The sequence below is a fragment of the Corticium candelabrum genome, chromosome 20 (assembly GCF_963422355.1).
Source record: "Corticium candelabrum chromosome 20, ooCorCand1.1, whole genome shotgun sequence".
Taxonomy (NCBI): domain Eukaryota; kingdom Metazoa; phylum Porifera; class Homoscleromorpha; order Homosclerophorida; family Plakinidae; genus Corticium; species Corticium candelabrum.
In genome coordinates, this window is record NC_085104.1 from 4432738 (window position 1) to 5009453 (window position 576716).

Genomic DNA, 576716 nt, shown 5'->3' on the forward strand with positions numbered 1-576716 from the left:
TCTTGTTCTTCAGCTGTCATTGTCTGCAAAACATAACAGCAGCCATGTTTGTTTAACTAGATGAGAATAAGATGGATTGTTTACCTTTGTTAATCTGTCTGACTGTTGCTTTAGTCGAGCTGTAAGTTCACTGCTTGCTGTACTTTCTTGATTGCCTTGTCTTTCATCACTGCTCCCCACACTGCCTTCCTGAGCTAGTTTCCTCCGTGCCATCACCATTTGTAGTTCAGGTAAACCGAGTTGCTTTACACCACGGCTGCAATTATGTCATAGAAGTTGCATAATTTATATGCACTGCTGTGGTAGAATTTGTTGGTTTAAGAAATTGACACTTACAGCTTGTTAAAGAGTTGCAGCTCTTTGTGTAGTTCTCTACAACCTGTAGAAGTTGTAGTTAGGTGTACCTTTTTACTGACGATTTCTTTGGTATCTTCCTATGTGTGCAGGAAGTAAAGGGTGTAAGTATGCTACTGTACTATGGTTCCAAGTGTACCTGGCTGGGTTGTGGCAAACCTCTTTCTCTTGCTATGATGGCTAGTTTGTTGTATATATTGTCGCTGCTGCTGCTGCTGTATTCCAACGCAGCTTGACTACTTGCTGTTTGTTCCATCTTTCGAAACAGAATGCTGTAATGCTATTGGAGTTGTCAATAGTAGGGTGGTGAGACTGTGGGAGGCAGCTGTATGTGTGTTTGAAACTTAGCAACCACGCCCAAGGTCAAACTTCCAAAAGGTTTCCACCTACACTTTTCAACTAATATGTGCATACTACATATACTCAGACTACAGTAATGCACTAATATGTATTGTCATTGACCTCTAACTTCCTTAGTGCATGATGACTTCCTGCTGATGTTAGAATATAGTATGCAAGTGGTTGTATACAGCGTGTAGGTGTCATGCTCTTGTGGCTAGTATTCTACAACTCAATCTTTATTGTTTCATGCCACTTGCAGTTTACAGGTCAACTTTTGTTGTTAGTTGTTAGTTGTCAGACAGTAATTTGATTACTTGCTCTAAGTTTCTCTATCCCATGAGTCATCAGTCTAGAAGTCTGACTGCCTTGATAGGTTTTCCTACATGCTATTTATATTGACCCTACTCTTCAGAGATTACATAATGCTAAGAAAACGAGATTGCAGTTCTTGAGGGCATCGCGGAGGCAACTGACACATGGAAGTGTCTACTTTCCTAATGCATTTTATATCCCTAGGATAGCAACAGAATGCTGCTGCAGTCTCACTATTAGTAGGTAGACTACTGTTTGGTTTAACTGACAGACTATGAAGAAGCACTATAGTGCTACCCTCCCTCTCCCCTCTGCTAGCTTACCAAGGTAGGTGTACAAGGATGCATATATGCGTCATGAGATACAAGATACAAGGTCACGACGAAGTCACTAAAACAGCTAAGTTTTAGTCTGCAGCTGCGTTGTGTTGTTGACATAGTAACACTAATCATGTGTGTCATACTTTATACAAGCCCATGCGCAGTAGGCATGGCAATTTGTCAAGTTGGTCATCTCGGCATAATTATTGTGATTCTCTTAGTTTAGCTTCCAAGTGAACTTGGCCATCCATCCTATTTATGAGTGGCCAGTAAATTAATTAGCTAAACATCCATCATTCATCTCATCTAGAGGAGCAGTGCAGTTTTCAACTGTCCTTTGGTGAGATTCTAACGGTTACAAATTTTTCACTTTTGACAACCATCCAACCAATGTCTATACACTATTTATGTATATATAGGGAGGGACCAGTACATACAAAATTCTTAGTCTTGAATACTATAATCATAATCCAGATCACGTGAAAACAATGGGGTTTATGAATTCTAAACGTACTTGCTATCAAAGACATGTTCTTCGATGTTGACCTCATTAACCCGAGGCACGCATGCACTAGGGTTATGGTGCAGTGCCTCTGTAGATGGATCGCCCTGGCCACCCAGACAATTGAGGTATACTGACTCCCTGGCTTAAACGTGGCTTGTGTTGGAGGCATAGCGTTTGGTTTTTCTGTTGACTTTAACATCAATGAGATCCAGGTGAGACTTCAGGTGTCCACACCTCAGTTGGCATCACATGCATGTAAGTGCATGAATATCTGGCAATGGCCAGCTCCAGAAGACTGTCAGGCACTGGCACCAGAGCCCAGCCCGAGAGTTGGGGGATGGCATGACAACAAGCAGCTCTGTGCATTTGCTATGTTAGCCATTTGTGGCATTAAAGAAACGGTTTACTCATCTTCTTAGATGCTGTTTGGCATTTCTTTGGTCACTTTAATGGCTTTAATTAGAATATTGCTAATAGACAGTCATGCAAGTGGAAGCCAACTCATTTGGTGAGGCAATTTCAACAATCCGAGATGCAAGACAACTATTTCAGACAATCTAGGGGCACGTTCGATCGACCTCTTCTGGAAGGAACTGAAAGACTGGAACCCAATCGAACGCTCTTCTCATTCTGGAAGAGCGGGAGATCGATTGCACATGCTCAGTCAGAGCACGTATGGATCTCAGGGCAGTTGTTGCTTGTATAAAAATTGTGCTCTAGAACTGTTTGAGTATGATGAGTTACTACTCTTGTTAGATGGAGAGCTAGATGAGTATGTGCCATATGGATGTAGCATGCGAGGCTGATCTTGCATAACCACTCCTCTCTTCCAGCCAGGAGCTGGAAGAATTCTTCCGAAGAGGTAGACTGTCAATCGAACACCTCTTCCATTTCCCCCGTCTCCCAGTTCTGGAAGAGGTCAATCAAACACGCCCTAGGTGAGTGATAGGGTACTTGGACACCACACATCATTATGACATAACACAATGTCTACAGATATAAGACACACACACACACACATACACACACACACATGCACAGTCACCACTGCAATAGTAGCACACATTCAATGCATGTTTCATTTGTGGGTATTCTGTAGTTCAACGTCTGTTGTGGCTTCCTTGTGCTGCATCAGCTCCTTGTGTCCCTGAGTTACACCCCAGCTGTCACACATAGAGAATGAAGAACAGAAAGGCCTTCCAGAAGCAGGCTTGAGGTTGTCCCAATATGATCGGCTGGCCCTAAAATAAGGCAGTTGTCATGTCGAGTCAGGTATGTTTACTTGTGTATGTGTGCAATGTGCAGATGTGGAGACTCCTTCACCAAAGGCCACGGGTCTTTCAGCAATTACCTTACCATTGCATGACCCTCATGAAATAGAAATTTGCTTGCCCACACACCTTAGAACTATAGAACCTTTGCTTTTCTGTATGTGTGCCCATTGTCACCATTGCCTGGTCACTCAACTTCATCTTGCTTTTATGTCACTACCAGGTAGTGAGCCAATGTCATTTCTAGAGAGCTTACCACTTCTTGTGGTATATAGAGGACCTTACGCAAAGACAGTGAAAGAAGTAGGTGTCATGAACATCTTCCTCACCTTGCCCGTACCCAAGGCTTGGTATGTAGCTTTAAACCATCAACCCATGTGCCATATTCCTCACCAATAGGAGGAGGATGACCCCTCTCTTTCGACAACTGAAAGAACACCAGTTTACGACATGGACGATAAATTGTTGACGACATGATTACTTCTTCAGCTACTGCTCTAATGTGGTAGGCTTCAAAGCCGCAGCAACCACCAATGAACTTGATGCCCATATTATAAGCTTCACGAGCAAATGTCTGAGCTTCCCAGCGTGTTATAACTCGAGGTTCAAGAGCTAGTTAAAACAGTTACGTCAGAGAATTAAGCCACAAATAAAAAAGGAAGCTAAACGGTTACCATATGGAAATTCAGGCAAGTCAATAAATCCTTGTCTGCTAGCGTCCGGTGTGACATACCCAAGAGGTTGAACAATAAGATAGGGGCTTAGACTTGCTTTCTCCAGTGCAGCTTTCATAATTCGCATTGTTTCAAGAGAAACGGTTGGCCCAAAATGACAGTTGACACCAACCATGTCAGCACCGGCTTTAGCTAGCCGTACCGCACACTCACCAGCAGGTATACCATGTAAGTCTCCCTCAGGGCCAATGCATAAGGTTATACCTACTGGTTTGCCACACTTCTTTATCACTTCTACTGCCCACTCTGCTTCTTCCACGTGTTCAAAGTACTGCAAATGATGTTAATTAATATCAACTGAAATGACACAACCATCATAAAAACCTACCTCTCCCAAGATAAAATCCAAGTCATTCTCTACAAATACATCTATTTGTTTCTGGAACTCCTGCTGTACTGCTTCTTTTCCCAAGCCACTCAGATATGTTGGAGTCTGAGAGAGACCACCAAGTACTAATGCATCGCCTTCTGCAGCTACTTCTTTAGCCAAGTCACAGGCAGCTTTATTGATTTCATGCACCTAATGCAAGATTCAGCAGCATTATAAATTTTATAGATATTACATGATGGATAATGTTTGGGTTGCTTACCCCTATTGTTTGTGCAGCATCATTGCCTCTGTTCTCCAGCTTGTCTTCACTGGCATAAAATGTGAAAGCCTGTATGACATCAGAGCCAGAACGTAGGAACTCTCTGTGTAGCTGCCTCACTGTAAACAATTGACACGTTGTCCTTTCATTACATACAATATACAGCGAATACAACCGTATACATGCCAAACATCTCCGCTACTCTCACTGCCTGCATACAAATGTAATGAACAGTTCTCTGAAACTAGATGTTTTGTCATTAATTAATTAAGTTAATGAAAATGTGTACCACATAGTGCCCTGCAACACATGCTTATATAATTATATGGACCTTTGTTTCAGCTACCTCTGCGGTTGTCCACTCTTGCTGTATACATGAGTGTTCTAGCTAGTAAGTTTTGCCAACTGACAATGATGACATCACATTTCAATGACATCCCAGTAATGAAAGAAATATCAATGAGCAGTCATATGATCATACTGATCGTCTGCATGAAAGTTACGTGGAGCACTGAATTGTTATCACAACAGTGATTTCAACTAATACATGGTTACAACAGCAACAAACAGGGTTTCTCAAAACACTAAGGCCGTGCCTCTATTTGTTGCACTTTAAACCAGTCTATTTGTTGCACTTTAAACTGATTTAACTTAAAATATGTTCAGAATAGATATTTAGTTAGGAAGCGTCTCCACTTGGCATTTTTATCTGGGATCTCAACATCAATATCACAGCCTTTGTTGCATTGGCAGCATTCGTTCTACCACTATGTTAGAGGCTGCGTGGGTGAAGCGTTGGAGTGCACAGCAATAGTGGGAGATGGAACGTAGAGGCCGGAGGTCTGAGATGTCGAAGGAATTGCTCTCTCTTCACTCTCTGCAACATCTTATGCCGTTTCTGAATTTGTCTTTTTCAAGTATCCTCCAGAGTAAAGAAAACAATGCAAAGGCACTAAAAATTTAGGATCCATCTCCGTGCAACCCATGTTACCATCAAGTGACCGTTAAAACTAAACCACTTGAGCTACACTATCTCAACTAGTAGCCTCGCAAGCCAGGCTCTTCCGCGCAGTCGCTGAGCTAACCGCACGTGAATCACACGAGGAGGAGGAGCTTTTACCGGAATTGCTCCAGCGCGAGAAGAGCCTGGTCGCTTTCGAGAACATCATAGTGACGTGGGACCCCCGATCCGGTTTCATAGCTTGATAAAGCTAATCCTATTAGGTAAGCAGGTAGGTATGAAAGTTGAGAACACGCGACATCGCTTCACGCACTTGCTTGTTTTGCACGAAGTACGTAGTTGACATCATCGTTCGCTTCTAGTTCGCATGTAGACAGCTCAGCCATGTAATATTCTGCATTGTCACGACTCCTTTTCAGCATTCAGTTTCGCCAACAGCACACCGCCGAATCTAGATCTGCAGCGCGGTAGTTTGAGAAATGAACTCATTGTACGCGGTTAGTGTATATATGTAGCAGTCAGAAACCGTGCATTGAAACAAGTCGTACGTAGTACACGTGCAACTACGAGTCAACTCTACACTTCCTGAACATGGTACGTCCACTGCACTGCTGTTTTCCCATGCCTAGATGTTTCCAGTTCACCGTGAGGAGAGTCAATATCGTACAAAAGTGCTGCTTGCTGAGTGGAAAGTACCGTCACATAGACTGCGTTAGCAATACACGCCAATCTGATCATGACGTGGAGAGGTCAACAAGCTCTAGGCCACTGTTTTCATGAACCGTTGAGTGAAACTGGGCCGGCAGTTCTCACACCATTTCCCCAACAGGCTATAGATGTCAGAGTAGACGCGCAGGAGTGGTGAATAGTTCTACGTCTGTTTCAATTCGCGCAAACCTGCAGATGAGTTCAGTAGAACGAAACGTTGCTGGAGAGTGTAGGTTCAGTGGACCAGTCCCATGTAGGCCATTCCTACGCTCATTATTCACCAGCACTTCGTCCATCAACGGCTTCACTGGATTTCGTGTTCACGTGCTCTCCGCGGAGGGCTACCTCTCTGCTTCATGTATCAGCGCAATTACATAAACGAGCTCTTTAGGAAATCGAATTACCTTTATCAAGCTATGAAACCGGATCGGGGGTCCCACGTCACTATGATGTTCTCGAAAGCGACCAGGCTCTTCTCGCGCTGGAGCAATTCCGGTAAAAGCTCCTCCTCCTCGTGTGATTCACCTGCGGTTAGCCAGCGACTGCGCGGAAGAGCCTGGCTTGCGAGGCTACTCAACTAGGTCTAGCGAAAGCTGTTTAGGTTTACATTTAAACAGCTAGGTTTAATGCTAGCGTAAGTCATCAGCTTTAGAAGGGTCAATTGGCCACTTGTTGCAGGCTGCAACCCATCAAAATTCAACAACACGTAAGAGTCAGGGTGTATGACTTCTGGTGACCAGGCATGTAAATTTGCACACCTTCCTGGTATTTATAGCTCATGCAGCAAAACATATTACACATTCTATAGGTTAGGGGATGATGGCTAGTACAGCATAATGAAAAGCCTGGGGCAGCATGCTATGAGGAAGCACAAGGTCCATTTTTCTTCAACAGCTAAGCCATCATGCATGTTGCAGTAACTCAAAAAACAACCCATATGATCAGTGGAACATGGATCATTTTTTCCAAGTCTAATATTCGACTGCAAGAACCTTCTACGCATACTTCACAGGGCATATGATGATCAGATGATGGAAACTTGTGAAAGAGCGCAACTGTGCTCTTATTAATATTCCAATATCTCAGAGATATTTGCACTTCGAGACTTCAAACACTAATTCAACTAGGAACAGCTGTGGGTATCGACTCATCACCAAGTCTGTCAGATATTAAATGAATCCTCTCTTCACATAAAACTAAAGGTAATATATGCAGAAGTATATCAACTCTAAGTCTGCTAAAGCCTCGTTATACTAGACTGTTAGAACGGTGTCAAGCCAAGGAGGGGGTTCTTCTAAATCAATTCAAGTGTACATACTGTAGTAAGGATTCCCAACAGGTTTGGAACAGGTTCAACTAAACTTCCTGAGGAGTTTGAATTTGCATGAGCTAAAGTGTAAAGGCTTAGGTGACTTGAAACCATGTCAATGACACCTACACTGGCGCAATACTGAGTCATGGCAAGAGCAATTACTTGGTCAGATGACGAAGTGAAAGATCTGGAAAAATCAGAAGAACCAAGAACAACTGGATGGCACTGGTAGGAACAAACCGTGTTTCAGACAATATCTCAGAATATGACTGACAAGGGATATAAAGGATACTAGAAGTGCAGGCAAAAAATAAAAAATCTCAAAGTATCCTATAAAGAGGTAAAAGATCACAACACTACTATGATGCAAATGCCTTGTGAACTAAAACACACTGTTAGCCGCAAAGGTAGCACTTACACAGAAGGCAAAAGTGTATAAAGGGTGTAGTTTGCAGAGGAGGAGTAAGGGACACAGACTATCCAAGGCAGCAATCTTGACAGTGCCGCTTTAATAACAGTATTAGTGCTCTGTCAATTGACCATGCCTGTTTTGGACACCTTTACTGTGTGTGGTCATGGATTAAAAGACATGCAGTTTCATAATTTGGTGCTACAAGTTGGGAGGTCTGTGGTTTGGTTTGTTGGACTCAAGATTACAACAGCATTGATTGGCTTGATTATTGTGTTGACTATTTGTCATAGTAAGATGGCGCAACTCCTTAAATTTGTCAGTCATCTAAGCATGGGCAAAAATAGTACTAGAAACTTCCTAGTGCCCCAGGAGAGGGCTATGGGAGACTGTACACCTACGCAGAGTATTTAACTTAATTAATAATTAACATAATAGGGACCATTGTATCAATGATCCCGTTTTTGCACTGCAACAAGCCAGTGGCCATCACACACAGGCGCCAATACTAACTGATTTCAGGTGAGAGGCCAAGGACGTACATCATAATGCATTATTAGCTAGACGGGAAACTTCCGTGATGGGTCTCTGCCTAGTTACGAGAGAAGCTCACCAATACTGTTTCATTCACAAATCCGTCCATCCGTCCGAATTTCAGGAAAATCTGGATTATAATCAATCTATCTAGTAATTTTGTTGACTTGGCCATCGCAGCCGCTCTGGGCAAACCTGTCATACCAGATCGCGTGTACTGGTTGTACTGGATTATGTCAATGAACAAAAGAGTATTGTGTTGCGTAGCGGAAGATCCATGTGTTGTAACGGACCTAACGACAGCTGGACTTTTGAATCAGTAAAGAAAATAATCGAAACAGACCTTACCGGGATAGTTTAGTGTCATTGCACTAACCTCTATGTCACTCATGACATGACACTTGAATCCTAGCTAGATACCTAGCTAGGGGAAAGATGAAAGATGAGACTAGCCGACTACACATTCAAACCCGTAACTAACTGCTTCGCATCGAGCAGGAACGAACGTCAATCCATGCACGCGTACGTGGCGCACTTTCAGCCGCAATGACGCAATAAGCTAGAGATTGAGGTTAGTGACTTACCTGCCTCTGGATGTTTTACTGTGGATTCAGGCGTCCAGGCTCCAGCCCGGACATAGCCACGCTTCTCAAGTGCAAAGACATAGCCACCATCGCCAATAACAACGCCAGAAGCCAGTCTGTCCATTATATTTCTGGGACGACTGATTTCCACCTACGAGACGCTCACAGCACACGGAAGGCACGGTTTGCTGGTACATTTACCTACCTTTCCCGACATTACGACAGAGACGAACCGTGGGCCAACACAAAGGAACGCAACAATGAAATCTTGGCACACGCCCCGACACGTGACCGGTTAAACTTGTTTCGCTATTCCTGATTTTGTAGAGACATCCAGTGTAGCTAGTCTTCAGCAGTCTGTGAGTATTGTGGACAAACGGTGATAGCGAGAAACTTCGTGTTCTACATGAGATTATTGCAATGAGAGCACACGTGCAGCCTAGTCAACCTCACGTGACTGTGTCGCCAGCGCAGTGTAATAAACAGATAGATTCTTAAAGTTGAATTAGTACTACCTCAAAGATTTTACTAATCTAGAGAATATTGCATAGGCTAAATAGCTATAGAGCTCTAGAGTCCTCTCTTCCAACCTGATTGGCCTAAAACAATTTCCCGGATGTCAACGGGAACTGGGCCGACAACGCGACTCCGTATGTCTGCTTAGCTGTCTGTCTGCATGCATGCGTGTATGTATCATGATGATACATACGCACATGAGTATGAATTTATAAACGTATGTACGTACAACCTGTGTATTTGTAATAATAATAATATTTATTTGTTTCATCACACACAGTAATGCAGTGCCCACTGGGGGCATACTAACACACGTACAACACACAGCTAAATACAGTAACAACACAGGACAAACTACCTCCCTTCAACCCTTACTACGACATTCCTAACTGTAGCTTTTTGTCAACCACCATGTGTATTTGGCAATATATCCAGACAGTATTCATACCTATTTCTATTTTCTTGGCAGGCTCAGGCTGAGCCGCTTGTATAATGATTCTCTGTCTTGGATGGGACGCGTGCTGATATTATTGGGTGGAATCACACATAAACTGATCTTAAAATTTGTCCTCACCAGACCTATGCTGAAAAGCTGTGACCTGTTCCCAAAGAACAAGCCTTCTCATGTTAAAGGTTATGAAGTTGTCAGACAGAATTATAATTAGCCCAAATGAAAGTCTTTAATGAACTTGTAGAATTAAACCAAGCAGTAATGTAGGTATATATATATATATATATATATATATATATATATACGTAGCAAAAATCTTACAATGATCAACTTGATTGTACTACATCTCGTATAATGCAGAGTCTTGGCAAGCTGATAGTGCATTTTGTGATAACCTACATCCAGTACCAAAATGAATCAATGTATAACTACATTTGTTATTTAACAGTTTCAATGACTAAGAAGAATGAATAAATGCCAGAAACATCTAGTCACCTGGCATACACCTGCAAAATTCTCATGCACGTGCAATACTTGGCAAGGGCTATTACAGTATTAAAGAGTCCCCAGGTTACATACAGTAATTGTGCTTACTAAGCTACTATTGTTGTAACCTCTGTAAAGCCTAGCCTGGAAATATGTGACCTCAAGAGAACATGGGTACAGCTGCAGTGTATCATCTGATTTGTCAAAATGGACTAAATCTATAATTCCATGTTGAACAGCAGTCAACATTACATCATTAATCAGCAGTTAGTAGTTCGTGAATGAATGATTACTTTTACTGAAATTAAATCATGTCTTTGCCATTGTTCCTTCAAATTAGTAGATTTCAACAGCATTCAGGCTCCTTTTTTGGCTGAACGACTACTTGCTGACACACTGTTTGGCTCACTCTCGGGCACATTGTTTTGTATGCTTGCCACTGTAATAAACAATAATTAACAACAACAAAATGAAGTTCTATGTATACATGCACTGATATTTAAGGAAAGATTCTTGGTCCGGTCCAATGCAGGACAGTGGACTGCCACAAATTAGTCGGTGGAAATTCCTATGGGTGCAGTCAGAAATAACAAGTCTACTAAAATTCTGTGGCTAAGGCAATTCTTTGTGTTGATATAGGAGGTGGATGCTAGAAATAAATACAGTATATGATAGCACCTTACGTTTGGTGTAGATGTACCATAGTATTCTTATGAAATATCATTAGAAATGTGTTAGGTAGGTGTCACTGAAGAAACTTTGATAAACTGACATTATTGATATTAAGATGACATGTGACATCACTGTCACGTAGTTTTCATTTTAACTGCCATCTTGTGGATATGCCTGCAGCTGATGTGGCTTACAAAAGATTGGCATGGTCAAACTGTGCCAGCAAACCTACTGTTTTTGCAAAAAAAGCGTGGACAGCCTTGCTAAAGCAACAAACTGCCCAACTGTACAATAAATGATGATAAGCAGCACAGCTAGTATAATTGAATATTCCCTGTAAGTGTTTGTGTCCAAGGCCTGTGTTCTTGTTCAGATCTTGAATGGGTTCATACTTCAAAATTTTACAAATTTGTTGCTCACATACTAGGAATATCCATCAACCAAACAAATTTGAGCAGAGCTCGGCATTGACCATTTGCTGGCAAAAAAGCTATGATGTGCTAGTTATAGTAAACCTACTAACCAACCTTCAAGTTTATGAACCTTTGCTTTCAACTGCATTATCTAAACAAATCACCTCTCAAAGAAAAAACATAATTACTACCAAGTAGTCATGATTAATACCAATGTTCTCATTTCACGAAGAGAAGACTGAAGTGCTCGAAACTCACTGCACGTAGGACAAGCTATTGCAACCAAATGCAGCAAGAGCTAATAAATAAGCACAAATTGATGTTTCAATATGATTACCAGAACACGTATGTTGGTCAACACCCAACTTTTCGTCGATCTCACATGTGCATTCATAGCTCCCAACTATGTTGACACATCCACCCGAACAATTTCCATTATTCTACGTAATAACACACATGTACAAGTGCATGTACGCTATTACACCACCATCCTAACATGCAATTACAACTATCTGGCACATATGAAAGTATTGCACTATAAATTCGGTAACATATTTACTATTCAAAATTCAGTACACTTGAAAATACATCAATCAATAGCTAAATCCAATGCAACAAGACACGCTATTTCCAATCATACAAACTCACTAAAATGGTGCTGCACTACAAATCTCTAACTACACACAAAAACAATAACACCATTTTTGCGAGCTTGCAAGAACACGACAACTCAAGCTTAGACACACCAATTGGTACAGTATGACTCACACACGTCATACACTCCATACATTCAAAAAAAAAGAAAGTAGTTTACAATTATAAATGAGAGCAAGCAACAGCTAATGCAGCAGTACAACTCAACTTCAATAATACTTACATCCAGACACTCGTTGATATCATCACAAACACGGAAGTCATCAGAATTGACCTCAAAGCCAGAAAAACATAAGCACCTACAAATAAAACATAAGACGTAAATAACACACGCACACATAATTGCATCATCATGTCTATGTGCATGTATACAAACCTATAACCACCAGGTAGATTTTCACATAACTGGTTGCAACCAGTACTATTAAGAGCACATTCATTAATATCTAAAAGAGCAATCAGTTACGCCACAGCCACATCGGATCAAACTATAAAGTCTGCATTCTGACCAACACATGTTCTGCCGTCAGCTTGCATAAGGAAGCCATTCCTACAGCTGCAGTTGTATGAGCCAACGGTATTAATACAATTATGGTGGCAGCTGTCCTCTCCTGTGCTACACTCATCAATATCTACACAAACACAACCAAGTTTGTTATCAGCTACATACTAGATTGACAAATTGCAAATCCACACAAAAAGTATACAGCCCGTAAAATTTACATTTATTAATGACATTAAGTACATAAGCCACAATCACAAATTAATAACACAGAACACTAGCCTTACCTCTGCACCCTCTGCCATGCCGTCCCTGCTTTCGATACCCTTCATAGCACATGCATTCACGCCTACAAAAGCATATCTGCTAATGAAATGGCTACAGACAATTACTACACTATATACCCTCCGTATGTGTTCATACACAGTTGCTGGCAGCCACCATTATTAGTTTGACATTCATCAACATCTGCAGTCAAATTGAGACATCACTGCTACAAGGTGAACTAACTGCATCATTTTCTATTACCTATGCAGTCCTGGCCATTAGAATGCAGTAGAAATTGTGGAGATGGACATTCACAATAATAACTTCCATTAGTATTCTGACATGTCATATTACATGGATTTAACTGACATTCATCAATATCTAGTGATAGGCAGCAGCTATATTCATTAAATCCAATGATATATGGCACAAACTAACCGTTGCAAGTGATGCCACCATCATCAGTCGTGTAGCCTACATGACACCTGCAAGAATATCCACCAGGAAAATTGTGACATCGATGGTCACAGCCTCCATTGTTTACTGCACACTCGTTGATGTCTATACCGTAAACACAAGGATAGAGAGAGCAGATGCTCCATCTGTTGACAACATGTTTATTATTTTATAATACTGTAATCAACTAACTTGTGGCTGTTTCAAATATAATAATCTAGGCATGCAAAAATCAGTCAGTCAACTACACAACAAGCATTCTGTTCTTGTCATCATAATAACATACCTAGGTACTGTCAACTTTTTGTTTGCCAATCTTCATTTCTGTCTTCCTTATTTCTTCTGCCCATCTACACCTACACTGTTCCCATGTATCCGTAAGTCCAGTCATCTCCATGTTTACCTGTTTGTATGTCTGCTAGTAAGTGTAGTCTTCCTAAGTACTTTCCTACACTGTCTTTTGAACCAATGCAGCCTTATGGATGAACAATCTTTAGCAATGCGAGCCAATTTAAGAATTTTGGATAAAAATTTTCTCAGAAATTCTTCAAAGATGCAACACCAAAGTAATTCTCAAATAAATTATATCAAGACTGTCAGAATCTAGGATCGACATGGACAACCTGTTTGATTACAACGTCCATTATTGGCAAAATCCAATTCGAATTCTACATTTGATCAGTGTCTGAATTACAAACAATGATGCCAAACTTGTCTTGAGTTTATGTAATTATCTCTTATCACCAACCTGTGATGTCTTTCTAGTCATCCAACTACCACATTGTATGCCTTTCTAGTCATCCGTGTTTGCAGGCATGCACCATACCCTATATTACGTACAACCTTTATTGATAACATAAGTACCAAGCAGAACATTAAGTTGCAGAAGCAAAATTATCTAAGCTGCAGCAGTAGTTACAAACTTTCAAAGTTATGTAGCCTTTGTATACACCTCACCTCTGCACTGATGTCTATCAGTAAGCAGACGATATCCTGATTCACAGCTACAGTAATAGCTTCCACCAGTATTGTTACAAAACTGCGAGCAGTTTGCTATTCCTGCTTCACATTCATTCAAATCATTGCACGTCTGTCCATCACTATCCAGTACAAATCCAGAGTTGCAGCTGCAGGTATAACTGCCCTCAGTATTTCCACATGACTGACTACAATTTGCTGCACCATTTGTGCATTCATTTATGTCTGTGCAATTGTGTTTGTTTCGTGTCAGTGAGTAGCCACTTGAACAAGCACAATGATATGATCCTCGATCATTAACACAAGTATCTTCGCATCCACCATTCTCTGTGATGCATTCATTGATGTCAATACAAGAACTAGATCCGCTATAGTCAACCAAAAGAATCAATGCAAAAAGTAACTCACATTCAAAATAGACGAACACCACACACACACACACACACACACACACACACACACACACACACACACACACACACACACACACACACACACACACACACACACACACACACACATCCCCAAAAGAATCAATTACGTTACCACAAAGTAGGCTTTGCAAAAAAAGATTGTTACTCCAAGCCAGAGCTTCAAGGCAACAATAAATTCATGGCTAGCCATGAAAAGGCCTACATTTTTGTTTGGAATGGCCCACAACCAAGCAGAAGCACGAATTTGTGATTTAATGTCCAGACGAGCTTTGTTGCAAATGCTACTATTCTCTTTTAGAGTATTGAACGAATACATGCCTTCTAAACGCTTGCTTCCTGTCATGCGTAAACTACTACTATTTACTATGTAGAACCAAACGTTACCCCTACAACTGCAACTCTTTACATTATGTCATGACTTCATTAACTAGAAAAGACTCAGGGGCATGGGTCTTCTGTAACAGTATTCCAAGTGTCACACAGTATAGGTGTATACATGACAAGATTGGCAATTAGCCAATGATGAGCAGAGGACACTGCAAAAAAAGAGTATGATGCCAGAAAGATACGACTTCATTTTGTGCTGGTAAGCCAGACTCATCATACAAGTTGCACTAACCTGGAAACAATTAACACTATAACCCTTGACGCCGAGACCACTATGTGACAACTTCCTGAATGTTGATTGCCATTTCTGTGGTACTGTTATACTAACACAATTGTTCATGAATCATGCCTGCTATGTCCACTCCCCAACCGGCAATAATGGTTACTTTTCATGCTTCAACCGGCTATATCTCACTACCCTGACCAGCAAAATGCTGGTAGAACCGGTACTGGAGAAGAACACTGAATCTAACTACTAGTCTATGTAATTTGGCTTTACATGTATTTGTAATTAGACAATGATTACCATTATTATATTGACAAAGCACAACGACCAGTCAGTACATCTTACTTTACAAATCCAACTTTGCAGTTACAAGTGTAACTTCCTTCAGTATTCAAGCATCTGGCATTTCTTCCACATATATTCTGTGTCACTTCACATTCATTGATGTCAATGCAACCATATCCTTCTTTTACTGGGTTCTCAGCCTGTTGAAACCCATCAGGACAATTGCATCGATACCTGCATATATAATGCAATTAAACACATACATTACAACAGCACATTATTCATTGTATTCTATTAGCTCTGCAATGTTTCATAGTCATGTCAGATATCCAAAGCAACATACACTATTACGTGTACTACAACAATCTACTGTTAAACATCATGTGACTGCCTCTTCTTATCATCCACAAATGTATAGCTAGGCACAATTCGATAGTTGGTAACATCACGCGCAGAGGAACATTGCTAATCCACCAATCCATTACACCTCACTAATCCAAACCCTTTCTCATTCGACTGCAGTTGATCCTTTGTACTGTGTACTTGCAAATCCAAACCACATCAGAAATTCTGAGGTAGGTAGTTCTGAATTATCAAGCACTAGATAAGGGGGAGCATTATTTCAGGCTGTTTCTGTTAGCAAATGTTCATAAAAGTATAGCAAAAATAGCCAGATAGTTAGCACATTGTTTCTAGAGAGCAGCAGAGAGCTTTCAACATATCTCCAGTGCATCAGAGCAAACTAATACTTTATATCAATCTTAAAGAACACAGTCCAGATTATGCGCATACTCGAAGACAAGCCTTTTCAATGCACAAGTTAGACAAGAACAGAAGGCTGTGAGTTAAGAAGTAGACTGCCCTGTGTTCTGATAGGCGGTTCAGTGTACAGAATCTGAATGTGTTGATATGCGGATTATACCAGTACTCTAGCTAGTGCTAAATGTAATCATTACGTAGAATTAAAAGTAAGAATGTAAAGTTTTGCAGTATGGTATCACATCCTTCCAGCATTGCCATGATAAGGTTATCTTATTTCAACATTTTGATTTCGTGTACATTTTTCAAACCAGAGTATCGAGGATCCAAGGCAACAATTACGAAACATCTGAAATGTGTTCCAGTAGATCTACTTATTACGACATACCAATTGTCTTTTGTAAGTTTACAACGTGGGCACTGTTCTTCTGTAGATAGAGCACACTCATCTTCATCAACACACTTCCTTAGATTTTTACTGTCTTGTTTAAATCCTTTACGACAGCGACATTCAAATGATCCAGGAGTATTATGACAACGATGATCACAGCCTCCTCGACTTGAAGCACACTCATCAATGTCTAATTGCACAAAACTGAGCTTAGAATTACATGTAAAGCAAAGCACGACAAGTATGGTATTGTAATAACTGAGACCTTCACATTGCTTGGCATTAGACGTTAGAACATATCCTGAATTGCAACCACAGAAGTAGCTACTTTCTGTGTTGTGACACTGTTGGCTACAAGCATGGACCTCAGGTGTTGAACACTCATCAACATCTAAACAAAACACTAATCATATAAGATCACACAAAACACAAATTGATAACTTTGCTGTCTATTCCAAAGATGCCACATGTGACATTACAAACAACCAAGATATGCACAAATTGAAAACTTGACAAAACTTGCTATCGATTATATAATGTACAAGTAATAATTCTGTATACGCCACTATACACAACCACAACACACAGCAATTGCAGTTACATGTCTGTCAAGCTCAAGCACAACAGATAAAAATAGCATTTTTACAGCCACAGTTAATTACCGCATATAAAACATCTATCTTTAGAATAAGATCATCGGAAGTCTAATTCAATAATTCCAGTTATATTTATGATATATGATTTCAATGAACACCATTACCATACTTGACAAATAATGAAAATGAGATCTCAAATCTGCTTGATTTCCCTAGAGCTAATGAGACGACAATTACAGTTCTTTCATATCTCAAAGTAATTCAGTAACAGACCAGAACAACAGACTTGTTAAAGCCTATAAAATACTTCATCCACACTAAAAGTACTCATTACAGCAACCCTTTTAGCAACTTTGGTTCTCACATGCAGCAATATACATAAACAAAGTCATACAGACAAGGGCATGTCACATAAATGCTGCCATCTTGGATGATACATCATGAAGTGTCTTTAATACCTATATGTATAATGTCAGATGACAATGGCACTTCTCTACTCATACTAGACACTTTATATTATCCACAAATCCAGCACCCATGTGACATATCCCCAACTTTATAGTTTCGTTCTCCATCAGCGCTGATAAAAATAAACTTCGGAAAAGGATCATCAAAATGGTTACTTTACAAATTAGAAGTGTGTGAACACATCTTAATCCCATGCCTGCCATTTACAACTTTACACGAGGTGCAGCCGACGACGATCCAAAACAGAGTCCTCTTCGAAAGAAGCATTTCAGTTGCTGATCGAAGAGCATTCCAAACTTCATTTATTTAGAAGATTGGAAGATGAGGATTTAATGTGTTTATCTTCTACCAAGAATCACAGTTGTGATAGCTCATATACCAATGCGTGTCCAAAGTTTGTCCAAAACTTCCTTCTTGGCTGTAGAGTTTTGTCAGCACCAGTAAGTTTATAGAGCTCCTACTTTTAATTTGCAATGGTTTAATGGAAAACATAACTCACTGATGCCTAAACCTTCAGATGTAGCAATTAGTTCATGTGGACAACAGAACCGACTACTGTACCCCTTTGTGCATGTACATGGGGTAATGAACATGTACTTACAGAAACGTTTTGGTTATGTAAAAACTAGATAAATAAGACAGCTTGGAATCACATACCACTTAAAGCAACACTCCGTCGTTTAGCGCTAAGCCCCTGCAAACTTTATTGCATATATATAGAGGGCTAGGTATTAGCTACAAATAGCGTGAAAACAGAGCACATAGGATGGTCGTGTGAAGAAGATTCCGTCAATGGAAACTAAGTTAAAATCCTTGCTAATATCAGAATGCTAGAAGTCACTTGCAAGATGTTGAGAAAATGTGCTCGTGTTATGAAATGAGCATGAATGTGCATGCAAGGCTAAAAGGACCAACTGCACTGCATTTGTAAATTTGCACTTATCATGTGACCTACTTATTGCTTACCACGTGATCATTGTACGCACTCTGTTTTCAAGCTGATATGTAGCGATCGCATGTTCATACCTGGCTTTGTGTAAAAGATAACCTATTTGGTGCCTTCAACCTGAGAAAGATGACAAGTTGGTTTGAGCGCAACATGAAGTCTGCTTCAACGAGATTTCAAAATCGATCTCATACGTTTTCCTTATTTGTAACAGTGACTACACTCTGATATCCAGCTTTGCCGGTAGTTCAGCCTAACCTTCCAACTTAATTGCATATAGTATGCAATCAAGTTTGCAGGGGCGTAGTGTTAAACGATGGAGTGTATCTTTAAGCAAACATAATCAAGGCAGATTAGAAATACAGTACCAACCAAAACAGCAGAGTCCAGTAAACACACACACACACACACACACACACACACACACACACACACACACACACACACACACACACACACACACACACACACACACACACACACACACACACACACACACACACACACACACACACACACACACACACACACACACACACACACACACACACACACACACACACACACACACACACACACACACACACACACACACACACACACACACACACACACACACACACACACACACACACACACACACACACACACACACACACACACACACACACACACACACACACACACACACACACACACACACACACACACACACACACACACACACACACACACACACACACACACACACACACACACACACACACACACACACACACACACACACACACACACACACACACACACACACACACACACACACACACACACACACACACACACACACACACACACACACACACACACACACACACACACACACACACACACACACACACACACACACACACACACACACACACACACACACACACACACACACACACACACACACACACACACACACACACACACACACACACACACACACACACACACACACACACACACACACACACACACACACACACACACACTCACGCACGCACGCACGCACGCACGCACGCACGCACGCACGCACGCACGCACGCACGCACGCACGCACGCACGCACGCACGCACGCACGCACGCACGCACGCACGCACGCACGCACGCACGCACACACACACACACACACACACACACACACACACACACATGCACGCACACACACACACATGTGCAAGTAAAAACACAAAAAATACGAAATCACAAAGTAGTTTCTTTCCTTATCACAAGCCCCAGTTCGCCAAAGGTCATCATCTGCTTCTACCTTAAATTTCCTTTCATTATCATAGCCTTGTACCAGAGACCCTCTTGTGCTGCTGTGCCCAGTTCCCAGAACCAACCACATCAGCACAAGAGAGTCTGGTACAAGGCTATCTTTATCACAAATCAGGTGCACTACAAAATCTATTTGTCAAGGTCATCTGTTTAATTCACTTCAATACTAACAAATTTACTTCAGTCTAATTTCCTGTCCAGATGACTTCAGCATATAGCTATCCATAATTAATTATTTTCCTTGATTAACTACAAATACACTGTACACCTGCCAATGCAACTGTTGATATAAGAATAAGCTTCTCACCAACACATGATTTAGAGTTGTTGCCCAAACGATAGCCATTGCGATTACATTGGCAATAGTAGCTGCCCCTTGTATTGACGCAAGTAGCAGGAAATTCACAATCATGAAGCTTCAAAGCAGGAATACACTCATCCACATCTGTCAGCCACAGCCACATTTCCACAGAATTAGCTGCATGTAACCCAATACTTGCAATTCATACCTTCACACGAGTAACCATCTTTCTCGAGACGATAACCAGGTCTGCAGGCACAAGTATAATCACGAAAGTCTCCAGAAACACAAAGTTGTTCACAGCCTCCATTTTTATTGCTACAAGCTTCCAGTGCCTGTCCTTGAGCCACTAAATTAACAAGATATTTTCATGCCGATATACCGAAAGTATAATCTTCAAGCAAACAAAAAGGTAAATCCACACAATATGTAAGACCACAACTTGCAAAAACATAACCTATTCAGTATCATCTGATATAAATCAAGTACGACAATCAAAGTGCTTCTAAAACCAGTTTAATAAGTACTAAATGCTAAAAACATCAATAATATTACTGTAAAACAGTAACAGCTTTCATCTAAGCTTAAGGTCAAGTGACTCACTGAAACATAAAAACAATCTACTGTACAGCCCAACAGTTACATAAATGCACACTGTAATCCTACACTGTAAATTTACAGCATAGAAAAAGCTGACCTGAATAATATTGTGCTTGAAAACCTGAAGCTCCAGAGTGTCTATCAGCTGTGAACCTTACGAACAAACACTCATGAGTACTGTTAACAAGAATTGTCGACAACTGTCCGCAGTAAACTCCAATTAAACTACTAGTAGGTGAATCACCATCAAAGATCTCAAGGCGATCACTAGAGCAACTGTGAGAATCTTGTACACGAAAATCATCAAACCGAAGAACAACAAAATCAGTATCCGTAGCACATATTCTAAAGTCACACAGAAGACTGTTGGGGTACAAACGTGGATAACCTGGAGACACAATACGTCCAGAGCCAGAGGTGACGTCATGAAAACATACACCTAACAGCAATCACACTATAGAAATTGCATAATCAAGTCAACAAATAGTTTCATCAAATTCATTACTTGTGTCACAGTTATGTCCTCCATAACCATGCTGGCAGTGACACCGATACGAATCATATCCAACTGTTTCACAGTAGCCACCATTCTGGCAAGGACTGGAGTTACAAGCACTAGGACAAACTAAGAAAAAAACAGTCATTAACATTTCATAGTTTAGTACAATTGCAAACCAACAGTATTAAAGTAATATCATACTATACCATATTATGCAGTGCTGTGTATCCCAACAGCAAAAAAAGAATCGATCTGCACAATCACTCACTCAGACTTTGGTAAGCAATAAAGACACAATTTGACTGACTACACCACAAATTAATAACGCATTCATTCTACTGCTCTAATGAAGATGAGACATCGAAACACACTTTAGAAGTATACATTGCACACTTTTGCACTCACGATGCCACAATTCATATAATTGTATGTATCCATTGATTGATACAAAATCAAAAATATATATACAAAACACAAACAAAAACAGTTCCAAGATTAGACGAAGTATCAGTTATGGTAACCCCAAGTATGAAACTGTTACAAATAACATTTGCACTTGAAACCATGCAACTGTGTGTAACTGCCATGGCAAATGGTTGCAATTTTCAGTATATACATAGTGTGACACATTTTACCACTTCCACAAACGTGAGACTGCAAAGGGTCTGAGGTACCATTTCTTTGCCAGCCAACAGCCCATGGCCAACTGGCACAGCTGTAGTGCTGGTGAAGATACTCTGGCTAAAGTACTCTGATGGAAACAACATAAACATCACCAATGTCCATAGAAGCAAGTATGAGTTGTGATGCTGATATGCAAAGGATTTCCACCATAAAGAATCAATTGAGAACTATAACCAGTCCACCATTATGAGAAATGTCTGCATCCTCTCAAGCTTCACCAGCAAAGCAGTTGGTCATGATTACATGTATGTATGATACAATAACTTTGTCACACGACACATCTATGCAAACTTTAAACAACACCTAATTTTCAAGTTTAGCAATACCTTAAAGCATTCTTGGACTACGTGCAATTATTATGTCTGCTTTCCAAACATCAAATTTCCCATAGTAAAGGCATTTACAAACTAATAATTTTTTTCAGAGACAAACACAGTAAACTTCAAACCATAAACATTACAATGTATTTAAAACCGATCTTTCAACTACTACAAATCAACTTACCAGCACTATACTGAGCACTGAATCCTGCCTCTGTAACAGATCCGTCAGTCACGAAGTAGAGCAAAAGCTCATTTGTTGAAGACATAATAAGTGCCGGAAGAGAACTACCACAATACTTGCCAACACTTTTACTAGACTCAGGCAAGTAGCCATCAAAGATCTCCAGTGAATCATATGTACAAGATGATTGCGATTCCAATTGGAAAGTTGTAAATACAAGCTTTGCTCTGCAAGTAGATGGAACCTGAATGTACAAGTAGCACTTGGAGTTATCAGGATATTTAAGTGGATATCCAGGTGAAGTCACAGTTCCGCTATCTGCAGTCAGACTTCTGCTACAACGAGGAAATCCTAAGAAAAACAAATGTAAACGTTACAATGTACGTTATGAAATAGTAGTAAACTGAATAACATGTGTTAGTACAAATTAATTGATATCAAGTTGTGTCAGACCAGAAAGTGGGTGGTAGAGCATTGTAGAACCAGCGTAGGAAGCAGAGGGCGGGGGCTTAAGCCCCCTCACTCAGTCTAGAAATTGAAAATTTTGTGTCCGTGACTTTTGAAAACCTGTATATGGTCCGGCAAGCAAGGTAGTCTTTTTGCTTACTCATGATAACATCCAGGTACAGCCACCCCACCCACCCACGCCCCACACGCACACCCCACACACACCCACACCCCACACACACCCACACCCCACACGCACACCCCACACACCCCCACACCCCACACACACCCCACACTCGTGAATATCTTCCTAGCTGCTGTTGTAGTCAAATTCTGAAAACAACTAACCATAGAGTTATATTACTCCACTCATATTACATGTCTACATGTTGCCTGACTGTTCATATATTACATTAAACTACAGGACAACTACACTGATGGCAAAAGGTGGTACAATTGTGAGTGACATATCAGTGTTCCTGCTATTATTTCAACAAAGACGTTCACGAATGGCCAATACAAAGTGTAACTTTGCCGATATTGAATTTCCTTTCTCGACCATGTATTCACAGCTAGTGAAATGGTTCCAAACAAAACAAATTCAAACAGTTAAAGAATGGCCTGTACCTTAATGCAACAACAGTCATCGTTTTTTGGGACTGACAAGGACTACTGGCAATATAGACATCATTTCACTAATGTAGCAGAGCTCCTCTACACAATTCCATCAAACGAACCATTTGTTTGATTAGAGTGTCAGTCCGCTTTTGGGAAACTGAAATACTTGCTAACCTCTTTGCCAGTCCTCGCCCATCCTAAATGCAAAGCTTTTCATACCATAAACAAAAAATGTGAGTGACATAACATTTGGTGCAATCCTAAAATAGTGATCGCCTACATGGGTTGAGTGCTGACAAAATCAAAATCAATACAGCATAATTCAGAAAGAATGTTTAGCATTAACATATGATATCAAACACTTTTGTCATTGTCTGCTTGGCCAGGCATTTATAGTATACACCGATCATAACCATTATGGTTGGCAGCTCAGGAGGTGGATAGCATGCTCGGTAGGTAGACTCTAAACCTGCATATGACTTCAAGATTATCAACCACATGCACTGAAGGGCAATGCCCACGCTTTGTCTAGTTGCAGCACTGTTAAGAATACTATGCAAAATTCAACAACCAGCCAGAGTTTGGCAACTTGTATTCTTTCACATCTCATATTCTTCACATCACCTAAAGACAGACTTCAAGCAAAGCAGCAACAAGACCCAGTTCTCAATCATCTGCACAAAAGTCTTGTCGCATTACCAATGCCCCATACATCAGTGATAGCTAAGCAAACTTCTTTACCTAGATTTGGTCAGTTTGATTACAACTGACCATCATGGATGGCATACAATAGAGTACCGCATCTAGTTTAGGATACCCTCTAGATTCAGACATGAAATCTTGGTCCAACGCAATTGTCTAAGTATGAAATATAGGGCAACGTCAAGACGTTAGGAAACTATTCTTGATCCATGAAAATCAATGGATTTGGAACAAGGCTCAACTAAACCTTTACCACAATGCGCTACGTCTAGACCCGGACCAATACCTCATTTAAATGCATAGACTATTAGGAGTGCATTATGATTATATAATGTTTCCTTTGTTTGTGATACAGGTATACTCATGTGTGCCCATCCAGTGTTGCCTGACATTGCATTCTATTCCTTGCTATTTTTGCCCCCAATATGCCGGCATGCCAGTATAGCTCAGGGTATACGGGCACTAGCTAAACCCCATAATTAACAACATGCCAATCAAGTGTGGAAGTACAGTAATAGATTTAAATTTACTGCTCTCCACACCAAGAACAGGACATCAGGAGAATCAGAATCTAATACTGTAAATCCACAAATTTTCGCAAGCAGCTATTTTCGTACATTTTACCAGAAGACCTTTCATACGCATCATGTTTTCGTATAGGCTCTAACAAACAATTTTAGTGCACGCTAGTACAGTAACTGTTTCATTCTGTACATGCGTTAGCGTACGTGATTCATGAGTAAGCTAAAGCAAAGTGGTATCCATGCTTGGCTCATGACAAAAGACCAAAAAGAAATACTACCAATACCAAGGAGATCGCGAGCAGGATCCGAGATCCAACAAGAGGACATGGCAGTTGTGTAGAGAAAGCGCTGGATCGAGATCACTTGGCAGCCAAGAGCATAAAGAGAGAACAATACCACATCTACGACTCCAAGACTAGGCTGACCATTTGCCCAAATCGCTGAAGAATGTGAACTTTTACGAGGGCACGTGCTCTTCTACAAAAATTCTTGAACCACAAAATCACAAAAGTCAACAGTTCAATCAATCTGCAATGCATATCAAAAACAGTTACTAGTATCGGACCGACGGCCTGAAGAAATAGCACAACTAAAAATTTAGTAGAAAAAGGTCGCGGCAGCTAGACACCTTCTTTTTGAACTGACATTGGACAAAAAAGTAATGACTTACATTACTTGCATGCCTTGCAAGACAGCAGCTGCATTGTCAACCTAAGTGTAGTGTTGGGGTGCGCATTAAGACTAATTCGAAAGAACAAACCATCACTGCTGCAAGAACACCAACTCTCTGGTTCATCTTCTGTTGATGCCATTGCTAGATGTCTGTCAGAGTACTTTCAGAAACAGTTTGAGTTGAGTGACATCATAATGTTGCAGACTGGACATGCTGTATGTACATGTAGAGTTTCATTTTGGTCATTTGTTGTTGTAAAACCAGTGTATTGTTCAGTTGAATCTCATGTTGTGGTACTGTACATCATCAATATCGATATAGTGGCGATTTGTAATAACAGTTTGTCATCCAAGAAAAATTTAGTATGCACCTTAATTTAGTACATTTAGGAGTTGTACGGACAATACAAAAATAAAACGCATATGAAAATGTGTGGATTTACAGTAATTAACTTAAGTTTATGCAGTAGCGTCATTTGGGATAGAAGGGCAGCTATCCTGAAAGAAGAAAATTGTGTAGGGGAAACTTCATGCAATTTTATGCGATCACAGCTTATATAGCACAATTAAATTCCACACATATGTTTTCCCTTTGCTCATGCTTAGTACCAAGACACGTGCTAGCCTTGCGGCTAATGTGCACTGGCTCATGACCTAGACAACGCCAGTCACATGACATGTCAGCTAGTGTCTTTGCTTTGCAAATGTCTATCTTAAACTATTTCAAGCGCAAATCTTCACACAAAAGGAGAGTGCTTGTGCCACCTGTATCTGATACTAGCAGTCTATCCACCAGCAGCATAGCAGTTGCCAACGGAGACAACTTGTTATCGCACAAATTAATTTCACACTAATAGCGATGTCCCCTGAAATCAGGTGACTTTATTCCTGCACAATTTTCTTCTTTCAGAGTACATATATTACACAGTAACTCTACTTCAGTCTCTAAACTACACTTTGTTTTACAATATCAAGATTGGCAAAGGTAATGCAGGTACAGTACTGCATCAGCATCAGGATCAGTTATGTTTTGCTTTAAAGTACAGTATAGTGCTTTGCACTACAAGAAATGATCTAAACTAGAATAAGAAACATGAAAATTAAAAATGTAAAGATTTAATAAAAACAATAGAAACAAGAGCTCATAACGTAGTACATACGCCATGCGTACTATATTTGGTGGTTGTCTACCAGATAGTCTCGTGTAGCCAGACCCTTTCCCACCACATCATACTTCTGAATGAGACAGGGTATGACGCTGCAGGAAATGGTCTGGCCAAGCAAGGCTAACTACAGTTCGTGCCATAATTACTGAGACTGTTTGGCGGGAGTATGTCAATGTCGGAATCAGTTATTATGATCAGCTGTTGCAAAACATATGGTTGCTTTGAGAGTAGATGAGACAATCCTATAGACTTATTTAGTATTCTAGAACAATGCACAAAAACTGCGCAAGGTGAAAAATGTTAATTAAGGTACAGATTAATATTTAGTACGACTACCACCATTTGCTAAACACTCACTAAGACGGCTAACATAATGCGTAAAATACGGTTCGATATCAACTGCTGTAAGGCGCTCCCACAAGTCTAGTATCCCGGCTTATAATTCTGTTTGTTCTTGGGCGTCTTTTTTCCACTTCATGCTTTATCGAACTCCATAAGCTCTCAACAGGATTTAGATCTGGTGAGTTAGCAGGCCAGTCAAATCACCTCAACATTTCTGTGAGCGAGAAACTCTTTTGTTTCTCTTGATCGGTGAGCTGGTGTGTTGTCGTGTTGTAGCCTCCAACCATCAGGGCACAGAACATCATCAGTTTCGAACAAGCATTTGTTCAGAATTAATCTACACAATTTCGAGTCAAGGTTCTCACTGAATAGTGTTACTGCCATTAGGCCTCTAGCACTCATCCCTCCCCAAACGTTGACTTTCGTTTGATTTTTGGTAGCTGGAAATGTTGAGTTGTCATTCAAATGCGTCCAAATTCTGAGTGAGATGCGATGAAGCTGAAACGTATGCTCATCTATAAAGATTGTGGTTTGCCAGCATGGCGGCGACACAGACACCATTCCAACCTTGTCCTCACATGCGTTTCTGTCAGCATCAGAACTTGTTCAGGCAGAAGATTTCCGAAACCTGCTCTGTGAAGATCTTACGGTGGAATGCTTGCTGATGTGAATTCTTTCTCGTGCCAGATCAACTGCAAGACAACCAGCAAAAGAGTAGGGTTGATTTCCTGTAACAATGGTGTGTAACTAGTTATTTCTTCATCGTTAAGAGCGATGAGAAACTGACTGACCTTTTTGTATTCTACCAACAGTTCGATACACCGTGGCTTTTGACACGCATGGAACGCGCCTACAAATTTCAGTTGTTGGAATGCTGGCACAAAAAGAACAGCAATCTCCCTTCTTTTCTCAAACAGGGCCATAAAACTGACTCTAGTAATCTAACTCAGCTGCTCACCTAGCCGCTAGTGACGCCTTTGTATGGGTATGTGTTACTGTTCGCTAATTGGTAACTAGATTCCAAATTCGTGGGTTTTAGCAAGAGAGTACATAAACTGGAAGAGTCTCAATAATTATGGCACAAACCGTACTATAGTGCATTATTATTTATCCATTGCATAAAAATCGTAATAATGCAATGAGTAGCTATTACCAATAACATTGGACACCCAGTGTCTTCTTGGTTTGAGTTGTCTATATATATATATATATATATATATATATATATATATAATGTTTGTAGTGCAGACGACAATCCAATACCGGGCATCCCTTTAAAAGCATGGCAAGTGCTGATCGAAGATCGATCACGCACACACTTCACACTAAGAAGACAAGACTGTAACGTGTCTATTCGTTACCAAGAATCACAGCCACACATCTAGCCTCAGATACCAACTCATGCCTAACCCTTGCCCCAAACTCCTTTGCTCACCTCTGGAGTCTTTGTCAGCACCAGCAACTTTATAGAGCTCCTACTTTTTCATTTCCACAATGTTTTCATAGCAATTTCTACTCGCTCTGATGCCTAAATCTCCAGATATGGCAATTGGTGTGTGGACAACAACAACAATAACCGAACAAATTATTTTACCCCTTTGTATGTGCACAAGGTAACAAGTTTACATAGTGATGAAGTCATCTAGTCTTTCCAACCCACACTCCCTACATTGTTGTCCACTGTGTTTGAAAAGACTAGAGGGCATCATCACTACTATATGTAAAACTTGTTTCTGTTGTTTTATGCAATCCCTACATCACCCCTCATTTTCTAATATTTTAAAGAGCTCATTGAAATAAATGCTTCTAACGATTAGTAGCCTACCACCAGTATGTCCACTCACCACGACAAAGAACAGCTTCATATTTAAGTCTGAATCCTTTCTTTTGAACTGAAGCGTCAGTCTTGAAAAGGACAGTGATTATTGAAGAGTTAAATGTGATTGGTTGTGTTCCCAGACTCTGCCCACACATTTTCTTGATAAGGCGCTGATCAACAGTAGTAGAGCCATTATAGAAAGATAGAACATCATAAGGACAGTTGGAGTCGTCAGTGCTCTCCAAGTCAATTTGAGCCATATTGATCTGAACACACCATACGGGTGATTTGGTAGTGATCGTCTGACTACAGCTTTTTGAGTTTGGATAGTCGAAAGGATAATTAGGCGACGTCAATTCCAGTGATACGTGCCTTGGAGCATGAAGATCACCCGTGCTGCTAGCACAGATGTCTCCTGCAACACACAAACACAGTGCTCTATGAAACAACACAGCAACCTAGCAAACATGCATGTAAGTTCTTACTAGCTTCCGTTACACCACCAAATAAATGAGCGAAGACAGTAAACCTGCAAGGAAATAACTAGGAAGTCCAACGCTATAACACCTACAGTGAGGTGACAAAGACGTCGCACTGTGCATTGTTCCAGGAAGGTGACAATGCAAACTTGAGATCACGACGCACCAATGTGTACGATTCTTTCGCGCAATATTTCACTAGCGAAGCAAGCAGCCCATGAAGCTTTACAAGTGCAAGTTATATCTGAACGATTACGAATTAATTAGGAAGAAGTGAACAAACAGTCAGTAGACTGAAAAGCAATCCAAAAAGCGCAAGTGTTTGATACTGCGTACATACCCAAAGAAGACAAAACCAAGTCTTGCTGCCATTGATTCCGATGTTCGCACTTGCACTCGTCAATCACAACCGAACTATCACGTTGACCCCGAGGACACTGAACCGCGCTCCCGGATATTCTAATTTACGACGACACATTGATGTACATGTGAAAGAAAGATCTGTGCCAATGATTATCAATTTACATCCAGTATTGTCGCCTTACCTCAGCAATCATGCGAAGAAGGGAAAATCCCAAGATAATTCGTAGGCATGGCATACCCCGCCCCCAACATCCGCTTATTTTCTCTGACACACTGCACTGCAGCTTTGCTAGATCAATTCTTAACTGCAAAACTGTAGTCTGCGTTGATAAACGAAAAATCTAGAATTCTTCCCCACGACACCACAAAACATATCAAATCATTGAGGTGTGTGACTGTCCGGTACCTACTGCGTGTGCTTGTACAGTGCTGTAGAATATCTACAGTAGGTATGCGAGCTCGCACTTCTGTTTTCTACACGGTAAGTCTATTTAAATTAATTAAACTACCACCTGGGTTGACCGAAGTTCCCAGTACCACTGCAAGTTGTCAAGAAACGACGCACAGATGGCAACGTTGTTAGCTGGCTTGTTGCCAGGTTAGCTAATCATGACCAACTCCCTATCTGACCAATTTCTCGTCTCCGCTCGTAGCTACTGCTGCATGCTTACACAAACTGTACAGATATGAAGTGTCCTAGTACTTCCCAAGTGTACCATACTTTAAAATCTCTACAATGACGTCACGCTGCTAGTTACTGCAGTTAATTGCCATAAGTTGACAGATGCTGCCGTCTTCTCCAATTCTGTAGCTCACCTCATACGGATCGATCCAGACAGAGAGTTCACTTGGTAACTGAACAGCACCAGGCCGCAATCCACTGAGTAAAAGAGCTTGTTCCACCACAGGGTCTAGTTTATGATTTATCCGAATACAGCGAAAGGCACTTCCCCGAAGAGGCTTCTCTGGATGCCAGTGGTCGTGAAAACGTTCTCTCAGTAACTCCTGAAGCTTGTTTGTGAAGCGTACTACTTTGTCCCGTTCAGGAGCTGAATGACGCTCTCTCAACAAGCTAGATACGAACTGCGCTGCACAGCTGATCTCTTCTTTCATCATATCAACAAACACGAATACGATCTCTCTTTCAAACAAGCACCTTGATGCCACGTCACGCATCAGAGGAACAGACGCTCTGATAATGACGTCATACTGACAACAAAACGTGATTCATACTCAAAACCCCGGAAGTGAGAAATAAACGAAGCACATCATAAAAGTCACGTGATGGCCTCGGATATTCGCAATCCAATGCGCGTCCTACAGGTTTTTTTGTTAGTAACAAAACGCACTGGCTCACTTGTGCTCATACATGTGTATGTCTAGACTACTAATTACTGTTAGGTAATGATAGATGATGCCTAGATTGCACATGTAAATGCCATCCAGGTGAGATCACCTCAATAGCATGCAGTTTGCTTTGCTGTTGACTTGTGTGCAACAACTAGGGACCATACCGTAACATATGTAACAATACAGTAAAATCAAATGGGAATCGAATATTGCTAACGTGCCACCAGTGTTTAGGAAGGGTGATCTTGTCTGCTCCAACAACTGCATGCCTATATCATAGCTGAGTTGCACCTGCAAACTATTGAAAAAATAAAGTCATCATAACAAAATTCTGAAGCCTATAATTTGCAACGCTCACTCTGGTTTTAAGAACAGTGACTCAAAGTCTCTGCAGTTGACACGTCTCATTCAAGAATGGTCTGAGGCTCTTGATGTTGGTCACAATGTTGGTGTCGCTTTTCTTTGATATATTAACCAAGGCTTTCGATAGCATGGCACGAGGGTCTTCTCACGAAATTACTGGCGTATCGTAAAATCTGAGCAACTTCTTCAATTACCTCTCCAATAAGCAACAGAGGGTAATCTTGAATTATTTTCATCGAAATCAGGTCTTGTTTGTGCTGGTGTTCCACAAGGTTCAATACTAGTCTCATGCAGCCAGACCCTTCCCGCCTACATCTTTCAGGAAGGATGTAGGCAGGAAGGGTCTGGCTACCCGGAAGGATGTAGGCGGGAAGAGTCTGGCTAGGCGAGACTAGTCCATTGCTTTTCAATGTTTATATCAATGACCTGCCATCCTCGAGTCTGTCAAACTTTCAAAGTCGACCCTGTTCACCAACGACACTTCTGCGTATGCATGTCATACTTCTCTTTCATTTATTAAGCTAACACTGAACGATGCCTTGCAAAATAATAGTAAATAGCTGAACATAAGGAAGTTATCTAAAACAATGTCAGCAAATGCAAAGTTATGTTACTTTATTTTTAAAAATAAGTAGATTTCTCTTGTTTTGAATGGTGAATGCCTTCAGTCTATTTCAAATCATTAATATCTTAATATCACTCTTTACCAAAGCCAGTCGAATGTACAACAAAGCATGTTGTCTGACTAGTCTTCTTTGTTCTCTAAATTCAAAACTCCCTTCTGCTAGTCTGCATTCTCTTTATATCACATTACTTTTTAACACCCTATGTCATGTAAGGCATTCTTTACAATAATGCAAATACACGAATTGTTTCACTGATGTCACTCATGTACAATAAATGTGCACATGTGTGTACACATAAACCTACAAGTCACCATAAACCTCCTTCCTCATCTGTTCATGGTTGCACAACTGCCATATTAGTGTCCAGCAGATTGACATAGCTTTGAACCCCATTAGTCAAAAGAAATTTAGCAATTTGCGTATCCTACAGCTAAAGTGCAAGTGAAAATACCTAAAGCATCACATAAATAACAGCAACTCTTCCTGACCAGAAGACATCAAGTGACACAACTTGAGAACTGTTCTTGGTAGCAGTCGACGAGTTCTTTAAACAAGTAACACTAAAACATACAAATTAACTGAATCAAGCAAAATCACACATGCTAGCTGTTTCAATACTTATCGGAGTGTTTAGTTACAGTTGACATAAGTTGCTTAGAGCAGTGTAGCTCTGTCAATCTTTTACTGATATAGAAACCTGGTTGTCTATTTTGTAACAACAACAGCCCCATGCGCAATGCTTGTAAAATGATTTGGTACATACATCCTACAAGTACTAACAGTTTGTGTGGTCTAGCGACTGTTTCCATGTTCCACTCAGTATCAACTTCATTTGATTTTTAAGTGTTAATTTTTTGTTATCTCATGTTTATGACAGTGCAATGGGAACCGCGCATGCTCAAAATGTCATATGATCATTACTTCAATTGTTGTTTATTTTAATATTGATTACTTTTGCTTTGACTTGAAAATGTAAACACTGTAAAACTGACACCTCTCCATACTGGATGTTGCTATCTACCAGGCATTCCATGCATTGAAATGACATATGATGAGACACCTAGGTATCCAGAAGATCTCTTCAGTAGATTCAGTTCAACAAACTATGCCTCCAAAGAAGTTCTCATTAAACAGAATTGTACAAAAAAGTAAGCAAACTAATCCAAGGTCAAAGCTACCTGAGCCTGCATACACAAAATGTGGCTTTGGTAAAAAAACTCATCATCTATTCAGAGGCAAAATTGAACATTTAATTAATGAAAAACTACAGTACTCCTCACTCTCAACAGAAAAGCCATTCTTTGTCTGCAACCCCAAATGATGATATAATATGATATATTTTCTTTCATTATTAAAAAAGTGCAGTTCCCAAAAGGAAAACTTAGAGTGTTAACAGAAAGAGATAAGATAAAAGTAATTATTATTATCATTATGTCATCATAACCCTCTCAGTAGGGCAAGTGGGGTCTTTACCCTTAACTGGCCGGGCACCCACCAACCCGGCAGGTAAGTCCCAGAAAGGAACATGTTACTGTGTAATCCACATGGCGCTAGTACCATATCGATAATTGATTATGTGCACTATGGGGATTTCACCAGCTCTGAACAGAATGCCCAGTAGATATCAAAAACCACCAGGAAGAACTGATCCCATTGCCAACTGTCCCCATGGCAGATCACAGAAACTCCCCATTGACGGAAACAAGTCTACTCTCACAGAAATAGCAAGATGACAATGAGAAAGAACTGACTCATTTCAGTATATTGTTGTCGCCTCCCAGAATTGAACCCAGACCATCATTAACCTCGGCGTCCCAGATCCATGTAGCAACAACCATCATGGTCAAAGAACAAAACTCTAACCACTAGGCTATAGTTTTATTATTGTAATTATGGTGAGTGGGATCTCTACCCTCAACTGGGCATGCACCAATCCAGCAAGTAAGTCTTAGAGAGGTACATTTTAAATTGTTTCTGTGTGATCCATATGGTGCTAGTAACTGGGATATCGATTATTGATTGCTTGCTTATTATTATTTATTGTTGTTATTAGTGTTGTTGTTATTATTATGTTGTGCTCAACCAGGTCAGTGGTCGTAAGGTCTCATGTAAGTAACGAAAGCAAACCCTGCCTCGGAGGTGCTTAGACCATCATGGCTATCTAGACAGAAGACATGACTTACGCAGGATCCAACTGGATCCAAGAAGCACTGTTTTCTGTAAGTGGTAAAGGTTGTTATGACCTGGAATAATGTCCAACCACCGTGCAATACCTGCATGCACTGTGCCCAATGCTCCCAACACCACTGGAACAACCAATGTCTGACACTGCCACATGCGGCTTACCTCCTCCCACAAGTCGCTAAGTGTTGTCTTCTTATTTCTGAAGCAGATGTCAGGCGGTTGGCACCGATCTTCTTAGCAGTAGGAATGGCTGTATCTCACATCATAATAATGTCATCTGTCTCCACAAGTCTATCAGGATGATGTTGGTACTATCTGCTCTCCACTGGAACCCCAAACTGACAACAAATGTCCCAATGGATAATGGAGGCTACCTGATTGTGTCCATCAGTGTCCATCAGTGTAGTCCATCGGTGCCAAGGCACTACAGCCTGCCACAATGTGGTCAACTGCCTCCAGGTCTGCATTTGCACAAGCGACCAGTAAGACTCACAATCTCCATGCAGAATGTTGCACTCATACTACTGAGCCTGAAGAGTTTGGTGTTGAGCAGCAACAACCAGTCCCTCGGTTGCAGCAAAAGATTCGATGACTTCGGCCATCCATAGGTCTCTTTCTGTCCACAGATGGCTTCTCAGTGAGACCGCGATACTGACATTGCATAGGTTTTCTGCCCCAGGACTGTAGATGAAGAAAACTGCTGCACATGTGAAAATGTCTCACAGCTGTCTGAGGCACTTGCTCGAAGACACCAACACAGGATGGTCCCACTTTAATGCAGGCTCTGCGACTTGTTGTCCCTAGCCAGACTTCCCTGCAACTGTGCAACATCATAAACTGACAGGCCATGTGTCGGATCGAATGAGAGGACCATTTGCATGAAGAGATCAGAGCAGAGCTGCTAAGAAGGTAACAGTCCATCCCCACAATACAAGACTGATATGTTGACTCGATCTGTTGCAACCCTCGACTGCCCCCGTTGCACGGAGCGTACAGCTGTCAACGTCTGCTACAGGATGATAAACACTGTGCATAAAAATAAGTTTCCTGGTTCGCCGGTCAAGTTGCTGCATGTCCGCAGTCCTCCAATTATTATTATTAACTAAATTCAAAATACAATTACTCTAGAACAGTCACTCAACCACTTGTCAATCTGATCCTTCAACAACAACAAAATATACAAGATGCTTCTCACCAACCGGCTACCCTCAAAACAACTGTGAGATCTCACAAGCAACAGAAATTGAGGATGCAAGCAGAGACATTAGAGAAAAGTTTACCACAACCAATGTAAAGAATTGTTAAACTGGCAAAAGAAAAAGGGCACTTCTAGCTGGCTCACAGTGTATTCCCAATTGAAATTCGAGACATCACTGTCAAAATCTCGAGCAATGTATCCAAATAGAACCAACATTGCAGCCCTTGACTGGTGAAACACTAACACATCGTCAGGGTTCTCGCTACAGCATGGCAGCGTGGCGCAGCGCCACACTCCAGTAGGAGTGTGCCACGCTTGGAAAGAGTAGATGGGAATCCAAAGTCTTACAGCTAATGTTTGAGAATTCCATACTACTGAAACATAATACTAAAGGTGACAATAGCCACAAATCTAGGCTTTTACAAAATAACACGGGATGACAGCCTCGTTCCAAACGTAGGCACAAGTGTTGATTGCAGTCCTGGATGCGTTGCCTCTGATTCTAGTCCCAGATGTCCTTCCAGTGACCCGGAAAGCGCACCTCTTCAGGCTCTCGTCCAGGAAGTAGAACCTAGAATCTTCTCTAGACTAGTCATGGCTTCATGTGAAGCAACAGCAGTGGTCCACGTCAACCAATGCCTGACGAGAGACTTTTGTAGTTTTGTATTGTGCATGAGAAAACCTATAAACACTGTTAACTAGAGAAGGGCCTAATTACTAGCAATTGAAGTTGATTTCCTTGCTTGAACGTATGTTACACGCAATAGCTTCAACGCAAAGTCTACCTGACATGAGACCAGCTCCAGTGCGCAACTGTAAAGAGCTGACTACATGTGTCATGGTCATGGACCCGCCCATCCCGCCACACTCCCAATAATCTCTAGCGAGAACCCTGCATCGTTGTGCTACCACTGATGACAAAATTCGTCTAGACATTGCAGCAAATGGATTCTCGAGTGGTAGATTCCAAAAGACATTTTTGACGTGCGAGTTTTTAACCCAACAGCCTCCTCATACAAATCTACATCAATTCCTGCCTGCTACAGATGCCGAGATAGAGAAAAAGCAAAATTATGAAAAGAGAATGATACAAGTTGAACATGCTTCATTTATTCCAATCAAATTTTCAGTCACTGGAGGACACAGCAAATCACTTTCAAGAAAAGGTTAGCTTCGTTAACTACTGAAAAGATGACTCTTCGTATACTACGACGATCAACTGGATCCGCTGCCGCCTGAGATTTGCTCTCCTGGAATCCACCATCGTGTCTATTAGAGGCTCCAGGATGAGGTATTCTAGCATCCAGCTATACCTAAGGCAAATGGCATCTCGAAAGCTCGACTTGCGCAGACTGAACCCATGTTGGTCTAATGGTATTGCAGTAAGCCATCTCGATGCTCCTTTCCCACTAGCTGATCCATAGCTCGTTTCGTTTGCTGTGGTAGATCATTTTTCACTGCCTCCATGAAACTTCTGAGACTTTGTTGTTTCTTGTTTCAAATGGTCATTGTTAGAGTCTCCTGTTGTCTGAGCACATCATCTAGAGTTGAGCATTGGTTTTTGATTTTGTCAACTAGAGGGCGTGTGAGGGTTTGAGACAAATATAATTCAGGTTTGAGATCAACCGAATTAACTATTCCAGAGTCCTCCAAGTCTTGCCGGTACAGTAGAGCCTCGCTAATCCGAACCTCGTTAATCCGAACCCTCGCTAATCCGAATGTCCCTAACTGCTTGACCTCGAGTTTCCAGAGAGCATTTAGAATTCCGAGGCCTTGTGCAAACGTCCTTTGATATCCGGGAAATAACAAACATCTGATCATATCCGGGTACACGTTCTCATGTCGTCAGACAAAGATATAACAAAGAAGACAAAACGGGCTCACAAGACTCTAACAATAGAGCAGAAGGTAGCAATACTGGATGAACTGGGAAGTGCCTCCTATTCTGTGCTGTGTGAACGATATGGAATCGGTCGAAGCACCATTAGCGATATCAAGAGGAAAGAGTCTGAACTGAGGCAATACGAAAGGAAGCTAACCGAAATGGGAACGAGTCGACTTGCCAAAACAATGAAGCTTTCTACTTACGAGGAGCTGGAGAGGGCTGTTTTCATGTGGTTTCGGCAGACGCGCGAGAAAGGCATTCCTGTATCAGGCCCACTACTACAAGCAAAGGCCTTGCAGCTTCACGAGAAATTAAAGGAGTCTTCTCAAGAAGAGGATTTCGGCAACTTTGTTGCCTCGTCTGGTTGGCTTTGGAGATTTTGTAAGCGTCATTGCATTAGACAGCTGGCCTTACAAGGAGAAAAGCTGTCTGCCGATAAACCAGCTGCTGATCAGTTTGTGTTACGTTTCCAAGCTTTTGTCAAGGATAGTGATTACAGCACTGAACAAATATTCAACTGTGACGAGTCAGGTTTGTACCATAAGCTGCTGCCTCAGAAAACGCTTGCTGGTCACTTTGAGAGGTCTGCTGATGGGCGCAAGACTCAAAAGGACCGTGTTACCATCAGTGCCTGCTCAAACGCGTCTGGTAGCATAAAACTACCCTTGGTCTTGATAGGTAAATCCAAGAATCCTCGTTGTTTCAAAAACGTCAATCGTGATCACTTGCCAGTGAGTTACTACAACCAGTCTAATGCTTGGGTGAACACAGGAATATTTTCTGACTGGTTCCATCATAAGTTTGTTCCTGTAGTGCAGGAAACGTTAAGGGAAAAGGGTTTGGATGATAAAGCTGTCCTTCTGCTTGACAACTGTTCTGCTCATCCGAATGAAGAAGACCTGATATCAGCAGATGGCAAAGTGATCGCAAAGTTCCTTCCACCGAATGTCACTTCGTTAATTCAACCCATGGATCAAGGTGTGCTAGTATCCATTAAACACCGATACAGGAAAAAGATGCTTCAAGATCTTATTCTTAAAAATGATAGAGGTGTGTCAATCATTGACTTTGTTTGTGGAATCAACATGATGGAAATTTCTGATAAAGTTTCCGCTAGTTGGGATGAAATTACACCTAGAACAATTCGATTGTCTTGGAGAAAGATTCTACCCATTTATCCTGACGAAGGCAGTCAGGAACCTGCTGGCATCACAGAATCAGGAGAGTCATTTGAAGAGCCTTCTTCTAATTTGACCCCTCTCTTCTCTGCTTTGGGTTATGAAATGACTTCAACAGAAATTGAGGAGTGGTTAATGGTAGACAATTTGGATCCTGGTTACACTCATTTGGATGATGATGAAATTGTCACTGAAGTCTTGGCTCACGGTCGTGATGAAGAGACTGCTGCAGATGAAGATGAAATGCAAAGTTCTGATCATGATTCAAGCACAAACCAGTCTGGCATCTCTCATGGCAGTGCATTTCAAATGCTCTCTGATTGTTTGACATGGTTTCGGGAACAGACAGAAGCAACTCAATACAGCTTGAGTGTTCTTCGGAGCCTACGTGACCTTGCAGCTAAAAAGAGACTAAGCACTCTTGAACAGACGCGGGTGACGGACTACTTTGAGAAATGAGTTGCTTTTGCTTGTTGTTGGGTTACCTACTTAGTTAGTTGCGTTGCAAGAATTCTTGTCCCTGCGTAGGCATGTAATTGTTGACATATGTATGCGCAAACGGTCTGGATTGTCAAGGCTATGTCTGGGTCTCCAAGGCTTCGTATTTTGATAATCCAAACAAATTCAGTAATCCGAACAGGTAAGAACGGAGTCTGGTACAGAGCTATTCGGATTAGCGAGGCTCTACTGTAATGAGAAAAGCTTGTGTTCAATGTCACCAGGAGGTTCAACCAGTTAGGACAGGAATGAGTGAGTTACAGATCTGATGTTCCAGCCACTGCACGATGTCTTTTGTGGCTTCATTACCTCTGAGCGTGTATGTCTATTTTCCTCACAATCCATAAAAAATACCGTGTAAGCCGTTTGTGGTTCCATTTGACCAAACTCAGTAAGACGTTCAAGATCAAGTTTCCAAATGGTAATAATAGTATTATTATTATTTAGCTCAGGAAAAAGAAGTTTCATTTTGGTAGACTGTCCTCCTTCTACAAGAACATGGATCTTCACTAAATAAAAGTAAAATAGAGATGCTATATGCCTACGCTACAACTGGACACCTCAATGTCTACCAAAACAAATGTCCTTGTGGAGAAAGTTTTGAAGTCAATCATGCGTTGTCGTGCGCTACAGGAGGCTTTCCTTCCATTCGTCATAACAAAATTGAGAGACATGATGGGTTACCTACTAAACAAAGTATGTAACAATGTAGCCTTGAACTTCCAGACCAGAGAGCCAAAACAATACTAAAACAATTTGGTTCAAAAGTACTTATCAAAAGCTATGCTAAATGGTAGTCTAACAGCCTATGGTCGTTTTATAGTTCAAATAATGAGATGAAAAGATACAATGCTATTCCATTACACAAACATATCATTAATTTTGTATATGCCATAAGATCTCACAAATGAAGAAGAGACGTCTGCCGTGTTTGTGGCAGAACGCTAGCTAGTCTAACTGCCTAACTAGCGAGACTGCCGCTCAACCATTTGTCAAAGGTAATGATCTAGCGATGCTGCTGTATGTGTCCTACTGCCGCAAGCTTGAAATGATCAAAGAACTGGAGCTGAAACTAACTAAGACGGGTGGATGCACAATGAGTCTCTATTCACGGCTCTCATGTACACTAGCCGCTCAGGAAGATTTCACACGTGCATAATCAGAGTTAGTTCACTTAGCATAACCAATTACTGCTAAACCAATCAGAATTTACAACCGACATTCCGGTTGTAAGACGCTGATTGGTTTAGAAAGGCTATTTCCGAAATCATTTAGTATCGTTCTGGTCCAGATGCTCTCTCTGGTCTGGATGTTCGAGGCTTGTAACAATTGACCCACTTTACAACCTCTATTAGGTGAAATCCTGCCACTGCAGACTAACTGTTGAGATAGTGGAGCTCGACTTGACATATTGGCAAGGGCTTCTGGGGTGACAGATTTCAAAAAAACTTTTCAACATTCGAGTTTTTAACTCTCACGCAGCATCTGCCAGATACAGTAGCATTGAAGCCAACTACAAAAAATGAACAAGAAAAACAAAAATATAAAGAACAAATTCAACAGATAGAGCATACGCCTTTTGCACATATAGTATTCTCATGCACAGGAGGATGCCGTAAGCTTACAAAACCTTCTTGAAACATATTGCATCAATGTTGGCTGAAAAGCTTCATTTCACATACAATATTAGACAATCAACTGGCTACGATGCAGAATCTGCTATGCACTTATTATAGATCTGCTGTCATGTGCTTGAGAGGATGCAAAACGAAAAAGAGTTAATTTACAAATATGAAGGAGGCATCGAGCAAGCTGTGGCCAATGGCTGCTTAGCTCACTAACTCATTAGTAACTATCTTTGCTAACAAAATAGTTTCTCTAAGCTAAGATTCTTTAGTTAGTTATTAGTATCTTATTTCACATAAAGTATTACTAGCACAGACACGCTAGTTGTAGTGCTTAGTGTTTCATTGCAAATGTAGCAGTGTGGACATCTTAGTGTTTCAGTGCAAATCTATTCAAATACAGTACATGTTGTTTGATTGAGGTGTGTCGTTATGTCCCTCCATGATGGGCAAGTGAGGTCTTTACCCCCATCTGGGCGCCCACTAACCGGCAGGTGAGCCCAGCAGGGTGAACTAACGTATATTACTCTAAAAAAATATTTAGTCGCCAGCATGCAGATAAGTCAAACAGCATGCATATCATGCTAGCTGGCCTACTGTACTTGTACACATAATGACGGACACGTGCAAATTTTAAGAACGTACCTAGATATAATATATATATATATATATATATATATATATATATATATATATATATATATATATATATTTCTATCGCATCACCACAGTAATGCAGTAATGCAGTTCCCACTGGGGGACATCCTAGCAACTCTCGAAGTCTCAAGAGTACGTTTGATTCATTGTTCCAATATAACACATAGATAACTACAGTAGTCTGCATACATATTACCTGTTGGAACTATACAACCCAGCCGCGAACAAGACTCCGCAATCCTTCCAATTCGATGTCGCCGTATTCCCTAGACAATTCAATACATCACTATTCACATTTTACATCGACGTGGTAAAGCGATCTCTAGCAGAAACAAATTTCGTCTCTTGCGACATACAGCATTCTGGTGGAGCTCCCGTAGCCTCGTCCCCAAATTCTCTCGCGCTTGCTTTGTCCAGTGCCCGTATAACAAGGCTAGAGCTCCCGGATTAGGTCTTGCTATGTTTGCTTTCGAGTTTCTGCTTGACTCTCCTGTTCTATTGAGTCTTCTAATTGTATTTGTGGGCATATGTTTCTACGCCGCAACTGCAAAGTTTCGGCAACTGCAGCGATGCGGAATCGATCTAGACTTTCAGTCTGTGGAACTGCCAGTAATTCGCGATTTTAATAGTTGGCTCAACATCTAGTCATAGCTATTTTATCTCTAATATATAGGGAAGCAGCAGAGCTCGTATTAGTAGATTGTGCGTAGGTGATCAGCTCGTTTCTGCCTACTTCAAAGATGTAAAGACACAATACGACATGTTTCAACGCGGACGGCGCTTGGCAGGTATCTTGTTAAGTAATTAATTACAAAGAAACTACGAGCGTAGCGAAGCTTATAACTAGACTCCCCGCTAGGTTGCTACACCACGTGCGCTAGCTGTCACGTGCGTATAGGTCAGTGTGGTTTCTGGTTTCACACTAAAGCGCAAATACTTAGCCTCGAACTTCCAGACCAGACAGCGCGCGCAGCGCGCGAACTCTAATCTGGACCAAAACGGCACTAAAATAACTTTGGGAATAGCCTTGTAAGCCAATCAGCGTCTTATAACCGGAATGTCGGTTGTAAATTCTGATTGGTTTAGCAATAATTGGTTATGCTATGTGTAATTACTGTGGATGACGTTGCTCTCAAACAGTAGACTCTGCAAAATATCTGGGTCTTATTTTTGATCACAATCTGAATTGACATCCCCATTTGAGTTCTGCTGTGAAGAGAGTTGCACGAAAATTAGGCGTTGTATACATGCAGGTCATTCAAATTACTCAATGTTCCTGCTCGTGTGGCGTTTGTGCGATCGATTCTTCAACCGGATCTTGACTACTGCTCTTCTGTTTGAAATGATGGTTCAGAGAATTGAAAAGCGATGTCTACGAGTCCTCGATGGTCGTCGTGGTAGGGAGCCCACTGGTGATATTTCACCTATCCTTGCAAAGTATGGCCTGAGCACCTGCAAGACACGTCATGCTTTCTACTTAGGATCTCTAGCTCATTGCGGTTTCTATTCGCTGGCTCCCAGCGAAATTTGTTTTCGATTTGAGAAGGCAGACATCAGCAGCAAATATGACACGCGTGTCTCAGCGCCAGGAGTCATCCTCTCACGGCCACACACTGAAGCCCTGCGCCGTACCTTCTTCTATCAGGCCCAGTGTTTCTGGAACTCGCTCCCTTCATCATTGAGAACGATTTCAAATAGAGTAGTGTTTAGGTATCATCTAAGGAACTATATCTGTATGCTTGATTAGATTTATTGTAATTAATAGTGTAAATAGTTTCTTGTAAGCACAGTTCCCGGAAGATCGGCCACTGTGTCGAGGGATTCCCATCGTAAAATAAAGTCTCAATCAATCAATCAATACTAATGCTGATGACGTGCCTGAGAAATTCCTGTGGGCGGCTAAGAGCACGCCAGAGCTGTGATGAAGACTCTGGTGCACACACACACATCTTAGTTTTAGTTTCAGCTTCAGTTCTTTGATCTTTTCAAGCTTGCGGTGACAGGACATGCACAGCAGCGTTGCTAGACCATCACATTTGGCATCTGGTCAAGCGGTAGTCTCGCTAGTCAAGCGGTTAGACTAGCTAGCAGTCTGCCGAAGAATCAAAGAGTCATCGTTTCATGACGTCCATCAAGATATCGCCATAAACACGGCAGATGTCTCTTCTTTGTTTGTGAGATCTCATGGCAGTTACAAACGATATGTTGATCTAGGTAAAACAATCCTACACTGTTAGACTAACATTTAGCATCGCTTTTGATAAGTACTTCCGAAATCATTTTGTATCGTTGTGGTCCAAACTAGAGTTTGGGCGCTTTGCGCACTCTTTGGTCTGGAAGTTTGAGGCTAAGGAGGACTGTACCATATCTCGTCATGTGACAAACATGTTTGTAACGTGACCAAAATGGCGTAACATGATTGGTAGATACTACTGCTATTTAGCATAATAGTTTCCGTAAGAGGGCTTTTGTAATGCACAATCACACAATTAGAAAGACTAAGTACACAACAGTTATAGAGCTACTAAGCCATTACGTGTCGATTACTTGTTGATAGCATCCAGGTCTGTGAGAGTGCGACTAGAGAAGGACTTTTGAGAAAAGCAGTCTCAATGGTAACTAGATGTGCATTTGCGCTTGCCTATATATATTACCTGTTGAGCCACGCGTGTACGTGAAGGTAAAGCCTCTTTTTTCAAGAGGCTGCGACAGGTTCTGATTTCTGCATCTGCCAGAGCATCACGTTCAGGCGTTTCTGTTATTTACGTCCAGCAGATTATGTTGGACCAATTTCAAGCTAATATCAGTCACGTCGAGGTTGTGAGACAAGCTTTCCCGGAAGCTCGCCACAGGGCGGATCATGCCACCATAACATACGTCTACAATGGTATTGCCTTAGAACCAGTCTCTGCTGGAGTTATAGCACATTCTACTGGCGCTTCAGACTTGTGAAATCACTCCTCGCCTTCTACAAGCAAGATACGCACTACGTACAAGAAATGTGGGCATGCAAAGTGCCTGTTTGACCTGTAGAAGTCACAAGCAGAATCGACAAGATTTGAATCAAGCAAGTGGAACTCCAGCAAAGCTCAAGAGATTATGCAGAGACGCCAATCAATTGGCAATTAGTAGAAATGACTCTGTCGTCCGAGATGGAACGTTTGCGGGAGTCCGACTGCTGTTCTGTTGGTCAAGGGCCTGTTTTGTGGCAAGATTTACGTCGTTTCTTTCTGTGGCATGGCAAGATTACGCCGATTTAAGCCGAGACAAGTTGTTAGGCTCTGGGGTAATCTACCACCTTTTGTGTCATTTAGCAGAGTCTTTGCAACCTATTAGAAGTCTTAGCCGAGACTGGCGGGCTGAGCTAAATATCTTAATTAGACTCAAAACATGTCACATGACGAGATATGGTCCAGTCCTCCTTCATGCTTAGGCCAACCACATGTGTGAAACCACATGGACCTATACACACCTGACAGCTAGCACACGTTGTGTAGCAACCTAGTGTGGAGGAGGACTGGGCACGAGTCTACTTCTAATCCGGTTCGCACAACAGAAAGGGGCGTAGTCCTATATAATAGCTCTCGGCGTGTGTGTGTGTGTGTGTGTGTGTGTGTGTGTGTGTGTGTGTGTGTGTGTGTGTGTGTGTGTGTACACGAACCTCAAACAATTTCTCTTCCCATGACCCAGTTTCATTATAAGTCCTACTTCAAAAAGTTCTTTCCGTGTCTGACTACAAATCAGTATAAGAACGATTCATGCAAGTGATCAAATGGCGACGAAAAAGCCTCATGAAGTTTTGTCGCCCCATCCTTTGTATTGTAGCTAGGGATTGTGTGTCCTTGACAACCGAGAAACACCTTCAGAAGCTGACTGCTAACTAGTATGCCACCTACAGACAACTGTTCACACATTCCGTACTACAGTATGATCAATCCTTACTACACTGTGCTGTATCTAACACTGGAGATAGCCAGTGTTTGCCGATATCAATTTGTATGTCAGCAAACATACCATACCACTGTCGTTACAATGGAAGTGAATCCATACTTATACTGTACATTTTAATTGTCTTGATCACGATCGTGAAACGGTGACTACCTACCAGGCCTAGATACGTAGTCTAACTAGGAAGTTGCATGTTCACTTCCATGACAGGGTTACAACAAATACGTATTGTATATCTAGGGTGTTTCAGTAGACAGTCAGAAAACTTCGTTGCGACTTGTTGCTCACCAACGTGAGCTACCTGCAGATACCTACAACTAGTAATATGTGAACACTGAAAAGGCTAAGGGGCTGTCCTTATTTCTTTTTTGTCAATTTAAATTACAGATGACCCATGCACCCACCCACTTCGAATTCTATCCCTACAGTAGAATAATACAACTTGACAGTAGTTTTTACACTACTAGTAATATATCTACTATTTTGGTTTAAATATAGCTTTGCCTGATTGCCAGATATATTTCCAATAGAATCCATGGCTTCTATTTCCTTTAAGTTGCAGAACCACGTGGCCTTAATTTTGGGCAGCTTTTAGTCAAGGGCAGCTTCTATTTACTGACAGCGTTAGTGGCACTGGAAGCTCTGTTTATGCTAGTTTGCACTGAATGGTAAAATAAGTAGCTCTACTGTTTTTCTATATCGTAAACATAAGTACCTTTTTCTTTTGTCTTACACTGATTGCCTTGTGACTACTTTATTGCTGTTACTTTTGTATCACACTACTCATCATCTATCACCACTTGTTACGTTCAAAACTTGTACCTCAGCTTCGTGGTTTACTGTGGTTTCTATTCAAGGGTGGTTTCTATTTGTTCAGGATGCTGAATCCTGTTGTCTGTGTTGAGGGTGCATGGTTCTATTTGAGAGCAGCTTCTATTTGAGGAAATACAGTATATTTATTAAATCGCATCTTTAACACATGAATTTAATGCATGTTCATATACTGCAATCCCCTGGCTATGTTTCATTCATGCTTCTACAGCAGCATTCAAAGCTGCCATAGAGTGTCTTCTACTGGCAACTTCTCTCCTAGAGAATTGACACATGTGACACTGCTCTGCTGTCATCTGTCATTACCTGACTTAAGAGGCTCGGGCACTACCCATTGCTCCTGATTGATCACAGGAAAGTTACTTCTGTTGTTGTATTGGATTTCATAAGTAGTCTCTAGTGTCATTTGCCAAATCATTGTTCCTGGCCATTACTTGGGCATGGTTTACATCCATTTGTAAAAATATAGAAAAACTCTCTTCTTAGGCTGTGGTTGACTCAGACTTGTGGAGGCTGCACTGCTATTTTGCTGCTGACTCTTTTCAGCAGCTTGTTGACACTGGGTGTCATCTTTCTCTTTCCATTGCTTCTGAGCTCACTAATCACTTCTATTTCTGTTATCACAACTTTTAGTTGCCACAAGGCTCTAGTAAACTGCTTGTACTGTGTGTCGGGAGGATTCAGAAGGAACGCCTTTTAGCATATGAACCAAAGAGAGTCAGCTGAGACATCATGATTGCTCCTGCACATGTGCACAATGTGAGAACAGCTGATTGTTTGTGATTGAGTATAACTTCATTGAATCGCTACCGTGAACATTGGAACATTTCTTTAGCATTTAAATCTCATGGACTGAATGACACTGGCAGCAAGTACAGTGTACTGGTCTGAAGGAAGACAAGGATATGACGTCATTAAAATTAGTATTTTAAATTCTGGTGGAGGGCTTACCCGCTCACCCACCCACTTTGTCTCGAATCTGAATTGATTAAAAAGGACAATAGTAAATGACCCCTACTCATGACTGGTGTAGTTGAGTGTATTGGTCTGAGGTGTGAATTGTTGAACAAACCAGCATTGCTTAGACTTCATAACTAGGCCCTCCTGCTTGTACAGGGAAGGGACGTACGCAATTTTTGCATGCATATAGATTACTCTGAATAGGGTAATTAATATCTTCAGGCATGCGGAACTGGCATTTTCTGGAGCTTGAAACGATGATAGTGGCTGGTGAAAAAAGCAGTTCTGGTTTCAATATGACAGGACAGTCCACTCTCATTCTCTCGGTAAACTTTAGCTTTTAATGTGGGGTTGGTGAAAAAAGCAGTTTTGCTTTCAATATGACAGGACAGTCTACTCTCATTCCCTTGGTAAACTTTAAAGGGTAACTGCAACGCAAAAATCAAAAATTCTTTTATGTTGGAAATTGATAGTCCTAGTTGCATACATGACAGGAAAAATAGTTTAGATTTTTAAGTTAAGTCTTCGCTGAGATATAGCACGTCAAAGTTGCTTCCGGTTCTTCAACTTCCAGTAATGCATTATAATGCGCGTGGTGTAGTGTGACGTCACTGAGGGGAGACACGTGTGCATCTGTATTGTCAGCGACCTGTAAAAATGACTAAATCTTCATATCCAAGGCAACGCTGCTAGGGTGGAGGCGACAGCAACAACAGCGAGTCTTCTGAAGAGCCCTCTGGTAGTTTTTACGTGATGATAACGTTCTGTCATTGCATGAATCGCAGGATGAAGAAGATCTGCTGGGAGCCATTAATAAGTATACGTAGTGATTAGACCACACAGGTTTGAGTTCAGCGACAATGCCTCTGAAGCTTTGAGATCGCCTGCTGCCTTGGAAGCGGACGAGGAAGAGGACAGACTATCCGATAGCCTCTCATCATTGCAAGTAGAAGTAGGAGTTAGCAACGTAATCGATGCACATCCATGTAAGTAAACAACATCCACAGGTTTCAGCTGCGGTCATTGTGAGATGATGGATACGTACTCGTGTCGAGTGCGTGTGCTGTCAAAACGTATTTGAGGTTGTCTCAAATAATGACACGATAATAATGTCGAATACTAGCAACAATAGTGGTGCAGTGTACTGGTGAGTTCATGCAAAACTGTATTGCTGTACGTGAGAAAGAGAATAAAATAAGTTGAAATACGTACGTTGAATTCACGTTGACACAAGGTTTGACTTCACTGTACAGTATACTGTAACGCATACGACTGCATTTACTACACATGATGATCAAGAGGCGAGTCTATCTAGAGGCATCAAGAGTTTGACCTCTCCTAGCCATTTGCAGTACTTTTAGTCCTGCATGAGAGTCTTCCTTACCTTCCCACTTCTCAATTACGGCTCTCCTTTTCTTTTGCAAAGGTTCCAGAGTGCTGCGACCTTGAAGTGTGGAGGCAGGTAGATGGAAAATGGTGGCCTCAATTTCGCTCTTCTACAACCCAGACCAAGCTCTTGACTAGACTTGGCTGTACGTATCTCGAAGCAATCAGGCTAAAAGTGGCTACTGCAGACTCCTGTCCACTCAGTAAGACGCGTTGTACTCAGTAGCAGTCGCCCGGACAACACAAACATCTCTGCAATTGTCCTCAATATTTTGCGATTCCCACTCTTTCCTTAGCTTGGGGATGTTCAGAAATCGAAACATGATTGCGTATGACTTGCGTGAATTGGTGCATCCTGCAGCCACGCAACACCGAACCATTCTTTCACCACAAATTCCTTTGTTTACAATACATGCTAGCGTGGAGTCTTCCCTCAGTGACGTCACACTATGCTATGCCTGTTATAACGAGTTACCGGAAGTTGAAGAACCGGAAGCAACTTTGACATGCTATATCTCAGCGAAGACTTAACTTAAAAATCTAATACTATTTTTCCTGTCATGTATGCAACTAGAACTATCAATTTCCAACATAAAAGAATTTTTGATTTTTGCGTTGCAGTTACTCTTTAACTTTTTAATGTAGAGCTGAAGCACCAGCAGGGTAGTTCTACAGCATGTGTAAAACAGGAAAGACGTGTTTATCTGGCTACTAGTTGCAATGGGGTACAAGAAGTAGTGCTTTCACCTGTCACCATGTTTGTTTGACTACAAGCTAGGAAGATGTAATGAAGGTCTAGGCTTATAATTTTTAAATTGCTGCCACAAACTACAAGGTGAATAAACAGCTCTTAAATGGAATTACTGCATGAGGACTCTGTGCATGCAATATTCGACACAGAAATTGTTTCGCCATCTTCCATGTCTTGCTACATATGGCACTTGGTGGTTTGAGCACTCCTTTAATCAGCTCAAAGTTCCAGAAAATTTGTATCAGGGTCTGTCCTGCATCCTCACATTAGGGCTTGGGTACAAGGCTATCATTTACACTGTGGTCTTCGGAGAGAGTCAGATAAATGTGAAATGTGGTTCCCATGTAAAGGCCGTGAGCCATGAAAGTGGTTGATTTTACGTTAGCAGTTGCATACAGGTACCTTCTGTTGTTTATCCCCGACAAGACCTGGCAATCACAAACATAAATTATACTGTTCTGGTAAAAACACTTAGCATGTTTCACAGATTTGATTGGCAATTTGTCCATTTTCTCTAGATCTAGTTGCTATGTACAACAAATCACAAATATTGCTTTGTGATTGGACCAAACTAAGGTCATGGCACATTTCTGAGCATGGCAGACATCTGCACACATAGTCACACATCCGCACACATAGTCACAGACTGGAATTTGTTCCAGCCATACATGTTTTGAGTACACTACTCACTAGGTCACATGGCTTTTACAAGTCCCGTTCCCAGGCTCATAGCTGAAATTAACATTGTAGCAGGCCACACCAAACCAGGTCAGCCAACTCTAGCATGGTCCCAGCTTGACTGACTTGCATTTGCATGTTTGACCAAACTGTGCCAAGCTGACTGTTTTCTTTCGTATTAATAATCAGACATACACATGGATACATCTGTAACTGTATACAATAGGTGAACCTCCATTGACATGTCACAACGAAGGCCACCAAGTATTTGCATGCAACATGCCACTATGATACCTCAGCTTGCCATTTTGCCTCAGGACCTACTCAACTTTTATCAGTGATTAAATCCAAGAGTTATAGGTGTTTGCACGCAACATCTCAATGTGCATTTGATGGGTTGCATGCTGATACAGCCTTTTTCACGATACTGAATATGTGAAAATTGTACTTTTGCAGGTTAGCAACACTTTGTTGTCCGCTTTCACGTAAGGGATAGGGGTAGGAAAGCATGCGCTTTGTATGCTCGTGAAAATGCCAAAAAATGAACAATCTTTTAGTATATACATACACACACACACACACACACACACACACACACACACACACACACACACACACACACACACACACACACACACACACACACACACACACACACACACACACACACACACACACACACACACACACACACACACACACACACACACACACACACACACACACACACACACACACACACACACACACACACACACACACACACACACACACACACACACACACACACACACACACACACACACACACACACACACACACACACACACACACACACACACACACACACACACACACACACACACACACACACACACACACACACACACACACACACACACACACACACACACACACACACACATATATATATATATATATATATTTCCAGTACACTTGGATATTGCATTGCTATCACTGTCAACAATACATTCATGATTATCTGCGGCAAATTTTGCAGACAAGTGACAATAGTGCTTTACATAAGCACTGGTGGCTAGGTTAACTGATGCTGTCATGGTGCTTCTTTAACTGGCAGTGTAGTTGTCGTATCCTCAGACATTCTATATCAGACCGCTAGAATTAAACTTTGATAGTGATGATCAAACATGGCAGATTGTTAAGGAGCATTCCAGAGATAGGCTCTAGGCTGCTGGCTCTGCCTTCGCTCGCTAATGGGAAATATATACTAACCAAGTTAGGCATCAGCAGATAAATCAGTAAAGGTTGGTCATTATTGCTAGGTGAAGAAATTTAGTTTTGGGGCAAGCTGACAAATCTCTTCCATGTTTTTGTTGTGAATACAAATGTAGCAAAGTGCATGCATGATATGGAAAAACTGAGGGATATTGTGCAATAAACACAAAGAATCTTGATTATTGTTTTGTTTGTGAGGAGATAAGATTATCATTGTACAGTACCAGCACTTGTTGTGTACTTGACATAAGGAAATTTCATTTTATCGTAGCTGTCAGGTTAGTTTGACTTGGATCTTATTGAAAAACTTAGTCTCAATATTGTGTTTTTGTAGTTATCTACTCTATTTGTTATGATTGCTGTAGTTGTAAATCTTGTGTCTGGATGGGGGAGTGCATCTATTTTACTAAGACTGATGTGTTAGTAGTGGTTCTCACCTATATCTTCTTGTATGGCAACGTTTTAGCTACTCTATATATCATCAGTGTTTGTGGTACTCAGCTTGGTAATATTGGAATCGGACTGTTTCTCTTTCTGAAATTGACATGCTGTTTCTCAACTGTTCAGGCTAGCACATTGTAATGGCATGTTGAAAAGGGAGACAACACACTATAAGCACACTGTTTGTCTAGGTTGTTGATGACAATACATAAAGTTAATGCCTGTATCGCCATAGTGATCGAGTTTGATGTTACATTTTAAGAAAGCTCTCATAGCTGCACACCTGATTTCTTACAATGGTCATACATATCTGATTACAAGGCCACTACATGCTTTACAGGTCTTTACTCATTACTTCATACAGAGTCAAAGCCAAATAGTTTGCATTATTAATAGATAATTTGATTTTTGAAAGCTTATGTAATAGATGACACAAAATAACAAATACTGATATGAAATAAACACAGATTTTGTTGACTGTCGTTGTTTTTAGGTGATCAGCCATGTGTGGGCTATCGGACAGCAAGGAATGCTGACTTTCAGTGGCTGACATACAACCAGGTAGAAGTTTTGGTCTTGTAACACAGCTTCAAGTAGGCAGTCACACAACTGTGCATTAGTGATGGTAGCCAAACTTGATTTCAAATTAGAGCATTGTATGTTTGCAAAAGCCATTGGATCTAACTACTGTTCACGTCAATGTTTGCAGCGTGGTCAAAATTAGATCATTGAAAATGCTATCCAGGTTTAGGTATTTGAATATGAATACTAGTTTTACGTAAACATTTTAAATCATTGTTTCTCTTGAGTATATTGAAACTAACACATCAGCATGGATCTTTAATATCTGTCTGATGGTTTACATATTGAGATTGGTACTTGATTTATGAGCTGTGTCAAAGGAGGCAAAGGCACAACTCAATATCTCAGCATATTGAACAACTTTCACGCATTTTTATCTGTCTGATGGGTTACTTTGAGATGAGTACTTGATTTATGAGCTGTGCCAATGGTAAAATAGAAGGTTTGATCGCATAGCTTGTATTACCATTTTGTGCATGTAAAAAGTACAGTAGGATGTCACTTATCCGAACACTTCCTTTCTCTGACTTGTTCGTTTGTATCTCTGAATAGTTCAGATAACTGACGCCTACTTGACACGCCCATGTAAAAGGTCTTGGAATCCGAGGCTAGGTGTTGGTACGTACTTTATGTATTATTATACCACATCAAGAACCATAACAACAAACGACTCATTTTAGCTTCTTTGTCTGTGGCTTTTTTGACATTGCTATATCACAGACAGGGATTTCTTAGACAGCTCCCAACTTTCGTACAAGCTGTTAAATTGCATTCAGAAATGTATCAGCAACAGATAGGGACATTGTAGGATGAAATGCAGCATAATTTCTAAGACTTACCAATAAGTATCTCATTTATTCAAAGCAATCATTGAATGAAATGCAAGGTTTCATCTGAAGTAAAATGCAGCATTAACTAGAAATGGTTTATTTGAAGTATAATAAAATCAGTTTAAATTAGTCATCTCCCTGGTTCAGACAACAGGCTTGCATTCGGGGAAGCATAACTTGCATACACTTACGCATAATATGGAAAACATTACATGGATAAGAATTACACATGTACTCTGATGCTCATGCGCATTACCGTTTTGTGCACGCAAAGCTATAGTGAGTCTGAGCCACAGGCTGTCCGGTAGACCAACACGTTCAGTTAACTGCTGTTCAGATAAGTGACGTCCTACTGTAGTGCAGCACAGCATTTCAGATCGTGGATTAACTTAGTTTACATTTGATTACAAGTGTGTGAGGGACGAGGATGTGAACATTAGTATATATAGAAATGTATTGCCCTCTAAACAATGAATAGAACTGTTAGGTGTTGTGCCTGATCAATATGGATCTGATATCGGTGCTATAGGCAACTGATCTTGGAGATTCTATGGTGCAGTTAATGCGGCTGTCGTGAGATTGGGAGGATGTTGGTTTTGGACATGGCATGCAGAATGGATGTGCAGCTGTTTTGGTTTGGAGATTTTGGACTTGGAAAGATTTTGCATACAGAAAAAGAGTGAGACATGGTCTGTGATGAAGGACAAACAATCAGTAATATGGGAAAGTAGTTTGTGCATCCAAGAAAATGAAGAAAAGTCAGCTAAGTTTTAAGACGACAATGTTGCATTCTGTAAATGAGATACTGCAGTAGTAAAGTTTATAGCACGGGCAGTGAACAGACAACCATTAGGAGTAGAGGAGTTAGAATGTTAACATATGGCATCCTCATAATGGTGCTAATGATTCATGGAGAAGACATACATCCCAACAGCAAGAGGCATTACCACTCGTTAATACCATACAGAGGTTTTGTTGAATTAGCAACACTACCAGAACACTGTTATGGTCATACAAGTCTGTCCTAGTTCAGACAGCTCAAAATAAATACCAGTTGTGTCCTTCCCACTTCCCACTGTCACTCAAACGTCACAGGAGGATAGTTGTGCAGTTCTCATTTAAACCAAACACCTGCAATGTATGCTATCATACACCACAAACATTACTACAACTACAAATACACATACACTGTACTCACACCAGGTGACCTAAACACATACTACTGCATTGTATTAACGTCAATGCTGATCTTTATAGTAATACTAAATTTACATACATTCTGATAATGATCTCTTAGATAAAGACTTCTGAAGCACTACTGTGTGATTGCTCTGACAGAAGAATAATCGTACCTGTGTAGATGCCGGTAGTCTTTGTGCAAATGCAATATTGGCACACGCAGTGTTCAGAAATATTTTGCTTGCGACTGCAAAGTGCTCAGTTGTGAACTTGAGGAATACGACATACATGAATGTAACCACAAGCAGAGAAATGAAACAGAAAACTCTTACCATATGCAGATTAACTGTAGTGGTTGCAGATGGACGAAAAAAGATATTAGGAGTACATTTTAATTCTTGGAACATCTAATCATTTAATTAACAAACCAGTGAATCCTGTAAACTCTGTCTCTGAGCTTCACATGACTTATTTAGATATTTCCAGGTTACAGACAGGTTTACCTCAAATGTGTCATATGTAGAGTGTAGTGAAGTTTGCACTGTGTTTGTTCAATGGAAATCTGCATATTGTGTACAAGTATTGTTCTTTTATAGGTGAACGATCATGCCACGTGGTTTGGGTCTGGTCTGATCAAGAAGTTTTCTTGTGGAAATACTGAGTCATCTAAATACATAGGACTTTATGCAAAGAATCGACCAGAGGCAACTTTATCTGTGATTCTAATGATTATTGGTGCTATATATTATCTCTGTTCTTTGTTCTTTTTTTAGTGGGTCATCACTGAACAGGCAGTAAATGCATTTGGTCTTGTGCTAGTTCCTCTTTACGACACTCTGGGAACTAATGAATTTTCTTTCATCATTAATCAATGTATGCTTTGTGTCTATATCAGTAAAATGTGTGTGTGTGTTTGTTGTATATTTTCCAAACATCAAATTCAAACTATCGTATTCGCTGGTAATAACATTCTAGGTTTATAGAAAAGAATGCTTTTTCCAGGCATATACTAGGGCATGGGCGTTGTTTTGGTCCTAGGCGTATACATGGTTGCTAAATGCTGTCATTTCGCAAGTCATCATCTAAACACTTGAAAACAGAAATACCACAAATGCCTGCAATTATCCCTTTGCAAGATCAAAGGTACTGGTATTCGTACAGCATCAGCATACACGCAGAATCTAAATGCTACGTATACACACGCTAACCAGAGTAGTCAGCCTGAAACTCGTCAACAGTATCAGTGTCAGCAAATGAGTCTAGTGGTAAGCACTTTCACTCAACGCTGACACCAGGTCATCAAACTCACACAGACAGAGACGGACGTTCTGCGGACACCATTTTGTTTATTCTGTGCATGTATATTCTGGACATATACTTGGGCATAGGCGCTATTTCAGGCTAAAGTTCTGACCTGCTGCACTCGGGTGCATATGCGGGCATGGACATTATTTTGGTATGAGCATTATTACGAACGAATACATCACTGATAAATTAAAAAAGTTTACGAGTTCACAACTAATGAGTAAGCTAACAACAATAAGATCTAAACCTAAGGAAAACACAACCACTCTTGAAGCCTATCATAATAAAAAAAAGTCCTGCAGTCAATGACTGAAAAACTGTTTGCTGAATGGTTCAGCATCCATGTTTTCAACCTCGAGAAATAACAGTTTTCTGATGATAACTTCGCATTACACTTCTACCAAAAATATTTTTCACCAAGAATCAATGAACTTGCCAATGTTGGATCTGTCTGTATGGCTGGCTGGCTGGCTGGCTGGCTGGCTGGCTGGCTGGCTGGCTGGCTGGTTGTCTCAATAGATACATTTCCCATTTAAATCAAAGATTTTTACATCATGGGCAACTTAAAAGAGAAATGTCCTCAGTAACACTCATACAACAGGGCCATACGATCATAAAGTTTTCAAAATTACACTGAGTACACTACATTTCGACGATCTACAGTAATCTCGCTATGCAAATATTTTTGTCTAAGATGACTTTCGCATTACATTATGGTAGTGTCACTGAAATGGTTGATCGCCACGTGGTCTTGAAGTTGATCTGATTTTGTTTGTCTGTTTGTCTGTCTGTCTGCCTGCCTGCCTGCTGGTTTGTCTGTTTACCTGCTGGTTTGTCTGTTTATCTGTTTGGGTCTGTCTGTCTGTCTGTCTGTCTGTCTGTCTGTCTGTCTGTCTGTCAATGGTAGTATATTTTCATAAATTACAGCTATTACAGTGAAACGCAAACTACAGATTGCTATAATGTTCTCAAAGTCTAATACATTTTCTAAACATATTTTCAAGGCCCGAAGGACCTGGAAGACTATATTCGACAATCTAACGTGCAAGTCCCTCTACTTTCCTGTACATCCCTGTCTGTCTGTCTGTCTGTCTGTCTGTCTGTCTGTCTGTCTGTCTGTCTGTCAATACATATATTTTTATACATGTGCACTATTACAGTCTAATTGTCCAAACACCAGTCCAAAGCCCACAATGGGCCACACAACAAAGCTCAACTACTTATAATTAACAAATGCTTCATCAACATTCAGAGAGTTTTTAAACTGTCCTGCTCTTCCTAATTTCTACTAATCACATTAGCATTGCATCTTTGCAATGCTATAGACAAACAGCAACGCCAGTACGTCTTGGAACTCTCTGCTGTTCTTCCTTCCATCTTCATCTGTTGAGAGAATGGACAGTCGATTAAGAAACTGAGAGCATCATGTCCCCATCTTCCAAAATGTCTGTCTGTCTGTCTGTCTGTCTGTAAATTTGTGTTTGTGTCTGTGTCTGTATCTTTGTGTGGGTGTGTGTGCATGACTATGTTTGTGTACTTTTATTAAATTTGTATAAGTACAGGTGGCCGGTGTTCATGAGTTAAGTTTATATCATTTTTCTACATTACATAATTGGCACATGCTGAATATTCCTACTTAGTCCAACATTTTGGTTTAATTGTAGAATAGGGTATTTTATACTGACGTCATTGTAGATGCAGCTGTTCGCTGCTTCATCTTCCAGTACATTTTAGCCGTGTTTGTCTGATTTCTGTGCACTTGCTAATATCCACAGTTTTTTCCCTTCAGAGGCTGCTACAATGCAAGTAAGATTAAGCAATTTGTGAGATAGCTGTAGTAGGTTTTGTAGTAACAAGATAGTCAAATTAGGGGTCTTACAAAAATTTCCATCTTCAGTTTGTTAGAATCTGCTCTTGGTTATCCAGAGAGTGACAAATAGAAATGGTATAAGGAAGATAGATTACTTCTCGCTTTGTTGCAGTTGTGCTGTTTACTTTTGCAGGTTTAGGGAATCTGGCTTGGTTATATAGATATAAGGTTATGTCATTATTGTATCTATGAAATTATTGCAAATGGTTTGACCTAGGCAGTGTGCTTTGAATACCATTCTAGCTACTGTGTTTATATACACAGTTGACAGTTAAGGATTTAATATTATCAGAATAATTTGGTGCGATGCATTTTCAGGTTATGCAAATGTTCTACTACTACTAGGATTTATTTCAGTATGTTTAATATATTTATTTGAACATGTATAATATTTGTTTATTTAAGAATTTTAAAGGCATTGAAGATGCAAGATTAGTGAGTAGGTTTATTGTTTTGCAGCTGAACTTTCAACTGTGGTTTGTGATCCTGTAAAAGTTTCATTGCTGTTTGATCAATGCTCACAGTGTCCGTTGTTGAAGAATATTGTGAAGATTGGAAAAGTGCAGCAAGCAGAGCTTGACATAGCTGGTAGACTGGGCCTAACAATTGTCTCCATGGATGAAGTAGAAGTTGAGTTCTGTTATTGGTCTGATGTTGAGAAACTGATTGTTTCAATTACATTGTGCAGAATGAGGGTGCAGCTGCTTCATTACCCCACAAGGTACACAGAGTCTGCTTAATTAGGCACTTGAGTTCACATGAATGCACACACACACACACACACACACACACACACACACACACACACACACAACCTGACAACACTTCTATAGTCAGGTGCTTGGTACAGTACTTGACCATCACTGATCACACTGTTAAACCTCTGACAACAATTAGTGGTTGGCTCTAAGAGATCTGTGGTAATGGCTTGTAAATTGGATGGGTTGGTGAAGAGAACCCATTTACAATTTCAGCTACAGGGCCGATACAAATACAAATGAGGCATGCATACTGCCCATGCAGATAATGACCAAGTTGAGCATTTTATTTGCAGGTCAGCTCTTGTGTGCTGTTGTAGTAGGTAATTGGTTTAAGGAAAGAAATGATACGGGACATGGCTACTATTAGAAGCTACTTTGTAGTTTCTACTAGCTATTTGTATTTGAACTTTCTGTAGGCATGGCTAGGTTTCATGAAAATTGAATGTGTGTACTCACATTAGATTATTGATATTTAATATTATTAGTACATATAATTTACTGAAATCCTAAGTTGTAGTGGTGCTTAATAGAATCACCAGTGTATATACCAAATTTAGTGTTACCATACTCATGCATGATTTTACAAGTACAGTAAACTACTGTTGAACTATCGTTAATTGATTAAACTGTAAGAATGTAATTTAGGTGATATTAAATTTATCATTTAATTTTAGTGGTTGTTTATTTGGACTTTTTAGTTGCAAAATGTAATGAACGTATAATGAATATGTGGTATTCAGTTAACATTTATTTAGCATATGAACTTAATTGATTATTTATGATAAATCAAACTTTTCATTTTGTGTTTGTAGCTTAGAAAGTGAACTGTTCATTGTATGGAATTCTGTTGTACATTATGATGCTTGTATGGAGCTGGCTTTGCATGGTAGGTTTAACGTGTCGTCTAATTTATGTTGGTGTAGCCTTCAAATGAAACTGCAGTGTCAACAATTTGTTACACAAGTGGCACAACAGGTTAGATTAATTTTTTAATTAGTTGTTAGTTCTAGACAGGATGTTACTACACAATACATGCAAGCATTGCGCTAATACATTGGTGCATTGACAGTTAGCTTGGCACACCATATTTGTATGAATACTGTAGATACAGGCAAAGTGATGAAACAAGAGAGGTGTACTTGGCCACAGGCTTGTGACAGTGTTACTTCTTAGTTTGGCAAGCATCATGTTCATATCTAAGTACAATTTATTTATTGCCGAGAGTAGCGAGGCTCTAATCCGGGTCGCACAACAGAAAGGGGCGTGGTCCTATAGGGCTCTCTATCGAGCTTTTTGGTGTGTGTGTGTGCGTGTGTGTGTGTGCGTGTGTGCGTGTGTGTGTGTGCGTGTGTGCGTGTGTGTGTGTACACAAATCTCAAATTTCTCCTCTCCACGACCACATTTCATGATAGGACCTACCTTACTTAAAAAATCGTTTCCGTGTCCGACTACAGATGTAGCCTCGGCCTCCCAGACCCGTGTAGCGCCGATACAAAATCGTCCTCCACGGGTCTGGGATGGTACCGCCTCTTCTCAATATATTGCGGTTGGTCCTAGGACCAGCATTAGTGTTCAGTTTCATAAATGCATACCTTTCCAATTACAGCTGTAATCAACGAAGACATCTCATGCATATCTGCTGTCTACCAAAGACTACACTGTACACAAACGACGACTTGTAGTGCGCTCTTCACGCAAACTCACGTCCCTACACGTCGTGGTTTGTATTCTGCGCCTGTCAACGGCAATACCGACACCTAGTAGAGCCGTTTGTTCGAACCGATGCTCCGACATCTACACTAGCCAGCCAGCTGCATTCTCAGCGACTTCATGATCACGTCTACTACACAGAGTCTTGCGGAGAATTCACGGCGAAGTTTTGTCGCGATTTCGCGGCAAGTCGCATCGAATCCAGACGATCAAGTCACAGCGGATGCGCGCATCGCGAATTTTCGTCGCGAATTCGAAGCTCCACGCGCGACTAGCAGCTACTCGCAGCGGATTCACGGCGATCAGACACATGCCGATCGCGTCCGCGGCACCACTAGTACAAGAAAGTGCTTCCTAACGTCCCATTCGCGTTCCTTACTAACACACAAATGATAAAACCGTAGCTACTGTAAACACAAAGGTACCCGTGCAGCAAGATGCGACACGATGTTCTAGCGCGACATGTCTTCGTCGTTCTTGTATTACGGCCGAAATTGGAAAGGTATGCATTTATGAAACTGAACACTAATGCTGGTCCTAGGACCAACCGCAATATATTGAGAAGAGGCGGTACCATCCCAGACCCGTGGAGGACGATTTTGTATCGGCGCTACACGGGTCTGGGAGGCCGAGGCTACTACAGATGAGTCTAAGAACGATTCGTTTAAGTGAGCAAACGGCGACGAAAAAGCTTCATGAACTTCCGTCGCCCTATCCTTTTGTATTGTAGCTAGGGATTGTGTGTACGTGACAACCAAGAAACACCTTCAGGAGTTGAATGCCACCTACAGTCAACTATTCACACGTCCCATACTTCAATCCTTTACTACACTGTGCTGCATCTAACACTGTTGATAGTCAATGTTTGCCGATATCAATTTCTATGTCAGTAAATACCATACCATTGTCGTTACAACGGAACTGAGTGCATACCTAGACTGTACATTTCAATTGTCTTGATCACGATGATCGCAAAACGACGACTACCTATACCAGGCCTAAATACGTAATCTAAACTACTAGGAAGTTTGCATGTTTACTTCCATGACAGCTAGGGTTTCAACAAATACGTATTGTCTAGCTAGGACTCGGCATTTCAGTAGACGGTCTGAAAACTCTGTTGGACGTGTTACTCATCAACGCGAGGCGCCTACGGATACCGTACAACTAGTATACCTTTACTACTGAAAAACAGAAATCCACTTGCGCCGACAACTACAGAGTGAAGCTAGCTAGACATCAGGGTCTGAGACTGCCAGTCCTGTCACATGACAGCAGTACATTCGGGAGCTCCTGTTACAGAAGTACAACCAGAAGTAGATGCTTAGCTTCGTCTTTTCGTCTTCAATACGTCTATTTCTAAGGACTCTGGGACCTGTTGGTCGTCTTGGTGTTCGTACAATGGCGAGTAAAGTTGAGATCAGTTGTCTTATGCAACCGGATCATGCCAATCTTGGAGGTAACGTTCATGGAGGTACAATACTACAGATGATTGAGCAGGCAGGATGGATATCTGCAACGAGACACTGCAACTCTATGCGGAAGGATGCTGATGCTGTTGGTAGCGACAGTGCTGCTGTAACCGCGGCTCTGGTTCGATTAGAGCACATAGATTTCATGAAACCGATGCACATAGGAAACATTGCTACGCTAGACGCTGTAGTGGCATACACTTCTTCTCGGTCTCTGATGGTTGAGGTCACTGTGTATGCAGAGAATGTGTTTGAAACCACTAAACTTGTAACAAACAGAGCAACTCTATGGTATGTGGCAGTGACTGTATCAGGAAAAGAGTCTGGGGCACTGAAGGTTATGCCCGTACCTGAGATACCTGGTCAGAGTGATGAAGAGAAGGGAAAAGGTCGAAGGTTGTATTTAGCACAAAGGGCCGACAGAGCAGAGCACCCTGAAATGGAGCCGCAAGAGGTGTTTTGCATTAGTGAAGATGTTCGTAAGAAAGCTGAACCTCACACAGTCAGTTCATCAATATCTACATTAAGTCAAGTTATAGGATCATCAGACTGTGTTCAACCCAACAACACAGCTTTGGGTGGTGTTATAATGAAGCTAATGGACACAGTGGCTGGAATTGTTGCATATCGTCACTGTCATACTAATGTTGTCACTGCCTGTATAGATGCCATCAATTTTCACAGGCCTGTTTACAGGGGAGATGTGGTCACTGTGCTGGGGCGCCTGCTGTTTACAAGCCAACGTTCAATGATAATTGAAGTGCTGGTGATGCGGGAGAACTTACGTAGTGGCAAGAAAGAGCATACAACTAGTGCATTTTTCACATTTGTTTCATTGGATATAATATCTTGTAGACCGCTTAAGGTCCCACCATTGATTATAACAAATGATGAAGAGAAAGTCAATTATGAAAGAGGCAGACTAAGATATGAGGCAGCCAAGCTGGCAAGGAAGCACTAAGACTGAAATGTGTGGACGTACTCTAGTTGGAGAGAGTTTTTAGTCATGTTACTGTTTTGTGATTACAAAGAAGCGTTTTGTCATACATCATACAGTTACTGACTGTTGTTGTTAGTAACTGATTGTTGTAGATGGTTAGTGGTTGATCCAGGGAAGGTTGAATTTGTAAAACACTTGTGGACATTTCAAGTATAAAAGGCTGTACACATACCATTGTCAGATAAAATGAAAAGTAGTTAAAGCTTTTGTCACTAAATCGCCGTATGGACTACACGGAAACATGTACCCCGCTGGGCTCACCTGCCGGGTTGGTGGGCACCCAGATGGGGGTAAAGACCCCACTTGCCCATTATGGAGGGGCATAACGACACATTAAACAAGTACGGCTTTGTTTATGCCAGCTCAGAAGAGTTGTTTTGCAAACAAGTGTATGGTAGCATGATTTATTACTCTCATTTAGTGAACACTCTTGAAATTTATTGAACTACTCACAAAGTTATCAAACTTCCTACTTGAAAGTTGAACTGCTCAATTAAGTTAAACTGTGTAGGACTTATGAAACTTGTATACCGTACACTTGTTTTGATAATTTGCTTTGGCAGCTAGTGTATCTGTCATTGGAATTGTTTTTCCTGGCCGTTTTTAATGTTTACAATAGCTAGACCCGACATTGGGTCATTCTCAGTTTGTTTTATCATGACTGGATGTACAATTTCAGATACAGTCATACCTTGCTATTCCGACACCCAGTGATCTGACACCTTCACTTTCTGACGAGAGTACACTTGAAACCAATTTCTATTGGTCACTGTGTATTTGTTACCGATAATCTGACAGGCGCATTAGTCCAACAGACCAGTAGGGCAAACGTTGTCGGAATAAGGAGGTCTGACTGTATTAGAATTGCTGGCCTATAAACCATTTTGAAGAATATTGCTAAAAGATGAATAAGTAATTTGCTGATGTTAGAAATATTATGAATGGGCTGGGATAGTCAACAATGCAAGAGAAAGAAGATGGAGACAATGAAGAAAGGAGATACAGTCGTGTGTCACTTATCCGACCTCCTTGGGACTGGACCCCTGCTGGATAACTGAAGTCAACTATTGTTCATACTAAACGGCATTTTTTCACATTAGGTATACTGAATGTAGATGTAGAATACAATGAGAAGAAACGCTTGAACTTACTCTCAAACTTGTTTCAAGAAACAACTGACATACACGTGGATGTACATGTAGGTACACAGCTGACCAGTCACGTGATCACACACGTGACAAATTTGACCTGTCAGATAACCAGTGTATCAAATAAGTGACACGCGACTGTACATCATTATGGACTCTTTCTAAAATGTCGGCTGGTAGGGGTATGAAATTTTTTGACTGATATACAAATATCAGTCAATTTTAGCTGTTTTCTTGTTATTTGTTGTTATACGACTTCTAGATTACATACTAACATGATGGCAATATCAATTGAACTCTGCTGAATGACACATGGGTCACACACAAACTAACTGAATTGATTCGTATTTATAAAACAAGAATGCAAGAACTGAGTTTGTTTTTGACATTGTTATAAACTCTATTCATGACACAACAATGGTGTCAATGTGACTTGTGAACAATAAATTTGTTTATGTACAATTTCTATATTGTGTTGTTTGATGTTTATCATAGGTGATCCCAAAGGTGCAATGATATCTCATGGTAATTTTGTTGCTAGTGCAGCAGCATTTCTACTTCAAGTTGAGGTGCTTTTGCAGTTTGCTTGTGAGCTAGTGTAGTACGTTTTGCTGCAGCTTTCTCTTATTGAATTGTAGAGTGTTCAAGTCTTCAGCATTAAACCTAGTGATGTTCACATTTCGTATTTGCCATTGGCTCACATAATGGAACGAGTTGTTGAAGTGTGTATGTATGCTGTGTGCTTAGAATGGAGTAGTTTGGTTTTTAAATACTTCTATTGGGTACAAGATGAAACATTGGCGGGAATTTATTTGGCGGCTTGCTAAGAAATTGACGGAAAAATCATGGATTTTATTTTGGGGTTGGACATTGTTTAATAATTGATATAAGTACGACTCAATATTTCCTATCCATTATACTAGTTAAGTTGTAGTGTCATGGAGGAGTTTGCAAATGACAGCTGCGTTTGTGGCCATCACATTTTCCTAACTTACTCGTCTCCAACTACTGTATTGATTAACAATACCTGTGTCATTGCAAAGAACATGACCTGCATGACTCCTACTTCATCATAGCTTTACAACCTCACGATCTATTTAACCTCCCTGCTAGACAGATAGGGTATATGATAGGCACAACAGACGTCAAGCAGGAGTTACCGTCCTGTGGCCTCATCCATGTGACGTACCTTATTAATCCACGTGGGTGATGACGTCAACATATCACGGTAGCTAAATTAATGGCGGATTTTATGTTGGTGTTCACTGAAAAATCCACCAAAATAAATTTCCCGCCAATATTTCATCTTTGTGTACATTTGGCTTATCATAGGAAACATACTAAAAGTAGAGGGCATTGACGGGTTGTCACTGACTTGTACATGCAAGTCATCATCGTTATGTATAACTTAATTATCATTTGAGGCTAGTTTACTCAGAATAAATATACAAATTCTGTTGTTGTATTCAGTGAAGAAGAGTATGATGTGGCAAAGTGTTGTTTGGTGACAATTAAGTGACTAACTAATGTAGTGATTTTGACTATGTCAGTCAAAGAAATTAGAAGACCGAAAAGAAATGAAATTGTATTGTTTCTAATTATTTGCTAGGAGCCTTTGAATTTATGCACAATGCATATGGTGTGTTTATTATATGACTAGTTATTTATACAACGTTATATAGACAGGTAGATACATAATGTGGCTGTGTAGTGGGGATGCATTGGTCAGTAGAATTATTTAGTCAACAATAGTTTTTAGACAACAAGTATCAACAGATGTTTCAAAAATTTTGAATATATTCTGCTTTTTTGTTATGAAGTGTAAATGCTTGCTTGCTTGTTATACAAGTACAAGGAATCTTGGTATAACTTTGTGAGAGCCATCTCCAAATTTATAGTACAGTCTTTATGACGATGCTCATGCACTTGCTAATTGGTATTTTTCAAGTCATTGGACTAGATGAAAATTGAAAGTCTTGCTGAAATTATCAAAGACTGGTAAAATTGTTTTTGTTACAGTAGAACCTTGCTAATCCGAACAGTCGTCAGCCAAACTCTTTTCAGTTTAGTGAAGTTGTTTGTATTAGCCGTGAAGGTCCAGACGTCACCTCAGACACCCAAGCGATTGGTGCATTTACATATGTCTTCATATGTCTGTTTGTGGTAAACAACAAAGCTGCAAAGGCTACATACTTCTAAATACTGTGACAATCAGGATTTAAAATAGTCAGATACGCGCATTTGCTGAAGACTAGTAGATACTTGCTTTAATGCGCCAGCAACCTGGGATCAGGCTACATTGTAATTTTATTATGATCTGGGTACTCAAGGCAGAGCGCTAAATGTAGTTTGGATTACTGAGGATTCGGATTAGCAAGGCTCGGATTAACCAGGTTTTTCAGTACTACAAGCATTGTGAACAAGGCTCGAAGAGTGGGCATTATGAAATGTGAAAATTGCATTCCAAATTAGATGTCTACTGCTATTGCATGTTTAGGCATTCTATTTAGATAAAGCAACATGCGAGATAATTAAGCATTGAAACATTATAATTTGGTTTAATTAAGGTGGTATCACATGACCATACTAAGAAATTCAATTTTTTTTATCAAAGAACAGTTTTAATGTTTAAGTATTTTCAAGAAAGTTTAACAATTATCTAGGTCATGAAGTCTTGATACTTGTGGCTATGTCAACAATGCAATAGAATTTTGGAATTGCGATAATTTTATCAGTATTGTTCTTATGGGATTGTCATGCTTTTGAATTTGTATTATTAAAGTTGACACAACCAGATCACACTAGTCATACTTTTAATTAAGTTGGTTATGGTTTGTAGATGATACTACTGTATAGTTAATTTTCTCTTTACAGTCGACAATTTTACAAGGTGGAGGCAGAATTGGTTTCTTTCAGGGTGACATTAGGTTTTTGATGGATGACATACAAACTCTTCGGTTTGCTTTGTCAGGTTGCTTGCAACTATTTGGAGTCAGCAATTGGTTTTGTCTTAGGCCGACATTGTTTTTGGCAGTTCCACGTCTACTATGTCATATTCATTCTCAGGTTCTTGTCATATGTTTCTTGAAAACAAAAGTGCAGTTATTTCAGTTAATTGGGCTAGTATAGGTGATGAGTAAAGTTAACAGGAAAAACAAGATTAGCAAAATGCTGTTTCAATTGGCTCTAAATTTCAAGAAAAAGGAAATTTCGAGGTAACTATATGTTGTACAGTACATGTCCACATTTTATATCTAGGGCAACATAAGGTAATTGGTCTGTTTGTGCTAAATTTTGCAATCAAAATAACAATAGAAATGATAGTGTACCATACATGTACAGCATGTATTTGTGTCATTGTGCTAGACACTAAAGTTGATGCAAACATGCATATATGTTATGCTATTATGGAAGTGATTGAGCATCTACAGGGTGGTAATGTAATTATATATATATATATATATATACTTGAGAGAAGCAGTCAAGTCTGCACCAGCTGCATACGTGGGGAGTTGTAATTCCACAAAATTGTTAGTCCAAGATTTCCTTAGGAAAGCTTGTAATTCTCTGGCCTCAACAAACGTACACGTTCCGACTTCACTGCTATTGGAAGAATCTGAAAGTTATCTTCAGAGTTGTTCCTTTCTGAAAAACGAACACAGTCATTTGCTTCTAGATTTCAACAACTCGACTCAACGACAAATTCAATCAAAACTCGATGCTGATTTATTCAATTGTTTATTGAACAATGCCAGCTTGAGAGACAGAGCTCGTTTAAATTCCATCAGTACACCCCATGCGGGAGCGTGGTTGAGGGCAATACCAAACCCTAATCTCGGCCTTTCCATGCTTTCTCATGAGTTTGTCATTTCTATACGGCTCTGGTTAGGGATTAAGATGTTTCCCTCTCCTCCAACTTCGATCCTGTGCACTTGTCGTCAACACATCGATCCTTTTGGAGATCACCTCATCAGCTGTGGTACAGGTCCAGAACGCACCAGAAGACACAACGCATTGGCAGAAGTTATTTTCCAGGCGTTATTAGTTGAGAATAAAGACGTGGTAAAGGAAGTGAGATGCAGTGGTAGTGACGAAAGTCGTCCAGGTGATGTTTTTCATCCTGACTTTTTAGAGGGCAAACCAGCTTATTTCGACATAACAGTCAGAAACTCATTGCAGCCATTGTACGTGACAAAAGCAGCAGTAAGGGCTGGGGCAGCAGCTGAAGCAGGTGAAGAACAGAAGGACACACGTCACGAAGCAAACGTTCTGGCAACAGGTGGTCTTTTTTACCCCTTGGTATTGGAAACATTGGGTTTCTGGTCTCCGTTCAGCATTAAAACGTTAAAAGCTATTGCATCTAAAACTTCAGCTGTCAGCGGAATTCGATTCCATCAAGCTTTCCAGAATTTGACGCAACAACTTTCGGTACAGTTGTGGAAATACAATGCAAGGATGTTGTTCAGAAGAATTCAACTTGAAGTACAGGACATTGATAGTTGGGATATACCCACCGTAGCGTAGTGTAGAATTTGGTAGTTAGTTCTGTTTAAATGTAAAAGTAAAAATAAAAAAAAAAATTTATTATAAAAAAAAAAAAAAAAAAATATATATATATATATATATATATGTAAGTAGGTTCAAGTTTAATTTTATGCTTACTGCATACTTGTGAAATATTTTTTATTTTACAGTGGCAGATCCAGGCAGAGGACCAAGGGGTCCGGGCCTCCTCTTTCATTCTCTGTAGTAATATACGATTTAGTTTAAAGTACATGTGACCTCGGCAATTTGCCGAGCTCTCGTGCACTCTAAGCCAATTTACGCATTCACGCAGTACACACTGTCTAGTACAGTACTGTATACATGTACTAAGTTGGCATGCATGCAAGCTAGAAACTGGCTACAAAATAATGCAATTATTTGCGTTGAATGATCATGCTTGTTCAAATGTTGCTCTTTCTGGAATGCATGGGTGTGTCATTATTCTTCTAGACTAGGCCTCCCTTTAAGTAAATCCTGGATTTGCTACTGTTTTAGTTGGTGTTGAGTACTTGTGAAGAATGTGCAATTACATCGTAGTGGTGTCACATGCTTACTTAACATGATTAATTTACCACATATGTTACTCAGAAGTTGATAAATCTAAAATCATTGAGTAGGTATAGGCTTAATTCCTAGTCTAGCGAGACTACGTATAGGCTTCCTATTATAAATATATAAAAACAGGCAACGCGACTTAGCCTGTTTGTAATTGAGTGTGATGTTTGCAAATTGTTCTAATTCAATATGCATGCAGGAAGATTCCGTGCTGTGATTTTATAACATTGGGATAGTAAAATATAATTTTTAGCTATAACTTTAGGCTACATTGTACAGAATTTCTTAAAAGAGAGATGTAAACCACCTTTATCACCTTGACACATTCTGGGTTCATAAAGGGCGTATTCACTTGGGACTATCTTTTTCTGGAAAAGGTTAGGTTGGATAGAGTGGAAAGAGACCGGGCACGTTTACCAATCGAACAGAACCTTTCCGAAACGAGATAGACGAGGCGGTAACAGAGCTATATGCACATGCGTAGCATTCTTTCTAAATAAAAATTGTAAAATTATTGACTAGAGAACACAAGCAATGTCAGTGAGGTAACGTAAGACTAATTTATTGTACATTAGATGCATTACCATGCCGGTAGGCTGTTCATTTACCTATCCAGTCATGACGCCAGTATACCCTTCAGCTAACTCTCTGATAGATGGCAGCGTTGTATACTTCTGTTGTGACCTCCGTTCTTGAATGGATTTTTGCTGATATCAAAGAATTTGACAATGAAGAAGATTTCCTGGATGATTTGATGGAACTTGGCTCCCTTTTGTGGACCAGGGAAGACAGCAAGCCTTGCATTCTAGGTTATGCCGAGAAAGTAGTTCCACTGTATTATGATCAGGATTTTCAGAGGCATTTCCGTTTAAGTAGATCAACGTTTGACGTGTTGGTGCACAAGGCTAGCACTTGGAAGGAGCTATCTTTAGATAGAAGTTGTGGAGGAAAAGTTGCAATACCAGTAGTAAATCAATTACTGATAACGTTATGGTGCCTGGGAACTCAGGAAACGTTTCGTCAGCTTTCTGATCGGTTTGGTGTTGCTGAGTCACAGTGCATGGTTTCGTATGGAAAATTTGTATATGTGTATCATTTTATCTGCGACACACTGCAATCCAATGGCCTCGTGGATCCCAAGTTGTACAAGTCTCGTATGAAGTGTCTACTTGGTATTACAGTCTCACTTTCCACACACTTTTTGTCACTCATAAATTGCTTATGTTTCTACTATCTCCTGATAAAGACTTAGCATTTACAAATACCACTGAATGCATTCACAGACAATCAACAGCACACACTTTCTGTCTGCAAGAGTTGCGAAAGTCATGAATAAAAACATGCAGTTGGTCGTGCCTGATCCATGCCATACTGCATACGTAAGTCTCCACATTTCTCATCCTTCCTTCCTCTTCTCTCTATACATTTAAGTATTTATAAGAGACGATAACTGAGAACTGAGAGTCCAGTCTTGAGGGCATGGATTTCACTGGACCCCGAGTTTGTGCAAGCAGGCATGCATGAGCATACACAACGTTTAATTAAAAGAGCAACATGTACAAGTCGAACTAAGTACTCAATACATACATATACACATACAAACATAAAAGTAATCTAGAACTACGGCAAAATGCAAATAATTTATATTATTACTTAAGTCAACACAACAACTTTATTGATATCAATGCCTTTAACTACATAATATAATTAATTACTAATAATAATATTTCAACCCACTAGAACCCATACTCAACAACATACACTCAAAGACGCTACCCAAAATTAATTTTTAATTTATTTAAATTTCTGAATTTCAAGATTTAATTTTACTTTTATTTATTTAATTAATTAAATTTAAAATTAAAATAATTAAAAATTTAATTACTTAATTAAATACAATGAAAGACCGACAGTATATATTTTAATAGTTTTGCCCACCTGAATGTTGCTACACTGACCTGAACGTTGAGCTTTCTATGACTACATGCTTCCTGACTTGTTCTGAATTTCACTTGATTGGGCAATAGCACAGACTTGGGATCTTGTACGAAGAATACGAAGAGGGTTCGAGAACATCAAAGGATTTCCAGATGTTTGGGAGCTATAGACTGTAGCCACATACCCATTAAACCACCTAGTCAGGATAGAGATAGCTATATGAATAGAAAGAAATTTCCGTCTCTGGTACTGCAAGCTGTTTGTGATCATAATATGTTCTTCCTGGATTGCTATTGTGGCTGGCCGGGAAGTGTGCACGATGCACGAGTTTTGACGAATTCCGATCTATTTGTTTGGATACAATCCAATCCAGGAGACATGTTTCCCATGCAAGGAACCCACATACTAGGTGATGCAGCATACCCTCTCAATACGTGGCTTTTGACACCATACAAAGACTACGGCCACATGCAACAGGAAGATAGAAATTACAATTACTGTTACTCCGCAACTAGAATGGTAATCGAAAGAGCGTTTTCGTTGCTAAAAGAAAGATGGAGGAGGATGAAATTTGTTGATGTCACAAGGGTTAAAGAGATTCCGACGATGATTATTGCCTCTTGTGTTTTGCACAATATCTGTTTGTCTCATGACAAGGATACTGCAGAATTTCTTGGTGAGGATGATAGAGCAAGACACAGAGGTAAATGACTTAGAAATTGAATATTTATGTGGTATGGACTTTGGAGCTGTAGGCAAACGTGATCAATCAAGCAGTACATTAACTCTCATGAACGCGGTTAATGTACTAAATATTTATACCTTACACAGATACTGTAAGCAATTAAAGTACACATACTCTAAGTTATAGTACGAGCTATGATCTCCAAAACTATATACTACGACGTACGTGTATTACTACCCTTTATTGCATCAAGCAAGCCGGAAACTAGAACCTTCTTGTCCTCATGCATCTTTGCCAGCATCTTCATTTTCTCTTGGTGTTGCCTCTCATGTTCCCCTCTAAAATTAAGTCATCATCATCTTCATAAAACTTTCCTTTGTAGTCTCTCTACCACTTTGCGCTGATCGGCTTGCCTTCTTTGATGGAGTTGGTGTACAATCTTCAGAGCAATCTTACGTCAGAGCTGTGCCTTTGTATCAGAAATTTCTAATGGAGAAGGTGATCTAGCGTGGTCTCCTTCTCCTGAACTACTCATAGTAGCCACTGGTCGGACAGTTGACCTATGACCGTAAATTTTTGCCATTTGTCTGGTATACCTCCATTCCTTTCGATCTCTCCCTATAGAAGCCACAATTCTACGAACATCAACTGATGACAAATGTATGGACTTGCCAGTCTGGTAGTTGTGGTCTTCTACTTCCCAGTATTTTTGTGAGATATCCACTGTCCCTCACATTGAAGAGCAGTAACAGAAAATGACATCTCGTGCATTCTAGCTGCGACTGTCTCCATATTTTCTTCTTTTGAAAGAAGGATTTCTAATTTTTTTGGCAAATTTGGCGTATAGGAGAATCAGTGCCTTTGTATCAGAATCACCCCATGTGTGTGTGTTCTTTGTCATAGCATCCACTTTTTCACCTGTTTGAATGTCTACTAACTCTTCGGGAGTTTGTTCTGCCGATCATGAGAAATCAGCTGCCAATCTTTGAAACTTTGGCCCGGGCAATCCAGAATATGCGCAAATACTGGTCTGGAAATGCTAGGCTAAGCGAATGCGTTGATTTGGAAGTTTGAAGCTATGGACGCAAGTTTTACATGTCTATAGGTGCATTTTCTATCCTTTGTATCTGTACTGATGGTAGGATAGGTCAGAAAGTGTATCCGCTCTATCCTTTTTCAGAAACATAAAAGTTACCAATCAAACAGCGTAAATACCTTTCCAGTCTATCCCTTTTCAGAAAGGTTTGGGAAACTGTTCTTGCTATCCAGAAAAAGAAAGGTGCTCAATTGAACACTCTAGCGGGCCTTTCCACTCTATCTGTTTCTAGAAAGGTTCCAACGAATACGCCCAAAGAAGACGGATTGTGAACATCTAAATACAGAGTATTGTAATAAATCTGTAAACATTGTCTTTGTGAGTCTTAAAAGTACATGTAATAGTAAGGAAGATCGAGTTATTATACCCATACTTATCAAATTACAGTTGCAATGTAGATTCTAATGTTAGTGTTTCTCATTTGGTTGTACAGCTGCAGTAGTTTAATTAATACATCTGGCTACTCATTTCTTTCGATTTAGTCATTAGTGAGTGCTATGCTGCCAAACAGACTTAATTAACTATAGCAGATGCCTACGCTATATAGATTCAATGGAATGAGCATGATTAGAAAAGCAAAATAAGCTAGTCACAAGTCAAGGTTAGGTAGACATACCTGATAACCTTCAGCTTTCATGACAGCTAACTAGCAGCATTACATCTTGATCTCATGATTATACCTTTGATAGTTGGACCTTGCCTCCAGTTTGGTCAATTATCTTGTAGGTCTTGAAGTTAATAGATGCCATAAATACTTGCTACCTAGATGTAATATGACTATCAATGTAAGCATGATTTCAGTTTGTTGTAGGGGAATTGTACGGAATAATGGTTTTTGGGACGTCGTCATGTTTCGCTCTATTCAGGTGAGTTTGTGGTGCATGAGAAATATTTAGGTAATATTGTTACGAGTTTATCACTTTATTTATTTTCTCTTTAGACTGCACCCTATTTTGTATTTATAGGTAAAAATAAACAAAGACTTTTGGTCAAGATAGTTAACTGGATTTTTGAGACAGTTTCTTGCTAAGTTTAGAGCAGACTATTGAAACCATATATTATAGTCCTTACTTTAATTACAAAGAAGACGATAGATTGTTATGAACACAAAATCGTCACAGCTGATCACGAATGCTGTTAGACACACACACAGTGGCACACATTCACTATTTTACTAACAACTACTAGCTTCTTTAGATGGTACAGAAACCAGCAACTTGCATAGGACAGGTCTCTAATGGCTATAAACTTGAATGGCTGTCTTAGTGTGCCCTCAATTCAAACATTTTTTAGTGATGGGAAAACAGCTGTAGCCACACATGTGGTCTTGAAGTTTCAGTTGAGTTTAGTGAGGAAATATGTGTATCTGTTTGTTACAGTTGATAATGATATCGAACTAGATTTGCTGAAAATGCTGTTAGACTTGCAGAAATTACAGGAAAATAAGTTTAGTTACTGGCAGAGTATTAATTGAGTTCAAGACAAGTCAAAAATTGTTAATGGGAGAAAGAAAGCTATTAAAACAGTATTGTTGCTTGATTAATCAAACTTTTATCAGATACGGTACATAATTTAAATATCTGAATAAGCTATGCAATGGTTGTTGAAAATAGAAACTAAGATTGAACATGTATTGCTGATAAATTTAGTAGAAAAAGGCAAGTGTTCTATGTTGCATTACAAGAAAACACAATGCTGTTCTACATAAGTGTAGAGTACATTTCTAAGCGTAGTTTAAAGTGTAAATGCATAATAGATTTATAGCAACAATGTCACAGTATAGTCTAGTAGTAGTAGTAGTTGTTGTAGTAGTAGTTTTATTCAGCAAGAGCATCCACCGGTCATATCCATACTACAAAAGCTGCTACAATGGTACTCAATACAAAACACCATATCAATCCATTAAACAAACCTATTTAAGTCAATGTCACAATCTACTTAGTGAGGCAAGCCTCACTGTTGATTAAATTCATATCATAACCTTTTAGAGGCCTGTGCTTGGCTGATCTACTTCCGTGAATGCACAATACAGAAGATCTTATTAGAGAAAAACTGATCCGACATTTCAGAAGTTCCATTACTGAACTATATTTCTTTTCAGGCAAGATGTTTGTAGAAGGTGGAAGTTTCAGAGCCCATGCCACCGGGAGAGCAAAAAACCATCGGAGTGAAGCTGGCATGTTCCACTTCCAGTACTCGCTGCGCATATTCACGTTTTTTCTCACATTCATGGATGTTGAATGCTGATCTCAAAGAGCCTTGACAATTGGAGCGCACGTTTGGGTAAAATACCCTTACATCAAAAAATGCACAGTCTCCTGTTGTCCAGACTTCTCTTGCTGAAAGATCAAGTCTAGCCTCGTCAGACATGTTCGCTGTTTTCTTCTGAAACTTTTCTCCAGTCAGAGGTTGTAACATCGGTTCTATCGCTACATCATGACACACTTCAGTCAAAAGATTGGCAGTTATATCACTAATTTCATTGTGCCTTAGCGTCGGAAAACCACCTTTAGAACATGCCATTTTATGGTCAGCGTTGAAAGCAGATCCACAGACACATTTTGAAGGTAGATTTGGTAACATCCAATCATAGCGCATGCACAAAGCATCACAAAAATCTTCTTTGCTCAATTGAAAACCATGTTCTTCAACCGGTAAAACGGGTAGCCAATTTGATGCACTCTTTTCAGAGGCAAGTTCAACGCATCGTTTCATAGATGCTGGGCAATTAGCTTCTATCTCTACTAAAGCTTGTTTCTGAGAAGCCCGTTTTTCAAATTTTGTGGCAGATTTTTCTTTCTGAACAGCTTCGACAGCCACATTGTAGCACTGTTCTTGTTGTATTATGAGAGCTGCTAATGGTGCTGTGATACGACAAGAAGACTTAAACTCAACATTGGATGTGTGAGTTGGATTAGTCAAGTTTCTTGTAGTAGCAGTAGTAGCAGCAGCAACAGCAACAGCAGCAGCAGCAGCAGCAAGAACTGGTGTATTTGAAAATCAAACTCTATCATGCAAGATAAATAATTAAGCAAAGGTACCTTACGCAACGTACGCAAAACGATTACATTAAACACACATTTAATTCAAAATTTAACTACTGCAAGGTAGTCTACTCTCAGCCGAAGCCAAGACTGTCTTTGTTGATAGGTGTTCTTGTTCTGCAGCCTCTGAGACACATGATGGATGCACGTAATAAGGCAAAGCCAATGCGACAGCTTATCCAGTTGATGGAAGTACTGTAGACAAAGTTTTGCTTCAGAGACAGTAGAGACCCTAGTCTTTTCAAAACGTTGAAGTTAAGTGCTCGCATCTCCTGTACATGCAGGAAAACACCAGGGGAGTAAAAGAGGCATGCTGTATTCGTTTCACCCTTTCTTCATAGCAATGTTTCTTCTCTTGTTTGTGGAGTTTGCAGCAGGAAGAGATTGCAGAAGACTTGTAAGAAGGAGCATTGGGATTGAATATTCTTGCGTCATAAAAAGTTTTTGGAAACGACCTTCTCAAATCCACATGCAGATTACTACATAATTAATGCTTTTGTTAAACAGGAAAATGTATATTAATTAAACAGCTGCCTTGCTGGGTATAGCTACAATGTCAACCTATTGGCAAATGTTATGATAAACGTTATGTTATATTGCCATCACACCAGATTACTTAGGTGTAGTTCCCTCTAGGGGCTGTGGTACACAAACACGGAATACGTAAACACAAGAAACTACTGCAACAACAGCATATAGGCTAAACCTTACAAGTTAATGAAGGATGGTCAAAATTACGAGGTTATTTGGACTTTTGTCTAATATTTACATATAACCTGTACTTTTTGCTGGATATACTAAACATGCACACGCACTACCATTTGTTTTCATAGTTACAACAACGCAGTGGCTTTCACACAGTATGAATAAAGCGTCTAATCACAGATTATCTATGCAGAAAAATGGTTCTTTCTTGTAGCTATGTATATCTGTTTGCTGCAGAAAATGTTTGGTGGACAGTTAAAGGGAATTCTTACTGGAACTTCTTCCGTTCCACATGATGTTCTAGCATTCTGGCGATGTGTCATTGGTTGCTATGTATGTAGAAATTGTGCAATGTGATGATGAGACTTTTAGGTGGTTTCACAGAATGTGCTGGTTAATGTTTCAGGTACTTGAAGGTTATGGACAGACAGAAACTACTGCTACAGGAACATTGACTGTTGCAATAGCCAGTGCACCAGGTAAACAAAAGAATGTGATTTTGAATATATGAAAAAGTTTGGATGTTAATGAAACAAACTGGTTTAGATGGAATGAACTATATTTTATCACCAATCACAATAGTGGTTGGTGTCTGGTCAGCCATCATTACACCCATACATTAATTAAGAAATTGACAGACAAGTTTATTTGTAAGGTTTGTAGGTTCAAATTCTGGTATGTAGGCAGCCTGGCTAAAAGTGGTGTTGATTACACCATGCGTTGTCAAGTTGTTCACAAAAGTCTTTTTTCAGAATTCTTTTTGTTGTTATGGTGGTTGTTGTTCAATTTCAACTCACAAAACTCAAAACTGAATGAGGTACAGAGGTATAATTTTATTCAGTTGCAAATGCACAGGCTGACATCTGTTGTAACCAAAACAAATAAGTAGTGAGAGCTTTATCTGGCTGTTGCTGGGCTTTCCGTTCTCAAACTTTTTTCCAATTAAAGTATTAATTTCTTGATATTACGTACTCAACTTTTTCCAGGCACTTCTGCTAGGTTTACCCACATTTCAATATCTCCCAACAACTGCAAACAACGCATCATGGCACAGTACTCTGAGTCTTTCCATATTCTTCAATATTATTGTTCAATATTATTTTGTTTGGTTGATTTGTTACACCATTATGTTGGTGTGAATCAAATATATCATATCATATCATTACCATTAATTAGTGACTCTTCCTATCACCACTGTGATGACCTATGTGTGCTCTTCAGTAACACAACACAAGACTGAACATAGATTTGGAAAGCCCAAATTATATACATACTATGTGTATGCGCAACACTGCATATGAAATCTAGAAAAAAGGTAGCCGAACTACATGGTTGCTGAAATTTTTATGAGTCTTAGAACATGGGCGACATGGTTCAGAATACATTGCTACTTTGGTGGGAAATTCCAAGTGAAATGCAGAGACAAGGCTGGACTACCTAGCTCAGGCACGGTGGTCCAGAACCGGCGTTATCTATAGCACTATATATATATATATATATATATATATATATATATATATATATATATATATATATGTATGTATGTATGTATGTATGTATGTATGTATATAATTTGCACCAGCAACTTTTTGTAAAATTGTGGCTTTTTAAATGCAAGAATGTTGATAGCCAGGTTAGCACTGGAAAGTAGAGTTGGTCCTGATTGAGACCTGTAAGGAAAAATATATATATAGTTTGCGTCAAAACTATTGACACATTTACGCTTGGAGGCATGGCCATGGGTAGTGTGAGCAGAAATGCACCCGTTTTTTCAGGTCACGTACATTTTTAAGATAGAAGAGAACTATTGTGTATGCTTGTAGGTTTGCTAGACTTTTGGAAACTCACGAGTGTGCATCAGTAGCTTGTGTCTTCCTTTCATTTTTGATAGCATTTCCCTCGCTACCGTAGCTCTAGACAAAGGAGCATTCGGCTAGACGTGCATTCCATAAACGGCCCAGGAACAGATCACAAGGCGTGAGAAAGTGCTACTCTGCCTGGATTGCGTCTTCAAGTTCATGAACGTTTTGAGGCCTGCGAAGCTCAACACGCTGCTTGATAGACGCCAAGAGGTTTTCTATTCATGCAGGATCTGGGAGTTCACGGGCCAATCAAGAACTGTAACGCCCAGAGTCTGTTTTTTAGCTTCACTAGCTTAGGCATAGTGTAGCTTTAGCTTGCGTCATCGAGTTCTTTTCTGCTGGTGGAAGAACTGACGACAACTGTTGTGGTCACTCCTTCTTGCGCTGTCAGCTGATGGGCAAGTTTGTTTGCTGATTCATCGTTCCTTGTTGTGTTATCATGTTCATTAATTGAAGCTGTTAGATGGTTTTCAGCTAATTTTTTGGTCTTCCACGAGAAGCTCTGCATTGAATTCATTCCCCAGTGTCCAGTCTTTTGATACAGTAGCGCAAGAGACATGTAAGATTTTGGAGCGGTATAGTGGCAGAATATCCCAGTGTTGTCTTTCACAACTCATTTGATGATGGGAAAGTTCTCAACGCAGATGCGCCATACTATGGAATAGCCCTTGTGACTGCTTTTCTGCTGTATGAGAAAATTTTTGCACGGTTTCTTAATAAATAGCAAAACTAGTAAAATTTATAAAGATAGTTCAAGTAAACCAGAAATGTGTCATAGTTGTGACGCAGACTGTATATTGTATGTATATTGTATGTATACACTACCAGTTCGCACAGGAGGTCTGGGTCTCAGAAAAGTGCTAATCTCATCAGCGGCTGCATGCTTTCATGGGAAGTTGCAGTACCACCCAAAAGTTGATTCAGAGTTTCTTAAGAAAAGCAGGCAAACGAACACCGAATTTGCTGATGAGGTATTTGTCCTGATTTTTAAGTTCAAGGCAAAGTGAAGCGTACAGTATTCTTGAAGAGAAATTGCCTGTAATACACTCTTTGGATCTCAGCACAGCTCAGCAGAATATTCAGAAACAGATACATTAAAATGTTTTCAACTCCTTAATGAAAAATGGGAGTTTAAGAGACAAATCTCATCTGAACACAATTTTGTTGACCCGTGCGGGGGTTTGGTTGCGGGCATTACCCAACCCCAATCTAGGCCTCACCATTCCTCCACATGAATTTGTAATTGCAATCTGGATGGCTTGGCATTCCGATGTTTCCTCTTCCACCATCTTCTGTTTTATGCTGCTGTGACGCTACAATCGATCCATTTGGTCATCACCTAATCAACTGCCCTAGTGGTCCGCTACGTGTTCAACATCACAATGCTCTTTGTGAAGTAATATTCCAAGCTTAGGTAAGAAAAAAAAAAGAACAGAACTGCTTAGGCTATGATTCAAGCAGACCAGGAGATGTGTATCATCCAGACTTCATGGATGTCGACCTGGATATTTTGATGTTAACAATCTGTAACTTTTTGCAGCCTTCCTATATATTAAAGCAGCGATCAGTCCTGGTGCAGCAGCAGAATTAAGCAGCAGAATGTGAAAAAGATGCCAGGCATGAAGCCAATGTTACCTCAGCAGGTGGTCTATTCTATCCACTAGTTTTTTTTATCTCTGGGCTTCATGTCATTTTTCACTCTAAACACTTTGAGAGGAATATGTTCAAAGACATAATCAACCAGCAGGATACCGTTTCCGCAAGCTTTCAAGAACTTACATTAGGACAGTTGTCCGTAAACCAATGCCAAGATGTTACATGCACGTATGAAATTAGAATTTTTAGGTGTTCGTAGATGGGATTTGCCTACTTGACTTGGAGAGATGCTGGGAGGGAAGTTGGAGTATTGGGGTATTTTTTATAAATAATTTATATAAATATATACGTCGTCAAGGATTTCTGCGTTATCCCTATTGAGCGGCAGTGCCTTGTCAACAACATTGGCGTCAGCTGTTGGTGATTTTTCTCATCATGTTTTCTTTCTTCTTTCTACTAGCAACCTTTTTCAGTTTATACTTATCCAGTCAGCTTGTCTCTGATGTCGTCAAGAATTTCTGCATTATCCCTATTGAACGGTGGTGCCTTGTCAACTTGGTGTCAACTGTTGGTGAATCTTCTCGTCATTTTTTTGTTTCTCCTTTCTACTATCAACCTCCTTCAATTATGTCTGCTTCTACTCCATCAGCCAGCCTGTCTCTGAGTTGTCAAAGTTTTCTGCAATATCACTCTTCGGCAGCTGTGCCTTGTCAGCTTTGGTGACACCTGCTGGTGATTTCTCTGGTCATGTTACTGTTTCTCTATTTTTTGACTATCTACATTCCAAATTTCTGTTACTGTTTACACTTTTCTCTTATCTCATCTTAAACATAAGTGGAACTTTAAAATGTGGTACACTCACAAACTGGGGTTTTGGGGATGCTCTCTGTATGCAGTTTATTGTTCAGTGTTTTGCCATTAGGGCGGTTAAAGTGATCAGCATGTTATGTGGAACAGTCAAATGACTTTCAATACTTCCAGTTGGCTCCTTGAAGATCACAAGGGCAGGCAGCTTGTGGCCACTTGCTCGAATCGCCGATGCAACAGTGCAGCCTATTTCCTGGTACAGTCTGCTTTATTTGTATTGTTTCTCCCCACAACGGTGTTCATGACCTTTGCAGGGCTGTCATGTTGTCTCATTGTTTCATCCATGTTTAATAGACTGTAGTCGTTAGTGTGTCGTAAATGAATTATTGGTCAGCAAACTCGAGAACATTTTATTGTAGTGTTCGTGAAAGTGTTGTGATTCATTTGTTTTTTGTCGTATTTCGACATTGCAGCAGCATTTCCATTTGTGGAGATCCGACATTAGCTCTAAATTGGTTAATGTAGAGGTCTTGTCTAACTCATCTTGCTTTGTCAATAAATCCTGCAATGGATACAGCCAGTCCATGATGACATCTCTTTAGAAATTCTTACGCACTTAATTTTATCAAACTGTACCGAAGTTGGTTCCTTTCCATCATGTACCTTCTACCTTGTCTTTTCACATGAACTTCAATCATGGCTCTTCAAGTAATCGTACTTGAATTAAGTCCTAATCTCGAATGAACTTTCTATCTACTGTAAATCAAACTCTTTGGCTGTCCCTCACATTACAGAGCCATATGTTGAAGATTGCTGTACCCTAATCTGAGGCACTTTCCTCTCCTGTAAAGAGTGAATTGTCTTCTGGAATGATTGAGAATTTGGATGTTCCAAGATCAACGTTCAAGTGCAAAGGCAGTCACAAATTATGTGCTAGTAGTACTAATCATATAAATATACAATTTGTATATTGCATATCAACGCTAACTCATTGCAAACTTTTTGGCTATTTTGGACTGGAATGGATGTAAGTGGATTGATGTGTGACTGTCTGTCACGCCCAGGAATGTGCCACACCCTTAGCGTGGTCCAATCACTGAGCAGTATGAAAATATACTCTATATTTAGGTAAAATTTTGTAAAATTAATACAGATATCCTCAGTATCAAATCAACAATCTATGCTATTATTATAGTGTCGCTTTCTGGCTTATTGAACTGTCAAAGAACCTGTAATATGCTGGCAGCACTTAAATCAATGAATCAATAAACAGACAAGTCTTGTCTTTAGAAATGACTTTAGACAGATTATGCAGGAAGCAGGGGTGTTGGTTGTTAATTTTTGTTAAAATTAACTTTTAACAAAAGTAAGATTGTGCAAAGCATAGCAACAGCAACAGAACTTGTACAGTTGAATGAGCTAAGTGATTTGAGTGTTTTGCAGGCTCAATAATTTGTTTATTCTACTCTAGGTAATGTAGGTCCTCCATCACCATGTAACAAAGTGAAACTAGTCGATGCTCCTGAGCTAGACTACTATGCTGAAAACAATCAGGGTGAAGTAAGATTATGCACGTGTGCACACACACACACACACCACATCACACCACACCACACCGCATGACACCACCTTGTTATACGCAGTCTGTGTTTGTGTTTCTTTATCTCTATCTGCATTTGGTATGTGTATAGCAAGTGTCACTATGTATGTGTGTGTACATTTGTGTAATGTAGAACATAAGCAGACTTTATTTTGTGTTTTCAGATATGTATGAAAGGTCCCAATGTTTTTTTGGGCTATTTTAAAAACCAAAACCTGACTCATGAAGTACTCGATAAAGATGGCTGGCTTCATTCTGGTGACATTGGGCAATGGCTGCCGGTAAGAAGGATTTTTTGGAATGTTAGGTGAACTGTTGGCACTGGCAGTTGTCTAGTTGTAATATTACAAGCTAAGAAACAAGGAAAAAAAGAAATTTGACTGTATGATGAAATCTGCTTGTCATTAGTATTTTTTACAACCGGTTTAGCACAGTGGAGTGATGTTGTAATGTTATCAGAGGCGTCTGTATGTCTTTCAGTCCGTCTGTCTGTCTGTTTGTCTGTCTGTCTGTATATAATCGGCTCCACTGTGGCCTCTTTCTATCAAGCTTTACCGCCAATGCCCAAGTCAAACCACGAAGATGGAGAACAACAGTCTCTTGATAACTTTATCTTATATCCAAAGAAATTACAGCATCGATTATCCACAAAGATTGCCAGTGATAGAGCTACTGATATTATTATACAAGCACAGTCTGATAGAGTTGCAGCACGGTTGAGATCCCTGCAAGGACAAGGGGCTGGTGCATGGCTGGATGTCATCCCCACTTCTGCTAAACATGCTTTAAAAACAAATGAATTTTCTTTAGCGTCTTACCTGAGGTTGGGAGTGGCTCTACCTTTCACCAATTGGATTAAACAGTGTGATTGTGGTCATGATTTGGATGAATACAGATACCATCTTTTAACTTGTAAATATGGGGTGGACCTGTGTGGTCTCACAAAACAGTCTTAAATGGGTGGAGTGATTGCCTGTCTGACCTTCACCTTCCCTATCAAACAGAACCAAGACATCAATACATCAATACTGAAGACCGTTCAGACATTACAATGTTTGACCAAATACTGGACAGAATTTGGATCTTGATGTGTCCCTGGCTCATCCGTGGAGTCAGGACATTATTAGGAGGGCTAGCAAGGAAAATGGTCATGCTGCCACGACAAGAGAAGAGGAGAAAATGAAAAATATTCAGAAGAGCTTGTTCCAGGAGGATATGTATCAAGATTTATTCCTCTTGTGATAGAACATTTTGGGAGGTGGGGCACGAAGGCACCTAATCATGGTGATTTAGATAGATTATTTGATTTTGACATTCAAAGTCAAGACCATTAGTTAATGGCTTTGTTGTTTGCAAGGACTGGTGTGTATTTAAAAATCCTAGCATATGTGCAAGTAGAATCTGTATGAGAATAGATTATCTGTCTGTCTGTCTGTCTGTCTGTCTGTCATGTATTTTCCAACATCAAACTATCATACATTGCTGCTAAATCACAAAATTTACGAGTCCGCAACTAATAAGTAATCTAAAAACAATATAATCTAACAGATGAGATAAAACACAACCACTAATGAAATCTAAATTAAATAAAACTAAAGTCTTCTAGTCAATGACTGAAAACTGGTTGCTGAATGGTTCAGCGCTCACGTTTTCAGTCTCAAGCTATAAAAGTTTCTTATAATACTTTTACATTACATTTCTGCAGTTGTATTGAAAATCTCTTACTCCAAAACTGTGAACTCAACAACGTTAGGTTTGCCAACTTCATCTACCGATGTCTGTCTGTCTGTCTGTCTGTTTGGTCAAGTAAAGATAGACAAATTTAGTGATAGGGATATTCAGAATTAGGTCAGAATTGATTAAGAGAGTAATGGACTGAGGTGGATTTATTTACTTTGAAGATTTGCTTGTTGTATCTTTAAAGTTTCAAGTCAGTAAAACAATCTGTTTGTCTGTCTGTTTGTCTGTCTGTCTGTCTTTGTATGTATTTCTTTGATCAAACTAATTTACATTTTAGTAATAAGCAGAATGGCTGTAGCTAGAAGAGTTGCATGCAAGAAAGTTAATGTGGGAAGACCTGAGTGCTAGAGAACTGCAAGCATGTCAGGTCTATCGCACAGTCCAGACAGTTTCTTAAAAATCTCTTGTGCATTGCACTTTTGTATTTGAACTGACAGTCATTTTCTTGGAAATCTATGAATTCTGCTGCATTTGATCTTTCTGCTTCATCTTTTGATTGGTTGGCAAGTTTTGTTGAGAATTTTCTGACTAGCTTGTCCCCATGTTTCCAATTGCTGTAGGACTAAAGAGATGATGTTCAATGTTGAGTCTTTAGGTAGCCTAATTCATGTTTAGTCTTCTTTCCAATTTTCTTTTGAAATGTTGCAGCACCTGCCTTTCCAGCAGAGTGAGAAGTATATTTGATTCCAATTCAACATCAAACATGACAATGTCTGGTCTGCATTCTGAATTTATGCACCTGTTTCAGAAGTAGTATATAGACTACCAGTTCTGGCGTACCTTCTGTAAGGATTATAGGATGCTAATAGTGCTAGCATGAGATAGTCTCAGTAGAGGTTGTACAAGGTCATTGACTCAAGAGGGGGGATGAAAATGTTTGGCAACCTCTATTTGGCAACCTTTGTTTCGGCATCCCTCTTTGGCGGAGTAGTTTCGGCGGTCCTGTTTTTCAACCTGGCATTCCTCCAATAGGACAAATACTTCCACCTGCTGGCATGTCCTCTACCTATGGCTATCCTCCCACCCCCAGTTTATGGGATATCGAAGTGGGCAAGCATCGACAGAGACACACCAAACTGAGACACAATTAGCAAGCGACACCAAAGGTTGCCAACGAAGAAAACCATGTAGACCTATATATAGCAGGAAAAAAGACCTTCTCGGGGAAAAAAATCTTTGCAACCATGTCCAACCATGCTACCTCTACAGAAGATGCGGCGCCACCAGTACATCGATCCAGGCCAGATTTGCAGGCATGAGCATTCGTGACAAGAAGAATCTTGCCGAGCATTTCCTTGTGGAAACGCATACAAGAACAATCCTTCTCTGACATATCCAAGGTTGACTACTGCGCCGGGCACCAAGGAGGCACCCACCTTCCTCCTCTCGTGGATCTGTTGGTGTTTGTCAACAATAGGAGACACGGTCCAAGTTTGAGGAAGTATCTCTTGGCAAAGATATGCACAGCTCTCGATCTCCAAGACACGTTAGGCATGAAACGGAACATCAGGGTGCATATCCTACACGTGGTACTACCCACAAAGGATGCAAGATCTGCGATACGAAGCACTATCGCCAGATTGAAAAGTCATGAATGCAGTTTCTTGGAAACATGGGAACAGCTAGACAATGGCATCGAACCCTACGGCGTGTTTGTGGCAAAGATCGATATGTCCAATGTCTCGATGGGGTGAACTCCACTCCACTGTTGTAGCATGTCTTGCAGCCTAGGGATAGGTTATGGAAATCCTATTGTCGGCCACTACTTGCGTATTTGTTGCTACTGTTTCTCCAGAAGACATTTTCAAGTTGCACTTTTGAAGTAGAGATCCTCTTTGAAATAGAAGTAGGCTATATATAGTTACATATTTTGTATCTCGAAGTAGATGAATTCATCAAGATATGTTGTCCAATGTCTTGCTGTAGAGCAAAAGTGTTGCAATATCTGTTGTGGTGGGTGCAGTATCTGTTTTGGTGGGTGCAATATTTTTTTGATGTAGGAGTAGTACATTTCTTTTGATAGGGTCACAAGTCTCCAACCTTTCCACCTATCTGTCAGAATGGGTGTTATATCTGGTGGAGTGGGTAGTACATGTCTTCGAATTGCAAGTCTCTAACCTTTTGCTACCTCTACTAGTTTCCTTTAAAATGGACTTTGTGGGTGTGTTTTTCCCCTCTCTGTTAATCTTGTGCAATAAGGTATGGCAGCGCTGCTCTGTCCACCGAATTTGAGTCCTATACATCAACAGTGCATCCAGCATCCATTTCCTTTTTTGCTGTGTGGACATCGTGAGATCTCTACTACTTTTCGCAGAGAGACGTAGCATGTGCAATCCTATCATTTGTACGATATCTTTGAGGATGGCCATATCAAGGCGAACTATTGTTTGTGGGGTGGGGTAGTCGCGTTGTCCTGTCGTCGATATGTCCACTCTATCGCCTAGTATCTCTTGCAAACTAGGAAGTGTTGCTTGTCTTGCAGACATCGTGATACCCTTTCTGAACTTAACCTTAGGTTACATCTACGTTCCACACAGTCGGTACTTGCTTGTCTGTCATTCGTCTATGGGTTCTCCCTCTACGACGCCTTCTTTGTCTTGGACGGGAACCATGTGGAAGTTCTTGGGTGTCCCAAGGTTTGGGGGCGAAACCATATAGATGGCGAGTGCGAGGATGAGTCGGTTTGCTCTTCAACAGAGTTTGAAAGTAGGAGTTTACCTCTCTGTGTATATGTGTATCGGAGGTAGGCTCGAAACTCCTTGCTGTCCGGCATCTCCACTTGCTGTCAGCGTCCACCTCGATGGTGTGGAAGATCGAGGCAATATGTGTACTTCAACTAGTACACATCCAATTTCCGCTGGTTGTCTCTCTTGCCTAGTACGATGACCATCTTGCTGATGACGGTGCCATGGACTGTGTGTTGCTTCTCCTGCAGACATCACGAGCCCGTCTTCAAATTCCATGCAGACTATATATGAAAGCATAGGATGTGCGACTTGTTCTGTCTCTCTTCTTGTTGTCTTGTCTCTCTTCTTGTCGTCTTGTCTCTCTTCTCGTCGTCCTGTCTTGGTGAAGGATCGTCTATCTTCTCGGTGTGTCTCTTTGTTGTTCTGTGGGGCACTGTGGGTTGCAGAAAATGGGTGTGTTTGTGGTGGGAGGTGTGGGTGCTCGATGCATTGGATTTGTCTCTGTTTCTTTGTTGTTTTGTGTCTGTAGGTGTTTTCTTGTTTTTCATTTTTCCTTTTGGGTAGCAGTGCTCGGTGGTAGTTCCCATCTCTCATCTCTGCTCAGTGTTGTGAACCCATCTCTTCTCCTCTGCGATGTCTTCTCCGTAGAGGTTGTTCTACGGATCCTGGACGTCCTCTTGGAGTGTTGGGAGGATGGGTACAGGTGCACGTGCAATGAGCATAGCATTGTGTTTGCTTTTGGTCGAACAGAAGCCTAGGGTTCACACCGCCATGGGCTGCTCTAGTAGGATTGGATTGGTTTACAGTTGTTCTTAATTCGACAAACTCGTTGGAGGTATACAGACGTCCTTCAATTTTAAGGGCATACTTTTGGGTTTTACAGTACTTGTACATACCATAGGCCTCGGCGAGAAATTTGCTGTCTGCAGGTAGTGTCTCCAACTTTCACAGTCCTACCTTGTTGCTGGGAGTTGGCAATACTCGCATACGTCTGACCTCTGCGGGTTGGGAGGTGGATTCCTTTGTGGTATTCTCTGCTGATATATCCACTTGGCCATCTGGCGGAGGTACTCCACGATTTCCTGGTTGTCCTATTGGTTGTAGTATATACATCCGGGAACTTGCATTGTGGTACATTTCAGTCATTGACCAGCATTTATGACTAGCCAGTCATTCTTGAAATAGATCACTTGAGTTAATAGAAAGACCGGCTGAGCGCGTGCTAAGGACGCAGTTACTTGTGACATCTGGTGACGATGATGATGGCAGTATTTGGACAAATAGTGGAGTTTGGCAATCAAAGGAGGAATAGCCACTTTATGCAGAAAGGTTAGAACTTTGCAGCGAATGGCATAGACGATGCTGGTAACACAAAGAGCTATTCTATTAAGCATGATTGGATCTCGCACCTATCGAACTTTACGAAGTCTAGTGGCGCCATTGAAGTCTAAAGAGAAGTCAGTCGACGTAATAGTACAACGATTTAGATTTAACAGTCGATCACATCAGGAAGGTGAGTCAGTCGCTAAATTCACGGCAGAACTGCAGCAACTCAGTGAACATTGCAAATTCAGGGCGGTGCTTAGTGATATGCTACGAGACAGATTAGTCTTAGGAATAGAATGACCATATACAGCGATGGCTGTTGGCAATAAAAAGAGCTGACATTGAAGAAGGTGTATGAATTAGTGATTGCACAAAAAACAGCAGAAAAGAATACTGCAGAGTTAAAGCAGAAGGAAGCAATGTGTACGCCTGGCAACTCAGAAGGAGAGTCTGTACACCAGTTACAGAACCAGCCTGTACACCAGTTACAAAAAGGAACGAGTACCCAAAGCAGGTAACAGACTGACTGACAAGATATTCGGTTGTTGTTATTGCTGTGGTAAACAGGGATACAAACAGTCCGAGTGCTGGTTCAAGGATGTCAAATGTTTTGGTTGCGGCAAAATTGGGCATGCGAAAGCTGTTTGTCGCACAGTGAGAAAAATTGCTCAGAAGAGGACAGTGGTAGAGGTACATACAAAATCGGCTATAATGAGGCACAGTCAGATACAAAAGAGGATGAGGAGGTTGAGTGGATTAGTGGCAATATTCACGCATTACGCAAAGATAAAGAGAAGCCTATGAAGACAACGTTGACTGTACAAGGACAGCCACTTGAGATGGGAATAGACATGGGAGCGAGTGTCAGTATTGTGAGCAAAACAACATGGAAGTCAGTCTGGAAGAAAGGTAATGCACCATTGAAAGATGCAAAGAAGACGCTGAAGAAATTCTGGGGAACCTGTACCTGTATGTGGAAAGTTGGAAGTGTGGGTAGACACTTCGGTTGGACGCTGATTGTCTCTTCTGCTTGTTGTAGTGGCAGGCTCTGGCCCGAGTTTATTAGGAAGAGACTGGATTCGACAAGTACAAATTGATTGGGGAAGATTTCATCGTTTGGAGGCAAAGTCTCGCCAAGGAAAGTGGAAGGGTTATTGTTATTACACAGTGAAGTGTTCAGTTGGAAGTTAGGCAGATTACAAGGTGTGGAAGTGAAATTATCAGTGACAGCAACGACAAGTCTCAAGTTTACCCAGCAAGACAAGTACCGTATGCTTTGAGAGAGAAGATAGAAGAAGAATTTTGTTTGACCTCACAAAGCCGGAATTACTGCGCAAATACTATTCAGAGTGGGCGGATCCCATAGTTCCAGTATTGAAAAACAGTAGAAAGGTCAGAACATGTGGAGACAATCGGTTGACAGTGAATCAAGTGTTGAAATGTGATACTTATCCAATTCCACACATTGAAGACTTGTTCGCTCGAATAGAAGAAGGACAGAAGTTTACAACCCTGGATTTGGAAAGAGCATATCAACAGCTTGGACTTGATGAGGAATTACGTAAGTATGTAGTCATCAATACTCACCAGGGATTATATCAGTATAATAAACTACCGTTTGGTGTTTCATCGGCTCCTTGTATCTTTCAAAGGACAATGGAAACTCTGTTGCAAGCAATTCCAGGAGTAATGGTTTACTTAGATGACACATTAATAACAGGAACAAACAAACAAGAGCATTTGTCTAACTTAGGTAAGGTTTTGATGAAGTTGGAAGAGGCTGGACTAAGGCTGAATAAACACAAATGCCTGTTTATGCAATCTGAAGTAGTGTATTTGGGACATGTCATTGACAAGACAGGGTTACATCTGGACTAAGGATGAATTCAGGCAATAACGGAAGCACCCAGACCACAAAATGTGACAGAATTAATAGCGTACCTAGGATTGCTATCTTATTACGGCAAATTTGTACAGAATTTGTCAACAGCTCTAGCTTTGCTACATAGATTGTTATGAAAATAAGTAAAGTGGAACTGGTCATGTGAACAAGAACAAGCTTATCGCCAATCAAAACAACTGTTAGTGTCAGCCAGAGTGTTAGCACATTTCAACAGCAACAGTCCAGTCCATCGTAACCTGTGATGCTTCGTCGTACAGTTTAGGTGCTGCATTGGCTCAGAGAGGAAAGGAAGGAAAAGAACATCTAGTAGCATTTGCATTGACGAAAGCAGAGAAGAATTACTCACAGTTGGAAAGAGAAGCATTGGCAGTAATTTGTGGTCCACTACAAAGATTTCACCAATATCTGTTTTTGTAGAGAGTTTGTGCTAGTCTCAGATCATAAACCACTGGTAGGATTGTAGGGGGAATACTCTTTCGCCAATGGCATCAGTGAGAATCCATCGATGGGTCATGATCCTATTGGGTTACAGTTATAAGTTGCGATACAAACCAGGCCAGGACATCGGTAATGCAGATGCCTGCAGTTGATTACCCTTACAACTAACGTCAACAACTGAGGAAGAACAGCCAGAGACAATTCAATTTTTACAGCAACTGGAATTGTCACCAGTATTGGCAAAAGATGTTAGAAGATGGACAGAACTAGACCCTATACTGTCTAGGGTACAATATTTTGTCAATCATGGTTGGCCTAATATACCGCTGATTGAAGCATTGACTTCTTACTGACGAAGAGCAAGTGAATTATCTATAGAAGAGGGAGATGTAATATGGGGGACAGGGTGATTGTACCACCACAGGGCAACAACGAGTTTGGAGGAGTCACGTGCTGGTCATCCTGGTGTGGCACAGATGAAAGGCTTAGCCAGAACAATAGTCTGGTGGCCTGGGTTGGATGGGAACATCAAACGCAAGGTTCAAAGTTCTAGTTGTCAAGAAGCAAGGAACGCACCACCAAAAGCTCCATTGCATCCCTGGTCGTGGCTCCATCTGCCGTGGATGAGGGTGCACATGGACTACGCTGGACGTTTGCTAGGAAACCTGTTTTTTGTACTCATTGACACACACTCAAAGTGGATTGGAGTAGAACCTGTAGAATCAGCGACAACGAAAACTACGAGGAAAAGTTAAGAACATTTTTCTCAACTTATGGAATTCCAGAAAGACTGGTATTAGACAATGTGTCAATATTCATCAGTCAACAGTTTCCCGATTTTGTAAAATCAAATGAAATCGACCACATTAAAGCAGCATCATATCATGCATCAAGTAATGGGCTGGCGGAAAGAGCAGTACCGTACAAGTATTGAAGAAGGGACTGTCCCTAGCAAGACAAGGAACATTGACATATTGCTTGACACAAGTGTTGTTCATCTACCGGATTACATTGCATTTTACGACAGGAATATCGCCTATGGAATTATTAATGGGTCGCAAATTATGGTCAAATTTAGATTTATTACACCCCAACTTGGAGCAAACGGTACACAAAAACAATGGCAAAAGAAACATTTCTGCTAGGGTAACCGGAATAGTATGATAGATCGTTACAAAGGGGGGGAGAGTCTACGTGCGCAATTACAACAGAGGGTCGTCCTTGGGTAGCTGGTGTAGTTCAGTCCAAAACAGGCTCCCTATCATACACTATCAAACTGGAAGATGGGAGGGTAGTCAAACGATATTTGGATCAGATTTGGAAAACCTTACAATCAGAAAGATATGAAAGAGGTGAACCAGAAGACCTACTATTGGAACCAATAAATCCACCGGATAAACCCTTGTCAAGAGCAATGGTACTGGTATTGCCGGCGAACCCGAAGAGTGGGATGTCACACCAGACTTACCAGAACAACAAGATAGAGTTGACAAACAAATAGAACAGGACACGATGGTACCATCATTGCCGGAGATCAGCACAGAACCAGAAGACTTAGAGACACACGTGGAACCAACTAGAGCATCAAATCTAGGTGCCAACAAGGAGTGACTCCAATTTGCTGTCCCAGCAGAAAAAGAAAGGCACCAGACAAACTGAATTTTTAGTAGACTAGACTATTGTGTTGTACTGCATATCTCTTAATTGTTACTATCAGTCAGATAGTCAGGGAGTTAACAGCAAGACCGGCTGAGCGCGTGCTAAGGAGGCAGTGATTTGTGACAGTCATTCTTTTGGGTGTCCTCTTTGATTCCCTCTTCGTCCTCATGTCAGTGTGCGCGAGCACGTGCGCCATGCCAAGTTGTTGATATTGCATCGATGCTATCAAGGTTGTGGAACATCATATAGTGTTTTATGATAACTGATTAGAAGTAGCTGCACAGATACACAGAATGTCAAATTGTGCAATGCAAACATTAGGGTAACAATGAGTGGCGAATACAGGGGCACCTTGGCCGAGGTGGGTACCTGGATAGTTATTTGCCTGTCCCGGATGATCCCTTGCAGACCAGACCATGTGATGCGGTGGCTGTACTCACCTGGGTAGGTCGTCACTTCTCCCTCACTGAGTCAGCTCTCTCAGTTGGTTCCTCAAAGACCAGAACATGGTATTCAGTACATATACCTAAGGCCCTTCTACTACTGAAGTAGAACAATTGCATTCAGGTATGCAAAGAGTCAAATTGCAGTCTTTTTTAACTCAAGTCTAGTATTGCACTGCGGGGGGGCGTGCTCCAGGTGCCCCATTCTGTATCCGCCCCTGACAATGTTTAAATCAAACACATTGTTTTTAAATGTTTTGGTACATCTGAGCAATGATGGAGAAAAGTGCAGTAGCGAGACAATCTTGTTGATGGCTTCAGCAGTTTGTCTGTGTTTGTCTGTGTGGGTCGATTTCTTGCAAGGGACAGTCAAAGAACAGGAGTGTTTTGAGGCAACTTTTTACAAAATACAGAAACAATTTAAATTGTGACTACTTATGGTATGACTAAAGCTAAATAAAGAACACATAGGAGACATGAGAAGATGAAGTATTTTGATTGTCCCCTAGCAGCTAGTTCACTTGTCTCATTTTTACTGTACGCTTCTAATCAGGTATGAAATTAAATGTACACTATTTTACATTGTTGGCTACTATGGTAGGATGTTGCTCTTATTCAGCACTAAATGAGCAGGTGCTTGCAGTGTGCAACTTGCTATTGAATCTCATTGTTTTTGTGGTATAGCAACAACTTAGCAATCTACTGCTATGAAGATTTTGTTAATTAAGCTCTTACTGTTATGTATCATCTAGAATGGGACTTTGAAGATTATTGACAGGAAGAAATATATTTTTAAGCTGTCATCGGTTGGTGATAATTGTTCTAAACTTGTTTGAGCAATGTCTTATATTTCTGATTTGCAATAGGGACAATTTGTCAGTCCTGAGAAAGTGGAGCGGGTGTATATGTCGTGTAACGTAATTTATCAGGTCTTTGTTTATGGAAACAGGCAGAAGGTGGTTATATTGTCTACTGTTTGAACAAGTTTTTTTGCTGTTTACAGTCACTGTTTTAGGCATTTGTTGTTGGAATTGTTGTACCTGAATTAAATGAATTTGTGAGATGGGCTACAGCAAATCATTGGGATGGAGATGCCAACGAATTGTGTTCCAAAAAGGTATCCATTAGATTACATTGGTAGCTATAATATCCAGCTATTTTGGAATTAATAGAATCTTGTCACATTACACAGTTGCGCTATTGGCATTTATGCTCTATTAGAGGACACAAACAGAGCTATAAGTATGCATAGCTAGTGCATGAAACTCAAGCTTTTGCATCACTACTGGCCTCTGAATAAATGTAAATACCTACAAATTAGCATTCCCTGAAAATTTACAAATTAGTTACATGCAACATTGAACAAATAGTTGATGTAATTTGTTTTGTCAAATTCTGGCAATAATTAGAAATGTTAAAAAATGATTAGCTGTGGTTTTGTGGTTTACATGTACACTAACAGTAGCAGAGCTCTAGAACTTAGAGTGACAATGGTTTATTCAGAGACTTCCTTGTTTAGATCTATTGTTGGATGAGTAAGAAGATATAGCTACGTAGCGTAGTACAAAATTGAAGTCTCCAAGGTTGCTAGTACAAGTGTACATGCGTACAACTAATATAAGAAATTTGCATTCTATTCTGCTTGATCAGCAAGCATTATATTGCAACACTAGAGGCTTTTGCTGTGAGCATGCAGTAGTTGTCATCTTGTTAGCAACTGTGAAATAGGTACGTATGCTCCTGCAGTTACACTTTGGTACACAAGACTTTTAAGTTACATTCGGCTAATGTATGTTCTGCATTAGATAGGAAATTTGCAAGCATTGTATTGTCACAAGAGAATTTGAAATAGATTCGTTTCTTAATTGACAGTATCTCATTACACTTAGAAGTTGTTTGTGAAGTATGGAACCTGTCTTTGGCCAAGTTGTATTTGATTAAAGTGTGCAATTGAATGGACAAATTGTATGCGTCGCTTGTGTTATCTGACAAATCAGTAGCTTTTGTATACCATAAAGTTTCTTATGTTTCAAAAAAGTTTTGTTTGGTAAGCATTTTCCATTTAGGAAGTGCGGCTGGCTCTACTTGATCTTCTCACTACCAAGGGCAAGGAAGCAAGCTTGAAGGGATTTGAAATGGTTTTCGCGTTTGTGTTCCAATGCAGTTGAGCTGAACATCAGCATGCAGTGTTGTTGTATGTAGGTGAAGGCGGTCTGTATCTGCCCTGAACCGTTTTCTGTTGAAAATGGCTTGCTGACTCCAACATTAAAGAAAAAGCGCAGAGATATAGAGAGACGATTTCGTGATGACATTGATCGTATGTACATGTACAAGGAGACAGCGGGACTTCAGAATTAGGGTAACGTGACAGCTTTACCAAATCGTTTATTTGAACAATATGTGGCTCTTAGCTTGCACGAACTGGTAGTGCAATCAGACGTAGACAAATCACATTTTTCTCATATTTGTGCTGGAACCGCACGTGCAAGTGTATAGGAGTATCCAGTTGCGGCAGTAATTCGTCTGTAGAGAAAATAATTGATTGTTGGAGACAACAAGGAAGTCATGCAGCATTTGTCTGGTTTTGACCGACGAAATTAGGGCAGATCACTCTGACTAGATATGTTATTTGTTTATATATAATATATACTTAGACTACATGCATACGCACGAATTCTGCACGAACTTGAGTTCAGGTTTATGCAGCGATCACTAACTGTCACAAACAGTAAGGTGAAGCAAGTATTTTTTCAAAGTTCTACATGCTTGCAGTCCTCAATCGAGTCAGTTTCTTAATTGACACTGATAAACACTGCACGTCCATTGATGTCGGTCGCAGTACGATCTAGAAAGCTTTCAACTGCGTGCATGACCTGCAGGAATTAAAGACAGACGTAGAGATCGACATACGTAACACGCGTGTGCTAGCGCGACATATTAGAGTGTTGTTGTTAGTTTACTGTTTTCTTTGCTGTATGTGTTACATGCATGAATCACTGATTAATTCAGTCTAATTTTTGTTTAATTAATGCCACGCCCTCCTTGGCAAATTTGTACCCCTCAACCAAAACAAGGTTTCTACGCCGGTGCACTAGTGTTGTACTTTACCGTGTGTGTAGCATTGTAAAACTATTAGAAAATAAAGTCTAGTCTGAGGAGCAGTGATTAGACAACATAGATAGCGTATATGTGTCAATAGTGAGCCGCATATCTAACTACGCTTTGCCCCTCCAGCCTCTAGAGGCAGAGAGGCAAGGCTGCACTACTGACAGACAAAGTCTGATTGAATATCGAGTATGAACGACACTACAAAATGTGATGAAAATGTTAGGAAAGCTGGCCGAATTCTAGATTTTGGCGATGCAACGTGGCAACGGTTTTCGCTCTCTAACGTCTCTATAGTACGTAGCTATACATATATTCTTACCAATCGTTCAGAAACTGTATGCGAAGAAGTCGACCTATACGAAAACGAACCGCACTGAGCACAGGCGCGCCCCCAAATGGGGGAACGATTAATATCAATAAAATAAAATTAATTTTAACACAAGAATTGTTGTACAGAACCTTGGTAGTTAGTTACGAAACGGCTCTATGCACTAAGCTGCCAATATTAGCCATCTGAGTCTACAATATGGATTACCTAGTAAATTTCTGTCTCATTGTGGAGCGCACGTAAGTTTTAAGTCAGTTACTGTTTGTGTGCATGCAAGTAATTCTCAAAGTGTATTTACAATTGGAAAATAGTGTATATCTGTGCCAGCTGCTATATAGAGCTTGCTGCGAAGTTGAGGGCAAGTTTCTATTTCAAAACCTGCCATTGAACGTTCCAACATACCAGCTCCTCATCCAAAGTCGCAGGACTCTAGTAGAGGCATGCAGATCCGCCTGGTAAAACGCTCCAAGTTCTTCCGCATGTGGTTTCCAAAAGGGTCTGTACACACAGCTATAGGGACAAGACTTAGTCCAAGCTCTGACTTCTCTAGCCTCGAACTTCCAGACCAGAGAGCGCGCGAACTCTAGTCTGGACCAAGTCGATACTAAAATGATTTCGGAAGTAGCCTTCTAAGCCAATCAGCTCGTACAACCCAAATCTCGGTTGTAAATTCTGATTGGCTTAGCAATAATTGGTTGTGCTAAGTGCACTAGCACTGATTACGAGCGTGTGAAATCCTTGTGGCGCCTAGGTGCAAGCACGCGTCATACACATGTCTAAAAACGCGTTCCGGGTGACGTACTGGCGTCTGCGACACTGGGAATTGCGTCACTGCATCCTGAACAGCGAACAACGGTGGAGTACCTTCTGAATGGACGAGATGTATTCGCTACATTTCCGACTGGTTTTGGAAAGTCTGCTATTGAGCGCGTGTGAAATCCTCGCGGGCGGCTAAGTGCACGCCAGAGCCGTGATGAAGACTCTGGTGCACGCACACATCTTTTTTTAGTTTCAGCTTCAGTTCTTCGATATTTTCAAGCCTGTGGTGAGAAGACATGCACAGCAGCGTCGCTAGACCATCACCTTTGACAACTGGTCGAGCGGTAGTCTCGCCAGTCGAGCGGTTAGACTAGCTACCGGTCTGCCGAAGAATCAAAGAGTCGTGGTTTTATGGTCCACCAAAATATCGCCGCAAACACGGCAGACGTGTCTACTTTGTTCGTGAGATCTCATGGCATTTACAAATGATATGTTGATCTAGGTAAAGCGATCTTACGCTGTTAGACTACCCATTTAGCATCGCTTTTGATAAATACTTCCGAAATCATTCTAGTATTGACTTGGTCCAGACTAGAGTTCGCGCGCTCTGTGGTCTGGAAGTTCGAGGCTATGACTTCTTCTGCGCTTCATAAAATCTTTCCCTGCGCGATTGCACAAACAAAAGAAATCATGAGGTCCTATACTATAAATTCCTAGTAAAATTTGAGTCAAAACACTTACTTTATTTGACCAAGGAAGTGATCCCGAAACGGAATGACAATAGTTCTTCTACAGTACAGTACTCTTCTAGTGTCACTGTCAGACTGATGAAACATTCGCGTGGTCCATTTGTGTGCCACAACGACGAGATAAGGACGGCACACAGTCACCTACGGTATACAGCTTCATTGACCTTTTCAGCAGTAGAAATATATTTGAACCATAAGTCATTGTGTTCCAACACGTTTTATTAATAATCCCTGAAATGCTGCACGTCCTATCTACGTCTCTAGATATTCTCTAGAATCTTCTTTATAGAATTTCTACAGAAATTCCTTAAGACACACACACTGGGTTAGGGTACACTGGCACCAAGTGCAACATGCCTGGATCCGCGCCTCGTCGAGGTTAGCCACTTTCTCAGCTTAATTAATTGAATGACCATCAATTTGTCAACGTATTACGTACTACGACTTTGACGTAGCTAATTTCAGCTTTGAGCCCTATGAACGAGACTTTGTAAAGTCACGAGACTTGGCGAGTACTTGAGTAGCGTACTCTAAACAGATAGGGCTGACTTGACTTCCGGTCTGAGGGCCATGTTTGTGGGGGACTGGCTGGCAATTGCAATATGTCTGTCACGTTCAGGACAGTCCAACTACCGAGCAATTTTGTCGTACATGGCAACCAGAGACAATGGACGAACCGCCAATCAGATCCTCGAACCAGAACAGTGTAAATTACCCGTGGCCAGGATATCCGGGCTAAGGGTATAGTAGTCGTCTGACGTGCGACGGACGGTATCCAGACTCGATTAGCGCAGATGCAAATGAAGCTATTCCGACCAACGTAATGCATGTTTGCGATTGCCAGGTCTTGTCAGAAATAAATAAAAAGAAGCACTACAGTGCAAAACCCTCGGCGAGTGTACACGCACACCATATGCCAAGACATGTATACAGTGTACGTAAAGGCAGCTGAGGATCAGGAGGCACGAACGCTCATGAATTTGACACCGTTGAAAATCCCTCACTTGGTGGTTACGCCTACCGTATTTACACAGCTGTCACCGTCTAACCGCAAATAGCTAAATAGCTACTAGGCACAGGTTGTCGTAATGAGGTGACCCCAGAGCCGCCAGAGCTAAAACAAAACATTAATGTGAGAAAACATGCACATGCAAATGTAGATTAGGCGTCACTGTGTCGCTCTGACTTTGGATATCGTAACAATAATTAGCCACGTACACCGAAAATTCACGCTGTCAGAATGCAGAAACACTGTGGAACGAGCCAAATGTTACACAGGACATTTCTTCTCCTTACGTGCTGGAGTAAGGAGCGTGTTCACTAGACGCCTGGTTGTTGGTGAGAAAACATGCACATTACAAATGTAGATTAGGCGTTTTACCCGAGGCCCAGATATCCGACTAAGGGTATAGTAGTCGTCTGACGTGCTACCGTACGACCGTATTTATACTCGATTAGTGTAGATGCAAATGAAGCTATTCCGACCAATAGACGAGAAGTGGTGCCATTACCGACCAATAGACGAATGTGATGTCATTACAAGGCTCTGCCTTTTTCTTCGTTTAGCAGCTGTGCTACGAGAATTCAGCCATCGGGCGTCTGTACATGTTGTTTATTCCTTTGCTCTAGATAAGGGTGTAGCAAGTACAAACAACGCCTAATCTACATTTAAAACATGCAAGTTATTTCCACCAACAACCAGGCGTCTATTAGTCGTCAACGCGCGCGTTACTCCAGCACGTATGGCGAAGATAGCCTGCAACATTTGGCTTGTTCCCCAGTGGTACTGTATAGAATGGTTTTGCAGTCTGACAGCTTGAATTTTCGGTGTGCATGGCTACTCATGGTTACGGTATCCAAAGTCAGAGCAAACAGAGACGCCTAGCCTCGTCCCCAGACTCTCTCGCGCTAGTCTTGTCCGGTGCCCGTATAACAATTCCAGGCGCGAGAGAGTCTGGGATCATCCCGCCTACTTCCTGCCATATATCCTTACTAAATGGTCATTATGTGTCACCCCCAACGTCATCAAGTGTCCCGTAACTTCAAAATCAAATTATCGTTAGAACTAATTCAATGAACAAGCACTTGAAGTGCAAACCCTCAGCCGGTATGCACCTTGAAGGTAAATTTGTCGCGCTATGACAAAATCGTATGACAGAATGGTATGATGTGGGTAATAAATAAGAAGCATTATTGAAATTGTCACAGGTCGAGCTTGAGGTAAGTCACGTGACTGGCTGCTACCGTGTACAACGGGTAGCTATGCAGTCCATCAGCCAACGTCCCGTAGGACCTCGCTTCTATTTTTACAACCTTTGCTAGTCGGTTCTTTGTGCAGGTGATTGTTTGTGCAGCTTTTGAGGTCGTAACTATGGCCAGTTTTAGGCGTGGCATACGTACCAGAGCCAAAACAAAATTAGATGTGGGAACGTTACAAATGCAGCTAGATTAGCTAGGCGTTGTTTCTAAATGCATGTTACAAATGTAGTTGTTTCCAAATGATGGAACAAGCCAAATGTTACAAGTCGGAGAGCCTCGACGCTAGGCCGGCTGGCAATCTTCGCCTTACGTGATGAAGTAACGGGCTTGATCATTGTTCTGTTTGTTGGTGGGAAACCTAGGTTACAAATGGAGACCAAACAAGCAGCTTACCGCCGATTTTCCAGCTCACAAGATGTAAAAGTCTCGTTCTTTGTGCAGCTTCTGTAGGCGTCTTGTTGTTTGTGCGGCTTCTCTAGCTAGACGTCGCCTACTGTTGTAATGAGGTGACCCCAGAGCCAAAACAAAACATCAATGCGGGAAAACATGCACGTGCACATGTAGATTAGCTAGGCGTCTGTTCGCTCTGACTTTGGATACCGTAAAACAGAAATGAATAGAGACGCACCAGCGTACTTACAGGTCGAGCCGCTTTGTCCCACAAACAGACGCTGTCATGGACAATGCACGTTCTCCTTCGCAAATTCCCGTCAAACGCCAAATTTCTGTTGAAGACGACACTAGTGAACGTTGCAACAACAACACGGCCGCTCAGCCACGCACACCCAAAATTCAAGCTGGCAGACTGCAGAACCACTATGCAGAAACACTGTGGAACAAGCAAAATGTTACAAGTCAGGTACAGCTACACACCTCGCCCTGGTTGTTGTTGGGAAACATACACGTACAAATGTATGTGCTAAACCTTTAAAGCAAAGAACTAAATACCATGTACAGGACGGACGTCCGATGGCCGAATTCTCGTTAGCAGCTACCAAACAAAGCGAGGTGGAGCCTCATGATGACATCACGTTCGTCTATTGGTCAGTAATGACACCACTTCTCGTCTATTGGTCGGAATAGCTTTATTTGCATCTCCGCTAACCAACTATATATATATATATATATATATATATATATATATATATATATATATATATATACGGTCGTTGGGTCGTACGTACGGTCATCGAACGACTACTATACCCTCCACCCGGAAATTCGGGCCTCGGGTAATAAACTACCACACGGGATGCTATGACCATTGTTTGGTGTTTGTGGCGTATCCAGCACTTGCAGACAACTGAAGGATGTTGAAAAGGTAGGTCTATGGCGTGTTGGTGAAGGGTGTCGTGTAGGCTTGTAGTCTGAGATCTACAATTGGCGGAGTGATGACCTACGTAGATGACACGCGGCCATTACCGTTTGCGCGCAGACTAGACTCTGTAGCAAAAAGCGCGCAATGACAAGGGAAGGGGTTGATCTTGACATGAAACTACGGTCTGGAGGGTCAACTTGAAGCTTCCAGGGCTAGTCTTTCGCAAAAAGATGTATTTGTTTTCATACTTGAAGACTTCTCGAAGGGTAGACGGTAGTTTCATGTCAAGATCAACCCCTTCCCTTGTCATTGCGCGCTTTTGCTACAGAGTCTAGTCTGCGCGCAAACGCTAGTGGCCACACAGGAGATACGCGTGTGAACTAGGTAGAAGCTATAAGGTCGTCACTCCGCCAATTATAGATCTCAAACTACAAGCCTACACGACACCCGTCACCAACACTCCCTAGACTTACCTTTTCAACATGCTTCAGTTGTCTGCAAGTGCTGGATATGCCACAAACACCAAACAATGGTCATAGCGTTCCGTGTGGTACGTTTATTGGATTAGTTGTAAGGCTAATTTGATTTTGCAGTTACGGGACACTTGATGACGTTGGGGGTGACAGTGAAGACGTTGGGGGGTGACAGTGATGACGTTGGGGGTGACAGTGATGACGTTGGGGGTGACAGTGATGACGTTGGGGGTGGGTGACAGTGATGACGTTGGGGGGTGACAGTGATGACGTTGGGGGGTGACAGTGATGACGTTGGGGGTGACATGATGACGTTGGGGGTGGCGTGATGACGTTGGGGGTGACACTTAGTGACCATTTAGTAAGGAGATATGGCAGAAAGTAGCAGGATGATCCCAGACTCTCACGCGAATGGAATTGTTATGCGGGCACCAGACAAGACTAGCGCGAAAGAGTCTGGGGACGAGGCTAGAGACGCCTAGTCTACATTTGCACGTGCATGTTTTGTTTTGGCTCTGGCGGCTTTGGGGTCACTTCATTACGACAACCTGTGCCTATTTAGCTGTGAGTCTAAATGATTGCGGTTAGACGGTGATAGCTGTGTAAATCCGGTAGGCGTAACCACCACGTGAGGGGATTTTCAACGGCGTGAAGTTCGTGCCTTCTGATCCCCAACTGCCTTACGTACACCTACACATGTCTTAGCATGTGGTGTGCATGTACACCAGTGCTTCTCTATTCACTTCTACCTGCTACACCCTTGCTAGAGAGACTAGACATCATGTACAGAATGGAAGACCGATGGCCGAATTCTCGCTAGCAGCTACCAAACAAAGAGAGGTGGAGCCTTAAGATGACATCACGTTCGTCTATTGGTCGGTAATGACACCACTTCTCGTCTACAGGTCGGAATAGCTTCATTTGCATCTGTATAGATACGGTCGGTCCTCCAGCCGGTCGCACGTCAGACGACTACTACACCCTTAGCCCAGATATCCGGGCCTCGGGTAACAACAGAACTTACATCTGTCTACAACTGCTAACGCGAAATCAATCGCTTTCTTGGGTGACGACTCTTATACGGGAATCTAACATTACGTAACCATATCCCGTATGTGGAAATGTATACGGGACGTGTCATGTAATCTTTAATATCAATGTCTGAGTAGACGATGCACAGTTTCTGTTGTCGCTGATGTTCTTAGCTTCTCAATGGCAGTATCGTGGGGAAGGGCACGTCAGTCTTGTCCTATTCCGTACAAAGGAGGTATTTGTATAACAGACTTTTGGTTTGCTAACTTTGCTTGATTCTGATAATTTCAGCCTCCAATTGTGCTGCGTTTACGCAAGAAGTTCGTCAGCGTCGAGGCCAAGATGGAGGTTGGTCAATTAGTTATTTCAAATAGTAGCTTTGGTTTTGTTTTGAAGTGTTAACTCACTGAAGGCTCACGGTTCCTACGCCCTGCATGGCAGCACAGCAGAACAATTGTCATATGTTGAGTCCGTGATGAAGCCTTTGTTGGGATCGGAGTTTGTGCTGCAGCAGCGGATAGTTCAGCTACCTCAGCAATTTGTCGAAGACATCAGCAAGAAAGTTGCTGTACACAGACCAAGTAACTAGGTTGAAATACGTGAGTTTACATATGTGGGTGTGGCAATTTGTGAATAGGCAAACGATGTTGTAAAACGGTTGACTGTGATCTTGGAGAAGCTATTTTGATGCCGGACGTTTGTTTTCTGCCAAGTACTGATGCTAAACTGCCTGTCCCTGACACAAGAAAGGTGTACGAGATAAGTGTGCCATTTGTGCACAAACAATTAGCAGATGGGTATCAGATGGCAATGGACGAGGACATTCCAACTTTTTGCGTGGAGATTAAGGTAATTTGTTATATCTAAATTTAGTAAGTGATAGTAAGTTGACAGTATTTATTAATACAACTACTGGTCTCTATGCTATTTTTGATTTAAAAAGAGCAGTACTTGTAAAATTTATCTAAAATCGTTACAAAGTGATAGTCGTTTTCCCGTGACCACCAAGTCCCTAAACTAAAATGGTATGTAATTGTCAAAGAAACGAAATTATCACATATGGGGCATAAAAGTGCCTCATGGTTATGCAATGTTGGGTTCTCCTATGAATGTTGTAAGCCACGAGAGCAATTGATATTGTGTAGGCAGTTGCAGATTGATAAGTTCGTTTTTTCCAGGAGACGTGGCAATCACAAACCTGAAGTACACTGTTCTGGTAAAAACTCTTTCTTGAACATTTTTCAGATCTGTTTGGCAGTTTGTCAATTGCCTCTGGTGCCATGTACATTAAATTGCAAATACTGCTGAGTAACATACTCGCTCAGTCACACAACTGTCATAACTTGGTGTCATTAAAAGTCAGTTGAAATAACTTTTTGGACACATTTGTGTTGACACACACACACACACACACACACACACACACACACACACACACACACACACACACACACACACACACACACACACACACACAACACACACACATCACACACACACACACACACACACACACACACACACACACACACACACACACACACACATCTACCATGCCATGATTTATAACTAGGCTTATCTATGACTTTATGAATCTTAATATTGGCACTTAACAACTGTCATATTTTAACATCAGTCTTTGCTTGTATTTCTCACTAGCAACTATACATGCAGCTCAACCCTCTTGATTGTGTAATGTAGAATTATACGTAAGGGAGTTTTAGATTGAGAATGGTATCACACACTAGCCTCATCCCCAGGGGTTTGCCTTGCTCCTCCGTGCGGCTGTTCGACGAGTGTACTATGATGTCAGCCTAGTCATGTGACGCGTGAGTGCTGCATGGAGGAGCGAGGCGAACGCCTGGGGACAAGGCTAATCACATACAGTAAAGGATACATTGGCATTTGACTTACTGTACGTGTGCTAAGACTTGTACTTAATACAGGAAAGGTACTACACATAGTTATGCTTTTCATTTGCTATTGAAGCATAAGCTACTATCTTTAGTAAAAATCAGGCATAATCAAGATTGGGATAATTCATGCATATTAGCTTGACAACACGCTACCATGTGTTTTACTAGCCAAAATGTGGGTTTTTGCATCTCTCATCAACTTCAAGAAAGAAACCCAGCTGTAAGTTTTGTATGTTTCAGATACTGAAGGTGACCTTCTTGGATTGGTTTGGTAGAGTGTACAGTATGCAACATTGTTGTCTGATATGCAGGTGAAGAATGGCAAGTGGGAGTTACCTAGCGCATATTGTCCTTTGGACTTGTTTTCTGGGTATATTGACATTTATTAAAGAATGTCACAGCGCTATTTTCAGTCATATGCTGCTACTAGAAACTTGCGAAGGGTCAAGATTGCATTGCATGGTCTTTTGAAAACTCCACAGAATAACCTGAAAGTTTTCAAGGTCAGTAATGCTTCACTTTTGGTGTACTACAACAGCTACTGTTTGTGTGATGTCTAGAATGGTGTAGTAGTTTATACTGGCGATATTGGGGTATACATTCTCTTCTCTGCTGCTTGCATATTGTTTCTGACTAATGAGGTTTGGTTATTATATATAGGAGTCTTCTCTTCAAGATCAGTTGGATCGGTTGACGAAGCATTTTAGGCCATATATGTGTGGACCAGTAAAAGAGAGCCTTGTTGATTTACTTGCAAGAATTCTAACTGCACCTCAATGTGAAAGAGAACAGTTAGAAAAGCAACCAGTATGTTCGAGAAGTGCTACTGCTGAGAGACCAGAAATCGTTATTGCCAATGGTATCAACACTGATCCAAGTAAAGTCAGCTTAATTAAAAATGCGAACTTACTAATAGGCAGATGTATACCCACAAAAATTTACATACCATAATTATTCTAATTGTAGTGCCTCTAAATAATAATTATCAATCTAAATGGTTCTCCAATTAGAGTGTAAAAAATAATTATGACTTCACAAGTCGCTTCGCTAAAGGGGTGCTTAGATAATTAGAGTCATAGGGCTCATTGTAGAATGTAACATACTACACTGCTAAAAAGGAAAACATGTTAAGTGCACCCTAAACTGTGCTCTGCGTATCTTCCTGTTCTTCAATTACCATCTAGAAAATGTTACAGGATACAGCAGTGAAGCGCCATGTAGGCAATCAATCAAGACCTATTGTTACCGTATAACGGGTTATTTTTGCGGTCTTAAATTACTGCGATTTACTGCGAATTAAATTTCTTCAACCAGGAAGACAGTTACTGGTACACATATGTACATGTGTTGGAACAGTGGCTTCCTGGGACTCCGAGAATAGGCCTAAATATCTGCGATTTTTTTGTTCGTTGTGTTTTTTTTGTATAATTCGCAGAAATATTATGATCACAGAAATATGCGGTTGTACAGTAATTGTTTTGCAATGATTCTAATTAGCTAAGGACCTCTAAAATAGTATTGTTTCCAAAAGGCGCTCTAATTAGACCCTAAATTAATTGCAACTCTAGACTGCGCGTCAGTAAGAGGGGTGCTTCTATTATAATAACTAGTTGTACAGTATTCGCAGGTGGCACCTCGCGTTGGTGAGTAACACGTCACAATGGAGTTTTCTGATCATCTAATGAAACGCCGCGCTTTAGGCTACCTGCTGGACAATACGTAAACAATTTGTTGAAACCCTGTCATGGAAGTAAACTTTCTTGTAATTTACATTACGTATCTAAGCCTGGTAGGTAGTTGTCGCTTTGCGACCATGATCAAGACAATTAAATGTACAGTATAAGTATGCACTCCATTCCGTTGTAATGAGTGGTATGGTATACTTGTTGACATATAAATTGATATCGGCAAACATTGACTATCTACAGTATTAGATACAGCACAGCATAGTAAGGGGATTGATCATACTGTACTGCGGGACGTGTGAGTAGTTGACTGTAGGTGGCATACTGGTTAGCAGTCAGCTTCTGAAGGTGTTTCTCAGTTGTCAAGTACACACAATACCTAGCTACAATACAAAAGGATGGGGCGACAGAACTTTATCAGGCTTTTTGTCGCCATTTGGTCACTTGCACAAATCATTCCTATACCGATCTGTAGTCGGACATATATATCAAGTTCTTGATAGATAGCCATATAGGACCACGCCCCTTTCTGTTGTATGACCCCAAGCCTCACTATGCTTGGCAATTATGGTAGGCAGGCAGATTATTGTTAATATGTGAATTTTTAAACTGCACGAGGGTGTCTCCAAATAGCAGAACAAAAAAATGTGTTTCTTAGAATAGCTAGCCAAGACAAATGTTATCATTTCCATGTCGTTTGTTACAGTCTTGCATGGCCACCCTACATCTTCTTCATGACAGCAAATGAGAATTTTTTTCTATTTTGTTGGTGAAACGGGTATTTTCCTAATCCCTTTCAAATATGCATCTTCATCTATTCTGCATATTCAGCTCTGCCCCCAAACGTGATGTGCTGACCCTAACCTATCAGCTCACAAAATTTTAAATATTCAGCAATACACTGTACAGTTCCCACTGTCAGCATCTGGGATTTGTGTTGCTGTTTTGGTTTGCATTCATGTAGTCAATCTGTTTTGTCTGTCATCACTGTAGTATGATCATCTATCTTTCTCAGACAGGCATATGGAAACGAGGCGTTTGAAAGTGTGAAATTGAAGAGCCAGTCAACAGCACGTCTAGCTCTGCTTTACTTATTATTTATTTAGGCTATTAGGTTCTATCTAAGCATTTCTTACAAAGAAAACTGAAGGATAAAACTTTTTCATATCAAAGACTTACTATTTCTGTATACAATGGGTAGAGCGACGGTCATTATCCAATTATCTTATAAGACCAAGGAACTATGCAACTAAACCATGTAGGTTAACTGGTGTAATATGGTACAACTGGTGTAATATGGTACAACTGGAGCAGCTTTTAGAACTTGTGCAAAATAGACTGTCAGCTAGCATTGAGGGTTTAGCAGTTTAGTGCTTTTTCATATTAGACAAGAATGGACATAATAGGATGCATCTCACTGTCTAGAATCTGTGTCCCATCTTCCTCAAATGTGCCCCAATGCATCAAATGTATTGTAGGAAAATCATTGGCGAAAGTAGTACTTGGTGAAGATTCGGGTCTGTTCATTGGAGGCTAAGATTTTCATCTTGACAAAAATTGGTCAACTTAGATTATCATGAACCATTTTCTTGGCAATTTTGTTCTTTTCTAGTTGTAGTACTGGGTCTGTTTTTCTTGTCATGATATAGGTTTGCACAAAAGTATTCATGTAACAGCAATAATAGTGTAGATGATCACAAGTTACATAAGCAAGGCAATCTGTTTACGAAAAGATGATGTAATAGAGGGTGAAATCAAAGCAAACAATAACAAGGTGAGATTTACAATTTTAGGGTAGTGAAATGGAAAGGTGGGTAAGCAAAAACTTGGAACATTTTGTGGATTATAAAATTTGAAGACATCTTTGAATTATGTAGTATTTGCAGTTCTTAGACCTTGTTTCCGCTAGCTAAACTTGTTTAGCTTAAACGAGTTCATAAACTAAACCTATTTCAAATGGCAACTGTTTGACTAGGGACTTCTGCATCCAGGATGTGCGGGTTATTCGGACCAATCCATAGTGCAATGGCGTAGTATTCCTGGAACAACACTTGGTATAATACTTTGGGCTGCTCCGTCGCCAAGTCAGAGCAACAGTTGCTGTACATGAAGTAGCTACTGATTTTGCTCCTTTATTTAAATAGGCTTTCATCTTTTGAGGCAAACCCTTATTCTTTAATTTGGTTCGAACAATCATGCTGTTGGCCAACTGTGTTATCTGAGTATTCACTGCTAGGATAGTTGCAGTCGCATAACTAAAATATATACATGAGTGCTTTGTACTGGAAGACATAGGGTTAGTGTTTTGAGTAAATCTTGTGAGGTGTCCCAGTGATGGATGTATTCCAATGTATACTGTATATGCTAACAGTGGATCTGATGCAGCTAGGTATGTGGTCATCAGCATGTGACTACGTATGTAGACAAGGTAGTTATCAGTGTGAGGGAAGTTTTGCAATTACATCTGATGTTCTAACTTTGAATGGTCTCTTGACTGACCACTAAGTCACTTGTGGCAGGGTAACAGCTAGACTACAAAAAGTTGGTAGAATTGTTGATTAATGTATTATTTTGTGAAAATAGAATATACTGATGGCACAAGTAGCAACCAAGATTTTATTGACATTCTGTGTCACTAGGAACGAGACCTTGTAAGATATTAGATGCTGTTTTGAACATTCAGCGGTGGGATGATCTTGGATCACATGGAATCTTGCCATATTATCGTCGGCTATTAGATCACTTGAAAGGATGTCCTGATGACAGGTCACTGTGAAACATGCATGCAGTTTGTAGCTTGCTAGTTACATATGCCATAATCTGAGGCATCAACGTATACAGGAAAAGATGGGGAATAGACGTACCGGTGTCACATGTTGATCAAAATGCTGCACTGGCATCCTCTGGTAAGTACATTAATTAAACTTGTTACCACTGTACCTGTCGATTATGTTTCTTTAAGATGATGGGAGTGTGGAGTATGCATTGCAGAAAGTCCGACATTATTTGGTTGCAGCTACAGCCAAGGACTGTTCTATTATGATATCTATAAAGCCAAGACAGACAATCGCAAATGCTTGCAGGTTGAACGGCTTGTTTTGTAGATTGACGATGTGTTTGATTTGTTTGTGAATGTTAGGGAACTGACCTTTGACTATGCAGTTGCTGTTGTTGATTTAGATCCTAAAGGAATTGAAAGAGTTGACAAGTATGTCCACGAAGATCGTGCCATTTTGGACATGTATCTTGCATTGCTAGAAAATGATCAATATCATAATCAGTAGCAGCTTTCTCAGCTTGCAAGCTTTCTGCCAAGGATGATTGTTTATCAGATTCTATTTCTTTATACTTTGATTGCAGTGTATAGATATGTTTGCAAAAACACCGAAATGAATTTGCTTGCATAGTCTTTATCATACTCCATAGTTTATTATTGCAGCTCTTGTTGACAAGAGACGACATTATCATAATATGTATGTTTGTAAAATGATTGTAGCCTATGTGTGTCTACATGCATCTTACCTGGCTAGCTCTGACGTCACCAAAGACAAAAAATATGCGCGACCTGACCTTGGGATTTCGAAGGTCTACTACGTCAGAGTTGCCCACGTGTGGTTACAGTTAGACGTACGTCACAGGTCTGTCTGCTTTGTTCTCCTTGCTTGCTTTTTGAGGAGATATTTGTGAATTTAATACGCTGTAGTTTGTCGAACAAGTTGGAAAGATGGGTGGTATGTAGATGGCGCATAGAATAGACAAGTTTGTGTGAACATGCTATGTGAGTCACTGTTCTTCTGTGCAGTTAAAATTCTAGAGTGGCTGAAACCGTTTATATCGATCATTCCCGAAGTTGCCAAGCCCGAACGAAAGGTGAATTCGTGCTTGCTCGCCGTCGTTACTTACAGTTTAGCTAGGTTACTTGCAATGCAAATTCTCTCGTCGTTCTTTTTAGATTCAGTTTAGAGAGAAGGTGCTATGGACAGCTATTACTCTTTTCATCTTTCTTGTTTGTTGTCAGGTAAGAAAGTTCGCGGTGTCCTTGGTGTTTGACGCTTGTGTCTGGCATGTTACTCTTAGAGATCTTGTTTTTGTAGCTTCTTTTTTACCTGCTTAGATGCGAAAGTCGTAATTTAGACATGAGGCGTATTTGTTGGTACAATTGATTTGGCCGGGCCTCTTTGGAGACATGACCACGTGGCATGCGTGTAGCACCGAAGTACAGTAGCTCCTACTGTGCGTGCGCTACAAGTTATTGTTTGCATGTTAGTGTGGGAAAACATGTTTATTGCCTGTAGAGTGTACGCAAGTTGCGACAACGAGTATGTTCGGTGCAAGAATGGAAACAACAGGATGTAACACAAATACGCACGATACGCAGAACGAGTGCGCATGTCAGGCTCGTCTTACGGCTACAACTGTTGTCTTTTGAAAACACCATTGTCGTGTTGTCTTGACCTCTAATTTTAGAAAACCAGCCTTGTATAACGTACGGCATGTTGAATGAGGAGATTGTTCAGAAAAATCTACTGGTGTCATAAAACTGTGAGTAACTAATCATAGTCTATATACAGAGAGTAAGAGAGAAAGCTTGGGCCATTGATAGCTCAGATCAATTTCAGCATATTGATTCCACAGCAAGCATGTTATGAACACTGCTGTTTTCGAACATTTCCAACAAATCTGGACAGTCAGCCAGTAAATTGTGTATTGTTGTGTAATAGTATTCTAGAGGGTTTGTGTAACAGAGAGACATTTAGTCACTCAAATGTGGTTGTTAATGTACTGTTGTGTTTAGATTCCATTGTTTGGGATAATGTCATCTGACTCTGCTGATCCTTTTTATTGGATGCGTGTCATCATGGCTTCGAATCGAGGTATTGGTACTGTACTGGTAATATGCAATGAGACTCTGGAAATATGCATATGAATATTAGGAACTTTGATGGAGCTTGGAATATCACCAATTGTGACATCAAGTCTTATTATGCAGTTGCTGCAGGGAGCTAAGTTGATTGAAGTGGGTGACACTCCAAAAGAGAAGGCTCTTTTCAATGGAGCACAAAAACGTGAGGCCTTTATAGCAATAGCATAATAGTGAAACAATTTTGGACTTTAATGAGACAATTAGGGTTTAGCTTTAGGGTAGTGTCTGTGATACACACACACACACACACACACACACACACACACACACACACACACACACACACACACACACACACACACACACACACACTCACGCATGCATGCACGTTGACACATCTCCTCCTCCTCCTCCTCCTCTTCCTCCTGTATTGCTTCCGTCTAAGCGGACATGCTACTCCTTCAGTGGGGAGTAAGACAAAGTCACAAACAGTTTTCCCATGCATTTTGATGCATTTGTGTACGGCATAGCCTCCTTTATCTTCGAAAGTACTTCTTACATGTCTGGCATTCAGTGGCTCCTTTTTGCTCATGTATAGGTTTTTTTCTTTCAGCAATACATTTGTGTCTCTTCAAGTCACTAATGCATCTGAAACCTCTGAGACATTCAGGGCAGACAACAGTTTGTAAATCAGCATTGCCAAATGACACTTGACTAGACTCCAGGCAGGCATGGTAATGGTCTTTCCAGGCAGATCTTGACTTATTTGCTAAGTCATACAAACAGCTTTCTGGAATCTTCAGATCATTGAGGTCTTTACACACACACCACACACACACACACACACACACACACACACACACACACACACACTACTTGGCTATTTAGTGCCAATTAAATTAAGGGATAACTGCTTTGGAAAAATCAGAATTGTTTTATGTTACCAATTCATAGTTTTATTGTATCCATGCCAGGCAACAGTTTTAATTTTTCGGTTACATCTTTACTGCAAATAGCAGGTCAGATCTAGAGTTGTTGTTGTGGTGTTTCAACTTCTGGTAAACAGCATAATTCCAATGTGGACGAGGTGAAGAGTGTCTGGTGTTGTGATTCTTTCATCTATCTATGCTTTACTGCATGAGTCATTTAATTAACACAGAAAGCAGTTGGGGTTAGCACTATCATCCACACCAAACAGCTTTTGTGCATTGTTAGTATTGACATCTTCAGGGAATAATTTATCTGGATTCGAATTGCAGTTTGCATGCCAAATTTCATCACCTGCTATTCACTTTCCAGGTGTGTTGCACAAAACGGGATACATTCAACGACTTGTGTGGCTTGTGCATTATACCGTCATCTACGCTTGGGCTTGTGTTTGAACCCTGCATCCACGCTTTTTACGCCAACAGGCTCAAGGCTATCGTGTTGTACTTACATGAGCCCTGATGTTGTTACCTGACTGGCTGGCTGCATGTATGACAGCACGCGTGACATGAATGACAGTGTGAGTGACTGTATAGCTGTGCATGCACCAGAGCCTTGCAGTTGCTTCATTAGTTAGTTCTCACTGCTCTTTGAAGACTTTTTGACCGTATGACTATCGTTGTGTACTTCCTCTTTCTCTCTCGAGTGGCTGGGTGTTCTCTTGTTTTCAAATTTATGTGATCAACATTTCAACTGTGCTTAAAGAGGGCAAGGATGCGGCTTGCAGAGCCTAATTGTATCAGTGGTGGCGCTTACTATCTAAAATGTGTACTGCTATAAATAGAACTTGTGATATTGCTAATCAACTTTTACGGTTGCTAATCAACTTGAAAGATGCATTGCACAAGTTACTGCCAAAAAATTATTCTCTGATCTTGGATTTTGAAAGTTTTTCATATATGTTGACTTGAGGCTACAATAAAGTTTCCTTTTATTTTGCTTGCTCGTCCATGTCAATGGCAGAATTCCTGGTAGCACATGTGGTGGTCATTTCTTTGCAGACTGGCTTAACAGACATAAGCAACATTTGTGTGAGGTTCAACCTGGCTAGCGAGACTACACAATGTCCAGGAGGACGGGAGTGATACATGATATCACCCCTTGGGCAATGAATGACATTGGAGTGATAATTGGTTATCATTCCGCCTGTTCTTTTGAAGTTCCATAGTAACGGGATATAAGTCATTCCTCGCGTATTTACTTAGGTGACCCTTAGCCTCGGTGCCAGATCGCTTTTGCACGTGAAGTGACAGGGTGAGTGGTTGAGAGGGCGGGGAGAAAACGGTCTGAGGACTATGCCGATCAATCTAGCTTGGAAGAGGAGGGCCGTTCTTTGCTCAATTGCAACCGCACCAATCAAAATCCCCCACTGAGAAAGACAGCCAATCGGTGATGAGAATGCTAATAAGAACACAGCAGGATGACATTATTGTGTGTGCAGCTGCAGGGCTAATGAGCAAAGTGATTGCATTTACAGCTTGTTAGGTTAGTGTGGGAGCTCTTGTACCAATGATGCCAATCAGTGCTGCAGACTGACCGTTCGATGTTGTCTGGTATGGATGACTTTCAAGCAATGCCTGACGATGAAGCCAAGCATGCATTACTGCCATGTCCGTGGTTTGCCTAGTGGCGTGCAGCTAGAATTTGAAGTCACGCATATTTTCTCTTCGCTTCCTTGTCCTTAGCTAGACGGACGTCTTTGCGCGCTTTCCAACAGGCTTTCAAAGGTCGCCCATCATTCATGTTCTTCCGCATATCTGTGGCCGATAGCAGCAGCCAATGATTTCTGGCAATACTTCGTGGATATCGATCCTACAGTGCTAAGGGTTTGCAGCTGCCTTTGTTGGTGAATCGGAATCGTCTGCATGGGAATCGAAAAATGCAGAAGGACGTACCTCTTCTGCAATAGCGCAACCAGTAGCTGTTGCTCTATGAAAGTTCAAGTACAGTTCCTGCTTGATACTCTAGACAAGCTGTGTTTATCACGCCCTGACTTGAACTTACTGCCACAAATTGTACGCTTGTCCGAAGATACAGATATTCTAGGTGTGATGAATTTGCAAAACATTACACGTGCATTAATTCTACACTTGTCTGAAGAATACGGCGTGAGACTTTCTAGATGGAAGCAGACTGGCCGTCATAGATGCCTTAGAATCGTGAAACGTTGTAATTACACGCTTGTTCTCAAATCATTGTAAGTAGCTTGTTATTGCTAATAACTGTGAGACCTGTTTAAAGTAATGACTAAGTAAGTCATTACGTCTACTTCCGAACTCAATTACAATAGCATGGTCCTCTGACTGCTTTTTTCTTTCTGCCCTCTCACTCGCCCTCCCCAAAACTCACGTGCAAAAAGAAATCTGGCACTGATGCTAGTGACCTTGGGTATCAACTCTGATAAATTTGATATCACCCTTGTGACCATGTGATAACCTTTACTTGTTTTGGTTGGTTTGGCATATTGACAGGATCTCTGCACCTTTCAGTTTGAAGGGGATGATTGTTTGAATCTGGAGCTTTCTGCTTTATGAGAGAAACTTGACAGTCTGATCTTATTTGGTTGCTTGGGTGTTGGGACTGAGTTGAATTATTCTGGTTTTGTCATAGTATTTTAATTTCTAATGCTATCATTTTTGAAATGGTGAGAAAATGGGAAACTGTGGAGACTCATTAAAACAATTAATAAACATAATTTGTATGTACTCAGCAATAAATTCTCATTTTTGCCTGAGGCACGGAAGCACTAGCTTACAGTAACGCGGGCACGGCCGAATCGACGACTCTCCACACTTCCGCACATTCATTCATTATAACTAGGAATTTAATTGAATGTTTATTACTTTGTAGCTTTGCTGTGGGTGAATAGAGCTGTAGCCTGTAATCAAAACTTGTTGATTGTGCTTTGGTTTTGTCATTTAGTGTTTGGTATGGTTATTACCTTGGGACAGTCTGTTGTTTATGTCATGACGGGAATGTATGGAGATCCTAGCAGTTTGGGTTATGGAATCTGTTTGCTCATTGTCATTCAGGTAAGTAGTATCTTTGTTATATTGGTATTTTGTGACATGTTTATGATTTAACCACTGACGTGCTGTGTGTGTGTGTGTGTGTGTGTGTGTGTGTGTGTGTGTGTGTGTGGTGCGATAGCTCAGTTGGGTAGAGAGTCATCATTATGGAGTGATTACATCTGGGACCTTGCAGGGTTATAGGTTCAAGTCACAGTGATGTCGAGCTATGGCATAATTCCCTTGAGCAACAAACTTACACGCAATTGCCTCTCTTGACTCAAGAGTATAAATGAGTACCTGGTCTTTGACTGGGGTGGCAAAGGCCTCCGACTGCGACAAAGTCCATCAGCCACTGGGATCCAGGTGGGACTTCGGGTGCCCACACCACAGCTGGCGTTGCAGTCGGTGCTCTTGCGAGCACCTGGCCAGGCTCCAGGAGATCGTTTAGCACGGCTCACAGTTCCTGCTTAGTGCACAGGAACCCATCCATCTGGCTGGGGGCATTACCGTTTAACGGCAGCTTCTTACCATTTTCATTCTGTGTGTGTGTGTGTGTGTGTGTGTGTGTGTGTGTGTGTGTGTGTGTGTGTGTGTGTGTGTGTGTGTGTGTGTGTGTGTGTGTGGTGCCTTTTCTGCTTTTGAAGCAAGGGAGGACTGACTGTCCATAAATGTACTGTTTGGATCATTTAATCAAATTAAGTTTTTCTTTATCTGTATGTCGTTCTTCTTGTGTCAGGCACTGACCCCGCGTAGAATTCTCAATGATGCAAATGCTACGCATTCCACTTCATTCGACCTACGCCCACATCAGTCCCGTGTAGACTGTACGTTGTCGTCACCCTTCGCAACACTTCCAGTAATCGGAGACTTCTTGCCGATTAAAGCCGCTCTTCTAGCGCTAGCATTTCTCTCTATTGATTGCATTTACATCGAATCTAATGTACATATACAGTGTATTCTGCATCAAGACTGATTTCTACCCTCAATGTGCACCTCACCAATTGCATACTGCACATCTGCTCACCTACATCATTATCAGCAAAGTGGTGGCATTTGTTGCACCACAACGAAGAGTGCAGCACATATCTGCTCGTAAAAGGAATGCAAACAACTTACAAGTGTAAAAACATTTTGAAAAATGAGAAAGATGCAGGGTTGCCATACGAAAAAGAATAGAAACAAGACCATGTAGAGTGTGCTGTGACATTTTTCATGATTAAAATCATACAAACTGAGCAATACATCATCCTTACATTGCACCATTTTCTAACAAGAGTGTAATCATGAAAGATGTCTCAGACACCCTACATGGTCTTGTTTCTATTCTTTTTCGTACGGCAACTCTACATCTTTCTCAGTTTTCAAAATATTTTTATACTTGTATATATGGTGGTGTTCTTATTGATGTAAGCGGGCTTGACTATATCAGAGAGCAGCAAACGTTTCTAACTAACCCTAGAATGACTCGATAGTCATGAGTAGAATGATGCAACATCCATGCAAGGACACATGCTCTGGTTGCTCATGTAGCAAGCGTATTTGATAGTCTTCTAACAAAACCAGAAAAATGCACTACTGTATTATGTAGCCCCAAGAAGTTTCATAGCTAATGGCAGGACACACGTGTTCTGTCACGCTTTTTCTGTGATGCTGTTCCCCTCTCACCTGGACAACAGGACACACGCATGCATACATAAGCATATTACCATGTAGATGCTTACAAACTATGGCCCATCTCTACAAGGCACAATGTTGTGGATTTATTCTAAACCCTAACTATGAGTAAGCAAATTATTGCTTTGATTGGACACCAGTTGCATGGATGCTAGCTTTTTTTTGAAAGATTGTGTTGAAATCACCATACAGCGCTAGTAGATCAACAAATTTACCATGTATTACTAGGATTTACAAGTCATATGACGAGCAATAAACATAGGCTCATATGGCAAATTGTTCTTTAGGATGGGAAGGGTGCTAATAATGGATAGCAGTTTTTAAGTGAGAAAGAAAGTAGTGGTTTCATACAGTGGCAGTCACTGAATAGTTATTGCTGAACCTCTAAGAATTGAGGGCCCTCACTGTGTTTATACATAAGACTTACAAGATGTTGTCAGCTGTGTAGCATGTTATACTAACACCAGTACCCAGGCCTTTGCTATACGATGACACTGTTTTGCATCTGTCATATCATGTAAGACTTGAGTAGAAATTCACTAGCACCAGTGTGTTGGTCAACTTGTGCATTCTGAGGCGAGTATGCCGCTAGTCTGGGTGAGTCACTCAAGTCTTAACAACATGGAATGCACTTATGCAAGCTAATGCATTAAGTAGATAGTAGATAGTAGACAGTCACTTTAATCGTATTAAGTGCAATACCATCAGTAAATTCAGTTGGCAGTGCTTGGCAAAAACTGTTATGCATTATGCCCTTCTTACGTATGTATCCTTTTTAATGTTGGGATTCAATATTAATGTTGGGATTCGATATTAATGTTGGGATTCAATATTAATGTTGGGATTCAATACTAATGTTGGGATTCAATGTGGATGGCTTTTCTGGGGATTATTAAGTCTCAGGGTGCACATGTGCAGCAAGATTTTGCGGTAGTGTGTGTGTGTGTGTGTGTGTGTGTGTGTGTGTGTGTGAGCATGAGTGCATCTGTCTACCTGACCATGAAACCTGCAAGTAAGTTTGCACAAATACACACCAAATTGATATTAAAAGGCTCTCTTATGAATGAACCAACAGTCTGTCTTTCTGTCTGTTTGTCTGCATGTTAGAGTACAATGTAATTTGCTTGTTGTCTTTCAGCTGTTTTGTGCTGGACTGATTGTCCTACTTCTTGATGAGTTACTACAGAAGGGCTATGGGCTTGGATCAGGGTAATGTCAATGTATATTATGTTTATTACCTCATGCGCATGTGCAAAGGGGTAAAGTAATAATTGTTTCTGTTGTCATTGTTGTCGTCCACATGCGAATTGCGATATCTAAAGATTTAGGCATCAGAGTGGTAATTGGCATCAAAAGATTAGAAATGAAAAATATAAGCTATATAGACTTCCTGGTACTTGCAAAGACTCTAGAGGCAAGAAAAAGCGAGTTTTGACGAGGCTTGGCCATGCGTTGGTATCCGAGGCTAAATTCGTGACTGTGATTCTTGGTAACCAATCACGTTACAGCCTTGTCTTCTAATCTTCTAGTGTAACATGTGTGCCTGTTCCTGCCGCGCTTCTTTCAAAGGCCCCAGTTTTTTATTGTTGTTTGCTGCACGTCAAGTACACAGCAGCACACAGGATCGTGATGTGTTTACACACTTCTATGATTCCAGAGGGTGAGAAAAAGCAAGTTTTGGACAAGGTTTGCACATGTGTTGGCATATGAGGTTAGATGCGCAACTGATCTTTGTTCGTTTTCTTTGAAACCTGTTAGGCAGCCTCTTTCTTGCTTCTGCGAACGGTTTTGGCCAAGCTACTGTCTGTGGAGATGTGTCAGCATAGACAACTCAGACCAAGGTGTCTGATGTTTTATGCAAATTAGCTTCAAATTTGGGGACCAATACAGAGAATCATGTTTGATTTTGGATTTCTGGCAGTTTTTACTTTTGGATAAATCACACGCACGCACGCGCTTATGGCATCTATAGCTTAACCATTAGAGAGCCACATTTGGAGAATGCGTACATCTGGGACTTTGAGGTCATAAGTTCAGGATGTGTTCAGGCATAATTCCCATAGACAAGGAACTCACACATAATTATCTTTCTTGACTCGGAGTATAAACAAGTACCTCGTCTTCCTTTGACTGAGGATGGTAGTGGCCATTAGCTGTGACTTGACCATCAGCAGCTGAGGGCCCCTTTAGCACATAAGGTGCCCAAAATGTCAGTTGGCATCACAAGCCCTTGCTCCTGCGAGTACCTGGCTTGGCTCCAGCAGATTGCTAGTGCAGTCCTACAGTTCTCGTGAGCAGTGCACAACAGTCCAGCTGTAAAGCTGAAGTGTAGCTTGAAATGGCAACTCCTGATGTTTACCATTTGCTCTGTGTGTGTGTGTGTGTGTGTGTGTGTGTGTGTGTGTGTGTGTGTGTGTGTGTGTGTGTGTGTGTGTGTGTGTGTGTGTGTGTGACACTGGGGTTTCTCCTTGTTCTTTTCCTGGCACTCCACTCAATGATGAAGAAATTATAGAGGCCATTAGAAAGTTGAAGAATGGTGAGGCAACTGGTCAGGACGGACTAACGGCAGAGTCTCAAATCTGGACCACCTGAACTTGTCAACTGGCTAATTGAAACTATTAAGGTTCTATGAAGATGAAGTGGTTAGATTGATTGTTGACCTGCACGATGGTACACGTTGTGTTGTACGAAATAGGGGGAAATCTTGTCAAGGTTTGAAGTAACCACAGGTGTCCGTCAAGGGTGTGTGTGTTGTCTCCAATCTTGTTCAGTTTTGTTTATGGACAGAATTATGAGTGAGACTCTGGACAAGGTTAAGGGTCTGGCATTGAGATTGCTTACAGAACAGATGGTGGTCTATTTGTGAATTATCAAGTAAAACCTGATGTCACACATAAGATCAAAGCTTCCATGTATGCTGATGATTTAGCTCTAATAGATACATCAAGTTGTGAGTTGCAACAGATGGTGAATGCTTTCCATGATGCATGTATGAAATGGGGTATGAGGATCAACACTGAGCATTGGTGCTAAAGAGGGAAACATCTCGATAGCTGGTCGTGTTCAGGAGAATGTTCCTGAATGTTTCTATTTGGACAGCATTGTGACTAAGTCTGGGGATTGCGGAGGTTGTTGGACGTATTCAGAAGGCTAGCAGGACATGTTCTTGGACACGTAGAGTTTTCGCCAACCGGGTATTTAGCAAGAACACAAACTGCGAGCCTTTAGGTCACTAGTGATGCCAGTTTATGATATGGTTGTGAGACTTGGGCAGTCACTCAAGTAGATATTCAAAGACTGCATATGCACTGTATTAGATCTATCTTGGGTGTACAAAACTGAACAAGATAAGAAATACCATCAACTTGAAATCTGCCAACGAAGAACCAATTGAACGTTGAATTTCAACATCAAAGATTACGGTGGCTTGGTCACTATATAGAACGGATGAACGTCTCTCGTCCACAAAGTTGTTTCTGACAAGCAAGTTGCATAATGTAAAATGCCCTCAGCATGGTTGAAAGATCAGGTGGGTTGATACCATGCAATGAGACCTGGTATCATGCAGTGAGACGTGTTACAAGCCAATGACCGCACTTCCTGACAGAAACTTTTGTGATGCTGAAGCCCATAGTGGGTATTGGCAGAATTCCAGGTTGTGTGTGTGCGTGCGTGCGTGCATGCGTGCGTGTGTGTGGGTCTGTGGGTGTTTGCATCCAAGCATGTGATGGGCATTTGTCTTCTGCTTTTGAAGGATATCTCTATTCATTGCCACCAACATTTGTGAGACAATAGTATGGAAGGCTTTCAGCCCTGCTACTATTAACACAGGACGTGGTAAGTGTTACCAAGCCTTTTATGGTGACTAGGGACTTTACTAAATTTATCATTTTGTAGGGACTGAGTTTGAAGGAGCTGTTATTGCTCTCTTCCATTTGCTGGCTACCCGTGGTGACAAAGTTCGTGCCTTACGAGAAGCGTTTTATCGCCAAAATCTGCCCAATCTGATGAGTCTTTTTGCAACAGTACTTGTCTTCTCAGTTGTCATCTACTTTCAGGTAAGTTATCCCAGTTGTGTATTACATAATTGGATTGGATATCATGCATTGTTTTTCTGTATTGAATTGTTAGGGATTTAGGGTTGACCTTCCCATCAAGTCTTCTCGTTATCGTGGTCAAACCAGCACTTACCCCATCAAGCTTTTCTACACATCAAACATTCCTATTATTCTTCAAGTGATTTAGCCTTTTTTTGTCACCAAGAAAAGGGATTGAAACTGTTTGTCTTTTAGAGTGCTCTAGTGTCTAACTTGTATGTTATCTCTCAAATGTTGTCAGCTAAGTTTAGTGGATTTTTTCTTGTCAGCCTGTTAGGAGTTTGGCAGGTGTTACGTTTGTTTGAGTCAAGTAGTATGCAGTTGTTCAAGTCTTTCTTTTCCAGGAGGTTGGAGGGGGTGGACCTGCCAGATCTTATCCTGTAGGAGGATTGTGCTACTACATGTCTCCTCCTGAGACTGTGTCTCGTGTGATAGAAGATCCTATTCATGCTGTTATCTACATCATGTTTATGCTTGGATCCTGTGCTTTCTTCTCGAAGACGTGGATTGATGTGTCTGGATCTTCAGCAAAAGACGTACATGGACAGTTACTGGGTGTGTGGCGCATGTGTAGTTATGATGTGGTTGCTGTAGGTGGCTAAACAATTGAAGGAACAGCAGATGGTAATGAGGGGCCACAGAGAAACAAGCATGATCAAGGAGCTGAATAGGTTTGTTAAGCTGTCAATAATTGTAGGGTGATTTGTTATTATAGTATGGTGCAGGTACATTCCAACTGCTGCTGCCTTTGGTGGGCTCTGCATTGGTGCACTCTCCGTCCTTGCTGACTTTTTGGGTAAATCAGTAGCTGCAGTATATTTTTGTGAATGAAGACTACTAACTATGGTATGGTTTGATTTGTGTAGGTGCTATTGGCTCTGGTACTGGAATTCTTTTGGCAGTTACCATTATTTACCAGTATTTCGAAATTTTTGTGAAAGAACAGAGTGAAATGGGAGGATTTGGAGCCATGTTCTTCTAGTCATTGTAGTAGGTTTCTGGCTGTGGTGTAGCAAGTGTGTTAATAATGTGATTCTGGTCTTATCAGTATGGTTTCTCTCATCAGAAATTAATATATCCACTAGCCCTCACCCGCCCTATGGGCGGTAGGAATTGCGCTACACCTAGATAGTAGCTACCTGTAAGCGAAGAAACCGTAAAAATTGCCAGTCGTCCATTATTTGGCACGTAGGGTAGCCCCCATGTCACAATTTCACTGTAGGGCGGGTCCACTCTTGCACAGCCCCTCTTAACGCGCGCGCGAGGAGTACGCAGAGGTCAATCTCTTGTTTTTCCTTTTTGTGAGATTCCGCTTGTAGGAAAGCAAACTGCATTCACAGTCAAGGTCCGTAGCATACTGTACGTGTACTGTATAGACATGCTAAAAGCTAGAGCAATGTGTATGCGGAATATATTGTAGCCCTCTAGCTAATGATGTATGAATACGCTTCGTAATGATACATGTACATGCAGACTGGACCTAAGGCTTGCTAAAAGTAGAGCGTTCGCGATGTTTATTAAGCACTGTAACAGAGCGCATGATCTGATTACGGCGCAGTAGAGCCGTCTGGTGTGGTCTACTGCCTAAGTTTCAAACGTCCGCTTGCGGAACGCACTCCAAGCCTGCAAGCTGTGGATGATTGCACGGATGTGGTCATGCCCTTGAGGTTTTCATCACAGCTACTGTTACCGCCCCCCTCTGGTGATGTTAAGGTTGCAGTCGCTAAATCCTCTGATTGTGAGGCGCTCGTGCTGTCGATGCTTCATAGACGCTTGACAGCTGCGGGTCGCGTCGTCTGGTCTAAACAATGCGCTCTACTAGTGAATAATTGTACGTGCTTCGTTTTCACGTGAAATTCAGATGGTTGAGCAGTGCTAATATTGAAAACGAATAACTTAAAAGCACTGTAAAACACGCCTATTCGGTTAGCAGCAGCAGCAGACGACTGTTCTTTTGAGTAATGCGTTGCATACCTTTCATTCATGCGTTGCATATCTTTGCTGCTCTCAAATTCACGGCTCACGCGTGTGGTTTGTGTCTAATTGAAGTTAGCACTTCTCGGGTCTCAGGATGGGAGGTCGTTCTGTTGTGGAAATTTGGCATGTCGCGGTGTTCACCAAATTCATTTAGCAAAGCAAATTCAAGAATCTGACCTAACCGAGTAATAAGGGTTGCGTCAGGGTACGGCGCAGGTTTCTAATTAGCAGACTCGTTTGTACGGTACACAAGTAAGTGGTGAAAGGTTTTCGAATAGAATTTTGAGAAACTCGGTGAATCGTGAGCTCGAGTGTCGTGTGTAGTTGGCATCTCGTTATACGAGGGAGAACGAGCGGCTGGAGCTTGTTGGGTTTCGGCTGCGCAAACAAGGTTGCTAATGTTATTAGACCTAACGGCGAGCAAATAGTTAATGACGTAGACAGCGAGTGATTCGTCAGTGACGTAAACTCATAAAGCGAAATGTAACTTCAAGGTAATCGCCTAGCACTCTGCATCAGACAGCCGATCAGAGCGCATCTGGTGTCCCTACTCTTGACTACACCACAGCGCATCTTTTCAAGCGTGAGTTTCTTGTACCTGCTTCTCCTACACTGCGAAATCGTTCAGTTTGATTTAATGTTTATTGTCATGCTTCAGATGGCGAGCGCTTGGTACTGTATTTTCCTGGTCGTCGCTGTTGTTCAACTAGCAGACGCGTCGCATTTTCGTGGCGCTACTATCAATTGGAAGTCTATTGCCACTCCAGCAGAACCGGGAAAGGTGAGACTGGCCGCACGTCTGCCTATTGGCTGAAACTAAATGTTGTGCGATTTATTTATTTGTGCAGTGTTTGTTATACATTTTTACATTAACTGACTTTGCAGCGCAGAAGCACACAATATCTTGTGGACAACCTTTGATGGTTGACTCGCAGTTCGCTAGAACGTTTCAACAGATGCGTCCGCACCGGACCTTGCTAGTTCCTAGAAGCCCTAGAGACCTTGAAGCCGTGTAGCGTTGGAATACCCACGCAATAGTTGCTGCATGTGTTAGATTTCGGGTGGCTAGACGGACAACGGGTCGTGTGACTTTCGCTAAAATTTAGTTTATGATGGTCTCATTGTAGGGATTGGCAAAACGGATCTATAGTATGCGATTGGGCTGCTTAGACTTTTCGACAAACATGTAGGATACTAGAGGTGTGCAGGAATGCAAGAACGGAATGGAATGCTAATTGAATGATAGTCTAGAGTTCCATTGTCTATATGTTGATGCGACTAGTCAAGCAGCAGAAGAAAGGGCGTGAAGCTCCGTAGATCCTGGGCGACTAGATATGGCTGCACTTTGTTCTGGTACTGTTTGGCGAGGTCGCCTATTGTTGATGATGTCTCCTATTGGATATCAATGGCAAGGACTTGGAGTTGATAGCTCTTTCACTTACAATCAACAGTCAGACTAGGGTACTCTCGTTACATTTGATATTCAAAATTCATAAACTAGTGTAGCGACAGATGTTCGAAATCTGCTTGGTTCCGGTACACCCGTAGAGGAGCGCAGCGGTCGTGCTTCTTGGAACTGTCCAATTACGCGATGGCGTTACAATTACTCCTATGCCGCGCTTATTGCCTTGCCATACATGCTGTGTAGGATTCTCAACATAGTCTCAAACAAACAACGATTCCAGGCTCTGCTAGACTACCAGATACAGAAAAACTCCACGTCTCTAGACCGAACTACGTACGCCACTGAACTCAGTCATCGCCTTTTTTGGCGACGTCATTTCTGATAATGTGATAAACCTTACACACTTAGGAAGATGCGTAGAATGCAGTTACTTACTCATCAAATTTGCAAGCTACTACCCGACCAAGTTTGGGTGTGACCACACAAATGAACGCGCGTGTGGAAATGGACGGCATTAAATTTAGTGAAGTGGAAAAGCGCCCGCAGCTAAGTTCGTACAGGAGCAACCGCGTAGCACCTACCCATCTCTAGCCTTCAACGGGTCGTAGTTGACAACCGTTTCACTTCAAAACACGTTTCGTCTGTCATACACGATGTAGAGCTTAGATACGTACTAACGCTAGCTAGAACAGCTAACTGACCGTCAGTCACTATTCCACAATGTCAGTCATTGGACCTAGACGCATTTCCTGCATGCGGATGGACTGACCGCATGCGTAGTTGCGTATACGTAGAGTGGCGGATTTGAAGCGACTCGCACAACGGGTCAACGGGTCAGGGGTCTCCAGTAACTGCCGAATCCGTCCAAGTTTGACATTGACAGGTTTAGATAAGACAGAGTAATGTATGCAAATGTTGTCTACGTTCACGTAAGAATTATTTCAGTCCTTGTTTAATTAAATAAATTACATATTGATCTTATGTGATCATTCCGGAAACAGACGGAACATCCTCTTTAAGATCCTCCTGGCTGCTAGGGTTGTTGTGGCCGTTAGAACCACTCACGTAAACAACAGACAAAACGACACAGTATAATGTGCAACAACGGTTGTGTCTTTTCTTGGTGTTTTCTCTACAATGTCTCACTAGTAATACGTACATTGGTTAGACAGCCACACACCGCAATTTTCGCTTAGACTTGGATCCACTATGTGAAGGGCCACACTGTATGAGTAGGCTAGACAAGTGGAAGCCTACGTAATCAATGGCCGTCGGCTAGAACTGAAATTCATTGTTGTGTTGATTTCTACGTGAGCGTATAGTTAGTAAAGATAGCGGAGGTGCACGTGGAGGTATTAATTTTTGTCTTCTTTCAGAGTAGAAGCATGTCATACAGAAAACTATGGGTTTTTTCGTTGTCTCGGAGTTGTAAGTGTAATGCAGTACGTACCTTTAGGTTTTAGCAGAAAGAGTCAGACACATGTGGGTAAACAATTCCAAGGGTGGGGCGCGCGTTAGCTAATTAAAGTTGAGTTAAACATGCAGTGCACGCACACGCGCGCGACAAACGACAATAGTACATACCAACTACCTGCAAGCAACCACAATATGCTGAATATTGTGTACACACCACTTATTGGTGTATTTCCTGTAAGACTTTAGAATGGATGCAAACTCTTGTAACCCTGCATGGCAACGTTCTACATTGATCCTATAGAATTTCCCTTGGGCTGGAGTACTGCGTTAATTAAACTTAAAAGTTAGGAGTTTGGGAGCAGTTAGAAAATTTGGGTGCTTGTATTGTACTATGGCAAAAAGCTAACGGTTGAAAGTCACACACAAGTTGAGATGCGGGCTACTTGCATAAGCAGATCCAGGCGGGGAGACTGGGGTACGTTCCCCTCCCCCCCCCCCGTTTGGGGATCGAAACTTTTTTCTAACTGAATTGATCTATTAGTATACGTACCGGCCCGTGTACTTCAAATCTGAGCCTACAGCCTGATAACACAACACCTTGACTATAGTGCTATTGTAATGCTTTGCTGCCAAGCGGCCAAGATGGCTGCTGCTTCAATCAATCCCCACTTCTTGACCTAGAGAAAAATGAAAACTAGACTGATAGGGTTTTTCTGACGTTTCCTTGTTCAGAACAAATATAGTTGGTAATTTACAATTATTCTGCCGCTGTACCGTAGGTGTGAAAGAAAACATGTTATGTGTCGTTATGCCCCTCCATGATGGGCAAGTGGGGTCTTTACCCTACCCAATCTGGGCGCCCACCAACCCAGCAGGTGAGCCCAGCAGGGTACATGTTTCTGTGTAGGCCACACGGCGATCAATGACTGGCCAATTCGATAAAGATTGAGGGCATTACAGTGACCGCGAACTCGGCACAACCTAGTGGATATCAATGACCACCAGGAAAGCGCTGAACGGACCGTTTGCTAGACTACAGAAACTTCCCAACAACTTAAACGAGTCATAGTCTCATGGACAAAGATAGAGAAACATGAGAAAGAAAGACAGACCAAGTTTCATAATTTACTGTCATCACTGGGGTTTGAACTCCCAAACCATGGAGTGGTAGCCATTGCTAATATTATAATTATAATTACAGTATTAAAACCACTACACTCAGCCGTTTAGAGCTCACTGTTTTATAGAGCTTACTGTTTTAGAAGACACACCTACAAACTCGGTTTCCCCCCTCCCCCTCTAGTAAATCCTGACTTGCCTGCACAGAAGGGCACAACATAGACAAGCAAACAACAGATATCAATTGCAACTAGACAGTGACGTTACTTACGTACACAGAGCTGTCTGTAGTAATTATTTTGTATGATTAACTATTTTCTCGTTTTGTATTAATTAGTATTTACGATCAGAGTCTCAGATATTGTACATGTTTTAGGTGAGCATCACTTTCAACATTGCCTGGCGTCGATCGAGTAGTACTGGAAAGTCAAATGGCGTGGAATGCAACGATAATCTCATTGCTACTAAGGCGCTGCATGGTTCGGCCACTGGGTGGCGTTGCCTTAGCGACAATTGTGGAGACCAACTCATACCAGACATGCAATACGAGTGTACTGCATTCAGTGCGGCAGATGACTGGTCCTTTGGAACAAGAACCATTGAACATACCTTTCCAATTAATTTGGGACCAAAGTTCTTCTTTGGGTAAACCTAAGATCTTGTTGTTACATCATAACAGACTATAAGACATTTGTTATAGCATTGATCCTGCTGGAACTGATCGGTGCTGTTGGTTGGCTACTCTTCAAAATGTACCCGGTTTATCTGACCTTACACAACGAGTGTACACTGAAATTAACCTAGGAGGTCGCCCTGATGACCCAACACGTATCAACACTAGCCCAATCACCCAAATGATTCCTGTTCTTCCTGCAAGAGGTGGATGTGAGCATCGCGTCGTTATTCCTAACCGTGACGAAGACTCCGACGCTGTCAGATGTCGTTGGGCCAATGGTAAACAAACTTTACCTGATGATGGAAACGATGACGATGGTTTTGATGAATGTGGTGGTGTTTGTCACGATCTTGACAGACCGCCATTCAATGCACAGCTAGATGAGGTATGTCTGTTGGTAACCAATGTGCACATCAGTGCACATACTTGAATTTATTATAATGTGTATATCTATATCTATACAGACAAATTGTGAGATAGTATGGACGCCACCCAATGAAGGACTCTATGCAGTTGCTGTTGTTCTTGAAGATCACATTGATGTGGGAGGCACAACGACATATCTGAGTGAAGTTCCGCTGCAGTTTTTAATTAAAGTTGTCGAAGCTAAACTGCCTTGTAACGAGAAGCCCGAGTTTGTTGATACACTCCTTCAACCTCACTGCTTTGCTATATCTGAGGGTGACACGTTTACTTACACTGTTACAACTAGACACGTAAATCCAAACAACAAGTATGGTGGTATATGTATGATCTCTATCTAAGATCTAGATTGATCTGTATGTGTTCTTTCTTAGCGTTGACTTCCTTGTTACAGCCAAGCCACAAGGCATGATTGAGTCCACATTTGATGATATTGGTGGAGGATTGAAACGGGCAACTTTCACTTGGACACCTACATCAGACCAGTATGGAAAGCCTTTCTTTCTCTGCTTCCTTGCAATTGATGATCAAGAGTGAGTGTTTCAACTTGAGGTACACACATATCTATTTTGATTATCTAACAATTTGTATGTTAACATTAGGGGTGCAAGCGATCAACACTGTATCTCCTTGCTTCCAGGATGTAAGATTTGATATTACAATGACAGTTAAAAATCTTGCTGACACTTCTATTTTGCAGTTGATCCTCCAGAGGTGCTACTTGCAACTCGATCACCAAATGGTGGAGTGTTTTCGCCAGGTTCAGGAACTGCGAGTATATCTTTCTCTAAACAAGTAAATTCTATTAATATATGGTAGTTGTTTGATCTAGCTTAGGGTGTTGTCTTATTATTAGGTTCGCAGACCCACCACTCCTCGTTATATAACGATTCATAAGACAAGTGATGATAGTGTCGTAGAGATGATCGATACTTCAACTTCTACAGCTGTTTCTATCAGTTCTGTGGGTAACACGCACACAGCAAGCTTTTCATTGAGGGCGAATTATGTTGGGAATCAAGATCATTACATAATTGTAGAACAGGGAGCTTTTGTGGGTGTTGACAATAACTGTCCTGGTGGTGGACCAGTTACAAGCAACGGTGTACTGAACAAGGGTGACTGGACCTTCACAACACCACCCTGCGTCAACGATGGTGATTGCCATTCTAATGCTCGATGCATTGGGGCTGCCTGTGTATGCAATCTAGGATTCACTGGAAATGGATTAACTACGTGCAACGACATCGATGAATGTACTGTACCTAGTCATAACTGTCATGCTATGGCTCTGTGTGATAACACCATTGGAAGCTTTACTTGTACTTGTAGGCCTGGATATACTGGAAATGGTCAGGTTTGTGTCAATGTAAATGAATGTCTTTTGAATACTCATGACTGCAGTGACAATGCTGATTGCACCGACACAATCGGATCTTTTACTTGTACTTGTAGGATTGGATTTAGGGGAACCGGCCAAGAGTGTAATGACATTAACGAGTGTGTAGAAAATTCTCATAATTGTGATGGCAATGCTGATTGTGTTAACACAGAGGGATCTTTCACTTGTGGTTGTGACACTGGATTTAGCGGAACTGGCGTTGAATGTGTGAATATTAATGAGTGTTCGAAAGGAATACATGACTGTCATGCAAATGCTGACTGTTCTGACACTGATGGATCTTTTACTTGTACTTGTAAACCTGGATTCAGGGGAACTGGTCGAGAATGTGTTAACATCGACGAGTGTGCAGAGGGAACTCACAATTGTCATGCACAAGCTAGATGTGATGACACTCAGGGATCTTTTTTTTGTACTTGCAACAGTGGCTACAGAAGAAATGGCATAGACTGTGATGAAATCGACGAGTGCTCTGAAAACACTGACAATTGTCATGCTAATAATGCATTCTGTACTAATACACCTGGATCATTTATATGCACATGCAATTCTGGATATGCTGGAAACGGTATACTTTGTATAAACATTGATGAATGCGCCAATCCAAGTCTAAATAATTGCCATAGCACTGCTCGATGTTTGGATTTGGATGGTTCTTTTCAATGTATCTGTCCCCCGGGATTTACTGGAGATCCAATCAATGGACCATGTGTGGGATGTACAGCTAACGATCAATGTCACACCAACGGTATTTGTCAAGTTGTTACTGGTAGCATACGAGACTGTGTTTGTAGAATTGGCTTCACCGGTGATGGCAAGAATGTTTGCGATGACATAAATGAGTGTGTTGATCCCAACGCAAATAACTGTCACAAATATGCTAATTGTATAAACTCCGGGGGATCATTTCGATGCGAATGTATGGCAAATTTCAGTGGTGATGGAGTTAATTCATGTGTTGGTAAGATTACTATGCACTCTTGTTCAGTAGAGTGAGTGACAACGCTATTTTACATTTTAGATGTGAGTGACTGTACCAAGAACTGGCCTGTGCAGAGAGACCGCTGGATGAATGATGAAGGTGACTGGAGGGACACAACTAAGAACTGTGAAAGCCTCGGAAATAATCTGCCCAATCCTGTTGTAAATACGAATGACCCTCCTATCAAGCAGTGGGAAGATATCGTCAGTACATATATCAATGAAGTGAATGCATGGCTAAAGGATGCTTCAAGCTTGAATCTTGACGGCATTCCTCCATCTGTCACTTTCAACCAGACTGATCCAGAAGAACTTTGGAACGCACTGAAGGAATTTATGTATCGTATGATTGACCTGTGGTATGAACAAATTGGCAAACCCAATGGTCTGCCTAAGCCTCTGCCACTTGGTCGGTGTGACGACATGCAAGTGCAGGATTGGTTTCGAAATAGGGCTGCCAGCAAACAAGCCGAAGCAGATTTCAAATCTACTTTTGGAGATCGATGTGATGCTCGCTAAAATCATAGGCATTGCAACCCCGGACTTGTCTGTTATCTGCTGTAATTTGTTTTAAATGGTGTGTCCGGGACTGAATGATTTTGAATGTTTTTTAGCTAGACTTGTCTTATTATGATTGTGTCAAGAGTGACGAAAATAATTGGTTGTCTTCTTTTACTTGCTATATGAACTCCTAAGTCTCGAGTGGTTTCATGTAATTGCTATTGTCAGTTGGTTGTCATATCTAAACCTACCTAGTATAATCAATATTAAGTTACAAAAGCCATACTGTGTACAGTAAGACCCCACAAAATACTCAGTAGCTGTCCTCTTCCCTTGTACTGTCATGTCAGTCAACATAGTCCTTCCTATATGGCTATGGCTAATATAACTTGCTTGAACAAGAAAGCCTGTTTTATGGTAATTAAGGCGCATTGATGACTCCACCATATCGATAGTCAGATCTAACAGAACAGCAATTTTCTAATAATAGAGAGATTCTTAACCAGCGTGTTTCCATATTTTTGTAGATCAAGTGAGTGAAAACAGCATATGATAGGTAGAACACCATCAGTCTACTTCCAGTGTTGCAACGCTGGCACCAGCATAGCATCCCAAGTCATGGTGTGAAAATGCTCGTAAAACTCTATGGATGCTCAGCGAATGCTTGATAGGTGTTTCAATGCATTTTCAAAAAACATGTCAACAACTTAACCACCACAGCCTACCTATAATAAAACAAACATGTAGACTGGTAAATTTCAGTGGGTTTGATAAAACTCCCAACTCAACATGTCAAGGTCGAGTCTGCTTTTTCCCTAAATCAAACTCTTGGCGAAGAGTTTTGGCTTTTTCCCTAAATCAAACTCTTGGCGAAGAGTTTTGTTTTATAAATATAAGAGTTTGGTAGTTTACACAGTCACAGCTGTATACAACATGCACAAATTAAATTGCAAAAAATATTTGCAACAGACAAACTACAGTAAGGCATGAAGTCAAGCACATCGGCAGTAGTGATTTGAATTCTACTCTAAAAAGCCTACCATCTTGCTGTAAACTATCATCTTGTGAATGAGTGCGCACACTACAGTAGCATTACAATTGTTATATAAAAGCCTTCATGTGTCAAAAGAGAATGACTTCCATAGCATCAATAACATCAACAAAATTGGAGACATATTCCCACATTTAAATCCCAAACAACTGAAGTTAGATTCTCTTAGAAAATCCAATATTTTTCTGGAACAGTTGTAGTGTAAATGAGTAGTAAAATAAAGTTTAAATAATCGGTGTAAACAACATTTAGAATAGTGTGCAAATGTGTTTTGACAGAACCGTTCTGAGCCAAAAGATTCAGTTATTGTACGACTCATGTATACAGTGTCCGCAATAAGAACTTGCAAATGACCAGACAAAATGTCAGGTTATAACGAAATTTAGCCAGACATGACCAGACAAAGCTGTTAATGATATGTACTTTACTATACTACTGGAAATGTCTATGCAAATTTATATATTTTGCTAGTTCCTGATGAGTCAACCAATATACAAAATTAATGTTACACCAAGTTTTAGTAGAATGTGTTACAGACATGCAGAAAGCACCTGCATGTTATGCTTTTATTAAGGGATTACTTATATGCAAGATAGGGGCATGATAAATGCTGTTGCATTGTACATCAAATTCAAGTCATGAGGTCAAGACTACATAATGTGACTTGGATAAGATTATATCACACCTTTTTAAAATTTGAAGAACATCAAGAATTAAGTATTAGATAGTTTATGTGCACACTAAATACTATTCAATAACACAACGCATAAGACCATATGACAGATACAGACAATAAACAGGAGAAGGAAAGGTAAATTGTTTGGCATAGTATGCTCTAGATCTATAGACTAACAATATGCCTCCCCTCGTCAAAATCACAAGGATTAGCTTAATTATTACACGACTATTGGAGGCTACTGTTGGTGCCTTCTCGAACCTTACATTTGTCTACTACTGCAAGCCAAAAAAGTTCAGCCAAAATTGCCAGCCGTGAATATCTGTTCCCACCTTTTATTTGGAATCCAGAAGCTGGTAGAACCTATCGTGTTTAATTAGAATGTGTATTAATTGCTAAGCACATCTCTGCTCTTGTGACCATTTAGTTGACCACCCATACCTAACAACAACATTCTCACCTTATTCATATCCAAACTTTCTATCCCTTGTTCGTGCATGGGTCATTTGTTTGACTAGAGAGCTTCTCTACATATGTACTGATGACAAGATACTGCTGAGCAAACTGTGATAATGGGCGAACAATGTCCGACGTCCGGCCGTAATCGACGACACTGGTATAGCTTACAATTCATGTAGATGTCAACTCAACTGTCAGAATAAGCATATAATGGCATAATCATAACATATTATAAGTCCGTTTTAGTTGGTCAAACCGTCCTATGATAAAGCAGACTATGGGGCCTAAAATAGCAAATTTTCACGCACTGTTGTAGTTTGCCTCTGCTTCGAAATATTGATCCCACCACAAATCTTATCACCTCATTTTTCTGTTCATTCATTTATTTGAAATCAATACCACATCACAACAGCAGAGTTTCTACACTAACAGTGTCCAGGGCAAACTGCCCTCTATCTACACATAGTCATTCAGTACATGCAAAGTTAAAAATGTTGTACTTATCGGGTATTTTTCTCTGTCTTAATTTGCTTGTTCTCTTTCCCGTAATATCCACGATCTCTTTATTCACTATGTTTGCATTCTCTCTTTACAGTCAGACAGCCAGCTGGGTTGACCATTCCTTCTCAAAGTGGGCAGCAGCAGTTCTGAGAACTGGCGGTGTCAGAATTAATGTTTCATGTAGCATTTTTCTGCATTTGCACCCCATCTTCTAACCACTTCAATCACTATAGGTCTAAAAGGATAGCCTGCTCCATTAGCATCTTGGAGATATTTGTTACTTTCTCTGTTTTGTTCATTGATACTGCATAACCTACCTTTTCATTGCTGCCCAAAAGGTTCGTATCGACCATGGATGTGTCACAGTGATGGCTAAAAGTAACTTTCTACAGTCACAATAGTTATACACAACTAAGTCTAGTAGTTGTTTGCCTTCAAACTCGTCTATCAGTTCCTTTTTTGGACCTTAGCATGTCACAAGAGCTGTCCATGAAGTAATTGCGACATCTAATCAGACCATCTGCAAACTTGCAAGTTAATAGGTAATACCCCTCATCATCTACATCCCTATTGCATGGTTTGACACATTTCTTAATATCGCTGAGCTGAGGAAACAACACTCCAAGTTGCAAAAAAGTTGCAATGCAAAATTGAGCATTGGAAAGAATTTATTCTTGCAAACGTGGGAGTCTGTGCGTCTAACCACCTTCCTGCTATGTCTTTTTTATGGCTTGCAGTCTACATTGGAGACGGTCTGGTGTTTCTCAAAGATGTTTGATGATGGCAACACTGGGCAACAGGTTTTTGCATTTGCAGCAGTTCTATGGGTCCCACCCATAACATACTTGAAGTGTTGTGTCCTTAATCCGTAGCTTTATTCATTCAGTTTAAATTTTAATCAGTGCTGCATCACAACAGCAAAATTTCTATATAATAACAGTGTCCAGGGCAAACTGCCCTTTATCATAAACATTCATGTCTAGTCAATGCTTAGCCTCATGACTAGTCTTGCAATGTTTTCGGCTTTCCCTGATATTCAAGCCTCAATGCAGCAAGACAGCTAACAGTGCAGCAAGAAAGGTCATGATTCTAAAATCCTGTCCTTGTCGAGTATTCATTCATTCATTCATTTATTTCAAAACCATTTTCACTACAACAACAAAATCTAGCTACAATACAAAGTTCCGAGCCCTGTCAGTCAGATCCAATTACATTCCAATCCAAAAACTGGGCGAAGTTGGCACGTTAGCTGGCTTATTTGAATTTTCCTGAAACTGCTGATAATCTTGTCACTAATTATGTCAGAGTTCTCCAGCTGGATTGCCCGGGTCTCTTACATTGGTCACAGGGCATATTTAGCACAAGTGGTGCCAACAACAATATCTCCTTCTCCTCGGCTTGTTTCCCCGATCTTCCAATACTTCAATGGCTATAGGCCGGAAGAGGAGTCCAAGATTGTTCGCCTTCAATAAATATTTTCATCCTTTTTCTCTTTCTCCTTTGCAGATGCAGCAAATCCAGCTTTCTCACTGCTGTCAGTTAGATTTGTCTTGGACGAGGAATGGGTAATTACAATGTCCAGTAGCAATTTTTTGCCATCATGGTAGTTGTACACTGCTATGTCAGTGCATTGTTTCCCTTCAAACTGTGGCATAAGTTCTTTCCTGCAGCAATAATTAACAGACTGCAACATATTATAATATATTAAAACGCTATCAAGAAAGTGATTGTGACGTCTTATGGGGCCACCCCAAATTTCTACGTCAAAAGATGGTAACCCTTGTCATCATCTTACATTGACTGACGTATTGTTTGATATTTCTCAACTGGGGAGGGACACTCCAAGACGCATGAATGCCGAAATACAAAATTGGGCATTGGAAAATGTGAATTTTGCAAACATGGAATAGCTTCAAGCCACTTCCCAGCCACGACGCCTCCACTACTGAGCCTTGCTCGATCTTCTTTAGTGGGGCACAACACTAGGTAGTCCTTAAATATCTTGCCTCTCTTGACAATTTGCAGCCTGGACTGTAAATGGTTTGAATTCCCAGTAATATCTCTCAACAATGGTAATATCTTTAATTAACATGCTATCACCCACTGTGTGAAGATTGTCCAAAGCATCCTTCAGATTGTGTGTGAAGGACATGTTGCCTATCTCAAAGTCATCCCTGACAGCATTGCAGATGTTGTCCAGCATTTCTCCTCTTTCCAGTAAATTGCTCAGTGTGTTTGCTCAAGCACCAACAAATGACACACTGATGGCCTCTCTAACCCATACCAAGCCAAAGCGGTCAATTGGAAGGCACCTGTTGGTATAGTCTATTTGTTAAATGTCGACCAATTCATTCATTCATTATTCACTCATTCATTCTACTCTAATCTAATTAAATTTACAACACACACATGCCAAGTTCAAGCATTTACAACAATATCATGACAGACTTGGAGCTGCTGCACTAACCTTTCTAATTAATTTGTTCATTCTCTCTCAGCACGTACCTAGCCCGTATCCAAACTTCATTTCTGTTCGCCACTGAATTGCATGTAGGCTACACTACGGTTAGACTAGACCTCCGGATCCAGAATATAAGGTGTTAGCACAGGCCACTTCCATCTCTACATACAGTAATAAAAAGAAATTAATCACTCAGGCGCAAGATACACCAGCGATGCCTCACTATTTACAACCTCCAGACTGCCACACGCCTCCGCGTTACAATAATTTGCGCATGCTCGGTCAGTAGCGTGCTAAGACATGGGTTAGTCTGCGTGTATCTTGCCCATCCTGATTTGAATGTTTCTTCTCGCTTCGTAAGTGGTGAATGCTACTGAGAAACTGTTCGTTTATGCTGTAGGTAAGCCTCGTGGTCTACGAACTGCTCGGAAGCTACGTGTTCACCGACGCGATCAGAAGTGGGCCGATAAGGACTACAAGAAAGCGCATTTGGGAACGGCATTGAAAGCTAATCCGTTTGGTGGTGCATCTCATGCAAAAGGCATTGTTCTAGAGAAAGTGTAAGAGCGTGTCTTGTTATTGTAACTATTACAGTGTTTTCTAGTCCGGTGTGAGTGTGTGCGACGTTCATGTGATGCTTATTTGGGATTTACTTGGCCAGGGTGTATGTTACTCGCTTGTCTGTGCGTTTCAAAATGACTGAATGCTTCAAGTTTTGAATACTACTGGTAGTAGCTCTTTCTCGTGCACTATTGTTAGTCACTCACTAGAGGATGCTAGGTCATGGGTAGGATAGTTGCTACTAATTGCAGACCACGTTTATGCAGGTGGTGTAGTCATCTCAAAATCTGAGGGTAACCCTTAGTCTCACGTAGCCAGACCCCTTTTTCCGCCATTTCATGGAGGAAAATGGGGTCTGGTGAACACCTTTTGATATCCCTGTGTGCCAGAAATCCGATATCTCAAGACGGGATTTGGTTTCTTAAACGCTTCACTAAAGACCAGACTGGTATGAGCAGTGCAATCCTATCTTAATAGCTTCTCTTGTGTAGTAGAGGATAACTCGAAGAGTACAGCTAGTGTCGTTACTGTTTGTGAAATCTGCATGTCTACTGCAGCAATTAAACGTGGCCACGGGAACATTGACATGGAACCTCGACATCATAGGTTTATAGCGTGCGCTCGTGCCACAACGGAGACTGAATGCGAATGCACTGAATGGATGAGAACATACTCGATGCTGTTTGCTGTTTGACGTCTAATAAGGCGACCACGAACAGTCCAGAGTGAGTGATATCTGGTCCTGGAATTGGAAGGGCTTGGAGCTGACGTCATTGAAACAAGATGAGTCGTCTTTCTGTGTTTGGGTAATCATCTCATGTGTTTTGTGCATTGCTTTACATCGAGTACGTTCGCATTCAGTTTTCATTGCGACATAAGAGCACAACGCTACGTACGATGTCAGTCATGACAGATTGCCTTAGAGATGGAAGCCTGTCGATGTCAATGTTCTCGCGGCCAAGTTTAATTAATTGCTGCTGTAGAGTTGCAGATTTCAGAAACAGTAACGAATCTAGCTGTAGTCTTCGAGTTGTTTTGTACAGAACAAGAAAAGCTAATTGAGATAGGATTGCACTGCTTGCATACCAGTCTGGTCTTTAGATAGCCGATTTCTGGCTACATAGCAAACAGCGACATCAAAAGCTGTTCACCAGATCCCATATTTGCCCGGAAGTGTGATGTGGCGGAAAGGTCTCTGGCTACGCGAGACTAGGTAATCCTAGGTTTAGTGTTGTTACTGCATGTATTTAATAACTTTTAGGCCAGTATATTTGTTGAGTTGATTCATAGTTTCTCATCAGAGCTGGGTGTGAAAAATGATACGGGCAGGCGGACCATTACCATTATGCAATTAATATGTTTAATACTAGTTGATAACACGTTGCCACAGAATTTCTGACCGTCTACTGAAATGCCACACTCCAGCTAGACAATACGTATTTGGTGAAACCCTGTCATGGAAGTAAACATGCAAACTTCCTAGTAATTTAGATTACGTATCTAGGCCTGGTAAGTAGTTGTTTCGTGATTGTAATCAAGACAATTGAAATGTACAGTATATGTAGGCACTCAGTTTTGTTTTAACGACAGTGGTATGGTTAATATTTGTTTACATATACATTGATATCGACAAACATTGACTATCTCAGTGTTAGTTACAGCGCAATTGAATGTAGTAAAGATTGATCATACTGTAGTATGGGACGTGTGAATAGTTGACTGTAGGTGTTACCAGTCAGCTTCTGAAGGTGTTTCTTGGTTGTCAAGTACACACAATCCCTAGCTACAATACAAAAGGTTGGGGCGACGGAACTTCATGTGGCTTTTTCGTTGCCGTTTGGTCACTTGCACGAATCATTTTTATACTGATCTGTAATCAGACACGGGAAAGTGGACTTATATGGCTGATATACAGGTTTTCTAGTTGGTCTAACTTGAGTTTGATATGAACTGGTAGTTCCTATGGAAGGCCGGTGATGCACTGCTTGTTTATACATTTACAGTATAGAGGTGCAGATGTCTCCAAGGAATTTCTGTGATCTAAATTGTTGTTCCAGCTGTGTCCACCTGTGGCCCCTCTTTGATGCTTGTCTTTTTTAAGAAATATGCTACAGTACTGCGGCACAGTGTGTATACATAGGGAATGTTGGAAAACTTGCGACTGTCACAAGTTTACTAAACATGAAGGTTTTAGTCTTTTTTATGTGCTACATGTACTATGGTGTGGTATATGGGTTTAGCTAATTGCTGTCTGGACAATACCGTATAAGATAAGATATTGGCGGGAATTTATTTTGGTGGTTTGCTAACAAATTGACAGACAAAACATGTTGGCGGATTTTATCTTGGCGGTTGGACATCTCTGTTTGCTAACTGGTCTTACCATCTAATTAGGTGGTCATGTTTTGTATGTGAGTGACAGCTGTGTTCGTGGCTCACATTTCCCTAACTTATTGCATGGTCTCCAACTACTGCACAGGCACAACAGACGGCATACCTACCATCTTGCTGATCTACGTGCCTGATGATGTCAATGTTGCCGGAGACCAAATTAATGGTGGATTTTATATTGGCGGTCGCTGAAAAGTCTGCAAATCCGCCAAAATAAATTCCCCACCAATATTTCATCTTATATGGTAATTGCGTTTGGGATGGGGCTTTACAAACAGTGACTGAGAGTGTGTTCACACCAACATCTGGGGACTAACTATGAGTAGGCCAACATTAGCACAAGTGCATTCACGCCGATAACTATGATTAGTAAGTCACCTGGGCACGTGAGTGTTATTAGTCTAGACAGTTTTCATTCGTCAGTCCATTGCTTTAGGTTTTTGAAAAGGGAATCATTTAGTTTGCTTTCTCTGGCAGCTCCTTCAAAGACAGCAGGAAGTTGTCACATGTAGAGGCACGCACGTAGTATACATCTGCCTGCGCTTCCGTATACGTCACCATGTTGTTGCTGCGTTTGTACGTTCAAACATACAACACCACATCAGAAACATTGGCGGCATGCTCTTCTTGTATACTACCTCACGTGCAACCAGTAACGCCAATAATGTGGTTGCAATACTACTCTTTACAGCATTAGAACGGCATTAGAATGGCGTTACACTAATCATGATTAGGACCGGTGTGAACGCTTAACTAATCATGATTAGGCCCGGTGTGAACACCCTCTGAGTCTCTGGAAAGTACCAATTAGCATTAACTAAGGACTAAGGTGTGAAAATCTTAGAACATAGGTCAAAGTTGAGGCTGGGGGCTTACTTGAGCTGTGGGGGTAATTGTCGAGCGAGTATGGTGTTTGTATTTATGTAGAGTATGCATTGTATGGATGTTTACATTTTGGACTTATTTTGTGACACGTGTGAGACTTGTTCTTGTACATACTGTAATTGTGTTGTATGTTAACTGAAGTATCATTCTTACTATTAATCTAAATGGTTATTTGTGTACAGCTTTACGAAAATGTCTCTTTTGTGTAGTGGTGTTGAAGCTAAGCAGCCGAACTCTGCAATCAGGAAGTGTGTGAGGGTGCAACTGATTAAGAATGGGAAGAAAATCACAGCATTTGTCCCTAATGATGGCTGTCTGAATTTCATTGAAGAGAACGATGAGGTTCTAATAGCTGGATTTGGTAGAAAGGGTCATGCTGTAGGAGACATTCCGGGAGTTAGATTCAAGGTGGTGAAAGTTGCCAATGTATCCCTGCTTGCACTGTATAAGGAGAAGAAAGAAAGGCCTCGCTCATAGACAATTTTGTTGTTGGAGTCAGTTTGAATTACAATAAAATACCTCTATATAACAAGGGTGATTCGTGTGCTTGGTGGTATCACTCTGGTGTGCACGTATTAATTTTTGGCATGTACGTACTTGTAGGCTGTGTTAGTAGTGTCCTTTGAGTCTGCATTTTGGCTCTGCTCGTAGGAGGGAAGTAGCAGTATTGAGCTTTGCTGTTTTAGTATTGCTTGCTTGAGTGTCATTAGCAGAGCATCTTGTTTTGCAGTTCCCTGATTGGTAGTCACGCTTATTTTAACACTAGTGCCCGGATGTACGCTTTGGTTATCCGGGCACTGCTATGTGAGAAAGGTTTGTTACCTGGTTGGGAAATTCTAGGATGTTGCAGTAAATCTGGATATAAGAAAACTAAGACATATGACATATGACGTTGGAATTTCAGAATAAATCTGCGCTGATCTGGAGGGGGTGGGTGAGCAGAACCAACATCATAGGGTTTCTAGTTTATTAGATGTAACTAATAGACTGTCAGGTTCTTACAGTTGCAGATTTATGATAAGTATATTCAAATGTTTGTGAAGTTCACGCAAACAGTCAATTCTTAAATAAATCACAGATTTTACAGGGTTATAATTTATGTCTATAGAAATTGTGCCTGCAGCTGGTGGTCTCTTCATCTGTTTCAGCTACTGAACCAAACAGCACGCTTTGCAAGCTGGATCTAGGGTAGATATTCTAGAAGTTGGAGTCCCGATCGAAAAAGTTACAAACGCGTCCGATACAATTTACCATTTAATTAATCATACGTAAGTATATCTCGTTCTGGAAATGGGTCAAATGTCTCAATTTGATTGCTGCTAGCCAACAATCAATGACAATGGAATATGCGGGGCGCAATGTACTAACGCATGTGGCCGAAATGTTAGCTCTAGATAGCTTGTGTTGTGTTGTTGACATAGCAACACTAATCATCTGTGCGTCATTGAAAGTTATATAATTGACGGCATCCGCTCTGTAACAACGAACGCATGCGCGGAGACTTGGCGAGTCGTTGTGAGCCGGTCCTACAGCCGCGGTGACACCGTGTTACTATCCCTAGCGCTTCCACGCGCCTCGGGTACCTACTTGCAGCAGTAAATTTTTAAACATTTTAACTTCTCTGCCACTGCATGCATAGGTTAAACTAAAGGGAAGACGATGCCGGAATATACGCGTCAGCACTAGACATGCAATTACAGCACTGTCATAGATGAATGGAACTCTGTCGATAGCCTGGTTCACAATAGGTGCCGTTCAGCTGAGCGGCAACAAGCGGTACGCCGCTCATCAGAAATGAACGGCGACGGCGAATTCTGAACAAATAGCCGCGCGGCAAAACACCGCACGCTCCGAGTGCCAGCGGCACGCCGCAGGGATAGCATCTCTGCGGCAAACCGCTCGCTGCCCTGAAGTCTGACCAATCGTAGCCTCTAGCATGAAATCAGGTGGTTACGCGTATCGAGGCTATCCTTTGCTTGAAGTATTGTATCGCAACAGCCAACAGGTACAGGGTCCTGTAGGGTACTGTACAGTTCTAGAGTGGCTCAATCTGCAATGTGAACAAAATTGCTCTGCTCCGTAACTACCTTTCCAAAATATAGGGTGTACCTAGTAACGTTTGTTGAGCATTTTTAGGCGAAGAACTGACAACAAAGTCAAATACTAGAACATACCATCAGCGCAATTGGTATCTTTATACGGGTACTTATGCTTCGAGAGCCAGACAAAAGGACACACCGCAGCCAATGAGATCGCGGCGCGGTAGTGTAGTGCACGCTCGCTCGGTAGAACGTGCCAATCAGCAGTTTGCCGCACCGCGTCGTAGAGGCGTGCGGATTATATTGTATAGTAGTGTACGCGGAACACCGCCGCATCTCGATCACGCTAGTACAGTGTATACAAGAAAGAGTCTGTCACAACTTGGAATTCTAAAAACTCGGTCTGTAATTAACTCTGTATCTCTGTTTCAATTCGCTGTATCTAACCTGTTGAGTAACTATCAAACCGTCTAGTCTCTTTGCACAGTAAGCAGGCCAAACGGGTACCATGGATGTATGCAAAGTTATTACTAAATGATTCCTTCTCGTTTTATTCTCACGCTGAAATCGTCAGTCTATGACAAGTTCCCAAGAGTCATGCAAAATATGCTGCCGCATTGACGTAGTTTATTGCAATTGTCATGCATAAGATAAGTCAACACCCCCTCCTCCAGTTTTCTTTGTTAACTTAACTAACTGTACCGTGATCGTGTACTTCTTCTTGGTCTCACGCAGTTAATGTCATTCCATATCACGGTATGTATCATCCTTACGCTTGGAGAGACGACGTCGACGGTTGTGACGAATCCTTCTTGCAGATCTCCGTTTTCGAACAATCACAGGACGCAATCCAGACCCACTGCCAGACTCGGACTTAGTCGGATTCTCAGTCCCTAATTCGCCTGAACCTAGAGTGAGCCGATTTTTTCCACTTCCACTGACAGTTCCACTGGAATCCGTAGGGTCACTAGTATGGTCACTACCTCTCATCGGTTCACAGTCAGAGTACGGAACCACTCCAAAACCAGATACGCTACCGAAACTAGATGCGGAACCGGATGCGGAACCGGATGCGGAACCGACTGCTGAACCAGCACTAGACGAGACAATCTCACCGGGCATTGAAACATTGCTGCCAACACCACTGCCAGACGACGAGCTATCGTCTCTGCAACATTCTTGATCGGATTTCACATAAACTTTCAATGGGGGACAACAGATGTTGTAGTCAGCTTCAGACTCGCCAGAACTGGAATAGACAGAGCTACCCGCGCTGCCACTACCACTACCTTCCATATCGCAAATAGACGCTACAGGAAGACACCGCGCGGCGTTGCATTAGACTCACTTAATTAATAGTCATATCAATTAACAATTGGACTTACGGCATTCGGTTTCCTGACAGAGTCGGTATTCGCGAGATAATCCAGGACAGATTCGGCCTCCAAACAGCGGAGGGTTACACGTTCGACGACGCCAACGCTCTCCAATACCACATCTTTTGTCGCAGTTTGTCCATTCCGACCAGTCATTCCACGTACCATCACCTAGAGAAGCTCTGGGTGATTAAACACTTACTTAATTTATCAAAAACATTACGACGTACTTGAACAGTATTTTTCATCGCCACACACGCCTTTTTCTTGGTGTGGTTCTTGGCAGTAATCTCCGCCGTGCTCAGGTACGGGACATTTACACGAACGTCTACGTCGATGCCTTCCGTCTGGTTCGCTTCCATACACTGTACAGTTCTTTGAACACGTAGACCATTCACCCCACTCACAGAATCCGCCGTTTACTGCACAAACATATAACATATAAGCGTTTACATATATAACTTAAATGCATCTGTAAGATACCAGGACAGTGCGCTACCGTGCACTTGGTAAATTCTATGTGAGTGTCTTCGCATTTTGCTCCTCCGTGTTTAGGGGCGGGATCATCACACGCTCTCGTTCGATTCGATCGACCGTTCAGTCCTTTCTGATGCACTGCCGTGTTTCCGTCAGAAGAACATTTGGTGTAATAAGCATCACATCGGCCCCACTCCGACCAAACACCCCAACTACCGTGTACTAAAGATTAAATAATTAATTAACTAAGCGTTTTGTCGACCAACATTGAGACAACTCTAGAGTCTTACCTGGACAAAATGGAAAGCCTCCACTCTTGTCTCCGTTGCCAGATTCGGGTATGCATTCTGATACACTTTCACGCAACGATTTTTTGCCTTTGCACTTTTCTAGTACACAATCACGAAATCTGGTTTTCTCTCCTCTTTTCTTTTCCTTGTATCTCGAATCGTATCCTTCCTCGTAACAACAAGTCGCCCAGTCCGTCCATTCCGACCAGAGGTAAGGTGGTGGAGTGGCACCTGCAGCCGACAGACACATCACTCTACACACCAGACATACTACACGCCACCAAATCCCTTTTCTACCTTCACAATCTTTGCATTCCCTTTTTTTCATGAAGCCTCCACCACCACCTTTATTACAGCATTTTTTGAAGTTCCAATTTGTGCTCAGAATCTTTCCGTGACAGCCAGCATACGTATAGCACACAGCATCTGAAACACAATCAGTAATATTAATAAATTATTTGACTTGCTAGAAACTTATTCTTAAATTATCGAATAACCAGCTATGGTTATACAGCATGCCAAGATGGTGTGTAAACACTAGCAATCAACACTGACTTATTACTGTACACTAGCGCTACAATAGTAATCATGCACATTGCATGGCTCCCTTCACTAGAGCCCGCAGCAAAAGGAGCTAGTGATCCACTGCAGCAAACAATAAAACGGTGTTTGCAGTATCTGTTCACCACTCTAACGCAAACAATCTGGCACTTTCTGCTCCATTTCTAGCCTTGTTGTTTAGGCTGTTAGTCTGCAGACGGCAGCTCTTTCCAACCTGCAGTACTTACCTGATTCATGTGCGACCAGCAGGAAGATTACTGTGGTTGCAAAGCAGCACACAAATACAGTACTTGCCATCTCTACTGCTCAGCTGATGATATGGTGTTGAAACTAGCGCGAAGCACGTAGGAGTGGCCACAAACACGTGATCCATTGTTAAAACCCAGCTCACAAACAGAACGTTCTAGGCCAAGTAGACCGTTATACAAGATGCATTGTTACAATGCATTATATTTGTTACAAACGTCAACAAACTAAGCCATTCAGCAGCCAACAGACAGAATGGCTCTATAGTGTAACATGTTAGTCAGAAATCACACCATTGTGGAAGAAAGAGATGTGTTTTATTAAGGTGGAACATAAATTATTAATTTATATATATATATATATATATATATATATACATATATACCTAGTAAAGGTACCCATTCTTCACCCAGGCTATATCAAGCTGACAGCTACAACAGACTAGGTGTGCATAATATTACTTCCTTCTACCTGCTGCATGTTCTGCTTTCCATCGAGACTTGACATTAATTGTCGCTGTACAGAAAGCAACACAATGACTGTAGTACACAGTATTCGGTATCTGACCCTCTCTGAACATGTTCTGTGGCATTTAAAATAGCCGGTTTTGAAAGGGTTTGCGTAGGTGATCCATCGACAGACAGACAGAGAAACACAAACACACAAATTGCAATTTAGTGATTTGGATAGAGGACATTTTCGGTTTTGCCTTCAGATGCATGAGTAAAGAGAACCATTGGGCTTTCCAATTCACGAGCATCCCACGTACAGATGGAAGCAATGTGAATCCAAATTCATGCCGACTACTTCCAGTGATTGCCCCTGTGCTTTATTAATCGACATTGCAAAGTAGGTATGAACAGGAAACTGCAGCCTCAGAAACTGGAAGGGCAAGCCATATAAAATGAGAGAAATTTTTGGTACAAACATGTCTTTGTTCGTAGCTTGCCCAGTCAGTATTACCACCTCCAAGACATGATCTATGATTTTTATAACAAGGTTTGCCCCAATTAGTGGTGTTCCATTACATAGTTACAGCGTATCCAAGTTTCAGAAAAGTATGATTGGGCAGCCAACGTTTAGTCTGAGATTATGTAGTACATGGCATGCCTAGAGGTTCTAAAGCATTCAGAAACTCAATTTGGATACTGCGCAGCCCCTGATGTGTTATTGGCTGTGTCAATACACTTAAATTAAAGCCATCTCTTGGCAATTCGTTTTGCGGTGCAAGAATAGCATGTTCAGACAGTCACTTGTGTTTTAATCAAGGTTCAGGAAAAGTTTCTGCGAAAATCCTCAAGACTTGGCACTAACTACTTGACCAAAGCCATGTGGTATGTATATCAGACCTTCGTCATCAACTGACAGTTATCCATTTCCAACTGATATAAGCAGTGATGCAATGCCCTCTGCAGTGGTGTCTCCTTGCAAATGTACTCGCATGTTGCTTGACAGAGCCTTCGTTTGGATATAATGCCAAAGGAAAAAGATATGAGGCAGGCAGAATGCTCATCAGCTGGAGTACAGCATGGACCAACAGGCAAAGTTTGACGAAAATCGCCTACAAGGAAGACACAGACACCAAAAATGTACTTGTTGCTTTGTGATGTCCTTGAGAGTACAATCCAGAGCCTCAAATGCCAATGTGTGCGCATGGTACATTCATCCCAAACAATCAATTAGCTCTGTTTCAAGACATTTGCTACATCACTGCTTCTACTAATTTTAGAGATTGATGTTTCCATGTGAGCCAGGCTTAATGAAAGCTTGAAAGCAGAATGATCAGTCCTGCCCCACAGAATACTAGTAGCTATATGCCGAGGATCTGCTACAGCAACAGCAATTTTTCCAATTTTCCTCACTTTGGCTAAGGAGAGACAGAGAGGACAAGACGTGTACCAGTGCCACGAGGTGCCTCAAGGAATGTGATTCCACCTGGGGCACGTTCGTTTATTCTATTCGAGCCATTCCGGAATGAGAATACAAGAGAATAATTGTTCGAAAACTATTCCCGAATGGCCGGTTGACTATTCCAATGAAACCACTCTGTCGACCGGTTTAGTTTGTTGTTTGGTTTACTACAGGTGTGAGAATGAAAGGAATACCCTGTTTGTTTTAACCAAACCGCAAACCATACATGCGCAACGCTACACTGTCAAATGGCATGACTCTTTGAATGGCAAGAAAGTCAGCCTAACTTGTATTCTACGACTAATTATTCACCTGGCTAGTATTTCCACATCCTAGAATCACAGCGACAATGGTAGCAGTAGCGGAGGAAGAAATAATTTGTTCAGCGTCCATCTTGCGCAAATACACCTTATCCCGGATGCTTCGGGAAATAACCCGCCACAATCTGGAATGGATGAATACGACTTTGTTGTGTTCGAATTAGAATGGGTTGGCATGACTTCAACCGCGTATTCCAGAATAGTGGGAATAGAATAAACGAATGCACTCCTAATTTACCTTGCACGTTTTGTAGAATGAATTGATAGGCTACAGAATGGTCCGACACTAACGTGGACTCCTTAGTTGATATGTGCTTGCCAGTTCCTCTTGATGTATCTTGTTTCTCGTACCACATCGCGTACCTGGTTAGTGTTCTCGCCAGGATATTTATGACGTCATGTATAAATAATAACATCACTTCCGGTTTGCTAGTTTGATCAATTAGCATCAGTGCCTACTAATAAACGCCTCCTGCCATGTGTAACCTACTACTATTTACTAGAACCAAACGTCACCCCTACAATATGCAGCTCTTTACACGACTTAATTAAATATTTAGCCACACCCACGAATAAGAAATGAGCAACGCCCACCTGCCTTTTTGCCATCTCAATCCGCAACAGCCGCCGCCTCTGACCTGTTTCCTGCAACAACAGCAACGTCTTCGAAGTGACGACGTCCAACGAGACAGTCAAAATACGGCTACCTTCGTTTGCCTGTTTAGGTATGCGCGTCGACTAGCTGCCACGTTCGCTAGACCTGTTCTCTGCGACAGCAACATCTTTGAAGTGACGACGTCCAACGGTAATATCGAAATAACTGCGACTTTAGACGTCTACCCTTTGCAACCGTTTACTGCAGCGTTTTTACTGTACAGTACAATACTAAAGCATAGAAATTACCTGTGTGGGCGTGTTAGTACCCGTATGTAACATCAGCGTACAGTATACTCTGATTGCTGGCTAGGAAGGAAGACCGATACTTTTCAAAGTAAGGATTGTGAGACATATGGTGGCAAGTTGGCATTTATTGACTAAAGCAAACTGGGACCCCGAACTTATCAAGCCATTATCGACTGTCCTCTGGACTGTGTCAATACAACCATGGAGTCAAAGGGATACCCTTCTTAGATTAGTATGTCTCGCTGCATTTTGGGTGCGTTAGGGTTATTACCGACTTTAGATATGTACCTGTGTATTAGACCGGGAATCGTCTGAACAACTCGTGGCCCAATCTCTGCTTCTGTGGCTGGCTTCTGCAGGAAGATACTAGGCCTTATATCTTTCTTTCAGCAAGTTTTAGTATTTGGTGAGAGTTTCCTTTCTAGACGTCTAGGAGTTGCCGTGTACATGTTAGCTGTTACCATCAAAATCTGTACATAATTAGGTTAATTAAAGGAGCACTTCACCGGTCCGCGCAACTCTGACTCCACCCTCGGCCGCTAAACGTTTCTGGTCACACAATGACATGAAGTTGGGAAGTTAATTTGGTTCTAGTTCAGAGCAAACTTGATAGCGCAGCATTACAGGTTAGAAAACAAAACGTACGAGACGGTTTTCATCCAATAAGTGTAGATTTCGTTTCACCGCTTCGTGCAGACTTTGATATTTGCTTATGGTAATTAGGCAATAGTAAAACGTGCTTTCGCATCACGGATTCACCTTCAATCGACGGCGAAAAGCACATACGGCGATAGCTCCGCTGTAGAACGAAGCACTTGGTGTCTGATTGTGCGCGGAGACACACATTTCCGTGTGTTTTTCGCATCACGCTAGCCCTTTTGTACTGTAGTATCCATGGCCTCTATGCGTAGAAAGAAACACGGAGGAAAGCGCAGAGACCGAGCGATTGCAAGTCCTTCAAGGCTAACCATGTAGAGTCTACAATGTACGAACGACTGCATGAGTCGCTTATGACTGTACCTTGATTTATTTCACTGTCAGAGTCGCCCGAAGCGTCTATACCCATCTCTTGTGTGCACTAATAATTAGTAGTTAGCCTCGGAAAGCAAGACCAAACAATGCACCGCTCAACACAGAAAGCAAGCGCTTAGTCCGCAGCCCAAGGCCTTAACGTTCCTTTAATATAGTTTATTATACTTTAGATCCGCATACATGTGTAGACAAATAGTTATCTATCAGGCTGTACGAACAGCCAAATGAGAGGTGTGTTCAGGCTGCTAGGATTCTTTCCTAGCTATCTAGATGTCATGGGCAAAGCGTGGATAAGGACAATCCGTGGATTTCTAGTTTTCCGGGTAATTTGAGAGTTAGGGTTATAGGATTAGGATTAGAGTTACGGGTTAGGGTTAGGGTTAGGTATGCATGTGTAAATGCCGTCTTGCACACGTAGTTACTTTATTCCAACGCAACAACGCCAAGGCGTACACAACGCAACTACTACTAGACCGCCACCTCACCGCCGGGAACTCTCGCTTCCAAACCCCATATATCAGTATCCTTACACTACTCCCGGTTCACGAAAGAGGCACGTCCTCGTGTCATCAGCGTCCAAATTACCAGTAAAATACTAAGTTCAGTTCTGTCGTTTTCTTCCCCTTCTTGCTGGCCCAGGAATCTCAGGAATCTCCACGGGCACGCGCATACTCTCTCCACGGGCACGCGCATACTCTCTCCACGGGCACGCGCATACTCTCTCCACATTCAGCCATCCGGAAGGCTCGTCTGGTCTTCCTACTGGTCTTACTTCTCCATTGTTTGAATCACACGGTATGGTCGTCGAAGACGGTTTTTTCCTTACCATTAACTTCCTCCCGTACAAACACTCTAGCTGTCTCCTACCTGAAAAATGTGTTTCCGTGATCGGTCATATTGTTTCTTATATTGCTCTTGCGCATCCTTGATTCTCATCTGCGAGTTTCTTAGCAGAAAACTCTAACAACATGTCCACTTTGTAGTCAGTCATTTATTTCCACTTGACCAGGCCGAGGTTGTGCATCATGACCATAGAGCAAAAACAACTCTCCTCTAGACTGATGAGGCTTGACTCGGTAGGCGAACAAAAGGTACGGTAGGTATCGGTCCCACTTGGGTCTGTAAAACGAATCATGCTTCGTGATCGTAGTCCGCTCCTCTATCCGATAAAAAATCATTGAGTACCCCATGTCGGCATAAGACGTGCTCCACTAACAGGTTGGCGATGGTTTCTGCAGTATGTTCGGCGGTAGCGAAGACCTCCGGCCACTTCGTATATAGCTATAGTCTACAATTGCAACAACATACCGGTTTCCTTGAGATGTCTGTGGAAGTGTCAGCACATCAACACCGACGCAATGGAAGGTTCCTCCAACTGGTGTGGGCTTGAGCGGAGGTCGGCCTTTCTTCCCAGAACCTGATCTAGAAACGGACGATCTAAATAAATGACCGGCATTGTCGACGAATGTCACTTCGGATACCATTCCACCAATATCTTCGTGATAACATTTTAAAAGTCCCTTCTCGGCGAAGTGTCCTGAGAACCGTCCGCTCTGTGCTTCAGCAAGCAATATCGGCCATGTTGTTTCTCGGGAACAACCACTCACTCGGTACGGAGGTCGACGTTCTACGCAAGAGATTGCATCATCGATCAAGTCGAGGTTTGGACGAGACAATACGATCCTTCTCGTCAGACCCTCGGGAAGTATTTATTACATCGGAACAGTACGGATCCTGTCGCTGTACTTGAGCGATCTAGGACAGGGCTTTGCTTACATCATTCAAGACGTCTTCTTTCATCTCCGCATCCCCTCTGTCGTCTACATTGACCACGGATATTGGGCCAACAGGCTCCAGGGTCGCTCTCGACAAGGCGTCAGCGTCTCCATTCTTGCAGTCTGGTCTGTACCGAAATCTCCGGTGAGATCTCCTGTAAAACCACCCCATCGGGCTAGTTTTCCTGAAGGGTTATTTGCACTTAATTTTAGTAAGTAAAGACTTCAATGCAGAATGATCAGTATCACTACCTCGTGTCCCAAGAGATAGGGTCGAAAGTACTTGGTAGCCCAGAAGACTCAGAGCTTCCATTTCCGTTACTCCGTAGTCGTTCGGTGACAAATTCCGGCTGGCGTATACGCAACAGGATGTAATTTCCTGTCCGCTCTAGAACCGCCCTAGACCACTCCCACTAGCGTCAGTCTTCAGTAAAACTTCCTGTCGAAGTTAGGGTAGGCTAACATGGGTGCCGTCACTAACTTCTCCTTCAAGCATCGGAATGCCTCTTGACATGGTGTCGACCACTCAAACCTTGCCTCTTTCCGCAACAGCGCGCGAAGAGGTTGAGCCAGCGTCAAAAACCCCTGAATAAATTTGCGGTAGTAGGAGGCCAGTCCTAAAAATGATTGCAATTTCTTGAGATCCGTTGGTACAGGATATTGACAAATAGTTTTGGTCTTTGCCGGGTCAGGCATCAGACCGTCAGCTGAAATCACGTGCCTCAAAAACCGCACTTTCCGACGCGCGAATAAGTACTTCTTGGGCTATATAGAGAAGACTCGTCTTTAGACATTAAAAATGCTGCCCCAGACTTATTGAAAAGACGATAATGTTGTTTAAGTATACCCCGTAGCAGTCTTCCATTCCTTCTAGCACAACCTGCATCACTCGTTGGAAGATAGCCGGGGCGTTGCATAAGCCAAACGGCATCATCGTAAACTCGTATAGTCCCTTGTGGGTCACTAAAGCAGTCTTTTCTCGCGATTCCGTTTACATTGGAACTTGCCAATATCTAGAGGCTTCGTCTAAACAGCTGAACACCGTGGCACCACCCAAACGGTCTAGTAAGTCGTCAAAGGGAATACATCTCTGCGAGCCACGGCGTTAAGTCTTTTGTAATCTACACAAAAAACGGTAGTTGCCGTCCCGTGGTTCCCAGTGTCAAACTTGTGTTGAACCAATTCGGTTCAGTGCAAAAATAGCATGGTGTTTGGACACCCAGTCTCTCACCTGCTCCTGTGCTTCTACGGGTAGATCGCTCTCTCAGAAATCCGGTCTCTTCTTCATCTTCAGCTCGTCACCTTCAACGGCTGATATGGCGCACACCTTCTCTTCATCAGTTGGCAACGCAGGAAGACTACCAGAGCTTGACGTTGGTCCCTCCGTTGTGGGTCAAAGACCGCCAACACGCTGCCGGGACTTCTCACTCCCAAACCCCGTATATCAGTATCCTTGCACATATATCCTCCGCGCTTAGGCCAACCACACGTGTGAAACCACGACCTATACACACGTGACAGCTAGGGCACGTGGTGTAAGCAACCTAGCGCGGAGGAGAACTGGGCACGAGTCTAGATGATAACCAACACTATACAGCAGAGGGTGTGAAAATCTACAAAGATCTCTCTATACAAACTGTACGTGACCTGGCTACACCCCCTCTGGCTCTCCAATCATCAAACGCATTTTTAGATACTTTCTGCTATAATCTCTACCTATAAAGGCGACCTGTCTGTCTGTCTGTCTGTCTATCTGTCTGTCCTGCCTGTCTGTCATTAATATCAAACAGTGTCTGCAAATCAATAATTTGTGTGATTAAACTATTACCCGGGCGAAGCCGGGCATTGAAGCTCGTGGTTTATATTGGGATCCATGTTTTTACGAGCAATCCATGGATTGTACAATCACGCTTTGCGCACAATGTATTGTATAGCTTCAACATGTGTATTTTGTAAACGCTGTGTTCGCCTTGATCTAGAGCACTGGCCGACGTAAAAATGTGAAACATATATATATATCTTCTGTTCTAATAGTTTGCATGCTGTAAACGATATCATGAGAAACAAGCTTCAATAACGCAATACTTTACTTAAATTCGACAATCTTCACTACTACACAGATACTGCACTAGCATACACATGTACAGATCATGCAGTTAGGCATTTCATTGCATTTGTAAGACGAATTACCACATACAAGATAAATTTCAAGTCTGTGCAACATAAACCTTCTTGCGCACAACATTGCAACATCATTCCATATCAAAATATGTATCATCTCTGTTCTTAGAGGAATGACGTCGACGAGTGTGATGTGCTTTTTTTGTCGACCGCCGCTTTCGCCGGTTGTCACCCGATGCAACAGGTAACTCTGAATCTGTGGTAGGCGGCTTGGTAGCTTTCACGGATGACCCGGATCCGGAATGCTCCAAAGATGTCCCGGATGCGATTGTGTCAATTGTGTCAGTGGGCGAGGTTCCACTACCACTCGGAATACTAGTGTCAATATACCCCAAATAGGACATCGATTCACAGTCATAGTACAAATCGTCATCCCGTTCACATCCACCCGATCCACTTCCCGATCCACTTCCCGATCCACATCCACTTGTGGAGCCAGACGTAGAACCAACAGCAGAACTAGCACTGCTGATTGTCTCGTTACCGTCATCGCCAGACGCTGACGTGTCGTCGATATATTCTCTGCAACACTCCTGGCTTTTTTTGATGTAAACTTTCAGTGGGGGACAGCAGATGTTGTAGTCGGGTTCAGCAGAACCGGACTCGTCGCCACTCGAGCTTCCACTGTAAGCACTACTTTCCAATTCGCATATAGACGCTAAAAAATACCGTTGAATTAAATGTTTATCTGTCCAGTACTTGATAATGTTTTGGCTTACGGCATTCTTTGTCCTGGCAGAGGCGGTACTCTCGGGATAGTCCATGACAGAGTTGGCCTCCAAAAAGCGGCGGGTCACAGTCTCGTCTACGCGATTGCTCCCCAATGCCGCAGCCTTTGTCGCACTCTGACCACTCTGACCATTCAGTCCACACACCGTCAACTGTAGGAAACCATCGAAACATCAATTGTTTATCAACACAATTATGGCGACGCGTGAAATGCTAGGTATAGTGCAGGCCAGTCACGTGATGTACAACCAACTAGACGACCTGCTGCTAGCAGTGAGGCAACATGTGACTAGGTAAATGTCCCGCATGCTTAATATGGTCGACATGAACAAGCTGCATAGCTATGGCACGCGGGAGGGTTTGCACTGTAGTGTGTCTTCATTATTTTAGATATACGACATACGTGGACAGTATTTTCTGTCGCCGCACACATCATCTTCTTTTGGCGGTCCGTCGCAGTAATTTCCTTCATATTCGGGAATCGGACACTCGCACACACGTCTACGCCGTCGCGTTCCGTCGGGATTGTTTCCATACACTGTACAGTTCTTTGAGCACGCAGACCAACTAGCCCACTCACAGAAACCTCCATTCACTGTACCAACATACAAACGCGTCCTGAACATATCCAGTTATTCGAAACAGATTCTACAGATACCTGGGCAGTGCGCTACTGTACACTGCTGAGTGATTTCCATTGGACCCTCGCACTTTGCTCCTCCATGTTTAGGGGCGGGACTGTTGCACTCCCTTGATCGTGTCTCTAATCCATGTACTCCTTTCTGAGTTTTGGCCACACTTCCGTCCGAAGAGCATTTTTCTTCATTGTCCAGGGCGTCGCATCGCCCCCATTCCGACCATTCGCCCCATCCACCGTGAACTACAATTAAAAGCAAATTACCAAATTTATGAATAACTGACTTATTACTGACGTGTGAAACACTGAAGTCCACACCAGAATTAGAGACGTGGGAAAATTCCCGGATATCAGCTATCCTGTGTCCTAGAGAGTTGATTTCAACACTAATCGAAAGCTCATGGCAAGGCGATGACGATTAGCTAAATATGAATTGTCATTGGTCCTTTCTTACACTAATAATAGCCGCTTCCTGTCTAGACAGGTGAGTGGAGACCGCCTTCAATTCAAGCTTAAGAGCATTCACGGGCTTCAAAGCATACCACGCACGTGATGAAGTAATTAGCTTCAGTCAGAGTCAACATTCTCATCATTTCCTTCACAGCCGTAGATCTCTTCGCTGTCTGAAGTTGAATCGTCATCTCGGCCTACCTGTCTAATGATTCCCTTTATGGCTAGACAGGCCCGGGTCCAGATGGGGATTCAGGGGGTTACAACCCCCTCTTTTCCAATAGGCGTGGTTCAATAATTTCATATAATTTCATTAGAAAAGAGAAAATTATTTAATGGTTTAAATAACTGCTACCAGGTCAACCCCCTCTTTCAAAAATTCCTGGATCCTGGCCTGCTAGAGCAACAAGTAATCAGAGGCAATTAGTGACCCCTCCTCTAACCACTCTCTAGGCATCTAAATACTTCACCACAATTCCCACATTGTCTCTAATTTGGTATGGACTTTAGGTATAGTAGTGCATGCCCGTACGACCAACCCGGCTCGGCTCAACGACCTGCCACAACCACGTAACATGTGACCAAATAAATGTCCAGTACGTCTAATATAGTGGACGTAAATCAAGTTGCATAGCGAAGAGTTTACACTGTTGACCAAATTAACATACCGGCACAAAACTTGTATCCACCGCTGTCTCCATTCCCGTTTGAAGATGTACAGTCTTTTACAACTTCACGCTCCGATCCCTTGCCCGGACAATTGCCATATCTACAATCACGGTGTCTGACCTTCTGTCCTTGCTTTGTTTCAGTGTATCTTGAATCGTATCCATCTTCGTAACAGCATGTCGCCCATTCTGTCCAGTCTGACCAGATGTACGCTGGTGGGGTGGCACCTATAGTGAACACATCATTCTAAGGATAGGAAAATGACATGATTCTAGCAATAGACCTGTACCTTCACAATTTTTGCAGGCGCTTCCTCTTCTGAAGCCTCCTCCACTGTTAGCGCAGCATTTTTTTAGGTTCTTGCTGTTCTTATCAATAATGTTTCCGAGACATCCCGCATACTGGTAACATTGCCCCGCATCTGCAAAACATTTGCTTTTGCTAGACTACGTATTACAAGTTTTAGTATTAGTTAATTATGATTTCATTGACAATTTATTTTGTGTGTGGTGCGACAGCTCAGTTGGTTAGAGAGTCATCTTACAGAGTGTTTACATCCTGGACCTTGAAGGGTCGCTGGAGCCGTGACCTCTGAGAGGCACCTCCCGACATTTAGTATCTTTTAGGTGAGTGTGTGTGTGTGTGTGTGTGTGTGTGTGTGTGTGTGTGTGTGTGTGAGTGTGTGAGTGTGTGCACGCGCGCGTGCTGAGTAGACAAAGGTAGCAACATGTTGTTGGAAAAGTCTAAACTGTCGACTAAGTAAGCTCATTGAACAATGTATGGTAGTCAGTTAGACTTTCCAGATGAGAGACATTTTTACTCTACTAAACCTAGCTCCTCTGCTTTTGAGAGCGTTAGACTATGGTCACGTGACTCAGGCCTGTGTGTTTTCCGTATACACATTGCTGTTCTCACTCTAGAAGGCGCACAGATAGTATCTAGACTAAGCCTATAGCGTGATCTAAAAGGTGGATATCAAAAGACTAACCACGCAGTTCTTCATGTCACTAGGCAGCTAGCAGTAGGGTAGATCTACGTTCCTTGTCTTATATATGGCGTAGACAGACGTACTGTAATCAAATATAGAGAACTTTCTTCAAAGAGACTGGCAGCCAGATGACCGCAGGTTCTAACGCACGTTACAGGTGTAGCACTCTGGTAGTGTCTGGGTGGGTGGGTGGGTGGCCCACCATGGCCCACCTACATGGGGTCCTAGGTCTCCCCAATCTTTGTAGGCATGTTTCCCTCAGGCGTGATCAGGCCCCCAAACTCAAAGACCACCCTATGCCTGTGCACGTGTACAGGCGTGATTATGACGTTTACGTGGATTGCATTTTCCTAGCGTGAAATGGGTCAATGCGCATTGAATGCGCATCCAATTCACATCTGCTGCAAAGTAGATTGAAAGCGGTTTGATGCGCTTCATGTGTGAAAAGGCCTCTAGTCTACATGACTCTGGAAAGCACATCGTCGAGATACAAATTTTAGGCTAGAGCCCAAAGTAGCTAGCTGTTTCTGCCTCGCTGAACAGCTCAGCGTGCCACTCTCGCAGTAAAGTAGAACTAGCTATGGTTACCGGTATCTAGAGCCCAGTTCACAATAGCACGCTGACCATGACCATGAGGATGAGGATGACGCTAGCATGAGCGTCATATTGTGAACATGTCAACGTCGACGACGATCGTCCAGCGTTCGTCCAGCGTTCGTCCAGCGTTCTTGACGCTGGAGTTGACTCAAGTTCAACTCTAGCGTCGATTCCGGAAGTGTAACAACGTAACCGGAAAACACGTGATTACTTTCTACAAATCAAAGAACAGTCCTATTAAATCCCGGATTTAGCATGGAGGGTCTACTAATCGACAGCGTGCGGAGTTATCCGTGTCTTTGGCACATGCATTTAAAAGAATACAAAGACCTGCCTGCCGCCTTCGTTGAAAGATTGGTCTGACCCACATTTGCCATTGTTGAGATTCTCTAGCTCTACTCGACAAATGAGAACTAGAAGAATTACAAGTTCTTCGTCCATCTATGATACACACGTGGTACGTGTCACGATAACATACGTGCGCTCAACGCCGAGTATCCAGACAGGTGCTGACCAACGTCTCATGACGCTCACGGAAAAATATTGTGAATGGTACAACGTCATCGCTAGCGTCAGCGTCAGTGTCAACGTCCAGCGTCAACGTCGTATTGTGAACTAGGCTTAATAGTGTTTTGTACTGCTAAAAACCAAGAAAATCTTTAGCTTTGGCGTTGTTGTCGTAGTAACTCACTCACTGGCTCTCTTAGCTAGATAACATAGACTAATTACAGCACGCGCAACTTCAAGCCAGCGTTCCATCATCACTCAATTCCCTTAGTGAATTAATAAATACAACAATTCTATTAGTCTAGCTTACTGACGGTATATTCACCGTTCTCGTCTACTAGAACAGGGTATATTTGACAATAAACCAATTACGTACACATAACAGTAAACTTAAAAGCCAGGATTTCAACTTAATTTACTAGACAGTTTGCAGGGGAGAAGCTCCTTTGGATTGGAGGGGGAGAAATTTTGTAACAGCTAGACTGCCGCCATTTGATTTTAACTGACTAGGGTTGGTTTGTCTTTGTTTAGTCTGTGACAAAAGTAGCCAGAGCAGCATGCACACAAATCATCACGACAGTGTATTTATTGAGCGATATGGATCTAGTCAACGGCAACACCTTCCATTCTTAGTTCTACTTGCAAGCAAATGCAACAAAACTTCCAACGTATTTTCTGTAATCATCGTTCACTGAAACGTACCGTTTCCATAGCGTCCAGTATTGGAGAGGCAAGATTCCCCAACCCCGATGTTTGGACAGTCGCCCCTCCTGCCTCCCATTCCGCCGCCCCTGGTTGTATAGTTGCAGTACTACAGTACTAGTAGTAGACGATAATATCAGAGCAGCTAACAATTAAAGCAGCAGTCAAGTTCTTATCAGAGCAGCAATTACCTATCCTAGAGGATGTCGTGCAAGACAATTCAGCAACACCATCATGAGTTCTCAGTTATCCGTTTTTGAACGCAGTCCCTAACACATCATAAATGTAGGTATCCGAGTTGTAATTGAGCACACCAAAAGAGAGCATTGTACCTCTTCTCTGCCTAGAGTGAGATTGAAAACTGTGCGAAGCCTTATATACCCGTTCATGGGACAAACGCAGCGTTCACTGGACAGTAGCGTTTACATTGCACATACGCATCCTTCAGCCTAGTTACTTATATATCGCTAATCAACAACTCTTTACCTACAAATCGTGTTGTTACCCTGCATGTCAGCCAAGATCTGTATGAGTTACTGTCGGTCAAACGCCCGTGGTAACGGCCCCAATCGTCGGACACCCATTTTCTTGCCTTCCTACCTTCTCAGCAACAGCTCTAGGTTTCAAATAACTGCAGTTGATTAAATTCAGCTATTTGAAACGCCGCAGAACGCAGAGCACTTGCCTAGAGTGCTTGATGGCAATTCTGAGCCATTTCTCCTACAACCACGCCCCCACTAGGACGTGTAAAAGATGTCGCTTGAACGAACTAGCCATTCAACAAAGAAGACGACAACCGAAACCGATGAGAGGGCAGGATTGAAGTGCTAAAACGCTCTTTTACCCTTTGCAAAGAAAGTCGATCGCTGCGTAGCGCGCGTTGACAAGGACTTGACGTAATCTAATTCAACTTTACCTAGGAGAAGCAGGGGTGAAGATTCTAGCTGATAGTAAACAAAGTTCCTGCATTCAGTACAGCTGGTTGTACCAACGATGACGTGCTGCACTTCTTGACGGTGCAAGGTCAGGCAAAGGTAGATATCAAACTGAGATAGAAACACCTGAACAGTTCTTAGTCAGAGCCAAGTAACAATTTAGGGGCCTTGAAAGGAAAGCACGGGCTGTTCCTGTGCGAGTTGGGAGAATGTGCCCACCACAAAGCTCGAACATGGATGACGTGAATCGCCTGCTACATCCGGTGCATCAAGCCTGTGCAGTTGCGCTGCAAGACACTCAGGAGCTCAAATTCTTACGCTGGGAAGACTAGACAGTACCTGAGGGCTAGTAGATGCCAAGAGAGTGAGCTTTTCAGCAGAGAAAATTCAGCAGTTTCCGCTAATAACCGTTGCTGAGTCAAATAAAGGTCAAACGAATTGGGGGCCGTACGATATTTCCTTCCAACTCTCTCTCATGACATTATTACCTGCAAACTGGTGCTGCAAAGAAAAAAAGACTGTCCGACGAAAGGGGCGTTACCTCGATTCAATGAGCGTGCGCTATCTCTCCTGGAGAGTAGCAAACGGAGACTGTGATAGTGTTGTTGTGTTAGCTAGTCACCTATAAACCTATCTCAGGTGCGAAGTTGCAGAATGGCCTTTGCGTTTTCATGGGGGAGGTAGTTTCCGGTGAATGATGGTGGTGTCCGATGACCAGGGTCGCAGAGAAGGATCACGTTTACCGTCCTAGCATAACCGTTTCAAGCCTTTGGAAGTCCCACGTCTGGAATCACAGTCTTTACTAATCCTTCTTACTGTGGCCTCTAGCAAAGCTCAGTCTTACTTCGTTTACTTCTTGCATGGCTGTCCGATGATTGATGGTGTCCGATAACAGGGGCGTCGCTCTACATAGACTAAAGTGCGTTCACGAATTAGAGCGACTGGTGGAATGTAGGGTACACCCTAAGGCGTGGCGTAGTGCTGTATAAACGGATGTTACGTTGTCACAGAAGGCAATTAGCATCTATGTTTCAGAGCGTTTGGTGTCAATGACAAACTAGGTAACTATATTGTTACGTGAAAGTGTACGTATGAACGTGTTGCCTCTGGCTGCCTCGCTGGCTTGAAACGCGGTTTGCTTCATGATGCAATGATATACTAAAAATTGCACTTTTGCTATAACCCATGACAACAGACCTGGATGTTTCTATGCGCTCACTGGTTGTATGTGTCAGTTGCCTCTTCTAGGAACAGCTTTAAGTACCAGATACATACACTCATTCACTTCTGGCTCAGAGAAGCGTCTGGAAACCACGAGAACTTGACTAATTTGACCATACCAGAACCAAACTGACCAGCCATTTAGTGCATTCTTGAGCGTTGATGACATCCATTTGAGGACTTTGACCTACAGTTATGCTGCACAGCACAACACAGGGATTGGTGGGTTTACGATGGAAAACATCAAGCGTCTGTGTAGAGAAGGTCTAGCAAACGTTACTGTGGAAAAGTGGGCAAACTGCGTGAGGCACGTACGTGAGAAGGTGGAGAAGCATTACAGGACAATACACGGTGTGTTAGACGACGTTGTAGAGCAGATGGTCATTGAATTCGAAGTTGATCCTGAATCAGAAGATTCGTCGTCGTCTGAAACTGAAAGTTCCAAGGATGAAGAGTAGAAACGGACCTAGACGCACTCTTTCCTAGCTAGCTGACACCCCAACTGGGAAGTTTACTGTGTTGGGTTACTGTTAACAGCCTGCTAGCTATAACAATTATGTACTTAGCTTTACGCAATTAACCCTAATCCCGCCTTAGTCCCGCCTTTCTCCACCCCCTAATACATTAAAATACAGGAAATTGCTCTACTAACTTCAGCTACGTCTCTGTAGCCCAACAGTGAGTGTAATTAGATCCGGCAAGTGAAGAGCTTTCGATTGATACCAATATCCGCCCGGAGGACAACATCTTTGTCGCGCAAATGGCCAGTCTCTCTATTGCGTGAACGCACTTTTAGTGCTGCATTTGTAGTAGGGTAATCCGGGGCGACTCCGTGAATATCTAACCCTGTTCGAGCGTGAAGCGTCGTACCTCCAGTTTAGGGTTTGAATCTCTTCTACTATTAGTAAACTACTTGACGTAGGATTATGAGTTCCATAGCAAGTCAATTGCTACTTGAATGGACATCCGGGACGGCGAAGCTACAAGCAACAAAAACGCCTCCTACACCGCACAGCAACTTCCTAGGGTACAGCGAAAGATCTAATAGGTATGCCTTATTTGTCACTACCACAATAGATGCAGTAAAGAAACGTACTCAAGCAAGCAATAGTTACAACCATTCGTAAGTCGTAAGTTGCCAGAACCAAACTCTGTCACGAAGTTGCCCCACCCACAAGATTAGTAGCGTCGACGAAAGTCCCGAATTATCTCAAGAACGATTAAGATTTCAGAGATGGTCACCCACGTGCTGATTGGCAGAAGGCTACTGCTCCATGCGGTAGTAAGATCAAGCGACTACAACACTCCTACGTAGCAATATACGGGCGTGTATCAAATTACTCACGGAGTTACCCCGGTTTACCCTAGTAGTGTTGCATTTATCAAATACACCAAGTCTTTCAGTAGTAGGCGAGAAAGGTGAATCGCGTTTACACCGTAGTAGGACATAGTACCCATGCAAAGTAACGGCTGCGGCTCAGTGGCTCAGTAGCCTACTCTAGTAGGTTAATTAATAAATTAAGTCTGCTCGCCACTCTACTCTTAGCTATAGCAAACTAGCCGACACACTCAAAATTGTCTATTGCAGTCCTTCTTAATTAACCATACAAGTGCAATTCCAGTTACCTGATTCATGTAGAAACAGCAAAAAGACTGCTGTGACCGCAAAGCAGCACAATACTCTAGCACTCGCCATCTCTCAAACTCAATGCCCACTCTTGCAGCGACGCCTCTACACGCAGCACAGGGAACAGGACAACGAACAATGACCTGCAAGCCGCAACGCAACCGTTGAAATGACTCGAGAGTGTGTGTGTGCATACCGGTTCTATTCCGCACAATGAACACACGGGTTCACCGTGTTCACTCACTCCCACACTTCCGCCACCGCCTCCGCCTCCTCACGTGAAGAAACCGCTAACGCCCGGCAAACAAACGAACAACGAATTTACAAACAGAAGCTCAAATTTACCCTTACTACAAACTGCGTTAGATTATTACAAACGTCAACATACTCTGCACTTTTAGAGTCTCTCGAGTTTACAGTATTAGATAGATACAGTCAGTCTATAGAAGTAACCTGTAAACCCGACGTGCGTCATCAATTTTGACCTACGGGGGAGAAAGTCTGTTAGGTGTTGGCGGTTTTTTCCTGCGATCTTCTTGAACGAAAGGATTGTTTGACACTTTCACCTCGCTTCCACCGTCAAAGACAGAATCCGTAGAAGCATTGTCAGCTTCAGACACATTTTCATCAAAAGCTGGACTGCGAACGCCATCGTCTCGGTCTGGTACCTGTGTAACCACAACAACAGACAATGAAACACCATGCTGGATGCTGGTCTGGTGCGGTTCCAACGAGGAAACACAACACCAATCCCGCCCATTAACACCGGAATTTCCTCCACAGAATACATGATGTCACTTACCGGACTTAACGCTCCTAATGGTCGCGGAACAGTTCGCGGGGGAGGTATGCAAACATTGTTCTCCGCCATTACTTGTCCATTGGACTGAGTGAACGTCGTCGTCTCTTGAGCGGGAGTGCTGAACATTGGTGTCACTCCTGGAGGCGGCGCAAACGGATTCAAGTTGCTCGATTGTGTTACCTGCTGTGTCGACTGTGCGGGTATCGTGGCCTGTTGAGTATGTTGAGGTTGGGCAGCACGCGGTCTCTGCCTGACTGTCGAAGGCGACGTGCCCAATCCACTTCGGGGTGAAGCTTGACTGGCAGGAGGAGGAAGACGATAGGGTAGGGCACTGCTGGCGTGACCTCCAGCTGAAGAACCAGCAGACAGGGACAAGGACGGCAACGAACTGCCAGAATAACCGGTATCCGGTTGTGAACGACGACGTGGCGCCCTGATGGGTAACGTAGGGCCGTCAGCCTTCACAAACAGCACAAATAACAGAGTGGAATATAAGGCAAAATTTTTGGTCGGACATCAGCAAGAGGTTGACTGGCATTAAAAATTTTTGACATTCATTCTTATTTGCTTTCACAATATCAACATCAACATTTAGTTCAATTTCTCTATTTTTATTGGTGGCATCGTTTTTACTGCTGTATTTATTTGCCATCAAAATATAATCTGTTACAGGTACTCACGCACCTGGGGATCATCTACTCTACAACTAGCTGCTTCTCTCAGTTGTCTAGACTTTTGGGTCACTCATTGATTCCCTACCATACATGCAATAACTATTACCGCTTGACCAGTCATGTAGGTACCGTATGTCCGATCAAAGTAAAATTGTGGTCAGTCATGAACACCAGACCGACCGTTATATTCCACTCTGAATTATAACAAAACCCGTAATGAACCAATATTAGTGCCAACACACCTCGCTTACAGTGGCAGAGCGTAAGAATGATGTCTGAGAATTGCCGGCTGTATTTTGATCTCTGCTTGAAGGTACACCCACCGGTTTACTCATTGTTGACAACCTCTTGGGTGGTAGTACAGGAGGTGGAGCATCGTAGACTTCCTGACTCGCTGTACCCAATTCACCAGCAGTGTGTAATTGAGTGTCTGAACAGCTAAACGAGAAATGTTACCAACTAAACAAAAGGCTACAGTAAATTATTCACTACCTCATAGTTATGTGTCTCAGAGTCTTAGTGTTGTTAGGCTGTAAGGTCTCATATCTGTCTTCTTCACCTTCAGCATTGTTTTCTTCTCCCTCCTTTGTTCCTCCAAGCAGATTACCTTCCGAGCCTGATCGAACCATTTCATATGCGTGGCGAGTTGGTCTTGGCTTTGGAAGAAGCATTATTGTATTTCTGTCTCCCCCTGGTGGTAGGGGTGGTAGGGCCCTGAACAGTCGGTAAATGCACATGTCAAGTCACCAAACATATAGAAATATGATACACCTGTTCTGCATGGGTAATGGCACAGCAAATTCATTTCCATGTCGTTCCGAAGAAGGCATTCCGACTACTGAAGATCGTAAGGTTGCAGGTGATCGACTTGGCCGTGGAGTAACAGGTTCTCTGTAACTTCCTCTCCCTGCTACAGTTTGACTACGACTCACTTGGCGACGCCGTGTTGCTGGCGAATCAGATTCAGTAAGAATCTAAACAAATTCTTCTTGACTAACCAGATCAACAAGGAAATTTTATATTCAATAAATTCCTAATGTAGGTGTACACCAGGACTGCAACAACTGAAAGTGATAGGGACACTGTACATTGCACAAACCAACAAACTAACCTCTGCATTTTTAACACCAGGAATAATAAAAGCAACCGTGGTGGAAGTCTGAGTGCAGACGCATGCACACACACACACACACACACACACACACACTCACACACACACACACACACACACACACTCACACACACACACACACACACTCATACACTCTCTCTCTCTCTCACACACACACACACACACACACACACACACACACACACACACACACACAAGCACACGTGCACGCATGCACGCACGCACGTGCACACACACACACACCCCACACACATGCGTGCACACACGCACGCACGCACGTGCACACACACACACCCCACACACATGCGTGCACACACACACACACACACACACACACACACACACACACACACACACACACACACACACACACTGCACACCCCAATGCATAATAAAATGAAGACAAGTACCAACTACCTACCTACTGATACCCAAACGATCACCAGAGCCTATACATATGACCTGTACAAAATGTACAGCACAAAATTGTCACTCATTAGGTTGAGCACTACAAATTGTAATCTTGGGTGATTTACTTGACAGTTCGTAGAGGAATTGATTAGGAATACCATCTTACCACCTTTCTTTGCACATACAGTTTTGCATGAAGCAAGTTCTCTGTGTATTCAGATTTAAGTTAAGCCAAGACCCTCCACATGTCAGGTACATTTGGAAGTATTGTGTTCAACAATGCTGTGAATCAATAGATATTTTACTTGACGAAATTACTCCACTTCCTAACTGTTCTACCATACCATGTACTAAAAGACCACCTCTGCCACCAACTATAAAGCTCAATAATAAAACAATTCGAACAAACTCCTAGGCATGCCCTAGTCCAGCTAGCTACCCCTCCCACCCAGAAGGGAGAAAAGGTCTAGAGACTTTGGCTGACTGCTGGTGTGCTTCGTGAAATGTCAATGCCCTAACCTTGCACACATCATTTATTATATCACATGAGTTCGACACGCACATAGAGATAGCTATAATCATGATCATGCACCCCGTCTCACTTTGGTAGTGGTGTAACATACCCTACTCCATTTATCAAGCCCAGAGCAGTAGAGATTGTGTGGTTGCCCTGACTGAGCTGTTCACACATGCTGTGGCTGCTCAACTCACACGTCTTCTACCATCTTCAAACCCAAGCAGTCAATTGTACTGCCAAGAAAGCTATATTTACTTGTCTTGCTTCAAACAGCTGGAGAAGATCGAATGAGAAATTTAAGGAACTAGTCAGCAACAATACAAGATTTCTCAACAGCATATGAAATGGCACTAACTTCATGTTGTTTGTCATAAATAAGTAACCATTCATTCAGCTGCTGTTGAAGTGGCCACAAGAATATCTGATACAGCAACACGAAACCAGACAAGACAGTTAGAACTTTTGATGATGCCATACACACCCTCCTCCAGGGCGAAACTGCGCTTTCAATCAATTGCTCAATTGTTCTGGCTGATTTTCAACTAGAGCACACCAGAAGTTGCCCTAAACTCTCTAGACTCTTCTTTTCTGGGTGAGAGGGGCTAGGTAGCTAGACTAAGCATGCTCCTGCTGCAGTCTCCAGCATGGCTTTGTACTTTAGGAATACCACAGACTACTGTGCATAAATAAACAAAATCCCTAATATAGTCTACTGAAATACACTCATCGGCAAGTGAGTGACTCAGCCTCATTCCTACTCCAAGATTCCCTCGTCTAATATAACTCAAACTATGTCAGTTGTAGTCCATGCATAATGTGTGAGGGTATAACCCACTTGCAGTGAATGCCTGAGTAAGTGCATGCAACTACATACAATACACTAAATCTACAGTAACAGAGGTTACTTCTCTCGCCACGTTGACTTGCATATCTTTGTAACACTTCTCCAGGTTCTCATGAAACGGTTTGAGATTTGGTGGTACACGTTCACTATGCAATGACAAACCGACCTGCAGTAACTCAACCTACACACAAATAATGTTACACAAACAACAAACATCCTGTAAATAGATCTCCAACCTGCTCATGGATCAACTGTTTGAGCTTGTTCAGCATGTCTAGATCATCAGGATTCTCTTCAAGGTATGTGGATACAAAGAAAACCTATCATATAAATATGCATCACACACACACACACACACACACACACACACACACACACACACACACACACACACACACACACACACACACACACACACACACACACACACTCACATGCACGCACGCGCACACACACACACACACACACACACACACACACACACACACACACACACACACACACACACACACACACACACACACGTACAAGAACATCAAGAATGCTCAGATACAGTACACAAGTACAAACACTCAGCGCTAGCTCAAAGAGACTCTCACTATTTGTAGCAAATACAAACCAACTGTGATTACAACATGACAACATAAAATAATAAAGACACATGTCTATTATGCCCTCATGACTTCTACGTACTACGCAGCACATGCATTACACACAAAAAGACAATTATTGACAGCTCAACCTAACTGCTAAGTCAACTGTTATTGTGATGACCTCAAATTCTAAGATACGCAAGCAACTAAAAGTGAATGTGAACAATGGTTTCACCTGCTGAGACATTAGCCACACAAGGGTACTTCATACTGTCAGTCAACTTTGCCAGTGACTGTAATATTTACAACAATCAATCAGCCAGTATTATTTCCACTACACTTAACAACACCCCTCATTCAACTTTAGTCTTAGAAATATCTCCTCGCAATGCTCTATGCAATTTGCAAAAAATCAAATTTTCGATAAACTACTTCTGAACAGTTGCACAAGTTTTTTGTTCTCAGTATTGGTGAGTATCACCAATACTAAAAACCCATTTTCATATTATCCAAGCAACTCAGACTCATGCTTCTAGTAAGCCATCAATGCAAAAAAGGACTTGGTGAGCTGCATGCTCTGCAAACAATTTCAAAAATTGATAAATTTCAAAATATTCATTAAGACAATAAACTGTAAAAAAAATTACTGGCGTCAGGTAGCATTGGCTTCTAGCCTACTCAGATTGCAACTTAGTATTGTATAAGCTTGGTAAGAGCTCATGCAAAAGCCCAAGTTCCAACTTCTAGTGCACACTTTTTCATCTTCAATTATGGAAAGTTTGCCAATCTTCCACAACCATCATACCCTTAGTGTGCAAGCTTTGTTCAGTACTATCCAGTCTTATTTCAAAATCTTCATTGTTCACATTATCAATTTGCTTCTGTCTTGCAATATCACCTACATTGCCATTCCTTCCTCTCATAGATAAATAAGCACTCACAACTAAGTTCTACATATCTTATTGCTTTCAAGAGAGCAACAACAGCTACAAAAGAATGCATTGCAATATAGTCATTTTCAATATTAAAAATCTTAACATATTATATTATCAATTGTTTGAAATCCACCATACATGGCATATTACACAATAAATATCAGCCAATAAATCATGCAATCTAAGAACACCAGACAATTCAACAGATAGGTAGACAAGAAGACAAGCAGTTGTGCTAGAAATGTCAGTAGAATGTGTGACAAATAAATGAAAGGCAAAGAAGCATGCAGACAACATAGAGTACTAGTTGACCATTAACAACATCATGCCTTCTGATAGTTGCTAAATCCACCCATAACAGCAGCATCAATCATTCCTTTCAGAAGCATGCTCAAAGGGTTGATATTAAGAGTAGCATCTGCTTGATATTGGTCTAAGATTGCGCGTAATTCAAGCAGCTTCGATGTCATCTGCTCCAATGCAGTTTTAAGAGGACTCAATTCCTCCTGAACCAACAAGTTACAAAATTAGGCAAGCCAGACTTCAATTCAATACAATCAATACCTACCTTTTCTGCAAACACAATCTCAGAGCAGCTCAAGGTACCTGGTAATTTGCTGGTTGTTGTCAATGTGTTCTTCTCTAGCCACAAAGTCTGCAATACATAAAACAATTCAAATGACCTGCACCTATTAACACCACAATCACTCCAACCTTGAATTCTAACTCCTTGTCTTTCTTGCCACGATGAAATGGTCGAGAAAATGTGAAAGTTTTCACCTCATTGAACTTGTAGTAGCTAATATTTTTGACAAACTAACGTTGCCAACTGGTACAATATAACATCATGCATAAACTAAACTGTGTAATTTCATTTTTGGCATTCTTCTGCTGAAACACTTCCGGAATTTCAGGCACAGGAGAAACGCTGCAAACCTGCAAGTCTACAAAGCAATGCGCAAGTTAAGACAGACATTTACCTAACAATAACTAAGTGTGCCCTACATTGACCATCAGATTTCAAAATGTCATCACCAGGAGGATTTAGTGATTGCATCAGCTACACAACAGAAAACACTTTGCAGAAGCAATTGCCAAGACATACCTGACTGACATACTTGAGCTTGCGGGCACTGAGACAGGAGACGCTGGTTAAACCCGGGCAGTTTTTCCAGTTCCATGCCTCTAAAAACATAACGCTTGTTCTAAACACAAAAGTTATCTCAATCAGCTGCACTCCAATGAAATTCCAATGAAAGAAAAGCAAGTACTCTCAAAAATGGTGGCCAACCAAGCCCAAAAAATCCTACTGCACAGTAGATAGGTTCACCTCTACCGCCACTTGTTATTTGGTCATAGAACATTGCTTGAGTTTGCTACATCAACAACATAAACTGAAATAGTATCTTATATCTCAAGTACAATATAATACCAAAGTTTGACTCAGTCGACGATAATCAAATAGTTCAGTTTCATATTGCTCTACCAACTGCTTGCATAACCGAATGCCTTCTTCCCACACCTACATAAACAGTTAGATAAATAAATGATCAACAACATGCCACTTTACCTTTCCCTTGTCAAAATGACTTATCGCTTCCTTCAGAAGTCTTTCCTTCCGTTCACGCTCACGTTCAGCAGGGTGTCTACCCTGTGGGGTCAAAGCCACATCTTTCCACTGTTTAGCAGACACAGCCCATTTGCTATACTACAGCAATCTAAAGCATCTACCAGAATCCATGTAGTACCTCAAGCATGTCAGCATGAAGCAAGACAGTGAACCCAGCCTCAGCAAAGCTCCCTGCTTCCAAGTGAAGTTCACAGAGTTTGTCAATGTAACGAATATACATCTGTGGCCGACCAATTTCACGATAATAAGTCTATAATTGAAGAGAAAACTTCTTCACTCAATAATGTAATGTAACAGCATCAAAATGACTACGAACCAAGAGATTTACAGTACAAACAGTCCGTTTGAACCTGTTTTCTTCACCGTGCCCTACAGATCTACAAAAGCAAACCACTAAATATCACTGCACATCTACAAAGTGTTAAGCAACACAGCAACACAAAATCTTTCCTGACCTGTAGTCAAGCAGACGTTCCAGCAAACCAGTCAAAGACTCACCAAATGTTATTCCAGTGTCAGCCAAAGATGGGTGTCTTTGACATCTTTCAGTAAGTCTGCCAATATAAACATCATATTGTCACAATCAACACAATTATTTAGCCAAAACAAATTTACACAATCCTACTTGCACTTAATAACTGTTCTAGAAGCCTTTTCAAGACAGGATAAGGTGGCATGTTACATGTTTTCATTGCAGCCCCAAACTATGGACTGTGTATTTCACAAGCCAGAAAGTGACCCATTATTATCAATAAAACTGGTTCAAATTTTTTCCCATCATCAGCCAACAGTTGCATCCATATAATTTGCCAAAAGTGTACAACAGCACACTTAATTTTTGGTGAGCGAAGACAGAAATAAAGACAGAACACCATCGCTCGCCTAACATAATGTCACACGAACATTTACTAGTCTATTTATCTATCTACGGTAAATCTTCTATTTTGATACACAATAAACACAGCACAATAGGTGTCCATACAGCAACAAATCTTATACTTCTGTTTGTCTAGCCAAAAGACACACTAACAAAAAGAGAAAGCAAAACAGACAGCAACAGTGTAAAGATCAGATATACACATTTAGAAAAAGTTAGCAAGTAAAGTACTGATGAGACTTTCTTTTCCTATTCCAACAATAAGAATACTTTCACTACTGATTATGACATCTAACAGTTGGTGTAAGTCTTTCTGCACACACTATCGCAACGTGGCCAAAAACATTTTGGTATCTTTGAAAACCAGGCCTCAAGATCTAATAAACAATGCAATGGTTTGGTATGGTAATTCTTACTTGCTTCCTGCAAGAGAATCAAGTAGGAATATGACGCAAAAATGTTCCCCATTTTGGTATCTCTATGACTCATGCATAAGAAATAAACAGTTCAATGAACCAAAACCTCTTGGACAATCAGTCTCATGCAATGATGTCAGAATGGAAGCTCATACAGACAAACCAATGGTTTGTTCTAGGAAAACCAACATGAAATTTAATCATAGAGGAAAATGACTTGATAAGAACTCTGTAAAATAGTCAAAACGTTATAATGCCTTACTCCATAACACCCACATCTAGCAACGTTAGGCATGCATGCTAGACATGACAAAAAGATTGACACTAGCAGCAAAGGACACATTAGTTGGATCATTTCATTAATCCAAAATGGAGATTACTGGCCAGCTGACAGGGTTTTGTGATAATCACTGATTGCCCACAATTTCACCACAACTTCCACACATTGAGCAGCTAAACCTTGCAACAGCAAAAGATGCCATATGATGTAAGTGTTGCAAGTCGTTAGTCTCTAAATGATCTTTCTTAGTCAATTTCATATTATTTTGAAGACTACAATATGTGACAGGTGTAGTGATGTAAACAGGCATTCTCTCTGCCAATCCAATGCTCAGCCAATGTATTAAACACAAATTTTTATCGTAAAGTGCAGAAATTTACAACTCAAGAGACCGATTGTTGAGAAAGATGACAACAAATATGTTGGGTGGTATAGACCAGCCAGAAACAGTTGCAAATAAGCTAGACCAATCCATTTCTTCAAAAACCCTAACATGCTCTAACATCGTTATGAGGTTCTTCAACCCAGGACAAAATAAGCGAAGCAACTCAGAAGCCATGACATTAGAAGCAGCATTGCTGTCATATTCAATGAGTTACCACAAGGTCTTAGTCTTATCTTGTACACAAACGGATTGTCTCCATATCCAATACGCAATTCTAATACTTAAAAGAACACCCTTTGCTTTTTCAATTACAGCAGCAGATCCTTTTTTCATAGATGACACAACGTTTGAATTAGTTCCAGTGGTACTGTAGTTTTCGCCACTCAACTCTACTTATGGCTTATAATAATTTCTCTTTGTCAGACGGATGCAAAATTCTCTGCTCAACTAAAATTCTTAAGAAATTTCAAAGTAAGGTCAGAACTCTAAACAGACCAAGCTAATAACAGCACTTCATGATCATCTTTCCATTTGGTAACAACCTTTGCACTGCGGGTGGCTGCATTGTCAACCTGCAAAGATATCGGTTTTCATTACCTTCTCGTGTTCTTACTAGAGAAAGAAAAAATGCTCACTGAGAGCACCAAGTATTCTGTCCTGTTCCTCTACCTTCACTAAACCTAAGAGGGCCAGCACCCTCATGTACGATTGCTCCTAAAATCACCCATGACGTCCCTTGTTAGAGAGTTCTCACTATGCACATGGGCAGCCATTCTTCCCCAGATATTCTCAACACATAATTAGCCATTAATTCCATTTAGCATAACGTAAAAAAATTATTTGCAAGAAACAGTCTCATGCATTTCGTGCGACAGTCTTCACTCACACAAATAGATTCCACACGACTAATTCTATTGTGCATGCGTGGCAGAAATGTCGATACAACATTACTTCCACAGAAAAGCACCCCAAGAAAGATGCTTATTTGTTCCATCTGTGACGTAGCCTTGGGCAGCTTATCAGCAAATGAAGTTTCGTCGACAACAGGGAGGTGGAATTAGCATATACCACAGAAGTAGTGGGTGTTCATCTATGTGATTGCAGAAGACATATCACTTGTATACAGACCAACAAGTGTCAACAGTTTGTTTTCCCTATGATTCTATTAGTTCTACACCTGAAGATGTAATGAGTGGCTTTACACTTTGAAAGAGAAATGTTTAGAAATGACAGTCAGCAGTAATGAGATGTTGTCGTAGTCTCTATATCAAAGTTTATCAACAGTAGTTTAACTACTAGTGCTTAAATACTAAGACAGAAATCACACGCCCCTCCCGCAAAAATCATTTCTTTTACGGCAATCATGCTTTCATCAGTACGAGACTATACTTCCTCACTCTTGCTCCACAATGAATCATGCCTTTGTAATTGTGGGCCCATGTACTCTCTTCAATTGTTATTGTTGCTAATAGAGTTCTTAATGTTGCTTGTCCTCTATATCCCAATTTTTCAATCTTCTTCTGGTTGTCCTCTGGCTAAATAACTTTGAGACAATTGGCTCCACTTCTAAGAGATGACCTTGCAAAATCATCTGCTTTCTCTAGCAATCCTTTGTAAGTAACACAGGTCCTGATGTAGCTTTATGAGGTCTTCTCGTTCTAGTACTGTTAGCCACCAATTCAGGTGCTCCATAATTCTTCAGTATGCTTACTACAATGGACAATGACCACTTAAGATTCCTGACTGCAACATTGTCATCTCTGCCTTCATTATGCCGACAATCTCTAATTGCTCTTCAGTAGTGGATGAGTTCTCTTCACCGTGTCATAAAAGCTGAGAATGTATGTCTTATTAAAGCAGTCTCTTCAAACTTCAAGAAGTGTGTAAGTGATCTAAGAAGACTTTCTTATCACTTGTGCAAGCAATGATACTTGTGAGTACGATAGAAAATTCCAAAGATCAAGAATAGCTGGATGATATCCTTCCACTGTGAGGACCATTTGCATGAAGATCAGGCCACACTACTCAAACTGGTCTGTTATCTTGCAAACAAGATCTGCTTCAAGCTTCCCCTCATGACCCCACTGCAGCAGCACCAGCACCAAAATAAACAAGAACATGTAGCTGTTCATACTGAAAACTGATAAGCAAACCACTGTCAAGGGTTCCATAGCATTCACAATAGATCAATTACCATTCTAGTACAGCCACAAATACAGTAATACTCTTGGTGATTCCAACTCAATATAATGAAACAAGAAGTACACAACTTCACTATTTACACCATAGCTTGCAGTCAACCATAAAATTGAAAATGAGTTTCATCATTGAGACACTGCAATGATATTAGTTGAATGCAAATTGAATTAGTCCATGATCAACACTCCCAAATGCACTAATGTGATGATCAATCCACAACACTGATTGACTGAGTTCCTTGACATGATCTGTCATCTCAAACCTATATCTAGTGACATACTACTTTATGCAAATAGACAGACAACATTCCACACTACCATCATAAAGGCCTTACAACTAAATTTACAACAAATATTTCCTTTTTTCCTAAAACTGTACGACCGGTTATTTGTGCGGTGCTAGGTTTGCATGCTTTCCAGGAATTTGGGCAGGTTTTCATAGGCAGAGTTTAAATTGTGCACTTATACATGAACAAATACTAGGAATACATGCACTTTTTTCAAAGGTAAAGAGCTATACCGGCCCATAGACACTGGCAAATTTCTGATTGCTTCACATATTTCTTCGCTGTAAACAAGATCCACTCCGTCTTCCTAAGCATTGGCTGCTAGATGAGACGAATCTCTCTTCATTTGCTGTCTCAATCGTCAAGAAGAAGATTCGGGACACACTGTATTCTCTCTCGAAACTGGCACTAGGAACTTGCTAGCGTCTTGTGGTTCGTTTCTTTGAAGACACCGTAATTTCAACATGGCTCAGATGGTTGTACGACGTCTAAGAGACACGTGATCATTGATTGGAAAAATAGGTGTGGTGAGTGGGTGTAAAGAGTGCGGCGATAAACTTGTGCAGTCGGCAAAAGTCACACAAATCGTACGAATAAATCTACCGCACAAATAGCCGGTTTTATGGTACTTGAATTTTGCATGTAGAGCAAGCATTCCTCAAACACACTCAAGTCTACATTGATACCAGCCAGACTCACATATTACCAAGTGAGCAACTCAGTTTTCTTTTTGTTATTGCATATATATAACTATCAAGTTCTAGCAATAGCTTAAATATCACATAGTATTCTAATTCCAGGTTTAACTCTTTTCCCCACAATTTCAGGAATGTTCCTAATATGCAGTACAGCTGACAAGTCTATCAAATTACAGACCGAAACAAGACATGTTTTTTTATTTATCTTATGGTTAGTGCATCAGTTCAAACCTAAAAGCCAAAGCACACACCATGCACCTGTTAAACCATGCATGTACTCATCAAACACAGACACAGAAATGAATTTCGTTGTGTTCTACTTTTCTGCCAAAAAAAGTACAAAATTCTACCAAAAAAAAGTACAAAATTCTACCAAAGAAATAGCACACAAAACTTTCTAATCTCCTATAAAAATCAATGTAATTGATATAAAATAACATCAAACATGACACCAAAAGTGAAACAAATGCGACTCACACTTTGCTAAGTAACCATCGATAGTCTTCATCACCACGACCTGCACTCACTTGTTCATCCAGATGATGAAACAAAGCATCCTCCACCTATACACACAAACTCCATTTTGCCACTGCACACTTGTAATATCCACAAAACTTGCCTGTTTAAAGTTTGTACAAGATTTCATTTCAGCTTCCATCATATCAAAAAAGATTGGCATTGTAGCCTTTCTCAAGTCTACACACATCATTATAATAGACATTACCAACTGTGTGAGCTAAATACAGCAAAAACAAGTACATAAAATAATGTAAAATGGCCATCTATCATACCATCAATTAGATATGTAGATATTGATGGAACATGCAGTGAGTCTAGCTGTGATAACACTACAAGCTTTCAATAACTCATAAGTTACCCATTGTTAAGATTTACTGTCTCTTTAGCAACCAGTAAGACTGTACGTAGTCCTGAGACAAAATGACTGCAGACACCTTTACAAACCGTACATTTGCTGTCAAATAGTAAATCAAAACAAAATTGATAACTGGAACCGTTGGCCTCGCCCTAATTTTAGGGTATTACTTTCACTAGCAAGTAGATAACTACTACAATGTGTTTCACATTCTGATACTCTTCTTGGAAATAATAATACAATGAAAACACACCAAATAAATGACACACCATTGCAAAAACTATGTCCCACATTTATCAAAATTATGTCAAAACTATTTATAAGCAAATATATTTCTGAGAGTGACAATGCATGTCCTTGGCTTATTTCAGCAGACAGCTCCCATATATTTGTAAGAACACAAGATTAGCTACAGTCTCTGCACTTGTGGCAATATATTTCTTAAAATAGTAGACCACAGTATCGTCTCTTCCAGTAGACTGGTCTATTTATCACGACACAAGCTATGTACCCTTATCTTGAAAGTACTATGATTGAGTTCAGTGCATGTAAAATAATATGTATGTGATAAAAGTACAAATTACTAAAATAACACGATATACACTCAGTGGTCAGTATAACATAAACAATGTAAACACTATCATACAAAAACACTACAAAAATTCAGTCACAAAAGTGTTAGCAAATCAGTTTTACTTCCCAAAAGCAAAGCTTGATTGAATCTAAATCTACTCGTATAATGTGATTGAATCTACTCGCATAAAACTTACTGGCATGAAGATGCACTGAACAAAGATTAAGATGATCCTCGTGACTTTTACTTTGTTCAATAAAAATGATGGGAACACAATTTCCATATTAAAGATTCAGTCAAGCATTCCTTTCGGATGCACAAAAATACGTAACCTTGTACCAGTCAGCTGTTGTAAATGCCATCTCTCTTGAGTTCTCTACATCTTATATGTCTAATTAAAAATTTCTCTAGTGGCCCAAATTCCTAAAGTATCTGCCTAAAGCTCTCCGTTGCTTAGAGCTCCTGTGGTTCCTAACCACTTAGCCGACACTACAAAATAAAGCTAAATCCACCATAATTTAACTGCTAACGATCTACCATCTATAAAAATGCTCACAAATATGTCATCACGCTTTAGCATATAAAACAACCATTGCACAGTACTATCCATACCAACCAATTCCCCTATATTCTTAAATCTCCAAACCAAACCCATGATGCAGTCATGTAAACCAGCTAGACAGTAATTTATTTGTTGGTGTCACATTTGTGCCGCCTACTAGTAGCTAAGCAAGTCAAGTACAGCAGACCCTCAATTATCCACCCCACCCACCCCCTTTGGGCAAGCCATGGAGGAGTAGGGGTCGGATAAGTAAAAGGAACATAATCGTTGAAGCGTCGGAGTTTCAACTGTACCCCGGAGTTCCAGTCTGCTTTTTGTCCCAGTATGTACACATAGTCTGAACTATATAATACACTACCTCATGAAATGATTGAACAAGGACGTAATACGTGTAGTATATAAGCAAACTACAATCCCCAAACAGTTGAAAGTAATCCTAGAAGCCTCCGTATCTTTTTCGTCGCCATTACTGCACGTTGACACTGTGCTTGTGCAAAACGGGCTTGTGATGTCATATCTGCTTTGAAACACAGTTGGATAAACGAGGGGTCGGATAATCGGGGGTCAGATAAGTAAAGGTCTCCTGCAGTAATACACACATCTACTACTCAAATGAGAACATCTCATCCGACATAACGAATACAGAAAAGAACAGCAATGAAACTAAAAGTGTGTATGTGTAACTCAAGCCAGTTGGCTTTGCCACCACTTCTGGCCTCTGGCATACAAACACAGACAAATAGGTCAAATCATGAAATCTGCATTTATTAATTAATCAGGCCACGACTCATCAATGAAAGTTTCATACCTTACAGTTTGATGAGCATCACTACAAAGACAACCACATAGAGATTAAAAACTACACTAGCAATGGACTATTTAGCAGAGCTAAATACATGATTGTCATCTATCAGTAAAGAGTGATAGTATACCGAAGTTTGTGATGTACATAGTGACATTGTTATTGGTGGAATAGTGTACACAGACTGGTTGACTTGCAGTAGTGTTTGTTTCTCTCCTCGCTCACCCGCCCACCCAAGGATAGTTTGTTTTTAGTTACAGTCATATGTTAGCTATGGTAGTGTATAATGTTGGATTTTACAGCAAGCATTTAATCTATAGGAAGGTGTCCTCCACGGGTACAGCCATTTTGACTTTTTGTTCACTCTGTGCTCACAACCTGCCGCTCCTTTCCGCTCCTCCTTTAGCACACGACCTTAGCTACTTTTGAAGAGCGACTGGTATTCTACCCATTGGCTGGTGCCCTGTGCTTTGCTTTGTGCTGACATTCGTCTGTACGTCGTGACATCACCAAAAAGTTTGTTCCCTACGTAATAGCAAGCCTTCACTTTGGAATAGCAACAGCTGCCGTTTGCGGTGGTATGTGCCTTGTACCTATGCACCATTGGCATTCCTCTATAGTTCGTGATGTCATTGTAAGGCTGTTCACTGCAGCATCACCTATGTGACGTCGTGCACGCCGATTTGATCAAGGTGGACAGTGAAGGTGTCATCGTCATTCAGAGTTCTCTTGGGACAATGTGATTTCTTGCTGATCAAACCCGCCTCCACTCGTGCGCAAATTTCTCTACAATGGCACATCAAATCTCCACCAAATTTAACATCCCATTCCTCACCTCGGATGGTTAGCATGAAGAGGAGTGTGTTGTTTATTATCGGCAACAACAATAAGAGCAAGATATTTTCAAGTCTATCCTGGTCTTAAAATGCTATTAACTCCGCTTGCCCATGTATGTGCATCAAATAGCTGCCATGGTAGCTACACCTGTTCCCTGCAGCGGCAGCAACATCTTTGAAATGACAACGTAAAATGGGACTGTGAAAATAGCTGCAAGATAGGACATCACTCGATGACATATATGGAGTTACAAATTCTCCGATTCACACCCAATTTAATCACACGTAACGTGAATAGGTTATCCAGAATTTTGTGTTTTCTCTGTATACATGGAAATTTGTGTTAATAACTTAATTAATTTGCCCGGACAAAAAGAACGAGGTACTCAGCTGGTACAATATATGGGAGAGATCCCCACTGGGGCCACAGAGCAAGTGGCAGGTCATCAGTGTACGGGCTCCTGGGAACAAGGCTCTTAATAGCTATGGTGGTAGCTGCTACGCGGCAGTGTGTTCTTTCAGGCTGTCAGGAACAGGAGCAGGTTGCTGTCCTGTGTGCCTGGCATTGGGTGGTCCTGGCGTTGGGTGGTCCTAAGCAGAGATCAGCCTTGGTAACCAGAAGCTGTCTCCCCCAAGTAAGCCCACTGGTGTCTATCAGTGTGACCAGGAGGAGAATTTGTAAAAAAATTAACCTCCTTCAATAAATGACAACAATTATGACTCACCAGATTGGGGAACAAGAGTCATGGACACAAATGGTCCAATCAGAAACGGTACAAATTTGACTTGAAAGTCATCTAGTGCTTGCCACATTGACAAAACTTGGAAAGCCATAACTGTTCGAATATCACCATACCTTACAATACAAGCCATGTTAATACTAACACAACCTCACTGAACCACTACATCCTACTTGTCTAAAATCTTTGTTCGCTTGGCCTCAGAAAAGTTTTCTAGTTGGAGTGACCACTGAGTTATAAATGTTACAGCAAGTTGAAAAAATGCAATCCACACCTAACAACATTAAAGAGGTGTCAATAATATAACTCAAACGATTTGAGAACAAAATAAACCTGTTGCTCAAACTGCTGCCCTTTCAAAAATCGATCACACAATGCTTGTGTAAAGTACGTCGTGGCTTGGACTAGAATGCTGAATACAAACAAAACCACAATGCACATTGCTAACAACAAATAAGAACAAAGAGTAGTGTACTTGTTCTGAACCATGTACATAATCATCCAGTTCTTTGCATACACATTGCTGCAAATCAAATCTTCAAATACTCCAAACAACTCTATCAGAAAGCCCTGCCAAAAAATAATTCTCAACTACCATAACTCCTAGTATGCAACTACCATCACACACCAACAATCTTGAACGTTCAGAAAACGACATCAGCAGTTCAGAGTAATGTTCTTCTTTCATCACTTTCAACATGGCGATCAGTGACACAATGTATTGACCCTATTGCAGTAAACAGTGCAGGTCAGTGTGCACGCGCATGCACACACACACACACACACACACACACACACACACACACACACACACACACACACACACACACACACACACATTAGATTTTACCGTGTGAGATGGAGGTGCCTGCTTATCAGTGGCTCGAATGATAGTCAGTACAAGATAAAACATATTACGAATCACCATAGAAATGTCATGATTAGATATTCCCTACAATAAACCATGTTTACATCACAAATGCAGACCACAATTACTGTTACACACATTGTTTTCCTGTAGAACACTAAGGACCTCGACCAAAACCTCAACACATCCTTCTTCTTGCTCATGACGCTGAAGCTGCTGGCTTAAGCTGTGGAGTATGCATGGCAGCAACACAGCTCGTGATTCTAAGCATGACATATGTTATAGATAAAATAACTATAAACAAGTTGCAGTCATAAAACAAATTTAAAACATGAAACTAATGGGGCCAGTTTGCAAAGTGGTATCCAGTTCTGTTCTGGTTAATTTGATATAAGAAATCATTTGTTAGTACTTCTCTATGCAAAAACATAACAGTAACAACAGTATAGAGACAGAAATACATCTGCCAAAACTGGAAAATACATCCATTTACATGTGACAAACTAATTAGTAAGTAGGGGTCGTTCAAATCATCGACATTTTCATGAGCTTACAAAGTGCACGCTAGGGAAGAGGGGTTATGGCCTCTGTAAGATTTATGAAATGTTGATCGGTAGCAAATGGGCCGTGCTAAATTAATTTCTGTTTTCCATGGCTCGGATTGCATTATGCATTGTACCCGTGCTATTCACCATGTACGGGATTGGGAAACATGTATGTACGACCGCAGCAACCTACTCTAGAATAACATCAGCTGTCCATAAAAGCCCAGCAGTCTCTACCACAACTTTCTCGATGTTTTTGTCTTTCTGCATTTGAAGAACCGGAATCCTCGAGGTGACATCATTTGAGCAGGTCAAATGGAATGGAAGAACTATATCAATGCAGAAGTGTTGAAGACCACACGTCAACCCTCTAATAGATGGAACCATGGTTAAGCTATTGAATAGTGCATCAACAGTATTGCGTGCACTTTGAAGAGGGGAGGGGCTGCAGAAAAGCATGCGCTTTGTACGCTTGCGAAATTAGCGATACTTTTGAATGATCCTTTATATGGTATAAGAAACAAACACATAAACACATTTGTCACCAAAAACCAGCTGTATTCAAAACAGGCACAACACTTTGCAGCAAAAGATCACACAAAATTATCACTGTGTAGTTGAAATGCTACATTTATTGTCTCCGCAGCCCAAGTTTATCACACATGGTCATGGCTTCTGTCTCATAGCCTGTTGTATCATATATCAGTTTCTTAAGTTGGTACACAGTAATTCTAATAATGTTTCATTATCCTTCAATACATACAGTAGTTCTTAGGGGCCATCCGTAATTATCGAATGATTTTTGTATCCAAACGTTAGAATTTCTTCTTACCCACCCACGCCTACCTAATACAAAGAGCTGTCCATAGTTGTCAAGCAATTTTCCATCCATTGTCTCATGCACTGACGGCGTCGACTGATGTAATAACAATATCTTCCATCAGCAGTTGACAGAAATCAATCCCAACTGCATTCAAGAATGCTGTTTTTGGAGCAAACCCACTAGCTAATTTCTTCTCTTCATCTACATCCGCACGGGATACCGAAACAATCATACTAGACCCGTCACCATGTGAGCACGATCATTTTGGTTCCAGTTCATCATCATCACATTGCCAGAAATAACCGGTCCTATCCAACTTCTTGCAGGCATTGTGCATTTCTAGTTGGACTCCAACGTTCTTAGCTATCGCGTCGTCTCTAGCCATCCTGTCGTCTCTAGCCATCCTGTCCTTTGAGTATTTGTCATTGCCCTTGTGCCCAACTGAAGAAGTTGCTACGAGTACAAAGACCAGCATCTTGCTGCCACAGAATTCAATCACTCATGTGTAATCTCGCATGCTGTCAATCCTTACTGACATGTGAAATCTGCGCATGTGCGATGTTCAAATGATTTGTAATTCAAACAGCCTGTTGACCCACCCACCAACTTTCAAAAGATGTTTGGAATTAAAAACCATTCAATAATTATGGACGGCCCCTTAGTCTAATCTCACAAAACAGTCATCACAATCAAGAAGCAACTCTATGTTGCAGATATACTTCTTCACATCCTCATTCTAAAAACTGTATCGAACTACAGTTTATGGAGTGAACCATAGCAGCAACCCGTAATTGCACTTGCATTGCTCTCAAAGTTCACGATCTGATGTTTCACGTAAAAGTTCAAACTGATAAATGTGCCAAACAAAGTGCTTTCAACCCTTTTCGACAGCAAATATATTTGTAGGAACTTCATTGACCTGTCAATACCTGTCACTTACATAAAGTACATGCAGCTTCCAATAACACTCTGATACCACCATCTACTAATCAAGGCATCACAACTACACACTGATCAAAAGCACTGTTCACCTGGAGACTTGAAGAGTTTGCTCTTGACTGTAGACAACATACACTGATTACGTGCTCTTGCCACAGAAGCCTTCGGTTGCCTAGCTTGTGCCCCCGCAGCAATAAAGTCTCTTGCAAATGTACTACAATAAAACAATAAATACTTCTAACTATCAAATAAAAGTATACATTGACATACGCCACTTCTGAAAGATCAAATTGTGTCAGCAAACCCTCAGAGAGCAATGGAAACCGTTCAAAAGCCATTCTCTATCAACTATATCAATGAATACTTACAGTGAAACATAACAGTTATTGCCAACCTGTACTAGCTCAAGGTGCTCCATCTGAGATGTAATCATGTGACTCATTCCTCGAAAAACTCTGTCCATACTTTCCCGAAAATAAGAAAAGTTCCTGTTTCTGTTAACTCTTCCAGTAGAAACAAAAAACAATTACATTAAAATGTGTAATTGTCTCTTTATCTCTTATCTTATGCTATTTCTGTCTTACCTCGCATAAAGAGATCTAGATTTGATGATAAATTTAAATATATGCTCAATTGCAGACACAGCACGACTAAGCTTTGTACGAAACTCAGTGCTTGGGTTCGCAATATTTTCCAAATAGTAACTTAAGCAAGACAGCAACCGTCTACAAAAGAAGGTATATCAAAAAACAGTCCCATTTTCTTCCAACTGAAAACATGCTAATGACTAACTCATATGACTTTGTGTTTGCAAAGTGTGATTGTATGTAGGCATCTAAAACTGACTGAAAGTGTTGATACTTTGATCGAGGATCCATCAGTAGTTCCAGAATGTAAGCCTAAATAAAGAAAGGAAAGATATCAATACTTTAAGAAAAAATACAACACATTCTATAGCTTACCAGAGCATCAAAAACAGACTGTGAGTATGAGGTGCTGTAATCCAAGATAGCAAACAAGGCATCAAATGTGTCTTGAAGAAACTGGTCACAGTGCACACACATAACCTGAGATACCTATAATACGCAAGTAACTGTCTTACTCGAACAATCTCATCGCCCCTTACTGTGAAAAGAGTGGTAAGAATGTCTTTCAATCTGTCCTCTTGTCCTCGCCACTTTAATAATGACAACAATGCAGCTACACACAGAGTACAGCCACATAGAGATACTTCGCAGCCACCTTGTACCTACCATTCTGAGTGAGCTTTGTAGAGCAAATTAATGTGCTAATCACACATCGTTCTCGTTCACTTCTGACTACACCTGCCACTGTTGGTGGTCGCATGTTAAACAATGCTTCAGTTGGTCCACATGGCAATCCCATATAAACATCTGGCACATCAGGCTTCAGCTGTGCCTAATGAACAAAATTTGATTACATTGTATTATATCTTCCTGTATTACTTATTCACAATTTTCACACTGGTACCAATTATAATCCATTACAAGTTATATAATCATTAAATCTGGTTAGTATAGATAGAGTTTGACAAGTTACGTTGCTCTTTTTTCAGCTATCATATCTTTAAGAGAATACAGCGATTTACGCCATTCCTACTTCCCACTAGCATCCCAATTGAGCACTAGTACTATCCCAGTAAAACAACATCAAATTAATCTCTAATCCACCCTGTTCACGATCTCAATAAACATTTCCTCATTGCATGCATAGCTGATTCTGTGCTTCCTCAGTGTTTTGTTGTTTCATCAAAATTCTCCAAGAAAAGCAAGTGTTGCTTATTGAAAAAGTGACACCAACCTGGCGTCACAGTGCTATTTCAGAGACTTTCATAATTCAATTTGTAAATAAGGGAGTTATGAAAACATGTAATTTCTTAGATATTACAATGGTTTCTCCATATCCATGATTCACCAACAGTCGTTACTAAACTCAGCTTAATTGTCACTATCCTTTACACAAATTCAGCTCCTACAAAAGAATCCACAGTCATAAACTTGACAGTCCATCTGGGAACAACACCAGTCACTAATTTAAGTAGATACCTGTCATGACTCCTACGAGTAAAAATTCAACTACAATGCAACATAGTCTAAAACAGATACGGCAATCGATTCTAGCCTGCTGCTTTGTTTATTCTGAGCATCTACAGATCTGACACCAAACAAAAACTTGCCTTCTCTACAAAGATTACTTGACACCAGAATCTTATATGATGCAGTTACAAAAATTACTTTATCCAACAAAGAGATACACCAACACTGAGTCACAGCAGAGGATAAGACATCACTAACAACATGTTCTATCAACAGGACTTCTATTGCATTCCTTGGTTCTAGAGACAATACAGGTTTGAACGCCAACAGTCTTGAACATTTGAAAACTATACATGAGAATACAATCAGTACACTACTTTACACCAGCAAATACCTGGCAATATAAATTTACAGATGCGGTGATGTGTGGGTGTGAGTGTTTAGAGGCGGAGTTCGGGAACATGATGGATCAGTTTAGTAATCAATTGATCTTAAAAAGATTAGCAGTTAGTACTGTAGACAACATCATCAGGATTGGATAAGACAGTAGTTTCCTGTCTGAAACAGGTTGTTATTGATAGTAGTAACATGTGAAATACAAAACGTATCCAACTGTTGATCAATCAATACACTAGTTGATCCTATCTTTACATCATCTAGTATCACACTAAGCACAGTAATTTGTTCTGCTCATTGTATTCAAAAGCTTTTCAATTGTAACTGATTACAAGTAAGATGACATGATTCACGTGCATTTGCAAACATACATGCACTCTGTTCATTTTTCTGTGTTCAAACATCAAGAATATAATGCATTAATTGCAAACAAAGCACAACACTTGCAGTATCTGCTAGCCATATGGTGCTCTAGTAATGGTACGTTGTACAGTCAAACGTCATAAACATACAAATGTCGACAAATGCTAAGGCTTTGAATGCTGCTCACATTAATAAACATCTATGCTGTTCATGTCTTTTTCCTTTTAGCATTTTAGCATCTGACATATTATTCGGTGCAGCTACAATTAACAACTATCACAACTTCATCGTAAATACACCAGATGTGTCACAAGCTGCTGTGAGCCTGTCTCTCTCTAAACTATTGGTTTCCAGACTAACATTACATTATGCAATAAAGACGGCTAATATGTACCTTGTATACAAATAGTTCATGTTTATCATCTTTCAGAGTTGTTCCATCAGCACCTTGAAGACGAACAAATGCAAAATGCTGTCTGTCTTCTCTGCCTACTCACGCACAACCAAACACACATAAAACAATGCACCTACCACTGTTTACATTAAAACCAAATAACCTTCAGTGCGAGTCGAACAATGTCGAAAACAAAACCGCAAGTGACACTCATGAAACATTTCAAAAGGCAAACACACTTTGACAGTCTCATTCCACACTGGATGGTTGTTGTGTCTCAATATGAGTGATCTGTACTCTGAGACGGCCTTTGTGCCAGTTCCGAGATAGATACAGTCACTTATAACCTGGCCACTTTTTGAAACAACTTTGAATGAAACTTCAATGTTTTTGTGTGACTTCTTATTTCCTCGTTCAAACTCTCCCTCCAATAATGTCACATACAAATCATTCCTCAATTCTCCTGTTGTCCACACAAATCATGGCTAATTTACTAATAACTAAGATGGGTACGTATGTTTCCTATCAACCTGGCATGATGGCATCGCTGAATCCCAATCGATGACAAAAAGAAGAAGTCTTGCCAAATAATGTTGGATTCTCTCGCTTTAGCTTTTCAATGTCTCCGCGCAGTGTCCGCAAAGAAACTTGTAGTCCTACAACATTGAAACATTGTTTCCAACAATGTAGAAGACATCCTACCAATGTAATTCATATACCCTTGTCTGAAGGACGACCAGTTCTGGAAATAGCATAGTCGTGAAGTTTCACAAAATCTCCATCGCTGCTGCCAACAGTTCTATAGCCATATCTCAATTTAAGAATGTACAAATAACAAACTAAATGCTCAACCTCTACTCACATGATTGGCATAGAAACATCCATCATGTCTGTACTGTTGTGTGGCATTTGAAATACATCCTTGAGAGGATACACTGAGTAAAAGATAATCAATTTACATCACCATATACTGTACTCAGAACAAATTACCTGCAACACCATATGGTCTTCGATAATGGTTGGGTCCTCTCCTGTCTTCTGATTGCATCCGACCTAGATATACATCAAGACAAATCAAAAATTTTTAAATGATACAGCAAAAAGCCAAATTCACAACATCTCTTTTCTATAATTTTCTTTTCTATACCAATTTATGAAACAACACCTTACTAGCACAGAACATTGGCAATTAGACTGGGTCTTAAATACCAAAACAGACAGACATAGCTACACCATCAAAGTAGATAAAATGCCAAATTAGTAAATTGAATCTGGTGCATGTTCAGTATATTCATTACAATGCCAAGTGACTGAGATATTAGTCTGTGGGCCAACTGCAAAAAAGGCTTCAGAAAATGCCGTCCGTGCACCCTTTTGCAAACCAATTTTTGGCATTTGGAGCTTGTCGCATGACACTAGATGTTTGAGAATACCTATGTTTGGTGAGACAGATCGTGTCCAATCACCTAGAACAAGACCGTTTTGCAAATTAGCCACGCAGCAATGAACTGGAACCACGAGACCTAACGCGCGTTATACAATTTGAGGCAAAATCCTGATCTTGCTATGGTTTCTGCTAACTGTACGTTACTGTGAAGCTTCCGGCAGTTTAGCTCTTGCAATTAAGTGATAAATACCGCTGTAGAAAGTCTAATTAAAACTTTATAGTTCCAAGTTGTGACGTCAACATGTACAGGATGTGAGAAATTGTGCTTTGGCCGTTGTACTGTACCTAAAATGTTGTTGTACTGAAGGGCATAAGGTACTCCCAGTATCATATTCAATATGTTTATAAAACAAGAAGTGTAACTAACCTAGCTAATAATCCACATCCACATTGACTAGTAACGTTAAAGGTGCAGGGTCACGCTCTAATTTGCACTAAAGGCAAAGCTGACTGAAGTCTCCTGAATTGGAACAATCAAGACATTGCAGTATGAGGTTGCATTAGACTGCAACTCTGGTAGCTAAATCTTAGACTTTTTAGATGTAGTTCTTGGAATTTTTCTTCTAAAACCTCAAACTGAGGTTGCTACACTGCAGTTTCGGTAAAATTCGACAAGCACCCTCGCACTTTGAGCCAGATCGGAGTTACTTACGCTCTGCACGTGATCAAAAAGCACATGTCACGTTCCCATATGTAGCATCTGCCATAGTTACGTCTTTCTCTCTGAGTAACCAAGTGCACTCAGTTTACAATGAGCACCAAAAATTAGTATTGTTTAAAGCTTACACTGCTGCCGTGCCTGTCAATCGACTCCTAAATAGCCAGTTTTGCAGTAGTTTCGTCTAGTGACCTTTGTGCATGTGCAACATATGAGCAACATTTGAAAAGCTTACTGGCGATCAAAACTGATTTTCTTGCCAGGACACTTGAACATATGTTATGTACAATAGCTATGACGCAAAGCTACCTCACTTGAGATCAGCTAAAGTGTGCATATCCGACAGTGACTCTGCACCTTTAAGATTTCCTCACACTAAACTACAATTGATGTGCCGCAGATTTCCATAAAGAACAAACTAGCTTTGGCTTACAAAAGTATAGGTGGCCTGGTATAGCATCCATACGTACGTGGGTACTGGTACTTACCTAGCATTCAACAATTGCTAACAAATCAAAGCAATTCCGTGTTCTCTTAAAATGAGAGAAAAATGCTGCTAAAGATGCCTGTCACTAAAAAACAAAGTAATTTGTGTGGTCCCAAAACATACTGTGCTGGTTAGATACTGACTAGCAAATACTATATTCCTTGCCACTACAATTACCACACTGATTGAAACCATTCTGAAGTCTGTTCAAATACTAGAAACACTGTAGAAAATTCCTGTATCTTTATCATACATCATGAAGACTTGACTTGAGCATCATTCATAGCTTGTTACCAAACTAGTAACAACTATTCACAGAAAAGTCCTCATTGTGTTGTTACACAAAATAGTAATACGGTAGTAATATTTCATGTAGACATGGACACGAATGCTGCTTTACAGAGACTGAGTGTTCACAAAAGACACCATGCATGTGATTCACTGATGATGCCTTCAGTTAAAGGAGAACTTGCACTCAAAAACAGGTTGCTTTTAAAAATAGCCTTGTTTTCTAGAAGTTCAACGGTACCCTAGTCGCCAGCCAAAGCAACTGCGTAAAGGTAGTTTCGTAGCGATGAGAGGAAAATGCTAGAGGCATTCATTCTGACTTCTCATGCGTGTAGGTCTGGAACTCCGAGGAAACACTTCATCAACTTCCGCTTTGCCATGTTCTCTTAGTTTGTGTCTCTTCTAGTCAATCTGAAGTTTCCTAACACCGATTTGAGATATCTAAGGTTCATCAAGCTACGAGAGTAATTAGTAATGCCGTTGACTTGTAAAGTTTGTTATAAACGAGCCGGAAACGGAGAAAGAAGTCTGTTTAGATTTCCATTCGATCAAGCGTGATTAAGAGAGTGGATTCTGCGTTTGAGGCTAATAGGGAGGAAATCGGACCACATTTCAGAGTAAGCGTAGATCATTTCAGTCGAATTGTTGAGGGAAATTTCAAAGCAGAGCTAGTGAGCGAGTTAGGGTTACGGTTATGACAGATGTAAGAGCGTTATAGTTTCCTACCTGTTCCCGTCTTTTTACAGCACTACACGTCAAAACAGGGTCACTACAATGTTCCAGTTTTTGTCAAGTCACCTCTATCCCATGCAAGCTGTTCCATCAGTAATCATGAATTACCTTGCTGTAAGCTGCGTAATCGCAGACCTACACCAACACTCCTGCATTCTATAAGATTAAGTTCAAGATGACTCATGAACAGTCTGATGATGTCGTGATTGTGCCCTTTAGTGACGACATCCATCAGCAGTTCAAAATTACAATGAGGTGACATTAAAGCTAAACCCTTCACCTAGTCAGTAAAAGTACTTAGTGAATGAACTCTTCTTAGCTAATCCCACATACAAAACACCTTCCTAAAATTAACTTGTGCATCTAATTCTTGTAGACACTTCAGCATGCAAGTCCATGCATCAACCCACTCACCAACTCTTATGATATGACAGACGAGATAGAGATCTCTTGACAAGTCTTGCTGACTCAGATCCTAAACATACATATGTTTATACAAGTAAATCAGACACAATATAACATCAAAAATTTTGCAACATGAACTAAAGGCAAGCATATTGCTTATATAGTATTATGCCAATCAACTAATTCTCTACCTACAAAAACTGCAACAGTTGTGCACTCTCTAAGAATCTAAGAAGATAAGATCCTACTAGTAAATGAAGCTGTGTTCTACTCACTTCAGAGCTAAGAGCGCGCGCGCACGTGTGTGTGTGTATTTATTGTGAATATCAATGTAAATATCAATGTAAATTTTATTAATTTTTTTCTATTTATTGTCATTATCATTAATTAATCATTAGCTTGTTGCTAGAATGTATAATTCTTTGAAAACACAGGGTTCGTTAATATGATTAAATATCACCAATGTCTCTTTCGAATTCAGCACATGCACATGCGTGACAGCTGCCTAGCTCTTGCACAGAGCGAGCTTGTTCCACGTTAGTTCTCAATACTGCATGTAGCGGACACGATTATCCTGCTTTTGTTAAGCCGTTTCTATCATCTTTTGCTCCGGTAATTCATGGTAGCTAGAAATCAATGTACGTCTTCTAACTGCATGGGAAATACTGTGAAATAAGTTAGCTAAGTGACATGCAGCAACCGGATCCAGAAAGCAGCATCAACGTTTCCTACAAATCTTATTTTCTTGCAAGACGACGTCAATCGTTCATCATCAGTTACACCTATAAAACATATTGCTCTCTTGAATATCACAGCTGATGCATGTAGGTCGTGAGCATGCAACAGTGTATCTAGCTAGGGTCCTGTGAGATGTCAACCTTCAATTGGCTTCTTAAAGAATGATGAATTCGTTTGTTTTGCAATTCATCTGTAAAAAAATTAACAGACGCGTACAACTATTACCTAAACTTCTCTGTGCTTCTCAGTTTGATGATGGTTTGACCTTATATAATGGATAAATGACACCTCGGCTTTTCTGTCATAATGCGCGGGATAGTTACGTTACCTATTTTGGTGTCCCAAAGGACTGCTGATTGGCTCAACAAATTCACAAGAGTAATTCACGCTGACAGCTAGTGTTAAGTCACCTACTTTTGGCATCCCAAAACGACTGCTGATTGGCTCAACAAATCCCCGAGCGTGACACACGCTTACAAACATACATAGATAGATAACGACATCCAGACAGACAGACAGACCAAAAGTCAACTCAGCCCGTTTAGAGTGAGCTTCTCACAAAGCAGTCCACCAGTCATTGTGGTGTCCTTCTTTTACGCTCGTAGCTTAATTACAGTAATCAAACCAACACTACATAAACTTGCTGTACCATACCCAAGAGCAATGATCATCTATACAAATCAGGGTAACATACCTTCCTGTAATCATAAATAAGTATACGCCAATTAAGCTTCAATGCAATTGGTTACAGCAACATTTAACCACTTGTCTCACATCTGATCACTGCTTACAAAACATAACAAATTTAAACCCAGCAGTTACTATTGTCTTGAAATCAACAGAAAAAATGCTGCAGAAACAGGTAAGCCTGGTTCACAATATGATGCTGACACTCAGCTGAGCTTCAAAGAGATCGAATCGACAGAGGCGACATCCTTTGATGTTGATGCTGACGCTGATGCTGGAGTAGGATTCATTTTTATTTCAGCACCAGCATCAGCATCAGCATCAGCGTCAGTGTCAGCATCAACCAGACATAAATGTTGCCACCTAATCAAATTTCACTGTAGCATACCACGCTACATGCCTATGCAGAGATTATCATAACCCATAATCTGCAAACTACTTCAGGAAAGTAACCAACTCCACTGCTTTTAATATTACGTCTACAAATAATGCTCAAAAATCTAATTGACAGTTGAGACCACTTCAATCATCATGCAAACACATTTCCTACTGTAAATAGCTATTGTCAAGTTTTCCAATTAAGTTGTTCGAATGTGACATGTCGTTTGGTAACATGCCCAAAATGTTACTGTCCGAACTTGTGCTATTACAAAATCACATATGGGTAGGCCCAAGAATAAGGCATGCTAAGACCAAAGCTGCTACACTCAAACCTCCCGCTGCCCGCATCCCAGAAATGTCTGGAAGAGAAAGAAGTGTACCACAAGTTATCCTTGAAATCCCAGACTGCTTTAACGTAAAGGTTTGGTACTCCAGTTCTACATACAGTATGTGTTTACAAGCACACACTTGTACTACACTGTAATGTATAGATACTTCGAACTACAGTTACAGTCAACTTAGCAACAACATTTAGGTTGCAATGTCTTTACAGAAATGACAACATCACCTTAGGCTAAAGATGGCATTGGAAGCCAATCCAAAATCAACTTCTTCAGTTCACAGTAATGTTATCAATACCGAACAAACTTGCGTGAGCCCCATGCAGACCATGCAGCTAGCCAATTGAGTAAACTTGCTGACAAACCCATCAGGCATCTTGATGATTTAGACCAACAAATAAAGATGTCATGACTTAGGCTACATTTAGCATATGCGAATGCTTGAGCGACGCATCGAATCGTGTCTGCTCCCATCACGTCTGGTCACATCGTACTAATTCAAATTGTAAATGGGTCAATGCAACATGAAGCAAGGGAATATGGTCATGACACATCCAAATAGAACTGATCAATCGTAAATTATAAATGGGTCAATGCAACGAGACATAAGGGAACACGATCGTAACACATTCTAATAGAATCGAGTTCTATTAGAGCATCAAACTGGTGGCTGAACATGTCACAATAAAAGTATCATTTGGATTTCGACCAATCACAGCCAAGTAGATGTACATGTTGCTTCCGTGGACACTGGTTACTGATTTTGGCACTATAGTCGACATTGAGTGGTTCCTAGATTATGTAGGGAGCTGTCCTTGCCTGTATATGATCAGCTGCAAGGTGTACAAGAATGTGTGTGCAAGGGAGAATGCGTGCAAATGGATTTCAAGTAAGCTGGGGTTCCAAATGAGTTCTGCCAGTAGAAACTCTTAGCATAAGTGGTCAGTTCAAGAATACATGCAGCAACATCAATAACAGCTGTAACCATGTTGTGAATGGTACAACATGTGTGACACGACATGCGCCACTGCAACACAAAATGATGCAAAATGATGCAATGTGATGCTTGAGCGTTGCATATTCTAAATGTGGCTTCAGATTTATTAAAGCAAAATTACAGCCAAATGTCAAACATCAGCCAACTAGATTAAGCAAAATTCAGCAGTTGGTTATAACTGCTACAAATTGTGTACTGGCATTTGTCATTGACACCAACATAAACATCTCTATCCCAATGTCAACAGCAAAATATGACCTTTTTTCAAATACAAGATTCAGTCATCAATTTCTAGGGTATGTGATAAGATACTGCCAAAATAACAATTACAATTAATTGTTCACCACAGTACTGAATCTTATACTGTTTCTGCCATTAGCTTTTTAAATTTTGTACCATTGGCCATGTTGAATCGTTGGCAAACCACGGCTACCCAAATTGAAATGTTACTTCATGAATATGTTATGACCTGCTGAACAATACCCTTGCAACTGGTAAGTTATCTTGTGATACTATTAATTATCTACTATGAATTTGTAAGATCAATTTTAGAAATCACAGCTGCCCTCTTGTCGTTCACGCCATGCCACCTTCAAGCCCTGACTAGAATAATGTTGCTAGTACACAAATCCATAAGCTCCTGTATCAAAATCGATTTGGCTTCATGTGCCTTAAGGTGACATTTCTACAATCATTAAATGATTGATGTACACAGAACTTACCTCAAACACAGCATTCGTGGCATGCAGCATAGTGGGATCAACCACTAGTCCTTGTCTGGCAATGCGTATCACATACCGCTCACTAGTCACAATCAGCAATGTCAGCTACGTGGTTCAACAAATTTCTATAAACAATCAACCTCAAAAAAGCTTGCTTAGCTGGATCATACACAGAAAAGTAGAGGTCAGCCTCATCTCCAATATGGCATACAATGCATTTGAAGTCAATGTATAAGTGGTTCAAATGACTTTCCCGCTTCCGAACAATCATAGTTCCAGATTTATGCTAAAGGCAAACCTCTCAAGCAATGAAACACACCAAGAGTGTTAAAAGCAGCAGATACCCCAGCAGAGGCAACTTCCCTTTGGCTTTTAATATGCTACAGAATCCAACAAGTTTAATATTCTTCATCCAAACAATGTCTGTGCATGAAGTCCATACCACATTGTACAAATGATGAATGCTTGTTGTATCAGGATTTATCACTTCACCTTCACTGTTACGAGGAACCAAATCCAACTCAAGCTTCCTGCACACAAAAATCATTAAGTACATATGTGCATGCTAAACACCACAATAAAACAAAAAATGATATAAAGACAGTAATAATGATGATTACATATTGTCAAGGTCGTCAAAAACGACGACGACGACGACAACGACAACAACAGCGGTGATGACTGACTGCTGTCAAGATTGTACCTGTAGTGATTGAAGCAACAAGCTTGTAACTTTCAAGTTTACATGGCTCTGTGACAGACCACCTGAATCAAATATAATATTGAATCTTTCAAGTCTGTTATGCTTGAATTGAAGCTACCTATAATAACTATCTATGCAAACTGTACAAATTCCTAATATCACAACAGTCTAACTCCGAAAAGATCCAGGTATTCTGCTATAATACTGCACAAAGTTGGAAGCTACTGGTCACGTTGTTTCAATTACTACAAGACAATCTTGACAGTAGTCTTCAGATCATGACTTATTCTGTGAATTCAATCCACAAATCCTTAATCTTTTTCCGTGATTGATAAGTATGTGTCACATGTAGTACACCTCAATGAAATAAACTGTCTTCTAAATTTTGTCCAGTAAACCTACCCTGAAATACAAATTTATGCAATCACAATTTAAGGAATACTATTATTGTTTAAAGTTTAATTGTACAATATTAATCCCTTATTCTGTAAAGTGATTGCTGCTTTCACCTTGTAGCATAAAGAAACAGAAATTCAAATATTCGCCTCATCATCATTGTTAGCACCGTCTCGTCATCGTCATCATCATCATCTCTACATATATAAAAGTCTGATCTGTCTGTCTGCCCGTCTGTCTGTAACATCAATCATGCCAAAACTACCGGGCCAATCGCCAGGAAACCGTGCATAAAGACTACATTCCACACCACAATGTAAATGCACATTTCGATTGCACGACTTGACGATTTAAAAGGGCCCCTTTTGAAGTTCACAAACCCAACCGTAATACCAAGGATTGTTGTTCAAAGTTTGCATGACAAACTGTGAGTGCATGACGAATTGATCAAGAGTCGACAATGAAGGCGTCGTGTCTTCCAGAGTTCTTTTGTGGTAGTGCAATTTCTTGCCCATCGAACTCAACATCACTTGCGCTCATTTCTCTAGAACGGCACACACTGGATCTGTACCAAATTTGAAATGCCTGTTTGTGACCTCGGATAGTACGCACGAAGCGAGTCGCTTCTTACTGGGGATGTCAAAATAAGCAAGATATTTTGACTATATCTGGGTTCTATGTGACGTAGCATATACGGAGTAACACATTCGTGTAAATTTGCTAGACGGTACAGAACAGGCAAATCAACCACAAGGGAATTGTGTTAATTAAATGTGAATCCTGCTCTATTAGCAAGGGCAAAGCTAGGCCCTCTGCTAGTCGATAATAAATTGATATTTGTTGCAATTGGTAAAATAAGAACAGACACTCTCATATCATTAGATTGATATCCAAATGCAAAGATGCTGAACATTTGTTGGTGACCATACAGAATGCAGTACTGCCCAGCACTTTGCACTTGGCTAGACTATTTTTTCAATACTAGATAACTAGATGCTATCTCTGGTAGCAGTCCAAACGTAAAAATGTTTTTAACTCAATTGCTAGCTACTTTATATCTGACAGCTACGATATCATAATGCTAATAACTAAAACCTCTGTTTTTAGAGAAGGTTGTGGGCTGATTAGTTTATTGTAAGCTACCCAGCTCTGTATTTGTCGACAGTTGTTATCATGTGTAATAATAATTGGTAAATGAACCTATTTGCTCTGCACTGCTCAAGGTATTTCATCTTATGGCTCCAATTGAAACACCTATTTGTCAACACTTTCTTCCTGCTCTGACTGATCAAGTAGCATTCAGCAACGATATAAGGAAACTATTGGCACTGCTATGTCAACTTAGTGGTCTGAACGTTATCAATCCTATCCAAACAGCTGATTAGCAATTTCATGCTTCAATTCAAATATCTGCTCCTCTAACAACTTTGATAGTGGCCCAAGAGCCATCTTATTCAATTAACAGTGACTCTATCAGACAAAAATAAGAGGGTCTTAAAATGGAAAAACAAGCAGAACAAAAAAATTGAAAAACCACTGTCCATTAGGAGATCTATAGAGCTGACAATGGAGAAAGAATCTAGTTGGTTGTGTATGTCTTACTAGCTATTCAGCAACATGATTTCCATTTTCCCAAAGCCAATTTTTGAGATGCTATGTGTCTGAGATATAGACGGCCATTGAAAGACCTCCCATTGCACTGCCCTTGCAGGAACCTTTGGAATTGATTACGCATGATTTGCCTTTTAGGCGGTTTTCCAACGACACAACAAGGTAAAGACAACACAGCCAAATTGCTCTCTAAAAGCTGCTCAGATGCAGCTGTAGAGCCTCATCATCATCCCCTTTCCGGAAAAAGTCTTCAGTGGCGTACTGCAAATTCTGATGAAAACAACTAGGCGATCTGCATGTGGAATTTGACAAAGACGTGAATGCACATTGACATAGCAACCTCCAACAAGTATACAGGAACCACAGACAAGAAAAAACGTGCAAACAATGAAAGGGTTAAGAAATACAGATGAGAAAAGCTTCACTCCACTGGTGTTTTCTTCCATTGGACAAATAGGCAAAGAAGCTATTACATTTTTCAAGCATACACTAGTAGCGAACATTAATTTATACAATCAAAATACATCTTATGCACAACCAATGTCTATGATTAGATGCAGACTAAGTCTTGCTCAAAGATCGACAATTGTGTGTTCGAAGGACAAGATCAAAACCACATTGTCCGCTCAAATTGGACATAAAAGACATTATGCAGAGTGAGGCTAGTCTCAAGCTCATTCACTAAGTCGTTTTGAACCGACATAGTCAACATGCTTTCTACTTGACACAGTTTTAGTATATGGTTGTTGTAGCAGTGTGTTGCCAGTATTGTAGTACAGTAGTTAAAGCCACAATCTATATATATAAAGGAGAGGTGTCTGTCTGTCTGTCTGTTCATATGTTGGAGCATTTCTCAAAAACGGCAAGTCAGATCTCAGCCAAATTTGGCTTGCGCACGCTGAATTCATTCAAGTCAAAAGTGAAATTGTGGTCGTCTTCCCGACTTCTCCCACGACGACGCGATTTCCCGCCGATCACACTCGCTTCCGCTCGCGTGCGAATATCTCTGGAACGACGCATCGTATCTCCACCGAATTTAGACTGCCCGTTCCTGACGTCGGACGGTAGGCGCCAATCGTGTTGTTTATTGCGGGCAACGCTGGGAAACGGAAGATATTTTTGCTGATATCCGGGTTTTGAAAAAATGTGCCCACAGTCGTTTGCCAGTCTACGACCGTTGAAGAGTTGCCGTGTTTAATGCACCTGTTCCCTGAAATGCCAGCAACGTCTTCGAAGAGACGACGTTCAACAGAACTGTCGAAAAAAGCGCAAAGAGCAAGATTTGAAATTAATTCAGCACATCCGGGACCTATCTTATAATTACGTTATCAAGACGTCACAGATGTCAATGCACTTAGCCAGTGTCTAATTTGAACTAAACGGTAAGTGCTTTTACCGTTACTGACAAAACATTACAGTCTACTGCCCAAAACATTACAGTCTACTAGCTGTGCAATATCCGGGAGTACTATACGATTGCAAGTGTATACACAACATTTTCGTTGTTTTTACAATGCCTCTAAAGAGACGGAAGAAAATTTTTTCATCCGCAGCTGCAGCCAGTCAAAAACGGAGACGTTTAGAAGAAGACGAAGTAGCGAGACGGCAACGTTTGAACAGCGACAGAGACAGAGCCAGTATATGCCCTGACCTCCACGTGGTTTGGCTCGGGTTACGCTGACAAGGGCATAAGTTAGTGTAATTGGTTTGTGATGTGATTGGAACTTTCTTGCACAGGGATGATAACCAACTATATACAGCAGAGAGTTTGGAAATCTACAAAGATCTCTCTATACAAACTGTACGTGACCTGGCTACACCCCCTCTGGCTCTCCAACCATCAAACGCATTTTTAGATACTTTCTACTATAATCTCTACCTATAAAGGCGACCTGTCTGTCTGTCTGTCTGTTCTGTCTGTCTGTCATTAATAGCAAACAGTGTCTGCAAATCAATAATTTGTGTGATTTAAACTATTACCCGGGCATTGGAGCTCGTACTAACTAAAGTTCGTCCACGCTGAATTCTCCCTCAGTCAATCCTGAATACATTTTGACAGCAAAATCCTAGAGACACACTAAACACTTCATTTTAGAGCTCATGGTCATGCCCTTCTTTGGGTGTGCATTGCAAATGCACTTCCGCCAACCTTGTTATGCAAATTGTTTACCTAGCTACTCTAAACAATACACAGCCTTCAATTGAAAAACAAACCCACCCCTTAGACTAATAACTAATTGCTCATTGGATAAATGCTGGGAACATCTGCCTACACAAGAACTACACAAGATTCCAAGGGAGAAGTACGAGTGGACAGACTTTTAGGACAATTTGCACACAATCAAAAAATGTCAAACAAAATAAGATTGGTTAATGAGAACAAACCAGTTTCCCCAGTCAATCTTGTTAGTGATAACTTGTTTCAGCTCCATTAGTCTATCCTGTCATCAGAACACCATGAAACAATTTACTCATGCAACAACATTTTTTGTATTTAGAACCTGTGGAAGAGTTCCGGAACATATTTGACGTCTGTATTTAAGTAAATCCAACATGACCTGTCTGATTCGATTAAACACATCCATTCTTCGCTCCTAAAATATTCAACATGGCAAAAACAGCAAACACATATACGACAGAGTTGTCATACACAATATCGCTTCTTCCAAATTGATCCCCACTCACGTAAAACAGATGATACTTCTTGAACTATTGGGTCTTCCTTACTCACCACAGTTTCACACGCACTAAAATAAACACACAACTACCAAAGTCGCCACTAAAATATGATACAAAATATGATATGATACGATATATTGTTTCCGCACTAATTAGTGCAGTTCTCACTCAGGGGCATAAGAAAAGAGAAGAGATACAGAAGAGAGAGAAACACAGCACAAACAAATACACATTTATATTGATGATCTTATTAGACAATTAGCAATATTTGTCTCTAGAGCAAAGGTCTCTGATATGTATATGGAAGCGATACTAGACGCTGACTTGTCTCTCCTACTGTGTATGATATGCAGTAAATGCTAAATATATGCGATAGTAATGCTGAAGATTATGGCCTCTTGTTCAATGCCAAGAAAAGCGCTTCTGTTGCATTTGTGAAGAACAGTCAGAGTCCTCGTAAAGATTGCCTTTTACTCTTGGAAAAAGAGCATGTAGCTTGTAGGGAGGTAATCACTCATCTTCAGGTGGTAATGAATGCAGGGCAAAGAGAAGTAGTTGTAATAAAGAAGAGATGCCAGAAATATTACAAAGCAGTCAATTCTGTCGTGACTCAGATCGGTGGTGTCTGTAAGAGAGATATTGCTTGACAACTATATCCGATCTTGCATTATGAGAGTCAGCTATGAGACTTTGAAAAATCATACGTCTGCACAGTTGTTGATAAAGCTTACAGGAACGTGATTCGTAGGTGTTAAATGAAGTTCCAGAATTCTATCAGAGAGAGATTTTCGGTTTGGTTTATAGAAGCATCTGTGAAAACAAGAGTCAAAAAACAGGTTCTTGAAGAGGACGGCTATGGCACAAAATGACGTCAATAAGAAAATGGCTTTGCTTGGAATGTAGAAGTGGTTATAGTTTTCTCCTTTTTTAATTAATTAAATAAACATAAAGACAGAACACTCTCGACGCAAACCATTCCTGACTAAATCTCTCTGACAAACAATTCCTCCACCTCCATAATCTGAGATGTGTACCAATTACTTAATACATTCACAAAATACAGAGGCACTGCATTATCCAGCAGTTTGATAAGAGTTCGATAATGTGACACATGATCACACGCTTTTTTGATAAATCCAATGCACAAACATCTAAAATTCAGTGTTACCCATCGTTCTCAACATGGCAATCTTTTAAATGCACATATGATGATGGAAAGATTCCCTGCAGTAAATGGATATATATGTATATATACAGCAGAAACCAGAAAACCAAACAGATAACTCTCAAACCTTGACTGATTTGTTACGAATAAGACACCCTCTATACCATCCTATAACATAATAAACAATGTTAAAGCACAAAGATCAAAAGGATGCAGTCATGACAAGAGTTGGTTCATTCCATGTCAAAGAGTCCTTTCAATAATATACACTACAATCATGTATTCTGTAAATCTACACAACACTACAACGTACTCATTTTCCACAAAACGCAACTCTTTGTAGTCATGTAATTTACATGATCATTGTTCTCACGTTCAACTGTCACTTGGTTTATATATAATTTTAACAAATAAGTACTGCAAACATGCTCTTTCAACAAACTTGCGGTTAAGTTACTTAACTCACCAAACATAATTTCCATGCAAAATGACAAACTACAATAGCCATAAGACCAAGTACCCATCATCAGAGAAGTTTTGTTTTGCTTAAAATCCATGCATTCTTGCGCATTCCTCACACAGGACCTTTAAAATGTTATACTTGCTATATGTAGAGTAAGCGATGCAAGTAGCTGTTAGTACGTTCTCCTCCCATGTAATATTTCATTTAAAGGGCATCTCCAACTACCGAACATTCCCTTTAACCTGAAAGCTGATCAGATTGGCAGTAACCACCCTCCCACCCCTTCCAATTGAACAAATGTCTGACAGATGTCTAACAACACTGAAGTTCCCAAAAACAGCTCTTTCAGTCTCACTTTCCTGAAATAGCATAGCTTGCATCGTGATAGATTCTAATAATACCAACAAGCAAAAGATAATAAGACTAGCCGTCATGCATGCACTGTGCTCTGGGGAAACAGTCTACATGAACAACTTAGCAGCGGATATTGACACTCGGGTCAGTGCATTATTGAACAATATCAGACAAGATTAGAAATACCATCGACTTGAAATCTGCTAAGGAAAAACCAATTAATTAAACGTCAAATTCAACATCAAGGATTACAGGGGCTTGGTCACTTAGAACAGATGAATGTCTCTCGTCCACAAAAGTTGCTGCTGAGGAAGCAAGTTGCATAATGTGAAACGCTATCAGCATGGTCCAAAGAATAGGTGGGTTGATATCATATAACGAGACCCAGTGTCATTAAATATTGCTGTCACAAGCCAATGACTGCACTACCGGGCAGAAACTTCTGCGATGCCGAAGCCCATAGTGGGTATTGGCAGAATTCCAGGGTGTGTGTGTGTGTGTGTGTGTGTGTGTGTGTGTGTGTGTGCATGTGCGTGCATGTGTGTGTGTGGAGTCATCTACTGTCAACTTAACTAAATATGTCCATTTACACCACAACATTTTAGTTCTATGTTTCTCGTCCACTTTTTGTGCAAACTCAATGTGCGAAAAATAAAGGACAAGAAAAAACCTTCATAGATTATGTCAAGCCCTGTAGTATTCGTGGATGTTCAATTAATACCCATGGAGCATATTTATATCATAGTCTATATAAACACGGCTTATTCCACCATGGAGCATTACTATTTCATTGGGCTGCCCCAGACATCATTTTCCGTGAAGGCTTTCCTTGGACAGTCTCCTGCATGAACTGTGGCAACTATTTCCTGACAACCAAATGTCGCGTACTTGCCAAACGATCAGCACTGACTAACACTATACGACGATGACATTTCACACTTAGTCAAAGAACAGTACTATTATGCGACACAAATACTGTCAGTCTTGCAGATATGTTAACAGCATACAACTAGTCAGCTTGTCCTTGCTCTTCTAGAACAATTAAAAGTCTCTCAAAGGCTTGATTAAATGACATAGTACAATCAACTTCTAAAATCTGCCAAGACACGATCAGTCATGGACCACCAAAGACACACAGAAATCAACAAGTCCGATTTAGCCATGATGTAGTCTAACTGTCAGTTTGCAAATGTACCTTGTACTCCCTGTAACAGCTATTGTGACATCACGTTTTTCTTTTGCTTATGTGGTAAAAACAGCAAGCAGTGGACAAGAAACATAGAATCGAAACAATGTGGCCCTACGCTACAACTCAGCCTAAATAGATGCCCAAAGTGATTAATAGGGCACAATCAGCTTATAAATCTGTTTGATTTAATAAGCATCCCTAGCGATTATTCGGACAGTATATACATAGTTCAAGATTCAACAACTAGCAGTGCATGAATGCATGTGTTTCATAGTGATAGTAACAGCTTCACTAACGACATTTTCTAGTAGTGTCTTGTCAAAACTCATAGTAATTAATGACAAGGCATAAGTGAAGCAGTTAGCTATCTGTCCTCTCTCTTCACTTTCTTCCAATGGCAATTTGCTTAATCCCACTGGCACTAAAACAACTTAATTACAAATACTCTACAGTTTAGAACACCTGGCCTAATCACAAACAACATCAGTATTAAACTGTCTCTTAGTAGTACTATTTTAAGCCACTCTTTGTAGGGTTGTTCAAAATTATCAGCATTTTCACAAGCCTAAGAAGCACATGCTTCCAATGCCCTCCTGCCCTCCCCAAAGTGTATACAATAATGTTAGCGTACAAACAATACATTGAAAGGACATGACAATTCAGCTAGACCATAGTACACCACAATAGCTATTCTACATAGAAGGTCGACCATTTAATGGGTACATACAACTCAATAAAAGTATACTCATATATACTACTGAGGTGTTGGTTAACCTCACTGTAAGGCAATGCCTTCTGCAGTTGTAGGAAACCAAAAAATGTACTGGATGCTCACTATCAAGAGTAATCAGTTCATTTTCCATTCCAGTTGACCCTCTCTAATATTGTTAACTGGAAGTCTCTTGTCATTGATGTGAACGAAAAGAAAACGTTTAGAAAGCCAAGGTAGAAGCAACTGGGCATTTTATGAACAGCTGATGTCATTCTAGAACAAATTCAGAATACACAGGGTAAGGCCACTATGTTGGCAAGTACCATATGCATTCCTAAGTAGCATGTAAACACCACTTCACATGGTCCAGTCATGAAAGTAGACAGTGAAAACACTCTTCAACCATGGTTTGCTACCAATCTACATCATCTTATATCGACATCTTATAAAAAAGTGTACAGAGGTTGATACCCTCCCTTAGTATGCAATTAACTGTCAAAAATTATGAACAACCCTTAACAGGTAGACGGACAATACAAGCAGTAATTCTAGCACCTTGTAGAGCAACTGTTATTCTCTGTAGATTAACACTAATATGTATATTTAGTAGTAGATGTAGTTGTGTGTTTGCTTGTTTGTGTGTATACTCTGTAAGTACTTGCACCAGATTTCTGTGTGTGACAACAACAATAACAACAACAGCACAAGACTATATGCTATTCCTCACTATTACAAGATTCCTTATCTACTGTAGATGGACTCCACTAACAAAGTATCAAATATTTGGTAACATTAACTACATATCTGTCACACTCACAAATGCAACCACAAATGAATTCCTTGAATGAACTAAAAAGGCCAATGCACACTCAGCCACTTGGCAAGCATATACAGTATGTTTACATGAGAAAAGGCAGTTGCATAGGATACTGTTGTTTCCACAACTAAAATCCTTTCCAAAATTCAAAAATGCAACCATGAAGCCTTTACAGGTATTACGACGACTTTTCCTAGTAAGTAGGTGTACCTAATTGTGGACACTCCCCCATAATTTGAGTTACAAACGCTGTTTCTCTGGTAACCTGCAACGGAGAGAGAGGGAAACATGTCCGATGTACGCACCAATGTCTAAGCTTTGGAACAATACCTGTACGACTACAATCGCACGTCTGCTAGTGCACTAGCAAAATATACGAGATAACATCTGTAAACAGCCCAAACGGGGGTGTATCCTAATTGTGGACATTTGTTTCTCCGCTACAGAAAGCAACTGGGTCTGAGTAACAGCTGCAGTAGATACCTGACTGGTTGCATCACAAGCTGGTATTTTGGGCCCCAATCAAAACCATGTTTTGTGGTGTATCACCACGATTCAACTGCGAAACTGTTCGCACCTACAAGGTTCCTCTCATCACATCCACAAATTCGAGGTACACGAATCGATCTTTTGTTGGATCATGAAAGTGCCCTGACATTGGTTAAGCAATTATTAAGTACCTTGGTAAAGTTTTGAGCCTAGTTACGTTGACTGTAACGTGCTAGAGAAGCACATTAAATGCATGGAGCAAACGTGTATTTCCAGTCCAGCAAACACCTGAATATCTTCACTCATACTAGATCTAGACATCAGTAATCCACTTACAATCTAGCTGTTTTCACTCGTACTACATCTGGCCACAATAGGGTATGAAATGAGAACGAACAAAGTAGGTGGAATGTCAATGTCTGCGACATTAGTAATCCAGTCCGCATTTGACTGTCCTCACTGCTACTATATCTGGCAACAATAAGGCACAAAATGCAAAACTACAAACTCGCCTAGAATAGGTGGAAGGTCAAAACTACCTTGCCTGATATCAATAATCAGCTCTACCAGCAACGCAAAAGATGCTAGAACCACAGTTTACAGTTCAGACGTTCATCTAAACATGGTTGATCATCTCCTGCATTGTATCATAGACAGAACACTTGGTTTCTGCAAAATTTGAAAGGCACGACACCATTTTACACAGAGGTGATATGGTTTTGATTGAGGCCCAAAATACCAGCTTGTGAGACAACCATTCAGGTATCTAGTCCAGCTGTTACTCAGGCTCAGTCGCTTTCTGTGACGGAGAAAAAATGTCCACAAATGTCCACAATAATTAGGATACGCCCTGCGTCCGGGCTGTTTACATACGTTATCCCGTATATTGTGTTAGGGCGCTAGCTGACGTTGTGCGATTCTAGTCGTACAGGTACCGTTACGAAGCTTAGACATTGGTGCATATATATCGGACACGTTTCCCGTGCAGGCTACCAGAGAAAACAGCGATTGTAACTACTGGGGAGTGTTCACAATTAGGTACAGTGTTTGAGGGTCACCACTTTGGTGCACGCCTATCTGCTAAACTAAGATTGCGTGGGAAGTAACCCCGACAGGATAAGTGCGCTCCACAACGTGCTTACGCTCACGCTATCAATTGGAGACAGTTATGTACAATGTTGTGGAAGGGAACTTTGGCTACGTTTCCGTCTTCCGGTACTAATAAAATGCGGTGTCCCACAGACTAAAAGAGAGACAAACTTGCCTCCACATTCCTCCTGTATGTGAACTTCTGCTCCAAAGGGAAGTGTCAGCTCATAGTCATTCCTTGCCGTGAAGTCGTGAACCACTGTAAACATAGATAATTGGATTGGAGACGCCATACGTGTTGCCATCAACAGCATCCTCTATTCTTGCTTACCGACAGCGTATTTGGCATTTGTTGTTGGCGTCCACACGGCCATTGCACTGCAACACTATGATAGGTCCGAAAGCAGTCGCATGTTATCCGGGATAAACATACCAGTTGTGAGAGTAACCAGGATGTATATGTTCCCGATTGCCGCCATTTTAAGAGCACGGTGTGTGTGTGTGTGTGTGTGTGTGTGTGTGTGTGTGTGTGTGTGTGTGTGTGTGTGCGTGTGTGCGTGCGTGCGTGTGTGTGTGTGTGTGTGTGTGTGTGTGTGTGTGCGCGCGTGTGTGTGCGTGTGTGTGTGTGTGTGTGTGTGTGTGCGCGCGCGTGTGTGTGTGTGTGTGTGTGTGTGTGTGTGTGTGTGTGCGTGTGTGTGGGCGTGCGTGCGTACGTATTTATTGTAAATCAGAATGTGAACTGCCACATGATGGCCTGGTAGCTGAGTACAGCGCCCCAAAGTGAGGGGACTTCTAGAGTCTAGAAGCATAGATTTGATTTTTAGTCTTTCTGCTTGACAGTCTTGTAACGAACACAATGCCTAGACAACTACAACAACAACAATCGTAACGTTTAGATGCGCATGTATTTAATTAATTAATAGAAATCTTACAAGCTTAGCTAATTATAAGGTCAGTGTTATCAGTCCTCGTGCCACCTAGCAACAACCAAATTGTACTATGAGCAAAAAGCTAAGACCTCTCTGGTAAGTTACTGTACGCTGTGAGTCCGTAGTGTGAGTGATTTCAACACTCATATTTCTAAAGTATAGAATTAGCACGTGCGCTGACCGACTGTACATACCATAGCACCTGAATACCTTCCAGCAGTTCTCAGCTCTGTTCTGTCTGCACCAGTTTCCAATAATTATTTACGCTAATTAATTATAATTAATACAACTCTACCATCATTTTGGCCAACAAAACGTATTATACTAGACTCAAGCACTCAAGCACACTTATTAATATACAACACAAGTTTCAACCATATTTACTAGTACACGAAACCAGGCGTGTAGAGAACTAGCATATGTTATTACATTATATACAGTCTCACTTCTACTACGCTAGTGCCCAATGCAAAGTATATATACGTATATATCAACCAACTGAAGAATTTATACTTTATCTCTACACTAAGGTGCCTTGCCCAAAGAACTCTTCATCTTCAACCCACTGCAGCTCTGTATCACTAAAAGTTAAATTCTGTGGTGAATCTGGTCGCGAGGCACCCGCTGCTCCATCCATACTCCTTGATCCACTTAACTCTTCCAAACTTGCACTTGCATGTATCTTTCGAGTTGAATGGTCAGAAGCAGACAACATCACAGTGTGCTTCTTCGTTCTGCTAGGTGACCCCGTTACTGTTGGTGGTGCAGACAATGTACTTGAACTCATTGCTTGAAGACGAGATAAGCTGTTGTGACGACGAGCCCCTCCACCCCCCATCCCTACCCCACCATTCGCAGTTGGTGTCCGATTACCAGCTATCAGATTAGCTACAATGTCTTCCGTTACACTATCGAGTGCATCACGTGATGCCACTGTGCTTTTCGATTGCGCAGAAATTAAACTTGAGTAAGACGATGTTTTACCTGCAAAAAACACAAATTGCAACAACTAAATACGTGTTAATCAGTGGTCATTATACTGAGAGTTCCTGGACTGTCCGGAAGATCTTTTGACTGCACAGCTAATAAAAGCAACAGAACAGTAGCACAAGCATGTTCCTGCAATAGCATTCTAGTATATACAACTCACATCCATTCACAGCTACTGCTGGTACATAAAACGTAGATGAAGAGTTAACAAGTCTGTCTCGTCTGTCTTCCAGTGCTTGCAACTATGACAATATTCATTTTACACTACTCACATAGCTATAACTATTAAACAGATTATTATGGCTCGATGTGCATGCACAGCAAAGGTAGTCTGCCGGTGTGTGCGTGCACGTGTGTGTGTGTGTGTGTGTGTGTGTGTGTGTGTGTGTGTGTGTGTGTGTGTGTGTGTGTGTGTGAACAATAAGGGCTCCACATGTAAGAAGTGATACTGTCGTGAATTTAGTCTCATGGATTTAGTCTTGCAGATTTGCAAGATAAACCGTTGTTCTTGAGTTATGGGTGATTTCTCATTTCAATGGCTTTTAACGACAAACAGGCTTCTTGGGATATGAAATGACGCATTCTTGGATTAGAAGTGATATTTTCATTCATGGATTTACAAGATAAAACTTTGTTCTTGAGTTATGGGTGAGTTATCAGTGCACATGCGCAGTAGAAGTAGAAGTATAGTAGAAGTATTTAGCTGCCTCGTGTGTTTGTCCTACTGACTGCACACCAAAGCATTGGCACTTCGCAGAAAGAAAGCTAAGAGACCACAAATGATAGCACTTACTTTCTCTTTAGATCTTTTGTATGTTAACTTTCTTTCTTGTCTCACACGTTGGCTTGTCGTCTTTTCCTTGCTTAGTCGCTAAACAGAAAAACAGTCAAACCAAGACCACATGACAGCATATCATATGCTGCAGTTTACACAAGAGATAACAAGTAGCTATAATGAGACAACACACTTGACAAAATTGCTGTACACATAAACACGAGTCAGAATATCTTAAAGACAGGTAATCTAGCTTAAAGCTAGTATCATACTCCACATCTATTCCATTACTGGTTTAGTCCACAATTTCAGATTACAGCAGTAGACAGGTATTAAAGCAATACATAAACGATAAAACCCACTAAATACACTTAAACATAAACAATGCATAAAAAAGACCATCATTGATTCAACAGCAGCAGCTTGCCATGATACTGAAACTTTCCTTTCTAGCCTGTTAGCTATTCACTCCGACAGCGAGAGCACTCCTTTTAAATTGAAAAGAGAATAGGGAGCAATGACAAATAACAAATAGCACCACCAACTGTTCCACTACCCAGCAGCACTTATTCCTATTTTAGCCTAACAAAATAACATAGTCTTTCAACAGCACAGACAAACAGCAGGGAAACAGACTAAAACCCAAGGCAACAATAATACTCAATCATACAGAGAAAGCATGAAATCACCACCACATTCCCAAAAATGAACAAATAAACTATCAGCAGTCAACATCATTGTCAGTTACCTCAGCAGCATTAGTAATGGCAATCTGAATTTCAATTTCTCTGTCGAGCTTCATAATCTCTGCATTCTACATAACAACATTTACTAGTGGAATGCACTATGTTGATGTAGAGACGTGTTGTACCGCTTCTGCTTCAGGAGACTTAAAAACGTGTTCAGGGAACTTGTATGATGTACCAATCTTTCTTCGTAGTGATGGTAGTGGATGATCAGGACTAAAATCTATATCAGCTGGCCACCGCCCAATAATCCGCTACACAACAACATATGCAGATCAAGACAATCTTGCTATCACATTCTTCCTACTGCTTCACGATGGCAAAGGTCCTGCAATTCATCTTCTAATTTGGTTAAACTCTGCTGGAGTTGTGTTCGTCGTGTCTTCAATTGATTGTACATCTCTGTGTCTGCTCGACGAGCAGCTGCAACAACCTCCTCTTCATTCACTGAAGACAAATCAAGCACTTATTTGATAACCATCTCAGTTAACTGAAGGGACAAACCTAGGGGTTTCACTGAACCATCAACATGGGTGAATCCTTGGCGAATCTTTCCGGCACGAGAATAGTGTGACAACTGTCTTGTTAGATCTGACAGTCTAGAAATACTATGAACTTTTATCTACAACAACAAAATACATATATTGTAAAGTCTGGTTTTTTACCAAGCAGGTCATTAAATTATCTCACTCTGTGAGGTCGAATAGTTCGTTTTTCCAAATAAAATAAATGCTGGTTCTTAGCATTTTCAAATAGCGACGTTGCCATCCGTGTTGTCTGACAATACCAAGCCCTTGTCGCACAACCACTGGGACCACCACCACGATGTGATGATGAGTCACCACGTAAGGCTGTTCGACTAGACAAAAGAAACTTCCTTATTATATTCACAATTTCACAAGAAACACCAACCTTGATGCATCATATATTTCAATAGAAAACTTTTTATCTCGACAATGAATGTTATCAAGATGCTTCCATGAGTAAAACTGCATAAACAGTATAATTAAGTGCAAATAAAAAGCAAAGCCAAATAGAACAGATACAGTAGATGACAACATTGTCACCAGATTCTTCCCTCCTACCATGTACAATATACAATACAGTCCATTAACACCAACACCGTTAAATAAATTACTTTTGCATAATCCTCAGAATGATGTACGTGCTACTGCCACTTACAGGCTCAGTTTACTGTTATGCCACATTAATGACATAGTTAACAGTGCTCTCTCTTTCTTTCTATTATTAATTCACCCCACTTCTTGGTAATTTCAAATGATCTACATTTGTGAGATAAATCACCATTCACTAAATCAGCAAACACTGTTTGTCATCTGAAGGGCTCCCTTACATATATGCTAATCCCTTTTAGTTCCTAACCTCAATCTCGCACAGAATTTATTCACCACAAAAAAATGATATACCTAACTCTCAACTGTTGTAACCCTCGGGTTCACTTTCCCAAAAAACCTTATGCATGGCAAAACAATCAAAATCTTAAAGGACCCATTCTCCTGCAGATTTCTTGTCACGATTTGAGTCAAGTACAAATTATTACAATCATTGCTTCAGTCTTAGACACCTCTAGTATACTGGTGGGAGTAAATCAATCTGCTATTTTTACACACATAAACACACATAGACAGATAGACACAGACACACATACCAGGTAGACAAACATGCTAGGGCACAACAGTTGTTTCAGTTGGTGGCTTTGACGAGAACTTGCAGCCATCCTCATTACCTCAAAGTCTTTCTTAATTAAACCGACCATACTCTTTACAGTCTCCATTGTACTCAGTATTTACTAGTATTAAATACTAAAAACAAGGTATGCCATAATGCAAGACTCTCCAAAAATGCATACTACAAGCTTCTAAGAACTTCGATGCAGTTGGAGGATGTGGACATTGAAGCCTCCCTGTTAAGACCACCCATAAATTTAAAAGTCATTTACACAGCAAGGATAATTCAATTATAGACTGACCCACTTCCCTGTATTCTCTACACAAAGCTGCTCCTGAAGTCTAAAACAGCATACACTATGGCACAGCATACACTATGGCACAGCATACACTATGGCACAGCATACACTATGGCACAGCATATTGGTTGCATAAGCATACAACCAGATCACTCACAATTTAGCTAAACTCCATGTTCATACTACATTGCACTTTTCCAATATCAATTCAAATTGCCTTAAGTGGTCACAAAAAAATATGTTTACTAACTACAACAGCACACAATCATATATTTCTGCAGACAATTCTAAAGAACAATTCAACAAAAAAAGCACTGTCTAGATTCCTACACTACTCTTATGTACTCTTTATTCACCTCCGATGTGTCTTAAGGTGCATTCAATTTGCAGTTCTAGAACTGAAACTGAAGGTGTGTCGCTACTGTTGGAACTGACAGAACCAGAACAAAATAAAATCAAAAGTCTGCTTTGTGAACCAGAACTGCTAGCCAAAGTAATGTCAACGACTACTGAGATTCATCAGCTACTGATCCATCAACTACCAGGGCGACTTCAGCTAATAGCGCCTTTTGCTGACCTTGTGACAGAGACCAATCTTCCTCAAACAAACAGAGCGTAGAGCACACACAACTATCAGTATTGCAGACTGCAAAACAGTAGTGCCATCACACTTCAAAGACTTTTGCAGAAAGGAGGCGTTTCAGTTCCGTCAGTTCTAGCAGTTCCAGCTCCTTGGACGGAACTGTCGGAATCAGTTCTAAACAGTTTCATAACTAAATCAAACAAGAGCTCCAGCAATTCTGGCATTCCGGAAGTTCTAGAACTGCCCAAACTGCAAATCGAACGTGCCCTTAGTGAATATAACTGTGAGAGACTTGTACACAAGACTTACAAAAGTGCAAGTAACTCATTACAATACAGTAAAACCTTGCTAATCCGGACCTCGCTAATCCAAATCCTCGCTAATCCGAATTACTTTTGGCTGCCTTGCATACCCAGATCCTATTTGGCAAGTTGCAGTTATCTAGTTTTCAGCAAATGCACATGTCTAACTATTTCAAATCCTGACTGTCACGTTATTTAGAAGTACATGTAGTCGTTGCAGCAGAGTCCTTTACCACAAACATGACATGTGTAGAAATATGTAAATGCACTACTGGTCTGGATGTCCGAGGCAAAGTCTGGACCTCCAAGGCTACGCGTTTTGGCATTATTGATAATCCAAACAATTCCCTAATCCAAACAAGGCTTGGCACGGGGCTGTACAAATTAGCAAAGTTCTACTGTAATATAGACTTCAACCTCTTGTGGATGCACTTTGTCACTAGGTTCATACACTCCAATTCCTTTGGCACTGAATCCCAACCACACAGACATGTCTTCCCTCTTATCCTACACACCAATGATATATCAATTAGGTATCACATCATCTTCCTCTATACAGCATAAGACACCTTCACTGAGTAGTAGTGAATTCCATAAGTAGGCAAAGACATAACTCCATTTAAATAGCTGAACAAACACAAAATCAACTTTTAATGCTATCAGAAAACTGGTTGGACACCCAGCTGAACTAATAGTCTATCGACATTTACACTGACAGACAAGCCTAGTCTTCATGCTGTTGCTATGGCTGCAGCAATGCAAAATGATATTCAACACTAAATACATGTGTCCTTGCTACTGCAATTGATTGTGCATTCTCATTGTTAAGCTGTTGTCAAAGACAGGCTACACACCAAGTGTCGTAAATCACATCATAATGCTTACAAATCACATAGCCAACTAACTATGATTAGCAAGTCACCTGGGAAGGTGAGTGTAATTAGCCTCACAGTTTTCACCTGTCATATCCAGCAAGAATTCGCGTGGACTGTCTTGACGAACCATTGCTTTAGGTTTTGAAGAGGAAAACATTTTGTTAATTTCTCTGGCAGCTCTCTCATGGACGGCAGAAAGTTGTCACAGGCACATGGTACACATCTGTGACTGCCATGCGCTTCTCTATAGGTCCCATGTTGTTGCTATATAGGTCCCATGTTGTTGCTGCGTTTGTAGGTTTATTAAAACATACAACACCACATCAGAACATCATTGCCGGCATGCTCTTCTTGTATATACCTGGTACTAGCAGTCACTCTACTAGAATGGCGTTACACTAGTCATGATTAGGACAGTGTGAACAGTGGCTTTAGTGCAAACTGTTTAGGCTTGTCCAAACTAAAGAGCAGGCGCATGTTTGACAAAGCAGATCATGGCATTGATATTCAGTCAATCCCTGAACCTTTGTGACAATAATTGTATGCATGTGCAACATATTAAATCATTAATGTATGCATGTATCAATGCTATAATCATGACTATACAAGCTGTACAGATTTAAACAGAAAGTCATATAATCAAAAAGTTTCATACAGTGTCCCACCCCACACCCCTGGGGAGCTGGGTTCTGGTTCTGCTACCATAGTGTTGCAAATTCCTGAGAAAAGCCATGGACAACACATGCAATGTAAGAAAGCAAGCTTAAATTACTTAAAGTGCAAACACGTAAGGTCACCAACATAACAGAAGTTTAAGTTTAGTTAGTTGCACGACTGACTATCGCTCTACTTGGCTATACACAACTACCCTACACTTACATCGCTCTGACCAAAATATGTAATTTCAAAACTAAAGCTACAAGTTTGCCCTGTTGGTATGTCCTACACATTAGCTCTGACTGCATTACCATAGTTACAAAGAAGAAGCCAAGTCAAAGTCCGATATCACCAAGTTAACATGGTGCAACAACCCATGCACATATATTAAATGCAGTCTGACTAAACGTTACAACCAAATCAACTAATAGCATTCTGCAGAAACAAAACTGCATTAGTGCCAGCTACACATGTGATCAGTAGTACAAAAAAACAAAACCAGCACAAACCATTAGCTAAGAACAAATAGACGTTCCAACACTAACACTGGTCATTCTTGACTAGTGCTGAATTGTGTTTCAGTACAATATCATAGAAAGTTGGCAAATCATAGATCTGTCTAATAAGAGACTATGCTAATAGAATGGTGTTTAGCAGATACAAAAAGTTTACAATTGCAAGTTCTATAAAACCAAGAAACAGCCAAGTTTCACCATACCTAACTTGACATTTTAATTAAGTCTACTAACCTAAAACCACGCTTGAGAATACTCTCACAATCAATTGAATATGTAAACTGATCTTGTTTCTCAGAAATGTCCACTTTCAATCACTATCCATAAATTAACCATGCCTGACACCTGAATTTTTTCTTTCCTCAGTAAATGATTGCAATTAATCAGAACTAAGTAAGACTACACATTACTCATATAATTTCCTTTCCAAAAACTAAGGATACAATCAATTGAGCTTTTCAAACTCTTCCAAAAGAATTTGAAAAAGGCTGCAAACTTCAGAAAAGATTGGACGAAGTGGCATCAATCAACACTCTTCCAGAACTGGAAAAGCTCCAACAAACACATTCCTGTGCTTCCATGCTAGTGTCACAGATTCCAGCACTGTCCTTGGAATTCACAATGACCACATGATCCTTGACCACTTCTACTGGAGCACCAACAAGAACAAAGCACCTGTAGTCAGTGACACATTGTCAAACACATAAATTACAATCTCCTTGCCTCTCGCCTCTTGTACTATTGTGTAGTAGAGTGAAATGACTATCAGGTTTGCATTACAAGCCCCCCTTGCAGCCAATTCCAGTGGCAAAGCTACTATAGACTGGAAGAAACTGAACGAGGTCAAATCATAAGATTCGCTGAGTGTGCCCCTTCAATTAATACTAAATTTACAATAAATAAGCTAACTTAATTAATTACAAAGTAGGCACTGAGTCTACACCTTAGACAAGAAAAAGTTTAGTGCAAATAAAAAGGTTTAGCCCTCATGAGGAACCCTATAGACACAAGCCAGACGCATGCACAAACTAGTGCATAGAGATGAACCACACAAGTATGTTATCTCACCCAACAAGTGCCTGTCCGCGTGTTTTTCCACTCATCTTCTGATAATAATCAATGACCTGACTCTCACTATCAAAAATTCACTTGCCACAAACCCATCTTCAAATGTATGAAGTACAAACCAATAAGAAATTGACACGTGTTCTTTGAGCGTCCGACCAGGAAGCCAGCTCATCTCCCGAAGCTTTTCTTGTGTTGCCTCCTCGTTTTTATAATCTCCACTCTCTGCTTGCAATGCAAATGCTGCCAGCTCAAACACTACTTGACTATCACAAACCAATGAGCCCTACACACATATTATTACAAACAATCGATAACATAAAAGTTTGGAACTACATAGCAAACCAATCTTAGCCATGCACTAACAGCTACCAGAGTTTGACTAAAGGAAAGGCAAGTGGGCTTAACTAATAAATATTCAACTCAGTTGCTACCCTAATCAGGCATGGATCTATAGGGTAGCCCACAGGGTCAGGGGCCCCTCTCCAGTCATTGTCATTTTATGTAATGTTGTGAAACTGTATAATCATTACTAGTTATTTGTGCTCTACACAGCATCAATACTAAGCATTGAGATAGTTATGCAGCCTGCAACTTAGATTGAGTAAATGAATCATGTAAAAGTGCATGCCAAAGCCATCAAGTCAACACTGGATGGCAGGACACCCAGTCTACATTTGACTGTTGAAATCTCAGATATTGACAACTTTACTCTTCTCCCCTGTTTGGCAGCCGTCAAAATATACCGAAAATGAACAGCTTTCAATAAATTTAAACAATTACCCTTAACTTTAATAAAAGAACTGAATCGTGGCACTCATTTTACCTGAAGTACTGAGTAAAGAGTGTCCAAGCAAAGTACTGAGTCTTTGCTCGCTTGTATAAGCAAAGATGGTTCCTAACATTACATTAAACGATCTGTATCTGGTTGCTCCAGACTATAGTGGCAGTGCTTGTTATGAGCTCATAGTAACCTACTTTTCAGTGAACCGACACAAATCGAGGATACATATTATTCTAGAGCAACCATACTTATCATAGCCACAAAAATATTGAACAATTTGTCTTCTATAAAGACAAAGATAGAATACATAAAGGCCCAAAGCAACTAACAACAACGATGCTGTAGCCTCTAGATGATTCTGGAAGTCGATCTGCGTGACTTCTACTATAGTTTATCAGCAATAATGGCCGTGTCCTTCACTCATTCTACAGCATCATGTACTTGTGGCAATGTTAATCACAAAGAATGTGTAGTTTAAGTTAAGTGTGGTACAATGGTACAGTGTGTAGCATTAGGGCAATCCAACTTCAGCAACTAAAGTAACAAGCTCTGGAATGTACAAATTCTCCACTGATCACCCACTTAAACATGTATTAAAACACTGGTATCACTGCTGTCCTTCTAGCATGCAAGTCAAACAACCTTGACCATACATACCAAAGCCACTGCTATAATACCTCAATTTCCACTCCCTTGCCCTAACCTCACCATCCCATTTCTTCTCAACCCAACCCAAACTCTCGTTACTTTAACTGGTTACCTCTAAACTAAATTTCCAACTAAATACATTTCACTCATTATGCAGCAACAATTACATAATACAAAACCACCACACATCACACATCCAAGTAAACAAAACTGTCAGATGCATCACCTGTGCATCCTATTAAAATGTCACCTACAGGTGACCTTCAGACTTGTGTCATTACCCCACAAGGGCTGTCTTGATAGAATAACAACTAATGGTGGCATTTGTTTCTTTTATTGATTAACTCTACAATCGCTTTAGCCTAGCTTCCTTAGAACCAGGCACACTAAACGAACACAGACACACTACTTATTAGCCATGCCCCTTAAGCAATAAGTTATGCAGTACCACACACCTCTCCCAACAAATCAACCATCAATAACCTAAAAAATCTAACTAACTTAAGCTAACTAGACCCTAAAATAACTGTAACTACCTGTTGGTCTTCATGACATAAATCATTACTGTTACCCAAGCCTGTACATGTCAGCATGATAGAAGTAACTCCTGTAAAATGCTACGTAGTGTACATTTCCCATTTCTCATGTCTCATGATGATCTATAGAAATAGTAGACCTCTTCCCCTTGATATGAACCCGATGAATATACAAATAGTTGACTCTAAGTGCATGTAATAATATTATCACATGTCTCTTGTACTATGTTTTATGCAGTTAAGCACAAATCAAACCCTGTTCAATAAACCGACATATTCAAATAACCGGTGTTCTGAAGGGTGGTGTTCTCCTGTTCTGCTTAATTAATCTTATGATGGCCTATCTAAGACATACCTAGAACATGCTTGAGCACAAATATAGGGTAATTCGGAGTAATTTTGTGCAGTTTGATTTCAATGACTGACCAAGCTCTATTCTAACGAGTAAGCACTCGTTGAATAGCTGATTGTCAGTGCTCCAAAAGAAACAAAAGAAACAGCCAATGTTATAGTTTTTAGAATCTAAACAGCAACATCTGAACAAAAGTACCACATCTGTTGACTTGTCTAGTTTCTAACTTTCAAGAAAGAAGCTCGTTTCGCAAACGTTTATGGCCGTAGTATTCGGCATTCAGTGCTACAATTCGTACGTGGTAAATTCACTCGAGAGATGGACTTGCTAGCAAAGAGCAATCCATGCAATGTCACGGGGCATACACCTACCTGCTTCACTGGCAACTGGTGATTTGGGTTATATCGCCCTTTTAAACACAATGAACAATGGGGTTATTGATGTTCTTTTTGCAAAGAAGAAACAGACAACATCGCACCATTCTAATATACATGAATGTATTTCTACGCTGTGTGACTAATGCTAATCCTACATCTCTGAAAGACAGGCAGACTCAATTTGTAAGTGTTAGTGCATGTTGAACAGTGTTAGAAACCCCAAACCTTTGAAAAGCGTGAGTATTGGTATGTGTACAGAATTGTCCCGCCCACCCAATTAGACCTAGGCTGACTTTGATCCTGTTTCTAATTGAGGTGAGCAATGACATGACCACAAAGTTTCCTATACCTAGTGCAATCACCAAGGCTGGGATCACCCAAAGCAAACGTGTATGAAATTTCCCCTGATTACTCTACCACTGACAATTTTTTGAACTGAGTCTACTGTTGCTACCACACAAATATTTCACGTTGAGACCAGCTGGTATAGTTGCAAGTGTAATTACTTTGATATTATTAAAAGTTTAATCACGTCTATCGATCTATCTATCTGAACGTCAGTTCATTGATTTCCTACTTCAGTACAAAACACACATACCCTGAAGATGGCTTGTCTTGCATGATCAAAAAACAGTTCAACCGTAACAGGGTCTTTGAAGTACTCCACTCGCTCCACAAAATATCTAGCCATCATCACAGTTACCATAGCACAGCCCATGAAAGACACGCTAATTACCTGACTGTGAAGTGGATACGAATGACGCCAACCGGAGGTACGTCTTGTTCTAAAACTCGCCTTTTGTTCTCCAACCAGTTCACGTAATCCCTGACACAAAGTAAAGAAAAGGCGACGATCAGCACACACATGGCCGGCGTGTCAGTTGATGCCCGGCATATAATATTCATTATCTCGTCGTGTACGCAATCTGTTGACAGTTTTTAAGTCGCTGTCAGTTATTGAAACACCGCTCACCCAGAATCGTGAGGACTGTCGACTGTGAGACCGAAATATTCCCTTTCCTTCAGCTTGAAGTGCGACGCAGCCATATCTAGTAGTTCACTGCCTAGTAGCACTGGCTGCAATTAGAAAAACACGTTCAGTTGTTTTCCAGACGGTGTATGGCTCAGCAGTGAAATGAATCACTACTAAGTTATTTCTCTGCACATAAATCTCACCTGAATTGTTACTTCCATTTGAGAATCATCTAACAAAATGACGACACATTTTCGACCTTTTTCACTCATCTTCTTGAAGAGAATGCGCTGCTAACGTCTTTTGTCCTCACCAACCAACACAAGTGACCGTGACGCCATTTTTGTTCTATGTTGTAACGTGCGTTACCTACATTAAGTCACGTGCTCTGCTGTTATTTGTTCTGTGATTCTACAAACCGGTATATTCTTACGGTGTTCTACTGGTTGCATAGTACCTGTGAACAGGCCACTTAGCAGACCAAATTATCTGAAGAGCTTTCGTAAAGTAGGTAGGTCTACGCGTTAATTAACACGTACAACTTCCCACCAGACCTAGTGTACTATGAAGAGCGTGAGCGAGCTCCATAAACATAAATCTTAGAGCTCTAAAGAATACACGGATATGAAATTGAAGCCGAAATTAAATCTGTCACGTGACCAAGTGTAGTCCATATATGTGGCGAAAGCGTCTCTACGTCTTGTTGGAGTTTGTGTAATGACTTAAAGAAGATGGACTTCTCTCAGCTATTGCAACCATGTCGAGATTTCTGGTTGTTGCTAGTATCAATTGCCACAGTCTTCGCAATCATTCAGAACTACCATTTGGAATATCTGCATCAAAGTGAGAGAAACGAGTTGCAGAAACACAAAGCTAGACTGGACTTTCTGGAGCAGCAGCTTACTTTATTGTCAAAGAAAGAAGAGACACCTTACGCAGCTTCGGTGAGTTTTCTGGAATTTCAATTAATTAATGTGGCCTTCGCACTGTTCTGATGATACACACAACACACAACCAGACGTTTGCTAAGTACAACAAGGCACAGAAGAAAGTTTCCGCGAATAATGATCTCATGTATTTGCATAACTTCCTGTTTGTGTGTCTTTTACAGATGGAGCGTGCGTTGCGCAGAGAAAGAAGTGCAGAGTGTCCCCAAAAGTGCAGAGGTACATGTACGCAATGGCAAACAGAGGCTAGGCTGTGCATGGCAAAAACCGTTCATACAAAGAGGGCGTGGTCATAGGTGGGATCAGTTTCTATCAAAGTAGGCATGAAAGAGCAGCAATCTCGAAATTAATTATGTCAGTGTTATCATTATCTCTAATATTGTTTCAATTTCTGCTACTATGCAATGGGTGAATTAGGTTATTTCTGTAATTTAATCTGTTAGCTGTAAAATCAAGTATCTAGTTTGTTTGGCTTAATAAACTGCGAGTGTTGAAGGGGAGTGGACATCCAGGGCTATGTGATACATCCGTTAGCACTGGTGTAGCGTGGTCCTCAAGTTTGGAAGTGCTGATCAAATCACACTGCAAAGCCACGCCCCATTTTTTGCTTTCACCTACTGCAAGGACTTCCACTGTTGCCTGGAAAGTGTGATGGGCATGCACACTTCACCTGTCACGACCTTCACCATACTGCATGAAATGCCAATGTGTTTTGTCAAAGAGATAGGTAGTTCATGTCGATCGTCAACACATCATGCACACTAATTAATTAAAATTTAGTGACTGCTTGGTAACTTGAGGGAAACATGTCACTTCTACTTGAATGCCTACAAAGTTTGGGGAGGCTTTTTCTTCCTTCATTCCCCCTGACGCTACGCCAGTGCTGTTACGATACTGCTTGTATCAGTCATTAATCTTGAATCAAGTTAACGTAATGTGAGTGTGTGGGCAAGGTTGAATTGACATAGGGAGCTACATGAACGATAATTGGTTATGCTTTTGTTTGCTGTCGAGATATCTTCACTGATGTGTACTCATCTATGACATAGTCTTACGTTGTGGCCAGCTCAGGTTATGGTTAATGTTTAGGACCTCGAGGATATGATGGAGTGAAAGGAGAACGAGGAAGTCTTGGGGAGAAAGGCTCAAAGGGTGTGTACTAATAATTGTAAACAATGCTTTTAATCAGTTAGAAGGAACGTAACAACTGTTGTGAAATTTTAGGAGAGTCTGGGAATCAAGGCATAATCGGAAGAAAGGGAGAGAAAGGACACAGAGGTCCACCTGGGTTTACTGGTAGCAAGGGTGAAAGGGGTAGTCATGGCCGTAAAGGAGCAAAGGGTGAACAAGGTATCACAGCTAATACTGTATATTACAGTATGTATGTTTGATGTTTTGTTATTTGTGTTATGTAAATTGGATGTAGGACTAGCCATAGAAAAGGAAAAGGTATGTGCTGGAATGTTTTTATTCCAGCCCATTCTGATTCATGTGTTCTGTTTAGCTAGTGCCACTTGCTCACATTGTGGGAGATGACAAACGATTTAGTAGCTTTCCTAAGTTAATTAGTTAGCTAACTTGTTTAAATTAATTGTATGTCTAAATCTTTTAGATCATGTCGGGAAACATCAACTTTCTACAAATCTTTGGAATAAATCAGCAAGTATTTGTAACTATACTATCTCTCTAGTAGAGAAAGAGCTTGCTTGGCATTTAGTTATGCCCACTGGTGGTGTTTACTTTGTCTACGCTCAGCTCAATCTTTTGGAAAATGACACAAGTGAAGGGTTATTTTATGAATTGACTGTTAATGATCAACGCACAATTGCTACTTCTTCAAATGCTGCTATAGAAAGGTCGGGTTCACACTTCATAGGAGTGCTGGCGGTTCTGCAGAAAAATGAAATTGTTTCTGTAAAGCTAAAAGAAAACGCTCACATTCAGTATGCTCACAGTTTCTTTGGTGCATTTCGGGTGTCTTGTGTGCTGCCGGATTGTTGATAGTATAATACCATTAAAATGACTGTTTGACACTCATATGACATTGTTTAGTGTAAAGTCTACAAGTCTATATAGGTTAAATAGTGCATGTTTGTAAGTAGTTGCGTTGTTTCTAGTGCTGGTTCTGTAATTGCAATTGGAACAGTAAACTTTGGACATTTTTCATGTATCTGAGTACTGCCAATAGCAACATGAATACAAGTCTATTGAGCATCATGTTTATTGTAGCCAAATTTAATGTCAACATCTTTCTAACAGTGATTCCACAGAGTAGCTTCCCTTCAGTAGTTATGTCATATGTCTTACTTAAGATGCTACAAATACTGTCAGCACTCTAAAGCCATGTCCACACTAGACCAGAAATGGATCACAATCCAGTTGCCAGTGTGGTCAGGCCTTAAAGCAGCTTGCAGGCGCAGGCTGTACACATCTCTATTATGAAAACAAATGTTTCCAAACAAACAAGTTTTCACCAACCAATCTCCTAATGTCCACAACTACAATATTCAGCATGCAAAAATACATAAACCAATCTTGAAGTAGTAAGATTGCAAATTTACATAATCAACATATGTCGCTAGTAGCTCCATTCTGTCATGGTGGTGCCTTATCCAATATCTCCTTCAGCAGGTGATGCACATTTCCAAGTAGTAACCGTTTATCTGGATCGGCATGCCAACAACCCTCCATTATTGACCAACACTCGTCTGAGAATGCTGGCACACGCTCTGGCCGTAGCCCTCTCTTCACACTGCTCCACAATTGATCTTTACTTTGGCAACGGTCATAAGACTGTGGTAGCTTCACACTACCCTTGCAGATATACCATAAAAGGATACCAAAGGCATACACATCAACTGAATTGTCATAATGGCCGCTGAACAGCTCAGGCGCCATGTGAATAGGTGTACCAACAATCGATGCACTCATCATTGCCTCTGGTTTGCAGAAACCAAGATCAGTGATTTTGCCTCTGTTTTGCTCATTCAGCTAATAAAATACAAGGCATACAAGAAATTGATAATCGCTATGTTTCACACAACTTACAAGAACATTCTTGAGCTTAACATCCCTGTGGATCAGCCCCTGGCTGTGAAGAAACCGTAAACCATCTACAACATCTAGTGCTACTTGAAGACGTTGCCTACAGAACACGTTCATTACTAGTTTTACTCACTTCAACAAACACTAACCACATCAATACCAACAAAGACTATTGCAGTTATTTTAACTCACTAAAATGCTGTCCAGACAAGTGTAACAGGTCCACAAAAAATAGGTTACTGATAACAGCTGTCAATTAGTGACTGTCACAAAACAGTAAAGTAAAATGTCACTCAACCAAACATCAGTCATTTGAATCTGTCTACCAGATGCAAGTGCTTTGGACTCACTCTAGCTTTGCATGTAAGCAGTGGAAAGCATGCACATGGTATCTCATCTGTGCTTCTCTCTGTGCCCATAATTTTGCACCATTTGCAGAAGTACAGCAGAAAGTGCCTAACTGTGTTTAGTGCCCTGATGAGTAAGTACATCCGTACATCCAGACTGTTATATTTTGTAACCTCAATAACCTAAAGGGCATATGCACAACTGCAACAAGTCAACATCAGGTTATCCAACATCAGATTATCTGGAATATTAAGAGTTATGATGAGCCATGAGGTGTTCAGGTAAGTGACACTCTGCTGTATTGATATAGTGACTGTTCATTAAACACCCCGAAGAACTGTGCGATGTCTAGTGCGCAGCATAGTGTGCAACTGAAATAGCGAGGTCCGGTGATCGAGGGCGTTCGCAAAAGTGCTCCTGCGTAGGGATGTAGACTGTTAGAACACAATTGACGACAGCGTCCATTGCCTTCAACACCAAAGAAAATCACAAAACACCGATTCCCTTGAATGTTGCCAGACGGAAATAAATCACACGAAAAGGTCAGTCTCTAGACAGTCTGAAAGTAGCACAACAATTTCCACCGTGCTTGGAGCGACGGAAACAGCAAAAAGACCATTTTCAGGAATGTGATTGCATCAGCAAGGCTCACCTAATCTGATTGTGCCAAAAAATGTTCCACTTGGTGAATGAAATTCTTGAAACGGCCCCCATCAGTTTTAAGATATGAAACGTTCTTAATGTACATCTGTTGGGTGTGCTTTGAGATAGTGCCCAGCTACCCCAACTCTTGAACTTTTCAAGCGAGTAAAGAGAAAAGGAACAATTCAGTGGCAGCAAAAGCAGCATTGCAGTTGCTCAGGCATTCCACAATAACCATCAAATATATAAAGCACAAAAACATCTTTGTGTCCTTGAATCATGGCCACACAAAAGAACCGACCAAGATCAGACGCAGTTGAGGACATGTTTCTGTTGCAGGCAAGTTTAGTGTGCTCAACCACTTTTGGGTCCTTCTAATAAGCTGACAGCATCATTAAGAAAAATGAGCCATTGGTCCATGTTTAGTATGAATGGCAGACTTCATACAGGGCCTAATTTATCTGGTATGGCATCGCAGTTTGCGAATCAATGTTTGTATGTTGCATGTTGCGAAACAAAGTCAGCTAGGTGTCGCACAAACTGGATGCGGAATCAGAACGTCCGGCATCAGAACGTCCCGCATCAGAACATCCCCATCAGAACGTCCCGCATCAGAACGTCCCGCATCAGAACGTCCCGCATCAGAACGTCCCGCATCAGAACGTCCCGCATCAGAATGTCCCATCCAAGTACAGTAGGAGTCTAACTAAAAATCTCATAGCAAAGTGGTGAGAAGATACTATATATAATATACTATTATATCTTTATTCAATTACGAACTATCTGTACTTGAGTGGTCATGCTGTGCAATACATGAAACTAAAGCACATTAGCAGAACACCTGCTGAAACTATCATCTCATTAGCAGAAGGGATGGCAACAGAAACAGAAACTTGAAACAAGATAGCTATTGAGACTTCCGTAAAAAAAAGGAAAAGTAAGGAACAGTGTAGTCAATGTACTTGCAATATTATATTTAGCTAATGTAGAAGGTCACTACCAACTAAATAACGAACAATCATGCAATGTGCAGTTGCATGGGACCTTTCCAATGTAAAGGTCAACACAAACAGCACTGTCACAGAAACACAGGAAAATTGGCAATTCAACCCTCTTGCTACATTGTCATGTCATCTGCAAGGTCATTCCGCCGACTTGCCTTTCACCATTGCTAACTTAGATTTGGTTCATCTTATCCTTAGACTCGGTTCATCTTATCCTTGAAAATTTGAAGGCTGACAACCCTGAAGTGCCATCAGAGCTGTCACAGTTTAGTGCAGCCTGCAGAGAAAGATGACCAGCTGCATTTTCAAAATATGAAGCTGTCAGGCGTACAGCCAAACGTACTTAGAGCATTTATGATGTCGAGATCACTTTACACCGAAGCTATTGGGAAATGCATTCACAATCGTTCTGATGATTTACAACAGGGATTTTTTAAAGCAGTTTGTCTCCTTGACACTAATCTGTGGCCGACTGACCGAGATGATCTTGCACCCTTTGATGTAGCTGATGTGTCTCTTGCTGTAAAGCACTTCCGTTGTCTTCTATTAAAGAACAACGTATTGCTGGATGGGGTAATGACAGACTGGACCTTCTTCAAGATGTACTGGATCGATAACTTGCGACACCATCCAAAAAATACTGTATGGTCACTGCTTCTGTCCCAGTACAAAGAGAAATTTCCAAACTTTGTGCAATTGGTGTGCATACTGCTGGTGTTTCCAGTCAGCAATGCCCTAGTGGAGCGTGGTTTCAGTGCTATGAGGAGGATAAAAAGTGACTGGCGATCAAGTCTTAGTGAAGATGCCGTAGATCACTTGATGAGGATTAGCGTTGATGGTCCGCCATTGGCACAGTTTGACCCTACACTTGCAGTCCAACAGTTCTTCAACACTCCAAGGAGGCCACACGTTCAGCCATATGGTTAAAAAAAAGTTAATGAATAGCATATTTTGCTTCTAAAGTTTGAATGGGCAGGGTGCACTTGCTACTATTCAAGTAACTTCGTTTCCATTTAGCTAAAGGGAATTGTGTTATAATAACAAATTTAATAGTATCATCACTATTCACAGTTTGGCACTGACTATGAACTTGCGCCTGTAGACTAGAAAAGCATGAACTGTCTGAGTATTCAATTAATTAATTAATTGCTTTGTTTAGCAAAAATATGGTTGCGAAGCAATTTGCATTACTGCTACTCAATTTGCAATTTGTGTAGCAATACCGCTACGCAAAAAAAGAAAAAGTAAATTATGCCTTGTCATACAGCAGAAAGACCATTTCCGGGAACATGATTGTGTCAGTAAGGCTCACGTGATCTGATTGCAAGTCAAAAAACATTCCACGTGGTGAATGAAATTCTTGAAACGGCCCCATCAGTTTTTAAGTTATGAAACGTTCTTATAGATGTTAAATTGTATACGGAAATATGTACTAATCTGAATATCAAGTAATGAGATTTGTTTTCAAAAAGTTGCAAAAAGACATCCAGCTCTACCTATCGGTTTCCGGAAAGTCTTAACTGTCACCCAACAGGGACATCGCCACCAGTCTGGTTGAAACCGGACCACTTTTCAATATTTGTACTTTCACCAACAGACCATTCCCAGCAACTTCCAGAATAGGGCATAGCTGATTAAATAACATTTTATTTAGTCACTCCGAGACTGCCTCATATCAAGTGCCTGCAGCCCTACAAATCAGAACGCATACAGCTCATAGACCTGTTTATTCTGGTTTTAGAATAGCAGATAGTAAGTGGAACCAGATGGTGTTGCTTCTGTCACCTCCTCTAATGCCTCATCACCCTATGAACTTTTGTTTCCTACAAGATCCTTCTGGTAGTCTAACCCTGTGCTGCATCGTACTCCGCAGACCTATGCAATGCATGGTTTTATACCTGACTGCATGCCTTTTCACTACGATGTCGATGACGCTCAAGACATTGCATTCTGTCACTAAGTAACACGAGAAAAATTATCTTTTGTGTCTGTCTGCACATAAGCGTCTGTGCATGCCTGCTAAATTTCAACCAGACCACTTCCAAACTGCCGGCCACAGCCATGCCCAACACACACAACAATAGAACTATACCAGTCTGTTTGCAAAAGCTGCATTCACTGCCACAAGAGCAATGTTGCTGTTGTTTTGATTATTTGTAGACGTTACATAACAGGATCATCCATAATTTCTGCATGCCTGCAATGTATAAAACCAAGGCAACCTTGCCACTCTTCCTCATATAGTGGGTGACTAATTAAGGAACGGATGACATTACCATGAATCAAGAGCCATATTCTTACTACGTGTAATCGGTCAGTTGAGTGTTGCTTTCAATGCTGGAAGTACTTTTTAGATGCATAAGACCAAGACCATGATCATTAATGCCTACGACGTGCAACCTGCATCCTCCACTTTGGAAGAACCTGCATCTCCCACTTTGCCAGAAACATGGTAGACTAAACTTAGTATGCACTTCTACTATACTTGTCAATCGCTTTTTTTGGTCTCCATCCTTGCACACCCACAGACAACATGACCGATTGACCAGGCTGTCATGCTTAATTAAAAACAGAGCATAGAAACAATGTGCTACCACCAGTCTTTGTCTAGCGCCTGTAGTTTACATGTATATAGAGCTGGTGGTTTAGCTACGCAAGAGCGCAATTTGTAGGAGACCAATTCTACTTTTTAAAATGATACAGACAGCAGACCATACATTCTATCCCACAAATGGGCATGCCTTTGACCAATCAAGAGTCTCACAAGTCCTGTCCATGTCACGTGAAGTGTCTGTGATATTATGCTACATGATCAACTTCATCAGCCTAAGTTACTGCAACATGTGCTAAAAGGTGAGCAGGCATAGGCACCTCTCCCATTAAGACAAATCAGAAATTAGATTTAGAAATCTAATCGAATACTGCAGTGAAAGAACAGCAATAACAACAAGCTACAAGTCACTTCCTACTGTAGCATGTGACCACAAATGCTTGCAACATTTCCAACCGACATGACAACAAAGTCAAGAATTATGCTACTACTACCTCTAATCTACCTAAGTGTGCTCACAAGGTGTGGATACCAAATTAACCTACATATGTAACTCACTAGAGACAAAACCAAGTAATCAGTGATCTATTTATTATATAGAGGAAAGCTGCCTGTCAAGTGTGTGATGTGTGTGGTGGGTGTGTGTGGTGTGTGTGTGTGTGTGTGTGTGTGTGTGTGTGTGTGTGTGTGTGTGTGTGTGTGTCACTGTGTGTGTGTGTGTGTGTGTGTGTGTGTGTGTGTGTGTGTGTGTGTGTGTGTGTGTGTGTGTCACTGTGTGTGTGTGTGCATGTGTGTGTGTGTGTGTGCATGTGTGTGTGTGTGTGTGTGTGTGTGCATGTGTGTGTGTGTGTGTGTGTGTGTGTGTGTGTGTGTGTGTGTGTGTGTGTGTGTGTGTGTGTGTAGCTTCGCATGTAGGAGAAGATCTCCAGGACGGCAAGTCTGATCATAGCCAAATTTGGCTCATGCATGCCAAATCCCTAAAGGTAGAAAGTGAAGCTGTCATCGTCTTCCGTACTACTCCCACACCGACGCAATTTCCAGCCGACGGAACCTGTCTCCGCTCGTGTGGGCGAATATCTTCATAACGACGTATCGGATCTGCACCGAATTTAAACCACCCGTTCCCGACATCGGACGGTACGCACTGGATGTGTCGTCTATTACGAGCGACATCGAGAATGGGAAAATATTTTTGCTCATATCCGGGTCTTGAAAAAACGCCCATAGTCGTTTGCCCATCTATGCCCATCGAAGAGCTGCCACGTTCGATACACCTGTTCCCCACAATGCCAGCAACGTCTTCGAAGTGACAACGTTCAGCGGGACTGTCAAATTGCGAGAGTCGGCACGAGTCGTGACTTGGTTATATATGGGGAACGGATTGTCCGGATGAGTACGTAACTGCACGTGACTTACTGCTGCTCAGATATATATTTCCGAACAAGATTCGCGTCGAATAGATGTCAGGTTCGATACACCTGTTCCAGGCAATGGCAGCAACGTCTTCGAAGTAACGCGCATCCAACGGGACTGTCGAAATGGCTTCAACGGAATATTAATTAATTAACTTAATTAAATAGCTAACAATCAATAATCCAATCAACGGGATTTTTGAAACAGGACACTCGGTTACATTTTTTGCCTTCAATGGGATAATAACTAGCAATCAATAATCTCAGAACAGGATATCAGAACAGGGTGAATGAGATATACTTCATGAAAGCATACAATGATAAATTAATTAATTAACTACAACTAATAGTAATAAAAATTTACTAACCATTAGTAATATTAATAGCTAATTTGCCCGTGCGGAGAATGGGATGGTGAGCTAGAGTGCGTTTGATTGGGCTCTTCCAGCCTCTTCCAGAAGAGTCTGGAAGAGCACGCCCTCTCCCAACCTCTACCAGCGCAAGAGCTGGTAGAGGTTGGAAGAGGGGCGTGCTCTAGTGCAGAGGTTGAAAGAGGGGCGTGCTCTTCCAACAAGCAGCAGAGTCGGTAGAGTGGCTCTTTCAATTATAGCGGCAGAACTGTAGAAGTTGGAAGAAAAGCATGCACACGGAGCCTCTTCTGGAAAGGCTGGGAGAGCCCAACCAAACGCGCCCCTAGTCATCCCATAAAGCTAAGTCAATCTTCTATTTACAGACTAGCGTTCTACTGCTAATGATCATCAACAAGATAAAAACTCATACCTAAATGTCATTCCGGCCTTCATTCCCTGATACAGATCCCTCTTTAGTCTGTCCATCACCAAGAGAACAGCCGATGATGACCCTGGCTGAACTCCATAGCTCTCATCAACAACAACACCCCGTAAGTTGACAATGTGGTCATGAGTTGGCAAAGACCTGATATTGACAGTGATATATATATGAGACAAATCCTGACTCACTGTATACATATGTTATAATCAACTGACCATGTATAATGAAATTCTAATGCTAAATCATTCCAATGCTTTTCATCAGGTGGGACAACAGATTTGACACACACATTGTGATGACCTCCCCATGGCTCACAGGTATACACAACTCCATACTGACCACGACCAATTTCACGACCAATTTTGGGAAGACCATACTGTATGAGGTCACATAATGATGTGCTTAGCAAGCACAATCGTGCAATTTTAGGTGCCAAAACCTACATTAAACAAAATTAACAAACATCTAACAAAACCAATACAAAAAATATACTTGCCTTCTTCACTATAGTTCTGTGTTCTTCCATCTCTTGCAGTCTCGCTGAGTGTTCAACATCTAGCTGCTGCAATGATGTGAGAAACATTTGATGAGCTCTAACAAGTCTACTTCTAAACTGTGAACATAGACTGCGAGCAAGTTGAGCTGCATTCATCTTATTGATGACAGTCCTGGCGATGCGCTTCTTCCAAAGACCGTCCACTTTTGTTTGTGAGCGAGAAACTGATGTAAGCATTAAAAGAAAGCGCTCCAAAAGAAGCTGCACATTGCTGCTAGAACTGCGTTTAGAAAATTCCAGCTGATAAGCAGCATCTAGAATATCACGTAATGCCTTCTTAGCCCCTTCGCTGTCTGCATTAGAATCCTTTGATGACAAGTCATCTTCTAAACTATCTAGACAGCGTGACAATGTACCAATCACACTCTCACGCATTACATTCATTGAACTAATAAGTTGCTTAGCCACAGCTTCATTTAATGAAGCAAACACCATCTCCTGTATCTGATGATTACAAATCCTTTCGATTCGGTTTCCAACAGCCAAAGACTTCGGAATAACTACATCAAAGAATTCAAAATTTTCTGCCTTCTCCAGAATACTTGGAGTTAAGTTATCAATACTTTCAGTAATGAGGTGACGAATCTTCTCTTGCTCTCGAGTGGCAAATTCCATTAGATTGCAAAACAGAGCATTCTCTCGTTTTCGTGCATAATCAAGTCGTCTCGGTGTTACCTGTACATCCCGTGCCATATCAAATGCAGCACAAATGAATGTTCGAAGGCACTGATTGTGAGAAGTAGAAAGAATATTTGCTGCACACTGTAGCTGGTGGTTCAAGTTTCGACGAACAAAATGAACAAATGATGAGCCAATCTCACTAAAATCTTCAACAAACTGGTGAATAGGTTGGTACATTGCCATACTCATTGAATCAGACTCAACTGAGTACAAGAACCCATCTGATTCAGTAAAGTTGTCATGTGATCCTGACTGATCACCTTCAGGAAAGTAATTTTCTTGACTCAAATGATCATAAATGTCACGTATTTTTGATGGAACCGAATCACCTTCTGCTAAACTAGATGTACTTCCTTGTCTACAAATATTACTTGTAACAGTATCAGCCATTTCAGTAGGTCTAATTGTAATTGGAGTTTGATCACTGGTTGAAAATAGTGCACCCATGTTCATCCTATCCACACACACAAAGAGTATGGGTGAATTAGAAGCAACATGCTTTAAACACTGAATCTGTTCTCGATCCTGCAAAAGTCAAAACAAAGACAACTACTCAATGTAACATTATAAATTATAATAGCTGCAGCTCTAATTAATGAAACAGTCAGTTAATGCATATTACCCTTATGACAAGCACCCACAAAACTGAGAGAAAACTGCTCCAGCTTTAATTACTTTTCAAAATAGAATGTATTACTGATGAAAAAACTGCTCTAACTGTAATTATTTCTTCAGAAGAAAATATAACTTGTATTACTAACAGGAAGATGCTTAGATCTTACTCTTAGAGTCTATGAGATTAGCAAGTGAGGAAAAATTCACCTCTCTCTGCCCCAATTTATTAATTAAAGAAAAACTTGTTTGAAGTATTAATAAGCATATCGTAATCTGCCCCATTTGTTTGCGCACTGAGGCATCAGTAGAGTCTCGGATCTAATATGGGACGTTCTCAAATATGGGAAACTGGCACAAAGCTTCAAAGCAAGCTACTTCTCCATTTTTTATATCAAAGTAAAGACTGATCATTCGTAAATCATTTCTGTTAGATTCATGCTAATCGGTTTCATTTTTGTACCACCACAAGCTCTTTTTCAAGGAAGGGTCTGATTCTTCAATATGGGACAAAACCATCTAATATGGGACAGCTGCTAGTTCTCGACAAACAAAGCGTCTTAATCATGGATCGGGGTATTCAGTCAAGAGGAGCACGTCTCTTCTGCCTATAATGTTGGAGCCAAGTTCGTTGCTTTGCACTTCTTCTCTCTAGAGATGATGAAAAGGGGCGGGGCAGACCATTATCACTAATATGGGACACCCATATTGTTTGAAGCGAGACAATGTCGCATTGTCTAGAATTTATTTGACTCTCAAACAGCAAGACAAAGTTATTGTTTCTAGTGATTATTCAAGTCCTCTGTACTCAGTTAGAGAGCTTTTTCACTGCTGCCTGCATTGTCTAGCCAGCTAAAACCCAGCTGCAAAACAGCTCATAGTCTAGAAATGACTAGAATCACCATCTTTGCGTTCAACACTTTGTAGCATCTCTTGGTTGTATCAAAAACACTCCCTGTTGTTCTTGGCAAAACCGATCAAATGTGAGTGGAGCCACTGTCATGAAGTCACCATGTATCTAGTTCCAGCCCACATCGTCCTTGCTATCTTTGTCTTTCTGCATGGTCATCTCTGTGTACACTGGCTCTTAGAGCCAGACCAGGTACTGCACAGCTATATCTTCTTGCATGCGGGGTTTCAAACCACGTGCAGATCTCACGAATAATCTAGAATTATCTAGACTAAGCTAGTAAAGAAAAAACTTAGTCTAAGCGACTTACAGTTGACTAAACTGCATAAATCTTTAATTCAGACTGCAGAAACGCGCACTACATGAATGACGAAGTCATTGAGTTATAGATAACAGTTACACTTCATTACAGTGGCTCCACCCACATTCAATCGGTTTTGTCAAGAACAACAGGGTGTGTTTTTAATGCAACCAAGAGATGCTACAAAGTGTTTGAACACAAAGATGGTGATTGTAGTCATTTCTAGACTACAAGCTGTTTTTACAGCTGTGTTTTAGCTAGCTAGACAATGCAGACAACAGTGACAAGCTCTCTAACTGAGTACAGGGAACTTGATTAACCACTAGAAGCAATAAACAGCTTCGTCTTGCTGTTTTTGAGAGTCAAATAAATTCTAGGCAACGCGACATTGTCTCACTTCAAACAATATGGGTGTCCCATATTAGATAGTGCAACCTGCCCCTTTTCCGTCGTCTCTAGAGAGGATATTGTAGGTAGAAGAGACATGCCCCTCTTGACTGAATACCCGATCCATGATTAAGATGTTTTGTTCAGCAAGAACTAGCAGCTGTCCCATATTAGATTGTTTTGTCCCATTCTGGATCGTTTTGTCCCATGCTGGAGAATCATACCCTTCCTTGAAAAAGAACTTGTGGCAGTACGAAAATTAAACCAATTAGCTTGAATCTAACAGAAATGATTTATGAATGATCAGTCTTTACTTTGATATAAAAAAAATGGAGAGGTAGCTTGCTTTGAAGTGTTGTGCCAGTGTCCCATATTTGAGAATGTCCCATATTAGATCCAAGACTCTACTCCCAGTGCTTTCACTCAGTCAGTCACAGAGGTCAATGAATACAAGCATGTAAAGGTGAGACAGAAACACAACTACCAACTGGCAACAACTCATCTACGAACAAAGGTGCAAACACCTTAAATGTCTCTCACATATGTCGACAATGTGCTGCAATTTGGCTCCATGTGACTTCCGAGTTAGGCGATATGTTGTCATGCAAACAATAAGTTTCAAGGTCAAATGCTTGTTGACCGAAACTAAAGTTCACAATATGCGGCTAGTCTTGCATAGCCAGACCCTTCCCATTTTCCATCAGGCCCCAAGGAAGAGTCTGGTAAGGCTCCTTTAATTAATTTTAAAAATTTGCTGTGTTGCCACTTCACCATTAACAGTGAACTAAATACCACATCAGCTTGCCACACCATGCAACACCATCTCAACTACATGCAAACTAAACGGGAATAGTAACTGTAGAGGGACTTAGTGTTGCAGACTTGACCCTCTCCTTTCACAGTAGATGAGGCTATAAAACTCAATGGTAATTAGTGTTAGCCTTCGTTCTATTAAGTTAATCTACAAAGAGAATCATTTGAAGGGTTCAAATATGAGGCTCTCTTGAAGAGATCTGAGTAAGTAGACACGCCCTTTCAAACAGCGGCTGGGCGAAGTGTTACAGGCGCAGAATGGCTTTGCTTGAGCTTTAGACTTTTATCCCAAGCGCAATAATGTGGATGGTGTAGCTAGTACTGTAGTACGTAAACTATTTTACACCCTGCACAGTGTGTAGATTTGTGACCATGGCAATATACCGCCCCTTCGTCATTCTCGGATACTTAATCCTCTATTGCAGCTCATGAGGCATCTAGAGCCATGCTGATCGCCAAAGCTGAGCACACCAGACTGATACCTAAATTTAACGTAGACGCAGAGGACTAAGAGAAAAACAAGAAGAGGCCATGTTCGCTTACACAGGTTTCTCGAAGAGAACGTCTACGCTTCCTTGACATACTTAAACCTTGAGCGTGTTTCTCCTCGTAGATCAATAGAGCGAAGGCTGACGCTAATTACCATTGAGTTATATTGCGCTAGCTTCATCTTCTGTGAGAGGAGAGGGTCAAGTCTGCTGGGGAAAACGGCCTCTAGCATCCTACTTTCGTTACAAAGAGCTCTTCTTAAAACACAAGATCCCTCTATAGTTACCATTCCCATTTAGTTTGCGTGTAGTTTACTGGCAAGATAACTGAGCTACGCAGGCAATTCATTTGGTGTGGGCGGAGCTTAGCGCCAATGACGTGTCAACCTCCTCATGCTCAGTACATACTGTAACATGCATTTTCTCCGCTACAGAAGCAACGGCTGGCCTGAAAGTAGTGCAGCACAAAGGTTCACGATAAAGCCTACATTTTGAGACCAGCCTGTGTTTCCGTTGAAGTTCCCCTTTAATTCCAAATCTAATCTTTTGTCCCTCTATCAAAGTTCTATCATCCTGTCAAATTTCATCAAAATACAAAGTTTTTGAGTAATCCTGCTGAGTCCCAGAGTAGAATATAACAGTTGGTCATCCCTCATTGATTCATGACTGACCACAATTTTGCATTGATCATACTACATCAAAGGGTAATAGCTAATCAAGAGGATGTTGTTCAACAAACAACTTATTCAATCCATTTTGTCTTAAATAGCATCATTCATGTATTTAACACCTGTCTAGCCTAACAGGTGTGAATTAGAGTATTGTCATTTTGCAATCTGGGCATCTGGACATCATCAACTCTATAATTAGATCTTGCCTGGCAGTCCTCCTTGAGTCAGTTGTCTGAACTATTGGGTTGCTTATTGATTCCTTACAATCAGATGATCTATGCAATAAATTTAGTTGCTGATCTTTTGATCAGTTCATTTCATTTAACTATTATAAACAGTTCATGTCATTACTCTTGCCCTCTGTAGTCATCATGATCAATAATAACAATGCAGCGAAAACTTGCAAACAAGCTAAATTTATGTTTATTTTTATACTTTGATAGCAAATAAATACAAAGTGAATATGATGCAACAAATAAAGAAATTGAATTAAATGTTTCTGTTTGATTCCTCCTCGATTTTTACGTGGTGAACTTGGTAAGGCGCGCATCCTGAGTGATAACATGCAAGACTTCCATAAAGAGCTCGAATTTCACTACTTATAGCCTTCCCACCATGGTTGAATCAACAATCATTTATTGTTCAGCTGAACCATCAGAGGTCATGAAAGAAATGTGTGCGGTTTTGACTTTACATATCACACTGAGAGAATTATTGCTTTAGATTGGTACTTCTATGACTGAACCTCGGATAATTAAATGCCTGAGTCAAATAATTGAATGCCTTATTCGGATAATTGAACACAAAATACTATAGTAGAGTAGTTCCCCTCTTGGACAACCACCCTCTTGAGCGACCACCTCTTGTTTACGACCAGTTTGGCTTGACACCGACGAAATTTGTATTGCACGTAACCCTCTTCAGCGACCACCCCTCTAACGCGACAAGCGACCACCAAAGTACATGTAGGCTCAAAGTTGTCATGTGTCCCTGCCTTGAGCGACCACTTAGCACTGCCTGTCTCCACCACTGCACCGGGTATGTATAACGAAAGGACTGTCGTCACAATCAACCACACTACAGTAACACGTGTGCGTACGGAAGTAGTTGAATGTCGTCTCGATAATGCAAGATCCTAACCATTCATGAAAGGATAGCTGTGCTGGACAAGATAAAGAAGGCCGTTCGTGTCGCTCAATCGCTGAAAATCTCGGCGTAAGTAAGATACAAATTCAAGGAATTAAGGGAACAAAAAGAGCATTAGACAGCAATGGGAAACCTGAGGTTGAGTAGAGAGGAAGTACAGCAAGGTTAGAAAGTTGTGCTACAAAGATTTGGACAGAGTTATTTGGGAGTGGTTCAGTGTTGTTGTTTGTTGTTCTTGGGGCACGTCTCCACTAGGGCTTAAACATGTTTACAACCTGTTTAAGTCCAAACATGTTTAAGAATAATCGTGTCTCCACTAGCGTTAAACCTATTTAACTGTAAACCTAAACAGCTTTTGCTAAAAATGATTCAGGGCGCGTTTCCACTAGAGCCTAAACCAGTTTAACAAGTGGTTTAAGCTAAACTGGTTTAAGAATTGACCTGTTTCCACCTGCACTAAACCAGTTATATTTTAAACCTAAACCGCTTTCTTAAACCTACTTCAAAGTAGGTTTAGCAAAGTGGTTTAGGTTTAACTGTCACGTGACAGCAGTGCGCTATTTTAGATGGCTTCTGACAATGCTCTTTTGGATAATATTGACTATTTTACTGGGATAGGATTGCCCTAGAAGATGTAAGGGTCGCTAACTTAGGAAAAGAAATCAGCAGCTACGGAGAGAGAGAAGACGGTGTCCTTGGTCATCGTCATGTAAACTCCTACCAGCAGATGCTGAATCAGTGACAACCAACAGTTGCTCTGACTTGGCGACAGAGCAGCCCAATACTTCAAAATAAGGCGTTCATACACAGTTTGTTTTGTACATCCCGGATGTGCAAGTTCCTAGTGGAAACAGTCGCTTTCTTGAACTGGTTTAGTTTTTAAATGTGTTTGAGCTAAACTAGTTTAAGGTGCAGCTAGTGGAAACACGGCCTCAGAGGTAGTTTAACGAAAGTGGTTTAGGTTTAATGGTCACATGATAGAAACGCGCATTCCACGACCATAGATGTTAGTTCTTTCGCGCTTTTCTTTCTCTATCTTTGGAGACTATTGGAAGAAGACAGAACTAGGCAATGTCAGAGAGTGCGTAGACTGATGCAGAGGGTCAGGAGAGAACGATTTCGACGAAGACGGAGACTCGTGTCTCTGATGGTTTTCAGACGACCAGAAGACGATCTCCAACTGTCTGGTGCACAAGAAATGAATTCGCGCGGTACAACAAAGTCCCGGATAATTCTTTTAATAGCCCAGAATAAATGGACAAGTGGAGACGCTGTCTACTAAACATGTTTAGAGTCTAAACATGTTTAGTGGACAAGTGGAGACGCTGTCTACTAAACATGTTTAGAGTCTAAACATGTTTAATGTTAAACATGTTTAAAGAGCAACAAGTGGAGACACAGCCTTGGTCTTGTTCTTGTTGTTTGTATATGTACTGTACAGTGCATTGTAGAAAACTAAATACAGTATGTAGTACAAAACTTTAACGAGTTCAACAAAAAAAACCTGATGAGAGACCACCCGTTTTGAGAGACCGCTTTTATGGAAACTTAGACGTGGTCGTCCAAGAGGGGGACTACTGTAGTTACAAATAAAAAGGACTGAATAACACTCACTGCATCCACACTACCACAGTATGTGTATCGTCAAAACTGCACAAAAGTGTACACATAATCACATATTAATTAAACGCATATTAATTGACATGCTCAATTCAAAACTGCCCTCACCTGCTGTTTGAAAGGATCCGCCAGATCTAGAGGATAGATAAATAGAGGTAGGTAGCCATCTAAACACAGCATCACCTCCATTGGCGTCTGTGCACTAGCAACGGAAGTATTGGGGTCTGTAGACGCCGGTAGGATGATCTCCACCCCGGTCTCTAGCAACGGATGATTCAAGCCCACTTCTACGAGAGTCTCAATTTCCAAAAGGCACTGATCCGGTGTGGGCGAGGCAGACACCGCAGAGTAGAGCACCAGATCCTCGCGTGGGACAGACTCGAGCTCCACCTGTTCTGCAGTTCGCACCGAAGTTACTTCGTACTCTTCCGGTATCTCCAGATCCTGGCTAACATGGCGAAGAAACCGACGAGGAGAATATTTGATCTTAACCATGCGCCATTTCTCAGAGTCACTTCGCGTGTTAGGCAGCAGACTCTCACCCAATAGCTCATTTACTACCAAAGGCTTTAGAGCGGTACGTCCTAACACACAGAGTGCCAGTGGGTTCTTGTAGAGATGAGTGATGATGCCGCTGGCTCCGTCTGGAAGAGTCGCTTGATCAGCAAGAGTTGGGTTGGTGCACGATGACTGAACTTCCTTGTAGCATTCACGGGTTTCATCATAGATGCGACGTACAAGCTTCGCATGCTGTCGAAAGTCCTGGAAATTTTTTGTTACGCTGAGAGTTGGTGTTTCAGTTCTAGACGCCATGAACAAGGTGGAGGATACGGGTACGTCGGAATTGGAACGAATAGTCATTCACGTGACTCATGCAAATCATCAACAGCCACATGAATGATAAGATTATCGATTTGTCAGTTCGATTAGTTATGTTTGATGTTTGATGCGCTTACTTTTGTGAACACACTTAGCTAAGCTTTTACATTTGCCGCTCTGATTGTTGATCTAGCGCGCTAGGCATTATTACCTATCGAGATCCCGGATAAGAGCAAAATTTGTTCGAAATCCTACTAGATGAAGCTTACAGAACACGTTCTAAAATCTTTTAAAGTTGCAAAAGTTTTTCGAGAAAACTCAGGAACTATTAATTGCTTAGACTTCTGGCCGACTGGTGAAACTCTCATTTCCAGCAGCGAAGACGACTCGCTAGTCATCTACGACTGCAAAGATGGAAAGTAAGTTACGTTGTCAGAGGATTGAAAGAGTGTTTACTCATAGATTGCTGGATCACTTGAATTTTCAAGGCCCAAAAGGACTCTCAATAGCAAAAAGTATGGCTGCGACCTTATTCGCTACACTCATGCTCCAAACGCTGTGCTTCATGCGTCCAACAAGACTGATGGTATGAATAATAGCTAGAGTTTGTGGTAATAAACATAAATCATTAATCAATTAATTAATTAATTAGTCGAATTTGCTTTAGTGCTATAAGTACAAACTCAACACAACAGTATGTACTGTAGGTATACTGTGTCACTGTATACAGATTGGGAGACAGACAAGCACAAACATGAATATACTTGGTGAGATTAGGGGCTTGTTCTTTGCCTCTTCCTCTTTTTATCTTCTTGTGCCAGAAGAGGCCAAGCATGTTCAGTTTTGTCAGAAGAGGAAAAGTAATGAAATGTTCAGAAGTATATCCAGAAGAGCTTGAGCATGCGCAGTAATAGTAGTATTGAAATGGATGCGTGCTTAAGTCATGAGGCTTGAAGAAGCTTCTGGTTTCTAGCTTTTTTCAGTGTCTCAAACGGGGTCTTTGAAGATGGAAAACACTCATAAACCACTGAATTAGTAGATGTTGTTAGAAGAACACTTGGTTTTCAACACAACAGAAGCAAAGGACACTTTATCGCTCTGTGTGTAGTGTATGTGTGCTTATGCTGTATAATGTGCATGTGGCATACATCACGCCAAGACCTCTTCTCTTCTGCCTCTTCTGTGTTGCAGTCAGAAGAGCCAAGGCCTCGTGACTCTTCTAACACTTAGAAGAAGGGTGACATGCAAGAGAATGACCATAAAAGGTCGCGTGACTCTTCTAGCCTCTTCCAGAAGACCAGACAAGATAAAGAAATGGGCCCTAGGGAAAGCTACTGTTAACATTGCACAACAAAATCTAAAAAGAATCATATAAAGATGCAAATCAGAGGAAAGACAGACATTGGAGTAGATATGAAGACATGTTGCAGGCTTATATAGGTAGATACTAACTGCAGGCTTAGTTAGCTACTGGGGTAGTGATAGAACCTGTTGAAGATAGGAGTGAAAGTTGCCGAAGTCTTAGTTTCTTGTTTTAAGGGTACCATAGTAACATGGAAATTTCTAATTGATATAGATACAGTGCGATATTTATCTCTACATGATAATAAGTATCTGAGGTATTTTCAGGGACATACAAAACGGTCAGCATAGCTATGCATGTTTATTTCCTTGTATGTATGTATTCATTGAGGTGTTTGCAGTGTCACATCATTGGATATGTCACCAATTGATGACAGCTTTATATCAGGATCAGTTGACAAAACAGTTCGCTTATGGGATTTAAGATCACCCAACTGCCAGGTTGGTAGTAGTTTGTATCTATTTATTTGATGTCTAATCTTTGTAAGTTATTATCTTAAATTGTTGATGTTTTCCTCAGTTTGTGTTTGTGTTTGTCATTCTATAGTTACCCATTCTAGCAATAATGAAAGGAAGTGCTCTGCAAAAAGATTTAAACTGCAATTAGTCTCAAATGGTCAATCTGCCTTTTTTACTGATTACATGGGAAATACCTAGCCTCGCAAGCCAGGCTTTTCCACGCATTTGCTGAACTAAACGCACATGAATCACACGAGGACGAGGAGGTTTTGCCGGAATTGCTTCAGTGTGAGAAGAGCAGCGACTACATGGGAGAGCCTGGTTTGCGAGGCTAGGAAATATGTGGCCTTGTACCCAGGCCCTCATGCGCAGCCGGAGAAGAGGGCCTGGTACACCTTGTGTTCGCATGCATGCATAATTTACATTGAAATCGGGGTAATGTAGGCACACATGCAGAACCGATGTTGCTTAGAATCTCAAGCCGATTATGTCGTGCAATGGACAGCGAAACAGCTTCTGTATTCAGTAGTGACTCCTCATCCTCAGCAGCGGTACACATGTTCAAAGACCTAAGAGCGGCCAGTGTGCGCTTGGCTGGAGGGCGACTCTTCACTATACTAGGTGATGCATCATCTTCGGTGGTGTTCTTTGTCTGATCTTTTCGACATAAATACCAGCCATGGCTGTCATGTGCTTTGACCCTCAATTCTGCAGCCTGAATGCATCGAGCACAGCACTGGCAAATCTACTGTTGAAGGTCTAGACCGTCTGTCATAAAGATAGAAATTCCCAAAATATGCTGCAGCTTCTGCTGCAGTTCTTCTCGGTAAGCAAACACTGTAAACAGTCTGACTGCAGTTCCAGTAGACATCGAGGAACGAAAAACTCGACACTCCAAATAGCTGCTACACAAAAGCAAGGTCAATAATACTTTAGCTAAATATCGTCTAATTGGATCACTTGATCTTGGGTTTAGATCTATGGCTTCATCACTACTGAACACGAAGCTATTTTGCTGTCCATTGTGTGCGACATCAGTTCAAGATTCTAAAGGACATTGGTTCCGCATGCGTGCATACATTACTCCAATTTTGAGGTAATTTATGCTAACATGCGAAGACAACGTGTACCAGACCCTCTTCTTTGGCTGCACATGAGGGCCTGGGTACGAGGCTAGGAAATACAGTAGTCCAACATCTTAAATAGATTTTAACCAGATTAGTTAAGCTTTGTGTTTATGATCTATTATGCCTCAGTGATCATGCAGCGAAGGCATATGGTAGTGTGTGTGTGTGTGTGTGTGTGTGTGTGTGTGTGTGTGTGTGTGTTTGTGTGTGTGTTTGTGTGTGTGTGTGTGTGTGTGTGTGTGTGTGTGTGTGTGTGTGTGTGTGTGTGTGTGTGTGTGTGTGTGTGTGTGTTATTGCTGTATACATATCTACTTGCACAGTAAATTTAAACACAGAAAGGGTTTTACATGTAAGGAATGCAGGGTTTCCCCGTGATGAAATTCCAGCAGGGTGCTTTAATATTAATAAGCGTGATTTTAATATTAATAAGTATTAGTATAAATTGTTATTAATATCAAATGTTAGATGTAAAACTTGGCGATGTTTGACTGAGTGTGCAAAGAAGCCATGTTCTGGGTGTTGATAAATCGACACTTGTTTTCATTTTCTCAACCCGGGAGACTAACTACTCTTGAAGACCCAAAAAGCGTAGTGTGCGTGTTAAAATGTGCGCATGCGCATATGCATGTAGTAAAACTACTCACTGACGAGACGGTATATGCCCGATTCTATCATTTTTCATTCTGTTACACCCAATTGCTCAAAAGGCCTAAGGGAAACCCTGGAAATGATACTGGCGTGGATTAGTCTCACAGATTTGCAAGTGTAACGGGTGATTTCTCAGTGTGCATGCGTTACTGCTGTATTTATTTGGTACGGTGAATTTAATGACAAAAATGGGCTTCTTTGGGTAAGAAATGATGCGTTTTTGGATTTAGAAGTGATGTTTTCATTCATGGATTTACGAGATCTAGATAAAGCTTTGTTTTTTAGTTTACGGTGAGTTCTTGGTGCACATGTGCAGTAGAAGTATACAGTATTCTACCTGCCTCATGTGTTTGTTCTACTGAACATTGAATGCTCAGTTGATTTGTACATCGAAGCGTGACACTCACTCCCAGTGCTTTTCAATTCTGCATTATTGTGATTGATCATGGTAAGAAGAGGATTTATGAAGGAAACATAAATTGAAGTCTAAGTGGTCCTAGTCTACAGCTAACTTTCTACCTTTACTGTTTGGCTACTGTAAAGTCATCTGACATTTGACGTGTTTCTCTTGAATACTGATCTACCATTGGGGGCATGGAGAGGCACTAGTCTCCCCAGTTTCATTTCGTGTCCTGCAGTGTTGGTTATTGATGGAGAAGAAGGCGATCCCATGCTGACTGTGAAGCAATAGAAAATGAGCAGTAGAGTACTTTGACAAGCTGCTTGAGATCAGTGAGGACTTTTCTGTCCATGTGCTGATCACAAGCTGAATGCACACTATGTTGCTTTGTTGGCTTGAACAGAAAACTGACTGTGAAGGAAGGAGAATTGCCATAGTTCACTATTTAGTCTTGGTATTACTCTTGAATGTAGAGGCAGCTGCCAGAAATCTTGAAACAAGGCAACATTCTTGGATGTTGGACCTGAGGAGCAATTAGGCACTGCTGTCACCCTTGATAGCCAAGACCCTGTTCATGGATCTAATAATTAAAAGAACATTTCAGCCACATGTGTTAGTACATTGCGCCCCGCATACACCTATGATTGTTGGTTACCAACAATCAAATTGAGACATTTGACGCATTTGCAGAACGAGATATGCTTATGTATGCTTTCAACTGATTCAATGATAAATTCTGTCAGACGCATTTGTAACTTTTTCGATCGGGACTCCAACTTAGAGAATATCTACCTTAGATCACAATTTGCAAAGCGTGCTGTTTGGTTCAGTAGCTGAGACATAATTATGCACAACTTACTCATAGTTATCAGCCGGGCAACGCTTTTATATCGTGACGCTGAAGAGAGTTTTCATGCTATCACGTGTAACATCACATGACATCGACAGCATGTCCATGATTCCGAGGAAGCGCGGTGGATGCCGAAACAGATCCGGGCGCCGGACTCCGATACTGCTCGCTTCCTTATCCTTTAGTTGTGTTCATGTGCAACAGACCACGCATGAACAGCTGTTTTTACCACACACCGAAGGGGGTTTTGTCGTAAAGGTGGACTCAACTGTAACTTCGCGTTGCAGTTCTTGTCACTTCCATCAGTCATGACCAGTGCATGTCGCCATTGCTTTTTTGACGCAAATGTACGTTAGCGTGCGTCTCTGAAATCTTGCGTTAACACAAATCTCCGAAATGTTCCTTTAGGCAATTGTGTCAAAAGACCCATATTGATCAAGGTCTTCCTCTCTTCCAATGAGTTGAATTTTAAAAGAGCTTGACTGGAAAATAGTACTTCCAGTCAAGCTCCTCTAGAAATGAACTCCATAGTGCTCATTCCAACAGTCTTGCTGCCACAATTATTTTTTATGGCTTAAATATAGCTATGCTCTTGACACAGTAGCAGGAAGAGGCTGCAATGCAGATTCCGATTTGTTTCCTGGCGTTTCAAAAGTGGAACAAAGGCAACTCAAGATCTGAAACAGCACAAGCAGTCTGTATGCTATTGGACAGTTTACCTGTATGGTTGAGAAGTCTGCATTTTACAGAAATAGTGTCCTTTGTGGCGCACGAAATAAGATCAAGTCATCAGGATAGAGTTATACTGGATCCGACTATGAAGACCTTATTTAAGGCAGGGCAATTTAGAAAGACAAGGTCGTGCTTTCAGAGGTCACTATGAGATGCTATCTTTCACAGCTACTTCTTGGAAATTTTTGCACTTGAGTAAGGAGCTGCTCCAAGTTCGAGCATTACTTTGACAGGCAATTTACATACTCTATTTGTAGTTTCAAGTACTAAATCATTCAAATTGCTGGCTCACATATTCAATGTCTATTTATTTAAGAACTGCGTAAAATGTAGAAAATTTACTGTCATCTGTAACAAAACTACAGATTGCTTTAAGGGTATACAGACTTTGCTGTATGTGTATGGTATAGTAATGCAAGAGATATGTTCAAGAGAGATTATGGAATTTTGCGAACATTGCAAGACAGGTAGAGACTCTCTGTTTTTTTACGGCTAACAAAAAAGCTAAACCCTGCATGCTAGAAACAATTGGGGGTGTATCTATGCAGGAGTGTATCCATGCACACTATCTGCTTGCAGTATGTGTTACAATAGGGCAGCAAAAATCAAGGTAAATATTGTGGTTTAGAGTAGGGTCAAAGTTGTGAAACCTTGAGTGGACTTACTGCCATGTTTGTGTACTTGAAAGTGCAGAAGGCTTGCTAATCTCGTCATCATGGCTGTGTTATCCTTGGTATCATGAATATTTTACAAACGAGACATGCCCATTTTATCTGTGTTCGGAAAAGCAGATGCTTCTGGCATGGGAACACTGTCGTGGATATGTGAAACAAGGTGGGCATTACAGTATAGAGCAATCAGTAATATCAAGCCTGTGTTAATTTGAAATCATACTGAATACTTTTATAAAATAGCAGGAGAACATCATGATCTTGGCTCAGAAGCTACTATGGTGTTGAAATCAGTCGCATTGTGTTTCAATGCCTTTTTCTTGTTTGGGTTGTGGATAAAATATTCAGATGATGGCACTGTTGGCAGGCTTTCTTCAAAGAAAGACAGTAGAGCTGTTGGTGTAAACAAACATGCACTTGCCACACTGAAACATCGAGACAAATTGTCATCACAAGTTTAAGTCAATATGCAAAGAAGCCCAAGATAAAACAGTTAGACCTAAGCCCAGTAATTGTGGCAGTACTAGAGATCGTATTTCTGTACTAGTACGACCTCCATCTCCTCTCTATGTGATCCCTACACAAATTTATATATTAGTGTGAAGACATAAAGACACAAATATTAGAACTATGTTTGGCGCTTTACAACAACCCAATCCAGAGCTGTATATAAATTCATAATCTGGGTTGTTGCAACTCTAATACAGTTCTGCCTCAATTTCTAGCATTGGAATCCCAGATTTACACATGTGCATGCTTTCGTCTGGAATTTCAAGGGTTCATGCCGAATAGGGCTCTGATTAGACCCTGAGTACACCGCCTTTAGAGACCTGATATTGGTGTCTTGCCTGCAGTTCTCAGTCTCCAAAGGATAATATTTTGCAACAAATGTAGTGGATTTACAAATGGAGTTAGGTGAGAGGTTTATTTTAATGAGAATGAAGTCCTTTCTGCTATAGAAAATCTTCTATTGGACACCTCGACAGAGTTGGTATTGCTGTTTAGAAATATTGTAGACTTTGAAATTTGGTGACGTTAGTATTTGGTGAAATGGTCCAAAACGTCTTTTTAAATTTTGGCAAATATTGATTTTGGTGATCTACGAGTTTTGTCAACATATGGTGTCACCAGATCATGAGATGTACATGGTGTTCTTTCTTTTGCCTTGTGTAGGTCTGACATTTCAATGCAGGTATTTCAGCTCATCTATTAAAGTGGGAGTCCATAAAACCTTCAACAGTGAAGGGCTCCAGATGTAGGTAAATACGATGACAACAGATACAGTTTTGAACTTTGTAGAGGTATCCTGTAGAAGAGAGGCTGGCAATGGCTATGCATGGTCGATACACTGTGGCGGTGATGTGTGGGTTGACAATTTTGTTACAGTAGGTATGTGCATGCACAGTATTGACAAATTTTAGTTTTGGCAATTCCCTCATCACTTGCCAAATCACCAATTGAAATCGTCACCAAAATTTCTTGGTCTAAGTAGCTTACAACAGGTACAGCGACAACTTTGACCATGGCAGACTCAAGACTGTTTAGCAATGGAGATAATGGTAACCACAAGATTTGAATAAGCCAAAGAATTACCAGAAACTGACTTTCCATCTCATGATTGTAAAACAAGTTTGTGAGTCTGATCACAACAAAGTTCCTCGAGATGAAGTGAGGTTGCAAGTACCACCAGGAATACTTGTTATCAAGAAGCTATGTTATCGATCTGCTTACTATGTGGTTCTTGAATTATCAAGAACGTATTGTGTCTGTCATTCCTATGTCATTCGCATCATCTAAATTTTCTCTTTCAGCCTTGAGAAAATTGAAAACCTGGTATCTTACAGGCAATTGCAAGCATGACTGAGAATAGATTCTCAAATCTGGCACTAATAGCAACAGAAGAGAAGTAACTTGCAGACTGAAAATCAAGTTCAAGATCTTGTAAACAATGTTGGCGCATAAGTTCAAGGTGACTACCACTGTTTAAATGAAAAGTCATTTACTAATTTTAGGGATGAGCCAGAAGAAACTGGACTTTGTAGAAGTCATGTGCCTCAGCAAGTAGCTATGAGCCAGAAGAGCGAAAGTCATGTGACTTAGCGAGTGACATACTCAAAATGGATGTGGCTGGAACTACTTCCAGTCTGTGGTCTATGTTTGTGTCTGGCTGGTTGTCTTGCTAGCTGAATATGTCTGTCACATTTAGGAATGTGCCATGCCCTCAGTGCAGTCTAATCACCTAACAGTATTTGCAATTTGTCATACACTGGCAACGAGACAATGGATGAATTGCCAATCATATCCATGAAACGTTTATGTAAGAGTTTTTACCAGAACAGTTTTATTCATGCTTGTGACTGCCACCAATAAACAACTGAACTTACTTTGTCTGCAACATGAAATCAATCACTTTGTGGCTTATGATGTTGATACAGGAACCTAGCATTGCATCACCATGATGGACGTTGCGTAGCATTGGGGGTTACACTCAGTGACGTTCTTGGTGTGATGACACTTGGAGGACATTTGTGGATAGTAGCTCAACAAGAAATTTACCTGCCATACTTAAGCCTGATTCACACTGAGCACTTAACGTAACGTAACGTATTTTATCAACGTAGGGCGATGTAGGTAACGTAACGTAACATGACATTTACATAGCATTCACATTGAGCTCCTCACATATGTTCAGCGTCCCGTATACATGACGTCACGCATGGAAACGTTCCTCACATTTAAGCAGAGGAAACGTCGTTTCTTATACTGCTTTTTCTTATTTCTTGGAGACAAAGGATCGACGAAACAAAAGTGTGGATTAGATAGAGTTTCCAGTGCAGACACGCTATCTAGGAGAATACCACGCCTTAGTGAATGACCATTCACGTCGTACAAACACGGATAATTGCTTACGTCAACCGGGAATCTATCTCAACATCTTACGTTATGTTACGAAAGTCAATACGGTACGTTACAGCAACAAAATTTGCCAGTGTGAATGATCTTGCATAACGTAAAGTCGCCTTGCGTTACGTTATGTTGCGTTACATTCACAGTGTGAATCAGCCTTTAGGGCAATGCCTGGAGAAAAGTGATCCAGAAAGGGCTCAGAATGAGTAGCCGTGACTCGATCAAACAAAGATGTGCACTTTGGTTCGTGGAAGCTAGTGACAGGCTAAAACGAGAGCAAATGATGTCTCTTCATTGGTTTTTGCACAGCACAAATGAGAGTTTGTAACATTGCTCGTATATCATGTATGTTGGAATCTATACGAACGTAGACTACATTTTCTTTGTTTACATTGAAGTACAATGACTTGAAGGATAGTCTAAAAGCAAAAATCATTCTCTAGGTGGTGACTTGGATGAGTGAATTAGTCATGTCAAAAATTTAAGGGGTTGTGCTCACCATTGTTGATTTTTATGGTGCATGCTTGTCGTGAAGATTGTTACTATCTTAAAGTACAGGTTCAAGGTTAGGTCTTACTGTTATGCAGCAATTACACTATGATATAAATGCTTCAACAGTGATTGTAAACTAAATAATGACACATTCTTCTATTTACATACAAATATATGAAGGCTTGGTAACATCTGATTTCTAACATTTGCTAACTAGACAGCTTTCTGATTGCATGAGATCAGTTTGCTGTTTACATAAGTGAGAATGGAATGAGCATCTAATCACTCTATTGTTACTTTGATTTGCAATGACTGCCACAATGATTTCTACTTCAGCACTGCATGATTTGCTTCACCTGGCAGATTGACAAATAACCTTTAGACATGGAGACTAAACTTTGAGATAAGCAGACTTTGTTAGTTTGGAAATAACCAGACCCTAGCCAAGAGCAATGTGGTTGAGGATGACAACGTGCAGTGTTTGGAGCATTGAGTTCTGGTTAATTTTATGGTCACCTTGCTGCTTTACTCTAATGCACAAACAAAGACTCAAAGGACATCATTTAAAAAACATGTTCAATATAATAAGATTTTGTCTCAGGATTTAACTTTGAATCTTAATTAACAGTAGGCATGCAGGTACTCTATTGTTATCTTTATGCGTATAATTATAATTGAGCCATCACAATTTAGTAGGTAATAAACTCTAGTCCTGCAAGAAGACCATAAATCAACCAGAACTCAATGCTCCGGATACTTTCTCTACTTTAATTGTCCTGCTCAATCACATTGCTTTTTGGTCCTCGACTGTAAATTTGCAGAACTAAAACAACAACAAAGCCTTTCTATCTTACAGCTAGCCCAGTGTAGATATATTCACAGTATCTAATTGACGAGATTGGTGATGCTGGGGTCTGAAACATGGAATTTTCCTTGTGTACTTGTGTAGTATTGAAAAGTGGTATTTGTAGTGTTGTGAAAATGCAATAATCAATGAGTACACTGTAATCAAACTTGAAGTTGAAACAAATGTCTAGTAGCTTGTAATTTACTGAACATCAATTAGTTTTTCAGGACTGGACTGTTGTCAATTTTGACACTAATTAGTGGCAATGTGGAAGTCCTCTTTTGTGGTTTGTGTGACTCAGTCTGTCTTGTATACTAGCTTTTACTCAAGCTATAATCATATTTCATATTTTAAGGGACTAATGTATCTGAACCAAGCTTTAACACCTCCAGTGGTCTCATTTGATCCAGAAGGTCTTATTTTTGCTGTTGGAATGGATTCACAACATGTTCGTTTGTATGATCTCCGTTCGTTTGATAAGGCATTTTAATTAACTGTATATTAATTTTTGTCCAGTCTCATCTATATCTATTTTAGGGTCCATTTGCAACTTTTCGATTGGTCAGAGATCCTGCTGTAGAATGGACTTCATTGAAGTTCAGTAGAGATGGGAAGCTGATTCTTTTGTCTACTAATGGGAGCAATATGTACATGCTAGATGCCTTTCATGGAAACATATTGCAGACATTTGTGGTATGTTTTTGTCTACATTAATTGTCCAAATGAATATGCTCGTATTGGGTACATTGATAGGGTCATTTGAATACAAAGAAGCTAAAGCTTGAAGCATCTTTTACACCAGATGGACAGTTTGTCTTGTCAGGTAAACAAACTGCTGCTATAAAATTGTAGTTCAATGTGTGATTATGCTATTATTTGCTAATGTAGTGAATGACAAGCAATATTATTTAGATGTGATCATGTCTTGCTAGTAGCATGCTAAATGAACAAGCTGAGCATAGTGTAACATGACTTTCTTCAGGACAGTGATGACTAAATGTGGCTCTTAGAACTGATTTGTGGCTCTTTGCTTTTTGTCACTTAGAAATTGTAATTGCTGACAACTTGTAATACTTTTCTTGTGCTAGTTTGGCTAGTTGACATTTACACTACCACAATTAACACATTATTATATTGGAATATTAGCAATTACTGGATTCATGAGAGTTCCGTGTTAATTGAAGATTTATATTTACCTTAGTTGTTGCTTGGTGCAAGATTTTGGAGATTGCTTTGTCATTCAGTTAAATTCACAGACTCTTACTAAAGTTAGAAGTAGCATTTACATTAGTAATTATAGTGTGTTGAATATGCTGTTGATTACAATTAAGTCATCTACATTAGTGCTGCAGTTGTTGCAGACTGGTCCATCATAACTTAATGTATTTTGTTACAAATTATTGTCAATGTAATCATGATGAGACTTTTGCAGTTGAAGATACCATGAGCACCACAACAAATATTGTAGTTATTTGAAGTCACCAGATGGCTGGTAAGAAATGGAGATGTCATTATGGCAAGAAGAAGCTATTTCGACAACAAACTGTAACTGTTGCTGCACATGTGGGTTGATGGTTAATTGAATGCAGGCTGAAACGTATCTGGTCATCAAGCTTTTCTTCTATGCTTTTTTGATGATTTGGCTATACATGCAAACTGTGTCATATGTAAAGTAAAGCATTACATAGCATTGGTTTTGGAGAGCAAAATGTTGATTGGGGGTCGTCATATTAGCCAAAGGTTAAACGTCTTTGAGTGTGACAAAGAGTTTTAGTACACAGGTTCTACTTTGATGAAATTACAGCTTTTATTCATACATAGGAAAGGCCAAAATACAAAATACAATACAAATGGATGAAGAGGGCCTTTTATACCAAATATCCAGCAGGAAAGAATGCAAACTTGAAAGAAAATTAAAAATACTAAGGATGAAAAGAGTTAAAGTGCTGAAACTTTGTTGAGACTTGAAAGCTCTGTGGAATAACAAAGCTGCTAAAGAAAGGTCATTTCTTTCTCCAGTGACCATACCTTTAATGGATTATTAATGGAAAGATTAATGTAGCAGGACATCTGAAGAGGACTACGAATTGCCCAGGTTTACTAAAGATAGCATTGTGTGCAGAAAGGTGTTAGCAGCAAGAATGGCATACAAGAAGGTCATTGCAGCTTTACTCTCCTGGATACTCTGATTCATTGGAATAAGATTTGAATATAGAAATAGAACCAAGTTAATGTTTACAGACACTGACTCACTTGTATTATGAGAACAGGACAAAATAAGTGTTTGAAGATATATGAAATGACAAAGAGAGCTCTGCTTATCAGACATTTTGCTGTGTCTAAGTTCCATGATCAAACTAAAAAAGTTTATGGCAAATTTAAATAGAGATAAGATCACCATTGTGAAATTTGTAGGAGAATAAGACCAAGATGTGGTATTGAGAGGGAGGATGGAGAAACTAAACATGTTAATTAAGGGTGGTATTAACAGTAGTATAAAGCGGTGACTATTGTTTTAGGTAGGAGACAGTGTTAGAGCTAAATTGACTTCAATTAATAAGATCTATTCTATGGTAAATCAATTAAATGAGATTGGTGAGCTGTCATGCTATGATGATAAGAGGTATATCTTAGATATGTAGGATAGTAAACCCTAGTGTGTGATTGTTACAGATACATTTTCAAGAAATCACTCTGATGGTAATGTTTAAAAAGACTGAGTACTAATTAATGCATATTATCTTACAAAGGGTTGCAGTAAAGGAGATTATTATATGTGATGATATGTGGCACTTAATTGGAAATTTACTGGTATTTCATATTTATTTTTTATGGGCACTTATGTTTCATAAATTAGTGACTGCTATAGGGATACTGCAAAAGAATCAGATACAAGGCACATATGAAACCATGCATGTCTTTCATTTGACAAGTGGGTTGGCTTAGATCTAGCCTGAGGGAATCAACGACAGACAGAATAGGCCCCTACTGACGTTAGGATGCTCAGAACTTCCACCTTGTGCACTGATTAGCAATTACTTATAGTATTCATGTTTGGCTACAATTTTATATGACTGTTGGCAATTACCAAGATTAGTGGTCATTAATTAACAGTGGTTGGTTTGAAGTTCTATTGGTTTGGACTTCATGAGGTCTCTCTGTGTGGTAATTGGACTGCTTGGGTGTGTTCTCCAGATGGCATGTTGCATTGAAAGTCACAGAATCATAAACAGAAAGTGTTTGGAAAGTATCTGTATTTGTATAATAAGGGTACCTTGAGTAGGTTGTGGGATATTTTCTAAACTCTAGTACGATTTACTTTATTTAGTTGCTATTTATTTTATAACTAATTATGTTCAGCACATTTATTGTGCCAGGCTCATGGAATGGGAGAGTTCAGTGGGTTTGACCAAACTCTGCTGTTTATTTAGTGTACAAATAAAGGTAGTAGCTTACACAGCCACAGCCATGTAGCATGCACAAATGCAAGTGCAAGAAACGTCTAGCAAGTGCATGAGTGTGACACTGGTCGGCAGCAGCGGTTAGAGGCTGTGATCCAGCCAGCTTCCTAGACATGTGAGTTTTTACTGCAAATAGCCTGCATCTTCATATCACATCTGCGAATGTGAGTACAGTGCTAGCACACTTGAGGTGGCTACACAATTGTTATATGAGAGTTTTTAGGGGTAAGGACAGAGAGAATGACTTTTTGGCATTCATATTTACTTACTATGATCCTATCATTAATGTCAACAAGAGAACAGTAGGACATGTACATTGCATATGGACATTTGCATCCGAATGACTGGAGTTAGGTTGTCTCATGAAACTGTAAATTTGTTAAACAAGGTGTAGTAGAGTTTAATAAGGACTGTGCATTTAAGTGAAGTTTGTACGAGTGAATCTTTGCTAGCAACCTCTAGGGAGCTCAGGATTCACTTTATACAACACATATATAGGTGAATGATTACAGTAATTCATGTGAATGCCTTAACATGATGGTATGTCCACTGAGTCAGTGATGACGGTTAATGTCTCTTGCTTCTTTGATGCGATAGCAATCCAGCTTTTGAAAGACACGCTTTGTTACATGTAGGACAACTTAGACCCAAATTTGAAGTTAGAAGAGGTCTAATTGTAGATACATCACGAAGATTTTACACCCACTTGTCCATTGCCACAAGACTTCAAAAAAAAAAGAGAGAGAACAGGTTTGAAGAGTAGAAACACCACAAGCCTGCACGCATGAAAAGATTAAAGTGGATAAGGGGTGTGGAGAGCCAAACGCCCAGCACACCCAATGACTACTGGGGCAAACAGCTTGCAACAAGAAACCAATGAACTGGGATGCAGTGGCTTGCCAGAGGTAGCTATTGGGTCTCTACCACTACCAAACAAGTACACCACAGTACCTGCTGTAGTGCCTTTAGTATCGGTAATCTCAGTAGGCACATAGCGCACAAGGACCACTACATCTGCCACGACTGACTCTGGATTCCAAAGCCAATTATTCTCAGACCATATCATTATTGGCATGGCTATAGGCTTATCTAGTGGCAGCCTAAACTTGCCACGTCACTGAATCGTTTTTGAGTAATTGTGGCATTTCAAGGAGACAATGATCCCAACTATTGTTCCACCATACTCTGTTGAGACAGCCACTGTTGGGGTCCACGACTGCTGCTTATTCGACAGAGCATACACTTTGCTTATATCACAGCTGGCTGCCATATCTGAAGGCCTCTCCGCTATTCGTCACCTGTGGACATGCCAGTAGCATTCAGTTCAGCCCTGTGGCCTTACGTAACAGTCAAATATAAGGATTGATAGTCCATCATTATATCAATAATGTCCATTTTGTTTAGTCAAATCTTCTTGGTTGTAAAAGAACATAATTGCCTAGCTGGTTGAGTTTGGTTTAATGAAGCTAGATAATTAATGGAGACTTTGCACTAACTATACCTGTATATATGTGAACCAGTTGTGTTCAACTACTTGCAAGAAACTTGGAGTTTTCAATGTTTGTGTTAGACTGATACATGTAAGTATTTTTGTGGTTGTTGTGGGATGAATGCAATGCTTTGGCTGGAGTAGAAAAAACATGAATTTTGACATATATAGTTAGTGCAGGCTCACATGTTACCGGTATGTTGTGTAATGGTAAGGGTATTATTGTGTAAGATAATACATATTATGTACTATATGTTGTGCGCAAAGCATGGATTCTGGCAATCCATGGATTGCATGACGTATATTATATTACTAAAATAGCTAGGGTACTATTTTAAGAAATAGAGGAACTTCGGTGTGTGTGTGTGTGTGTGTGTGTGTGTGTGTGTGTGTGTGTGTGTGTGTGTGTGTATTTGTTCATTGTTTTAAAAAGTCAAACTCATTTTGCTGATTGCTTTGCAGGCTCTCAAGATGGTAAGGTCCATGCATGGTCAACAGAGCATGGGCACAGAGTTGCTGTTCTGGAAGGAAGCCATCCTGGACCTACATATTGTGTGCAATTTAATCCAAGGTCAATGATGATGGCAACTGCTTGCTCAAATGTGGTAAGCTACAGTGACACTTCTTGACAGGTATTTTGTTTGGCCAAGACTGCATGTGTTTAGGGATTCTGGTTGCCTACAGTTGAAGAAGAGTGATGGTGACCGAAATTTGTGAATTTACTCTAAATGGATATACAATAGTAGTTCAGCTGTAACTAAACAGATTTGTTTAATATGTATTGCAGGGTTTTCTCCAAATTTGTATTGATTCGAATTGAAAATGTAACCAGTGCAGTGTTAACTATGATAATTATTACTGTGCTTGCAGATGGGTTTCATATGTACTACATTCAAACCAACCTTTATACTATCACTAGAAAATTAAGCTGTGTTTACACTGTCGCTTCACAGCTACGAGCATGTGTGTGTGTGTGTGTGTGTGTGTGTGTGTGTGTGTGTGTGTGTGTGTGTGTGTGTGTGTGTGTGTGTACGTGTGCACGTGTACATGCATGCATGTGTGTGTGTGTGTGTGTGTGTGTGTGTGTGTGTGTGTGTGTGTGTGTGTGTACGTGTGCACGTGTACATGCATGCATGTGTGTGTGTGTGTGTGTGTGTGTGTGTGTGTGTGTGTACGTGTGCGTGTGCGCGTGTACATGTATTTGTGTGTGTGTGTGTGTGTGTGGCACGTGTGTATTTATTGTAAATATCAATGTATATTTATTAAATTTTGTTAAATTATTGTCATTATTATTAATTAATCATATTAATCATTAGCTTAATTGATGCTAGAATGTAAACGGCAATTCTTTGAAAACACCTGGATTTATCAATGTGATTAAAGATAATTAACTAAATACCATCAATGTCCCACACTACTTCGAATTCACACAGCTACGCAACTCTTGCACGGCGCGGGCTTGTTATCCACGTTATGTCTCAATTCTGCATGTATAGCGCTCTTGTATCACTGGAAGTTAATAAATTAATTAACTATTGAGATGGAGTATCAAATTATTATACTCTTATTGAATCGTCGCCATCTTTCGTTCCGCTATTTCGTTGTAGCTAGAGATCGGTGTACGTCTTCTAGCTGCATAGAATATACTGTGAAGCGACATCATGTACATCTAGCGACCGGATCCAGAAGATATTAATTAAGCAGCGTCAACGTTTCCTATGAATCTTTCTTGCAAGACGACGTCGATCGTTCATCATCAGTCCTACTTAGAACATATTGCTCTCTTGAAGATCGCGGATGACATGTTGGTGGTGCGTATGCAACGGTGCCTAGCTAGATGCATGGTCCCATGGGACCTTCGCTTGGCTTCTTGTAGAACGATAAATTCGTTTGTTTTGCGATTCTTTTGTAAAAAGTAACAAACGAGAACAACTATTACCTGATCTTTACTCTGCGCTTCTCGGTTTGACGACAGTTTGACCGTACAATGGAGGTTTACGACATCTCGGCTTTTCTGTCATAATGCGTGGGATTGTTACGTCACCCATTGTTGATGTGCCAAAGGTCTGCTGATTGGCTCTGCAAATTCCCGAAAGTGATTCACGCTGACAAGCTAGTATTACGTCACCTACGTTTGGCGTCCCAAAACGATTGCTGATTGGCTCGACAAACTCCCCGAGCGTGACACACACTTACAAACAAACAAACATAGGTAGGTAGGTAGGTAGGTACATAGCGACATACCGACAGACAGACCGGAAGTCAATTCAACCCGTTTAGAGTGAGCTTCTCGCGAAGCAGTCCACCACTCATTGTGGTGTCCTTCTTTTACGCTCGTAGCTTAATGAAGGTTAATTGATCATTTTTATAGTGACTATTGCTATTAGAATGACGGAAAGATTGTGTAAAGTTCTGTACCCTTGTGTGTGTGTGTGTGTGTGTGTGTGTGTGTGTGTGTGTGTGTGTGTGTGTGTGTGTGTGTGTGTGTGTGTGTGTGTGTGTGTGTGTGTGTGTGTGTATTAGTTCTAGCACCAATACAGGTACAGTGTTCCATAATTTTGTGGTATTCAGATACAAGTTTTGACAATAATCTGTGGCTGGGTTCTTTCAGCTAGCATGACACAAGCTTAAGCTTATACATTTTACCAAACATTTACGATATGTAGTTCTTACTGGAAACTAATTCAAGTTTTGTGTGTTTTAAGTTAATTGAATTGGTTTTAATATTTTGGAAGACAGTTTTCATGCACTAATTGAAGCAACATGACGTGGTATAGTTTGGTCAAGAGATGGTAGTCTATGTATGGAAAACTAGCTGCGTACACATTGTTTGAGATGAGGAAGTAGCTTTGTGGTATAGAATAGTATGTCAACATTGTTTTAAATTAACTTTATTAACTTTATTAACATGAAATTTGTATTTTATGTAGCAAAAATTAGTACAGTACATGTATGTATCTGGATGATTATAACTAGGCATAAAAATTGTTTTCTAAGATTATTTGACTTTCACACAACAATTAATTAAACAGAAAGCAAAAGGTTTGTGGCACAAGAAAAATGACGTGTAGAGCGAGTACAGTACAGTGTACATAAAGCACGTGCCGTAAGGTCATGTGACTCTTAGAAGGCGTATCTATCAACCTAACGTCAACTGTGATTGGTCCACGTTATCAATACTCTTCCTCTTGGCATTTGGGTCCACTTCATTCCTCTTTCTTGTTGTTTTCTAATGTCTTACTTCAGAGTGGTAATATGTATTTTGCTACTGAGCGAGGTGGCCACATGTGTACGTGCTGGAAAGGACTATTACAGCATCCTGGGAGTTCCACGAGACGCAAGTGAAAGTCAGATTAAGAAAGCCTTTCGTAAACTCGCTATCAAATATCACCCGGACAAAATCAAGGATGGTGACAAGAAAGAAGCTGAAGCTAAGTTTATCGAAATAGCGGAAGGTTGGTGTACTAAATTACGTCACAGACTGAAAATTTACGTCATAGTCAGTCTATGACGTATTTAAAAATCTGTGACTTTGTACAGTCGTATATGATCATCTCCACTAAAATTGAAAACTCGTTAATATATTTGGTTATCTAAACCGCATAGATTATTAATGATTTATAGTTTATTTAAATACTTTAAAAACTAATGAATTTTAGGTGTGTGCACCTCGTGATACTTGACTGGTAAACACATTACATTATGATACTTGACTTGTAAACACATATTATGGGAGTTTTCTGTATAGGTGTGTGTGTGTGTGTGTGTGTGTGTGTGTGTGTGTGTGTGTGTGTGTGTGTGTGTGTGTGTGTGTGTGTTTGTGTATGTGTGTGTTTGTGTGTGTGTGTGTGTGTGTGTGTGTGTGCATGCGCACGTGCGTGTGTGTATGTGGACATCATGTGTGTGCGGGTTTGTGAAGCTCAGACAATGGACGAATGGCCAAACGTTCATGAAAGATACCTAAATAGTGTAATTCATGTTTCCAATTACCGAGTTGTGTCTGTATAATGACGAACAGAAATTGCCTGTGCCCAGTTGCACAGAATCCATTGCTTTTGTTGCTTCTGGCATTTATACAGGATCTTAATATTGCCAAACCAAGAGCGGTATTCATGTCCCGTATGTGATAAATGTCAGTACGGTACTACCGATTACAGACCTTTTAGCAGTGTTGTGGCCATCATTTTCTACGAGTTTAGATAGATTTTATAAGTACAGTGTACATGCTAAGAAGCAATGAGCCTTCTGAAAACCACACTAGAATTATTGCAAAGTATATGTATTACAAATTTGGATGCCATTTTGCTTCGGAAGCAGGGGTGTAATTACATGTAGCTTCAATTACTAGTCAATTGACATAGCTTTTTATATAATTTACAAATTCACAGTGTCATTTTTGTATAATTACGAGTTGTGTTACATTAGTTTGCAGTTGCTTGCAAATTGAAGAAGATGCTTTTGAAGTCATCGTTCTTCTTTCTTCTTTCCGATGAAAATGTGTCAATCAGTTGACTTTAGGCGTTGCTTGTGCAGTTAGCTACTGAAAGAAATACTGTGGGCAATAACGTATTTTTTATTCACAATTTGTTTCCTTTTGAATAGAAATGTTAAACATCAGTAGTTAGGTACAGATCTACTTCTTGATGGTTTATGTCTTATTTGCATTGAGACCTAGAGCTACCCTTCCTGTTTACAAAGAGTAGGGACAAACTAATTGATGAACTTTCTTTATAAATCCAGCTCATCGAGTCTTCTCTTCGTGTTTGTTGCAAATGCACTAAGGAGTGGGTGTCATTGTGGATTGCCTCATGGTCATTTTAAGTGCCTCAGAATCTGACTGCTTGCCGACTGTTCCTGAGTAGCCCAGGACTTGTCATTAGTAAACAATTTTTGTATTATTTTACTATTGCAAGTACATGTAGCACCTGAGAGGGGGTAAAGACGTTACTATGTACTATATTTATGTTGTAAATGTCAGCCAGAGTGTAAATTTGATGACAGAAGGCAGGCAAGATTCTCGTGTAATTAAACTCTTTTTGCATTTTGCTGGTGACTTCAAAGCTATGGCATATATTCCATTAGTGTGTTCTCTTGTGTAAACTGTATAGCTTATGCTGAAGTGTTATGGCTGTTATCTCTATTCAGCTCGATGAGGTCTATTAGTAGATGTGGGAGTATTAGTAGATGTGGGAGTCTCTCATAAGCCTGTTTAAATGGTTCTCTGTGACTTGGGCCCAACTCACACTGCATGACCTGGGTCTGTGTGTTTACATGATAAAAGTTTGACCTGAGTTTTGCTTGAGATGTACTGAGCCTGGGGCTTGTCTTACCTTTGCATGCCCGATCAAGCCTTGGCCTTGCATGTATAGCCTGGCTTGCTTACCAATTTATCTCGCACATTGTTGTATACCATCAACTCACTTTTTGCCCAGAAAATAATTAGAGAATGACAAATCTTAAACACAAGGGGCAATTAATTTAATAGGGGTTGCTTACAAGCAGAGAATAAGATTTTGCTAAAATCAGCTTCTATTACTGGTTTTTCTTCTTATCATTATTTTGTCATTGAGCAGTAGGACATTTAAGGGAGTAATGTAACCAGAAATTTTTGACACCGCATGATCCATGGAAAGTCTTCAGTCAAACCTGGGCAGGCTTGGGTTGACAGGCCCAGGCCCAACTTGGGCCATGATTTATTGGGCCCCCATGTAAAAGCAGCAATTAATAGCTTGTGCCAAGGTTGGTAATCCTTGCAGATCTGTTTATAACTAAACTCTAGATAAGGAAGGGAACAGATGTATTTTTAACTACTGCACTATACACTTACAGTGTTTCTCTGCCAAATGGAAATTGGACTCATTTCACTTTGAGGCACCTTGCTGTGCTTTTTTGTGTAAGCCTGTTGCCGTGTGTGATTAAACATGAGACTTGCAAGAATTGCAAGAGCATATTAATTTACAACATTGATGTGTCAGATTTGATGTTGATGACAATTACACAAGCTCAAACATAAGTTGTATAAGTTGTATGTACTCAGTTATGTTTCACTAATGCAACTGCCAAGTCGATAGTGTGCTTTTCAATCGACAGTCTCTTGGCATGTATACGTGTTACAGAAATTGACAATATTGCTTGACAAATCATACCTTGATCTCAGCCTTAAGAACTGTTTTCTCAAGTTTCCATGCTAGTTATATGAAGAGGACAGCAAGTGGAAGAATATGGAACAATTATATTAGAAAGGTTGCTTTTATCAAGTGAACTTTGTCTTAGGACCTGCATGCTCAGATGTTTCAAACAACCATGCAGCAGAAAGTCTTACTGGGGTGCTTTCAACTGGTGCTCTCATTGGACACTTTACAGTTGTTATTGTGTTATATAATTGGGAATAAATGTATGCAAATATAATAATATCTAGGGATTCTTGTATATGGCTGTTTTGCTTTTGTCAATGATTTGTTTTGCCTCTGCTATCGCAAGATTGTTGATGCATGTCAAATATTCAAATAGTGAAATAGAGCAATTCAGATTGTAACAATGTTGACATCGAAAGCAAAGTCTCTAGAGTCCATTTTTAATTGGTACTAGTCACCATTTCAAACTAGTTTGAGATTTTATTAGCTGGTTAAGTAGCAGGATAATCAGACAGTTGTCATCAGTAATATATTATTATCTTCTAATTTGTCTTTCTCTGTGCATGCATGCACACACACACACACACACACACACACACACACCACACACACACACACACACACACACACACACACACACACACACACACACACACACACACACACACACACACACACACACACACACACACACACCACACACACACACACATACACACACACACACACACACACACACACACACACACACACACACACACACACACACACACACACACCACATTTTCTGCTCATAATGAATTGTTTGCTGCACATTTAATAGAATTAATTTTATTGTTTGTTGGGTGTTTGAAGTCGTGTTTATATTATTAATTGTAGCACATGAGGTCTTGTCAGACTCTGAGAAAAGAAAAATCTATGATCAATATGGGGAAGATGGATTAAAGAATGGAGCTGGAGGCTTCAATGGCTCTCCCTTTGACTTTAAATTTAATTTTGATGACTTCTTCAAGGGTTTCAATCCTTTTGAAGGATTTGAGGACATGGGTACGGCAAACGGCCACAACAGCCATCATGAGTCATTTCATTTTAACTTTGGTGGTTTTGGTGCGGATCCATTTGATGGTTTTGGAGACACACAAGAGGTAGATGAAGAAGTCAGTGAAGGATTTGATCCTTTTGAAAATATGGGAAACATGTTTCAAGGAGGAGGATTTTTCAAACAGCAAAATCAAGGTTAGTGGTAGTTCACATTACATCGTTCTAAAATATAATTTTTTATCTAACTTCATGCAGAATGATCATATATAGTAGAACCATAAGATTTAGTAGTCTCATATACAGTAGTCAGTATTTTTGCAAGTGTGTGTGTGTAGACAAAGTGTTTCTAACTTTCAATACTGAGAATTGTTTTGAGTGGCTGGCTAGACAACGCTCTTCTAAACACTCCTAGGTTTACTTACATTCTTTCAGTGAATATACTTACACACTTTCAATTCAGACATACCCCATTCACACTAACGATTTTTGTCATCACGGTTTGTCCAGCTCGTTTTAACTTAAACATGTAGTGTGAACGCTTATGGGTCGTTCAAAATTATATAATTTTACGAGTGTACAAAGCTCACACTTTTCTGAAGCCCCTCTCCTCCCCAAATTGTATGCAATATTGTTGTAGCAAAATTCAATAGCTTGACCATGATTCCATTTATTAGAGTGTTGACGGGTGGTCGTCAATGCTTCTGCATCAATACAGTTCTTCCTCCATTCCATTTGACCCGCTCAAATGATGTCATCTCAAGGTTTCCAGTCATTCAAGTTGAGAAAGACAAGAACATTGAGAAAGTTGTGGTACAGGCTGCCGAGGTCGTATATGTTTGCAAACCCCGTACATACTGGTGACTAGCACAGGAACAATGCATGATGCAATTCCAATTATGGAAACAGAGAAATTGGCACGAGCCAGTTGCTACTGATCAACATTTTATAAAGCGTGCAGAGACCATAACCCCCTCCCCCTAGTGTGCTCTTTGTTTGCTGGTAAAATTGTCGATGATTTTCAACAACCTCTTACCGAGCCATGCTGAAAGACCCCAAAGCATGCCAGGCTGACCCACTTCAACTTGACGTGCCAGCAATGCATGGCTCAAATCGTGCTGGAGTTGGTGCATGCTCAATTTCTTGAAACATGGGCTTGGCCTAAAGACGAACGTTGCTGTTAATTACATTATAGAGCGAGGAGAGTGTTCAAGCACAAATGAAGGGTGTAGGCAAAATAGAGCAATCAGTTCTAGCCTCTATCATAGAAGACGACGTACACTCTGCAACCGAGGCAGAAGTTTTGAGCACCTGTTGTATTGCCTCTTAGATCGTCTTGTTGAAAGTATGCGATGTTCTGATCTGGACTGCTGAATTGCTGTCTAAAACACGGCAGCAACGCCACAGATAATGTGCATTATGAGTGACCTGCCACTGCCTCACGACTACAGTCTTAGTCTACAGTGAATCTGCAGTGTGAACAGTGGCCAGCATGGTAGTCTGGTGTGCACTGGCTTGGTGCAGCCTGACACCTTTGGGCACAGTTTGTAAGCATATGCCAGTGCAAACAAGGTATTAGACTCAGCTACATGACAAAGGTATAGTCAAGTTCTGAATGCAATCTTTAGAGTAATTTTTGCAGTGGTTTTCCTGATAGATATTGGGTGTCGATGTCAAGATATTGTTTTGTTGGTTATTTAGTAGTCAGGAAAAATTGTAAGGAGGGAGGATCAAGACAACTGCAGTTTATTGCAAATGCACAATTTTACTTCATGTGTGACCACCTGGAATTATGAATTTTATGTGTTCTAGTACAGTGGGAGTAATCTCACTTTATCTTATTATCACTCTCTGCTGGAGAAATGACCTTGTGTGGCAAAGCAAGACTTATGTAAAATATATGTGTTGTTCTGCAATTCGCCACACATTGTTGCAATTTGTGTTGATCTTCATCTCTTGTGTGTCTCAATGCTTTTCTCTGGGCAGATGTGCACATGACATAACCTGTTTAGTTGTTTGTATGAGACAGGTATACTGACAGGCATTTCAGGTGGTGTTTAGTTAGGCACATCTGATGAGGAGCATTCAGTAAACATTTGGAGAAGACAATAATTTTTGCTTTTAAGTTTTCTTGGAAAGCCAATAAAGCGTTCCTTTGCAAAAAGAGTACCGTTACATTTGGAGAAGGATGTGAACTAATGCTGGAAAGTTATAGGACTAACATGTGGCTACTCAGTACTCTATTGGTTGAATGTTTTTCAACCAAAAAAGCAACATAGCATCATTTTTTGTTTGTTTTTGTCAGTCAGTGATAGCTGCATTACAAATGTGGTTGTCTTTTGGTTTTGTCAACATGTTGCTTGCAGAGCTCTCAAGGGAGCAGTAGCAATAATTAAAACTTTAAAGTGTATATATTTTGATATGATCATGACTGAAACTAATATGATTAGTGCAGGGGTGTAGCGTGACCTCTAGAAATGGGGGGCTAAACTTCATGATGATGTCAGGGGACACGCCTACTTTTATTGGCTTCTACTTGACTGATACGGTAGAATCAGTGGCAGATCCAGACTGGAAAAAGCAGTGGTGTGTGTGTGTGTGTGTGTGTGTGTGTGTGTGTGTGTGTGTGTGTGTGTGTGTGTGTGTGTGTGTGTGTGTGTGTATAGCTTTGGCCCTCACACTTATTTATAGTCCACAATTTTTGATCACGCCAACAAATGATGGGGCTATAGCCCGGTCTAGCCCGTGCCACACTACACCCCTGATTCATAAATACTGTAGTTGAAGAGAAGAAGAGGGTAGGAAATGTTTGACTAGTGATTGAATGACTGGTAGGAAAAAGTTGAAATTGTCAGTCAAACCTTGACGTGATTGCACATATAATCAGCAAACACTCAAATATTATACAATTATTGAGCTTAGATGTGAATACATTGGTTATTATTGTCTAAGTAAGTACTCTAGTGGTTTGGTTAGATGATAAAATGCAAGTTGTGTACACACTGAGTATCTACCTATAGTAGAGGTTACTGACAGAAACAGTTTGTAGTAGTAGACAGGAGACAGGGAACTCTTGAAAATAGCCTTGACATTTAGCTTGGTGTAGCCTCAGGGCTGGCTATGCAAGACTACTTGGCATTGAACCTGATATGTCAGACATGACTATATACACAGCATGCAGTTACATTTTCAAATTAGGAATAGAGTCTTCACTCTGAATGTTGTTTCACTTGGTGTTTCTTCCGGTATATCGAGCAGGCTATGAAAAGTCATTGACTTGTATTATTTGACTACCCTATAACAGGTTATTTGTGTGATAGATTTATTTGTGCAATAGATTCTCCTCATCTGTTTATAGGTAGCAGGAACGTTGCTAAATTTGGTATAGATCTTTACCTTTGAAGCGCATGTGTTCCTAGTCTTTTGTTGGCACGTGTATAAGCATCACAATTTAAACTCCACATATGAAAAAACTGGCCAAATCCCAGGAAGTTGCACAAATGTAGCATTGCACTAATAAGCTGTATATACGGTATGCTTTATGAATAGCAGGTTTATTGTATTAATTAACTAGTAAGTTATCTTGACGGACAGGCAGGCAAACAGGGAGCAGACTGAGAGGCAGGCTGAGAGGCAGGCTGGCAATAACAATCATGGACATAAAAACCAGGTAGAGTCTCCAACAGATCAGCTCTCCTCTGCTTTCATAGACAATAACTGTGGCATATGCTTTCATTGCATGAAGAAGAAAAAGCAAAGAGAGCGAAATGAAACTTTTTCGATACAGTTTTCATTCCTACGTTGCAATGTTGAAGTAATGTAGACTGCTGGTAGGTTTTCCCCTTGGCAACTGGAATGTTGGGGTCACACAAAGGACCTACAGATCCTTCCTGTTGTTAGTGCTATGCACTACCAAGTGCCACATGGTGTTACCACAATATTGATCATTACAACCATAATATTGTGATGATACCATACAGACTTATTAGCAATTCAACGAGCACGTAATCTGTCAGATAATGCACCTGTCTGCACTAGAGTCATATGGGAGGCAAGAAGGTATGGTTGTCAAAATTTATAGTGACATCATAGGCTAGCTATGGACACTTGGTTGTAATTGAGCATGCTGGTACACGTACCCGGTTATAAGTGTGTTTTTGTTTGGTGAAAGTAGAATGTTGCAACTTGGCAATTTGTGCTTTCCCTTCTATTGGTAAACTGAGCTGTTCTCTTTACTGCAGGAAATGGCGTGAACTGCAGGACGGTGACAAAGAGAGTGGGCAACAGTGTTTCTACGTACACTACGTGTAATTGATATGAGTAACTACTACTTTCAATTTGGTGCTGTTTATAACTACTTGAATTGATAGATGGAAAATAGCTAACTAATAAATGAAAGATAAGGTATGACGCAATGTCTCGCTCTGTGACCTTTCCGGACCAAATTGGTCGAGTAATAACTTACCTTGACTTCATACTGCCATCTAATACGGATGCAATCATACGGCCCAGCACGAGTCCGATACGAATGTGACGGTACAGCAGTGCGTCACTTTATGCATTGGCGAAGCTTCGATCACGTGCTTCGATTGTAGTGTGGTGATTGGCTGAAAAAGTAGTTTGATGACGTCACTCCGCCCTCTATTTGCCCGCTTATGTAGGAGTGCGATTAGATGAGTAGACGCGGCGACGACAGCCAGTCGGTGTTCTTGCTTTTTACGTCTAAGCCATCTGGCAGGTAAGTTGTTAGCGATACTGACTTGTGCATGCATAGCCGGGGTCGTTACACGACAGAATCGGTGTCTAGAGGCTCTGTAATGGTTTTGTCTTGTTGCAATATTTGCAAGAACTGTGCCGTAAACCCACTGTGGCTTTTCTAGAGGTGACCCAAACAATAAGCCAACTAACGCAATATGGTCACCAACCATTGTGAAGTCCCTCGAGGTAAGGCCACTGTGGTTTTTCGGCACTTCTTGTGTAAGTAGCTTACATAAAATTTTTGTGATTTGGTACTAAAAGGCTTCGGCCAAGGGTGTCATAACATAATAATTGTGTGGTCATCTCTATACTGCGTGTGCTGTCAGTGCTGCACGTGTCGACGCTTGACGGTTTTCAATATCACGACAGGTATTGTAACATCGTGGAGGGAAATTTTGATTTCGTGGTCAAAGGATGAGCAGAAAGGAAGATTGCTGCCGCGGGGAAGAGAGGAGCTTGAAAGGGCTTAGCACTCAGTCTGACGAGCGTCAGTTTGCGCTAGACGTGGATGCCGGCTATGGTAAGAGAGCTTGTACACGTTAGTGTAAAATACTTACAGTAGCTATACACGTATCGTGTTGAGAGGTGTACAGTATCACTGTATGGTACGTTGACTGGTGAGATAGAGTGTATCTCCGGTGGTTGAGCTACAGTTCGGAGTTTGGCAATGTTGGGTAAGCTACACTGCTTGGGCGACTCTCTGCTCTAGTTAAGAGGGTAGGATACGGACATCCTTGAGTATGTAGGATGGTTAAGAGGAACGTTGAGACTGCGTGTGGTGCATATATGGCTGCATAAGTAAATTTCATGGAGTGAAGTTGCAATTATCAAGGAGGAAGGTAGGGCTATAGTTTGATCCTTATCTGGGCATGTAGTGGCGGCCACTTTGGTGGTTGCATCACGTGAAGTGTGTTATTGCCTTAGCTAACTAATTTCAAGTTGGTCTTTTATTTAATTAAGAGTGGAGATGATAAAAATGTGAAAATATTCAAGAATGAACATCCTATTACTACAAGGACTCTGGAGTGTACATGTTTGATGTAGTACTTGTGTCATCTGACTGCTATGGTTTTCTGTTGTTGTTAGTATTAAATATGATGAATATTTACATTCCTTGAAGGAGATTGACTCTTAATTTAGTTGTACTTTACATTGTAGGTTCGGGTTCTTCCATGTCTTGTGCTGGCTCTCAAGATCCACTGGACTTAGACATGAGAGCGATGAGAGAAGCTGCTCTAGGAAGTCACAAGGGAGAGAGATCAAACAAACCTAATGACTCCCCGGATAGCAATTACGGCAGTAGTCTGTCATCTGATCAGACGGTGAGAATGTGCATGTCGCCGATGCCTTTGGAGACCGTGGAAGATGCAGAGTTCAAGTGGAAGGAATGTGATGCAGCTGAAAATGGCTTGAATGAGAAGAATTCGATCGACGACAGCCAAGAAGACAGAATCGTTCAGGTACAGTACCTGGCAGTGTCGTTTCTTCTGATTAAAGACAGACAAACAGACAGATACACAAACAAACAAACAGATAGACTGACTGACTGACAGACTGACCATGTTAAATTCATGTCCAGACATCGGGTAGTTCCATTGTGAGTTCTGGCTTCTGCAAGAGCATAAGAACAAGAACAAATAGACAGACCCACAGACAAGCAGACAGACACAAAGACAGAGACAAATGGACAGACAAACAGACAGATAGACAGCCTGACTGACAGACTAACCATGTTTAATTCGTGTTCAGACATCGGATAATTCCATTGTGAGTTCGAGCTCATGCAAGAGCTTGTGGCCAAGAAACCAAGAATTTAGATGTTCCGGCCTTCTCTCTTCTAACAGTATGAAAACATTTGTGCTCTCTAAGAGTCTGGACCGAGGCTTGAACTTGCCGACTATCGAAAGAGGCATAGTGCCGCTGCCTCCATCTCGCCCAAAGTCGGTATCTTTAGAATGCGATGAAAACGAAGGAACACCGGTTGATGGTGATTTGGACAATGAACCAGAAAGTAGACAAAGCTCACCTTCAGTTTTGGAATACTATTCTGATGATGATAGTCATTCGAAGTCTTCCGATGATTGCTTTGAGCCGGCATGTTTCCTCACTTCTGGTTCTCGGCGTGACAGTTTCGATGGCATTCAGAAAGAGTCTAGTTGGCAATCGAACGAGTTGCTTGAAACGAAGGCGGCCACTTTGCCGCGCATGGAAGGTCTCTCTTCGCTTCATTTGTTCTCTCCTCATTCTGTCGTATCTCGTCCCATCAGCCATGAGCAGAGAACACGATCGTACAATCGTCTGTCCAATCTCAGTAAGTTGGACGGAAGCGTCTCTCGAACAAAGTCGATGGATGCTCTCGAGGAGGTCTCTTGTAAGCAAGCTGGTAATCTAAATTCTTTATACAAACAGTTGGGCAATCACAAGCCGCTCCCTCGGAGACCAAGTCTAGCCTCTGCTCAAATGCAAATGCTACTCGTACCTCAGTCGTCGGTTAAAACTAGCCCAAGCTTGAAGCGGAGTCAGTCTCCGATTCCTAAACTACCGAGATTCAGGATACCGTTCAGGAAGGGCGGACGACAACAGTCGCAACCGGATTCTCCAACTCCGACAGTTATACCGAATCCTTTCTTAAATTCTACCGACAATTCTCACAGCAACTGCAGACACGAGGCTTCACCCATTTTTCATCGGGAAGTCTCCCCGAGTCCGAGCGTGTTGTCACATGATATACAGGTATGATGTAATGCCTTGTTTGCTCTTTCTTACATTACACGATGTCTTGTCTTAAGATCCAAGCACGTAAGAGGGCGAGTGTGGATTGTGGTAGTGTATTCAATATGTCGGCACCTGTCGTTCAGGTCACGGGACCAGGCCAGCTTCCTGTATTGCGTAGTACGCTTAACAGTGTACCACCGCCATACATTCGAGTAATTCATACGAGTAGCATTGTCAGCGATACACCTAATTAGGAAATTTATTGTATTGCAGGTTGCGGAGGTCGAGACGTAAGAATATTGCGATCGTGTCTATACAGTTTATTAACCGTCGTCGTTTACTCGTTTATAGAAACGATGAAAAGATAAGAAGGAGAGCCTCTGAGCCTGTAGCCAGAAATCGTGGCATGTCACGTCTATCAGACTTACCAGTTAACTCCTCATTCAATTTCTGTTAGAAAGCATCGTGTTACAATCCATTTTGTAGAGAGCGAGTCCAGAAGTAGTGGCCAGTCACGAAGACTTCAACTTGTGCTTAGACGACTGTCACGAAAGTCTCCGACAGAGACAGCATCATCTTTGCCAGTTTGCGGTACAAAATATTCGAATCATTTATTCTTGACTCAATTGTTATGTCGGTTGGTATCTCGATCCTAACATGTACAGACAAAAGGATGGCTCAACATTGTAGAAACCGGTCTCGCTGTCAGTCTACAGTTAGCGAAGACGCAAAAGTCGGAGCAAGAGTTGAGGCAGTGTGTATGGGAAGTATGCCGAACCGAGTGTGAATATTTCTGTCACTTGATGAATGCGAGAGACGTATGTGTGCAATAGCCGATGTACATGCATGCATATCACACACACACACACACACACACACACACACACACACACACACACACACACACACACACACACACACACACACACACACACACACACACACACACACACACACACACACCTGTACATACTCGCAGTATGCATCTGACCAATTGCGGTTGTTTCAATAACAGGTCTATATGGATACAATGCAGAAGCTGAAAGCGAAAGGTCACTTGCCAACGATTAATATGGACCAACTGTTTGCCAATTTGACCGAAATCTGTTCAGTGCGATTTATCGTGTCTAATAAATTGATCAGTATACGTGTACACACATGGTTGTTTTAGATCAGTGAAAAGTGGGCCGAGAGCCTCCTTTCACTGTTTAAGGGTAAGTCAGTCGAGACGGCCGGAGACATCCTCGGTCTTTTACGGATATTCTCAGAGGTGTGTAGTGCCAAGTCAAGTGTGAGTTTGGTTCTATGTTGCTTACAATTTTATGAATTTAGTTTGATGATGTTGTCACTGGCCCATATTGCCAGTACAGTCACAGCTACACGAAACTCACGCATTTAGACTTACTCAGCGAATGGAAAGCTGATTCGAATTTTATTAAATATCTTGCAGTGAGCTATTGTGTTTATCACTTATTGCCTTGATTAACGCCGACAGTTGGATTGTATTGTAGTGGTGTCAGCAGAGGTCGGACCGTATCTCGCTGGATCAAGTTCTTATTGCCCCCGTGAGGCGATTTTCTGATTATGTTATTCTTCTCAAGGTTTCTCAGTTAGATATTATGCATTCTGACTTTGATTAGAATCAGTATTAATGGTAGGAAGTATTGAAACATTGTCCTCCAAAGTATAAGCCCGAACTGAAGGAAAAAATTGCTACTGTGGAACGTTCAGTTGGTATGAGATTTAGTGCATTTCATTCCATGTTGACAGATGGAGGTTGTTGTTGTGCTTCGTGTGCGACAGCTAACTTGAACAAAGAGGTGGAGAACAAGGAAGTGTACAACATTGTGGCAGAACTTCAACATTCGCTTCGATGGCCGTCGCTGACCGAGTTTGAACGTCCGGGATTCTTTGTGCCTCCCGTAAGATTGAGTGTCAAAACAGTATGACACAGTTTGACAATGGTGTATGTAAAGGAGTTAGACGACTTTCTAGAGGAGAACCGGAGTCTTAATTTTCTTGATAATGGTGATCGCAAGATTCTGTACAACACTCCTGTTTCACTTCGTGGTACTAACAGCATGTTTTACTGTGGCAAGCCAGCATGACGATGAGCTATCAGTTTGTTTGGTGTATTCCAGATGCGAGTAGTCGAATGGACATGTTCTTGTTTCTGTTTGATGATCTTTTGCTTATAACAAAATTCAACAGCAAAGAAAGACCTGTGAGTTTATGTGGTGCGGTGTATTTGTTGGTCGATATTGTCACGGTCGACGTGCTTAGAGTTGTAGCAGGCAAATGTTCAAGCGACTGTCGTATGGTACATACACGGTTTACAAACAGGTGAGGAAGAGACTATCACGTGCATACGTGCATGCATGCTCTGTCACACACACACACACCACCACCACCACCATACACACTGATTTACGAATTGCTTTATGTACAGCCTCTGCCACTTGACCGAGTGCAATTGTGTAGTATACCAAGTGGCTCAGGTAAGAGTGCTGTATCAATTGGTCACAATAACCTGCCTGAGAACAACTACGTTGCTATAGGGCTGGAGAATGCATTAACTATTGTACATTATTCCCGATATATGCAAATTATTGGAGTCTACACTTTTCAAACAACATCGCCCGCAGAAAAAGCGACTTGGATTAAAAACATTGAAAAGGCTCAAGCCAACTTGAAAGATGCAACTAAACTAATAGCGTCCAGTCGTTAAATGTGACATTAGTTTCTTACTCTCATATCTGGTGTTGAAATATGTACGATTACTTATATAGACAGTGAAATTGCTCGAAAGTGATACAGGAAATATTTATCTTTGTTAAACACAATGACAATTGGGAGTACAGTAGTTAGTGAGCCCATGCTCAACTTAGGTGGAATACACACGCACACTAGCTACAAATCAAAAGCAGCATAACACAAGTCATTAAAACAAGGAAATTTAAAACGCAAATTTAGACTACTTTTTATGATTTTGTTAGATTGGCAGTATTGCAGAGCTCAGCATGTATGTGGCTGGTGGTCAGTAGTATCGCTTCTCGTAACTAAAGGACAAAGCATGTGGAGCAAATAGCATACCCAAGGGTATCACTGTAGTCTAACCTATGTAATCCGTGAACTCCACCCTCGACCTGTGCACTGGGTGAGCGACGTTCAAACTTTAGCTCTCCACCATACATCATTTGCCTAGCAAAAAACAGTCATTGGTGCCATTCCAATGTTAGAATCATAGCCAAATACAGTACCCGTATAATTTCAATTGCATTATATTCTGCCATTGCAAATCCACCCGCAAGGTACCTTACAATAGGAACCCCTAGTCATGTGACTGGTGAGGAGCATATTTCGATATGTAATGTCCAAAAGCATGAATCTGGATTTGCATTGCATGTTGTCACATAAGTCACTATGCTGATGCCTCGACCAATGATAAGGGTAGCATATGATTACACTATGAAACAATTAAGTTTGTTATCATCACAGCTAGGGTTGGTATGCGACCAGAAACATCAACATGGCTAACAAAAAAAGGAATAGTAATAGCTGGCAGCGTGGAAAAATCTTGAATCTCGCTAACTATACATGCAAACAGATAATTCTAACATCATTAGGAAGTTAGTGATGACAAGAAGACAAATATATAGAGCTTGTTTCTGATCAGTATTGTACAACCACAGAATTGGCTACTTCTTGTATAGCACGCGATGTGATTACGCCCTCATGACCAATTAGAACGACCATCTGTGACTTCACACGCGTCGCCACGTCCATTGTGGCATTCTAATCACTACAGGGGTCATCTGTTCCAGAAACAAAGGCTTCTTCGCTTTCCGAAGTCTCTTCTTCTTCATGCCTTACTTCAATGAGAACACGGTCGACCGCTTCTTCAACTATCCCGTCGGTCTCTCGATGAACTCGCTTCCGTTTTGATGTGCAATGTAGTCTGTATACCTTCCGTGATGCCCCTCCTAGGCTCCTATATCTACATAAACGTTTGCCGCAATTCCAACACTACCAGCTATTGTTTTTCCTAATGCATCTACAAAACGGCAAGATGACATACAGTGACCATTTTAGGGTATCAGATTCGAAACTCTGACAGGATCATGTGCAACGGCATGCTGCATGCATGTAACTAACTACTAGTACTCGTAGCTTTAGAAGTCGTTCACGATTATGCTAGTTCTATACCTCAGTTGTGTTAAGCTCCTTGCTCCTATGTCTTGACAGCCATGCTGAACACCTGAAGCAAGAAAGTCTGCATGCAAGTAGTACACTACAGCACAACAAGTAGTAAACAGACCAGCATAGAGATAGGGTATAAACCCATACACAGAACCCTTATCAACCACTGATCCTGACACTCCTTGAGCAACCTTCAGTTTGTCTGTGTCACTGAGATACAAAGTCAGTCAATAACAAAACAGACGTAATGAAAAGGATTTACCTAAAGTAACGAGCCATGCTGCCTTTTTGCTCCATCGCTGGCAGTGATCCCATTCCTAAAGTCACACACATAACAACACTACACATCACATGTTTACACAACTTAACACGTGCCCATCAGGAGGTTTACTTTACTCTATCACAGCAGCTCTAATTCTGGCAACCCATGAAAGTACTTAAATCCTCAAAGGCCCTAATTAGAGAGCACTGAAATAACTTCACCCAACTAATAATGCATTCTGGTCATATGGCACCTGACTAAATACAATGATGGCTACTTTTGGTGTCAAGTAAGTGACATAGCAGACATTGTATACCTTTGTAATACTATTGCAATATGCATACCTTTGTAATAATATTGCAATATGGTGTTCACCATCAACAATAGTACTGGTAGCACACCAACAACAGAAGCTATTGGTACTATATACTGATAATTGACTAAGACATGTAAACCACTGCCATTGCTTTCACTAAACTGACCATCACTGTCACCAATGTCACTGTGTACTGCAAATATGGCTCCAATTACTACCCTCCTAATCAGAGGTATGTGTCTAAAAGGCGCCTCCTTTACTATCTACAAAACAGTAATATGCTTCAAAGAGCACCTAACCTAAAACAGCACCCAAATTAGAGCACGATAATAAAGTGAGTGGTCACACTTTCAAAGAAATCATCAACGATGCTGTTTTGCTCTAGATCTGTACTTGTTATCGAAAGAAAAACACCCAGTGTACCCAATGGAATGTACAGTAAGACTGCCCACAGTGCCCAGGGGTGCCCAAGTTTGAAATGGTTGGCGCATTTGGCATTTTGCAGCACCAAAACGTACTTGGTGTTGCTCGTACTTTGACACAATGGGACACTCCCACACATACATGTACTGATAAAATATGTATGTATGACTGGTAATTATAATTTATGCAAAGTATGTATGACAGCCACTGTCTGCATCTCAGGACCAGACCAGACTTGCTTTGGTTGGCCAGCAGGAGTCAACCGTTTTTCGATTTGACATACTGACATACCTACACTGCACAAGATAGTGTGTAATGGAGGTGCCAAAGTATTACTACAATCTTGGCACTGCAAAAATGGCTTGTACGCATGCAGCGCCATAGCCCAGATGGGCACCCCTCACAGGCACGTATAGAACACATACTTTCATCACATATGAACAAGCAAACAAGATGAGATACAAGAAACATCACTGTTACATACAATGCAATAAACAAAGTCTAGTATTCACCTCTATATTTCTTTAACCTGACACCATCTTGAAAGAAAAATTCACCAGGAGATTCGTTAGTTCCAGCCAGCAAAGAACCCATCATAACTGTAATAGACAACAGACAAGAAACAGTCACAAAAATGTATGTCAACAAAACAATAAGTATCAGAAACATGTAGCAAACACAATAAAGGTGATGTGTAACAGGCTTCAATAATGTCATTACCTCAGACAATATTTACAAGCGATAGAAAAGAGCTATCCAAAAACGGTATTTTCACTCATATTACTACTTCTTTCTAAATTCAACCACCAAAATAGAAAGTTCCTGGGCTGATCAGGCGATGTCAAGGCATTGATAAAACTAACTGTCGTCAGAAACATGTGGCTTACTGCAAAAAGTACACTTATTCATTGCACAGTATCGGTATACAGTAAACGATTGCTGCATAAAAGATCCAGCAACAGCAGCAAACATGCTATTTACAATTTACCTTCAAAAGTGCCACCCTAGCCATTCAACAGGCTCTAAATTATGCCTCTAGATAGTATTTGCACCCTCCAGACTAACACAACCTTATAAGTAAGCAAGAAAGCTAGCCCTCCCAAATATTTGCAACATTCCAAATCATTTAGCTTTAAATATAGCATAAAGATTTCTGCTACAGTAAGTCCCCAACTGCCCAGTGGTGTTGCAGTCTAATTAACCCAGATAACTATTTGTTTTAATCAGTGACAAATAGCTGATTGCCTAGTTTGGGCATCCAATAATTACTGATTTAAGAAAACTATTATCTGACTCTCAAATATCAAGATAATTAATACTGATTTATGAGTATTCATTCTGTCTTCATCACATCTGTCATTGAGAAGCACTTGGCATAGTCAGATATGCTGACTTGACTTGCTTTGATCGACACTCACTAACATGCAGTCACAGGCTACTCCCTACACGTTTCTTGGATCATGAAATTACAACATCCTCATCAATAATAAACAATTCGATGATTGGGAAATGCCATGCCATAAATCCCATAGTTGTCTAAATAGTTTCGACAATAGCAAAAACTGGAGAATTGTGACATGTAGCTTTTTCCTTACATGATATGCCCAAAGTACTGTAGTGCTTGGTAGAAAACAGAAGATGTTTGCCACTACCAACACTTGACAGTATTATAGAGACACCTCGGTGTTGTAACAACATATCTAACTTCTTCCACAGTTGACTGTCAACTGTAAATTCTTCTTGAACTTTGTGTACCGTAAAGCACCGCCGAAGCAGCCCTATTCGTCAATCCGGCTCTCATTTTTGCTGACCTGCCTAATTGGTACTGTGTAAGTGTTCATGATCAATCAGGACAAAATTGTCTAGTTCATGTTTGCTAAGTAAACCTATTCAAAGGTTTCTCTTCACTACTAGAGTGATATGTGCAGGGCACTGTAGCTTCCTTGACTTTTTCTACTGGTTACCTCCTACTCAATTGTTCCTCTAACAAACAACCACAAGTGAGTGACATTTCTTGAGGTACATGTCCAACCAGTGTTGTGAGGTTCAATCTGCTTTTCACACAAGCAACACAGTCATCGTGTTTGTTGTCCTCCTCATAGCTAACATGTAGCTGCTCCTCAATGTTTAGCATCCACATCGATATAATGCCTCCTGACTATACACTTGCCTTTAACCACATAGCAACTTCAGCTCATTCGCCCATAATTGAACGTTGCAGAGAAGCTACACCCACATGGTTTCAGTAAGAATGCGTAAATCAGGCATTGACACAGTTTAAATACTGTGTGATCCCATCTATTTTCACACTCTCCTCAATTTTTATCCTCCCAGCTGTACCAGCTTTGGTGGTACATCACACTATTCGTATATATGTCACAATTCTTGTTAAATCCAGCAGTTTCTATCCCTATTTAGTTACGTTTCCTATACTTCTTTGCTTCTTAGTGACACCAAACACAAAAGTCCAGTACGTTTCACACAGTCCATTCAAGACTAGATATTTTAAATTAACTAACAACGATAAAAGTGGATGCTGTCAAACAAAGTCGACTACCTGTTGATCCACCTAGAGCAAGTGCTTTGACTATGTGACCAACATTTTGTATTCCACCATCAGCAATCACAGGAACACCTACACAATAACAAAAGACTATCAGTTCTAGAAACAACAAAATTAACATACGTTGTTTATAATTTACAATATTGTGACTGACACCCTGGAAAACTACAGTGACCGGCATGCCAGCATAAGATGAAATATTGGCGGGGAATTTATTTGGAAGATTGGCAGATTGGCAGATTTTTCAGCGACCACCAATATAAAATCTGCCATTATTAATTTGGCCACCGGAATATGTTGACGTCATCAGGTAAGTCTAATGGTGAAGTGGTGATACGTCAAATGGATGAGGCCACAAAATGGTACAGTAGGTAATCCCTGCTTGCCGTCTGTTGTGCCTGTCCATAAGGCTGTTCATGAGGCTATAGATGAAGCTGGACTAGCTGTCACGTTCATGCAGGTCATGTCCTTTGCACTGACACAGCAGTTCTTCATCACTATGCAGTAGTTAAAGACCAGTAAGTCAGAGAAATGTGAGCCACCAATACAGCTGTCAATCACAAACTCCACCATGACCACTTATGGTAAGTTATATACAAACAACGATGTCCAACCACCAAAACAAAAATCCACCAATATGCTTTGTCAATTGCTTAGCAAACCGCCAAACTAAATTTCCGCCAATGTTTCATCTTATATGGTATATAGATCCACTTAGCATATGTGATATAGCAAAAATACAAACTCATTTTATTACACAACTAAATTAAATAAAATGGTAACAAGGGTTTGGATACTCAGGTTGGTTATGCTATTTTCGACACAGCTAGTCTATTTAGTTTTTCAAGCAATTTTAGAGTAAAAGATATAAGGTAGTTTGGCAACTAGCTAAATCAGGACTGTCTAGTGTGGGGCTGATTTCTGTATTCTCAAAGAAATCACGTGATGAGAACATCAACAACTGATGCCAATGGGTTGCTGCCAATGTCTTACTTCTTTGACAGCCTTGAATTAGAGAGACAAGCAGCTTATTACTTTGCAAAACACAAAAGACCTTCCTGTGACGTCACAGGAGTCATGCACATGCAAACAGTCGTCTCAGGACTTGAACAATGACTGTTTCTTGTTTTACCCATAGTTTACAGACTGTTTAGCCCAATTCTTATGAAAATCTCAGATGTTCTCTGTCAACATCACTCTAAACAAGGAAACACTGACTTCCGGTTTGTTACAAGACGGTTGAAGATTTGAGTGCAGCAGAAAAATCAGCTGTTTCATGGAGGAGCCAAATGCTCTATGCACAAACTAGCATGCTGCACAGCCTATTCATTCAGCTGTTTTCTTGTTTGGTCGTGACAATTTTGTGCTCTTTCCTCTCCTTGCCAGAGGCTGCGTGGTCTGCAACTTAGTCCAGAAACTTGCGGCAAAATCAAAGCACTAACGAAAACAGCTTTTCCCAACGCAACATCTGTCGGAAAATCACAAGGGTCAGTTCAGAAGTGTCTGAAAGGCTGTGTGCGGGCAGTAGCAATTACAGGAAACGGTCAAGAGAAAGAAACCGACGATTGCATGAGATGATCATTTGTTAGAGATTCACCATTGCTGACAGAAAAGCTACGTCTCGAGGCTGCTGAGCGGACACTTTGCCACTGCAACAGGCAAGTCCCTATCTGAGAGATCCATTGTTCATTGTCTCAAAAAATAGATGTCTACGTGTGTCGACCTCGCAAAAGGCCGCGTTGACACCGGAACACCAGCATCGTCTTCGCGAGTGGGTGGTAGCACACCAGCACCTGCACAATCAAGGACTGAAAGCGTGCATGGTTTTTTGATATGAAGTAACGTGATGCCAATCCAAATGAAACCTGGGGCACTGCTTAAAGGTCACCACTAATCAGCACCATCTTGAAACTCAAGAATGACTCTGGGAAGCAATACGGGGACGCGTATAGACAGAGATTCCCCAAGACACATGGTCAAAAACTTGATAGCGAGTGTTCCCATGAGAAAAGCACCAATCCAGAAAGCAAAGGAAAAGGCCACTAAGTACTGATCCATCCTTTTTAATGTCATTAGTCACAATAAACTTAAACCTGCTTTGATAAAAGCCACAACAGATCTCAGAGAAAGCAAGGCCCTTTAGTCTGCCGTTTCAGTCAGCTAGGCGGCAAGCAGCCCATTCTCACTCTTATGCCTATGAAAAGTTCAGGAAAAGCCTAGATTTAACAATAAACCAACTGCAAAAAAATGTGTTGTTAATACTTGCAGGAGTCAAATGCAACAAGATCAGTGAAGCAGAATTTCCATAAACTTTAATTCAATTACGGTTGTGGTCACGTGTGCTAGATTTATCTAAGTGGATCTATAATTATGCCCGTGACAATAACTCAGGTAAAGGATAAGACCATCTCAAAGTTTGAACTTTCTTTCCAAACATAACTCCCTTCTTATAGAGCAAAGCTCCCTCCTCATTCATTTGAAACCCTTGTCGTATTTTGTCATATAGGCAGAAAATGCGCAATTAACAATACTAGCCTCCACCCGGCAAGCCCGAGCGCACACAGTAGGCAGCGAAAATCACACTTGTCCGGCAGCATCGGTGCGCCAATCCATCCATCCGTCCCGCCACACTGCGTGCATACACGAACAATCTACTTGCCGTCTATGGACATGACACAACTTCCGCGTATGGACAAAATGGTGCTTAGCGCAATCATATATAGATGTTTCACACACTAAAATGATCCCATCTACGTATTTATAAAAGTAATGAAGTAAAACACCAAGAATAGTGCAAGCAAATAAGGTGAACTGTAAAAATCGTTTTCACAAAAAGGCACTGACAAATTCTTCATAGTTCCTTTAGTTTTCTATACATTGACTACATGTGATTACTCACTCTGTAAGAACCACACACACAGTCAAGTGGGCACACAAAAAGTCAGTGAATCACACACAAAACGTCCTGGCCATGCCTGATTTTATTCTCAAATCACGTTTAAAAATTCAGTGCAGTATCCAATCATATTTTGACCATCACATCTGCTCGATGACACTGATCAGACACAACAAAGAACATAAGATTATGTGATTTTCATCTAAAAATTAGCCAAACCCCTCCCTCTCATGTTTAGAAGAAAAATGCACATTTTCAGATGCTACGATAATCCACCACTGGCAACAACTGCTTTTGTTTTCTTTTTCACCAACACTATAAAACTCCTATAAAATTGCAAACTTTTTACATATAGCTGCTGAAAAAGTTCTTGCAGATAGAGGTATCTCAAAGGAAGCTATGTAATCAGTAAGAAAATAACAATGACAACACTGAAGAGTCCAGCAAGAAATGTGAGGAACACCTAGCTCTGTTCTTTAGCTGGTTTACAGGTACAACATACGAAAAGCTTGTTATTTCAAATTATGTGGCAGGAACCAAAACGACAGGTCACCCAAACCTCTACACAAGATTTTCAAAAGTGTTCGATACTACAATACAAACTCATGACATGATATGACCAAACTTAGAAATGCAGAACTGCTTGGACCAAGCACAAACATAAATTAAGTTACTTTTCAAAAATTCCTTGGATTCCAACAAGCAAAGACCAACAAACACCAAATAAATTTTTCCTAAACTTATTTCTCAGGAATCAGTGTCCAAACAATGTGTATAGTCTCCTCAAATTCATCTTTCGCAACTGACTCCACTTGATAGAAGAAAAGAAATTGCTATAAAGGTAAAGGGAAACTCCCATGCAAATATAAATGATGCTCTGATAATAATACTAACTACCTTAGTGCCATCAATACCTTACTTCCTTAATGATGGCATGTCCACTGATAACAGTGATGACTCTCTTTAGTGTCCTCTGTGTCTCTGATGGGATTTAACACCTGCTTTTGAACAGCATTCCTTGCCACAAGATTGGCAAACAAATGACTTGTTGGTAGGAACAATTTGTTCTTTCCGTTTCTGACATTGAGCTTGAAGATGTCTAATACGATTTTCTTCAAACTGTTGGAGTGATGAATGGCAGAGAGATCTCCAGTTTGTTCTATCACTGGATAGTTTCTCAAAATGCAGGAAGTCAATCCCACAAGATTTCATATTAGTCTTGATAGAATCTTTATAACGTAATTTAGGACCACCTTGATGAGGATGGCCCTGCTCCAGTTGACCAAAAAGGAGTTGTTTGGGAATTCTATCATTAGGCATTCGAGACATGTGACCAGCCCAGCGAAATTGGCATTTCATAACAAAAGATTCAATGCCACTGATGTTACAACGAGATAACACTTCTGTGTTGGGTATATAGTCAGTCCACTTGATTCCACATATGCGGAGAAGACATCGCAGATGAAAACTCTCCAAACTTTTGAGGTTACGACTTAATAAAACTCTTCTGAACAGAGAAATTGAGCTTCCAACTTGGGCTGTGCCACGTGAAGCAGCAACGACATAGTAGCTTACTATCTTGCCAATCTTGCAATACATTATTCCATTCAGTTTATCAACACAAACAGAGATCAAACATGGTGTGTGTTTCTATCACTTGCCTCTGAAAAATTACAATCTACTGATACAACAGCTGACAAATGATTGGTCGACGAGTAACCCTATTAGAGGGCATCTTCCTATCGTAAGTGCTCCAAGGCTACCAACTGTGCAAAATGTCTATAGCATGTCTCTGTGTCTAATTAGTACTATAGTACTGTAGTAGAGTTCCCCAAACTCATACTGTGCTTAGTGTCATCATGTTTGGTACAAAGTGTACGGAAGCAAAGTGATGACAGTGTAAATGATACATGTACAAAAAGTAAGCTATTCCCATATCACCACCACTATTAAAAGGCAGGACGTCCTCAAGTTGGAACTTCAATTTCTCTGTTAATTAAGAAAGAATGTAGCAATAGAATCAGAACACTTAGTGTACTATCATCAGAACATAACTTGTATTTTCATAAGAATTCCCATTAAACAAGAAGAAAGTCTTTCAGCAATTACATCAGAAGACAGCTTTGTGAAATTGTCCCTACACAAGACTGTGCTGCTGACCAATAGCACCACTAACAACTTCCAAAATTTTACTTAAGTTTCAAAAGAAATTAATGCTGTACATGTCCAACAACGAAACATAAGAATGCACAATACACTACAATGTAACATGTCTGACTGTTACACTGTATGTCTGTGTGTGTACTCTAAACCCATATACAGATGCACCACAAAGTCAAAACTCACCAAATCTCCTAGCATACTCTGCCACCTTGTACACAGCAGTCCCTTGTGGTCGACCAACTGCTGTCACCTCCTGTGTGATACAAATGGACCCACTGCCCATACCAACACGAAGTGCATCCACACCACAGTCAATTAAATTTTTGGCCTGAGCGGCAGTCACAACTGCAACCAACAACAAATCAACATCCCACAAGACACAACTTGGCACGTGGCTAGCACTACCATATTACCATTTCCTCCAATTACTTGTAATTCAGGATACGCTTTTTTGATATAATGAATCATCTCCATCTCATAAATAGAATTTCCCTGAGAAGAATCCTAACACAGCAAAAACCTTCAAACAACTACTAAAACAAATTGAAATATCTAGAAATGACAATATCTTACTGTTGTTGTGTCGACCTTAGCTCCAACATAGAACAGAAACACTACTACTACCACACAATGTCACATACCTACAAATTTTAATTAATTAAGCGTTACCAAAAGTTTAAATGCTAACTGACATCTTGACACACGTTAGGAGATAGAATTTCAGATGTAGGGCATTATTAAATTGCTATCACACCCTCCAATTTAGATACTAAACACATGCTTTCCTAACTGTTGAGTGTTATTTAACTTAACTACAATCCCTATATCAAGCACATCCTTACTGAAAGAGCACACCAGTTTAGTAACAGGTGCAGCATCCTTCACCTATCCCTTTTCACTTTCAGTTATATGTCACACTATATTGCAGTTATCTCAAGCATGTATGATGACTACAACTACAAAATTTCAAAACCTTACACAAAAACCTTACACAGCCTTTTCTAATCTGACCTAATCTCAAGTTAACCTTCATTCTTTCACAATCAAATTTACCTAAACTAAATAAAAGATTTGTAGAAAAAACTGGAAGCCAATTTGATTACTGTAAGTTAAATCAACAAAATTTCGTAAGCATCTAACTTTCGTAAATTTTGTAAACAATCTTAAATGCTTACTAATTTTGTCACTCTTGGTTTTTAGCGACACTTCGCATAATACTAATAATCATTACGTGTCACGCATGCCAGACAAACCAACACCTGGTGAGACAGGACACATGCCTAAGCAACAGCAAATATTAAAAAATAATAAATATTTCTTAACGCAACAACTACAGTTGCAGTTCCCTCGCAGGGGCAACACAAGACATAACATACAAGCATAGCAATAAAGACTCTACATCAACAAGGCAAGAACACAACACAAATAAAACTAAGTCAACACAGACTTCAATTCGCTATACTTTACAGCAAACAGATTTCCAACAGGATACCTCGACGGATGTCCTAAACTGCCTCTATATGTCATAAGTACGAGCCATCTAACAAAAGGATTTGACGATTCCAAAGCCCTTTTCATATGAAAAACCTGGGACCTCTTGACCTGTACTGATATTTACGTGGTGCTGTGGTTTTGATTTTCTGTTGATTTCGTGTTGATGTTCTGCACAGAAAAGTGGCTATGTTCATCAATGCTTACGAAAGTTTGCTGCTTACGAAATGGTGAATTTGGACAAGTTCTTCGCTTACGAAATCTTGTTGATTTACAGTTTCTTGCATTAATTTCAGCCAACAAAAACAGGTTACTTGAAAAGCATATTTAGTTCAGTTTAAACACAACTTGCAGAGGTAACTAACTACATGACCTGTGTGCAACAATCTATTCCGAGTTGGTTATCAAACTTTACTGCTACAGATCTTGTCAGCTAACCTGCATTCCTATGATTGAATTCGCATGCAGTTTACTATAGCACTGCAAACTCTCCTTCAAAAAGTACATAGTATGACTAGAAAAGGCTTGTCAAAGGCTTTTAGAAGTAACGATAATGGCCACACTCTACACATACTCCAGCTAAATCAGCAGCTGTCTAGCAGCAAACAATAACCAAAAAATTCTCCAAGCAAACTGCGAGGGCATTTTAATAGCAACACATATTTGCATATAAAACAAACACAAAAACTCCAAGAATGTGACATACAACATGTAGCTTGCAGATAACAAACATTTGTAGTTTACATAAGACCATGCATGTCACGTGTGCTACTAAATTGTTTAGTACAATACACGAAGCAGTCAAAACCAATGACACTCTAAAGCACAGTGACCATAATGTTCTTCAGTGCAACATCTAACCACTAAACAGCACAACAACCACAACTAAAACCTACATTTCTATTTACACTGCATTACAGGCTGTTGTAAATTTCGTTATTGACTACTGTGATTATTCACATGCTGACTTTTTCCAATATCATGAGCCTTTTCGATCCCACCTGTTTGTAGTATATTTGACAATGATTTCGCCAGAATGTCTTCACCTAATCAGTTTCCTGTGAGAAACGTCTATGTAATGTTATTTGAGACTCAAGCAGTCAAACATCTCGGTTTACAATATTTTCTTGCTAACCATAGTGCATACAAGAGTTGTTGCCATCACAATAAAAAGACACAGTACTTCTTCACCACTCTGTTTGCCACACTTGGCAAAAAGCATTAGAAGTAGATGCTGCACTTCATTTACCAGAGCTAAAATGGTCTATCCAGGATCAAATAGCTTTGAACGTAAGACTATTTTGCTGACCTCGTGCTTCTTTAGAAGCATGATTTGTTAATTAAACTAAATATACTCGAGAAGATTTCTTCTGGAAATCCTGGATAGCTGTCTCTGCCACATGACGTTGCAGTGTGTCAAATGGCTACCAGTAAGCTACATCTGCCATGGAAAGATGCCACATCCTATAGCATTTACACTTCAAAGGCAGAGCCAAAGTACTCGATGCTGTCTCGCATAATGGCTGCATCTGAGAGCACTAACAAAATGATTGATCTCCCTACCATTTATTCAAAGAAAAACAGAGCATGTTTCTTTCTCGTCATCTAAGCAAACGGTTAGGCCAACTCAATGATGCCCAATAATAAACCAGCCCTACAATGACAACAAACTTATTCCACACTGCGAAATTGTCCCATAAGCTATCGTCATTGTTGAACAAGACATTGGCCTAGTCCATTTCATGTGATGACCTGATGCAAACACTGCTTCATGACCAGACATTGCTTGTATGCCTACATTCCTCTATCACACCATAGTCCAGTACATAAACTACATAGCCACAGTTTTGTTCCTTTTTAGAGAGCGCTCCTTGTTGTAGTTGCAGTCTTCAATAAAAAATGTGTTTGTCATAATTACACTTAGATAACACTACCCCAAGAAAAGTAAATTGCAACTGGCTAGCATAACAATAACAACTGTAGTAGACTTAGATGAGTAATAATAACTCTAATTAATTAATTAAAGAACATACCAGAACCACCACATCCACATCTTGCGCTACCAATACTTCTATCCGAGTTTTGTCTTCTTCATGTGTACTTACTGCGGCACCAACTGCATACACACTAACTAATGACCATTTCATCCAACAGTAGCAACTCACTGAAATCACCTCTCAACCTATTTAGATCGTCTTTGGAAGCAAGAGGAAAATCTCGACTTTTCTTTAGATCAGTTCTTGCAATCAGTGCAACTAACTCATCATTTTCATTTACTATAGGTAGCTTGCCCTTCTTGCTTTCTTGTAGAATGTGATTTGCCTCATCTAGAGAGCAACCATGGTGAGCAATCACAAGATCCCTTCTTGGTGTCATCACCTGCAAAGACAGTGATGTGTAAACAGTAACAACATTCCTTTCTATACATAACGTGTGCAAAAATACTAAAAAGTATAGAATGCCTATAGAAATTTAATCATTACCACCATTCAAATAACTAAAACTGCAAACAACATACGTGATAACAATAATTAACAAGACAACTACCTATCCTCTTAAAGAAGTCTCACGCTAATACAAGTTAGTGTTTAATCAAAATACTAGTTACCGCACTTCCATTCGCACAACAAGTTTTTGCCTAAGCCTGTCAGGAAGAGAGAAATAGGAAAGCATATTTGGGGCGTGTCACATGAGTGCCACCATCTTGGATGATGAAGTAGAAATGTCTTACATGCGCACATGTCTCGCAGTGGCTGAAGAGAACGATGGAAACTATCCGTCCGTACAACTTTGAACCTGTTCGAAATGCTGAAGAATGTCAAGAAGTGAGTCTGGCGGTAGCGACAACCATGACCAAACACATCATATCCCTGATACGCGTACCGAATGAATAGAAAACATCAAATGGTGTACTTGTGGTTTGTGTATCGTCATGCCGAGCATTACAGAATGCATCTGCTGCAAGTAGGTCAATGCTCTGGCTGGAGACTTCATGGCGTAAGATGTGCGACAGCGCAAGACAGTTTTCACACTGTCTGCTTGCACTATAAAGTTCTCCGCACAGCGGTAGGTGGTCATAAACATCTCTCCAGGCTCCTAACAGAACCTCTTATGGCCAGGTATGATTTGAAGCTACGATCACCTTCGTTCTCACCTGCTAGTGCACGGTGTCACAAGTAACCGCATCCTTAGCACGTGCTCAGCCAGTCTTACTGTTAACTCAAATCGATCTATTTCAAGAATGACTGGCTAGTCCTAAGTGCCGGTCAATGACTGAACTAACAGAATCAAAGTTCCCGGATGTATATACTACAATGGTCACTGTGTGTAGGCTTTTGAGACTGGCGGCTTACCGCCAATTTACTCACTGGACTCACGAGAAGTTGGGGAGAGGAGTACGAGTAGTCATACCATTGTGTGTGGTGTCTGCCGTACGCAGAGCGTTTCCAGAAGAGAGTGGGCACTACGTTGCCTTTAAAGATGCTAATGATTCTCAGTGATGTATTACCAAATGAATAAATAGTTGACACAGACAACTGACAGAGTACTTCTAATGGAATCGAGCACTAGTTCGACGTATCATCTCATCTTTGGGAGGCTGTTCATGCCCAGCTATATTTGTGGCTAAGTCCACTGGTGGAGACTTACCTTTGTGGTGTCTGATGGAATTCTGCTCCATTGATCTACTCTTCAGCACAGACATTGAAATTTCGTGAAGGTATTCATATGATTTTGTCTCAGCTATAGGCTTTGCTACCAAGGCTTTGGTAGCTTTTACGAAGTACAACTTTATACTCTTGATTCCTTCACTTGTTGTTGCTTATTCTCAACCAATGTTGTGGATTATGGCCCAGAGCAGCGAGCTGGATTCTTGCCATCATGTCCTTATACCCAAAATGCTGCCATTTAGGACAGTACTTTGTGACAAGTGAGTGGCACACACACACTTCTAGCATGCCTGTGTGACAAAATTTGGTGAGCCTTTTTATGTCTTTCAGTAACGTTTTGTCTAAAACAACCTCTTTTAGGGCCTCATGAGCATCGAAGCCAGGATTTTTCATCACATCCTCGTGTTAGCTCTTCATGTTCACATGCTGTAAACTTGCTAGCACCTTCCCAAGAGTGGACATTTACTATGTGGTGGATAACTGATGTCCAATTTTCAGTAAGTATTTGGGAGTCTCCATCGCAAGACTAAGAAGACCACCACAGGTGATTGGAGATGGACTGGATCCATGGCAGGAGTTTAGTGCATCTCCTAGATTTTCCCTTCTGTGTCAGCTTTTTGCTATTCCTTTAGACACATGCAAAAATCAAATTGGTGGTCTATGTTGAGGTAATTCTTTTTCATGGTAGCTGTAATTAGGATTTGTCTGTCAGTTGCAATTTGTTTGATGCGTAAGCCTTCACCTTGAAGCTTTTGCAGTGAACGTTCAAATGTTTCTCGTTCCATGACAATAGAGTTGGCAACCTCCCTGACTTGAACAAGTTGGAAGTCAAGTATTAGTCCAGTTTCCTGCTCAATGTGAGTGTATGTGCCATATTTTGGCAGAATAGCCAGGACTATCACAGCACCCATCTCCTAGGAGACATAGGGGGTGTCTTTGAACTGTTGAAGAATGGATCTCTGGTGTTTTTCCCAAGAGTCATTTATGACTGGTATGAGGTACGCATCTTGAATTCGATAAAAGGTAGACTCGCTCATTAACTTAAAAACATGGGCAAATTGCGAAATTTTGCAAAGCTTCCACCACAGAGAAGGATTGCATTGGCTGCTAATAAGTTGCCTGCTGGAATGTCCTTGACTAATGGCTGTGAGTTCCAAGTAATGAAATGACCATTGGAGCACTGCAGTGTCACAGTCAACATGCTTCCTTGTGAGTGTTCTGAAGTGCTTTCTACAACTGCTCTGCAGGTTGAACAGAATCAAAGAAGAGTGTGGAAGCAGCTACTGAAAACAAATTATTTTGGTTCTGCTTCTGGTGGTATTTTTTCCCCGTCTAACTGAACTGATGTTACTGATGTGTCTGCAGCAGCTGTATCATTGAAAGGATCGTACTCTAAACCAGTATAAATGCCACGTGATACCTCTCTCTCAGACTCTGTACAGTAAGCAGTAGGACTCCCTGGGTCAGCTGCTAACTATCAAGAATGAAGAGGGATGAAATGCCCTAGAAGCTGAAAAAATGGGAGAGGAGGTTAAACAATATGAATGTTCTTCATTCACAATGTGTGACAGATCGTACTGCGTTGATGCATCACACATTAGAGCTAGAGTGTTTGACTCTGGTATCTCCTGGTCTTCCAATCCTTCAACTTCTTCGTGAGATTCCTCTTTAGCTGCTTTAGATGATGACTGTTCTAGTATATCAGTAACAGCCTGCATATTACAAAAAATTCTTAACTTCCTAGTTCCTAGTTTGTACTATAAAAGTGGGGATTACTTACGTGAACATGCTGTCGTCGCTTGCCTGTCACCCTCACTGATGTACTGCTTACAAAAGAGAAGAGTGTTGGAACAGTGTTGGGCTTCAGGCACACCCTTTGTTTTGTTCCTAAGAGCTCTGCTTGTAAATCTCGCTCAAAGCAGTCGGAGTGGAAGTGCTCCGTACACACGCAACTGTTTGGTGACAAGGGCGGATCCTTCAGACGAAGCTTGTACAACCACTCTTTCAGCAATGGTTTGTTCTTAAGCGGTAATCGATGCAAACCGACACCACACTGTCTGTCCTTATCTTTACTGTTACAGCCATACGCAATGCAATACACCATCCTACGAAGATTTGCCTACGCAGCAATGTACACATGCGTGAAGGTAAGACACTTCTACATCATCATCTAAGATGGCAGTGCGACACGCCCTCAATTTGCCTTCTTGTTTCTCTCTTCCTGACCAGCGTAGGCAAAAACTTGTTGTGCGAATGGAGTTGTGGCAACTAGTACTTTGATTAGACATTAACTTGTAGTACAGTGGGAGTTCTCGTTTAAAGGCTTTCCTAGGTCTTGTTTCTCACTGTAGACTTAAAGGAACATTTCGGCCACATGCGCTAGTAAATTGCGCCCAGCATACACCTTTAATTGTTGGTTACCAACAATCAAATTGAGACATTTGACGCATTTGCAGAACGAGATATGCTTATGTACACTTTTAACTGATTAAATGATAAATTCTATCAGACACGTTTGTAACTTTTTTGATCGGGGCTCCAACTTCTCGAATATCTACCGTAGATCGCAGTTTGCAAAGAGTGCTGTTTGGTTCAGTAGCTGAAACACTTATGCACAACTTACTCATACTTATCAAGCGGTCAACGCTTTTCTAACGCGACGCTGAAGAGGGTTTTCTTGCCATCACGTGTAACATCACATGACATCGACAGCAGTCAGTGAAGCACGGTGGACGCCGAAACAGATCTGGACGCCAATACCACTCGCCTCTTTATCCTTTTAGTTGTGTTCATGTGCGACAGACCACGTATGAACAGCTGTTTCTACCACACACCGAAGGGGGCCCTGTCATAAAAACTGGACTCAACTGTAACTTCACGTTGCAGTTCTTGTCACTTCCATCACAGCATGTCAGTGCATGCAGCCATTGCTTTTTGCTGCAAATTTACGTTAGCGCGCGTCTCTGAAATGTTGCATTAACGCAAATCTCCGAAATGTCTCTTTAAAGAAGCATGCTCACAGTTGCACGTGCTCACTTGAGCTGATTTCAAATGGAACAGCTCTCACATTGTAGCTATGGTAAGTGATATATGTTCAAGTGTCATGGCAAGAAAACCAATTTCAATCGCCAGTAAGCCCTTCCTAGTGCTATTCATGGTTGCACATGTGCAAGGGTCAATGGATGGAAATACCACAAGGCTGTCTATTCAGGCGTTCATCGATGGAGATGGAAGCAATGTAAGCGTTAAACAATGCAAATTTTCAGTGCTCACTGTGAACTGAGTGTGCTTGCTTACTCAAAGGAAACGGTGACTAGAGTAGTAGGTACTACGTATGGGAACGAGATGTGTGCTTTCCAAGTCACAAACATACAGCAAGAAACCCTAATCTGGCTCAAAGTGCCAAGAGCTAGCTAAATCTATACGGTCTATCTACTAGACACACAGTCACTCTAACGCAACCTCTTACTGCAATGTCTTGATCCTTCCAATTCAGGCTATAGAAGACTTCAGTCAGCTTTGCCTGCAGTTTGAATTAGAGTGCCCAACACTTCATAGTTACTGAGTGTTTGAATTAGTATACTTAATTCAAATGCGATGAAATGCACATGCAGTAGCATGAGCATGCCCCTTTAATCATCTCCCTTTACAAACCTCACCATTACGAGTTCCTGACTCATACATTAATAAGCAGTCAATACTTGATGCCTCAAACAGCAACAGTGATATCATTTAATAATAGACGATATTTGTGGGGCGGAGCTTCTACAGCATGCGCAATCTCGATGGTAACATGCACCTTTTGCCGATCTCGCTGTACACAAAGTCCACATTTCCGGGTCTGCTTCTGAACCGTAGATCAACTTGCCGGTTGACTAAGCTTTATAAGTAAGTTCATTACCATTTTGTGCATCTTGTGAGAGACTTTGCCTGCGAAGAGACGTGTAGGAAGCCATTTCTTGAGTATGGCTTCTCGAGGGTAAGAGACTGCTGTTCAAGCTAAAGTCGCCTGATTCACACTCTGAACAGATACACATGGAGTGGAAAGACAGACTACTCATTGCCTAGTAATGGAATTCTTATCAGGTGAAGATTTTGTGGTAGGTGAACCCATTCGGGGTGCCGAATGTGACGCACTGTGTGGCTGAATAGGACTACTTGTTCCCCATCTAGCGTTCTTGAACTGTGGAACTGTGAAACTTTGTATCTCGTCGAACTAGAGTCAGTAAAACTTCGTCTAGCCTATTCAACCCTTCATGGAAGGCGGTGAGCTCATGAGCTTACATTACTTGACGTACCTTGGTCTGATTCTTTGTTTGCTATACAGAGTGATAGTCTTGGCTGCTGGTTCAATCCAACTCCACACTGTATCAAGCACATTTCTCGACACAAAACCTTTGTAAAACTTGACTTTATCATTTAGCAGTGTGTTGAGCGATTCCTTGCAACTCAGACTTTGCAGATGCAAGGTCTTACTCGAGAATTCTAATCTTGTTTTCAACCACTATTTCATTTGCTTGCTGTTCAATTATCCAACGTAAACCATCAGCTTCAGCCTCAGTGACATTTTCGTCAATCAACATCATCACTCGACTATAGACATGTCTTAATCAACTGCACCTGCGGATGAGGTAGAACAGCCTCTGCTTTCTGATTCAGTAGACATTACACCTATGGAATAGCTAGTACGTGTGTGTTGCGTTACTTTAGACATAACTGTTGCTGGAACTTGTAGGCTGGCAGCGCTAATAAACAGACTGTAGTGTAAGTGTACTGTACTCTGGTCCGCCTCAGCACATATCGAGTGCAAGTTATCACAGTAACATCTTCGACTTGGCCAATCACATCTATACAGAAGCAAGCTAGACTGCCCAGAAACAACGCAGAACGTCCTACATGTTGGTTACCCCAAATGGGTTCCCAGGTGGCATAATTTCACTCGCTAAAACTAATCTAATCCATCACTGACAATGAGTAGTCTGTGCCTCCACTCTACATGTATCTGTTCAGAGTGTGAATCAGGCATCTTCAGCTTGAACAGCAGTCTCTTACCCTCAAGAAGCCGTACTCAAGAAATGGCTTCCTACGCGTCTCTACGCAGGCAAAGTCTCTCACAAGATGCACGAAATGGTAAGTAGTGAACTTACTTACAAAGCCTAGTCAATGGCAAGATGATCCACAGTCCAGAAGCAGACCCGGAAACTTGGACTTTGTGTACAGCGGGATCGGCGAAAAGTGCGTGTTACCCTCAAGATTGTGCATGTTCTAGAAGCTCCGCCCCAAATATTGCCTGTATAACTATTACTACTTAGCAATTAGAAAAATAGTAAGCTAAATTTAATCTACTAGTATATGCCTAGTGACCCATAAGCCTGCCATATTACTAAAGTCTCCTTTGTTTTGAAGTTTGCTACACCAGTACATGAATATAAAACATACAAACCAGCAAGAGAAATCAACAGGCAAACTACTAGATGCAGACAACACTGTACCTTTGATGCCTGCATAACCCAACACAAGGCTTTTCTTCCCTGTCATATCTAGCCCTGCAAAACTTTTGAGCCTTCCTGACATCATCATAACGAGTCTTAACACATTTATAAATGCTGGTATACATTCACGGGGTGCCTAGAAATGTCTGCACAGTTGGTCAACTCTCTGAGCTTTACCACATTCTCCGTTATCAAGGCACAATACAAGAAAACCCAAATATTGTTCACTTAGCTCTTTGTCATCACTATGTGAGCCTCGGACAAGCCTTCCACAAGTCCCTGTAAAAGCTAAAAAGAGCGGGAGGGCTGTAGCACAACATTAGTAGCCTAGTCCAAAGAAAGAAAATCAACATGTCAACACGTGTCTTGTTCTTCTTGTTTCTTGTTCCAACTATTACTGTGCAATATGGTGCATAAAGAGATTAGGTTCGACAGATAAGTAAAACAATTTATTAATTAATAAATAATTGTTCTTTGTTACTACAGCACAAGACTAAATGAATTATGCATAAATCTTGAAATATTTTAGCAAGCCAAAGGAATAAGAATCTGTCACCTCACTATAACATTGTAGCCAGCAGCAAGTTATTGCCTTAAAAGAAAACTTAAATAATAATTAACAGTCCACTAACCTCTTCTACAGGAGTCACTGATCTATCTTTTCCAATTAAATCAATATCACGAGCTGCAATTAGACCCAGTAGTTTGCCATTGACATCACCAGTATCTATAGTAATTATAAAATCACCGAACAGATACTCGTCAGTTCCAGTGCTTAAAAGCAACTCACCAGTCACAGGAATACCGCAGAATCCACGCTCTTGTTTAATTCTATAGACATCTGACACTGTCTTATTAGGGGAAAGCACAACAGGATCCACAATGAACCCTTGTTTGTACTTCTATAACATAAAAAACTCATCACAGCCACTAATAAAGGAATTAAATCAATAAACTAATAACTCAACAAACAATTGCAAAGCGGAGAGGAAGTGAAATCAAGCGAAGGAAAAAAGGAAAGGAATGAGAGAAAAAGAAGAGAAAGAAGAGAAAAAGAGAGAAACAAGAGATATATATAACAAGAATTCTTACCTTGACACTACGAGCTTGAGATGCTTGAAATTCAGGAGGACAGTTGTGATGTAAGATACCAATACCACCCATCAACTAATGTCGCAATACATGTAACTTCAATATACATCTGCTGCATAACCATACGTGGACACATACTGCCATAGCAATTGCCATGTTTGCCTCTGTAACAGTGTCCATTGGAGAACTCACAAATGGAGTTTTCAATGAAATATGCTTTGTCAATGGAGATGACAAATCCTGTATATAGTCCATGTGGGTGACAAAATTAGCACTAAATTAAGTAAAGATAACACACCACTTCATCAGTTGTAAAATTGATAAATCCTGGGAGTAGAATGAAGTCACTAAACCAAAACATACATCCTAAGACAAGTGACACAGATGTGTTTTGCACTTCTCCTACTCACAATTCAATCTCTACGTTATTTCATTACTAACAAAAAGGCTACGCCCATTTACCTGATTTTCTAAAAGAATAAGTTATCTTAAACAAAGCAATTGTAATAACTAAGTTCAACAATCACACAAGACCGTATTTCTTCGAATAAACACCGCGGCGTATATTTAGATAGTGCTCCAACTTTGGCAATTAAAGGAGGGCGGCATTTATTCGAAGGCAACTATTATTTGTTAAAGGCTCTCTGTCCTTGCTTTAGGAGTGTCATGCAGGTTTGCACCTTTTCAAGATAACAACCTTTAATTTACTGGTACACATTTCACAATTTGATACATCATATGATGAAACAGTATCCGAGTAGTCTAAAGAAATGTTTGCCTCACGTATACCTCCGAAGAATTCGTACAATTTTTACGAGCAATAGATGAAATGCAGCATTTATTCGAGAGTGGCTTTTATATTTTATCTGTACTCTCAGCTGCGGCATTTAAACAAGGGCGGTGTTTATTCAAGGGCAACGTTTCATCAAAGTAATTCTAAATGTCTGCTTACACTGGGGGTGCATTCGTTTCGCCAATTTCAACCATTACGGAATACTGGGAATACAAGAATAATCGTTCAATTTGCATTCCGGAAATGATTGGTTTACTATTCCGAGTAGACCACTTCGTCAACAGGTTTGCTTGGTTTATAGGGTTACTAGAGGTATAAGAACAGAAGGAATATCTGTTCATTTTGGCAAAACCACAAACCATACATGCGCATTGCCATTGCCATTGCCATTGCCATACTGCCAAATGGCGCAACTCTTGGAATCGTGAGAAAGTCAGCCAAACTCGTATTCTACAACTGATTATCCACCTAGCTATTATTTCCACCTCCTAACTCAAGGTCACCCCACATCGTCAGATGGTGATCCCCATGCAAGATCAGTGTTAACTGGTTAACCATCATAAAATTTCTACCACTAGATTTAATGCTACAGAAAGAAACGCAGCGGTACAAAGTACAGAAACTACTGCACACAACTCACACTTCAACAACACACCCCACATTCTGGAAAGTGGCAGTTTGAGTTGAATGAGTGTTCGATTTAGAATGACCATTCTCTTAAGTCTTTATTACAGAATGGTTGGAATACGCAAATCGAATGCACCGCTGGATCCTGCTAAACTGACCAAACAGTAAGAGAGAGAATATGCAGTATGATTCACTGCAAACTAGTCCAACAGAATACTGTTGTGAGACACGCAACAGTTTGCTTACTAGCATCTTAATTAGAATCCTAGTCGCACAAGAGCTTGAAAGTAAACTGTATAACGCAAGTCTCGATCTCACAACAGTCTCCAGTAAACCTTGTTACATTGATCTGCAATACCAGACAACTCAGTACATAATAACGTAATGTACTGTATTTCTTCGATCAAATGCCACCCTCGTTTAAATGCCACCCTCGTTTAAATGCCACAGCTGAGAGTACAGATAAAATATAAACGCTACCCTTGAATAAATGCCGCATTTCAACGAATTCCAATAGATCTAGCAACATCTATTGCTTGAGGTTCGAAGAAAAATCAGACTTCTTCGGAGGCATAGTGAAACAGACGTTTTTTAGACTACCCAGATACTGTTTCACCACATGAGGTCTCAAATTGTGAAATGCATACAGTATTGTAAGGGTAGTTCTCCAGTATTGAAAGTGTTAATTGTTCTATAAAAAGGTGTCATCCTTTAGCATGTACACGTACACACTCCTAAAGCACGTACAGAAAACCATTAACAAATAAACGGCGCCCTCGAATAAACGCCACCCTTGTTTAGATGGTGCAGTTAACACCCTAGCTAAAACGTAAACGCTGCGGTGTTTAATTAATTGAAGAAATACAGTCTAAGTATGATGCAAATTGAGTTTGAGAGAGGAGAATTCAGCTGTGGCAATCATGAATGCAGTTGCCAAAAAACTTGTGGCAGCCACACGTCACACGCGTAGAGATCTGGTATACCTTCCGTCAATTAGGCACAGCACACCTGACAGTTTGAAGTCCGGAAATTTGTCTCAACTAGACTGCACGAACTAGCGATAGATGAATTTAAAAACTTTTGTCGAAACGTTTGTCAGGGATCAACTCAATCTACGCCAAAAAATTGCGCTACCCTCTACTACCGATGCAATTACCACTTGCACATCATCTGCATAGAATATCTCACTTGTACGTCAGTCCGCTACCCGACGTTACAAGTTGCGCTCCTGTTAGTCCGTCCTCTGGCGTGTATTTCGATCCGGCGATGAGATGCTCGGCCATAGCACACTAGAACCTAAACCAGAAAGCACATTACACGTAGGATACACTGAAGAATAAGAGGTTGTCACTACAAACAGCGGTGAACGCTGACTCCGTCCCACATAAAATTAGCAAAAAAAGAAAGCATAAGTTCCAGGATACTCTAATGAGAAAACATATATTATGCCCTCGGTGTCCCAAACACTAAGGTATACTGCTAGTAGTACTAAGTTAGTAGATGTACACAGTGTATACAGAAATATTATATGAGAACGGAATGGTAAAGGCATATCCTGAATAGCTAATGCATCTCTTTGCCTATGTATCATAGCCTCGAATTTCCAGACCAGAGACGCGCGAACTCTAGTCTGGACCAAGTCGATACTAAAATGATTTCTGAAGTATTTATCAATAGCGATGCTAAATGGTGTGTAACAGGACAGGATCGTTTTACCTAGATCAACATATCATTTGTAAATGCCATGAGATCTCACGAAGAAAGAGATGTCTGCCGTGTTTGCAGCTATATCTTGGTAGACGGCATGCAACGACGACTCTTTGATTCTTCGGCAGACCGCTAGCTAGTCTAACCGCTCGACTAGCGAGACTACCGCTCGACCAGTTGTCAAAGGTGATAGTCTGGCGACGCTGCTGTGCATGTCCTGTCACCGCAAGCTTGAAAATATCAAAGAACTGAAGCTGAAACTAAGATGTATACGTGCAGAGTCTAATCATTGTTCTGGCATGTAGAGTTTAGTCATTGTTCTGGCGTGCACTTAGCCGCCCACAAGGATTTCACACGCGCGCAATCAGTGCTAAAAGTGCACTTAGCATAACCAATTACTGCTAAGCCAATCAGAATTTACAACCGAGATTCGGGTTGTAGAAGCTGATTGGCTTAGAAGGGCTATTTCCGAAATCATTTTAGTATCGACTTACTCCAGACTAGAGTTCGCGCGCTTCCCGCGCTCTCTGGTCTGGAAGTTCGAGGCTACTCTTTGTCGTACCGTACTGTGATGCAACTATTGGATACAAACACTCTAATTAATTAATGTTTTATAACATCTAAGACTCATGCATGCACAAATACACATGCACATGCATGAGCTGGAGGTGTTTAGCGGTAACATCCTCACCCCACTTTGACCAAAAACCTACACTCTGGATCTAAAAGCTACGAACACATGCCTATGTCCAAATGACAAATATCTACCGTAAATAGTATAAAAAAATATAAATACACTAAGAGTATCTGTAGACCGTCAGCCACTAGAAAGTAATCTGAAAACTACAGGAGTTCATACCTGTCAACATTTCATGACAAACCCACTAGCCATGCACGTGCATACAGTGCATTTCATCCTTTCTATCATTGTAGGGCTACTCCAAACATTCATTTGAATGAATTTCAAACGTATCCATATCCGGAAACTCAAGTTGACATTTTGGACATTGGACAGTTTCAATTGTGCTATAGTCCTGTTGGTGTCTTCGTATAGAAAGTCCAGGAGACTCAAAAGACTTCCCTTCGCGTATTAGACTACACCGTCAATGTCTAAGCTCTTGCAGTCTTTCATTGCCTTGACTGTTGATTTCTTCCTTCAATCTCAAATTTTCATCTTGCAATTGCAGCAAAGTTTGGTGAACTTCTGACAGCTGGTTTTCAATATTCTCCTTATTTTTGTTAGCCAGCAATCTTTCTTTGCATTCAGCTTCAAAGTCCAACGAAACACACTTGCCTAAAAACACAAGCGTTCATTAACTAGATTACTCAATCCTTTGATCCATTACTAGTAGTCAAATTTCTAATTTGATAATGCAAACTACAGTTACTGATGCCTACTAAATACTGATTAACGTTACTGATGTAATGTACTTATAGTATAACAGAAGTTTGGATATCAAAGCTCTTACATCGATCACCCTGAAGGTATACGTATTGCTGTACATACTAATATTTTGAAAACAATTGACACATCTTCACATCTAGGCTAGCTAGTACATGATTAACGTTATGCGTATGTACACTCCTGCTAAAACGTTTGATTCAATCAGGTGCTGGTAAAATTACACTTTCTAATAAAATTGTCTAACTAAGACAGTGCCTCTATGCTATTCCAACGTTGTCCACAAATTCACCCATGACAATCTACAATTTCAAATGAGATTCTCATCATCCTATATGATCATACATCTAGATACTCTTGTAAAACTGTTAGCGTTCTTCAAGCATGTTTCTAATGATTTACTTGGCAAAAGCTAGTGTTTGACCTGTGGTGTAGAACAATAAGGCCAATGAAATTGGACCTTAATTTAAACTCAAAATGCATTTTCCGTTATATCTAGAAAACCTAAAGTGACTAGACTAGACATACATCTAGCTCACCTTTATCACTTTACAGCAATAGATATATTTAAAATGCAATTAACTAGTGATGCGACGCATATTATCCATCTAAACAAATTACATCAAATGAAAGCTAGATGGTACACTAGTATGCAGAAAAGCATTACTTGATCTTGTAACATCTGTGTTTCAGCGCCTAATCTTTCCATTTCAGTGTCCTTTCCAGCACTGCTTCCTCAACTGCAACAAGTTGCAACTCAGTCCGCTCAAGCTTCTGACAAGTTTGCCATAGCTCTTGATCTACTTCCTTAATCATACAAAAAAAACTATACCAAGCCATTATTAATTTATAAAAAATGTTACCTCCTTTTTACGCTGAAGTGCTTGCAATCTTTCCATAGCTTCCTGATAGTTGTGTAAAGCCATACCTTTCTCAGAAAGGGCAGTTTCATGAGCATACTGAAGCTGATGATATTCTTCACTAGAAATTAAAGTGAAAAGCATCACTTAAGTTCAGTATAGGTTATTGTATGATTAGCGTGCTATATGGCTTTAAGATGCCTAACCAGGACCGCCATGACGAGGGGTGGAGTTTATCATCCGAGGCAAAGCCAAGAGCTATAACCCCACTCTGAGTGCTGTTAAAAGCCATATAGCATGCTAATCACAAGATAATTTATACCGTGATCACAAGATCTGTACATATGTGAGAGTACGATTAGCAAGTACCTTGTTGCACAGTTGTTGTGCAATACATCATATAACCATCTAAGCACGTGCTCGTGATTGGTTGCACATCACGTGACCATGGTATAACCTACTTTATACAATATTACACACCGCACATTGGCATTAGCCTCGTACTAAAACCCTCTCGTGCTGTCATGGCCGGTACATACGGAAACAGGCCACGACAGTGCAAGAGGGTCTGGTGCAAAGCTACATTGACATGCAAAGTCAGCTTACACTTGACGCAGTCTCACTTCTTCATGCTGTCTCAAATTTCAGTTTTGACAAAATAAAGGGTTTGTAAGGTATAATTCAGTTCGTCCTGAAGACGTTTGTTTGTATCTGACATAGTAGCAAGATCGTGTTCTAATTACACTTTACCAGTACACTCCTTGTCTCGTTCTTTCATAGCATCATGTAATTCCTGCTGTAAACTCTTCAGTTCTTCCCTATAAGCAGCAAGTTCTTCTTGCAGCAATGATTTTTGCTCGAGTGCAGCATAAAGTTTTTCATTCATTCTGACAGATTGCTTTTGTTCCAGTTCCTTAATTAATTGTTTGTTGCAAGTTTTCATTTTCAGCTTTCAACAATGTAACAAGTTTTTGTCTTGGTTTTGGAATAGGAACAGAGAGTTCTCTAATATTGGGTTGGCTTTGATGTTGTGCTTCCAATTCTGTAACCACCATGTCATATTTTACAGATATATCCCTATTAGCTATCATCGTTTTCTCTACCGTCTTTTTCATCCCCTTCTCTGATTGTAGATCTAACTGCAACTTCTGAAGACTCTCATTAGCAAATTGTGACTTTGTTTCATATTCGTTTTTATATGTAGCTATATCTATGTTTCTGAGACCCCATGATCAGCAACTGCTGACTTAGTATGGCTACGGATCCTTGTGACTCCTCATCAACTCTAGCTGCCACAGCTGAAGTAGACTGTTGCCCTGTCTCCATCTGTTGAACACTGAGTTGAAACTGCAAATATTCCTGTTCATTCTTACGTTTTAGATTATGTTCAACCAGACTCGTTCTTCCTCTCTTGTCATTTCACTAATATGAGACAACAAAGATGCGTGTTGCTTTCGAAGTATTATCAGTTCGCTTTCAGCAGATTTCCTTTCAGTTTCAATCCGTAAAAGCTGTCTTTTAGTCAAAAGCAATTGTAACCTTACATGTTCCAGTTGCTCAGCAACTAGTTTATACCGTTCTTGCCACCAAACGACTGATTTGTGCTCAGCGCTAGCAAGACTGTTTTGTTGGCAATCACGATTCTCTAACAACTGTTGTTCTGCCTTACCTTGAATTGATTCGAAATCGATATCACCTGGCGTTTGCCATTTCTGTCCACCACAGTCATCTCCTGCCATGAACCAGTAACGTACGTGGCAAATTGTTGTAAGTGCGCGTGCGTAGACTTAGAGTATCCTAGCAATCAACGCAAAACCAGAAATTTGTGTAACCCTAAAATATTGTGCGAATTTGCATGCCCCAAACGTGCGCTTCAAAAACTCCTTGCGGTTTAATTTGTGCGATATCAAGACAGCTCGAATATCTACGTAGTAGATTAAGCAAGGGCGTCACAACAGCACTAGATGCAGTGCTATGAGTACTGTATATCAATATCAGATTTTCAGCATGTGTCAGAAAAGTTCTTTGGGAGAAGCTTGTATGTTTACTGATGCGTAGCTCCAAATCCTCATCTTTGACAATTGACTTGTCACTTCCACTGAATCCAGGTACAGTATGACATGTAATGTAATCAGATTCACTATCCCGTATGTGTAATCGGAAATAGATCAGAACGATTCTGACTGTCACGAAGAGCACAGCTGTAACCGTTATCTTACATGGTGTCAGGAGGAAAGAACCGACAACAGCATGGCAGAAGGACTGAAACCGCCTCAAGCATTCACAACCACACTGGAAGCAGCCAAAGAATGGCCACAGTGGCGGGACCATTTTACATTCTACATGACAGCAACAAAGAAGGACAAAGAAGACGAGAAAACGAAAGTCGCAATACTACTCACGGCAATGGGAGGGGAAGCCATCTCCGTCTACCGAACATTCACTTGGGCCGCAGACGGCGACGAGGACAAACTGGACTGCGTCATTAGAGCGTTCAACAACTACTTCAAGCCTAAAAGTAATGAAATCTACGAAAGATTCCTGTTCCTGCAGAGGAAACAACAACCGAATGAGCCCTTCGACAGCTTTTACACAGATTTGCTGCGCCTGGTGGAAACCTGCGGATATCACCAAGAGGAGAAAACGAAGATCATCCGGGACCAGATTGTAATCAATATCACCGCAGACAACGTCCGCGAGAAACTGTTGGCAGAATCTGACCTAACCCTAACCAAAGCTGTAGACATGTGCAGGTCAATGGAAGCGACAACCCGTTACATTGCCAGTATGACATCAACCGCCACAGCCTTGAAAGAATGCGTCACCGACGCGGCGGCGGTACACATGGTGAAAGCCATGAAGCAGCGCCCTTGCCACTACTGCGCGACAAACCACAAACCAAAAAACTGCCCAGCATGGGGAAAACAATGCAAATATTGCGGCATTATGAATCACACGGCGGAAGCATGCAAAAAGGCAGAAAAGGACAGACTAGCCCGACGACAAACAACAAAGGAGACGGCCAATGCGATATCGCCACAACGAGCCACACCAGACACACCAGAGAACGAGGAGAGAGACCATTTCGCTTACTGCACCGGTACCACGACACAAACCAGTAAAACAAAGGCTAAAGTCTGGAACATAATACTGGACATAGGAGGGAGAGGTTTGAAAGCCAAAATCGACACAGGTGCAACGTGCAACATACTGCCATTCACTGCTTACCGCGTCCTCTGTGCTAGCCCTCCCACGCCAACAGAAGTTCAGCTAACAGCATACGGAGGAACAAAATTAGATGTCTGTGGGAAAACAACCATGGAGGCAACATTTCAAGGAGTCACCCGCAGGATGGAATTCATCATAGTACGAGAGAACGTGGAGACGCTCATAGGATTGCCTTCCATCACTGACTTGGGACTAATACAACAGACCCTAGCAGTGGATGCAACAGGGGACACACCCACAGCTATATCAGAGTTCAAAGATGTCTTTAAAGGACTGGGACGACTACCAGGAGAGTACAGCATCAAACTAAAGACAAATGCACAACCAGTCATCCAACCAGCCAGAAGAGTTCCATTTAGGTACAGGCAGGAACTGAAGTCACAACTGGATGAAATGGAGAAACAAGGCATCATAGCCAAAGTAACAGAGGCTACTAATTGGGTCAGTCCCATAGTCCTTGTAACAAAGCCAGGTAAAGACAAACTAAGGATATGCATTGATCCAGGAGCGTTGAACAAGGCTATACAAAGGGAGCACTATCAATTGAAAACACCCGAAGAGATATTCGGCACGTTGGCAGGCTCACAATATTTCTCAACCCTAGATGCTACATCTGGTTTTCTACAGATTGCCCTAGACAAGGAAAGTAGCTACTTGACAACAGTGGCAACTCCTTTTGGGCGCTACCGGTATTGCCGACTACCTTTCGGAATCAGCTCTGCCCCAGAAGTGTTTCACAGAATAGTGACAGAATCCTTTGCAGACATACCTGGGGTACACACCTATGTGGATGACATCCTTGTATCAGGCTGTAGCGTAGAGGAGCACGACAAACGCCTTCAGATGGTCCTCGAAAGGTGTAGGGAGCTGAACCTTAGACTCAACCGATCCAAATGCCAGTTCAGAAAGACTGAATTAAAGTATCTGGGACATGTGCTTACATCAGAAGGGATAAAACCTGACCCAGAAAAAGTCGAGGCCATTGAGCAATTCCCAAAGCCACAGTCCAAGACAGATGTTTCAAGACTCCTGGGCCTGGTTACATATTTGTCGAAATTTTGTCCTACTTTGGCTGAGACAGCCAGCCCACTGCGACAGCTAACACAGCAGGAGACTGCATGGGTGTGGGACTCCGTTCACGACCGCACCCTACAGCATGTGAAAGATCTAGTGACAAAGGCCCCAGTACTACGACTTTTTGATCCAGCATTACCAGTGAGACTAACTGTGGACGCATCACAACATGGGTTGGGAGCAGCTGTTATTCAAGAGGGGCACCCAGTAGAATACGCGTCAAGAACAATGTCCAGCATACAACAGAAATATGCACAAATAGAGAAGGAAATGCTTGCCATCCAGTTTGGACTAACAAGATTCCATCAGTATGTGTATGGACAAGATGTCATAGTGGAGACTGACCACAAGCCACTACTTGGAATACTGAAAAAGCCCCTTGCTGAAGTCAGTCCTAGGCTTCAGAGAATGCGCCTACGATGTCTCAAATACAACTACACGCTAGAGCACCATTCCGGGAAAGAAATGGTCCTGGCCGATTCTCTGAGCAGAATGCCATCTACAACACCCTATACAGACTATGATGAACTAACAGAAGAGCAAATCGACTCCGTCACAGAGCAAATCATTCCCACACCACTTGGACGTGAAAGATGTACGGAAGCGACCAGACAAGACCCTACAATGCAGGCACTCATCACTTACATACACACAGGATGGCCACCTACAAGGAGGAGTGTCCCGGGTCCAATCAAACCGTACTGGAATGTGAGACACGACCTAACAGAGAAAGACGGCATTGTCCTCAAAGGAAGCCAAGCTGTCGTCCCTGTGACAATGCGCAAAACGGTGATGAACAGTATACATGAGGGACACTATGGAATAGTGAAGTGTATAGAAAGGGCCAAGACGTCAGTGTACTGGCCGGGCTACACCAATGAAATACATGACATGGTAGCGAGTTGCAGCAAATGCCAAGAAAATCGAAGCCAGAACCCAAAGCCAGACACTAAACCTCATGATGTTCCACACTACCCCTACCAGAAAGTGGGAACAGACTTGTTTGAACTACAAGGGGAACATTACCTACTTACCATCGATTACTACAGCAAATGGGTGACCATAGATCACCTCCAGTCAACGAAAGCAGCTGATGTGATAACTATCCTAGACAAGCATTTTGCCAATTTTGGAATACCAGAAACAATATTCTCGGACAACGGGCCACAATACGCCAACGAAGAATTTCGCAAGTTCTCCAGGAAGCTGGGATTTCAACACACCACATCCAGTCCAGGCTACCCAGCCAGCAATGGCCAAGCGGAAAGAGGTGTCCAAACAGTCAAGAAAATGATGGCCAAGATGTTGGAGGAGGGCCGTACAATCAATGACGCTCTAAGAGTCCTTAGAAACACACCAATAGGAGGAGACCTGCCTACTCCTGCCATCCTGCTACAGGGGAGACACCTCCGAACCCAACTAACAATAAATACTGAGACTCTGGTTCCACATAACATGGATGCAGACAAGACCAGACAAAAACTAATCGCCCACCAATCCCAATATGCGTTCTATGGAGCCACAGGAAACACAACGAACTCACCTCTGCTTCCTGATGAAAGCGTAAGGACAATGAGAGGAAAAAAATGGGTACCAGCAAAAGTCATTGGACACCACACAGAGCCCCAATCCTACATCCTCAGACTAGCAAATGGACGGACAGTGAGAAGAACTAGAACACACATAAACAGGACAACAGAAGTGTGGGATGACAACACAATGTTCGCTAAGTACACTCCGACGGGACAACAAACAAACACCAGCCTGTCAGAAGGACAACCACCAAATCAACCTGAAGAGACAAACGTACTGCCAGACACGGAGATCAGATCTCCGAATACAGAAAGCCCTCCAAAATCTGCCAAGTCCCCAACTGCACCTGCAAGTCAACCTGCAGTCAAAACAACAAGGCTGGGGAGGATCTCAAGACCACCACGACGCCTACTGGAGGACTACACTACGTAATTAGCAACCATTGCTTGACACTGCACTTTTGAGTTGAAGTCACCCAGAGACAGATAGATGACATGTAATGTAATCAGATTCACTATCCCGTATGTGTAATCGGAAATAGATCAGAACGATTCTGACTGTCACGAAGAGCACAGCTGTAACCGTTATCTTACACAGTACACGTACTGTACATATAGATGGTGGTAGTGGTATGGTGTTGTAGGTATAGCTATGCAGCCCCTACCACTTTGAAAAGAGCTTGGTATGAGACTGTTTACTCTTTCATGAAAACTGACAAAACAAGTTGTCTTGGTAACAACACTAAACAGAGCATAGGTTTATGGTAAATGAAATATAAACATGTCATATGGGTATAATACTAACTGCAAACCTAGCTGCGTCACCAGAAAACTATGCTGGTGATTGTTCCATCACTTACATGCAGAGCAGTGGAACGTACGCGAATAAATTCTAAGCATGGCTAACATAATATCACCTACTGAATACAGTCATTTGCATGAATGTTGAATGTATCCATATCGGGAAATTCAAGTTGACAGAGAGGACATACCACTTGTGTTGTCCCACCTTGCAATGATTCTGGCTGTTGCTGAAACTCATTCCTATCAGCATGAGGGGCAGCCATAGCATTTGGAACAGCATATTCCACATTGCTTCTGTCACGGTGAAAATTTGACGGAACCCCATTATTGTGTTGCTGATACCCTGTATCAGCCCTGCGACGATGCAGCTCACGCAGACGGTCACCTCTCAATGATTCAATTTCATCTACGAGACGTCGATTCTCATCTCGAAGATCAGCAGCATCTTGAAATATCATTTCTTTGTCTTTTACTACCTTTTCCCTTGCTTCGCGTTCGGCTTCAAAATCTCCTTTCCATATTTCACTCTACCATAAATCAGTGACTGAAAAACCATATTAATCAGTACAAAGAGTTGCACCTACCTGCTGCTCAAGAAGAGGAATTCTCCTTGCTTTCTTCTGCAGATCGTGTATTTCTGCTTCCATATCTTTCTTTTCCTGTTCCATTAGTTTAATGGCATCATCCTTATTTCCAATCAATTCTTCGTCAGAAATCAATTGAGCTGTTATCTGATCGAGGCTGTTTTGTATGATCCTACGCTGGTGTTCCACTTGCTGAAAACGATAAGAAACGCTGTCAGCTGCCCATTACATGCCACACACACACCAATACAAAACAAACTTCTTTTTGCTTTCGAAGCATCTCACATTGATTCGACAATTCCTCGTACCGTCTACTGCCTTGCTGCTTGTCACGTAGAGCAGCATCACGTTCCGCCCTCAATTTATCATATGCATCTTGGAAAGAGCGCCTAGAATGACAAACACATATATAAACCACACCCGGCAATGACTGCTGTTTCGTTAGTCGTACTGTTGTTGTTGCTGCTGTTGCTGCTGTTGCTGCTGTTGTTGCTGCTGTTGCTGTTGTTGTTGCTGCTGCTGCTGGCTGTACTCTTGCAGCTGACGAAACTCAGCATCGCGCATCTGTATTTGCTGTTGCAGATGACTTACTTCAGCTGAAGATGTCTGTCGTTCTATGTTGATCTGTTGCCGTGCTTCTGTTATGCGGTGATCCAATTCTTCACTCTTCTCTAGCTCCAAATCTCGCTTTCGAAGAGCATCATCTAGCTTCTCTTGTAGAGCACGAGAATAATCAGAAAGAGTGACAAACTGCTGCTTCAATTGCTCGTTCTCTCTGGCCTGGCTTGATCGTTCCTGCAAAGCACAATTCCAATTCTTCGAACAACAAACCATGCAATACGTTGTCTCTTAGACTCTATTACCTGTTCAAGTAACTTAATTATGCCAGCTTGCTCATTTCTCTCATCTAGTTCATTATTCACACGTCTACGCAAACCCCCCATTTGCTGTGTTAAATGATCCATTTGTTGCATTATTTCGTGTTTTTCTCGTTGCAAGACTGAGTTCTTTTCTTTCAAAATTGAAATCTCCTCATTCAGAGCTTCAGTCTTCTCTTGCAACTGCTTTACAATTTCTGGACGAGCCCTTGGAACAGGAACAGGTCGTGGCTTTGATTGCTGCTCATACATTTCCTGCATAACCCTCTTGTCCTTGACTGCTTTGCGAAGCATTTCTTTAGTTTCTTCCCATTCATTCTGTAATTCCAACCTCTGTTCTTGGAATTGCATATTTAGCTCATATTCTTGTTTTGCTAGTGCCTCAGTTCGAACTTCGTCAGCTTCATCCAATACCTTTTTCAGGTCACAGTTTGCATCAGCTAAACGTCTCTCCAGCTCTGCTATGCACTGCTTATATGTTTCCTTTTCCTTTTGATACTCATGAGCACGTTGCTCATCTTGGCTTAACACCTCCTTTAGCTCAAGATCTTGCTGTTCCAGCCTATCTTTCAAGCTACTTATCTCTTCTCTCAATTTAGATGCATCTTGCTCAAATCCTGATTCATCTTTACCCTCACCAACATCCAACTGTTGAAACCTTAACTGCAATTGTAGATCCTTGTTTTCAGTTTCTAACTGTTGGATCCTTGTATAAATATCTTCTGTTCTCTCCCCCGATGCAGCATTCTTTAAGTCATCAAGCTGTGCATGAGCTTTTTCAAGTTGTCTTTCAACATCTTTCTTTTCATTGTCCAAATCGTTTAGTTCCTTCTGAAATACACGGTCCTTCATGGTTTGCTGTAATCTAAATTGATCTGCTTGCTTAATGACTTCATCACAATGCTGTTTCCAGAGAGCTGCTGAACTGCCAGCTTCATGAGCTTCATCCACCTCTTGCTGAAGCCTATTTATTTCCATTTGAAGTTGCTCTCGATCTGATTCCAGTTGCTGAGTAAGGCAATCTTTGTCTTGTTGGAAATGTAGTACTTGCTTCAACTCCTGAGTCAGCCGATTATTTTCTTCTTGTAAACGCTGAATTTCAGAACGATTTTCATCATTCGAGCTTTCAGAATTTTGTTGAAGAGGCTCATCTGTATCAGCTCCAAAATTTACTATCTCATAGTTTGATCCTAAAGTAAGTAATCCTCTGCGCTGACGATCAGACGTTTCAATCTCTTTCCGATCTAGTTCTTGTTTCAATTCTTCAACATTTTGTTCTAATTGTGTTACCTTTTGCCTTAGCTCTTGATTTGCGCTTGTAAAAACCTGTACTTGAGACAGAAGTTCTTCTTTCTGTTGAAGCAGTGAAACATTTACATCCCCTTCTTGTAACTGTAGCATTTGCTGCTGCTGCCGCTGCTCGAGCACTGCTTTCTGTAGTTCCAGGCCTCTGACATGTTCATCCATCTCCTGATTGGCCACTTCAAGCTCGCACAGCTGCTCATTCATTTCCTGACAATCGTTTTCTAGTTTCCGTTGTGTTTCACTCTGTCTCTCTAAAGACTCTGTAAGACGAGCATTTTCACGACGAAGATCTTCCTGCTCCTTTGAGGCATGCTGAAGTTGTTCTTGCAACTCGTGTACAAATTTGCTGTAGTTAGAGTATTCATCACGCTAGCACAAAACAAACAATAAAATTAAAATACACAGCGACTTCAGTCTCCAGTCACCATTCCAACTTATAGCAGTATATTTAATTAGTGTACAATACTATTCTAAGCTACTATAACTAAGCATACGAGTCACCTTATTTCAGCTTACAGTAAAAACTAGTGCAGTTATATGAGAAAATACTGATATATATATATATATATATATATATATATATATATGTAGTTCTCTGATTTCTACTCACCTTCGTCAGTAGCAAGATGGTGACTTAGTTCAATTATGGAAATCAGCCAGACTCGATGTTAGACCTCTACGCAATGTTCGAAACAACCACTGTTCACCAGATGCTAAACCTATCAAATGCAACAATATTGGAAGGGCTATGAATTTATCCAAACACGGTCGTTACGGTCAAGCCATGCAGTGCTTGAGTTCTCTTGGTTGTGCTTTAAACGATGACGTTGAAGCTTTTCAGGAACTTCTGGAAAGACATCCTAGCCATTCACTACCTAACCTTTCTATCAATTGTCCACCTTCTTGACTGTAGACTCTGTTGCTATGCTGTCTGCTCTGAAAGCATTTCCTAGAGGCACAAGTCCAGATGGTTCCAAACTTCTAGCACAACATCTGATCGATGCAACAGTGGGCAATGTTTCTCCTGATGCACAAAATTGTCGTGACCAACTGACTATTTTGGTAAACAAACTTTTATCAGGAAAGCTTGATGAGACAATTGCTCCTTGGTTGGTTGACACACCACTCATAGCTCTTCGGAAGAAATGTGGCGGTGTGCGCCCTACTGCTGTTGGAGAAGTACTAAGGAGGTTAGCTAGTCGTGTTTGTTGCACTGCTGTGCAACCACATCTTCCAGCTATACTTTTACCCTATAGCCAAGTGGGAGTGGGAGTGAAAGGTGGTCTAGAGGCCGCTATACATTCTGTTCGGACATCTATTGAAAGAATAGCTTAAACAAGAACATGTGTTGTCTAAAAATTGACATGAAAAAGCCTTCAATGAATGTCACTGAGAATCTTTCTTGCAGCGGTTGCAAGTAGAATTTCCAGATTTATTTGCATGGGCTAGATGGTCTTATCAATCTGCAGGAGAGCTAAGGTTTGGCCAAAACCACATTTCTTCTACGGCTGATGTCCAACAAGGAGACCCTTTTAGGTCCTCTACTCTTTTCCCTTGTTGTTCTTGAGCTTTTAGATGACATCGGAAACACAAGTGACATTCAATTGTCTATCTGGTATCTTGATGACAGCACATTCATTGGTAAGAAAGACTCTGTTTCCAATTTTCTAACTCTTATGATCTCCAAGGGTCCAGCCTTTGGCCTTCAACTGAACCTAAAGAAATGAGAAATCTTTTGGCCCTCTGGTGACCAGTTGTTTCATGACTTTCCTGCTGAGATAATTAGAAGTGGGTCTGTTTGTAATGCAAGAATAGAGCTCTTGGGTGCACCATTACTTGGCTCTGACCATTACTTTGCAGAATTTTTTAGCAAAAAAAGTGGACAAAGGTCTGGAGGCGCAAGAACTACTTTTAGATCTTAACAATTTACAAGTGGAAATTCAGTTAAGAAGTTGCAAAAGTATTTGCAAACTCAACTATCTTATTCACACAGTTCCCAGTCACATGGTCAGTGACCAACTTTCTCGTTTTGACCTCGGGATGCAAAGATCTTTATGCTATATAACACGCTCTTCCATCTAAAACTTGGCATGGATGCAAGCTTCTTTGCCAATTCGTTTAGAAGGTCTTGGATTGCATTCTGCTCAATCTTTGGCTGCTGCTGCTTTTGTTGGTAGCTGTAATGCAAGCCATCAGCTTGTTAATCAGCTATTAGGCTATTCTTCTAAATCTTTGTCATCAGAATTAGATGATGCTTCTTCTACTTCTACAGTGGATATGGTTGAAATTCAGGGAGAAGTTGTGATAAACGATTTGCTTTGTCAGCAGTTATCAAGTGTCCTTCCAGCCACTTTCCGGATCTTTCTGTTGCTTCACAAAAATCAATGCAGTCACACCTTGACGGAATTCAACTGCAGGCTTTGAAACAAGGGTGTAGCATCAGAGACAAAGCAAGGATCAATACTATAGCTTCTCCTTATGCTGGAGCTTGGTTAAGAGCAACACAAAACAGAAATCTCAACCTGGCCATGCTTCAGCATGAATTTATAGTTGCCATCAGGTTATGGTTGGGCATTCCTATATTTCCTGCATCAAATTCCAACAACGCTTTAAAAATGTATATGTGGTCAAGTGACCGCTTTGGCGATCATCTGTTAGGTTGCAGCTATGACAGTACCTTGTTGAAACGCCACAACGCTTTATGTGATATAATGTGGCATGCATTACTGTCTGACAACAATCTTGTAGAAGAGAACAGAACTGTTCTGCTAATCATCAATCTCGTCCTGGTGATATTATCATCCAAACTTCCTTAATGGGAACCTAGCTTTTTGACATCACTGTCCGCAATTCATTGCAACCACATTTTGTCTGCTCTGCTGCCATTGAAGCTGGTGCAGCCAAAAATGCTGGAAAAACGAAAAAAGACGAGAGACATGAGTTTAATGTGACTCAATGTGGAGCAGATTTCTTTCATATCTCTATAGAAAGTTTTAAATATTGGACTCCGGCCAGTGTTAAGACTCTAAAAACTATAGCTTTGAAAATAACGACGTTCTCTGGGACTACTTTCAATCAAGATCTCCGGAATCTTTCTGAACAATTATCGGTTGAGCTTTGGGAGTACAATGCAAAGTCAATTTTAAGGAGAATTGCATTAGAGCATGATCATGCGTTTGGGGACACGTTCTTCTTCTTTAGATGACACTATGCTGTATTACTAAGATCTAAGTTGAGGAGGGGATGGCTAGATGTGGGTATTACAAAATATATAATAAATTATAATATATAATAATATAATAATAATAATATACGGGTAAAGACCCCACTTGCCCATTATGGAGGGGCATAACGACACATATATTTTGTTTCATACCACTACAGGTACAGTGCTATAGGCCAGACAAATATATCGAAAAGTTGAAATGTTGGCATAAAGACCACGCCCTCATTATCCTATCACCCTGAGAGAATCCGAGATTCAAGAAAGCTACACGTACGTACAATCGCGAAACTCAATTTACGAAGCCCGAATTATGTTGCAAAATACTCGCATAAATTGTTAGCCATGACACCGACATCGTGTGACTAGCTTACTTGTCTCGCTAGCTTCTCTTTCTCTGCCCTTTCGACTTCCAGCTGCGTTTCTAATTCTTTCTGCCTGCTTGTCATCCCCTGCATCTTCGCCTTATTACTCTCTTGCTGTGTCAAGATTCGCTGAAACGCCTCTTCCTGCTTCGACTTTATTCCGTTCAGTTCTTCCATTTTCATGCGTAGTTGAGAGTTGTTGTCTTTCAGAGTTGCTTGCAGACGCAGGTTCTCCGTGCTAAGTCCCTGCACTTGCTCAAGAAGCCCAGCCATGTCTACAGCGTCGCCAGAGCCATTCGCTAAGTCGCCATTGCCGGAAAGAGGGTCGATCTGCATGTAGCGACGTTGGTTGTCGCTAGATCCGTTCTCAATAATTTCAAAGCTTGTTTCCCCTTTTAGCGACGACATCGTTCTTCGCTGAGAAGCACGAGTCGCCGTGTTGAGTCAGTACTGAAGCGACGTTGTCGTAGCGTCTATTCTATTTTTAGCGTATGATGCCCTGTTTGGGGAACCCCCTATGTCAAACACGAGGTGATTGGTTGTTTCATTGACCATTCACGACACGATGACGTCTGTAGTAACGTGCGCTAAACTTATCCGCACGAAGCAACATTCACGCAAACCGCCAGTCTAACAAGTTACTACACCAGTGTAGCAGGCAATGCATTGCAGATGGTTTTGCTAGCAATGACACATCAGTCTAGTTGGTCCAATTATGGGCGCTACGCTTGAAGGGTTTCCCAAACTCCACTGGGTAGAATTACTTTGTAGACCGTGACGAACTACTTTTTATTAGTCTGAAAGCAAATATGTACAGTGCATTATTATGTGTACAAATTTTGTGCTGAAAGGTGTTTGGTCTAAAACCATAAAAACTATAGTTTAACTAAATTGTTGATTAATTTAATTAATTTAAAAGTGTTAGATTTTGGGTTAGAGTTAGAATATTGTTAACAAAGAAAGCATTTACGCTTTACCGTATTGCATTGATTACTATATATTAATTCTAGGGTCATGTTAGTGTAATTCAACTGATCTGAATCTGCATCTCGAACGTGGGACTCAGGACATCACTTCAGCATACAGCTGTAGCACTCGTCACTGTTAGTGCTTGCAGCAGACACAGTTCTCAGACGCAGCAGTAGAACAACTCTATTCTATTGCTATAACGTGTAGCTCTACTCAAGGCAGACTACATAATCTAGCAAGTGCGATGGTCTAAATAGACAGCAGTCAAGATGTCATAGTATGATACTAACGTGCTTTAGCGCAGTGCTAACGTAGACGAGTTGGTAAAACAAGCAACTGCCTATCCTCTCCACCGTCAGCAGGGGTGGCAGGACGAAAACGATATAGAATTCCATCATCGAAGGCCAGCTGGTGCCAAATCTTGCGATAAGTAATCAATTTGGGATGAGCTCTCCATCGCCCTGCATGTAGCGGAGGGACGTTCTGGAAATTGAGCCAACACTTGTGAAATTATCGGGTCCGTCGCTTGCATGTCACACAGTTCACGATATGACCAAGTAGGTGTCATTCCCACAGCACCTAAGACGTCCTGAACAGCTCCAACAGGCGCCATGATCTATTCAAAGGACTTGTGGATTCGATAAGTCCTTTGAATAATAGATCATGGCGCCTATCAAGTGTCGCATGATGACTGGCACTGCATGTTGACAGAAGGCGGTTGATGTCTGGACAATGCATCAGCATTGGTGTGTTGTACGTTTGCCAGGTCGGTGGCAAATAGACCACTCATACTCGCTTAAGAGAAGTATCCAACGTGCCAAGCGATCTCTAGGCTCTCGAATGGACTTCAGGTGGAGCCTTACGATGACATCACGTTTGTCTACTAGTCGGTAATAACACCACTTCTCATGTAATGGTCGGAATAGCTTCATTTGCATTTGCACTAATCGAGTACAAATACGGTCGTACGGTCGGTTGCACGTCAGACGACTACTGTACCCTTAGCACGGATATCCAGGCCTCGGGTAATGACGTTGCAAGCAATTTGAAATAACGTCATCAGTTAGTTTGATCACAGACACAACTAATGACGTCACGAATAATTTATTTTATGTATAAATTTTGGTCACGAGGCACACCAAATCTTTAGACATGTGCGTACACGTAGAAAACGGCAACCATAAAATTTTCCATACAACGCCTAACTGTAGTTCATATCAACCTAGATCAAATGGAGTTAAATTTAACGGGTTAGTTGATTAGACGTAGTTCAATTACTCTGGATGTGCGCTGCTGAGACGGGAGATCTGTCAGCGATGCGCCACGTCCATATTTCACAGGGTTTGGCAACCCTTTTGCAGCTCCCCGTGCAGCCACGTCTTGAGCTAGTTCTGCTGGGAGGAGATTAAGCGGTCGACTGGCGGTCCCAAGCGTGACTCAGCCTCGACTACTCATTACTCCAGAAGTGCTGACCAGGTTGAGGGACCACTCGGCCCTACGTACATGCGGACGAGCGGGACGTGGTGATGCTATGGGCAGGGTGTACGTTGTCTGGCTTTCTTCGGGTTCTTTCGTGCGGGCAAGATCACAGTACAGTGGCTACATACACAATCATTCGACCTGTCGGTTCATCTGGCATGCAGTCAGCGATATTGCAGTTGATGCACACTTCAACCTGTCGATCATACACGCACGGGTCAGGCTAAACTAGTCGAAAACAATCCATTCCTGCGTGGATATTCACTCATAGGCAGAACGGGTACCGCTTTAATTAATTATGCTTAATTGCTGCGATGCTCTAGCTTCTAGTAATTACTTGGCCCAGCGGGGTCGAACCGTTGTTTCTGTTTACAGACGGTTCGCCACTGTCCAGAGAATGTCTGGTAAGAGAGGTACGGTCTGCGTTGGAAGCCAGCAGTCGATCAAGTCAGCGATCCGACAGGTATACTCACGTCACAGCTTCAAGATGAGAGCGGCAACCACAGCAGCAATTGCAAGTCTGGGTATGGAAGCTAGACTCCACGATTCAGTCGCTTTAATTAAAGGCAGAGCGATGCATACAATTGCAAGCGTTACGTGAAGCTGGACGCCCGCGTACTCCCGTGCGCTAGTGGCCCCCTAGAGGACACGTAACCGTACGTACTCTAGCCAAGAGAACGCCATGCAGTCGCGAGCGCCGTATAGATATAACTGGTGTCTTGCTTTCTTTTCTTTTCTTTTCTGGACTGGCGTTGAGTAGACACATACTGTAGACAGCATGCAGCCGCGTACATCCTTGTTCAGTACATCCTTGTTCTGAAAGTATTATGTTACGTGCTGTCAATGGCAACTCATTGAAAGTACTGGGCAAGATTGACTTAATTGTGGCTTTAGGTTCTTGGGAGGCCCCACACCGCTTAATTCCTGGTTGTGGAAACCCGGTCAGGACCTATCTTGGGGTCAAACTTTCAGGCTAGTCATGGGATGATCGTGAATTTGAAAGACAGTCGAATGAACTGGATTGGAGGATTAGTGGAATTAGTTAGGTCTGTGGTAGGCAATCAATCTTGCAGCCTTGTTCTAGAGGTACAAGTTTCGATCACAGGAATGGAGTGTGTGGTTGTCATAGCCAAAGTGGTGAATAACAATGGCACTCACCTCACAGGAGCTGCCATGTTAGAACCTGATGAGGAATTGGTGACTAACACAGGAACACTGGTGGCCAGAGTGCCAGTAGATGCTTCAAAAGATAAAGTACCAGTACGGTTGATGTTCCTCCAAGGCCTCAAGTGTCTCGAGAAGGGAACAGTGTTAGGAGAATTGGAATGCGTAGAACATTCTAATACACCATTAGCATCTACTGCCAGTTCAACTGGGCAGAAACCAGACTTAGTCCACAGGAGAAAGGAGTACTGGAGCAGATGCTATTGCTAAACAGGCAGTTGTTTTCGATGGTTCCAGTGATATGGGCCGAACAACTATTGTGAAACATCACATACCTACACCAGAAGAACGCTGTTTCAAGTATCAGCCACATCTGATACCTCACGACCTAAAACATGTGATAAAGAACTAGATTGATAAAATGTTGCGAAACAAGATAATCAGCCCATCAGCTAGTCTTTGGTCATCACCAGTAGTCTTAGTCAAAAACAAGATGGAAGTTATCGTTTTGTTTTGACTACAGAGGCCTGAATGCAATTACCACAAAGGATGCATACCCACTTCCAAGAGGGATGAAAACTTGAATTCCTTGGGCACGAGGCAACATACATTTCAACATTGGATTTGGCAAGTGGATATTGGCAGGTAGCGGTCCGTGAAGAGGACAAGGAGAAGACTGCCTTCACGACCTTGCAGGGTCATTTTGAACTTCAGGTTATGCCCTTCGGACTTTGTAATGTACCAGCCACTTTTCAACGATTAGTGGAATATGTTCTTGCCGGTTTACAGTGGGAACACTGCCTTATTTATCTTAATGATATCATTGTATTTTCCTCTAAATTTGAAGAGCACATCGAGAAATTGATAAAAGTCTTCCAGAGACTGAGAGAGGGAGGGCTAGAGCTGAAACTAAAGAAATGCTTCTTTGCTAAATCCTCGGTGAAGTACTTGGAACATATTGTGTGTCAAGAGCATTGGAACCTGACCCTGAAAAGATAAAGGCAGTAACAGAGTACCCAAGACCAGAGTCAACATCTGGATTACGCAGCTTCCTGAGATTGGCTGGCTACTACCATCGATTTATACCAGGATTTTCATCTGTAGCAGCCCCATTATTTCAGCTGCAGCAACAAAGCCAGAACAAGCCCCTCGTCTGGACAAAGGACAGTCACCATTCATTTTGCACACTTCAGCAGAAGTAGATATCAGTTCCTAATTTCTCGGTTTAAGGTCGAATTCATTCTGACAACAGACGCAATTAATACAGGGCTTGGGAGCAGTTCTCTCCCAAATTCAACACGGCAAAGAGAGAGTGTTTTCCTTTTCTAATCGAGTCTTACACAAGAGTGAGAAAATTATTCTACCATCAAAAAGAAGGCACTGGCCTTAGTTTGGGCAGTCAACAATTTCAGGCCATATCTGTATCGACGGCCCTTTACACTTATCACTGACCATTGTCCACTGGCATGGCTGAAGGTAGCTAGCTAGCGCTGCTAGCGAGAATTTGGCCATCGAGTGTCCATCCTGTACATGCATCCATGGTGTTTAGTACGTCGATCCTTTTCCTTTACTTATATAACTAGTCAGGGTTTAGCACATAGAAACAACGCGTACTAGTCTACATTTGCACCTGTATGTTTACCCACCAATAATCAGGCGTCTACGTAGAAGCTGGAGAGCAATTCGAAGGTGCTGGATCCATTCAGGCGCCATGCGGTGTGTATACGTGTAGCTGTACATGACTTGCAATTTGTCCGTAACATTTTGCTTGTTCCAAAGTGTTTCTGCATAGTGGTTCTGCAGTCTGACAACTTGAATTTTCAGTGTGCGTGGCTGAGCGGCCGCGGTGTTGTTGCAAAAATCACTAGTGTCGTCTTCAACAGATTTCTATAATTCAGGGCCGAATCCAGGAATTCTTGAAAGAGGGGGTTGATCTGGTAGCAGTTATTTATAGCATTACTAATTTTCTCTTTTCTAATGAAATTATATAAAATTATTGACCACGCCTATTGGGAAAGGGGGTTTCACCCCCTTAACCCCCTCTGGATCCGGCCCTACTATTAGAATTTGGCGCTCCACGGGAATTTGCGACGGGGAGCGTGCATTGTCCATGACAGCGAGTCTGTCTGTCAGATGAAGCGACTCGACTGACCTGTAAGGAGTCCTGGACACGCAATTCTGGAGACGCTTTGCACTTTGCTTAGCTAAACGAATGCATTGGATCAAAACCTTACCTAGCTGAGACGAGTGGGTTGGGCTAAAACCTCAGTATGCAAAACATTATCACGTGACGAGGTACATAATTACATACACCGGCCGAGGGTGTAGCACTGTAATGTGCTTCTCTATTCATTGTTTAGTTAATAAATTTGTTTGGTAAATGAATTAGTGAAATGCATTGCATAGTTACAGGGGTGTTGTTACTGGGACAACGGAGCCAAACTTGGCTCCAGACACAGATTCTCTGGCTCCAAAGGGCTCCAGTAAAACTAAAAGTTATTAATGTGTCCCTGTGCCAGAGTCCAGTCTCTGTCAATGCCATGTCAGAGTTTGGACTCTGGGTCCTGCCAGTACAAAAATTATGCTATCAATGATCTGTATACGTAGACAAGGCTACACGGAAGATGACAGCTGACAGTACCATAGCAGCACGTGTATGCAGTATGCCAGTTGTGACCCTACTGAGCAGGAAGCCTCTGGGTGTTCAAGGGCTTTGACTCTCTCAGAGCCTTCTAGGTACGGCTCTGCGCTCTCTCTCTCTCTCTCTCTCTCTCTCTCTCTCTCTCTCTCTCTCTCTCTCTCTCGTGCACGGCTCTGGGCTCGCAGCAACACCCAAATTTGGTTCCAAAATTGATGACCACCTGTAACCCAGTGGTTAGTCTACACTGTAGCTGATTGATGAGCTGTAGTTCATTTTTGCGGTATTTTTAGCCACGCTTCTAATAGCTTATACATAGCTAAATATTCATGTAAATCATGTTCCCATCATTAATTTGGAATATCAACTTCCGGCACGTGCTGGTCTACAGAAAAAAACCACGGTTCTCGCATCTCCAGTAACATTTTTGACTGATTGTTTGAAAGTATTGTTTGCACTTTCAAACAACAAAACATTCAAAAAATTTATGAAGTTGGGTCGGGTATACGTAGCTACACAGTTCCTGTCAGTATCCTAGTAGATTGATACAGCAAAACAGCTCGATTGTGGATGAAATGTGGAGAGCAATAATCACAAAGAGTCGAGGAGAGTAATAATCACGAAATTGAGTGTCGATTGCGTCTAGAGCCACGTGTGTTGCCACACGTGCACATGCATGGTTGCACACAGTGTGCGTCGATCATTGTGGCGCCTTGGTTATCGCATGCAAACAGAGTCAGGGAGTCGGCGTTCTAGGGACGAAATATGAGCAGAGCGCGCCCGGACGTCGAACGTTTTCTCCGTATACAGTAATCAACCGTCGACGTCTGCGGTTGTTGACACGGCGTCAGCGCATAATGCAACACAAGGTTTATACATGCAGATTCCAGAAACAGCTGCAGTAGCTAAAACATATCAACACATGCATGTACATGCTCACTAGTATTGACATGAACAATGTGTTGAAAGTGCGCCAGAATATAGGTCTTCTAACGTGAAAACGCTATCTGAAACGAGCGTATCGCGTGGAATTCGTGGAGATAACGAATATCGCTGTCCACGTCGAACGCAACCATCTTTGGTAGGCGTGTTAAGGCGGGGAATTTGATGATCAAATTATTTGCTACCTTCCTGTCTCTCGGCGTCAAATATGAGTCTGCAGTCACGCACTACACGTCTGTTTCAAACTTTTAATTTGATTGCAAAGTCGCGCTTATTCAGCAGCAGCGACAAACCCAGAGATCGAAGATCAGCAGAACTTGCCGCGCCTAGTGGGACCGCCTCTGTAACAAAATCCACATCTCTAGCGCTTAGAACAACAGACAGTAATCGGTCTCCCTTCCGCTTTTGCTGGCCGAGCAAAGAAATTCTCCGCGTGCGCACAGTCATATCCTTCCGTGGAGTCGACACTACAGGAGCATCTGGTCTTCGGCTCTGAAGGAAGAGAGAAGAAATGATGCTGCTGAGATTGCAGAGCTGGCTTGGAAGACTGGCGACTTTCGCTCTCGTTCTGTTCGTGCCCGGACAATCACATTGGTGGTGAGAACGTAGGCTGTTACAGCTTGTTTCTAAACGTAGTATCCGATTGCTCAGCTGGTCGGACTGATTAGTTGCTGTTGCACGCGATGACTGTCAGCATCTGTGTATATACTATAGTGTCGGCCGTGAAATCGTCGCCGTGGCCTGAGGCCCGAGCTCCGTGGTTTCCTAGCGCGCGATTGTGTGCTACACAACTATCCGACTGCATGCTGCAATCCTCGTTCGAACGTGACGCGCACTCACAAATGTCATCTCTGACTTAGCATTTAATTTACAATCTAACTCGTGTAGGTCGGCTGGCTTGCAGCAACCCAACGGATCCGGCTACTACAGTTGCCGTAACATTCCCGCCATCGTGAACAACGTCGAGCAGCAGCAGCTGTGCGAGACGCGGCACGACGAAATGAAGGCGATCGCTGCCGGAGCGAATCGATCGATCCACGAGTGCCAACGTCAATTCCGGTACAGTCGCTGGAACTGTTCTGTAGTAGACCGTGACAACACGGTGTTCGGTCACATTCTATCCCGAGGTGAGTCTGGTGAACTAGAATTTCGTGGAAATTCGTGCACAGTGCATGCAGCATGCTGACTCTAGTACGATTTTTTTGGGAGGGAGATGCAACACGTAACAGCTGGACATGTGGTTGTGTGTTGTTGTGTAAGCAGACATTGACTCACCGTACTTTTTGTGTACACACTGATCGCGAGTTTCTGGTGACAGCTAGAACGGTGACGTCGATCTGGGTTAGATGGGAATAAACCGTGAGCTTGCATCGGACTCTCATGGTATTGTGTGTCTGATCGGATCTCTTGTTATGTATGCTGACAGGAATAAGAGAGACCGCATTCATATACGCGTTGACGGCAGGAGGAGTGGCACACGCCGTCACGGAAGCGTGCAGCCGCGGCGAGCTCGTCTCGTGTCGGTGTGCTCGTAAGTATCCGCCACCTCACAAGGATTTCTCATGGGGTGGCTGCCTGCAGAATATCAACTTTGGCATCGGTGTTTCGCGAGAGTTCGTCGATGCTCGGGAAACAGGCAGCGATCCGAGGACCAAAATGAACGAGCACAACAACGAGGCTGGCAGGCTGGTAGGTTGCATTTGCAGAAAAATTGTGAGGTGAAGCGTAAATTGTTGAACTGATCGTGGACGGGAAGGAACGTAGCTTGAAACTGTGCAAGACTTGTAGAATAGTAGCTGGAAATTTTAGGCGGCGGCCTGCAGCTGGGCGGGGCGTGGTGTTGGTCGCGTGACGGGCACGCGCCGCCGTTATCCCCAGCTATTGTACTACAACCAGTAGCGTCATCACGGCGCCAATGTTTGCACCAAATAAATATTGATTCGTAGGAGATACAGTAAACAGACCTTGACGTAAGCGCCATCTTGCAGCTTGTAGCTTTAGCAATGCTGATGAGTTTAGCTGACTGTTAGACAAATGATTGCAATCTCAAATACACAACGTGGAGCTCTAATAGCTGATGTGGAGCAATACAGTACAAGGTGTGTATTTTTCTGACTCCTGATGTGGGTTATCCATGACATCTGATTTGATGACTGAGATGTCAATATATCTGCTGATTAATTAATTCAGACGCTGCTATAGCTAATATCTATATGCCTCCAGGGCTGACTGTGTTCAGCATAATTTCAGACATCATCTTATTATAATATCTGGTGCCAACTCTGATTGAATAGAATAACAATGGCAGATCAGCAACTATAATTATAGTATCATCTGTTTTCTTTTTCTAAACCTTCACTAGTTGTTATATTTGAACGAGTATATGGCATTCAAATATTAAAATGGAAGCTTGCATGTGCATCAGCCTGGCAGAGTCAGGTAGTAACTTACTGATGATGCACAACTTCTGCTGCTTGTAATGTAATGACCAGGATATGTGCAGTGATGAATTTGTAATAGCAGGAATTTATGCTATTCTGTGCTTTTGGAATGTGGGTTGTGCAGGTATCCTGATTATAATGCTATTGAGAACTTGTTTTGTCTCTAGGCTGTGAAGTCTCTCATGATTCGACGCTGTAAATGTCATGGAATTTCTGGCAGTTGCAGCACAAAGACCTGTTGGCAAGAACTTCCCAACTTTGAGAAAGTTGGAAACAAGCTACATGAATTATATCAACAAGCAAAGACTGTTGTGCCATTTATGATTGGCAGAGACACAGGACTGCGAGTGAGAACGTTGATGCATTGCTATGTGTCACATTCTAATTGCTAATTAATTTTCAGATGAAGAACGACATCTCAAAAACTCCAAAGAGTGAAGATCTTGTATATCTAGAAAAGTCTCCTAATTTTTGTCACAGCAACAGTGTCTTTGGCTCATTGGGCACGGCTCGTCGGTATGTATTATAGTATTCTATAATTTGTACAGGACTTGTACATAGCAACTGATTGTTTTAGACAATGTAACTTGACTGGACCCGGAAATTGTGATTACATATGCTGCGGAAGAGGTTATGAGAACGTTACAGAGACAGTGAAGACAATTTGCAACTGCCAATTTGAATGGTGTTGCAGAGTTCGCTGTGACAAGTGCAGCAAAACTGTTGCCAGATATCAGTGCAAATCAGAGCTATCAGATGTTACTGAAGTACATACAACTGATAGTGTCGCTAGTAGTTTGAAGAACAACAAGAAAAAGCAGAAACAGAAGGGCAAAAGGAAGGGCAGAAAGAAAAACAAACGAAAGCAATCTGTGTAGTCAAATAGCTGTATTTTTTATTGAATGAAGGCACAAGAGTGTGATTCTTATACTAAGCTTGTAGCTTAGTTGCTATGAGAAATGGTAATGACTGTACCTCTACTGCAAGATTGTGGTGTGCACACAACTGTGGGGGATTTCCCTCTTTATATCCGCGAATATCCGGGACTCCAAGTCTGGCTTGTTCTGATTGGTCACGCCAACCTGTCAGGCGAGTTTGAACTGTGACGGTACAGTGTACTGTGATGTCGGTTTACAAAGAGAATGCGCCAGGTTGTTTATCCTTGACACATTCCCCTAGTCTTCCGGAGCTAGGAAGGTGAGTATTAGAGTTTAGCTAGAGGCGGTCAGTATTCCTAGCAGCGAATAAATTGCTTAGAAAAGTCACAATCTACAAAGCGGAGCGCTAGTCTGCGTTCGTATGCCGCTGAGATATTATTATTTGCGTGGTCTTAGCTAACGAGATCGATCATACATCGGTACTGTGCGATCAGGGACTGGCAGATGTAAGATTTTAGTTGTTTAGCCAGTTGTAAAAAATTTAGACTAGAGTATACAATAGGGTAAGCGGGACGTAGTACGGTAGAATTCGTCTAATTATAGCTAAGCTATACTATAGAAGGCGCGGTGTGCTTAGCTAATAGGGTACTGTACAACACAAAACGAACGAGTTGCGTGTATGAACTAGCCGCTTGTTTTATATAACATCAGAGTGATAGCAAGTTCAGTTGAGTATACGTTTTCTAGAACTCCGTAGTACTTGACCCATCTGTGTTTCAATTAATAGTTATGAGTTATAGACAATAACTATAGTAAATGTGCTGCAGTGTTGTAAAATTTAACTAAATGCTCTCTTCTAGTAGACTGTGTCTCATAAACTTTCCACTGCATGCGCGCATAATATTAAGAGTTTTCTGTAGTTTCAATGCACTACAGAATTTGCTTGTTGTGTGAGCATGTTGATATGAAAGAAACATCTTTTTATTTGTGGTCATTTATTTTGTACAGTTTGTTACCAGACAGCTAGATGTTTCTTTTGCTTATCAGTTCTAAGGAGTGACTATTTTATTGCTGTAATATGTGCATTTTATCTCTGAGTCTAAAAAGCACTAGACATACTTGACATAAATTAATTAAGACACTAATCTAACAGCATGATATGTTTTGCTACCACTATCTATAGCAATACTGTCCTACACAATGACTGCCAGACACCAGAGGGCAAGAAAAGGAGGCGATTTGTGAGAAAACAATTTTTGTCTATAAGCATAGGGTACGACACACATTGGTTGGTGACAGGGTCGCCTTCGTTTGAGAAAAAGGAAACCTGCTGAACCATCTGGTGATCAAGCTGACACTCTTAGTCTTTGCTCTATCTCTAGTCTTGCAAGCATTTCAAGTGTTTCCAGTATACGAAGTGTCAAAGTAAGCTCATATTGCCTGACTCACAGCTGTTTGTGGCTATGAAATATTTTTGTTTGTTTACAGAGCAAGACACCACTCAGTAGAGTAACAGCACACTTTGCTCACTTAGTTGCTAGTTCACCACCAATACGAGCTTTAAAGGTTGGGATTACTACAATATAATTCACTGCCTGAGTTGTCTAATGTTTAATTTATTAATAAAATATTAATTATATCACATTAGAATGAATACTGTACATTCAATTTTATTTGTATAATATCTTAAATAATTGCTTGTCTAGAATGGCACATCAGTTATCAATTACTTTAGACTTGGCTTTTCAGTTAGTGGCTGTAGATCAAACAACATTTAGTGTAATTTGGTTTACAATTATACAGTGTTCTTCCCAGAAATCTTAGAAGGCAGAGCGGAATACTCCTTGAAGTGGGCGTTACCCAATGCCACGCCCAATGGCAGTTAAAACTATATTTTGCAGATCAATGAGGCTCAACTGTGTCAAGCTTTAGAAATTTCGTTGTCCTTGCTTGACAGTGCGCGGGTTGCTTCTATAGAGACAGCTGATTCATGGCACGTGCGGCTTTCATGCTCTAGTTGACTTTGGCAAGTGATTGTTTTACATGGGATATTAATCTAGATAGCTTTACCTAGTGCACATCTTTTAGTCCTAGATTGTGTCTTTCAACAAAGAGAGCACAGCAATGACTGTGTTTCCTTTTCTGCCTCATTACAGCTAAAAGCCATGGCCAGGATATCATTTAGTCACTGGCGATCTACTCCAGTCATCTTGTGCTTCATCAGTTGCCGCTCGTTTTCTTTCAACAATGCAGGTGTTGTTATCTTCGACAGCGTTGCTTGTAAAAAAGACTCAATAGTTCTCTGCGACGCCCACATGACACGTGCACTTTGCTGACATGTATACGTATATACCCACTTGCACGTGAACACCAGCTGCAAAAGCATGGCTAAGGCTGCATGCCTGGGTGTAAAAAAGTGTTAAGTGTTTTACACAATTAGTCCGCACAATTAGATGCGACCTGCTGTCTTAGTTAATTAATTTAATAAGCTTACTTTGAGATCCTCAAGTCTTGGCATCTGGATGATCTGCTTTACCTAAAAGCTTAATTGCTTAGAATAAGGCAGAGCGGCCCGCTCTGCCAAAACATTCTGGGGAGAACACTGCAATACAAATGAATTTTATTGTTTCTTAGAGAACATTTGACGGTGAAAACTCCAATCCATCCAAGAAGGCATTTAAGCGCTATCACAGTCCTGAAGTGAAGTACAAACCACGAGAAAAGAAGGTGTCACTGATTGCAGACGAGTACACAAGTATAATGCACAAGCCAAGTTGTTTTGGTTGTTATGATTGTATAGTGTTGGGTTGAAACTATTGAAAATTCTGAGAATTTTAGTACATCAGACATCAAAAGACAAGAGGTACTTTTTATGAAGAACGTCTATGACTTTAGTTGATATTTTTATTTTTATATTAATTAATGTTTATCTATTAGGCTATTCATGAATTGGTCACAACTGAAGAAGTGATGAGAGATGATCTGACGAGTGTTGTTGAGGTGGATATCATATTAACTTTTTTGACTAATGATACTATTGTGATAATATAGCTGCTGTTATTGTTGGACAGTGTATGTTTCATCCTCTCAAGAAAATTACGTTGTTGACTGCAGAAGAGCACAGTGCACTGTTTGGATGTATTGATGAGCTGCTACCACTTCATAAAGGTATATTGATCGATTACTACATGTCCATACTACCTTACTGCTCCTCGTGTTTTTCAAAACTAATTCTCTTTGAGACTCCAAGTATAATTTAGAATTTTTTACGAATCCTAAATTTTTAAGGTCTTGATGTGCAGTACTTGTCATTTTTCAATTTAATTATTTGTGTATTTATTCTTTGAAACTGATTCAATTCTCTAAACATTTCGAGTTGGCATCCTGAGCTGCATACTTATGTCTAGTGGCCATTTTTGACGATGTTTCATGCACACGCACAAATACCAAAAGCCCGGACAACTGACAATTTTTTTGAGACCAAAATATTATGTTTTCTGTTATTCTATTGTTTTTGAAAGCAAAAAAATTGAAAAGATTATTACTCAAAAGACATTAGGAGCAGTAGGGTATAAGGCAGGGAGTAAATTACTAATACCCTATCGTTGCTATGATCAACAGCACAACACAGCCGGTTTCATTAATGCGCAGATGATTTGATATGCCTTTAAAGGTGCGGGGTTATGTTTGGACATGTGCACTGCATCCCTTTGAAAAGGGTGCATGTTTTCAAACACTCAGTAACCGCGAGCGAGGGCTTAGACGCTCTAATTTGCACTGAAGGCAAAGCTAAAGCTGACTGAAGTCTCTCTATAGCCTGAATTGGAACGATCAAGACGTTGCAGTATGAGGTTGCATTAGACTGTGACTCTGATAGCTAAATTTTAGGCTTTTAGATGTAGTACTTGGAGTTTTTTTTCTAAAACCTCAAACTGAGGTTGCTACACTGCAGTTTTGGTAAAATTCGACAAGCACCCTCACACTTTGAGCCAGATCAGAGTTCCTTACACTCTGCACGTGACCAAAAAGCACATGTCACATTCCCATATGTGGCATCTACCGTAGTCACATCTTTCTCTCCGAGTAACTAAGCGCACTCAGTTCACAGTGAGCACCAAACGTTTGTATTATGTAAAGCTTACACTGTTGCTGTTCTCGTCAATCGACACCTAAATAGCCAGTTTTGCAGTAGTTTTTGTCTATTGACCTTTGCACATACTTAGCATATGAACATCATTTGAAGGGCTTACTGGCGATCAAAACTGATTTTCTTGCCAGAACACTTGAATATATGTTACATACAATAGCTACAACACAAAAACTACGTCACTTGACTCAACTTGAGATCGGCTCAAGTGCGCATGTCCGAGTGTGACCTTGCACCTTTAATGACTTACAGTGCTCACCGTTCTCTAGTTGCCAGTAGAAGCCTGTAAAGTGGGGACATGACTGTGGTGCATAGCCATGTTGACTGATGATGTCATGAGTTCATGATGTGTAAATTGTATTATACGTGGATCTTCCAGATGTAGACTTGGACATGGCTGACATTGAACCTTACCGTTTTGAGCCTGAGCGTAGAGTAGTTGATGATTCTTGGGCATAACTGTGCGGTGTGTAGCCATGGTGACTGATGGCATCATGACTTCATGATGCGTAAATGCTATTATACGTGGATGTAGACTTGGACACGGCTGACATTGAACCGTATGTTTTGAGCCTGAGCGTAGAGTAGTTAATGATCCTTCGAGTACGGAAGATGCAGATAGTACGGAAGATCTAGATGGTGATGACAGAAGAGGATCAACTGAAGATGGAGAGAGAGTGGGCAAAATGGAGTGGTGTAGCTGTGGAACGTGCGGTATTATGCCTACCGGTAAAGAATGCGCCTTTGTTGCCAAGAAATGAACAAACGAGACTGGATGTTGCATGGTTTACATTGCATCACTCAGCACAAATATTTTGCTTTTGTGTGCCTAAATAGAGGGGTGCTGTACACAGTGGCGGTGGCAATGGTTGAAGTGAGACAGGATTCTATCACGGAGCCACTAACATGCATGTTAGTACTGTGGTAGAGCATACTATACTGAAGTCGTTTGTGCGATGTAAGTACTTGATATTCCAGGTTGCTGAGGTTGCCATCTTACCGTCGGTTTACATACTGGGTACACAGAAAAATGGGCAGGAGAGTGAGAATAGTGATACCAGCATGTGTTGTGACCTATCAGAAGGCATTTTCTTGAAGAAACTGGGGAATATGTTGGATTTCAAGAAAGTTTTGTTGGGCCACAGTGGCCAGTCAGTGTAAATGTTTTTAGGTGGCTAGCATCAGAATCTGCTTTTGTAGTTTTCTGTAACTGTTTCCTTTGGTGGTCTAGGGCATGTTTCAATATCGATTAGGGGGTATAGAGGCTTGTGGTGGATAAGCTTTCTTAGTCTTCAGTGACTCATGGGTGGTGCTTCTTCTTTCAAGAACTGCAGCTAGCATATCATTAAGGTATCCAAAAGACTTTGGCTCCATTATGGGTTTTGCAATGCATTGCTTTTTGGCTTTAGGAAAGACAACTTTGTACTTCTTTTGTTCATGGGCTGTTGCAGCTTGGCTTCTGTCAACATTATTGTTGTGATCCAGAGCTGTCATTTGGGTTCAAGCAATCATTCCTTTGTAGCGAAAGTGCAGCCTTTTGGGACAGTACTTTAGTAAAAGGAAGTGGTACACTTCAACAATTCCAGTATAACAAAATTGATTAATTAAAGGAACATTTTGGCCACATGCGTTAGCACATTGCGCCCCGCATACATTGAGACATTTGACACATTTGCAGAACGAGATATCCTTACGTATGCTTTTAACCGATTAAATGATAAATTGTATCGGACGCGTTTGTAACTTTTTTGATTGGGACTCCCAACTTCTAGAATATCTACCCTAGATTGCAGTTTGCAAAGCGTGCTGTTTGGTTCAGTAGCTGAAACACTTCTGCACAACTTACTCATACTTATCAAGCCGGCAACGCTTTTCTATCATGATGGTGACAATGGTTTTCTCGCCATCATGTGTAACATCACGTGACACCGACAACAATCCGTGATTCCACGGAAGCGTGGTAGATGCCGAAACAGATCGCTGATACCGCTTGCTAGCCTCAAACATCCAGACCAGAGAAGCGCACAGACTCTAGTCTGGACCAAGTCAATACTAAAATGATTTCAGAAGTACTTATCAAAAGCAATGCTAAATGGTAGTCTAACAGCGTAAGATTGTTTTACCTAGATCAACATATCATTTGTAAATGCCATGAGATCTCTTGAACAAGGAAGAGACGTCTGCCGTGTTTGCAGCGATATCTTGGTGGACGGCATAAAACCACAACTCTTTGATTCTTTGGCAGACCGCTAGCTAGTCTAACCGCTTGACTGGCGAGACTACCGCTTGACCAGTTGTCAAAGGTGATGGTCTAGCGATGCTGCTGTGCATGTCTTGTCACCACAGGCTTGAAAATATAGAAGAACTGAAGCTGAAACTAAAAGTAAGATGTGTGCTTGCACCAGAGTCTTCATCACGGCTCTGGCGTGCACTTAGCTGCCCACGAGGATTTCACACGTGTGCAATCAGTGTTAGTGCACTTAGCACAACCAATTACTGCTAAACCAATCAGAATTTACAATCGACATTCCAGTTGTAAGGAGCTGATTGACTTAGAAGGCTATTTCTAAAATCATTTTAGTATTGACTTGGTCCAGACTAGAGTTTGCACGCTTTGTGCGCTCTCTGGTCTGGAAGTTCGAGGCTAACCGCTTGCCTCCTTTATCCTTTTGCTAGTGTTCATGTGTGACAGACTACGTATGACAGCTGTTTTTACGACGCACCAAAGGGGCCCTGTCATAAAAACTAGACTCAACTGTAACTTCACGTTGCAGTTCTTGTCACTTCCATCAGCGCATGTGGCCATTGCTTTTTGCCGCAAATGTACATTAGCACTCGTCTCTGAAATGTTGCGTTAACACAAATCTCCGAAATGTCTCTCTAGAGGAGCACTTTACTGGTCTGACTCCACCCTTGGCCGCTAATTGTTTCTAGTAGTCTTTAGGGGAGCGTTCAATTGGGCTCCTCCAGCCTCTTCCAGAAGAGTCTGGAAGACATGCCTCTTTCCCAACCTCTACCGGTGCAGGAGCTGGTAGGGGCTGGAAGAGGGGCGTGCTCTTCCAATAAGCAGAAGAGTCTGTAGAGTTGGCTCTTTTGACTATAGCGGCAGAACTGTAGAAGTTGGAAGAGGGGTGTGCACACGAAGCCTCTTCTGGAAGGGGCTGGAATAGCCCAATCAAACGCGCCCAAGTTGAGAACTTTGGCGCTATTTCAGAGCAAACTTGATAGCTGAGTATTATGATAAGGCCAAAAAACAAAATCGACTTGGTGGTTTTTCAAACAACGTCCAATAGGTGTAGGTTTCATTTTACCACTTTGTGTAGACTTTGATATTTGCTTAGGCAGAAGTAAAATGTGCTTTTGCATCACTGACTCACCCTCAATCTACGGCAAAATGCACACATACGGTGATGGGTTGGCTATAGAACGAAGGTATTTGGTGTCACGTGATTATGTGTGGTAACGCACGTTTGTGTTTTTTGCATCACTCAAGCTCTTTCAAACTGTAGTATGGCCTCCATTTGTAGAAAGAAACATGGAGAAAAGTGGGAAAGACCGAGCGATTGCAATTCGCTCAAGACGATCATGTGGAGTTTACAGCGTACGAATGACTGAGTCGCTTATAAACTGTAACTAAAACTAGACCAAAACAATGCGTTGCACAACACAGCAAGCATTTGGTCTGCAGCCCAAGGCCTTAATGTACGTTAATATCCACTGCACATGTGTCAATTGGTGAAGTGTTCATTTAAGTTTGCCAATATCTTTAATAATTTTGTCAAGGACACCTGACTTCAATGTTTCATGAGGAGGAGAACCTTTTTTTAACCACTACTTGTCTTGTCTCTCTTCCTCAGAAAGTTGCTGGTGGGCACATTCTAGAAAGTGGTTTGCACTAGCCCAAGTGTGTACGTCAGAAATGTGATGAAGCATAGACATCCATTTTTCTTTCAAGATTTCTCTGTTACCATGGCAAGATGAAACACACCACCACAAACGATTGCAAATTGATGGTATCCATGGAAGGAGGCTCTGACAAGCTTTGCTTTCCCTGTTTGGCGAGCTTCTTAGAAACTCCTTTAGAGACATGCCATATTATCATACTGATGTTCAACTGATGGATAGTTTTTTGCATAAAGCTAGTGATTTGTGGATGTCTGTAGCTAATTGATGTATTGAGAGACCTTCATTCAACAAATATTGAAGTTGAAGTGACTTTTAAAGTCCTGTCTTTTCCATAGCAACAGAGTCAGCAACTGCACCCACCTGAACCAACTGAAAGTATCTTCTCTGTATTTTGGTCTATAATGATGTATGTTCCATATTTAGCTGAATACTCTGGACTATCGCATCTTCCATCCCCAAAAATCGAAAGTGGTCCACTTACAGACTTTAAAATTTCTTGTTGATGTTTCTTCCAGGCATCTCCAGAAAACAATAGCTGCAGAGACCATCAGGTTGCCATCAGGCATTTCTGCAATGGATGGTTGTGATCTCCATTGCCTTTCGTGTTCTTTGGAACAGATGATGTTCACTGTTAAATGTGTACCTGTGCAGAACTGAGTGTGGGTAACGACAGGTGAGCCACAGGCTGGACAAAACTAAAACAGTTCTTGAAGGCAGTCATTAAAAAACAATAAATTTTGAAACATCATTAGAATTGGTCCTTTCAGTTGAAAGAGTTAAGTCGTCAAGCTCATGCAGAATCAATGACATCAGACAGGCTTTGATTAGAATTACTAGTATGAACACTGAATGATGGATCAAAGTTCCTGTCTAGAACAGTTTCTACTTCTTCTGATGCTTCACTTTTTTGACTAGCTGGAAGAACTTCTTGGCTATCATTCGTGATTGCAAGCTGACTTTGACTGACATCAAATTTGACTTCCGTTATATCTGCTGTTACTGCCCTGACTGGTGATGATGTGTCTATGCAGTAACAATGGTCCTCAACTATTCCCAGAATGTCATCCAGGTCATACTCTGTTCCTACCTCACGAGCAGACTTAGGAACATCAGCACAAAAATAGTCTCTTGAGGTGCTTCTACTTCTTCATTATCTTCCTTTGCCTTTTGCTGGATGTTCCCAAGAGAATCTCTTTAACCGCCTAGCACATGGTCATTTACTGCTTTAGTCTATTTACTAGAATTAAAACGTTGGAGTGGATTATACTCTACCAAAATAGAATAGTACTTGGTTTAAATGCTAACTAAGCACAGTGTGTAACAGTATACAGGAATGTTTGCATGTTCAATTAAACTTTAGCGGTACTACTGTAATGTGTAATGTTGTTGCCCTGGCTTGTTACAATAACAGAGTGTTGTGTTCAGATCTAGACTCTTTGTGTAGGTACAGTATATACTTTCTGTTTACATCTTGTGGACATATAGGCATAATGCAATGTGTTACAATATGTTACGTGTTGGTACACTACCCGATGTACATGTTTAATAAGGCGAGGCATGGCCATTATGAAAACTAGAAGAAACAAATTACGGAGCTTACAGCTCTTTGTGTTTGCTTTGTGCTTTGTGCTCCATGAAAGAGAAGATTGTAGGCAACACGTCTGGCTTGAGACGTCTCACAGTATTTGTTCCGATTAGCTTAGCTTTTAGGTCACGTTTGAAACATTCTGGAGTAAAGTGCTCAGAACAAACACGGCTGTGCTTGGATATGGGTGGGTCTTTCAAACTCAACTTGACAAGCCATTGCTTAAAAAGATCTGGCTTCTTGAGCAGTAGAGTAAAGAAACTCACCCCTCGCTTGATGTCAGTGTTTTTGTTACAGCAACCAAAGGCTATACAGTGTACCATCTCAAGCACATGTGCTGAGGTAACTCCCCCTATACTGCACATGAAGCCCAATGAACTCATGATGTCATAATTTAAATTGGTGGCACACTAACAGTTACGCCCCCTACTTTACAGGCTTCTACTGGCAATCAGAGAAGGGTGAGCTCTGTAAATCATTGATAGATGGATCACTCACACTGGTACCTTTCATCTGAACCTTACATACAAAATTGTGGAACTTCTCCTTTAAGTGACATGCCAGGTGACTAGTCACCTTCAAGTTTGTTATAACAATGGAATGATCTCAAGTTACACTGAATTAGAAAATAACAAAATGGCAGCTGTGGCCTGCTTTCGTGTAACATATGTTCTTTAATTATGTAATTTGATCTCCTACAGGTCATATTGCCTTTAATAAATTATCAACATAAGCAAAACCTACGTCAGTGCTATCCAACAGTAAAACACCTCGATTACAACCACAGTCAGTCACTCGGTTACTGCCTGTGTCAGAAGTTTCTGATGAAGTAGACAGTGTGACACTGGTTTGATTTATGTCAATGTCAGATAAACAATTCTGCCAGTCATCCCAGTCAGCTAATGTACAGCAGTCAGTGCTGAAATGAGCATGTTCATGTTCCTCAGAAGCTATTGGTCTCTTTCTCTGTCTATACGGCTTGCGGATACCTTGATTGGGACTTCCAGTTGTGTTACATGCAGCCAGCCACAATTCTATGGCAGCATCATCTTTAAATTCCCCAAATGATGTCTATTCCTCTCAAGTGTTCATAATGTCTGTCAGAGTGGTTGTCTTCAATCTTGTTCGTGTATTTTTTGACTTCCTTCAACAAGGAAAACATTCTTTCCACTTGTGTAGAAGCAAAAGTAAGACTAAATATGAATTGGCAGAGATTAAAGCATTAGGCCACGTTTTATGATCAAGATAGCAATGGAGATGGTACCAAACGAATTGATAAGACTGCTTACTGATGTTGAGGCATGCCCTAAATATACTGGACAATATCTTCAATTTCATCATGAAGGTCAAGAACACTAACACCTTTAGCTTCCAAAGGCACCACAAACTGAGCACTGATTGCTTCTACAGCATGTTTGATACCGTCAACAACAATATCAGCCATGTCTTGATCCATACCAGGTTTCAATTGCCATGTCTGAGTGTCAAGAAACACTATAATAAGGTGGAGTAACTGGTTGTCACACCAGTTGAGTCGATCCCTCATGCTGGTCTTTAGATGCAATAGATCCCCCTTGACCGCAGCATCTGAACAGTTTGCTACCATACTCCTTGGTACACCGTATCTCCTTTGTCTTCTTGGATGCGACTGAGAAGAAGTTTGACAGTTGACCATTCACGAGGCTCCTGTTCACCAAGAAGTTTAACTTAAGTGATTTGTTGACTTTAAGTAGGTTCTTCAGACCACTAACAATGCTTACTCCATCATCTTGAAGAGATAAACTTAGCAGATGAGCATAGCTGCAGGTTGCAGTAAGTCTATGCACATTGCTGTTTCAACTAAAGTCCTGCCAGTCTTCATCTTGTTGACGTATCCCTTAACATGTGCTCTGTCTTTACTCTTAGACCATTTATCCTCTGCAAGGGCTGACAGATGGTTGACATATGCTTTATACCTGTCAAGAAACCTTGAAGAGCTCTTCTCTTGTGGGTTATCCATTGAGTTCCTGAAGAATGGATAGGCACATTTCTGCCCATAGGAAAATAATATACTTCTGTCACCTTACAATGTCAAGTAGGTCACGAGTCTTCTTAGAAGACTTGGAGTACAGATAATATAGCCAAACAATAGCTCCATTATGTCTTTGATTAACTGGCTGCTCAGTGCATCTTTGCAAGCCAGTTCAAGTTTGTGTGCAAAAACACCACTGCCACATCAACCACGGTAGTTGAGTTTGCAGTTTACCCTTCATACTGTTGACTTCAGAGATGTTCACCGGCCGATGCTCTGTCAGTACCAACTCCTACCATAATTACTTCATCAGCAAGAACCTCAGTGTTCTCCCCAGAAATCTTAAAAGGCAGAGTGAGACACTGCGTGAAGTGGGTGTTTCCCCAGTGTCATGCCCCATGCTGGTTAAAACTATGTATTTTACAGATCAATGAGGCTTTTCTCTGTACAGATATGGCTTCATCAAATGCTCTAGAAATTCCACCATCCTTGCTCAACAGTGCATGGGTTGCTTCTCTAAAGACAGCCGATTCATGGCACAATTGAGTTTCTTTCATGCTCTAGCAGAGTGAGCATTTTGCATGGGATATCAATCCAAATATATATCTTAGAGGCCTTGTTTTCTGCCAAACTAACCAGAAGCCATGGGAAATCATTTTGAAAATCATTTAGCCACTGGCAATTTAACTCCAGTCATCCTGTGCTTGGAAGATCTGCTGAGCGCATTATCAGTTGCCGCTCGTTTTCTTTCAACAATGCAGGTGTTGTTATATCTTTGACAGCGTTGCTTGTGAAGAAAGACTGAATAGTTCTCTGCGATGCCGACATTCTTCATGTAAACTTCGCTGACATGTACATACTTGCACATGAACACCAACTGTGAAAGCGTGGTAAATGGCTGCATGTGTGGTAAATGAATAGCTGCATGCGTGGTAAATGGCTGTATATGTGTGGATGTAAAGTGTTAGTGTTCCGCATAATGAGATGCAACCCACGGTCTTAGTTAATTAATATATGCCTACTCCAAGGTCCTCAGGTCTTGGCATCTGGATGATCTAAATGACCTAAACTTAACTACTGTAAACCAAGAAATTTCTTGGCAATTTATGTTTGACAATTTTGGTATGAGGCACTGAAAATTAATCTTTACCTAAATTTTGTGGTAAGAAGCCAGCAGCAATGTCTGGGAATACGGTATTGTCATATACAGGACTTTATGCTCTAAGTAAGTTTACCTCGCCATACTTTCACACAGTCAGAGGCTGAGCCGTATTGCTGATACTGTAAATGATTTCTTTTGCTCTTGTTTGTGGCAGTCTCACACATAGAAGTATCAATCTCATGCATTTGCTTGCCGCCGCTTTAGTTTCCGTCTTCTCAATGTTGGGGTCTGGAAGGCCGACAGTTCTTGGTATTGGTATAACTTGCCTCTTAGAGTTGGATTTGCCTTTCCTAGCCATTTCAGAAGGCTTGTCATTCTGCACACTTGCTAGATCTGGGCAATTCAACAACACACGCTTGTAATACGTATAGTAGCATGCGCTCTCCTACTAGTAACGTCAAACTTGTGATGTCTGCAAATTATCTACTACTAGTAGTACAGGAACTGCTGTGATGTACACACCAGCTGTGATAAGCACAATTGTGTAATGATTATGTCTATATGCTTAAACTGCTAAATCAATCATCAAGTCAAGATAGAAAATCTTCTGCCAGTTACACTCACCTCTCATGCGCTTGTTTTCAATAATCTAATGGTTGTACCAAAGTTGTTAGAGACATGGTTGTATGGTTGTAGTAGACGGACTTGTAGGGAGATGTGGCATACATATGGCAGATGGCACAGCTAGTACATATGGCAGACAGTTGTAATATCCGAGAACCTCTTTGTTTACATTGCGAGGGTAATCCCAGGCATTGCTGCCAGTCAGTTCTGGCTGTGAATGTAATATACTGTGTTTCTTCAATGACTATGTGCCTTGAGCCACGTATTTTACATGTTTAAATTGCTTTTTGTCAATATTTTACAAACTATGGAATCCCCTCTGTTAGAATTCACATTTCAAGATACTATCAACATTTGCAGACAGCCTCAAAGCAATATTTTAGTGTTGCGTAAATTAACTATAATCAGATACTTTTTGCTATATTTCAGAGTTGATTGTGAAGTTGAAAGGTGCACGCTCAAAGAATGGCATAGTTGAATCAGTTGGACAGATACTACTTGAATGGGTATGTGATATGTGAAATAATACAATCACTAAGTTTTAGAGCCAACATTGTGTAGTTGCCGTGCAATTTACGATTTACGTTTTACCGAGTTGATGTTGTGTAGTTACCTAAACTTCGTGGTGTGATGAGCTACTATACAAACTTGGGTCGAGCAAAGTCATTGTATGATTACAAGAAACGAACAGACCCTGCTTTTGTTGACTTTCTTGATGTCAGTAAGCATCATATTATGACCAGATAGTCTATATAGTAATCTATTTTTTGTTGTTAGAGGTGTCGACTGTCATCATTCAGCCATAGACTTGAAGTATGGGATTTTCTTGGTATGATATATGTATACATTGTGTGCATTCACATCAGCATGACGATGATCAAGTGACTTGATAGATGCTCCTCGATCATTACTGATGAAGTATCCACTTCTAATTGGTGAAATCATGAACAGGGTTAGAAGTTTATTGTTTTTTTTAAAGGGACACACTGTAGATGCTCTTTGTTCTCATGCCCACTTGAGTTCCCGGTATGAATAATAATGTATACAGCATAATACCAAAATTCAAATTCTTGATAAAGAAATGTTTCACAACAGTATTGAAAGGAAGTGATACCCTACACTAAACTGTACATTCTCAGAAGACTGGGCATGTAGCATAGATGTCCTCCCAAATATGTCTTCAAAACGGTGTTCTTTCATGCACTTGATCGAGAGTGCATCCAACGGAAAGTTGACTTCTGTACATCAGCAGTATCAGAAGTACAGCATTAGAACTGGAAGGAACATGGTAGTCTTCTGGAAGTTGGGATTGTCTTATACTCAGTTAATGTTTTATGTTTTCTACTAAGCCTCTTTGCAGTAGTGTGGTATTTCCTGCACTCTTAGGAAGTTGATTCTTTGAAACATATTCCCCATGATGCTACGTTTAGACTACAGTTGCACACGATTACTTGTAGCTATAGTATAGTGTACTATGGCATAGTGTACTGGTAGAAACTGTATTTCACTTTTCTGCAAATTCCAATTCTTGAACTGCTGCCAGAAGCTTTGTGCTCATAGTTTGTTTTTCTTGTCTAGATCTTGCATATTTACTGACTGCTGCTGTTGCACCGGGTGATCTATTTTGTCTTACACGACTGCTTACTACTGTAGTAAACAAACATTCAGTTTAGAACCTGTAATCCAATATAAGAACAAAAGAAATGTTCATGACCATGTGCATAATATGGAATGTGTCCCTTTAAATATATGTTTAATAGTGTTGGTATTAATTGTCACTTTTTATAGACATCTGCAGATCATCCTGATCTGTACTATCTCAAGGCAGCTGTAAGAGCTCTAGCTTTGTGACTATGTTGATTATAATTGTTTTTTTCTGACAAGCGTGAAAGTGTGCAAGAGTTTGTAGAAGAGGTTGATCATAAGGCTGGTGAGGCTGAGGTATCTTCTGGTGCATTGCATCACAACTATTTTATGATGCCATTTTCATTGTTGCAGTGTGATGAGATCAAAAAACGGCTATATTTTTGTTGCAATGATGATAACAAGGTTATGAGTATGTGCTTGTTCACTCTATTTAAGTTAATTAACTAAAGCCTGTCTGTTCAAAGAGTATGGAGCCTGTGAGAAATTTACAGAACCTGGATACAGAGCACCTACCTACATTGTTGATTCTTATATCATTCAAAAGCGCGTGATTAGATGGAGCCAGATCTCTGAACAGAACAACCCCTTCAATCCCGCTTTAATACTCCATTAGCTTCCTGCAAAGTTGCACACGTTTTCTCAGCCTAGATGCTGGAAACAAAGAATAGCACGTGTTTGTTGTAGGTAGCCATTATCATTATTTTTGTCATCTAGAAACGCCTTTCCCTGTCTGAAGAGTTTCCAGCACTCTTTTCTACAGCTAACCCTTCTACCCTTAGTTCTGCAATACCATCTGACATTTGTAGTACAGCCAGAGGTCGTTATTTCAACACCCAATAATCGGACACCCTCACTTTCTGGTACATGTGAAACCAATTTAGATCGGTCACTTTGTATTTGTTATTGATCATCCAGCAGTCTCCTTAGTCAGACAGAAACCATTGGGACAAATCTGGTTGGAATAACAATGTCTGACGCACCACCCAATTACAACCTGGAGTAGATGCTGACTGAAGGGTGGGCAGTGGCAATGATTGGTGCTCTTTGAGTACTAAATTACAACAAGGTTTCACAGAATATTGCAGTCTCCGCCCTAATTGCCTATCTTCTAACCACACTTCAAACAGGTTCTATGCTCTTCGAACAGACTTACTTAGGGTGTCAGTTCCAGATTGTGTATTTACTGGTATGTGACCATTGATGTGAATAATCTGCAACCACTGCATTGCACACATATTAGTGTAGAATTACTTTAATTAGGTGTAGAAACACTATGAAACAATAGAACTAATGTCATTAGCATTGAGGTCTGGGATTGAGTGTGGCACGGTGCAACTAATGGTTGTACAATACAATCCTTCAATAATTCCTGACCACACTGAAGTATGCCGATGAGATTAAAGTTTTACTGCACAACACACACACACACACACACACACACACACACACACACACACACACACACACACACACACACACACACACACACCACACACACACACACACACACAAACTTATGTAATTTGAGTGGCTTGTAGCAATGCACTACTATAGTACTACATGTGCATGGCCAGTAACACATGACCAGTATACGCCCGTTTGTTGAGACACAGGTTTACAGTCTTATCCTATATCCTCTTCTGATTGTGTCGTGCTCCCATACTTCACAAACAGCCACACTAAAATGAAGCCTAATGCTGTACAACATAGTTATGGGTAGAGCTAACATTTCTGCAAACGCTTGTCTACCATTCTGTCAATGCTGCTTACAAAGTGATTGAGTTAATAATATGAAACCAGTTTTATAGATTTATACCATATCAACAACTACAGTACTAAACATCAAACAAACAGTAAAGGAATGTTGTGCAAACACCAGTCCCTTCTAAAGTAGTCAACAAAAAGAATTTGTTTTGCTTGCGGTGGCCAAATGTTGTGCTGTGGAACAAAATTTCAAGCTGGGTGACTGCACGACATAAAATTTTATTTGAGATTCAGCAGAGGCTGATGAAGAGTTTGGGAAAGGGCTGCATTATGCAACAATAGTGTGACAATATACTAGCAACTACTATCACAAATACAGTCTAGCACAGCAATTCAAGAACATGAAATGTAAGTACAATTTATAAAGTAGAACCCATCAGTACTGCAATACACTATTTGGGGGAGGCTAGTATTGTTGTCACAAGGAAGTTTGTCCAAGAAAGGGAGTGAACAGGCTGTGGTGTACCACCCATTGATCCACCTCTGTGCAGCTGCTAAGGGCACAGTGACTAGCATTAGTTTCCTGTTGACCTCAACCTGAGTGGCATAAGTAGTTGGGCACCCTTCTAGCCAAACTTCAGAAGTTGTCCATGCCATGCCATGAGCAAATTACCAATGTGATGCAGCATCTCAAGCAGTTGCATGACAATGTGGAGGAGTGGCGGGAGGAAACTCTAAAAGAGCCCAGAGGGTCAATGTAGACTCACAGTAGAGCCTGCTCTTCCTCAGAAACCATGGTGGCAAACACAGCGTAACAGTACTCCTGTGGATACACCAGTAGTCTACTTTCATCGAGCCAGCTTGACACACAATTAAGAGAGTAGGGGTAAAGGGTCTCTGCCTGCATGGTACCTCATGTGCTCCATTGTGATCGATATTCTCAAAGCTCAAGACTCCATACTGCAGTTCTTTAGTGGGCAAACAGATTTTAATTTCAAGGTGCTTAGATCTAAAGAGTTGATTACATCATGGTTTCTATTTGAGCACACATGTTACTATTTATTACAGAAGTTTTATATTACTTATGTACATATGTATCAAGTGCTCAAATCATTACTGGTGCTGTCACTGTCTGTTTTAAAAAACAGTGCATTGTCACAATTTGTAATGCTGATATTTTCATACTGACGTTAGTCACTTGTTTGAAATGTCTTTTCAAAACTTAACAAAAATTGTCCTTTTTACACACATTGCATGCAACAAGCCCCAATGAAGTTTCACTATGAACTATCCCAATGTAAGTTTCATTTGTGCAAGCCTGACTGATCACCTTAGATGGAAAATTTCAACTTGTATACATGGCAGGTCATTTTAATTAATGACATGTACATGCATGTAATGTGGACAATAGTCAGCAGTCATCTGCTACTTTGCCATTCTACCTTCCAGTCACACAGACACACAATTGTACATGTGAAAGGATACATCTTTTATCTTTTGCAATGTTTGGTGATCAGTTGCAGCCTGTCGACAGCATTGATGATTGATGTCATCATGATCATAGTTCTATTAATTAGCAACATTTGGAATTTGAAGTGATTGTATTCTGCTGTTTGCCTTCAACTTTTAATACCTTTCTTACTGACCAACACAGTTGAGATTGTCCAGCTGGTCACTCAAGACAATATGTAAATTATATGACTTTACTTAGATATATAACAAGAAAGGAGAGAACTGGCATGATTGATAGAATCTATGACACTAAGTAAAGATGAGCCGTTTCCATTTCTGATTTCCTCAACAATTGTTTCAGATATCAAAGGTTTCATTTTTAAAATTATATGTTAACATGGAACACCCATACTCAAAATACTGATGCAAGTTGTATTTCACGAATTAGTGATTTCTACACATTATAATAAACTGAAAGATCAATACATGTTTTGTTCTGTAGATGTGTCAAGCAGTTGTCGATTCTCGTCTCTTGATTTATTACGGTACTGTGAAGAATACGAAGGGCTCAGTATGAACGTTATGAAACAAACTTTAGAAGCTGAGTAATCAATTACAGCTGTTCTCCCTCCCCATACAGAAACTAACCCTTTACTTACTCGACAAATCCTTGGTTGTGGCAAGGCCAGCGACTAGAAATGACACTTTAGTGTTCCAAGTCTCCAAAGAGGTAACATTTTGTGCAATTATACTACACAAAACTTGACTTTCTCTTTGTTATAGCCTATACCCGTTAATCAGCTGCTGGTGGAAGATGTGAATGATGGTGAAGTTCGACAAGGAGGCTCAATAAGAAATACACTTAATCGAACACAAGGTATGGATATTGTATCTATTGTGCCACAGTCATGGATAAGTTACCCCATTTGATGTTTCGTAGCCAAACATGTGTTTAGAGTCATTCGGCATCATGATGACGATGTATGGGAGTCACAAACCTTACTTGCTAACAGCGAGCATGATAAGAAAGCATGGCTTGCTGCTTTAAAGTCTGTTATGCTCAAATCACAACCACATAGCGTAGTTTAGTCATTACTCAAACATTATCACAAAGACAGTCAAATGTGACAAAAGCAGTAAGCTTCACTCTGTATAGAGGTAGATTAAAATTACAATTATAACTACTGTACCTAACAAATGTGTCTTGACCATCGTTTGATAACATCACTACTGTATAACTGGTTATTTCTGTGGTCTTAAACTACTGCGTTTGAGAATTTAGACAAAAGTTTCAATTACTGCAAATTAAATTTCTCCATTACAACCAGTTACTGGTACAGTGTCACACATGTACAAGTGTTCAACAATGACTTCCTGGGACTCCAAGGTTAAGACTAAATATTTGCAAATTTTATTTGTGCAAAATTTGCAGAAATATCATGATCGCAGAAATAACTGGTTATATGGTATTTCATTGCATCACAACACATTTGCACTCTGTTTGTGCATTATAGCCAGACACATCTTAGTAACTGGCACTTTCCACAGTGACTGTTTACTAGATTGTGCTTGTAGAATTGCCAATATTCTTCAACATACCTGTCAACCGTGTGTTTAAAGGTTTTGCTGACTCAGATACCGTATAGAAGATTAGGTTTCTATAGTTTAGGTAGTGGCGGTGGTTTGAAGCTCTACTAAGTGTAGCATCATGCTGTTTGAGGTAGAAATGCTGAATGAATAGAGAAGCACATTACAGTGCTAAACCCTCGGCCAGTGTATGTAATCACATATCTTGTCACGTGATAATGTTTTGCATACTAGGTTTTAGCCCAACCTACTTGTCTCAGGTAAGGTTTCCAATGCATTCGTCTAGGTAAACAAAGTGTAAAGCATCCCCAGACATGCATACTTACAGGTCAGTCGCTTCGTCCGACAAACAGACACGCTGTCATGGACAACGCACGTTCCCTTCGCAAATTCCTGTGGAGTGCCAAATTTCTGTTGAAGACGACACTAAAACGACTAAGACGACCCTAATGTAAAGCAAAGGACTAAACACCATGTACAGGATGGACACCCAATGGCCGAATTCTTGTTAGCAGCTACCAAACAAAGAGGTGGAGCCTTATGATGACATCACGCTTGTCTATTGGTCAGTAATGTCACCACTTCTTGTCTATTGGTCGGAATAGCTTCATTTGCATCTGCGCTAATTGAGTATAAATTCAGTCGTACAGTCGTACGTCGGATGACTACTATACCCTTAGCCCGGATATCTGGGCCTCGGGTAATACTGCCACCAATTAACTTTAGGTGTCAATTTCTTAGAAAGGCATCATCCCATACCTGACCATTGACTCTGGCTAACTATGGGGTAATAATAAAGCGAGTAGGATAGTTAAAAGGGTCCCTCTGATTTTCAGAAGGTCAACAGCATGATGTAACTCATAGCCCATATTCATGACTCTCATTAGCTGTAAAACCTAGACTTGTTAGCTTTTATGCAGTGCAATGCATAGATTGTGTGCAACACCAAATCATGATGTGTGAAACTTGTATTAGAATGATGCTTGGATTGGGACATGATAGTTATCAGCAGATACTGGTGCACATTGCAGTTCACTAGCAAGTACATCTACTCTGTCAAGGAATTCGAGGTGTGGCTTGTGAACTCCATGCTATGCAATGGCTGAGGAGCATATATACAAACTTCCTGGACATGACATCGCTTCGATTATAGACTAGATAATGATGACACAGATCATACGTGTCAATGCCATCACATAAGAGCTAAAACTGTCTCTATTTGGGTAAATCGACTTTACTTGCACTGCTTGACACCGATCTAGAACACCCACTTACCACATACAAGCCATTGCAATGTCTGAGCAATTGTGACAGTGTTAACAACAAACAGACAGACAGAAAAATGCCTGATGAATTTGTAATATAGTTGTTTGAGAGACCACCTCATAAATTTATACAGCAACCAGACTTGATGAGGTCACAAGAGTCTGGGCTGTTGACGTTTCAGTGTTTGGGTAGCTGAGGTTTATGGGCATATACGTTTGTACACACAAATGGCAAAAAAGGCAAATGGATGAGGACACCGTGTATACACGGTCATGCCCCCAGCTGAATGGCTAGGTTCCTGTGCACTATTCGAGGAGCTATGGGCCGTGCTACATAATCTCCTGAAGCCTGGCCAAGTTCTCACAAGAGCATTGACTACGACATCACTGCAGTGTGGGGACCCAAAGTCCTACCGGGACCCTAGTGGCTGATAGACTTTGTCACAGTCGGGGCCTTTGCCACCCCCAGTCAATGACCAGGTACTCATTTATACTCCTAAGTCGAGAGAGGCAGTTGTGTGTGATTTCTTGCCCAAGGAAATTATGCCATAGCTTGCCATTAGTGACTTGAACTTGCAACCCTGAAGGGTCCCAGATGTACACACTCTATAAGATAACTCTCTAACCAACTGAGCTATAGCACCACACACACACACACACACACACACACACACACACACACACACACACACACACACACACACACACACACACACACACACACCACACACACACACACACACACACACACCTAATGATTGTGTTGTTAATGTGCATTATGTACTTGAGATTGATATAGCTCGCATTAGCTCACACTCACAACGGTCAGAAGCCAAGTTGCTCGCGCTTTCTTCTCCATGGCCTTACAACAGTCGAGAAATGTGCAAAACATTTACAAGAATGACATTTTACACATAAAAGGGTAGGTCTACTGTACTCTACAAACTGAAAATGTCAACTATTATACTAGCACAGGTAGCATTTACACGACATTCCTGACCCGAGTCTGCCTGGCTATAAATCCTGAGACATGGCTTAGCTGGTGTTTACACGTACCTTCCAAACTGAGCTGGGCTACTTACAAGTGCTCATGTAAACGGACTACATAATAGACTAATCTTCACCTAAATATCATCAGACTGACAGAGGCTAAACAATGTCAATACTTTCGTTCATTTAGTTGACTGGGAGTTCTAACACAATTCAAAGTCATTCATGTACAAACCAATGCAGCCCACACTAAAACCCTCCATGCCTGCTAGTCATCCAATAACCACAACCGTTCCCTATTAATTCGGTTACTACACAAATATCAAAAGTCATACAGAACTAAAGTAAATACTAAAGTAAATGATGTAATTTCTGAAAAGTCCCTTCTTAATCTGGGAAGAAGCTTGCATTATATAAGCTTTGACATCAACTAAATGCATACACCAGTTCCTTTTACATTCTTTCTTTCTTTAACTAAACCAAATTTGATGCTGCTTCCCATCACGAAACTATTAAACGTCTGTAGTGTTACTTGTACATACATAGTCCTCTATTTAGTAAACCTATTTGAAGAAGATATGCTTTTTCAACTACGGTCTGATTTCATCTGCTCTTGGATAATCGTCTCTAGCAGCAGCTTCTCGAATCATTCGGTGCTCACCTTTCAAGAAATTATCCCTCAGCTGTTTGCTCGCATATTTTTCTTCTTGAATCCTCTGTGCTTGTCTGTGCCTCTCAGAACGATCCTGTCGTGTTGAAACTCCTGGTTGGCTTTGATTGCCTCGCATGTGTTTTACTTGATTAATCATTTTGTAGTACTCGACTCGCATTTCTTTGAGTTCTTGCATTAATGCAGACTCATCTTGGGGAGAAATTGGTTCTCCAGCTGCACGTCTTTGCCTGTGTTTAGTCACTTTGGCATTATAAACATCCCGTAATTTTCTAACTTTCTCCTTCAATTCCTCTACACTCTCTTGCTGTGATTCGTGTTCTGATATTGACTTTGTGTTATCTTCATCAGACCTTCTTCTGCTGCCACGTCCTTCTTTTGATGTTGCATCTGCCCGTTTGTCGTCACTGCCATTCTCATTGACGTCATCGTCATCCGAATTGTTGATTGCATCTTGGTCTTTATACTTCACAACACCAGGATATCTCTCACCATTTCTAATCACGTGATGGTGCAGCTCTTGAAATTTAGAGAAGGCTCGGTTATGCACGTTATGGACACCTTTTCCACGCTGCAACGCTACGTTGAATCTTTGAGCCTCTACAAACTGAGCTTGTTGCGTCAGCTACAACACAGTGAACGTAAATATCCATGCAATACATGGAAGTCAGTTAGGAGCACGAATTAGCGAAGATACGACCTGTCGGTTTTTCCAGACGGACAGCATAAGAGACATACTGAGAATGACGCAAGCACACCCGCAGGCTAGCGTCACCATCCAACGTTTGACGAACTGACTATCTGTATCTCGATGACGACCTTTCCGCCTTTGAGACTTTGCCCCGTTTTCTTCTTTCATCAGTGGTTTCGTGTAGGTGACATATCCAACGCTTATTCAGTACTCGGAACACTTGAACAATGGGCTACGTACTGACGCCTCCTCTAATACGGGAATTGTGTTGATGTGGCAAATTGTACGCTAGGCGATTTTACTTGTGTGCACTCAGCATGTTACTCTGTACAATGTCATGTTCTTCGCTGCAAATCTTTCGCTTTTTTAACCTAAGGACAACAACGGTCCTGAATTCTTTTTACACTGGTTCGTTTGTCTAGTGTGTATTTTCATTGATGAATACAAAAAAACCAAACTGTTGTAAAAACGTAGCCATGACTGACTACCCATGTGGTGATACAGATTGCAATTGCAATGCAAAAGAATAGCCTCGAACTTCCAGACCAGAAAGCGCGCGCTGCGCACGAACTCTAAAATGATTTCTGAAATAGAACGCTCACCAAAATCATCTATCTCTCAGATGAAAGCTGTCACTTCATCACACAACCCTTTGCAACCGTTTACTGCAGAAGTTTACCGTAACAAAACACTAGAGCATTGAAATTACCTGCGTAGGCGTGTTTAATACCCGTATGTCGCATATGCGTACCTCTGATTGTTGGTTAGCAAGGAAGACCGATATCTATGCACATTTCAAGGAAAGGATTGTGAGACATATGGTGTCAAGTTGTGATTTATTGACTAAAGCAAACTGGGACCCCAAAGTTATCATGCAAGTATCGACCGTGGCAATACAACCTCAGAAGAAGACCCTTCTTAGAGTAGCTCATAGATCATGTCTCGCTGAAATTTGGGTGCGTCATTTAGGAATCACGCACGCACACACACACACACACACACACAGCACAGCACAGACCAAGAACAGTACAGCACAGTACAGACCAAGAACAGTACAGCACAGTACAGACCAAGAACAGGTGCTAGCTCAGCTCACAATGTAGACATTTTATTGTTGTTCTAGTTGATCAAGTTCCACACAGCACAAGCAGAAACCAAATGCACTTTAAATATAAAAGTTAATGATATAAACAATATATAGCTTCAGCAGCTACTGGCTACTACACACAGCAGCAGAACAAATACTGTGAAAGTCACAGACACACTCAGTAATGTGTATTTTAATCCCTAATCCATTCTAGGCTCTACTGTAAAATTTCTACAATGTTCAACTGTGAAAATCAGAGCTACAACTGAGAATACCAAATTATTTCACTATCGGCTTGAATAAATACCTCCTTCGTAGAGTTCCAAGGAGTACTATTGAAACACATTGTTGAATAAAGTACCAATCCTCAAATATAACCTCGCCAGTTGTGAAGGACATACATGTCTGATCAATTTTGAGTATTGCATTCAGAATTGTGAAGTGCATGACTGCGTGAACCAGCTGTGAGTTCAATGACAACAAATTCCTCAGGATGAAGCGAGGATGCAGTTATGACCAAGAATACTGGCAATTGCTGCTTTGTTCAAGAAGTCGTACTCAGTATTGATCTGTTTCACTATAAGGTTTTGAATTTATTGAAACATATGCCTTGTCACCCTTCTGTTGTCCATGCCATCTGAATGCTCTTTTTAAAGATTGAAAACTTGGTTGGTAATGCAAGTCCACATGACTGAGCAAATTGGTGGTGCTTCGATCTGCTTGCACGCCTTGGTGTATGGCAAGACAGCGAATTAAAATTCTTAAACCTAGCAGGCTAATGGAAATAATAAGCCAACAACTTGCAGACTGGAAAGTTGAGATCAGTATCTCATTGAATACAGTCAAACATATGTTCAAAAAAGGTCACCCACCACTATTAAACTAATCAGAGTTTGCTGAAAACAAAACCAAAGCAAGCACACAAACAATCTTTAAGTGATGACTCAAATAAGAAGTATGCGTGTAAAAAATCTATTTTGTTTGGCTCCCCAGTGATGATGCCCAAGTATGTTTCTGTGTCCATGCTTACATAAGATCTCATAGAAACCCTCAATCTAAATTATAAAATAACCAATAAAGTACTAATCATTTTCAAAGCAACTTGAACTATATATGATACTAGCTAGATGTAGTATAGATGGTACGGTTAATCCCTCGTGGGACTTGTAATAAATAAAAATTATTCCTTAAAACAGAGCAAACTCTACTATTAGTAGGAAGAAATTAATGCAGAGAGTGCCACCCAAAGAGAAAGAAATATAACTACATACAAACCAAGAAAACTATGATCTCAGTACAATGACACTGAAGAGAACTGAGCTTTATCATCAAACATGTGTATGCAGTTATTGCTACGTATATATGAATTTCTATGATGGCTACCTAAAATATGACTGCAGAAAAAATAAATATTAGAGTCCCATGCAAGCTTGATTAGTGCTCATACTCAAATAATGTCCCATCATCTAGATAACTAAACAAATAGAATCCCAAGGGCTCTATTTGCTGAAATATGGTAGTTATATATAACTATATATTTATAGCTATATATTTTTAAATTGTATTTGGAATACATAAGCGTAATACATGAGTCGTTTAAAGCCCCAGAACCTGAGTGTCCAAATTAAGTCTAACTAACACTAACTTGGCATTGTACTGCCATAGTCTAATTGAAAATTGCTGACGTAAGTGTATTACTGCTTCCCTAGCAGATTGGTTATACATAGTTATATATGTAGAAAAAAGTTATATAATAACTTCATAGATATAGAAAAAGTTATATAATAACTTCATGACTACGTATATAGATTTTCTGTTCTCCTAAACTAGATGCCTATTAAAATTTATTCTAGCATTGTGTACCCAGGGTCTAAATGAGGGCTGCTCGTGCAAATTCCATACAGCTATACTAATCATTGACAAGCAATGAAATCTATGCTGTGTGCACTAAGTTCAAATGACTCCACTATCATATGGATAAACAACACCTCCAGCAGCACACATGGTATATGTCTTACTTGTTGCTCTTTGAATTCTATTTCACTTTGAATAATATAACTTAATAAAGCATGGCTTTCCTACCTACTCATCAGTGAGACACATTCATATCATAGCCAATTAGCACTCTGCTGTCCTGTGAATGGGAGACATTAGACACTCCTTTCACTGCCTATGAATGCTTTGCCACCTGCCACTTGCTATCATTTGCAACACATGCAGCCAGTGCCTGGGCTCTATCAGAGAAACTGCTCATCTGGAAATCTGAAAGAAGTAAGTTTACTGCCCACATCCCTACCTTGCATGTTCACTTATTGTGCATATACTGTCTATAGTTACTTGTTGTTTCCTTTATCAATAGCAACCCATACTTGCACGATATTTTCCATATCACTTTTCTGGCTACTACTAGACATGTCTTTGTATTCATATTTTATGTATTATTTCCATCTAACCTATGTACTTTCGCTGATCTGCCAATATCACTGCAGCTTGCATGACTACAGCTAAAATGGTAGAATAGCTGCCACATACCCACAAGCTTGCATGACTGCAGCCAGTGGCGTTGATACGAATGGCTGTGGGGAGGCCATGTATTAGTAGGTATGGCCTCTTAGATGATAGACAAGCTAGGTCTCATAAAAGTTAAACCCTAGCAGTTGAGCTCCCAATTTTGGAGGTCCAGCAACGCCCACCCTTGGATGCAGCTCATATCTGCCATCACCTGCAAGGGTAGTCAATGAAGTATTTGTCACATGAGTACAGTACTGAAGTATCTAGTTTGCTATTATCCATATGTTACTCTGTATACAGCAGCAGGTGTGGCAGAACCTATTACACCATTTGTTGGACACCTTGGCAGAGTCATCTGATGAGTCACCAGATCTCATACTCGAGCCCCTAAAACTAAACACTGAAGCACTATGAGGCTTTGTTTTAATAAAATAAACCTTCTAATGATCCAAATGAGGGATCCTGTTGTATTAAAAGTCTTCCACCTACTTGGTCCATCATCATTTAATTATTATTACCTCCAGCTGACCAGCATGCCTGCAGGTAAATATGGGAACCTCGTTATACCCAGTGAGACGACTATTAGCAATGATTACTGCAAATATAAGATCAGGATACATTATAAATTCATTGTTTTAGGTTGTGTATTTTCTATTTACTTATGTTACTGATTGGATGGTTGTAGATTTTTAAAAATCTGCAATTAGGTTTTAAATCAGGTCCTGCATAAGGCCAAGAAACAGCCAAGAAACAGCCAGTCCATAACAAGAAAATAGAATATCAACAAACAGGAACTACACATTGTAGCCTAACGTTGCCAATAAAGTAGTAAATCATCTAGGGCTATGAAGAACATCGTAGATATACAGTAGCAAGAGTGATCTGAATTCATCGCATGACAAGAAATGTTCAAACAAGAATTTTTGTTTAGAGCAAGAAACTTGGGAGAAAGTACGATCAAGGAGTAAGAAAAGAGAGGACAAGAGGAAGTTAAGAAATTAAGAAAACAGAACGAGAGACAGTAAAGGAAATAACATGAACAGTCAAGAGAAGAACAGACAAGGAGTGAGAAGTGACAAAAATCACCTATGCAAATAGCAACAAATCTGCTATATCATATACTCTTACATAATGTATATTGAAAGCATAGTATGGCTTGTCAGAGTTTGAACAGAACACAAGGTCATTGCATGGCAGTAGTTTCATAAGTGACAGGCAAAAGTCAGCCAATGAGTAGATAGCATAGCCTTACTAATAGATTCAAGAGAGCAGCCCTGAGAGCTAAGCAACAACGAACCTTGCATCGTTTGAGAAGTCCCAAAAAGAAAGCACTACAAACTATAGACTTTCCTCTCCTAGATGTCTAGCTACCCTCTGACACTGTATTTGTTGTTATCTTCCATGAATTAACCCCACATAAACTATGCTAAGATTAACAAATTTGGCATTTTAGGTGCATAATCCTACTTCATGTGGTACTTGACATATTTTCTTATTTTGGTGATCGCAGAGAGTTCATCTGGTTAGACTATCACAAATATTTAAGTAAGTTGTCATTTAACTTGTGCTGTAGCTGAAGATTGCCGAGTTCGATCATGGACTCCATGGTCACTATGTCCTGTAAGTTGTGGCCACGGACAGCAACGACGATTTAGAATTTACAGGGAAATGACAGAAAATGGACCGAAGTGTAAAGTTGATGAAGAAGCAAAACGTTGTTTGAAAAATCCATGTCAAGCACCCAAAAATGCACAATGTCCTACTCCTTGGAAACAGTGGTCTGATTGTTCAGTGTCATGTGGCAACGGTACACGAATACGATTCAGAAATCTATTCGGACAGCCATCAAGAACCTGCTTCATAGTTCCTGATATTGGTAAATGTGCAAAAGAACAATGTGCAACTAAACCATCAAGTAAACTGTGGATGTTAGTCCTTCTTTATTGCATAAATAATTCTCTCTTATGCAGCTAGCACAAAATGCTATACTTTTAAGGATCTCGTAGCAGCGGCAGCAGTACCTGAAAAACTGTATATACCAGAAGACATCAGTAATTATCTATGTGCAAACCTATCTTACACCATAATATCACCAGTATCATTTGGTGTCCTGTTACAAGTGTCGCTCAGTGACCATTGGCAAAATCAAAACTCCTCAATTGAAATTATAGATCAAATCTCAGAAATCTCAGAAACCTCAGCAACACCTCAGACTGTCTTGTATAAGGGAGAAATTGTGGCTGGTCGATACCAGACCAAGTCCAATAAAATGTTGGTCTTAATCCTGACACAAAATGCTTCTCAGCTTTTTAGCATCACACTGTGGTATCAATCATATACAACCAACAGTAATGGGCACACTTTTCCAGGTATGAAGCTTGATTTTGTTATCATCTAAACTAAATGTAAATACTTTAGTACAATGTCTTTTCTAGGATGTTCTAGTCAATGTTATGAGCATGTAACCACACAGCCCAGTGGTACAACAGGAATCATGTCTCTACCACTAGAAAGACAACATCAATGTCTCATCAAGGTGTGGATTTTGAAGCCAATTCTGTCTGATCTACTGCCTACATTGACTGGTACAACTAAACGTAGTTTGCAAGTCACGTTTCCACAGGTCACTCTGCCAGCCACTGACAAAATTGAAGTTCGAGATGGAAACAATGAAGACTCACCTCTCATCTACAAAGGTAACATTCTTCCTGTTCAATTGTTCACATCTAGTCCAAGTGTACGATTGACACTGTATATGTGTAACACCACCCTTTATCATCATCTGCAAATTTCATATCAAAGTGTCATCAAGCAAAAGTCTAAAGTTGAAGTTTTGGAACCTCCAACAGACAAGTCACCTACCAAAACAGTACCAGTATCCAACACAGCAATGCCTGAAGATTCTGTGCAAGTTGACTCTGTCTTGGACAGCACTAGCAGCACTACTACAGTATATGAGAGAACACATGATCCTACATTTGTGCCAGCTACTCAGAAAATTTCTTCTTCATCTGCTCCACACCCAGTGAACTGCTCATACATGCAGATTCCAAAATACCTTCAACCACAACCATTGCCTAAGACAAACTTCTACACTGTCAACAGTAATGTGACTGTCACTTGTAGTCAACCTAAGACAAATATTGAAGGACAAAACAAGTTTTTCTGCTCTCCAGAAGGCATGTGGTTGCCTTCCGAGTGGCCCAAGTGTGTCCGTAAGTTACAGGTTCAGCAAGGCAATGTGTTCTCTTTAATTACCATCTGTTATAGCTAAAACACCCAAAAAGATTTGCGCTGGTCCTCCATCAGTAGAGAATGCCTATTTCATAAACAAATCATATCGTGTTGGACAAACTGTCACTTACGTGTGCAAAACCAAATACATAATGAATGGGAATGACACACTACTATGTGTAGACAAAGGAAATCGTATGGGTGAGTGGAATATGCCACCTCCCAAATGTGAAGTAATAGCAGGTATCTGATCATTCATGATGAGAAAACAGCTACTTATTGTCTTTTCCTGTAGTACATTGTAGAGAAACTGAATGGAGCGAATGGTCACCTTGCTCATCTCAATGTGGACGAGGAACGCAACATCGTTCACGGATTACAATTCTAGGTAATAATGCAGAAAACTGCAAAGCAGACCAAGCAACAAGAGACTGCCCTGTTGTTAAACCATGTCCAACACCTCGTAAGATGTTTTGTTCAAATATTATACTGTTAACTGAAATGCCTTCGTTGTAGAAGTTTTCTGGCCATGTGGAGGCAGAATCAAGCAATCAAGGGGACAGTTTTCATCACCTGGATATCCACATAGATATCTGAGCAACCAGGAGTGCATATGGACTATCAAAGCTCCTTTAGGATATAGGATTCATTTGCGTTTCACTGTTATCAGAACGGAAAAAACGTTTGACATAGTGGAGGTTAGGGATGGTGCTTACAAGAATTCCTACTTGCTTGGAGAGTTCTCTGGCATGTCCAATAAAACCAAAATGAAAAGCACTGGCAACGAGCTGTATATTCGGTTCAAAACAGACGGCACACATGAACTACAAGGATTTACAGCAACATTCACATCCTCAGGTAAGATCAAGTCCTATTCTGTTGCTTACGAATAATGAACCAACAACATATTTCATAAAATGAGTAACTCACAATTCAAAAAGGCACAGTTTATAATATCCAAAAAAATATTCAATACCTTGAGTGCAAATTGACCCAGAAGGCAACAATTATAGCAAATGATTAGAGTCTACACAAAAAAAACTACAAAACATCTGTGAAACGATAGTTCAAAGACAACTTACTTTCCAAACACAGATATGGGGACACAGCTGAGTATAAAGTTTACACATGGTAGTAACAAGAATGCATGCCACAAGTTTTCATTTATCATTTGTCCAAGACCTCCATAATGTGGTTTTACTATCTCATCTGTGTCTAGCATATTAACAATTTCAAGAAATATCATATGTCTACACCAATTAAAGGTTTTGGAAGAGTAGAGGCAAGGCAAGTCCCAACTTAATATGATATTGTGACAACTTCTGCCAACCTCACATAAACATCATGTAACTCCACATGATAATGCATAATACACTAGAGATAGTCTCTCTCGTCGCATAGCCATCCCCTCCCCCTTTTGACATCTGGACAGGGGGAGGGCTGGCTACATAAGACTATGCTGGAGATTGGTAACTGGTCACTTGAAGTGTGCGGGGCTCAGTTAGACAATTCTAACCTGGTGTAAACAGTGTTTGATCCATGTCATGTGGTCACATGCATCTGACTACACTCAAACTTGTCCTGACAACATTATAATACATAGAGTATGTGACTTCTGCTTGCTATTGTTCAAGGCTTTGTAAGAAAACAATACAGATGCACGTATTAATTAAACAGCAGCCTTAGCACAGTAATTGAGCATGTTACTGTAAGAACAAAAAATGTTAGAAGTTAATATTAACGAGTTTGGAGGTCACAAGCACGGGAGACATGTGTTGCAGTAAATTTTCAATAGATCGTTTTAGAATTGCAACGTTTCGTGACATATGGTGACAGGAAAGCGAGATCTATAGTCGAAGTTCCGCAGTAGACTAGACCCCACAGATTCGGTGAGTGTACTGTGCCTGGGTAAAGTTTTGCATGTCAAGGAAGTCCAAGAGGCTTCAGGAACGGCAGTTGCAGCGATCTCAGAATATGTCTGAGCTGGGGGATATGGTAGCAACAGCGTTGCAGAGCCAGGCGACGTGACTGAATTATTGGTGGAGAGGGAAAATCTAACTTTACTTCCAAAGATCTAACTTTACTTCCCAATTATTGAAGGAGGTCTACAGAATGGTACGAGTGAAGCCCCTTTGCACAAGTCCTTATCATCCGCAGACAGATGGACTTGTAGAGCGTTTTAATGTACATTGAAAGGGATGCTTAGGCAGTTACCAAAGAAAGAGCTAGGCGATAGGGACAAGATGTTGACCTATCTTTTGTTCGCATATCAGGAGGTGCCTCAAGTGAGAGGACCACTGCATATACAGTACTTAAGGGTAACTGCAATGCAAAAATCAAAAATTCATTTATGTTGGAAATTGATAGTTCTAGTTGCATACATGACAGGAAAATAGTTTTAGATTTTCAAGGTATGTCTTCGCTGAGAAATAGCAAGTCAAAGTTGCTTCCGGTTCTTCAAGTTTCAGTAACGGGTGTGGTGTAGCGTACACATCAGTCACAGAGGGGAGACTCCACCCTAGCGTACACTGTCAACAAAGGAATCTGTGGCAAAAGAATGGTTCGGTGTTGCGTGGCTTCAGAATGCACCAATTCATGCAAGTCATACACAAGTGTGTTTCGATTTCTGAAGATCCTCAAGCTAAGAAAAGAGTGGAAATTGCAAATGAAGAGAACAATTGCAGTGACGTTTGTGTCATTCGGGCGACTACTACTGAGTACAATGCGTCCTACTGAGTGGACAGGAGTCTGTAGTAGCCATTTTTAGCCTGATTGCTTTGAGATACGTACAGCCAGGTCTATTCAAGAACTTGGTCTGGGTTGTAGAAGAGCAAAATTGAGGCCATCATTTTCCATCTACCTGCCTCCACACTTCAAGATTGCAGCACTCTGGAACCTTCGCAAAAGAAAATGAGAGCCGTATTTGAGAAGCGGGAAAAATGAGGGTAAGAAGGACTCATGCAGGACTAAAAGTACTGCAGATGCCTAGGAGAGGTCAGACTCTTGATGACTGTATATTACAGACTTGCGTCTAGGTGCTTGATCGTCATGTGTAGTAAATGCAGTCGTATGCATTACAGTATACTGTACAGTGCAGTCAACCCTTGTATCAACGTGAATTCAACGTACGAACTTCAACTCATTTTGTTCTCTTTCTTACAGCACAAGCTAGAATTTTGCATGAACTCACTTGTAACTGTGGCACTATTGTCGCTAGTATTCAACATTATTATTGCGTCAATATTTGAGACAACATTTGAGACAACCTCAAATACATTTTGACAGCACACGCACTCCACACGAGTACGTATTCATCATCTCACAACGACCGCAGCTGCACCTGTGATGCTTGTTTACTTACCCAGATGTGCATCGATTATGTTTGGTACTCCTACTTCTACTTGCGATGGTGACAGGCTATTGGGTAGCCTGTCCTCTTTCTCGTCCGCTTCCAAGGCAGCAGGTGATCACAAAGCTTCAGAGACACTGTCACTGAGCTCAAACCTGTGTGGTCTAGTCACTATAATGACTCCCAGCAGGTCTTCTTCATCCTGCGATTCATGCGATGATGGAACATTATCATCACATAAAACCTCCAGAGGGCTCTCCAGAAGAATAACTGTTTCTGCCGTCGCCTCTACCCTAGCAGCGTTGCTTGGATATGAAGATGTAGTCATCTTTACAGGCTGCTGACTATACAGATGCACACGCTTCTCCCCTCTGTGACGTGTACACTACACCATGCCCGATACCGGAACTTGAAGAACAGGAAGCAACTTTGACCTGCTATTTCTCAGCGAAGACTTAAACTTAAAATCTAAAACTATTTTTCCTGTCATGTATGCAACTAGAACTATCGATTTCCAACATAAAAGAATTTTTGATTTTTGCGTTGCAGTTACCCTTTAAGAATTTTGGGAGGAAGACAAGAGATCCAGTGACAGTGTTGTCGAGTATATTTTAAAGATGCGAGAGCGCATCGCAGCCATGAGGATCATAGCTCATGAAAGTCCGGTAGAGTCACAGAGGAACCAGAAGTCATACTATGATCGCAAATCCAGAGACAGGTCATTCAAGGAAGGAGACAAGCTTCTGGCATTATTGCCATCATCCAGCAAAAAGCTTGCAGCAGAGTGGCAAGGACCGTGTGACATCAGTAGAAAAACGGGTCCAGTAGACTATGAAATAGACATTCACGTGAACAAACACAATGGACGTCTTGGAAGCCAAGCCATTGGTGAAGATGAGAAAGATATACCCGAGATTTCTACTAGTGACACAGGACCAACTCATGTAGTAGTAGACGAACACCTCTCTGCTGACCAATGTAGCGAGCTGAAGAATATCCTGGATAGATACATGTATTCAGTGGTCTTCAGTGGCCTTCAGTGATCTACCTGGTCATACAAATGTTGTAGAACACTGAATTGACACTGGGTCCGCTAGACCAGTGCAGCAGAAACCCTATCGTACACCCCCGTCTCAAGAGGAGTGTAGTTGAGCAGGAAATCCAAAAGATGGTCGATCTGGATATTATTCAAGAGTCTCAGAGTGACTGGTCTTCGCCTCTAATTTTGGTGCCGAAACGGGATGGCTCTATGCGATTCTGCGTAGACTATAGTCTAAATTTGACGCCTACCCTGTGCCTAGGATTGAGGATGTCATTAACCAGCTAGGACCAGCAAGGTACATATCCACACTAGATTTGACGAGAGGGTATTGGCAGGTGCCTGTGAGTAAAGATTCGATAGAGAAGACAGCATTTGTCACCTCCAGTGGATTGTACAAATTCAAGAGGATGCCTTTCGGACTACATGGTGCCCTGGCAACGTTCCAAAGGCTTGTAAACAAGGTGTTAAGAGGCTGTCAGAGTTTTGCACTAGTGTATCTGGATGACATCGTCATATTTAGTGCTACATGGGGAGAACACTTGTTGCACCTAAACAGATCCTCACATGCTTGTCAGGAGCTGGTCTGACTGCCAAACAAGAGAAGTGCCAACTCAGGGCACAGCAGGTTGTTTACCTGGGTTATGTGGTAGGAGGGGGCAGATTAGACCACTTGAAGACAAGGTGCGGGCAATTAAAGACAGTACAAGGCCCTTCACCAAGAAAGATGTGCGGTGCTTTTTGGGTCTCACGGGGTACTACCGGAGATTCATACCTAAATATGCTGACATTGCAGCTCCTCTATCAGATTTGACAAAGAAGAGGCAATCATCATCGGAGATCATGTGGAATGATGAAAGTGAGAAGGCATTCCAGAAACTAAAGTAGCCCTATGCAGTTATCCTGTTCTGGCAAACCCAATCTATGACCATCGCATTGTGTTACGCACTAATGCTTCAGAAAGAGGAATTGGAGCAGAATTACTGCAATATGTGGATGGGCAACCACGCACTATAGCGTTTCTGAGCAGAAGCTATAGCCAAGAGAACACAACTATTCTACAATCGAAAAAGAGTGTCTGGCAATAGTCTGGGCGATCAAGAGTACCCATATTTACGTCTATGGGAGAGACTTTGACCTACAGACGGACCATGCACCCTTGACGTGGCTGCACTGCATGAGGGACAGAAACCAAAGTTGGAAAGATGGAGTTTAGTGTTGCAGTAATACTAGTTCTGGGTTACTCACATTCCTGGGAAAGAGAATCAGTGTGCAGATTGGCTGTCCAGAAGAGACTAAACTATTGTTGTGTTTGTTTAGTTATAAACTCTGCGATAATGGGTAGTTTCTTAAGGGGAGGTATGTAAGGACAGAAAGTGTTAGAAGTTAATATTAACAAGTTTGGAGGTCACGAGCCCGAGAGATGTGTTGCAGTAGATTTTCAATAGATCATTTGAGAAACGCAACATCTCGTAACAGTTACCACTGAAGAGAGACAAGTACATTAGACTATCACTAATCATTGCTAATTCTACCAACCTCTTGCCTCACCAAGTTAAGATGCTCAAAATTTAAAGACAGGTAGCCATTGGTCATTGTCATGTTTTGAGATGTCATCTGGCAAAGATAGGGCAAACTAGCCATGAAAAACATCACTGACAAACAAGATAAAGCTGTTTTGAAAATAGCAACCTCGTGCATTCTGTAAGCTGTATGAAATCTGCAATCAATGTGAAATTTGCTAAAGTAGGTTTCCCACAAATGATTTATTCCTGCTTTGGTCAGCCCTTGTTGCTGCAGCTTTGATTCTGTCCTCCTGATGTTAGAAGCCTACTTAAGAGATTTCATATTGCTTGCAGATTTGATATTGCTTACAGAATACACTCGATTGCTACACAACGTTTCATTGAGACGATCTGTGTCGCTTTTCCAGACACTTTCTGAAATTAGTCACCCTGTGGTACAAACATAAGATGTGCAACAACACACAGACAACATGACCAGGACACTCATTACAGTTCCCTGTGGGTAGCAGAGCCTTCATGCAACATTGGATGGATGCAGGATTACATTTAGTGTTTGTGGGTAGCAAAGCCTTTGCGTAACATCGGATGGACACAGAATTGCATTTAAACACCAAATGCAATCCTGCGTCAAATCTAATGTTACACAATTTCAAAGGATCTGCTAACTCACAGAAAACTTGTCCTGGTCATGATATCTGTATGTGTTGTTGCATCTCTTCTTATGTTTGCACCACAGAATGATTAATTTTAGAAAGTGTGTGGCAAAGCAACACAGATCAGCTTAATTAATTAAACAAACTTATGAACAAAATGTGGCCTTGAAGTTTATACTAGCTGTTGTAAGATCTACATGTAACATGGTTTGTAACAAGTAGATATTAGCCAATGTATCTTCTTAAAAGTTCACATGCAGGCTTTTGCACTGTAACACTCAACAAAAATAACTTTCAGTAATACCATAATACTTTCTAACATGTGGTCTGTGTAAACAAAGTATTTCAACGAGTGTAAATTAACATAACAAGGCTTTATTAATGAAACGTCATTGTAATTATTTTGTTACTAGTTAAACAACGAAAGGTCGAAATTTGTGGCAGATATTTAGTGGGATCATCACAAATCCAGAAATTGTCTTCACCACAAGTTCCTTCAAATGGAATCAACTGTGAATGGATAATCTTGACGAGCAGACAGGATTGCTGTAGCAAATCAGCAGTGTTAAGACTGAACATTACTATGTTTAATTTAGAACAGAAACAAAGTGTCCTGGAAATCAGAGATGGAGCTACCAAACAGTCTCCTTTGATTGAGTTCTTCACAGGTGAAACACCATACAATAATCAGCCACTTGATCTTCGCAGTTGTCAAGCTTACATGCACTACTGGTCAATTAAAACAAACAAACCACACCAGGAAGCCTCTAACAGATTCTCTCTAACTCATCAAATAGTAGTTAACTCATGAAATTATCAACAATTATGCTGTTAGAACAGTTTAGTAATAAAAGGAGAGCAGTCTCAGCTGCAGTAAACTATTGTCACTCATAGATATGTAGCTGCGTTGTACTTTGTGTCTTAGATAGACTTGCAACTATCACGTTCACTTGAATTATTTGCAGTAACAGACTGATTAATAATAGACACTTCAAGTTGATTATGTACTGTATTGTACTGAATCTGCAATTCATGATATCAGCTATGTACTCAGATATATCATTGCCAGTCTGTAATTTCTAATAAGATCCTCACCTAGTAAAACATTCCTTCTCTAAGAACATTCAGATCAACAAGCTATGTGGTGGGAAACAACAGTTTGTTCGATTTGGCTGCCTCTGGAAACCGTGTATCATAGCGTGCTTCATGTACATAGCTGGCTGTAATAAGCTTCCCTGCACGAAAAGGTTAGTGTCATAATTTCCTAACACATTCAAGACTATTTACCGTTAAACCATGTTCCATGAAGACTTTCCCGGATGTCAAAAGCTTCTTCTTTTGAATGACATCTTAGATACACAGTTCCCTGCAACATAACAATATTTATATGTGGCCAGTACAAAACCCTATTTTAGATGTAGGGCAGGTTAGCTACTCTTAAAGGTACACTCCGTCGTTTAGCACTACACCACGCAAACTTGATTGCATACTATATGCAATCAAGTTGGAAGGTTGAGCTGAACTACAGGCAAAGCTGGATATCAGAGAGTAGTCACCGTTACAAATAAGGAAAACGTACGGGAGCAATTTTGCAATGTTGTTGTTGAAGCAGCGTTCGGGTTGTGAACAAATTACCTCGTCATCTTTCCTCAGGTCAAAGCCATCAGGTTACGTTTTACACAAAACCAGGTTTGAACACGCGAGCGCTACATATCAGCGTGAAAAGAGCAGATATGATGATCACGTGGTAAGCAATAATTAGGTCACATGAAAAGTGCAAGCGTACAAATGCAGTGCAGTTGGTCCCTTCAGCCTTGCCTGCGCACCCACGCCCGTTTTATAACCCATGAGCACATTTTCTCAACATCTCGCGACTGTCTTCCAGCATTTTGATCGTAGCGAGGCTCCTAGTGTAGCACGCATTGACGGAATGTTTCTCACGTGACCATTGTATGCGCTCTGTTTTCACACTATTTGCTGCTAATATCTAGCGCTCTCATATCCAGTTTTGCCTGTGGTTCAGACTAACCTTCTACGTTGATTGCGTTGCTATGCAATCAAGTTTGCTTGGGCGTAGTGCTAAATGACGGAGTGTTCCTTTAATTTGTGTGCAAATACAATATGTACAGAGATATACACAACAAATAATTCTGTCATCTAACATTGAAATTCTAGCACAGCATTACCATTGGCTATTGTGTCACAAGATTCAAGACAGCTACACTGCTGTTTGCTGTGGCACTGGTATATCCAATATTACAAGGAAGTTCACTAACCAAAAGTTTCATGAAAAAGTAAAAGTAGAAACTGCAAACCTGTGCTAACCACTTGCTATAAACAAATACAAGCACTCCCCATACTGTTCCGCATACTAAGTGTTAGCCCATGTTCATTTGTAAGCTTTGTATGCGACGTGTGACACAACACCTTGCTGGTCATCATAGTAGATTCGAATAAGCACACATTTTGATCATCTAGCGTAATCTACACGCACAACTAGGTAGCCAGATACACAGATAGACTGAAAACATTTGGGTCCTTCGGAGAGTGCTCTTTGCTTTGGCTCATGGACATTACAAAGTCTGTCAAAACTTTAAAGAGTCTTGTGAGTTATCTGCACTTCAAGCACACCTGATGGCGCTCCACATACAGCTACTGTTGAGCATTCCAAGCAGAGCTCCTGTTCCAGCAAGAAAGCCTTTGAGGTGAGGAACAACGACACTCCATAGTCTGTGTGGCGTTGGCATACCTTGATCCTGACATCTCAGATCTGGCTGAGAAGTATAGGCTACCAATAATCAGCAGTTCTGTATTACTAATTATCAAAAATGTTGTCTAGAGGTAGCTGTCTATGTATGTAGCTACAGTGGCTGAAATTACCATGCACACAATTTGTGCCAAACCCAAGACCCTTGTAATTTAGAATATCTAGACCCAGTCAGATGACCAAAATAGAAACTGCCCTCTGTGCAGCTGATAAGTGTTTTATAAACTGTGTTTACCAGTTGACTAGATGAGAAATGTCTGTAAATACACTGGAAAATGCTAAGGGGCCATCCATAGTTGTCGACGTTTACTCAAGCATACCAAGGGTACATACTCTTTCCTGCATACCCCTCCCCCTCCCCTAAGTGTACATAAAAAACGTTGGTCATGTGAAACTATTTCTAATGTAATTAAAGCCCTTTCGAAGATTGATAGGCACATTTTGTCATTCTGGTGAGCAGTCTTCCCTTGTTGTTGCACTCTATGCACAGCTTCCTTGCAAGACAAATATGGGCTGGCAAAGACAAAGCGTTCTCAAACTGTTGATACCTGCTCGCCGGCGTTTTATGACCAGCACAGTCTCTTAGACAGGTCTGTTAGTATCTGCCACAGCGTACCTACCGTCCCACGCCATGTACGCTTTAAACACGTGCGAGCTGACAAACACCTAGCGTACACTATATGCGTCATACGCTGGAGACGGATAGTTACATATGTAGGTACAGTAGGACACCACTTATCCAACGGGCATGGGACCAAAAGGAAGTCAGATAACTGAAAACGTCGGATAACTGACGCATTTTGAAAAACGACTGCAGGATACTTAAAGAAGCTCAACATCTAATTTTGTACATGTAACAACTACTACAGTACAACTTCTTTGACTAGGGAGAACACTAATGGGAACTGTCAAGACTTAAAGTAACCACTAATCTTAGTCTGGATCAATGCTTTTGCTCTTCTTGCTGTAGCTTTCATCAGCAGCCCATTCAGTAGGACCATTGTGCTTACTGAAACTTCAGGTTGTTCTTCCAGGTACTGAAGAACCGTTTCTAGGGCTTCACATTTAATTTGACGACACGCGGATCACGGATACATTACTGTACGCACAGGAATCGTATATCCTAGCGTGCGCACTCCTCCCCCACAGTTCAGACAAGCCATGCAACGTCTGATAATTCGTGTGTCGGATAACTGAGTGTTGGATAAGTGGTGTCCTACTGTATATACAACATGAGTACGCGTAAATATCCTGACTTCAGTATCTCTTCCTATCTACTCCTGGACCAAAAGAAATTATCGACATTGTATGCTCTGCCCCAAAAGTGTACAACTACTCTTACATCCTCCCCCTAGCGTACAAGCATACCCTTGAGTAAAATTATGAATGACCCCTAAAAATGAGTAACAATGTATGATAACTGCAAATCACAAAGCTGTACTGCTTCCCACCTACCAAACTTTCCTCCCAGAGCTACACCAAATGCAATAGAAACACGGGAAACACACTATGCAAACTAACCTCTCTAGATGTTCTACTGACATGAATATGAGTTATGCCTCCCAGCTGTACACACTTCTTCAATATTGCATTCTCAATGTCTGCTACAGCTGTGTCACTCAACTGCCTACATCACAATCTATTAATGTGGGCACATGTCCTCAATTGTTTGTGTGTTTGCCTACTGTTTGGCTATATCAAATACATTCTTTAGTTTCACACATCTAGTTGGTTTCCCACGCCGTACAGCCAACCGTCGAGCCACATGTTGAGGATAATCTTCTAAAGCTAAAACACAACAAAGATCACACAACTAGGTTAGTTCATCTCTTGAAAACTATATAACCTTTTCCTTGCCAAACAGCTACATGGTTACCACCCATACTCTAATCAACATAAATAAACAAGTCAGTCATTCAACCAATCATGTCTGACACATTCACACAGCTTAATCAATTAACATAAATGAGTAAGGTATGTCATACTAGAGAACACTTCATAACCCTATTAATTAAATGTACAGACAAACCCATGGATTTGCAACCAACCATTTCATTAGTCTTTGATAATAATACTGAAAGCAGAAGAAGAGCTGTGTGCATGTGCGTGTGTGTGTGTGTGTGTGTGTGTGTGTGTGTGTGTGTGTGTGTGTGCATAAATCAGAATAAAAAGAAGGGTGAGTCCGATCTCCATCGAATTTGACTCGCGCACGCTGAATTCATAGAGGTTGAAAGTGAAGCTGTAGTCGTATTCTGTACTTCTCCTGCGACAATGCAATTTCCTCCTGACGGAACCCGCCTCTGTTCGCGTGCAAATATCTCCGTAATGGCCAATCGGATCTGCATCGAATTTAAACTGCACTTTCCCGATGTTGGACGGTATGCTTGAAGCGTGTCGTTTATTGCAGGCGACATCGGGAAAGGGAAGATATTTTTGCAACTATCCGGGTCTTGAAAAAATGCCCAGTCGTTTGCCTGTCTACGCCCGCCGAAGAGCGGCCACGTTCGATACACCTGTTCCCCGCAACGCCAGCAACATCTTTGAAGTGATGATGTTAAACGGGACTGCTGAAACAACAAGTGACAGACGCATGACTTGGTACATATATGGGGAACAGATTATCCGAATGAGTGTACGTAACTGCACGTGACTAACAAGTTACATTTTCTTTGTCTTCAATGAGATACCATTGACTGGGATATAACTCTGAACGAAATTCTTCATGAGAATTCTGTCAGGCTGATAATTCTTCAGAGATACACTTCATGATAAATTAGAATGGAATACTCATACAACAACATAAATTTGCATACATTGGGATACTCAATTCTTGCTAATTTCTCAGAACTGAATATAATTGAACAGGATTGTTATAACTCTGAATGAGAATTCCGTCTGGCTGCAAATTTTTCAGAACAGAGTACAAATGCGTGTAAACTCATGCAACAGAAATTTGCATACAACATTAAATTAATTAACTTTATGAGAATTCTGTCAGGGGCCGCTAATTCTGTGAATGAGATATACTTCATGACTACTACTACTAATAATAGAAATTATATATACAAGCCCACCTGCCCAATCTCCGCAAGGGCAGATTAGCTATTGATATTACTACTGGTTAGTAAATTTCTATACATACATAAATTACATTCCCCTCTGCAATCCAAATTCCCCTTACATATACCAACTTCAAGTCTTGTCTGACTCTCGCCATTTCAACCGTCCTGTTGGACGTCGTCACTTCGAAGACATTGCTGGCGTTGCATGGAACAGGTTTATCGAACGTGGCAGGAATTCAATTCGCCTACACGGCCAAACAAAGGGTAGGCGTTTTTTCAAGACCTGGATACACTAAAAAATATCTTGCCTCTTTTGACGTCGCCCACAATAAACAACACGCTCTGCATGTACCGTCCAACATCAAGAATGGGCAGTTCAAATTTGGTGGAGATCCGCGCTGTTCAAGAGATATTCGTGTGCGAGCGGAGACGGGTTTGAGGCGGGTTCCATCAGTAGGAAATTGCACCGTCGCGGGAGAAGTCCGGAAGACAACGACAGTTTCACTTTCGACCTCTATGGATTCAGCATGCACGAGCCAAATTCAGTGGTGATTAGACTCGCCGTCTTGGGGATCCTCTCCTACATATGAACACACACACACACACACACACACACACACACACACACACACACACACACACACACACACACACACAGCTCTCCTTTAAAAATATATAGACTAGCCCACCATCCCTTACTCCACACGGGCAAAATAGCTAGGACTGTCGTGCTCAACCAGATCAGTCTGGTTTGTAAAAGTCTATTACAAGTACCTGAAGCAAACCCTGCTTCAGAAGTACTTAGACCATCACGGCTGTCTAGAAAGAAGACATGGCTTTATGAAGGATCCGAGTAGATCCCAGAAGCACTGTTTTGTGTAAGTGCTACAGGTTGTGATGACCTGGAATAATGTCCAGCCACCGTGCAGTACCTGCGTGCACTGTGCCCAAAGCTCCCAAGACCACCGGAACCACCAGTGTTCGACAATGCCACATGTGGCTTATCTCCACTCACAAGTCGCTGTACTTTGCCAACTTCTCAGCATGTTTCTTGCCAATGTTGTTATCAACAGGACAGCTGATATCAATATGAAGACACGTGTTCGTCTTCTTATTTCTGAGACAGATGTCTGGACGATTGACTTTGATGTTATTACTAATGTTAGTAAATTTCTATTCTTATTATTATTAGTTGTTAGTTATTAATTTATCGTGTATGCATTCATGAACTATATCTCATTCACCCCTGTAGTATATACATCCGGAAACTTGTTTTTATAAAGAAATTCGTTCAGAGTTATCTATATCCCGTTCAATGATATCCTGTTTTATTAGTTGTTAATTAATAAATTTAAAGTTGTACGCAAATTTATGCTGTTGCATGAGTATCCCGTTCTGAGTATTTATCAGTAATTAATTAATAAAATTATATTCACATGCATTTTTACTCTGTTCTAAAGAATTAGCAACGGGACAGAGAATTTCATTCAGAGTTATATCCCGTTCAATTATATCCCATTCTGAAAATTAGAAGGGATCGAGTATGCCACTCAGGCAGCAAAATCTTGGAAGTCACGTACAGGTACTTACTCACCTGTATATGGCTTGACTCGTGTGCTGAATGACTTCAAATGTTGCTCTTCTCGTGTGTTTTGGTACAAATTTGACACACTCCCCGGGTACCGCTTGGTGCAGAAAACGCGTAGAGCAAATTTGGTGCAAATGCAATCAGAATTTAGAGACAAGCACAAGCTCTAGAGCGACTTCAAACGACAAGAAATCGTCGATCGGAGCAAGCATTACAAAGGACAATGACGATTACAGTCCACATGAAACCTGTGTTTGTTCGAATGAACCGGAATGCGTAGCGTTCGTGTTGTCAAAAAATTTTACGCAGGGGTTGATCCCTCAAAAGGGGACTCCTGCAATCTGGAGAAATCTGGCCATTTCACTGTCGACCGGTACAGGTTCGGCATGTGTGGGCCAAATTCAGCAGAGACCAGACGCAAGGCGGCGGAGATACGCCCAGCCATGCATACAAACAGACTGACAGCTCTCCTTTTTCCAACTCATCTTCATGATCTTGGTATTTCTGACAGATTTAGTTGTTGCAGTTTCTCTTTGTGTTCCGTCTATAGGGCGGATATAAAGAAATAAATATGTCTATCATATATTTTGACCATAGCTTATTACATTCTACAACTGCATGCCCTAGAATGCAGAAAAACACAACAATCTAATGATAGAAACTGTATACCGTAAGCAGGAGTGTCAAACGTTTTGAGGACTGTCGCCCAAAACTTGGCAAGTTCTGGCGACAGAACGGACATTGGCGCCAAATAGCTAATCTAAGCGAGTCCTAATCCGGGCTTTGTTGAAGTCATGTTATCAGAGCAATGCATTCACTTTTATTTAAATATCTTTTAAGTTAATACTTACACAAAGTTTACCAAAGGGAACTTAAAACAGATCTATCTTCAAGACCAACAGCCATACATGCAGTTTCATATGGCATTCTACTACGAATTCAGTTCATTTTCTGTAGCTAGGGTTCTGAAACTGTACTGAAACTTCTCTCTCATTCACTAATTTAGCTCAGCTGCTGTACCGCATGCACGTGCCGACACTTTACTCTTAGGACAGATCACGCTCGTGCAGGAAACTGCATGGCCTCTGTGTCCATCAATTGGTACCTCTCACACTAAACGTCCATTGCGCAGCAAACTACTGGGTAGGTATACTGGATTATATTTTGCTGATGTGGCCAGACCGTTATCAGCAAGTCTAGCTATGCCAAGACTACTAGCAGTCTTCTGGCGACAGCTGCCTGCCGCCCAAAGATGAACCAGAGTTATTAGTCTGAGTCACTTCAAACTTATATACGCCTGTCGCCTAAAGTTCACGTATTTGTCACCAAATTAAAATTCTCGTCAATTTTGGCAACATGGCAACAAGCTAGACACCCCTGATAATTTGGTAAATTCTCGTTGGCAATAAATCTTAGTATCAAGTCTCCTAGGCAGTTCAATGTGTTCTATTTTGGTATGGACAAGGAATCTCTAGAGATGTCAATCATCTAAAAATGTGTGAAATTCCGATGGTAATATGACATCATTGATCTGCTGGCCAATTATGCGCCACGTGTCCTAGGCTGTGCAGAGCAATCTACATCTACTGTATGTATATAAATATTACACCTTCATTAGATATTGAAACTGATTAGCTGCTTGAAAATAACTATGTTTCCTGCCACATCCGTTAGAAGGTAGTCTTGGGAATAATCATATAAGAAAATGACCAATTGTCATATATCCATATCTATCTGTGATTGTTTGGCTTAAACAACGTACCTCTATAAAAGAATTTTACAAAACCAATTGCAGAGATGCTGACAATAGCAAATTTCACGTTCGGGTTTAACTGTTACAACACGCACAAGCACAACTTCGACAGACAACAGTCTAAACAAAACTATAGAAGTGAGGCTCGCCTCACTGCATAGGTTATTTGTTTACATCTTTTACGACAATACGGTGATTTAAGTGGACAAAGATGAGTGCTGACAGCTACGTCAAATAGTTAAAAAAAGTAGATGGCATTGCAATGCATGGTGTCACCATTACAAGTACAACTCACTTGTTCTTGTGTCTCAAGTCCATCTACATCATTGTCATCTATTGGAATCCACCGCCATACACTGAAGTCTTTTCCTGACAGCTGACGAGTCTCCAATCGAATGTGAGACTCATTGAACACAATCCAGTCAACTGCACTAAGCCATAATGACTCCTTGTTCACTCTAGAACATACACACAATCATAGTTCATCAGATGCACATTCCTGCATATAAAAAGATGATTTCTGTGCACAACCCATTGCTTGTTGAAAAAATTGTCTCTCTTGTTTCATCAACAGATAAGAAAGGATCAACAGAAGCACTCTCTTTACTCATTTCATATCTGTCCTCCAATAATCCTTGCAAAATCCATATACCACATACATAATCCAATTTCAGATAAGTGATTCAGACACTTACCTAGAACACTGTTTACTAAGTCAAACACCTTGACTGTTTCTATCTCAATATATTGTCCATATCCCCAAATCATCACAAACAAGACCACTATACATACTGCACCTGCATCCATTCAGAAGAAACATTTATAGCCTACAACTGGTAAGTCTAGTCAATACACACTAACCTATAATAGCATGGACACTATACATCACCACTTCATGCCACAAATGACAAGGAAAAGGTCTAATTGGAGAGCCCGATGCAAAATAGGCAATGTTGGAAAGTGAAGAATTATCTACAACACTACCATCAGCTTGATACAACCTGTAATAGCAATAATACACAACAGTAAGACATATGTCTTCTAAAGAATGTAAACACTGGGAATACATAAAAAGGCTTAACTCAGCTATTTGTGCAACCAAAGATCAACCACTACTGTAATGTAGATTTAAAATTCAATGACGAATGAGATCAAACAACACATTAACAGTAGGTGTCAGTTGTACAGCAGACTGACTGAAATCAGTTTTCTATGTTATATAAACTTGAGGCTAGAAGCAGCCATGATATAATTTGTTAGAAGGCAACCATATCTCATTTCAGTCTAGATCAGAGCATTGCATCCTTGCATCAACAATCCAAATAAACTATTTAACTAACTAACTAATTAAATACTTAGTTAAATCATATATTTACATGAAGTAGTAATCTGTTGGCTCTGGCATGATCCCCAACCACTAACATCTGCTCACCACATAATCAATAACATCCACTGATGCCCAGCCTACAATAGTGTTTACACTAGCAGTTGATACAAACAGCAATTGACCTCCCATTGCAAATTATGGCTCTGAGACACCCTGCCCCTTTGTGCTCCTTCACTGATGATCTCTTAGGGTAGAGTAAAACTCAAAGCAAGCCTAAACTGTCAACTTGTAGGTGCAATAAATGTTATTGTTGCTGTTGTCCATTCTTCTAATTTCACAAAACAAGAGCCTTAGTCTCAAGCTGAGTCTCAAGCTGACTGAAGTTAAAAGGTATAATGTAATAATAAAATGTTGAAAAATTGTTCTTGCAAAGGTGGCTTTATATATAAACAAAGATTGCCTATATTTTGTCTAAACTTACTGACATCATCTCATAAAATCTAGCGTTTTCAAAGAGTCTGGAAACCACAGGTGTTCAAATGTGATTGCCATTATATACACATGCATTGTTTGTAGTTTCTTCATGATACCATACCTGATTTTGCTATAATGGCAATTGCTGTTACACAGTTCTTCTATTGCAGCTGCCAGATCTGATTCAGTCCAATTTCTATCCTACAAGTCCATCTGTAGATGACTATGCCAGAAAGCAGACCAAAGCAAAATTACTACCTCATGCAAGACAAACAATAAATTTCTGGCTTCTTCAATAGAAGTGTCACAAGGTGGCTCTTCATATCCACATATACAATTCCCTACAACCAACATCCATTATGTCAATCTTACAGATAAAAGCATGCAAGCTGTAAAAACGTTGCTTGCATGCCATAAAGATGAAAAAGATTCTTACCCGCTTTAGAATTTACATGACTAGTCAACAATCCTGCCACACTGAGCTGACCATCATACCTATCAGATGCTGAACATTAATTAACTAAACGCAACACACACATCTACTACACACCACCGTACTTATTTTACTTACCCTAAATGAGATGTTACAGTCTGCCCATGACTGTAAGACTGGTGGCACGAATCGTCTAAAACACAAGTGTTCTATAGGTTACACCCCCACAAGCATTCCATCAGACATACATGTAGACACAACTGCTGCCAGATAACATATTTGTCGCTTCCTCGGCGATAACGCCGCTCGTAACGTTCGCTCAAGGTTACGTTATTGTCCAAATACAACCATCTCATTCTCCCATCCAGCATAGCAGACAGACAAGCAGGCAGCTCAGACAAACAGACCGACAGACAGACCGACAGACCGACAGTCAGACAGGCTATCATCTACCTTTCTCACTAGACGAGTTTGCCGACCGCCTGTTGGCGTAACCAGCCGCCAAGGATAAAGCCAGAAAGAATACGAATGAAATAAAAAGAACACCGTCCCTAATTGCCTTCCTCTTGCGCGAGCGAGTGTAGTCTCGCCTCCACTCGTCGGCCTTGTCCACGTACTCTCTCCTGAAAATTTGAGTCGCTTTTGTTCGGGGACGGACCGAATTCCACACGTTCAAAGCACGATTTTGTTCGCTGTTTCCGTCATAAGAACGAATGTTTCTACATCCTTCTCCAACGACGTCGTCCTCGTCGCTACTGAATCCGATAACACGATCCAACTCTCGCCGTGTTGCACAGTTTAATGAGCCTTTGCTCTCTATTGAATCATTCGGCCACTTGTCACTTCGTGGCACGCTACGGTGTACTTGCACTCGTTTTCTCTTTGAATTCATCGCAGTTCTTCATTGAGTTGATATCACCAATATTTCCATATCCCGTCTGGCAACTGGCAAGCTCGCGGATTCTTTTGTGCATGCTCACTACGCGTACACTTGTACTCAGTTCAGTGTATGATATGGTAGGTAATATTCGGCTTCCTGTTTAAAACGGATGGTGAAAGTGTAGAGTAGTATGTAAGCTAGTCCGAAATCCGTCCGGACAAGCCTGACCAAAACTAGTCTTGCACAGCAAGAGACTAGACTAAAACAAGACACATCATGCCATGACATGTATTCATCCAGTGTAGAACTTCATAAGCTATTGTAGTGCAATCAAAGTACAAGCTGTACTAACTATTGACACTACTGCATGTCCTCACCGGTGTACCATCTAGCTAGAAAAAATTAGATGTACGCCGATTGATTAGTAGTTAGCTAGTTAAACTAGAGGTCAATTCCTGCTTTGAACTACAACACAGCAAACAGACAATTGCGTTAGCCGGTCTACCATTTAGAAAGTCTTGCTGCACGTGTCAAATGCTATGAGTGGAAGGTCACGTGAAATTTAGGGCGTTACCAAATCGTTATGCAAATCAATATGGTTCCTCTAGACTTCTCTACAGTGTTCTGGACACTCTGTTTCATTACTTGTTATGTTACAAGAGCATCATTGATACCAAGCTCTACCACACTGCACGTATTGTCAAATACCCCCGCAACCAGTACTGGTTCAACTCTGCCTGTCGCCACTAGTACTCTGCGTTTCAGTTTCCAAACTACATCTCAGACTCTCACAATATCAGCAAGTTACAATATACTACCTCTGACTTCTTCCACAGTTCCTTCAACACTGCATCCATCTTCATTGTTCAGTGATAATCGTGCCTTGTATCACTCTTCATTCACATCTGTGTTTCAAAAGTGGAACACAGAACTTGTCATGAATGGTAGCAGCACGACAACAGTGCCATCCTTCAATTATGCATCAGTGGTACAAATCAAGCCTACACCAAGCTACACACCAACACTGATACCCACTGCTACAGCACAAGTAAAGTGGGAATTGAGAGTGTTCCTGGTAAGCTATTGCTGTTCCCAGTTTAGCAAGCGCTGACTAAAGTATGACCTTGTTGTGTACAGGTTGTATTTCCCATAGCATCATCTACATCTATTGATTTCTTAGATGATGTAGAGTACATGCTAGAGAAACGTCTAATGGAGATCATCAGTGCAGTATGTGCTGCTCATGAAGTGTACCTATACCCATGCACAAAGACATGCCCTTGTCATTTCAGACATGGAGCAATAAAGCCATTGTGTATGATGTGACATTTTACAAGAAAACTGAAACAGAAATCAAATTTCAAGTTGTTCTTTCAAGCCGGTTTAGCGCTAAGTTCATAATCGCTTTTAATCTTGTGCAATTTGTTGTAGTTTAAAGTAAGGGCAATCACCTTGGAGACAGTCAACAAGGCATTTGTTACTTTGCAGTCTCAGAAGCAGAACATTACTATCAACACTGGAAACAATCAGGTTGCAGCTTACATCTATTTGAGCTAGAATTGTACATAATGCACTGATGCATTCTGTGTGCAGGTATATGCTTCTGTCCTGTCCCCTCTTGAAGACAGCACAGCAACGCAAAGTCCTTCTAATGATAAAATCTGGGGACTATTTGATTGGCCTGAACTCCTGTCCATCAGCCTAGGAATCGTAATTACATTAAGTGTGTAGCATGAAATACATAAATTTCCCACACTGTTCTGATGCATACTTATTACACATTACAGTTGTGCTCACTTGGATCACATATGCCTGTTGGCAGTCAAAGAAGAAGAAGAGATTAAGAGACAGCAAGAATAGGCAGCAAGAGCTGAATACAGCCTGGGAATTAAACCGAAATCCTAGTCGACATGCTGCTCAGTGGTCAGAATGGGAGCCTGTACACAAGGAAACAAATCCCTCAACAGACCAACGAATAGATGATATTTGGGTACCTGGTCAGCCTCGAAGTCCACACAGACAGCTTTCTCTCTATGTGGATGAAAACTTTGCATCTCAAAATTCAAGGAAATCACCCAATTCAGCAAAATTTTCCAAACGAAAAACATCTAATCAGAGTAGCCAAATATCAAGAAAAGGAAACAGAGATAATCGTCAAGAGGAACTTCAAGGCCTAGATTGCAGTGAATCCTCCAACAGCAGTAATATACAGCAGAAATATAACAATGCAATGGGATGGCCATGGAAACCAATCAGAGGTTTAACTCATAATAAAATCAGTAGCTCATCCCTAAATACTGCAACAAACACGGAAGATACAATGAAAGTGTGGCACGATAACGGATGGAGTCAACTGCAAGACTTACACACCTAATCTAAACTGAACACTAAAAACTTTCTTAACTCTCTTAGTCATTAGATTAATGAGATCAACCATACAGGTTATATAGACTACGTGTTTGGCATCATACTTGTAGCACATTTAACAACAATAACACTCCAACTCTATTGTAGTCATAGTCTCTAGCATAGCCATTCGCTACTAAAGAATGTGCAGTTGTAATCAAACTATACTGCTTTTGCTTCCGATCTTGCCACATTACTTTTCCTAACTTCACACAAAGATGGTTATGATTGTTGGCAGTGCAGTCATATACTCATGTAACATGCCTACATTGTAGAGAGAGCAACAAAATCACTGCTTCCCCTACATAAACCTAATTATCTTATTACGTCATTCTAAAACCCTCAAAACTACTACAACTGTTACTATCATCTTCAGTCCTGACAATATTCTGTCTGTCGACAGTCTGTCCATATCCATCAGTATGTGGTCTTGCTGCAGATTCTTCATTGAAGTCAAATGTGGCATGCAGCTTGTCAAATAGAGACAGTTGCTGCTGCATCGTACTTTGTTCAGGTGAGCCAAACACACTAGCTGGAGCTGTTGATACAGAGTCACTTCTTGTGCGATCATCTGAGCTTCCACTCATATCCATGCTGTCATTTTCAACACTTGATCTTGCCTATTAGACATTGCTCAGTATTACAATCTGTGATTAGTTTCATATGTTAGTATCAATCCATAACAATTCCTAAACATACATAAGACCCTCCTCCTATTAGAAACAAGATGTGCCAGTAGCTGACACATTCTGAATGTCTAACAGCCACATGGCAATAAACTCCAACTAACACACAAAACACAGTAACAAAATATACTCTTTAGCAATTTCAATTATGCAGATAAATTATCAAAAATTTGTCTTTGCAATATATATTTTTTCATAAAGCAAACATTTAGAGCAATCACTTGAATGTTTTACTACATATGGTAAAAGTCCAAAAAAAGAGCCCCAGGTGCTGCTTTGTCTTTGGAAAAATATAAAATAAGTCGTTCAAAATTATTGAGTTTCATAAGCATACAAAGTGCACGTTAGGGAAAAGGAGTAATGACCTCTGCACACTTTATAAAATGTCAATCAGTCACAAATAGCTGAAGAATGTCTTCACCATCTAATTTCTCTGTTTCATGACTGAAACACGTCAAGCGAAGTTCACATGCTACTCATCTGTGCATATGGGACTTGCAAACACAGTAGCCCCACACAGCATATTACAAATTTGTTTTAGAACAACATCAGCAGTTCATAAAACACCCAATTGCCTCTACCACAACTTTCTCAACATTTTCTCTTTGTCCACATCACTGACAAGAAACTTCCAATTGACATTAGTAGCTAGAGAGGGTTTAACTGGAATGGAAGAACTGATTACCCTTGATAGTGACATTCAAGACATTATCTCAGTTTATTAAACTACACAAGGTGTGGTCTTTCAGTGAGACTGACCAACCCCTCAGTAGTGTAAAGAGTATTTCACTGACTTCTCTGCAAGTGCCCATCAAAACGTCAACCTTCCATAGCCATTACGTACTATGCTTTTATGGTCTAGCTGAATATTGTCATGTCCTTTCATTATGCATGGTTTGCGTCTCAACAAATACTGCGTACGCTTTGGGAATGAGAGAGAGAGAGAGAGAGATTGAAAAAGTGCACACTTTTACACCAGTGAAACTGCAATAACTTTAGACAAAACCTAACCTGCATTATGTCTGAATGATTGCCCAGGGGCCGTCATTCGAGCAGAGGTGGTTATTGTATCATTTCATTCATCCAGACCATGCCAACACTCAGATCAGAGCACACACCTATGCTGTTCACACACCAGTCTACATTCTATAAGCCAATATTACATTATGAATTAATTAAAAGGCTGTAATGGCCTTTGCAAGTTACATAGGATGTCTTTTAAGATGGCACTTGTTCTGACAGGTGCTTAATCAAACATATTTGTGATTAATGATTTCAACAAAGCACATTTTCTCCATTTAACAGCCTTGGGGCTGAAAGGGTTCTTTTGCGGACATTACAGTAGCTATCATTGTACACTGCCATTCTAAACATTTTATTATATTGTTTCAACTGTTTTACAACAGGCAACACAAATAAAAAAGCACAGCACACAGGTGCAATATACAGTGGTACGCAAAAGTAAGCGAACCCCTCGTAAAATCAAGCTTTTTCTAAATTCCTGACAGTTAAAAGATATTAGAGCCCCGTAATGTAGCCTGTGCAAATTGCTGACATCTATGCCTTTGCTGAAGGTAGAACTGAACTCTCATAATTAGTTTGTAGAAGAAAACTCAAATTCATCAAAAGTAGTTCTTTGCAAAAGTATGTGAACCCTTTCATTAGTACTTAGTTATTCCACCTTTTGCTTCAATAACAGCAAGCAAACGGTGTTGGTATGCTTCAACAAGGCGTTGACACCTCTCTGTGAAATTTTTCCCCACTCTTCAACAATATACGACTTCAACTCTTTCAAATTCTTTGGAGAGCGCTTGTGGACTGCTTTCTTCAGATCTCGCCAAAGCATTTCTATTGGATTTAAGTCTGGACTCTGACTAGACCACTCTAAAACAGTGTACGAGTGTTCTTGAAACCACGAACGGGTTGAACGACTGGTATGTTTTGGATCATTGTCTTGCTGGAATATCCAGTTTGGCTCTAGACCAAGATGACTGACGGATGAAGCAACATTGTCGGCCAAAATCTTTTGATATTGAGTAGAATTCGTGCGGCCTTGAACGAATTCTACTTTTCCTGTGCCAGACGCTGCAAAGCAACCCCAAAGAATAACGCTTCCTCCACCGTGCTTGACAGTGGGGACAGCGTTCTTTCGTCAAAGGCCGTATTCTTTTTTCACCACACGTAACAAACGTCGTTGTGGCTGAACAGCTCAATTTTTGTTTCATCTGTCCAAAGAACTTTCTTCCAAAATGCATTCTCTTTGTCGACATGAGCTTTGGCAAAAGTCAAACGCATTTTGCGATGTTTTGGTGACAGCAGTGGCTTTCTTCTTGCTACTCGGCCATGCAATCCTTCCCTGTTCAGTGCGCGACGAACTGTGCTTTGATGCACTTCGACTCCTGCTTCCTTCAAAGACTTTTGCACATCATCTGCTGACGTTCGCGGATTGTTTGTGACATCTCGGAGGACTTTTCGCAAGGTACGACCCGACAGCTTTCTCGGACGGCTGGACCGAGGAAGTGATTTTGTCGTATTCAAAGCTTTCCATTTGTACACTATTTGCCGCACCGTCGACTGGTGAATTGAAAGGCGTCTTCCGATTTTCTTGTAACCTTCTCCAAGCTTGTGAAACTCGACGACTCGTTTTCGCAGATCTTCGGAAAACTCTTTCTTGCGCGCCATTAACGAGACTCAAAAATGCTTCAGAGTTGCAACTTATGTGCTTCTAGCATCAAGCATTTATGTAGTGCAAACTCGCCACTAAAAATGTGGGAGAAACCTCACTAAAACAGCTTAAAACTGCTGGTATTTGAAGCGCTGAGAAGAGTTTTGCCAAGGGTTCATATACTTTTGCCATGCACACGTTGTGATTAACTTGGTTTCTCCTTTACGAAAACAGTTATTTCAACTTTTAGCAAAGGCATAGTTGTCAGTAACATGCACAGGCTACATTGCGGGGCTCTAATATCTTTTAATGGTTAGGAATTTAGAAAAACCTTGATTTTACAAGGGATTCACTTACATTTGCGTACCACTGTAAGTACCTCACTGGTATGCCATGTCAATAATTACTGTTGTAGCATATCACATAAGTTATAGATACAGCATAGCAAACAAGGAAGTCGAAAGCATTGGTTTTCATACTGATCATGATTATGCACATGTATGGCTTGATAACCAACTTAATATAAATGTCTCTGCAAACTTGAAAATTTTCAAGTTTAGCCTAGCCAATAACTGAGAGTGTAAACCAACTACACATGTATATGTTGTGCGCAAAGCGCAGAATTGGGCAATCCATAGACTGCCTGTACAAACCATGGATCACCATCGCATATATAACCCAGCACCTATTGCACACCAACAATTAAAAGCTAGGTCTTCTTGTACTTAGCAAAAACAGTGGTTTTGCAATGCTGAAAAAAGAGACATTTTGATGTAATTTCTTCTCTTCCTTTGAAGTAGCAAGTTGAAACATGTTCTATTCTCATGACTGATGTTAAATGGTGTGTGTACCCTACAGTTAGTGCATGTGACCCAAGCTATATTTAATGCGCTTTCTGTTAATCCAAAGACTCGGGAAGCTATGGAGGTCCATGATGTAAATCACAAAGACAACAAAGAAGAAACAAAGAAGTAAGCAAAACTATCTGTACACTTCATGTCTCAGGGGAGATTTATGTTGCATTGTAGGAATAAAAAGCTGAAGCTTTCTTCTGTGCTAATTCCAAAAGTAGAGCTCTAGCGCTGCATTTTGACAATCAGAAATAGCATAATGCATAAGCATGATACATGCACTCCATAAACCACAGATGAACATGCTCAGTTCACAAATACAAGCACACTCAGTTTCTGAACTGCTTCTGAACATTAAGGCACACTCCGGAGATGCGTTCTAGGCTGGGCTCTGCCTTTGCTGGCTAAATAAGAAATCATTACTCAACCGAGTTGGGTATCTAAGCGCTCTCTCAGAGCAAACCCAACAAATGAATGTTCAGAATGCTTCAAAACTTAACAACCGATGAGGCCGTTTCAATAATTTTGTCCACCAAGTGTAGCATTGCTTTGGTGGTCAGTAGGTAACCAACACTTCTTTCAGTCATGACATGTAGACACTATTGGTTTGCGGTAACGAGCAGCCTGCAAATACCACAGCGACTTAATAGCAACTACATGTAATGAGGACAATAAGTTAGATCATGTGAGCCTTACTGATGCACTCATATTCTCGAAAGTGGTCTCTCTGTTGTTTATCCGTTGCTCCAAGCACGGTGAAACCTGCCGTGCTACTATCAGGCCGTCTAGAGACCGACCTTCTTTTCATGTGATTTTTATTCTTTCTGGCAACATTCAAGAGAATCGGTATTTGAGACATTCTTTGGCATTGAAGGCAATGGATGCTGTCGTCGATCATCTTCAACAGTTTATAAGGCACTCATCACTATGCATGAACACATTCGCAAACGCCCTCGATCACAATGAACCTCGCTATTTCGGTTGTGCACCAGACACGACGCGCATCTCTAGAGTGTGTGTTTAAGCACCGAGTGCAAAAATGACCATTTAACAAGAAAAGGTTCTAGGCCAAGCAAGTGCATAATCATGACCGAGTCATTGCAGTTTTGGAAATTAGTAAAAAGAAAGGAAAGCAGTCACATTAGCAAGAGTCAGTAACAAAAGTACTATTAGTGTCCATGTGCTTGAACTTCATGCCATTTCAGCAAGTCACTACTGACGCAAAACGTTACTAACTTAGGTATAGTAACGCCTCGTAGTACGTACCTATGTACGTACGACCGACCTGCTAGGCAACAGCATAACACGTGACCAAATAAATGTCCTGTATGTTTAATATGGTGGGCGTGAATCAAGCTGCATATTATGGCACGTGAAGGGTTTGCACTGTAGTGCTTCAACAGGTTTCATTCTATCAGAAAAAAAGATGCATATATTTTTCAAGATGCATACAGTTCAAGCACCTCTCCAACTATATATATTCAATCTACAACTAAACAGTCTTAATTCATAACCTCACTCAAATTTGACCATTATCCCATGTGAATGTATGTGGTCCTAACTCAAACGTCCATGTCTATTGCAGTCCCATCTGACATGACTTCTAAGTTGACTAATAAATTTGAATTCACAGCAATCTGTGGTTATGATGTATCATCTAATGCAACGTATAAACTTACCTCAACTTTCATATATGCTTTGTGTCTTAAATGCCAAGCAATGCTCGTGCAAGCTGAAAGAGTTTTAAATTGATGAATGACATTACGAGGAATAAAGTAGATGTCATTGTCATGCAATCGAAGCTGTGTATACTGTACACCATGGCGACGTAGTTGATTCAGCTTGGCCTCATCAACCCACTGAGTAGTCTATTGAACACATTAGTACTCATATTCATAACAGAAAGAGTGTACAATACAAATCAACAAACCTGAGTTGTAGGAGGTTCATGAAGATCAATTTGCAACCGTACAACTAACTCTGAGAAGTCAGCAGCATGAAAAGCAACAACCTCCTTGGTTTCCCGATTGACAAATGGGCTGTGTGTTCAGAATACAAAGACTAGTAACCTTCAAAACTAAAAAAGAACTAACACCTACATCTCATCAGTGTAAACTGCTTTCAAAACTCCAACAGCTGCTGTTGTACATCGATCGGGGCCCTGGCCAACATGGTCTGCATGACATCGTGTTCTGTCTTCTAGCAATGTCTCTCTTGGCTCAGAGACACGTGGAAGACACTGCAAATTTTGCAGCTCATGGATACCAGCTCTATACATAATGTACATATTACATAGCAAAACAATCCATCAATTCAATACATTATTACACTTGGTTAACCTTCTTCTCTTTGGAAGCTGCGATCGTGGTATTTCTGACAATGGAAGAACTTGTTCTCCTGGCCTCACCCATAGAATAGGTCCATCATCACTTTCTTTCCTGTCAGTGATCTGCAAACCTGATAAGTCACTCCATGGCAAAGAAGCTTTCAAAAAAGGATTTTCTTCAATCATGTCAAGAATGTCTGGAAAGTAGTCGCCAACTTCTTCTTGAACAACCCCAACTAAACTAAATTGATCAAGTCCTCCACATCGAAAAGTGTTGTTATAATAAGTGTCCTCCACTTTTTTGGCAAACTCCTCAACAGTTGTTGTCTCCATAGCAGACTTATTACCCAAACACTGCATCTTCACCAATGTGTGTGGATGCTGAGAATTAAGATATCTAACCATCTCTGGCATATTAGAAACTGCATTGTGTACAATTCCCATTACAAAATGAGCTTGTCCTGCTTCATCCTCTGAAAACACCACGTTAAAAAACTCTTGAACTACAGCAGCCATTTCATCAGGTGGTAATGCAGCAATATCATTTTGATAAACATGAAGTACACATGCATTGCCATTTGGATGTCTCTCAATATGAATATGAGGGTTCATTTTCACTGCAATATCATCAATTACACTAACTTCATCAGTTTGATGCAGTCGGTGTAAACTATCGCTAGATGAAAGATGAGTAATAAATCGTTGGTTTTGATGATCCCGACTAAGTTTGGGTCTAGATACCACACCAACTCGCCGTTTCCGTTTCCTTGACAAAGCAGAATCTGCACAACAATAAAACAAGTTGATAACAAAACAAACGTCGGTGATATGTTGCAACATGACACATACACCCAGATAACCAGAGAAAACGCTGTTTCATGTGCGTGTTAGAAAACGACGTGGCTTGGTCCATATATACCATTTGATGCAACAATCACATGAAGAAATGACTGTAAGCGAAAGCACAGCCAGCAAAAGGAGGACCTACACCCCACTCCCCTCTGGAGACATAGTTACACAAATACATGCATGCGCTAACACAACACAACACAACACATCACACACACGCGTGCGCGCACACACACACACACACACATGAAAAATGGATATACCCTTCAGTAGGCTACTGAAGATAACACCCCCAGCCTATTTCTAGGTAGAGCATCCAACGCTACTCAAAGTTTTAGGCCACGCTGACGTACCCCTAGTTACTTGGCCAGAGCATCCAAGGGCACTGACTTTGGCGTAACCTCGGGACTAGACCTCAAGCCCACACGTACCTGCCAAGCCAGCAATCTTGTCCACCCCCAGTCAATGACCAGGTACTCATATATACTCCTGAGTCGAGAGAGACAATTGCATGTAAGTTCCTTGCCTAAGGGAATTATGCCTGTGCCCATCCTGTACTTGAACTCATGACCCAAAGGTCCTGAATGTTTCCATTCTCCAAATGTGCTCTCTAATCAATTGAGCTACAGACGACACACACACACACACACACACACACACACACACACACACACACACACACACCAGCTCATAACATAGCACATTTATGTTCAGTCTTTATGTGTAGCAGTACTAAAAAGTTTGCTCTCTCTGAACTGACCATAACTCTGTAGGTACAGTGTAGCGTACACCATACAAGTCGAGTTCATTCAACAAGGAAGTCGCTGCTGAACATAATTTGGCAAACTAAAATTTAGCAATGAAACTCTCACCATTGACAAACATAAACAGAAATCAAATCTTCATTCCATGCATAATAGCCCCACAAATTAGCATAACAGATCCAGAATAAGCATTGCAAAATCTTCAAATTCCTTATACTGTCAATAATAGATTTGCAAATACAGTAGATAGCTACAACACACAAGACACTTGTTACTGATCTATTCGACTGACACCCAACGCTTCCTTGCTACTGATCTGTTGCTAGCATCCTAAGATCGTGCTACTACTGTGCAATACTGTGTAATACTGTGCAATTACCTGTAACACTGTCAATCTCCTGACTTCCTGTCGTTCTTTCTCCTTTATCGTCGCTCTCGGACAATGCATTGAGGCGCGGACGAGAAACTCTGCGACCATTTCGTCTCTGATTCACGTTGCTACCGCCCTCTAGAGCAGCAGCCGCCGTCTCGAGAAATCTTTGTGGCGCATCTTCTAGAGTTAAAGACAACATACCACTTGTAAAACTAACTTTTCGTCCTAAAGCCGTCTGTCCTGCCATAGAAGCACACCATACACATTCCAGATCAGACGATAGGTGAATTTCCAATCCGGGGATAAATAAAAGTTCCCGGATAACCAAGCATATGTAACAGTGACATTGTCTCCACACGCTGCATGACTGCCTCTAGGAGTGGCTATCTACTTTAGGATCTTGTAGAAGTTGGAAAGGTTCCAAACTTCGGCTACGCCGCCTACAAATACTGATAGTGCTAACAGTATGCATACAGTACGCAAATACAGTTTAGAAGTTTTGATCACCTCTAGATAGGGTAATCCGGGCAATTCCGCACACTTTTGAATGCAATTACTTCTCATTTCTTTCAACGGAGACGAAATGGAACGTGTGAACACTCGCTGGATAGCTTATCGTTCTCAGCTCTAGGCAGCGGCAAAATGCCTAGGTTTGTAAACCGGAAGAATTTCTAGCTAGTGTTTTTCCTATTCTCCGGGCGCGCAAGAGGGCCTGGGTACGAGGCTAGTGTTTTTCTAGCCTCGTACCCAGGCCCTCTTGCGCGCCCGGGCCTGGTACACGTTGTATTCGCATGCGCGCATAAATTAGAAGGAAGTCGTGGTAATATATGCACGCATGCGGAACCGACGTTAGAATCTCGAGCCGATAATGTCGCGCGCAATCGACAGTGAAACAGCTTCCGTGTTCAGTAGTGATGAAGCCCTAGATCTAGACCCAAAGTCAAGTAAAACTCCGCGTTCGCGTAATCTTTGACTTGTTCTATCATCAGCAATACTATAGGAGACACGATTGCGACAATGGCGACATATCCACAATCTTCTTCACCACATTTCTCTAGCTTACAGTCAACCCTATACGGTGTATGTTGATAGCACAGCGATTTACCGTATCCTGTAGGAAGCCAGCTGCAGACTTCGTTTCCGTTGTAGATGTGCTCTACGACAACACGCTGCTGCTCCTTCAGCTCTACATTACACAGCTTAAGCTTGCCTAGAGCGTAGTGCAACACCATATCAAAACCAGAAGCTCTGCCTTCGGCCAAATTGAGTCTCACTGCGCGCGACATTATCGGCTCGAGATTCTAAACAACGTCGGTTCCGCATGCGTGCATGTATTACCACGATTTCCTTCTAATTTATGCGTGCATGCGAATACAACGTGTACCAGGCCCTGTTCATCTTTTTACTGGGATTCTTTCGTTCGAACGGGACTGGGAAGAATCTTTCGTCCCAATGGGATTTTCATGTTTTTCGTCTTCGGTTGAGACGTTGAACTTTCTGAATGCAATACATACACATTTCGCTCACTTTTACACAGTCTGCAAAGTCTAGTCGTTTTCAGAAACGACGTAGAACTCCTATGAACCCAAGACAAGTTTGCCTTGGTAAAATTTTGACGTTAGACGTTATCTACTAAACCTAAAAATTGCCTGCGCTGTTATGGAAACCACTTAAAATGCTTTTGAGAGTCAGAAAAGCAAATCAAAGTTTGACGGCCCTGTCAACCAGACCGTACTCGCGCATCTCGACGGGTAGATTCGACGCTTTCATGTTCACGTCTTACGTCTGCCGATGCTGAAAATGAAATGACACTACTTTTCACAATAGAAGCAACCCATTCAGTACTTTGAAACAGCTCTAGATCGGTCGGAAATGTCGAAATCCCGTTCAGACGAATTCGTTCGAATGGGATTTTGCTATCTAGCGTGATCTTTTGCGCGTAAAACACGACAAAACGTTAGACGCTAAACGTATCAAATCACGGCATTGCTGTCACGATGGCCATTGAAGCTTGGAGACGTCAAGAAACGCAAAGTAAGATTCGGTTGTCCTTGCCGACCAGACCGTACTCGCGCCTTTCGACGACTTATTCGCCGTTTCATGCTCTCGCCTTACGTCTGCCGATGCTGAAAATGCAATGTCAATACTTTTCACAATAGAAGCAACTCATTCAGTACTTTGAAACAGCTCTGGATCGGTCGGAGATGTCGAAATCCCGTTCAGACGAATTCGTTCGAATGGGATTTTGCTATCTAGAGTGATCTTTTGCGCGTAAAACACGACAAAACGTTAGACGCTAAACGTATCAAATCACGGCATTGCTGTCACGATGGCCATTGAAGCTTATAGACGTCAAGAAACGCAAGGTAAGATTCGGTTGTCCTTGTTGACCAGACCGTACTCGCGCCTTTTGACGACTCATTCGCCGTTTCATGTTCGCGTCTTACGTCTACCGATGCTGAAAATGCAATGTCAATACTTTTCACAATAGAAGCAATTCATTCAGTACTTTGAAACAGCTCTGGATCGGTCGGAAATGTCGAAATCCCGTTCAGACGAATTCGTTCGAATGGGATTTTGCTATCTAGCGTGATCTTTTGCGCGTAAAACACGACAAAACGTTAGACGCTAAACGTATCAAATCACGGCATTGCTTTCACGATGGCCATTGAAGCTTCTTGACGTCAAGAAACGCAAGGTAAGATTCGGTTGTCCTTGTTGACCAGACCGCACTCGCGCCTTTTGACGACTCATTTGCCATTTCATGTTCACGTCTTACGTCTGCCGATGCTGAAAATGCAATGGCACTACTTTTCACAATAGAAGCAACTCATTCAGTACTTTGAAACAGCTCTGGATAGGTTGGAAATGTCGAAATCCCATTCAGACGAATTCGTTCGAATGGGATTTTGCTATGTAGCGTGACCTTTTGCGCGCAAAACACGACAAAACGTTAGACGATAAACGTATAAAATCACGAAATTGCTGTCACGATGGCCATTGAAAGTTGTGGACGTCAGGAAAAATCAAAGAGAGTTTTTCCAGTCCTTGTCGAACAGACCGTACTCGCGCCCTATGTCGACCATTCAGTATCAGGGAGACTGAGTGCTCAGTGGTATACTACGTACGAAGAATAAAGACTCACTTAACCTACATAGCTAAAGAGTGAATGAAACAAGTATAAAAACACTTTGAGAAAATGATTTGTGTTGATTTTTTAGCTAAATGTTTCATTATGAGCTTCTTGCCATTCCAGTTTACTTAACCAATCATTGGATAGAAGTTGTAAGCCATGAATGTATTTGTTTACTAAGTTTTGTGTTCATTTGTATTTCTTCAATGAATTAAGATTATAGATATATTTCATTAAGCCTTTCTTGTCTTTGACTCGCTTGGAAAGAAGCACGAACAAGTTGTTTTTGACTTGAAGTAAAGTGATTTAGTTTTTCTATAGCTACTTACAATTGTGTGCATGCTGGAGTAGAGTCGACGAAGTCACTTAATTTTAACGACGTTTTTTGTATTTAACAGACTGTGGATTACGGATGTGTACCGTTTAGTCAATGGATCGACTCTAGATGTAACCGACTCGTCGTTGATATACCCAATACCTCAAGTAAAATTGGATGTATTAGTACTATCGTAGTTAAGCAGAAGAAATTTTCATGCATCTAGAATTACCCGCAACAAACCGAACAGCCGTTCACGTATACTACAGTAGCAAACGAAGAAATCATAAGCAGGCAAACGCGGGACGCAATTTCTTGCAGAAGATACGGGTCATCTACCTAAAGAGTGTGCGAAATTACCCCGGATTACCCCGGATTACCCTAGCTACGCATGCGCGTGAAAGTCTTGCAAACAATGAACTGGTCAGATATCAGTTTGATTGTCGGGTGTATTGTTCTGTCTTTTGTGCTTTTTCTTGCTTACTGCGGAGCGTTTCATGTCATCACGTTTCGTACGGCTCAGCCCTATGAAGTATCTAAATCTAGAGAGGCCTGGTGGTGATACACTGTGTAGATTCGCATTCAATAAGTCTACAATAAGTCTATAACTTTAAAAATAAAAGCCTAAACAGCATGCATGTAGATCTACTAGAACATTGCAAGCTAGAGTCAGTAGCTGGAAAATAATATATTAGACGTTTAGATTATAATTATAGTATTTAATATTGTGATAGTCTAAATTATATTGAATATTATAATTGAAAATTAAGTCTAGATAATTATATAGGGAAAGTTTGGTATATTGCTCACTAGAGTCAACAGATAATAGGAGTAATACGTTCATTAATAGCCACAGTTGTGTAGGAATTAAGACATTACAAACTAGGTAACATGGATTATATTGTTCATTGTGTTAGTACTTTGTTATGTTTAGAGAGATCTTCATGTTGCTTACTTCCACACACGTGGACCATATAAGGACTGTGGACCACTATTTTCTAAAGTGTTGAAAATATTTGGCGGTAAATCACCTATGTTTGCACTTTACCATGACAACCCAAGGGAGGTCAATAGATGAATGGTATTTGTGGTATGTAAATATACATATGAGTTACTTATTTACTGCACAGGTGGCTGCTGACCAATGTCGTTATGCTGTTGGTGTTCTCCTACCAAATGAACTGAGTAATGAGACCACTGCTGTACTGAAATCAAATGGACTGTGTCAACATACACTCCCTACTATTGAAAAGGCATTCATGACAGACTTTCCTGCAACATCATTTCTTTCTTGTTTCTTTATGGTCATCAAGGTTTATGGAAACATGGAGTATCACATGAAGGTTGGTGCAAAACAGAATATATTAAATGTGATATGTATTACCTACAGAGAATGATATCTTATGAACAGAGTGTTGCGCCCTAGCTATATATGGTTACCATTGTTTAATTTTGTGATAGAGTGTGTGGTAGATGCGCATGCGCAGTCTTAGGAGGTACAACAGAATACACTTTCAGCGTTACCACGCTGGCGACGAGGATGGTGACGTTTGTAGGTTCTGTATAGGTTTTTGATGCAGACCAGGAGGACTGACCTGCGTACACTGAACGGGTGGAGCAGTTCTTTTGGCTAATGGCATCTCGAACGAAGTGCGTGTTCCGACCTTGATTGCTCTCATGACGTACGGGTTGCTGAAAAGCGTAACGACACTGACCAAGCCATCTACACTCAGTTTTAATGAGATTGTTGACATATTACAAGATTATTGGGCGCCAAAACCCCCTAAAACCCAAAAGCGGAACCAAGGTTTGGATGAAGACATCAGTGCCTACGTTGCAGCTTTACAAAAGCTTACACAGCACTGTGAATTTGGGACATTCCTTAATGACAGTCTACGCGACCATTTTGTCTGTGGTTTATGCTCGACGCATATACAAAAGTGCTTGCTTTCTCAGGAGATATTGATATTCAAAACAGTACTGGAGATGGTGTTATCCATGGAAGCTGCCACAAAGATAGATACTCTTCAAATGACCACGCCTACTCTACTACCTACTACGTCAGCAACAGGAGGTGCATCAAATGGCAGACAGGCAGTCGACTAGGAAACAAGGTACAAAGTTTTGCTACCGCCATGGCAGTCCGAGTCATGTAGCACCTGCGTGTTGTCATCTGGAAACTGTGTGCAAGTCTTGTGGAAAGAAAGGGCATCTAGCTGCAGTATGTCAGTCAAAACCTCATAAGTCAACTCCTTCTACACAGACAAAGTACATGGAAGACGGCTCAGATTCTGACACCTGTCCTTACTCTTTCCAGTCCTTGCACCCCTCCAATCAGGGTCTGTGTGAACTTGGTGGGTCAGGAGGTTATGATGGAAGTGGACACTCGAGCCGCTGTGTCACTGATGTCAGCAGAGCAATGGTTTGGTCTGCAGCTCCCTCATCAGATGGAATCGTCAAACTACACGATGAAAGGGAAAGTCAATGTAGAAGTCACACACATGAACCAGAGGGAAATACTACCACTTGTCATAGTTAAACCAGCTTTACTTGGTTGCAACTGGCTGAATGCAATCCATCTTGGCTGGCAGCAAATTCACATGATAAGTTCTGACAAATGGCAAAATGCCTTGTCAGCACTTTTGGATCAACACAGTGAAGTATTTTCAGCCAGGACTGGGCAGTATGAAAGGAATAAGCTATCCACTTGACTCCAGGAGCCACACCCAAGTTTCTGAAGTACAGAACAGTACCCTACACTATTCAAGAAATGGTTGAGAAGGAGTTGTTACATCATTGAGAAGGTTGAGTATAGTGACCGGGCTACACCCCTTGTGTGTGTCAAAAAAAAAGAATGGCACAGTTCGGCTTTGTGGGGATTACAAACAAACCATCAACCCATGTATGGAAATTGATTGGTATCCTTTACCTAGGCCTGAGGAACTGATTCAAAAGTTGGCAGGAGGAACTCGATTCACGACATTAGACTTTTCCCAAGCTTACCAACAGATGCAACTGGATGACTATTCTCAGCCTTACACTACTGTCAACACTCACAAGGGTCTTTATCGGTACACCAGGCTAATTTATGGTATTGCATGTGCCTCTGCAAAAATTTCAAAAGGCTATGGAACAAGTGGTTCAGGGCCTAGAAGTTGTTGGTGTCTACATTGATGATTTGCTGGTGACAGGGGACACCATAGAGGCACACCTAAAAAACCTGAAAATGTCCTTACGAGACTACAGGAACATGGTCTTAAATTGCAAAAAGGGAAGTGTTGTTTGTTTTAGCCTTGTGTTGAATTCCTGGGACAGTGCATTGATGCTCAAGGAGTTTATGTTAATCCAACGAAGGTGGAATGCATTACACAATGCCCTCGGTCGGAAACAGTGTCCCAACTACAATCATTCCTGGGCATGATTCGGTACCACAGCTGCTTCATTCTGCATCTGTCAACATTGCTTCATCCACTCACCAGACTCCTACGAAAAGGGGCCCGTTGGAATTGGACAGATCAGTGTGAACAGGCCTCCACGGCAGTCAAACAACAGTTGACAGGTGCCACAGTTCTCACTACATACAATTCTGACTTATAATTACGGCTGGCAACAGCTGCTTCCACTTATGGTGTGGGAGCTGTGATAACACACATTATGCCTTACTGGAGCAGTGAGAAGAACTATGCTCAGATAGAACGTGAGGCCCTGGGCATCATATTTGGTGTAAAGAAATTTCACCAGTTCTTGTACGGCAGACCGTTTGTACTAGTCACTGACCATAAACCTCTGCTTACAATTTGGGCCCGAAACATGGAGTTCCCACCATGATAGCAGCTCGTTTACAGAGATGGGCCCTGTTGTCATACTCCTACTCTATGGAATTTAAGTATTCTAAAGAGAACGCCACTGCTGATGCTTTGTCACGACTGCCTTGTCCAGGTTGGAGATCGACTTCATTGCACAGTCTGAATGGGTCTGCACTATTGATCACCTGCAAGGGTTTCCTCCTAATGCTAAGAAACTAGCAACAGCCACCAAACGTGATCCAATTATCTCAAAGGCTCTTTACTGGACTAAGACGGGCTGGCCCACCCAATGTCCAGATCAAGACTCACACCCCTATTTAAGCTACGAGCGTAAAGAAGGCCACCAAAATAAGTGGTGGACTGCTTTGCCAGAAGCTCACTCTAAAAAACGGGTTGAATTGACTTCCAGTCTGTCTGTCGGTATTTCGCTATGTTTGTTTGTTTGTAACTATGTTTGTAAGCGTGTGTCACGCTCCGGGAGTTTGTCCAGCCAATCAGCAGTCGTTTTGGGACGCGAAGCGTTGGTGACGTAACAATAGCATATCGGCGTGAATCACTCTCGGGAATTTGTTGAGCCAATCAGCAGTTTTTTAGGACATGAACAATGGGTGACATAACAATCCCACGCATTATGACAGAAAACCCGAGATGTCATATCCATAGTAAAAACGTCAAACCGTCATCAAAATGAGAAGCACAGAGTAAAGTTCAGGCTAGAGTTGTACGCGTCTGTTACTTTTTTTTACAAAAGAATCACAAAACAAACGAATTCATCGTTCTTCAAGAAGCCAAGCGAATGTCCCATGGGACCATGCATGTGTACCGTTGCCCACGACCAACATATCATCCGCGATCTTCAATATGTTTTAGATGTACGTAGTACGTACGTACTGATGATGAGCGATCGGCGTTGTCTTGCAAGAAAGATTCGTAGGAAACGCTAACGCTGCTTTCTTCTGGATCTGGTCACTACATGTTGCTTCACAGTATTTCTAGGAGACGTACGAGATCAATCTTTATCTATCTAGCTACGACGAATTATCATCAGAACGAAAGATGCTAGCAACGTATGGCTCAACGAAAGCATGATGATCTCGTCCACCTCAATAGTTAACTGCAAGTGATGCAAAATCGAGCGCTACAGAATCGAGAAATAACGTCGATAACAAGCCCACTCCGTTCAAGAATATATTTCCAGGTGTAAGTAGGACTGATGATGAACGATCGACGTTGTCTTGCAAGGAAGATTCGTAGGAAACGTTGCGCTGCATGCTTTCTTCTGGATCCAGTCGCTATACATCCATGTCACTTCACAGTATTTCTCGTGCACGTACATCAATCTTTATCTACGACGAATTAATTTTAATTAACGGAAAAAGATGATAGCAACGGCTCAACGAAAGCATGATAATCGTGCCCATTTCAAGTGATGCAAGAAGGAGCGCTACATGCAGAATTGAGAAATAATGTGGATAACAATCCCGCTCCGTGCAAGAGACACAGCTGTCACGGATGTGCATGTACTGAATTCGAAGTGTAGTGTGGGACATTGATGATATTTTAGCGGCAAAAAAAACATTTCAAGACTATGGTCAACAAGAGACAGAAAAATCTTGAGCAGCAAGTTATTAAAGGAGGACTTATACAGTATCATCAGCTTCAGAAATACACCAGACAAGATCAAACTTTTCAGGAGGTTATTCAGTATATTAGAAAAGGCTGGTCTGATAAACTACATGCGACAGTTAAGCCGTATGCGTCATGTAGACATCAACTCTCCGTAAACAATGGGTATCTGATAAAGCATATTACATACCCTGACTCCACCATATCATCCAAGCAGTAATGGACAGGTGGAATGCTTTATTCAATCCTTCAAAAGAGCACTCTGGAAGAGCCTAGGAATACGAGAGCCCAACTTTACAAAAAGTCATTGGTGATTTTTCTTCCACCCTACAGAAAGATGATGCACCAGACCACAAAGGAATCTTCGGCAAAATTGCTTAGTGGTCGAAATCTTTGGTGCTCACTGGCATGTTGTCTCGATCTATTTATCGACCCATTCTCCATAGTGTCTTCGAGGTTTTCCTTTGTTTGATCTCCCACTTCTTCGTAAGATTGTTTCTTGAGCACGCTGGTTACTTGAATCCCCAGACTGAGAACTGTCACTGGAACTGTCGTCATCAGTACTTTGGATGGGGCCACCTGTTATCACCATGTGTTGTGTGGGGAGGTATTATGGTATTGTAGTGTAATACATGTACATGTAAATAGTTTGATGTATATATTAGGTATCTGGGACACGTGCAGAAGCCGGTGAGGCTTTTGGCTGGGCACTCTTAGAGAGCTTGTCTTTTGAGTAGTGTTGTGTTCTACTAGTTAGAGCAGTTAATAAAGGAATCCACAGTACCCATTCTTTAATGTTATTGGATTTTAATAGACGTATAATTGTTGTGAAATAGTCGCGTCTACATGGTTACTTACATTGGCAGTCTGTATACTTGATAAAAAGTATGTCTATGTTGCCTAAGAAATAATGTTACTAATATGACAGCAGTTTTATCACAATATTCTATTTCAGAATTTTCATTTTATATTATAGATCCTCTTTTTACATTTGTAGGTTTGCTTAAGCTTATGCTCCAAAACTTGTAAATATTTCTCTTGAGGATATCACACAGAATTTCCTCATTTAAAAGTAAAGGTTTGCCAAATTTAGTCCAACTTTCTAGGATTACGCTAATGCCCTACGCCCAATCATGAATGTACTCTGTGTATTAATATGATATACTCCTGGAGACCTAAAAATTTTAGGACATATCAGCAGACATGTGGTAGTCTGACCAGCTGCCTGTTGACTATTCCAAGTACATACACCAATAGTCCTGTTTATGGCATGAGGAGGTTTAGTGAAGTAGAGCCAATCTTTGTCAAGGCAGTGCGTCTCCAGCCAGGGAAACCCGATAGGGCCGGGCCGTTTGTATTAGAAGGTTAAACTTGGTCTGTGAGCCAAATTTCATGACAACCAGATGAGCATTTTTAGCACAATAATTGGTGTTACACACAGACTAATGGGCAGGCAGACAGAAAACCAGTAGATAAATGAGCATGATGGGGTAACTGTATGTAAGTTATATGGCTTGTTGTTATAGGAAGCAAACATTGGCACTGACTTTGGAAAAGCTCCTTTTATTGAGCTGCACAACCACGTTCCAGGCCATGTTCGTGTCTTCATGCCATTGGAGAAACAGGAAAGATTTGTTCTGCCAGAGTTCTCTGCTACATGACAGTCAAATGGTAAAACAAAATGGAAACTGACTTTGCACTGCTTCGTGAAATTGCTGATGCACTAAAGTTGGGGAAAGGTATGTTTGCTTGCTGGAAGATATTACAAAAGTAACGAGATTCAGGAAAAGCGTTGAAGTAGCTGTTTGCTGTGCTGTGCAGTAGTTTTGAATCCACAATATAGCAGTTTTCTTCTACTTCTTGGCTTTGCAAGTATAGCCAGTGTCAATGTTTTATCATGTTCATTGCAACCCTTATGAATACTGACGTGTCAGCAAAGGTGTGGAAGCAGATTAGTAGATTAGTAAGACTCAGATTCAACATGGTTGCTATTGTATGGTTCGTCATTATGGATCTTGTTAGTTGAAAGGTACACAGATTGAATCAAATTGTTTTTGCTTCAACCCTAACTCATCACACATATTGTACACTTCAAAGTTTGTACTTATGTAAGGAGAGCAAATTTAATGTCTTCTTGTGACAAATTGCCACCTTGATTTCCTGAAACAGAAATTTCTAACTAAGATGTACTCATACCCTTTATATGTACAAAGTGCATTGGTACCTTGAACAGACAAACTAAGTTGACTTGTGTCGTTTCCAAACACTTTTGTCACCTAAAAGCAGATCAGTGATGACAGGTGCACACTGACGTCTGTAATAGTCACAACCTACCAGTGATTTTAATGTCTTGGTTGAAATCTCCAAACCGTAACATGGGTTTCTCAAGAGGAATGTAGCCTTCACTCCTGCACCTTCTATGTTCACAAATGGAACAAGTGGAGAAGGATACACTGGTTCATTCCTAGCAGCAACCTGAAGAAGAAGCAATTTAGCTTGGCTATACCAGCAGTAACAAGTTACATCACATACAGAGGATGTGCTGGCAATCACTGTTTGCTTATTCAATGTCTGAATGTCAAATCCTTCTGCCACACCAGCAGGTAGAGCATCTGACGTCAGATTCACTGTTTTTCCTCTTAAATTGAATAACACCTTCACCTGTACCCGACAACTCAGATCATAAATAATATTATATGACAACTGAACAAAGATCATACTGACTTCCTGCAGAAATGACTGAAAATCTAGTTTGTTTTGCCCAACTGGGTTCTCCAACAACACAGTTCCAAGAAGTGTTCTTTCATGCACGTCTCCTAATGGTATTCTTTCAGATACTCGACATTCAACATTACAATATGAACAAAATGGGAGTTCTGGTGAAGTCTCAAATGCACGACGATGGATCTCGAGATGTAAAATAGCTTGAGAAATGCCTTTCACCTGCATAAAATCAAAATGTTGATACGTTGACTTTGGAACTGTAGCACTTCTGGTATCAAAGTATGTAGCATGTATAGTGCACTAAAAACACTGCAGGTGATCGACAAGTTTGTAAACCTGTTGCCTGTCCAAAAACATCATATTAATAATAATTATTAACAGCATATTTGTGTAAATGAGATTAGTTTCTGGTTTCTGTTGTAGTGGAAGGCATCTATTGCATTCTCACAAGTAGGTTTGTTGTAACACAGGCATATAACCTGTTTCAGATACACAACTCCCTCAGGTCATGCAAAGTAAAGTTATTTTACTGTGACTGTAACATACCCCAGAATACGAGTACAATGACAGACTGCTACACTTTGTCATAAAACAGCAAGCTGTAAAATGCGACGTAATACAGTAATATTTAATTAAGAGATAATGCAAAATGACGGAGTGATCTAGAACCATATGACTACTGTATATACAAGCACACTAGTATGGCTGAATGTGTACTGAAGCATGGATTCTTTAGATCAGAGACTCACATTATACATGCACTGTATCCCATTCACACTGAAATTTGCATAATCAAATCCATGGTATGCCCAAGATGTGGTGTGGTGTGGTGTGTGTGTGTGTGTGTGTGTGTGTGTGTGTGTGTGTGTGTGTGTGTGTGTGTGTGTGTGTGTGTGTGTGTGTGTGTGTGTGTGTGTGTGTGTGTGTGTGTGTTACCCCATGGGACCTTGTATTTCTGGTAGTTCCCTTGCCCAGGGAGGAAATACACGCTAACTTCAACCTTCGGCAAGTTGAAGACGGTGAGAGGCTAGAGTGCGCTAACCTAGCAAGCTAGTCACTCAAAACATCTGTTGCTACGAAATGCAGAATAGAGCGTGTTCTATTACGCTGCATTGCCAAACCCATAGTGGGCATGGTGGAATCAAGGTCAAGGTGTGTGTGTGTTTGTGTGTGTGTGTGTGTGTGTGTGTGTGTGTGTGTGTGTGTGTGTGGTGTGTGTGTGTGTGTGTGTGTGTGTGTGTGTGTGTGTGTGTGTGTGTGTGTGTGTGTGTGTGTGTGTGTGCATGTACGTGTCAACTAGAACATTTCAATATGATGAACCCAAGTTGCTAGATCTGCAAACTGTTCTTTTGCCTATACTGAATACCGACAACTTCCGACACTGCCTATTCTGTGCATTAAATCAAAGCTGCTCCTTCAAACTACACAACCATTCGCACTTTTGCGAAGGACAGGTGAGCATGTAATAAGTTCAAACTCCAAAAAGACAGCAAATTAAACTCAGCAAAGTTAAACCACACTGGCAATGCAACATTCAATGAGCTAGCAGATACAGTTAGTTTCAGATCACATTCATTCTACTGTACGCAACAACTGAACTGGACTGTGACTGAAGTCTATGAAGGCTACAAAATGTGCTGTAGACTGACTTCCAGGCCACGATAACCTTTTAGCCTATCATATTTGTTAACGTATTTCTTGAATTAGTATGACTTAAATGACTTTGTTTAAATGCCAAGACACAAAAGAATATCATTTAGCTTAGGAAAGTCTCCACGGTAATGAGTTCTCATGTCCAGCCTAGCTATCACTAACTTACTCTTTCGTAGTCTATGATGTCAAGTGAACCTCCAAGATCATGCTCAGTGTTTTCATTACAAGAACAATCCTCACATTACAAGGGTGCCCATCTGGTGATGCAGCGTGAAGTCATTTTTTCAGCGCCAGAGCAGCAACAAGATTGTAATAATGCTTTGACACACCCATTACTGATTATCATGTGCAATAGTATAAGTATGTCAATATGTCAAAGCAAAGAACAATCGACTCCAAGCAAAAGTAGGTCTGGCACTCATATTGCAATTAGCTTCATCATCACAAAACCTAAATATGCTAGTTGTATCACTTGCATAAACAAACACAACGATAGATGCACCTCATTACATGTATGCTTACCTGTGCATCTTCTTCGATAATGAAAGAAAGTCCTCTATCTCCATCACTCGTGCCAAATTTTACCGGTTGTTTGACTGCTGTCTGTATGTAGTCGGCATATGTTGTCATAACTTCAACAAGCCGAGCTTGGCCACTAGCTGGCATATCAGGAACAGCACTCACACTGCAAGATACTGTAACAGCATCAGATGATTGCAACTTAGCCTAAACAGAATAAACTACATAGTGAAAGCAAGTAAAATCCACTACAAAATACCTTCTTCCGAAGCTTTTGTATCTTGTTCACAACTTCACGTGCCACACCTTCATCCAGCATAGACTGGTCAGAAGTGATATTCAATAGTACAAGTACCTACGATACCATCATAAAATAATGACTTAGTATTAACAAACTTCTCATGTAATTACATCATTGTCTGAGTCAGCTTCATACTTTGATGACCCCTCACCAGAGAAACTATAAGAAATCTATAACACATGATTACTAACAGTCGAAGCAAACACTCATGCCACACCAACCTTTAGATCGTTAGCTGACAGCATGTAACCTTCAACTTTGATTTCTCCTACCTTCTGATATTCTTTTAGCTGTTCATCATTCAACTCTGCACATAATAACAACATCTCACAACATACCACAGTGCACATTATGTTAAATCATAGTCTTTAGTGTTTAAGAAAGCCGACCAGTTACAATTTAACCTCAATCAAAAATAGATACTCAGCTAGTAACCACTATAATTATTTTACAAAAGGTCCTTTGTTTTTTCACTTCCTTATTGTCTTCTTTCCTCTTCTACCACTAACCACCGACAGTTCCATAGCTAATACAGTCAGACCTTGTTATTCCAACCATGTTTGTCCCACTGGTTTATGTTGGACTAATGCAACTGTCAGATTATTCGTACAAATACACAGTGAAACATTTAAATTGGTTTCATGTGTACGTTTGTCAAAAAGTGAGGGTGTCAGGTTATCGGGTGTCAAAATAATGAGCCTCAGTCTGACTGTATTTTAAAAGGGCAAATGTACTGGCACTATGCTCTTTTAAGTAGAAATCCATGTTACAGTCATTTACATACAAAATCATAGAAAACTCTAAATAGTTTGTTAGCTGTTTCCATGAGTTCCTCTCATCTAACCTACCTGGTCATGCTCCGACAAATACTGTTTCAATGAAGCTATCAGATGACACATACTACAGTACCATACCGACAGATGCACAAAGAGCACTTAAACTCTTCAAGTAAGCTTCTTCACCAGAAATAGCATGCGCACTTGTCTTATGCTGATAACTCTATTAACTACACCTACCTCGTACTGCTGTTGCAACTTGTTTAAATTCACTCTTCAGCCGTCTGCCTAACTCTTGATAATTTGGTTCGGCGTGAAGACTTACACCATAGTGCTCACGACCTTTCGTTATAGTTACAACTCTCACATTCAATTGCTGTTGTACAACATACAACAAGCAAAAAGCTTGATCACAAAATTTATAATATGTGAGAAGCTACAACACCATTCCGACATACCTCCTTGATATAATCTTGCATTAACTGAATGTCGTGTTGATACTGTGGATCAGCATGAATGACAACCACCTCACGTAAAGGATACTATTTACAAACATAGCACTGCAATTAGTTCTGACATCAACTAGCCATAAAAATTATCAACATAAAACAGTGAATAACCATAAACAGATTTTGATCTAAAAACTATGCAGTTCACATAGATACATTCATACCTTCGTAGGTAAAGTTTTTCGATCTCTCACAACCCGTCCAAGTTCAATGACTGTCTGCATACGCTGAAATACTCGTTCTATGTCCTCATTTATGAGCTCAACCCTAAACCAATGCAGTGATAACATATTCTGCAACCCCATGCCCAGTGTGGTGTGTCTGATGCAAGTGTGTGTGTGTGTGTGTGTGTGTGTGTGTGTGTGTGTGTGTGTGTGTGTGTGTGTGTGTGTGTGTGTGTGTGTGTGTGTGCGTGCGTGCACGCATGCGAGCATGTGCCCAATGTGTGTACATGTATTGCATACAATGTGTTTAAAATCATGTTCTCTCTAGGTAGTGCATCTGGTTTTATGCACTGGTGGCTTCCATATAACAAGTAACCTTGCTGTGGGAATCATCAAGTAGTGGACGCTGTCAGTCTCTTGACTCGATGATGTTCGAGAGATGTATAACTTCATCTTCTGGTACAGCAGTTCAGTCAAAAAAGGAGTGTAGGGTGCCATGAAACGAATCATTGTGTACAGAACATCAAACAATGTTGACAATGAGTTAAGGCAATCCTGCTGCCCTCCCTCACCCTGTAGTCAAGACACAGACACACAAACAAAACACTTATTAAAAAGCACACAAGGCATAAATAATAAATTAGAAAACATAAAACTGGCCATCAGTCTCATTAAATCAGTTGTATTGAAAGATATCATGTCTATCATTAAAATCGCTTACATCACTTAGGCCACTGAAATGGTAACCAATGACAACAATAATTGTACACAAAAAATCAGCACTTAACTAACGTAAACCGCAGCAAGAAATGAGCAAACTTGCCATGCAATTTCGTGCAAATTAGGATAACAGTAAAATCAGTCAAGTTCTGCACATTTCAAATCTGATAACAAAGACTCATCCAATTAATAATGACAGCACACTGCTGCATAGCAGCTATTACCACTAACACCACTAGGTGCAAAATCCATTGTTTCTCTAACATGTTTGCTGCAAAATGCACATCAAAGGAGGCCGTTTCCGACACGACGAGCTGGAATAGGAACAAATCCTATCCAACATGTCACGTCGGAAACGACCTCCTTTGATGCGACGCGACGCGAGGTGTATTGTGAACCAGGCTTAACACAATACACTAACTTTCACAGAGAGCGTTTACTGCTGTAGCTGATAGTAAAACTTACATTTTGCATGAAAACATATGTCAATGAAAGTTTTCCTATGACTGACCTTCAATCGTTTTCTGTTGGATCTTACATACCAATTGGTCAGCATGTCAATAAACTTTACAAGTCGAGGCACAACAGTGTAAAGTCGATATGCTAGAACAAATAAAGACAAGAAAACACATCATGGTACTCTACAACATAATAGCAATGTGACAGACCTTTCATCTCGTCATGAACAAATTTGACTAAACTCTGAGTGAATGACAAGATCCATTTGTCCATGAAGTTGTGGGACAAACCAACAGCTTTCTCATTGTACTGGAAGTTAATACCATCTTCCTAAATACGAAACAAACATTTCTCACCACACGGCTTTCTATATACATCAGCACCAATCAAAAACAAAATGAACTCATAGCTGCTCAACTATTGCAACAACCTAATATTTGTCTATAATAAAGAAATGTGAGTTTACTCTCTGTAGCCTGTGAATGTTCTGTAACAAGAAGCGACACGCATTGTACCATGGGAGGAATACGTCCTTCACGATGTTCTTCACTCCACTCTCCTGAAATCGAAGGGTCTCAGCTCGAACAACAGGAGAATTAATAAGATACAGCCTGAAAAATAAAAACATAGCTGCTCACTTAATTAAAATATTTTCTTATAATACTAAAATAAAACCTGAGAGCATCAGCCCCAAAACGACTGACAACATCAATGGGATCTGGATAGTTCTTCAATCGCTTACTCATCTTTCTTCCATCGCTGCAGACATAAAAAACTATGTAAATTACAAATAATGATAATGTTAATTGTTAATACACTTATAACAGTGTGGTCACAAAGTTTATCTGCCCCTCATTCTATACCTTGCTAGCACAAGACCATTGACTATAAGATTCTTGAACGGCGGCTTGTCAAACAAAGCAGTTGAAATTACCAACAGAGTGTAGAACCTAAATTCACTCTCCTGATCAACAATAACATCATTATAATATTACAGCAACACATTCTCACCAGCCTCGTGTCTGATCAACACCTTCGGCAATAAAATCTGCAGGAAATGCAGCCTCAAACTCTCTCTTCCGTTCAAAAGGGTAATGGATTTGTGCATAAGGCATGCTGCCAAACAGACTGGTTTTCCATTGACTGTCTTATTAGTAAACCACTATCTTACCTCCCAGACTCAAACCAACAGTCAAAAACCTCAGGAACTCTCCTTAACACACCCTGACCAGTTACAGAAGGAATTGTGATATTGTCAACACTAAATTCAAATATAACTGACTATAATCAAACAAATTGACACTATGTACTATCAATGATCAGTCACTTTTCTCTGTGAAGGTCAGTCACACGGACCCCAGACAATCTCTCCAATTCATCAACAGATCCTACACAAACTACCTAACCCACAAACCATTGCATGTCAACACAACAGTTTAAAAGACTGACCACTGGATCACATTGTTTCTACCTCTTCCATATCATCACTTGCCCAAATTGGAATGGGAGTGCCCCAATAACGATTACGAGAGACTGACCAATCACGAGCTCCTTCCAACCAATTGTGAAAACGCTTCTCCTTCACAAACTCAGGTACCCTGTTGACATCGAAAAATCAAGATTGTGCAATACAGCAATGCAACATCTTCTACCAATAACTTTTCTTGTTATTCTCCAGGAGTTTATCTATAATCTCTTCAACTTTGATAAACCAACTGGGCACAGCTCGATAGATCAGAGGGGTTTCAGACCTGTGGTAAAACATGAACAGTGACTCTGAGTCAACAAAAATATAGCCTCGAAATTCCAGACCAGAGAGCGTGTGAACTCTAGTCTCGGCCAAAAATGATACTAAAATGATTTCGAAAGTACTTATCAAAAAGCAATGCTAAATGGTAGACTAACAACCTAGGGTCGTTTTACCTAGTTCAATAATGAGATGGAAAGATACCATGCTTTTGCATTATGCAAACATATCATTAGTGAATGCCATGAGATCTCACAAACGAAGAAGAGAAGTCTGCCGTGTTTGCGGCGATATCTTGGTGGATGGCATGAAACGACGACTCTTTGGTTCTTCGGCAGAATGCTAGCTACTCTAACCGCTCGACTAGTGAGACTACTGCTCGACCAGTTGTCAAAGGTGATGGTCTACCAACGCTGCTGTGCATGTCCTGTCACCACAAGCTTGAAAAGATGATAAAAAAACTGGAGCTGAAACTAAAACTAAAAACGTGCAAGCACCAGAGTCTTCATTCATGGCTCTGGCATAGACTTAGCCACCCATGAGGATTTCACACTCGTAATATCAGCGTTAGTGCACTTAGCATAACCAATTACTGCTAAACCAAACAGAATTTACAACCAACATTTCGGTTCTAAGACACTAATTGGCTTACAAGGCTATTTTCCGAAATCATTTTGGTACCATTCCGATCCAGACTAGAGTTCGCGCACTTCGAGCACTCTCTGGTCTAGAAGTTCGAGGCTAACAAAACTAGTGACCACTAAGAATACCTCCAGCAAAAAGGATAACTGTGCTTAAATGTTCCACTGTGTACCAAACGGCCATTTGCTTTCAACATTTTGATGATGTTCTTATCAGCATCCTGAATGCAGCAAACCAAGTCTAGTGAAAACAAAAAGCAATACTACTAACATATGCCTCACTTTAACATGCTGTCCAGCAAAATCTGTGACTTCAGCAGTAAATCGTCCACTGTCATCAACAGGGCACACAAGACGTTCCCCCTTTTTGATGACATTATTAGTCATACAAACTCTGTAGTCATCCTGCAGCATTACATGTGCTTTCCTTCACACTTAACTAACAGGCATCATAACAACATACTTCTCCAAAGGCAGGAGCCTGATGGACAACACCTGTTCCAGTCTCATCAGTCACATAATTGTCAGAAAAAACACGAAATGCACCATGAGTCTTCGCCTATCAAAAAAGTACTACATGTACTATGTTACTTTTGTTGCACTTCAAAGTGCCAGCTATACATAATATACTGCCATTCTCAAACAACCTCTGGCTATAAAATGCTTTAATTACACGACACAAGGCAGGTTGCTGATTTCTGGTAGAATAGTGCCAATACCAAAATTAGAGTCTGTCGTAACAAATGTACTGGCATATATAACATGAACATGAAATATTTGTGGCTTTCCAAAGTTAGCGTTAGCAATCAGTAGTCTGTCCCAGTACATGAAATGACTGTAATTTAATAATCAGAGCTACAACTTTCATCACTTGAAAACAAGTACACACTTTTGAAACGTATGGCTGGCTATAAAATTGTGCTCTACATACTTATTACGATTTATCTTATGTACCTCATGCACTGTGGCAAGTCCAGCTGTTAAACCTTTCTCTACATTAAAAGCAAATCTGTGCCACAACTGGAGATATAAAACAACAGCAAAATCTGTGTTGTTCAATTAGCCTACTACAGTTAGCTAGCTGTTCATTAGCTTATGCCAAAAATGCATAACCAGCACAGAAGTCTTGACAATTGAAGCAGCCAACTCTTCCACTTTAAACTTTGAGGTTAGAATAGTATTTAGTAATTGTGGTTTCCGAAGTTGTGTACGTCAAATTTGTTTCTTTGTCCTAGATCTTTTTCATAATTTTTTTGTTGGATTAGTGTATGTGTTAATTTCTGGAAGATATTGAATACTTTATTAGATATAAGTATAACACAAGACTGCTGGATCGCCACCTATCAAGTCACACTACATTAGAAAATCGCAAGCAAGTTAAAAACATGCCAAGCTATTATTAATTTTGATGTCATCATATCTCCATGGTGTGCACTTTTTATTCAGTCTCTAATGACTGGTTATTTCTAACTGTCGCATACCGTACCTACATGCACAAAGACTCACAATGAGTGACAGTGATTCTAGATGTTTATATGTTCTGGTCAATGTCATTGTCTATTTGTCTTTCAAAATTGAAATTATTGGTCAATTTTCTCTCTACAGCAGCCCTTTGTTGTCCTTAAAAACTAACTTTCACAACAATAGACACAATCTTCCCCTCAAAATATCAAAAACATTATTCAGAAGTACGAACCTCAGCAAAATAATGAAAGAGTGGTTCATAGCTCTTTCCTACCAAACTCTCACCCTTAAATCTAAGCATCAATGTTATTAAAACACACAATAAAAATCAAATGTAACAACATGTACTAACTTTTCAAGAACTTCATACTCTTCCTCCATCTTGAAAAGAGCTGAAAGCCTCTTCTCCATCATGATGTACAATCTGCCAGTACTCTGATCTGACATCCACAACATTCAATTTGACTATCATTTGATTTGCTTCCCCATCTCAAACAAGTGCAAAGCCAAGACAAAGGACAAACAACTGCTCGTCTCACCTTTGACTTTGACATACTCAAGAGTAGGATTAACACACAAAGCAAGATTGCTTGGTAACGTCCATGGTGTAGTCGTCCATGCAATTAAACAAGTCTCTGTTGATTCGTCCAAAGGAAAAGAAACCACTACGGCAGGGTCAACAACGTCTTTGTAGTTTTGACTAGACTCAAAGTTTGACAGTGGTGTATTGCACGCTGTTGAGTACGGCATCACCTAAGTACACAAAATAGATCAAGTCAGACCCAATAAATGTCACCAATAATGTTCAGTTTCTGGTTTTGGTGTGTGTGTGTGTGTGTGTGTGTGTGTGTGTGTGTGTGTGTGTGTGTGTGTGTGTGTGTGTGTGTGTGTGCACATCTAAAAGAGATGAAATAGTAGAATCGAGTAGAAAAAACACGTGACACCAACAAGTAGTAAACAACCCTTAGCAAATGAAATTTACAATGAGATAACAACCAATGACGTGTATCTTGTGTTTGTCCAAGATTTTCAAAGTAGTCTGGTGTAACTATTTACGCTTCAATTGAGAATGACTGCTTCTGGAACTAGAGAGACTGTTGTTAATGATTTAAGCAATGTATAATCCAATTTTCCATAGTCTATGGGGCTGATAAATATCTTTAGGACTATTTTAAATATAATCTTCCTCTTACAACATATTACTGCTTGTTTGTAGTAAACAAGAAGTGCTTTCACAAGGCAGCATCTATATTTGTGCATACTAGAGCATGCATTGCATTCCATGTGTCACAAGTTAAAATACTTTAAAGGGTAACTGCAACGTAAAAATCAAAAATCGTTTATGTTAGAAATCAATAGTTCTAGTTACATACATGACAGGAAAATAGTTTTAGATTTCTTAAGTTAAGTCTTCACTGAGGAATAGCAGGTCAAAGTTGCTTCCAGTTCTTCAAGTTCCAGTAACGGGCGTGGTGTAGTGTACACATCACAGAGGGGAGCCTCCAAACTAGCGTGTACTGTAAACAAAGGAATCTGTGGTGAAACAATGGTTCGGTGTTGCATGGCTGCAAGATGCACCAATTTGCGCAAGTCATACATAAGCGTGTTCCGATTTCCGAAGGTCTCCAAGCTAAGAAAAAATGGAAATCGCAAATAGGGAGAACAAGAGATGTTGAGTCGTCCAGGTGACTACAGTACTACTGAGTACGACACATCCTGCTGAGTGGACAGAAATCTGCAGTAGCCACTGTAAGCTTGATTGCTTCAAGGCACAGCCAGGTCTATTCAAGAGTTTGGTCTGGGTCGTAGAAGAGCAAAATTAAGGCCACCATTTTCCATCTACCTTCTTCCACACTTCAAGATATCGCAACACTCTGTCTGGAACCTTCGCAAAAGAAAAGGAGAGCAGCATTTGAGAAGCGGGAAAAATGAGGGTAAGGAAGAATCTTGTGTAAAACTAAAACTACTGCAAATGGCTAGGAGAGGTCAGACTCTTAGTGACTAGACTTGTCTAGAGGTGCTCATCATGTGTAGTGAATGCAGTAGTATAGATTACAGTCCTGTACAGTAAAGTCAAACCTTGTGTCACAGTTCGTCAACGTGAATTCAACACAAGAATGTCAACTCATTTGTTCTCTCTCACAGCATTAGCTAATTAGTTTTGCATAAACTCACCAGTACAATAACAATATCAATTATTGTCGCTAGTATTTGACATTATTATCGCTTCATTATTTGCCACCCAACATCAAATATAAATAATATAAATCAGTGCCATACAACAAGTCCAAAGATCTGCTTAAGGCCTAACCCATAGTATACAGACTTGAACAAAATTATAGGGACACCCTGCTGTGGGTATGTAGTAACACAATAATTAGGTCACAATTTACCAACTATCAACATTGTTAAGAACTTAATAGTTACCGTGTTGATTGTTAGGTTTCTTGAGAATACTGTAGACCCTAAATTGTTTTCTTTACGTTTCGCATTGTGGAAAACAAGACCTAAAAGTGTATGACGTCATGATTGTGTAAGCGTCGTAAGTTAGACTCTCTCTGATTTTGTTTAGTGGCTTTTAAAAAAGCCGGTTTTAATAACGTGAAGGAAAATTGAAGCCCTTCACCAGTTCCTCAGTACCGAGAGTTCCCGCCTCTCGCCTTCCTGATTGCGTCCAGACATCGCGGAACACTTTCTGCCAAGTTCCGGACACGCGCGGCTGGAATCTGCTGCCACGCCTCTTGTAGAGCATTCCAGAGCTCAGCTGCAGTTCTTGGTTCGCGACGGTTAGCAGCAGTTTTGAGTTCATGCCACAAGTTCTCGATTGGATTCGCATCAGGCGATTTTGGCGGCCAGTCCAACAGTGTGACGTCATGCTGGCGTAGCCATTGTCTTGTTGACCAAGACGTGTGGATTGGCGTGTTGTCCTGCTGGAAGACAAAGTCGTCTCCTATCACTGCCGCTGCGTCTGTAAGCATGTGCTCCTCCAGAACCTGTTGGTACGCCGTGCTGTCCAAACGACCTTCCAGTTTCACCAGAGACCCCAACCATGCCAACACACCGATCCCCACACCATCACACTAGCCGCGTGCTGGACCGTACGATCACAACATTCAGGGAGAAATTCCTCACCTTTGCGACGCCAAACGTACAGAGCACCATTGTTTCCTATGCTGACTTTTGACTCATCTGTAAAAAGAACAGATTTCCAGTCATCCAAAGTCCATTGTGTGTGAATGGTTGCCCATCCCAGTCGCAAACGCCGATGGTTTTCTGTTAGCAGTGGTTTTATTCTAGGCCTCCAAGCGTTCACTCCTGTCTCACTGAGGTGACGACAGACTGTTCTACTTGACACCTGCTTGCCGGTTTCATCAGCCAGCTGATACGAGAGCAGTTGTGATGGTGCTCTGCGGTTCTGCAGTGCCATTCTCTTCAGTCGATGATCTTCCCGGATTGTCGTTGCCTTCCCACGTCCAGGTCGTTTTTCATAATCGCTGCTGCCATGAGAAAGCTGTTGCAGGCACTGATGAACCAAATTCCTGGAGTGGCGGACAAAAGCTGCAATCTGACGCACAGAATGGCCAACTGAGTGAAGGGCTTCAATTTTCCCTCGCGTTTTTGGACACAACTGTTTGCCTGGAGGCATCACTGCAACTCGTGAAATATCGCACGAAACAAGACTCTGCAACTGCATGCAGCTGAACGTTCAGGCTAACTTATCGCCTAAGTTTTGGCAGTCTCAAGGGCAGCGGTTTTAGTGCAGCTGACATTTTGGCGGTAGCAGTTTGAAATTTTGCTACGTAAAACGTGGACCGAAAGTGACATGTCAATATTCTTTTGTTGCTATAACTTTTTTAGTTTTTGTCTTAGCAGGATTTTTTGTAATTAATTAGTGTCGCATGATTTTTGAATACGTTGAAGTTTGTTTATTGATTAAAATGGCAAAACAATTCAAATTGTGATCACATGCGCGAAATCAATGCGCAAAACCAGATGATTCGCCTTTTTTCCATAGTGTTGATAAAAGGACCCACAAAATTGCTTTCACTCTCTACTACAGAGCATTCTTAGATTGTATACCAAGAATGAGCATCCAAGAGCGATGAACGTGTACAAAGACAAGAAAAGTAGGAATGGCCGTCTTCCTTCTTCAAAGCAAACTAGATGCGCAGTAGGTAGTAAGTACAGCTGCAGTCTTGAACTCAAGCTATGTTACATACTAACAATGGCGCAATCCATGAAAAAAGAAATTCGAAAAACATTTGGTTTTGCTAGAGAAAAATTCAGTGCCAAAGTTAGACTAGACACAAAAATGCCAGGTGTCCTTATAATTTTGTCCAAGTCTGAGATGAACAAAATGTGCACATTACAAATGTTTGGGCAGAGTCCATATAACCAATAACCTGCAGAATTTTGTATTTAATATATGAAATACTATGAATGAAGTATGTCTTGTTTTACCAAAACAAAGCACATCTTCAGCTTTCAGAATAATAATAAGAGTGCCCTTATTCTATTAGCAATAGAACTGCTGTAAGCATACCTTGAATCCTCGATACACAAGACCTTTTTCATAAATTTGCTTGAAAACCCACCTACAATTTCTTAAATAAGACAAACATTCTATCATATAAAAACAGACCAACCAGACTGATTCCATGAACCAAGGGTAGAGAGTTTTGTAGTCATTGTTAAAGTCAATCCAGCGACCCAAGCGAGACACAATAAACTGCAACGACACAGCAAACAAGTCAATACAAACCAAATGCAACATCTTCACAGGCTCTTGCCTTCCATTGTTCTGCATAGCGCATCACAATCTTCCTACACTCTGCATTATACTTGTCTATTCCCATTTTCTTAACATCATCAGGACTCTGAAAAAACACAATTACTGACCATAATATGCACCCCACTTAATAAAGTGTGAAGACTCACTGTAATACCAAGAGACTTATCAATTTCATACTCCTGTACATACACGTCATCAAATAATATCAATATGATACCATAAAATATGATTTGTCATTCAATTAGTAATCACATGTTTGGAAAGGAATTTGTCTGTCTGTCTGTCTGTCTGTCTGTCTGTCTGTCTGTCTGTCTGTCTGTCAATATATATCATTTTAAACACCAAACTACTACAATGTATATTAAACTTCATGACAAACAGATAAAGTCCTGGTAAGCTACAAAAGCAACACCCAAAGAAGACACCTAGCCTATAATTACAGATAACAAAGCAATTAGAAAGCAACAACATAATCACAACAAAATACTTGTTTTAGGAAATGAAAAAACCGAATTCAAATTGATGCAACTTATAAATGGTCAGTGGACGGTTCGGCCATTTAATTTTCTACATTTCAATTTTCATGTTTTAATTTTTCAATTTTCAATTTTTAGTAATTTTTTAATTTTTAATTTTTAATTTTTAATTTTTTACTTGCATTCTTATTTAAAATTGTTGTGTTTATTAAATTTTAATTTTTAATTTTTAAATTTTTAATTTTTAATTTTTAAGTTTCCATATTTTTGTAAAATGGTTTTCATCTTTTGATGTGTTGATGCTTGTGATCTTTAGATTTATCTTTTAAAATTTGATTTTTAGGCACCTATGTGCTCAAAACTAGAAACTTGAACGCGCTGTTCGCTTTTCTATTTCTAACATGAATAGAAAATAGAAAATAGAAAATTGAAATGACCGAAGACGCTAGACACAGCAGGGGTCTCAGCGGGGGTCCCAGCAGGGCTTCCATTCGCACGCGTGTCTCAGGAGATCACGTTTACAACACGCTAGCAGTTGTTTGTTTTTACTTTGCTTTCCGTCACGTGCCAAAACCACGTTGGCAACTCTTGACAACTCTTATTATTATTAGTCAAAAACAATATGGGGAGATGCAAGTTGTGGTGACCTAACGTAGACGACGCTTACAAAACAACTGTAGTGGAGGCTGCGAAAGTCTACCCAAGAATGTCTTGCGGTGTGAGAAAGCAGTCGACCCGTCCAATTACTACCGAGCGGTGGTTCGGACTCTTCTAGAGCTGCAGTGCGATTTGTTTTGACGTTTATTGTTAGCCACTCATGGGGTTAGCTAACTCTTCTCACAAACAACCAGACTTGAGGCTTCGAAGCAAATCGTTTAGCACTAGGTGGGGTGTGAGAACATACGGCCACGCCTTTCCCTCTTCTCGCAAACAGCTACCTCCGCACACTAGCTACTATAGTGTATCGATAAAGAAACTCTCTGAACATCAAAAGCTACAGGCTTTCCAAATGTACAAAAGCAATTTGCTAAACGTAGACATCACTACCCTTGCTAGATCTCACTCATGATCATTGAGGGAATTCCCCGGGAAGGCACGCCCTCAACTTGCACAACCAGTTAGTATTGCAGTCGCTATTTTTAGGTTCTCTATTGAAGCGGTACTCCAATGGCTATTTTTCATCATGCAACTATTACAAAGTAATTGTCAAATGATAGAAATATCGCCAAGCGTCATGAAATGGAGTATAATAGCCGTTTACTGTTGCTGAGTAGAGATCATTGTAGGTTCCGTGGTTTAATGTAAAATATTGACTTCTGGCCAAGTGGATGGCGTTGTCCGCAATCGGATCATTGCCGTATTCTGTTGGCCTTCTCAAAATTCCTCCCTCTCCTTCGAATAACTGCACTGCGTAGTCTACACTTGGAATTGTTCCTGCTGGAAGTCTAACAGCCTGGTGATTTTGAACTCTGTGATTAGGAGTTCCTTTCCTTCTAGGCAAAGTTACACAAAGTGTGTTGCTAATTGACAGTAATATGCAGACTTTATCCTATACCTGGAATAGGATGGTTGTTCCACGCTAGAACAAATAGTTCTATTCCAGCCTGGCACACTCTCATAGCCAGCCACGAGATACAAAACTTGACAATGTCATCGTTCAAGTCTAGTTGGTCGGTTTCCACCAGATCATTAAGGCATTCCTTAACAGGATAATTACCCTTTGGTTGACTTCCACCCATATTCTTTCTGCTGGATGATTCTAGGTAATTAAAGAATTAAGTATATTACAATCACATCCTAATCATTGTGTGTCATTCATGTTGGTGTCTATACCTCCCTTGACATTGACTGAACATGGGGAGCTCTTCTTTGATTTCGCCTTAAATTTGCTAAGCGTTCTTGCACGTATAGAGACAAAATGAACTCTTTCCCATGGTCAACTCGTATTTGATCCCACAGACCAAATTGTATCAAGATAGGTCAGAATAAGTGGCTGTAAATCAAAATGTTGTTTTTGATAGGCATTGTGATGATGCCAAGAATGAATCCACTATAGCCGTCAATGGCGAGGACATGTGTAACTCCATACATCACAAGCTTTTCATTCTGGTCTATGTGCATTTTGTGACCACAGTATTGAGCGTAATAGGGTATGGGATTTACTCGTCCATGCGTAAGAGCTTGCCTCCTTCTGTGATATCCAGGAGCATCTTGTCCAAGAGCCCATCCAACTCTCTTTTCCCATACACAAAAGCCTCTAGTTTGCAAGTAGCCCTTCATCATCTTCCTCCCGTATGCTGGCCCAACCTTATTTCAGCAACGTTGTAATCACATGTATATAGATATTTAGAGTATGTACATATTTACAATTTACCTCTCTAACACCGGCTTCAACGATTTGTCTCAACTCACGATTCGACACACCCGAGTTAGAGTGGATGTCGTGTTCAAAGCAAAATCTTCTCACCGATCTCTCAGAAAGTCCTCTAACTCCAGGATGTCTTCGCCTCAATCTATAGCTTATTTCTGAATGCGAAATGCCTTCTTCTACCATTCGTCTGATGTCTGCCTCGTCCATTACAGCGACTGCAATACTAACTGGTTGTGCAAGTTGAGGGCGTGCCTTCCCGGGGAATTCCCTCAATGATCATGAGTGAGATCTAGCAAGGGTGGTGATGTCTACGTTTAGCAAATTGCTTTTGTACATTTGGAAAGCCTGTAGCTTTTGATGTTCAGAGAGTTTCTTTATCGATACACTATAGTAGCTAGTGTGCGGAGGTAGCTGTTTGCGAGAAGAGGGAAAGGCGTGGCCGTATGTTCTCACACCCCACCTAGTGCTAAACGATTTGCTTCGAAGCCTCAAGTCTGGTTGTTTGTGAGAAGAGTTAGCTAACCCCATGAGTGGCTAACAATAAACGTCAAAACAAATCGCACTGCAGCTCTAGAAGAGTCCGAACCACCGCTCGGTAGTAATTGGACGGGTCGACTGCTTTCTCACACCGCAAGACATTCTTGGGTAGACTTTCGCAGCCTCCACTACAGTTGTTTTGTAAGCGTCGTCTACGTTAGGTCACCACAACTTGCATCTCCCCATATTGTTTTTGACTAATAATAATAAGAGTTGTCAAGAGTTGCCAACGTGGTTTTGGCACGTGACGGAAAGCAAAGTAAAAACAAACAACTGCTAGCGTGTTGTAAACGTGATCTCCTGAGACACGCGTGCGAATGGAAGCCCTGCTGGGACCCCCGCTGAGACCCCTGCTGTGTCTAGCGTCTTCGGTCATTTCAATTTTCTATTTTCTATTTTCTATTCATGTTAGAAATAGAAAAGCGAACAGCGCGTTCAAGTTTCTAGTTTTGAGCACATAGGTGCCTAAAAATCAAATTTTAAAAGATAAATCTAAAGATCACAAGCATCAACACATCAAAAGATGAAAACCATTTTACAAAAATATGAAAACTTAAAAATTAAAAATTAAAATTTAATAAACACAACAATTTTAAATAAGAATGCAAGTAAAAAATTAAAAATTAAAAATTAAAAATTAAAAAATTACTAAAAATTGAAAATTGAAAAATTAAAACATGAAAATTGAAATGTAGAAAATTAAATGGCCGAACCGTCCACTGACCATAAATGACCATAGCTGCCAACACAAATGACTCCAAATTACTCTTCCTCTTGTCTAACAATTCTTACACTAAATGACTGCACATTGTCAAAGTCTGTAGTTGTTGCCTGAAATACGTGTGTCTGACCGATTTGACCCACTTCCATTTTGCTGCAAAGTTTCGTTGTACATGATTAGCTCCACAACATTACTGGCCATCACCATCATTTTCACTATGGTACCTGATTTACGTAAATCTCATCTTTCAGATGGAAACCGCGATTAAACCCGCCTTAAAGTTTGACAATGTCCTTCACAAAGGAGATATCTGTCACTGCCTTGTCTGCTGACTGTTCAGACTTGCTTACTTAATTAAAAATTAAAAGTGCAGGGTCACGGTCAGACATGCGCTGCATCCCTTTGAAAAGGGTGAACTTTTTCAAACACTCAGTGTGAAGACCTAGATGTTCTAACTGGCACTGAAGGCAAACCTGACTGAAGTCTCTCTATAGCCTGAATTAAAACAATCACAACGTTGCAGTATGAGGTTTACGTTAGCTAAATTCTAGGTTCTCTAGATGTAGTTCTGGGAAATTTTCTTTTAAAACCTCAAGATGAAGTTGCTACACTGCAGTTTCGGTAAAATTTGACAAGCACTCTCAAACTTCGAGCCAGATCGGAGTGCCTTTGTTCTGCACGTGACTAGAAAGCACACATCACGTTCCCATATGTTGCATCTGCCATAGTCATGTCTTTCTCTCAGAGTAACCAAGAGCACTCAGTTCACAGTAAGCACCAAAAATTTGTATTGTTTAAAGCTTACACTGCTGTTGTGCCCGTCAATCAATACCTAACTAGCCCGTTTTGCAGTAGTTTCGTCTAGTGACCTTCACGTACAACAGCTACGATGCAAAAACTACCTCACTTGAGATCGGCTCAAGTGCGCATGTCCAACCATGACCCTGCACATTTAAAAACTAGTTTTGGACCCATGCTCTCTATGACATAAATAGAAGAAGAAATACAGCAACTCATTGCTTGCATGTGCAAAAATAACCTTCATCTGACAGACTAGAATTGGAACAAATAACTAGATGCTTGCAACTAAGAGATTGAGTAAAAGTTATTATAGAGCAGTTTCTGCCTTCAACTACAGTACTTGTAGCAGTAAAACATGACTTCAGTAAGCTTCAGTTCTTCATTGCCTAACATTTTCCCAAAGTGTCAAGTTATTAACATATTAAGCACAACAGATGTCAAAGTAGCCAGCAAAGGCATAAAAAATTTGTTACCAGTTACCGCCATTTATTTCTGGCTATGAACAGTCAACTTATATCATATAAGTAGACATAATTCTCAAAGATGAATATCCGAAGTTATACTTTTGTTCTAACTGGTACAAGCAATGCTATTCACTGTTGCAACATATCAACACAGCCAACCCCTTGTCTTTGATAATTTAAATATCCAAGAGAAAGTCAAAAGATGGCATCAAAGCTTACATGTACCATATAGAAAGTGCGTAAACGATACTGATGCTGACTCTCCTAAGCAATAGGCACAAAAACTGCAATTTCAGCATCACTCGAATGACTAGATAAACTCTTAAATTTTTTCAAACAATATGTATTGCCTGTGACTGCAAACCCAAAAAATATATACTAAGCCCGATCACAGAGAGTCTGGGTACTTAACCAGCATACTTACTAGTCCAAAAATACAAGACTATGTACAGTCAAGCTTACCACTGGTAGTCCATGGCAGTCCCAACCAAATCTCCTCTCCACGTGGTGACCAGTTTGATGAGCGTAACGTGTTACAATATCCTAGATGTTGCCACAAAGTAAATTAGTTAGAGTGCAAATTGTTATATACACAACTAAATCCCCAGAACCTTACAATAAAAATTTATGCAAGAATTCTATGACACGATAGTGCAACGCAATCTTAATGATGATGCTGATAACTTCCATAGCACACATACTAGTCAAGCATTAGACGCACAACATTATATAGTCACTAGATCTATATATCCAGTAGTAAATAACAGATTGAAACAAGAAGAACCTAATTGATTAGTAAAGAAGAATTCAACCTGTGAACACATTCTCTACTAGAGGTGCAATCTCCATCATGACCAAAACAGACTCTAAAGCAGTTTGTAACAGCTGGCTATCCTACCATAAAAGTACAAACACAAAAGCTCTAGTGTCCTCTGCCATGCCTATTATGTTCAGGTCACAAGTCACATTCTATGTTATAATATGACATTTTGTCAAGACTTATCCCAGACTGCATCTGAGTGTCTTTAAATGAGATAATGGTCCAAAAATTAGACTATTCAAGAATAAGTGATCAGCTTTTCTACATACTTTGCAAATGATCTTTCCTGATCAGAAATTTCCCTGCACTATCAGCTCAAACAAAAGTACTCTCACAGCTTGTTCTTGCACCAAGAGTTAATACAAAGTTCTCTTTCTTAGCTGGAATCGATCAACTGAGGAAACAAGCAATCCATTAAAGTAACTGTAAATTTTGTGCATGCACTTGTATGATTTGACTGTGCCCAGTTTTGTATCCTGATATGCAACACCCCGCATTACCCCATCGTAGATTTTGCTTGTCTCCAGTACATGTAGCATTAGAACAAAGGCCACATTAGGTGCAACGTGATGCCACCAAAAATAACTCACATATCTCAAATCAAATTCAACATTGTCTGCTTGGTGGCATTGCAGCATGCTTGCCTACAAGATGCAAGTGCCATGCTATGGGTATGCAGCTAAGTGCTGACTAGCCTAAAAAAAGAGTATTATGTTAGATTTAAAAAATCAAGGCATGTAATGTCTACCCAGGCTGACAACACTGTAATAATCCTTAGAGTATCCTCGTTATCAGATACAACTAATAAAGCCTCCGCTGTTTCTAACACATGCCTGCACCAACACATGCTTGCAACAAGTGATTGTTCTTGCCACAAAACTAGAAAAACTTCTACAACTCTGAGCATCAGTTCTAGAATAGATTACAGTAGCCGTTCTCAAGAAGTTGTTCAGTAGCAAACAATTTCACTTGTTGACAAAGAGAAGTTCTATTTGGTTTAGAGAGAAGTAATACTTAGTAAACCAAATATACATGTTCAAAATGTGTTGGACATGCAAAAGATAACCATCTCCAAGTTCCGTGTGGAAACCATCTGCAGAACAAAATTTCCACTTTCACTGCTAGGATGCATATGCTATTCAATCTATCTATCTATACTACTAAAATCAGCAGTGTTTGTATATATGTATAAGTTCGATAGCCGGCTAGACCAGATCACCTGCGAGGCTAAAATTTGGGGTACAGGCGTAACTTGGCATGAGTAAGAACATGGGCAGGGTGGCGGCGTCTTCCACCTTCAGTCGGGTCCCCTTTTGGGGTGCAAAGTAGAATGACTATTCTGTTTGCCTCTCAAGGAGACTGAATGCCCTTGATAGACTCAATTTGAAAGAAGTTCCGTTACTTGAACTCAATCTCATGGCGTAGTTTTGTTTTCTCATAACTAAGAATGCAATGCTCACTCTAAAATTCAATATATTTTCATTGTTTGTTCACATGCCATTGTTACGTCACAATGCTATCTACCAGTATCATCAGACTGGGTTATCTGAGCAAGCTGTAGATGATTTTACTTATCTATACTACAGCACTAAATTGATGGTGTTTGTACATACTGTAAGGTTTAAGTTTGATAGCCGGCTATACCGGATCACTGAAGAGATGTGTCACTGCACTTACACTACACTGAAACATCAAAAACGGAGCGCATACAGTGTGCTAAATCATGCCTGCGTGACAATTAGATAAGCTATACTGTATCCTAGGTGTGAGTTTACAAGAAACTGCGTGTGACTTTCAATTTCTGCCCAGATCCATATTTCTGAACGGGAATACTCTAACCTGCCCGTGCGGAGAACAGGCCAGTGAGCTAGTTCAATCATAAAAAGAAGACAGATATAGAGCAACATTACTCACAACGATTGCTACCACACTGTTCCTAATTGAAGCATGTCCACACTAGACACAGAATCTGAATTTGATCTACATGACATCAAGCCAATCCACTTCAAAAGATGGTTTCAATCCAGATTAGTTGAATCCAATGATAATACCTATGAGACAGGCTGCCTTCGGTGCTAGACCACTTTTTGCATGTGACGTGGAGGGGGTAGGTAAGAAAGCAAAGAGAAAAAAGCGGTCTGGGAACTATGCCAATCAAACCTAGTTCGGAAGAACGCCCTTCTTCGCTCAATTGCAAAACATGCCAATTAAAACCCCCACCTTGAAAAAGATGGCCAATCGGTGATGAGAATGCTAATAAGAACGCAGCAGAACAACATTATTGTGTGTGCAGGTGCCAGACAAATGAGCAAAGTGATTGCATTTACAGCTTGTGAGGTGTAACAGTAAGTGGAGAGCTCTTCTATGAATCAGTGCTCTAGACTGGCCATCCAGTGTTGTCTGGTATGGTTGACTTCCAAGCAATGCCCGACGATGAAGCTATGCATTACAACTGCCTTGTCCAGCAGTTTGCCTCTGGTCGGCGTGCAGCTAGAATTTGAAGCCACTTCAGATGCTTTCTCTTCACCTCCTTGCCCGTGCTTTCCAATAGGCTTTTGAAGGTCGCTCATCTTTCCTGTTCTTCAGCATATCTGAAAAACGGTCTGTGACTGATACTAGCAGCCAGTGGCTTCCGGCAATATTCCATGGATCCTATAGTGCTTGTATTGACACCGTTGAAGTCGCTAATGAGAGATCAAGTCCCTACATTGTAGTGGCAAGGGTTTGCAGCTGCCTTTACTGGTGAATTGGAACCGTCTGCATGGGAATGCACAAAAATGCAGAAGACGGTACGTCTTCTTCCGCGATATATATAGTGCGACCAGTGGTTGTGGCTCTATGAAGGTTCAAGTGCAGTTCCTGTTGATACTCTAGACAAGCTGTGTTTGTCGTGTCCTGACTTGAACTTACTGCCACAAATTGTACACTTGAACTTACCGCCGCCAATTGGACACTTGTCTGAAGATACAAAATTTCTAGGTGTAAGCTGACTGCCTGCCGTAGATGACATAATGAATTACAAAACTTGTACTTGTTTGAATATAGAGTGAGACTTTCTAGGTGTAAGCAGACTGTCTGCTGTACACATGACTTAAAATCGTGGAACGTTGTAACTACACACAACTGGTTGTCAAATCACTGTAAGTAGCTAATAACTGTGAGACTCGTTTAGAGTAGTGACTAATTAAAGGTAACTGACATGAAAAAGTCAAAAATTATTTTATTGCATTTTTCATTAGTTCTTAATGTTGGTATGTCCAAAAAATTAAAAGTTAAATTTTTGAAGATATATTTTTGAAGATATTGAGGCGCAAAGTTGCATGCAGATGTATAGTAGGCATACACCCGCCGTGACGTCATAAAAGGATCTGAAGTGGCTAAAGAACATGCTGGTAATAGAAATGTCCCACGAGAGTAAACGTCTGGTTGTCTGCTGGCTGAAGTAGTGCGCTCAGAAAGAAAGTGTGGTTTTGATTCACTTCTCTAACAATGCCAAGATGTGAAAGAAATGGGCAATGTGAGTGAAACAAGCGAGAAATCAGTGGGATGGGCCAACTGCATGTTCAGACCCATCTAGTGCGTATTCTAGGCCGGAATGTTTCAAAACGGAGGATTACGTTAGTAGGAGGCTTTGGGCTTTACCCAAGGTAAAATGAGACTGCAGCCTGAAGCATCAAGCTGCGCTGGCAATTTGTACTAGACGAAGCCATTGCAACGTGACAATGTGAGAAGTCAACAAACACAGAAGAGGAGAAAGACTGAAAGAAAGAATAAGAAATGAAAGGTAAGTCCTGTAAAATTCTAATAATCAATAGAGCTGCTTGTGACAATTTTCTACCTACTGCTAGAGTGTGGAAGTAAGTTGAACCGAAGAGATGAGCTTTGATCTCTTGATGTTGATGTGGATTAGGTTGACAATGCTAAAGAGCCTGATCAGTGTCCTGGTGTTAGCCCTGGACTCCTGTACGTAGCATTCGCAGGTATATGAGTGCAAAGTGTTTTTCATACTGTTGGTTGCAATGGCAATTATTGTTGTTGCTGTTGTTGTTGGTAGTGGTAGTGTGTTTCTGGTTTGTATAGAATTACTGTCTATGTACTTACAATGTCTTGGCAAAATGGCTTTATTTTTCTTTTCTGTTGTACTTCACACAGTAGCTTTGTTAATTAGAAATGCTAGCACACATGCAATAGAATATCAAGTGTTAAAATATTATAGCATTTTAAAACCTTTTTCTTTGAAAAAGAAATAGATGTAGAGATTGTATAAAAAGTAATAGAAACAAGATTTAGATAATATGAACCAAAGCCAGACATGATTATTGAATCCCTCCAACCCACTAAAGGTAAAATGTAGGGAATGTGTGTTGGAAAGATTGAATAATGATGTCTGGCTTTGGTTCATATTATCTAAATTTTGTTTCTATTACGTTTTATACAATCCCTACATCTAGTTCTTTTTTCAGAGAAAAAGTTTTTAAAATTCTAGTTTGGTAACTTCTTAGGAGTGCGAAAGCACAACCTACTCCATTAACTATAAACAAAGGTAGCCTAACGAAAATATACATTTCCTAAATCATACTTGGTATATGTATAGTCACACATCTCGAGCATGTGGATTAGGTTTACAGTGCATCGGTGTAGCGTCGGGAGGGGGAGAACTGGGAGAGGCTATAGCCCCCAAACATTTTGGGTGTGTCATTCCGCTTCAAGCAAAACTATAATTTTAAGTTACTAAACAGTGACAGTCCGCTTAATCTCAGAGTAGTATGTTGACAATCAACGATGTTAATTGACTCTACATCTTTGACAATACACATCATTATTTTAGTATGATAAAACCAGTGTTGAGAAGTCGTGGACACGGAAAATGAGCATGACCATCACTTATTTGAGACGTCTACTACGCTATCCGGCAACAGAAGAGTCAAAGAAGACCGCAACAAAAAGCATGCAGAAGCCTATCCATCAACTATTTTTAAGTAAGTGTAGTTAAGGTCGACAACCCGATTGACCAAAGAATGGAATTTCCTGCAGCTCCGCTACCTAATGATTTGCTTGCACTCCACGGTACTTTCTCCACAGGTTATTCTAACTAACTAGCTAACCTATATCGCTCGCTATATTACAAAATACTAAAATTGGTCAACGTCGTTTGCACTGAATTGGTCTTCTAGATTCTATTGTCATCAAAATGCCATTTACTTTGCAATTGACCATCGCAGCGAGCCATGAAAACATTTTTGACACGGACTGTAACAGCGTTTCCACTCCTTTATACGCACACTGATGGCACTCAGTCCCGCAGCTTGTTTGTAACTTGAAATTTATAATATTTACTTAGTTAGATGTATACAGACTGCGAGCAAGAAAAGTAGAAAATGGGCGTGGCTTTTCATGTGAGAAATGGGCGTGGTTTCCGGCCTAATTATTAGGCCCAAACAGTGACAGTGTACTTGCAAAATATGCAAAGAAGCTGTGCAGTGTGTATAGGTTTGAATCATGCAGACGATACATTTCGTTGCAATTATAACTTATCACTAATAAAAATGAAGTTGTGTTCTACTCACTTGAGAGCTACAAGCATATGTGCACGTAGTTGTGTGTGTGTGTGTGTGTGTGTGTGTGTGTGTGTGTGTGTGTGTGTGTGTGTGTGTGTGTGTGTGTGTGTGCTGTTTCAGAACCTTGATAGTTCCAGCAAGGATGTGGCCATAATGTGGCAAGCCTGTTGCAAACGGCGGACCATCGTAGAACGTGTAACTGCAATCAAATGTCAATTGAAAGTAGCGTTACTCTATCTTAATTATTTGTAGCTGAATGAAACAGCAGTTACCTTGGACGGCCTTTAGATTGCTTCAAAGTGTTCTTGAAAGCATTTATATCTTTCCAAAGCTGAAGTATCTTTTCCTCTTCTTCTGGGAAGTTCACAGAGTCTGGAGGAAGAATCGACGAGGCTACAGCCATGAGTACTCCACGTGATGGCACAAAATTACTGTCCCGGATGTCCACTCGTACAGTTTTTTTGTGTAATCTAGCCTTTGCAATTGCGTGATGCAATCGTTTACACCGTTTCTAGTCTTCTGTTGTGTACTACACTGTGTGACATGTGAAGATCCCGAGTTTAATTTGACTGCGGTTAGTTACAAAACGTTCGTGCGTTTTTCATTCGATTCAATAGTGTGTGTGTGTGTGTGTGTGTGTGTGCGCGCGCGCGCGCGCGCGTGTGTGTGTGTGTGTGTGTGTGTGTGTGTGTGTGTGTGTGTGCGCGCGCGCGTGTGCGTGCGTGCGTGTGCGTGCGTGCGTGTGCGTGCGTGCGTGTGCGTGCGTGCGTGTGCGTGCGTGCGTGTGCGTGCGTGCGTGTGCGTGCGTGCGTGTGCGTGCGTGCGTGCGTGCGTGCCTGTAGATGGGTATGGCTTTTACAAATGCAGTGATATCAACCTAGCGCTATGTATATAGGAGGGGTTATATCTCTTTAGTTTCTTATTCACCATCTCATTTGTTGGACAATCACAAACAATCAATCGTAGCTTTTAGATCATCAATAGAGTATGGAATGCCAAACGTTGCAAAAATAATACTCAAAATATAGTCGATTTTTGTCAAAATATCTTTGATAATTCTAAGCGATTATCTATTGAATTAATCGACTATCTATGGGCAAGAATTGACTATACTAAAATTCAAATCAATGATATTAGCGACATAATTGCATATATACGGTAACAATTGATTATATTTAAGATCCTGATAACACCCGCAAGAAGAAAGGATCACATAAATTTGGGAGGGTAGTGAACATATTCAAGATCAGTATCACATGTAAACGATGCCTGACATTGAAAATATGTGCACAGAATTGAAGAGGTTTGAACGATCGCATATATTTGGAAACAGAATCGCATAGTTTTGGAAGCAGGATCGCATATATAATTGAAGGAATCGCCTATGCTGGCACGTGTTGAATCGAATAGATCTAGACACAAACGCATATATATATATATATATATATATATATATATATATATATATATATATATATATATCATTGACGTTTCATAACAGACAGCGGAAAACATTTTGTGCCTTCTATATGAAGTTAATTAGTTTTAGTCGTATATTACGTTTTGGAAAAGTTACAGAAATCTCTTTGGTCAATATAGGTGTAAAGGTGCAGCTAGCAAGCGGAAACCTAACATATACAAACGTCAGACCGTCTCATAGAATTAGCCTTCTACCTTCTAAGCGAACAGCTGATCTTTCAAGAAGAGACTCTGATCCATGATTGTCAACAGTTTGCAAATGCACCTGGCAGTCTTCTAGCACATCTTGCAGATACTGCAGGAGGGACATTACTCTAGGGCAAGTGGTAAAGCACAGGTACTCAGCAGGCAGAGGTCACTGACACAACGGTGAAAGAATGTAGCGTTTGTAGCTTGCGACATCATGGTCACTTCCGGAGCCATATCTTCAGCAATCTATCACTTTTCTGCTGGTGAATGAGAATTGCATATGTCTGCACTTGCAGAATTGCATATCATTACAGTACAGAATCGCAAATGTTTGCACGAGAATTGCATCTATTCACAGTACAGAAACGTATATATTTGCACCACAATTGCATGTATTCACGAAGAATCGCTTAAATTTTTCAAAAATGCATTGCAGTGACTATGAAATTGCCGAAAATAGTCATACAGGATCCTATATATCTATGGAGGGCATTTGTATATATTGGGACAGAAATGAAAACTATTCCAAAAACAAATTGCAAATTAAGAAAAAAATCGCATAGATCTTGGATAGTGAAATCACACAAATGGTTTCAGACAATGAATATATTAGAGATGGAATCGCACATATTCAGTATCTTTTTGAATAAATTTGCCTAAAATTGCAAATATTTTGTTTAAATTGAATATTGCAACGCATAGAGTGGTTGGATTGCTGTTCTTGGATAAAATACCTGATGTATGATTGTTCAGTCTTTGATATATATGAGTGTCATCTTAATTGTTTCACAGACTTAGTGTATTTGCAAAGTTGATAGTCAATTGAGTATAGAACATTTGATATGTGTCCTTGTCTGTTTGTTTGTCAGTCAGTGCATATATTTGAGCACCTAGGTAACTCTGAACACAATGTTGAAATGGTAAATTGAGCTATTCCTGGTAGTTAAAGAGTATGTACAGTACCCTTAGGAGCAATTAACAGCAATGCTTATTTATTTACAAAACAACACAATTATAATGTAGTCTTACGTAGCCAGACCCCTTTTCGCTGTGTCATACTTCCAGACAAAAAAGTAGCCAGACCCCTTTCCGCCACGTCATACTTCCGGGTGAAAAGCTGGAAGTATGACGCGGCAGAAAGGGGTCTGGCTACGCAAGACCATATATATAATATATACATTGTATATATATAAACTGATTATACTATTTTGTTCATGTTCTTGTGTTAACATTTGTTGAAAGTGTGACATATTATATAGTGACTGAAGCAGATTTTCTGGACAGGCCCATGTTCTTTATTACTTGTTAGAGGCAAAAGAAACTTAGAAACTTTGGTCGATGCCTTTCTGGACATTGTTGTATAACTTTTTGCCTTCTTGCATCCACTATCATTACTCTACATAGCTATCACTATTGTGGACACGTCTTTTATATCTCTGTGCATTTCTGGAATCATTGTTTTGATGTGTGTTCCCCAGTTTGTCTCAGCAAGGAATTATTGTTTCAGAGACAACTTATATTATACAACGGCTACCCAGAGGAAGATCACTGGGTGACGACATCCGATGGCTTTATTCTAGGCTTGCAACGAATACCACATGGAAAACATGGACCATCATCAGGTAGAGTAAACCTCCAGCTCTAACTTGTATGAGACTACCTAGCTCAATGCTAAACCAGACACAGAGAGAAGACTAGTATACGCTGATTGATAGACAAAGAGACAGGTAGTGGTACTTGAACTCTGTCAAATGGACAAACAGACAGACAGGTGTTTTTATTTCTATACAGATAACAGACAAAATAGACAATCACTCCCACGTGAACTAGCTGATTGACTTGTTTTTTCCTCATTAGGTCCACGTCCTGTCTTTTTCTTGCAACATGCTCTCCTCTGTTCTAGCACAACTTGGCTAACTAATGTCGCTAACGAAAGTTTGGCATTTTTGCTAGCAGACGAGGGATATGATGTGTGGCTTGGAAATGTAAGAGGAAACACGTACTCAAGAAATCATACAAAACTTAGTCCAAGTCAAAGTGCTTTTTGGTCATGGAGGTAGTATTCACAGTCTCAGTCCTAATTTGTTTGCATTATTGTAAACATTTTTATCTGTTAGTTGGGATGAGATGGCCTTACTTGACCTTCCAGCTATGATCAACTACGTCATCGAAGTCACTAACCAGACTGAAATTTTCTATGTTGGGCATTCACAGGGCACTGTTATGGGATTTGCTGGGTTTTCTGTTAACCAAGTTTTAGCCTCTCATATCAAAGCCTTCTTTGCCCTTGCCCCTGTGGCTCATGCTGGTCATATAAAGGGGCTACTGCGAGTACTCGCAGTTGTAGCACCAGAAATTGAGGTTTGTTGTGTAGTAGCTAGTGATTTTCAAACTCAACGTCACGCAATGCTTATATATCATGAAAATTTATGTTAGGATCTGTTACATCTGTTTGGTGTTAAAGATTTTTTGCCAAACACTGAATTGACAAAGTTCATTGCTCAATATGTGTGTGTATCGGATATTGCTGCACTGTGTGCTGATGTGCTTTTCTTGACATGTGGATTTGACGTATCTCATTTCAATGAGGTAAAAGAAGCATATGGTTGCCGCTGACTGCTGTTGGGTGTGATGTAATTGTAATTAACTTGAACAGACAAGGCTACCAGTGTATCTAAGCCACACTCCAGCAGGGACGTCAGTGCAGAATGTTATTCACTTTGTTCAGGTCAACTTGTTGTACACACCATAAGTTTATCTGAAGACGTTAGTTATAATTGATTTGTCTGCAGGAAGTAAACAGCAATAAGTTTCAGATGTATGACTATGGAAGTCCCCAAGCCAATGCTGATCACTATTCCGGCATGGTAAGTACCCCACTAGTGAAGATGGTTTCTCTCTATCTTATGACTGGTGCATGGTAACTGCCCAAAGTTCATTTATATCTGCAGATTTATGTTGTTTAAACCCATCTAATTCCCAAATTTTGCGTGTCTTTATCATCATTTGACACCTCAGATTTACTATGATCAGTATAATAAAGTAAAATATGTTAAAAAAGAAACTTGTTGATTGCTTGTAAGTGATGCCCCCGCAAACTTGATTGCCTACTATACGCAATCAAGTTGGAAGGTTGGGCTCAACTACAGGCAAAACTGGATATCAGAGCGTAGTCATATAAGGAAAACGTATGGGAGCGATTTTGCAATCTCCTTGTTGAAGCAGAGTTCGGGTCAGGCGCAAACCAACTCGTGAATGCACCAAAAGTGATAAGTGCAAGCGCACAAATGCAGTGCAGTTGGTCCCTTCAACCTTGCATGCGCATCCATGCCCGTTGCATAACCCACGGGCACATTTTCTCAACGTGTCGCGAGTGCTCTTAGCATTTGATGGTAGCGAGGCTCCTAGCGTTAGCGCGCGTTGACGGAATGTTCCTCACGTGACCATCGTATGCGCTCTGTTTTTCAGGCTATTTGCTTCTAATATCTACATAGCACTCTTATATCCAGCTTTGCCGACCAACCTTCTACTTGATAATCAAGTTTGCGTGGGCGTATCGCTAAACGACGCGGAGTGTTAGTGTTTGGTACAGAAAAGTAGATGGTTGTTGATTGTTAATGTCAGATGGTTAGTAAGAGCCATAATTCAATTGCCACCTGCAAAACCAGCAGGTTGTAACAACAGTGAGTGCTGGAGAGTTAAAAAATAAGGATTATCAGTAGTGATCTATGTCTGATTAGCACGTGTGCAAAACTAACAGAGAAATAGGGTTTTTGTTCATACAGTTCTCTGTTGGAATACTTTATTAGTTATATACTCATGTCGTTTTATTCACAAGTGTTTGTAAAAGTTAACTATATGGCAACATTTGCAGGTTTACTAGCTGGTCCCCTAAAGGCTTTTGTTAGGAATCAAATTTCACCCACAAACACAGTAGTGATGTAGATGGTAAACTAAAGACACTGTGCATTGCTTTACTTAATTCTCATGGATGAACTACAGTGTACCAGTACATAATGTGACATTGTCATATACCCCATAAGATGAAACATTGGCAGGAATTTATTTTGGCGGTTTGCTAAGAAATTGCCAGACAAAACATATTGGCGGATTTTTTGGCGGTGGGACATCATCGTTGTTTGATAACTGATATATGTACCATAAGTGGTCTTGATGTGTTTGTAACTGACAGCCTGTGTTCGTGGCTCACATTTCCCTAACTTACTGCATGGTCTCAAACTACTGCAAAGGCACAACAGACGGCAAGCAAGGATTACCTACCATCTTGCTACGTCAACATATCCAGATTTTATATTGGGGGTCACTCAAAAATCTGCCAATCCACCAAAACAAATTCCCCACCAATATTTCATCTTATACGGTAACTGGGTTTTAGCAATTCACCATGCTGATGACCACACCTCACGTATGTGCTAAAGAGACTGTTTATAGTGTCTTGAACAACCTCTGAACATTTTGTTCAATGAAGTTGTAGAGTACACACTGATATTTGATATTTATGGCTACATTTACTTAGACATTATAATCATGTCAGCTGTTTGTTCTTGATTACAGACTGCCCCTCCTGTGTACAACCTAACCGACTTTCATGTGCCAGTGTACACTTACCAGGGAACAAACGATTGGCTTGCAGACTCAGAGGATGTCGTATGGTTGAAGTCTCAGCTTTCGTCACTGCAAGGAAACAAAACTATTAATGGGTATGAACATCTTGACTTCATCTGGGCAACTGATGTGGCCACCCAGGTCTATGGCCACATCATTGATGAAGCTAAAAAGCTCCTTCAATGATGTATTAGTTACTGCTGCTGTGAGTTAAGATTTAATTTCAGTTGACTCATCTACTCTCCGCTGATTCAATCAGGTGCATCTAATGAGTAGAAAGTAAATGTATTGTTGCAAGCAGCCACATTGTATTATAATCAACAGTCTTGTCAAAAATAATGTGCAAAAATAGCTCTCCAGTTGTTGACATTCACTTCTTCTCTAAGAGTTCGGGATGTTTGTCTATGATTGTAACAAGCAGACCCTCTGTATAGGACCGTACTCGCTGGTATTTAGAATTGAGGTCCTGTAACATGACCATCATTTCATCCTTTGAAGCTGTCTCCATTTCGGCTGCTAGTGACTCAGTTTGCTCCTCATCAATAAGCATTTGACCTTGTTGAATAAACTGTGCTCTCAGTTCGTGAATTTGATCATTTAGCTCTTCGATTTGTTGTTTGAAAATTTTGTTTTCTTCTATTAGTTTCTCTTCTCGCGACGAATCTTCAAACGATAGAGTTCTCGGTCTTTCTAGTTGTCCCTCTGCAACTTCCAACTGTTGTTCTAGATCACTAATTTCCTGTCGTAGTGACTCCTCCCTCTCAGCTGCTTCTTCCATGCGTGTCTTCCAGGCCTCTCGCTCTGATTGCATTGATGCAGCCAACTCCTGTTCTCGAGTATTCAATTCATTGATACGTGTCTTCATTTTCTCCAAGTCTTGAGTCGCCACCAAGAGTTTTCGCTGTAGCTCCTTTTCTTTCCTCTGTGCTGCATCTCGTTCACTGTTTGCTTCATTTATTTGTGTCAAAAACGACTCATTATCACGTTGTCTTTCATGTTGCTGCTTAGATAGCTCAGACATTGCTTTCCTGAGATCCACTTCTACAGACTGTTTCTCTGACTTCAGGATCTCCATTTCTCGGACTTGTTCTTCCAGGTGATAAAGACGTTCCACGAGTTTGTTATTTTCAGCTTTCAACTGTGTGTACACATCAACAGATTTTCTAGTGTCAGTTGCAGCTACTTCAAGTTGCGAGTTCAATTCCTCTACCTGCAACAGAAAGAGAATCCCCCCTCGGTAATGTAATCCCGCCTTCACTCACTGCGCAGCCAATCGTGTCTTACCTTCTTTGTCATCTTGCTGATTTCCTCTTGCTGCTCCAGCTCGAAATTCGTCACGTCTAGAGAATTGACAGCATCTCCAATGTTTTCCTCGCTTGATTGTAGACTTGACTGTTGCGACGAGTGCAAGGAACGAACCTGCGCTTTGCGTTGATGAGTGGATCCAAAGGCACGACCCTGCGTGCTCTCGGCGTCAACGAAAGCATCCACGTCGTCTCCTTCTCCAAATCCTTCAAAATCCTTCTTCACTTCAGTTTCGCGGATCCCGTCATCGTTGATAAATCCTTCATCTTTCGACGACGCCACACTTCTTTCTCTTCCCGTTCGCACGCTTTCTGATCCAGAAGCACCGCATTCGCTGTCTTCTGCGTCTACACATTCTTCGCCCGACAACTCGTCCAGGTCGTACTCGTCGTTTCCAATGTCCACCTCCAGTTGATTTTGCAGCTTTAAAACCGCTTTCTGAAAGCCTTCGAATGCAACCATACCGTCTTCGGTAGCCTCAATATCTCCTAGGAAACTGCTGGGATCTCCGAGTCCACTGCTACTCATCGCATTGCGAAGATCCTCGACCGAGATGAAACCATCACCGTCACCATCACAGGCATCGAATATCTTACGCAGCCGCTTGTCCAGACTGTCTTCTTCCATAGCAGGACAACAGACGACTGTCATGCAACAATTAGCAATCAGTTGTGAAAGGCGGAGCAACTGATTTGTTTGTGCGCACGCGTAGTAATAACTTGACGTCCTAGCTATGTACTATATAAAAGAAATACTCGTCGAAATTGGGCGACCAATGACGCCTAAGCCGTGCACAAGATTCCTCCAATATTAGTAGCAGCTTCAGGCTTTACTAAATTATATTGCTGTTACAAGATGTAACTAACTTAACCAGAATGCACATCTGTACAGTCGTTAGTTATGGAGGCCCGCCTACCGATTAATCTGTAACTTTAATTAGAGCTTGTCTGATCAGTCCTCCAACGTGCTTCCACGACCTAGGTTCACTAGCGAGATTCCACTTCACCTACGTCTACTCAACAAGTTCAGGCGACGCGATGTCTAACTTTTCTCCGTCATCATATTCTCTAGAATTCGACAAACAAGAACCGCACCTATCACGTGCAAGCAAGTATACGTACGCCCACGCGCAACGCCGAGCGTGCTCTAGTTTTCAATAGCAAATGTGTAGACCATCTACAAAATATCTGCGAAGAACAACCTCCATGTGCAACATTAGCACTTCACATAGCCACCATCTTTTGAACAAAAGCACAAGACAACAAGGTGGTCAGTAACGAGGTATGTAGAATTCGATATCTAGAGCAGCATCTCCAAAGACTCTTCCCCAGCCCATACCCTTTGGCGTCTCATAATAAAATTACCTACAACTATCTTGAATTTCTACATATTAGATAATGCCTACAGTACAACACACAAAAAAATACGGTCAACTTACACCATAGCACCACTACACTATATGGCCTGGGGTAAGATCAGTAAAAGGTTGACTTTGATGTCTCGTCTCTACATTATCTACAAGTTTGTTTCTATTGTTTTTATAAGGATATGCCATGTTTTCTAATCACATTTCTGCAGTATACACTTTGTTTTGTCGTGTTTTTGGTCTTGAAACTAGAGCTTTGTGATCATTCCCAGGGTGATGTATGACAATCCGACCCTACATACCGTTCAAATGAACGAATGTGTGCCAAATTAATTCTTAACATGAATCTCAGATTGAGAAACTGCAGCAACAATCTAAACTGCCCAATAAACTTTAAAGACAGGGCATGGAACATAGAAATACTGTACAGATCAATTATTAGAGTAATGTGTACAATATTCTGCCTGGAGGAATGTTAAATTGGATCCACTCTATGTCATATTGTTCAGAGATGAAATTCACTTGGATTAGCCAGCCAACACCCACAGCAAGATTTCAGGCTGCCACTAATCAGTGGTTTGGGGCCTAAAATAGATGTTGATTTTGTTAACTCAAATCATAGGCAACATGGCAAGCAGTTGAGACGGATATCATACTTGCACACCACCAGTCAAACCCTTGCCACCAGCATAAACAGCATATTCCATCCAAAAAAAAACATTCACATTCATCTTACTTCAGTGTAAGAGTCTATAATTGTCTTTCTTTTACAACAACATAATGGTGTAAACCCACTTCAAATTGATACATCATTGACTTGGCTTTCCATCGATACTTGCTTCCTTCATCTTATCAGTCACATTGCCTACAGTCTCATGTCCCTTCTTTTTCTTGGCTTTTACTGCTAATTCATCAATTGGTGCTGGTTTCACAAACTTCAAAAAGCAGAAATCTTCAGGTAGAAATGGATGTAGCACTTCTGGTATGACCACACCCTCTTCTGTCTGAAAGTTTTCCAAAATTGCACAAATGGCTCTAGTTGTGGCACACATGGTTGCATTCAACATGTGAACATATTCAGTCTACACAAACACACACGTATTTCAATGTTGAAGGATGTTAATTGCTATCTGCGTGTCAGTTTGTTTTTAGTACAGTACACCTTCGCTTATCCGACCCCTCGATATCTGTAATCAAATGTCTGTCTGTTTGTTTCTCTATAAGCATGTTTGGCTACATGTGTCATCAAATGGATGTCTCGTATTCAATGGTATGGCCTTCATTACAGAAGAAACTAAACATAATGTTGACTTCCTTCCAAGAACAGCAAGCGCACGCACACACACACACACACACACACACACACACACACACACACACACACACAAACACACACCTTGTACCCTTTATGTCGCATGAGATTCCAATGGTAACACGCGAGTCCTGCCTATCCTATCTTTGTAATCTTGTTTAGATGCTTTGTGTCATTGAAGTAATTTTTGTTTTGATTTTCATCATTCAGTATTATTATTCGTCTGATTGAGAGTTGTATTGATTAGAATTATGTTCAGGCTATCAAATGTACTACTCTAAGTAGTATTTTCTCTCATAATTGCTAAGTGACCGTGTCTTCATCATTAGCGTCGGTCTCGGTGTCCCTATTACCATCGCTGTCATTCTCGTCGTTGTCATCGTCATTGTTTGCTATAGCATCTCTGCTTATAGATTTCCAACACTCATCTACCTCTCTGCTACTTGCAGATAGTTGGTCGATAAACCTCAAAAACAAGCACATGTGCTAGTACCTCGAGGTAAAGGTGCAGTGATTCATAACACTCACATATAGGCCCATGCGCTTTTATGTGTGGTAATATGGTACGCAAGAATACACAGGCGCAAAACGTCTGTGTGATTGAGTCACTTTTGTAGCATGTTTCAACAGAGAATTTCATACACAGAATGCAATTAATATTATGAAATGTTTCAAATAAACAAAGCAGCTAAAAAGTAGAAAGTTTACACTAACCTAACTGCTTGTCTGTCGGTCTAGCTATCTGCCCATCCAACCACCTAACTGTATGTATGTATGTACGTTAACGTCGTGTACACAATTATTACCTGCTGATTCATTTTCTTTGTCTGTCCATATCTAATTAAAAGGCGACGAGACTGATAATCCAGACAATTTGAACAGGAAACCATCTCACGAAAAGCTCCAGAAGCTGGAAACCAAGCTTCCAAATCAAACTTCTTCGCAGCAGCATGATTCAATGCACCACTGACAATATTGACTATTCGATATGGAATGCCAAGTGACTGGAAGAAATCTTCAGAATTTTGTATCATTTCATCAAACATCTCCCATGACTTGCCATCATGTGGAGAAGTGATACAAAACTGTTCAATCTAACACAATAAATGAAAAATTGGTCGCTATGTGCAATACCACAATGCAATAATAATGATAACAATGTTGCTGTACTTAGAAATCACTAGATGTTTTTTGAAAGTGTACCCAATCATAAGATAATCTAGTTACCCAAGGTGTGGAAGGACTAGAGTATAGTAATGCCCAACGTAGATCAATGACTAAACAACCAACAATGCACCCTCGGGTTAGATTGTTATCGCTGGTATTATTCAAGTCAGTCCTTCATCACTTCACTACAGAAATGGAAATTCATGATCTAACAAAGCACACATGCGCAAGCAGACCTTATGTGCACTACTTAAGATTTTCTAAGGCACAGTATAGTGCTAAACCATGCATTTGCAGTCTAGCAATTTCCCCGTGTATTGACTTGACAACTTACTGTAGCAAACCCTATCTTCTATAAAATTACTCAGGACTGCGCAAATGTTTCTATAATTTGCTTATTGTAAAGTCAATCACTCTAACTCTACAATAAAACTCATTCTATATGGATGTTACTGGTTTCCATCGCCATTGACTTTCTTCAGCATACTAAATACCATTGCATGCTAATCTTCTGTACCTACTCCTATGAAATAATACCCTTGTTTTGCATTATTCATATTTTGCTAAACTCTGCTCTTGCAGATAGCCCTGCAAACTAAGCATGCAGAAGTAACAGTTATTTCGAAATCTGAAATAGATGGTAATTTGAGCAGCTAGTGTAAAGAGCATTAAGGTTCAGTTAACTCCCGCCCATCTAAGTTTAGTCTCACTAACACCCTGCCACTTACCATTTCCTATTAAAAGTACAAACATAGAACATGACTTAATGAACCTGCCAAACACACAAGCTAATAGCAAGACACCTCCACCAGACTTACACAACCCAAAGATTCCACGCAACTTTGAGATTACCGATTAGAACTGTAATTACATGCCACTACATAAAACTTCTGCCGTCAATTATTAACGAAAAATGATTTTGATCATTGAAAACATTTGCATTTAGTAGTAAAACAAGTATTAAGCAGCACTGACTGCAAATAGATGACCCACCTTCTCAAACTGGTGGACCCTAAAGATTCCTCTTGTGTCTCTTCCATGAGATCCAACCTCTTGTCTGAAGCATGACGACACTCCAGCATAGCAAAGAGGAAGGACACTGGGATCAAGCCACTCATCTTTATGATATGCTGCTATTGGCTGTTCACTGGTGGCAATCAGGTATTTCTCATCTAGACTGGTGTCACCTTGCTTTTCGGATCCTTTACCAACAACCTATAAAAATGATATAACCTATTTGAAACAATCAATAAGATGAAGCAGAGATAACCTTGTAAAGCTCTTCATCAAACTGACTCAGTTGTGCTACTGCCTGCATGACTTCTTTCCTCATGAAAAATGGTGTGTAAAGAGGAAGAAATTTCCTCTTGTGTAGCGATGTCAGAGCATGCTGAAAAGCAACATCATTAGCACATTAACAGAAGTACTTCTCCATAGTGTAACTGTTCAATGATTAGCAAATGTGCTGTGTATGTGTTAATGTACAATGACAGTGCCAGTGATGCCCTCAGCTCTGCTTTTGCTTGCTACAGTACACTTGTCCCCTTGACTATAAATTGTCTGTATGTTATCTGTACTTATTGCCACCGTAAAGAAACACAGAGCACACAACCTACTGTTTCATAATGCTTATTGCCTAGATAATCATTTCATGTCCCTTTCCGTAAAATAACTAGTTAAATAATGAAACACCGTAGCGTAAAAACGAACAAATGTGCAATACGAAGAAAATGTGATTCCTCAAGCGAGGCCCGCTGTAAAACGCAACCATTTGTTGAGTTCTTTCACAACGAATTACGGCTACGATTGCTGAATCTTGTTACCGAGTTTCGTCGATAGACATGACAGAACATTTGAATTCTGCGCACTTTCCCGGCATCACTCCCGGATGGGTGTTTATGCATGGGGGCACTGTAGCAGTGGTGATTGGTAGTGGTGATTGGTGATGATGGTGTGTTACTGCTCACCTGCATGAGTGCAAGCTCCAAAAAGACTAACGGTCCTTTCAAAAAATATCCTCGACTGCCAGCAGTAATAGCTCCTCGATCACAATCCACACCATCAACCATATGAATTAGATCAACATGAGAGTATTTCTTCTTTGCAGTACAGTCACCAAATGTACGTTCCACAGCATTGTCTTTGTCCTACCACAACAGCCAATCACAACTAGTCAACACTTAATTACTCATTGGTAACTTACCTCATCATCACTGACAGGGACACTCTCATGAAGAAAGTTGCCTATCTCTTTCAAACTTTCATTCCTCTTTGCTTCACACACAACCCTCTCCTGGTCACATTTGGCAATAGCATCATCAATAAGAACACGAACTTGCTTTATTTGTGTTACAGTCAAGACCTGTGATTACAACAAAGTCAATGTAACAGTACACAGATATATCGACAAATATCCAAATACTAAGTTCACAATCAAAAATGGTAAAACAGCTCACAATATTATAATACACTCTACAACTCCACCCATACAAAAACAAATGCAAAAGACTACAGTCTCATACATACATACATACATACATACATACATACCTTAAGATTTTCTACCTCCAATGATTCCAGTCCTTGAACAACTGAGTCAGGTAATGAGGTATCTGTACCAACAGCCTCTTTCCCCTAAACATCATCATTCCTCTCAACCATTTCCAATGATTATATTTGCTTTCATCATTACTTAATTCCACACAGACAGTTTCTAAGTCCTGCCTGTAAGTGCGTTGTAACAAATAAACTGGTCTATACACAATAATCCAAAGTGCAGTGCAGCAACCCAAATTAGGGTAAGTTCTTTGTTTGATTTCTAAATGAATTCACACCAAAAGCAAGTCGCACTTGAAAATAGCCTTGTACATGCACATGCCAGCTGTCCTTTGTGGCTAGTTGCAGCAGATCTATAAACCATACATGATGTTGTGAATGGCTTATTTGTAACCAACAATGGCACAAGAGGCATAACATTGTTGATAGGAAGCTTTAGACTATTCTACGCTGGCAAACTGCAATGGGTGTGAAGTGCTTTTCTACATCAAACCTCAATTAGGATTCCAAGAACATTAAACATTTGCATTTGCCTGTAAGGTAGTGAAAATGCTTAAGGCATAAAAGATGTCTTCCCATGCATGTCACTAGAAAACCACACTCTCAATCAATCTCAATGTTTGCTAGCACTGTTTTAAAGTATCTAATATCTCTTCCTTTCATTAACACTCTGATAAACTGTACAGTCTGTTGTAAACGTGGAATACTAATTAAAGGAAGAAATACGTGAACCTCCGTTGAGAGTCGCTTCAAATGAAAGCTACAACGCAACACTCATTGGGAGTAGCCTCTATCTGGAGTAGAGTTGAGTTGAAATTGATTATAACGTTTGCTATAGTCTGGGTACTGTAGTAGATTTCTCTAGTAGAGGTCTGGAAGCAATTTGCCTTTCTCCAACTAGTCTCATGATGCAAATAGCTCACGTGAGCACTGTAAATGCGTATACATAACACTGGCTGCTGACTGCTCCTTCCACCAACCTTAGACAGAATACAAGATGACGCTACCGCCCTACGAATTTGTCTCAATTCCTGTTGGCAATGCCGGCAAGGGTGGTGAACCGCCGGCTGGGTGCTCCCGCCCCACCAGTAGCTTTGCTTCCCCCCGCCCTAGAGACTCCATTTTAAAATTGGCACAATAGAGAAGTCACGAGATGTCACGTGCAAAACCAGGTTGGAAGAAAGGTAACTACAGTTCATCCCTATATCTACGGTATCCGTAATTGGCAAGTCACGTTAACAACGAAGTAATGTGCGCATTACGCTCTGCATTTCTACATAATACGCAGTATGATTGGATTTTCCTACTTTCCATGTAGCGTTACTTAACCTATAATGTTTCTGTTGGTTTTTGATCAAAATAGACGTCTTTCTGACTAATTTTTCTTATGCAGACAGCTCGTAGTGATTGGCTGCCCGACCGTTGTCTTTTGTAGCCATGTGCAAAACAATAATGCGTCATGATTGGTCACTTGCTTGCACACCATACATTCCTGAGCGTGACACCACATACCCAGCCAACCACAGATTTTGTGCAAATGGAACCCCGTTATTATACCGCTCCTCGTAAGTCATGTGACTTGACTCATAGCTTCCAAATCATACATCTCAAACCAATGCTGGCAGACTTTGAGATCAGTTACATGCGTGGCCCAATGACAAGAAAAGTAAAGGTTGATGCCATGTATCCAGACCTATGCACAAGGAAGCCATCACAAAGGCTTCCAGTGCCTTCGCCCATCACTACGACTCTGCCCTTACCTCACAGGCAAACACAAATTGACAAACTGCAGTAGGTGTCAAGTGATTTTTGTATACCAAATTGTACAATTCCAAAGAACACTTAAAGGGAAAGTCCAACAAAAATGAACTTAACTTGTATGAGTATATCTTACGAAGACAAATTGATCGGTATAAGTTACTCCGCTATCTTTCTGTGATGTGCAACGCCCACGCGCCTGCTCTGCGCTTCCTGGTCAATTAAGCTCCGCCCACTACGGATATATTGAGAATGCCAAATGTGAATGCAAAGATATTATAAAGATCTGCCTTCTTGCCGTCAGTGGTTCCTCTCTAAAGTAAAATGGTGTCGGTAGAGCTGTTTCCCCGCCAGACTTTCAAGCGGAATTCCTCAATACCACTGCTTACTTAGAGAATGCGCTTGTGCTTGAGTATTCGTTTATCCTTGTTCTTTTAATATCTGAAGAGAAACGTTCAGCGTGCCGTCTGGCGTGTGCTATAGAGGATGATCCTATTTTGACATGTAACCTTCTACCAATCAGCGGCAAAAGAAAGCGAGCTGACCGGATGTGAAAATAGGAACGTTCTCTGTAGCACACACCATACGGCGCGCTGAATGTTTCTCTTCGGATATTAAAAGAACAAGGATAAACAAATATTTTAGTACAAGCGCGTTCTCTAGGTAAGCCGTGGTATTGAGGAATTCTGCTTCAAAGTCTGGCGGGAAAACAGCTCTATCGACACCATTTTACTTTAGAGAGAAACCGCTGATGGCAAGAAGGCAGATCTTCATAATATCTTCGCATTCACATTCGTCATTCTCAATATATCCGTAGCAGTCATCCGTAAACGCATTTATTTGTTTGCAGTGGGCGGAGCTTAATCGACCAGGAAGCGCAGAGCAGGCGCGTGGGCATTACACATCACAGAAACATCGCTCGTTCTCGTATACAAAAGCGAAGATACCGGAGTAACTTATACTGATCAATTTGTCTTCGTAAGATCTACTCATATAAGTTAAGTTCATTTTTGTTGGACTTCCCCTTTAAAATTCAAAATGATCTAACTTTCCCACCAATGACATCATGACTTCTAGGAGTCTTGTTTGCTACTGTATAACATGTTATTTTCAGTGTTCTTTTATTTTTGGTAAATTCGGTGTGACTCTTATTTACCTAAATTAAGATACCTAAAATTTTCTAAGTTCTGTACTTCACGTGCAGAAGGCACCGATAGAATGGAAGTAACCCGGATACTTCAAACTCCTGGAAGTTTTTTGTGTGCAGGGATGAGAACCGCCTGCTTGGAGAAACAACAAGCCTTTCCAGAGCAACCCACAAACACAAGAGCCAAGGAGTACCATACGTAGTGGGCAAGCGGTACTAGATCTCACGTGACGCCCAAAATCTCTTCTAGTTCTGCCACACCAAATCTGTGCCTCATCATACCGAAATTAGGTTACACCAAAACCTATTTGCCTCTGAATTATCAAATTTTAAACACCAAGAATAACATGTTAAACAGTATTTGTCTCTTTACAGAACTGCTGCAACTAGCAACTAAGGCAAAATTGAACTCCTAAACTGTAAAACTATTTTCTAAATTGCAGAAAATTCATATTATGTGGACCACCAGTTCCTTTGACTATTAACAATAACACTGATGCCAAGTCCCCAAGGTGCAGTTGTATTATAAAAGTCATTCAACAGTACAATTTGTAACTGAATATATGATTCTTGATTATGAATCATATATTCACAGTTACAAAGAGTACTGTTGATAAATTGGTTCCTCAAAACCTAGGATTTGACATTTTTAGTTAAGTATGTACATGCTTGCAAGTAACTAGGAGCATGTTCACACCGACATCTGGACTAACTATAATTAGGCTAACTATGATTAGGCCAACATTAGCACAAGTGTGTTCACACCGCTAACCATGATTAGTAAGTCACGTGGGCACGTGAGGGTAATTAGTCTCAACAGTTTTCATCCATCATATCCGGCAAGAATTCGCGTGAATTGTCTTGACGAATCCATTGCTTTAGGTTTTGAAGAGCGAAACATTTAGGTTGCTTTCTCTGGCAGCTCCTTCACGGACGGCAGAAAGTTGTCACATGTAAAGGCACGTACGTAGTACACATCTGCCTGCGCTTCTGTATACATCGCAATGTTGTTGCTGCGTTTGTCCGTTTAAACATACAACACCACATCAAAAACATTGGTGGCATGCTCTTCTTGTATACCACCTCACATGCCAAAGTCACGTGCAACCACTAACGCCACTAATGTGGTTGCAATACTACTCTTTATGGCATTAGAACGGCGTTAGAATGGCGTTACACTAATCACGATTAGGACCGGTGTGAACATGCTCAAAGTCTGTCTCTTTCTGATTAGCAATCGTTAAATTACAAGCTGTTCATACTTTACCTTCATTTTTTCTCCAATTATCTTGCTACAAAGATTCTTCCTTTTATTCAAGTTGTCAGCTTCAAATCGTACTGAAATCCAGGAACAAACAACTCAGATCCAGTTTCAAGGATAACAGATAACAACAATAAAATATCTTTTCGAGTATCTACTCATAGCTATGTCTATACAGTACTAACGTCCGTCCACTCTGACTTTTCCTCCTGAAGATGTTCCTAGCATTTATCCAATAAGCAATTAGTAATTAGCATAAAGGGTGGGTTTGGCTGTCTATTTGGTTAGAGTACCTACATAAACAATATGCATAACAAGGTTGGCGGAAGTTCGCTGCAATGCACACCCAAAGGATGGCAGAACTATGAGCTCTAACATGAGTGTTTAGTGTGTCTCTAGGACCTTGTTGTCAAAAGTTATTCAGGATTTACTAAGGGAGAAGTCAGCATGGACAGACTTTAGCTGACCAGCCCGTCCTTCTGGACCAATTATTTCAATCTGTTCTCTGTTGTCCAATATCTATAAAACTATTAGAGTCTCTCACATAGTAACAAACACCTGGATATTTAGAAGTTCCCAAATACATGCAACATCCACACACGATTACAATTTCATGTCAAGCATAGACCTAACCCTATGGCCCATTCTCCATTAGGCCGGGCAAACTTGATTCACGGTTTAACGTCCAGCCTTTTTCACGATGGCATGCGGGCGGGCGGTCATTATTCATTATTCATTTAATATTTAATAATAATATTAATTGCAACCTCGAAGACCAAGGGTCCCGTGATGACCATCTATGTACCACAGGGCAGAGCACACTGTGTTGACATAGGATATGCCGGATTCTAGTTGGTCAGGAAGGAATTTCAATCCTTTCTCCTCAGCAAGCCGTATGAGATCATTAAACACCTTATCTCTCTTCGTTTCTCTTCCATGAGGTTGGGCAAACATGGTGTACTGACGGTCAGCCGACTCTGCATCATTACCTCAAATGCGTTCTTCACGTGCACCGTATTCGTTGCACCGGTAGGACAGACTGCAGGCTCAACAATAAACTTTACGAAGTGGCCAAATACACTAATAACATCAGCAGCTGTCAGGTTCTTCTGGACTGACAACAACTTAAGGACGACTTGTCGCTGCCAACGAAGACAGACGTCAAAAGACAACTTGTTAGACATCTTCACAATAGAGAAGCGCCCAGCCTGGACTGATGTGAGCAGATCTTCAAAGGTTTCTGAAGGAGACAGTGACAAAACAGTCCAGGGAACCAGGGTTTTCTTAGCAGTGCACATGTGCACGCTTACGAAGAAAGCCATATTGTGAAAAGTAACGTGCGCAACACGAGACAGGCACGTGCAAGGTGTCATGTGTCCTATATAATGAATAATGAAACTTATTTTGTTTTCCCAGAATATGATGCGGGCGGGGACGTTAAACTGTGAATCAAGTTTGCCCGGCCTTAGTAATGATGCTATCAAACATCAACATAGTTCTCAGTTGTATTTGTTTAAGTAAGGCTAAAGTAAAATTGTTTCATGGGACTAAAACGTACGCCCTCAACTCAACTGCGTCCGTGTGTGTGTGTGTGTGTGTGTGTGTGTGTGTGTGTGTGTGTGTGTGCACGTGTGCCTGCACATGGATGTGTTTGCCAACAATATTTTCTAGTGCATCCACAAACTGTTTGATAACGTCACACATTTAGCATCCACTTCTCCTGCATAACTGATCAAATCGCCTCTACTATGCTTTTTGACTCCACTGCTCAATTGGGAACAAGTAAAGATAATCGAAGTTGAAGAGCAATAAATTTCAGCACATCAAAACATGCAATTTTATGGTATCTGTCAAAATGTTAATATAAAGAAATAAAAACGGGACAAATACAAAATATTAACGTCCTTTTAGTAAATGAAGAGCGTGAGAAGGGGGTTGGACACATTCACTTCTATGTAAGACTGTTGACATTCAATACCTCTTGAAAGCATGTGAAGACATCATCACTTCACAATTAACTTAACACCAGCAATAACATTAAGCGCATGCTATGCATTCCATTCGGTCGTTGATTCAGTTGTTGGTCCGTCCACAGAGGCATTACTGTAACCCCAGCGCATGTGACTAGGGTTAATCAGTACAGTAGGATCTCGCTAATCCAAAAAGGATTCAAACATGACTATCACATACTGGGAATTTTCACAAAACAGCGCCCAGGGCAGCAATACGAAAAATGGGATTTTTATGGAAGAATATCCATTCACAACAAGCGCCCGGGCAGTTCGTAGGAAACTCCGGAAATTGGCAGATTGACTGGAGTACCACAGAGTAGGCAAGTATGAGGCCCATCTTGCAACGTCCTGCCTAGATACTTAGTCTTTATAAACTTCCGAGTGCGGCCAGACCTGACGGTCCTCCTACGCTTCTTGTCAGGCATTTCTTTAGAGGTTCCTTCTTTAATCAACAGTGTAAGACAGTAGTCTGGTTGCCAAACCTGTATGTACACTGTAGTATAGCATGCACGTTACTAATACAGACTCAGAATATCGATCAACTTTTGGTGGCGACGTCGAATCACGCACCAATCTTGATTCTCATTAATCGGCCCATGGGCTTTAAATGAGAACAGTTTCCAAAAGATCACCCAATCGACGGTCATTTGGCTGGCCACTGTTTCTGAAATTCCCGGTAGTTGTTTGGATCAGTAAATTTGTTTGAATTATTAAAATGCTTGGTCTTAAAAATTTCTGTTTCAGCCAAAATCATACCACTCACCAAGTACTGTGCACGAAAGTATCTCCACTTCATCAAGAATAGCTTGTTCAGTGCATTGTGGAGACATTCCAACTTCTTGCTCTTGCGTTTGACAGATAACATGGTCCACAACTCAAAACTCACTACCTTGGAATTTCCAACCAGGTCTGAATTTTGCAAAGCTATGCACTAACTGCATTCAAGTCAGTAAGGTTCAGATTAGTCAGGTTGTACTGTATTAGATATGCGACTATCACCTTACAGTGTCAGTAGGTTTGACCTATCTAATTTTCTGATAAACTGAAATGTCTAGCAGCATAATAGCATATGCTTTCTCATTTAAAGGGGAACTCCAATGGAAATACAGCCTGATCTCAAAATGTAGGCTTTATCGTGAAACTTCGTACTGCGCTACTTTCAGGTCAGCTGCTTCTTTGGTAGCGGAGAAAACGCGGGTTATGTACAGAGCATGCACCAGGCTGACACGTCTTGACACTAAGCTCCACCTACACCAAATGAATTGCCTGCGTAGCACAGTTATCTTGCCAGTAAACTACACACAAACTAAACAGGAATGGTAACTATAGGGGGATCTTGTGTTTCAAGGCCTTGCAACTGGACACTCTCCGCTCACAGAAGATGAGGCTAGCGCAATAAAACTCAATGGCAATTAGAATTAGGCTTCACTCTATTGATCTACGAGGAAAAACACGCACAAGGTTCAAGTATGTTAAGGAAGCGTACACGTTCTCTTCGAGAGACCTGCATAGGTGGACATGTCCCTTCTTGTTGTTCTGTAGTCCTACGTCCATGTCAATTTAGGTAGCAGTCTGGTGTGCTCAGCTTTGGCAATCAGCATGGCTTCTAGATGCCTCATGAACCGCGATAGAGTATCCAGGAATGATGGAGGGACGATATATTGCCATGGTCACGAGTCTACACACTGTGCAGGGTGTAAACAACCTACGTATGACAGTACTAGCTACACCATCTACATAATTGCGCTCGAGCAAAAGTATAAGGCTCAATCAAAGCCATTCTGCACCTGTAACATTTCGACAGCCGCTGTTGGAAAGGGGCGTGTCCACTTACTCAGATCTCTCCAAGAGAACCTTATATTTGAACCCTCCGAGTGTTTCTCTTCTCAGATTAATAGAGCTAAGGCTAACACTAATTACAGTTGAGTTTTATTGCGCCAGCCTCATCTTCTGTGAGAGGAGAGAGTCAAGTCTGCCGGGAGAAAACGGCATCTAGCATCCTACTTTCATTGCAGAGAGCTCTTTTAAGGCCTTAAAACACAAGATCTCGCTATAGTTACCTTTCCCATTTTCGTGTAGGTTACTGGCAAGATAACTGAGCTACGCAGGCAATTCATTTGGTGTAGACAGAGCCTACCACCAATAACGTGGCAGCCTGGCGCATGATCCGTACATAATCCAAGTTTTCTCTGTTACCAAAGTGAATGTTTGCCTGAAAGTAGCGCAGTACAAACATGATAAAGCTGACATTCTGAGATCAAGTTGTATTTCCGTTAAAGTTCCCCTTTACAAGAGAACTCCCACTCTAATACAAGTTAATGTTTAATTAAGGTACTATATAGTTGCCACAACTCCATTCGCACAAGAAGACTAAAGCCTGTCAGAAAGAGAGAAACAAGAAGGCAAAGTTGGAGGCGTGTCACATGGGTGCCGCCATCTTGGATTTTGATGTAAAGTGTCTGTCTTACTTTTGCGCACAAGTACTATAGTAGGCAAATCTGCATAGGATAGTGTATTACATTGCGTACGGCTGCAAGTCTCCAACTCAGAGCATCAACCTCCTTGCAGCAGATGCATCTGTAATGCTCAGCATGACAATACAGGAACAACAATAAGTGTTTCTATTCATACTTCGGTATGCATATCAGGAACAGATGTGTTTGGTTATCGTCACAACTGGTGCCAGACTCACTTTCTGACACCTCTCCAGTATTTCAAACAGGTTCAAAGTTATACAAACATACAGTTTCTATCGTTCTCTTCAGCCACTGTGAAACATACAAGAAGGTAAGAATATGCACTTGCTAAACACGGCAAACAGCTTGTTGTGTGACTAAGGCATCATCACAAAACAGAACCAGCCCAGTCAAGCCGCTTACATGTGCTAGCCCAATAACAACCCAGTTTGACTCAATTTATCTCAGCTTGAGTGAGCACACAGCAAATAGTACCATGTAATGGGTTATTTATGCAACACAACATTGACAGATGCAGAGCTTCAAGTTGCACAAAAGAGCTTCTTGGCCATGTGGCTGGAAAAGTTCATCCTATCGAAGTCACTCCTCAGATAGTCCTGAATTAATACCAAACAACTGTAGTCCCAACTTTTACATAGGAAAAGTTGAAATTGTTGGTGTCTCTGTAAAGGCAGATTACTGCCACTTAAGGCTGGTTCACAATATGTGACGGAGAGCAATCTGTTCCGTTCGGTCAAACCACATAAAAGGCGCAGCTCCAGACTGACGACTGATGGATTGCTTGACAAAGCGTTGACGAACCGATAGAATCGATGTCTGCCGTCGGAAGTTGATGGACTGCAACAGGAAATGATTAAGTACTGTTACCCAATCAGCAAAGCGCAAAACGAGGATGACGTAATTATGCAGCACGGAAATGGTAATCATCGGAACGGGATGTACATGTATTGTGAACACAACAGAGAGCTGTCCGTCACGATCTGTCACGTCTCTGTCGCATATTGTGAACCAGACTTTATGCTGTCAACATGTGAGGAGAAGTGCTACCAATCAAAATGCTATACTAGGCTTTAAGTTAAAGATACCCTACTGCTCCTAATGTTTTTCGAGACTAACTCTTTTTGAGACTCCAAAAATAATTTAGCATTTTTACGAATCCTAACATTTTTGAGATCTTGATGTCCAATATTAGTCAATTTTTATTTAATTAGTTGTTTATTTATTCTTTTAAACTCATTAGCATCTTGAGCTGCACACTTCTGTCTAGCGGCCATTTTTATGATGTTTCATGCGCATGTGCAAAAACCAAAAGCCGGGACAACCGACCTTATTTTCTGTTATCCTATCATTTTTCAAAGGCAAAATTTTTGAAAAGATTATTACTTGAAAACACTAGGAGCAGTAGGGTAGATGCCACCCTGGGTAACAAATTCCATCAGAATTTGATATTTGGCACACACCTAACCACCAGCCAACAGCTGCAGACGACACAAGCCTTTGTTTACTCAAACATATTATTATACCATATGTTGCTGCAACAAGAGAAAAATTGGAATTAGCTCCTGATTATCCAGTCATCATCATGTGTGATGCATTCAATGGCCATAACAGAAATCAGGAAAAATAAAGCCCTTATCATGGCAAAAAGCACCCCATTAGTGTCTCACTTCCAAGGAATTGCACAATAGACTTTCCCCAATTGTCCTAAACATTAACAAAGCAATGAACAATCATCTACAATTACTAGGAGTGCGTTCGATTGGGCTCTTCCAGAAGAAGCTCCATGTGCACGCCCCTCTTCCAACTGCTACATTTCTGCTGCTATGTCGAAAAAGCCAACTCTACTGACTCTGCTGTTCATTGGAAGAGCACGCCCCTTTTCCAACCTCTACCAGCTGGCTGCTGACACTGGTAGAGGTTGGAAGAGGGGTGTGCTCTTCCAGACTCTTCTAGAACAGGCTGGAAGAGCCCAATCGAACGTGCCCTAGTCATCGTATGGTATGCAGACAATCAACAAGACTAACTCTCAGAGGGAAGAGCTGTTGACATTAATCATTATGTGAATCTATAAATCTCTACCGAACATGAATAGTAGGTTTTTATAGAACATCAGTGGGCGAAATAACAGCTGGACATCGGACATTTACTGACCAAACGAAGCATTCGTCCGGCCACTCGTGATTTCGCCAGGCATTTTGTCCAATGGTGTAGCATCAGGTGTGAAATTCCGTATGAGCACCCACATCCTCGCACATCCCAATGTCATGTCGACAAACGTAGTTTCCGGAGTTCGCACACGAAACAAATGCAAACAGCCATGCATCGTACTACAGTACTGCTGTTCGTGTATATTGTCAAATCCCGGACGTGGCGGCTCACGTAGACACGCTGTGGCTCCGAAGGTTGCGTGCGCAAATAGATACGTGTACCCTTGGTGAACGCGGCAGGATAGAAAACTCAAAGATGCTTGCTTGAAATGTTTCTGTAGGGCTCTAAAAACCTGAAGGCAAATACGTTGATAGGATAGCACGAAGTCACTGAACTAGACCACCACTAGACTGCCACTAGCATAGCGTAGTGCATGTTCTTGGAACGATTGCAGCTTTCCGTGTCTAGAGGTATGGCACATATGCGGACAAAGATGACGCTTCCAAAACTCACTGAGTACGACAGTTGAAGAACTGAATGAGCAGGCAGAATTTTACGCAGATGAGTTTGTAGCCAGGATGTAGTCTAGCTGTCAGAGGAATGAAATCAGTCTCTCTCTTCATTGCTATCTCAAACAATGGCCACTTTTTTATTCAGACTTTGTTTCTAGTAATTTGTCAGGTGGATTGTACTATGACTCTTCTAGCAAAGGCATGCCACATCAAAGTGTCATCTAGAGCAATGAAACCTGGCAATTGGTCAGACATCCTCGAGCTAGCTGCAGTGGCATGTCTCTTGTCGACTTGCTCGTGCAGTGTAACCCAAGAGATTTGGTTTGGCAACACAAATACATGAACACGTACACCGTGTACCAACCTCGAATTACTGCAGCAACCCATGATAAAACTATCATAAATTGATCCACTACAGTAACCATCAATTTGATCTGAATGGGGAAACATATGCCTCCACCCAAACCACTTTGTTCCTAGTGCTTGCATATCTAGTGAGGTGGACTCAGATGTTGGAAAAGAGATGTGGTGGGATTAGTGTGTGTACACGTTCGCTTGCACATGTCATTGCTTCACTCCTCGAGGAGGTTGCAAGGTCTTTACTCCCAAGCAGGTGTCCATTGGACCCGGCAAGAATATATATATATATATATATATATATATATATATATATATATATATATATATATACACTAGCATCTCGACCCAGTATTGCCCGGGTAACATGAGACAGGTGGAGCTAGGGTTGTGTATCTTTACATATTCTATGTATTAAAAACAACACTTATTCACCATACGTACGTATAATAAATAGAAGAGACTATAGAACCTCTTTGCACACAATATTCCTAGTCTTGCCTTCTGGTGCAAAGCAATGTAAACATTTTCCGTGCCTAACGCACGAGCACGCTACATAGAACTGTCCATACGAAAAGCAAGGATTTGTCAAATTCAGTCCAACTTCCTTGAAAGACTGACCTTGAGCTTTGTTAATTGATATTGCAAAACTAAGTCTAACAAGAAACTGAAGCCTCCTAAAATTCAAATACAGTGTCTGTTGGAATTATTGGTATGCGTGGCAAAAGACGTCTTCACCCTTGAAACTGCCTGTTAGAATCGTCGCTTTGATGTCACGCAGAGGTCAACAGGTTCGTCTTGCGGGTCGGTGAACTGACAGGTTCGTTATGCAACAGGAGTGTCACTGTGTGACCGCAGTATTATGGTGTTGTTGCAGTTGGCACATTAATTGGAAGCCACGCACATGTCACGCAGATGTCAGTGTGACTGTAATAACAACAGATATCCCATGACTGACTTGGCTACACTCGATATCGATAGAGGGGTTGCTATAAAACGCAGACTGCAGACTACAGAATGGGGACTCTGAGACCTCAGACGCATGCATACATACCTATGCCTATACCTTCGCGTGTTGATGTTCTGCTGCCGGCCTTGCGCTTCAACAACGGCATGCTGACAGTGAGAATTTATAGCTCATCATGTTCAGTGAAACAGCACAGCTAAGCCTCTTCGAAGCTGCTTCTAGATCTTGATCTATTGCGAGCGGCTCGCGTAGGCATAGATCGTCTAGCTGTAGAGATTTGCACCCATTGTAGCTATAGTGAAATCAGCTGCAGGCGAGGCGACCAACGCACTACAGAGTCTGTTTGTAAAATGTTTTTGTTGCTATATTGTGTGTGGTAGAAGGGACAGTTGGAAGCGTGAGTTGAAAAATGGGGATGCTGGCTAACAAACTGAGCACTTTAGCTACATGCATCCACACTTAGATAGTCTAGTCATTTCTAGTATTCTTCTTGTACTTGAACCTAAATTCTACTATTTTGTAGTTTATTGCTGCTAGATCTTTTAGTAGTCTGTTTTTAGTTTATTTTCATGCAGAGCACCTGGAAGACCGGCCTATCCGAAGGTTTCCCCTGTAAAAATAAAGACACTGCTACTACTACAAACTTAGAAAGTAAGAAATACAATATTAAAATTAAAATTTGAAATGTAAAATTTTTAAAAAATTAAAAATAAGGCATTTAAATAACTGTTTATTGCAAAAATTAAAAATAGAATAAGAAAATTAGAAACGCAAATATTAGAATGACAAAAACTTGAAAGGACTGATTACCCACTGACCAGATTACCACACCTACTAAGTAAATTAGGCGGCCGCCAGTACGTTGCATGTAGACAATGTGCTTCCTGCACCATTCTTACATTAATATCTGATACCGGGCAATATCTCCTGTATTCATCTTTGATGCGCTGCAAGTGCAACAAACGTTGGTCGAAAGCGAGTATAGCTGCCTAACTCCTCTAGAGATTCTAAAACCAAAAGACAAAGATAACTCTGATGGAGAAACTGCTGTCTGGTCGCCTAGTTTCGAATTCATTTTAGTTGTCGCATGCAATTGACGTACGACGTACGCGCTCGCATAGATCGACAGCTTTGAAGAGGCTTAGCCGCATTGTTTTATTGAACGTGAAATTCTCACTGCCAACAGTTGAAGTGCAAGGCTGGAACATCAACACATGAAGGTATGTGCATAAGTATGTGCACATGAGTTTGAGACCCCCAAAGTCCCCATTCCGTAGTCTGCGTAGTCTGCAGTCTGCGTTTTACAGCAACCCTCGATAGAGCGAAACTCAGGCATGAAACGCACAGCGGTCATGTCCTGGCGAGATTACACTTGGGGATGGACTCCTGGATTGGCAAGATTTCACTCGGGGATGGACTGACACTCCTCGACAGGGAACCGTCTAGATACCAAAGCGTGCGTTTGCATTGTGGCGTGGAAAGCAGTCTTCATGCACGGTTTCGTGGCGATTGGCCCGACAGTTTTGGCGTGATTGATGTTACAGACAGACAGACAGATCTATATATATATATATATGATTAATTGTAAGTGATAAGTAGTATTTGCCAGGATTGGAATGTCCAGCAAATTTAAATTGACAGGACATGATGACCAGTGGTCAGTCAAGACTATTTCGCACACTGGAACATCACAATTTTTGACTGCAGAAACACCCCGGTACGCTGAAATAGGACATTACATGGCCAGTGGCTGCTTGCACCATCAATCACTGTCAACCAATAACCGACTTCCGTACGGGTAGTTATTAACCCACGTTACGCAAAGTAGTAAGCCTGAAACAACCACTGGACACTGACAAAATTAGAAAGAGAAATTAGCTATTACTGACAACACTGCTCACACTTCCTCCATTGACTATCAGCTTCAATCACGGCATCGACAAGTCCAGGGTCATCAAACCGTTTACGTTGGTTTTCTCTCAGCCTCTCGGGATCTCCGCCCTTGTCTGCGCGGAACAAGTCCAAGTCGAGCACCATGCTACACAACAACCTTCTCTACACATCACAAACAAGACAAGACATGCTTTATAACGACAGAGAAAACCAAAGTAGAGCCTGAATGGCAATAAAACGCTCACCCAATGGCTAGAAAAGCCCAGTCGACGGCACAACGCTAAGAGCATGCGCAAAGAGAACTGATAACCTCGGGTTCCAGGTATATGTCTGTGCGCACTCGATACCGGATGTACCGCGAGGACAAACATCTAGACTACATGTCTACGGCTCTGCATGTCACAATACCGCCACCACGCATATATGTACTTTAGATATGCATGAATGTAGTGACTGATATTATATGTCTAGACGCGTGTCTATGAGGTTTCAATGAATCAAGTCAGCAAATTGTGCCAAGTCTCGGCTCTAGACGCGCCTGCGACAGCCGCATCAGCAACACCAACCCTGCCGCACAAACAACAAGCTGCCTCCGATCGCCATCCATCTATCATTGCTCTCTCCTACTCAAGTACTATCCCTAGTTGCAAACCCGACGAGCATACGACGACGATTCCCACCACCAGTAAAATCGCATGCTGACCTAGTAGATCATTTAGCTAATTAGTTCCTTACAAATCAAACCCCTCTAATTAAATCATATTATATCAAAGCGATGTCAAAATGAAGTAGATGACATCAAGAAAACGAGACTACGTAGCTACATACTTCTTAGCTGGCTGAGGATTACCAGCTACGTGTATCAGAAAAGCTCCTAAAAAATTACAGCGCAGTCTCAAGGCACTTGCAATCAATACAGTACCTTCAAGAAGCCTAACAAAATTAGAAGTCAGACGACCGGCTGCCCAAATTGCCTATCAAATTTCATTTGCTCCTCAACTTGACAAAGTCAAATCTAATTCATTAATTGGATCTTTATAGGAATTCACTAATTCAGAAATCTAAACCCCTCACGTTTTTTAATAGTTTCACCAAATCATCTACCGCGTCGCTGCGTTGGATGTATAGCACGTACATCAGCCCCTAGAAAGAGCCTTCATTCGGTTAGCAAGGCAATCTAGTCTTCCAACAAGGTAGAAGCTAATGCCTAATGATAACAAGGCGTCAACCCTGTCGGTGTTACAGTCGAATTACTACAAATTAGAAATTCACACAATTGCTAGAACAAAAACTTGACAAGGCGGCACTATCAGACTTGCAGCTCAAATCTAATTTTCAGTAATTGGATTTTTATGGAAATTCACTAATTCAGAAATCTAAACCCCTCACATTTTGTAATAGTTTCACCAAATCATCAACCGCGTCGCTGCGTTGGATGTATAGCACGTACATCAGTCCATAAAAAGAGCCTTCATTCGGTTAGCAAGGCAATCAAGTCTTCCAACAAGGTAGAAGCTAATGCCTAATGATAACAAGGCGCCAACCCTGTCGGTGTTACAGTCCCTAGGATTACTGCAAATTAGAAATTCACACAATTGCTAGAACAAAAGCGGAGATCTCGGATTGCACACCGTCAGTCAGACGTTCGACTAACAGCCACGTGGTAAGTTCCGAGCATTGTGCATTCGCTCTCTTGAAGGTCACTTTTTTCATTCAGCTTTCCGGTAGACAAAGTCTTGTTGGCATCAATCTATGTTAATGGTGGCGTCATGTCTAGACACAGCATAGTTGCTTGCTTTTTTGCAACTAACTATAACAGTTTTCTTTGCTAGAATCCTCTACATTGATCCAATATTACCATTCAGTATCCTAACTAAACTGTTCTGTCTCTCTACAGGTTTGCGACTAGAAATGGCTCCCATTCAACTTTTCATTTCTCTCGTGTTCCTCTATTGTTCCGTTCGCCACGTTTCCACTTCGCCATCCATAAGAGCGGTTGATGGTATGTTAGCATATTCCACTAGGCATGCACTTGCTCTTGAGTTAATTCATGCAATAAATTGCGGCACGGGTATCGCGTAACCTGTATTTCGCTTGGCCAAGCTGCCACGTGAGTGACCTCGGCCTAGTTCATTGGCTATAGGACTATCATAGGCTCTCTAGCATAAGCAAGAATGGCGAACGCAACGCGTACAAGAGTCATTAGCTAACGTTTTGGTTTGAAAACAGATAGCGCTATAATATATAGCCATCAACAAACACACTTAACAGTTGAATTTCTTGCACAATAATTATTATTAGTATTAACGTTTTGCTTGCAGTGTTGATCACGCTCGCTATAGCTGGCATGACACAAGTCCACAAAATTTGCAGAAACGCTTAGAGAGAAGCAGGTTGTAGTCTGTTGTAGTCATGCATGCATGTACATGTCTATGAAATGCATACCGTCTAGTTTCCCACAAATCATGCGGCATATGTCTAAAAGTGAATATCCAGCTTCCTAAGGTTACAGAAATCACCTCTTTCACGTAGTCGACTGCACCAGCTTATTTCAAGCCACGTGGCAAGCCATGCAATGTACTGATGTGGGCTGTCTATATAGGATCAGGAAGCAGTGAAGCAAGCTTTGGAATAACTAAAGCTACATCTGGCGAAGACTCCGTGAGCTTGCTCGGACAAGGTGAGTCTGGAGTAGGTGAGCCCGAGCAAGACACAGCCGCCGCCGGAGGAGAACACAAAACAACTGGAATCATGAAAAAAACAACTAGCGCTCCAGATAAAGTGGAAAAGGATGGATCTGGGCATGATACAAAAGATCCTAATGAAGCCAATATTAGTGTCATTTACTACAAGCATTCCATTGACCATGAGGCAAGCCTTGGTGCATCTGGTGCAGCTCCGGTTAATAACCATCCCATAAGCATGCTTGGAGAAGGTGAGTCCGGAGTAGGTGAATCTGAGCAACACACAGCAGCTGCCACAGGAAAGCACAACACAGCTGAATCCAGGATTGACGCAGCTGCTCCTGATGACCAAGAAATAAATGGATCTGGGTATGCTACAGTAAACATCACTTATTACAAGCAATCCAATGACCATGAAGTCATCAAATCAGAAATCCACAAAGTAAGCTGCAAATCGGAAAGAAGGAAGGCGATCCGCTACTGTATTGGCAACCATGATCAGCCAACTTGCAAGAAGAGCAGCCAGTGTCAAACAAAAGCTAGATGTCTGGTCAAGTTCATCAGATCTCCAAAACATCTCACACAAAAAGTAAGCCCACTAGAATTTGACAACCTGATCAAGGAGTTCTGCGAGATAATAAATCCAAACCGTGAAAAGACTGTATTCCAGCACAAGCCAAGATTCTGACTGAAATGTGTTCTATGACATTAGCATGTTGTGTTGATATGGGTCTACATGACCTTGTCCAGTGAGACTATTGTTAGTAACCTAATTCAGTTTACGTTAAAATAATTGATGGTGTTGATATGGGTCTACATGACCTTGTCCAGTGAGACTAGTGTTAGTAACCTAATTCAGTTTACGTTAAAATAATACAATGGCAATTAATTAATTGTCAGGAAGTGCTCACATATCCCTAATATTACAGATAAATTCATGTCAACACAACCATTCAAAATACTCAGCATAAAACAAAATACACACACTATTTTAGTTATAGGTTCCAAGCAAGTCACAAATGTAACTGTGAATAGGAATAGCCAATCCACCTGCAACACCAATACCTGTACTGTCAGCACAGCTGGCAACACCCATAGAAAACTCCTTGTATTGAGGTTCCACCTACACAGCATGCAAAGTAATAAGTCATATTCAACCACATTAGCAAGCACTGTACCTCTTTTGTTATCCTGTAGAAGGCATTGACATACGTCCCTCCTCCCAACAAACCTTCATACAGAATGATACCAAAAATAATAAGGACACCAACAGTTGTTGCAGGAATAAACTGAAAACGAGCCACCAAGAAAAGAAACACAAAGTTGACCCACTGCAAAAAGATCATCCTTTACTTGTAATACTAGATGTCGACTCAAAGACTTTACCTGAAGCAAAGAAAGTAGCCAAATCTTGTCAATAGGAAATACATTTACAGATGATCGTGAGATAAAAACTCCAGTCTGATAGAGTGTTTGAAACCTGTCAAACAAGGTACTGGTTAAGTTCTGACATACACAAACCGTATCAGTGTCCACTATAAGAATTTCAAATGGCCAGACAAACTGTCAGGTTATAATGAAAATTGGCCAGACATGACCGGACAAAGCTGTTAATGATATGTACTTTACTGTACTAAACTAAACACGCTCTCAGACAGATATTCATCATGATCACCATCACCAAGGTCTACCTCAGCACAGTCTCCCACATCTGTGCTTCTGAGACTACCGGACAGCTTCCAAGAGTAGTTGCAGACGTGTGCTTCCCAGACGTTTTTAACAACGCATGCCATGGGTAGAGGCCTGGTGGGTCGCTAACAGAGGTGCACTTGACACATTTTAGTGGTCACTGGTCACGTCATGTAGGTGGTCGTTGATAAGAGGTAGCTGATAGTACAAATTTGGTCAGTGCACACCTAATGTGGTCATAAATAGGAGGTGGTCACATATAAGAAGATTTCACGTGGAAGGGACTGCTGTATAACAGCCTGGCTGTAATTCGCACAACTGTGGTCTCAAAATCACACTGTTTCTCGGCTGTAATAGCTTTGAACACTGACCAATGTCGTGCCGTTATCATTACATGTGGGAGATAACAGTCAATGGCTTGAACAAAACGATGGTGCAAGTTCTCCACCTGAATCTCCCAATGCTTTCACAACTTTCAAAATCATTAGTATCAAAATTGACCAAGTTAAGAAATCAATCATCATCATGCTGCAGTTCTACTGTCACTAAATTATGTTACTGTTTTCTCTATTTGCACCCTCAACACTGAATCCTCAGCACTAAACAGACCAAAATGACACCAACTAGTGTACCTGTAAGTATCTGTACATTCAGGCAATTCCTAAAAATGATTACTCATACCATCGGTATTGTGCTTTGTGGCCAATCCAAGAGACACATTGACTATAAGTTAATAGCTCCATCTATAAAAACAAAAAATTAACAAGCCAAACTCAAAATGCACAATGATATTACCAGTCCTTGATTGATCAAGTATTCAGCCATATACACAAAAAAGAGTGGCACCATGTACTTCAGCAAAGGCTATTAAACAGAACAGATATGTACAACTAGGAAATAGCTACTAAATACAGTGCAGACCCTCAACAGCAGAAGCATGGTGGTAAAGGGCAGATCTCTCATAGTCTTGATGACTACAAACAATAAATCATACAATGTAAGATGGTGAATTCAAATGCACTCATTCCAGCAAAGTCTATACAGCACACTTTATACAACGATGCTACTGCTGACTATCCAGCAACTTGAGTCTTGTTACAGTCACATCTAAAAAGCTCTATTTCCCACTAAAAATGCAACTGGTCCACTATAATTCCTATTTAAAAACCAATTACTAAACATTCACTTCTCATCTATTCTACTAAGAACCAATGTCACATTAATCTCAAACAACTTTTAATATATATACTTGTTGAAAGAAAGAAACTGTTCTTGGCAGTATTTAGCAATCAGAGCTATTTAGCATGTCTAGAAAGTGATTCTTAAAGTTATGGTATTCTAACAAATTATACTTGGCAAACAGACAGACCAACAGACAGGCAAAATACAGACACACAAAATAACAGATAAACAAACAGACAAATGAAGAGCTTCTCTCTATACCATGCCTTGCAATAGACTACACGACAACATTTAAATGAGAATTATGCAACAGTTTCACAAACTTGGTTTAATATAGAGTCTCAACATCAACAAAATTAAGACCTCAAAGTAAACAAACCAGCTCAAGGGCGTGTTCGATTGGGCTCTTTCAGCCTCTTCCGGAAGAATCTGAAAGAGTACACTCCTCTTCCAACGTTTTCCAGTGCAGAACTGAAAGAGGTTGGAAGAGGGACATGCTCTTCCAACCAAACGCAGAGTTGGTAGAGTTGGCTTCCGAATGTAGCGGCAGAGCTGTAGAAGTTGGAAGAGGGGTGTGCACATAGTGCCTCTTCTGGAAGAGCCCAATCGAATGCGCCCCAAAATTTACACAGCAGATGTACAGTATATTGCCAATATCTTAATGACAATTGCCAAATGTTCTCTCACAATTGTTTCCAAACAACAATTATATTATATTCATCCACAACAGAAAACTCACCAGTTCGACTCCCTTTCTCAGAGTCTGGCAGTAATGGCTCAACATCACTAGAAGTTTGCATAACACTTCGATCCAGTATGAAAAGATAACTAAAGAAAATATATCGTCATAAATTATGACATAATCCAGTACTGTCATACCAGCTAAGGACACACCCAATTTGTTCCTACCTGACAAGTAGTAATGCAGGAACAAAAAGCATAACTAAGATGGCATCTCTGGGGCCAAGCCAACCAGCAATAGAAGCATATGATAAAGCGCCAATCATTCCTGCTGCTCCTAAAAATAACCAAAAAATTAAAAATACAGCATGTTCTAAAATTAGACCAATAACAGATCTAGGATTTTAAGAAAAGGGTTGCATCAATGCTCAAATGAGATCTATTTGTGATTTATTCAATTAATAATTAATCAACATCTAAAAATAAAAATAGTAATACGTAACGTCTTGCTCTGCATCAACTTGGAAAACATTTGCATATATTGCCTTATCATAAACCTGCCAATGAAAGACTTTGACAAATTCTTAGTCTTACAGTTACTAGAGACCAGTCGATCCTGGTTTGTGATGGAAACAACATTCAATTCTGATCGCCATGAGGTGGTGTATTGTCAGATGTTGCAGTAGGTGGCCAGGCACTTGAGATTAAAACTCAAGCGGTTCATACCTCAATCACATTTGATAACTTGTATGGACTACTCCAAGATATACCCACCTGTGGGCTTATGGTTGATTGATAAACCTCATGAGATGAGTGCCATAGCTGTGGCAATCTTAGGTAAAATTATGTTGGCAGACTGCTTGTATATAACATCAAACATGATCACAAACATGAACACACCACAGCCAGATGTGATTTCTGGTGCACGCATTTGATGTGGTTGTTCACAGTGGTGTATGGCTAGCCTGCTATCATGTCAAAGACTGTATCATTGCTGTGAAAACGTGTTGGTGCAAACCAAACTCTACGTAGAGCTGAGAGCTGCTGATATACATTGCAAATACAACTGCAAAATGGTCATCCCAAACCATCGACACCATGATTACTGTTAAACCCAGTGATGTCCATACAAAAACACGTAGGTATAAGTGAAAGACACTGTCAGAGGTTAAATCAATTTTCCTCCCAGACTGCCACCACCTTTGATATGAGGAAGCTACCCTTACTTAAACTTGATACACTGTACTACCTATTTGTGGGTACATGTAGTAAACCCCACATGTAAGATACATAGGGCTGCAGTGTTGTCCAGGATACCTACAACTATTTCCTAATAACACATGAACATCTTGTCATACATACCACCAAATCCAATTAATTCCAACTTCCCAGCATGCCTTATGCACACAATTATCAGCATCCTAATGACCAGCCACCTACGCTCTTGTAGCCAGAACCTCTCCGTGTACTGTACTCATCTTGCCTACTCGAGCTGAATACGTGGGACAAGTATGAAAAGAGGGTCTGGTTATACAACTACAATCTATCAGTGAAAACAGCTTACCATTGACAGACAAGAGGTAGAACTATGCTGCGTCAGACATTACAGCAATCTCCTGCCATACCATAAATTGCAATTTGTGCACATATGTGACGATCAATTACACGATCTCAAAGACCACCGCTACTATGAGAATGTGTTGCTGAGCTGACATGGTTGTCTTATTAAGACGCATATACTTCAATCAGCTATTCTAAGAGCCTAAGTTTATAGTTTAGAAGTAGGAAAGCCAAACTGAGCACCTAATTAGAGAAAGTTTCTACATAGTATTACTACAGAGTGATGAAGTGTTAGTCAAACTGATCAAGAATACATAACTCTGTAAATGGTGTAATGTACGCTATATCAAGTATGAGAAGAGTATGCCTCAGCACTCCTACTGTAACCCCACCTCAACACCGTAGAACAACCTGAGAGGCCACCTATACTTGCATGAAAAAGACCATTTACACCTACTAAACTAAAGTGCGTCAACTTAGATTCAAGTTGGTGAAATCTCTCAATAAGAGAACATTTGTGACCATGGAAGATGGTGCCTATCAATCATAAATTTGAAAAATACCGTATAAGATGAAATATTGACGGAGAATTTATTTTGGTGGATTGGAAGATTTTTCAGTGACCACCAATACAAAATCCACCATTAAGTTTGCCACCGGGACATGTTGACGTCATCACACACGTGGATCAGCTATCTAATGGCGAAGTGGCGGTATGTCATGCGGATGAGGCCACAAGATGGTAGTGTAATTCCTGCTTGCAATTGCCGTCTGTTGTGCCTATGAATGAGCTACGCAGTGAGGCTATGGATGAAGCTGGACTGTCATGCTCATACAAGTCACGTTCTTTGCAGTAGTCGAAGACCAGTAAGTTAGGCAAATGTGAGCCACAAACACAGCTGTCAATCACAAACTCCTCCATCACAACTTATGACAAGACATATATCAGTTATCAAACAACGATGTCCAACCGTCAAAATAAAATCCGCCAATATGCTTTGTCCGTCAATTTCTTAGCAAACCGCCAAAATAAATTCCCGTCATCTATGCAAAAACATTAACCTGTAGAAAGTTAAAGCAATTGCTCAACAGAGAGGTCAAATGCTTCATGGAATTTAAAAATTCACTGCTTTCTACGACAAAACAAGAAAACAAATGCCTGAGACTTTAGGGGCCTTTCGTATTCAAAAGCATTTTACAAAAAAACAAAAACTTTTTGTTTGGGGGTGGGGTAAATGACTGTTTCGTTCTTTAAACCGGAAGTAAAAATGGCATTATGGACAACTTTGACAGGTGCTTTGTGCTTTGCAAGTACTCCTGAAGAAACTATAAAGTGTACAATGACCGGTTGCAGAAATGCTCGATAATTGACCACAGACAGTACTTTGACATGTACTAGTCATATTTGCAAGATGGCGGTGAAGCAGTAGCTGTCTCTTCTTAGCAGAGAACGCACTGTCTCTCGGCCTGCCATATACGCAAGACCCACAAATGACGATGAAAAAAGATGTTGGAAGCATTGTGGTAGACGGCAGACCTCTAGATGACAGACACATTGTGTTAATTAAGGACGGACATCGTACATATAGATACATATTATCTTTAAGGTTTTATATAGGTGACATGACACAGATTGAAAAGAGCGGGGCATCAATCATTTTGTTTTCGGGGTTGGATAGAGATCTGGGTAAAAACAAAAAGTTTTTTTTGTAAAATGCGGACGACCCCTTATTTAATATGCAATATAAAGCAGTTAGCTCAATATTATTGACAACTCTTACTTTCTGCTGTTCACAAATTTTGTTTTTATTAACAGCAAATATAATTGTCAAAATTTAATATTATTAGAGACTGATCTACTCTAGTAAACATTAATTAAAAAATTCCTGATGTATAAAAATGCTGTAAACAATGTACAGATGAGTCATACAGCATTCGAAGTGATGCCATTTTAGAATGCCAAACTTCAGTACACTTACGGCAAGCAATAGTCTAATGCAAGTGAGATGAAACTGACATCAACTGAAACATGTAAGTACACTCAACAACTGTCTGCGTTTGATACCATATTCGCCCGTAATAATACCCTGGGCAAACAGAAAAGTCAAGCTTTTCAGGCGTATACTAGGGCATGGGCGTTATTATGGTCCCAAGCGTATACATGATCGCATTATGCTGCCGTTTGGTGTACTATTTGGTCGCGAATTTATTGCCCCTCGAATCGATACTCTCCAACTCTTACAGCTGTAACAGATGGACACGAATGATGTGACAACGGCCATGGTAATTTCATGCATCTCGCAGACGTCTCGATGAGCCGAAATCAAGTGCGACCTGCTTCTTCTTCGTTTGTTTTTGGCTTCCTAAAAATACTGCAGTCATCACGACACTGTCGATTGCACTTTTGCGAGTCTGACGTTTCGTTTTGAGGCAAATCTCGGCTCGTCTGGTAGCGGAAGTAAGCAGAGTAAGAAATCTATCCTAACCTACAACGTAAAAAACATGATATGATCGTGCTGATTGAATACTAAGAGGCAAACTTTTGAAGTTTTCGTAAGTTATTGCAGCGATTTGTGACGAGCGTTGTCTATCTATGCATGATCAGAAAGGACTGTCACCAGTGTCCTTGATTAGTTGCACAACCTCTATCATCACTGCTCACTAGACTTCCTAGCGTGTTTGGAGTGTCAGTGCATGAACAGAAGAAGATATACAAATATAGCAATGAGAGAAATAAAGGGTGTAGAAGAGTAAAATTTGTGCCTCCAGTTCAAGTAAAAAAATACACAAATGTATCTGGGCTAAAATCACCTTGTTTGCACTTGTTTCTCCGATGCCACGGGTATTGCTATTTGTTTGTTTGTTTGTGTGTCTGTGTGCATGCAACTCACAGTCAAAACATATATCTTTTCTAGATTATCAACTTTATCTACGATATATTGTTGCAGGGTTGTCAAAGTTGGTTACAAGCTAGATGTATACCCAGAAAAATCGAATCATCATGACTCACTGGAATTTTATCAAAGATGAGCACTGTTGGGACTAAAAGATACACTTGGTTTTAGAGATAATATAGACAAAGTACTATGGTTAAATAAAAGCTGCAAGCACTTTGTCAGGGCTATATACCCAGCAAAAATTTACGACATTATCCAAGTGTGTAAGCAGAGTTATCAGAGATGTTGACCCAGAGCCATCAGCCTGAAGCCCGTCAGCCTGAAGCCCGTCAACAGCATCAGTATTAGTAATTACAACAAAGACATAAGTCTAGCGGTAAGCACTTTCACTCCACACTTGACACAAGCTCATCAAATGCACGCACGCACGCAAACACACACACACACACACACACACACACACACACACACACACACACACACACACACAAGGCAAATGGCAAATGGATAAGAAGCGACAGTTAAAAGGTAATGCCCCCAGCCAGATGGCTGGGTTCCTGTGCACTAAGTAGGAGCTATGGGCCGTGCTAAGCAATCTCCTGGAGCCTGGCCAGATGCTCGCAGGAGCACCGACTGCAACGTCAACTGTGGTGTGGGCACCCATCCCACCCGGACCCCAGTGGCTGATGGACTCGTCGCAGTCGGAGGACTTTGCCACCCCAGTCAATGACCAGGTACTCATATATACTCCTGAGTCAAGAGACGCAATTGTGTTTAAGTTTCTTGCCCAAGGAAATTATGCCATAGCTCGCCATCACTGTGACTTGAACTTGCAACCCTGCAAGGTCCCGGATGTTTCCATTCTCCAAATGCACTCTCTAACCAATTGAGCCACAGCACCACACACAGACACACACAGACACAGACACACACACACACACACACACACACACACACACACACACACACACACACAAACACACACACACACACACACACACACACACACACACACACACACACAGACGGATGTTATGCGGACACCATTTTATTTAATTTGCACATGCATATCCTGGGCGTACACATGGGCATGGGCGTTTTTCAGGCAAATAGTTCTGACCTGCTGCACATAGGCATATAGACGAGCCTAGGGGATATTTCAGTATGGGCGTTATTGCGGATGAGTACGGTATTTGTCTGAACCAACACACTTGTACATGAATAATGACTGTAAAGTTCACTATACACAAATAAATAAACTATGATGTATTATATACACACAAACAAACAACAGGTGTAGCAGCCAGTTATAACTATCTATTTGTTGTGTAGTTTAATGCAATATTACTTCACATCTTATGGCATGCTGTAAAATAGCAATCTAAAAGTTCAAATAGCTACAACTAAAGGACGAAAAATGTTGTTATAACCTAAGATACGTAGAAATTTGTTATCGACTGACAGGCTAAACAGACATAGCCACAGAAATAGTCAACACAGCACAGTAGAGAATTACGAAGAAAATCAAGTAAGTTCAGGCGATCTAATGTCTAATGTTGTGTAAACAAGTAGGATGTCAGTTATTCAAACACCAGTTATCCAAAAGCGTCACTTAACAAAATTGGAGTGCCTCGAATGCCCTCTAGAAGAACGTGCCATAAACTGTTACACGCATGCGCAGCAAAGTGAATGTCAAGTTAGCAACATTATATGGTAAACCACTTTCTCCTTATTACCTTACAGAGTGCAGTTGGGTGTTTGTGTAATTGTTGTTCAGTACACATTGAGTTTAAATGAGTGTGCATGGGCAGCCTTGGAGACCCGGGGACACCTGTTGTGCACCAGGAGAGTTGAGGTTAGTTATTCAAAATATTCAGAGTTATGAACAGGATCGGGTTCCAAAAAGTTCAGATAACTGACATCCTACTGTAGTGATTACAAAGTATGTCCTCAGTGGGAATGTGTCAAAAATGCACAAAAACTTTATTAAAAGCAGTATCAAAGGCTGTCTGCACCAGTAGCTCAAGCAGCTTTATGAACAGCATTTGTATGTGAGTGAGATTAGTTTCTGTTTCTGCTGCAGTGGAAGAAGACATCTGTTGCGTTCTCACAAGCATCTTTGGTCGAAGAAAGGCATTTGACTTGTTCGGCTGTAGTGCAAGAGCACAAAAGCTGGCACTCAAGCGTCACACCCACACCGGTCCATTGGCGTTAGTAGCGGCGTGCGCCAACGAGTAGAAGGGCGCGAGCCCAGGTAAAACAGCCGTTGGTGCAGATCTTGGAGTAGTAGCAAATTTAGCTACAGCTAAACAATTACTTCAAGATGTAGGACACTATACACAATATTTCTTTTGATTGTGTACCCTCTCCAGAAATAAGGGCATGCCATTAATTAAACCCCAAGGTATATAACAGCAGTCTGCTCAACCTTACTGAACAAGGCACGCAAGTAATATGGCAATAATATTCTACTCTTTGCCATATTCTACTCTAGTTATATACTGCATGTTCAGCTTTGGGCATTGTCAAATGTAGTAGTATAGTTAGTAATACTTAGCTGTATCATGTTGCTATAGACATACCTGTTCCTGATGACCAAGCAGAAACAGAACTCCTAAACACAACACACACGTCCTTCTAGCCACCATACAACAAACTAGAATACAAAGTTACTTATGAAAGTGTGATGTGTAGCTCAGGAATGTAATCTCACCAAACCCGGCACTGACACTGGCACAAGCTACGCCTACCACAAACAACTGATTAATTGCAATGACCTATGTCAACTATACAGCTAAGAAGTATACCAAAAAGGCTGAGCTCATTTTCGTGAGCCAATGCAACAACAAGGAAACTTGCAGCAGCAAATACAATCACAACAAAAATTCGAATTCTACCAATAAAAGCCAAGCAACAATATGCAATTTGCTATACACCATATGCCTTACTATTTCTACTTACACATATGGAATCCTGTTCATAAACCATGGTGCACACAGCTTGATCAATAAAGTTGGTAGAATATCAGCCAATAGTACAATCTTAAACAAAGATCATTATGACATATTACCGTATAAAATGAAATACTGGCAGGAAATTTATTTTTGGCAGATTGATGGATTTCTCAGTGAGTGCCAATATAACATCCGCCATTACTTTGGCCGAGATATGTTGACATCATCACCCACATGAATCGGGCATAATGGCAATGTGGTGATATGTCATGCGGATGAGGCTACAAGATGGTAACCCCTGCTTGCCGTCTGTTATGCCTATACCCTGTCTAGCAGGGAGGTTCAACATGATCGAGAATGAGGCCGTGAAGCTAACAATAAAACAAGGAGTTGTGTGGATTACGTTCTTTGTGCTGACACAGAAATTCTTCAACAATATACAGTAGTTGGAGACTAGTAAGTTAGGAAATGTGATGGCCACAAACGCAGATGTCAATTAGACTCGTGACCAGTCTCGCAGTGCCTTTGTCATTCACAAATACTCAATCCTCGCTGTGCTATAGACTGAGTAGCCAGGAATGTGACAAAGGCGCGGCAAGACTGATCATGAGTGTATCTGACAATTGCAAACTCCTCCACGACACAGCCACTTAGTGGGTGAGAATATCATACATATATCAATATCCAACAATGATGTCCAAAAGCCAAAATAAAATCCTCCAATATGCTTTTTCCGTTAATTTCTTAGCAAACCGCTAAAATAAATTCCCGGAAATGCCAATGTTTCATCTTATACGGTATATTACTGAATTCCAGCCTAACTCCAGTAACAATCACTGCAATAGGAAAGCACATGCAGTTAGTTCAAGACAAATCATACACACCATGCAGTTTAACAGCCAGGTAAGTTAGGTCACACACAATCAATAACCCAACCTCGCAGATATTAATAAGTCTTATGCAGAACGCATGGTTTAAGATTACCGCATTTTCACAAAAAAGCCATGCTTATTCTGTATAAGCCAAATTGGAATTCAGGCTAATATTTAAGACAGGTGTATATTCAAGACAGGTAAGGTATAGACATGACAACCATATATCACTTAACAAAAGCAAGATTCGTTAAGATATATAGGCATGACTACCATGAGATGCCAGTTTCAAGAGAGTAGCTGAATCTTTGTCATCATTGTCAGTGTCATTGAATGCTGCACACATGTGCCTGACACTTGGAAACGTGCACATGACCGAGCGCGTACGCATGCTGCACGTCTTGAACAAAAGATTGACTTCTAAATGCTTGTATGCAGCACAAGGTCTTCAATTTTTGACTTTTATTCAAGATAGACTTGTATTTGAGGTCAGCTTTTATTTGCGACAACACGGTATCTTGTAATGTTTCTTAACTGACGATTGGGCAAACAAGTATGTACGTATGTATCAAAGTAATTTAAGTATGCATGTACGTATGTTTGTACCTATGCTGCAACCCAAAGTTTAGAGCAATGTTGTTTATGAAAATCTAAAGCAACATTACCCTGACTTTGTAATTCATTCCCTTCAGAACAAGTTCTTTCATGTATGTTTGCATGTACACAGCATCACCTCGTGTAATGATGTACAGTGGCAATGTACTGAAAAATACTGTGTAAGATAAAGTATTGGTGAGAATTACTTTGGTGAATTGGCGATTTCATGAGTTACCACCAATGTAAAATCTACCAACATTTTTGGCTCAAATATACACAGAAGTCCGTCTCCACTATGCCATGTGGTCAAGCAGGTTAAACTAGTTAAAATGGAAATTGTTGGGGCTAACCGAGACAGACATGAAACACAGTGATTGGTCAAAAGGTTTGTATAGCAGAAACTCGAGTTTAGATGTAGATAAACACAAACTAATTCGTACACCTCTGCAATGTAGAATACAAACCACTTTGTGTTAGTTTAGATTGACGTGATCACCCACACTGTACATAATTTAGCAAGAAATTTACCTGTGTTAATTCTCCTTCTTGACGCGTTGATAACACCAGTGGGCTTACTCGAAAAACAGCTTCTGGTTACTGAGGCTGATCTAAGTTTAGTGCCACCAAACTCTGGGCATGCAGGACTGCAGCCTGCCACTGTCGCCTAACAGCACAAAGAACCCGTTGCCGCCTGCCACCTGCCACCATACCTAACAATAGCCTCGTCCTCAGAAATACCACCGGTTGTCAAGGGTACACCCGTACCCTGATGGACTGCCGCTTGCTCTGTGGCCCCAGTGGGACTGCCCCCAAACACCCTCCCAAGCAAGCATCAGCATACGTCGTCTTGTCAAGGCACCACGCAAGATAGAGACATGAACCAATGCGACACAAGCAATTGCCGATTTATTTCTATTATTTCCGCTTGCTTATGCGGCGAACTACAGATGGCAAAACTTGGATATCCGATCTCACATATGTCTTGAATCAGTCTGAGGTCTAACGGCCCATCCTTTGGATCAAATGTTCCGATAGTCCAGCAGCCGCTGCACTGGAAGCTGCCTCAATGCGAAAGCTGCGGGAGGTGTACGAGCTCGAATCCATAACCACATTATCCAGTAAAGATTGCAGTTGCGAAGGAAGTCTGTCTCTCGACAGGAATGCTCCTGACTAAAATCAGAAGGACAGGAGGCCAACGTCCATCTGCCGGACTGCCAAAATATCTCTTAATTAAAGACAAGTACGGGGCAGATGGGACTCCCTGTGGGGGCCAGTACAGTGCCACCAGGCATATCTGGCCATCCGGCGCTCCGAAAGTCAAATGCGCGTAATTCAAATTTGGCATTCGCAATTGTGTTGAAATTCAGAGACAATGAGGAAAAATGAAAATCTGTTTCTACATTCAATTTCTTGTTCAAAAATTATCTTCCTAAGAGACTCCTATTTGGGGAACTGTGATGTCAACGTTTTGAACATATCGTCGCGTTTCTCGCTGTCAGAAAGACGCACGACTCTGAAATTTAGTCCAAAGCTTTGTTATATTGTTTTCCAAAAAATTATTAAGGCAATTTTAAAATAAAGCTTTTGCTTTGCAGATATTCATTGAAAGGGTCCCCAAAAGGGGTGTTGTTTACGTTTGTGTTTGTCCGTTGAACAGCAACGCTCGGCAATGAACGTAAACGAGTACGTTACTCCAACGTTGGGGCAAAAAATAATCGAGGGGAGTTTCAAAAGACGCTTTCAATACAGAGTTATGACACAATGAAGTTGCTGTTCTAATTGCTATACCTCAATCGTAATAAAATAATTATTACAACAAAATATTCACATAATGTGTAACACTACTTCATTTCACTCAACCTAGATTACAAAGACAGCACAAAACAATAAATTCTTCACATCTAGAGCTTGTCATCCGATCATGATAAGGAAGAGTAGCGAGCCAGTCATGGATCAGCTCGTCGAATCTGTCGTCCATGTCAAGATGCATCCTGGCAGTCCACAGAAGCCGTAGGGGTCGCAAAAGTCTTCACAGGATCTTCAGCAGAAGAAACAGAGAGCGACGGAGTGGACGTCTCAACATCCCTCAAAAGGGGAGCCTGCTGTTTGTCAGTAAAGCCACTATTCCGTCTCCGTTTCCACTCAGATAGAGCCTGCCGCCGATTCTTAAATACTTCTTGCTTGCAACTCCTATGCGAACGCTCCGCATCAGCCCGAACTAGTAATGCAAATTGCGACTGTTGTGTGGTTACGACCAACATGAAAACGTCCTTGGGCCGGAGTCAATTATGTCAACCAATTAGTGATTAGCCATGCCTATTCTTCAGCCACTCAACACATTGCATTTCTATCTTCTTTCCAGTATGTTCTATAAGCCTATAATTAGATTACTGAAGAGACCTCACACTAGGGAACACGTACGTGTTGGCGGCATTACCATAGGACCTTGGAATTCCACTGTAGCGCACGTAAAAGTTATGGCCAGATATGCCTGGTGGCACTGTACTGCATTGCAGCCGTGATAAAATAGATCTGTCTTAAGTAGAGCACCACCATGTCCTCCTTAAAGTGGACGTCTTTTCCACAGAATGTTCGCTCATTTAACGACATGTCGTTTGCTGCTGTAAATTCTGAGACTCGCATGAAACCGAAGAAAGCTGTCGTGAATGCTGACCAATACATTAACTTACCCCTCTGGCACAGCTAAGGGCATAGGCGTAGTGACGTCTTCAAACTCCTGAGGACTGGCAACATGATTGAGCGCCGAAGTGGTCTCTTGTGAGAAGTCTTTTGCAATCTCCGTATACTGCGGAGAACCAACTGCAAACGAGGTGCTGTTTGGAGTGGGTCCGCGTAACTTGCCTGGATGTGAAAGTAACAAACCGCAGATACACCCTGGAAGTCTCCGCTCCAACCATCCTTGCACTGAATGCTGCAAATCTTGAAATTGTTGTCTCTCCGGCATGGGAAGTATCACCAGCTGTTAGCAAAAGTTGTCAAATTGTTTCATACCAGAAGTGTAGGCCACCCGCGTTGACGGGGCTATTGCTTCCCGTTGAAACTACCAAATGTCATGGTCCAAAGTAATTCCCAATAGGGTGGTACCGGTGTTAGTTTCAATTCTGCCAGCGGGGCTAAGGCCTTGAACTTCTTGCACCTGTCCACGAGACAATGCATGAGACAATGCATAAGCCAATGCATTATTCACTCCGTGAATATGCAAGACTAAGACAGTAAAGTTTCCTTTAGCTGCTATAAAGTACAGCAAATGTACGAGCTGCATGAGGTGTTTGTCTTTGCCGGTCGGGTCGTGCCAAGTATCAACTACTGCTTGGTTGTCACAGTGGAAAAGCAAGCGTTTTCCAGTCCATTTAGACGCCCAGGTAGCTGCTGCGATAATAGCCGCGTAGAGCTCTTTCCACGCAATCAAAAACAAGTTTTGCTGGTGTTGCTCTAGCCAGCGCCCGCACAGCCACCATCCATTCCAGAAAGCCCCAAAACAATGTGACCCTACCGCATCTATAAACAGCTGCATCTCTGGCGACAGCTGCCACGAAGTAGTAAGAAAGTATGACTCCCCTCGCCAAGACAGAAGTACATGTTGCCACCATTTGGTGACTGTGCGAGTGTCCTGTGACAAGTTTACCAGATATGTCTTCTTGCAGCTGTTGCTAAATCGACTAGTCTTCTACTAAATATCCGTCCTGCCGGTAGGACATTCTCTGCAAAGGAGAGCTTGCCGATCAGCAAAAGTAGCTGGCGTTTCGTGCACTGTTTATGTGAGTACCACTGCTGCAGTTCGGCTTCGAGATCCTCCCGTTTTGCCTGCAAAAGGCGTAGCACCTTGTTGTGCGAGTCAATCTCTATACCTAAGGAAGTCAAACTTCTTGTTGGTCTTCCCACCTCAAGTGCCCACTCTATACCCAGACACTGAAGCGTCGGCAGCGTGGTGTTTAACATTTCTTGGCCATCCTCTCTTGTTGCAGCTAATATCAGAATATCATCCAGGTATGAATGGCGTGCCAGATACCAAACTTTTTTATGAATTTGGTTAAACAATCACAGGGACGACCGTCAAGTTTGAAACCAAACGGCAACCTCGTGTGGTAGTAATAGCTGCCCTGCCAGGCACAGCCCAACAGTTGCCAATCCTCTGGATGGACACGACAATGATGGAACACATTCTTGAAGTCAATTTTGATCATGTATGGGAATGATCGAAACGTCTCAATCATAGCAATGGCTGTGTCCACTGATGAGTATTTCATGGTAAAACAGATTCGTCGAGTCCATTGTTCACACTCTTGCCCAAGAGCGCTGACAGATGACAGATAAGTCGCCAAGAGCCGTCTTTTTGGGCACCATACCCAAGCCAGAAGAAACGAAATTATCCAGTGGAGAATGGTCAAGTCGCCCGGAGAGGAAACCTTTGTCACACTCTGCTGCCAATGTCGCCAAGACTTTGTGCACATGCTGAACTGACGACTGTAGGTTACATGCTGAGTAATGAAGCGTGTCTTCCTTACAACACATTCTAAACCCTTGCTCTTAAGTTCTCTAATAACCTGTCAACCCACCGTGCATGGGGGATTGCAACAGAAAATGAAACTCTTGTACGTTAAGTCTAAAGTTACTGTCCTTAATTACTGCAGTGCCCATGCTGCAAACTGCCTCTCTGACTCACAAGCAAGGGCGGCGTGTTGTCTGCCACAGCGGCTACAGGTGTGAGTAAACTTGCATGCTCCTTCGCCCCGGTTGCACATTCCTTTGTTGTAGTCTCTGCACACACCGCACGAGTTGGCATTCGCGAGGACGACGACGCGAGCTGCCTTTACTGGTAGGCTCTCCCAATTAATTGGAATTGCCGTCACCTATTGGCCCAATGGACTGCTGTCTATTCTTGAGACACTGGGAAACTAGGTGCCCAAAATCCCAACACTTGAAGCATACCGTTCTTGCCTGGTTAGTGAAACAGATGGACCATAATGACACGTCTACTTCGTCCCAGCATCGAGCCGGCTCTCGAGAGGCTGCTTTATGGAATGTCTTGTCATATTGTAGCCATGCTGCTGTAGTAAATCGACTAGCTGCTTGAGCAATTAGTAACTGCATGGTAACCAAATAACTCAGACGCTTAACTCGGGTTACCCACTGTTAGTGTGTTTGCAAACAAAGACCATGCCATGAGCCACAAAATAAGGTCTGTCATCAAGCGGCGTTGATGTTTCTGTGCTATGCTCAGACCTGCAGAGCCAACCTCTAATGCAACGTGTGACTGGTCGGTCATCGCACTGGCTGCACATACAATTGAACTGGAGCATTCAATGAACTCACTTCTAAAGATCTTCCGAACCCATTTTTCCAAAACAAGATAGATGCTATACTGTCTGTGTGTCACAGAGCTGGCCGGTCGATGTCCTCTTCATCTTCCGAGAGCTCTGGCATACTTGCTTCTCCTCATGCAAGCCTTGTGCGATTTGACGTCTACCCGAGAATTTTCTGCATGCACAATCATCGTCACCAGTTTGGAGAGAAACTGTGGCTGCTCTGTGGAGAACTAGGTGTTGTTGCCAACTGCGTTACCTCCTTCTGCACGGAATTCCTCTTCCTTGCAACCCTAGTATTCAGCTCGTGGGAACCACTGGATGCTACTAGCAACTCAATCTCGGACACTGACTGTGTACCCTCATCCATGTCTGTTCCTGTCCTGTTCCAATGGTTTCATAATCTCACGATTTTCATCTTTCATGCCAGTTGATACCACGCTAAGGCTGTTCAATTCTAGCTCCAGCGTTTCGCCCGTCAGAGCCAAGTACTCTTAAAGCAACTGACCTGAGCGAGAAGTAGCTGCGCGTTTTTTGTGGTATAATAGAATCAGACGCTACTACGCTTTACGAGTCCACTACTGTCTAACCCACCAAAAACAAGTCAGTATGTAAGTCACAACCTCCTATCGCGGAGAACATGCACTTGTAGCTAAGTGTAGCACTAACGTAAATTTTATTGTAAAAGAACCGCGTCAGGGTTGTTCCCAGCATACAAAAAGCACGGTGCTCCGCCATGCCTTGGCTTCCACTTGGTACAGGCCCGCAATGCTTTGTTGTATGAGTGATTAGCTATGAAGACAATGGACTTGTATTTGTATTTTGAAAAGTGGGAAGTTGTTTCAGGCTAGCAAGTAGTTCTCGGGATGCTTGGTTTGAAGATAAGACCAATTAGGACAAAGACTGCCATGTGATATGAACTTAATTGTAATACAAGTACTCAAAGCTCAACAGTAGCTGTCTTGCACTCTGCCCACTATTTAGGTCAGTATCTGGTGGTAACAAATGAATTCTGTAGATATCTGGCCTTCCTATCCTATATAAAGGGAGGTTCTCAACTTCTTGAGGTCTGGAAATTTTCCCACTCGCATTAATATAGCTATCATGTGATCAAGCACAGTGAACTAAGACAGAGAGGAACTTCTTTAAAGATAAACCACTTTGTTCCTTTTGTGCCTGAGCATTCTGTGACAACAGTTTGTGGCATCTCAGCCTAAACAAACCTGCATCAAAGTTTTTATGGGGCCACCATAAAAATTGGAATGAGCAGAGCCATAATTTAAGGAGGGCATGGTTATTTCCACTGTGCCTTCCAAAAATCCTGGGAACCCCCCTGTGTGTTTTCATATGTCCGTCGTCAAGCCATCTCTAGGAGCTAGAGCCTGTTTTCACATTCTTTTAATAGTCCCGTGGGAATGACGCGCAGCGACCCGGAGATCCGTACAGCCATTACACTTACACCTGCATTGTGAAATCACAAACCATCATGTCTGTGATTGACTCAAAATCACCATCATTTCTGTGCATACCATCATGCACACATATCTGAACACAGTACAGTACAAGAGAGTCTCATCAAGGCTTGCCCCAATAAATAATAAATATCAATATAGAATTGCCAAATAAAATCTGCCTATAATTTATTCAAGAAAAGCACCAAAGTAACTTTTTGCCAATATAATATTTCATCATATTCAGTAGTTGGCAATGAAAGTCATTCTAGCAAAACTTGAGTTCCATCACAGCAAAAAGGACAGCAAAGCAAACAATGCTGTTACAACTATTTCAACATGCTCATCCTAATCAAAAATGTCCCAAGCAGTTTCAAGACGACATAAAAACTATATGTTTGTTTGTAGCAGTTTCGTGGTTAGAACAGTTTTGGACACACAAGTTCTCTGTTTCACTGATAGCGAGTATGTGACTGTTGCAGGAATAATTAGTTAGTTGTGTTTGTTTTTGGAGGAAGAACATGGGTATATTATAGTGTAGTGTAGTGTAAAATATAGTGTTTTAGATTTAAAAATTCAACTGTTACTACATCCTATCATAAAAGTAGAAAACTCTTGTTAAATGAAACAGTGTCTTACCATGATGTCACCTGTAACTAAATAGTTTTAGTAAAAACAAAAATTATGCACAAAATGATGATTTATGTGTGCAATATTGGCTTAAGCAAATTATGCATCAGCAAGTGTCTACATATAAGCTCCCATGACAAGTTGTGAAATTTCAACAACAGAAAATTCACAAGTCTTTAAATACAGTCTGCATCACAGAGTCGTATCTGTGAAAGACTGTTACATACCCCTGTTGACTGCTTGTTACATATCAGCTGTTTGCAGTTGGTGTCATTAGTGGAATTGGCAACTGAAGGACTAGGAGTAGAAGTGCTTGAGGAATTCTAAAAATACATAGTAAATTAGTAAACACATACATCATACGATTGCCAGATGCCACTACATTGTAACAATGCTCTAAACTCATGCAACTATATCGTTCAGTAATTCTGAAATCTGTTATCATTTAATAAAAGCAGATATGATATGCTAAGTACAGCAGCACAGTATGTGCAACATAGGTTTTGCTTATCCAACCGCTTTTGAGTCCAAGAAAAATAGTGCCATACAAAACATAACAACAAACAAAGAAAGAAATACTTCAGGTCACAATATTTGCACCATGTCAGACTGCATGCATTAACTCTTTTTCGACTGCACTAAATACTGCATACTGTCTTTCTCAATTTGACATAAACCAATGATAGATCTATTACTTGCCTCATAAGAGGCTAGAAAGGTCACGCAACCCATGCTGATCATTCACCCATTCTAGTCATTTCTCTTGGCTCCCTCTCAGAAGTGGTATAACAGTCACAAGACCACTTCTGGCTCTTCTGGTCAACTGACAAAGCAAAACAGTCTCATGATTTATTAGTCATGCACACTAATAACAGTTGCATAACTACAGAGCCATTCAATCATTCCTCACTTGTAGCTTAAAACAATGCACACAAATAACCAATCAATCCCTAAACCCATTCGGAGGTTACAGAGGAACAACAACAAATCCTTAAATTCCAAGAGCACTACTGCACTAAGTTTCCTGCTATCTATAACCCAAACCCACAATGACAAAATTTACCTTACCTTTACATTTACCTTACATTTACTTAAAAGTTAAAGACGAAATTTGACTGAGTCTCATTTATTGTTTGGCCACCATTTTTAGAACCAATTGGAAACCAAAAGATATTAGGTTAAAAACAATAGCAGTTCATTAACTACTACAGCATTTCCCGTGCAATTATCCGGTTGGGGCAACCTATTATCCGACTCAGTCAACCAGTTATCTGGTTGGGGCAACCAATTAACTGACTCAGCCAATCAATTATCCGATTGGGGCAACCAATTATCTGACTCGTGGTTTTAATTAGAAGCAGTGTATAGGCTGTTTAGAGGTGTACACCTAATACCAAATGAATTAGTCAGTCATTGCTAGGCATAATAGCGTATACTGACCCATGTTGTCGCCGTTGCTGCTAGGCCAGAAAACAGGGTAGTCCTTGTTTTCGCTATCAATTAAACGTGGAAGAAAAGCCATCAGTAATAATTCTGTGCTAATGAATTATCGCCCACCAGGGTGGATTTACCACAGAGAGAAATGGCACGCAGTTGCATTTGTTACAGCAAGACGGCAACTTCTGCTAGATTATGTGTCCTGACGCACTAAAGGACTTACTCACCGCCAAAGCTTCACATGCAAGCAAGATTAGAGAGGATATGTAGAACTCAGCACAATTAACAACCATGGTAATCAACTCATCAAGTGTGCACACATTGATAAAGTACATGTTACGTCTCCAGTATTTCAGTAGCTCTAAATATTGTATTCTCCAGCTCGCTAGCTAGGCGATTGCAAATTTACTCCAGATTCTGAGAATTGGATGAGGGCGCGAAGTTATGAGTGTCAACGGTGCAGTGGTCCCTTCTCTCAAGTCAATGAGATTGATGAACACGAAAGACGACAGAGCTGTTCAGTTGTAGCGCAGCCCTGCAGCTGAATCATCACATTCACATGTGTCATAGCTTGTCCTAGCGTTTCCCGTGATGCTATCAATCTGCCCGGCTAAGAAAAAGTTTTGACTGTGACCCAAAGCACTGAACAACTAACCAGCAATGCAAGGTGAGAGTCTACATCTGGAAGCACAGCATACCAGAGCAAACTCGGATAATTGGTTGCCCCAATCGGATAATTGGTTGCCCCAACCGGATAATTACCCGGGAAATACTGTAGTATCTTGATACAAAATTGTAAATTGTAAGAGTAGTCTTGCACAAGTTACTGCAGACCTAATAATAATTCCCACATAAAAATGTAAACATTGTCTAACAGCTAAATGCATGACACTACAACAATTATACAAATTCTTTAATTTCACTTTAATTCAAACTCCAATTTTGTAAGTTTTAGGTTTACATTTGAATACATTGATACTTAAATTCTTCTACATATTTTCTGCCATAACTTAACTTATTCTAAGTATTTCCTGTCATAACTTGACTTTCAATCTTCATGCTAAAACCCATAATCAGAGAATGTCCCACTAGATCAAGATCCAAACTGAGACAGTAGTAGGTGTTTAACAAATAATGAATTCTCTCAGTTGCCAAAACGTTAATGAAGAGAAGCACTACAGTGCTAAACCCTCGTCGGGTGTACATGCACACCACATGCTAAGACATGTCTAGTGTAGGTAAGGTAGCTGAGGATCAGAAGGCACAAAACGCTCATGAATTTGACACCATTGAAAATCCCCTCACGTGGTGGTTACGACTACCTTATTTACACAGCTATCACGGTCTAACCGCAATCATTTAGGCCCACAGCTAAATAGGCACATATTGTGGTATTGAGGTGACCCCAAAGCCGCCAAAGCCAAAACAAAACATTAATGTGAGAAACATGAACGTGCAAATGTAGATTAGGCATCTCTGTTCGCTCTGACTTTGGATACAGTAACAATAATTAGCCACGCACACTGAAAATTCAAGCTGTCAGACTACAGAACCACTCTATGCAGAAACAGTGTGGAACAAGCCAAGTGTTACAGGTCATCTTTGTGTTACACGTGCTGGAGTAACGCAGGGGGAGGGGGCACTAGACGCCTAGTTGTTGATGGGAAAGCATGCAAGTTACAATGTAAATTAGACGCTGTTTCTACCTGCTACACCCTTATCTAGAGCAAAGGACTAAACACCATGTACAGGATGGATGACTGATGGCCGAATTCTGGCTAGCAGCTACCAAACAAAGTGAGGTGGAGCCTGATGATGACATTATGTTCGTCTATTGGTCGGTACGATGACACCACTTCTCATCTATTGGTTGAAATAGCTTCATTTGCACCTGTGCTAATCGAGTATAAATACTTTCGGTCGTACAGTCGGTCGCACGTCAGACGACCACTATACCCTTAGCCTGGATATCCGGGCCTAGGGTAATCACTTTTGTCTGAGCACATTTAAAACTATATTTTAAGCACTGTTTCAATCCAAATGCTATTAAGATAGAAAATCAGACACACATAACAGTTATAGAGCAAAGATAGCATTTCTGATAGTGTAAGTTTGCAGTTTCTCATCAATGAAACTAAAACTTCTAATTTTAAATGCTGCACCTTACTACATAGACCATTAAAGATATACCCTATGCAAAGCTATCCAAGGCATACGGTAATCTGCTGGTGTGCATGTGTGTGTGTGTGTGTGTGTGTGTGTGTGTGTGTGTGTGTGTGTGTGTGTGTGTGTGTGTGTGCGTGCAAGTGTGTAGATGACGGCACTCAGAGCTTTATGAGCTCTGTGGTTGCCAGCCTATTTTAAATAACGACAGCGGCTACATTGATTTGTGAGTTGTGATCAATCTACACAGGTGTTACTTCTTGTAGCTCAACCATCACTTCATCAACACACTCCTGTGTCTGGCCGTTAGAGTACAACCATTTCAAACATGTTGTTTGAAACACAACCAGAAGGCTACCCTAAACCCGTAAATCTCGGCGTCTACCGGTCGTCCCGTTTCAAAACGCCCATCAGTGGGTACTTGTGTTTCGCCAGAGTGAGTGTACAAACTGGACACTCAGGCCTTCACTATTTCTTCTTGTCCAATTCTCCTGTAATGATGTCTCAACCGATTGTCAGAGCTCGCGTTTCAAACTCACGGCAACGTTTCTAAAGCTATGCAACAACTTCTGAGGTGCTCTCTGTGTACCAGTAGATGCTGATCTAAAGCCGGACTTGCTTCTCATATGCGAGCTCATCAACATCAAGATCAGACAACCTAACAGCTTCTTTTTTGTCTATTTATGTAACACATTGCTCAGAAGACGTTACCTCATAACTGAGTAGCATAGAAGAAAGCTGTGTGTGTGTGTGTGTGTGTGTGTGTGTGTGTGTGTGTGTGTGTGTGTGTGTGTGTGTGTGTGTGTGTGTGTGTGTGTGTGGCCCGTGTCCAGAATGATCGCATATCCAAGAGAATATTCTTTGGTTGGTCGCAGCAGCAACATCCAGGCAGACCTACACTACGGTGAAAGGACTTAATTAGATCTGACTTGTCAAAGGCCAACATTAGCAAGGACAGTTGGTATAAAATAGCACCAACCTCAAGTACCAGTTGGCGAGATGTGTATCAGAGCAAATTTGTGCATAAATTGCAGTCAATGTTATGTCATTAACAAATGGTTCATCTTGGGTGCAACAGGTGGTTTAGACGTGAAAGTGACCAAAAACGAAACAAATGTATGACAAAAAGAGCAAAGCTAATTAAAGATCAGCAGAACGCAATACAATGTGAATGTGATCAATCTATTACTAATAGATGGTTCAGGAGCAAAAATGGATTAGCAGTACACAAGTACAATGTTAACTGATCAGTGATGACGCTTTCTTGCTCTTGCTACCCGTTAGCAGAAGTTGGCATGACCAGTTTTACGGTAGCTATGGAACAGGACAGAGGTAGGTGTGTGTGTGTGTGTGTGTGTGTGTGTGTGTGTGTGTGTGTGTGTGTGTGTGTGTGTGTGTGTGTGTGTGTGTGTGTGTGTGTGTGTGTGTGTGTGTGTGTGTACTTGCACATTAAATTTTTAATGGCAAAAAGGCTTCTATAGGTAAAAGTGATACTGTCATGGATTTAGACTTGTGGATTTGCAAGATAAAGCTTCATACTTGAGTTAAGGATGATTTGACAGTGCCCATGCATTAGCAATTGTATCTATATATTTGTCGAGATAGATTTTAATGACAAAACGGACTTTTCGGATAAGAAGTAATGCTTTCTTGAATTTAGAAGTGATAATAAGGCTTTGTTCTTGACTTAAAAGTGATTCTCATTACGCATGCACTAAAGTAAACATTTTAGCTGCCCCATGTGTTTTTAACATAAAATATTACAAACTAAACCACACAAACAATGATTAACTTACAGTTTCATGAAAGAGTATATCATGAGCAGCACTAAGCATGATGACGTAACCAAAGTTGTTACACAAACCAAATATCCTGCATTAAATGCACTTTAGTGTCCCACTAACGCATTTTACAAAGAACTGGATTTCTTACCAAAATGCCACTACATTTCTCCAAGACATAGTGACCTGAAACATAGATGCAGGGTTTTCTGTACCTAACAAATAATCAAACAACAGGCATACAGTATTCTAAACAGAAGTTACATAAAACTCTCAAAATTACATAACGAGTCTATAATGGTAATAAAAAATCAGAGACATGTCTATGACTATCTATTATATACATTCTACTACATTTTATTAAGTCTTCTTTCAATATAACTGGCATTCTCTATTACATCACAACAGTGCAAATCAGCAGAAAGCAACACTGGCCACAAGAACCAAATTCCAGATATGAACTTGTTATAATCAAAAGACCAGCAACAGCTGTGACAAGATCTCCTAAAATGATAATGTGAATCAAAGACTGTTAGACAGTAACAATAATAAACCCATTTATTTGAATAGACAGGGAGCAAACTAGTTTCTACTTAGCCAGCTCAGCTTAATTAACAATCCTGTGGCGCTACTTTCAAAACTATAAAGCTCTGACAGTAGACTAAAGGTGAAATACTAGTAGTCTATAGTCTATTGCGGAGTAATGATATCTTGAATGACTCCATGACACAATTATGTTAACGATGTCTAGTAGATCGTTAATTGACAACATAAAACTATGCATTCATGCCGCGCCTAGACAAGATTCTTACGTGCTAAAATGTCTAGATAAACGGAGAGCACAAGACGTCTTGTAATTAAGCTGGATTTACAAGAACTTACATTAGACATGAAAGAAACGAGTCTCGTTGCTATTGTTCCCTGTTCTACGTGTGTATCATATTATGTACGTACTGTAGTCGAGTCTCTATGAAGTGTCTACCTTCAGAGCCATTACTCGTAGAGTGAACGTCATCGTCATTGCAATCCGTTTGGCTGTCAGCTCCACGTCTTCCGTCTTCTGCTTCGTATCCTACTGGCGGTACACTCATTTCGTCCATAGCGATTACTGACATTACCCGCTATTGAAGTGCCCGGATGTTAAGGCGCTTAATTCCGCTCTCAAGAATCTAGCGTTAAAGTCTAGCCCTTCTTGTCCCTTACGTTTTGTCAAGTTCGATCACATGCTAATAATAATTGCCTTTACTCCGCCTCCGTTTGGTACCCGGGTGTCTGTTTGCAGTCTTTCCGAAATGCAGCCCTGCTTTCGCTCGACAAACTATAGTTCAAAAGAATTGCTAATAAATTCTCTTTCGAATGAGCCTACTTTGAGCCGTCTATGTGATCGCAATCGCCAGATATTGCATGTTTTGATGACGTCACACTATGCAATATCTGACCACGTGACTCTAGCCTAGCCAATCAAAAATATTTTTAGCCGTTAGACACACCCTTTGGGCGTGCCTATTGGGCCAAATTTTAGCGGCGCATCCGACACGGTCCATGCTCTCTGGCCCTACTAACTTTGTTCTTCGTTGTGATTTTTCCAAGACTTTGGAGGCAAAAACAACGTATTGAGACGTTTCTTACGTGTTTTTCGCTTCGTGCGCATCATTTGAGGCCGATGCGACGGAGAACGAGTGAGATATTCCGTTTGTGAAGACAATGACGCACCACGCAGTACGTATATCATTTGGATATCTAAACGTTTCATTTTTTCGCGATATCTTTTCAGTAAGAGTTTCAGTAACTGTTTTCGAGGTTTGGCCGTTAGCCGTTGGGGAGAATTTGAGTTATGCCCATATAGTAACCAGGGCCGGATCCAGGAATTTTTTAAAGAGGGGGTTCACCTGGGAGCAATTATTTATAGCATTACTAATTTTCTCTTTTCTAATGAAATTATATGAAATTATTGAATCACGCCTATTGGAAAAGAGGGGATTAAACCCCCTGATACCCTCGTCTGGATCCGGCCCTGGTAACGGTACGTTCTCTGTTGCTATGGCTATGTACCCGTATGTTTTGGTTAGAGAATACAGTCTATAACAATCATTCAAACCGTTTTACAATATTCAATATGTTTATTAGCTCTCCAGACGACGATGAGACGCACCAGGAAGCAGATCTTCTCAATGATGAAGACAGCGGCGACTCAATTAGCTGGTGTAGCGTAGACAGGAAGTTGACATGAACGTATCGAAACAATCATCAATAGCTACGAGACTTGTATCATTCAAAAGCGCAATTAACAGGCTTTTCAACTGTGTATGTATTGTAATTTTCGCATGTATAATGTGGCTACACTTGCGAATAATACAGGTAATCGACTGTAGTTACGTGCGCGCGCTAGGTAATTAGTTTATTAGTAAATCCTTGTAAACAAGTGATAGCGTTAGGGTCATGTGTTGGCATCACAGGTAGCGGAAGGGCTAGAACTGGAATTGACGGGAGGTTAAAAGTTCTATAGCGTTCGATTAGTAGTTCTGACAGTTCCAGAACTGTCAGAACAGTTCTAGCAGTTCTGCCTCTGTCACGCCCTAAATGCAAAATTCCAGGAGGCTGTCAAATTGAAATAGCGGGTACAGATGCAAAGGCCGTTGTGGACCTTGTTGGTTCTAGTGAATACTTGTGGCGACCATCGGCTTGGCAAACACCAGAAGAAACGACATTTGGAACTGATTGCAGTGACCTTCTTGGCAAGCAGCTCCAAAAAACCGAAAGCGAAAGCACTGTTGATGTTCGAACAGACTCTATACAACAAGTGGAGTAGAAACGCCACTCTACTTCCGCTTATGATGACGTTGGAGTCTATTGCGCATGCTCAACTTGCTAGGCTAGCAAGGTTCAGTTCTGGCGGATCTTTGGTTATGTGCAGTAAAATGATTGATCATGCAGTGAGAGGTCTTCTATTGTCTCTGTACATGTCTGCGTTGTCAGGAAACTCTGAGGTAATTGCATCAGTCAGATGTCGTGCTATGGCATGAGTGTACTAGCAGGAGCGTCTAGACCGCGGTATACGCCGGACGTGTACCCAGTTTTCTCCTCGAGCGCTCTCCACGTGTTTTAGCATGTGATTTATGTTTCACTAGCACGCGGAGCGCGCGCGAGGAGAGGTCTGTGTAGGAATCTACGCCAGCTTTGAATTCCGTTGCAGAGGAGGCCTAACGTAGCTACTTCAAGGGCTAAATCGGTGAAATTCAACTGTGAAATTATACAGCGCCACAGAGGAAGAGCACCACGTGACTCAGTGTGGGTTTTTGGTGCTGCAACACTTTTACCAATCATACCACAACACGTACTGCCTGGCACAACAGTACATTCTGATGAATGTAGAGCCTATAATCGTGGTAACACACTCCCTTGGTGGCAGCTCACAGGACAGTTAATCATTCTGTAAATTTTGTGGACCCTGGGAGCGTCATGGCATAACTCACGCGGCAGCCTTTGCCCCATCACATTGGATATCAGCCAGTGGTATCGAGTATCCTAGCTAGGTGTCTCTCATTGATAACTTCTTCGTGTTCAGCGTTGAAGTCTAACCTAAACAGTTGTGTTGTATTAACAAGTTCAACTTGTTTTATAACAGTATTAGCTAGGTAAAAAGCTGGCAAACCTTGTTCTTGCAAATGTTTAGTTACCCGGATTGGACTAATCTAGATTGATAGAGGTTGGGTTGCAACTTCGTTGTTGTCTTGAAAGAAAGCCTAGACGCTGCATGAAATCGATGACATCACGGTGTGGATCGGGACCAAAGCAGACTTCATGCACTCTTACGTAAATATCAGAACCGCCATAATTTTCGCGCAAACAAGGCAGTTAATTATCTAACGTACAGTACGGAAGAACGGAAGTCTACTCTCTGCAAAATTAGCCGTAGCCACTCCTGTTCTGTTGGTTGATGTAAGCAACATGCATTTATTGTGCCACCACAACGTTAATGGTGGGACAAACCCTAAATCGTGAGAGTATACGGGTATTTTATATCAATAGAGTCCACACGTGGCGGAGCACGATTTGCACGCGCGTTTTAGAGGGGTGGTGCACGTTCTCTAGATAATCCGATGCAAATTTAACTGATAGAATAGCGAAGCGCGGCCCCGTTCCTCAGACACCATCATCCGGACGCGAGTTCTTAGTCCTAGGTTTTTGAACGCACATCTTAGATGTAGAGTTGTAATATAATTGAGCACGAGCTGTGTAACTCACCTTCTGTTCATTGGACAACTTCATCGTCACCAACACGTGTACATCGTTCATCGGACAGTCAAACTAAAAAACCAGATCATAGCTAGCCATGCAAACTATAGACACGTTTGGGGTGTAATTAATTAGTATCACGTGGTTTTTTGAAACGTTAAAGGCGACACAGATCGTGTTCGATCACCTAGAACAAGACCGTTAAACGCGCAGCAATGAACTGGAACCGCGAGGTCTAACGCGCGTTATACAAGTTAAGGCAAAATCCTAACTGTATGTTACTGTATGTTACTGTAAAGCTTCCGACACGTTAGCTCTTACAATTAAGTGATAAATACCGCTTTAGAAAGTCTAATTAAACTGTAGTTGCAAGTTGTGACGTCAACATGTCTACATGCAGGATGTGAGAAATTGTGCTTTGACTGTTGTACCTGAAATGTTGTACTGTATTACACTGACGTGCTGCAAATATAGTAGTTTAGTATTAGTGAACTTTAGTGAGGTTGAAACTAGATATACGATGACGACGATGACGATGACGATGACGATGGTTTACTTCACACCAAAGGTACTGACCCCTAGCAGGCAAATTACGGAAGTAAAAAGAAAAAGAAGTTAACTATTGAATGAGCTATAGAAGAAGAAAGAAAAAGAAAGTTAGCTATTGAACAAACTAGTTCTCAAATCCTGGCAACTATATTATATTGGCAAATGCCAGTCAGTCTCGATCTCTTCCGTATATACAGACGTCCACACTCGAGAGGCCTCTCCGATCTATGTAGCTAATACTGGTATGCTATTCCTCTGACCACTATATATACATTCACACTATGTAATGCCCAGTGTAGAAATAAAACCTTCTCTCTTAGCACTTTTCAGTTGCCTCCTTGAACCATCCTTTGAGTTTGTCACTTACAGAGTCTCTGAATCTCATTCCTAGCCATTTACGGATGCCCTTCCTCCGGGCAGTATTCAGCAAATGGCATACAGATATATTTGTAAGATCCCACAAGTGACCACAGTAGCTCAAAACTGGAAATAGCTGGGTATCTAAGACTCTCTTCCATATATCTTCCTCTCTAGTAGCATGACGTAATTTACATACAACCGCGTTCACCGCTGGATAGAACTTCTTCGTCTGTTTCTACACCGAGATCATATCATTTCTCACATCACTTTTCAATGCTCCCAAATGACATAAAGACTCCTTAATCGGTAATACACCACTTTCAATCACGAATTCGGGGTTGCCTGGGTTGACCAGTCTTCTTCGTTTAAACAGCGTCTCCACACTCTTCTTCGCTTTGAATTTCAGCATATTTGCCTGGGCAAATTCTCACACACATTCGGCATGTTCTGAATTCCACCTGCTGTAGGAGAAATGAATGTAATGCTGTCGGCGTAAGCTAGACAGCCTACTGACATACCAGCTAGTCTAGCTCCATATCCTGTTCTTTGCACTTCATTTAGCAGATCTTATATATTGCTTAGACATTACAGAAGAAAGCTTTAATCCTCTATAGTTGTCTGGATCTATTTTACTGCCAGTTTTGTCTTTCAGTATGGGAACTATTATTGACTCCTTCCATTGTTCCGGGACATACCCATGCCTCAACATTGACTGGAAAACAATGCTGATGTGGATAAGAAGATCCGTACCGCCATGTTTAATATGCTCTGCAGATATTTCGTCCTGACCCACTGCTTTTCTATTCGCAGTTTTACCACAGCTTTCTTGACATTGCTGAGAGAAACCCTTAGACTCCACCTTTTCTGACTGTGCATATTTTCATATAAAAATAATAAATTTATAAAATTATAGTTTAGTAGAGCAGAACGAACACCTCGTCAATCTTTAACTCAATTAATAGTGACCTTGTCTGGCGTACAACATGTTATAGTTATCTCTAATTGACGAAACCGTTCTTCTACGTACAGTACGATACTGCGTCTTCCAGAAATCGAATTGACTTCGTGATTTATCGCTATCTGCATTTGCCAATTGAAATTTGGTTTCGATGCATCAATTGTCACACCTATACTTTCATCCTAGTACAGCATCATCACCAGATGTTTCCTCGCAACAGAAAAGGTTCATGGCAGCAGCAAACAGAATATAGCATTTGCTGATTAAGGAAATGACACGAAGCTACCAAACGCACGTCTCCTCGATGGTAAGTGTATTTGTGTGTCACCGCAGCAACTGCTCAAGGTTTACTACAAATCGATGGTCTGCCAATCTATTCCAGAATTTCATTCGGCGAAGAAGAAGCTGGCACGTACCCGAATACTTTTACACGCCAACCATGCACAAGAGCATCTCACATAAATATTGTCATCTGTTCACCAGATAGTTAGCCTCGACATTAGGCCTTCCCTCGCTTTTGGTGGTTCTTTAGGAAGCTCGTTCCTCGCGTAGGTGAGGAACCGATTGAAGCGTCTGCTCATGAGATAGCTAGATTGGTCGACTTGGCTTATTCGGAGACCAATGAAGTGGAGACACTTGCGCGAGATGCATGTTCTAAAGGGTTTGCCACCTAACTTTCGACTGTACGTAAAACTAGATGCATCTAGTATGACAAAACCACTACGTGAACTTACAGATTTAGTCCACCACTTACTTACAGTTGGCGGGAATCGGGAAACAATCGCGCAGTACCGGTAAGTCATGTTTCAGAACCGGAAACGCAGTCATTTATGGAAGCCAGCGACATTCAGTCATTTCGCGAGCCAAAAATATCTTCCAATCAGTAAACGGTCGTCAACAACCGCCTTGGCAACCAGGAAGATATAATGTAAGTCGCGATCGTAAACGAATTAATAAATTAAACTCCAGAAGACGTTTCTGTTATATTTGTGGAAGTCCTCAATACATTCGACCGAATTGTCTGCACATTCGAGATTGCCACCGTTGTCTAAAGCCGGGACATCTCGCCAGAAATTGTACGACTCCAAGCCCAGCGTCAAATCATGTAGACCAGATAAAGGAACTAGGGGCGTGTTTTAAATCTTATAACCGCTAGACACGGACTCATTTTGGTAAGAGCTACAATTTACGATCGAAACCACACGTTCCCAGGAGTGGATATTAGCCTGCTACCGTACAGCGTCGTGGAGGCTAATAATTTACCGGTAAGACGTCCTGTAGTCCGGCAACCAGTAATGGTCGATGGATCTGCTCTCCAATGTGAGGGCATGACTGACGAGTTGACACAAACGATTAGTCTGATTGAGTTCTCAAAGTCATTCTACGTACGTAGGCAGAGAACTTGAATACGGCACTAGGGGACGGACATACTGGCACATCTAAATATTCAAATTGACGTTGCTACGAAAAGTCTGTATCTTCCATGGTCAAAAGGTCTCCACATTCGAAACTGTTGGAACGGTTACTAGTTTGGTTTGTCTGATAAATTCGGTCGAGTGTAGTCACCGGACAGAGTGGTAATTTCACCAGGAGAAGAACTGACAATATGGGGAAGAATTCATTCGAACAATCCAAATACGTGGACGGGTGTAGTGGAGGTATACTGCATGAATTAACTGAACGGTCTGGTTTACTGGGATGTGCAACGGTAGCGGAAGGAAGTTACATATAAAGAGAAGAATGTCCCTGTTCGTGTCTTGAACGTTACGGAAGACCCAGTGACAGTTTATAAAGGCCAATCGTTAGCCGAGTTTACTGAAGCTATGATGAATAAAAAATACGTGACGATGCAACAAAAACTGGTAAGATAACGTACGACCCTATCGCAGAAACGACCCCAGGAAAGTCATTGTCCACGAAACAGAAAAATCGCCTTGAGAAGTTACTACAAAGTCATAATAAAGTGTTCGCTTACCCAGGCAACGAGGGGCATGTAACTCACATCGAGCACACCAATCCGCTAGCAATGGACAATCCGATTGCATGTAGACCTCGTCGCCTGTCAACGCAATGTGAGCATAATCGTCTACCCTAAGCTCTTTCTGATGGCTGACAATGTAAGCAAGTCGCTCACTCTCAATCTTCGCATACATGTCTACCAAGAACTGATGAAAAAGGTCTCGCTCGCGAAAGAGATGGTCTGAAGAACCTAGCCGTAACATTAGATGGTATGCATAAAGCTCCATAGCTGTCACCTTTTTTGTCTAGTGGACCGCCACCTGAATCTTGCTTGTAGATTTGCCAATAGTAGCCGTCTTCACCTCTGGTGTAGATGAGTGGATATTGAAGACCGTCGTACGCCCTATTAGATGAACTGATCCTCTACAGTTCACTGTTTCCGTGTCTGATTATGATGTCACGCTGTCCCTTCTCGTACCCAGAAATGACAACTGCCACCTCAGAAACAACAGGAGCATTGAAGCGACGGCAATGTTCCCCGAAGGTACCTTGTCAGGATTGATGGCAATGTCAAACTCTCTTCCTGCATGGTTTTCAAATGCATACTTGAAACTGCGGACCAAATAGTTGTTTTGGTGAAGCATGTCTTGAAGGGACCGGATAATGGGGAGCATAGTTCCTGGAATAACCTGACCTCGTCGTTTAGCCTGGTCTTTTGGGTCTCTAATGAAGTAGATCTGGAGAAACTTGGCCTCTTCACCGGCCATTGGAAGAAGACTGCCGATAGTGTGATAAACTTGCCCTTGAACCTTAAAAGTTGGCATGTAGCCGTGCTCTGACTTCTTTGTCAGCCCCAAAACTCGTCATCTGAAAACAGCTGTTGTACTTGCGCATGTTATCGAGAAAATGATGGCTCCCTTTAGCAGAGTTTGGAGAGGTTCTGGAGGAGGAGTAAGTGTTGACAAAGAAACTTTGCCATTCGAACAGCACATGCCTTTCGTTTCCTTCTGCAATTTCAATGCTCCACATTTCCCGCAGCTCTGGGACATCGATCCAATCTGCGCCGCAATTGAATAATCAAGAGATGAGTCGTAATTGAATGCAGCACCGGAGATCTTCAATACTTCAAAGAGTATGTCACGTGCCGGAGTGCAATGACATGCTGATCCAATTGACGTACGCAGATGACGTTCTCGTATCTCAGTCTCCCTTTCTTCGTCTGGCTGAGCCGCTCTCTTTGAAGCTGCTCGTATGCGAACACCCTCAATCCGTACCTCATTCTGTTCTGGTGTTTCAGATGCTCTCCTCTTTGCTGCTCGTTCAGAGGTCTTGTCGGCGTTTCTGACGCTGTTCTTCTGTCTCTTCCAAGAGAGTGGAAGATTGCCTTCTTAAGCTGGCAGAGCGGCGTGACGGGTTGAACTTTTTTGGTGGCATGTTGTGTTGAATGGATGACCTTGAAAGGTACAAATACGTAGAAATGTATGCCTTAAATTAAATTCTAACTTTTTCTGACTTTAGATGTGTAGGTAGCAAACAGCAACAATCTCGTTTGATGCTAGTCTTTTAGATGTAACACCACTCAATATTTCTTTTCGGAACCAATGTCTTTGCTCTGGACGCAGTTTGATGTTCAAGATAAGCAAAATCAACTACAGTTTGCTCAGATAACCCAGTCTGATAGGACTGCTAGAAAGCATTGTGACGTAACAAAGGCATGTGGACAACAATGAATGACCTTATGAGCCAACAAAACTACGCTATGAGATGAAATTGGAAGAATATTCATTTACTGTGGAACATATAACTAGTCAAGAAAATGTTTTGGCTGATGCTCTAAGTCGACTAGAACACGAGAAAACCTTAAAATTAGAGGAATCCGAAGAAATCAGTCAGAACACTAACCTTGCCAACCCGATTTCCGCGTTTCGACCTCTGGAAGCTGCACCGTCAGTAGCCAGTATAAGAGATGACCGGTATATGGAAGAATTTATGAAGGCACAACAGAGAGATCCACTGTTAACGGAAATCAGCGATATTGTTGGTATGGACCAAGCTGGCCCACGTGTTGATATGAGAAATCAATCAACGGTGGTAAAGGCAGTACTAAAGGAAATCTGACTTGGTCTCCTGAAGATGTGCTCCAGAGGATCGTCCTGTCAGGACTGAAGGTGTGCTGCAGAGGATCGTCCTGTCAGGACTGTTGCAAAGTGTTGTACCGTCGACGCTAGTTGCGGAAGTACTACGTCTTGCTCACGACGACCCCTTTTCAAGACACCAGGGAGTGAAAAAACACTTCAAAGAATTTTACAGCAGTTTGGGTGGCCTACAATAAAGGATGATGTTGCACAGTACACGCATGCAATTATGCGATGTTTGTGCGAGAAGAATGTCGGCATGTCCAAAAACCCTTAAAATAGCGACAGCAAGCTACACAACCATTGGAGAGGTATATAAAGAGTCCATTGCCGAAAACTGATAACGGCGCTCAATATACATTGGTCATCCAATACGCGTTCTCTCGATTTGCAGAGATGCACGAGATCTCAAGACAAACGACAAGAAGTATGTGGGGAATTGCATGAATGGATATGTAAATACGGAATCCCCACATGCATACATTTGAATCACGGCATCTGTTTTACGAGTCGAGCATCTAAACAATTTTGTTCACGGTGTGCCGTTAAACATACGATGTCAACTCCATACCACCCGAAAGGGAATGGCTAGGTTGAACGCTTAGATCGCTCCTTGGGTGAAACCTGTCTATATTGGTCGCCTCAAATATAAATTAGATTCGCCTACAATACAACATTTCATGAATCTATCGCCACCACACCTTACAAAGTCATCTTCAAGGAAGATCCTAGAACAATAATTCATAGGCCACAATCTGCCGGAATCAAAGACACGCCACTAGAAGTTGCGACGGATAGAGATTCTGGAATATCTAGGCTCTATAGCAGAGTCAAGACATCCTCGGAATAATGGCAATACAGAGAAGAAAGCTTACAACAAGTCGAACCTCGTTTTCCGTCAGTATCGATGTGGTGATTTGGTGTGGGTTAGGAATAAAACGGAAAGACGAAAAGTATCAAGATCTCTTTCACCGCGCTGATTAGGACCGTATGTTGTTGTTAGACCAATATCCGATGTTCTCTACATCTAAAAATTGCCTCATGACAGTAAAGAAATAACAACCACGATGCTCAGAAGCCATACGTACAACGTGAGGAACGATTTATGCCTGAAAATACATTGAGGAGTCCACGTCCCAGAAAAAGGCGACCGTAAAGCGCCCCCACATCGACAGAAATACTGATAATACGGTCGGTTGCGAGAGCACTAACTCAGGAGAAGAGTCACCATCCGAAGGGGAAGGAGGTGCGGAAGAGCGGCCTGGAACGTACCTAGAACAGGAAAGCCAATACGCTTCACCCGAGCCACCAGTTATATTACGAAGATCTAAACGGATTCACAGACTACCCAGACGACTGCATGATTACGTTCTAGAACCAAACGATGGGGAGGATAGCGACGTAGTGTACTGATACTTTGTACTGCGTAGTGTACGTTACTTAGATAAAGCACGCTATTCATTGGGTTCTGTAAAAGTAGACACACGTAATAAATCAGACACTCTTGTGTTACGCTAACTCGGCTGTCGTGTTGCCACACGCGCCACCTCAAACTACAAATGCATGTCCCTTCCACAGATGGCCTTTCTCTGTTTGCCGCTGCGGCATGATAAGTACATGCAGGCGCTAGATGGCTATAGAACGTGAGAAACTCGATCTGCAAGCAGGAACGTCTGCAGAAGCTTTGTATACGCATGCGCAATTTTGTTACTATCTGTGTACTACAACGTGTACTCACCGTAGAAAATATCAAAGGCGTCTCACGACAAATTCCAATCAGAACAGTTACCGATACGAGAATCAGTCTTTTAAATTTGACCCTCTCCCCCAGCCATCACAAGTAGCCTATAGATATGCGCTCTAGAGATCTCACATCTCAGTAGATCCGTTTTCGCGAAAAAAAAATGAAAACAGTCGCTGCAGTCTATTTGACATACCCAAATATACATTGAACGTGGATCCGTAGATCCGCGTTTTCCACTCAGCCGTGTGCTGTAACTGTTTGATGTTGTTAACCCTCAGCGTTGTTGCGATTGGAGTACGTACCTGTGCCTCGTTGTTGAGGCTAAAATCAATCGTTGAGTGTTCTAGGAACACACGCATAGGTAAGTTTCCTGCTTTGCAGTACGTTTGGAAGCACCTTGCTAATTCTACTGTACAACCAATGTACCCGGAACTGGAAAGGGGTCAGCACTGTTAGTGCTCCCTTTCATTGTTACGGTACCCAAAGTCAGAGCGAACAGAGACGCCTAATCTACATTGCACGTGCGTATTTTCCCATATAAATGTTTTGTTTTGGCTCTGGCGGCTCTGGGGCCACCTCATTACCACAGTCTGTGCCTATTTAGCTGTGAGCCTAAATGATTGCGGTTAGACGGTGATAGCTGTAGCTGTGTCATACTGTAGGCGAAACCACCACGTGAGGGGAATTTCAATGATGTCAAATTCATGAGCGTTCGTTGCTCCTGCTTTTCAGCTGCCTTACCTACACTGTTCACATGTCTTAGCATATGGTGTTGATGCACACCAACCGAGGGTTTAGCACTGTAGTGCTTCCCTATTCATTATCAATTTTGATGGCCCACCAGAGACCGTTTAAACACCTATTTACCCCACCGGAATGCGGTGGGATAATGACGGCGGCAGAATAAACCTATGCTATAACAAGTTTAAAAACATTTTGAGAAATGATGGGTATGTATGTACTTCTTCATGCTCATCTCCTATACTTATTCATGCTCATCTCCTACATCACAATCTTTTTACCTAAATTAATTGCTTGCGGCAGTCATGTGTGACACTGACAGTAAGATTGTGATGTAGGAGATGAGCATGAATAAGTACATATGCATCTCTATATATAAAGGAGAGGCTGAGCCGTGTGTGTGTGTGTGTGTGTGTGTGTGTGTGTGTGTGTGTGTGTGTGTGTGTGTGTGTGTGTGTGTGTATGTGTGTGTGTGTGTGTTTGTGTAAATCAGGATGAAAAGGGCGAGTCCGATCTCCACCGAATTTGGCTCGCGCACGCCGAATCCCTAGCGGTCGAAAATGAAGCTGTCGTCGTCTTCCGAACCTCTCCTGTGACGACGCGATTTCCGGCCAACGGAAGCCGCCTAAGCTCTCGCGCGAATATCTCCGTAACGGCGGATCGGATCTGTACATGTGTGTACCGAATTTATACTGCACGTTCCGACGTCGAACGGTGCGCGCGGCGCGTGTCGTCTAATGCGGGTGACGTCGGGATAAAATATTTTTGCGAATTTCCGGGTCTTGAATCTCTACCTATGATACGTACCCATGATCTTCTCAAACTGTTTAAACTTGTTTCATTCATTTTTTTTAGCTACGTAGATGAAAGTGGTTTTGTCTCGCTCCTATCTGTCATTCTGTGTTGCTAGACTGTGAGTACATGTGTGTGCATGGTTTGGAAATGACGCGTGCAGCTTGGGATTCGATACTTTGACTGATGTACTCTAAACCGGTACACTAGCAGCTAACGGATGTACGTAATAACATTGATACAGTAAACAACTCCAACTCATCTCTAGACTCGAAGCATACGATCACATGCACGGAGACAGCACCCCATTGAGCATATAGTCGTACATGTTCAACTACACGCAACTGTAAGCACACAGTGAAAGTGGCAGCAATCTCCCAAACCGTAGTTTCCACCAGCTAATAATAGGTATTAAATTACATGTAGCATCATGTACACACGTGACCGGAACAACATGGCGTTGTGGAAGCCCTGCGTAGAACTGCGTGGCAGCAGGTTGATTATACTAGGTAGACTTTGCACAGTACTAGCTGTTGGGTCAGTGCAATTCCTCGGGTAAGAGCGAATCGTTTCGTATGACTCTCGTCGTTGTAGAGCTTTGAGTGAGGCGCTTGCCTGGCTGACAAAAGTGAATGTGAAAGAATAAATGGCATTTTTACTTGCTGATAGATGGCTTCTGAGGCGCTTAGTGTCAGCGCTAGTACCATTCGGACCGTTTACAGTCGAGCGTTATGTGGCTCTGAGATTATTACTGGTCATACTATATAAGAAATCTGATTTTGACGCGTTTGGACACTTTTGTATGAGCGGCCATTTTAGATTCCTCGCATCCCTACTTAGAGAGTGACGAAGGACTTCCTCAGACCCTTTCTCGCCGGAAGGATGTACGCGGGAAGGGTCTGGCTAGGCGAGACTAGGGCATCATGAGATCAGCATTTCTTCTGCTTGTGATAAACCCTTCATTTCATACAATTAGAACGACAAATTTATCTGTACGAAACATGTAACTGTATGTAGTAATACTCACGACTTGTAGTTCAGATGGGAGTGGTCCAGGACTATACGGAGTAGAGTTTAAGAGAAAGTGTGTCACAAATACACCTTAGACATGCACTCATATCGTGAAGTCAGCTTCATATTGGGAATTTTTCCCATGCAAGTCGAACATGTGGGAGTCTGTATAGAATCCATTTTATGATAAAATTTCATCATTTTTGTGAACATGCATGCCTCTGTTCTACAGGTCTTTCAGTTCTCTCTTGAGAAGAATCCATAGCCAGTCTCTGGTGTTGAAAAACATTCATGCACTTTATTCTCGTATCTCTCTTTTCAGCTGACTCATTAGTCAATCCCTTTCTCATGCGCTCCAGCCTGGCATCACTCGATCTCTTCAGCTGACTTGATCATTAGCCAGTCTCTCACTCTGAAGAGCACGTGAATGCTCCAATCTGAAGAGATATAGCAATAAAGTTTGAGTGGTTATGTTAGAGTTGATTCGCTTTATATAGCTGACCTGGGACCTCTCTCGTGAGCTGACTCTTTGGTCAGCTCAGTCTTTGGTCAGCTCAGTCTGCAAAGCATGTGTGCATGCTCCAACCTGCAAAGGTAAAGCAATAAACGTTTGAGTAGTCTAGTTACATTGAGTCATTACACAGATGGCCTAGCATTTCTCTCTGGAGCTGACGCTTTACCCAATCTTTCAGTCAGCAAAGTATGAAAATGCTTAGTAAAGCTTGAGTGGTCTGATTACAGTTGATTCACTTCACAGCTGAAGACCACTCATTCAGTAGGTACTGGTGCCCACCCTCCAGTCAATCTATTGCCCTATCATTTGGCACCATGCAATAGAGCAGAAATTAAGTGCCAAAGTAACTCAATGATGACAAATGGAGTTACCCGACTCGAAGCTTGATGATTCCTGCTGATTCATGTTCGGCTATTCTACATTGTCCTCGTTCAACTGCTGGCGTTCCTGCTGTTAGATTTGATGACTCTTTACTGTAGTCACGTCTCGTTGTCTAATTGTAGTTGCATACTACTTTGTGTTGTTATGTTCAGTTCATGAGGACATGTCACCCTACTAGCAAGAGGGGATTTGTAGTGTATTCCATGTGGTATACTAGCCACTCTTCTTTGTACTACTATATTAGGCGTGGTTACACCAATAATGTTTTCTTTGGCTTTTGCCCCACCTTCGCTGCCCTCACCGCTACAACATTACAATACCATTACTGTGCTGACGTAGCATTCAGCTGTTGCAGCCTTACATCTTCCTGCAGCCTGTCATTGAGGCGACTGCTCTTGCTATGGGTGGCTATTCATAGAAATGGAAAGAGAGGAACAAAGAGCAAGTCATTGAGGTGGCAAACATGTGAACATGCCACAAATGTCAACCAAGAAGAAAATTCTTTCCCCCCACATTGATGACTAGTTAATCGATTGCCATACCTTGGGCCTTATGAATTGTGATGGCCCAGGCCAGCTTAAGAGGCAGCTGAAGGCAAAAACACTGTTAGGTGGTTGCAAACCAGTTGTGACGCAGTGGAGTGATAGAGCAATCTGGTAGATTGGGACCTCCGTAGTCATTACCTCCCGTAGTTATTACCTCCATAGTTATTGAATTTTACGGTCACTGCTACGGGCAATTGAGACGGATTCTACTCATCCTTGTAACAATTGCAACTCACTGTGCCAATGGAAACATTTACCAATCTTACCTGGACCCATAAATTGGCAGTGAGCATGACGCGAGCTTCATGACTAACGCATACAATCGGCTCCAATCCACCTGCATCAGCTGATAGCCTTGATTGTGGCTACTGGGTGAGTACTCGTACGCAGTTTGCTGAGATTGTGGTTGCTAGCGGCTTCAGTAGTGGTACAGAGATGTAGGGCTCCAGTACACGGGATAATGTCTTCCACTGCATTGGCGCCTGTCTCATGAGCTATCTCCAATGATCCCAGTGCCCAGTTGAGCTAGCTCAAGAGAGAAGAGCCAAGTTGGGTGTTTCCTCTTGTGGTTTTGTAAACAGAACAATGCAGCATATCAAAAGCCATTGGTGTATTCATAACCTCGTCTGTAACCTGCATCATTCACTTATTTCAAGACCTTGTGTACACATTCTTGTTTATCAGCATCTCTCCTATTGAGATTAAATCTAATGAGATCAGATTATGTCTACAACTTGATCATAGACAAAAGATGACACTACTTTCTGTGGGAGACCAGTCGGAATCACTGTCATTCACTCTCGAGCTGCAGGCAATAGACCTGCCTGCCGCTCAAGCCATCCTTCAAACTTCCAATCGGTCTGCCCTTGGAGACATGCTGCAAATGTTTCGAAGACAATGCTTCCTGAGGTGCTGCCTTCTTCCATTTGCGTGTGTCTCTCCTACTTAGTTCAACCTAAGAAGGATCCTCTGGTAAACCAAAGATCCAGCAGGATATGTAGCACTTTCCCTCTTCCAAAGCTAATCCAGGCCAGATCATTCCTCAAAGAATTTGACGTCTCTCCTTGGCCTCAGGATCTCACAACTTCAAAAGCTGTGTCTCCTTCCTATGAGTCTCTCTCAGAGTTGCTGAGACAGATCAGTCTTGGTGACACTTAAAGATTCCAAGACGAACAGCAGACCAACATTGCCAGAATTCCTTTGAATGACTGACAGAGCAATTGAGATAGGCACGATTTGAAGTGATGTACAGAGATGTTTCGGCATTGCTTCCAAATATGACTGCAGAGCTGTATTTGCATTCTGTGTCACCACGTTGAACCCTCTCTGAGTCTCTAGATGATATTCATCTGAAAGTCAAACAAAAACTGGCTCCATCAAGTCAAGTACTTCCTTCTGCATATCCTTAGGGACATAAGATGGATCTCCCTTCACAAATAGTCATCTCCAGAAAGACAGAAATTGTAGTCATTGGAATGGTGTCCAAAAATTGTAGTGATTGCTCTGATCATATGCCTTGTTGCCATTATTAGCCCAAATAGCCCTACCATAATAATTCTGGAGCTTGTCGACTAGCTTTGCAGTTAGCCCTGCTTGTCGTTTATACCCTTCTTGACTGCACCAGATGGTAGTGAAAATGCCAGGTCTTTATGCTCCGTCCAGAGTCTCCTCAGCTGTGTGCCCGTCCTTTTCTGAATGTGGCCAATGCAATCGCTCTTAGTTATGGTGACGTCATCACCATAAGAATTTGCATTGACCACAGACCGAAAGCTGAACTGTCTTCATCTCCCATGAAGGGAGTATACCTTAGCTTGTGAAGCTCTACAAAACAACACCACATCACAACTGCACCGTGAGTCTCCATGCTTGTTAGATGAGCCCTTATACTACACTTTCCACGGTAAGACTCTTTTCATTGAAGATACTTCTCACTTGATCTGTCCCACAAGCTATGTGCTTGGCAGTCCTTGCAATACTTGCTCTCAATTTTGTATACATACATTATAGTCCAGGACATTACCAGTCATAAGCAGAGATTGCAGCCTGGACTCCGTACAAACTTTGATGCCCTTCTTCTGCTAAGTGACATCACAAGAAACTGCTACGTCAACATCCTCACTAGTGGCAAATCCACGGAATTCATCATCATCAGCATCATCATAATCAGAATCAGGATAATAAGATGCTGGTGAAAAAACAACAACACAATTTAGCTACGTATACATGCAAATATGTGTGTTAGTTATCCTACAAGGATCAGGTATTGACGAGTTGCAATAGGCCGATCTTCAAATCGTGAGCAGCCCGTTCCAATTCTCTCTTGGCTACAGCAATAGTAGCAACTTCCACTTCTTTCTGGTTTGAAGCAAATGACTCATTTAGCTAAAGTAGGTTAAATGCAATAAGACGATTTTGCACAGTTTGTGCGTGATCTATGTTTTCAAATATCAAAAAATCTTCAACAACATCATTGAAGTTTTGTATAGTGTTGTATGACGTGTATTTTACGAAATCAGCAGGTTCGCATTCCCTTAAGTGCAAAATGGCAAAGAAATACGAGTACATAGACGATCTCATTAACCTGAGGCGCCCATGTGCTAGAGTTAGAGTAGTGTGTCAGTAGGCAACCGGCCAGCCAATTGGAATGCAGTTGCATGTGCTCATTGTTATTGTTGGTGTTAATTAGCGTGCCAGCACTGTAAACCTGGCAGTCTAGTCATGTGTCATTTCTTGCATGTGAAGTAGCAGTTCCATGTTGTCTAGCACTTCTTCATTCCAATTGCACTAGAACTTAGATAAACTAAGTGGTGCAGCAACAGAAGTATGATAATTCTGTTAGTATCTAGTGTAGTGTATTAAAATACATCAATACATTGTGATAAGGCCATACTTGTATTATTGCTACAATACATCCAGCAGTTCTTCTATTTCAATCATCCAATTGGCACAGTAGTGCTACACCTCTCAGTATCCAGTGCTTTACAGGCTTATCAGTCAGCAGTTTTATGGGCAGGACATAGTTGGTCGAGTGGCCTGTTGTTAGTAGAGTTCCTCTTCTTGCACTAGTCTTATAGACAGGACAGTCATACGCCTCCACGTGTTTCATATCAGACTTTCGAGCTAAACAGTGCAAACAAAAAGCACAACTAGATAGCAATATCTATTCAATAAAATAAAAGTTGACTGCTGCACCCACCAGGTTGTAACCATATGACTGGTACAGCGTCATATAGAACTTTGGGATGTGATTCAGCTAGAACTCCCCTTTACAGACCATAGCATGCTCATTACAAAATGCAAAACAGTCAGCAATGATAACAAATACAAACTTGTCACGATCCCAACGACAGCCATCAAGAAAAAGACCATGGACGTATACTCCATCATCAGGAGGTGAATCACAAGTATCAGTATAAAGCACCTAAACATAATTAAGTTACCACACGTGTTCCCAACGTGCAACAAATACCACAATTTTCACACCTCAAATTCAAAGCCTAGTTTGTCTATAGGAATTGTGTAACGTCTAGCAAAGTTCTGTAATGCACCAGTCAAGAAAGCCTGCCCAATAAAAATTCAAACGCCTACTGATACAACAGTGAGAGAAATGGCATACATATCAAACAAAGAACCTGAGTAAAATAGAATCCGGATATCCAAAAAACAGTAGGTTTCCCTTTTTCAAACCAATTCTGCAAGAATAATAGACGAGCAAGAAAATCGGTGATGTAGCTGCCAAGAGGTTTGAGGCTTGGATAGGATTTCTTAGCCCACAAGTCAGGCACCTATAGAATATATAAGTACAAGGAAAGAAATTGATTTCAGCTAATGCTTCAGCAGAACCTTTCCAACAAGAAGGCTGTTTGCCACAGACTCCAAAGTCTCATTCATTACAATAAGACCCTTGATTGCATTCTGCAAATTCTTTAGACTGCCTCTGATAGCATCCAGCAACCTACAGCACAAAAGCAAATTTAACACAATTAATTAAATTGTATTTGTCACTGTAACTTGTTGAATCGTTCCATCTCTTGCACAAGCACAGTGTTCATTGATTCTGTATATTTCACAGGGTATCGACTCTGTGCTATCTCGAGATCAAAGTTAGCTGGCAGCTAAGAACATCCAAGCAGTCAAAAGCCACGATCACTGTTTAAGTGTCACAGAGACTGACCTTGCTGAGAACATCAGCTGCAATCTCCATAAGTGCTTCCTCAGCACTTTTACCAGAACCTCCTTTGCCCTTTTGAGATTGTGTAAGCAACACTGACTCAAACAACTCCCTTGTCTCCAGCAGTTCTTTACTTATATCCACATTATCATGCATTCCAAAAACCTCAGGTGACTGTGTCACAGGCAGGTTCTACAATAATAATTACTTCTACATGATCACAGCAACAATATATGAAAATGACATACCTTGATAAACTCAACGTAGTCATCATATGAGCTTCTGGGAGGACAGTAATAAAGCCCACTGCTGCTGAATTTGTACTTTGGTTCAGACAAAACTTCAGGTGTGTAGAACGTAGATAAAATATTGACTAGACAACGCCTGAAACACCATAAAACTAACAACAAACCACCAACTTGAGATCTCTCCTATCTTTAAATAATCTACATTTGTATGAAATTAATGATCTACCGCATGCTTTGTTCAATTTTCCTCCAGTGTTACATGTTACAAGGTAAAAAATTGTTTGCCCTATCGATTACCTACCTCAACCTAAACCATGCAACCACCTAATTCAGGGTTTAAAATTCCCGGTTGCCTCCTCGCCATTGGTGACTAACACTTGCAATGGGCGAGTGAACGTGGACAAGTTGGTCGCCTAAAGATTCAAAGCCGCATTGCACATGGTCGTTCTACTCTTCGTTCACGTTGGTCTGACTGACTGTGTAAAACTGCAGAATCTCCCATTTATACTAATAACAACAGAAAAGATCTATCTACCAGGGCAGATAGGGTTCTGATGTTTGTGCATATGTGTGACAGGATTTTAGTGTAATGTGGTGTCCATAGGAAACAGACCGATCACAAACGGGAATTTGCGAAGGGGAACTTGCATTGTGCATGAAGATGCATTGGTTTGTCAGACTAAGTGACTGACCTGTTTCACTGTAGGCTGTAAGTTACAGCTCAGCGCTATTACCGTATTATCTCACTCTCAACGGCATGCCATTATAGGCGAGGCTTAGCAAAGACGCCAATCAGGTAACAGTGCAACTATAACGGCATGCCGTTAAGGCGAGGGTGCAGTTATTGATCGAGGTTAGTGAATATTAATCTCTCATAGCGTGTGCAACTTTAGACATGGCGTCAGGAGAACAGCCATGTGCTGATGCGGAGGAGGTAATGGAAAGGAGGACAGTCACAGAAGAAACAGAAGTTAATAAATTGTCCAGGATCGAAAAAGCTACACCGTGGAAAAGAAATTGTCAATGTTAGCGAAATGTGATCAGAATGGCAGTAATGTTGCCAAAACTGCCAGGGATTGCACCATCCCAGGCGGATACTTACAACAATGGTGTATTGTGCTAGGGTATGTATAACTCCCTCAGTTTTAACGTCATGCTGGTATACCTGGGGGTATAATGGCAGTCTGCTAACCCTGGCGCTGTAAGGGCATGCCACTGAAAGTGAGGTAATACGGTATATATCTCTAACACCTCCTGTTTACTTTCCCACAACATCTGGAAGCAATTGGAAACCTTAGCTGAGACAGTGGGTTGGGTGAATCACCTTTATCAAAATACTACCAAATACTATTACTATGTTTGGTAAAGCAACAAATTCTTAGCGATGTGCATGTTCACATTAACAAAATCACAGCCACTAGCTAGAGCCTACTCTCACAATGTAATATGCACCGTAAATTACTGACCACACCTACCGATCCCAGTCATCAGTGACTCTTCCTCCATAGTTACACTGTCCAGTCATGTACATAAGAGCGTCAAATGGGACATCATCATATTCATTGACAAACATCTGCACAATACACACACACACACAGTGTTCTACACACTAGTCAGAGAAAGACCATTATTCAAATGTACTTGCAACTGTCGAATTGATATTCTGGCATCACTTTCATTGAATCCATATGGTATATTCCATCCCAGTGGTCCAAACTTCCGACGTTCTTGCACCAGTGCATGAAAAAAGCACAAGCCAAACAGCAGTTTCTCCCATACCTGTTTGAAAGAGTAGCAATAAGAAATGTTATAATGGCCTTTACTAACAGCAACAGCCACAGCGCAACTGCAGCAGAGACAACAACAACAGCATATAACATAATGAGGCAAAATTTAAGCTGCCCTGATCCTCCAAATAAACTAATTGGTACAATAGACTATTGATCAACAACAAACCTGCTCTTTTCCAGGACATCCATTAAAGAATTCAGTGTCAGAAATAGGATCAGTCACATATGATTGGTAAAGATTTTGCCGAAGGCCTGTTGGTGGTTCATTTGTCATCTTCACACCATTCTGCAGTACAGCAACCGGAAACTACAAGCAAACAACCTCAGTTCATTAAGCCCCGTAACATTCAAGATGTCAACAATGCAACTTCACCTTGTCTGATGGGTAGCTAGTAAGCCACAATCGAAAATCAGAATGAACTTTCTCTGCCACAAACTCCTCACAAATTTTTTCCATAGTTGGCATCCATGACACAGCAAGGTGACAGTTTTGAAGAACAACCCATGTCCCATCTGTTACAGCTTTGTTAATCATTTCAGTGGCAATAGGACCCTGATCATGATAAACAAATATCGTAGCAATAACAAGCTCAGATTATTAGTTGCGCATCTATCTACCTGTCCTTGACCTAGAGAGATTGCGTTGAACTTCTCGCCAGAAAATCCCTTGTCTTCAGCAAATTTCAGTAGACCTACAACATAACAACATAACAACATAACATAAAACAATTACTCAGCAAATAGATCTATACTCTGCAGTCACATTTAATTAACCCATTAAAGTGACTTATCACCAAACACCAAAACCAGGGTTTGAAAACCTAAGAAATGTTGGTCGGCAAAGCAATTCTTATTATGCCCCGCCCCCAATAAATGTAGGCGTGGCCACGCCTACTTGTGATGCTCAGAAGTTATTAGTTAAACAGTCTCTATAATAGGCTTATTATAGCTACTTACTTTTTGTTACACCCATCACAGAAGACGCTTCAGTCTCTAGATTAATATCTAGGTTCAACGGTTGAGACATCTTAGAGCTTATAAACTGACCAACTGACCAACAGTTTGTTACACTAAACTTTCAATTAGAAGTCACGTGATGCGTCGATGGAAAACCTAATTAATCATGCCTAATTAATTACAGAGACATAAACACTTGCAGGTTAACTAAGGCCACGGTCTCTTTATGTAGACGTCATGCACACGTGCCTTATTTCCGTTATCTCATACTTGAAGTTCTTACCATAAGTAACACTAGACAAATAGATTGTGAGGCAAACAGAAGCCAGACTCCATTGACACCTTGTCAGCGCGCTCCTTGCAGCAACTGATGTAACTGAGCATGAGCTCAAGAACAGTGCAAAGCAATAGTTTTTATGGCAATTTTCGTACACTGCAAAAAAGCAAAGAAATGGCCTGATAGAGGCAGTTTCCGTCTGCGCCCACAGCTACTAGAAGCAGATTTGCAGGAGCATCGTCTGGTATCAGATCCCTAGCCAGCAAATCTAGTTGGCACCGAGACAAGAAACTAGTACCTGGCTTCTGGGAATATTGGTATTTGCCGATCTCGGCTAGAATTTCTCTGGCTTCGACTTCTGTTGCACATTTCAAGTTCATAAGTGCTGAATGCACGCTATTGTGCAGGAAGCCAGTCAAAATCGAGCCTATTGTGCGGTTCTTTAAATTAATTAATTACCTAAGTGTTTCCCATGTGCACATAAGTGTCATTCCTTGTGCACGTGCTTCAGCACATTAGGATCGCGGAACACACGGGTGGACAGCTTAGGTTCATCTAGACGGCAAAGTTGAGGTTTTTGTGTACCCAGATTACACCGTACTAGTTTCAAGCTCCTACTAAACTCGAAAATCTGGAAAGTCTATCTTCGTCACGATTTACCATTCCTATGGCATGGCAACTTCCTAGGCTTGACTAGTCACCATTCCTGTAACAGAGATCGCTATTTGGTGACTTGGCGACTTGTTTTTCAAACCCTGAAAACTATGTTATATAATGGCCATTCAGGCATTACACACACACACACACACACACACACACACACACACACACACACACACACACACACACACACACACACACACACACACACACCACCACCACCACCACCACCACCACCACCACCACCACCACCACCACCACCACCACCACCACCACCACCACCACCACCACCACCACCACCACCACCACCACCCATGCACATACACACACACCAGTCATGCACACATGTTACCTGAAACTAGTTTGTCATATCATTATCTGTAGCAAACATACTATGATAGCTAACACAGCTGGCACTTGTGATTGCTTGTTAATATAATAAACATACACATGAAAAAATTTAGTAAATCTACGATTTGATACTCAAATCACAATGACCATGGTTCGTGGACAACATAAAACAGCAGCAACTCCAAATGCCAGAATTCTAAAAACTCTTTCTCTGAAAAATAGATGTAGGGATTGCATAAAAAGTAATAAAAACAAGATCCATAGATAATATGAACCAAAGCTATACATCAGTATTGAATCCTTCCAACCCACTAAATTTAGGTAAAATGTAGGGAATATGGGTTGGAAGGATTCAATAATGATGTCTGGCTTTGGTTCCTAACTATCTATACGTCTTGTTTCTATTACTCTTTTATACAATCCCTACATATATTTCTGTTTTCAGAAAAAGTTTTAAAAATTCTAGTTTGGAAAGTTTTAGGAGTCCGAAAGTGCAACCTAAGGCATGTCTCCATTAGAGCCTAAACATGTTTTAAAGTTGTTTAAGCATGTTTAGCATTCATTAAACCTGTTTAAATGTAAACTTAAAACAACATTCATTAAACATGATTCAGAAGCAGTTTACTCAAATAGTTTAGAGATTTAGCAGTCAGGTAATGGTATACCATGGTAACACATGTTGCACAAATATGGGTCCTAATGTTTTATGCCTTTGAATTGTTCTTTCTTTTGTGCGTGTATAATTTAGTGTATGTGAATATGCAATGGCAGTCAGAATTAAACTTGGTTAGTAGTCAAAGCCAAAGATTATCACATACAGGATATGCGTTGCAACTGTTGGGTTCCTATATAAATTATTAAAGGGGAACTCTCACCAAAATCAACAATCTCTCAGATGAAAGCTGTCACTTCATGACACAACCCTTTGCAATCGTTTACTGCAGAACTTTACCGTAACGAAGAAATAAAGCATTGAAATTACCTGTGTGGGCATGTTTAGTACCTGTATGTGGCATGAGTGTAACTCTGATTGTTGGTTAGCAAGAAGACCGATACCTGTGCACATTTCAAGGTAAGGATTGTGAGACATATGGTGTCAAGTTGTGATTTAATGACTAAGCAAACTGGGGCCCCAAAGTTATCACGCAAGTATCGACTGTGTCAATACAACCGTGGAGCCTCAGAAAGAGACCCTTCTTAGATTAGTTCATAGATCATGTCTTGCTGAATTTAGGGTACGTTAGGAGCACTTGGAATGGTTAAACCTAAAGTAGTTACTTTGAGACAGTAAGACTTTGTCTACATACGGGGAATCGTCTGAACAACTCGTTGCCGATTCTCTGCTTCTGTGGCTGTCTGGACCGTAGGTTTCCTGCAGGAAGATACCAGGCCTTGTATCTTTCTTTCAACAAGTTTTAGTATTTGGTGAGAGTTCTCCTTTAAGTGTAATTACTTGTCATTGTTGCTCCTGTCTGCGACATAGATCGCAACAATGTCAGACTAGACCCAACAATGGCAAACACAATCGAATTATGCAGTTCTGGTGATAAAAAATGTGACTAGTTGATTGGCACTTCGTCTATTGTTTCTGGTTGCCATGTACAATCAATCGTAAATACAGCTTTGTGACTGGCCAACTGTGTAATAGCATTAATGGAAGTCGTTGGATCAAATCTGCTTGAGAGAAACACTAATTTTTTCAACATTCTTTTCTGTTTCTTTATTCACCAAAAGAATAGAGTTCGAGTAATTCTAAAGCGTTTTCTCAAATTTCACTGCCATACCTAGCATACTAAAGGAGACATCTATAGAAAAGAACAAATTGGTGCATGGGCCTCCGAGGCTAACAACTGTTTTCTAGGTTGTTAAATGATCGACCAAAACAAAAATAGAATATAGTAGTAACGTACACACATTTCATTTCGCTGCTTTTAAGAAATTTTAGTCTTTTATTTACTATTTTTTCTACGCCCCCACAACGCTCCCTAATCGGGGCAATCCCTACACCCTGTGATAAAAACATCCAATCTCCTCTAAAAATCTTCTTCCCTAAAAGTAAAACTACCTCTCCCTACTGGCACCACTGCCACTGTTGCAAATTACATGTAACTGCTACATAGTAATATTACACAAATTTAATCTTTTTTCAAGCCACAAATCATGAAATAGACAAACTAGCTACATACCTGCCATGGGATCTGCTCCTGGTGACAAGATGAAAATTAGTGGAGCACAAGCATGAGAATCTCCATAGCTCTTAGCCAAATCAAATGGTGGTGGCTCTACAAACTGTCGTCCCAGTTTCTCCTCAACAAACTGAGTCACCATTGGAAGAATCTTAAATACATAACACAAAAGTCAATAGTCAGCTGTGCTAACAAACGTAACTAGCTGACATTAAAACTAATACCTTATCTGGACGTATACAGCGAATGACTATCATTTTCTGAAAATCAGTTAGTTTCTTGTCCCATGGTGATGGGAAATCTACCTTGTTTGGTTCACGACTGTCATAAATCTGTCTCCAATCAGCAACATAGTTTACAAAGTGCTCTCGAAAACCCTTGAAAGCAGGTAGATCACACATACGACAAATTTCATCCCATGACTTCTCTGACAACCATGATGAATCAGGATTTTCAAGTTTGTTTTCTAGACCAACTCCTCCTGTTAGACAAAACATAAACTCATCCTGCTGCAACTGGTTGTTTGCCTTCAAAAGGTTTGCACAAAGAACAAAGGAAAATAGCAGCTTATCTTTCTCAAATAGTGAGCGGCAGACATTGCAATACAAGTTATAGGTAAAGTGATCAGACAAATAATGGAGACGTTTCTCCAAAATCTTTGATCTGTTGCTGTCTGCAATTGAAACCTGGTAGAGGTTGATAAACCATGTGAGAGAGTATTGGTACATAGGATCAATGTTCGGCAAGTCAGTTATTGAGAAAAAGAGAATGGAACCATGGATAGCAACAGGTTGGTAACCTGCACGACTTTGCTCTATTTTGCGTTCTGTTTCTTCTGCTACTTTTTGCTTTTTCTGGATTTCATTGGCTAGAACTTTAGATGAATCCAGAATTTGAATTGCTGTCTCATCCTCCAGAATGTTTCCTTCAGAAGAAGACAAAGTTTCCAAAATTTTGTCTTCTATTTCCTTGAGTTGCTTCTTATTTGCTGCTGACTGAATTATCAAACCATTTCTTTCTTCTTCAAGTTCTGGCCTCTCCTTGGCTACCACAATACCCAAAAGTTGGTCCTCTAGTCCTTCTGGCGTAATCATAAAATTCAATAAAGTCACTTTTGTAGCTAGTTCTGGAAGATAGTGAGGATTACGCAGCTTTGTTGTGATATAGAAATGGAAATCAGATGAAAACTCAATCACAGCATCTCCAAGTTTGATGCACATCACACCACCTGCATGTGCAACAAGAGCAGAAGTATTGAAACATCTGCTACCAATGACATATTCAAAGTCTACATTTACATTGAATTTTCTGTGTTAGTTGAGTTTACGTTTAAACGAGATGTAGAATTTGCTTTTAAAGTGTAAAACTGCAAGTCAAACATATCTAATTCATTCAACTCACAGACAACAATATCAAAGCACAAACAACACTATGTCCGTGTTTCCACTAGCACCTTAAACTAGTTTAGCTTAAATGCATATATATAAACTAAGGGGTCATCCATAATGCATTTACTCAAACGTACAAAGCGTACTCATTTCTGCATACCCTCCCCTAAACTAAGCGTACATAAAAAATGTTGGTCATGTAAAATTTCTAATGTACCATGGCACTTACAATAATAAAATAGTTAAAAGCCCTTTTGAAGATTGATATTCACATTTCGTTGTTCTGGCCAGCAGTCTAGCTTTCATTGTTGTTTCACTTTCTGCACAGCTTCTTCGCAAGACAAAGATGGGTTGCCAAAGACAAAAGCGTTCACTAACTGCTGGTTAATGTTTGCCCGTGTTTTATGAACAGCACAAGGTCTCTTAGACAGGTCTGTTAGTGCCTACCACAAAGTACCTACCGTCCGACGCCATGTACTCTTCAAACATGTTCGACAAACACTTAGCGCGTTATACATGTCATACACTGGCGACAGATAGTTACATACATAGGCAACACGCGTACGCGTAAATGCAACATCCTGACTTCAGTATCACTTCCTATCTACTTTTGGACCAAAAAAATTATTGACATTTTATGATCTGCCCAAATGTGTACAACTACTATTGCCCCCTCCCCTAGCGTACACTTTGTATGCTTAAGTACATGTCGACAATTATAATGGCCAACTGTTTCCACAAAACAAACCATCTAGGAACACCGTAGTATTCATTGAGCGAGACTAGTTTTGAAGCATTGGGCTGCTCTGTCGCCGAGTCAGAGCAACTGTTGGTTATCACTAATTCAGCATCTACTACATACTAAATGCATGACGATAACCAAAGACTCTCTCTCTCTCTCTCTCTCTCCGTAGCTGCTGATTTCTCTCATATAGTTAACAACCCTTAAATCTTTCAAAGCAATCCTATGCCAGCAAAATAAGTAAATATCATCAAAACGATGTTGTCAGAAGCCATCTAAGCAAGAGTGCTACTGTCAAGTAACAGTGAAACCTAAACCACTTTGCTAAACCTACTACAAACCAGGTTTAGGAAAAGCAGTTTTAGTTTAGAATATAACTGGTTTAATGCAAGTGAAAACAGGTCAATCCTTAAACCTGTTTACCTTAAACCACTCGTTAAACCGGTTTAATTAAAGGGGAACTCTCACCAAATACTAAACCTTGTTGAAAGAAAGATACAAGGCCTAGTATCTTCCTGAAGGAAGCTTATGGTCCAGCCAGCCACAGAAGTAGAGAATGGGCAACGAGTTGTTCAGACGATTCCCCATACGTAGCATGAAGTTTTACTCTCTGTCCTTGTTTTGAAGTAACTACTTTAGGTTTAGTGCTCCTAACAAACCCAAAATGCAGTGAGACATCAGCTATGAACTAATCTAAGAAGAGTCTCCTTTTGAGGCTCCCCGATTGTATGACACAGTCAATACTTGCTTGATAAGTTTGGGTCCCAGTTTGCTTTAGTCAATAAATTACAACTTCCCTCCATACATCTCCTACCTTGAAAAGTGTACACCTATCGGTCTTCCTTGCTAACCAGCAATCAGAGTTATTCTCATGCCATATATGGATACTAAACACGCCCACACAGGTAAATTCAATGCTTTATTTCTTCGTTACAGTAACGATTGCAAATGGATGTGTCATGAAGTGACATCTTTCATCTGAAAGATTGTTGATTTTGGTGAGAGTTCTCCTTAAACGCTAGTGGAATGCGCCTTATACCAATCAACCCAACCAAAATATTTTCAAATCACTTTATTTGAAATGTCACAAAGTGGTGAATGGTTACCAGTCAGCTCACTTACCTCAATTAAATAAACATTTACCTTGCTTGAATGTCTGTTTGAGCAACAGAGGTTCCAGACTGGGATCCAACTCCTCCCCTACATTCTCCAGTAAGACAGGTGTGCCAAACTGTATGCAGTTCTCTAAAGTCCTCATGTAATCCGAGTCTGTTAGTTTGATAACATGAAGGTTGTTATGCTTTTCACTGTTCTTCACCCACTTGTTGGCTTGGCCCTGAGGATCAATCATTAGAGGCCTATAATGAAATTGATTCAATCAGTGACTTGCATGCTGTCATAATTAATTCAGAAGAATCACCATCTGCGTGTATTGAAAACAATCACCGCATTATCCACTGAAAATGAATCAGTTGGCAAACCAGCTATGATCCACTCACGGATTTTCACTGGCTCTCCAAGAGTTTTGCTTAGGCTAAAGTCTCCACTACATGGGATCTTCAGAGCCTACAACAAGTGAATACATTATTACACTAATATTTCTCTTATTCTGTTTCATTGAAGTCAATAAAATCAAAAGTATAGCATACAGTAACAATGTGACGAATGATATCATATTTCCTCACACTTTACAATATACTAGCTCGCATAGCTAGTGTCTAGCAAATATGCCAATCTGACATGTCTGCAACTAAAATGTCATGTTTTTGTAAGGCAAGGAATGCGAGGTAACCAGAAAACTGAGTGCATGGTAGTTCATTCTAACATAACATGGCTGACGAAGAAAGGCATGTACAAAAATCTGGTAACTTTGAATAACTCAGTTGCTTACTACACTGCGTACAAGAGGGTGCAAGTACTACCCTGTAGACAAAAATTCTGGTATCCACAGTGCACTTATCCAGCCACCCTATCCGTTTTCTCAAATGAAGCTAATAACTAATATCATAAGAGTTTTTATGCCATACCTGCCACATACGTCAAAACATTTGTACAAGTTATCTTTATAATAGCAATAGGCCAATAGCACAAATGTGCAACGTATTTATCTCTTCACACAAAGTTGGTCCAAAATAAACAAAACTCATCTGATCATCTCACCTTGCACTCGTGTACCCATTTCTTGATGCACTCATTCCTAAACGCAGCTGTGAATGCCCCCAGGTATGCAATAACTCCACTGGAGACAAGAATATCACCAGTCAGATTGTCATACGTGTGTTGAAGTGTACTGGCTGCATTAGACCAACGTTCCCTTTCACCACCCAGACCTCCAATCAACTTCTCGGCTCTTTCCAGCTTCTTAGAACAAATGTCAACTTGGAACTCTAGCTTCTCTTTCTTTTCTGTTGCTTCCTTAAACTGAGCTTGCAAACTTGCCAGACGATCCTCAACTTCCTTGAGCTCTGCTCGTTTCTCATTCAACACTCTCATAGTCTCTGCAAGACTTTGTTCTGCTTCACGGAGTGTTTCCTTCTTTGGTGCCACAACTTTTGCCACTCGATCATACACTTCCATCGCTTTCACCCATTTGCATAAACCTTCAGCAGCAGATGATGCATTTCTAACCTTTACAGGATCAAATTCAGGATTGGTCATGTATTCCTCACGAATTTTCTTCATTGTGTGAGCCTAAACACAAATCATCAGCCATGAAAAAATGATGAATACCACTGGCCATATCTGACAGGTATATTATCTTTGTCATACTCCCTTAATCCATTAAGAAATGTCATGTCACCTAACAGCCGTTTGGATGGTATCCAGTAGTCTAATATCTAAAAAAGCACAAAATTTGACTTCAACATTACTACAAAGCTGCAGTAAACCTATGTAATATATACTAGCTCATTAGCCCGTTCTTCACCTGGAAAAAGTAATTAACACAAAATTCCCATTACATAATGCAGTTATTGGGCGGAGAAACACACTCCTGAATAATTGAACTTTAATTGGAAGTGTGGAAAGGTGCATGGGCATAAGCGTGTAAAATGACACCACATCCAGGCTAATTGAATGCAAAATCATGTTGTAAGAATGCTTTCACGTTATCAGCTTGCAGTTTACCGTTTAGCTATAAGAATCGATGGCCATGTAGCGGGCCTTCTTGGTAGATAATGTGATTGTGGTATAGCCAGATGGTTTTGATTGCCACTGCAATAACAACAGACAACAGATGTCCCATTCATGACTCACTTCCATCCGCTAGTAGAGAGTACACTTGATGCACCGCTAGAGTGAAACCCAGGCATGAAACAGATAGTTTCAATCGATGGGAAATTAACCGTCTCTTGTGGCATGTGCATGGAAATTGCATGTGTCAAAATTCGAAGTCGCACTGCGGTCACGTCGTCGCGAGATTTCACTTGGGGTCAACTCCTCAAGAAGAGACCATCTCAATACCAAAGCGTGCGTTTGCATTGTGGTGTGGAATGCAGTCTTCATGCATGGTTTTGTGGCGATTGGCCCGGCAGTTTTGGTATGATTGATGTTGCAGACAGACAGACAGATTAGACTGTTAGTTGTACAGTTAATTAATTTATCGTTGTATGCATTTATGAAGTTATCTCATTCACCGTTCTAATTTGTTATAAAGTGTATCTCTACATCAGAAGAAGTCTCATGAAGAATTTCATTCAGAGTTATATCCCGTTGAATGATATTCTTTTCTGAGCTTATTGATTGTTAGTTAATATCCCACTGAAGACAAAGAAAATGGATTAATTTATTGCATTCATGAAGTATATATCATTCACAGAATTAGAAGCCATGGACAGAATTGCCATAAAGTTAACTAATTTAACGTTCAGTTTCTAAGACACCAAAAAACCTTTTCCCATTTTCTGTGCAGTTTTCGAGATCTCCAGCGAGTCTCTTGTGACGTCGTTGGATTGTGACGTAAGACGACAGAGGTCAAAATGTAATTGCATGTATGTGGGACCTACGTGAACAAAGGTCTAGTTCGAGGTTGTGTTGTCACTTTGAAGTCGTTGCTGCCGTTGCGAGGAGCAGGTGTATTGAACGTGACAGCAATTTAATTCGCCTACATGGCCAAACAATGGGCAGGCGTTTTCAAGACCTGGATATGTGCAAAAATATCTTGCTTTTATGGACGTTGTTTGCAATAATCGACATGCTCCGCGTGTACCGTTCAATGTCAAAAAATGGGCAGTTAAATTCGGTGGAGATCGAACGCACTGTTACAGAAATTAGCATGTGAGCGAAGGCATGTTCCATCGGCAGGAAATTGTGTCATCGCAAGATAAGTCCGGAAGACAACGACAGCTTCACTTTCGACCTCTATGGATTCGGCTTGCACGAGCAAAATTCGGTGGCATTGCGGCTTGTCGTTATGGAGATATGCGAGTACATAGAAACACACACACACACACACACACACACACACACACACACACACACACACACACACACACACACACACACACACACACACTACAAGTCTTGAAGAACACACATGTTGTACCTTCTTGCCAGTGCCAGCAGGATCATTAATTTTTTCGGGCTTGATATCTTTCATCACACACACAGCAGACATAACCAGCTTCACTCCACTTGGTGGATTTTGCATTGACTTTACAACAGTAATGTCAGCCGGCTTAAGTGTATTTAATGCAGCCAGTGCAGCTTCCAAAGCAGGAATAGCTTCTGCCAAATCTGATTCACACTCATCTTTCAGGGCTTTAGCTCCTGCTGCTTTTTCAGATGCAAGAGCTTCGTCTTTCCTTACAAACTTGCTTTTTTCCTCTACTTCAGCTGATTCTTTCTGTATAACTTTCATAAGACGATCATTTTCCTGAGCAGCAATCTGAAGTTGTGGCTGTAGCTCTTCCAACTCTTTTTGCATAGTAGCCACCTGTATAAGAGACAAACATTGACTTGCTTACTATATATACAGTACAGTAACCCTGCGTAGCCTGTGGAAAACTCTACAGGAAAACGATCAACAAGTAATGAGATTCCAGCAACATTTCTCAAAATAAACAACCGCATTCTATAGATTGCTAAAATCCTAGTCCATCTCTTCAAAACATCAGACAATTTCTGCCATCAACAGTCAATTGCAGAACTGTGTCAAGTCCTTCCCCATTCATTATGATACAGACAAAGCTTTTCTATTTACCTTCTGCCATCAAGATTCTCAAGCAATACTAACCAGAGACAAAGTTCTCTCACAGTGGCAGCAAATACAGATCCACATCATAGATCAACAAGTTGTGATGATGTCAAAACTGCAAGTGCAACTGTCCCTCATCCTTCAAGTCAGCATACTCTGAAAACAGCTATAGTGCACACTTGCGTAACCAAGTAGTGTTTTTTTCAGATGACACAAAAAACTATATGCCTCATAATGAAGTTAACTGCATGTAACATGTCAAGCAGTGCTTTGTCACGTTTAACACAAATTTAAGCTCCAGCCATGTTATTGCAAGCTGCAAACTCATTCAAGACGAGGACAAGAAGCATGTTATCCTAATCATGAAGTTTCAGTGTGACCTGACATCAATCCATGCAAATTGACTTTGTTCTTCACTAATTACTACCAGAAAAAACACTGATTTTTGAATTCCAAACAGCATGTCTTTATGACTTTATGACATGCTACACCATTACATGAATATGTATTTCCCTTCTGCCTACTGCAAACTGTTTATACATTAAAGGTATGGTTAGTACATCATTTGAGTACAAGTCATTAAATGCAGAAACATCAAACAGGATACCTGAGCACGGTGCACTAAATTCACATACACTGTACCTGAGATGAAGCAAAAGCCAGTTTTTCAAGACCAACTTCATACCGTCCCTTCAGCCGAAGTACATTGCCTTGTTTATGAGCTAATAATGACTTGAAAGAAGAAATTAGCTCAAGATAAGATGTAGGAGTTACATAGTTATGACGTCCAAGCTCAGACAAGAACCTTCAACACAGAACAATCAGTGACAAATTAACGTACTAACAACGCCATCAACTCACTTCTCAGACAGCTGACGTACTGATTGATGAAACAATTGACAAAGAGTTACAACAGATGTCCTTTCACGTTCCTGCATCTCAACAGACTCAAGAAATTTGTTTGCTACAAGAACCAATGCATCTTCTGGCCATGCTTGAAACCAGTCAATTGTACAGCAGTTAATAAGAGAAGGAAACTGACGTAAACGATTCCTAAATGCATCTCCAATAGGACTCATGGCTAAAATAATGTGAAGGTTATCTCGACAGCGTTTTATGAAGAAACTAAAGAGAGACAAGGGAGTGAAATCAGCATTCTTGTCTTGAGCTTGAGCTAGTGGCCGCACAGCCTCAATGATCTCATTCTTCTCATCAGGTTGAAACAAATTGGGAACCTCTCCTGTGTTAAGAAGGTTGTCTACATCTTCTAGAAAAGCTTCTTGCTTTATTTGTGTATCAGTCAGCAAAAAGACAGTTGTTTTGCCATCTTTTCCTGCACTCAGCAACAGCCTCTTCAAATCTTCTTTCCATTCTGGCATACCATAACTCTTTGTAATCTCTGGCTGGAAAACTTGGAAATCAGCTATGTGTGTAGCCAAACGTGTAAGAGACTGACGTCCACTACCTCCAACACCCACCAACAGTGCATTTCCTCCTGACTGTTTGAGAACACGACTGATTCGAGACAGGTGCTCCAAGACATAGCGAAAGATGACTAAGTTCATCTTTGTTTTGTGCATGTTGTTGTACTCTCCTAGACATGTCTCGACAACAGAGTACATGTCATTAAGTGATGCTACTTCTTCGTAGAACTTTTCACTCTACACAGAAAATAACCATCATTAGTATAAATACCATGATACTATGATCTGTCCAAATCAAGCTCACCGCATCTGGCTTCATAAAATCTCCAAATAGTAAACTTCTCATGTCATCTTCTGATGGTTTTCCACCACTTGAAGCAAGATGAGAAAACACATCTTTGAAACTATCCTTGAATACTGACTTCACTAGTGATGTAACCAGATTATATAGCCAGCTCCGATCTGCACCATCTATGAGCCGATCATAGAAAACACGATAAACCTCATGAGACCAAAGTCGTATAAATGTACGCTTGCTCTCAACACATGATGGATGAGCTAGCATGACACCTTGGATAACACGAGCAAAGTCTCGTAGATTAAATGTATAGTGAGATTTGGCTGGAGTTGGTAAAAGGTGACAAACAGCAGACTTGTACACCTACAAATATGTAAAGATTCATAATGTATGTACGACAATAAAAAATATAGACTAGCAATTAACAATATAAACAAACCAATCACTAGCAAAAAAATGTCTATTCATCAGTGTATCCCTCTAACAAAAAATATAAAAACATCATTTAGAATGTCAAGTTAAAGCACTGCAATTGAGCCAGTTTCCACTTAGCACTGTACCGTCAAATCAATGATGGCATCAAACCATTGATTGCCACTGTAGCAAGCAAATTAGTGCAGTTTGAAAGTAAAATACAAACCTAGTCAATGGACTATTTAGCGGAGCTAAATAAATGTTAATACAACGACTACGAGCATTAAGGAGGAAGAGTGTACGGGTGCTTGTGACGTACATAGTGACGTGTTTTTGGCAGGTTAGACAGTAGTGGACTCTGTACAGTGTAGTAGCGTCTGTTTCTGTTATGCCACAAAGAGTGCACAGCTACTTCTCGCTCAGGTTGGTCGCTTCAAGAGTACTTGGCTCTGTCGGGTAAAACGCTGAAGCTAGAATTGAATAGCCTTAACCTGGTAACAACTGGCACAAAGGATGAAAAAAGCCGTAAGATCATGGAACCATTGGAACAGGACACGAACAGACATGGATGAGGGTATACAATTAGTGTCCGAGACCAAGTTCCCAGTAGCATCTGGTGGTTCCCACGAGCCGAATACCAGGGTTGGAAGGAAGAGAAAGCGCGTGCAGAAGGAGATAACGCAATCGGTAATGACACCTATGTTCTTCACGGAGCAGCAACAGTTTATCTCCGAATTGGTGACGAAGATGGTGCATGCAGAAAAGTCACGGGTAGACGTAGATGGCGTGTAGGGGCAACAAGTTCCGGTACGGCAAATCTCAAGAAACCAGCAGCAGACTTTTTCAAAGTCAAACGCACAAGGCTTGCACAAGGAGAAGTATGCCACAGCTGTCGGAAGATAAAGAGGACATTGAGCAGCCAGCTCCACGTCATACACAGACAGGTATGCCTATTGATCAGTCTCACTCATTGCAGAGCGTCTATCCTGTTACTGAAAAATGAGTTCGGAAGATCCTTAGAAGCGAGTTCGTTGACTTCAATGCGTTGTTGGCTGAATTCCCCAGTTCAATTGTATGTGCAGCCGGTACGATGACCGACCAGTAGCATGTCGCATTAGAGGTTGGCCCTGTAGGTCTGAGCGTAGCACAGAAACATCAACAGCGCTTGGTGATGGACCTTACTTTGTGTTTGACGGCATGGTCTTTGTTTGCAAACACGCTAACAGTAGGTAACCCGAGTCGAGCGTCCGAGTTATTTGATTACCAGCTATTAGTTCTCAAGCAGCTAGTCGATTTACTACAGCATGCCGCTTAGTATACAATATGACAAGGCATTCTGTAAAGCAGCCTCTCGAGAGCCAACTCGATGCTGGGACAAAGTAGACATGTCATTATGACAAGAACAGTATGCTTCAAGTGTCGGGACTCTGGGCACCTAGTGTCCCAGTGTCCCAAGAAAAGACAGCAGTCCTTTCGCCAATGGGCGACAGCAATTCCAGTCAATCGGGAGAACCTACCACCAAGGGAGCTCGCATCGTTGCCCTTGTGAACGCTAACTCGCGTGGTGTGTGCAGAGACTACAACAATGGAATGTGCAACGGCGGCGAAGGAGCATGCAATTTGCCCATACCTGCAGCCGCTGCGGCAGGCAAAACACAGCCTTGCTTGTGAGTCAAAAACGCAGTAAATGTGGCAAGGACGCCACAGTAGTTAAGAACAGTAACTTTAGACTTAATGTAAAAGAGTTTCGTTTTCTGTTGCACTCCCACCCCCATGCATGGTGGGTTGACTGGTTATTAGAGAACTTAGACCAAGAGTTCAGAATAGGTTGTAAGGACGATACGCTTACTCAGCACGTAACCTACAGTCAGCAGTTCAGCATCTGCACGTCGTTCGGCAAAACTGGCAGCCGAGTGTGACAAAGGTTTCTCTCCCAGCCACACGACCATCTTCCAATGGCTAATTTTGTTTCTTCTGGCTTGAATGTAGTGCCCAAGAAAGATGCCTTTCGGCGACTTATCTGTCATCTATCAGCACTTTTGGACAAAAGTGTGAACGATGCAATCAACAAAACTGATTTTACCAAGAAATACCCATCAGCGGACACAGCCATTGCTATGATTGCCATTTGGTTTGAGGTCGTCCCCATAGCTGTTTAACCAAATGGCAGACGCAATACAGTGGATTCTTCGCGTCAAGGTCGATATCCGACACATCATAACCTGGATGATTTTCTGATACTAGCGGCCACAAGAGAGGAGGGCTAAGAAATGTTAGACACCACATTGGTGACGCTTCAGCGTCTGGGTATAGAGTGGGAACCTAAGTAGGTGGAAGGACACGCAAAAGTTTGACTCTCTTAGAACTCACACAATAAGGTGCTACGCCTTCCGCAGGCAAAACGAGAGAATCTTGAAGCGGAACTGCAACAGTGGTACTCACATAAAAAGCGCACAAAATGCCACCTACTTTCACATCCAGGCAGGCTACCCCGGACTGCTTCAAGACGTATGTGAGATCGGATATACAAGTGTTACCATCTGCGGTGCGTCGCATAAGCGGGTGGAAATAATAGAAATAAATCAGCAGTTGTATTGCATCTGGTTCATGTCCCTATCTTGCGTGGTGCCTCAATGAGCTGACGCATGCTGTCACTTGCTCGGGAAGGTGTTTGGGAGGCAGCCCCACTGGGGCCACAAAGCAAGCAGCAGTCCGTCAGGTACGAGAGTACCCTTGACAACCGGTGGTATTTCTGAGGCTATTGTTAGTTGTGATGGCAGCTGTCACACGGCAGTGGGTTCTTCGTGCTGCCAGGTGACAGTGGCAGGCTGCAGTCTTGTGTGCCCAGTGTTGGGTGGCGCTAAGCATAGACCAGCCTCAGTAACCAGAAGCTGTCTCTCCAAGTAAGCCTACTGGTGTCTATCAATGCGTCAAGGAGAATTAATGGACTATTTAGCGGAGCTAAATAAATGGTAATACGACAACTACAGGTATTAAGGAAGAAGAGTTTACAGGTGCCGTGACGTACAAGTGACGTGTTTTGGCGGGTTAGACAGTAGTGGACTCTCTACAGTGTAGTAGCGTCTGTTTCTCCTCGCCCACCTGCCTGAGGACTGTTAGTTGTTCTCATATGTTAGCTATGCTAGTGTAATGCTGAATGTATGGTACAGATATAATGCAATATATGGTACAGATTTAGTGCATTATATGGGGACAGCCCCACCAGGGCCGCAAAGCAAACAGCAGTCCATCAGGGTACGAGTGATAACCGGTGGTATTTCTGGGAACGAGGCTATTGTTAGGTGTCGTGGCAGCGGGTTCTTCGTTATGTCAAGCGACAGTGGCAGGCTGCGGTCCTGCTTGCCCAGTGTGGGTGGTACTAAGCATAGATCAGCCTCGGTAACCAGAAGCTGTCTCTCCAAGTAAGCCCACTGGTGTCTATCAACGCGTCAAGAAAAAATTAACCTAACTAAAAGCAACAAGAATATCAAAGTCTAGTCTCTTGTGCTTGTCCTCTCCATTGGTCTGCTTATCTGAAATCTGTTTTCCTAAAGCACTCTCTTGCAGTTCCTTAATTAAAGGGTAACTGCAACGCAAAAATCAAAAACTCTTTTATGTCGACAATCGATAGTTCTAGTTGCATACATGACAGGAAAAATAGTTTCAGATTTTTAAGTTAAGTCTTTGCTGAGAAATAGCAAGTCAAAGTTGCTTCCAGTTCTTCAAGTTCCAGTAATGGGCGTGGTGTAGTGTACTCGTCACAGAGGGGAGACACGTGTGTGTCTGTATAGTCAGCAGCCTGTAAAATGACTACATCTTCATATCCAAGGGAACGCTGCTAAGGTAGAGGCAACGGCAGCAACAGTTATTCTTCTGAAAAGCCCTCTGGAGGGTTTTACATGATGATAACGTCCGTCATCGCATGAATCGCAGGATGACGAAGTTCTGCTGGGAGCCATTATAGTGACTAGACCACACAGGTTCGAGCTCAGTGACAGTGTCTCTGAAGATCGCCTGCTGCCTTGGAAGCGGACGAGGAAAAGGACAGGCTACCCTATAGACTGTCACTATCGCAAGTAGAAGCAGGAGTAGCAAACGTAACTGATGCACATCCGGGTAAGTAAACAACTATCACAGGTGCAGCTGCAGTCATTGTGAGATGACGGATACGTACTGGTGTGGAGTGCATGCATTGCATCTGAGGTTGTCTCAAATAATGATGCGATAATAATGTCAAATACTAGCAATAATAGTGGCACAGTGTACTGGTGAGTTCATGCAAAACTCTAGCTAGTGCTGTAAGAAAGAGAACAAAATGAGTTGAATTCGTACGTTGAATTCACGTTGACACAAGGGTTGACTTCACTGTACAGTATACTGTAATGCATACGACTGCATTCACTACACATGACGATCAAGCACCTAGACGCAAGTTTATATATAGTCATCAAGAGTCTGCCATTGCAGTACTTTTAGTCCTGCATGAGAGTCAGTCTTACTCTAATTTTTCCCGCTTCTCAAATGCGGCTGTCTTTTCTTTTGCGAAGGTTCCAGAGTGCTGCGATTTTGAAGTGTGGAGGCAGGTAGATGAAAAATGGTGGCCTCAATTTCACTCTTCTACAACCCAGACCATGTTCTTGAATAGACCTGGCTGTATGTATCTCGAAGTAATCAGGCTAAAAGTGGCTACTACAGACTCCTGTCCACTCAGTAGGACGCGTCGTACTCAGTAATAGTCGCCCGGACGACACAAACATATCTGCAATTGTCCTCCCTATTTGCGATTCCCACTCTTTTCTTAGCTTGGGGATCTTCGGAAATTGAAACACAGTTGTGTATGACTTGTGCGAATTGGTGCATCCTGTAACCACGCAACACCGAACCATTCTTTGCCACAGATTCCTTTGTTGACAGTACACGCTAGCATGGCGTCTCCCTCTGTGACGTGTACACTACACCATGCCCGTTACCACAACTTGAAGAACCCGAAGCACTTTTGACCTGCTATATCTCAGCAAAGACTTAAATTAAAAATCTAAAACTATTTTTCTTGTCATGTATGCAACTAGAACTATCAATTTCCAACATAAACAAATTTTTGATTTTGCGTTGCAGTTACCCTTTAAGTGATTGCTTTCAGTTCAATATTAGCATATAACCACAAGCCCATCAGCACACTCAATATTACAGTGCATTAATGTTTACATACAATGATGATTGAAATACAACTTTGTCTCAACAGCTGCAATCGCATCCTTCACAAACTTCCTAGTTCAATGCAATCTGCCTAGTTCAATGCAATCTGCCTAGTTCAATGCAACCTGCTACTGCTAGTATGGTACTATTTTTTTCATCTATACCCATTAGAACTCTGAGGTAACCAGAAGACAATCAAACAGCAATTCAATACTGCAAATACTTACAACGTATCTCAAAACCAATTCAACCAACAAAGTACCGACTGTTTACACAAGTCATGATTTGTTTATCTTGAGCCACTAAGGTATTGACTAACCACTCAAATTCCATGATTACCGTATGTTTCAAATTTGTACACCGATTTCACAATCACTAAATTGCATAAATCATTTAATTAAGTTAACAGAAGAAATTAAATGCAGAGATGGTAATTACACTAATGCCTCTTACCAAGAACCTCTGGCTTTCAATTTCAAACAATAAGAATAATAACTAAAGACGTCAAGTTAACCAACACAGTAATTTCAGCACTATATATATAATTGAAACAAACCAAACAAATCGGGCATTCTGATTGTAATAAGAAATGTTTTATCAATACTTTCATAACTGTTGATAAATTAACTGCTTAAACCTCGCTTACATACATGGATTGTATTTATAGCAACTGCATGCATCAGTAAAAAGTTAAAGCTGCACTAATCACCGATGCGGTAGCATTGGTAGAGTTGAGTTTATGTTCAGTCTCCTGTAAGAGCGGGTATCGGTATTAACCATTTATGCTACAAAGCTGATTTCTATACCAAGCCTCTGTGCTTGCAACAGAGCATGTCCATGACTTCCCAAATTTGTCATTGCAGTGCATAGTCCCCTCTTGAGGGACCAACCCCCCTCCCCCCCGTAAAATTTCTCAATGACGCGAACGCTACACCTTCCAGTTCAGTCGAACACCCCCACACCGGACTGTACGTGTCGTCGCCCTCCACAACGCTTCCAGCAATCGAAGGCTTTCTGCTGATTAAATTAAAGGCGCTTCTACCGCAAGCGTCTCTCTAAATTCCGATTGCATTTACACTGAATCCAACCTACCTGTTTCCTGTACCAAGCACTACACAAGGAGTATGTCGATTTCTAGCCTTACTGTCCATCTCGCCAATTGCACTGCTTGCGTACATCGTTACCGCTGCGCATATATACACTCATGCAGGAAAAAAGGTAAACAAGTATAAAAACATCTTGAAAAATGAGAAAGATGTAGGGTTGCCGTATACAAAAGATGTCACACAGAACACCCTTACATGGTCTTGTTTCTATTCTTTTTCGTACGACAACCCTACATCTTTCTCATTTTCAAAATGTTTTTATACTTGCAAACTATTCAAACTAGTTGGCTAGCCAATCTCAATAAAAAATCTACATGTATGCTACATAAGAGAGCATCCATACAAAGCTTTCATAACTGGTAGTTGCTCAAAGATGATAACCTCCTGCTATGAGCACTTCACACTGTGAGCCAGCTAGAGTCATATCCACGAAAAGCATGAAATATTTCAAATTCAATTGCCTTCACTGTTCTTGTTCTTGGGCCAAATAACTAACCAGGAGCATTAATTACAGTATTCAGCTGAAAACAATTAATTAAGCCAGTTTGCTTTCAAAAGACAAAACTTATAGTAAATCAACCTATCTTATTTGCTTTACTCAACAATGAAACACATCTGCAGTGCAAGCCTCAGTGCACACACATGCATAAGTGCACTCTTTTATAGTACCTGGAATCTTAGTTTAGAATATTTACGATTGCTTGCAGAAGCAACTGAGGTGAGTAAATTGCCATAGCTTGAGAACTAAGCCGATTTGTGATCTACACTTAACTAGTCGTTACGATTTAGTGAAAAGGCAAATACAGCGGAAACAAACAAACAAACAAACAAACAAACCACCACAACACCATAAGCTCTCGCTGCACATGCACGCACAAAAGCTAAATTATAAGTCAATTATTAAACCTAACTAGTTTGGGAGCAAAATGGACAGTACCATATATAGATACCCATATTCACAAGAGATAACCAAATAACTAATCTAGCTGTGGGAAGAACTGAATAAACAACTTAACATAAACCCCAATAACTATTAAGACAAGACAGCACGAGATCTTAAGTATACCTATACAATAACATGCTCTTGGCTCACCTCCATGGTGGCAGAAACAACTTGATTTCCAACAGTAAAGTACTCTGATGTAAACTTGGCTCGTCGCAACCAGAAGGACATGATGCTAGAAAAGATTCTTTCCATTGTTTCATCGTTAACAGTAGTCATCGTAACAAGATTAAAATGTCGCAGAAAACGTGGTGTAACAGGATTTCTGCTGCCACCAGGTGGGCCCATAGCACCGACAAACTGAATGTCCTCTAGAACCAACTTTGACGTGTCCTTGTCATACCACATCTTGTGATCCATCCATTGACGAAGAAGCTCAATAGGTGGTTGTGCACCATATTTCTCAAGTGCTGGCATATTCATGTCATCCACAAAGATTACACACCTCTTTCCCCTTGGTGGACCAAACACCCCCTTCCGTCTTTTATCTAGTTTAGACATGATGAGGTCTTGAGTCTGACCAGCTGTTGTCTGGGCTGAGAAATTTATAACAAGAGGAATAAAGGTATCTTTTGGCAGCCCATGCATTAGAAAGTCCTTCACATACACAGACTTCCCTGTACCAGTAGGACCCACAAACAAGAGAGACTGCTCATTGTGAATCATCAAGTTCATGAGATATGTATATCTTGCAGTATCCAAGGTTGGAACAATAATTTCAGTCTCTGATTGGTATCTGTCTAAAGTCTGATCACGAACAGTATCCAACCAAGGCACCCACCTCCCACGAGCTTTCCTTTCAAACATGTAGTCATACACTAAGCCTGTATCTGGAATAGGAATGTCCATCTTTCCAATGGACGAAGGCACTAGATGTTTATCCATCTTTCCACTAACTAATTCACGAAAAAAGGAATCAAACTTATGACGACTGTCACTGTCACAACTGCTTCCAAGTGACCAAACCAGAGAGAACTGGAAGCAAGACTACATAAACCATAATCAATGCATAGCAACAACATAATGAACAACACAGAAACTAACTGTGATCCAAACTTTCATATATTTTTGATCCAATGGATTGTCCTCATCCTCTTTCATCATGATCTGAAATAATTTCATCAGAGAGCTCACTAAATTGCTGTTTGATGTCGGCACAAGTTCCCGAAGATGTTTTTGAACAAACAATAGCAGAGGATCAACTAGCCAATTAAATAGGGCATCGATCAAAGCACCATGTTCACCTGTCAAACTCTCTGGAAGGCTAACAAACCTAAATAACATTGTATATTTAATAACAATATTAGAGTGTGGAGTAGACAATTTAAAGCTATTTTACATTGCAAAACAACAAATTAGTAAACTGTTTCAGAACATCATAAGAATGTTCAGGTAAGACTTGGTTGTAATTTGATTTTCTCAGAAACCTTTCTTCAAACAAATCGCAATCTTTGGACACCGTGGCAAGGTAGTACAGCAACTAATTAACTTTCTACCTTGATAAGACATTTAAAACGACTGGGTCACAATTATATGCATGAGCAGTTCAAACCATATTTTGTTGCCTGCATGATCTTGTATTAGCATGCTCAGTGTGCACGTCATTGAAGTATCATACTAATACAGACAGAGCAACTGTCAAGAAGTACGCAATACTTGTGAGACTTAGCATGAGAGAAAAATACACCCTTTTCAAGTTTGCGAGGGTGTGTTGTCCGACAGGTTATTCAGCCATACATGCAAACAATTGTAACCCAGCCACTTTAGTTCATGTATGAATTTATGAAATGAATTAGCCAGGCTCTTTTGATCAAGTAGCAACTGGAAAAGATTCCTGAGTCTACTCCTAAAGTTACACCCTACTGTAGCTCCCATATCCAAAATACCAAAATCCAAGCATTTCTGTACCAGACACTCCCATCTAGTCAATGCAAGCACATTTCAAGAATACTGACTGACTTTGCCAACACGTATATACATGCATACATGTACATACATGTTATCATGATTAAAATGCACTGAGCAGGTATTCCAGACTTGCAAATAACTCCCATTTATTGACACCCTTCAGTTCTAAGATACATGGATAAGGGAGGCAAAGGTGTAAATGCATTCAGCACTACACATCAAAAACTTAATTAAGAAAAATTGTGCACTAACAACTCAAAAAAATTTAGCATTAGCTTGCTTTGATTTCAAAACATTTAACATTGTCAAAATTTAATGACATTTAGCTCATTTAGAATGTGGTTGTAATTAATGCTGCTTTAGCTACAACAACCTTACCAAGACTTTAGTATTGGACGCCATCCCATTGAAGACGGTTCAGTGTAGATCATGCCACATCTGCTAACAGTAGCAGGCGAAGCTTGGCTAAGATCCATTGTCTCAAAAATAAGAGACATACTAGCAGACATCTGAATAATTTCACCACTCATCAGACATAACTTTTTGTTGTCATCCAACACTGTGTTCATTGATTCAATCCATAATGTGTCGACTGGACCATCAAAAACCACCCACTTTCTGTCATTGTCTGCATAACCAGCATATTCCCTAAAAGTGTTGGCAACAACTCCATCTGTCCACTCATGAGACACAGGATCAAATTGACCAAACAGTTGGCCCATAGTAATTGACTTAGGGTTAATGACTCGATACTTCACCTAGGGACAACAAAAATTGCCAGCACTCATTTCAAGTTCCTTTGACAGTCATTGGCTATCTCACATTTGTTGCTTCTTCAAATGTTCCTTCTTCTGAGAGAAGTGTCAACAGTTTTGCTAACACTTCCAATACCTTTGTTTTGCCTGCAAAAGGCTCTCCTACCAGCATAAATCCATGACGAACAGTCATCATTTCCCAAGTTTGAATCAATTTCTGCAAGAAGTACTCAGTAGCTTGAAGATTCTCTGCTTTGCATACCTATAAGCAGAGCAAAGGCTTAAAACACTTACAACCAGATCAAGCAATGCAATAAACACTATCATGTATGCCTGCATGCATGTCAGTGCATCATTAGGCCCTGATAGGCAATTGCAAGTTGAATTGCTCAAATAAGAAACAGTCTAAGAGCATGTTACAAGAATTTGCTCTCTGTGATGTACACAACAGATACAGGTTCTGTAAGTCTTGAAGAGGCGACACTAAGACACCTAAATACAAACATTGATAAAGTCAACCTGAGAAAATGCATAATCTAGAAGTATGTCATCAAGCTAGGCTGCAACATCTGTACAACTAATACCAAGTTTACACTGAAACATTTAATCACTCCTGGCCAGCTCAATCAATGCATTTGTTAAAGTTAGTGTAAATTACAAATATGCTGGACATCGCTTATTCTGAGTGAGCTACATACGATAAGTGTGGTATCGTATCTGTTGCGGGTTAGCTAAGGATCCTGGATATATACGGGATAGTCTTTAGGGTTCATTCTACAATGCTCTTGACGTTGCGTTGTCTGCTAGCTACAAGCCTTGGCGTTAAAAGTTGTATTGAGTATGCAGGGCTCAAAAAATCGGTCCAACTAGTTGTCGTCATTTGACAAGTTTCCAAAATTATTAGGTCGTCAAAATTTTTAGTCAAGGACGTCATGTTGATATCAATCATGGTGTTTAGTGGTATGCCGCCATTTTGTACGGCCTTCTAGAATTCAGTGCAGTGCAAGCATACAGCACAGTATTCCCACAATGGCATGCAACCGACACACATTACCGCTGAGCCAATGGATACAACGCCGTGCTAGATTTTCAAGAGCAAGACATCTTCACGGAGGCAAGAAAGACAACAGTGATAGCTAATTGAATTAGTAATTAAATGCATACCATCTCTCTTTGTCAAAACAAGGCAGGGTTTCAACCAGCCTTCCACATATCACATTGCAGAAGTTGTCCGTAACTTGCTACTAAAATCATATCTACCTATTTCGACCTACAGAATTTACCATTGTCTCCACTGCTCCCTGGTCACAAACTCATGTCTTTACTTTGTCGGAATCCTGAGATGGCTCTTGCACGCACAGTTTCATTATCCGGGATATGAGAAGTTTGTCAACTTACGCGCTGCTAGTAGTACGCGTACATGTCATTGTATGACAAATGTCTGAATGTGAGCGTCAAAGCGGCGCATGTTTTAGTACAGTACAGTTATCCGCCTGCATAACAAGAAAGCCATTACAAACTAGCGTTGGTCTGCTCTAGTCGTAATTTGACGACCTAGCTAGCTAGCTAGACTAGAACGTTAGTCGTCAGTTGCAAAATTTAACTTGTCAAATGACGACTTGACGACCTATTTTTTGAGCCCTGGTACTATGATAGTTGCGATTGTAACGGAAATGCATTACAATTGGCTGCAAACAACTGCAGCCTCGTGTTTTGGCTGAAGTGACTGTCAACTAGAATCTGTGGTAGTTCGTTTTGAAGATGGCTGAAAAACCGCTGCTTGGTTACAAGGATTTCAAGTGTCTGTACAAGTCAATTGGGTCTTACATGGAAGACGAGTAACAGGACTCACTGCAACATTTCAACAGTTGGCTAGAGAATTTTTTGTATTGATGAGAGTAGTTAGTAATTTTAGCGTCAACTATTTACAAAGTGTCTAGATAAAGGGATAAGAATGCGGCTTAAGAATTCCATATTGCCAAAAGATATATCAGAGTTCACCACGGACAAAACCAATTGCTCAAGTGAAGACCTTGTTTGATGGAAGCATAATGCCCTAGTGGAGAGAGCGCGTCTGCATAGAAGACAGCAACAAGCTGAAGAATCTGTACAATCTTCTGCAGACCACCTCAAACAGATTGTGGCAAACTGTGAGTTTTCAAACCTAGAATACCAAGTCGTATCTGAGATGCGTTTATTGCTGGTCTGTCTGACGAGCATATGTTACAGAAACTGTATAAAAAGAAAAATTTGTTACCCTTACATTTGATAAAGTTTTAATTTTTGCATGAACTATTAAGGAAGCAAAGAAGATTGTAGTGGCTATCCGGAGCAGCCCTACCCCAGGATATGTCGGTTATCACAAGGAAGTCTTACAAAGGTTTGTGTTTGCCGGATATGCGGAGACACTACACACTACCAGTAGGCGTGTCCAGATTGAGAAAGCCAGCAGAAGGGCATGGGCTTGTTCAAGAGGACTGGAGGTGTAGGAAGAGCACGTTCATCAGAGAAAACTAGAGCTTAAAAAATTACCAGGACAGATCTTGTGACCAGAAGAGTCGAAGAAGAACAATAGTGCAGGCAGAACAGAGTTCATGTTCAAAATCTGCATCAGAAGAATGCGAAGGCGTTGAGTCAGTAATCAAGAATGTGTGCCCAGTTGAAAGTGTTCAATTGACCCCTCAAAAACTTTTGGTGGAGGTGCAGATTCAGAAACAACAGGTGACTTTCAGGTTAAACACCGGGGCTGATGTGTCATTAGTAGAAGAAACATTCTGGCAGAGGTTGGGGGAGCCACAACTCAAGATGAGTACAGAAAAATTGCGGAATGCTTCAGGAAGACTTACGAAGTTCAAGGGTGTTTTCACCACCACTGTCAGTTATCGGGGCTATGAAGTACCTGTAAAGTTGTATGTTCATCATGGCACTGGAGCCAATCTTTTGGGGATGGACTGGAAAAGGGAAGTTGGGTTGGCAGGTGTTTGCATCGAATATCTGAAGACAGTGGGTGAAAAGTCAATTACTCGTGCCATATATGTCTTTCAGCCACGTCTGTCACTGAGGATGAATGCCTTGGATTGAGTGAGATGTTAGATAAATATGCACCAGTTTTTGCTGATGAATTAGGATGTTGCAGTCAGGTGGTTGGGATTCAGGTAAACCCAGACACTAACCTCAAGGTGCATCCATTTCGAAGACCTCCAATCCACCATAGAGGTAAAATTGAGGGAGAACTGAAAAGGAATGTGGAGAGGGATAGTATTGGAACCGGTCGATACTGCAGTCTTTGCAGTCCCCACGTTCAACATTATGAAAAGGTCAGGCAAAATTTGAATTTGTGGAGACTTCAAACCACTGAATACATTTCTGTCAGTGGTTTGGCATCCAATTTCTCATCCAGCTGACTTGTTCAGTATATTAGCCGGTGGAAAAGAAATTTTCCAAGCTTGATTTATCTGATGCCTACAACCAGCTCAGAAAAATTGATGACAACAATCAGCGTTATCTAGTCATTAATACTCATATGGATTTATTTAAGTTAAGCGCCTTCCATTTGGGATCAGTCCCACGCCAGCCCTATTTCAGCAAGAGATAGATAAAAAGGTGCTGGCCAACTTGGATGGGGTCGGAGTGTTCTTTGATGACATCATTACTGGGCCTACTAAAGGAGCACATTTGAAAAATCTTTCTGCTGTTCTTGAAAGAATTCAGCAAGCCGGTCTGCACCTCAGGAAACAAAAATGTGTTTTCTTTCAGGACTCAGTTACATATCTTGGCCACATTATAGATCATCGCCGTGTTCGAGCTTCAGAAGAAAAGACTAGAGCAATTCAGCAAGTGAATGCCCCACAAAATCAGGCTGAGCTTCGTTCCTTCTTAGGAATGATTAACTACTTTAATCAATTTTTCCCACACATGGCTGAATACACTTCTCAGCAGGCCGTTCGAAAAGGAATGACCGCTCCGAGAGGTACTCTTGATGAAGTTGTTACAGATTTTCTGGCAGTTTATAGGAACACTATTCATACAATTTGCCAGCAAGACTGGTATTAAATAGAGATCTCAGATGTCAATTCAACTTGTTGCTTCCTCCCACCCCAAGGATATTAGATGGCAAATTGCAGGACAGGGTGTGAGAGTCTCAAGACAAGCAAAAGAGTGCCTATAATGTAACGACTCGAGACAGAGATGAATTTCAAGAAGGTGATCGGGTCTTAGTACACCATGGAGTCCAATCCAAAGATTGATCAAATTATTAGGGTCTTGGGGAGAAGATACTATATGGTGATGATTGGTTCAAACAGTAGAAAGGTCCATATCAATCAGTTGCAGCCATATCACACTGGTATTCAGGAGAAAGAGAAAAGAGAGATACTGCTGTTACTACAGCTGTGCGTCTGGTTCAGACTAGATCTAAGATTCGAGATGTCGTTCCAAGAAATAACACTACATCACTTACCTCTTCTGACAAGAACCATAAAAAACCATCGTGCGCAGTAGCAGCCGTGTCAACAAGGGTCAGCCACCTGACAGATACGGTAGCTGAACATCGTAATCTATTTTAGTTGAGGGGATAGTGTAGCGGTTTAGCTAGGGATAATCTTTGGGGTTCGTTCTAGAATGTTCTAGACATTGTGTTGTGAGCTAGCTACAATCCCTGGCATTAAGTTGTATTGAGTACGTTAGTTGCGGTTGCAACGGAAATACATTACAGTAGCATGCACCTTGCGTCATTATAGAGCCCAGTTGAGTGTTTTCCCTTGTGGTGTATACACTAAACAATGCAGCATACCAAAAATCCATTAACATAACCTCCTAATGTAACCTGCACCATACGGCACTTATTTCAAGATTTTGTGTAAATATGTCTCTCCAACTAACCTTGAATCTACATGAGATCAGATTATGTCTACAAAATACACGACTGATCAAGTTTTACAATCAGCTGCACATGGCTTGTTGATATTCTAGCAACCAATCCAGCCCAATCATGTTTACACTGCTCACTGAAACAAAGCCAACTTGTTCACATTAAATAGCCAATTTTTCTTGTTCCCACCTTGGCTCAGTCAAGTTCACACAACCAAATGGCATTTACTGCACTGAGCTAAACTTGCTAGCAGTCTAAGTGTAAGCTAGCATAAGTCTGTATATGGTAAATGACAAAGAAAGAAAATCTTGTTGATATTGACATGTCATTGATTCATCGGTATATTGGTAACTATAAACAATCATCAACATTAATTAAAGGTAGGAGTGGTATACAGAATATTACATATACGGCAACTAACTATTGTAAAATTACCACACATGAAGATGCAACGTGTTTGATATAACTTACTCTCTGAGCCGCATCCAAGAAAACATCATAATCTGGATTGGGTAGATCAACTCCAGGAAACAGATCACTGATAATACCTTGAAAGAGCGGAATGTCGTGTGACAAGAATTTTGGGAGGTTTACATCCATAATGGATCGAAGTAACAACAAGTCTTCCTTCTCAGTTGGAAATTTCAGCTTAAGATTTCCTGCTGCAGCTAAAACAGCTTTCACTGCACGCATTCCATAGTCATAGTGAAATTGTGATGATAACTAACATTCAATGAAACAAACAGTCAACATCAAATTGCAAAATATGTACAAGTACAGTATATATTACAAATTAAAAATCACAACAGTGACTCATTCCAGTCACTACAAACAAACAATGCAGACTAATTCAGCGGTGTAGGAAGCGAGGGCTGCGGGAAGGGAATGAAGCCCCTTTACTCAGTGTAGAAATTGAAACTTTCTGTGCCAGTGACTTTTGCAAATCTGTCAAGCGAGGCAGTTTTTGCTTACTCATGATGACATCCGGTACAGCCCCCACTTGTGAACATCTTCCTACGCCACTGCAATTGCTGTGTCGATTCACTGACTTGTTTCTATCTTACAAATCACAAAATTCTAAAATACAATTTTATTTTCCAAACTTCCAAAACTTAGAATTCATTATTACAAAAATTCAGCAGTTTCTTTCATTTACTGCAGTCACTCTGGCAAGTGCTCAGAATATCTACAATAACATATAACATGAACCCTTACTCAATAAATGAGCGACAGTAAATCAACTAATTAACACTCATCACATACATTGTAAGACGTGTTTGTAACAATATCCTAGAAATTCATCATACCAGCTATCTGTATTTGCAATGCTGAAAAAGGTGTAGTCGTATAACTCTCACTGGTAAGTCAAAATCCAAAAGGATATCTTGTTGATCGCCTGAAAATGTTTACTTGTGACTCATTTGTCTGAGTCCTACAGTTCCAAATTCTGTAATTGGCTTGTTTTGTTTTCATTGACAGTGTTGGGCAAAACTACATCACAACATCACATCTCTTGCATTAAAATTAGTAGACTCAGTCATCCAAGTTAAGAATATATAAAGTCATATCATATAAGCATTTCCTGAACTTCTTGCCATTTACTGTTTTCATCTCTTCACACTTTGGATCTCAATCATGCCACAATTCCTGTTGATGTCATTTTGAGAATATAATAGTTTAGAATACTGTTGAGCCATTCAACAACGTTGATTTCTGTTCCCTTAAACTAACTACATTAGCTTTGTCATTGCTGCTACTACTAAGATACCGCATGTTCTAAAAGAATCAAGAGTTACGTTAATGCAGATAATTTCTACCTCAGAGAAGCACCAACTTGAGCTTTTGAAAGTGTGAAAATTAAAACCTTAGGCAACTCTAAAGACTTACAGTCTGTATGAGAGCAAGTATAGTTAGAACAAGTTAGCTGTTATTGTGCTGTGTTGGTATCATATCCTATACCACAAGCATCCTTAAATTCAACATGCAGCTGATGCAACAACCAAATTCTAACTTCTGTCACACTCTGCAGTAATCATGCAACTCAATTAAAGCAACGTAAATCTAAACGATTCCAGATGGAGTTTAGAGCATCACCAGCAAATTAAAGCTAACATGGACTTGCACAATCCAGCAATGATTCTGCATGAAATCGTTGTATACACAATATTACTGTACAAACAATAATAACAATAATATTTGTCAGTTCCATTGTACAGTAATTAGAAGTTCCAGGTATTATACAGCTACCGTATTCGCCCGTAATAATGCCCTGGGCGTATACAAAAGAAACACTTTTTCTGGGCATATACTAGGGCATGGCGTTATTTCAGTCCTAGATATATACGTATACATGGTCACAAAATGCTGTCGTTTGGCCAGTCATCATCTAAAATACTTGAAGACAGAAATACCACAAACACTTGCAATTATCCGTTTGCAAGATCAAAGGTACTGGTATCCTTACATGCAGCATCAACATACACGCAGAAACTAAACACTAAACACACGTGGTCGGCCCGAAGCCCGTCAAGAGCATCAGGGTCGGTAATTGCACCAAAGACATGAGTCGAGCGATAACCACTTTCACTGAACACTGACACCAGCTCATCAAACGCACACAGACTGAGACGAATGTTCTGCGGACCCCATTTTGTTTTGTCTGCGCATGCGTATCCTGGGCTTATACTTGGGCATGGGCGTATATATAGTTGGGCAACGGCGTTTTTTCGGGCTGAAAGTTCTGACCTGTCGCACATGGGCGTATATACAGGCATGGGATTTATTTCGGTATGGGCATTATTACGGACGAATACGGTATGTTCTTTGCAGTAAATCTTTACTTTCATTTTGCCACCTGCTACTAATTATTCTATGATGACTATACATATGTACCTGCTCAGAACAAAGACGATAAGTTGTTACAATCTTGACAGACAAGTTACGAGCATCAACAAAACCACAAGAGTAGAGCATGATCTCTCCAATCATTGCATAATCAGGAACCATCATTGCCACAGTCCTGAAAAGGACCTGCACCAAATACCCACACTAAACGATCATACTGTCTTGTAGAACATGAATACAAAATCACCTTCAGATTGTCTGGTAGCTCACTGCGTCCAGCATAGCCAGGATTCATAGTGATGCAGACATAACATTGAGGATTCAAGTCTATTTCAGTTCCTTCAAATACAAAACGCTTCATGTGTCCTTCTACAGCTCTTTGAATGCACAAGATCTAACACAATCAAATTACACAAACATTAGCTGACATGAAAATATTGTTAAAGGAACACTCCGGAGAACTGCACAGCTTTAGCGTGCAACATAGTGCGCAGCCAAAATAGCGAGGTCAGGTGATCGAGGGAGTTCGTGGAAAGTGTTTCTGCGTAGGAATGAGTGCTTCGCAAACCGCTAGAACACGATCGATAACAGCGTCACTGCCTTCAACGCCAAAGAATCTCACAAAACGACAATTCTCTTGAGTGTTGCTGGACGGAAATAAATCACCCGAAAAGAAGGTCAGTCTGTAGACAGTCTGACAGTAGCATGACGGTTTCCACTGTTCTTGGAGCGACGTGACGGAAACAACAGAGAGTCCATTTCCGAGAATGTCATTACATCAGTAAGGCTCATGTGATCTGATGGCGCACACTTGGTGGAAGAAATTCTTGAAACGGCCCTGTCAGTATTAATTTATTAAACGTTCTTAACATACATCTGTCGGGTTTGCTCTGAGGTAGCGCCCACCCAACTTGGTTAGTATGGATTTCCCATTAGCGAGCGAAGGCAGAGCCAGCAGCTTAGTGCTTATCTTCGGACTGCTCCTTTAATTTTAGCTAAATACTTAACTAAAACTAAACATACAAACACAAGCTTTAATCATGATTATTAGCATCCATTAAAACAACAGCTTCTATCTCTCACCAACATTTTTAATGCACTTCTGACATAAACTTTGGATGATGTGCTGCTAGTGCATATTGGCATGTACTGCTATTGCTATGTCATGAACAGCATTAGTAGAATCAACTACCACAACCTAATACTACACAATTTGCTAGAAACAGTACAAAAATTTCTGTAGAAACAAAGACTTTATAACACTGAAGGGATCAAGCAACATTACTATACTGAAGCAGTGTGTATGTGTCATATACAAGTCTCTTGACAGCTATACAGTTAAAAATAATGAAAAGGAAACAATCATGTCACATTATAAACAGAGAAACATTTGGTGCATATACTACTTGTGTTTTATTAATTAAACATCAGCTACATGTATAGAATTCAATCTTTAACTCACCTGCTGGGCAATCACACTTAGCACCTCCAGTTCAATCCGGTTAAATTCATCAAAGCAAGCCCAAGCACCTGCTGATGCCAGGCCTTTAAAAAACTTGCCCATAGCTAGGTAGTCAAGACCATCAGAGCAGTTAAAAACAACACATTGAATAGCCAGAGCTTTAGCCAAGTCCTATTAGCACAAGAGACTGACCAGCTATACTCTAAGCAACAACATTTAGCAAAACCTTTGTCTTACCTTGACTGTCTCTGTCTTGCCAGTGCCGGCTGGGCCTTCAGGAGCTCCATTCAAATTGAGATGAAAGGCACCAACCAGTGTACGATAACATCGATCAGTAAGAGGTGTTATAACCAGCCTGCATAATTTAATGTAAACGTTAAACAACGTACTCCTTCTGCACACTACATCATGTACAGAGATAGATTGACAATAAATCTTTACATGCAAACTGTAAAACAGTCATGTTTGCAATAGTTGCACACTCAGACTAATGATTGAGCAATAATTGTCAATATAGCAAAATAGAGACTTTAAACTGCAGATGACACCAGTTTAGAGTGCCTGATGACACCAGGTTAGAGTGACTGAGATTGTTATAACACAACATTTAATAGCTAGTATATTCTACTCTGAAGCTTATACCTCCAACACCGGGAAAAGTCCTCCACCTGACTGACCGTCTACACATACTCATAACTGAAGTGACATAATAATAGTCACACTACAAACACTACCTGCTAATTCCTAGTTGTAATTTTGAAACTCCAAGTAGTCCCAACAGTTATCATAAACACTTTCCATAACTGTACGTAGCTTTGCTATTATGTACCAATCCAAGCTATTTTGATAATTGGAGACTTCAATTAAGTAACACAGTCAAATAGTGATGTTCTACTGTAGGTCTTTACAAAGCTCTAAACACAGTTCTATTTGCCTCACACACTGCAATTGTTGTTCTCATGATGCACAACTTAACACGTCATGCTGTAGAAGTAACATGACTAAGAATGCAAACCAGTTGCATGACTCAGCATAGAAAGGAAAATAAGAAACTTGCAAACCTATACCATTACTCCAAAAACTTAGCAAATTGCATGTAACACACCCAAGAAATCCATATAACTAAAAGCCAAATTGTACATTTTACAACTAGACTGTTCACCGCATCTAGTAATTTAACAACAATGTAATACCCACCTTCCTGTATTTCCCAGATATTCATATCCATACTTGACTTCAGCATTTGTAATTCTCACTAGACAATTATTATCTTCCCAGTAGTAGCGTAGTTGACATAACCACTGAAAGTCATTGTCTCTACTGACACCTACAAAACACCCAACAATACAAAGATTGTCTCTAAAAGACACCATCTTCCTGAGTATTGCTTCGCAAGTCAAAAACAATGTAACTAGTATGCTTGTCTTTAATACCTTTGTCTGCCATTTCTGCAACTACATCTCTAGCATGCACATCAATAGTGACTAGAGCTCCAAGTGTAATGCGATTCTGTTTGGACAATTTGCCTCGTACTAATTCCACTATATCATCCAACTAAAACAAATAATCTCTATATAAATACTTGCATACAAGCAGCCAAGGTAGCATATTTACAAACCTGACGAGTTAGTTTTTCATGGTATTCCTTCAGCCCTTGTGGTCCACTAGCAATAGCTTCATGAACTTCACGAGTCCAAAAAATTTGTGACACGTTTAATACAAATTGCCCTGGCCATTCACGAACCCAGTCAATGCGTGGCTCTACTGCGTATGCTTCAGCAGACTTCTCCATCACATCATGAACAGATTTCAGCATAACATCCTGCACTTCCAACAGCCATTTTTCAACAGCCCCACGAGCAGCAGAAGTAGAAATGGACTGACTAAAAGAAACCTAATAAAAGAAACAACTGAAACACAAACCAACTGTTGGAAACAAGATGATATATTGTATGCTACCTTTTCCCCTTCACTGCTGAACATGGCTATAATGTCCAAGTTATCTGTAAAGCCCAATTTACCAATACCTTCAAAACATTTCTTCAAGTGAGGCTGAACTCGAGTTGGATCCTTAGTCTCTGACAATATTTCCAGCATCTCATCATTCGATAGAAAGAAAAAGCGTGGAAAAAAGAGACGCTTCTTTTCTAAATACTGATTCAAGCCCTTCATAATTTTTTCCAGCAAGTCGTTGCAGTCAACAAGCTTCTGGTGAAGACCAGGCAAAGATGCGGCCTTAAGAGCCTAAATAAGAATCAGTTCAAATACAAAGTATATTAGCTACTTACATGGCACAAAGTGAGCTACAATGTTAATTCTACTAGCTCGCGTTTTCACCTTTGGGTCTTTTACAGTATGTTTCATGACTTCCTTCCAGTGCTTATCAACTTGCTGAAACAACCGGCCTTCTTCAGGCATTTGCTGCATAATGTCTTCAGAACTGAATATTGGCTCCAAGTACAACCAACTAGACTGAACCTACATTGATAAAAACAAATTCTGGCACCATATCTTGCATATTAAAAGGGCAGTAGATCTTGACGAGAGAATCCGAATGACGTTAGTTACGTGTCCCTCTTTAATTGCCTTCGCTGTTGAACTAAGAATGATTGCTTTTCATGGACGCTGAAACCCCGGTTTCAAAGTCAACAATAAGGAGTGTCTTTCACATGACACAATGGAAAACACTTACTGATAAGTGGTAATTATGTATTCACTCCGAATCGGGTTTCTAGGCAGAAGCAGCAGCATTGACTAGAAGGCTACTGAAACTATAGTCATGATTCATGCGTAGCTCTCTTCTAGACGGCAGGATCTACACTCTTGTGTATTCTACCTACCCACTACGCAAACATAACAATGAAAGAGAATGTCCACAAGTTATGTATGCAAGCTAACGTACATCTTGTAGTTTGTAGTCCATGTTCTTCTGCTTGCAATACATCCTACATACGCTAGTTCATTGCGTTGGGTGGGTACATGGGGTAGGCATTTCCCGAACAAAGTGATAGTATAGCTAATCTCATTTGTGGCCACTCTGGATGCTGATACCTAGAGCTCTCACCCTTTATGTATGAGCCAGAAAGAGAAATCAGCGAGTCTGACTCTAGTGATGACAGTCAATAACACAAATGGATGTCTGGTTCACTTTTCACACTTACCACTAAATGCTTCTCATTAGTTTGGGCGATACACACCTTTCGTCGACTTTGAAATCAGTGATGTCATTTATTGTAGAAAGCAATCCTTTTAGTTCAAAAACGGAGGCAAATACAGACGTAAAACTACATACATATAACAACATTCAAAATCTCTCGTTAAAAGCCATTTTTTAAAAGCGTAAGTTGTTTTTCCATGGGACTGCCCCTTTAATATCTACATGTTCCAATAAAATGCTCTAGATTTCTGTGGGAATCATTATTGGGGCAACATTCTAAGTACATGTATCTAAAAAATTATTATAATAACTACACTCACAATTAATGATAAATTCATGATTCAATGTAAACTCTTTTAAGGTAAAAATACGTTAATGAATTACACTAGCTCCCCACTGCAAAGTGCATAGAATGCTACCATCGCTATCCCAACGTGATTTCAGCGTGACAGCGGAATCCAGGCAAATACCAGCAGTACTACATTGCCCTGTCTGGTACTTATGATCACGGATCCGCGCACCTCAGACCCCTCACAGCGTGTCACTGTGCAAAGTTCAGGAATGATTATTCAATTAGAAGTTTTTAGCTGCCCTAGGCTGTTGCAAGAAGGAATTGACGCTTCCATTCCACTGCTTACCTCTAGACCAATCAAACAGCAGTACTAACATTGTTGTGCATGTTCAACTGAGTGGCAGTCACGTAATTTCTTGCTTCAGCTGTCTGCACTGAAACTCTATCTAACTTCACTGCAATGGCTAGAAGATTTGTAAACCTTTCGAGAAATTTGACAGAATACAGACAATATGCAGCTCAGCGAATCGGTGCGAGAAGAAGAAAATCAACAAACCGTGTTCCGGAAGATCACCATGAGTATCGGTTTCTAGATTCTGAACAGTATTGTTACTCTATGTCATATTTCAGCTTTCTGTACATTGGAATAGCAGGAGTATACAAATAAATATATGTATTAACTGCAGTACAATTGCTCGCTGTTATTACTGCGTGTCCCTGCCGTTATCCGTTGGAATCCCGGGTGAATACCAAAGGATTTGTCATTCTGCTGTGTACTGCGTGAGTCCTGGACCAGTACCAATGTAATTACGAGTAGTTCCGGCCGGTGTCACAGCTAAAATCCGACAGTATTCGCTGAAACCACCGTAGAATTCACCTAAGTGTTCGAGCTCGACGTTTACCAGAATCTCTCTGTGATAAGTGTCAAGATTACGTATTACCGGCCGGTACCACAGCATGCACTTCGCATTGAGTTAGTAGATCAACCAACATATAACCAAGGTACTTTAGAAATCAAATAGCATTGATTATAATATATGCAAATCAGCAGCACTGTCACAAACCTTCAATGCAAACTGTAGTGCAACATATGCCTTAGTGTCTATAAAGAATAAGAGTTTTGTGAGCAGCTACTGCACGAACCTCAATGCTAAATTTGGAGTCTCAGTGACAACCAACTATTGCTACAGAGCAAATCAATGTGTCACAGAAGCATCGTTTGGGGGATAGGAATATTGCCCCATTGTAAAACGGATTGGTTTGGATACCCTGCACATCCCAGATGAGCAAGTCCCTAGTGGAAACATGGCCTTGAATGACACCTAAGCCAAAGCACAAGTAGTAATCGAGATGACCTGACCATAAAAATTAACACAATGGAACAAGTATGATCATCACAAAGCTAGTCTGCTGACTATAAAGTGCTAAGTGTACATAACCACGTGCACAACGCCTACTAGAAGGTATAAATAACATGCAAGTTTGCCTCTAAGCCGGGCAGTCACATGTACTGGTCTAGTCATGCAGGTGTCAATTACTATGCAACATATTACACTACTCCCTTTTACGCAGGCTAGTCCTTGAGCCTAATATTGCAATCGATCTGGTGGACGTCGATTGGTGGATCTTCTGGGAGAATAAGGTGGCAAATTTGAGGCGGACACCATTGCTTGATTGTTCCATTGGTGCTGCAGAGATCTGCTCGCTGTGGTTGAATTCTGCAATAAATGCTATTTTCATGAACAATTTTTCTCTTTTGACCATTCACAATTTCCAGCGTAACTGGACTTCTAACTGACTGCACAATCCAACCTCCTTCCCATTGTGAATCTAACTTTCCTGCAGTTGGTATTGACAGCGAGACGGTGTCACCTGCACGAAAGGAGCGCTCCGTTGCTTGACGATCATAGTTCTCTTTCTGGCATTTTGCCAAAATAGCAACCTTAGTTTTCACGAAACCTTTAATCTCTCCCAGCTTGTGTTTAAGATGAGCTTGATAGGATTCAGGCTCAAACGCTGTTTCTGGTTGCAAGCTATTGGTTTGAGATGCTCTTCCAAACATTAGACCAATTGGTGACATACCAGTAGAAGAATGTACTGTTGTTCTGTACGCAAACAATACCAATGACAGATGACACTCCCAGTCATGCTGTTTTTGAACATATGCTTGAAGCATTAGAAGTAACAATCTATTCAGGCGCTCCACCATCCCCTCCCCTTGTGGGTGATAAGCTGTAGTTCTAGATTTTTCTATGTCAAATGCATCCAATGTTTGTCGCAACAAACTTTCAAAATTTCGGCCTTGATTTGAGTGATTGACCTCAGGAATTCCAGACGCCAAAAATAACTGCACTAGCTCTGACGTAATACTAGAAACTGTTTGGTCTTTTAACGGCATGGCTCCTGGTCACTTGGTAAAATAGTCTTGTATGACTAAGAGGTATTTGTTTCCTCTTGACGAGATTGGCACCTCTAAAATGTCAACTGAAACCATTTGCCATGGTCGTCCAATTGGCATTGAATCAGTGGAACCTTCTTGGGTGTAGAAGGTTAGTTTCTTGACATCTATAGCACTCTTGACAATACACTTCAACATCTTTGTTCATTCCAACCCAGTAGGCTAAGTGTTGCAGTTTGTCCAATGTCTTCAATCTTCCTTGATGACCAGCACTAAGAGCATCATGAGCTTGCCTCAGTGCCTGTCGGTGCAGACTATCCAGTAGAATTGGAGCTACAATTGCATCACTCATTGATTTAGGCTTATAACACCTACAGAACACCATCGACAACTGTCAACTGCAGCCACAATTGAACATATCTCTGTACAACTGAAAAAGTTGCATTAGGAGGTGGCTCCAAGTGTGACATACGTCTACACAGTTGAGAAATATGTGGATCATTCCTCTGTGCCTTATACAAAACTATCTCTTGACAAGCAATGTGATACTCTAGTCAGCGAACATGATTCACCTTCGGAAATACAACTACAGAGGCAAGATAGGGCATCTGCGTTGGCATTCTGTGATCCTGGTTTACACTCAATCTCAAAGTTATACTCCTGTAAAGCTAAAGCCCAACAATAGAGCATTCCTTCAGTTTTTTGTTTTGACAACCATTGTAGAGGAGCATGATCAGTATACAACTTGAATGACTGTCCAAGTAAGTAATGTCAAAACTGTTTGGTATCAAATACTATTGCCAAGCACTCTTTTTGGATCACACTGTAATGTTTCTCCACTTTGATCAAATTCCTACTTTCGTAAGCCACCACTTGATTATCTTGTTCTAGCACACACCCCAATCCAGATTCACTCGCATCTGTGTGCAACACAAATTGGCCAGCATTCGCGTGAAACTGTGGGTACACCAAGACAGGGGCAGTACTCAGAGCTTCCTTTAGCTGTTTAAATGCTTCCTGACATTCTGCCGGTCATGTGAAGGGTACTTCTTTGTGTGTGAGCTGATGTAGTGGTCCTGCAATGTCAGCAAAATGATGAATGTATCTCCAGAAATACAGTGCAATTCGTAGAAACCGACATAGCTCTGTTACATCATTTGGAATGACCTAATTCCTCAAAACCTCAATTTATCCTCATTCGGAAGCATTACCTTGGCCGAAAATACATATCCAAGATATTTCACTTCATGTTTACCAATGCAACATTTGTGTCCTCGTAATGTAAGACCAGCCTTCTGTAAACGACAAAAAACTTCTTGCAAATGCTTCACATGTACCTCAATGTTTGCCAAATAAATAAGAAGGTCATCCATATAAGCAGTAACAAAGGGAAGATCATGAAAGTTTGTCCATCAGTCACTGAAATGAGCTAGGAGCACCTGTCAGTCAAAACGGCAATCTTTTAAACTGAAAAAGGCCTAAACCTGGTCCAGGGCAAAACGCAGTTTTGTGTTGATCTGACTCATGGACTGGTATTTGCCAATATCCATTTCGCAGATCAAGACTAGTAAATACTGTGGATCTGGCCAAACAATCTTGTACTTCATCTACAAGTGGCAGAGGATAGGCATCTTTAGAAGTTCTTTTGCTAAGTACTCGATAATCAACACACAATCTGAGTTCACCTGATTTCATTTTCACAAATACTGCTGGTGCCATCCATGAAGTAGTGCTTTCTTCTACGATGCCTTGTGTTAACATATCTTTGATTTGAATTTCAACGTCATTGCGATAATGAGCAGGTATCCATCGAGGTGGAACTCATACTGAGGATCCAGACGTAGGAACAGTGACATGCTAGAGAAGTCAATCCAGGCGCTGTTCTGAAAAGATCTTGGTTGTCTTGGATGATCAGAGATAATGTTATGATTGAACATGTTGGTAGCTCAGAGCAACAGTTATCAACAAAGGATGGTACTGCACACTCATCAACCACATCCGATTCACAATCATCACCATTCACTAATGCAGACACACAATTTTTGCTATTTTGTTGAGGATAAAGCAAAAGTGGTACCCCTGACGTCCTTGCCTCTAAGGAAATGCAGGCCACTGCTTGACAGTTGTGACTTCCTACCTTGAGGTGTTGATGAGAAGTCAAGAGTTAAACCATTCCCCTTCAAAAAAGTCAACACCAAGAATCACCAGAACAATGAACTTATCAACAACCACAAAGTCGTGGCTTATTCTCTCTTTGTCCAGCTGCACCACAACAGAAACATAGTCCCAAATAGAAATCTCATCTCCAGAAACTGTCGAAAGTCGCCGTTGTAAATTGGCTGTATCTTCAAAAATTTTGATACCTTTGAAAGCAAATCTTTTTTTTAAACAGAGAAACAGAAGATCCCGAGACTAACATCATAGTTGTAGCAACACCTCCCACATGTCCCATAATAGTGGCTGCTTCAGACTTTACAGCAGCCACAACAATGCACTCAGGGCCTACAATTGCCCTAGGCAGCGACTGCCAGCCCTTGCAGCAGCTCCTCGACCGTTTCCCTGATAACAGTCCTAGAATAATGACCTATTTGACCGCAAGAATAGCATAGTTGTCTCTGCCGACTCAGAGACCGTTCTGGACATTTGTTTTGTGTGTGTGACCAATTTTATTGCAGTTAAAGCATCTAACTCTCGTAGCTTGTTTGCGGTCTACTGCATTCAGGAGTGCAACCTGTACCGACAATGTCTCAACTTGTTTTTGTAGCTGTCGCAATTCATTCGTACCAACCTTCTTATCACAGACAGCCGTAGTCTTTGAACATTGCTCCTCAATTGTCATCAGTAGTCTTGCTTGATCCACAACGGAATTTAATTCTTGAGTTTCCCCGGCTGCTCGAAGTTGCCGGCTTATTGGTATTGGCAATCCAGCAACAAATTGGTGCAACAACGTCTCTATAACCGTATCATCCATGTTTGGCCTAGCTTAATCCAACAGTTTCTGTAACTGATATAGATACATTGTAGGCGATTCCTCCAGCTGTAACACATGTCGGTAAAACCTGTCCAAAGACACAAACTCTGCAGGCTTCAGCCTAGTAAGGAGGTGCTGTTTTGTAGCGTCATAATTTTCTTGAACATCTTCTGACAATTCCACCCACGCCGCAAGAGCCTCACCTTTCAATAACGTAAGCAACTTGAGTGACATTGTTCCTTGCTCCACTTGTTAGCCTTACTGCATATTTCGAACCTTAGAAACCATTCCCGTACGTCTCCTGAAGAAAACATTACAGGAACACTAATGTGACGCTCTGCCATAATACGCTCATCGACACAACCACCCTCTGTTACCAGTGTAATAGACACCGCTGGTAAACTCAATGTGTGTATTACAAATAAGAACACAAAAAGAATGACTCAATAGCTAGGAATTGACTGAACCATCCGGGCAGTCACATTTACTGGTCTAGTCATACAGATGTCAATTACTATGCAATATATTACAGTGTCTTTCTAACATCATGCGTGCCCTCACATATATCACATATATCACAGGTATATATATATATATATATATATATATATATATATATATATATATATATATACATATATATATACTACTATATAAAATCGGCGGTGTTTGTATATATATATATATATATATATATATATATATATATATATGTATGTATGTATGTATGTATGTATGTATGTATGTATGTATGTATAAGTTTGATAGCCGGCTAGACCGAATCACCCACGAGGCTAAAATTTGGGGTACCGGCGTAACTCGACATGGGTAAGAACATGGGCAGGGTGGTGTCGTCTTCCAGCTTTTCAGTCGGGTCCCCTTTTGGGGGTGCATCGTACAACGACATAATGCTGTTCATTGTTCAAGAAGGAAACTGAATGCCCTTGATAGACTCAATTTGAAGGCAGTTCTGTTACGTGAACTAAATCTTATTGGGTAGTTTTGTTTTCTCATAAATAACTAAGAATACAATGCTCACTTTTAATATCCATTGTTTGTTCACATGCCATTGTTACGTCACAATGCTATAGCTATCCAGCAGTCCCATCAGACTGCGTTATCTAAGCAAGCTGCAGTTGATTTGTTTACCATAGACATCAAACTACATCCAGATAAAAAAGATAAGAGTTCCGAAAGAAAAGTTGTCTAGTGCGTATACGTAGGTAGGTTGGAAACGTGCTGAGTATATATTCTAAAATATCCCAAGAGGACCCGCCTCTACTCGCTCGCATTGGATAACATCAAACTACGGCCAGAGCAAAGACGTAGAGGTCCACTTAGTAATGGTCAGTGCGTAGAGTGGAAACGTGCTAAGTATATTCTGTACAATATCCCAGGAGGACCCACCTCCACTCGCAAGCAAATTACTCTGCAACGGCTCATCGGACCTCAACCAAAATTAAGCTGACCTCAGACGGTATGCACGGAGTGTGTCGTTTCTTACCGGCGACATCAAAAACGACAAGATATTTTTGTGTAAAATATCTGGGTATTTAGAAATACGCCTACTTTCGTTTTTCCGAGTACGCTCACCGAATACCTGCCACATTTGATACGCCTGTTTCCTGCAACGGCAGCAACGTCTTCGAAGTGATAATTACATCCAATGGGACTGTTGAAATGGGTCCGAGAAGACTCACTGAAGAGACAAGTGACTGCATTTGCACTGAATCCAACCTACACGTTTCTTGCACCGAGAGCTACACTGGGAGTGTGAAAACATCACAAACAGAGAGCAAACAGTGTGCTAAACAATGCATGCCTGCATGTCAAGCTACTGCATGTATCCTATGGGTGAGTATAAGAACCTGCACGTGACTTTCAAGTTTCTGTTGCCCAGATATATATCTCTGAACGGGAAAGTTGCTGCAGATTTGTCGGAATGGGACACTCGGTTAACTTTTCATTTGTCTTCAACGGGATATTAGCTAATTAGCACATTCCAGTTTATTCGACATGATGTGTCTACACATGCTCAAACTGAGCCTTTAATCATAACGGTACAGTAATCTGCCCGTATGAAGGACGGGTCATGTATCTAGTATATATATATATATATATATATATATATATATATATATATATATATATATGTATATGATGGTATGTCCACCGCTTTCGGTGATGACTCCTTCTTCAATGTCTTTTATGTCAGAGATGTGACAAAAGGCCTGCTTTTGAGCGGGAAGATAGGTCGCCACAAAGCGATGTCTTTCACAAGGGCCTCAAGGCTAGAAGAGTTGATGTCACAGCACTTCAGATGACTTTATAAAGAGTCCTTAAACCTCTATTTTGGTCCTCTTTGGTGTCTTTTGCCCTTCTCCTAGTTGCCCATATAGAAGTTGCTTTGGAATTCTAGTATCTGACATTCGCATCACGTGACCAGTCCAGCAAAATTGACATTTGAGAAGATAGTGTTCTAAACCGCACATATCTATCTATCTATCTCATTCCACCCGTTTAAACCACTTGGGCAGGACAGTTCAACATACTTGTTTGACGGAAGGAGCAAGGGCACATGATGATTTGACACAACGCACTTTTTGTTCTATCCTAGGCATAATGGCTGATCCATCTCTTTATTGGAAACAGTGCTGTCTATCAATAAAAAGTGGAGGATTCGGTTTAACGATGTTGGAAGACATCTCACCTGCAGCATTCCTTGCAGCATGGTCTAACACCTTTCAACAGCTTCCCAAACGGTTTCTCACTTTTTCGAGTTATTCTCCATCTTTTCTAGGGAAGGTTCTTACGAACCTCCCTCTAGGTCATCAACTCACTGACTCTCATAAGAAACTGCTATCCATCTTGGAAAGCGGCTGTGATTACGCTCACTTATCTCTAGAGGACTTGCTGACAGAACCTGACAAGCTACAGCACAGACTTACTTCAGCTATTAATCAAGGCAGAGAGGCAACTTTGCTAGCCTTGTCTATCGATGACCAGTGTTCTGCTCGTTTGAGATCTGTTGCAGGAAAGGAAGCTGGAGCTTGGCTTCACGCAATCCCATCCGACGATGAGCTCGCTATTGAAACTCGCGAATATCGCTTAGCGGCTTATTTACGCTTGGGCTTGCCTATATTTGGTCAATGGGCAGTCACCTGTGATTGTGGAGCTACAGTAGACGAAGGTGCATACCACCTCTTGACATGCAAGCGTCACGGTGGCCCAATTTGGCAGCACGACTTCATTGTCTCGGCCTGGTGCAGGTGTCTAAATTCAGCTGATGTTCTCCACAAGAAGGAAGTGCGCAACCTCTATGTCGACAGCCTTGGTCGCCCGGATATTGTGACCTTTGACTCAGGTAGCTTGACCAATGCTGAGATAGATGTCTCGCTAGCTCATCCCTACAACAAGGAGGTGGTTAGCTCTAGTGCTAAAGTGACTGGCCATGCCTCCCTTGTTCGAGAACAACACAAGAAAGAGAAGTACAAGCAATTTCACCATCCAGGAGGACAACGTCCAGATGTCATCCCCTTGGTACATGAACATTTTGGGAGATGGGGCAAGGAAGCCATTAACTTCCTCAAGTCCCTAGGGGATCGCTCCAAGGATGAATATGGTCAATACAACAAAAAGGATTTTATGTCAGTGTCTAGACGCCGGATTAGCGTTGCACTTCAGAAAGGCAATGCTAAAGTTATTCTAAGGAAGCTGGAAAGACTAATTTATGCTTTTTCTTCGCTTGACCTTGCTTTCACAGACGTTCAGTCTTACGTTCATTAGAATAGACAGCAGTTTTCATTAGTCTTTTGTGCTAGAGAAAGAAATTATTCAATAAAATCTATCTATCTATCTATCTATCGAGACGTCAGTTTTCCGTTACACTGCAGAAACTAAATGCTCGTGTGATGATGAAAAAACTGAACATTATTCAAGGTGGTTCCATTTTAGATGATGAACTCAGGCGTGTCCAGGCACGCCCACATTAGTTTCTTAAGTTAGAGTTTAGGTTTGAGTTTAGTTGACATTTTATGTAGTTTGCCATATCTATCGAATGTCATTGTACTAGAGAATTGGATATATCTAATAAATAATCTATCTATCTATCTATCCAACGTAGACGAGCTCGTCCTGTCGGCACCGTTGAAGCGTCGATAGGTTTTAACCAAGGACAAATAGAAAGGTGGTATGGCCGAGGAAACAGGAGATCGGTTTCCTGACAAGAGGCCACGATGGTCGGTAAAAGGACTGGCTGCTCGATCTAGCCAAAATCGCGCGAAGTACTTCCAACTGTCATCGCCGGTACTTGTCAGTCTAGAGATCCACTGTAATTGTATAGCAGCGACTTTGTCGTGGATTACAATTCCGGCCAACCCTCCGTTGCGCCTGGTCCGACAACAGACTCGTCGGCTTACGAGTTCGGCGTGATCTTTCCAGATAAATTTCCACATGGCCGTGTTGATCTCGTCGATCATTCGTGGTGGTGCCGGGACTACCTGAGCCATGTGCCACAGTTTGGACGCCGCTAGCGTACGTGCCACATACGAACGTCCAGCGAGGGAAAGATCGCGTGGTTTCCAAAAGTGTAGTACAGCCCGTATCTTGTCGATTGCTCCTTGCCAGTTCGTTTTGTTTAGGGAACGAGCGGCACCGACGTGTATGCCTAAAAGTTTGAGGCTGTCTGTCATCCACGACAGAGACATGGGCCGGTCTGTGCGCTCTCTCCAAGGACCCACAAACAGACCGCGAGACTTGGAGATATTTAGTCGTGCCCCACTGCCGTCTTGATACAAAGATAAACACTCTTGAAGGATACAGAAGTCGCGGTCAGAAGTCATAACTACGGTAGTGTCGTCTGCGTACTGTGCCACTTTCAATACTCTGTGGGTCTGCGGCAATTGCAAGTCTGTGATGGCAGTACTTCTGATAGTAGAAGATAGCGTCTCCGCGACTAACACATACAGAATGGGTGATAAGGGGCAGCCCTGACGCACTCCTCGTGTCGGGTGGATCTTTCGTGAAATCCAGCCGTTGACAATGACACGGCTCGACACGTCTCGATAAAGTGTCGAAATGTATGAATGAAAGATCTCCCCAATATTCATGGCTGCCATCACTTTGTCGAGAAAGGACCATTCGACTCTGTCGAAGGCCTTCTCCTGATCGAGGCTGACGAGTCCGGCTCCCCTGTCTGTCGCCTTGCAGTAGTCGACCGTGTCTTGTAAGACACGACAGCTGTCTCTGATCGATCTCTCCGGTACGCAACACGTCTGGTCTTCGTGGACGATTGTCTGTAGAACGCTCGTCAGGCGAGATGCTAATAGTTTCGTTAAGATTTTATAATCGACTGATAGCAGTGATATCGGGTGCCGGTTCTTGAGGTCCCGCCTTCCTTCTTTTTTGTGTAACAGTCTGATCACGCCTGTCCGCTGACTCCTGCCGAGTCTACCGTTACTTAGAGCCGCATGATACACATCGAGAAGATCTGACTCGAGCAGACTCCAGAAGCAACGGTAGAATTCCACAGGGATGCCGTCGACGCCAGGAGATTTATTGCTCAACATTGAAGCCAGCGCCACACGCATCTCTTGCACAGTAATAGGTCTATCTAAGTATGCGCTGTCTTCCTGGGTCAGTCTTCGATCAAGGCTTGCGGTCAGTCGATCGACTGATTGTTGGCAGATAGAGGAGGCAGAATACAAACGTTCATAAAAGGAAGCCGCTGCTTCTAACATGCCCTCCATGTCGCTGTAAGTGTTTCCGTCGTGATGCAGCTCTGTCATCGTATTGTTCGTCTGTCGTTGCCATTCTAAATGGGCATAGAAGCGTGTCGACTGCTCTCCTTGTTCGGTCCATTGTAGACGAGAGCGTACCCTGGCACCAGCGGCATCCAAGCGGTCCAGAGCGTGCAACTCGTTTTCGGTTTGACGAAGACAATCACGTGTGTTTATATTATGATCCTCTCGTTCGGCCGACAAGCGGTTGTGACACTCGAAAAGTGTGACTTGGAGATGTCTCCTTCGGCTTTGCCTACTTCTCGCCCGTTCTTCACAGTGAGCGCGAGTAAGATCATGCAAGTAACACTTACCCACCTCCCACCAATCGACGATCGAAGAAAACCGTTCTTTTTCAAATCGCCACTCAGTCCAAAAGCTCTCGACTTTGTCTACAAATTCGCCATCTGTTAATACGTCTACGTTCATGTGGAAGTAGCCAGGACCTCGGTTCGTATTGGTTTCCAGGGGTATGGAAGCGCACACCGCTAAGTGGTCCGACCACTGCCATGGGTCTATGCGGACCTCGCTGACGTTGAGACAATCGTCGCTGCAGAATATTAAGTCCAAACGACACATCTGTGTAAACCGATCGTTATGTCGTTTCCACGTGAAATCTCTACCGTTCGGATACCTAGACTGATAAACATCTTTATAGTTAAAGCTCTTGATCAACGAGCTTAAACAACGGGCACCGAGATCGGGTCTGTCACGGGAGGCATTGAATTTGTCTAAGCGTGGATCCATGACAGCGTTGAAATCTCCCAGGATCCAATGGTTGGACTGTCCCACGAGAGGTTCTACTCGAGACCTAAGAAATTGTACTCTGTCGACACTCGCACAGGGGCTGTATACACACGTAATGTGGTAGACACTTCCCTCTATTCTGACCGATGCCAATATCAGTCGTCCATCGTTATCTCTGCCAGTACAGGAAAGTTCGGAGTGAGCGCGCTTGGAGAATAGGATAGCAACACCATTTTGCTGGGATGTTCCCAGATTGCATAAGATATCATAAGAAGGAAAATCTTTACTATATTCTTGAGCTTCCTCATCTGTAGCCCAATGAGTCTCTTGAACACCAACAATATCAACGTGGAGAGAACAGAGAAAGCGATTTAGAGCAAAACGCTTGGACGGGTTACGAAGACCATTGACATTTAAGGTAGCAATAGTTAAGACCGACATGAGGACACTTAAGACGAGGGGAAGGAGGAAAAGATGACTAGACGGAAAGAGTGGGACACAAGGGAACAATTATTGGGTGTCGGGAAGTGTAGCGATTGACTTGGGAGCATCGCTACTCTTTCTGAAGTACGGGGAATCGCTTCGCAGCTTTCTCATAACCGTCGTACCGTCGCGCATGCGATAAGGCATCATCGGTTCTCCCTCGTGAATGATTACATTCGGTTCTTTTGATCGTGATCTGCTCCGCATCGACCTGCCCGGCGATGAAGAAAGGCTTCTCGCATATCTCTGTGTCTGTTTCCTGCGTTTACTTCTTTTGGGAGGTGGTTCGACAAAGACAGGGTTGTCCTTATCGCCTGTGTCGAAGTAACTGTGATCTCGGTTAGCCGATACAACTGTCTCCGCCCAGTCGGCTGTTCCAGAGGCCTGAAGACTAGTCGTAGCGATGGAGAGGGAAGAGTCAGCGGAAGGGTTTGTAACTTTGTCATTTATGTGAGGATCGGGCGCACAGTGCGAAGTTTCGTCGGGAGTGCTATCGACAGCCAGAGTTGGTGCTTGTGCAGGGAGCCTGCCCTCTTCATCGTTCTGGGAAGTCAACTCTTCCCCTACCACTTCCTTGGACCCCAGAAGAAGGTCCGAGTTGTCCACTGTGACAGAAGATGAGGACGCGCCCAGAGAAGCGTCGCGTTGTCCGTCGCCGTCTAGGATGGAGTTGTCTACTTCTAGATATGGCAGTTCGGGTGTGCCAGCACACGATCTACCGTCGTACGTCCAGGGCGAGTCGGCTCTCTCGCGCAAGGCATAGGGTTCCGAGGCATTTGTGTCGGCATCCATCTCTGCCTGGTGGTCGTGTGAACGAGTGTCTGGTTCGGGACAGTCTCTGACTAAATGTGATGCACTCTTGCAGCGATAGCAGTGCCTCCCCATTTTCCCGCACACTCTTACTACCAGATTGTAGTGACCGATCGTGATTAGACTAAGAAAGTCGTCGGCTGAACAATCCTTAAACTTAAATAATCGGACACCCGTTTCGATGGTTGGGTGTTTCTTACTGGTTAGCCTTCTCGTCGATATAAGTGTGCCCTTCCTGCACAGTATGGAAGTCACGTGACTATCATCCATTTCGAAAGACATCAATAACGTGACTGCTGTGTACTGAGTCTTTGGTTTTTGTACGCATTCGCACGCGAAATGCCTTGCTTTGACGTCTACTCCGTGTGTCAGGAGTGTCTCTTTTGCTGTTTGGTTCTTCAGTGTGACCTGGTAGTGATGCCGTTGCACTCTGGCAATGCAGCTTACTTCATCGACGCGTACGTGTTGCAACACCGCCTCTTCTACTTCTTCATATGATACCGAGAGGCTTTCGTCTATTCGAATCCTCAGTGACATGTTGCGTACAATGTGTGCCGCCATGTTGACTTTGACGAACACGAGCGCAGTCACTCATACGGCAGAGAAACTCTGCGCACAAGATACAAAACGACGAACATACACGCAACAGACCTGAAACGGTTGGTTGGCTGTCTGTCTGCACGACGTTTCCCGTAGACTGAGACTTCTTGATCACGTGTCACTCGATCAGACAAAGACAATGAATGAAAATTGGCGTCAAATGACGCGTTCTTTGTATGAAACAGTAGCTAAAGACGTTAGCTACTGAAATGTGATCGACAGCTGGAGCGAAAAACTCTCCAAAGCAAGAAAAGACGGCAAAATAGGGAGCTCACAGAATACGTGCGCACCCTATCTATGAAAGGTCCTTTATTGTAATATACCGAACGATACAGTACAATAAGCGTCTACAGGACTGGTAGCACTATAACAGAAGTAGAGTTCTGGAGTACTATGTAGAGGTCCAGTCGAAGACTATACATCACAAATGATTAAAAGCAGAAATTACAACAACAAAAAAAAACACTTTTAAGTTAAGAGATGTTGTCTCTTCTTGCCAACCAGCATCGAAAAGAGTCTTTCAGGGTGGAATGAATGACAGCTTGAAACAGATCGTCCAAGTCGCGTTGAAGAGGCTTGCACAACATGCAGACTGCTCGTCGAGTTTCAGGAAAAATCAATCCTCTCGACCCAACCAAGAGATGCAAAAGCTCCGTCTTATACTGATGGTTAGCATCTTTGACAAGTTGGGCATAGCGGCGTTCTTTCCGGGCCTTCGTTTCTTCCACGACTGTTTCGAATGGGACCGACAGCTCAAGCATCCAGGCCTTTTTGAGGACGGCATTCCAAACAACAATGTCTGGACGAAGGCAGGTACAGGTTATATCGACAGGAAAATTGTATACTGATTCTGGTAGGTCGGCTACTATGGAAAACTGTTGACTAAGATGACGTTTTAGAAAGTCCACAAATAGTCTCAGCGTATTGTCGTGTCTCTGTTTGTACAAACCTCGATCAAGTAGACTGGGACATGCATTTAGCACGTGGCACAGCGATTGGGGTTGGTGACAGAGAGGACATTGATTGCACGAAATTTTCTTCCACAACTGTAAGTTGGTTGCTGATGGGAGGGTGTCCTGTAGCCCATTTATTGCCCATTTGAACAAGTCATCGGGTAGAGATTTTAGGGACAAGGCAAAGTGCTCAGCTTCCACGTCCTTGAATCGAGCCGCTTGACCTTGTACAGACAGGGAGGTAAGATGTGACAAATGACGATTATTTGATGATTCCGTAATCGTCTTTTTGATGTTCTTTATTTTTGATTGCAGGCACCCAGGCGAAGTATCAAGAGTTGCCAAGAAACTGTCGGCACTAAATCTGGTTGATGACAACTCAGTCTCTCTTGAAATCTTTATAGTTGCCAGGGCTCTCAAGCATTCGTCATTTGATTTAGTAAATCGAAGCAGGTTGCAAGACTGTAGTCTCTTGAAAGAATCTGACGGTTGGCCAAGTTGGAGGCCGCCGTTCTTGGTGTTAAGGAAAAGGCGAGAGACAGCTGCTGAATGAGCAAGACCGACCCATTTTTTTAAGAATTTCGTGACTACACTGTCCAATGATTTCTCGATCCATGACAAAGGAATAGATGCAATGCTCAGTAACCATGAAAGCCGCGGTAGCACCGCTCTCTTATAGAGAAGACATTTATTCATTCGGGAAACGGCTGTTTGATCGACTTTATTCAATAAATTCTTAGTAGTCTCCAGAAGCTCTCTTGAAATGTCGGCATGAGACAGATCAGACGCAATTGGAAGACCCAAGTACTTGTAGCTTTTCTTGTGTGACAAGAATGGAATCTTTTGCCCTTGTATAGAGATTTCCGGGTCAAAGACAGTTGGATGAATCAGCCTCCGACGTGAAAAAGTTGAACATTTTGCTGCATTGACTTCTAGGCCAGACCATTCGAGGAATTGGTCTGTTCGCTTGCACACAGCATTAATTTCATGTGGACCTCTTGTGACTACGACGGCGTCATCAGCAAAACTACACAAGAAAGAGTTTTGAGCCACTGACGAAAACTGATAGGCACAAGTTGGAGCGAGAGATTCTAAAGCATCAGTGTAAAGGTTGAAAACCATGTCAAAAATAGCCACTGACAGAGGATCCCCTTGAAATACACCGACCTCATAAGGAAAATTGGAAGTACACCAGTCATCTGTGCAAATGACTGCGCGAAGACCACAATATATATTGGAAATGAGATTTGTCACCATATCACCACAATTGTAATGGGACATTGCAAAGCGGATTAAGTTATGATCAACACTTCCAAAAGCATTACGCAAGTCAATCCATAGAATGGTTTGAAGCCGCTGATTGGCTTTCGCATCTCTGATAGCCTCCACCAATTTGAACTGATGTTCTTGACACCCGCTGACGTGATTGATGAACCCCTTTTGGATCGATGTATCCAGATATCCATTAGATATGAGATGCTTAAACAGAGTGTCTTTGATGAATGACGTGAACACCTTCCCAACTACAGAAGTCAAAGCAATTGGTCGGAAGATAGACGGGTCAGAAGGGATACTTTTTCCTGGTTTAGGAATTAACTTTATGACAGCACACTGCCATAGTCTTGGAACTCTGCATTGCTGAATGCACAGATTGTAGATGTGCAGGAGACCGACAGTCAAAGATGGACATCGTTTCAATAACTTGTAGCTAATTTGGTCAAGAGGACAAGGAGCCGAATCAGAACGAGCACACTTGATTTTATCATAGATGTCTTTTTCCGTGATGACAAGATCACCCATTGGAAAGGATGGAGCATCTCTGTGCTTCAGCCACTCTGGGTAGTCAAAGCAATTTCTTGGTGACGAAGCAGAGTAAGCGGAACGAAAATAATCATAGGCAGTTGTCTGAGTAAATGAAGGACTGACTTCATTTTGGTCGGAACGAAGGATTTGTTTAGCAAATTTCCAAAAATTTGACGAAATGTCCCTCTGCTGGAATTTTGATTGTCTTTGGAAATTTGCCTTCATCTGCAGCCGTTTCATTTTTTGAAGAGATCTCACAGATTTCCGCAGGGCGGCAACAAGAGATAACAAATCATCCTTGGACATGTTGAGGGTTTTCTTTGCACGACGCAGGGCCTTCTGAGCTAATCTGTTTTCTCGTTTTGCGACCCTTAAACGTTGAGCAAGGTTGGAAGCATGACGTTTTGTTCTTTTTCTTTGGCTTGCAGAAACGCCAAAGGTGTTGCTGAAATAGTTGAAAATCCCTTTCACTAAGACGTCATTTGCTTCATCTGGGTCGATGTACGAACATACCAAAGGCACAACTGATGAAGCAAAATAAATGTCAGCAGTGTTCCATTCATCATCACAAGTAGGAAGTTTAAGGCGTCGAAGAAGAGGGAATTCGGTAGTATTGTTACCAAGATTTTGAACTTCCGGAGGTTCTGAAAAAGAGGTTTTTTCCATTGGGGCACAAGCAGCACCTCTAGGAGACCTGGTAACATCAGTCAAAATATTGGACGAAGTAGACCCAGTAGTTGCTTGCTCAGACATTGCATTATTACCAGTACTCAATTTGACGTAAGAGCATTTGGAAGACCGGTTTAGATGTACATCTAAACGTTTGAACGACTTCAAACAAGATGGGCATGAACGCATAACAAAATGTCTTCCGCTTGATTTAACAGAAGGGGCTCTTACTCTGTGATTGCTATCATGCTCCGGGGAAAGCGAGGCGGCAACAAGACTCATCCGGGAACTTTCAAGATGGAGTCCAACGATTTCATTGACAGTTGGAGGAGACAGCTGAACAGTAGATGCGCCACGGCCGGCAATAAATTCGGAGTAAGGCCTTCCTTTTCTCTCATGACAAGAGTGAATGTGCCGTCCAAGAACAGCGTACAGTTTGTTGCAGAACGGGCAGGACCTTTGCTTGGACATTTGGCCGGTAGTAAGAGTGACGATGATTTTGAATAACAACGGCTAGATGATGACAGCAAGAAGAGTAAACAGAGAGATAAACAACAATCGATAGTGATAACGGATGGCTGTGACGTCTTCTAAGGGCAGAACCACTCAGAAACCAGAGACGTTAGCAAGCATGACCAGCTGCCATGCCACATCCGGGATCTAATCTATCTATCTATCTATCTATCTATCTAACTTTATGAGTGATTGGCTACCGTCGCTAGCCTTGCTACTAATAGAGAACTTAATCATATTCTAAGTGGCTCGCCACTATGTCTCTGCCGCTGTTTTCTGTTTTACAATACCTCTCATACTGTAAACCAGACTTAACAGTTTCTTTGCACTTTATGAAAGACATGTAGCATACCAGCTCAAACAACAAAAAACAACCATGAACTAACCTTTAGCCATTCATCAATGGTATCTTGCATACCAAGCAACCGTTCTTCCCATGCTTTTATTTGAGCTTCAAATGGTTTGATAAAAGGAGAACCTCTCATAGTTTGTGTCTTGACAATCTGGTCATCTAGTGTTGTCTGGATCTCGTCAGGCTGCCCCAAAATTGAAAAGCCTTCACACATAAACACATGTATATCTATGTCAGAATAACAAGAAAGACGACATTCATTATTATCCCATGCAAACCCGTGTCTCTGTAGCTCAAGGTAGTGAACTGAATAGATTCCCAGTCTAATTCCATTTTCTGCATTGCTTTCTCAAGAGAAAACTCCTGCAATGATCCAAGAATGTGAAAACTAACAAAAAGTCACTCACATTGTTACTGACCTTACTAGCACCAGCACTGATTGATTCAAACTTTTCCATGTGAGGAGCAAGATCATATTTCAGTACTTTACGTAAAGAAGTGCCCATGTCGGGAGTCATATCAAATCCAATAATTTCAGACATCTAAAATAATATTTAATAGGATTTGCAAGAGATCATACAATATTCTGTGTACCTTTTGCCAATGGCGTGGTCTGATTCCAGGGTTACACAATGTTGATATGACAGGAAGATGTGCCTATGTACCAATGCACCATATCACTACTTAAACAACACCACAACACTGTTACTGCAGTGTGCAACATGTGCATGCACATGCACTTGCACACACATGCACACACAAACACACACACAAACGTGCACACACACACACACACACACGAACGTGTGCACGCACACACACACACACACACACACACACACACACACACACACACACACACACACACACACACACACACACACACACAGCCTTGAACTTCCAAACTACAAGCACACAAAGTGCGCAACTCTAGTCTGGATCAGAACAATACAAAAATGATTTTGGAAATAACCTTCTAAGCCAATCAGCATCATAGATCCGGAACATTGGCTCTAAAATTCTGATTGGTTTAGCAGTAAGTGGTTATGCTAAGTGCACTAATGCTGATTGTGCAAGTGAGAAATCCTCGTGGGTGCTAATTGCACGTCAGAGTCGTGAATAGAGACTCCGGTGCACGCACGAGTCTTAGTTTTAGTTTTTGCTCCAGTTCTTCAATCTTTTCAAGCTTGCAGTGACAAGACATGCACAGCAGTGTTACTAGACGATCACCTTTGACAACTGGTCAAGCGGTAGTCTCGCTAGTCAAGTGGTTACACTAACTAGCGTTCTGCAGCAGAATCGAAGAGTTGTCGTTTCATGCCGTCCACCAAGATATCACAGCAAACACGGCAGCAGCCTCTTCTTTTTTCGTGAGATCCCATGGCATTTATGTTAGTGTAATGCAAACGCACAGTATCTTTCCACCTCATTATTGAACTAGGTAAAATGATCCTGAGTTGTACTACCATTTAGCATCGCCTTTGATAAGTACTCCCAAAATCATATTAGTATCGTTTGGTACAGACTAGAGTCGTGCTCTCTGGTCTGGAAGTTTGAGGCTAACACACACACACACACACACACACACACACACACACACACACACACACACACACACACACACACACACACACACACACACACACACACACACACACACAACACACACACGTGCACACACACACACACGTGCACACACACAACACACACATGCACACACACCCACACGCACACACGTGCACACACACACACACGTGCACACACACACACACACACACACACACACGTGCACACAACACACACACACACACACACACACACGTGCACACAACACACACATGCACACACACACACACGCACACACACACACACACACACACACACACACACACACACACACACACACACTTTCTATTTAGATAAATCTAAAACATTCTGTGAGACCAGTTTGTATACAGTTTGCCCTTCCATTTCAGAATGTCACAAAAGACTTTAAATATTCAAAATCTGGAAAAAATTAAATGTGCTTTTTTGCAACTAATCATTTTGATATAGCTTTATACAGTACTAATAAAGTTTTCATTCTAAATGTTTTACATGCTTGTATCATTGCAACTGTAGTCTTCATTTGATAATAGCAAATAAGCAACTCCAGTATTAGAAAGTCTCTGAAAACAAAAATAACATGACTTTGGATTTTCAAGCAACTAATTTGAGCTTGTGTTTCTACATGGGCCTATTTATATGGCCACTGTGTTGTGTGCCCGACATGACATATGTAATCAGCAGTTGAGTGGACCGACTGACAGACAATCATGCATTCAGGCAAGTACGTAATAGACTAACAGGTTTCTGAAGTAAACTGAAACTGAAAACAAGCAAAAACACAAGTGAGTAGCAAGAAGAAATCCTACCTTGAACTCTTTGATTTGATCCTGTACTGTGTTACAAATACGCATTGCTGCTACACTGCCAGCCTCTTCATCTTCATCTGTACCAGACTGAGCTACATTGCGACGAATGGACTTGGGTCCACGTTCCTTGTCTTTAGCTTTCTGCTGTTGTTGAAACACTTTTAAAATTTTGAAAAACTCTCGCCAATATTCCTCAACCTACACACCATCCCAGTCAAATGAACAATATATCTACAACAGTTTTCTACTTGGCGTCAATACAACTTCAAGTAAAGAATTTAAATCTGGAGTAATTTGGAATGCAGCTGAAACAAGCTGAAAACCAATTACAACAATGCACAATGACTGCTGTATGTCCCTTGTCATTCTACATGTTGAGCTATCAGATAATTATACTACACACTTTTCAGACAACATGCCAAGACTGATCATTCAACACAAAGAAAGTAAAATGACCACTTCATTTTTCAGAGCACACTAGATGCACAGTAGGCAGTCTGTAAAGTTGCAAGAATGAAGTACAGTAACATATTAATAATGTACCAAACAGGGTTCTCCCCAGGATTTCAGAATACTGTAAACCAAGAAATTTTCGGTAGCGTAAAAATTTCGGTACCTCCTCAATATTCCATTTCGATAGCGATCAATTTTCGGTATGTCAAAGTCGTCGAGTGCTTGAAACTCCTGTGTGGATGCACAGAATATCTTTAGAGTACTTAGTGTGGTTGACAGAAAGTAGACATTACGCAACTGTGCTCAGCACAGCTGGTGTGTACAGTAGGTGAGTTACCAATACCAAGAACTGCCGGCCTTCCAGACCCCAATGTTGAGGAGACAGAAACTGACGCGGTGGCACGCGCCTAAGCAAATGCAGAGATTAACGCTTCTATATGTGTGAGGCAGCCGCAAACAAGAGCAAAAGAATTCGTTTACAGTATCAACAATACTGCGTGCAAGTATGGTGAGGTATGCTGACTTGCCTGGCTGCAAGCAGCCTCGAGGCACTTTTCATCCAAGTTAGGGCATAAAGTCCTGTATACGACGATACAATGTTCTCGGACATTGCTGCCGGCTGCTTACACAAAATTTAGGTAGAGATTTATTTTCGGTACCTCATAAGTCATACCGAAAATATATCGCCAACGAAAATTTCTTAGTTTACAGTAGCATGGCATGCAGATACCATAATTACAAGACACGCCCCTTACCACAGCACACAATGGACCCTCGAATACCCAGACCTTTACAATAATATTCAAAACTGAGATCAAAATGTGTATTAAGCAAATGAACACGGAAGAGTCTCATGGTGATGACACAGAAGGTACAGTAATAACTTTGTTTTCCTGTCTTGGGGTGCAAGGCTTCATTAATGCCATCTGCTGTATATGTAAGTACAGTGTACAGCCCTGTACATCTACCCTGAGTAGAACACATGCAAAAGTATTGGTCATGTGGCTAGGGTTGCTCAGCCTGGTAGAGCGTCACACTAAGTTACCACACTTTAGGGAGAACCCTGCTAGTAAATAGAAGGCATGTGTGTGTGTGTGTGTGTGTGTGTGTGTGTGTGTGTGTGTGTGTGTGTGTGTGTGTGTGTGTGTGTGTGTGTGTGTGTGTGTGTGTGTGTGTGTGTGTGTGTGTGTGTGTGTGTGTGGTGCGATAGCTCAGTTGGTTAGAGAGTCATCTTATACATTCAGGACCTTGCAGGGTTGCAGGTTTAAGTCACAGTGATTGCGAGCTATGGCATAATTTCCTTGGGCAAGAAACTCAAACACAATTGCCTCTCTTGACTCAGGAGTATAAATGAGTACCTGGTCATTGACTGGGGTGGGAAAAGCCCCCGACTGCCCATCAGCTACTGGGGTCCTCGGAGGACTTTGGGTGCCCACACCACAGTTGGCATCTCAGTCAGTGCTCCTGCGAGTACCTGGCCAGGCTCCAGGATATTGCTTAGCACGGCCCATAACTCCTACATAGTGAACAGGAACCCAGCCAACTGGATGGAGGCGTAACCATAACGAACGGCAGCTCCTTATCCATTTGCCATGTGTGTGTGGGAGGGGGCACGGTGGAGCAGATGGTAGAGCGTTGGTGATGACATCCAGGATCTTGTATTCCGTGATGAGGGTTGAAGATTTGATCCAGGTGGAGGCGACACTGTCGCAGTTTCCTTGAGCAAGAAACTCACCCACACTTGCTTCTCTCGACTCAGGAGTATAAATGAGTACCTGGTCATTGACTGGGGTGGACAAGACCGCTGGCTTGGCAGCAACATCATGCAGCAGACGGGTACATGTGGGCCTTGGTGTCCAGTCCCAGAGCTGTGCCATTGTCAGTGCCCCTGGACGACTCTGGCCAAGCTCCAGGTGGATTGTAGCGCTGGTCCCAAGACTCCACGTAGCGCATGGAGGCCCTGTCTCTAGAGGCAGGGGGAGCTACCTCCGCAACTGACCTCACGGTTGACGTCGTAAGACGTGAAGGGCTTAACATTTGTCCATTTTGTGTGTGTGTGTGTGTGTGTGTGTGTGTGTGTGTGTGTGTGTGTGTGTGTGTGTGTGTGTGTGTGTGTGTGTGTGTGTGTGTGTGTGTGTAGTCCAGATTGTTGCAGCGGTGAACTTAGCTTTGATCTTGCAAATCAAAATTATTTGATATTATTGCACGAGATAATGACTAGAGAAGGCAGAAACAAGCAACAACAAAGCTTGATGTCAGTGTATGCTCCCACAGCCAAGGTTCCTCCTCAGGTGAAACAGAGACTTGTAAAAGATCTTCAGAATATTGTAGATAAATTGCCATCGTCTGATGTTCTTATCATTTTGGGAAGCATCATAGTGAATGATGGAGAAATAACATTGGATGTAGCAAGTCGAATTGCTAAAGGTTCTAGAGCATTTGGGTGCTTGAGGAAACCAATCTTTCAGAACTCTAACTTACAGACTTGGACAAAATTATAGGTACACCTGGCATTTTTGTGTCTAGTCTAACTTCGACACTGAATTTTTCTTTACCAAAACCAAATGTTTTTCGAATTTCTTTTTTCATGGATTGCGCCATTGTTAGTATGTAACATAGCTTGTGTTCAAGACTGCAGCTGTACTTACTACCTACTGCGCATCTAGTTTGCTTTGAAGAAGGAAAACGGCCATTCCTACTTTTCTTGTCTTGTACACGTTCATCGCTCTTGGATGCTCATTCTTGGCATACAATCTAAGAATGCTCTGTAGTAGAGAGTGAAAGCAATTTTGTGGGTCCTCTTATCAACATTATGAAAAAAGGCGAATCATCTGTTTTTGCGCATTGATTTCGCGCATGTCATCACAATTTGAATTGTTTTGCCATTTTAATCAATAAACAAACTTCAACGTATTCAAAAATCATGCGACACTAATTAATTACAAAAAAATCCTGCTAAGACAAAACTAAAAAAGTTATAGCAACAAAAGAACATTGACATGCCACTTCCGGTCCACGTTTTACGTAGCAAAATCTCAAACTGCTACCGACAAAATGTCAGCTGCACTAAAACCGCTGCCCTTGAGACCGCCAAACTTAGGCGATAAGTTAGCCTGAACGTTCAGCTGCACGCAGTTGCAGAGTCTTGTTCCGTGCGATATTTCATGAGTTGCAGCGATGCCTCCAGGCAAACAGTTGTGTCCAAAACACAAGGGAAAATTGAAGCCCTTCACTCAGTTGGCCATTCTGTGCGTCAGATCGCAGCTTTTGTCCGCAGCTCCAGGAATTTGGTTCATCAGTGCCTGCAATGGCTTTCCCATGGCAGCAGCGATTATGAAAAACAACCTGGACGTGGGAAGGCAACGACAATCCGGGAAGATCATCGACTGAAGAGAATGGCACTGCAGAACCGCAGAGCACCATCACGACTGCTCTCGTATCAGCTGGCTGATGAAACCGGCAAGCAGGTGTCAAGTAGAACAGTCTGTCGTCACCTCAGTGAGACAGGAGTGAACGCTCGGAGGCCTAGAATAAAACCACTGCTAACAGAAAACCATCGGCGTTTGCGACTGGGATGGGCAACCATTCACACACAATGGACTTTGGATGACTGGAAATCTGTTCTTTTTACAGATGAGTCAAAAGTCAGCATAGGAAACGATGGTGCTCTGTACGTTTGGGGTCGCAAAGGTGAGGAATTTCTCCCTGAATGTTGTGATTGTACGGTCCAGCACGCGGCTAGTGTGATGGTGTGGGGATTGGTGTGTTGGCATGTTGTGGGGTCTCTGGTGAAACTGGAAGGTCGTTTGGACAGCACGGCGTACCAACAGGTTCTGGAGGAGAACATGCTTACAGACACAGCGGCAGTGATAGGAGACGACTTTGTCTTCCAGCAGGACAACACGCCAATCCACACGTCTCGGTCAACAAGACAATGGCTACGCCAGCATGACGTCACACTGTTGGACTGGCCGCCAAAATCGCCTGATGCGAATCCAATCGAGAACTTGTGGCATGAACTCAAAACTGCTGCTAACCGTCGCGAACCAAGAACTGCAGCTGAGCTCTGGAATGCTCTACAAGAGGCGTAGCAGCATTTTCCAGCCGCGCGTGTCCGGAACTTGGCAGAAAGTGTTCCGCGATGTCTGGACACAATCAGGAAGGCAAGAGGCGGGAACACTCGGTACTCGGTACTGAGGAACTGGTGAAGGGCTTCAATTTTCCTTCACGTTATTAAAACCGGCTTTTTTAAAAGCCACTAAACAAAATCAGAGAGAGTCTAACTTACGACGCTTACACAATCATGACGTCATACACTTTTAGGTCTTGTTTTCCATAATGCAAAACGTAAAGAAAACAATTTAGGGTTTACAGTATTCTCAAGAAACCTAACAATCAACGCGGTAACTATTAAGTTCTTAACAATATTGATAGTTGGTAAATTGTGACCTAATTATTGTGTTACTACATACCCACAGAGGAGTGTCCCTATAATTTTGTCCAAGTCTGTATATGTGTCAACAAAAAGGACTGTCTACTGCTCTGTGGTCTTGTCGGTTTTGCTTTATGGAGCATTGACTTGGACTATCAAAGCCTCATGTACGAAATGGCTGAGTTCCTTTCACAATCGGTGCATAAGAACTAGGGGTGACAAAATACAAACAATGGAAAGATAGAATTACTTCTAAACAATTTGCGTGTGAGTTGGTATGGAAGAGCCACTTGAAGACTTAGTGATGGAGTACTGTCTAAGATGGCTTGGACACCTTGGCAGAATGGGGGAGGAATGACTACCAAAGATGTTATTGTTGGAGACTTAGAAATGAAGAGACTATGCCATGGGACCAAGAAGAGGTGGCATAATAGAATAACATCTGATCTGCAAGCCACTGGAATTAGGGATAATTGGTACAGTCTAGCACAGGATAGATCTCAGTGGCACACATTCTGTGATAAAGGAATTAGAAGTCAATGTAAGAGGTCCAGTGATTATGCGGCCAACAACAGAAGCAGTTACCATCTTTGCCCTTGTGGTAGACGTTTTCGTCGGAAGGGTGACCTCACCAGACACAGCTGATTCTGTAACGTTAACGAAACGCTCTAGTCATTTGTCCAGGGCTCTATGCTCAAGGACACCGCCATCATCACTTTTATGATGGGCAGGTTCAAGGTTCAAGGTGTGCGTGTGTGTGTGTGTGTGTGTGTGTGTGTATGTGTGTGTGTGTGTAACACTACTAATGCTAAAGCTGTGACACTGATTGCCACAAGCCATGCAAGCAGACAAAATCTACATATTGATGGTAATGAGCATTTTAGTGTTTAGACAAGATGCTTTCTGCCAAGTCTCTGAAATGTGTTGTTTGCTGGGGATGCCAGTTAGTGAAAAGTATATATAGTTATTTTCCTGACTTTGAGCGAGGTCTGCCAACCTATTTTGACGTTACTGTCAGGAACTCCTTACAGCCAACTTTCTTGTCAATACTGCCACTTGTACTAGAGCAGCAGCAGAAGCAGGAGAAGCCGACAAAGATCAAAGACACGACAGCAAGGTATCAAGTACAGGAGGTATATTCCATCCTATTGTTATAGAGTCTTTAAGCTCTGAGCTTCAAACAGCCTTGAGGGTTCGAAGATTGTAAGAAGGACTTCTTTCAAAAACAGTGCAAGTGTTAGCCAATCTGTTTGCCACTTACACCAGCTACTTCTTGTAAGTTATGGATATATATTCCTGAATAGAAGAATACATGGGAACTGCGGTTAATAGATAAGGAATTATACGAGCAGAGATGGGCGTAGTTAATTACTGCTAGTAAAATAAACGGTTCCAGTATAGAAATGTTTACCGTCCGATGTTAATTCGGTGGAGATGGGCCGTTCCAGAGAAATTCGGTGCAAGTGGAGGCGGGTTTGACCGGCATAAAGACATTTCAGATCACAATCTGTTAAGACAGAGTTTAGCGCACGTTCCCAATGATGTACTTTTGCTCTAGACACTGAAAGAAACTCGCCAGTGCATAGTTCTATGCATTCAATTATTGTACAGTTTCTAATAGATTGATCAAGAAAACGTTACCCTGTTTTCGGTGCCATTTTTGAGATTTCTAACAAGTTTTTCCTGCTCGCAGGAGATGTCGTGACATCGACGAAATGTGACATATGACGACAAGGGTCAAAACGTAATTATATGCGGGACCTACATGAACAAAGGCCTAGTTTGACAGTCACTTTGTGTTGGCACTTCAAAGAAGTTACCGGCGTTGTGGGGAAATAGGCGTATCAAATGTGCATGACAGCTCTTCGACATCCATACACAGCAAACTTGCCTTTTTTGACGTCACCCGCAATAAACGACATGCTCTGCATGTACCGTCTGACATCAGGAACAAACAGTTTAAATTCAGTGGAAATCCGATGTGCTGTTCCAGAGATATTCGCATGTCAACAAAGGCGAGTTTGATCGGCAGGAAATTGCGTCGTCGCGGGAGAAGTCCGAAAGACGACGGCAATCTCAGTTGTGCTGTTGCATTCAATTGTGAGGAATTATCATGAAAGTATCTTGCCTAAAATTTTAGTTACAGTTATATGTTCTTTTGGAGTAATTAGCAGTGAGTATTCCATTTACAATTAGATTCCATATGTCGCTTGTAAGCTTTGGATAGTGAAAGCTGACGTCCATTTAATTCAAATTTAGAAAGCTTGCAAGAAAGAAAGGGCTAGACTGAACCGAAATGCACCTAGATTAAAAGTACGTCTGTCGTCTCTTGAACTGTAAAAGAAACCATTAATAAGTAATCCATTGTAGCGTCACGTATTGTGACATTGCATTTAATTATGACATCACCTGTTGTCACATCGCCTACAAGGTCCTATTAAACGCTCTATTTCTGCTGTTTCAACTATGCAAAAGTGACAAACGGATATTTTCTTACACGCTATGCTCTCTATAGTTTGAATGTCGTGCTTAGCCATTTGTGTCTACTTGTAGCAAAACAGAAGCAAAAGTGTAGGGTAGGTTCCTCAAATGGGGACCCAGTTAAGGTCAACCCTTGCGACTACGAAAGCAAATGTGCTCACTCAAAGTGGTCCGATCTCGATCTGTCCATTGCTGTGGTGGTGAAAGCGTGGCATACAAACACAAAATGGCACCTCTCTCCCTCTCCCTCTCCCTCTCTCTCTCTCTCTCTCTCTCTCTCTCTCTCTCTCTCTCTATATATATATATATATATATATATATATAGATAGATAGATAGATAGATAGATAGATAATGCTAAACCAATTTTAAATTGATCAGCGTTAGATAATTATGGTGTTGTCCTGCGTGAAAATTGTGTTAAAATATATAATGTACTAGATACATGCTCCGTCCTTCGTATGGGCAAGATCCTGTAGGGTCCTGACGGAAGACCCAGTCACATGCAATCTTTGTTGCGAGGCCCTGGATATGCTGAATGAGTTTGAATGTTGCTCTTCAAATGCTTTTTTTCGATAAAAATCGACACACTCCCGTGTAACGCTTGCTGCAGAAATGTGTAAGTTGGATTCGGTGCAAATGCATTCAGAATTTAGAGAGGAACAAAAGCACTAGAAGAGTAGCTTCAATTGGCAAGAAATATTCAATTGCTCGAAGCTCTGCGAAGGATGATGACACGTACAGACTACACAGGACTGGTGTGGGCATGTGTTCGAATGAACTGGAATGTGTAGCATTCGCATCATCAAGAAAATATACACGGGGTCAACCCCTTGAGAGAGAGCCCTGTACGTAATTTTTTAAACTATTTTATGCAAACCTCCCCCTTTGCGTGCCAAGTGTGCCTGCTGATTTTGGTTATGAATGGACAAAAGATGTGGCCGCATATCGCGAACACACACACACACACACACACACACACACACACACACACACACACACACACACACACACACACACACACACAATTTGAGCTTTAATATACTAGATATATAATTATGTGTATATGTTTTGAGCAAAGTGTAGATTTGGATGATAATGCATGGATTGCCTGGTACAATGGATTGCCTGGTACAATCCATGGATTGCCGGTACAAACCATGAATTGCTAATACAAACCATGTATACCTAACCCTAACCTTAACCTTAACCCTAACGATAACCTTAACTCTAACCCTAACCCTTACCCTAAGCCTAACCTTAACCTAACCCTAACTGTAAAGGTGCAGGGTCACGATCGGACATGCACTCTGCATCCCTTTGAAAAAAGGGTGCACTTTTTCAAACACTCAGTAACCGCGAGGACTTAGACACTCTAATTTACACTGAAGGCAACGCTCACTCTATAGCCTGAGTTGAAATGATCAAGATGTTGCAGTATGAAATTGCGTTAGACCATGACGCTGGTAGCTAAATTCTAGGCTTTTTAGATTTAGTTCGTGAAGTTTTTCTTCTAAAACCTCACACTGAGGTTGCTAAGCTGCAGTTTCGATAAAATTCAACAAGCACCCTCGCACTTCGAGCCAGATCGGAATTCCTTATGCTCTGCACGTGACCAGAAAGTACGTGTCACATCTTTCTCTCAGAGTAACCAAACGCTCTCAGTTCACAGTGAGCACCAAAAACGGTATTGCTTAACTTACACTGCTGCCATGCCCATCAATCGACACCTAAATAGCTGGTTTTACAGTAGTTTCATCACGTGCCACATACGAACAGCATTTGAAGGACTTATAGACAATTAAAATTGATTTTCTTGCCAGGACACTTGAACATATGTTACGTACAATAGCTAACAACGTAAAAGCTACCTCACTTGAGATCGACTCAAGTGTGCATGTCCAACCGTGGCCCTGCACCTTTAATTAACCCTAACCCGTAACCCTAATCCTAAACCTAAACCTAAATTACGCGGAAAAACTAGAAATCCACAGTTTGCCCATATCATGCCTTGTGCATAACACATATAGGACAAATATACATGTAGGTGATATTTGGAAACACCTCACTGTGCCTGGAATCTTTTGTTCAACTACATATACGTCAGACTGCCTGGGTTAATTTGCAACCTTCAAAATCCAGGAAACGTTTTAAATGTTTAGCTGGGTCAATAAAAACTCGAAGTAATCAGATGAGATATTGTCACCCAGTAAAGGAAACTAAAACATTCAATTTGTGCATTGGTTGAAACATTATAGAATTGTATCCAAGCCTTACATAAAACTGAAGAGTTAAGCCTGGTTCACAATATTGACCCTGATGTTGATGCCAACATCGACGTTGACTTGTTCACAATATTTGCACGATGCGATGCACAGATCCGATGGTCCAAAGCTCATGTCCAGCGTGCTCAACATAAATGAATACCGTTATTATAAGTGACACTCTGCTATTGCTACTGCGTCGTAGACACAAGAGAGTTCAAACAGCTAGAAAGAGACGGAAGTGGATTAGAGAAATACTTTAGTAATGCCGGCAGCAAAGACAATTCTAGAGGCATTTTCTTTCAGTCTTAAGTCATTTAATCATTCAATCGGATTTGCCAATAACACGAGTAGTTCCTCACGGATTCCACCAGCGCTTCATCCACTGCTGGTCCTAGATATGCTTTTGATTGGTTGAAAATGATCACGTGCTTGTGGTTGACGCTGAGTACTTCCGGTTCTTAACGCTGGAATAGAACTAAGTTCAATTCCAGCATCAACGTCAATAGTTGTGATGCCGGGGTCAATGCGGGTGACGCTGGCATGTTCACAATATTGATGTCAATGTTAAACGTCAACGTCAATATTATGAACCAGGCTTTACAACATGCAGCTCAAATAATATCTATTTGGACTCAAGGGTCAAGACATAGAAATTTCTTTCATTTGTTTGTTTTGTGGCTTCACTAATGGAGGTATTTGACATTGCCTGGAAAAACACAGATAAATTTAAACTTGCTAGAAAGAAATGTGTACAAAACACAAAGACACCAAATGTACTTATATTTGGCCAAGTCTGTAGTACAATACACTTCAAGTAACTTCAATAACTACTGCCCAGTACCATGTTAATTAATACATATACACATACATGGGTTACCTCACTTTCCACCTGCTCTGCAACAAGATCAAGGAAGCCACCATCCATCCATTTCTTCTCTGATTTCTGCCATTTGTATGTGATTGTGAATAACTTTTGAAATGGCTCCACTCTCGCCTGAATCTCCTCAATTTCTTTGAATGTTGATATCTCAACACCAAACAATTCCTCCTCCTTGTTGACAACTGCCACCAAATCTTGAATGTCTGCAAGACGTTTTTGCACCTGCTGAACATCCTTACAGTATTGGAACATTGAATCAGAATCACTGTATTCAGAAAACTCATCTACGCGCCTACAGTGAAACAGACAGACAATAAGAATTAACATTACATATAGTCTAAGTAATGTCAGCTACTTCACTGCATTAGCCTAATCAACAAATCATATGTACCTAGCACACTTTTCAATGTCCAGAATGACATTTTGCCTCCGTTTCATCAGAGCATCTTCGCCACGATGTTTAGCTTTCTCAATGATCTACAAACAGTTTTAGACTACAAATGGCTGACAATAACACACAAATTCCTACCAGTTCATTCTCATCAAAGAAATAAGGAATTTGCTTTGGCCACTGTAGCACAGTCTTGTTCAGCTCCACTTCTTTCAAACGAAATGTGTACACTTCCAGCAAGTATAAGAGACGACTACAAGACTCCTATACACATAAGATAATCAGCAGGTGCACCTACATTGACTAAAATTACTATTGAGAGTTACACCTCAACGCTTTTTGTGAGAGATGGAACCAGCTCTTTCTTTGCCTTCTCCATGTAATCTATCAATTCCATCATTTCTCGATTGTCAGCCGGTTCAGTCAGTGCTCGAGTCTTGAGACTTTCATATTCACGACAAACCCTTATAAAAACATTTCAATTTCATCTCATAAATATCAGAAATACAACAGATAATACACTATACATACCCTCCCTTCATTTCTAATACACCTATAAAACGACAACATATGATATACTCTGTAGTAGATCTTTACCGTTCATTCTCTGTTCTGTGCAGTGTAGCCAGGTGTGACAACAAACGATCTAGAAACTCCTGAGAGCACTTTACCAATCCATCTTTCAAATCCCGACAGTTCAATTCCACCATGTTAAAATAGGCCATGGTAGGAAGACCAACAAGTTCCCAATAGAGCAACTTAAACTTTTCAATCTCCTAATACAAATGATTTAACACTGCTGGTATGTCTGCAAACATGAGGACATTGTATAACATAGTTCTGACCTCAACATATTCCTGTAGTGTGTGTCCTCCTTCAAGAAAAGTAGTCATACTCTTCTCAGCCTCACCATTGATGAGGAATCTATACTTGCCTATCAAGTATAATAAAAGCATACATTAAGCTTAAAACCTTTAAATGATTTGAAACATTTTAAAGGTGTCAGACTGTCTGTTTGTAACTAGATTGAACACAACAAAGCAACTAGCACATATCAATAATACTGTATATGTCAAAGCACTGTTACACCATAAATCATATACCATGTATGTGACACAATTGTCTAAAGTTTACATGGCATTTCTAGCAACATAAAGCAATCAAGCTCCACATGGATCAATTGGTAGTACAGAGCCGTAGCCGGCAGTTTGGAAGTGGTCCGATTGAAAATTAGCAAGCATGCACAGACGGCAGACTTCATGGACAGACTGATACAAAGTACAATTTTTCTCTCTCATGTTACGTACAGTCCGCGTCAAAACTATTGACACATTTACGCTTGGAGGCGTGGCCATGGGTATAGCGTGAGCAGAAATGCATCCGTTTTCATGTGACGTACGTTTTCTAGATAGAAAATAACTATTGTGTATGCTCGTAGGTTCGTTAGACTTTGGAAACACACAAGTACGCATCAGTAGCTTGTGTCCTCCTTTCATTTTTTGATAGCATTTCCCCCGCTAGCTACACAAAGACGCATTCGGCTACACATGCGTTAGATGTACGGCAACAGATCACAAAGCGTGAGCAACTGCCACTCCGCCTGAATTGCGTCAAGTTCATGAACGTTTTGAGGCGTAGGAAGCTCAACACGCCGCTTGATGACCGCCCAGAGGTTTTCTATTGGTGCAATATCTGGTGAGTTAGCGGGCCAATCAAGACCGTAACGTGCCCAGAATCTCGTGTTTTAGCTTCACTAGCGGAATTATATTAGGCATAGTGTAGCGATATAGCCTGCGTTATGAAGTTCTCTTCTGCTGGTGGAGGAACTGACAACAAGTCCTTCCTGTGCTGCTAGCTGATGGGCAAGTTTGTTTGCTGATTTCGTTGTTCCTTGTGTGCATCATGTTCACCAGGCTGTTAGATGGCTATCAGCTAGTTTTTTGGTCTTCCACGGGACGCTCTACGTTCTCCAGCGTCCAATTTTTTGAGAGTTCAGTAAACATTAGAGCAAGAAACACGTAAAAGTTGGGAGATCATAGATGGCTTCTTGGTACCAGAGCGGTATAGTAACAGAATATCGCAGCGTTGTCTTTCACGATTCATTTGACGATGGAAAAGTTCTCTAAGCGGATGCACAGACTATGGAATAGCTTTTGTGACTGCTTTTCAGCTGTTTGAGAAAAATTTGGCGCTGGTTTCTTATTACATAGCAAAACAAGAAGACTTTCCAAAATAGTACAACTAAACCGGAAATGTGTCAGTAGTTTTGATGCAGACTGTAGTAATGTAAGGACAGAACGCAACGTCTTGAGCGTCATCAACGTCGTAGTGAAGAGGTGGCCAAGTATAAAACCATTGGATCTGTGCAGAGTACGATGCAGCACAGGGTTAACTGAATTATTCTTAGACTCCCAGAAGGGTCTCTTGGGAAACAAAAAGTTCATAGGGTGATGAGGCATTAAGGAAGGTGACAGAAGCAACATCACCTGGTTCCACTTACTTATATCCGCCATTCTAAAACTACAATGAACAGGTCTATGAGCTGTATGCCTTCTGATCTGCGGGGCTGCAGGCACTTGATGTGAAACTAGCACTGTCTAAGAGTGATTAAATAAAAACTTATTTAATCAGCTATGCCCTATTCCGAAAGCTGCTGCGAATGGTCTGTTCGTGAAAGTACAAATATTGAAAAATTGTCCGGTTTCAACTGGACCGGCAGCTACGTCCCAGTACTATATACCAACACATTACATATATCCACTGTACTAATGAGGAATACCATAAATGTCTCCATACTTCTCCATAATGCCACCTGAGCAGTAATTAAAACACAAAACAGTTTGACAAACAAAATATCAGATATAAGTGTCTATGACTAAATTAGCTCCCCTTTTTGTTTTGCAATGTCTGTAATGTTGTAAAATACCTTGGCAACGACTAGATCTGGCTGAATCAGCTTATTCTGATGTACAAAGATGTAATTTAATGAACCTGTCAGGTGTGGTGGTAGGGAAATGTTCAACAGTGTGGTTTAGCAAGTGGATGTACCATTAATATTAATATTTTAGAGGCAACAATGGTTGAATGTAGAGTCAATTACTGTCAACTTAACTAAAGACGTCCTTTGTTTAAGGAGACTTTCAAAATTATCGACAATTTCACATGCATACAAAGCCCATGCTAGGAGGACGGGGTTATGGCGTCTGTACGCTTTACACAATGTTAATCAGTAGCAGATGGCTCATGCTACTTTCTCTGTTTTCCATGGCCGGAATTGCATCATGCATTGTTCCTGTGCTAGTCGCCTCAATGTACGGGCACAGCAGCCCACTCCGTTTTGTTCTAGAATACATCAGCCATCCGTGCCCAGCTGTCTCTACCACAACTTTTCCAATGTTTTCGTTTTTGTTCACTTGAATGACCGGAAACTTCAAGCTGACATCATTCGAGCGAGTCAACTCGAATGGTAGAAGAACTGCATCAATGCAAAAGCATTGAAGACTACATGTCAACACTCTTAAGCTGCATTTCCAATATGCGAACGCTTGAGTGTCGCATTGTGTCGAGTTGCATAGTACAAATTCAATTGTAAATGGGTCGACACGACGCACGAGACGCATGCAACGCAATGTTTCCAAATAAAATCAAGTTCTATTTGAGCGTTGAACTGGAAGCTGTACGCGTAGCATCAAAAGTATAACCTAGATTTCGACCAATCACAGCCAACAAAAATTTATTTTGGGGTTTTCGTGAGTGATGGTTATTGATTTTGGTGCTGTACTCGATGTTAAGCAATTTATAGATTGTGTAGGGAGCTGTTCTTGCTTGTGGATGATCAGCTGCAAGATGTACAAAGACTCGGGTGCAAGAGAACGCTAGAAATAGATCTTGAACAAGCTGGAGGTTCCGGCAAAATTCTGCCAGTAGAAAATAGCAGCATGAGTGGTCAGTTCAAGAATTTATGCAGCGACGTCTATGGTAAGCTAAAATCATATTGTGAATGGTACAACGGGCGTGATGCGATGCATGCCACTCCCACTCAAGACAACCCAATGTGATGCTCAAGCGCTCACATATTGTATATGCAGATTTAGTCTAAATAGATGAAACCATGGTCAAGCTAGGGTGATTCACAATTTTCGTCATTTTCACGAGCGTACAAAACGTACGCTAGGAGGGTAGGGGTACGGTCTTGCATACGCTTTTTAAATGATGATTAGGATATTGATTTATTTATCTTCTCATTTTAATACCAAGCAATGCCTTATGCGATGCCCTTCAAATGTTCGGGAGAGGCGTTGCGTAAGACCCTTATTAGACGGTTAGACTGCTTTGAGTTGAGATCTTTCAATGCAGTCTGGAATCGCAAAGTTTGCCTATGCGCATCCTGAATTAATCTGGGTATTTAAAGATAGCGTGGAGGTCTGCATGGAAGCCTTCCAAGACTTTTTTCAGTCATTGGATGCATTTCCACAAGCGCCTAAACCGGTTTAACAAGTGCTAAACTGGTTTAAGCTAAACTGGTTTAAGGATTGGTCTGTTTCCACCTGTGCTAAACCAGTTATATTCGAAACCTAAACCGATTTCTTAACCTGTTTTGTAGAAGGTTTAGCAAAGTGGTTTAGGTTTAACTGTCGCGTGACAGTAGCGTGCTTGTTTAGATGGCTTCTGACAACGCTGTTTTGATGATATCGACTATTTTGCTGGGATAGGATTGCCTTGAAAGATGTAAGCGTTGTTTAACTAAAAGAAAAAAAATCAGCAGCTAAGGAGAGAGAGAAAGTAAGAGGACAATGTCCTTAGTCACCATCATGCAAATTCCTAGTACTATATGCTGAATCAGTGACAATCAACAGTTGCTCTGACTCGGCGACAAAGCAGACCAATTCTTTAAAAATGACGTTCCTAGACGGTTAGCTTTGCACATCCGGTCCCGGATGTGCAAGTTCCTAGTGGAAACAGTCGCTTTCTTGAACTGGTTGACTTTTCAAATGCGTTTAAGCTAAACTAGTTTAAGGTGCAGCTAGTGGAAACACGACCATTGTTTGCTTATTGCCAGCGTAAACCAACAGTTGTGCACAAGAATCTGCACTGTCTATATCATCACTTTATGAACGTCTTTGTATTCACAACGAACATCGATCACAGAGCGAGGCAGTGACAGAAGGAGTGGACAGCAGCTGCAAAAGACAAGGCCAAACTCTGCCTCACGTTTGAAGCGACAAGGAAACAGATAAATCGGGACGCTGCATTGGTTTTTGAAGAAGATGGCAAGATGTCAGATTCTACATAGTATTCTAGAAACAATACTTGCATTTTACAATAAGAATACACTCGATGCTAAACACTGATCTGTGTCAGGATCAGGATGCATCCTCTTTGAGTAAAGGTCATCCCAAAAGTTACATTGCGTAGACAATACTAGACTACGTGCAGTAGGTGAGTTGTAGTAACGTACGCTGGTACATGTCAGCACGTGATCAGAAAATCGTCATTTTAAATTCCCTTTCGGGAAGGGAAGAGGGGTTAGCCAAAAAGCGTACATTTTGTATGCTCGTGAAAATGATGAAAATTGTGAACCACCCCCTATTGAATTGTGAATCAACAATATCGCGTACGCTTTGGGAAGGAGAAAGAGGTTTCAGAAAGCGTGCACTTTGTACGCTCGTGAAATTGTCAATAAATTTTGAACAACACCTAAGCTAATAAGCACTTCAGCCTAAATAAGCACCCGAGGGCTTAGTCAGGCACAAATCAGTGTATAAATTTGTTTCATGTAATAAATGCACCTGGCTCTTATTCAAACATTTACAATACTCATATTATTGGCAATTAGCCTGGTGGCCACTATACTCGATGTGTAGACAAATAATTAAAAGAGCACAGTCCAGATTTATGCATATGCTTTGCCTTGGGTAGAAAGAGCATATTGCGCACAGGCTGCTGGCCATGCCTAGAACAAAATGGCTTCCTCGAGACGAATATGTCTACTGTGTCAAGCCACACTCAGATAGCCGATCCAAAAGCCAACAAAGTATAGGTTTAGTTACCATTGTAATGTTTTGTCGTATTATGACCACGTTGTGCGTCTTGGTTGTAGTCTACCAAGGGGAGTGACAATTGGGTGTAGGAATAAGTGCACAAGAGAAAGATGTGGTCTACGAGAATGTGAACGCAAAGCTGCTGCTGTTGCTTGTGTGCAGTTTTGTGACTGTGTGATTAAGTTTTCAAGAATCGAAGAGCTGTGGTCAATGTCGGCTAACTGTAGGATGTGCCAGTATCATTTCAGGGCTTCACTTCTAGGCTGATGACAGAGAATGTGCTGGAGAACAGGAAATGCTTCATCTAGAGAACGGTCTCCTACAGATGCAGAAGTAATGAAAAGCAACAACACAACGTACACAACATCATGCAGCTAGTACCAATGGCAGTCAGCAGTCAATGTGGTGACACATTTAGGATAGTGAAATACCCTGCCCTTGTCTTACTACACTGCTTTCTGCAAGATCAGCAGCTGTTGGTGGACTACATGATCAAAGCAACAGTTCAACCAATGTTCTGAGAGTCCGCTGTCATATTATTGTCTGACAGTGACGTTAATCTTTCTTTTTAATTTGCTTTTCTTGATCTCATGTGTGTAACCTTAGTTATATGATGGTAGTGTCTGCTTTCATCCACTCTCTTTACAGTCCATTGGTGGAAATTTTGTTATACCTGCGGTGAAATATCTGTTCTCTGGCTTTTGTTGCCAAGCTGTTCCAGAGATGGCTGTTTGTCATAATTCATGCTTTTTAGTAAGCAACAGGCCTTGAATGCTGCATGCCTACAACTCCTAGACTATTAATCATGGATTGACTGGAGATGTGAATTCACTCACCCACATGATACTTTGGGGGTAAATTCTAGAATGAAATTGTGGTAATTTTCAAGTGAACTTGTTTGGCAGAATTGGTAAATGTAAATGTACTACCAATACGTGTACAAAAATAAATAGCATACAAATTATTATACATAATAGGTCATGGACCTAAGCCTCTTTGGATGCAGCAGGACCTTTCTCAAATTGAAGTTGAATTGAAACCTAGACCAGTGGATGCATATTACTCTCTATCCAAGTTCATCTTTTGCCAGCCTTGTCTTGCCATGCTTTCATGCACCACGCTGGCTTCTTGCAGAGGTTGTCGATATGACAGACGACGTTCACTTCCTGTCACGTGCAGTATCTAATCCGAAGCTCAGACACGAGTAGGCAAATGTGAAAACAAGTAAGTTTTGTTTTGTAACTAACTCCTAACTGTTATATTCAAACCGTATCACTTTAGCAAAGTATAGAACAGCCAAGGTCTCGTTGCTATGGCTAAGTCAAACTGCGAGATGCAAAGCGCTTGAATGTTCTTTCATGAGAATATGGAAAATGTACTACTGTATCATAATCTACAAGCGTCGGTTTTCAAATATCCTTACTTTTGATGAACTTGAAAAATGTATACATTATTTAAGATGGACTCCGAGGCTACTCTGAGCGCAAAACATCTGGACTGTGCCCCTTTAGTTTAAGTAACAGAAAGAAAAGGAATGGCTACCAAAAAGACGATAGATAGTAGAGTGCATGCTTAAAGCCTGAACAAGCTAACGAAAGACACTAAAAGTCAGTCATATAAACACATCAATATACCAAACAGAGGTGCCTTAATGTTATCCTAAGCTGTGTAAACAAATAAATCTATGTACATGCACAAAACATTCACTGAAGGTGCATGGCCATGCATAGAATGTTTGTTCTTATCCATGTTTTCCATTCATGTCTATAACTTCAAATCCTCTAGACGTGCAACAGATAGATTTCAAAGGTTCTTTGCAATAATCTTTCAGTTGTAAGTGCCATAATGAACAAGTGCTGTACATATAGTATTAATACATAATCTAAACTATCAAACTTCAACATGTAAGTGCACATGTGAGACAAGTCAACATCAGTCATCAAAATACTCATAGTTACATAAGTTTCAAGTCCCACCACTGTGTTCTACTAGGGAAGTAAAAAAACCTCTTACTGAATGCTCATATAAATCACCTTTCTAAGGAAGCTCAACATGCTCAAGCTCTGCCCTCTTACAAACCTGAATTTTTAACAGTAATAACAACCATGACTTACTGTATGACTCCAAGTGTTCTTTTGTCTCCACTAGGTTCTCCCTCACCATCTCCACAAGCTCCTTGATGCTCCTGTCCAAAAATCTTTGCTCTGTTGTTGTATCAATGTAGCCAGTAGCCTCCCCTGTTGTTATCCAGCCATGCATCTTGGGAACCTTCTGCAGCGACGTTGTAATGGTAGTCACAACAAACACTATAATGTCCTCCAGGTCATCCAAAGATGGGTAGAACTGCATCTGATTTTCGTCTAACACCAGTTGCAATTTAAACACAGGTGTCGTGTGGATATCTTTGAATAAATCTATCCATGACGTAAATGAATGTATGATAAGACGTTGCAGTTGAATGGACAGCAACGTGTCAACACATTCATAAAAACGAACAACATTGACTTTGCCTAAAGACTTGTTGTCGAAAAACACACTAGCGACTTCTGGAAACCAACTGTTCATCAGTTTTTCCTCTGCTTTCTGGCATTCAACAATGGCAGTGTTTCTTAGATATTCACATTCTACTGCTCCCCTAGATCTTGTGTCCCTCAGATCAACAAGCAGTAAACTTGAGTTTTTGTGACACAAAGCCAGCACAGACTGCATAGTTGGGTGAATGCTATTCAAGCTAGTCTTCATGTTTGTCCGAGCTGTCTCATATCGAGCTCGCCATGGTGTAGAAAAGTCAAGACCCCTAAAGAAATACAAGCACAGCATGGCTACAAATCTCTTAAACTACTATCAATTCACATGTGCGCGCGTGCACACACATACACACACACACACACACACCACAATTGCAAACTACCAAGTAATGGCACCTGTGTGTCTGTCAACAATTGAAGTTAGTGCATCTGTCACTGTGGTTCTATGTTTACTTCCATAAAGTAGGCACGCTGCACAAGCACAGTGGCTGATGAAGCACTAGTAGAAACACTGGCCATTCTCAAAATGACTAGATGGGAGTGACTATAAGTTAAGGCAGAAGCATTTGCAGCCTTAGCTTCCAACTATGCACATGCTCATGGAAACTGCTTTAACTGATTCTAATTAACTTCCATTGCCCATCCAGACATGAACATGGTGTTTGTTTGTGCATTGCCATCGATAGATGATGCATATTACAGGAGTGCCCAAGTTTGAAATGGTTGGCACACAAATGCAGCGCCCAAAACGTACTTGACTCAATGAGACACTCCCACGCATACTGGTAAAGTATGTATGTATAACTGGTAAAGTATGTAAAGTATGTATGATAGCCACTGTCTGCAACTCAGGACCAGAGTCATCACATCTACTTTTGCTTGGCTAGTAGGTGTCAATTGTTGATCGTTTTGCCATATACTGACTGACATACCAAGAGTGTGCCAATTAAAGCATTACTATAATCTTGGCGGTGCTCTGGCACTGCAAAAATTGGCAACGTCATAGCGTCAAGTGGGCACCCTGATATTAGAGACATTCCAAGTTTGGCTATGTCAGGAATCCTTAATTTAACTATTACACATACGTGTATACGTAGCAGATACATTACACCTTCATGTACATTTGTATTTCCCGGGGAATGTTGGGTTAGGTTACCTCCAGTAGGAACGAATACGCGTGCCTTCATACCAAACCAAACATACACACACCTTCAAAGAAGAAAAACAACTTTGAAGAAATGCAACAACCTGCCATCTGTAGTGTGCTTTAGTTAAAGGGGACAAAAATGAACTTAACTTGTATGAGTAGATCTTATGAAGACAAATCAATCAGTATAAGTTACTCTGCTATCTTTGCTTTTGTATACGAGAACGAGCAATGTTTCTGTGATGTGCAACGCCCACGAACCTGCTCCACGCTTCCTGGTGGATTAAGCTCCGCCCACTGCAAATAAATCAATGTGTTTATGGATGACTGCTACGAATATATCAAAAATGACGAATGTGAATGCGAAGATATTATTAAGATCTGCCTTCTTGCCGTCAGTGGTTCCTCTCTAAAGTAAAATGGTGTCGGTAGAGCTTTTTCCCCGCCAGACTTTGAAGCAGAATTCCTCAATACCACGGCTTACCTAGAGAACGCGCTTGTGCTTGAATATTTGTTTATCCTTGTTCTTTTAATATCCGCGCCGTCTGGCGTATGCTACAGAGGATGATCCTATTTTACATCCGGGATTGTAACCTTCTACCAATCAGCGGCAAAAGAAAGTGAGCTGACCAGATGTGAAAATAGGAACGTCCTTTGTAGCACACGCCAGACGGCGCGCTGAACGTTTCTATTCGGATATTAAAAAGAACAAGGATATCAAATATTCAAGCACAAGCACGTTCTCTAGGTAAACCGTGGTATTGAGGAATTCTGCTTTAAAGTCTGGCGGGGAAACAGCTCTACCGACACCATTTTACTTTAGAGAGGAACCACTGACGGCAAGAAGGCAGATCTTCATAATATCTTCGCATTCACATTCGTCATTCTCAATATATCCATAGCAGTCATCCGTAAACGTATTGATTCGTTTGAAGTGGGTGGAGCTTAATTGACCAGGAAGTGCAGAGCAGGTGTGTGGACGGAGCTTAATCGACCAGGAAGCGCGGAGCAGGCGCATGGGCATTGCACATCACAGAAACATCGCTCGTTCTCGTATACAAAATTGAAGATAACGGAGTAACTTATACCGATCGATTTGTCTTCATAAGATCTACTCATACAAGTTCATTTTTGTTGGACTTCCCCTTTAACCAGTACAACTCTCACACACTGTTGTGATTCAGACTGGATGTAATTCCTCATACACCCAAATACAAGACTGAAATTTACTGTCAAGCAGAAAGCCTACTAATTTAAATATGAAATGACTTGCTAAACCTTGCATCTGCTAGTCTGTAGTAGTTTTCTCTTTTAAACTTCTAGTCTCTATAACTTGCACAAAATCTTAGTATTGCTGTATAGTTGAATTCCTAGCTAGCTAGCTATTACATGTACCGTATTTCCCATTTAACTGCATGCCAGTTAAAGCCGGGTATTACCAGAGTGCCAGTATACCCCAGGGTATACTGGCATGCCAGAGAAAGAGAGGTGATTTGACCAACCTCCTCATAGACTGGACTCATAGATCTATGCTACATCCGTTATTAGATATTGATTGAACTAACACAATTAAACACTAAGACGCATACTTTTTCATCTAGATGTAGTATAGACTGTATTGTATAATCAACCCTACAATGTTTGACTTTCTCTGTCTTCATCCTCCTCGTCTTCATTGTCCTCCTCTCTTCCTTAATTGTCAGCCCTGTGTGTCCTTCTGCTTGTTCAAGCCTAATGCTGTATGCACTGATGTTTCCACCGAGCTCATCGTACTTGCAGAGTACTGCTAGCTTTTCGATTGTGTATGATCTTCTGCATGCCACACTGCGAAGATCCATTCTTGATACCTTCTGGCTGTTCAAATTTTCTCTTTTCAAGCTGGGCTACGGGGGAAGCTGCATCGCTAGGTCAATGAATCGAATTATGGTGCATGTGCAGTAGAATTACTACACATGTGTAGTTGCTCCCTCGCCCTTACCGGCACTCCCTCGCACTACTGTATACCGGCATGCCGGTATCATTACTAGAGTTCAACAAGCAAGTTTCTGGTAAACCCCGCTTATACCGGCATGCAGCTAAATGCATGGAAATACGGTATATGTCAGTAGAATCATGTTTCAAATATAAGTATTCAGATATAAAAGCAGTGTGGGACCACACCCCTTTCTGTAGGCCTGTTGTCTTGGATTCTCTCACTCTTTTAACCTACTATTGTCAATTCTTGCAATTGTTAAAGGGGAACGCTCACCAAAATCAAATATCTCTCAGATGAAAGCTGTCACTTCATCACACAACCCTTTGCAACCGTTTACTGCAGAACTTTACCATAGCAAAGAAATAAAGCATTGAAATTACCTGCGTAGGCGTGTTTAGTACCCGTATGTGGCATGAGCGTAACTCTGATTGTTGGTTAGCAAGGAAGACTGATACCTGTGCACATTTCAAGGTAAGGATTGTGAGACATATGGTGTCAAGTTGTGATTTATTGACTAAAACAAACTGGGACCCCAAAGTTATCATGCAAGTATCAACTGTGGCAATACAACCTCAGAAGGAGACCCTTCTTAGATTAGTTCATAGATCATGTCTCGCTGAATG

General features: G+C 41.1%; 47 protein-coding genes and 5 long non-coding RNA genes across 68 annotated transcripts in view; 27 read left to right on the plus strand and 25 right to left on the minus strand.

The window, feature by feature from the left end:
• Positions 1–2772: 2772 nt before the first annotated feature.
• Positions 2773–9264, minus strand: LOC134195303 (betaine--homocysteine S-methyltransferase 1-like). 2 transcript variants are annotated; one of them, XM_062664312.1, is made up of 8 exons: positions 9142–9263; positions 8937–9087; positions 4429–4547; positions 4167–4358; positions 3779–4109; positions 3586–3716; positions 3434–3531; positions 2773–3074 (listed from the first exon to the last, which is right to left on the minus strand). In XM_062664312.1, the coding sequence occupies exons 1-8, from the start codon at positions 9151–9153 to the stop codon at positions 2912–2914; spliced, it is 1197 nt and encodes a 398-aa protein (XP_062520296.1). In that variant the 5' UTR covers positions 9154–9263; the 3' UTR covers positions 2773–2911. The 2 variants fall into 2 exon arrangements, 1 of the variants encoding a protein (XP_062520296.1); XR_009972358.1 differs by having other exon boundaries at positions 2940–3074; positions 3234–3531; positions 9142–9264.
• A 1306-nt stretch (positions 9265–10570) lies between these two features.
• LOC134196106 (fibrillin-1-like) lies at positions 10571–30058 on the minus strand. Its single transcript, XM_062665185.1, has 23 exons — positions 29844–30058; positions 29510–29553; positions 29050–29439; positions 22735–23085; positions 21553–21672; positions 21145–21486; positions 20656–20796; positions 20454–20591; positions 17079–17204; positions 16811–17003; positions 15724–15897; positions 14311–14699; positions 13336–13458; positions 13159–13278; positions 13035–13098; positions 12918–12979; positions 12638–12760; positions 12505–12574; positions 12352–12427; positions 11812–11914; positions 11686–11747; positions 11589–11625; positions 10571–10828 (listed from the first exon to the last, which is right to left on the minus strand). Exons 1-23 carry the CDS (start codon positions 29873–29875, stop codon positions 10746–10748), a joined length of 3363 nt encoding a protein of 1120 aa, XP_062521169.1. The 5' UTR covers positions 29876–30058; the 3' UTR covers positions 10571–10745.
• LOC134196107 (uncharacterized) lies at positions 27107–28128 on the minus strand. The gene is made up of 2 exons (XM_062665186.1): positions 27854–28128; positions 27107–27791 (listed from the first exon to the last, which is right to left on the minus strand). Exons 1-2 carry the CDS (start codon positions 28126–28128, stop codon positions 27401–27403), a joined length of 666 nt encoding a protein of 221 aa, XP_062521170.1. The 3' UTR covers positions 27107–27400.
• A 2168-nt stretch (positions 30059–32226) lies between the features above and the next one.
• LOC134195767 (uncharacterized) lies at positions 32227–41847 on the minus strand. Its single transcript, XR_009972417.1, has 3 exons — positions 41787–41847; positions 41627–41696; positions 32227–32765 (listed from the first exon to the last, which is right to left on the minus strand). It is a non-coding gene; the product is annotated as an uncharacterized LOC134195767 (long non-coding RNA).
• On the plus strand, positions 37268–38538 carry LOC134196000 (tigger transposable element-derived protein 2-like). The gene is made up of 2 exons (XM_062665079.1): positions 37268–38458; positions 38521–38538. Exons 1-2 carry the CDS (start codon positions 37427–37429, stop codon positions 38536–38538), a joined length of 1050 nt encoding a protein of 349 aa, XP_062521063.1. The 5' UTR covers positions 37268–37426.
• Positions 38533–39258, plus strand: LOC134195945 (uncharacterized). The gene has a single exon (XM_062665034.1). It carries the CDS (start codon positions 38558–38560, stop codon positions 39107–39109), a length of 552 nt encoding a protein of 183 aa, XP_062521018.1. The 5' UTR covers positions 38533–38557; the 3' UTR covers positions 39110–39258.
• A 33-nt stretch (positions 41848–41880) lies between the features above and the next one.
• Positions 41881–85306, plus strand: LOC134195430 (long-chain-fatty-acid--CoA ligase 5-like). Its single transcript, XM_062664452.1, has 19 exons — positions 41881–42039; positions 42104–42218; positions 52176–52243; positions 54870–54977; positions 55047–55146; positions 57908–58077; positions 58137–58169; positions 59133–59184; positions 64035–64108; positions 64178–64261; positions 66414–66496; positions 66554–66605; positions 66669–66754; positions 73170–73224; positions 76345–76440; positions 76514–76586; positions 81844–81932; positions 82137–82253; positions 85130–85306. Exons 1-19 carry the CDS (start codon positions 41890–41892, stop codon positions 85304–85306), a joined length of 1782 nt encoding a protein of 593 aa, XP_062520436.1. The 5' UTR covers positions 41881–41889.
• LOC134195526 (cytosolic acyl coenzyme A thioester hydrolase-like) lies at positions 61210–62598 on the plus strand. The gene has a single exon (XM_062664562.1). The coding sequence runs from the start codon at positions 61240–61242 to the stop codon at positions 62350–62352; it is 1113 nt and encodes a 370-aa protein (XP_062520546.1). The 5' UTR covers positions 61210–61239; the 3' UTR covers positions 62353–62598.
• Positions 67085–68303, plus strand: LOC134195527 (uncharacterized). The gene has a single exon (XM_062664563.1). It carries the CDS (start codon positions 67386–67388, stop codon positions 68061–68063), a length of 678 nt encoding a protein of 225 aa, XP_062520547.1. The 5' UTR covers positions 67085–67385; the 3' UTR covers positions 68064–68303.
• Positions 85307–92524: 7218 nt separating the features above from the next.
• On the plus strand, positions 92525–94734 carry LOC134195834 (long-chain-fatty-acid--CoA ligase 1-like). The gene is made up of 5 exons (XM_062664922.1): positions 92525–92974; positions 93035–93124; positions 93184–93285; positions 94235–94306; positions 94371–94734. The coding sequence occupies exons 2-5, from the start codon at positions 93074–93076 to the stop codon at positions 94524–94526; spliced, it is 381 nt and encodes a 126-aa protein (XP_062520906.1). The 5' UTR covers positions 92525–92974; positions 93035–93073; the 3' UTR covers positions 94527–94734.
• A 7401-nt stretch (positions 94735–102135) lies between these two features.
• Positions 102136–109282, plus strand: LOC134195641 (inositol-pentakisphosphate 2-kinase-like). Of its 3 annotated transcripts, XM_062664702.1 has the most exons (14): positions 102136–102273; positions 102332–102429; positions 102486–102542; positions 102607–102775; positions 102832–103043; positions 104279–104359; positions 104422–104480; positions 104541–104613; positions 104671–104703; positions 104771–104987; positions 108435–108561; positions 108637–108701; positions 108758–108878; positions 108935–109282. In XM_062664702.1, the coding sequence occupies exons 2-14, from the start codon at positions 102358–102360 to the stop codon at positions 109077–109079; spliced, it is 1431 nt and encodes a 476-aa protein (XP_062520686.1). In that variant the 5' UTR covers positions 102136–102273; positions 102332–102357; the 3' UTR covers positions 109080–109282. The 3 variants fall into 3 exon arrangements, with proteins under 3 accessions (XP_062520686.1, XP_062520687.1, XP_062520685.1); XM_062664703.1 differs by lacking the exon at positions 102136–102273 and having other exon boundaries at positions 102308–102429; positions 108976–109282; XM_062664701.1 differs by lacking the exon at positions 102136–102273 and having other exon boundaries at positions 102312–102429.
• A 116-nt stretch (positions 109283–109398) lies between these two features.
• LOC134195956 (protein transport protein Sec61 subunit alpha) lies at positions 109399–121478 on the plus strand. Its single transcript, XM_062665042.1, has 15 exons — positions 109399–109526; positions 109598–109665; positions 109748–109813; positions 110591–110669; positions 110730–110861; positions 114569–114678; positions 117470–117540; positions 120086–120168; positions 120229–120389; positions 120463–120567; positions 120624–120716; positions 120773–120964; positions 121023–121099; positions 121154–121224; positions 121295–121478. The coding sequence occupies exons 1-15, from the start codon at positions 109520–109522 to the stop codon at positions 121408–121410; spliced, it is 1431 nt and encodes a 476-aa protein (XP_062521026.1). The 5' UTR covers positions 109399–109519; the 3' UTR covers positions 121411–121478.
• Positions 121479–122919: 1441 nt separating this feature from the next.
• On the plus strand, positions 122920–130611 carry LOC134195351 (uncharacterized). The gene is made up of 10 exons (XM_062664369.1): positions 122920–122988; positions 123064–123186; positions 126722–126990; positions 127046–127406; positions 127486–127754; positions 127819–127977; positions 128047–128087; positions 128145–128239; positions 128301–129807; positions 129868–130611. The coding sequence occupies exons 2-10, from the start codon at positions 123064–123066 to the stop codon at positions 130344–130346; spliced, it is 3303 nt and encodes a 1100-aa protein (XP_062520353.1). The 5' UTR covers positions 122920–122988; the 3' UTR covers positions 130347–130611.
• Positions 130612–133856: 3245 nt separating this feature from the next.
• Positions 133857–135734, minus strand: LOC134195468 (uncharacterized). Of its 2 annotated transcripts, none has more exons than XR_009972375.1 (3): positions 135710–135734; positions 135483–135637; positions 133857–135327 (listed from the first exon to the last, which is right to left on the minus strand). It is a non-coding gene; the product is annotated as an uncharacterized LOC134195468 (long non-coding RNA). The 2 variants fall into 2 exon arrangements; XR_009972374.1 differs by having other exon boundaries at positions 135700–135734.
• An 11-nt stretch (positions 135735–135745) lies between these two features.
• Positions 135746–139851, plus strand: LOC134195469 (small ribosomal subunit protein uS12). Its single transcript, XM_062664488.1, has 3 exons — positions 135746–135780; positions 135877–136036; positions 139523–139851. Exons 1-3 carry the CDS (start codon positions 135777–135779, stop codon positions 139788–139790), a joined length of 432 nt encoding a protein of 143 aa, XP_062520472.1. The 5' UTR covers positions 135746–135776; the 3' UTR covers positions 139791–139851.
• A 2025-nt stretch (positions 139852–141876) lies between these two features.
• Positions 141877–147300, minus strand: LOC134195902 (coadhesin-like). Of its 2 annotated transcripts, XM_062664997.1 has the most exons (8): positions 147241–147300; positions 147128–147178; positions 143793–143921; positions 143496–143726; positions 143212–143427; positions 142959–143150; positions 142738–142899; positions 141877–142662 (listed from the first exon to the last, which is right to left on the minus strand). In XM_062664997.1, the coding sequence occupies exons 3-8, from the start codon at positions 143821–143823 to the stop codon at positions 142094–142096; spliced, it is 1401 nt and encodes a 466-aa protein (XP_062520981.1). In that variant the 5' UTR covers positions 143824–143921; positions 147128–147178; positions 147241–147300; the 3' UTR covers positions 141877–142093. The 2 variants fall into 2 exon arrangements, with proteins under 2 accessions (XP_062520981.1, XP_062520980.1); XM_062664996.1 differs by lacking the exons at positions 147128–147178; positions 147241–147300 and adding an exon at positions 144284–144383.
• Positions 147301–147516: 216 nt separating this feature from the next.
• On the plus strand, positions 147517–148029 carry LOC134195310 (uncharacterized). Its single transcript, XR_009972359.1, has 3 exons — positions 147517–147668; positions 147717–147842; positions 147921–148029. It is a non-coding gene; the product is annotated as an uncharacterized LOC134195310 (long non-coding RNA).
• A 4283-nt stretch (positions 148030–152312) lies between these two features.
• On the minus strand, positions 152313–161661 carry LOC134195807 (coadhesin-like). The gene is made up of 7 exons (XM_062664891.1): positions 161486–161661; positions 155199–155330; positions 154909–155136; positions 153812–154033; positions 153557–153748; positions 153144–153305; positions 152313–153082 (listed from the first exon to the last, which is right to left on the minus strand). The coding sequence occupies exons 1-7, from the start codon at positions 161553–161555 to the stop codon at positions 152496–152498; spliced, it is 1593 nt and encodes a 530-aa protein (XP_062520875.1). The 5' UTR covers positions 161556–161661; the 3' UTR covers positions 152313–152495.
• A 140-nt stretch (positions 161662–161801) lies between these two features.
• LOC134195431 (dedicator of cytokinesis protein 2-like) lies at positions 161802–204923 on the minus strand. Its single transcript, XM_062664453.1, has 57 exons — positions 204820–204923; positions 204664–204747; positions 199503–199543; positions 199379–199434; positions 198182–198278; positions 198033–198125; positions 197917–197972; positions 193264–193351; positions 193166–193201; positions 192962–193107; positions 192822–192903; positions 188965–189025; positions 185929–185991; positions 185801–185873; positions 185658–185737; positions 185469–185594; positions 185102–185401; positions 184939–185033; positions 182982–183147; positions 182831–182928; positions 182691–182771; positions 182521–182627; positions 182313–182453; positions 182123–182231; positions 181999–182069; positions 181821–181942; positions 179560–179684; positions 179404–179505; positions 179182–179280; positions 179029–179123; positions 178887–178965; positions 178727–178827; positions 178539–178669; positions 174785–174861; positions 174643–174728; positions 174539–174570; positions 174486–174489; positions 174397–174423; positions 169480–169578; positions 169341–169401; positions 169143–169274; positions 168965–169072; positions 168827–168916; positions 168666–168770; positions 168513–168599; positions 168400–168454; positions 168257–168338; positions 168109–168193; positions 167963–168049; positions 167724–167900; positions 166103–166186; positions 165928–166047; positions 163734–163936; positions 163455–163676; positions 163205–163400; positions 162289–162747; positions 161802–162154 (listed from the first exon to the last, which is right to left on the minus strand). The coding sequence occupies exons 1-57, from the start codon at positions 204860–204862 to the stop codon at positions 161972–161974; spliced, it is 6108 nt and encodes a 2035-aa protein (XP_062520437.1). The 5' UTR covers positions 204863–204923; the 3' UTR covers positions 161802–161971.
• An 824-nt stretch (positions 204924–205747) lies between these two features.
• On the minus strand, positions 205748–218077 carry LOC134195933 (FERM domain-containing protein 4A-like). The gene is made up of 19 exons (XM_062665024.1): positions 218016–218077; positions 217786–217951; positions 217583–217686; positions 217346–217435; positions 217208–217292; positions 214035–214198; positions 213916–213981; positions 211370–211427; positions 211218–211307; positions 208841–208917; positions 208619–208787; positions 208433–208550; positions 208236–208375; positions 208054–208182; positions 207931–207996; positions 207201–207278; positions 206568–206649; positions 206458–206499; positions 205748–206401 (listed from the first exon to the last, which is right to left on the minus strand). Exons 2-19 carry the CDS (start codon positions 217852–217854, stop codon positions 205938–205940), a joined length of 2091 nt encoding a protein of 696 aa, XP_062521008.1. The 5' UTR covers positions 217855–217951; positions 218016–218077; the 3' UTR covers positions 205748–205937.
• A 235-nt stretch (positions 218078–218312) lies between these two features.
• Positions 218313–220746, plus strand: LOC134195934 (adiponectin-like). Of its 2 annotated transcripts, XM_062665026.1 has the most exons (8): positions 218313–218526; positions 218694–218748; positions 219619–219681; positions 219754–219879; positions 219956–219978; positions 220034–220076; positions 220142–220316; positions 220382–220746. In XM_062665026.1, exons 1-8 carry the CDS (start codon positions 218314–218316, stop codon positions 220431–220433), a joined length of 750 nt encoding a protein of 249 aa, XP_062521010.1. In that variant the 5' UTR covers position 218313; the 3' UTR covers positions 220434–220746. The 2 variants fall into 2 exon arrangements, with proteins under 2 accessions (XP_062521010.1, XP_062521009.1); XM_062665025.1 differs by having other exon boundaries at positions 220142–220746.
• A 215-nt stretch (positions 220747–220961) lies between these two features.
• On the minus strand, positions 220962–237339 carry LOC134195931 (dual serine/threonine and tyrosine protein kinase-like). Its single transcript, XM_062665022.1, has 6 exons — positions 236617–237339; positions 228820–230085; positions 228539–228762; positions 228312–228467; positions 221578–221674; positions 220962–221520 (listed from the first exon to the last, which is right to left on the minus strand). Exons 1-6 carry the CDS (start codon positions 237319–237321, stop codon positions 221125–221127), a joined length of 2844 nt encoding a protein of 947 aa, XP_062521006.1. The 5' UTR covers positions 237322–237339; the 3' UTR covers positions 220962–221124.
• Positions 223864–225206, plus strand: LOC134195935 (zinc finger protein 862-like). The gene has a single exon (XM_062665027.1). The coding sequence runs from the start codon at positions 223881–223883 to the stop codon at positions 224493–224495; it is 615 nt and encodes a 204-aa protein (XP_062521011.1). The 5' UTR covers positions 223864–223880; the 3' UTR covers positions 224496–225206.
• Positions 237340–237387: 48 nt separating the features above from the next.
• Positions 237388–253641, plus strand: LOC134195782 (WD repeat-containing protein 82-B-like). Its single transcript, XM_062664861.1, has 9 exons — positions 237388–237746; positions 237816–237913; positions 238904–238970; positions 239031–239130; positions 248178–248303; positions 248360–248515; positions 248576–248645; positions 253235–253377; positions 253438–253641. The coding sequence occupies exons 1-9, from the start codon at positions 237586–237588 to the stop codon at positions 253468–253470; spliced, it is 954 nt and encodes a 317-aa protein (XP_062520845.1). The 5' UTR covers positions 237388–237585; the 3' UTR covers positions 253471–253641.
• Positions 253642–255915: 2274 nt separating this feature from the next.
• Positions 255916–264379, plus strand: LOC134195343 (dnaJ homolog subfamily B member 9-like). The gene is made up of 3 exons (XM_062664358.1): positions 255916–256227; positions 259786–260142; positions 264186–264379. Exons 1-3 carry the CDS (start codon positions 256005–256007, stop codon positions 264257–264259), a joined length of 654 nt encoding a protein of 217 aa, XP_062520342.1. The 5' UTR covers positions 255916–256004; the 3' UTR covers positions 264260–264379.
• A 203-nt stretch (positions 264380–264582) lies between these two features.
• Positions 264583–270237, plus strand: LOC134195340 (uncharacterized). 3 transcript variants are annotated; one of them, XM_062664352.1, is made up of 21 exons: positions 264590–264682; positions 264825–264888; positions 265072–265222; positions 265861–266162; positions 266452–267435; positions 267492–267629; positions 267691–267707; positions 267769–267847; positions 267904–268008; positions 268083–268235; positions 268433–268528; positions 268589–268687; positions 268750–268866; positions 268929–269018; positions 269076–269151; positions 269221–269339; positions 269394–269487; positions 269559–269641; positions 269701–269760; positions 269867–269915; positions 269976–270237. In XM_062664352.1, exons 3-21 carry the CDS (start codon positions 265117–265119, stop codon positions 270143–270145), a joined length of 2937 nt encoding a protein of 978 aa, XP_062520336.1. In that variant the 5' UTR covers positions 264590–264682; positions 264825–264888; positions 265072–265116; the 3' UTR covers positions 270146–270237. The 3 variants fall into 3 exon arrangements, with proteins under 3 accessions (XP_062520337.1, XP_062520336.1, XP_062520338.1); XM_062664353.1 differs by lacking the exon at positions 264825–264888 and having other exon boundaries at positions 264583–264682; XM_062664354.1 differs by lacking the exons at positions 264825–264888; positions 265072–265222.
• Positions 270232–294825, minus strand: LOC134195341 (inosine-5'-monophosphate dehydrogenase 2-like). Of its 3 annotated transcripts, none has more exons than XM_062664355.1 (19): positions 294762–294825; positions 294592–294699; positions 292282–292330; positions 292122–292223; positions 291984–292058; positions 291682–291793; positions 291524–291618; positions 283906–284110; positions 283765–283847; positions 280814–280828; positions 280654–280744; positions 280424–280585; positions 275176–275253; positions 273131–273217; positions 271880–271934; positions 271736–271827; positions 271624–271675; positions 270535–270618; positions 270232–270476 (listed from the first exon to the last, which is right to left on the minus strand). In XM_062664355.1, exons 2-19 carry the CDS (start codon positions 294684–294686, stop codon positions 270455–270457), a joined length of 1554 nt encoding a protein of 517 aa, XP_062520339.1. In that variant the 5' UTR covers positions 294687–294699; positions 294762–294825; the 3' UTR covers positions 270232–270454. The 3 variants fall into 3 exon arrangements, with proteins under 3 accessions (XP_062520339.1, XP_062520340.1, XP_062520341.1); XM_062664356.1 differs by having other exon boundaries at positions 294758–294793; XM_062664357.1 differs by lacking the exon at positions 280814–280828 and having other exon boundaries at positions 294592–294814.
• LOC134195344 (uncharacterized) lies at positions 279001–279720 on the minus strand. Its single transcript, XM_062664359.1, has one exon. The coding sequence runs from the start codon at positions 279674–279676 to the stop codon at positions 279041–279043; it is 636 nt and encodes a 211-aa protein (XP_062520343.1). The 5' UTR covers positions 279677–279720; the 3' UTR covers positions 279001–279040.
• Positions 294826–295690: 865 nt separating the features above from the next.
• LOC134195869 (uncharacterized) lies at positions 295691–298100 on the minus strand. Of its 2 annotated transcripts, XR_009972446.1 has the most exons (5): positions 297979–298072; positions 297376–297832; positions 297180–297319; positions 297052–297120; positions 295691–296404 (listed from the first exon to the last, which is right to left on the minus strand). It is a non-coding gene; the product is annotated as an uncharacterized LOC134195869 (long non-coding RNA). The 2 variants fall into 2 exon arrangements; XR_009972445.1 differs by having other exon boundaries at positions 297376–298100.
• A 1522-nt stretch (positions 298101–299622) lies between these two features.
• Positions 299623–303854, plus strand: LOC134195432 (uncharacterized protein K02A2.6-like). The gene has a single exon (XM_062664455.1). It carries the CDS (start codon positions 299623–299625, stop codon positions 303637–303639), a length of 4017 nt encoding a protein of 1338 aa, XP_062520439.1. The 3' UTR covers positions 303640–303854.
• A 128-nt stretch (positions 303855–303982) lies between these two features.
• LOC134196116 (trichohyalin-like) lies at positions 303983–310826 on the minus strand. Its single transcript, XM_062665195.1, has 6 exons — positions 310375–310826; positions 305458–307146; positions 305046–305389; positions 304854–304983; positions 304595–304786; positions 303983–304537 (listed from the first exon to the last, which is right to left on the minus strand). Exons 1-6 carry the CDS (start codon positions 310771–310773, stop codon positions 304124–304126), a joined length of 3168 nt encoding a protein of 1055 aa, XP_062521179.1. The 5' UTR covers positions 310774–310826; the 3' UTR covers positions 303983–304123.
• A 7107-nt stretch (positions 310827–317933) lies between these two features.
• LOC134195384 (protein Wnt-2b-A-like) lies at positions 317934–320986 on the plus strand. The gene is made up of 6 exons (XM_062664402.1): positions 317934–318154; positions 318446–318684; positions 318984–319246; positions 320166–320345; positions 320402–320514; positions 320576–320986. The coding sequence occupies exons 1-6, from the start codon at positions 318069–318071 to the stop codon at positions 320874–320876; spliced, it is 1182 nt and encodes a 393-aa protein (XP_062520386.1). The 5' UTR covers positions 317934–318068; the 3' UTR covers positions 320877–320986.
• Positions 320987–321065: 79 nt separating this feature from the next.
• LOC134195434 (uncharacterized) lies at positions 321066–325482 on the plus strand. The gene is made up of 9 exons (XM_062664456.1): positions 321066–321195; positions 322060–322117; positions 322176–322301; positions 322365–322442; positions 323511–323603; positions 323677–323739; positions 323814–323876; positions 323948–324044; positions 325403–325482. The coding sequence occupies exons 1-9, from the start codon at positions 321122–321124 to the stop codon at positions 325480–325482; spliced, it is 732 nt and encodes a 243-aa protein (XP_062520440.1). The 5' UTR covers positions 321066–321121.
• A 9097-nt stretch (positions 325483–334579) lies between these two features.
• Positions 334580–340242, plus strand: LOC134195693 (rho guanine nucleotide exchange factor 3-like). The gene is made up of 11 exons (XM_062664762.1): positions 334580–334757; positions 334861–334968; positions 335029–335080; positions 335145–335203; positions 336040–336081; positions 336136–336192; positions 336250–336300; positions 339557–339625; positions 339695–339784; positions 339838–339931; positions 339995–340242. Exons 2-11 carry the CDS (start codon positions 334882–334884, stop codon positions 340141–340143), a joined length of 750 nt encoding a protein of 249 aa, XP_062520746.1. The 5' UTR covers positions 334580–334757; positions 334861–334881; the 3' UTR covers positions 340144–340242.
• Positions 340243–343245: 3003 nt separating this feature from the next.
• Positions 343246–344506, minus strand: LOC134195511 (uncharacterized). The gene is made up of 2 exons (XM_062664544.1): positions 344267–344506; positions 343246–344191 (listed from the first exon to the last, which is right to left on the minus strand). Exons 1-2 carry the CDS (start codon positions 344423–344425, stop codon positions 343487–343489), a joined length of 864 nt encoding a protein of 287 aa, XP_062520528.1. The 5' UTR covers positions 344426–344506; the 3' UTR covers positions 343246–343486.
• A 2818-nt stretch (positions 344507–347324) lies between these two features.
• On the plus strand, positions 347325–358508 carry LOC134195606 (uncharacterized). 2 transcript variants are annotated; one of them, XM_062664659.1, is made up of 9 exons: positions 347325–347349; positions 349309–349377; positions 349429–349770; positions 349826–350224; positions 350291–351070; positions 351126–351332; positions 351385–351552; positions 351606–351947; positions 358070–358508. In XM_062664659.1, the coding sequence occupies exons 2-9, from the start codon at positions 349326–349328 to the stop codon at positions 358465–358467; spliced, it is 2688 nt and encodes an 895-aa protein (XP_062520643.1). In that variant the 5' UTR covers positions 347325–347349; positions 349309–349325; the 3' UTR covers positions 358468–358508. The 2 variants fall into 2 exon arrangements, with proteins under 2 accessions (XP_062520643.1, XP_062520642.1); XM_062664658.1 differs by lacking the exon at positions 347325–347349 and adding an exon at positions 347554–347615.
• Positions 358509–358646: 138 nt separating this feature from the next.
• LOC134195607 (inner nuclear membrane protein Man1-like) lies at positions 358647–369956 on the minus strand. Of its 2 annotated transcripts, none has more exons than XM_062664660.1 (14): positions 369514–369956; positions 369199–369253; positions 369064–369122; positions 368886–368968; positions 368749–368828; positions 367688–367827; positions 367522–367623; positions 367358–367460; positions 367122–367284; positions 362270–362309; positions 362109–362211; positions 361945–362050; positions 358944–359022; positions 358647–358891 (listed from the first exon to the last, which is right to left on the minus strand). In XM_062664660.1, the coding sequence occupies exons 1-14, from the start codon at positions 369950–369952 to the stop codon at positions 358794–358796; spliced, it is 1650 nt and encodes a 549-aa protein (XP_062520644.1). In that variant the 5' UTR covers positions 369953–369956; the 3' UTR covers positions 358647–358793. The 2 variants fall into 2 exon arrangements, with proteins under 2 accessions (XP_062520644.1, XP_062520645.1); XM_062664661.1 differs by lacking the exon at positions 369514–369956 and adding an exon at positions 369309–369385.
• A 604-nt stretch (positions 369957–370560) lies between these two features.
• On the plus strand, positions 370561–372369 carry LOC134195752 (uncharacterized). The gene is made up of 6 exons (XM_062664831.1): positions 370561–371015; positions 371078–371170; positions 371233–371304; positions 371372–371470; positions 371534–371663; positions 371728–372369. Exons 1-6 carry the CDS (start codon positions 370878–370880, stop codon positions 372312–372314), a joined length of 1119 nt encoding a protein of 372 aa, XP_062520815.1. The 5' UTR covers positions 370561–370877; the 3' UTR covers positions 372315–372369.
• Positions 372370–372537: 168 nt separating this feature from the next.
• LOC134195751 (lysine-specific demethylase RSBN1L-like) lies at positions 372538–381132 on the minus strand. Its single transcript, XM_062664830.1, has 6 exons — positions 380867–381132; positions 378888–379656; positions 378648–378818; positions 378479–378587; positions 378228–378416; positions 372538–372966 (listed from the first exon to the last, which is right to left on the minus strand). The coding sequence occupies exons 1-6, from the start codon at positions 381105–381107 to the stop codon at positions 372670–372672; spliced, it is 1776 nt and encodes a 591-aa protein (XP_062520814.1). The 5' UTR covers positions 381108–381132; the 3' UTR covers positions 372538–372669.
• Positions 381133–383906: 2774 nt separating this feature from the next.
• Positions 383907–384549, plus strand: LOC134195940 (uncharacterized). Of its 2 annotated transcripts, XR_009972460.1 has the most exons (5): positions 383907–384025; positions 384082–384145; positions 384210–384289; positions 384392–384476; positions 384536–384549. It is a non-coding gene; the product is annotated as an uncharacterized LOC134195940 (long non-coding RNA). The 2 variants fall into 2 exon arrangements; XR_009972459.1 differs by having other exon boundaries at positions 383936–384145.
• Positions 384550–384695: 146 nt separating this feature from the next.
• LOC134195478 (testis-expressed protein 264 homolog) lies at positions 384696–391613 on the plus strand. The gene is made up of 4 exons (XM_062664497.1): positions 384696–384841; positions 385244–385375; positions 385440–385652; positions 391268–391613. Exons 1-4 carry the CDS (start codon positions 384701–384703, stop codon positions 391400–391402), a joined length of 621 nt encoding a protein of 206 aa, XP_062520481.1. The 5' UTR covers positions 384696–384700; the 3' UTR covers positions 391403–391613.
• Positions 391614–391709: 96 nt separating this feature from the next.
• LOC134195475 (isoleucine--tRNA ligase, cytoplasmic-like) lies at positions 391710–418362 on the minus strand. Its single transcript, XM_062664494.1, has 36 exons — positions 418231–418362; positions 418082–418157; positions 412043–412123; positions 406357–406389; positions 406209–406295; positions 406065–406147; positions 405962–406013; positions 401958–402171; positions 401771–401858; positions 401651–401711; positions 400418–400513; positions 400237–400359; positions 400084–400175; positions 399219–399317; positions 399038–399164; positions 398894–398967; positions 398738–398827; positions 398578–398682; positions 398430–398516; positions 398242–398325; positions 398033–398177; positions 397776–397896; positions 397619–397710; positions 396764–396960; positions 396388–396490; positions 396173–396256; positions 395955–396090; positions 395160–395245; positions 395049–395108; positions 394897–394992; positions 394641–394844; positions 392466–392684; positions 392274–392402; positions 392076–392216; positions 391966–392017; positions 391710–391901 (listed from the first exon to the last, which is right to left on the minus strand). Exons 1-36 carry the CDS (start codon positions 418359–418361, stop codon positions 391846–391848), a joined length of 3804 nt encoding a protein of 1267 aa, XP_062520478.1. The 5' UTR covers position 418362; the 3' UTR covers positions 391710–391845.
• A 49-nt stretch (positions 418363–418411) lies between these two features.
• On the plus strand, positions 418412–424445 carry LOC134195477 (gastric triacylglycerol lipase-like). Its single transcript, XM_062664496.1, has 8 exons — positions 418412–418532; positions 421134–421248; positions 421484–421682; positions 421744–421987; positions 422063–422215; positions 422283–422354; positions 422419–422493; positions 424202–424445. The coding sequence occupies exons 1-8, from the start codon at positions 418449–418451 to the stop codon at positions 424436–424438; spliced, it is 1179 nt and encodes a 392-aa protein (XP_062520480.1). The 5' UTR covers positions 418412–418448; the 3' UTR covers positions 424439–424445.
• A 79-nt stretch (positions 424446–424524) lies between these two features.
• On the minus strand, positions 424525–426320 carry LOC134195476 (rab11 family-interacting protein 4A-like). The gene is made up of 2 exons (XM_062664495.1): positions 425537–426320; positions 424525–425462 (listed from the first exon to the last, which is right to left on the minus strand). Exons 1-2 carry the CDS (start codon positions 426206–426208, stop codon positions 424623–424625), a joined length of 1512 nt encoding a protein of 503 aa, XP_062520479.1. The 5' UTR covers positions 426209–426320; the 3' UTR covers positions 424525–424622.
• A 1273-nt stretch (positions 426321–427593) lies between these two features.
• On the minus strand, positions 427594–438987 carry LOC134195617 (serine--tRNA ligase, cytoplasmic-like). The gene is made up of 9 exons (XM_062664670.1): positions 438900–438987; positions 436131–436201; positions 431953–432036; positions 431606–431764; positions 431370–431549; positions 430673–430792; positions 430396–430617; positions 429042–429329; positions 427594–428005 (listed from the first exon to the last, which is right to left on the minus strand). Exons 1-9 carry the CDS (start codon positions 438964–438966, stop codon positions 427733–427735), a joined length of 1464 nt encoding a protein of 487 aa, XP_062520654.1. The 5' UTR covers positions 438967–438987; the 3' UTR covers positions 427594–427732.
• Positions 438988–448163: 9176 nt separating this feature from the next.
• Positions 448164–450008, plus strand: LOC134195710 (uncharacterized). Its single transcript, XM_062664787.1, has 3 exons — positions 448164–448214; positions 448388–448492; positions 449093–450008. Exons 2-3 carry the CDS (start codon positions 448402–448404, stop codon positions 449860–449862), a joined length of 861 nt encoding a protein of 286 aa, XP_062520771.1. The 5' UTR covers positions 448164–448214; positions 448388–448401; the 3' UTR covers positions 449863–450008.
• Positions 450009–450088: 80 nt separating this feature from the next.
• Positions 450089–475550, minus strand: LOC134195709 (battenin-like). Of its 2 annotated transcripts, none has more exons than XM_062664786.1 (16): positions 475375–475550; positions 474544–474607; positions 474408–474483; positions 469239–469334; positions 460145–460224; positions 459991–460076; positions 459857–459923; positions 459766–459797; positions 452955–453063; positions 452785–452873; positions 451785–451837; positions 451659–451727; positions 451545–451606; positions 450561–450654; positions 450353–450505; positions 450089–450297 (listed from the first exon to the last, which is right to left on the minus strand). In XM_062664786.1, the coding sequence occupies exons 1-16, from the start codon at positions 475505–475507 to the stop codon at positions 450166–450168; spliced, it is 1395 nt and encodes a 464-aa protein (XP_062520770.1). In that variant the 5' UTR covers positions 475508–475550; the 3' UTR covers positions 450089–450165. The 2 variants fall into 2 exon arrangements, with proteins under 2 accessions (XP_062520770.1, XP_062520769.1); XM_062664785.1 differs by having other exon boundaries at positions 459857–459929; positions 475375–475549.
• Positions 475551–493147: 17597 nt separating this feature from the next.
• On the minus strand, positions 493148–532035 carry LOC134195970 (dynein axonemal heavy chain 7-like). The gene is made up of 38 exons (XM_062665055.1): positions 531899–532035; positions 531521–531805; positions 531180–531455; positions 530995–531115; positions 530759–530888; positions 529799–529916; positions 529562–529732; positions 528347–528493; positions 528148–528285; positions 525727–525978; positions 520453–520647; positions 520009–520388; positions 518767–518995; positions 517813–518709; positions 510010–510366; positions 509143–509942; positions 508924–509086; positions 507631–508020; positions 505835–505924; positions 505248–505778; positions 504508–504653; positions 504231–504445; positions 501182–502185; positions 500958–501108; positions 497145–497218; positions 496900–497079; positions 496693–496833; positions 496378–496515; positions 496212–496309; positions 494737–494872; positions 494492–494680; positions 494329–494432; positions 494161–494272; positions 493950–494102; positions 493801–493878; positions 493647–493738; positions 493514–493581; positions 493148–493437 (listed from the first exon to the last, which is right to left on the minus strand). The coding sequence occupies exons 1-38, from the start codon at positions 531986–531988 to the stop codon at positions 493247–493249; spliced, it is 9030 nt and encodes a 3009-aa protein (XP_062521039.1). The 5' UTR covers positions 531989–532035; the 3' UTR covers positions 493148–493246.
• An 8925-nt stretch (positions 532036–540960) lies between these two features.
• Positions 540961–542226, plus strand: LOC134195821 (uncharacterized). Its single transcript, XM_062664906.1, has one exon. The coding sequence runs from the start codon at positions 541002–541004 to the stop codon at positions 542163–542165; it is 1164 nt and encodes a 387-aa protein (XP_062520890.1). The 5' UTR covers positions 540961–541001; the 3' UTR covers positions 542166–542226.
• A 4875-nt stretch (positions 542227–547101) lies between these two features.
• LOC134195435 (uncharacterized) lies at positions 547102–550692 on the minus strand. The gene has a single exon (XM_062664457.1). The coding sequence runs from the start codon at positions 550690–550692 to the stop codon at positions 547270–547272; it is 3423 nt and encodes a 1140-aa protein (XP_062520441.1). The 3' UTR covers positions 547102–547269.
• A 271-nt stretch (positions 550693–550963) lies between these two features.
• Positions 550964–554563, minus strand: LOC134195436 (dynein axonemal heavy chain 12-like). Its single transcript, XM_062664458.1, has 10 exons — positions 554481–554563; positions 554291–554360; positions 554117–554184; positions 553765–553867; positions 553501–553698; positions 551681–551743; positions 551506–551628; positions 551365–551449; positions 551121–551290; positions 550964–551062 (listed from the first exon to the last, which is right to left on the minus strand). Exons 1-10 carry the CDS (start codon positions 554561–554563, stop codon positions 550964–550966), a joined length of 1062 nt encoding a protein of 353 aa, XP_062520442.1.
• A 9303-nt stretch (positions 554564–563866) lies between these two features.
• Positions 563867–576716, minus strand: part of LOC134195734 (dynein axonemal heavy chain 12-like) — an 18708-nt gene continuing 5858 nt past the window's right edge. Inside the window, exons 5-11 of one of the 2 annotated variants that reach the window (XM_062664814.1) lie at positions 572558–573240; positions 565248–565336; positions 565000–565178; positions 564731–564866; positions 564541–564666; positions 564403–564488; positions 563867–564233 (exon numbers count right to left, since the gene is read on the minus strand). In XM_062664814.1, coding sequence (XP_062520798.1) covers positions 564005–564233; positions 564403–564488; positions 564541–564666; positions 564731–564866; positions 565000–565178; positions 565248–565336; positions 572558–573240 — 1528 coding nt within the window. In that variant the 3' untranslated portion in view covers positions 563867–564004. Of the gene's footprint in view, positions 564304–564402; positions 564489–564540; positions 564667–564730; positions 564867–564999; positions 565179–565247; positions 565337–572557; positions 573241–576716 lie in introns of both variants that reach the window. The other variant, XM_062664813.1, reaches the window with a different exon arrangement.

Excerpts from the sequence above, each read along its gene's own strand:
- LOC134195477 (XM_062664496.1), top strand. The coding sequence starts at position 418,449 with ATGCAATCGTTTACACCGTTTCTAGTCTTCTGTTGTGTACTACACTGT. Across the intron at positions 421,683-421,743 it reads AGTGCTTTTTGGTCATGGAG|TTGGGATGAGATGGCCTTAC; the intron begins GTAGTATTCACA and ends TTTATCTGTTAG. Across the intron at positions 421,988-422,062 it reads TTGTAGCACCAGAAATTGAG|GATCTGTTACATCTGTTTGG; the intron begins GTTTGTTGTGTA and ends AATTTATGTTAG.
- LOC134196116 (XM_062665195.1), bottom strand. The coding sequence starts at position 310,773 with ATGTCGTCGCTAAAAGGGGAAACAAGCTTTGAAATTATTGAGAACGGA. Across the intron at positions 304,984-305,045 it reads CAACAGCAGCAACAACAACA|GCGCTCTTTCCAAGATGCAT; the intron begins GTACGACTAACG and ends TTGTCATTCTAG. Across the intron at positions 304,538-304,594 it reads TTCCTCTTCTTGAGCAGCAG|AGTGAAATATGGAAAGGAGA; the intron begins GTAGGTGCAACT and ends GATTTATGGTAG.
- LOC134195384 (XM_062664402.1), top strand. The coding sequence starts at position 318,069 with ATGATGCTGCTGAGATTGCAGAGCTGGCTTGGAAGACTGGCGACTTTC. Across the intron at positions 318,155-318,445 it reads CCCGGACAATCACATTGGTG|GTCGGCTGGCTTGCAGCAAC; the intron begins GTGAGAACGTAG and ends TAACTCGTGTAG. Across the intron at positions 320,346-320,401 it reads GCAGAGACACAGGACTGCGA|ATGAAGAACGACATCTCAAA; the intron begins GTGAGAACGTTG and ends ATTAATTTTCAG.
- LOC134195807 (XM_062664891.1), bottom strand. The coding sequence starts at position 161,555 with ATGGCGAGTGCTAGAGTATTGTGCTGCTTTGCGGTCACAGCAGTCTTT. Across the intron at positions 155,331-161,485 it reads GCTGTTTCTACATGAATCAG|ATGCGGGGCAATGTTACCAG; the intron begins GTAACTGGAATT and ends AATGTTTTGCAG. Across the intron at positions 153,749-153,811 it reads TACAGTAGCGCACTGCCCAG|TGAATGGAGGTTTCTGTGAG; the intron begins GTATCTGTAGAA and ends ATGTTGGTACAG.
- LOC134195970 (XM_062665055.1), bottom strand. The coding sequence starts at position 531,988 with ATGCAGCAAATGCCTGAAGAAGGCCGGTTGTTTCAGCAAGTTGATAAG. Across the intron at positions 494,873-496,211 it reads GTCACTGATGACTGGGATCG|GCGTTGTCTAGTCAATATTT; the intron begins GTAGGTGTGGTC and ends ATGGTGTTTCAG. Across the intron at positions 494,681-494,736 it reads ACTACGTTGAGTTTATCAAG|AACCTGCCTGTGACACAGTC; the intron begins GTATGTCATTTT and ends TTATTATTGTAG.
- LOC134195821 (XM_062664906.1), top strand. The coding sequence starts at position 541,002 with ATGGCTGATCCATCTCTTTATTGGAAACAGTGCTGTCTATCAATAAAA.
- LOC134195341 (XM_062664355.1), bottom strand. The coding sequence starts at position 294,686 with ATGGCCGAGCATCTCATCGCCGGATCGAAATACACGCCAGAGGACGGA. Across the intron at positions 291,794-291,983 it reads CTCAAGCTCGTAGTGTCAAG|AAGTACAAACAAGGGTTCAT; the intron begins GTAAGAATTCTT and ends TTTATGTTATAG. Across the intron at positions 270,619-271,623 it reads AGGAGCTTAACACAACTGAG|GCAAATGATGTATGGTGGAG; the intron begins GTATAGAACTAG and ends GTTTTTTGCTAG.
- LOC134195434 (XM_062664456.1), top strand. The coding sequence starts at position 321,122 with ATGTCGGTTTACAAAGAGAATGCGCCAGGTTGTTTATCCTTGACACAT. Across the intron at positions 321,196-322,059 it reads AGTCTTCCGGAGCTAGGAAG|CAATACTGTCCTACACAATG; the intron begins GTGAGTATTAGA and ends CACTATCTATAG. Across the intron at positions 323,740-323,813 it reads CAGACATCAAAAGACAAGAG|GCTATTCATGAATTGGTCAC; the intron begins GTACTTTTTATG and ends TTTATCTATTAG.
- LOC134195782 (XM_062664861.1), top strand. The coding sequence starts at position 237,586 with ATGAAGCTTACAGAACACGTTCTAAAATCTTTTAAAGTTGCAAAAGTT. Across the intron at positions 237,747-237,815 it reads TACGACTGCAAAGATGGAAA|GCCCAAAAGGACTCTCAATA; the intron begins GTAAGTTACGTT and ends TGAATTTTCAAG. Across the intron at positions 248,646-253,234 it reads TGGACAGTTTGTCTTGTCAG|GCTCTCAAGATGGTAAGGTC; the intron begins GTAAACAAACTG and ends ATTGCTTTGCAG.
- LOC134195432 (XM_062664455.1), top strand. The coding sequence starts at position 299,623 with ATGGCAGAAGGACTGAAACCGCCTCAAGCATTCACAACCACACTGGAA.
- LOC134195436 (XM_062664458.1), bottom strand. The coding sequence starts at position 554,563 with ATGTCCGAGAACATTGTATCGTCGTATACAGGACTTTATGCCCTAACT. Across the intron at positions 554,361-554,480 it reads TCGAGGCTGCTTGCAGCCAG|GCGCGTGCCACCGCGTCAGT; the intron begins GCAAGTCAGCAT and ends GCATTTGCTTAG. Across the intron at positions 551,450-551,505 it reads TCAGTGCTGGTGCTAGTAAG|GAGTTTTCTCTTGAGAAAGC; the intron begins GTCAGTAACAAT and ends GGATCATTGCAG.
- LOC134195693 (XM_062664762.1), top strand. The coding sequence starts at position 334,882 with ATGAGCTACTATACAAACTTGGGTCGAGCAAAGTCATTGTATGATTAC. Across the intron at positions 336,082-336,135 it reads TGTACTATCTCAAGGCAGCT|CGTGAAAGTGTGCAAGAGTT; the intron begins GTAAGAGCTCTA and ends TTTTCTGACAAG. Across the intron at positions 336,301-339,556 it reads GTTGCAATGATGATAACAAG|ATGTGTCAAGCAGTTGTCGA; the intron begins GTTATGAGTATG and ends TTTGTTCTGTAG.
- LOC134195526 (XM_062664562.1), top strand. The coding sequence starts at position 61,240 with ATGCTTAGCTTCGTCTTTTCGTCTTCAATACGTCTATTTCTAAGGACT.
- LOC134195931 (XM_062665022.1), bottom strand. The coding sequence starts at position 237,321 with ATGGCGTCTAGAACTGAAACACCAACTCTCAGCGTAACAAAAAATTTC. Across the intron at positions 228,468-228,538 it reads TTAGAATTTCATTATACATG|GTCTTTGCCAACTCATGACC; the intron begins GTCAGTTGATTA and ends TGTCAATATCAG. Across the intron at positions 221,521-221,577 it reads TTAAGCTCAAGAATGTTCTT|CTGAATGAGCAAAACAGAGG; the intron begins GTAAGTTGTGTG and ends GTATTTTATTAG.
- LOC134195340 (XM_062664353.1), top strand. The coding sequence starts at position 265,117 with ATGAGCAGAAAGGAAGATTGCTGCCGCGGGGAAGAGAGGAGCTTGAAA. Across the intron at positions 268,236-268,432 it reads ACTTGATGAATGCGAGAGAC|GTCTATATGGATACAATGCA; the intron begins GTATGTGTGCAA and ends TTTCAATAACAG. Across the intron at positions 269,152-269,220 it reads TACTGTGGAACGTTCAGTTG|CTAACTTGAACAAAGAGGTG; the intron begins GTATGAGATTTA and ends CGTGTGCGACAG.
- LOC134195344 (XM_062664359.1), bottom strand. The coding sequence starts at position 279,676 with ATGTATTGCAAGATTGGCAAGATAGTAAGCTACTATGTCGTTGCTGCT.
- LOC134196106 (XM_062665185.1), bottom strand. The coding sequence starts at position 29,875 with ATGGCAGCAAGACTTGGTTTTGTCTTCTTTGG. Across the intron at positions 17,004-17,078 it reads TAATGCCAAGCAATGTGAAG|ACATTGATGAGTGTGCTTCA; the intron begins GTCTCAGTTATT and ends TTGTGCAATTAG. Across the intron at positions 12,428-12,504 it reads AATCTACCTGGTGGTTATAG|GTGCTTATGTTTTTCTGGCT; the intron begins GTTTGTATACAT and ends TTTTATTTGTAG.
- LOC134195935 (XM_062665027.1), top strand. The coding sequence starts at position 223,881 with ATGAAGCTGTCAGGCGTACAGCCAAACGTACTTAGAGCATTTATGATG.
- LOC134195945 (XM_062665034.1), top strand. The coding sequence starts at position 38,558 with ATGATGGAAATTTCTGATAAAGTTTCCGCTAGTTGGGATGAAATTACA.
- LOC134195435 (XM_062664457.1), bottom strand. The coding sequence starts at position 550,692 with ATGTCCAAGCAAAGGTCCTGCCCGTTCTGCAACAAACTGTACGCTGTT.
- LOC134195351 (XM_062664369.1), top strand. The coding sequence starts at position 123,064 with ATGGCGAGCGCTTGGTACTGTATTTTCCTGGTCGTCGCTGTTGTTCAA. Across the intron at positions 126,991-127,045 it reads GGACCAAAGTTCTTCTTTGG|CATTGATCCTGCTGGAACTG; the intron begins GTAAACCTAAGA and ends CATTTGTTATAG. Across the intron at positions 127,407-127,485 it reads TCAATGCACAGCTAGATGAG|ACAAATTGTGAGATAGTATG; the intron begins GTATGTCTGTTG and ends ATATCTATACAG.
- LOC134195752 (XM_062664831.1), top strand. The coding sequence starts at position 370,878 with ATGAATGGTAGCAGCACGACAACAGTGCCATCCTTCAATTATGCATCA. Across the intron at positions 371,171-371,232 it reads TAATGGAGATCATCAGTGCA|ACATGGAGCAATAAAGCCAT; the intron begins GTATGTGCTGCT and ends TTGTCATTTCAG. Across the intron at positions 371,471-371,533 it reads TCAACACTGGAAACAATCAG|GTATATGCTTCTGTCCTGTC; the intron begins GTTGCAGCTTAC and ends TTCTGTGTGCAG.
- LOC134195709 (XM_062664785.1), bottom strand. The coding sequence starts at position 475,507 with ATGTCAGTAATCGCTATGGACGAAATGAGTGTACCGCCAGTAGGATAC. Across the intron at positions 460,077-460,144 it reads ATGAACAGGATTCCATATGT|AATTCGAATTTTTGTTGTGA; the intron begins GTAAGTAGAAAT and ends TTTTATTGGTAG. Across the intron at positions 451,728-451,784 it reads CCATGCTTCTGCTGTTGAGG|CCTTTGCTGAAGTACATGGT; the intron begins GTCTGCACTGTA and ends TCTGTTTAATAG.
- LOC134195343 (XM_062664358.1), top strand. The coding sequence starts at position 256,005 with ATGTCTTACTTCAGAGTGGTAATATGTATTTTGCTACTGAGCGAGGTG. Across the intron at positions 256,228-259,785 it reads GTTTATCGAAATAGCGGAAG|CACATGAGGTCTTGTCAGAC; the intron begins GTTGGTGTACTA and ends TATTAATTGTAG. Across the intron at positions 260,143-264,185 it reads TTTCAAACAGCAAAATCAAG|GAAATGGCGTGAACTGCAGG; the intron begins GTTAGTGGTAGT and ends TCTTTACTGCAG.
- LOC134195430 (XM_062664452.1), top strand. The coding sequence starts at position 41,890 with ATGTTTGCTTTCGAGTTTCTGCTTGACTCTCCTGTTCTATTGAGTCTT. Across the intron at positions 54,978-55,046 it reads ATGCAAAGAATCGACCAGAG|TGGGTCATCACTGAACAGGC; the intron begins GCAACTTTATCT and ends TTCTTTTTTTAG. Across the intron at positions 58,170-59,132 it reads CTGCTTCATTACCCCACAAG|CCTTCAAATGAAACTGCAGT; the intron begins GTACACAGAGTC and ends ATGTTGGTGTAG.
- LOC134195956 (XM_062665042.1), top strand. Across the intron at positions 114,679-117,469 it reads GTTTGCTCATTGTCATTCAG|CTGTTTTGTGCTGGACTGAT; the intron begins GTAAGTAGTATC and ends GTTGTCTTTCAG. Across the intron at positions 121,225-121,294 it reads CGTCCTTGCTGACTTTTTGG|GTGCTATTGGCTCTGGTACT; the intron begins GTAAATCAGTAG and ends TGATTTGTGTAG.
- LOC134195751 (XM_062664830.1), bottom strand. The coding sequence starts at position 381,107 with ATGGCAGGACAGACGGCTTTAGGACGAAAAGTTAGTTTTACAAGTGGT. Across the intron at positions 379,657-380,866 it reads GGAGATTGACAGTGTTACAG|ATTCTGCTTTGTCAAGGAAA; the intron begins GTAATTGCACAG and ends ATTGTTGTGCAG. Across the intron at positions 378,819-378,887 it reads CAGCTTCCAAAGAGAAGAAG|AGCTGGTATCCATGAGCTGC; the intron begins GTTAACCAAGTG and ends CATTATGTATAG.
- LOC134195527 (XM_062664563.1), top strand. The coding sequence starts at position 67,386 with ATGCTTTCTCATGAGTTTGTCATTTCTATACGGCTCTGGTTAGGGATT.
- LOC134195641 (XM_062664702.1), top strand. The coding sequence starts at position 102,358 with ATGTTCTTAGCTTCTCAATGGCAGTATCGTGGGGAAGGGCACGTCAGT. Across the intron at positions 104,988-108,434 it reads TGGTATCAACACTGATCCAA|GAACGAGACCTTGTAAGATA; the intron begins GTAAAGTCAGCT and ends CTGTGTCACTAG. Across the intron at positions 108,879-108,934 it reads ACAATCGCAAATGCTTGCAG|GGAACTGACCTTTGACTATG; the intron begins GTTGAACGGCTT and ends TGTGAATGTTAG.
- LOC134195834 (XM_062664922.1), top strand. The coding sequence starts at position 93,074 with ATGTCGTGTAACGTAATTTATCAGGTCTTTGTTTATGGAAACAGGCAG. Across the intron at positions 93,125-93,183 it reads TTTATGGAAACAGGCAGAAG|GCATTTGTTGTTGGAATTGT; the intron begins GTGGTTATATTG and ends TCACTGTTTTAG. Across the intron at positions 93,286-94,234 it reads ACGAATTGTGTTCCAAAAAG|GAAGTGCGGCTGGCTCTACT; the intron begins GTATCCATTAGA and ends TTTTCCATTTAG.
- LOC134195607 (XM_062664660.1), bottom strand. The coding sequence starts at position 369,952 with ATGAATTCAAAGAGAAAACGAGTGCAAGTACACCGTAGCGTGCCACGA. Across the intron at positions 362,310-367,121 it reads GACTTGAGACACAAGAACAA|AGTATGGGTGGTAACCATGT; the intron begins GTGAGTTGTACT and ends TATGTTGATTAG. Across the intron at positions 362,051-362,108 it reads GTATTTGATATAGCCAAACA|GCAGTTGAGTGACACAGCTG; the intron begins GTAGGCAAACAC and ends ATTGTGATGTAG.
- LOC134195902 (XM_062664996.1), bottom strand. The coding sequence starts at position 144,353 with ATGGCAAGTACTGTATTTGTGTGCTGCTTTGCAACCACAGTAATCTTC. Across the intron at positions 143,727-143,792 it reads GGAATGCAAAGATTGTGAAG|GTGCCACTCCACCACCTTAC; the intron begins GTAGAAAAGGGA and ends TGTCGGCTGCAG. Across the intron at positions 142,663-142,737 it reads CTGTCAGGAAACCGAATGCC|CGTCTATTTGCGATATGGAA; the intron begins GTAAGTCCAATT and ends GTCTTCCTGTAG.
- LOC134196000 (XM_062665079.1), top strand. The coding sequence starts at position 37,427 with ATGTCGTCAGACAAAGATATAACAAAGAAGACAAAACGGGCTCACAAG.
- LOC134196107 (XM_062665186.1), bottom strand. The coding sequence starts at position 28,128 with ATGGCCCTGTTTGAGAAAAGAAGGGAGATTGCTGTTCTTTTTGTGCCA. Across the intron at positions 27,792-27,853 it reads ACATCAGCAAGCATTCCACC|AAACGCATGTGAGGACAAGG; the intron begins GTAAGATCTTCA and ends TGATGCTGACAG.
- LOC134195475 (XM_062664494.1), bottom strand. The coding sequence starts at position 418,361 with ATGGCTGTAGCCTCGTCGATTCTTCCTCCAGACTCTGTGAACTTCCCA. Across the intron at positions 406,148-406,208 it reads GCTATGCAGAACAATGGAAG|TTTATTGTGTCTCGCTTGGG; the intron begins GCAAGAGCCTGT and ends GTGTCGTTGCAG. Across the intron at positions 394,845-394,896 it reads TACAAAAGCTTCGGAAGAAG|GCTAAGTTGCAATCATCTGA; the intron begins GTATTTTGTAGT and ends TATTCTGTTTAG.
- LOC134195606 (XM_062664659.1), top strand. The coding sequence starts at position 349,326 with ATGTGGTACTTGACATATTTTCTTATTTTGGTGATCGCAGAGAGTTCA. Across the intron at positions 351,553-351,605 it reads TAAACCATGTCCAACACCTC|AAGTTTTCTGGCCATGTGGA; the intron begins GTAAGATGTTTT and ends CCTTCGTTGTAG. Across the intron at positions 351,948-358,069 it reads AGCAACATTCACATCCTCAG|TTAAACAACGAAAGGTCGAA; the intron begins GTAAGATCAAGT and ends TTTTGTTACTAG.
- LOC134195469 (XM_062664488.1), top strand. Across the intron at positions 136,037-139,522 it reads GGCATTGTTCTAGAGAAAGT|TGGTGTTGAAGCTAAGCAGC; the intron begins GTAAGAGCGTGT and ends TCTTTTGTGTAG.
- LOC134195478 (XM_062664497.1), top strand. The coding sequence starts at position 384,701 with ATGCGCGTGAAAGTCTTGCAAACAATGAACTGGTCAGATATCAGTTTG. Across the intron at positions 384,842-385,243 it reads GTACGGCTCAGCCCTATGAA|AGAGATCTTCATGTTGCTTA; the intron begins GTATCTAAATCT and ends TGTTATGTTTAG. Across the intron at positions 385,376-385,439 it reads ACCATGACAACCCAAGGGAG|GTGGCTGCTGACCAATGTCG; the intron begins GTCAATAGATGA and ends TTTACTGCACAG.
- LOC134195511 (XM_062664544.1), bottom strand. The coding sequence starts at position 344,425 with ATGAAAGAAGAAAACGGGGCAAAGTCTCAAAGGCGGAAAGGTCGTCAT. Across the intron at positions 344,192-344,266 it reads CCGTCTGGAAAAACCGACAG|CTGACGCAACAAGCTCAGTT; the intron begins GTCGTATCTTCG and ends ACTGTGTTGTAG.
- LOC134195617 (XM_062664670.1), bottom strand. The coding sequence starts at position 438,966 with ATGTCTCCACAATGCACTGAACAAGCTATTCTTGATGAAGTGGAGATA. Across the intron at positions 430,793-431,369 it reads TGGAGCTTGCACTCATGCAG|CATGCTCTGACATCGCTACA; the intron begins GTGAGCAGTAAC and ends GTTGCTTTTCAG. Across the intron at positions 428,006-429,041 it reads CAAAGAAAATGAATCAGCAG|ACTGAATATGTTCACATGTT; the intron begins GTAATAATTGTG and ends GTGTTTGTGTAG.
- LOC134195710 (XM_062664787.1), top strand. The coding sequence starts at position 448,402 with ATGGCTCCCATTCAACTTTTCATTTCTCTCGTGTTCCTCTATTGTTCC. Across the intron at positions 448,493-449,092 it reads ATCCATAAGAGCGGTTGATG|GATCAGGAAGCAGTGAAGCA; the intron begins GTATGTTAGCAT and ends CTGTCTATATAG.
- LOC134195933 (XM_062665024.1), bottom strand. The coding sequence starts at position 217,854 with ATGAGTGAAAAAGGTCGAAAATGTGTCGTCATTTTGTTAGATGATTCT. Across the intron at positions 211,428-213,915 it reads CGCGGACAGGCACTTGTTGG|CTATTTAAATGGAGTTATGT; the intron begins GTGAGATAACAT and ends GTGTTTGTTCAG. Across the intron at positions 208,788-208,840 it reads GAAATATATGATGCATCAAG|TCGAACAGCCTTACGTGGTG; the intron begins GTTGGTGTTTCT and ends TCTTTTGTCTAG.
- LOC134195476 (XM_062664495.1), bottom strand. The coding sequence starts at position 426,208 with ATGACAGTCGTCTGTTGTCCTGCTATGGAAGAAGACAGTCTGGACAAG. Across the intron at positions 425,463-425,536 it reads TCAGCAAGATGACAAAGAAG|GTAGAGGAATTGAACTCGCA; the intron begins GTAAGACACGAT and ends TTTCTGTTGCAG.
- LOC134195303 (XM_062664312.1), bottom strand. Across the intron at positions 3,532-3,585 it reads TTAGAGCAGTAGCTGAAGAA|TTGTCGAAAGAGAGGGGTCA; the intron begins GTAATCATGTCG and ends GTGTTCTTTCAG. Across the intron at positions 3,075-3,433 it reads AAGCCTTGGGTACGGGCAAG|GGCCAGCCGATCATATTGGG; the intron begins GTGAGGAAGATG and ends GCCTTATTTTAG.
- LOC134195431 (XM_062664453.1), bottom strand. The coding sequence starts at position 204,862 with ATGGCCGTGTGGACGCCAACAACAAATGCCAAATACGCTGTCG. Across the intron at positions 174,571-174,642 it reads CGATGGTTACTTAGCAAAGT|GAGATTAGAAAGTTTTGTGT; the intron begins GTGAGTCGCATT and ends TGATTTTTATAG. Across the intron at positions 168,917-168,964 it reads GTCATTTTGACAAGGGAAAG|GTGTGGGAAGAAGGCATTCG; the intron begins GTAAAGTGGCAT and ends CTGTTTATGTAG.
- LOC134195934 (XM_062665025.1), top strand. The coding sequence starts at position 218,314 with ATGGACTTCTCTCAGCTATTGCAACCATGTCGAGATTTCTGGTTGTTG. Across the intron at positions 219,682-219,753 it reads TGGGGAGAAAGGCTCAAAGG|GAGAGTCTGGGAATCAAGGC; the intron begins GTGTGTACTAAT and ends GTGAAATTTTAG. Across the intron at positions 220,077-220,141 it reads GGGAGATGACAAACGATTTA|ATCATGTCGGGAAACATCAA; the intron begins GTAGCTTTCCTA and ends TAAATCTTTTAG.